Source organism: Heterocephalus glaber, unplaced genomic scaffold (genome assembly GCF_053883595.1).
Source record: "Heterocephalus glaber isolate CG9 unplaced genomic scaffold, H.glaber_assembly_v1.0 deba00001594, whole genome shotgun sequence".
NCBI lineage: Eukaryota > Metazoa > Chordata > Mammalia > Rodentia > Bathyergidae > Heterocephalus > Heterocephalus glaber.
Genome location: NW_028258369.1, coordinates 13,799,618 through 14,376,333, shown reverse-complemented (window position 1 = coordinate 14,376,333; position 576,716 = coordinate 13,799,618). Strand labels below are relative to the sequence as shown.

Here is a 576,716-nt window from a genome sequence, read left to right as displayed (position 1 = left end):
AGATTGAGGTAGAGACTGTCTATTCCAATTTTTTGTAGGGGTTTTATCATAAATGCATGTTGGATTTTATCAAATGCTTTTTCTGCATCTATTGAGATTATCATATTTTTTTGTCCTTGGCTCTATTAATATAGCATATTACATTTATTGATTTGCATATGTTAAACCATCCCTGCATCCCTGGGATGAATCCCACTTGGTCAGGGTGTATGATCTTCTTGATGAATTTCTGCATTCTATTCACCAGTATCTTATTGAGGATTTTGCATCTAAGTTCTGTAGTGAGATTGGCCTCTTTTTCGAGTGGGTCTTTCTCTGCTTTGGGGATCAAGGTAATGCTTGCTTCCAGGAATGAATTTGGGAGTATTGCTTCCCTTTCAATTTCATTGAAGAGTTTAAACAGTAGTAGCAGTAGTTCCTCTCTAAATGTCTTGTAGAATTCTGTAGTGAAACTATTAGGACCTGAGCTTTTCTTAGTTGGTAAGTTTTTAGTTACATTTTCAATTTCATGGATTGGTATTGGGTTGTTTAGAATTTTTAGGTCATCTTCGTTCAACTTTGGTAATTTACACATATCTAGGAATCTGACCATTTCTTCTGTGTTTTCCATCTCATTGGCCTATAGGTTCTTGAAGTAGGTATTGATGATCCTCTGGATTTCTGCTGGGTCTGTTGTGATTTCACCCTTTTCATTCCTAATTGCATGAATTTGGGCCTTTTCTTTCCTTTTTCTGATAAAGTTGGCTAAGGGTTTGTCAATTTTGTTTATTCTTTGAAAGAACCAACTCTTGGCTTCATTGACTTTTTATATTATTCCCTTAGTTTTTATTGCATTGATTTCTGCCCCAATCTTTATAATTTCCTTTCTTGTATGAGCTTTGTGTTCGTCCTGCTCTTCTTTTTCTAGAAGCTTGAGGTGCAGCATCAGGTGGTTTAATTTGGCTCACTCCATTTTTCTAATATGAGTATTCACCGCTGTGAATTTCCCTTGTAAGACTGCTTTCATTGTGTTCCATAGATTCCGATATGTTGTATTGTCATTGTCATTTAATTGAAGGAACTGTCTGATTTCTTCTTTATTTTCCTCTGTGACCCGTTGGTTTTTCAGAAGTGTGTTGTTCAATTTCCATGTGTTTATGAAATTTTTGTGGTTTCTTTTGCTATTGATCTCCAGTTTTATCGTACTATAGTCTGATAATGTATAGGGGATAACTTCAATTCCTTTGCACTTACTTAAACAGGTTCCATGAGTGAGTATGTGGTCTATTTTGGAGAACGACCCATGTGCAGCTGAAAAGAATGTGTATTCTGATTTTGTGGGGTGGAACACTCTGTAAACATCTGTTAAGTTCATTTTTTCAAGAGTTTGGTTGAGTTCTAGTATTTCACTGCTTATTTTTTGTCTAGTTGATCTATCTATTTGTGACAGTGGGGTATTGAGGTTCCCCACTACTATTGTATTAGTGCTTATTTGATTTTTCTTTTCTGTTAGTATTTGTTTTATATAGTTGGGCACACTAGTGTTTGGTGCATAAATATTTATGATTGTCATCTCTTCCTGTTGGATTGTTCCCTTTACAAGGATGTAGTGTCCTTCTTTGTCTCTCTGAATCAGTGTTGGTTTGAAATCTACTTGATCTGCCAAGAGGATAGCTACTCCTGCTTTTTTTCGGGTTCCTGTCGCATGGAGTATTGTTTTCCAGCCTTTAACTTTCAGTCTATGAGTTTCCTTTTGAATGAAGTGTGTTTCTTGTATGCAGCATATTGTTGGATTTTGCTTCTTGACCCATTCTGCCAGTCTATTTCTTTTGATTGGTGAATTGAGACCATCAACATTGATGGTTATAACTGATATATGTATTGACTTATCATTGCCATGACTTTTTGTTTTTGTTGGATTCTCCCCCTTTGCATTTAATTTCTTGTCACACCCGATGAATTCATTCTGCTGGGCTTCCTGGGGTTGTGATCCTCATTGTCTTTTCCTAGGATATTGTGTAAAATTTTTTGGAGTGCTGGTTTGGTATTCATGAAGTTCCTAAGGTGCTCTTTGTCATGAAAGTATCTTATTTCTCCATCCATTTTGAAAGATAATTCTGCAGGGTACATCAATGGGTTGGAGACTGTTTTCCTTTAGGGCTTGAAATAAGTCACTCCAAGCTCTTCTTGCCTTGAGAATTTGCGTTGAGAAGTGTGCTGTGATTCTGATGGGCTTTCCTTTGTATGTGGTTTGTTTCTTTTCTCTAACTGCTTGTAGAATTTTGTTCTTCTATTGGGTTTCTGGAATCTAACTATTATATGCCCGTGTTTAAATTTTTTTTTTTATTCAAGGCTAGTTGGTCTCCTATAGACCTCACTTGTCTGTATGTCAAGTTCTTTTCCTCTGCTTGGGAAGTTTTCTGCCATCACTTCTGTGACTAGTTTTTTTATGTCCTCTGCACTCTCTCCTGTTTCTTCATTGACTCTGATCCCTCTTATGTTATTCTTCTTTGCATTGTCTAGCAGCCACTGGATTGATTTCTCATGGTTCCCTACTATTTTAAAGCAATTTTTCTTTTCCTGGTCACTAATTGCAATCTTATCTTCTATATCTGAAATTCTGTCTTCACATTGGTTCATTCTGCTGCATAGACTTTCAGTGGAGTTTTTGATCTTCTGGAAATCTGTTTTCATCTGTTTTATGGATTCCATTTGTTTCCTATGTTGGGATTCCATCATGTTCCTCAACTCCTCTATTTTTTTTATCTATGTCCTCTCTAGATTTATTAATCATGTCTTGCAGTATTGACACAGTCTCTCCTGATATGTGAGAAATTATTTCTGATTTCATTTTTTCCAGATCCTCTTTTGTTGCCAGTTCAGGGAGTCCAGGTGGTTGAGTATCAGATTGTTCCATCTTGTTTCCCTTTGGGGTTGCTTTAGGTTATCTGGAAGTCTGGTTTTGAGACTTGTTTATATGTCTCCTCATTTCAATGGGAAGGGGGAATGGGATGTGTGCTGCTGGCCCCCATGCAGCTCACCTCCTCAGCACTGCTGGTTGTGGTACGGTGACCTGGAAGGTTCACCTCCTCTGCACTAGGGGTAGCTCTACTCCTTGGTGCTGGGGGTGGTGGTATGGTGACCCAGAAGGTTCACCTCCTCTGTGCTGGGGGCAGCTCTCCTCCTGGCACTGGGGCAGAATCTTTGTTTTTTAATGTTTTGAGAGGAAATGAGTGTTCTTGACACTAAGGAAGGTGTTGTATAGAAATAAACCCACAGTGAAAGGAAAGCAAAAAAAAAATAAAGCTAAAGAATAACCGATGCTAGTGAAGGTGTAGTTGCATTTCTAATAGGTACCTTGTCTGAAAAATGAATATGCCTTCATTCATCAATTGGTATAACAGTTTAAAATTAAGGTATTTAAAAAAGATGTAGGGTCCAAGATATCAGAATATGGACTATGTCAAAAACATTTTTAATAACAAAATCTGTTTTAGGGTAAAATAATAACTTGATGAAATATTGCTAATATTTCTAGAAACTTCAAATTTTGCTACAGTAGTCTGCTTGTTTGACATAATAATTAAAGTTTAAATTGAAAACTAGAAAAACTTTATGCAACTAAAAATGAATTTTGTTTGGGAAGTTCAAATTTTCCCTCTGAAATTTTGATAACAAACTAACAGTAGATAGGTTACCAAGAGAGAAGACACCCAAACTTGTTAACCTCCATTAAGTAGAGGAGCCATATAAAATATTAAACTCAAAGAAGAGTCAGGTATTTGAGCCTTTAAATACCTTCCTCAAAGAGGAGAGGGAAATGTGGAATATAGGTGATTTAGAGGAATAGCAAATGATTTTTAGGGAAGATGCTTAGGTCCAAAAGAATAAACAAGTTCCTCTGGCTCTAAGTGGTGTGTTTGCTTTTCAATCTCTTCCTGTGATTTCAGCTTAATCATCCTTTGTTAATGAAATTTTAGCAAAAAGACTGAAGACAGCTCTTATTATTTTTAATGTTTTTTATTAGCCTATGTTTGCAATGTGTAATGAATACATTCCTTGTGGGGAATTGATACATGTACGTGACACTGCTTAATTCCTTTTTCATGCCCTTCCCCTCCCTTGCTTTCCTGGTCCTTCCCATCTCTTGGTCCCTCTTCCATTTGCAAAAGCTCTATTTCTATTTTCTCTTTCTTTTTTTTCATCCCCTTTCTGTCCCCTCCTTCGTCCTTCTTGTTCCCATTACCATTTGGAAAAGATCTCCCTACTTCCTATTATATTTTATTTTGCTCTTTATATTTTGGGTTTCTCAAATTTGAGAAAATATGAAGTATTTCAGCTTGTGTGCTGATTTATTTCACTTAAACATTATGGTCTCAAGGTGCATCCATTTTCCTACAAATGATGCAAGTTTATCCTCCTTTATGGCAGAATAGTACTCCATTGTGCATAAATACCACATTTTCTTTATCCATTCATCTGTTGATGAGCATATAGGCTGCTTCCAAGATTTAGTTAGTATGAATTATGCTGCTATAAACATAAGTATGCATGGATCACTGTAATACCAGTGCTTTTCTTTAGTGGATCCCACCATTAGGTACATAAGGAAACTTTGGAGAAAGCCCCTTCCTGTGCTTCTGGAGAGAAAGAGGCTTAAGAGTAAGGTAGGAGGCAAGCTGTGGGAAGAAGGCCTGGCCTTGAGGCTGCTTCTTTAGCATGGCAAAGCACTTGGGGTATTGTTTTCTGAGCCTCAACAGTTTCAATCAATCTACTTTCTCCAATATTCTACAACAGCTATGCTTGTCAGATCTTATTTCATTGCAGGGGCTGGACGCATTGGCTTCGAGCAATGATCTAGAAAGAAAGGAATTCAGGAAGAAAAGCAATAGAAGCAATAGTTGAATAAGAAATGAATGATAAAAACAACAACAGAGCAACGAAGCAACTCCTTGAGGTCTGAGGACAAGCACTTTCATAATACACACCCAGGAGAGGCACAGGAACAGTCAACTTCGAAAATCATTATATTTCATTAAGTCTATGTCCTGAATAAAGTGATGCCACTGTAGGGTTTATGAAGCCAGTGCCTTCAAAGGGAAAAGGAAGAATCTAGTTAGTGTAGAAAGCAGAAATCTTCAGGATAAATGAAAGGAGGATTTAGCTAAGGTGGCAAGCCTCCGCCCACCAATTCTGTCACTACAATCACTTAATGAGCTATGTACAATCCTGTGATTTTATGACTCTCAAGTTTTGATGGTGTTTTATACAAAATGGAAAAATTCCCATTCTTGAGAAATATTATCTTATGCGGCTGGTCATTTGCAATCAGCACAATGAGTGGTTCACCCACTAGGAAAATTGAGTTACTTGAAGGGGATACTCATTTCTTTTTATTAAAGTCTCTATTCAGAAACTTCTGTTTTTGAACTCTAAGGTTGTTATGGGGATTAAAGGAGACAATACATGTAAAGTGCTTAGAATTTGTCTGGCACATAATAATTTCTCAGTAAACATTATTTAGGGTTGTGATTGATTGCTATATCAATTTTAAGCAAGATTTGTCATGTAAGACTCAAGTGTCAGAGCATACATTTAATTTCTTTTTCAGCTAAAGCCACTCTCGAGCCAAATTTTCTAGGAAAAGTTGGCATTTGATGTTAGTTTATTAATAAGGGATAGAGAAGACATGTAGTCTTAAGAAATGAAGTGCTATGCTTCTGCATTTTAATTGTGAAGTATCTCTTCAATATGTTGATTTGGGGAGGGGAATATTTAAAATTGGCTTGCCAAAATGAGTCTCAAAATTTCCTGACATAAGGCAGGTATGGTGGCACATGCCTGCAATCTCAGCTACTTGGGAGGCTAGGACAGGAGGATCACAAGCTCAAGGTCAGCTTGGGCAACTTAGCAAGACTCAAAAGAGTCTCAAAAGAATTTAAAAAGGGGTGAGGATGTAGCTCAGTGGTAGAGCACTTGCCTAGCATGTGCGAGGCCCTAGACTTGATCTTCAGTACTGGTAAAAAAAAAAAAAAAAAAAAGAAGCCTGACATCTGACATATAGTAGGTACTCAACAAATGCTACCTTCTGCTCACCTTGTATAACTCACACCCCTATTGTCACTGTTCTTTTCTATGTCTCTAAACCTTGATTCTGGTCAAGCTACGGTCACTGCATTATTGTTCTCTGGGCCTTCTCTTAACCTTATTACTCATATGTTGAAAACCCTCAGCTTTTCTTTCCATGCTTCCAAAAGCCAAGTATGGTGTCCACCATGAAGCATTTCTGAGCCATATGAAGCCTGCTTAGGAGTGAAGAGGAACTGAGAGCTGGCACAATATAAACAGGAACCTTCCAGAGTCTTCCAGAAAGAATAGATGAAAAGACATCAGTGAACCGGAGGAATGTAAGGTGTGAGGACTCAAAAATATGGCATTCTTCCTAGAAAGATGCCTATGGTTTTTCACAATGTCCTTCTGGCTTTGGAATCAGTTCTAAGGAAGACAGGGAGGAGGCTTGAAAGTGGGCTAAGATTGGGTTAATAATTCCAAATTTGATGGTGGCAATACCAAAGTGGAGAGAATCTACCTGACAGCATCCAGAATAATGTGACTGACTGTAAGGGTCAGCCTGAAGTCATAAATCGAAGTCCATTAGAAAGGATATTTTTGCTCATGGGAATTTTAAAGATTGTGAAACTGTGAAATTCCATGCATATTGCTAATAAAATACTTTTTAGATATAAAATTTGTTAGAAAAATTATCTAAAACTTTGAAATAAAGCAAAAGAATGACTGCATCTTCTTTTACTGACACAAGACAGCTTTTCCAATCAGGCTTACTCAAGAATTATTTACCCTAGAGGGAAGCACACCTAAATTAGACTTACTATTTACTCTTAATTAGGGCTCAGACTTTTGAGAGGTTATGCACGTTAACCTTTTTGTTTTCTTTTTTCTTTTTTGGGGGGGTTTTGTTGAGAAGTAAATAATTTCTGTCCAGTAAAATAGATTAACCCTGGGCTAGGGATTTAGCTCAGTTGTTCCCGCCGCCTGCCTTGCAAGCACAAGGACCCAAGTTTGATCCCCGGTACAAAAAAAAAAAAAAATAGATTAACCCCAAAGGTTATGTCTTTGTATCTCTAACACATTAGCTACATTTATATCTAATTTAGTAACCCCAAAGGTTATGTCTTTATATCTCTAACACATTAGCTACATTTATATCTAATTTAGTAAAAATTATCCCTTTTTTCTTCTGTCAAAGACTGTATATACTCAGTCTCTCTAATTCTCCTTTGAATCAGCCTTACTACTCTGCTCTTTGAGTTAGCTTTCCTTCACTGTGACAAAATACCAGAAGCATTGGACTTATAAGAAGAAAAGGCTTCTTTTGGCTCATGGTTTCAGAGGTTTTTGTCATGGTAGGCTGGCTGTTGATTTGGAGGCTATGGTGGGACAGAATATCACAGAGAGAGCATGTGGGAAAGGAAGCTCCTCACTAATGGTAGCTGGGAAGCAAAGAGAGGAGAAGGAGGGCCTGGGTTCCCAATATTCTTTTCAAGGCCGCACCCCCATGTGACCAGAAGATTTCCAATTAGGTTCTTCCTCTTAAAGGTTCCAGCACCTCCTGGGACTGGGAACCAAGTCTTCAACACATAGGCCTTTGGAGAATACTTATCCAAACCATAACACTTTTAGTAATGAGTTAAATAAACCAGATATGTGCTCATTTTATATTTGTATAGGAGTCATGTTTTTAATGTTTAAAATACTAAATTTTGATAAACTCTGGTCTAAAAGTCAGAATCTTTACGGAGAAGTATTTAGGAATTTAAGAAAGGCTATTAAAAATAAAACAGTGCTGAAGTCTTCCTTCTTCTAGCAAATTTGAAACAAATTAGAGATAAAGAGCTGGAACACTTCATTTCTAATGATAGTCAACCAGTTCAGAGAGTACCATTCTGAATGCTGCAAATGTGATCATCAGACAGATGTGCTAGCAATGAGATAATGTATAACAAAGAGCTGAACTAAGTAATTCACCAGGTGAGTGCCTTTTTAAAATCTTGAGTTCATTTAACTTCAACGTCTGTGTCAGTTTTGAATTTAAGATAAACCATCACTTGACAGTTCTCCTAACGCACTGGAAGCCCACAAAAAAAGAATGGGAGGAAAATGTTATAGGTCTTCTATTCTACTTTCAGTAGAATTTGTAATTTTAAACAATCTTCCAGATTCCTTTCTTTGTTTGCCATATACCCAATGGCATGTGTAAAGACTAAAAACTTACTGAGATACTACTTTTTTGTTTTGTTTTGAGATATTTGATAGGTTTCAATTGTTTTCCTCAGAAACTTCTGGAAGAGACATTGCTGTCCCCATGATGGAGATGTGCTGGAATTTGGAGAATGGATTCAGTATAATGCAGTGGTGAAAAGTTTAGGTTCACCAGATAAACTGTATGGTTCAAATCCCAGTCCTACCACTTCCTAGATAGATTCTAACTATTTAACCACTCTGAACTTCAGTTTCTTTACTTGTAAAATTGACCTAGTAATCAGACTTATCAAAGTCTTCAAAAAGTGGGTGCTATTATTATTTCTTGGGCAGGGGACACATAAATATGCAAATCTTTCCCATTTTGTACATGGCTTACCTTTTGGGTATCTGTTTAACTCTTTCTGCTCTTTCTCCACTTTACTTTCTAGTCCACAAAGCCATAGTAAGAAACTAATAATTTTTAATATTCATTTTCATTTACCCAATAAAGTTATTACACTCTTTTTCAGAAACAAAAAGCAAAAATTAAAAATGTTAAATATATCATTTCTCTGAAAGAAAGAATTTATTCCATGGGTATATTCCTCACTTTTTTCTTTGTAGGCAACAATGCTTGTCTCCTGCACCTCAGTGAGATTGTTTGACTTTTCCTGAGCCTTGAAGCCCAGTCATAAAGAGGACGTCATGGCTTTTTTTGTTATTCCCTCAATAATAGTGTGCGTGTAACCTAAAGCTGTCACTGTGCATAAGAGAGAGAAGAAACATCCACTTCAGTCACGATTTGATCTGTATTCCCAGCTCTGGTCTTATCAAGTATGACAGCCTAATTATAAGGCTTCCTACACAAGTTATCTAGGCAACCAAGATCATCTTGCCCTGACATAGGTCTCCTGTGTTGTAATGCGGTTCTTCCTGCTGTATTCAGAGAATGTGTTTATATGGGACTAATCTTTCCAGCAATTCTTGGCAATTTCACCCTCAAATTTCTAAAGTTGCCTGAGATAATCTACTTAGTTGACATCTCTAGAGGCCATGAATGGCAATGGAGGAAGGGTTCTGAAGACACTGGATATAGAGTTGATGCTTCGTACAAATACAGTATTAACTACATGTACAAAGGACACACAATTGGACAAGGGTACTTAGGGTTGACAAAAGTTTACATGAGAAGTTTTAGCTGGTGGAGGCAAAGGTTTAGTTAACTGCAAGCCGCAGGTGACCCAGAAGTGTGATTGAGTTGGGCGTGCCTGAAGACAGACGAGACTGGGCTGCAAATTTGTGTTTCTCCTTCTATAAAGCTCAAGTTGGAGATTAGTAGTCATCTACTTGGGCTGTTGTATGGAATTTTCTGGCATCAAAATGGAGAACAATAAGATGAAATGATTTCTGGGGTCACTTACACCTATACAAATGGATGCTGCTGTGTTTTAAAAAATTTCCCTCCATATTTAAAAAAAATAGGATTTACCTTTAACAAAATGTACAGATGTTAAGTGCAGTGCATGATGAGTTTTGTCAAAGGTGCATACCTGTGTGACCCCCTTCCCAGTCAAGACATAGAACATTTTTATCATGCCATAAAGTTCCTTCTGACCTTCTGGCAGATTTCATGCCCCTCCCCTATAGGTAATCACTGTTCTGATTTCTATTATCACGGATCCTTGAACTTCATACATATATACTCATTTATAGCTAGCTTCTTGCACTAAGCATGTTTCTGAGATTCACCAATGTTGCTTTATGTATCATAGTTCACCCTGTTTTATCACTGAGTTGTATTCCATTGAAAGAACTTACCGAAATGTGTGATTCCGTCTCCTTATGGTGGATATTTCAGTTGTTGATGAATATGAATGAGGCAGAATAAATATTCTTGTACTGATCCTGAAGTAGACATATGGTTTTGTTACCCTTGGGTAAATATCTAGGAGTAGAATTTCTGAGTCATAGGTTACATAGATTTTAACCTTATAAAGACCTGCCAAGGATTCCAGAGTAACTGTCCCATTTTACACTGCCACCAACCTTGTATGAGCGATCCAGATCTCCACATCCTGGCCACTCTGTTTTTCTTTCATCTTATGTCCACTTCCTCTGGGTGTGTTCTTTTTTTCTTTTAAATTGATTTTCAGCCAATTTTTACATCCCCTGTACGTTCCTAAGGAAGCCAAAGAGATGATCACTGCTACTACCTAAGGTTTACTTGAAAAGTTATCCTAAGCTGATGGGATTACCAGAAAATAGCATGCATGGATAACATCAGAGGAGACTTTAAAGTAAGGTTTAGCTACAAAAATCTGAAAGTAACGGAAAACTGCAGCCTGATTTATGAATATACATGTGGGGAAATACATGGGTGCACTAGTTTATCATTCCTCAGAGCTCCTGAGAATGGCCAGAAAACTCTAGTTTCTAGCATTTTTGAATACAGAAATTTGGCAGCTTGTCCTGGCAATAGGCAGACAGTCAGGAGGAAAGTAATTATTTGCTCATCTATCAAATTTTGAGGTACTTTTGGAAAAAAAAATCCTTGGCAACTGGTAGTGCATATTAGGGGTTCCAGAAATAGAAAAACAGGTTAGACAAAATAATGAGTCTACTAGACATGGAAGAAAATGTCATGCAGAATGGCTTTCTTATGCTATGAATGAAGAAAACATGCAAATTATTAAGCTACCATTTTGCATGGCAGCTTAATAATTTGCCATTATTCATTAAATGCTTATTATATTTTAGGCACTGGACTGTTTTCATATATCAGTTCATTTAATTCTTGCCACAGCCTTGCAAAATAGAAAATATTAATTTCCCCATATAATGGAAGAGGAAATTGAAGTTCAAAGAGATTAAATAATTTACTCAAAGAAACAACTGTCATACAGCAGAGCTAGAATTTGAACCCAACAATGCCATAGCCAAGCTACATTTTGTTAAAAATGTTGAGCTGAACACTCACACTGAAAAGCTTTTTGCGTGTATGTGTGTGTGTGTGTGTGGGGGGGGGGTGTTTTATGAGGGTGAACAGTAAGTCTTTCAAGTATAAAAAATATCCATTAGAATAAAATTCTGTGGAAGAGGTGGAATGGAAACAGAGGAAATGGAAAAAAAAAGAAAAAAAGAACAATGCTAAGTATCAAAATAATATTTAGATTCTATTGGACACATTTAAATAAGTAATCCCATATTTTATTTTTAAATGTCCATATTTATAATGCATTAGAAATTCTATTCTTTATAATTATTTAAGTTTATAATGAAAAACTTGAGATATCAATTAAAAACGTATGAGGAAGTTCCATGTGTTTTCAGACTTCTTAGAAGTGATATGGCAGCTAAATTTTGAAGACTTTGACTTGTGCAAGACCAGGATCCTGACTTAGTCGCCTTTTAATCCTTAGACTTGGCACAGTGCCCAGAACATACGAGTTTTCATCCGCCTTGGAGGGTGAAGATGCAAGGATAAGAGTAACGATGCATGCAAAAGGCTGTGCTCAAAAGGCTCAGTGCCACAGAGAGGACCTCGTGCACCATCAGGACCTGTGCATAAAACCTAATCTTCCAGCTTTATTTCTTCTGCTCAGAAAATGGTGTTTTAGCATAGCTACCTGATACCAACAAACTGAAATACTCGTAATGATGATAATTATTGTGATCATGGTGTTTTATAGTTTAGACAACACATCATTATAATCTGGACAGTATTTTCTTTCTTTTGGCTCCCACTGGCTAGGAGCTTTCACGAGCTTTATTTCTGTGCCTTAGACAAGTAGCAAAGTACTGGAATGCAGCATGGTGTGTGCCAGGACTAACAATTTGATCAAGGTGGTAAGGGCAAGGGAAGACAGGAGACAAAAGGATAGTGCAGCTTGGGTGTTGTTTAGTTCCAAGCATGTTAGGGGGTGCATGAAGCATAGAGCTGGGAGGGCAGGAAAATGACCTCCTTCCACTCTTCTAGGTTCTTTTGCTGGACTATGAATTAAATTGACATAAGACAGACTAATTGGAAAAAAACTATTTTACTACATGCACACACATGAGAGTCCCATATAGTATGGGAAAGAAATGCAGGGAGCAGGGAGGGAGGAGAAGGGGAAGTAAAAAAAATGAAGATGTGTTATGTACAAGGAGCAACTCCCCACCAGGGATGTAATTACTATGTACTGCAAACATGTACCAATAAAAAATTTTAAAAAGGAATAATCAAGATAGAAAATGAATTAAAGGGAAAAAATAAGGACCAGATGATTGAAGCTCATGTAGCATCCTGAGCTGCAGAAAGGTAGCTGCTAGGCAGTGGTAGAAACACAAGTTATGGTAGGGTGAAGGGAGGAAATGTGGTGAATAAAGTGTGGCTTATTATGGAGATTTTTAAAAGTCTCTCAGGTAATACAAATTTGGAGCAGTCCACTTCCTGATACAGATACTGTGTTGCTCAGCTTCTCATCACTGTGACCAAATTGCTGACACCCACAAATTAGAGGAGAGGTTTGTTTTGACTCACAGTTTTAGAGGATTCAGTCCCTGGTTGGCTCCAAGGTGGAAATATCGTGGTGGAAGGATGTGGCAGAGGAAAGCTGCCTAACCCATCTCATCAGGGAAGCAATGAGCAGGGGAAGACTCTGAGGAGGAGGGTCAGGGAGCAGATATAATCCTCAAGGTCACGTCCCCATGACCCTCCAGACACACCCAGGAATGTGCTTTACTAATCTCATAGGCCTCTCTCAAGGCAATCAAGTTGATGTTCAAGTTTAGTCATCACAGATATTTTAGTAAGGTAGATTTTCCTTCATAGATGTGAATTTCTTTTGCAAAACAACAGCTTTTACAGAGCTACTCTTGTGTCTGCAGCTTCTCAGACTAGCCAGCTCCAAATATGCCAAAGAAATCTATTTTGAGTTGGTCTATTCTGGTCTCCCACAGCCATACTTTAGAGTGGTGCATCCTGAAGCCCAACAGGATCATCAATTTCTGAGAACAAGGGGACGTTCCCTGTGGTGCAGCCATCTATTCATTCATTTAATCAACATGCATTAAACACCCTCTTTGTGCAAGGTCTTGGGATAAATAGGTAAATTATGCTCCCAAGAACGCTGTGGAAGAAGGAAACAGGTCAACGGGCAAATGCATGTAAGCCGGAGGAGCCTGTTTTTACCTTTCAGTCTCCCAGATAAATGCTTTGCCCTTTTCATCAACAGGAGGGAGAAGACCAAGGCGTTTCCTTTTCCTCATCTGCCCAAGTGATTCATGAAGGGCCCCAGCCTTTTCTAAAGGATGTGCTGCCCAAAATATATCCTGAGGAATGGCATAAAACTCAGTGGGATTAATAAAAACTGGGCCTGTTCTATTTGCTTTGAAAGGTCAGCTATTGTAATGTGGAATAAGTGTGGGGGAAAGGTGAGCTTTGGGCTCTGCAAAAAACAGTGGGGAGATTTGAATACTATCCAGCATAGATGAGAGGGCCTTCCTGTGTTTTATCTTCAAAAGAAGCCATATAATTGGGGTCAGCAATTATGAGGGGTGGGCATCAAATGTCTGGCATCCACACATGTATTGTTGGTGGAGAGTTTGAATTCTAATGATGTTCAAAACTCCAGTCGTTGCCCTGGTGCAGTTATTAATAACACCCCCTTTGCTCTTACAACTGTCCTAGGTTAGAAGATAAATTATGTGACTGTAGTAGTAATAAGTCAGGAGAGGAAAATCAAGCCCCACATGCCTTCCTCAGGGAGAAGTAGGACCAAAATACATTTGCTATTAAACTCTTTCATGTTAACATTTTGTAGGTGTGAGAAGTTATAAATCTACTGGAAGAAATCTAGTTGAACAAGCATTGTTTCTGCAGGGCTTAAGTTAAGAGAGTAAAAAAGACAGAAAATTGAGTAGGACTGGAACAGTTTATGGACTGACAGGTGACACACAAAGAATAATACATGCTCGAGGTGATAAATGTTTACATCTCTGGAACTGGAATACTGGAGATAATCTGATCGTCTTATTTTAAAGATGAAGATATTGTTTGCCTCAATTCACAGAGCACTTAGGTTAGGAGTCTGAGGGCTTTGCCTGGGACTATTCCTATTTACGCCTATTGTTCTATTATAACTGCTAACAGCACCCCCTTTCGCTCTCAAGAGTATCCTACTTTAGGTGATAAATTATATGATCCCCTTATCATTGGAAGCAGGACCTCTTGACTCTGGTAGTATTTCTCCACTAAGGTGCCATTGGCATTTCATGCTGGATATATCTTCGCTGTGGGGCTGTCTTGTGCAATGTGGGATATTCAGCATCATATGTGGCCTCTACCCACTAGGATGTTAGTAGTGGCCCCTTCCCAGTTGTGACAGCCCAAACTCTCCAAACATTGCTCAACATTCTGTCGTTGAGGGCCCCTGCCTTAGATGGTGACCTTGACAGTGGTCTTTCAGGCTTTTCCAGGTTGCCGAAACTCTTAAATGTAACTAACCAAGAATACTTTTATTTGCCGTTTTTTTTTTCCATCTTTCTTCTGCACTGCTAATATGACAATCTCTAGAAGACTATTTAAAGCAAATATTTTAATGAGAAAATATTTATTTAAAGAGACTGTCAAGCAGAATCATTGTTTCTCATACACATTAATATTTTATGTGAACAGAATATTCTTCTTATGCAAAGGGTATCGAATCTGAAATGTCACTCCCCAACTTCATGACAGGTTATAAACTGTATGTATGGATTCCGATTTTAATCTGCTAACCAAGGTCCAAGTGGGAAACAGAAAAGAGAGAGAATATCAAAATATATTTTCTGTAAAACTTAGAACCTACTCTTACCCTATCCTAATCTTGTACTAGCTGCTTTACCTAGCTAATCTTAGTTATCTACCTCACCCTAATTTGGTTGATCTTTGAGCACAGGATATCTGTTAGCCAGCGGTCCACTCCAGGTAAGCTCTGTGAAACTGGGTGGATCTAAGATGGCTGCCAGCATGACCACCAGACTACCTCTGATTTCATTATAACCTCATTAGCAAGATAAATGACGCACCTTCAGCACAATGACAGTTGAAGATTGCCATGACAACAATTGGAAAGAACTATAAAAGGAATGGAACGAGGTGGCATCTAAATCCCTGGAAAATTTCTGCCTATTCCCAGAGAAGACATGAATATTCCTTCCCTTTATTAGTATGTCTTCCTCATTCTTTTGCCCTGTATCTATAAACCCCAACTTCCAGTGGGTTGAATAGTTGATTGTGGGTCTTATCTCCCACTTCTATTCTAGGCCAAGAATAATAGTCTCTTTCACTGCTCAGTTGGTTTTTGGTTATGTTATGGTTTCTACAATTCTAAGAGGGAAAGAAGGACCCAGTTTGGCATCAGAGATTGGTAACACTACTGTATTAATCAGATTTTCATCCCTGGGACCAAGTACCTGACATAAACAATTTAAAGGAGAAAAGGTTTATTTTGCCTCACAGTTTCAGAAGTTTCAGTCCGTGGTTGGCTGGTTCCAAGATAGAAACATCGTGGCAGAAGAGCATGGTGGAAGAAAGCTGCCTAGTTCATGACAGCTAGAAAACAGAGCAAGGAGGAAGGGGGAGGAAGGGACCAGGAACAAGAGATTTTGTCCCCAGTGACCTACTTTCTCCAACCAGTTCTCACCTCCTAATAGCCCATTCAGTTATGAAGCTATCAGTGGTTAATTGCTAATTGGTGAAGGCATTCAATATACGAATCTTTGAGAGACACTTTGTATTTGAACCACAACAACCACAAGTAATGTAAGTTGGTATTCTTTTCACACTCTACTTTTCACACTTCCTTTTCCCTTATTGTCTTGACAAGATGTTACCATATTAAATTTTGCTGTCAGGAAAAGAACTTATCTGTTCTCAAGCAAGAACAATTTATTTATTTTTTAGGAGACGGGGACTTGCTTTGTTGCCCAGGCTGGCCTCAAGTGATCCTCCTGCCTCAGCCTCCCAAGTAACTGGGACTACCACTTGCATGCTACTATGCCAATCATGAGAACAATTTATTGATTCAAGCACTATCTACCAAGCGGCTCCATGCTAGCCTATTCCTAGGTGCTAGAAATGCGTTGGCAATCTCCAGTCACCACCCTTGAGATACCCATGGCCGATGGGAACTCATTCATAGTCAGGTGGACATCATCAGTAATGTTTATCACAGTGGAGTTTAGGATATGCCATCTCCCAAAATGACATGTGTAGCTACATCAGGAAGATAAAGGGACCAGCATGCTCAGCCTGTCCTTGGGCACACTGACGTGAGCTTCCAGATTATATAAGGAAGGGCACTGGAAGTACACACAACCATAGACTCGGTTGGCCAGTGGTCTGTTTGATGATTATCTCAGGTTGGCTCACATGAACCCTCCTCAGCAGTGATAAGGAAGTTGCTGTTGGCTGGAGAGTAATTTTAGCTCATTACAAGATGTTTATAGGTCAGACTTGTTGGTCCTGGACCAAAGTGTCTGCCAGAGAGATGACTCAGAACAAAGGAGACGGATACAAATGGAGGCAGAGATCCAAGTTTTAATTGTGCTTTCAGTTACCCACTGGATGTTTGGAGGCCCAAGGGAATAGTCAGTGTTTTTAGCTTCTGAGTCATTGTTACACTCTCACACTCAAAGTAATCACTAGTAACAACAGGAAAAAAATACTACCTTTTATATAATTTTGATAGTTGCTTTCTCTTACCCCCCCCCCAGCCCCTGCAGGCAAAGTACTGGGATTGATCCTTTGTAGATAAAAGGAAAGAAACTATGATTATTTCTAGTGTGTAAAACGAAGAGAAATTCAATATGAGCACTCAACTTACCAATAAGTTTGTAACAGGTCATGTGTCCATTCATCTAGGTTAATGTCCAGTTTAATTAATGCTAAGTAGCCTAATTGTTTTTTGATCTAACTGACTTTTCTGTTGAGTGATTGGACCTGAATCTCAATAGGACAGTGAGTGGAAAATAAAAAGTTATAAGTGCCGTGGTCAGTGAATTTAAAGGAAAAGAAGGAAAGAAAACAGCAACTGCTTTCATCTCCAGAAAGAGGTGGCACAGGCAGAAACTGTCGTGTTTGCTTCCGATGCCCTATCCCTGCCTTAAGGAGCAGCAGAGAGGAGATTTGGTAATGAGGGGCCAAGAGGGAAGGAAGAAAACAATTTCTGCCTGGCTGAGAGGTGGTTTTAGGCAAGACATTTTTATATTTCTTTACATTTCTCCTTCATAGCTTCAAATGAAGCTATTCTGTTTGGCCATTCCAGAAGGCTAATACTCAATGGTGGTGCAGATTTAGCTGCTAGATGAAAACAGGGCTGGGTGCAGTTTCTTGACATATTACTGAGAGCCTTTTCATGGTCTGAAACTGTAAGCAAAGCAAAGGAGGGTGAGCAGTCTAATGAGAACGAGTCGAAGCACCCTAGCACAATAATGACAATGATGTCAGCTACTGATTATAAGGCTTCACAGTGCATTCCTTTTTTGACAAGTACGTTTTCCTCCTTTGGTTCATCAGAGGATTACATTGACATATTATGGGAGGTGGTGAGCCTTAATGTATAGTGAGTGTATCAATTAGGAAAACATTCAGCTGCAGATAGCAGAACTCAATTTACCTACTAAATGCCAAACAAATATAGAGCTTTTTTCAAACATGATTTCTTATCTTCACAGCAATCTTACAAGATAGGCTTTTTTTTAAGGAAATGACACTGAAGCCTAGAGTAGTTAAGTAATTTGCCCAAAGACACAGCCTAAAGACATAGCCTTTCTTGGTATTCAACTCATCAAACATAAATTATCATGTTGCTTGAGAGTATAAAAATGTTTAAATCAATCTAGAAAACTCAGGATCAATTTCTCTGTAGGCATGTTTCTTAGTGGAGCAGAAGCCCAAGGACTGGATTGCCATTTAGTGAGGAGGTAACCATGCAATATATATTTCATACTTGTTACAAGCAAATACCCCAGATAAGAAGGAGGGGTGATTGGATACAAGGGGGTGTGTCCTCCTGTGGGAGACACTGTAGGTTTTATCAAATCTCCTTTCCGATATCCTTCTCCCTTATCTTCTTTTGCTATAAAGTCTAAAAACTCAAGATGTTATTTTCTAGCAAGAAACTAATATGGACAACTTTCTTGGAAAATCTTGATTTCTGATTGCAAGGGGAGATTATGTCAGTGGCATGATCTTCTGCCCTTTCTCCTTACCTTGAGTATATGCTCGATGTATGGATCCACACTAGGCTTCTTATTCCATGAAGACAAAAAAAGCAAGTGCACTAACATCTGTGAATCAGAGTAAGAAAAAAGTCTTTGATAATATTGCTAGTTCAAAATTGCCTTCCTTTGAACTGCTTGTCATATGAGAAAAATAAATTCTTATTTGTTTCAGCAACTGTAAGTTGAGTTTCATGTTATTTACTGTTGAATGCATTCCCAATAGACACCACCTCCATGGTATAATTTTCACCTCCCACCCCTCATAATGTTTTAAAATAATAGCCTGATAAACCAAAGGAAAAAATAGAGAACCTATCAGAAAAATGATAGAAAGTGAAGCCTTATAATCCACGAAATCTACTTTGTAAATTGTGAAGCGTAAATTGTGAAACGTAAGTTGTGCTTGCAAATTGTGAGACGCCAGTTTTTGTTTGTCTGCAGCAATATAATAATTATAAATGTATAGGGACAGACACAAAAAAAATAACAACCTGCAAATGAGACTACTATTCAGCATGCAGTCATGCCTTCCTACACTACCTCCCCAAAGCTCCATGGGAAAATTGTACTTCCCTTCCTCATTGGTGTCAGGCTTGGTCACGTGACTTGCTTGGGCCAATGGGATGTGAAGAGGTGTGAGAACATCTAAGTCTTAAGACATCTAGTGTGCTTCTGTTCTATGCTTTTGCACTTTGGCCATCACCATAAAAGCATGCTTCAGGTGAGAGCCTGGATGAAAGATGTGTTGGAGCATGCTCAGGTAAGAAGGATGAAAGATGTATGCAGTGGAGCTGAGCTGAACTGAGCCAAGCTCAGCCAAGATCAGCCACAATCTAGCTGATCCAGGGTACATGAGTGAGAAATTAACACTGCTGTACATCAAAGACTTATACTCCTAGGTCTTGTTATGCAGCATTAGCATGCTAATCACTAACTACTACACAACCCTGACAGCATAATCATATGGAGAGAGGTACCACAACAGTCTGGCCCAGCAATGTGATTTGCACTAAAATGTTGACCCAAATTGACAAAATTATTTCTCCCTGGTTGGTTCTTCAGTCCTATAGGATGGGAAGAGGGTCTTTGATATAGGGAGAAATCAACAGAGTTTTTGGTTTTGGAGAGAGCTGGAAAAAGATATTCTAAGGAAAGATAGGAGGAGGTTTGGTGTCTTGTCTTTAAGAATAAGAACAGAGGAAGTTCTAAGGGGTTTTTAGTTACCATCTCAGAAGAAAACTGGGATAAGAAACAACCATGACTGAGTGCTTGATATGACCTTGAAACTTCTACTTGCTGTTTTCAGCCTGATTCTCCACATGAGTACTACTAAAATCTTTGAACCCTGCAGAAAGATGTGTATCCTTGTTTTGGGGTGACGGTGAAGCAGAGGTGCAAGGGAGACCATTCCCACTCCATAGGCAGTCTTGTGGGCACCCCCAAAAGATTTTGGTGGAAGCAGAGGAAGGAAAAGCTGGCTGAGGTCCTGGGGTCTAGATACATATTCTGCTTATCTCTGGAAACCTAGCAGGAGCGAGGCTTGTTTCCTTATATCTTTGAATAGAAGCACCAAATTGTAGAACAGCAAAGCAAAGCTTGTACACAGTCCCACATTTTTTGTTCAGCTGAATGAGTTTTAAGAATTTAAATGACAGGATAACTAATTTGATCTGTGTCTCATTTCTTTCACTTTTCTATATGATCATGCCACAATTTACTTTTTGCCATATGGCATGTTATCCACATTTTCAACAGAGCTTTGCAAGGTAATGTTGACGTGTAATAAATCACACATGTCTGAAGTGTGTATATTGGGCTGGTAGTGTTGCTCAGTTGTAGAGTGCTTGCTACCATATCTGAGGCCTTGGGTTTGATTACCAGCACTGCAAAAGCAAGTAAATAGAGTACAAATTGATGTTTTGGCAAATGTATAGACCCATGAAATCGTTGCCATAATTAAAATAATTAGTATATCCATCAATCCAAGCATTTTCTCATGCCCTTTTATAATGCCTCTCTCCCATCTTCCCCTACCCTCATTCTCAAACAACTATTGATACTTTTTCTGATATAAGAGATAGGTTTGCATCTTATAGAATTTTATAAATGAAATCATAAAGAACATACTTTTTCTTGCTAGCATCTTTTTTTTTTTTGGTACTGGGGATCGAACTCGGGTCCTTGTGCTTGTGCAGCAGGTGGCGAAACCACTGAGCTAAATCCCTTGCTGGCATCTTTTACTCAGCATAATTATGATATTATTCAACTTTGTTGTATATATCAACAGTTCATTCATTTTTTATTTATTTTAATGTAATACACGTAGACATTAAGAAAGAAAGTAGAAAAAACACTCCTCTCACTTCTATGAAAAAATAAAACAAAACTTAACAAAATAAGAGAATAACAAAAGTTAATACACGTCGTATCACAATTTTAAAAGAAGTTACTCAGAGTACAAGACAGACAAAAAAGATTTTCTCTTGCAAAGAAGAAAGAAACAGCTAATAGCACAAAACTTTCTTTTCAATGAACTAAGAGAAACTAGTAATGTAAATGAAACAAATTAGTATATATATTAAAATATTTTTGAAATAACAGAATAGGTATTTTGGGGAATTATTTGAACTTCTTCCTACTTCCTATTTATGTGTCTTCCATTTTACTCTTTATTTGTGTATATATTATATCTATGTGTATATGTATGATATATATGTGTATATATATATATGTTTTGAGTTTTGAGTTTCTCATATAAAAGAAACCATGCAATATTTAAGCTTGTGTGCCTGACTTATTTCATATTATGTTCTCAAGTTGCAACTCTTTGTCTATGAATGTCTTAGGTTTATCTTTCTGTATGGCAGAGTAATAGTCCATTGTGTATAAATACCATATTTTCTTTATCCATTCATCTGTTGATAGACATATATGCTGTTTCCAAGATCTACCTATTATAAATTGTGCTGCTATAAACATGTATCCCTGTATTATGATGATTTTAACTCTTTTGCAAAGATATCTAGAGGATACCAGGGTCAAATGGAATTTCTATTTTCAGTTTTCTGAGGAATCACCATACTGATTTCCATACTGGTTGTACTTCACTACTTTTTATTACAAAGTAGTATTCCATTGGGTGAATATAATAATATATTTATTCATTAATTGCCATTTTTTAATACTTTCTGAAAACTGTTTAGTAGGGAAAGATATTTTAGTAGCAGGGGAATTTTTTTTTTTTTTAGTAACAGTGAAATTTTATCCCTCAGATTCCCATGATAAGGACCAGTTTAAGCACTTTCTTTTTACAGCAATGGACAAATAATTTGGTTATATAAATTGCATGTATATAAAGTCTTTGTAAATAGGGAAGGGTGGAGGGGGTGAAGGGAAGGCAGGGGAATGGGGAAAAAATAAGAACCAAGATACATCATGTAAAGGTATAAGATCCCGATGATGAATGTAACTGTATTGTATACCTAAAATGTACCAATAAACTTAATGGGAAAAAATTGCATGTATAAATGTCTCCTAAGATAAACTGTAGCTATTTAAAAAGTTTTAACAAGGACTAACATTGCAGTGGCGTAAAAGGACATTTGAAGTGGAACTCAATTTATTAATAAATAAAAGTCAAACTTTATAAAGCTAAAACAAGTTTTTATTCATTAATTTAAGTATTTATTGGCTTAATTTCATTATTTCAGGAATTAGGGATCTTATTAAACTTAGACAATTGGGCTGGGGGTTATGGCTCAGTGATAAAGCAACTGCCTAGCATGCCAAGGCCCTGGGTTCAATCCCCAGCCTCACAAAAACAAAACAATAAACTTAGACAGCAAAAGGCTTTCTATTTGTTCCTAACAAAAACTCTAGCTTTGTTCTCTTTACCTGCTTCCATCCCTCTTCTTTAGTCGGCTATGATATGATCAATATTACTCTACTGTAAAATTTTGTTTAACCTGAAAAGTATCACAATCTCTATGACTTTAAAAAATTGAACATAGAGGGCCAGGGATTTACCTCAGTGGTTCTGGTTCCTGCCTTGCAAGAGCAAGGTGCCAAGTTCAATCCCTGGTTCAAAAAAAAAAAAAAATTGAACATCGAAATGTTTTATTTGCTTGAAATGGATTCTTTTTCTAAATCCTATTAGTTGTCTGTTGCTATGTAGCAAATTACCCCAAAACATAGAGGCTTAAAGCAATAACAAAGAATAAGCAGTTTTGGTATATGAGGGCCTGGGGAACGGCTTGCTGAGTGATTCTGGCTGTGGGCCTCTAATGAGGTTATGGTCATGAGTTGTCCTGGGGTGTGGTCATCTCCTGGCCCGATGAGGGCTGGATGTCCCACTTCTGTATTAGATTTTCATAACCATAGTGAAATACCTGAAGCAGCCTACTTCTGAAGAGCAGAGATTTATTTAGTTCATAGTTTTGGAGACTCAAAGGTAAGGTACTGGCACTGGTTCTTGTGAGGACCTTCTGGCCTGTTTTATGTCATGATAAATATGATCAGAGCATACACAGGAGCAAGATGTTACATCTCCACACAGGAAGCTAGAAAGCTGGGTGGGGCCAAGCTCAGGCTTTCATAACAAACCTCTTGCAAGAAATACCAAAGGGTGGCAGGAGAGCTACCAAATCTCATCCAAGAGCAGGGCTCCCAGTAACTAAAGGCGCTCCCATTCGGCTCCACCTCTTAAAGCTACACCACCTCGACACCATTGCATTGAGGACCAAGCCTTCGTCGTCGTATGGACCCTTGGGGGACAAACTGTTAGGGCCTGCTCAGGTCCCTTCGCTCACCACTTTCCAAACAAACCACAGGAGGCACAGTGAAAGGTAAAAGGAAAAGGCTTTATAAAAAAAAAAAAAAAAAAAAGGTAGCTCTGAGGACATGGAGGGGCCTCATATTGTCACAAATCACCATCTCCCTGTGTCCAGGTGTGCAGGGGCCTTTTATAATAAGGAACAAGGGGAGGAGGAATACAAGAGACAATGCCTAGCTTCCTTCATCCATCCAGGACCCTTTCCTATCCCTTCTTTCCCTGGACCCCAACCTCCTGGCACCAGCATCTGCATTTTCTGTCCATTCATCTGCACTGAGGAGAGGAGCAGGGTCTTATGTCATCCAGCTGAGAAAGTTTGGAGAAGCAGCTTGTCTCTAAAGGAAAAAAAAATTCTAACTATTAAAGTCCCATTTTGCCCTGCCAGTTATAAATCCAAATCCAAACTGTAGCAACTTTCCAAGATGGATGTCATGAGACTCTTACCATGTGGACCTGTCCATGGGGTTGCCAAGTTTGCTCAGGACATGGGAACTAACCCCCACCTAGCAGGTAATGCCAACAACAAGGTCATTGTGACACCATTCAAAGAATCCCACGCTGTCAGTCCCATGATATCCTATCTGGCTGCAGGTTAGCTCTACTGGGTGTGGAGGAGGACTACATAAAAGATAAATGCCAGCGAACAGGGAGCAGGATCACTGAGAACCAGCCTGGGGCCTGACCAAACTTTCTAACAGACATCTGGATACAATCCTTCTCTAAGTGCTCCAAATGTCTTTCAAAAATGGACCTATAGTTTAAACTAGTCGTTTTCATCCCCCATTCCCCATCTGGCAATGTCTGGGGGCATTGTTGCAAATGGAGAAGGGGAGGGCTACCTGTATACTTATGCATCTAGTGGGTAGAGGTTAGGGATGATGCTAAACATCCTATAATATGCAGGACATTCCCTCTACAACAAGGAATTAGCTGGCCCCAAATATCAATGTTGACCAGGCTAAGAAACCCTGCATTAAACTATTACAATCTGCTGGAAGGTTAAGTAGTTTCTCCTTACAAACCTTTCAATATATCATATAAACACTGCTTTTCATTTTTAGTCAAATATAATCAGATTAAGCAAAATTGAGTTATTGCAGTGCAAGATCAAATTGCAGGTGCACAGCCAAAAGGGAGCAGGCAGAAGAAACGAATTTGGCTGAGAAATACACACACACACACACACACACACACGCATGCACACACGCACACATGCACACTCATGCACACCTCCCCTGAAGAACGATGGGGACAAATGGGTTTCCCTTTTATGTGATAGACTGGCTGAATTTGCAAACACAGCACCTCATTATTGCTATTTCATGAAGAACTCCCGGCCAAGCACTAGAAGCAGCATCACCTGAGTGACACTGTGAATTCTGTAAAGATCAATCTGGGATTTTAAAGACAAGCAGAAGAATAAGGAGACAAATTCAATGGAGTTTTATTGACAACTGGTAGCATACAGAGCTTTCCTTCTAAACCTTGACAGCTCTTTGCTCCCGAGGTTGACTTAGCACTCAGAGGGGGCTAAGATAACCAGATCTGTAACACAGTAGCTGGTTCAGCCAAGACGGAGCTCTTCCCCCTGAAGTGATTAGAAGCCAAGCAGGAGTGATTATTAAGCAACCATCCAATTTGGGGACAGCCTCAGGGCTCCTTGTTCTCTCCAGCAATTAAGGAGATACTGGAGATCCGCTTGAACTCTAATAATCCTTGAACAAACAGTGCAGGACTGAAGTGGCTTCTGAGCATGTTTAGATCCTACAATAGGCAGAAGTGGATTGGACTGGACCTCCTCGGTGTCTCCAGGCTGGGACATGGGTGATAATTCTTCACAGAAAGGAGAAATGTGAATGTATCTTTGCTTTGGAAGTTCCACCAGTTGAAGAATTTGTATACCTATATTCTTAGTCTTGTTTTAGGAAATATGATTAAGAAATAACTATAAAATGATTCTCTTCCACATAAAGCCATGTGAAATTTTGGGAGGGGAAAATTAAATATTTCCTAGAGATGGTAATAGCTACAAATAGAGGAAACCACTATCTCACTCCCCAGTTTGGGCAACAGATAAGAGAGAAAGATGGGGGGATGGAGAAGAAAGAAGGAGGAAGAGGAGAGAAGAAAAAGAGGGAAAGGGAAGGAAGTGAAGAAGGCAAGAAAGAAAGAAGGAAAGGAGGGAGGTAGAAGGAGCAAAGGGGGAAAAGGAAAAAAGAGGGATAGGAAGAGAGGAAAAAGGAGGAAAGTAGAGGAGGACTTATTACCTTCTATGGAAATAGGATCTTTCCAGATGGAATTGAGCTAAGGATTTTGGCATCATCGCTGGGATAAAATGACATATTGAAAGAGGTTGAATATGTTTATTGTGCTATGTGAAAAAATCATATGGTATGAAGCTGTTATAAAAAGAAGTGAGTACAGAGACACCTTAGTAGAGAGGAGGCTTTGGGGGACTGCTGATACTCAAAGGTAAACTTTGGTTGGATTCTTTGGGCTTGAATTCTGTAAGCCAAAAATACTTCTTCAAGGTCTTGGAGATGCTGACTTCTTTGTTGTTTGTTTTTTTGAAACAGGCCTTGCTATGTAATTCAGGCTGGCCTTGAACTCTCTCTGTAGCCTAGGGTGCCCTCGAACTCTTAATCCTCCTGACTCACTCTTCTGAGTGCTCGGATGACAGGCATGTGCCGCCATGCATGGCTGAGATGCTGAATTTCCTTCCCCTCACACCTGTCTGTTAAGGAGACTTACATGTTCTCAATCAAAGAAAGAATGGCTCATTCTGAAACTTTTACAGTGGATCCTTGACTTACAAACTCAATTCATTCGAAAATGCTGGTTGAAACTCAAGTCAGTCAAATGAAGTCTCAGGTTCCTCTACACAACATTTAAAGTCTCTCTCCTGTATACAGGCAGATCTCAGTGTCCTTAGAGAGACATTAGCCCAGGGGTTCTCAATTAACCCAACACAGAAAAGGGTGTTGTCATGTTCCTTCCAGAGCTCTTTAAGGGTTAAATTTGTGTCTGAGGGCCGGGGATTTAGCTCAGTGGTTTCAACGGCTGCTACACAAGCGCAAGGACCCGAGTTCGATCCCTGGTACCAAAAAAAAAAAAAAATTTGTGTCTGAGACCATCTGGAAGCACAAGCGGCTGGCATTCAGGTCATAACTCAAGACTTTGGTGGTAAGTTAAAACTAAAATACCAGTCATAACCCAAGTTGTTTGTATGTCAGGCCAGTCATAACTCCAGGGTCCACTGTATTTGAAGGCTGGAAATTCAATCTATACTGCTTATCTAAGACATACTCTGCATATTCCACATGGCTCTTCAGCTTTGGTTGAAAGACCTTCTACTGCCTAGTGAATATTAAATATAGAATAGACATATTGTACCATAGAAGTAATACTTCCTGAAACCAGTATGCTTTAGAGATATAAGAAAAATTTTTTAATAAAAATCAACCATACATAAAGGAGGAGTAATCTATTTTTAAATGCTTAAAACTAGAAGAGATATGATGTTATATGGTAAATCCATTCAATTAACAGATGAGGAAAAAGAGACGCACAAAATAGCAGAATGTATCAGTCAGCTATTGCTGCGTAACAAACCACCACAGATTGTTAGCGGCTTACAACAATAAGCATAATTTAGCTAATGTACCTCTGGACTAGCTATGGTGTGGCTGATCTAATCTTTTGTGGCTACTGCAGTTCTCTTCCACATTTTAGGTCTTTGGATTTGCTGTGCATGAGCCCCATGTTCCTTGAGCCAGTGGGCCAACTGGAGTACAGTGTTCTTATCATGCAGTGGAGGCACAAGAGACCTGCACAGAGCCTCTCAAAGTCTCCCTTGGAACTGGATTACTATTTCCTCTGCCCAAATGTCAATGGCCAAAGTAAGTCACACAGCCAAACCTGAGGTCAAAGGCTAGGGAGATATCCTCTGCCCACTGTGAAGCCAAAAGTATGGATTAGGGCAGTGGTGATGAACCTATGGCACCTGTGCCACAGCAGGCATGCAGAGCCCTCTCTGTCAGCATGTGAGCCAAGTGGCCCCAGCAGCTGAGCTGATGACAGTTGTTTTTCTTTTTCTAAACTAAAACCTCAGTATTCACGTTTAATTTCAGTGTTGGCACTTTTCGATAAATAAGTGGGTTTTGGGTTCACAGTTTGGGCACTCGGTCTCTAAAAGGTTCGCCATCATTGGATTAGAGGCAGGTTGAAGAATTGGGGCTAATCATTTAATCATCCACACAAAACTTGCTTAAGGTTAAAACACTATGTAGTGGCCCAGTTAAAACACCAGAATTCACGACTCCTAATTTTCCCATCCAGGGCTTTTCCCACTAACTGGTCAGGAACTCAGTGGAACAATAATAGATAGGTTTAAAATACCTCTCTGGGAAATGTAACTCCTCCCAGTGACACAATCCTGTACCACTGACTGCGGTGATATTATCTGGATTTAATGGGCTTTGTTCTCCTAATTATTAAGAGTCGTGCATAGATTTCTCTAATTATTATCTGCAAAGACATATGATAGAGTGATGCATTTTATATTTGGCACTGTTTTCTTTTTTTCTTTTTTTGGTACCAGGGATTGAACTCGGGACCTTAAGCTTTCGAGGCAGGCGGCAGAACCACTGAGCTAAATCCCCAGCCCTGGCACTGTTTTCATTCATTGTCAACACAAGTTTCTCCAGCCTGTGGATATAGTGAAGAGGTCATATTAAAAAGAAAATTCTGCATTTCACTGGTTTTGCAAAATCTCTTTCTGTTGGTTAATGAGAAGCTTTCCCATCTTCTTCTCCTTGAATCTCCCAAGAATGTCTGCTATTAGTCGCCAAAGCTGGCACTTCTGGAGAATGCTGATGCCCCTGGGGCTCCAAAACTATGGACACTCAAGCCACCAAAGTGACATTGTATTCCCTGAAGCCTTTGTTCACTGTCCTCCGCAGATCTGTGTACAATGCTGCTTGTGACCTATGTGCTTAGAATCTCTTGGAAAATGGGTTTCTTGGTTTTTCTTGGATGCCAAGCCAGAGCTCTATATTCGAAAGACCATTTTACACTCTTCTCCAGGTGCTAGAGCACTGACTTAATTCCGTTAGCCAAGTATGCTTATAGAAAGAAGCTCATAGATGTAAGTTAGAGATATTTGAATCAAACTTTAGGCCTAAGACCTTATCAATATATTTTGTCTGAAGAATGGCCACTCTTAGATCAATATAAAAATGTTGTCCCCCATAGAATTCAGCAAAGGAGTAGTAGGATTTTAGTGACCTGGTTGGTAGTTCTTGTATTTTTTCCCCCCTTAGAAATTATTATTCAAGGGCTTTTTTAATGACTTCTAAAATGTAATTTATAGAAAACTTCTCAGTTTTACAAGACCCAAGTAAGTTGAATTGAAACATTGACCCAAGTAAGTTGAATTGAATACACTCAACTTTATTGAGAATGTGTTTAGAAAATGAGTCTTTAGCAAAATATTACTAAAGGCTCCTTTTTCTCTGTTTAAATACAATTTCATCATGGCTCTAAAGGCATAGATGAAATGGGGATCCCAATTTCAACTTTCCTTTTCATTTGGGACATCTGGGTCTTGCTTTCTTTTCATTAGAAAAACAAAATGGAAAGGCAACTTTTGCAAATGCTTTCCTCATTTGGTACCACTTTGTAAAGGGGGATCCAGCTGAGCCCTTCTCAAACATTTTAAACCAAAAGCAAACATGAGCATTTCAAGTGACCCTTCTGAGACTCATGTGTTCCAGTGATGTACTTGTCTTGAAATTTACTGTGTTCTCTATATATTCAACAGCCAAAGAGACTAAAAACAGAAAAAGTGTTTTTATTTTGTAAGCATAAAATTATATTCTTTTAAATACGGTTTTTCAAACTCTCTGTGCCTCCCAGATATTCTGATCCATTCTTTTCTGGTACCAGGAATTGAACTCAGGACCTTTTGCTTGCCAGGTAGGCACGGCACCACTGAGCTAAATCCCTGGCCCTGATTCATTCTTAGAGAAATAAAAGTGCTGCCCTCTGCTCATTTTTATAAGTGCTGTCTTCCTAGACTCTCTCAGTGAAGCACTTACTGTCTATCTCTCACCCATACCTGCTTGGGCTTTAACATTTTAGTGAACAGACTTGATTTCTACTGCTAAAGTCTCATGTCTTCCCTGAGGATTTTCTCTGACAATTGAAGTCCTCTCAGTCCATACACAAGGCAGGCCGAAAGTGCCAAGAAATTACCATGTCCCTGGGGGCGCTCCTCAATGTCAGGTGAGAGTTGGTGTATAAATACCTCAACTCCTTGCTTCTTCAGAAGACTTAATTCTCAAGCTTGTGCTCTGCTCTGACTCCTAGAGTTTCCCAGCATGCTTGAACTCTAGTTGCCCACGGTGGAAATTTACTTGATAATATAGTCTTTATTGGCTTCCTCCCTTCCCTGACAATATCCTACTCTTCTGACAGGACTTCCTGAATTACCTCAAAAATAAATTATGTACAATCAAATCTATGTCTCAAGGTACTGTATTCTTCTAGCAGAAATGATACTGATCAGATAAGGTCAAGAAGGCCATCTTGCCTTGATTACAGAATCAAATAGGATGGCCTGGACACCAAATACTAAGAGACAGAAGGTATTGTCTCTACTCTTAGGTTGCTCAGAATCTAATGTGGCGAAATGGACCAGAGTATATTAACACAGTATCCTTTGTATGTAATAAAGATGCTACATAGGGTTTATATCCAGTTTTATCAATTTCTAGCTCTGGGACCTCAGTTTCATCTTCTGAAAACTGGCGCTACTTTAGTAATTACCCAATTGTGTGTATTTAATTAAAAAAAATATATAAAGTGTCTAAGATAGTACCTGGCAAATAATAATGGCTTAATCCTGAATTCTTTTTTTTCTTTTTTTTTTTTTTTTGGTACTGGGGATCAAACTCAGGTCCTTGTGCTTATGCAGCAGGTGGCGAAACCACTGAGCTAAATCCCCGGCCCAATCTTGAATTCTTGAGTCAAGTGCTGAAGCATCCTGAGACACTGCAATAAATTCACAAAGACAGCAATATATTTTAAATTTTTGAGGAATATACAGTATCTTTTGGCTGCTATGCAAACTGCTACCTTGGTAGAATCCACAGTTTCAACATTAGACCTGGTGGCCTTACTTTTGCTAATATGACGTCTTTGTGAAGTCTCACTTTCATCAGTTGCTGTGGTAAAAAGCAAACACCAAGTGGGGATCAGTATGAAACAGAAAGTGATAGTGGCCAATCTGAACCCAAGGTTTGAGAAGTCATGCAGTGCCCAGTGGGATATAACTGTGGTTATTTAAGAATAAAATGTCCACAAATTTTCAAAATTTACATGGATTTAAAAAATGACTACTAAGTTGTTAGGATACAAATAAATATTTAATGAGTTACTTGAACTTTAGTTAATAGTTGGAATTATTAGGTATTTCTTTTGGCCTGGGGGTACCATGAAAAAATTACAGAGACACAGGGTGCTATGAACTGAGAAAACTTCAGAACTGCTGTTTTAATATATTTTAGCTATTCACTAGCTAATTACAATTGAAATTAATTAAAAACATCTGTTACACTCTACTTTGTACCTAGAAAATCTCAGTGTTCTCATGTCCCTACCAAGAAAACAGCAAAATTTCCAGCCCATTGTTAAGACCTTCCATGGTCTCCTTCCACTTACCTTTCTGACTTTAACCTTTGATTATCATCATCTGGCTAAACCAAAATATTCACCATCCCCACAGTACAACTTGCCCTCTCTTCTAACTTCTTTGCCTAAATGTGCTCTCTATTTCATTTATGGCATCCTACCAAGTCTTCGAGGATCTTCAAAATGCAAAGTAAATTCTGTCTCTTCCATTCAAGAGGTTTGCCTTTCTTCTTGTCAAACACGATTTCTCATGCCCAGGAACTCTGTAAACTTATCATACAACTTTCAAGGGCATTTATCTTGTTCTTCCTCTCCTTTTCTTTTCTTCTCTGTTCAATGGAAAGTTCTCACATGCATTGCAATGTTACTACCATGAGCGAGTCAGTGGAGTGGGTGGATAAATGAATGAGTGGATGCATGGATAACAAATGGATGGATGAGCAGAAAGATGGATGCATGGGCAGAGGATGGATAAATACTAAATGAATGGGTAGATGAAGAAGTATATGGATGAGTGAGTGAATGTGTGAATAAATGCAATAAATGCTTAAAGACTCATCTCTTCTAATATTTTAGTCCCACTTAGTCAAAAATTACCCAAAGGTCACATTCAATTAATAATCATTTTACCATTGCATGCCTTATTAGAACTCCAACAGCCCTTCTTATTATATCATAAGTTAGAACAAAATTTCTACTACTCACCAATAAGATTTATTTCTCCCAAATGTAAACATTAACCTCCTTATCAAGTAATTTGAATTCATCTATCAAAAAGTGTACTGATTATGATATATAATTTTTATTATATAGTACATTTTACATTATTAGTCACATAAATGCAGTGTGGTTATAGAGAAAAACCAAACCTTCCAATAAAAGATGGGAAATAACTAATTTTATACAAATGTGGTTTAAGAGACTATAATACAGCTGGCTGTGAATATCGAGTGTAACATTTGACAGCAATCTCGAGAAAGGGAATCATTGTTTTTTGAGTGTTGTTATGTGTCATTTAATTCTCACAACTACGTTGTGAGTTATAGATTATTATTCTTATTTCATAAATGATAAAAACATTACATAGAGGTGGTAAATCTTGCCTAAGGTCACAATTCTCATATAGACAGGGGAAGCAGTTGTGACAGATGCAGCATGTTACCAATTTAACATGGCTCTGACTCATGCTCTTCCCTCCTTACCATGTGGGACACATATGTGGCCACCACTTAGCAACGAAAAATGGGAAGTACTGGTGCTTTGAGAACAATATCACAGTATGTGGTGCTTCGCCATGGGGAAAAATTTCAAACTGAAGGACCTTAGAAGGGTCTTGGAAGCAAAGCCTCTTTCAGACCTTGTCCTGCCCTTCTTCCCCCTTCTCCCTCAAGACAGGTCATAGAAACCAAACTTCCTCTTCCCTAAGAGAATCATAGAATTAGAACTCCTCTCTCCCAAAGCCAGTCACAAACCCTGGAAATATTAATCTAACCTTCCTCCTACCCTTCTATGGAGGAGCTGGCCAAGAAGAAATTCTGTGACTTACCCTGTCTAATAGTAGACCATAAGACTCTCATTCCAGATGGGTTCCTGCCCTGTGCATGAGAAGAATGAATTGTCACACAGAGAGGCCAAGAAGAATTGGGAAAGGCTTTGCTGAGTTTCCTCTCTGAGTCTATTATGGTTAAATCACTCCCTTTTTGTTGAAGCACATATCTACCTGACTGTCCGTTCTTCATAAACATAAAAGCCGACAGTATTCCCTGGGTCTTGGGTCTTCATGCCTGAAGTCTACTGTATTGCGTTCCCCTTGATGAACTTAATATGTTCTGCATTTCTCTTGTTAATCTGTCTTTTGTTTCAGGAGTGTCAGCGGTGACTCTTCCGTTGGCACATTGTAAAAAGAGATGACCTTGTGACTATACTAAACCTTACAACAGAGAAAAACTGCAATAGGTTTGCCTCACTCCCTGATACATTATTTCAGTCTTCAACTTTGCATTTCCAGTTATCAAGGGGCAGAAAGGAGAGGAGACTGAGAAGAAAATAAAGGGAGTGGTAGACAAGAGGGACCTGGAAAATCTGCAGGATTTACTTTATCAATAACAGAACCAAAAAGTCATTCCCTTTCATGCTTTCTCCCAGCAGGCCTGTTGACTATTGATCAGACTTAATTGCAAGCCATTCACTTCTTAGAAACAGATGCCTAGCGAAAGAAAAGAAGAGGGTTTGCAGTTTCCAGGCATAGCATATTTCATTGTATGGAGTTTCCTTTCTAGATGTGTGACTTTTAGTTTTTCTGTGTCCTTGATTCCTCACCTGTGAAGTAGATGCAATAATACTGTCTACCTCATTGCATGCTTTAAGAATCAAATAAGTAATTTACATGTAGCTCTTAGATGAGAGGTGGCATTCAGTAATATTCAATAGATGTCAATAGTTGTGATGTAATATTCAATAGATATCAATGGTGATGATGATGGTGATGATGATGATGATGTCATGGTTCCTCTGATGAGACATCTCCTGAGAGAGCATCATGGTGGGGAGTGGTAGAAGAGAATTAGAAGAGCTCACAGGAGACCCAGTTTCTCACTTACACTCAACAGTAGTTTACTGTGATAGTCTCTTATCCACCTGAGTCTCAGTTTTCTCAACTATGAAGGGATGGGAATCCATTTGAAATCAAAAAAGTATGATTCCAACTAGCAAGAATTATTCAGAAATCCTATGGCACTAGAATCTGGTACAGATGACCTGAGTTTGAAATGAGGCTTTAGCCTTGACTAGTTGCAGAATCTTGGGTGAATTACAAAAACCTCTCTAAGACCTCAGTTTCTTCATGTTTAAAATCAGACTAACAATAGTATCTACTTAATGGGGTTCAAAATATGAAGAGATATGAAGAATTTAGAACAGTACCTGGAACATGACAAATACCCAGCAAATGCTCATTCTAGTTCCTACCTTCCTCCATATATATGTCCCTATATACAAACACTTTTGAATAGACCTGAAGCTTGCAGGAACACTTTAAGGGTAAATACGCCCATGTTAGGCTCACAGCAGCTACTGTATATCTAAGGAAAAACTTGAGCATCGCTTTTTATGTCCTGGTTTCTGGGACAGGGTGAAAGGTATTTTTCTTGCAGAATACAGTTTAAATTACTCCTGCATTGTTTAGTAATGAAAGCATCTCCTCATTCCTTTTCTGGTTTCATTGTTCTCACCTCAGTGATTTTTCAAATCGAAAATTTAAAAAAGTTATTAATTACATTTTATTTCCTTGCCCATTGGAGGTCACTGAATCTCAAACAAAATGCTTCAGAACATCATCGCCTGCTATATCCTACTGAGAGTTATTAACTTTCAATTGTTATTTTTGTATACGTGGCAAGCAGGCTTTCCTTGCTAAAGACATAAGGAGGCCTTGCCCTTAAGTTACCCTCAGAGCCTGGAGGGTCTGACCGAGCTCTTCTCAAAGGCAAGGTCCCCACATTCTCAGGCCTTTGATTAAGAAGAGGAAACGTGCTTTGGTGATTGATCCAATGGTAAAACCAAAGACAAAGACCATTGTCCATCGTCATTAGGAGAAAAGGGGAGTTTATAAATAAAAAAAGAGGAGTAGATGGCACTTTTTGGTCTCTACCTCCACCAGGGCTGAGGCTCAAACCCAGAGCCTTGCACATGCTAAGCAAGAGCTCTACCACTGAGCTACATCCCCAGCCCAGAATGGATGCTTTGGATGGCTATAGTGAGGTCTCCCTAATCCCAGCAGCACAGGTTAGCTGTTCATTTGGAAAGGTGGCATGTCACTATTGGCAAGGGGATCATGAGAGGGGTGAGGACAGGGAGTGGGCTATGCTAGAATGATATAGAAAACAGAGCAGCAAGCCTTGCTCTAATTTCTGAGAAGCCTCTTTGCCATGAGATCAGAAATGGGGGCAAGATCATTGTTGCTAAGAGTCACCCTGAAACCTACCAATGTTTTCAACAAAACGTCACATAATTTGCTTCCTGATTCCATGAGGATGCTTCATCTTGTTTATGGAAAGAGGAAGCCCAATTGAGGTCCTGACTCTCTGCTTTTCTCTATTCTATATCTTAAATTACTTTGATATTATCAAATGTGACTGTGGACAAGAGACAGGAACTGAGCATCCTGTTTATATCCCTAGGTGCATGCGCACACACCCACACACACAAGAAAACAAAACCCTAAGGCATCACTGAAGAAGAAAAAGAACCACAGCTGCCGGGCTCTCCCTCTTGTTTTTTCCACACGTCTTTCAGCTCCCTAATTCCTTATCCATAGTTTCTACTCACTTGTGTTTCAGCACACTTTTTCCCTTTTCCTCTGTCCATCCCCGAAGAATGGCCATCTCTGTACTTCTATGTCTTGGCCCCTGAGAGGCAGAGTGGTCCAGCTGTTAAGCACCTGATTGCCAGAACACAATTATTAACGACATGACTGTGGGCGAGCTGCTTCCCCTCCTATGCATCATTTTCTAACCTGTAAATGGGTGGAACTAGTCCTATGGCATAGGGTGGTTGTAAGGTCTCCCTGGGAGAACCTGGAACCAATACTGGCGCTTTTTATCATTGCATCCTGTGTCCTCGCCTCTTTCCTTAGTTCCTGTACTACTCATTGTCTACTCGGCAATCTTGGCTTCTGTGGGACATAAGTGGAATTCTGAACACATTCATGTCTATGGGAAGGAATCAGGAAGGACGAGGGGAGAAGAAGTAAAACAAGCAAACCAGTCCAAGTCCCTATTGCCTCCAAGGGGCATTTTCCTAGGCTGGCACTTCACCGGCCACTCTGAAACTAGTTCTGCCTTGTCCCCTTACAATGATGCTGTGGAGCAGGGGCAATGCATGTCTCAATGGCTGGAGGGCTGCCACCACCCTTTTGGAGACATTCCACCTTATACCCCTCAGCCAGGTCCTCGCAGATGTGTGAGTAGATACTAGCTGGGGTTATTAACCATCTGAGTGATAAATAGCGTTTTTGACATCGTAAAACCTTTTTATACTGGAGATTTGAAACATTTACAAAGACAGACAAATGCATAACACGGACCCCCGCATACCTTTCACCAGTCTTCAACCCCTATCAACTCAGGGCCCATCCTATTTCCTTTTTAGATCTCCACTTTCCGCAGTTTTGAAGCTCTTCTTGGCTACCATATCATTTCGTCCCTAAATATTTCAGTAAGTTTCTTTAAGACAGAGTCAGCAAGGTCTGGCCTGCGTACCAACCTCCTGTTTTGCAAATAAAGTTTATTGGAGCCAAGCCCCACTTGTTCGTTTTGCTACTGTCTGTAGTCTCCTTCCCAGGCAGGGCCTAGGGTCCACAAAGCCCCAAATATTTATCATCTTGCCCCTTAAGAAAAAGTACTGCCCCTGCTTTAAAAGATAAAGACTTTTATAAACAACTAAAATACCATGATCACACCTAAAAATTAATAATAATTTACTACAGTCACATAAAATGTTTTCAGACTTTATCTTTTCTGATGTCTTCATATTAGTGATTCAAATCTCCAAGAGGTAGAGAGAGAAAACCTTAATGCCATTTAAATCCCTTTTATATAGAAAATAAGGAGGCACGGAGAGTTTTTAAATGAATGCATCGAAGGCAGGTAGCTAATAAACAATTTGAATAGGATTCTGCCCCTGACCTATTGTGATAGGGCCAAGGGAAGCTTGAATTCTGCAGTATGTGAATGATAAATTCCCTGTGTATTTCTCAGCTGTTCACTTTCAAGGGTATTTGACTTGAAGAGCCTGGTATGGGATATATATTTCAGGCATGATTGGGAGTTAAGGTGAGCCTCCTCCGAGCAGTAAACATACCAGCGTTTTATACAGAGCGAGAGTTCCCGTGGAACTACTGTGAGTTTGAAATGTCTTAGTGGCATGGGTAGAAAAATCTACGCATAAGCCTGCTTTCTAGCATTTCCCTTAGAGAAGAACATGGCGATGTTTTACAAGCCAAAGAAAAAAGGTGAAACACAAGGTTTAGATTCACTTTAGTTACACGAGCACCCGGAGTCTGGAGGTGTGCATACTGGCTATTTTGTCCCATAAAGCTGGCTGGACACAAAATAAAAGGTGGACTTTCTCATGAGAACCCCAATGGCATTTTTATTGGTTTGCCTGTGAGATGAGACTCTACCTTTGAGAAGAGAATCCAAGAGAGCATAGAAAATTGGAAAATAGTCGCAGGAAGTCCAATCAGACTTCAGAAACAATAAGAACATTAGTTTCTATTTTTATTTGCCCTGAAACCCACTGCACAATCAAAGATCATTGCTCAAGCAACTCCCAGACTGTTTAAAGCGATACTTGTTCTTGCTTATATAATAGCTTCCTTTCAAAATATTAAAAGTCGTTTCCTAGGTAGGCAATTAGCTCCTTAAAAGCAAGGACTATGGCTTGCTAATTTTTTCCAGGATCTAGAACTGGATCTGGCAGGGAGGGGTACTTCACATAAGTGGTGTTGAATGATTACATAATATCAACATCATTACTTGTTCAGGCATGAGTGAAATCACATTTCTAGTAATTAAAAGGAATCTATCACCCAAAATACAATTTTACAGTGGAGATTAGCAGATACCACTTTAATCAAGTGATCAGGGTTAACATCATCACTGATAAGTCGCTGGAATCCTGTATCCTGTGGTAGTCTGAATAGCTCCCAAAGATATCCACATCCTAATCCTCGCATCCTGCAAATGTTTCCTTATATGGCAAAGGGGACTTTGCAGAAACGATTAATTTAAGGATTTTGAGATGGAAAAGATTTTCTTGCATTATCTAAGTGGTCCCAGTGCACCTTGAGGAGCCTTAGAAGTGAAAAGGAAAGGAACCCTCTTACAGAAGATGACAGAAGCAAGGCCACAAGCCAAGGAACGCTGGGACCACCAGAAGCTGCAAGAAGCATGAAAGTTTTCCCTCTTGCTTTCAGAAGGAAGCTGCCCTGCTAACAACTTAAACTTAGCCCTATAAGTCACATTTCAGACTTCTGAGATCCCAAGTTGCAAACAAATAAATTCTGGTTGGTTTAAGCCACTAACGCTGTGGTAATTTATCACAGCAACTAATATATACTTCCTGATCAGATGTGATAATAAAGATGCCTATGCTTCCCCCCCAAAAAAACCCTTATCCCCAGTCTAATCATGAAAGGATATCAGGAAAACCAAAATTAAGGGACATTCTACAAAATACCCACTCACTACTGTTCAAAAGAATCAAGGTCATGAAAAACAGGAGAGTCTGGAAATTTTTCATAGATAAGAGGAGACCAAGGAATCATGATGATTAAATATTGTGTAGCATCTTGGATTGGAACAGAAAATGTCAGTAGTAGAAAGATGGAAGTCTGAATAAAGTCTGTGGTTTAGAGAGTGCTATTGTGCCAATGCCAATTTCTTAGTTTTATGCGATGTTCACAGTCGAGGAAGGTGAGTGTAAATTACTGGCTTTGCAACTCTTTTGGAACCTAAAGTAATTTCAAAATCAAATGTTTAAAAAAGGATACAACCCAGCAACACAACTCACTGTCTCGTCAGACATCTGTTATCGCAGACAGAAGTAATACAGGGCTGTGGCTCAGGGAGGGGGTCTAGTCCAGGAGAAAGGAAGGAAGAGCTGAAAAGAGAAGGCTGAGCCTAGAGGGACGGCATCACTATTGCTTGGCTTCAGTGTTCCTGGGTGGTGCTGATGTCTCAGGTTGTCCTGGGGCAAGTGTCCCTGTATTTCATGGATGGAGAAGCCATGGCCCGGAACACTTCAGTAACAAATAATTTGTTCACTAAATCAATTGGACTTGCCCAAGCTCACTGAGCAGACGTGGAAATGGAATATAAATTGTCTAATTTCCAGATATAAGGTGGCTGAGTGAGAAAGTTCAGCACATTTGCAATATTTTAAAAGTACATATATTTTATCCAGATAAGAAACTTTGGTGTTACTGGGTGACAGATGGATTTTAGTCTGCATAACTTTGCTGGATTTGACCATACTTTCCTTCTCGTCACACCTTGTCCAAACACTCAAAGTTCAGCTCAGTTTATAGAACTTGCCTTTTCTGGGGGTTTTTTTGGTATGGTTATTGGTTTTAGTGGTTGTTTTTCTTTCTCTTCTCCGTCCATTCTACTGACCAGGTGTGATCTATTGCCATATAACATAAAGCAGTGGTTTAAAAATAATAAAATTTCTTAATTTTCAGTTTCTGTCAGTCAAGAATCGGGGAGTGGCTTGTTGGGTGGCTCTGGCTCAGGTATTGTCTTAGCTGAGATGCAATACCTGACACCTTAAACTTAAAGGAGCAGAGGTTTCTTTTGCCTCAACGTTTCAGTCCATGGTGGGCTGGCTCCAAGGCAGGATGGCATGGTAGAAGAGCTCGGGCAGAGGAAAGCTACTCACCTCATGGCATACAGGAGGCAGAGAGTGTAGGGAGGTGCCAGGGAGGGAGACACACCCTTCCAGGTCATAGTTCCAGTGACCCACCTCCAACCAGGCCCCACCTCCTAAGAGCAAGCCAGCTATGTGCCCCCTAATCCAGTCACCTTCCAAAAGCCCAGCCAAGAGCTCAGGAGGCTCTAGGGGGACAGCTAGGTATAAACCATGACAGAGTCTCTCAAGAAGCTTCAGCCAGAGGGTGACAACTGAGGCTGCCGTCATCCTTAGGGAGAGCTGAAAGATGCGCTTCCAAAATGACACACTCACATAGCTGTGGCCAAGAGAGCCCAGTTCTTTACCATGCAGACATAACAATGCGGTCGTTTGAGCATCCTCCTGACATGGCAGCTGACTTCCTCTAGAGCAAGGGGTCCCAAAGAGGAAGCTGCAGTGCCCTTTGACACTCAGTCTTGGAGTTTACACAATGTTCCTGCTGCCTCCTTTTACTTGTTAGAAATGAATCACTAAGTACAGCTCACATGCAACAGGAGGGAGATTAATCTCCGTCACTTAAAGAGCAGCATAACAAGACTGGTGAGTAGACTTTAAAATCAGCACAGCAGTGTACTCCCAGCCTTAGGGGCTGATGGAGATGGTAATCCTCCTCAGTTGACTTCCTCTGGGCATCTACTTCTGCAGCGTCCTGGGGCTCAAAATGCAACCTGACTCCTTTCCTCTTTTCCCTGTATTCCGAAGCCCCATGAAAAGTCACAGAGTGCTGAGAACAGAAAAGGGAACCTGAAATGATCCCAGCTTTACAGGATCTGGATAGAGTCATCTGCCTTGTTTGTTCCTGCTGCCACACTAAAATTTGACATCTCTGATTCTTCAAGCAAAGGTTGCTGAAAATTTTTAAGCACCTTCTCCATGGTGCTGTCACAAATCTGGTATTGAAATCATGTTCAGTACCCACTGATTTTTACATGACCTTCTCTTCAAAGCCTAACTTCACTGGCTTCCTCGTTAGTCTTTCACTATCCATTTAAACTGTTGGCTTTCAGCATTCTAGTTCTCAGTCAGTCCTCTTATTTATTTACCTTTCTGCCCTCAGACTTCATCTTTCATTTCTGCTGAGTTACTTACATCCACTTGTTCATACAGCGGGTTTAATATGCCGAAAACCAGACTCAGCATTTCCCTCTAGAGTGACTTCCCTTTTGCCCCAGCTGTTTATTCTCTGAGAGATAAACCTTAAAAAAATACATCACCATCTTGTACTTCTCCATTGCCTGTGTTCTCTACATTTCTGGCAGAATTCTTGTCCCTGTATTGTGGCAAAACCAGCTTACCTACCATGTAGTGTAGGACAGTTCTCAGACATTATTGGGGATGTCAAAAAGCCCCAATTCAGTGATTCTTCCTTTAGCTTTGAGGTGGTATATTTGCTGGTTCTGTTCTGAATTTAAGATTCCAGTCTCCCATCTGTTCCCAGTTCCTGCTCTGGTTTCTTAACCATTGCTGCCAGATCTCCCTAATGCCTAGATCAGCACATTCTGAACTTTAATGTGCACATGCATCCCCTGGAGATCTTGTTAAAATGCAGATTATTTTTTAAATGCAGATTATCAGGAAGTCTGGGTTAGTGCTGGAAAATCTGCATTTCTAACAAGCTTTCAGATCATGTCCACACGGCTGGATCAACGAGTGAGTACTTTTCGAGTAGCAAGAACCTATAGCAACATCCTCTTCAATGTGCATTCTTGTTTACTCTCTTCCTCAGCAGAAAGGACAGAGCAAGTACTGTTTACTGTGATGGTCTCTGGATACCACTGCCTGTATCATTGGTCTCCAGCACAGCACTGTGCTGGAATCCCCTGGGACCTCTTAACCAGGCATGGAGGCACACGCCTGTGATCCCAGCACTCTGGGAGACTGAGGCGAGATGATCAAAAGTTCAAACCCAGCCTGGGCAACTTAGTATGACCCTATCTCAAAGTAAAAAATAAAAAACGAATAAACAAGAAAAGAACTTAGGATGTAGCTCAATGTGAAGGTCCTGGGTTCAATCCTCAGTATGGAAAAGAAAAGAAAAAAAAGAAAAATACTGGTTCTTGGCTTCTATCCCTATAATACAGATAGTACAGTTGTAGCTACAGGCCACTCCCCTCCACTCACTTGAACCTGAGCAATGTCCCAGGGCCATCTCAACAACCCTTGTCGGAGCACTTACTAAATAAAGGCAAAGAAAAGTCTCCGAGCCTGCCCTGGAAAATTTCCAAATTCCAAACCAGGTCACATGCAAGCCAGACCTGCCAGCATGACCTGCAGTAACCTTTCCTCACCTGGAGCTCATTGAAGGTTCATGCACATGGACTGCATCTCATACATCCAATTGTAACAGAGTGGATTATGGGAAAGGACTTGCACAGGAGACGCAGCTGACGTGACGCAGTGCCCTGTTGATGATGTTGTCAGTCATGTTCTGGAAGGCCCAAAGGGAGGTGCTCCAGGACCAGCACAACATTTTAAACCTCTACATCTTATGCTCCCAGTGCTGGTGCCATTTTCCTGTCCCAGGTGCGAACCTGCTCACTCTGAGTGTAGTATCACCTTAATAAACCTTGCTGCTTTTTCCTTACTGTCTTGAGCTAAGTTGAATTCTTTGATCATCACACTCACAAGCCTAGGAACCTGCCCCACACCCCATCACCCATGTAACACCTGGCCATTTCAATTCAGTAGGTCTGGGATTGGGCCTCAGAATGTGTATTTTTATAAGGTACCCCTAGACAATCTTGATGATTTTTTTTAAAGAATTCTGTCTCTTAGGCTAAAGTCCAACCTGAAGCCTTAAATGCAAACTCTTTCCTGGTAGATCCAACATCTTTTATTTCTTATTTTTTTACTCTTCTGCAAACCTTTGTTTCAGGCAAATTATCTGTCAGACAAACCCAGAGCATCGCCTGCTCTTTATTTTGGTTATAGTTAGATATTCCACCCGTGCTATAATAAGTTTATCTGCACGTGTTCACTGTTGTTTAGCAAGAATGCTAGCTACCAGGAGACACATTGCCATGCACATAACTAGTGGGAAGAAAGTCGGTCTCCATTCTCTTTGGTCCCATTCTGTCTACCCATCCTCCTAAATTTACCCAAGTCACTATCTCCCTCACATTAAAAACCCAAAGAACATCAAATTTTCTGGAAGAATGGAAAATGTGACTATAAATTAAACTAACAGTAGAGGTAACACCCCTGGCCCAACAGGTAAGAAAAAATGCTGAGTCATGCTCCAGTTCTATTCAGAAACTGCAGTCTCTGAGAACAGACACCTGGTACTACACTTGTTCCTTGTCATTTTCATAAGTCACAGGCATCTCACACTCATCACTAAACACAAAGCTAAGCAAAGGTCTGAATGTGTTCATTCAGGTCTGCTGGAGGGTAACCCATAAAGGTAGGGACGGAAGGAGTGATTACAGCTAATTAGCTGAAATGACATCAAAATTATCTAATTAGATTTTTAAAACATCCTTGATCCTAGAAAATATTAGGTGTCCAACCTCAGTATACCTTCACTCCTAAAATACCATTAGAACATTTGATAATGCTGTGGAACACAATACTAACACCAGCTGTGAGAAAGCAACATCTCTCAGCATCCATTTAGCTTATGTGGGAAGAAGCACATACTGCCCAATTGGATTTAAGAGGTGAGACTAACTCAGCACACAGGAACATCAAAAGAAATAAAGAGAAACCATACTCAGCGTCTTCTTTGTGAACCAAAACTCTAAACCAAACGTCTTAGCAAGAATACAGGATCAGTAGAGCATGGTAGCCCATGCCTGTAATCCCAGCACTCTGGGAGGCTTAAGCAGGAGGATAGCAATTCCCAGTCCAGCCAGGAGAACTGACAGACTTAGCAAGATCCTGCCTCAAAAAAATTAAAAAATTAAAAATTAAAAAAAATTTAAAAAATAAAAACAGGGCTTGGGATATAGCTCAGTGAGATGGCCCTGGGTTCAGTCTCCAGTACCACCAAAAAAAAAACCCCAAATCACAATCTCACCAACCTGCCCTTCATACTGCTCCTTCCCCTCCCCTTTCTTCCCATCCAATTGACCTTTCTGGACTTGTAGCCATCCGCTAGCTCAGTGCCCTGCCTTTCCCTTATGCCTCTATTTAGGCATATACTATTTTCTCCATTCAAAAGGCCCTGCCAAACACTTACTCAACCTTTAAGATCAAGTACCACCTTTTCTGAAGCAAAGGTAGTTGCATCATTCTAGAAAGGACAGGGGGTCTAAAGAGCTGCAAGTATGCATGTCTTTTTTTTTTTTTGGTACTGGGGATCGAACTCGGGTCCTTGAGCTTGTGCAGCAGGCAGCGAAACCACTGAGCTAAATCCCCAGCCCTAGTATGCATGTCTTTGTGTGATTTTTCTCAGCCTCTTACACAGTGCCTGGAAACTTTTGATTCTCTATAAATTTCTCTCAAGTGAAAGGAAGAGTTGCTGATTCCCTCATATGAGTAGGATCCCTTCCCTGCGGATCTAAGATCAGTCACTCTTCTGACCATTTCCAGAGTAAACCTTTCCTCCTCAATCCCCAAATAATAATCACAATAAGAATAATAAGTAGCTACTATTGAGTCCTTACTGTGGGCCAAATACTGTTTACTTTTAACAAGGGTCATTTTATTTAACGTAACACATTGTCCCCACTGTACAGATGAGAAACCTGAGTCTTAAGAGCCTCAGTAACTTCCCCAGGTAATAGAAGAGGGAGCCAGGATGGATAAGAACCCATAGACAGCATTATTAAGCTATCCTGCCAGCCTCGAATGGACACTACCAGGCTGGTGGTCACTGACTCCTTACTGGTGATGCTGAATTCCCTTGAGAAGTGCTTCTACCTCCGGGCAAGCAGCATCTGGCTTCTTCCTGCTGCAGAAGATGGAGCCTTCTGTATTTACCAAAAGAGCATGGCAGCCACTTTGGTGCTGTGTCCGTCCTGAAAATGTCCATGGCAACACACTTGGGGGCCTTTCTGGGGGGCTCTGGCCTGGGAGCCAGTACAAGTCTCTGTTCTTCATGGGTCCTGTGAAAGGAGGCCTTCGATAGAAACATTAGTAGTAACTGGCTTTCTGCAATGAGCCTGGAAAAGCCTGCTGCACATAAGTCTTAGAGATGCCCCTTATAATGTATTCATAAGTTGTTGGCTAAAGGACTTATAGTATTTCCTAATGAAGTCTTTCCTAACACTTCTTGAACTCGAAGTTCTTTCTACCAGCCTCTTAGGCCCTTCTGAGCACCTGTAACTCTTTCGCAGTCCTTCATTTCCCATTCAAGGTGAAGGGGAAATTTGTTGTGAAATCCGGCAAGCATTCGATAAAAAATTGCAAATAGCTACATCAAAATGCCAATTCACATTACTTTTCAATCAGATGAGAAAAGACTCACTTTCCCAGGAAAGAGTATTGATCTTTGTGAGTAAAGAATATACACTAGCTGGCTCTCTGGAAAGGGAACACGAAGGGCTTAGCAAAACCCCAGGGTAGAGCCCCTGGGCATGACGTTTCTGGTTTTCCCAGATGTGCGCTGCTGAAGGTTTGAGGGACGAGCCCAGGAGCGAGACAGCCACACACCCAGACACCTTGTGCATCTGTGTGCTCTGAATTCGGACAGACATTTTACAGCAGCCCCACACATGCCGCTCTAATGTATTAGAAAAGATGAGGAAGTGGGGTGTGAGTCCCATCTGAGTCCGTGGAGATGGTGTCAGAAACATGCCTCTGCAGTGCTAGCGACGTTTATTAAATACCTCTCCTAAGTCCCGTGGGTTTAAATGAGAAGCCCAACTGCTTTGCAAAGCAGTCTGCCGGTCGCTTCTCCTTTGGAGAAGGCAGGCGTCTGGGCAGTGATTGAAGTGTCCAGCAGGGGGCTGGCATTCGCGGTCTAGCCTCGGCTCCGCGGAGCGGCAGTTTGCTGGTGGAGCCGATGACGCGCACAGCACCCTGCCTATAAGATTCGAGGTTTGCTCAGTGCAGTTTTTTCTACCCACTTTAAACCTTCAGGTTCTAAATATCAGGAAAGACAGGGAATGCTGTGTGAAAATAGCCAAAAGTTCTCAGTGAACTGCAGCCAGGGGACTCAGACCAGGACAGAGGTAGAAAGAGCTGCCAGAGTGGGTTTCATTGGAAGCCTTTTTGGGGGCTGAGTTTTTGTTGTTAATTTACTGGAGTTATGGACTGAACTGACTGTGTGAAAGCCAGAGCAGCGTTAGCATAAAAATAGTGACAAAGAGTTTTGAATATCATAGTATATATGGGTTCAGAGTATTTTTATTAAAGAAGTTAGTGAGCCCAGCACAGCCAACATCTGCATCTTCACCTAACTGCAGAATCAAAAGTTAAGAAACAGCATCTTCAGGGCACTTGGAGGTGAGGAGAAGGATGGATCCCAGCAATTGTTTCCTTCTGAAATTGGAAGGGGAGCATTTCACGTACTGCAACACCTCCAATGGCAGTTCGGATCTCCCCCAGAGCGATGACTGGCTCCACCCGGGGATCCTCTATGTCATCCCTGCGATTTATGGGGTTATCATCCTGATAGGCCTCATTGGCAACATCACCCTGATCAAGATCTTCTGCACAGTCAAGTCCATGAGAAATGTGCCGAACCTGTTCATCTCCAGTCTGGCTTTGGGAGACCTGCTCCTCCTGGTAACGTGTGCTCCTGTGGACGCCAGCAGGTACCTGGCCGACAGATGGCTATTTGGCAGGATGGGCTGCAAGCTGATCCCCTTTATCCAGCTTACCTCAGTGGGGGTGTCTGTCTTCACACTCACGGCACTGTCCGCAGACAGGTAAGCACTGGCCGAAAGTTACCTGCTCTCCCGGGGTGCCAGAGGCCTCAGGCAATGAACTGCCAAGTGTCGCGCCTTGACCCATGGGGCTGTTGGTACAAAAGCAAGTTTTATTCCAACTTGGATCCCCTTCCAGGCATGTTTCTTTTCGGGAATCATTTACTGAGTTTGACATATTGGTTCTAGAAAGAAAAATGGGTGAATTGTGGAGACAGAAGGAGACAAATGAGGGGGAAAAATCCCTGACTACAAGACAGGGGTGCATTTTCCTAACTTCTCCCTCCCTGCAAAATTAATTGACCATCACACCCCATAGCTTCCAGCTCAGGCAAATGTCTCTTTAGAAGCAATCCAAACCCTTTAGAGAGCAGAGAAGTCTCATTGCTCGTCTTGAAAATATTCTTTCAGAAATAACCCAGAGGAGAAAATAAGCCTCATTTCTTTGAAATTTATTTTCCTTAGACAGTTTAACTTTTTTCACAGCTGATTTTGTATGTGGTTGTCTGTGACTGAAGAGTTGTGTGCTGTTTTTTCTAAGTCTCTCTTAAATGGTTTATTTTTTCCCTCTGCGGAGAAAACTCCATTCAAGCTTCACTTTTAATTTTCATATCTTTATTGACATCCTTCTAGATACAATATCTTTGGGGGTTGGTGGGGAGCGAGGGGGAAGGAGTCCAGTATAGAGGTTTATTCTGGGAAAGATATGCATATTTGTGAACTGCATTACTTATGTGAATGCATTGCATAAAAATGTGCATTTATTCATTCTTAAAATTTTTTTGCTCTCTTCAACATTTATTAGAAATTTATCTTGTAACAAAACACTTTGCTTGAATTAACAAGTTGGGAAATATCTGCAGGTTGTGCACACAAATTGCTGAACATACCTTATGTATTTCTGGGGTCTGAAAATTGGACGTCGAAAAGATTGGACTTTCCGACACAGCATAAACAAAAAGGTCAAATTAACAAAAAAAGATTCATTAGCCAGAGACTATAAATTTTTAATCTCAAAATCAGCTGTATGTTACATCCTAGAGATCGCCAGGACTTGAGAGTGCACTGGAAAAGCCACAGTTTCTACTCAGAAGCAAGTGTCCCACGTTTTAATACATGTGGTGCTGGATTCTCATTTTGCGGGGGAACAAATAGTTCTCAGGTGAGCCGACCTTGCAGAGTAATGGACAAATAAAGACAGCGTTATCAGTATTTGTAGACTTGTGCTTATGCTCAGCTGCCTGAGGTGCACTGCTCAGCACACGTAACACTTTCAAAGACTGAAAAGTAATGGCCCAGAGGGGAGGGGCAGGGCTTCTGCACTCCCTCCCCTGGCCTTGCGCGTGCTCTCAGCCTGCACATTTGCCTACCAGGCACAAGCGACCTCACGCAGTTTCCGTGTCAATTCGGGGCCGGCAGACTTTGGAACTGGCAGAAGCTCTGTGGCTAGTTACCAAGGGCCGAGGGCACTTCAGGATGAGGGTAATTTTCTTGCTGGGAAGGCGAGATTTCAGCTTCCGGGTTGATGAATGCAGTGGTGCAGATGGTGTTTACTGTCTTCTTGGGGAGGGAAACAGAGGAAAGCGAGGGCATGGAATGTAAAGATGCAGCTGCAGGGACCTCGTCCCCCGAGGTTCAAAGCAGACCCAGCAGCTCACCATCAGCAGAAAGGCAGAGCTCGTTTCAAAGCTGGCTTGCACGCATTGTCAGCTGCAGTGAGTCCTCAGGAAGTTTATAGTTACCATGTGTCCTTCTCAAGTTGAGAAATGACTATGAGCTCCTGTATAACTAACTTCTTGTGTTTTGCTATGGCGTTGAAAAGCTGATGGTCACCTGAGTTCCAGGCAGGGCACCTAACTGATTTCAACAAGAGTGGTATCAGCTAGTTGAGGACATAAGACTATACTTTTCTACTTATTTCATTTTTTAAAGCCATGGGGTTCTTATAGCAACCTTATAGGTTTGCCAGTGCAAGCACATATTTTATACATTTTCTTCTAAACAAGGTGTAATCTATATACCCAGTAAACGGAACAAGTTAAACCAGCTCAATATATTGTCACATATATCTATATAACTGTATCCTCACTACCCAGTTGAGATACAGCAGTTCCAACACCCCAGAATTTCTCTTATGCTCCTTCCTAGTTAATATTCCCACAGAGAGGCAGTTCTGATTTCAGTCACGAGCAAATATTTATGCCAATTCTTTAATCATACATAACTGGAATCATATAGTGATTACTCCATGGTGTCTGTCTCCTGATGCTTATTACTTCTGTGTTGTTCATCCATATTGGTGCACACAAACAGTAGTTTACTTTGTGAGTTGTGTACAGTGTTATATGAATACACCGCAGTATATTTATCCATTCTAGTACTGACGGACACTGGGTTATTTCCGGTTTGGTGTTGATAATAACCATTCTGGACATTCTTATTATGCCTTTGAGGGAACATAAGAGTTTATTTCTTTGGGAGTATATGTCCAAGTATGGAATACTGGGTCAGAGGGGCATAGATTTGGCAAATGTTATCAGTTTTCCAAAAGTGGTATTTGTTATTTGATAGGCTGATAAAAAAGATAAATTAAAAGACCCTCCAAACTAGATGATCATCAGAATCCTAGGGGAACTTTAAAACCATACAGCTGCATAGGCCCCTTCCTAAATTTACTGAATCAGGGTATCTGAGGTGTGACCAGAACCGATAGTGATAATCATCCATCCCTGCCCTCCACAGGTGCTCATTCCGACCTCCCTTCTTCAGTCCCCTCCCTCCCCAGGTGAACTTGGGGCTTTGTCAACATGAAAAGAGTAACATTCTTCTAGAAAAATATATACCACTGTTGCTCTGGCAAAGGAGATTTTAAGGCAGCCCCCGAAGCAGGAATTCTGGGATTAGCCCAGCTGACCAGTTGCAGGTTTACATTCCAGCCCTTCAGACCTGCTGTCCTTCCACACACGGAGGTCCCCATACACAGTGGCTCTGTTGACCTGTTCCTGTCCCGCTGCTCTCCAGCACCCTTTCTCCTTCCCTAAGTATGACCCTCGGCTCCTCATCCTGTATAGTTTGAATGGGCATCAGTGTACCCACCTGTTAGACATTTTTGTCACTCCTGGCCGCGAAGGAGTTGGACTAAGCCACTTAACCCTATGGCCTTAATTTAGTCATCTATAACATGATGACATTTGAGCTAGATTATTTCTAGGGTACCTGCAAGTTCTAAAATCTTGTGATTTTTATCTGCCATCTTGCCTCATTCAGAATCTGGCACAAGCCTCCTCCTCAAAGCCCTAAGCTGAATCATTCTAGCCCAAATTTCCTCGTCCTTTTCTAAACATGAGACTTATTATTTGAGACATGAATAGTCTTGTGACATCTTTTATCTTGCTTTTCTGAATTATTTCACTTGTCTTTTTAAAAATCCTTCGATGTATTCATTGCTTTAAGTGTTTAAGTAGATTACTAAGAATAACAAGAGTAGACATTTGATATACTTTAGTACAAAATCCAGCTCCCTGGTAACGCAGCCACATGTGAAGTGCCCCATCCCGCATGAGCTCAATGGCTACTCCACTGGCTACACAGTCTCAGAATGGCCCTCTCCCTGCAGCAGGTTCTATTGGGCAGTACAGAAAAGAGCCTGCCCTGTGCATGGGCCGAATCGCTCTCCCGGGACCCAGGCCTGTGGCTCTCTCTCAGGCAGCCCGTCAGGATTTCCTCTGATCTCAACGCCTCCCAGCTGCTCAGGCTTTCCCTGTCTGCGAAACACCTTCTTTTGGTAGACACTCACAAATGAAGGGGGAAGCAATCCTGCAGCCCAATACCATCACAGGCGTGAAGAATTTAGGTACCCCATTGGTAAGGTTTTGAGACTTTCTGAAGAATACGTGAGAAGGGGTCCACTTTCAAGGCCTGCATTATGAACTTTGTTTTGTTGTGCTTTTGTTGAGACAGGGTCTCACTATGTAGCCCAAGCTGGCCTCAAACTTGCAGCAATCCTCCTGCCTCAACCTCCCGAGTGTGGGGATCACAGGTGTGCGCCACCACGCCCAGCTTTGCATTATGACCTTTCTGTCCTCTCTTTCAGGCCCTCTTCCATCTATGAGTCTATTTTTATGTTTCCCTGTCCTAAGACTTACCAGAACAAACACTGCTCTGTCCAAACTCCCACATGTACCCCGCCTCTCCCCTCCCTGCTGGCTGGGCCCTGTCCCCTCCATCTCCTCAGATCTTATGAGCCCTGCAAGGGACAGTTCAAGTCCCTTCTCTTCTACAAAGCATTCTCTAGTCATTTGCTTTCATTGATTTTTCCCTTTCTCCAGATATTTTTGCCTATATTGTTTATCAGTTACCAAATCTACCTCGCTTTGTACTACTCCGCCACTATACAGATTTCCTTTTTAATCACATGAGAAGCTCTATGGAGTCTGTCTTCTATGAAACCCAGGGTCACCCTACTTCTAATAAGAGTATGATAACTTTTCTAAAAATTCTTCTTCTTCACTATTGATGGGACTGTAAACTGGCACAACCACTATGGAAATTCCTCAAAAAACTAAAAATAGAAGTTCCATTTGACCCAGCTATTCCCCTTCTAGCTATCTTTCCAAAAAAGTTAAAGACATCATCCCACAGTGATGTATGCATACCCATGTTTGGAGCAGCACAACTCATAATAGCTAAATCTTGGAAGCAGCTTCTATGTCCATCAGCAGGCGAATGGATAAAGAAAATGTGGTATTTACACACAATGGAGTACTACTCTGCCATAAAGAAGGATAAATCTGAGTCATTTGTAGGAAAATGGATGCACCTTGATACTAAAATGTTAAGTGAAATAAATCTGACATACAAGCTTAAATATCACATGGTTTCTCTTACATGAGAAACTCAATATATAAATAAAGTACAAAATAAAAGACAGGGCTGGGGATTTAGCTCAGTGGTTCCGGTGCTTGCCTCACAAGTGCAAGGTCCTGAGTTTGATCCCCGGTACCAAAAACAAAAAACAAAACAAAACAAAAATAAATAAAAGACAGATATAGGAAAAAAGAGAGAAGTTATTGTAATCCAGCTGGTCAATGTATCTAACAGTGTATCTTGACTTAATATAATTGTCTTATGCGTTTTATATGGTTTTTGGTCTATTAGTGTGGTTTTAATCTGTATAACAATTAACTTTATAAGGACTTATAAATAAATGAATCTGGTGCTGGCAAAGAGGGAGGGAGAGGAGGAGTAGTGGAAAAAAAAGAATTGAGATGTGTTATGTACATGTACCAATTCCCCACAGTGAATGCAATCAGTATGTACTGCACTCATGTACTAATAAAAATTTTAAAAGGTATAACTAGATCGATGTTTGAACAGAGACAAAATGATAAGAACTCGGCAGCTAGAAGTAGAAGTCATCTTAAAATTAAAGCCCTTATTTGACAGAAACCAAAAGAGGTGACTGGATTTAACCTTCACAACAAAATCAGAGTCAAACCAAATCCCTATTCCCCTCATTCCAGTTCCTTCAGGGAAACTGGAAACTTCAGAAACCATCGGACCATGGAGTCTGATTCCATTTTGCCTCTCTGGCTAGTGGGACTACACACTCCAAATGCTACCGCTCTGAAAGACGCTACCCTGAGGGGTTCCAGTGTGGGCCATTGGCAGGGGTCACCCTCGTGATTTCAAAGGTTCTACTGTATACCTGGCTTCACTGCTTCCAAAAAGGTTGACTTCTTTTCAGAAGAGAAGTCTTAATTTCTTATAAAGCATCCTTCCTAAAAGTCCCTCAGTTGGAGCAGTTTCCATGAGTCCCTAACTTCTCTAGAGTCTGAGTTTTCTGAGGCACAGGCCGCTTTTCTGGAAGAAAAGCAGTTCTGCTCATGTCTGCACACAGCAATGGGACTTTTGCAGCTTCCTGCAGGTTCTGGGAGTGATCAAAGGGCAGGTGCGGTGGAGGTGCTGTTTTCTACCTGGGCTCTCTCAACTGGAGCACCCACCCATGGAAGGGGAGAGGGGCAGCTGAGAACTTTGATCTCGTCTCTCAAACGTTATCTTTTCAAGTGTCAGGCTTTTCTGTGATTAATTAAGCAGCATTTCTGGTAACTTAATATGCATGGAGGCACAAAAAGCACAAACTTGGTCATGAATCAGGCGGCATAGCCTGAAAGGGCTCCCTGGTGAGGTTTTCTAAACTGCGCCTGTCAATAACATCCTTTAAAAATAGACTAAATTTGCATTCTTGCACTTATAAATCCTCCTGGTGTGTGGGGTTGCATAAATTCTCTCTTAATTAAAACATATTTTTCAGAATAAACTAATTTATTCTCCCATTCCTCTTTTTTTACTTTTGCCTCCCAGTGACAGAACAAGGGGCTTCGAAGAGGTTCATTTTACACATTAGTCACATAAGAGGTCTTCCTCACCACTCAGTCCAGCAGAGTGACCAACATTATCCCACCATCCAGCTTCATTTTTATAGGTTTCCTGAGGTGTAGTTTATATGTCATAAATCCTTAGTTGTGCATTTCTATGAATTTTGGCACACTTAGAAAATCACATCACCACCACAATCAAGGTAGAGAACATTTCTATCACCCACCCAAACTTTTCCCACGTCCCTACGTCTGTCTCCTTCCTCCACACCCCGTTCCTGGCAGCCACTGATCTTTTCCAGAATGTCACATGAATGATGTCATGAAGTAGGTAACTATTTGAGTCTGGCTCCTTTCAACTCGTGTTGATACATGTGTAAGTAATCCACTACTTTTCTTTGTGCAGTAGTATTCCTTTGCATGGATATACCACAGTTTATCCACTCTCTGCTTAATGGGCATTAGGCTTTTCAGTTTTGGGTGATCATGAATAAATCTAGCAGGAGTATTCAAGTATAGTTTTTATATGGACATATAGTTTTATATGGACATAAGACATCATTTCTCTTAAGTATCCAGAATTATTTTCTTGAAAATTATTTTGTTCATTTTTTTTTTTACTGTCTGTTTTCTACCATTGGAATATAAGCTCCAAAAAAAGTGGGGGGTTATCATATATATATATATATATATATATATATATATATATATATATTGGTTTTTTGAGACAGGAGCTCACTGTGTAGTTCAGACTGTCCTTGAACTCATTATGTAGCCTAGGCTGGCCTCAAACTCACAGTGATCCTCCTGCCTCAGCCTCCCGAGTACTGGGATTATAGGCATGTGCCACCAAACCTGGATCTCATTAATATATGAACAAATTCTGGTAGACCCTACTGGGTGAATCTGGAGTACTGGATTCTGGTCTTTGAATTGTTTATTTCCTTTGATGGTTAACAGAGTGACAGTAGGAAGGCAATGATTCCAACCATAGATGACAAGAGGCCATCCAGGTTTTATGGAGCCTGGGGAGGGGGCTTAAGAAAAATTTTAAAAATAAAAATTAGGCAAGGATATGAACGTTTTAAATAATTTAGAAATTACACATTATATTTAGAAATCCCAATAAATTATAAATTTAAATAAGTGTATACATTCCACAAACATTACAAAATCCAGAAAAGTATGACTATGATTTGGTAATATTTACTTATTTTTCTTTTTTTCTCTTTAGTGTGGGAGGTAGAACCCAGGATGTCATGTGTGCTAGGTAAGCACTTTACCACTGAGCTACATCCCCAGGGCTGGTAAAATTCATTTCTATAGAGAAAGAAGGATAAGTCAATCTTTTAGAATGATTGATTAAAATTGGCTTTTTATTAGTTAGAAGTTGGAAAAGTTTCTTCCAACTTCATTATTGGTAATGTCACTTCAATGTTTAGGATTATTATTAAAATTTAGGATTATTATTAAAGACTAAGACCATTGTCTTAGACTTTATTCTGCTGCAGTAGCAAAATACAACAGACTGGGTAAATTATAAATAATAGAAATTTGTAAAGCTCACAGTCCTGAAGGCCAGCTATAAGTTTCTGGCTTATAAACACAGACACTGATAAATTCAGTTCTGTTTACATATTGAAATTTATTTTTTATTTTTTTATTTTTTTTTGGTACTGGGGATCGAACTTGGGACCTTGCACTTGCGCTATATATTGAAATTTAACCTACCATTTTATTATTTGATTTTCGGTCTCACCTGTTTCATAATCATATTTCCTCCATTGCTACCTTTTTTTACATTAAATAATTTCATTATTCTTTTTCCCTTTCTATGATTTTGTTAATTGTACAAGCTCTTCTTAGTATTCTTTTAGGTCCTACCCCAGAATTGACTTATTAGAATCCACTATAAATCAGAACTTTCCTACTTCCTGGATGATGCAAGCATCTTAGAGGCACTTAAAATTCATTTAATATTTATTCCTGCCTTTTGTTTGTTGATTTGTTTATTCTATATTTTAACTCTCTGTGTATTCTAAAACCCACAAGATATTATCTTTATTGTTTGTCCATACTTCACATTCCCTCTCTTTTACCTTTAGATTTAAATTTGGATTTAGGTTTATCCACCCATGTACCTTTTTCTGTTGTGTTTCACTCCTTCCTGCATCTGTGTGGCTTCATCTGAGATCGCTTCTGCCCGAAGAATTCCCTTCAAGATTTCATTCAGTGTGAATCTAATTGTGATATATTTTCCCAGGATATTTTTGTTGTTAGTGTTGTTTTTGATGGTGCTTGGGGTTGAACCCAGAGCCTTGCACTGAGCTACATCCCCAGACTTTTTTTTTTTATTTGTTTTCTTTTTTTGGTACTGGGGATCAAACTCAGGACTTTGCGCTTGCAAGGCAGGCGCTGGAACCACTGCGCTAAGTCCCCGGCCCATTTTCTTTTTTTAAATTTTGAGACAGAGTCTTGCTTAGTTGCTAAATTGCCCAGGCTTGGCTCAGACTTGCAATCCTCCGGCTTTAGCCTCCTAGAGTGCACTACCAGGCCTCGCTTCTGTTTCTGATTGTCTGAAAATGCCTGTATTTCACATACTTTTTGGAAGATATTTTCATTGGGTGTAGAATTTTAGGAAGGCAGCCTTATCTTTCAACCCTTTGAAGTGGCCATTTGTTGTCCTCTGACTTTCTCGGTGAGGTCAGACATCAGTCTTACTGTTGCTCCTTTAAGTGTATTGATTTTTTTTCTTTTGGACTGATTTAAGGTTTTTTTTTCTCTTTATCTTTAAGTTAGCACTGTGATGTGCATAGAGGTGTACTCTATGTATTGTATTTTTCTTGATGAGGGTTCATAGGTTTTCTTAAATGTGTGGCCTGAAGATGTTAGTCAATTTTAGAAATTTTTCAATCAGTACAACTTCAAATATCGCTTCTGTTCCACTTCTTTTCCTTCTTTATAGTATCTGCATGTGAATAGAATAAGTACAGATTAATTTGAAGCTTCTGAAGTTTTTTTTTCTCCTTTGGTTGTTTTTGCTTTCATTAAGGCAGGTAATTTCAGGCTATGGTCAGGTTTCTGTTACTGGTGACTATTTTAAACACGATTTAATTTTACCATTTTCCCATGCCCCATAAATCTCTACTCTCTTTTCTATATTTCCCATCCATTTTTCTCACTATCCTTCAGTTTGGTCATTTTCAGTTCACTAATCCTCTCTTCAGCTATGTCTAGTCTGCACCTAAAGCTCCTGTTTAATTCTTATTTTCGGTTATTGTGTATTATAATTCTAGTATTTATATTTGGTTCTATTTTATAAATCAATTTCTCAAATTAGTTCCGATATATTTTAAAACCTCTCTTTGACAAACTCGAACATGTGGAACCTCTAGAAATCTGTTTCCATTTGATCTTTTTCTTTCCTTTGATTGTTTTTGGCCATTTCATTTTGTCTCCTGGACTACGCAGCAATTTTGGTTCACATGCCTGCTTTTGTGTATGAAGAACAACGGGTATTTTGAGACCATTTGTCCAACTCAGTTAGGAATGAGCAGATTGGAAGCTGGGATTTGGACCTTGTGAGAGTCGCTCTATTTCTAGTTTTCCTCTGCTATTAGAATTCACCCCTCCGGGCGTTTGATCTCACCCTGGGATGTTGACTTGCCATCCTCTTCCTGCTGAGCCCTGAACTCCACTTGCTGTCCTTCGCCATCCTGAAGCTGCTAGCACATCTGCTCAGCTCTTCTTTTCTCGGCTGCTGATTGAAATTTGTAAATGACTTGAGGGGAGAACACATGGAACAGCAGCTTCATCCCTGTACTTCCTTTCCTCTCCAGGATTGTGCTTCCTCACATCATTATCACCTTGGTATTTCTCTGATGTTTTCGAAGAGGTTATTCTAACTTTCCATTTCAGAAGACTTGGTCAGCAACAGGCTAGTCTGACATTAGCAGGAAAGGAAAATCTCAAACCACCTCTCTTGAACCTCTGATCTGCTGCTGCTGAGACTCCATATACCCCAGTTCTTTTAAGAGGAGTTCAGAGCTGCCTGTGCAGAGCTGCGGGATCAGCATTCAGAGTTGCAAACAATCTCTGCAATTTAGAGGCAGAGAAGTGAGTTCTGGCCAACTTCAAAGTGAGAAAGTCAGAAATCTCGGCTGCCGCCCACAGCAGTGGCCTCTGCCCAGGATCCCGGTACATCAAAGTCGCTGGGATCTGCAGCTTGGCCAGGGCTCTGAACCCCAAGAAGCAGGAGCTAGAGCCAACATTTACTCATGCAGTGAACAATAATAGCTGGAATTTTATGGAAAGAAGGAACCAAAATGGTCCTCAGATTTTTTTTAATTTCCCTTTTTCATTTCCTTCCTTCGTTTTTTCATTCTTTTCTTTCTTCCCTCTTTCCTTTCTCTCTCCCTCCCTTCTTTCCTGTCTCTTGCAATGTTGTACTTAGGCCAATTGGCCAGTAGTAATAGCTGAAGAAAAGGTAGGAAAGAAACAGGGAGAAAGTACAGGCAGTCCTCATTTAATGATGGAAGCACGGTCCTGTGACTAGGTTGTTCAGTGAATTGGTCGCTAAATGGGGAATTGTATATAGTGTGGACATTACAATATTCAGAACAAAGAAACAGTCCAAGGAAACTCCAACTTGATGACTTTAATTTTATTTGTGTCACTCTTCCATGCAGTAACTACAACGTATAATAGAACATAAAACTATAATGCTGTACAGTACAATCAGGAAAAATTGCAGTACTATATAAACAAAGTGTACTGTACAAAAAAGACATAGAGGCTCTATAATCAAGATGTACAGAGCTATATATATATATATATATATATATATATATATATATATATATAAAGATGCGTCATAAGTCCAAACAGCACACCTCCATCATAAGTCCAAACAGTGGTTAAAAGGCTGTTCATTAAATGAAGAACATCTGTACAAAATTCGGCACATAAAGTAATTTATTTTCTAGTGTGAGAAGTACTTACCATGACAATAATATGCCAGTGTGACTCACTTATTCTTTTATGCTGTCTACGTATAAGCAGAAGAAATACAGTTCAACTTTAAGCTTCTCAAGAGCTTTTCTTCCCTTTGCTAGAGGTTGTTTTAATAATCAAGTTAGGCAATGTCATACCCAGGTCAGACCTCTGTTATGCGAAGTACTTTACACATAGTTTTAAGACAGTAGAAAATTATGTAACTGCAATATCATGTTACCTCCCCCAGGAAAACATGAAAAATGCTTTAAAAAATAGTGATCAGAACAGATTTTTTAAAACTCTCTCATTATCTTTTCTTCTCTTATTTTAAATGATGGACCATATCACAGAAGAGCAGAAAAATCCGAATTTGGTGTTATTTCTTTTCTATATTGTCAGTAGAGGTGAAATTGAAGGTTAAAATGATGATTTAAAGAATCTAAGTACTGCAGGATGAAGACGAGTGCAGTCAACATTTAGTTTGAGGTCTGAGGATTTAACTCAGTGGTGCCTGGCAAGCGCAAGGTCCTAAGTTCGATCCCTGGTACCCAAAAAAAAAATTTAGTTTGAAGTATTCTTGTGCTTTTTCAAGCCCTGGGAATCTAAAGCACAATGGTGCAATGGTCAAATGTAAAAGTTACCGCTGACTTGAGGACCTAGCGACCTAGGCTCTCCTTGGTTCTCAGCTAACCAGCTCTGAGATGTCTCTGGGTTCATTTCTTCTTAAGTTAAAGAAATGGCACTTGATGACTTCTAAGTTTTCTATTCCATGGTTATGTAGAAAATAGGTTTGTAATTAAGCACATACAGTGGACTCTCAAGTTACGACTGGCCTGACATACGAACAACTTAGGTTAATTAGCTTAATGGAAGATTCATTTGCCTGTTGTTATCTATCGGTGTATCCAGGTAAACATCCAGATCTCAGCTGTATTGACTTACAACCAGCCCTCCCTCGGGAACCAATCGAGTTCCTAAGTCAAGTGTCCACTGTATTCACTCATCAGTACAGAGATCACAGCACTTCCTATGCTGATGTAGCAAGATCTATACTAAGAGGCTTTCATAAGGCATATGGAAACCTTACGGTATCACTTAGTAGGGCTTTTCTTTGCTTCCCCAATCCATGTTACATCTTCGGTGGCCAGGGACTTTTATATTCATAATGCCAAGCTGAGCCTGAAATGCCAAATTAGTACTTAAATGTGTGGATTAATTGAGCAATAATGCTGAGCAATGAGTGCTTAATATTGAAAGACCAACAGGGGTCAGTGGCCTGTTGTCTTCATTAGTGCAAATTCCTAAGTCGAACAGGCAGTGTGAGATGGAAGGTGGGCTTACCTGTGTTGAAAGAAGAAATCAGCAGCTTTGTAGTAGACAGGCAGAGAACAAAAAAACAGCAGCCACGCTCACATGTTCAGTACACATAGGCCAGGGCGGGACAAACTTTCTCTGGAAAAGGACAGATGACACCACGGCAGGCTTTGGGTCCCTGAGGTCTCTGTTATGAACACTCAAGTCTACCTGTATAGGATGAAAGCAGCCATAGACAATGTGTAAAGAGACGGGCGTGTCTGTGTCCCAGTCAAACCTGTTTATGGAGGTTGAAATTGCAATTTCATGTCATTTTCACAAGTCACAAAATATTCTTTTTCTTTGGATTTTCTCCTAATCGTTGGAAATGTAAAAACCATTCCTATCCCATGCCAGAGGATCAGAGCAGTAAGTGGGTCCTAGTTTGCTGTCCCTGGTGCAGAGATGCATGCAGTTTCTGCGGTAGTCTCCGAGCAGGGAGAGGTTCCTGTTTAAATGGTGTAAGCATAGAAGAATCCATAATCTCTTTTCAGGTATTGGAGACAGGCTTCTTGGGGGATACAATAAATAAAATCCTTCATCCCCACCATGCTGTAGGGTTACAAGGCACCGGCATGCTGTGCACCTTAGCTTTCTGGAGCCTCAGGAAGCCCTATCACTAGCCCTGTTTTAGATGGTGAGATGAGGGTTCTATAGTACATGATTAGAAAACAGGAACACTGAGGGTCAACACAAGGTCTTTCCCAGCATGCCCCGTGTGCTCTGTAAAGCTAGCAGATGTTTAAATGAAGAAAATGAAAGGGTTTTAAAGCAAAGCTCAGCTGGGTTGCAACTGCCATGGGTGGCAGAAACGAAGGCAGGGTCTGTTCTTACAGATGCTCACAAACTCTGTGCTCCTCATCACCTCCTGCAATCATTTCACCACCATGCACAGTGCTGCTTGCCCCAAGCCTTTCCACCGTAGGTTCACTGAGCGAGCTGCTGTAAAATTGTCAAAAGGGGGGGGGGATGGGATGGGGAGTGGGCAATTTCTGTTTCCCACAGTGATTCTTCTCGACTTGAAACAGTTAGAGAAATGGAAAGTATTTTGGGTTACATGAGATCTCTTGGGCAAAGGCTGAGGAGAGGATGACCAGGGATTAGGGGTGAGAAGACTTCAGAGTTTGGGTAGGGCTGTGGCAAGGAAAGAAAGGCTCATCCTCAGGTGTCTTGAATCTATTTTCTTACCAGAAAGTATGCCATCACAGGCCAGGCAAATTGGATGGATATTTCAGGATTCTTCATTTCACTGATTTATTTATGCAATAAATAAAGTAGGCATAAAGTAAACAAGACATAGACACGATTCTTAAGAGATTCATCCTCTTAGGACCCAGAGTGAATCAATCTTCTTTATTTCCAGGATGGAATGTACAACAAGGTTACTGAGTGTCTGGCTTGATGTGTGCTTTTGCATACATCTGTTCCTACTACAGGGCTGTGCAAAATTAGATGGTTAAGGTATGCTTTATGTTGCCAGGGGTGGGGCTTTGGGGGAGCAGGGGGCGCCTTGCTTCTCTAAGTATGCTGTGTCTCCCTGGAGCTAGGGGAAGGGAGAACCCGTGAAAGCAGAGCCCCAGGGTTCCCTGAAAGGACGAGGTGTCTCAAGAGAGACTTGCTGTCACCTGCAAAGCACCACCTGCTAACTAGAGGGGTCGCAGGCACCTGTGCTTATGTCATAGATTGTTGAAGAAAGACACAAGGCTGGCATGGTGGCACACACCTATAATCCCAGCACTCTGGGAGGATGAGGCAGGAGTTCAAGTTCATAAGTTCAGGGCCAGCCTGGGCAACTTCGTGACTTAACAAGACCCTTTTTCCAAATAAATTAAAAAATAAAAATATAAATGGCCGGGGATGTAGCTCAGTGCAAAGGCTTTAGGTTCAATCCTCAGTACAAACAAAATTGTATACTTTCAATTCTGTACAAAAAGCAAAGGAAAAACTGGAAGGAAATATATCAAAATATCACATGTAAGACTTATGGATAGTTTTTTTCTTTTTAGAATTCTCTACTGGCTAAATTTTTACAATGAGCTCTTTGTACTTCTATAATACTTTTTTTTTTTTTTTTTTAGACAGGGTCTGTATGTAGTCTAGACCGGCCCTGAACTCACTATGTAGCCCAGGCTGGCTTAGAATTTATGGTGATTCTCCTGCCTCGGCCTCCTAAGTGCTGGGATTACAGGCAAGCACCGCCATGTCTGGCAGTAACTTTTTTTTTTTAACTGAAAAAGAGGCTTCAAATTAGCCAACTGCCTCTCATCCACCTTCCTCGTTGATATCTTTGCTGACTCAGGGCAACAATTGCAGTTCGCTCTTAAAATACCCCCCAAAGTTGCGTGGTGACATGCTGACAGACTACTTCTCTTTCATTTTGTCCTAGTAAGATATGCATACCAAGATTTCCTGGGGGGTTTTTTTGGGTTTTTTTTGGACCGGGGATCGAACTCGGGTCCTTGCGCTTGAGCAGCAGGCGGCGAAACCACTGAGCTAAATCCCTGGCCCCGAGATTTCCTGTTTTAACCATGTTGAGTGTCTAGTTCAATGGCATTAAGTGAATTCACACTGATGTGCAACTGTCACCATTGTCCATCCCCAGAACTTCTTCATCTTCCTAAGCTGAAGCTCTATACTCATTAAATAATAACAACTCCTCTTCTTTCTTTCTTTTTCTGTTTTCTTTACTTCCTTTTGTTTTATTGATTAATTTTTTGGTAGGCCACATTTAATAGAGTTATTCATAGCACAGATAAATTCAAAAGCATTGAATTTAAACAGATCTTCTGTAGAGTGTTTGAGCCCTAATTGTCAGCTACGTGACTTACAGAAAATCACTTTCATAAAACTCAGTTTTCTGTCCTTTAAAATGAGGATAAGAACCAGATGAATGGATAAAGAATGTGGGGTATTTATGCACAATGGAGTACTACTGTGCCATAAAGAAGGATAAACTTGAGTCATCTATAGGAAAATGGATGCACCTCGAGACCATAATGGTAATAATGTAATAATGTAATAAATCAGACACACAAGCTTAAATATCACATGGTTTCTCTAATATGAGAAATCCAAAGTATAAATAAAGAGCAAAATAAAAGATAGATAACAGGAAATAGGGAGATAGATTTTTGCAAATGGAAAAGGGATCTAGAGATTGAGGAAAGGAAGGGAGGGAAGAGGATACAAAAGAGGATTGAGATGTATCATGTACTGGGACTAGCATCACACAAGGAATGTGATCATTATGTGAAGCAAACACGTACTAATAAAGAAATTGAAAGACAGTGAAATAGGGATGAGTAGTCACCCTAAATATGTCATAGGACTGTGACGATTTTTTGTAATGATGAACTGTGTGTTAACTTCTTTATGAAATGTTAGAATTCCGAGTCAAAAAAGTGCATGAGCTGTTGTACCAGCGTGACTGCTATTTATATTCAGAAGGGATCCAAGTGGTGGTAACTGAAATCTGGAAATCTCAAGCAGCTGACATTCTAGTGGACAGTCATTCCTACCCAGGGAATGCAACTGTAACCTTTTATTCAAATCATGCTTCTTCTTTTCAAAGTTCTTTTGAAGCATCTCAATGAGCTCTTTGTCACAGCAAGGTTGGAATGGTTTGTTCCATTGCACAGATGCAGAAAATGAAAGTATTAAAATCTCTTGGTCAAAAGTCTGGACTCTGGAGCCAGGTGACCTCTATGCAGACCCCAACTCTACCACTTGTGGGCTGTGTGCAAGTTATTTAATTTCCCTGTGCTTCAGCTTCTTCATCTGTTAACACAAGGGCTCCAACAGCAATATACGCCTTCCAGCTTTGTTAGATTTAAAAAGTACTGTTGGATTTAAAAAGTTAATTCTTGAAAAGTTTTGAGAATTGTGCCAGGCACGTAGTCAGTGCTATGTAAATTTTGTTGAATAATAATAATAAAAAGAAATGGAGACAGCCCAGTTTCCTTTTCTTGCTGGCTTGAGTACCTCCCCAACACCACACTGCCAGCATCAGCTTTCTAGTGGAGCCAATAAGGTATCAAGTTGGGTCACCATTTCACCATTTCTAGAACCTCTCACACAGATTTATTTAAATACAGTGCTATTAAATCTTTATAATTGGACACAATGACTCATATGCCATGATGGTATTTTTAAGCTTTAATGAATCTTATTTTAGGAAAAAAATGATAATATATTTTCCTAAAATAATTTAGAAATTCTATTTTATTACCAATAATCTGAAATATATTTAAAACTGAAAATTATTCTCAGATGTTTTCTTGTCTGTATATAGGTTTGATAAACTGAAGGGACCAGAAGAATTTTTGTGCTAGGTTGCATCCATATCTGCTGGGGCATCCTGGAGGTTTCTTACAGCTTCCTGTGTTTCCTGGACCAGGGTGATTGCTGGGGCAAGGGAAAGCTCGGGGCAGGCTGGACAGTCCCAGAATCCAAAACCTCAAACTATTCTCATCCAAAGAGTGACAAGAGTTGGTGGGTAAACACCTTAACCTGTTCGTCCCAATGGTCACAGTCCTGATATGTGGCCACCAGTCTCTCAAGGGTCCCCAGCATGAATGTGCCTGGTCGCTTACAGTGGTCCCTTTTATTGGCCTCCATTCCTTCCCTGTCTCATTCCCTACTCCCTCCCCAGGCTCTTGTCCTTTACTTGACCTAAATCCTTGCCTCAGAGTCAGTTTGGAGGTGAATGTCAATTTACAAAAACAATTTATGACCCAGAATCTGTTATACCTTCCACCCTCAAGCATGGGTGGCTTTTGTCTTCATACCTTCCCCTTTCTCTGTGTATCTTCCATGCTACACACTAGAGTCTTTGCAGACCATGTCTAAGTACAATTTGCAAATGGGATCTATAAATGTTCTTCAAACTTTTTGGCTCATAAACTGCTGGAAAAGTCTAACAAGATATAAATATATGTTCTTCCCTCCATAACGTTTTTGAGGAATGGCCTACGAACAACTTGTGTCAGGATGGTTTCATACCCACTGAAACTGAACTGGGCTATTGCTTCCCTTTGTCTTGCGCAACATGCCCACTGGCTTGTAGAGTACTCCATTCTGCTTATACCCCTTCTGACAGGCTTCCTTACAGGATTAGTATTGAGCTTTGGAATTAGATCATCCTGCTCCAACTCATTTTCTGCCCAAGGGTCAATAGTTGCCCAACTCCATATGCAAAAAGTGCCATAAAATGTCCAACAATTGATTGCGTATCTCCATTTTATCTCTAAGCCTCTATATCCCTCATATCCCAGAATCAGGACCTCCACTTCTGAAACCTTCCCAAGTGTCAGTGCTTCTTTTTCTAGCTTCATTACAGCCTGTGGCTTCTAGTCCTTCCCTGACACCATTTTTCACTGAGTCAAGGTGAAAAATTGGACATAGGACATTGGAGCCACCAACGTCTCACTCAGATGGTCCCTTTCAGCCTGAAATTTCTAAATATATATATATGTGTGTATACACACACACACACACACGCACATATATACACAAGCCCAGCACAAGGTCCTGAGTTCGATCCCCAGTACTCCCCCCCTTCAAAAGCTCAGACTTCACTCTTGTTGACTCTAAACCTCAGGTCACAGGGAACTGCAAGGTGGTCCCTCCACACACACATATGAAAAAGGTAAGAGATTCTATACAGAAGACTCAAGGAAGAACAGACATTTTATGCCTGCCTAGGAACATACTGGCAGACCTTCTGATAATTTCCTGTGTTCATTTCCTTACTTTCAATACTGGAAAACTCATGTTGCTTGGCCAACCACAGGGCCATCGTGATGGGAAGATATATGGCCCGGTTACAGGCTTTGGGAACATCCTGTGGTGGCTCAAACTGTCTGCAGTGCTTCGCACTGATGACCTTATGTAAGTGACTCAGCCTCACTGTGGCGATGAAAAGTGATAATTGAAACAAAACTCTCAGCACTTACCCAATCCATAGTAAATATCCCCTAAGTTTGAACCATCATGGTGGTGGTGGTTACTATTGTTAATAGATTAAAGCTAACTGGACTCAGGTGTAAAGTGGTTTTATTCCCCTGTAATATGTGCAAGAAAGAAATTCCCACAGGGCAGTTGTGAAGTGAGACCTTGAAGAAGGTAAATATGTACGAATTGAGCTGCCCCCATACTTGTCCACAAATGTCTCCTTTACTTGCTGGAGGAAGAAAACAAATTCTGTATAGGGAAACAGAGCCTTCTCTCCTGCCTGAGAGGTAGCAGTTTCCACAGAGAAAGGTGATCACACTGACTCCGGTCCTTAGCACAGAATAAATCACTGGCATCTTCTCTCTGGGCCAAGTTGATCTCAGGGAGAGACCTGGTACAGAGGAAATTGCGGTTTCCAAATTGGCCACTTGAGGATTTTACTCAGGGTGGTCCTGCCCAGATACACCATCTGTTTCATAATCTCTCTTAAGAAAATGAGAAAAGTGAAATGTATGGTTACACTCCATAGCATGAATGATCTATTTCTTGGGCCTATTTTGTTTTTAAAGGCAGCAAGGGCAGTCATTTATTGAAGGCAGAAAAGAAGTACTCTCCATAGGGCAAGTGAAAGCCTGTGAAAAGGCTCCCAGAGCCCCCAGAATTAAAGGAAAGGGGTCTTTAGGATCCAAAATACCTGGATTGGCGTCCCCCTCATGCGAATATGGCACTGGGAAAACTGTCCTATCGAAAACTTGCTTGGCTTTGGCCAGATGTAAGTTGTCCTACCAAAAAACTTGCTTGGCCTCTCACCAGATGTAAATGAAGGATCAGAAGCAGTGTCTTTTGATTGGTCATGTTCATATGTAAATGAAGGATTGAGAATATCATCTTCTGATTGGTCCCGCAAACAGCACCAGATTCAAATGAAGCATTGTGATTCTAGCTTTCTGATTGGTCCCATGCACAGTGCTCAGGAGCCATAAATCTGGAGTCATTTGGGTTCTAGTGTTGTGTGCTTGTCTTAGCCTGTTAACTGTGGGTCTTTATGATCTTTTCCACATTTCACCCAGTTGGTTGTCCATTTTGCCCCAGCCCCATTCTACTTCAGCATCTGTGGGAGTCCCGGCACCAGTCCCCCAAGGACACAGGAATTAGCTGTATAGCATTTTGCTGCATGTTTTCAAATTTTATGCAAATGACATCAGTTTAAAGCTTGCTTCCTCCTGAGGCAAGAAGTCTCTGCTGCAGACCCCTAGAAAGGCCCTGGAAACTTACGTTTTCTGGAAAGTTTCCTCTGGGATACTGGACTCCAAAGTGTGGCTCAGGTACCTCTGAAGAGGTGTGATCTATCTAACAAGTAAAGGAGGAAAGTATCAAAACTTCTATTTTTATTGCTTCTTGTTTAACTATATGGAGGAATTAAACATTAGTAATGAATTAAACAGACGTGTAAATAAAGTAGGGTCCAACTTGAGACTCATGTCCCCAACTGACCTATGTCAGGCAGCTCAGGCAGCAGGAGTTTGGGGCCCACATCATGAAAGCTCAACATCCATGGCATCCTATTCATCCTGCTCTTCCAGTTCTTGGCCAGGAATTGCAGAGTAGGGTGTGTTTGTGCATAATCTAGATTTAATTAAGTTAACCTTCCTAAATGGACAAGTGGCTTGAAAATGTTCCTGCTGAAACAAATCTCCAGATTGGAGATGATATTAAAACTGCTAGCCCAAGAGAACAAGAAGAATAGAACAGAGAAGGCACACCCTTTGTTCCTGCTATAAGTGTCAGATGTGACATTTAATCATGTGACAATTATAATTTTAATCAGATTTTTCTTGTGACAAAGGGTTGACTTTTAATAAAATGGAATAAAATATATAATATTATTTCAAATTTTTATTTTACCATTATTTACTCATTTTAAAAAAAAATTCTACATTTTAGAATGCCCACTCGCATTCAACAATTACTATTTCCTGGGCCCGGGATTTACTTCAGTGGTTCTGTCGCCTGTCTCGCAAGTGCAAGGTCCCGAGTTCAATCCTCGGTACTGAAAAAACAAACAAAAAAAGCAATTACTATTTTCTAAATTTTGTTCTCACTATTTCTATTTTTTTCTGAGCTTTAGAAAGCAAGGTACAAACATTGTGACATTTCACCCCTAAGTATTTTGGTGTATATTTCTTAAGAACAAGAACACTCTTCCACACAACCCTAATGTCATTATCACATTGGATTAAATTACCAATAATTCCTTAATGTCATCTAATACGTAACACATAATCAATTTTTCCTACTGTCCCCAAACTGTTTTTTACAATTTCTTTTTAAAAATTGATGATCAACTGAAGATTTATGCATTACATTTGTTATAACTCTTTAATCTCCTTCGAGGTAAAACGATAACTCCTCTACATTTTCTTTTAAAAGTAACATTAATATTTTTGATGAGCTCCAGCCAGTTATCTCATAGAATACACCAGAATCTGGATTTGTCTAATTGTTTCCTCTGTTTAGACTCAAGCTAACTGTTTACATTCAGCCCATGTGTGTCTTTCCCATCACAGGGCATCTGAGGTACAGGATATCAATTTGTCCTGCTATTGGTGATGTTAAGTTTGATCAGGGTCACACTATGAATTCCATGGCCCTTGGCACCTTTACCTTCATGGGACCCTGATGAACAGCTGCTTGGATCATTTTGCTCATTTTTTTAATGGCAGAGAAGATTTTATTCAGGATTATTGCAATAGGATTAAGACTCTTCCAATAGGGAAGAGATAGTAAACTCAACTCCTTGTTCATCAACTTTTCCAAGTTTCACATGATTACATGTTTGCCTTTGTTCATGATATAATTGCCACCAAACCCTCGATAGGGAAACAAGGGTTCCGGTTGTGTCAACTCTACAAGCCCCCAAGTTGTGTAGGTACATGGTGCTAATATCTGTTCTCCCCACCCCCAGGCTTGGGAAGCATGCTTTTTGCATGGCAAGATCATCTTTCATCAAGATAGTTATTACTTGGATAGACTATTGTTTATTCTTAAAGAATTCTTAGAGAAAATGAGTTGTGTACCTAAGTGTCCTATTCCTCTCCAACCACTCATTAGTCTTACCCTGGCTTGCTCTTCAAGATCCTGATTAGTTTGTGTGCTGAGGAATAGTGCTTTTATAATCCAGTTGTGTTGCCCAATGGGAAATTCTCCTCCCTACTCTCCCTTTACTTCACATCATCTCTCCCTTGCTTCCTTCTCTTTATCCCCCAATTCCCCTTTTCTCTTCCTCCTTTTCTTTTTCCTCTTCTCTTCCTTCTATCCCACCATCTCTCCAGAGATTCTGCTCTGATCCCAACTCCATGTTAAATCCCAGAGGAAAGTAAATTAAGAAGGGGTAGAAAATAGCACTGGAACTTTTAACCTGGAAAAGACAGAAATGGACGACTCTACTCTGTTACACACTCACAGATAACACTGGATATGCACCAAGTCAGTAAGTTCCCCATTTATAGAGCATTAGTTCGGGCCGGGGATTTAGCTCAGTGGTTCCACCGCCTGCCTCGCAAGCGGAAGGACCCGAGCTCGATCCCCGGTACAAAAAAAAAAAAAGAGCACAGAGCACCAGTTCAAAGGGAGATAAGAGTCCATTGCTCTGGGTTATAGTTATCTTACAAGCCTGCTAATAATTGACTTACATTTCTTCAAAGAAATTCTTGGTTTTATTGTCAGGAGAAAATAAAGCCAGTGTTAAACAGCTCTGTGAAATCTTAGTAGGTAGGATCCCAAATTAAATGCGGACAATGTATCGGTTACTTTGGAGACCATTTTGCTTACTTGCATTTCTTCTTCACCTCAGTCTTCTCCAGGGAGTGTGCATTTGAATTGTAATGAAAGTTTAAAAATATTGTTCTTTAACAATTCTTGCAGACTTCCATTGGTAACTATAAAGAAGTAAGGGCTGTCATAAAAAATGAGAAATTAGAGACATTTATAGCTAAGTGGATGCACATTGAGGCAATACTCTTAAGTGAAATAAATAGGACACACATGTGTAAATACCGAGTAGTTTCTCTGGTGTGAGAAACTGAAAGTGTAAATAAGGACTAAATGTATAATAGGTAATGTGAAATAGGAAGAAAAAGAGCAAAGGGGAAGGAAGTGGGAGGGCTAGGGGAAAGGATAGAAGGGAATGGGATTAATATGAGAAAATGGAAAAATAGGAACAACATCTTTGTAAATAGGGAGGACTGGAGGGGTTGAAGGGAGGGCTGGGCAAGGGTGAAAAATAAGAACCAAGAGAGACTATGGAAAGGTGCAAATTTCCAATGATGAATGTCATTATATTGTATACCTAAAATGTACCAATGATTAGAATGAATAATTGATAATGTAAAATAGGAAGAAAAGGTCCAAAGGGGTAGGGGTAGTGGGAGGGACAGGGGAAAGGAAAGAAGGGAAAGGAAAAAATGATGAGAAATGGAAAAAATGGAAATAAAGTCTTTGTAAATAGGGAAGGGTGGAGGGCGTGAAGGGAGGGCTAGGAATGGGGAAAAAATAAGAACCAAGATGCATCATGTAAAGGTACAATTCCCAATGAGAAATGTAATTGTGTTGTGTACCTAAAATGTACCAATAAAAGAATTTAATTAAAAAAAAAAAGAAGTAAGGGCTGAAATGCTCAATCCTTAACAATAAACCAACTGTCCATGTTTAAATAAAAGATACACCTTTCTGTAGGCAGAGGTTCCCGCCCGGTAGAGTGGGAGCCAGCTACTTTTCACCATGAGACATTAATCTTCTTATGTAGAGCATTGTTTAATCTTTCTAATGTTTGCATGAGAAAAGTGAAGCACAGATGGTTTCAGAAGTGAGAAAGAATTGTCTTGAGCCCCATATTATCAGAGGAATGAATTTGTCAGTCTATCCAAGAATAATTCTTACTAAATGTGTAAAAGTGAATCTTCTCTCTTTCATTTGTGAGATGTTGGAAATAAGAGACACATCCTCCAAATCCTCCAAATCATATATTACTAATCAACTAATCAGCAAGTATTTGCTGAGCCCTTAATTTAAAATAATTGTATGCAGAACAAGGGATCTGGGACATTTTTAGTGAGACAGAAAAAAGAGAAGAGAAGATGTATGCCTCTGACCTCTGGAAACTTATGAGAACATCAGGTAGGAAAAACCTACCCATAGCAAGCTAGCAAACAGTTAATTTAAAACAGTTCATAGGCCGGGGATTTAGCTCAGTGGTTCCGCCACCTGCCTCGAAAGCACAAGGACCCGAGTTTGATCCCTGGTATCAAAATAAGTAAATAAACAAACAAACAAACAAACAGTGCATAGTAAGCATAGGATGAGAAGAGTTGATACTCCTGTCATAAAATTTAGACAGGATGGGAATGCTTGACACCTATATTGGTTAGCAAAAGTTTCATCAAGATGATACTTAGGCTGGAATTTGGAAGGATTTGATTCAGACAAAAAGAAACGCTAGGCTTGAGCATGAGGAAAGGAAGGAAATAAGGAAGTGATAGAGATTTTTTAAACTGTGTATCTCTTGAGTACAACTGGAAGTTGGTAGAACATTCTTTGAGGGGGCAGCAAGTTGGGGCTGATATATGTGAAAGGGTCCTGGAAATACATCTGGTGAGAATGTTAAATGGCCATCATATCTAATTGTTCTAGATAAGGCGTTTTGGTTGCCAAAGAACAGAATCCACTCAAACTAACCCAAGGAAAATGGGGATGAGAGAATTACAATATTACAGCAGGAGATCTAGTGTACACTCAAAACTAGTTCATGGGCAGGAAGACAAGGAGCCTCCGGTGACTTCGAGCTACATTGTCCCAGCTTCTTTTCCTCTGACTCATCCTTCCTCTTCCTCTAACTCATCTACTTTGCTTATCCATCTCCTTCATGGTTAAGCTGTGGCTGCCCTGATCACTTCTTTGACATCAAGATCTTTCATTTTCAGCATCAATCCTTGGCTCACTACGTTCTTTCTTCTTTTCTGGTTAAATGTTTAAGGAAAAGAGAAACTCTTAAGTAATTGGCCAGGGAATTCATTAATTGGGTTAGGCAGAGTATCCACTCTAGTTCAACCATCAATTCCAAAACAGGAGCCACCCAGGGGTTTTCCTGTGTTGGGAGACTGAGGCAAAAGGGTCTAAACCAGAAGAGGAAATGGCCTGAAATTTTCTGGAACCATTAGACTTGCAAGAAACAGTCAGTATATTCTATATACATTTGAGAAAAGCCCAGCCTGTTTCTCTGCCTCTAGAAAGGATTTCCTCACACTTCCTTCTGAAAGAGCTGTGGGATCCTGAAAAGCATTTGTCCTAAGCTTAATGTTGATTCCACCACCTCATAAGCTTCAATTTCTCATCTGCAGAATGGAGGTAATAAAGCCCAAGTGTTGGGGTTGTCTGGACCATAAATGAGATAACATAGATGTCATTCCCTGCTTTGTACAAGACAAGGGCTTAGTAATTAGGATTGCTTTCATTTCTTTGGTATGTTATGAATATTTTTATCACAGAAAATTATTCACAATGTATTTTTGCTTACTTTAATTACACAAATGATACATGAATGTATCAATATTTTAAAGCAAACCCTAGATATATCAATCCACTGAAATATTTTACTATATGTCTTTAATAAAGTCTCTCAAGAACACATAAGTACAATACCATTATCTCATTCAACACATGAAAATGATTCCTTGATATCAGCAATGCTATGTCTATGTTGGATTTTCTTCTGTAGTCTCAATAATAACTTTCTATGTTGTTTGGTTTGGATGAAAATTCAAAGAGTCCACATATTGCATTGGGTTATGTCTTCCACATTTTGGCCCATCTGTAACTATGTTCCCTGCTTTTTTCTGACATGTATTTGTTGAAAAAAATGGGGTCATGATTGCTATAGAATTTTCCATTTCAGCATTGGGCTGATGTTCTCTTCAAGGCATCATCTAACAGATTCATCTAGCCCCATATTTCTTGAAAATTGGTACATAAATCTGGAGGTTTAATTAGGTTTAGATTCAAATGATTTTTTTTTCTGGCAAAACTGTAGAAGAAAGGTTTTCCAAGTGGTGAGTTTGAAATAGTAGCTCAACAGTTCCTATGGTATTTTGCATCTAGGAACATAAGACTCCCAAAAGAGATGACAGTAAGCTGTTCACTCTGATTTCTGACTCATGCATGAGTGAATCACCTCTACTCAGAGACTTAGTGGTACTTATGATTATTACCTGTCAGAAAATGCAGACAGAAGCCATAGTTACCATTTTATCTTTAACAAATTTATTAGTAATGTCTTCAGTTATTATGTATCTTTGGCTGAAGATGTTCACATACTTTTAATAAAAAAATTAATTCCTTGTCTGACCTACATTTGAGCTAGGAATAAAAATGTTTGAAATGGCTAATGAATAGAGAAGAAACTAGAGGAAAATGGAACTTTTGTATTCTTTTGTAATGTTTAAAATGAAAGCAAACTTGAGCACACAGAATCAGGACTGTGGTATTATTATAGATAGTTGGGTTAGGTAGAAATATTATAGGCAGTCAGATAGGGCTGGGTCCTTGAGTCAGGACAAAGGTGAAACACCACAGCTGCAGCTGGGGAGACACATCTGTTGGAGGCAGGGCCTCAAGATAAAGACAAGATGACCAGACTTGCACACCTACCGAAAGGACAAACACTGGGCCTAATGAAGTCTAGATATACATCAGCCACTCCAGTGGGTAACCAGAGACCTCTGGACCCACCACTTCCTAGGAGAATCTTTGTTCTTTCCATCCACACTTGTTACATGACTTGTTTCCCAATTGGACCACCATTACTTAAGTGACTATACTTGTAACCTTATTGGTTGATCGTGGCTGTGGCGCACATTGTACCCACATGGGTTTTGCTCTAAAAAACTCCTCTGTAAAGAGGGCTCCCTGGGCTACCTGCTCAGGTCCCCTCCCGCCTCTCAGGAGCTTTCCTATCAATAAATATCTTCCTACTCTTAACCTCCGTTGTTCCTAGAATTTGTTCTTTGATTTTTAGAGAACAAGAGCTCGGTGTTAGATCAGACATCTAACAGGTTGGGAGATATAATATTTCATATTTCATCTTCCATGTTATTTCCTGTATCAGTATCATTCTGGAATGTTGGATTTTGGGGAATGTCCAGGGTCGTGGCCCTCTGTTCCCTACCTGAGTTGAGAACACAGTTCTAGATAGAAATCAGACAGATAATGATAAAAATAATCCCTTCTATGTTTGACAAAGCTGCCTGGAGAATGTGACTTGGCCTATAGCAATAATGAACTGACAGACATTCATTTTTTTGGTTTTTTTGTTTTTGTTTTTGCGGTACCGGGGATTGAACTCAGGGCCTTGCACTTGAGAGGCAGGTGTGGTACCACTGAGCTAAATCTCGGGCCTGACACTCATCTTTTATATTACATATACCATTGTCAGGGACAATTAGATGACCACAAGCCTCCCAGAGCCCAATACACAAGCCAGATTCTTTTTTCCAAAATTGCCACTTACTAACTCACTCCCTCTTCCCTGGCAGGAGGAAGAAAGTGAGTGAGCAATCAGGGTGCATCCAAGAGTGATCTAATCAACAAGGAAACAAGTGAAAATATGGGAATTCACTGAAGTCACACTAAGAGTATCTTAAGTAGAACCCAGTTTAAATGCAGCCTTTTCAGCAATGGACAGCTTCACATTTTAGTTGGTCCCAACCATGTTAACTTCTACTCTATAGCAGCTCACATTCCACTGAGCAAATGTTTGTGGAGTGTGTGCCCATCCCAGTGCCCATGGATGCCAAGATGAAAAAAGACACACTGCCCACTAGAGGCCCGTTGTCTTGCAGTTTCCCAGACAAGTGCAAACCAGATAAGAGTGTGGCCCACTAGGCTAGGGATGAGAGGGGTTGTGCTGCTTGACTCTGGAAGAAGAGATGTGCCCAGCTGCAGGGAATTGGTTAGTTGAGAGCCTCCAGCTAATGACGGCTCTCTCTGGGTCCACTTCAGCTTTCAAGCCATGGCCATAATCTCTTGAGTGGTTTCTGCCCCATGACTGGGCCAGGCAGTAATAGAAGTCACACTATTCTTGGGGTGACCCCAGCCAAGGTGGTAGGACAAGTGGCTGGTCATTTCCACCTAAAATAGGGCTCCTCCATTGGGCAATCTATGCTCCCAAACTTCCCAGTGGCCTGGTGGAAGGTGACCAGTGGCCTCAGTTTGCTTGCTGGGACTGAGTGTTTTCCCAGGACAGGACTTTTAATGCTAAATCTGGAAAATATAAATCCAGGCCAACCAGGATGGTTGGTCACCCTCATTGGCGTGGACTTTTTTAGGTCTGCATTAAGGTCTCAGGTCTGCATTAAGGTCGACAGCTTCCTCTGCCCAATCCTCCTTCCTTCCCCCCTTTCCTTTCACAGGTATTACTCTCCAATAAACCTTTTATGCTTTGAACTGTGTCTGCTTCTCAGAATACTGGAACCAAGATAAGGGCGCAAATAGAAACCAGTAAGGACCTGAATGTGCACTTTAAGAGAAGATAAGGCTGAAGGAGAGTAGGAGGGCAAGAGAAAGATTAATTTGACAATTAGAGAGCTCCTCCTGGGGATAACATTTTCAATGGGCCATTTATTCTGCATCCTTTGAAAGAAAGAAGAGGCATATTTAAAATATATTTAATGTTTAAATTTCCTTGAATTCTATTTGAATACTCAAAATGAAAGATTTGAAAAAAACAAAACAAAACCAAGTTCCTCGTCTCGGTGTCTCTCTTTAAACAACGATGTGCTTTGTTATATCTCTGATCTAATAAGGAAAATGAAAGGAGTATGAGCTTTTCTGAGAAGTATTCTTAAAGTCATGAGCCATTGTGAATTGTACAACAGCTGGCTATAGTTCATAACAATGTATTGTATTCTTGAAAATCACAGAGGATGGATTTTAAGTGTTCTTGCTATAAAAAATATAAGTATGTGAGGTAGTGCATGCGTTAATTAGACCAATTTAGCCATTCTATAATGTATATATATTTTAAAACATAATATTGTACACGATAAATACGTACAATTTTATCCATTTAAAAATGCATAAAAATTAAAAAACATCTCTACGCTGAGGGAAAAAAGAGAAAGGGGAGAGAAAGTGCAAGAATGTAGACAGAATGTTATTGGCGGAGAAAGGGGAAGGCATCCCAGGTAGGATGAGGCAAAAGGTAAGCTTGGAGTGTCAAATTTAAGGAGGTACTCACACCAGGGTCATGTGAGTTCAGAGTCAGCGTGTTCATGAACCTGAGAGTGAGCACCTCCTTAAATATTATACCTCAGGTGTCCGACTTGCTTTACCTCAGCCCTGGCTCTGGCATCTGTAATATTAGGCAACTTCTGCAGAACGCTTCCTCTTTCTTGCTCCAGGTACAAAGCCATCGTCCGGCCAATGGATATCCAGGCGTCTCACGCCCTGATGAAGATTTGCCTCAAAGCTGCCTTGATCTGGGTCATCTCCATGCTGCTGGCTATCCCAGAAGCTGTGTTTTCTGACCTCCATCCCTTCCACGAGGACAGCACCAACAAGACCTTCATTAGCTGTGCCCCATACCCACATTCTAATGAGTTGCACCCCAAAATCCACTCCATGGCTTCCTTTCTGGTATTCTACATCATCCCACTGTCAATCATCTCTGTCTACTACTACTTCATTGCCAAAAATCTGATCCAGAGTGCTTATAATCTTCCCGTGGAAGGGAATATCCATGTCAAGAAGCAGGTGGGTGCTTAGGATCGAGTCATTTCCTCCCTGGGGATTTGGGCCCTTCATTTCTTTTGGTCCCCACTGACAAATACAGTACTTAGGTGGCCATGTCACTTGATTTTACAATGAAAGGAGGTAGGATCTGTTTCCAGATGCTTCTTTAAATTCCAATCACATTGTTTGGCTAGGAGGAGAGTTACCATATGCAAAGAAAACAGAGGGAACAGGAACATGATGTTGGTTAAAGAAAAAAGAAGTAAATTGCTTAAGAAAGGCTCACACTGATTTGAGCTCAAATCCAGACAGACTTACTCACTTACCCTCTCTGTGTCTCAGTTTTCTTATCTGTGGCATAGATCCCCATATGGTAACGTGACTGGAGGATTACAGGAGACAACATATGCAATGCCTTGCAGTGTGCACGATGCCCTCCATATGTGCCAGACCCCCATCCCCTATAGACCCCCATAATTTTACCCTTATGGTCAAGTGGTAGAAACTGGGAGTTTTGGCTTTCTTTTCTTTGTCAACTCTTCTTGCTTTTAGCTTAGAGGAAGATCTTGTGATATTCCTGATTGAAAAGTAGAATGAATAGCTGACTCACTTGGGAGTCCTCACCTTTCAAATTTTTTTGTTTTTGTCTCAATTGTCAAGGAAGAATGGTAGTTGTCAGCAAAACTGTTTCCTTCCTTGAAAGAGCTCTCAATGGCATGCACTGAACCCAAAATTCCTTAATGAGGAACAAGTTTCCCCTTGAGGTAGCAGAGGGAGTTGGGAGCAAAAGGAAATGCTCACCCCACTTTGTCTAATCTTCCTATAGAGAATAGCCCAGAAATAAATTGAGATTATACATTAATAATACTAGAGATTTACCTTGGCTTAACCAATGAGGCAGAACAAAACTGGCTGCTGTTTTGAGCATCAGAAGGAAGAAGAAATTATTTAACTGTGGAGCAAAGGAAGAAATGAAGTTCTATGGCTGATAAACTGCACTCCTGCTCTCCCGAGAAGAGGCCACTCACTAGAATTTCATTGTGTAACCCATTCAAGCATGTAATCAACTTTGCTTAAAGATCCGTTCTCAGCAGCCCGCTCTAACTCTCTTCTGCCTCGTGGCTTTCTGTTTCTTGGCTCATCCATCTGTGTGTTTTTTACCTTTTTTTCTTCTGTCTCTGTTGCTTTTCTCCCATGTAGGGTATTCTCTCTCTTCCTTCCCTGCTGAATTCCTTTTCTATGGCTTTGTGAGCTCGTGTTTGCCTCATGTTTTTCCCAGTCTGTTTCTCTGTCTGAATCTTTGGCTCCCTTTCTTGGACACCATCCCCTGGTCACCCAGTCTCCGTGTGGTTTCTCTCCTCAGATTGAGTCCCGGAAGCGGCTTGCCAAGACAGTGCTGGTGTTTGTGGGCCTCTTTGCTTTCTGCTGGCTCCCCAACCACATCATCTATCTGTACCGTTCCTACCATTACTCCGAAGTGGACACCTCCATGCTCCACTTCATCAGCAGCATCTGTGCACGCCTCCTGGCCTTCACCAACTCCTGTGTGAACCCCTTTGCCCTGTACCTGCTGAGCAAGAGCTTCAGGAAACAGTTCAACACTCAGCTCCTCTGCTGCCGGCCTGGCCTGATGAACCGGTCCCACAGCACTGGCAGAAGTACCACCTGCATGACCTCTTTCAAGAGCGCCAACCCTTCAGGGGTTACCTTCAGCCTCATCAACGGGAACATCTGCCATGAGGGGCACGTGTAGGCCGGCCTTTGGCCCTGGCCCCTGGGGGCTCCTCATTTCTCTATATGGTTGGCCAGGAGCCCTGAGCCTGTTGCCTTTGCACCCTCCAAAGACCTTTCAGAAGGCTCTGGAGTGGGGCAGGCGGGTGGGAGCAGCCCAAGGGGATCACTATTGGGTTTCAAAGTGAGCTTTTAAGGCTTACATTTCCCCTTTCATAGGCCTCACAAGCAAGTCTTACCTTCCCCAGTGAATGCTTCTTTCCTTCTTTCTTCCTTCCTTCCATTCTTCCTTCCTTTCTTTCTTTCTTTCTTTCTTTCTTTCTTTCTTTCTTTCTTTCTTTCTTTCTTTTTTGGTACGGGGATCAAACTCGGGACCTTGCGCTTGCGAGGCAAGCGGTGGCACTACTGAGCTAAATCCCCGGCCCTGTGAATGCTTCTTCTGGTGGAGAACAAACTTTCCCTTTTTTAGAAAAAGGAACAAATAGGAAGTTATTATGTTAAGCATCAAGCCCAGATACCGTATACAGCTTTGACTAATTAAATCATAGACTCTATATGAACAACTAGCTTTGTTTAGCAGAGAAACCATGCATTGACTACTTTGGGAAAGACCTCACCTTGTCACCGCTTTAAGCAGAAGCTAATACTTTAAAAACATGACTTGACATCTTTTTCAGGAATATCGCTGTACATAAACTGAGAAACAACTGTCATTTGCATTCCTAACACGAAAGCCAACCCTTTGAAAGAGCCTCCTGTATGAGAAGCAGTCCCCAAATTTATAATAATGGAAGCTAGTTTAACGTAAGACAAATCTCTAAACATTGATTTAAAAAAAAAAGATGTGACCAAAGATATAGGAGAAACACTCAACACAAAAATTGAAGGCAAAAATACAACCAAATACATAAAGATCCACGTGTGACTGTAGGGTGGTAGTATCTAACACTTTAACTTCTTTTTTTTTATTCATTATGTTTATTAGTACATTTTAACTTCTTATTCCTTGAAGTCCTGATTGCTGTTACCCAATTTTAATCTTCATGGAGCCATTTTATCATAGAGGAAATATCCGTTAGGAAAAAAAATGAGACCATGCAATCAATTCACCAAGTATTTATAAATGCATAAAGGATAGTATTTATTCTTGGTGTACAGGTTTTGAGCCAAGTGTGTTTACTTAAATTTGACTTTGTCTACTATGGTGAAGCACTGATTTTATCATAGGAAAAAAGTGATCGCGTCTGAATGGAAATGGGACCATGTTTACAATGAAGCTGTGCTTCCCTTAAAGTTTATGGGAGAAGATGAACACAATTTCAAAAGCATGTATTGCTGTCTAAATATGTATAAGAAAGGTGTGAGGGGCTTCATTTTAAGAACTGATAACAAAAAAGAGTTAAAAAACTTAAAAAACTTAAAAAGAGTGATTATGAAATAACCTATGTGCAGAAAAAGACTGGACTGAAATCTGTTTCCTTTTTCTATGTGAGTAAGATTGGTGCTGAAAAGATTGGACTGTCAGGCCGGGGATTTAGCTCAGTAGTTTTGCCGCCTGCCTCACAAGCGCAAGGTCCTGAGTTCGATCCCTGGTACCAAAAAAAAAAAAAAAAAAAAAAAAAAAAAGATTGGACTGTCTTGGTTTAGAAGCCCTGATTCACATTTTTCTTGACTCAATTCTGACAGATTGCAAACCTATAGACTCACTTTTAAATGAATCCAAATATTGCAAATGTGCCCCAATATGTATTCTTTACATCCCAAGGCAATTTTAGTTCTGACTTGCTCTCTGTGGGTGAGATAGAAACAATCAGCTCTCTCTTCCACATGAAACAGATAAAAAGATTTTGGTGTCCATTGAGGAAATGCTCGTTGTCTGTGGCGCTTTAAGAGAGGACCAAAACAGTGGCAAAGATGTGTGTTTACTGTTGAATTAGCTGGAGCAAAACCTCTTCACTTCTCCTTCCCACTTGCTCTTCTGTTCTGCAGACACCTGCTTTCCTGGTAGTCCATAGTTACATCACACAGTTTGAAAAGCAAGACAGGTAGTGTAGCTGAAAGGACCAAGATTTCTTGACATTCCAACTATGTCTCTGGCTAATATGACTTTGGTTGTCAATTTCCCTTCTCTAGACTCATTTTTCCTTCTCGAGAATAAGAAGACAGTGCTGTCCCTCTATCACTAAAATTCTCTGAGTCTCATCCTCATTTCTAGTTCTGTCTCTTTGGTTTTATTTTGTTTATTGAGACGGGGTCTCACTATGTAGTCCAGGCTGGTCTTGAATTCACTGTGTTGCCCAGGCTGGTCTCGAACTCAGAACAATCCTCCCACCTCAGCCTCTTGAGTGCTGGGATTACAGGTGTGCACCACCACGCCTGGCTTCTAGTTCTCTCTCCAAAGCATTTATGTAGCCCACTCGCTTATGGTCACCCTGCTTTTGCTTCCCTTGCAAGAGTGACTCCTTGGAAACCCTTCAACCACTATTCCCTACTCATGGGCACAGTAGCACTATGAAAGGAGACATACCATTCTATTGCTTCCAGGGACTCTTTGGAGTCATGTGCATGAATGATGCTCCTTCCATGAGCTTGCAATGTTCTGGAATTAGAGCGGAAAGAAGCACAAGGAAACGTATTGCTAAATCTTCTCATTAGTCAAAGAGTACTCTTCCTACTCATCCTTCTTCAACTTCGTGTACCTATTATCTTCAACTACTGCTCCATAACTTTGCCCTTGGCTTCCTTTAAAGCTCTTGAATATAAATCACTCCATGCCTGGTTAGTTGCTCACATACATAGTATTCTGAATACCTAGATTTCTGGCATATAGAATCTGGCCACTAGTTCACACATCCCTGATCTACCTGCTTCCAGAGCCATTTGGGGAGTAAGACTCGTCTTCGTGCCTCCTGGTTAACACTGTGGTGCAGATTGTGTGACTCCTCAGCTTCTGGAAAAAGAGCGAGAATACTGAGTGCTAGCGTAGCTGTGTGTCCTCAGGCAAATCTTGCTACTTCTTTGAGACTCTTAAGTGAAAGTGCTGGAGGAGACCTTTGCCAACTAGTGACCGAGAACCGATAAAACTAATTTTGTGAATTAACTACTGGGTTGCCTCAGATTTTCTTACTAGGAAGGACTTAATTGGGCCCTTATCTAGGGGAATCAAAGTTTTATTTCACCTCAAAAACCTAAAACCTCACGAGTGAGACCCAAGACCCACGTACTGTCACCTCTCAGCAGGGCAGAGCGTGACAAGGGCTGGGACTGACATTTCACGCCTGGCTTCCAAACATAATCATGTTTAGTGCTTATGTCTTCGGTGAGGGAAAAAAAAATCAATTTTTGCTGTGGAAAGCCATCTGTGTTTATTCAATTGACAGATACTACCTTTCAATCTATCTTAAATTGAGCCTCCCTGAGGCAGGCAGCTCAACCGTGATAGATTAAGCAATAAACAAAGCAGGCTTCCCACCGACGGCTGCAGCCGATGGGGAAGGTGCAGCTGCTGTTGGGAGCGAGATTGCACAGCAAGATGATCCTTCCTGCGCAGTGCAAACAGGGCCCCTCCCTGTTGATGATTTTATGATTCCCCATAAACATGAATGGCTAAACGCTGTTCTTCTGGCTGCTCTCATGCCCCCACTGAAACTGGCTTGCTGCCTCATTAACAAGCCCTGGGTTTCCCTCTTTGTCCCCCAAACAATTGGTTTCCTCTTGGAGGATGGAGAACCCTTAGGTAAATAAACTATTTAGAGGAGGCTGCAGATGAACCAAGCTTGTCTTGTGAAAATCCACAATGAATAGAAGTAAATGAACTCCACTCTACAGCATGTACATATTCGAGTTCTAAAGTCCTTGTTTGTGCCAGCAGTAGCAGTTGGTCATTGGTTTCCGAGTCTCTTCACACTTCAGATGGTTTCCGGTAAGAGATAGCTTGGTTTGGGTATGATATGTTGAATGGCACCTCATCTGTGGACTAAAAGGTGGCTTTGTCGCCTTTCCAGGAAGCCAGATAGATAACAAGCACCCCCAGGGAACCTGACTATGTGAGTGTTGCATGAATAACATCCATTTTTATAGTGGTAAAATTGGAGGGATACAAACTTTCTTGTGCCCCTCCCATTAGGAGGAGGCTAGAGTTGGAAGAATAAGTTAGAATTAGCCCTAGGATTCTGCAGGGAATGGAGCACATTTGTCTAATTTTAACAACATTTTCATGAAGTGGATTATTAGCTAAAAACAGGAATTCTTCACTCTTTGGACCAAGCTCTCTGTGGGATTTATTCAATGAAAGCAAACTTTCACATGCTTTACTTGATTCTGTACCTGGATGGTCATTCCAGTCCCACCCGGGAACCATGCCACCACATCGCAAATATTGTGCGCTCTCTTCCTATAACTCTGGCCTCCAAAGAGGCCCTTTGTTAGGTGATGATGGGACAAGCATTAGTTCCAGCTAAATATATCCAGAGCAATCAACAAATAAGACACTGAGAACAAATTTTTCTAAAACCTCACATCAGTAATGCATTCAGTGGAATTTAAATAATTTTTTTAAAGTTTCAATGAGGCACATATATTAAATTGAAGAGCCTCTGGGTCAGAATATTACATGTCCATGATTAATTCAAAAGAATACATTGCATTCCCCTAGTGTTCGCGGTCTATAAAGCACTGTTGCACTCATTACATCTGATCCAAGCCTCCTCCCCCGCTGGCCAAAGAGCTGCTTTACATCCTTTACTATGGGCATCTATAAATATTAAATTCACTTACTAGTGACCATTAGATTAAAAGGCCCATGAAACTATGAGCCCAAAACCTGAAACCGTCAATCTTAGAGCATATTTGATTTACGAAAAGGCAATTTCATCTAGTTCAATTTAATCCGATTTCATTTTGTTCTGTTATGCTTTATTCTCACGGCCCATTTTGGGACATGGAAGAACAGTGCTGATCATTGCCTCCCAGTTTACAGGATATTCTGCTGCCCCCAGAAGTGAGTCTGTTTAACTTGGCACAAGGGAGGAACAGAGTCATCATTGGCTGCAAGAGAGGCATGTTAGTGGGAACAATATTCCATGTCACAGTGAAATGGAAGGCCCAGAAGGGTGGGATCCTTGGGAGCAAAAACACAGGCCACAAAATGTGTTGCATTTGTCCCAAACCTGCATGGAGTCCTGTGGCTCTGGACATACTGGGATGGAAATGACTCAATTTTACCAAGCACCATCGTGCAAAGTGCAACACTGGACATATAAAGTGGCGGCTCAGGAAGATTACTTAGTGATCCTAAGGTCACATGGCATAGTTGAAAGGTACAATATAAATGTGAAGCTGACTCGAGTCCACATCCATACTATTGCTCAGCACTGCTTTGCAAACTTAGCCTGTGAGAGAAACTCAGTTAACAGTACCTAATAGAAAACTCTGTTCCTTACTCTACGTTTGGTCCAGCTGCCTGGGCCAGTGATGGAGTCCAAGAATACACACACAACATGCATCCAAACACAGAGGTTAGGGACTTCTTGAAGGCGAGGCTGAAAAGCAGTACCACATTGCTGAGTGGGAAAGTACAGTTGTTTGTACCCTCAGCCCATGCAGAGACTCGAGTCAGTGATGAGCAGAAGCCTTGGGGAAAATTTTCCACTTGTGACTAATTGAAGAGAGAAACAAAACTTGGTGAAGGACTAAAAGAGAGGACCCACGTAAAAGCAGTCCTTCTCTGAATCAGGATTAGCTGGAGAAAAAGTGTCAGGAAAAGGTGGAGTTGCCATGTGGATGGTTTTGTGGGACCTGGGGACCCAGGCTACGTGAATATTTTCTAATAGAAAATACCTCTTGGACTAGGGTGCCAGGTGAGGAACTCAGGTACGGAATTAGGAATCTGAGTGCCCAGCCCTGGGTGCCCTGTTACTGACCAGATACTACCCTCTCTCTGCCTTCTGTGAGTCCATATGTTTCTAGATGATAAGATGTATTTCTCCTCCAAATTCAAAATTCATTCCCAGAGTCATACAGTGATAAGAAAAGACTCTCATAATTTTATGGTCTTTAAAAAGAATCATTTTAATAAGACCTCATGCATTCAAGACCTCACTAAGTCTCAGAGAACTCAGGACTTCAGTATTTAAGTAAGGAACATTATATAATTTGGGCCTCTTGTAAATGCAAATTTTTCATCACTTTGCTTCAATTTTAGCTACTGACATTGACAATGCACTTGCAACACTAAAGAAGTAAAACTGATTCTCTTTTACAAATTTTTGCTGTAATCTGGGTTTTACTGATTTGAATATGCCCTTTCTTGTATTCAAGTTGCTAGGGTTTGGGGGGTAGGATTTGTTGAAACAGTCAGTTCGATGAGTTGTAAAAATACATGGCACAGACGTCTTTAATGTCATCTTATGTCTTGTTTTGAATATATTTTGTAAAGTATAATTGTATGTGTTACTATTAACTATAAATATTTATTGTGTTGAAAAATGTACTCTGTTAAATAACTCAGAACAAGTTCCAGGTGTAAATAGTGTCATGACTTGGCTTTGCCTAGACTCCGTGGACAAATGAGTTATTTATAAGAAATTCAAAATATTAATATGAATGATTCAGATCCTTTAAATATGCAAACCTAACTGTGTGGCCATGTAAAATGCTATCAAAGCGTGCCCTTGGATTTAATATTTAGTTTTCAAGAAATGCTTCCAATACTTCTATCACATTGTATGTGGTCTATATGACATTAGGTCAAATCCAGTGTAGTAAGCTGAATGTTTGCATCATAGAAGATAAGAAATTGGTGTCATTCCTTAATATAATAAAGCATAATTTATGAAACAGACCAATGCATGTATCTAATGTTCAATAAAAAATAACTGTTGCATGAATGTGCTCTGTGGCTATGTGTCCCTCATTTCCTGGATGCCTTGGGCTGTCTACTTCAGAATCAGTTGGGCTGCTTGTTGCAATACACCGATTCTCCAATCTTCTATTGACTTGGAACACCTGAAGTCTACATTTAAAAATCAGCATCCCAGGTGATTCGTCAGAACTAAAGTTTTATTTTGTTTGGTTAGATTTTTTTAAGTATGTATTTACCTTTTGAATAAGTAAGCTATTCTTATGGTTCAAAGTCAAAAGCATGGAAATTTATCCAGTGAAAAGTTATTCAACGGTCATTGTCCCTTATCCTCAAAATTTTCAGCACCCATCACCACCTTTCTGCAGTTGGTGACCACTGTTATGCTGTTATAAGTTCCTTCCTGTGGACACTAGGACATTCTTTACACATCTGCAAATAAAAACAGATATGCATTTTCTTGCCTTCTGCCACTATTTTACAGGAATGGTAGCATATTCATTGTTTTACCCCTTTATTTTACTACATACCATATAGTGAAGATCTTTCTATACCAGTATATAAAGTGCTTTCTCATACTTTCTTGCACCTGCATAATACATCCTAATTTATTTACCCATCCTCTTTGATGAACATTTAGGTTGTTTCAATATTTTGCTATAATCAACCATGTCACAATGAATAACACATATCATTTCATGCATGAGCAAATATTGCTGTAGGAAAAATCCTGAACGTTGAATTGTAGAAATAAAGACTATATGCTTTTGTAATTTTGATAGTCATTCTAAATTACTTTCCTTAGGACTTGAATACTAAATTTTGAAAGCCCCAGCTTTGAGGATTATGCTAAGAATCAGAGAGCAGGAAAGCTTTTAAAACTTATGAATCAGAGTGAGGAAATCTGGCTGATAGTTCCAGATGTTTAGCCTACTCCCTATCTGAATGCTACTTTTGTTTCTTTCCATCTAGCCAACTATTTATTGTGGGAAAAAAAAAGGAACAGACTGGAAGGTGGGATTTTGAAAGACAGTGAGGACAAATGGCACTTACTTCATGAACTATTTCACTCACGCCTGAGGGATCAATGGTCAGGAAGCAAATTCTTTCTCCCTCTGTCACTAGTCCCACTATATGAAGTCTGTGCAGTGATTTAGGCAGAGATCAAGTCTTCGGGAATATGTAAAATACTCAAGAGCAAACATAAGGCAGCACCAGAAATACCACAGTCCTGAAGTTGCGAATAAAGGAGCGCTATGGTTTGAGAGTAGCCCAAGGCCTCGTGTGTTGAAACTTCATCCCTGCTGAGAAGTAATAAGAGGATGGAAATGTAATCCAGCTGTGATATTCAGAGATGGGGCCTTGGGGGACAGTAAGGATTACATGAGGCCTTCAGGGTGGAGCCCCCATGACTGAATCCCAGTGGCTTTATGAGAAGAGGGAAAGAGAACAGAACACACACACACACACACACACACACACACACTCCCTGTCTCTTGCCATATGATCTCTTACTCCCCTTTGGACTCTGGCATCAAAAAGGCTATCACCCTTGACCTTGGACTTCCAGAAGCATGAGCTAAAATAAATCTCTTATCCTTATGACACTCAAGCTATGATATTGTTATTGGCAATAGAAAATGCACTAACACAAGGAGGTTGACAGGCAAGAAATAGCACAGCTTCAGTGAACGCATATAGCAGCTGTCAAAGCTCCCTGTTCCCAAGCAAGAAGAGGTAACACCAGGGCTGCCTCTCAGATGCAGTCAACAAACCCCTTGGGGTGGTACACTGACAGCTGTGCAGAGGGGCACCTGAGTGCAGTGCTGTGTGTAACCACCACCATGGGGTCATCTAGGGAGAAGACCCTCTTCCCCCAGGTATCTTATCACCCCCCCACACTCTACCCTCTTGATTTGCAGCATGTCCAACTGTCAAGATTTTAAACAGTCAAAGGTGGTCATAACTGTGCCTGAAGTGGACCTTGCGTCTCTGGTTTTTGTGGATTAGATGGAACGATGGACAAGCAGAAATCCTGAAGATATTCAGAATTAAAAAGCCAAACTGACATTTATAGTTTGTCCACACTAATTGCTCAGAGATCCTTCTGAGGCCCAAGTGAGTTTTTCTAGTAGGAAGCATGGACTTTCTTTGTAAGCATTCTGCGTACCATATCAGAAAAGAAAGCTTTATTCATGCAGACTGTAATATGGAAAATTTAATATTCTCTTAGATTATCGAAGTTGGAAGGCACCCCAGAGAATACCCAGACACACCCTCTTATTTCACAAATGAAAAAGTTAAAGGAAAATGCCATAATTTGTGTCTCTGCTCAGTTATCAGAATTTAGAAAATGAAAACTAATTGGCTTGGATATGATGTCAACGAAGTGGGCAGAAAGTCACCAGTCCTTTCTGCCAGAGGGAAGGCAAGTTGAGGCAGGTCTAGGTTGTAATGCACCAGGCACCCTTTCTGGGCTCAACAGTGCTAAACAATGGCTTTTAATATGAGAGAGAGAGCACTACATCTTGTCAAGGAAACAACACAAAAGCTAGCTCCTGCCCCTTGAGCTGTGCTCAATATTATAAAGACGAATGTTTATAGCAGCACAACTGAGAATAGCTAATTTAGGAAATCAGCCAGTAGACCCAGCAACAGATGATCAGATGACAAAAATGTGGCATATATACAACAATAGAGTACTACTCAGCCCTAAGGAAGGATAAATTTAAGTCATTTGTAGGAAAATGGATGCACCTTGAGACCATATTGCTAAGTGAAATACATAAGACACAGGGGGTTAAATATCACATGGTTTCTCTTATATGAGAAACCCAAAATATAAATAATTTAAAGAGCAAAATGAAAGACAGATAATAGGAAACACGGAGGTCGATCTTGAGACAGTGAGGGGATCTGAGGATGGGGGATGGCGAGAGGCAAAAGGGGAAGAAAAGTCAAAATGACGACGCAGCGTGCATAGATACCAGTTCCCCAAGATGCATGCGATCACTGTGGATCACGAACATATACTAATAGAAAAAGGAAATTTAAAAAGAGAAAGCAGCTTAGGTACAATGTAACAAAACCAGTACAGCTATGTTCCAATAAATCAGTATTTGCAAAAACAAGAGCAGGCTAAATGTAGCTTGAAAGTTGTAGTTTGCTGATCCCTGCATGAAGCTAATATAACTCCTCTGATTTTCTGGGGTTTTTACAAGTCCTTTCTTTCTTCCTTTCTTCCTTCCTTCTTTTCTGTTTTTGGTGGTACCAGGGATTGAATTTAGGAGCTTGCGCCTCCCAGGCAGGCGAAATGCGGCTGAGCCACATCCCTGGCCCACCTTCCTTTTTTTCTTCCTTCTTCCTTTCCTTTCTTTCCTCCTTGCATCTTTCCTTCCTTCCTGCTTTTGTTCTTGCTTTCTTTTCTGTCCCTCGTTTCGATTACGGTGCCCGAACTAATGAGAGAAAAGCAGAAAATGCCCTTTCTGGAGCCCTGCCTTGTCAGTTTCTCACAACCACAGCCTACAGCACCAGCCACCAAAGTGAAGCAGGAAGAGCTAAAGCTCATTGATTCTGCCTTTTAGGCAACTATTAATATTTATCTTACTTATAATTCCCAGTAGAACTGTCAAACCACGAGATTGGCGGGGGGGGGGGGGGGTTGTAAAAAGAATCAAGATGTACCTGTACTAACTCCCCAGGATGAATGTAATCATTATGTGCTAATAAAATTTTAAAAAGATGGTATCTTCTGCAAATAGAAACCCCCCCCCAAAACTGCTCTTTGTGGTGCGCAGACTCACTGGCCAACAGCGAAGCTGCTTTCCCGTGCCAGGACGGGTTTTCCAGCTGTACCTGAGTCCCTGCTCCAGGGCCGTGGGCCTCTGAGTGTCTCGAGAAGGTTAATGAGGAGCAAGCAACTGAACAGAGGTCAGCCTCGGTCAAGAGGCAGCTGTCCAATTAGCGAAGCCAAACAGCAGGAACGTGCAATGACTGGCAGCACCAACTAACACTGCCCTCATTTGCCATCCTAAAAAAGATTACGGCCACTGCAGACAAGAGAGAAAGGGGCCGTGGCTCCTGGGCCTCTCACCACAGAGCGGTGACTGCTCTGAGAGCTGCTTAATGCACATCCCAGGGAGTGGTCAACCCCACCGAAGGGATTCACTTTAATTAGGAAATATTCTGGGGAAAGCCATAGAAAGACTTTTTTTTTTTTTTTTTTTTTTTTGCCAGTAGCTGATTTAAAATAAAACTACTCCCATCCTGTCCCACTCATCCCAGTCTGAGGCAGATCTGTGTCTCTTCATTCACTTGTCCTTTCCTTATTCCACACTGTATCTCCAGTAATGAGAAGATAGACACTGTATAAAAACTACTGGCTGGGAATCCATACCCAGAGCAGTAAGAATAGCAAAATAAATGAGAGGTATGAGTAATAAAAAGGAAGAGATGATCTATGGTGACCAGACTCATCTACACATGCAAAGTCAGCTCACCTGAAAAGACAGGCCTCACAAAAATCATGTGGCTCTGCCATTGTTCTGTAGAAAGTGAATTTCTTAGAGTAGAAGTTACCACTGAGGCTAAGTCTGGGTGGTGAAGAGGACTAGATCAGCTGGCCTTGACAGTCTCCTGGCTGTCCTGGGCCCCCTGCCTTGGGATACAGTTTCTTCATCTGCCACCATGCCTCGGGCAAGGAACTATGCTCTGTGAGGTTTGTAGTGAGGAAACTGCTCAACCATTTACAGGTATCTGGCATTTCCCAGGAAACTTTTAAACAACGGGACAGGAACCAAGATGTGGGGCCCTGCATAGGAAAAGGAGGGAGACCACATCCCAGAATGTAGGGGTCCCAGGCACCAACCTATTGCTGTTTTCAGATCTTGATAGCCACAGGCACAGCTGTGAGACTGAGCACCCCAGTTATCCTTCGGGTCCTCAGAAACATGAGAGGCTTGATCAAAGGAGGATAAACCCAAGTCAGGAGAGGAAGGACTTTGAGCATCTGATAGATATCCAGGTGACAATCCCAGAGGATGAATCGGGGAAGAACCCAGCCAGAAGAGTGAGATCCCATAGGACTCCCCACATACACAAACACACACACTCTGGCCATCAGCCCTTGGAGGTCTGGGACAGTTGGGCTGGATTTGACTCATCTTGGCTCCAGCTTTGTGGTCCCAGGAACATTATGGCTTCACTCTGAGGTGATCAGCTTGAGTCTACTGAGGGAAGAGTCTCAAGACTAGTGGGATAAGGAGGTGGGAAATCTTAGGAGGAAGGAGAGAACCACCTGTCCGGAAGCACCATGAACTCCCAGTTCCCCCACCCCTATTGGATCCTGTCCCCCTGTGATCTAAGAAATCCAGTCAGAATTGTCAGGTTGAGACCTAGGATGTCTCAAGGAGAGGAGGGTCTTCATCTAAAGAGGGCACCCTCCCAGGTAGGTAGAAAGTGGAGCCCCACTAGGTGATAGGAGTCAAGGTAGGTATCCTGAGTGACATGAGGGAACCACCACCAGAAGACAGGATCACACATTCCCAACACGCTAGTTTTAGTCTTACCAGGTGGAGAAGAATGCTCCTTATTTCTGCCTGGAAGTATAAGGAGGGAAATGATTATCAAAGAGTTTAGCTGAAGGAGATCTAGACTGTAATCGGAGCCAGTGGGGTTCCTGAGGATGAAAGAGAGGGTCTTTCTCCCAAGAAAGGTGACCACAGCCCTATCCCTCATCCTCAGGACTGGAGTCCCAGGCAAGGGTAGTCAGATGTAAGGTCTCCCGAATTCTCCAGCTGAGGAGGTGCAGAGGGTTGATGTTGGTCGTCTGAGTTCAATAGAAGGAAACATCCCAGGCATGGATGAAGGGGTTCTGTGGGGCTACATGGAGTCCCGCTCCTGTGGGCTGTCCAGAAGTCTTCAAGAGACCCTGAAGTCTTGGCCAGATATGGCTCACTTTGCTCTCTACTTTGCAAGTTTCAGGAAGGTGAAGACATGAGGGGGGCAATATTTAGTCAGTGCAATTCCAGGGTTGCTCAGGTAGCAAGGTAAGGGTCCTGGATGTGGGCTGAAGGGGCCACCTTACCCTTAGGGAAGGGGACACAACAAAGTTCTGCCCTGGCATTAGCACTGAGAGACCCACAGCAAGGCTGTTAGGTTTACATGTCCATAAGGCCATCCTGGAGGGGACAGCCTTGGTCTAAGTGTGACAGCACCAGTTGTGCTGAGAGAGAAGTTCTGGGCCCTAACTGAAGCCTAAGAAGAACCGGACTATTAATGTGGGGCCTCATTTCTCAAAAGAGGTGTCCGATCGGAATCCCTCTCTTTCTGCCAGCCCTGGGAACCCTAGGCAGGGGTGGCCAGATGTGGTAGGTACAAGCTTCAACTCTAGTAACTCGAGGAAGCCACAGCCTGAGTGGCTGATGGTGACCCTGCAGTGGAAAGCAAAGTTTCAGGGTCGGATTGATACTCGTGGGGTGCCGTAGATGCCCGCCCCGTGCCCCGCAGCCTTGCCCGGATGTAGTTCGCTTGCTTCCTTCCTCTTGAAGTTACCGGACAGCGAACACGTAGGTCTAAGCGGTGGGACCTCAAGTCAGTGACCAGGAAGGCTTCGGGACTGCTCAGGTGTCAAGGTAAGGACTATGAATGTGGACGGAAGGGATCACCCTCACATGGCCAGGGGATGGGTCACGGCTTGCGCCACCGTGTTGCTGTCCCTCCCCCCTCGCACCCCAACTGCCACCCGCATGGCTGCCGCTGCCGCTGCCGCCTTTGTCACAGGAGACCCTGGGGAAGCTGTGGCTTTGACTTCTGGCTGCAGGACCTCTGAAAGCAGACAGCTTAGTATAAACGGGTAGCAGGGTGAAAGAGACCTAGGGCCCCGGCAGGAGTGAGAACCCTGAATGCTAATGGGACTTCTCAAAAGAGGGAGCCAAGGCCAGGTGTGGTGGCACATGCTTGTCATCCCAGTACTCAGGAGGCTGAGGCAGGAGGATCACTGCAAGTTCGAGGCCACCCTGGGCTACATAGCAAGACCCTGTCTCAAAATAAATAGAAATAAAGAGGAGCCAACTAGAGCCAGGCTCCTGCTATCAAGATGGGGAGATCTCTGGCAAGTATGGCCAGATGTGGCATGCCTAGACTTACCCCCCGGCAACTCCGGAGGTGAAGGCTGTCATCTGGACCTGGCTGACTTGGTCCTAGGAGTGAAGAGTTGGAGGTCTTACCCTGAGTCAAGGTTGGAACCCATGGTAGACAGCAGAAGGGTCCCACAGAGCCCCACTCCTGCTGTGTGGCACTGTCCTCCCTATCAGTCTTTTTTTGTTTTTGTTTTGTGTTGTTTTGTTTTCTAAGATAGGATCTTGCTATGTACTTCAGGCTGGGTTTGAACTCACTGTGTAGCCCAGGCTGGCCTTGAACTCGAAGCAATCCTCCTGCCTCAACCTCCTGAATGCTGGGATTACAGGCGTACACCACACGCCCATCTATCCCTGTCAGTCTTGAAAGGATGTGGTTTACCCTGAGCTTCCAACCCTTGAGTTCCTGTTTAAGCAAGGACCTTGGTATGAGGAACATGGTCTCGGGTCAGCTGAGGATAGAATCCCAGGACTGGTCAGGTACCAGGGTGAAGACCCTGAGTTAGAAAATGGGGACCTTTTGGCTCCCACTGGAGAGAGCTGAACTGAGCTCCGCCCCTTAGGTTAGCCCTGGAAGGTCCAGCTGACAGGCTCAAGGGCCCTGACTTCAGCCTTTGCGTTTCAGTAGATAAGGATCTTGGCTTAAGGACTGGCTGCCCCAGCTCAGCAGAGAGAGCAGTCTCAGTCTCTTTGGGGATCAAAGGTAAAGATCTTATATGAGGAAGCCTCATAGTCTCACCTCTGCTGTAGGCCAGGGGAAGCCATGGGCAGAGCTGTTAGGATGAGATGACCCCTCATTTTCTGAAGGAGAGGTGGTATGTCAGAAAGATGGACTCATTGCACTGATGGGTGAGGCCCCATTCACCAGGAGACAGTGCTAAGAGGGGTCAAGGTGAGAATGCTTCGTGAGATGAGGGAACCCCTCCCGGCTAGAAGTAGCCATGTAGAGCCCACACCTCCTGTCATATCTGGGAGCCCCAGGCATATTGACTTGGTGATACACACTCATTTCCTCTCAGGGGATCTCAGGGAGGCAGCGAACTTTGGGTTCAAGGGGACTGCTTCAGGTTGGAGGACTCAGGTGGGTTGAGGGACAAGTCCCATATCCTGGCTGAGTGAGCACTAACAGGGCCACCAACCCCAGGACATCAAGAGACACCAGGAGTCCAGATCTTGCTACCAATCCAAGGAGACCATGAGCAGGGTGGTCGGTCAGAGGTGATCCATGCTGTCTTCATCTTTTCAGGAAGTGGAGGACCTTGACCTGAAGGAAGAGGCCTTAGATGAACAGAGGGTGCTTTACAGGTTGGGCCAGGACCCTGAAAAGCATGGCGACCCCTACCCCATATTAGCAGAGACCACAGAATCTCTTCCTGTGGTAGCTCTGGGAGGCCCCAGGCATAGATGTCAGGCCAAGGCTTCCTGGGTTTCTCTTCAGGTGAAACAGGGAAGTGAGTGGTTCCAGACGGGGCTGGTTTACAGTTTAAGGTCCCCTGTTGCCTCCTCCACACGGTCCACAGAGGGGGCTGATGGGGAGAATAGGAGCCTTGTGGCATCCTAGAGCAGGGCTCTCGAGGACGCCTGCACAGGGCCCTTTTTTTTGTCTTATTCATATATGTTTGTCATACATAATGAATGCATTCATCTCGGGGAGTTGGGACATGTATAGATCGCATCTTAGTCCTTGTCACTGCCCCTCCCCCTCGCCATCCATTGCTAGGTCCCCTTCCCAACTGCAAAGGGTACACTTCCCACAGGGGCCTTCTTAAAGCACGGGGCTCACACCCCCTTGTCCTCCACCTCCAGGTGCCTACGGCCGTGCCCTCCTGCTGCAGTTCCTGCACACAGCCACCATGCCTCGTGGTCAGAAGAGTAAGCTCCGTGCCCGTGAGAAACGCCGCCAGGTCCGAGAGGAGGGTCAGGGTCTCCAGGGTGCTCAATCCCCTGCAGTGGAAGAAGGAAAGTCACCTTCCTTGTCCTCTGCTGGTCAGGAGAGTGCTTCCCCCAGCATCTGTGCTGCAGGCGGTCCCCAGGGGCCGCAGGGAGCCCAAGCCGCCAGCTCTTCTGCTGCAGCTCTGAGCTCGGATAAAGGTGCCAGTCACGCAGAGGAGCAAAGCCTGGGCCTCATCAGCCTATCCGCCCTGGAGAAGGCCAAAAAAGATCCTCTGGGCAGGGTGGTGAACATGCTGATGCACTTTCTGCTATACAAGTACAAGATGAAAGAGCTCATTGTGAAGGCAGATATGCTGAAAGTCATCGACAGAAAGTATAAGAAGCACTTCCCCGAAATCCTCCAGAAAGCCACTGATCGCATGGAGCTGATGTTTGGCCTTGACCTGAAGGAAATAGGCCCCACTGGTCACTCCTATATCGTCATCAGCAAGATGAGCCTTTCCAGCGAAGGAAGTGGGAGTGAAGACAGGGGCTTTCCCAAGAATGGGCTCCTGATGCCGCTCCTGGCTGTGATCTTCATGAATGACAACTGTGCCACCGAGCTGGCTGTGTGGGAGATCCTGAATATGTTGGGGGTGTATGATGGCAAGAGGCACTTCGTCTTTGGGGAGCCCAGGAAGTTCATCACCAAAGATCTGGTGCGGGAAGAGTACCTGGTGTACCGCCAGATTGCAGGTAGTGATCCTCCCTGCTACGAGTTCCTGTGGGGTCCCAGAGCCTATGCTGAAACCAGCAAGATGCAAGTCCTAGAGTTTTTGGCCAAGCTCAGTAATACGGTTCCCAGTTATTTCCAGTCCCAGTATGAGGAAGCCCTGAGAGAAGAGGAGGCAAGGGCCCAAGCCAGAATTGCAGCCAGAGCTAGCAGAGCTCTTGCCACCAAGGCCAGGGCCAGCAGATCCTCCCAGCATTAGTGTGAGCTCGGGGCCAGTCTCAGTTGCAAGTAGTGGGGAGCAAGGTGGGGGGCTTGGGGGACCAAGGTGAATATTTTGTGTTTCTGTTATTCATAAGTACTTGTGGATTTATGTCCTATTTTCTGTTTTTCCATTGCACTGTTTTTTAAAGAGTTTATTTAGATTTAGGATCTAAGTTTATGAAAGATATGGATCACCTGTTCCTGTTTACTAAGTTTACTATATTGTAAAATAAATTGAAAAGCTTAAGGACCTCTGTTGTTACCCAGTACAAGAAAACACAGCATTGGAATAGAGATTTTAAAACGTAAGAGAACCCCAAAGAGAAGTAGTTGGGATCATAACATGGTGAAGAAAAGTAAAAAGAGGTCAATTCCTGGTTTGTCTTACTTTGTTTAGTCTTTTAGTAAATTTAAAAGATATGTACCTGGATTTGTTTAGCTTATTTAAGAATGTGGAAGGAATTAAATCATCATAAATGAGAACTTGTGTTCCCTGCCTCTTTTGTTCTCCAAAGCATCTGCTCTCTGAAAGGATTCATGCTGGTTATAGGGAGACACCCAGAGATGGACAGAGGGGAGGGAAGGAAGGGAAAAGGGATAAAAAAGAAAAGGAATTAAGATGTGTTCTGTACATGTACCAATTCCCCACAGGGAATGTACACATTATATGCTACAAACACACAGTAGTCCCTGCCAATGCCATTTTAGAGTCCCAGGATCAGCTGTCATGAGAAGAAAATGGTGAGTGATGCTATGAAACTGAAAGACAGCAAAAGGAAGGAAGGAAGAGGGAGGAGGTTCCAGACTGGAGCAAGCCTGTGTTGATGTCCCGGGACAAGGCAGGTTGGCAGTGTGGGAAGCTACCTTTCCCCTGAGGGAGGGAGTTGAAGTCAGCTGGCAACGAGGGTAGAGGAAGCTGGTAAGCAGGACCAGACTTTACGAGGCCGGGTCGGAGTGGAGAGAGCACGACTGCAACAGAGAACTGCTCATCTCCTGCGGGATGTGGTAAGCCAGAGGGGACCCCGACCTGGGGCGGGCTGAGGAGGACCACCGTGCTCGGCCCCATGTGGGTGAACGCAGTGCAATCAGCAGGTGTCCTGAGCACTGGGTGTCAGGGTTTCTGAGGACATGGGTGACACTTGGGTGGAATCTCAGCACCTCTGGCGCTGGCCCTCTTTGGCTTGGCTTGGGGAGCAGGACTGCTCCATTCAAAAGGAACCCAAATTGGGTCTTTGTCCAAATAATACAGCCAACTCCAAGCAAGATGGAGATTTTTGATGGTGGTGAAATGCAAGGAAATAGAGATGGGTTAAGTGCAAGGGCAGATCAGAGGGAGAAAACCTTTTGGTCCTTTGCACTCCTTGTAGCGGCTTTGTGATAGGTGTAGCTGGGGAGGCCTACCTCGCACTCCTCCGGGCTCAGGCCACTGCAGCGGCGGGAGGGAGGTCCGTGTCCTCCTCCTCCCCATTTTGGGAGTGCTTCCCAGACCATCCGCAGTGACACCTCTCACAACTCTTCAGAAGCCTCGGGGAACTCTGATGCCACCACTACTTCTACAGGTGTTTCTCACACAGGGCCCTTCGAGGGTACCAACAGCAAAAGGGAGGAAAGGACAAGCCCCTCCCCTCCAGCCAGTATGAATAGGTCACATCAGTGTTCACCAGAGCGAGGAAGTCCTTTTGAAGCAGCTATAAGGACCCAGGTAAAGCAGACATGCTATGAGATGTCTTCTCGTTTCTAACGAAGGTCGAATTTATCACGTCATTTTTTCTTTCTGCAGTACTGGGGCTTGTACCCAGGGGTGCTCTGTCTCTGAGCTCCATCCCCGGCCCTTTTATTTTTTATTTTGAGACAGGCTCTCACTAAATTGCCTGGACTGGCCTTAAACTTGTGATTCTCCAGCCTCAGCCTCCCAAGCCCCCGAGACTACAGGCATGTGCCGCCATGTTCAGCTGTTACATGAGTTTTTAAATCAACCGAGAAGGCACAAAAAAGGCAAAGATAAATGGACTTGGTCAACATACCCACAAATACTCAAAATGAGCAAAATAAAAACTGAGAGCTGCTAGGTGTGGTGGTGCACTCCTCTAATCTTAATCCCAGCACTCAGGAAGTTGAGGCAGGAGGATCACCGTGAGTTCGAGACTAGTCTGGGCCCCATAGTTCAGGACCAGCCTAAACTACATAGCTAGAACTGTCTCAAACAGAACAAAACAAAACAGAACAAAACAACCATAGGGGAAAATAAACCCCGAGAACTAAGATTGGGAGAACAGGACAAAGAGCTTCCTTCAGAGACCCTGGTGATGTCTCACTGGGGCTTTGGTTTGATCTCACTTTTTCCTAATGAGGTTGACAGCCTCTACAGAGATATCTAAAATCTCTACTCCTTTTTCTGTTAGGCTGGATTTTTCTATAAGTTCTTTATACATTCTAGATATAATCTTCATAGAGTTAGCTAATATGTTTTACAAATATCATGTAACACTATATGGCTTGTTGTTTCAAACTTTTAAAGAGATCTTTAAGGATTCTTCTCAAATTTATCAACACTTTCCTTAAAGTTTGGCGATTTTAATTTCTTGTTTTAAAAATCTCTCTCTACTTTGACATAATACAGTTTTCTTCTGTATGCTTTCCCCTGCACATCTTCTCTCCCTGCACATAGCTCAAATAGTATGAATCTTTGGCCAAGTTTACCCATATTCAACACTACTGAAAATCTGTCCTCCCCCAGTGACCCGCTGGGATTCTAGCTTTGCACATGAGTGTGTCACAGAGTTCTGTGTGGTGTCTGTGTCTCCCTGAGCCAGCACCACCTTGCTGCTTTCCCGTGAGCTCTGTTGCCTGGCAGTGCAAGGCCCTTCCCCTCTCTTCTGCTGTGAATCTTCTTCCTCTTCCTGCTCCTTGAGTTCTAACAACCAGCTATCAATTTCCAAAGGCCTTGGAACTTTGATTGCTACAAATTAGATTCGAGATAAATTGGAAGAGACCTATATACCTTCACAGTACTGAGCTGTCCAGTTTATGAATTTGGCAATCCTCTCTAATGATTTAAAATTTCTTTAATAATTTTCACTTTTGGGGGGCACATTTTAGGTATGCAATATAATGACATTCATCATTGAAGATTTGTACCTTTACATAATATATCTTGATTCTTATCATAAATTTCACTTAAGTTTTAAAATTCATTCCACATTATTTGATTTTTTTGTTTTTTGGGTACCGGGAATTGAACTCAGGACCTTACACTTGATGGCCACTGAGCTAAATTCCTGGCCCACACATTGTTAGATTTAATTTGTGGTGCATAGAGTTTTGATGCTATTATGTATGGGAATCCTCCCCTTCTAAATTTGTTAATTGATAAAAGGAAATGATATTTTATATATATATATATATATATATACACATAGAGAGAAGTATAAACATATATATTACTTTTTATCAAGGATGGGAAGGAGACAGGAAAGAGTATACTAAGATTGCTTCATTAGATAGATTTAATATACACACATATAAAATCAAGTAATATTAAACTCTCCTACTGATTTTCATCCATATGTACCTGGCTGAGGCTTTTCTATAAATGTAATCACATCCCCTGTGAACAATATTTTATATCTTCCTTTCCAATTCTTCTTCCTTATGTTTCTTTTCCTTGGCTGACTGTACCAACCAGTATCAGCACAGCACTGAGATATAAAATTAGTGACTTTTGACTTATAAAAACAGCAATTTAGCATATTTTAACCTACTGGTGCTTTTATATTAAGGTAGCTCACTTCCATTAGGATTTTTTTAAAGATTTGGAATTTTTAAAATTATGAATGATGCTGATTATTTCAAATATTTTTTCTGCATCTATTGAGTTGGTATATAAAATATTTTTAAGGCTTGGTAGTAGATTACAATGTAGCAGATTATGATGATTGATTTCTAAATACTAAGTCAATGTTGTGTTTCTAGATTAAAATGAAAGCAACATTTCCTGTTTAGTATTTTGCATCTGTGTTCTGGACTGAGATAGCCTGTGATTTTATTTTCTTATACTGTATTTTCAAATGTTGCCTATGCCCACGTGCCCTCTCTTTACCATTTCTAATTCTGCTTTGGTGTATTGGGGGGGTTGTTTCTTTTTTTGGTTTTTGAGAAAGAATAGTTGCTTTTCTCTGATGCGTTGCAGTAAATCCCTTCAGGTAAATCTTCCAGTTTATTAGTTTTGTCTTCAAATGGGTATAATTTCTGTGACGTATTTCTTTCTTTCTAGATTTAAGAACCTGGCTGGGGATTTAGCTCAGCAGCACTGTGCCTGCCTCGCCAGCACAAGGTCCTGAGTTTGATCCCTGGTACCCAAAACATCCCCCCAAAACCCCCCTCTATCTTAAATCTTCTTGCCACTTTTCACATTTTTAAACCCCTCCAGTATGGGTCTTTAACATCATCCATTATTTCTGCAAATATAGTAATCATTAGCTATTTTATATTCTGTGCCTAACATGTAAATTCTTTGTAGGCCTGTTTCTTTGCTTTTTTGTGCTAATTTCCACATAAGGACTCATATCTTCTTGCATTTTTAATCATTTCTTTTTCTGGGGTTTGTATTCCTTCACAGTTTTATTGGCTAGAATCCTTAAAGGTCTGGAATACAGTTCTTAGCGTAGAGATAATTGGCTTTTGCTTCTATCTGTCCGCTGTGGGCCCTTATCAAACCTGTCTAAAACCACTAGGTTATTGGTTTCAGGTTGTGCCAAATACTCAATAACTGTGAATTGGGGCTGCCAGTTCTCTCAAGATCAGCTTGCAGTCACGGCTCCTCCAGGGCATCTCTTACCACGCTGCTCCATGGCAAGGTTCAGAAAGCAATTTTCCTTGCAGTCTGCCACCAAGACTAGAGTCCTCCGTGCTCCTACTGTTATGACTGGGGCCTTTTTTTAGACTCTTCCTCTTAGGCAGGCCCTTGTTTTGTTCTCCTGAAACTGTGTCGCTCAGGTTCACTTCAGTTTGGCCAGAACTCAAAATGTGAAGCCTGCTTTAGTGTTCTTACCTCTGGGTTTCCGCCTTCAAACTATTACCTTCATGTTCCTTGCTTTCTTGCCAGTTAGCAGCTGTTTCAAAATTTTTTCATCTGGTATTTTAAATTGTGTTCTGAAGGATAGTCAATCTGGAAAACTTTCATGCCTTATTACTGGCAACCAAAGTCCAAGAGTATTTTTGTATAACTATTTTGTAACTGGTTACTTTTCTATTTTTATACTTATCGAGTGTCAGTGAATATAATTAACAATATTCAGGTTCAAACTGACTTACTTCCCTGAAGAATCTGAGACAGAAGCAGAGAACCATATGTTTTTTAGCACGTAAGAAAAAACAGTGTCCTATTCTGTCCCGGCTCACCTGCAAGGATATTAATGCACATCCCAGGGTTGACTTGGTCGGTCGATATAGACCAGACTGCTTCCTTATTCTCTTCCTTAAACAATACTAAGAAGTATTCAGATTGTGCCCACCATAACTTAGGTCCCCTAATTGTGAGATCTCTCCTTCCCCAACTGAAGTGTAACTAAATCCTTTCTTTTTTTCACTAGTATTTCCTTTCACCAGCAGAAAGGAAATGCTCAGCAGTTCTCAACTGGGAGTTATCTCCCCATCCCGGGCACATCTGGTGATGTCAGGAGACTTCTTTATTTACTTGTTTTTGTTTTTTGGGGTGCTGGGTATCACACCTAGGGTCTTGCCCAAGCTAGGTAAGTGCTTCGCCACCAAACTATGTCCCCACCCCAGGAGACATTTTTGATTGTCACACTAGGAGTAGAGGCCTTCTTGGGGTCTAGTGGGCAGATGCCTGAGATGCTGCCAAACAGTGCCCATCAGCCAGGAATGATCCAGCCTCAAATATCTGTAATGGCAAGAGTGAGATATGCCAGGATGTCATGAACCCAGAAGGTTTTGTCCGTGAGAGAATGATTTCCTCAAATAATGTCATTGGCAGAAAATATGGGCTACATCGTAAGCCAAATGCAATTCTCCTACCTCCTGGGAAGAAGATGTGATCATCGGGTCCATAGCTAATGTAAAATCAACATGATTATATTAAGTTGTCCCCATCTCTGGGCTGAGGGAAACAGGACTATTTAAGCATTGCATGTTCTATCTATTGTAATACATAATAAACTGGGGAGACGTGCACATCTTGTGGCTGAGGTAAGTTATAAAGGAAAAAAAGTCCCACTTTTCAGTCTCATTTTTTCCCACATGAATGGAAAAATCACTAATTGTATACTGAGTGTTAAGACAAATCAGAACAATCGAGGACAATTTAAACTCCCCCAAGAGGGAATTTGACCAAAGGTTTTCCTGGAAAGTCATGTAGTAATTTAATACAAACCTGATTATTAGAAGTACTGAATCAATATACATCAACAACTTCAGGAGATCGCTTTTCTTCAGAAAAACTAGCACTTGAGAGACAAAAAGATTCCCCTCAAGATGATTCAGTCCCATCTTTAATATTGATGGAAGAAAATATATAAAATTTCAATAATTTTGTATCCAAAGATATTGTACCAGCAGACTTCCTGAAGTCATTAGTGAGAAGTGAAATCATCTTTAGGAGAAAATCTGAATTAGGCAAGCTTCAGTGGAAGAAGCAGAAGCACACTTTATTATGTAGACGTCAGGGTTTCTTACTGGGGCTAGACCTGTTGCAGTTGTAGGGATATCGAGACACTCCAAGCAAAGCTGTTGTTTCTACATCTGGTGTTAAGTCGGAAATGACTTCGGTGCAGCCAGACTAGAAGTTGGCATTGAGCCAGGTATGAGTGTAAGCAAATGCACACTGGAACCTGCATCCCTCACTACCTCTAGCCTCCAGGCTAGGAGTAACTTTCAGGAGAAGCTGGCTTTGGCACAGTGCTCACGGAGAACCTGTCAGGTGCTAGTGAGCTGTGTGTCCAGGTACTGCCCTTTGTTGACATAGTGAGTCAGCAGATACTCACAAGCTGCCTGGCCCTTTCCAGCACAGAGTAGATACAGCTGCTGCTTAGCTTCTGCCTGCTAAATCTATGCAACCTTTTCTCGTGCCCAATCCTAGCCTGGAGCCACACAGGGAAGGGATGATGGGAAGCACAGGATAAAGCCACCACAAATACCCTAGTCTCCAGTGGAAAAGCAAGCAAACACTCATGGATAAACATTCCCCACCATGAAATTAGTGAGTGATAGTGTGATAGGCTGGTAACAGCCTTGGGATTGTGGACATCAGTGAATAAAATTCCACGGAACGATAAATAAATGAAAATAAAGTATCGCAAGGGGCCCTATTCAGGGAATTCTCTATTCAAGAGGATGTGAACTGTGGAAGAGACCATGGACATCACATTTAAGCGGGCAGCTCAAACTGTGATTACAGCTGGGCAACAACAGAGGCTGGAAGTCATTTCCTTAGAGACTATAATGTTTGGCTCTATCTTATACATGTAGAATTGTAAAAACTTGTTTGGAAGATGAAGTAATCTAGAGATTGGAAGGTTGACAAAGTAAAAGCATATTAATACTTTCTAAAGGATTTGAGAATGCATTTGATAAAATCCAATATCTATTCATGATTTAAAATGAGCTATTGGGCTGGGGATGTACCTAGTGGCGCTATGCCTACCTGGCAAGTGCAAGGTCCTGAGTTCGATTCCCAGTACTGGAAAAAAAACTAAAATAAAATGTACCAAAATGAGCTATTAATATAACCAAGAATTGATTAATTTACCCCTTTATCATGCTAAAACATAACCAAAAAGTCAGCATCATGATTTATGGGAAAACATTAGAAGTAGTTTCATTAAAATGAGGATAAGGCAAGGGTAGCTTTTATTACCATCACTATTTAACTTAAAAAATGTTAGGCAAACCAGAGAGATAAATATAAAGGCATAAAAACTGGAGAGAATCAAGTTACTACAATTCATGAATAAAATGAATTTTCAATTACAAACCCCAATGTATTGTTTCATTTTTATTTATTTATTTTTCCCCCATTAACTTTATTGGTACATTTGAGGTGTAAAATACAGTTACATACAGCATTGAGATCTTGTACCATTGCATGAGTGTCTTGGTTCTTATTTTTTTCCCCTTCTCTTGCCCTCCTTTCACCCCCTCCACCCTTCCCCATTTGCAAAGACCTTGTTTCCATTTTTTTCTCTTCTCATATTTTTTCCTTTCCCTTTTTTTCCCTTCCCCTACCCCTCCCAATTCCCCTGCTCTTTTAGACCTTTTCTTCCTGTTACACAATATCAGTTATACATTTTTTAAATTACAATATTAAGATCTAGGAGACATTACCACAGATTTTACAGAATTTAAAAGGATATAGAAAGCATATTACAAAAATCTTTTTTGAAATAAATTTGACAACTTCTAAGAAGTACCTTGGAAGACAAACTAATGAAACTAACTCTGGAGGAAATATAAAATTTGAATAGCACCTATTAAAGAAAGTGTATTCCTAGCTTGAAAACCTACCTATATGACAACAGCAGGCTCAAACATTTTAACTGATAAATTATATCAAACATTTAAAGCAGAAAAAAGAAAGAATACTTCTCCCCTCATTTTAGGAAATCAACATTGTGCTAATCCTAAAACTGGATAAAGATAATAGAAGAAAAAAGTATGAACATAGAGAGAAATTTGCTTAACAAAACAAACTCTTAGAAGTCAGATCTGGCAGGATGTAGAAAGTGGTTTTGTTATAGGGATGGCAGTGTTGGTTCAGCATTGGAAGATCCACCCCCAAAAGTCATCATTTTAACAGAGGAAAGGAGAAAGCCATATGATCCTGTCACTAGTTGGAGAAAGAGTATTGGACTAAATTCTACAGCTGTTCATGGTAAAAGCTATCAGGAGCCTAGAAGTAGAACAGAAACTTCTCAACAGATTAAAGACATGTACTCCATACTTCCGGCGAGAATGCCTCATATAAATGGAGAAGATACAATGCTTTCTCCTTAAGGTGGGGAACAAGGGCAGATATGCTTACTCTTTATCTGTCCATTAAACTTTGAAACCTAGTCCCCACCAAAATAGTCTGGCAATAAAATGACACAACTACGATAGGATTGGCACGGCAGAAGGAAAATCTTTATATGTAGATGAAATGATCGTCTACAGAGAAAATACTAAGAAATCTCTAGGAACCCCTAGAACTTGTACTTGAATTTAGCAGGATTAGAAAACACAAGGTATATATAAAAATTCAGGTCTGTGTATACTTGCTATAAATGAAGAATTGGATATTGAAATTTAAAAGTTATGTAGGAGTACAAAGGACCTAGAAAAGTTAAAAACAAAAACAAAAACAGCATTGGAAGACGTTTAGTACCTAATCTTCAGACTTCTTCTAAAGCTACAGTAATCAAGGCAGTGTTGGTGTAAGGAAAGACATATAGATCATTTGAATAAAACAGAGAATCTAGAAATAGAACCACACATATATGGTCCACTGAGTTTTGAAAGATTATTTAATATTAGCATTTTATAGAATATAAACTCAATTCAAGAGCTGAGGAAGAGATAGTGTCTTCAGCAAACGGCACTAGAACACCTGGTATCCGTTTATAAAAAATTAACCTCAACCCTTTTTTTCCATACATGAAAATAACTTGAAGGGATCTATGAACCTAAATAAGAAAGCCTAAAAGTATAAAACTTTAAGAAGAAATTATAAGGGAAAATATTTATGAATTCAGGGTAGGCAAGAACTACGTAGGATACAAAAAACATGATGTATAAAAGAAAAAAATTGATAAATGAGATTCCATCAAAATTTAGAACTTTAAATGACATCATTAAAATGAAAAGTAGTCCTTAAACAGACCATATTTACAATGCATATAACCTATGACCAGAATATATAAAGAATTCTTAGAGCTCATTAATAGACAACCCAATTAAAATGTAGACATAAGAAGATGATAAATAGCCAGTATAGCACAAGGAATGGTGTGCAACTCTAGAATCAGAAAAATACTAATCAGTACAATAATAAGATTGAATTATACACTCATTAGGGAGATGAAGTTAAAAGTTTTAAAAGCCTTGTCATGACTTTTTCTTTTTGTTGGATTCTCCCCCTTTGCATTTAATTTGTCACACCCAATGGATTCATTCTGCTGGGTTTCCTGGGGTTGTGATCCTCATTGTCTTTTCCTAGTGTATTGTGTAAAATTTTTTGGAGTGCCAGTTTGGTATTCATGAAGTTCCTGAGGTGCTCTTTATCATGAAAGTATCTTATTTCTCCATCAATTTTGAAAGATAATTTTGCAGGTACATCAATCTGGATTGGAGGCTGTTTTCCTTTAGGGCTTGAAATACATCACTCCAAGCTCTTCTTGCCTTGAGGGTTTGCATTGAGAAGTCTGCTGTGATTCTGATGGGCTTTCCTTTGTATGTGATTTGTGTCTTCTCTCTCACTGCTTGTAGAATTTTCTTCTTCTGTTGGATTTCTGGAATCCTAACTATTATATGCCTATGTGTAAATTTTTTTTGATCTAGGCCAGCTGGAGTCCTATATGCCTCACTTATCTGTATGTCAAGTTCTTTTCCCCTCCTTGGGAAGTTTTCTGCCATCACTTCTGTGAAGAGTTTTTTTTTGTCATCTGCACTCTCTCCTCTTTCTTCATTGACTCCAATCAGTCTTATGTTATTCTTCTTTGCATCGTCTAGCAACTGCTGGATTGATTTCTCATGTTTCCTTACAATTTTAAAGCAATTTTTCTTTTCCTGGTCATTAATTGCAATCTTATCTTCTATAAGTGAAATTCTATCCTCATATTGGTTCATTCTGCTGCGCAGACTTTCGATGGAGTTTTTAATCTCTTGGAAATCTGTTTGTATCTGTTTTATGGATTCCATTTGTTTCCTATATTGGGATTCCATCATGTTCCTCAGATCCTCTATTTTTATATCTGTGTCCTCTCTAGATTTATTAATAATGTCTTGCACCATGAGCAAAATCTTTGCTGTTATCTGAGTAATTATTTCTGATTTCATTTTTCCCAGATCCTCTTTTCTTGTCAGTTCAGAGAGTCCAGGTGGTTGAGTATCAGATTGTTCCATCTCATTTCCCTTTGAGGTTGCTGTAGGTGATCTGGAATTCTGTTTTTGAGGCTTGTTTATGTGTCTTCTCATTTCCACAGTGGGGGGGGGGGTGCTTCTGGCACCCACGCGGCTCACCTTCTCTGCCCTAGGAGCTTGGGATGGCGGTGGGAGAGCTTCCTTCCAGGTGCTGGGGCTGGCTGAGCTTCTCTCCCCAATGGATTGTTTTAGAGAATCCAAAACACTACTGTAAATGATAGGGAATTTTTATATAGTTCCATGTATAAAATTAATATGGAAAACAATAATTCTCATACAAGTAAACGATGACCAATTATAAGATGTACTAGAGGAGACCCTACTTATAGTACCCACAATAACCAAAAACAAGGACCTAGAAAAGAATTTAAGAAGAAATGTGTAAAATTTATACAAAGAAAAATTTAAAAGGATCTTGAGGAACAACAGAAATATATACTATATCTTTGGATAGAATGGAATAATTTAACATCATAAAAATATTAGTGATCCTTAAATTAATCTATAAATTTAATAAAATCTCAATAAAAATTTCATGTACTTTTGGGGGAAATATATAAGCTGAATCCAAAGTTCATATGGAAAAAATAACAAGGAAGAAAGTCCAGTAAAGTTCTGAAACATAAGAGCTATAAAGGGGGGACTAGCCTCATTAAACCTTAAAATATTATAAAAGTATAGTCATTAAAAGCAGTACGTGAATATAGAGACCAATTGAACACATAAGAAATGTTAGAAGTAGATCTAAGTGATACGGAAAAGTTTTAGATAACTTAATAGATTGAATATTAAGGTAATTGTAGAAGCAAAATAAGTAATGTGTTCCTTTAAGATTTTCTTTTCCCATAACTCCTTGTTTAAGGTGAGGATTATCTGACTCTTCATTAATCTAACAAAGTTACCATGCCAGGGAGAATTTACAATGTATATGGCCTATCTTGTGTCTGTGACTTCTAAATAGGAACTGGAATTGTATTTACATATCAAAGACCACTAGGGATGAGATAATGGCTAAAAAGGATACAAAAAGGGAAATGCTGAACAAAGGGGGCAGGGATACTCACCAGACTGGTTTCTGGCATTCCTGCCCACTCGCAAGAAGAAATTTTATTATTTTATCCAAATTCTGTGTCTCTGTGCATTTCTTTCGGAGATTTCTGCAACATAAGTACACATGAGAATTTAAGATATGATAAAAATAGCATTTCAAATAAATGTGGAAAACATGGATTAACAAATAAAAGACTCTGGAATTGCTGAATAGCATCTTTAAAATGTATTTTGGTTCTTTACCTCACACTCATAAATAAATAAAAAATTAACACCATTAAAATATAACTAAATATAACATGCAACATATAAGTAAATAAATAGCATGCAATATGCAAACATAAATAAATATAAGCATGCTATAAACTTTAAATCCAAACCTTGATATCATAAAACTACTGGAAAAATACAGAGGTCTTTTAAATATATATATATATATATATATAATATCATAAAGCTATCCTAATTTATATACCACTTTAAAAAGATTGATAAGTACAAAAATATTCTCATGAGCAAGAAAATACCCTAACCAAAATCAAGAGCCAAAAAGGATAACAATCAAAGACTAATGTGTCTAACATAAAATAGCTTCTATATGACAAAAATAAAAAGATAAACTTAGTATTAAAATTTGACAATGAATACATGTATCAGTTAGCTATTGCCACAATAAATGCTGATAATAAAACAAACCATCCTTATATTCCATGGCATCCCAAAACAGGCCTCTATTTTTCCATATCATTTTTTTTTTTTTTGAGACAGGGGTCTTGCTATGTAGTTTAGTCTGGCCTTGAACTCACTATGTAGCCCAGGCTCGACTTGAACTGGTGGCGCTCCTCCTTCTCCAGTCTCCTGAGAGCTGGGATTACAGGCATGCACCACCATGTCCGGCCATTTCATGTTCTTGACTCTGTAGATCACCTTGGGATGGATGTAGTTTAGGCTGCAGGAATAGGTGTTGGCTAGGACAGCCCTAACTCTGCTTGTAGTAGTCCTCTTGGAAGAATAGGCTCTTTGAGGTGTATTATTCTCATGGTGATGCCAAGGGAGCAGGTCCAGCCACACAGGCATGTATGTATTCAAGCTTTTGTTCACATTACATCTGCTGACGTTCTATTGGCCAAAGCCAGTTACACAGACAAATCAATACGGAGGGGAAAGGGGAATGTCTTTCTCTTCTGCTAGGAAGGGCAAGGAAGTGAATATTGGCTGAATAGTAATCTAATTGTGCCTATCTACCACAGTCACGTGGACAGTTCCTAGAAAGCAAAATCAAAGGTCTTTTAAACATACGAAAAGCTAGTTCACTTTTCTTCCTAATTTGGGAAGCACAAGTTAAAACTACTTAAGATAATATTTTCTATCTTTCAGGTTGGTAAAGATAAATATGGTTTGATAACACTATGCTAGCAAGGATAAGTGAAACAAATATCTTATAAGTAGAAACTAATAATATCTCTAAAGAGAATACTTTGGCAGTTATTATCAAAATTCATGTACTTTTTGACTAGGAATGTCAGTTTTAGGAGTCTACCCCAAACCCATATTGGTGCATGTTTAAGAAACAGCTCAAGATTATTCACGGCTAAATTCATCACTGAAAACAAAAGATTGGGTGGGCCCTAATTATCAGGGCTTCCTCCGTGGGGTCTATTCAGGGCACAGGGAAACCCAGACATTCTTTCTCCCAAAAGGGAAGGGTGGACAACTCCCCATGCTGCTCTTTCCTCTGGCAGTTGCACCCTGGCTTAGTCCTCTCCCGCCTTCAATTTTCCTTAGATTGCTTTTGCTCTGCAGGTGCTAATTTATGTGTTTCAACACCTGGAAACAAATGACCCAGAGCCCACAGCTCTGCCTTTGGAACCCATCCAATCAATGAATTATGATGTTAGTTCCCCACTGACCCCGGAAGTACTGCTGCCTCTTCACTTGGAATGTGGTTGAGGAAGAACACCCTCTTCTAACCCCTATGTGCATGGAAGAGAAAATGACACAAAAACTTCGTTCATATTGTTACCATGAGTGATGGGGTCCCAGGTTGTTGTGCACCATGAACAAAGAATTGGACATTGCACTCAATAGCAAGGAAAGAGCAGCTAAGTTTAATGAAGTTTAAGGGGCAAAGGTAGGCTCAGAGTGAGCAGGCTTTCACCAGCAGAAAGGAAAATGGCAGGCGCGCTGAATGTGGGGTGGGTTTAAGGATTTAAAATGTTGTGCTTCCCCAAGGGTGCCTCCCATGGGGTCTTTCAGAGCATGATTGACAGGGTGCTGTCAGATCAGTTGTATCTACTGCTCATGTCCTTTTCCATAATTCACTCGGTTGTAATTGGACATACAAGTTGCAGTACATATGAGGTCCAAGTGAAATGTATGTCAGGATAGCAGGTCTAGCATACATGCATCCTGGTTTGGAATTTAGGAAATTTCCAGGAGTCTTTGTTATTCCTCTCTCTGCCTCTGGGTAGTGGGCCTTAGGATATAGTTCAGGGGATTGGCTCTGGGGGTTGCTCAGTTTTAGGTGAGTGGAGGGGAGTGGTCCCATAGCCCCTAAGTGTACTATCTATATTATTATGACTCTCTGGATGGACTCTTCTATCTCCTATATGCTGCTGGCATTGATTACTGCTGAGCTAGTTTTGCCTCCTCCTTGCAAGTCTTTCTAAAATGTGTGGGGCTTTGTTATGTACCATTCTCAGCCTTGAGAGTTAAGCCAAAGCTCAGCTGCATGCTGACTGAACAGCTGTTATCAAATGGGCAGCCCCTGCACTCTGGGGGCAAGTGCTTTTTATCTGAATTATTTGGACTTGGGGTCATTTTGGTTATCTGAATTGAGGGATACTGATCTCCCATATCCTGTAACACTTTCAAATTCCACCTGGATTCTAATTGTATTTTATATAGAAATACAAAATATATGCACTAACTTTTACAAGGATGCAATTACTGTTTAGAATGAGGAAATATTATATTAGGTTTTATTTAGTTTTATTTAGTTGTTATCTCAGAAAATCTCATCACTGTTCCTGATATTTGGGTTACCAATATAAATCATCTCATTTTCAGGAATCTCATTCACAGTAATCTTAGTTATATATACTAACATTTATTTAGCCTTTCTTATAAAATGTCAAATATAAATGAAAATTGTTCAGTTGAATATTGCCTTATTTCTCTTAAATTCTTCAAAAGTAGGTGCTTTGATGTATTTCACTGTATCTTCTATTGCATTCATGAGTATTATTTACATACTTTAAAAACATTCTTTTATTATAAATCATTTTATTTTTATTTCTCTTTTATGTCACAGTGAGGGCAGTATATTAAAGTTATATTTTAATTTATCTAGAAAAAGAAGTTATATTTTCTGTGACTTCATTTTGGGATAGTTAAGATGACAGTAAAAATTGTTGTCAAATGAAACAGCAACTGGGTCAGATAGCATTGAGAAAAACAAACATAAAAAACACTCCAGAGGAGCCTATCAGGAATTGATGGTGTGGTTGTGATGGGATCATTTTGGGGAAGCCAGGGTCAGGGAGAGACTTGCTACAATTTCACTTTTAAAATACTATGTATGTACATATTATCTGTTCACAAAAGAAAAAAAGAATTATACAGAAAAAGATCAGGACTACTGAAAGAGAGATGTGCATGGCACACCTTGCTGCTTCTATTTGCTGTAGCTTAAGAAAATGCAACTGGCCACTTTCCCTTTGTTCTCTTTGTAAACGGGACAGTACAGTGACTCAAGCAGATGTACTCTACAGAAGTGCATGACAAAAATCTAAAAAGTTAGCCAGGTGTGGTGGTGTGCACCTGTAGTCCCAGCTACTTGGGAGGCTGAGCCCAGGAGTTTAAGATCCGCTTAGGACCTCAGCAACACAGTGACACCCTGGGGGACTTTTGTTTTTTGTTTTGTTTTGTTTGTACCAGGGATCGAACTTGGGTCCTTGCGCTTATGAGGCAGGCAGAGGGTTTTTTTTTTTTAAAGAAAGTTCTAAAAAGTTGATTTCCAATAAATACATGAAAAAATGTTCAACATCACTAGCCATTAGAGAAATGCACATTAAAACTACACTGAGATACTATCTTACCCCAGAAAGAATGGCTATCATCAAAAAATCTAATAAATGTTGGCAAGGATTTGGGGGGGAAGAACCCTTCTACATTGTTAATGGGAATGTAAACTAGTACAACCATTGTGGAAACTAGTTTTTTCCTCAAAAAACTAAAAATAGAAATTCCATTTGACCCAGCAATCTCCCTTCTAAGTATCTTCCCAAAATGGATACATGCATGGCCATGTTTATAGCAGCACAATATGTAATAGATCTTGGAAACAGTGTATGCGTCCATCAACAGATGAAGGGATAAGGAAAATGTAGTATTTAGTGGAGTACTGTTCTGCCATAAAGAAAAATAAACTTCAGGCAAATGGATGCAATTTGAGACCATAATGTTAAGTGAAAAAAGTCAGACACACAAGCTTAAATACTGCATGACTTCTCTTATATGCGAAGCTCAAAATACATTCATATATCTCTACCTCTATGTCTATAAACAAATAAAGAGCAAAATAGAAGTTAGATAAATAGGAAGTAGGGAGTTAAAATAATTCCCTAAATTGCTTATTCTTCTGTTTCAAAAATAATTTTAATATATATGCTAATTTGTTTCATTTATACTACTAGTTTCTCTTAGTTTATTGAAAAGAGAGTTTTGTAAATCTTTTCTGTCTCTGAGTAAACTACTTTGAAGATAATGATACTACACAGTGTATTACCTATTATTATTCTCTTATTATTTTGTTATAAAATTTTGTTTTATATTTTCATAAAATAAAACATTTTTTTAAAAGTTGATTCTTGAATTTTTCAGTGCACAAATTTTTCTTTGCCTAAGAAAGTTCTCTGATAGTATAACTCCTCACAGTAAACTCCAAGACCCTGCACAGATCAGAGACTTGCTTGCAATGAGAGAAAATATCTATGTTTTATTTTTTAAAAAACCAGTTTATTGGCTTTTTTACTGGATATTGAGGAAACATTAGAAAACAAAACAGTCAAACGAAGCAAATCAAAATAAAAAATCCTCATCTTCATGGAACATAATACCAATGGATTCTACAGAATGGGAGCCAACAATTGGACAAAGAAGAAACTAAATTAGAAAGCTAAACATCCTTACAAAGTCTCGGAAACCTAAAACAAGAGTTGTTTCATAAAAGTCTTCTAATATTTACCACTTTGCTGAGAAGAAGTTTATCTGATCAATTTTTCAATTGCTCTCAGCCCTGAGGGCAACAGCACCTCTCCATGATTAATTTGTGTGAAATAATTAATAGCTTTTAATCAAAAGCCAATTTCCATTAATATTATTTGTCTTGTGCTAACCTTTTATGTTGATTTCAGCAATATACCTTACATTTCAAGTTTGTCCTCTATTCAATTAAAAAATATACCTCTATCTTATGCCCTGAGTTTCTTTCCATAATGCAATAAATTCAAGGCTGTTCAAATATATATCCAAGAGCTAAGAGACAACCTACAATGTGGGAAAAAAATTTTAGCAGCTGTACTTCAGACAAAGGACTGCTATCTAGAATATATAAAGAACTGAAAAAAATCAGATCTCCCAAATTTAAAGACTCAATTCAAAAATGGGCATCTGAAATGAACAGACATTTCTCAGACAAAGAAGTAGAAATAGCAAATAAACATATGAAAAAATGTTCAACATCAATGGTCATTCGAGAGATGCAGATGAAAACAACACTGAGATTCCACCTCACCCCAGAAAGAATGGCTGCTATCAAGAAATCAACAAATAACAAATGCTGGCGGGGTGTGGATAGAAAGGAACCCTGCTCCATTGCTGGTGGGAGTGCAGACTGGTGCAACCACTGTGGAAATCAGTATGGAGATACCTCAAAGAACTAGGGCTAGAGGTCCCATTTGACCCCGCTATTTCCCTGCTGGGTATCTTCCCAAAAGAATTAAAAGCATCATACCCCAGCGATATATGTGCACCCATGTTTATAGCAGCACAGTTTGTAATAGCTAAGGTTTGGAAACAGCCCAAGTGCCCATCAACTGGAAACTGGATAAAGAAGATGTGGTTTTTCTTATAAAATGGAGTACTACTCAGCCATAAAGAACGAGAAACTAGAGTCACTTATAGCTAAATGGATGCATATCGAGGCCATACTCTTAAGTGAAATAAATAGGACACACATGTGTAAATACCGAAAAGTTTTTCTAGTGTGAGAAACTGAAAGTGTAAATAAGGATTAAAATGAATAATTGATAATTTGAAATAGGAAGAAAAAGTCCAAAGAGGTAGGGGAAGTGGGAGGGAAAGGGGAAAGGAAAGAAGGGAAAGGAAAAATTATGAGAAAAGAAAAAAATGGAAACAAAGTCTATGTAAATAGGGAAGGGTGGAGTGGCGGAAGGGTGCACAGGTAATGGGGAAAAAATAAGAACCAAGATACATCATGTACAGGTACAAGCACCCAATGATGAATGTAAACATATTGTGCACCTAAAATGTACCAATAAAAGAATTTAAGCAAAAAACCAAAAACAAATATATATCCATGATGCTTACAGTAATAAAATTTAACTATTTCTTCCATTTTGATCTCATGGATTGCATTCAATCTATGAGTAAGACTTCTCAATCTTGGCACTATTGACATTTTGAATCGAGTTGCTCTGTGTTGGGGGGCAGGTATATGTTTCAGCATGTTTAGCAGCATCCCTGGTTTCTCCTGACTAACTACCAGAGGCACCCTCCAATTACAACCCAAACTGTCTCCTGACATTGCCAAATGTCCTCAGGGTGGCAAAATCACAAACTCAGCCTCTCCTGTCTTCCTATTGCATGCTTTAGCTTTACGGTTTTCTTAAAGATCCCATTATAGCCTTTGACATAAGATATTTTCAAGAAAATAGTTTTACTTCTTCAACTAACAAGTACAGTTTGAGAGGCTGGCCAAGAAAAACACTTTTATCAATAACCTAAAACCACAATTCACAGTAGTGACCGAAGACAAGGTTACATCTACACCAGACACTCACTGAACTGACAAGCACAAGGTAAGCAAGTTATTTTATTATTGTCTGCATTGTCATTCTAAAGAAAACCCTTGTTCTTTAAGAACATCATAAGAAAATTATTTTCTGTTAACTGTGGTGGAAAATAGCTTTCATTGTCATGTCATAAGGACCATTGAAAATTCGCTCTACATAAAAGACTTGAAAAACACTATAAACCAACTACATCTACCGTACATCTATAAAATACCCCCACCTAACAAGAACAGAACACATAGTTATGTCAAGTGCACATGAAATAGATGGTCCAGGACAGACCATATACTGAGCCACAAAAACACATCTCAATAAATTTGAAAAAACAGAAATCACTCCAAGTAGATTCTTCAACTACAATATAAGGAAATTAAAAATCAATGAGAGAAGGAAATTCACAAGTAGATGGAAATTAGCACACTCCTAAATAGACCATAGATTAAAGAAAATAATTCACAGTGGAAATTAGAAATTTTTTTACTTTCAAAACATGTTATTTCATACAAATTTTATATAATACAAAAGTGTTATAAGCTTGAGCCTGTCTCCCAAACAGAAGGCTCTTTTAGTTCTCCAGGCAAACCTTCTTTCAGAGGCAAATAAAACTTAAAAATAAGTCATATTACATAGAATGTATATATAGGAAACTTTCTTCTACAAGAAAAAATATATTTGCACATTTAGCAATCCAGTTGAGATCAGCAAATTTAGTTCATTATCAGGGAGCCCAATAGATATTCAACAGATATTTTAGCTCTAAAGACCAAACTCCTTTTTTGGATGAATATACTCCATTTGTAAATTCAAGTTTTCTTGCCTCTTTTTAGTCCTTTTGCTCAATATTTTGAACACTTTCGTTCTTTTCCTTTTTGTAGAAACTTAGAGCTTCCTCTCTCAAACAAATTCTTGATTCTTAGCAGCCTACTCAGCTTGTATCTGTTCATATTCTTCTTGTGGTAGACTACATAAAATGGATAAATGAACAAATTCTAAAAAGACATAAACTATCAAAATTGACTCTTGAAGCAATAGAAAATAGTAATAGACTTATATTAAGTAAAGAGACTGAAATAGTAATCATAGAAACTTCCTACAAAGAAACTCACAAGCTAAGAAGCTTTCCAAAAGTTTAAAGAAAAGCCAAGCCAAATTCTTTCAAAACATTAACACTTTACATTCATTCTATGAGATCCTGGTACTAAAACCAGACAAAGACATCACAAGAAAAAGAACACTATGAAACAATATCCTAAATGAATATAAAAGCAAATATCCTGACAAAATATTAGCAAACTAAATCCAGCAATATACAAAAAGGACTACACACCATGGAAGGCAGCTATGCTCACCACTATACCACCAACACAGGACTATACACCATGACCAAGTGCAGTCTATCCCAGCAATGCAAGCTTAGGTTAACATATGAAAATCAAGTTGACACATTTTATTAATAGAATGGACAAAAAACACATGATCATCCATCTTCACAGATGAAGATAAAACATTCAACAGTGTAACACTTGTCCATAATAAAAACACCAAACAAACTAGGAATAGAAAAAAATTTCCTCAAGCTAGTGAAGGGCATTTATGAAAAGCTGTCAAATCATACTTAACAGTAAAAGACTAAACAGATTTTCCTTAAGTTAAGACACAATACGAGGGTGTCTGCTCCCACCACTCCTAGTCAACCTTATACTGGAGGTTTTAGACAGAGCAGTTAAGCAAGGAAAATACATAAAAGGCATCCATATTAGAAAGAAAAATATAAAACTGTGTTGATTAGAAGATAATATAATGTTATATAAAGAAAATCATAATGAATACACAGCAAATTAACTACTGTGTTAGAGCCAATAAATGAGTTCAGTAAGGTAAAGGATATGAGATCAATATCCAAAGGTCAGTTAGTTGTATTTCTATATGCTAGGAATGAACAACGCAAAAGTAAACTTAGGAAAACAATTCCATTTGCAACGGCATCAAAAAGGATAAAATATTTAGAGATAAAATGAATAAAAGAAATATGAGACTTTCACACTGAAAACTACAGACCATCACTGGAATAACTTAAAGAAGACAGAGGCGGTGGCAGCAGTGGTGGCAGTGGCGACAGCAGCAGGAGCAGTAGCAGGGGCAGTTGTGAGGGGGTTCTAGGAAGATGGTGGTGATTAAAGAATTCCGTGTGGTTTTGCCACGTTCTGTTCCGGAGTATCAGGTTGGACAGCTTTACTCTGTCACAGAGGCTAGTAAGAATGAGACTGGCGGTGGTAAAGGAATTGAAGTCTTAAAGAAAGAAACTTATGAGAAGGATGGAGAAAAGGGCCAATTTACACACAAAATTTATCACCTAAAGAGCAAAGTTCCTACATTCGTGAGGATGATCGCTACCAAAGGCTCCTTGGTATTTCATGAGAAAGCCTGGAATTCATATCCCTACTGTAGGGCAATTGTAATGAATGAATATATGAAAGATGACTTCTTCATTAAAATTGAAACATACCACAAGCCAGACTTGGGAACACTAGAAAATGTTCAGGATTTGGATCCAAACACATGGAAAACTGTTGAAGTTGTCCATGTAGATATTGGAGGTCAAAGTCAAGTTGAACCTGGAGACTACAAAGCTAATGAAGACCCAGCATTATTCCAGTCAGTCAAGACCAAGAGAGGCCCTTGGGGACCCAACTGGAAGAAGGAGCTGGCCAACAACCCTGACTGTCCTCAAATGTGTGCCTATAAGCTGGTGACCATCAAATTCAAGTGGTGGGGGCTGCAAAACAAAGTAGAAAACTTCATCCAGAAGCAAGAAAAAAGGATATTTACAAACTTCCATCACCAGCTTTTTTGTTGGACTGACAAGTAGACTGATCTGACAATAGAAGGCATTAGGAGAATGGAAGATGAGACTCAGAAAGAACTAGAAACAATGCATAAGAAGGGTTTTCCGTCTGAGGCACTTCGGCTGCTGATGCCTAGATGAGTCCCCTGTAGGGTCAGAGACAATATCAAACTGTTTACGTAATCAAGGTCAAGTCAGGGGAACAAGTACAGCTAGTGACGAGTGAAGAGGAATCTGACCAGTATCTTGCAGTGTTGATGTTTCCAGTGTGTGCTTGCGATGATGCACACATGCACAGGTTCCCAGCTGTGTGTCTGTGTGTCTGTGTGTGTGTATGTGTGTTTGTAGCTGTATGTAGAAGGCATGTAGAGCTACAGATACCGATACACACACGTGTGTATATATGTACATACAAACATACTGAAGGGATTAGTACAATTTCTCCAAAGTACTGTACCTATCTTGGGCAAGAATGCAAAAGAAAATATTTTCAATATCTATACCTGGAACAGATTTTAATAATTATCAGAGTAATACCATTATTGGACAAATTGAGTGCATTGTCATACTAGCTGGTATGTTTCATAAATGTCAAGTTGTGGACCAATATTAAAGAAAAGAAGTTAAAGAAGATCTAAATAGATGGAGAGAGAGAGACCACCTTCATGGATTGGGAAAGCTTAATATTGTTAAGATGACACGATCCATATCAAAATCTCAGAGGGCTGGGGTTTAGCTCAGTGGTGCTGCACCTGCCTGGCAAGTGCAAGGTCCTGAGTTCGTTCCTGAGCACAAAAAAAAACTTAAAAAAAAGGAGGGGCTGGGGATTCAGCTCAGTGGTGCTATCCGTGCCTGCTTTGCAAGCCGAAGGTCCTGAGTTCGATCTCCGGTACCAGGAAAAAAAAAAAAGAATTCTCTTTCCATAACTTACTTTTTCATATAAATTGCTCATTTTTCTATTTTCCTCCTCCTTTTTATTGATTTGCATATTTTTCTTGTATATTGTAGATATTAGTTCATCTAGTTTTTGAGTCACAAAAATCTCCCATTAAGCCACTCACGTACTAGTTTTATATATGAAGCTTTTGTTCCGAAAGTCTTTAGTGTTCATGTAAACAACTAATTTGCTTGCCAATTAGACAACAATTAATTTTATAAATAATTGGGAAAAATCCATTTATTATTGGAAAATCATGTGGAAAGAGCTTGAAGTTGAGATATTTCAAAGTGAACCAGTTCAATCCATGTTTCCTTAAGCTAATTGTGAGCTAACTTTAGGGTTTTTGTGAAATCGAATACTTTATGTGCTCTAATTACGCACTGAACAGTCCCCAGCATTTTATTGTTGCTTTGGGATTTAGTTTCACTCTTGTTTATATAAGATAATTACTTTTTTCAGTCACTAATTAAACTTACTGACATATTTTATCAATGTGTCTGTTCATTGTTATTTCTCTTCTCCATGGCATACATAGTTTAATACAAGAGGTAACCAAAAGATACAATAAATGTTTTTTCTTAAATGTTTATTTTTATTAGTCTGTGTTTGCAGTACATAATGATTACCTTCATCATGGGGAGTTGATCCATGTACAGAACACATTTGAATTGATTTTATGCCTCCTTCTCCTTGCTTCCCTCCCCACTCCTCCATCTCTTGGTCCCCTTCCATTTGCAAAAGAGCGATCTCCCTGTTTCTTATTGTCTATCTTTGATTTTGCTCTTTTATTTATACTTGAATGTTTAAACTTTAAAAAACCTTATTAGAATCTGATTTTTTGATTGGACTGTTTTGAGAACCTTGAATTTCTATTTCTGAATTCTTATCTTCACTTTCTTTAATAACGCCAGAGGAATTTTCTTTTGATTTCTCTTGAATGGACATCACTCCTCAAAAATGTCTTCCTGTTCTGAGTAGTTTTTAAGAGGACTTCTGTGTCCTGCTGTGTGCAAATGCTGAGTATCCAGTATAATTACTGAGGAACAGGTCTTAAAAATAAACTTTAACTGATGCTGACATACATTTTCAGCAAAAACACTAGTTTGCTTCAAATAAGGTTTCTGTCATAACTAGAACATGAAAAAAGCAGGCATGAATACTGAAAGATAGTTGCTTTTCTTAGTAAGGCAACAGAAATTTGAAGAAAATTTAATTCTAATTTGATATTTTTACAAGTTTTTTATGAAAAACTTAATTCACATTCAATCTGTTTTGCTAACTTTTAATTAATGTTAGTTTCAGGCCTAGCCCTATTGCTGGAGGAGTTAATTATCACTGACCTGACTATTTTGACAAAATTGTTAAAAACTTTTTTCTTCTGAAGTCTACAGTTATTGGGTTTTGACTCATTTGAAACATATCTTATGGCTAATATGTTTCCTTCCTTGCTTGTTGAGTCTCTTTGTTTGCAGTTCTTGTTTAATTTCCTTTGTTTAATAAAATATTCTATTTATACAGGTTTCCTTTTGTTCTGCCATTTAATTCTTTTCCCACAAGACAGAATTGATGTTTCAGCCACCACAACTCATGAAAATCTGATAAAACCATTCCTTACAACCTGCCTTTAACACATAAACAGTACCTGCTCGGTGCAAAGGCCATGTGTCCAATCCCCAGTACCACAAAAGAAATAAAAATTTTAAATATATATATAATTTCATTGCCCTTATTGAGATGGAAATCTTGTATCACTTTTTAAATTGACTGATGATGCACCTACTGAAGGATTCTTCTAATTACTTCCTGTATATTTGGGAATCTCTGCTCAGCCTGCCGTGGGTCCCACTGCACCCGGCAGCTGTCTCACATCCGGGTCTCGCCAGTGCTCAGCTGCTCTGTAACAAACCTTATTAGACTAAAAGACACATTACCTAGAACAATAAGTGAGTTCAAAGCAAGAGGGATTTTTTTCTTTTCTTTTTTGGTACTAGGGATTGAACTCGGGTCCTTGCACTTGAGCAGCAGGTGGTGAAACCACTGAGCTAAATCCCTGGCCAAGAGGGATATTTTTAATATTTTAGGGGGATTAATAGCAATGTGTCCTTTATTGAAATAAATTTTTAAAAAATTTTTATAATAAATTTTTAATTTAAACATTCACCATATTTTATGATCACGCCACGTTAATCAAATGTTTACAACAATTTCTGTCAAATTAAAACATCATGGGGGCCGGGGATTTAACTCAGTGGTTCTGCCACCTGCCTTGCAAGTGCAAGGTCCTGAGTTTGATCCCCAGTGCCAACAAAACAAAACAAAACAAAACAAAACAAAACAAAACATCATGGTGTATCCTCATCCACCCTATTCACCAGATCTGGCACTATGCAACTTCTGGCTCTTCCCTAAAATCAAAACAACCACAAAAGCTTAGTGTTTTGAATCAGTTCTGGACATGGAGGCAGTCACAACAGCATAACTAAAGAGGGCTTCCAGAACTGCCTCAGAAAGTGGCAAGAACAAAGACACGAGTGTGTCCAAAGCAAGGGAGATTAAAGGCAATGTGTCTTTTACTGAAACAGATCTTTTAAAATTGAAACATTCACTGTATTTTTTATCACACCTGGTATTTCTTTCAACAAGGCTCTGTGAGTCATGTATTCAGCCTTTGTAAATTGGAAAATACTTGTATTTTCCCTCACTTTTGTATTAGAATTTATATGCACATGAATTGCTAGCTTAAATGTTACTCCATTGTCTTCCTGCAGCCATTGTTAATGAAAAGGCTCCTCTCTTTCTAATTGTTCCTTTAGAACTGTCTTTAATTTAGTAGCTTTTCAGGCATTTTCTCTTTATCCTTGCTGTTCTTCATTTCCTCTGCACTATGTCTAAAGATGGGTATAATTTCATTTATCCTGTTCAATCTCAAAGCCTGCTTTGGTCTGCAGACTCACATCTCTCATCAATTACAGAAAATTTTTATCAATATTCCCTTAAATATTGCCTCTTTAACTCCTCACCCTCATTTATCTTACAGAATTCACACTATGCCAGTGTATTTTTCAACTTAACTGTTCTTTCATATTTGGAGCCAGTGTCTGCATGCTACCTTCTGGATGAGTCCTTCAGACTGTTTCCCAGTTCACAAATTCTCTATTCAAATGTGTTTAGCATTCAGTTGGTTCTATTGAGTCTTTGGTTCTGGTTACTACAGTTTTCATTCTATTTTGCTTTCTTATCTACCCTCCTTCCTTCTTTTACAGTTCCTTGTTTTTTAATGAAAATTTATTTTTCTACCTATCATGCATACTTATGATCAAGTCTTTTTTAAATTTTTGAGAACTATTTTAACTTCATCTTGAGTAAATAATGTTTGAACAGGTGATTTTGTCAAGTGTCTTCCTTTGCACACAATTTCTTCACTATTGTTGGAAGTTTAGTTTGCAAATCATTTTGAGTGTTTTGATGGTTTCTGCTCTCCCCTGTTGCTGCTTTCCAGCAGGTTTTGTTTTTGTTTATGTTTTAGAGCTGGAATTTTACTATGTCGCCCACGCTGGCCTGGAACTCCTGTACTCAAGTGATCTTCCTGCCTCAGCCTCTGGACTAGCTGGGACTATAGGCATGAGTCACCATGCCTACTACTGACCAATAGGTGTTTAATACCTTAGCCTCGGGCCGGTGATCAAGAACAGGCGTTATTTGGGTTTCCAGGCGGAGCCTTGTGATGATATCGGGGTTTTCACAGAGCCTGGCACTAAGTCTGGACATTTTGGGTCACTTCTGATATCAAGGCTACCTGCATCCTCTCTCCCCTGAGAGGCCACCTGTGGACCAGAGCCTACAGCCACTGTTGCAGGTGACAGGAAGCAGCACATCTTTACAACTGCCTTTCTCCCTTGGCTACTCCTTCTCCTGCTTTCCCAGGCAAACAGAACAGAAGACAGCACTTGGCGCCTCTTTCTAAAAAGTGGCAGAACTTGGTGCTACCCCACCGCCCAGGTCATGTTCAGCAGGCACAATGAGGCTTCAATAAAGACAGAGCAGCAGGCAGTCTGGTCATTGCTTTCTTTGGGGTATAGATCAAGGATTCAATAAAGGAATCTATTTTAAAGAATGTCAGAATGTGAAAAAATATTCCAGGGACCAGAAGAGGGACCGGAATGAAGGAAGAGGGGCAGAGAGAAAGTAGGAAAGGGAAAGAGGAAACAAACTACAAAACGCAGTAGGGAAATAGGGTAGGAAGAGAGGAGAGACCGAGGTAGGCAGAGGCAGAGGTGGAGAGCAGAGCCAAGGCTGGGTGGAAGAAGAAAGAGCTAGCAGGAAAAGGAGAGACAATATGAGGGACAACCAAAGGCAGAAATGAAAGGAGAAAGCATACGAAAAATAGTGTAACTACAATGAAGCGATTCAATTTTCTTGCTTTTAAAAAAGAAAACGTGGCCACAACACAAGCTTATGAGTAGATGCAACCTAACTGCCCAGTCTGTTCTAACACAGAGGGAGGAAGTGGAAAGGCGGCTCATCTTCCCATCAGGGGAACGAGCCTTCCCCGCCTGAGACGAAGGCCGCTCCTCTGCCCTAGGTGCTGCCTGTCTGCCTCGGGTCACTTCTAACAGCCGGGCTGATTTGATAGTCTCTTCAATAACCCATTCATCCGCAGCCTTATATTAGTTTCATCCCAAGTAGCACTAATTGCCCTTCGGCTGAAACCGTGTGTAAGGCGTTGATGGATGACACTGCGGAATTTTCCCTCTCGGCACCAGCAGCCGCATCTTGGTTGAGGTGCGCTGCCCTCCCTGAGTAGCAGGTGAGGTTATTCAGGACCAGTGCCTGCAAGAAAAGTGAGCCCTCATCAGCAAACTAGTAGTTGGGTTAATGGAATGAGCCATTAAAGATTAACCCCATCCTAATGACTGATTCTTCCCCATCATGGTGAGCTGTCAGCGTGAGGCCAGTATTTGCTCTCCTCCAAGAAAGCTTGCATTTATCCAAACCGTGTCTTTGCTTGGTTTTCCCCAGAGGCAGAATCTGAAAGTGAGACAATGTGAAAGAATTCATTATGAAGCCAGCTTCTGCGGTGGACAGCTAGAGCTTAATCCTACAGGGAAGTTTGGAGAAAAGGCCTAAAACCTATGCCTTGAGGGGTTTTAACCCAAAACCTGAGGGATAAACAAGTGCCCAAAACCTTATTGGTAACACTGAGGACTGCTTCATTTACTGAGTTCATTTGTGACTAGCATTTTTTTTTTTTTTTTTTTTTTTTTGCTATGGGGATCGAACTGGGGACCTTGCTCTTGCGAGGCAGAGGGCAGAACCACTGAGCTAAATCCTGGGCCCTTGCATTCTATTTCTAAGGTCTCTTAACATAAACTCATTTACACTAGGGGTGCACCTGACTTAGTCCTAGCAACTCTTTTCCTGATGTACAACTAATCAGGCAAAGATATTTAACCTCTTCTGAGTCAAAGTTGCTGTCAAGTGGCAATCAAAAGACCTGGGGGGAGGGGTATTAATTTTTTTGTTTTAGTTCTTTATATATTCTAGATAGTAGTCCTTTGTCTCAGGAACAGCTGGCAAAAATTGTTTGCACTCTGTGGGTTGTCTCTTTACTCTGTTGGTGATTTCTTTTGCTATGCAAAAGCTTTTTAATAGGATGAGATACCAGTTGTTGATTCTTTATATTATTTCCCATGTGATTGGGGTTTTATTCCATAGTCTTTGCCCTATACCTATGTCTTCAAGAGTTCTATCTATTCTATCTCCCAGCAGATTTAGTGTTTCTGTTTTAATATTTAGATCTTTGATCCATTTTGATTTTAGTTTTGTGCATGGTGAGAGACACATGGAAAGCCAGTTTTTCCAGCACCACTTATAATAGCTAAATCTTAGAAACAGCCCAAATGCCCACCAACCAATGAATGGATAAGAAGATATGGTTTTTTATACAATGGAGTACTACTCAGCCATAAAGAAGGACAAACATAAGACATTTCTAGATAAATGGATGCACCTTAAGACCATCCTCTTTACTGAAACTAATGGGACACACTTGTAAATATCACATTATTTCTCTGGTGTGCGAAACCAAAAGTGTAAATGAGGACCAAAATGTATAATAGATATTGGGAAATGGAAAGAAAATGTTCAAATGGGAAGGAGAACTAGGGAGGGGGGAGGGGGAAAGGAAGGAAGGGAAAAGAGAAACAGAACAAAAAAAGGAAAAATGGAAACAAAGCTTTTGTAAATAAGGAGGGGGAGAGGGTTGGAGGGAGGGGAAGGGACTGGGAAAAAAGAAGAGTGAAGATATATTATGTACAGGAACAGATTCCCTATGATGATTCTATAATGAGTGAATGTGGTCATTATGCATATCTAAATTGTACAAATAAACTCAATTCATTAATAAAAGACCTGAATGGCCTTTCTCATAGGAGTAAAATGAGGCTCGAAATCAAAATACAATGACATACATCAGGAGTCCACAAGCTTTTCCCAAAAAGGGCCAGATAGTAAACATCTTGGGCTCTGCCAGCCATATGGTTGGAGCTGCTCACCCCTGCTGCTGTAGCAGGAAAGGCCTGGACAGTAGGTGAACAAATGAACATGGCTATATCCCAATGAAACCTGATTTATAAAATGAGGTGGCAGGCTAGATTCTGGCCTATCAATCCTCCACAAGCTGTTCATTTTAGTCCCATGCGCATTTACCTCTCTCTCAGTAAGCCATTGGATTCCCTACCCCTGTCATGTTGGGCTTGGAATTCATCGTCTCCTCCTTTATCCAGCAAGTGTTCATGGAGCACATCTTCCGAGAAAGGCATTATGTTGGTGTTGGGGACACAGTGCTAAGAAGACAGGCACAGTCCATGTCCAATATGTGGTAAGGAAACCTTAAAGCTATTCCTCACCCGTCGGTCCCACTAGAGTGCTATTCCTTTGGATCAGCAAGGGACAGTTGCAACTGCCACTCTGCCAGTGCCTGGGAGGGTCAGTGGCACAGGTGGCCTTACTAAAGAAGCTTCCGGGCCCCACACCACATTGGCTCCTTGAAGGCCCTGGAAGGAACCTAGCAATGATTCATGTGGTTGTATATTTTTGTCAAATTCACAAATACAAGCATTTAACTACAATTGGTTAAGACTAGTGTCTTTTTCCATTCCGACTTCCTCTTTTGGTTTCCCTAATCTTCCCCTTTGAAAAAGTCCTACAATCTATCAGAAGTCATTCCAAACTATTTTTAATGAAAATATTTATTACTCTGTGGTCTTTGAAGTTATGGTCTATTGGGACTTTTTTGCAGACAGGATTCCTTTTGAAGGGTAAGGATGAGCATAATTACATGACTAGTTACTATGGCTCTTCATTACCCCTATGGCCAGAGCAGTGTTGGGAAGGCTGGTTATGGCAACTGCGATAACTACTAATTCAGGAAGAGTGATAAATGTAAAATGACAAGAAGCATTGTAAAATTATTTAAGGATGCTGATTACCTAAGCCTAGAGAAACAGCTCAGGAAAATCCAAGTAAAAATTTTCATCACTAAGATTTGGAAACTTGCAAAGTCACCCTTAGCCCTTTATAGGCTTATATTCACACCTGAACTCATTTGAGCCCTATAATGTGATAATACTTACGTACCTAATACCAGCATCAATAAGACCCATGAATGCAAGTGTTTATCTGACTGTGGATATGCTTATGTATGTATTTGAATATACATACGAACATACATATATATATATACACATAGTTTACACGTGTAAACCATGTATGTTTGACATCCATGTAAAACTCTCTTAAAACAGTCTTTAGAAGATTTCTATGAAGTATGTAACTTTTATTTGTTTCTGCTTCCAGCAGCATCGGACCAGGCTAGAACTGAATGAGATATAAGAAATCTCATAAACCAACATATAATTGAGTTTTGGGACTGGCCTATATGCAGATTGTACACAAAACGTGGTTTTTCTAGGTTTTCATGTTGTCTGAGAGATTCCACTTGATTTCTTGATGCTTCAGTTAACATTCTCCAGCTAAAGGCCCCCAAGAGCACACCTATAGTCAAACGAAGTTGGCTTTACTGAGTCGTTAGAACGAGAGTGAATTAACATGATGGGAAGACCACGGGACATCTCAATAAGAGGATGTTAGAAAGGATTTATTACAGTACTTTAGGAGATTTGGGGGAAGGCTCAGGAAGAGGGACTTAATTCTGGATTAGATGCTGACAGAAAGTGGGTATAATCCTATGATTGGTGTCTTAATACATTTTATCTATAAGTGGGAAGACTAGCATGAGAACAAAGCTGTTGTCAATGAAGCAGTAGCATTCACTTATATTAGACAAGATAGAGAACTGTTTGGTGGCTTTTGTAGTTTGAACAATGTCCATGTGTTTGTGCTCAGACACAATTCCAGCAGTCTTAATTTACCTTGATCTATTGTGTCAGAGTGGGCTTGTCTGATGTTAGTTGTTGTTCTCTGAGATTGCTTACATTTACAGAAAAAAATGACCTAAATGTGAATGCCAGATTAGCAACATCAAGGTTTAGCTGAAAGGGCCAGGTCAGTTTCTGGGTATTAGGGATGCTTTAACTTTTTCAATTTTCTTATCCTTATACTAATGTTTCCAAGTCTTACTTCTTGGATGACTAAGTCTCCGTGTCCATCTCTCCTACCTGTAGACCTTATAGGAAAAGACAGCATATTTCAAAGATGCCAACAGGGAACCTTGGGCCTTTCAAAAGGTCTTCCACATTGCAGTAGAAAATGCAGATACTGTATCTCTCCTGCTTTGCTTTGCTATTGCCTCAGAACATAGAAATAATTCCATCTAGAGTAGACCAAAAGATAGTGCCATTCCAGGAGACTAAGGAATGAAAAGTAAGCATCACGACAAGCTGAAACCTGAAATCTAATACTTCAAAGATTACATGAATGGCACACACTACAGTAAACAATAAAGAACGTGTGGATGAATCTGGGTCACAGCGATGATCGTAGCTGAATGATAAGGGACAATGTAGAATATGGCTTAGGACGGTTCTCTGAATTCACTTCCTGGCGTGGGAAACCCTTCTTTACTGGCTTCTCCCTCTTTCCTTTCATTTTGAGCTCCCCCTCCTCTCCAGTCCTTTTAGCTTCTTAACTCACTGCTGCCTCCCCAGAGCAACACTGACTGCTTTCCTCTGAGCCCAAAGCTTCTAAATGCCCTTCTGTGCTAGAGAATAAAAAGTCTTTGACACAAGCACACATGTTCTATGATTTCTGGCCTGTGAACAGTGAGCATCTCCATCTTGATGCTCTCAAAGGTAAACTGAAGCCAGCTGTCAGTGGGATTTGGGTTTGTTCTTCAGACAATGCAATTTTTCTTCCTGCACAAACGCATCAGCTCTGTAGTGTGTTTCCTTTGCAAGGAAAATATTTGTTAGAATGGAAAGCTATCCACTTGTTGTGATTTCTCTTACTATATATTAATTTGCAAGTTCTATACCTTCATATAAATGAAATAATACAATATGTATTCTCTGTGTTTTGGTATCTTTCCCATAGTATAATGTTTGTGAGATTTTTATCGATGCTATTTCTTGTATGCAGTTCATTACATTTTATGGCAGGGTATTATTCTATTCTGTGACTGTATCACAATTTGTTTATCTAATCTGTTGATAGATATTGGGTTGTTTCTGATTTGGGATTATTATAGATAAAGTTGTTATAAATAAATATTTTTATACAAGGCTTTTTGTGAACATATCTTTTTATTTCCCTTACGGAAATACCTGGAAGTATTGCTATGATTTAGATCCAAAATGTCTCCCAACTCTCATGTGTTTGGAAGGTGATCAGATCATTGGGGTGCTATGGTCATCAGTGGATTTGCTCATTGATGAGTTGAGTAGTGGAATGTGCTGTTAGGAGGTGGGGCCTGGCTGGAGGTGGTCACTGGGGATGTGACCTGGAAGGGTGTATTCTTGTCTTCAGCTCTTTCCTTCTCTCTCTGCTTCCTGGCTGCTGTGACTTGAGCAGCTTTCTCTACCACACCCCTCTGCCATGCTGTTTCTTCTTTGGAGGTAACCAACCGTGGACTAAATCCTCTGAAACAGACAAAACAAAACTCTTCTCCTTTAAGTCGTAGTTGTTGGGTATTTTGTCCCAGTCACAGGAAGGTAACTAATACAGGTAGAAATTTTGGATCATAGGGCAGGCAAATGTTTAACTTATAAGCAACTGACAAATAGATTTCCAAAATGATTATATTATATTTTATACTTCCACCAGCAATAAAACCTCTGGTTGCTCCACATCCTCATCAATATTTTATGCTGGAAATCTTTTAAATTCTAGCCACGCTAGTGAGTTATATAGTTTTGTTTGTTTGTTTGTTTAGATAAGGTCTCACTAAGTAGCCTGAGCTGGCCTTGAATATGCAATCCTCCTGCCTCAGTCTCCTAAGTGCTGAGATTACAAGCCTGTGCTCCCAAACCCAGCTTAACATTTTGAATTTCAATATTTCTAATTGTCCATATCAATACTAGTGCTGGATTCTAGTCTTATATTTTGGTTGGCCAATGAATGAAACTATAAGAGATGTAATTTTTTCTTTAAAATGATACAAAACACATTAATCAAAATGGAAAGATTGATCAATTGGACTTAATTATAATTAAGAACTTCTATTGATCAAAAGACACATTTAGGATAGAAAAAGTGGCAAGCCACACATGGAGAAACATTTTTACAAAAAAAAAAGACTCATATCCAGAATATGTAAAGAACCTCCACAAATAAATATGATAAAGACAATAAATGGAGAAATGGGGAAAAGACTTGAACAGGAACTTTACAAAAAGAATGTCCAAATGTCCTATTAGCACATGAAAAGGTACACAACTTTTTAATCATCAGGAAAAGGAAAACTTAAACTACAATGAGCAGAAATGGCTAAAATTGGTAAGACTGACAATATTAAGTGATGACAAAAACATGGAGCAATTGAAATTTTCATGTATACTATTAGTGGGAATATAAATTGGTAAAAGCTACGTTAAAAACAGAGATAGTACCTACTTAAGCTAAAGAAGCGTCTACTTAGGATAAATACAACCTAGGAACTCAACTATCAGGTATACAACCAAGAAAAAATGATTTTATATATATTCCAAAGACATGTACAAACTTGATCATAGTAGCCATATTCATAATGGACCAAACTGGAAACAATCCAAATACCTACCAATATGAGAGAGATATATAAATTGTGGTAAAGTCACATAACAAAAAACTACAGTGACAAAAAGAAAATGAACCACAACAATGTACATGACATGAATAGCTGTTGCAGACTTAATGATATGTGAAAGAAGCTATATGCAAAATAACATGTACTATATAATTTCCTTTATATGATGTTCATGCAATATTGATAGCCATGAAAATATCATCATAATTATCTCTGTCTTGAGGATATTTTTTATAAGGGAGGCATGAGGTGGCCTTTCAGAGTACTGAAAATATACTATATCTTGATATGACTCATAAAATGTTTTAAGTTGTACACTCAGGCTTAGTGTACTTTATAGACTACTTCATTTTTTTAAAATGCAGTAGAGATTACAACACACATATTTGAGAATTAAAAAGCTCATAGTAAAGAATTAGTCTCCTGAAATACATAAAACTCAGAATGATTAAGTGTTATAGTTCCGTCCTCGAAGTAACAATTATTTTTCCATTTCCTAATTTTAGATGGAAAATATCCCGAATGGATGCCGTCTCGTTTGTAAACCATTCCCCAGAGACCTGGTTCTTGGGACCTTTTCAAGGTGGCTTATTATCTCTGATATGCCATGACCTCATTTGGAAGGATTAGAAGCTCCTCTATGTCATTAACATTCCAGTATTGCATTATAACCCCAAATTAACTCATATTTTTCTGGTCACTTGGTTTCACCAATATAAATTTGGAGAAAATTACATTATAAACCACTCTTATGAGCTGTATCCACAATATTGAGATGCCAACCCTGAGAGAAAATGGCACCCTACTCAAGCACCTTGGCCAGAAAATATAGTTTGCAGTGACATGATATGATAGGCTTCCAGGCATGTGCATGTGTGCATGTGTGTGCAAGTGTGTGTGAGATGTGTGTTTCTATGGTCTGACCTAAGGCAGTATGCTTCCCTTTTATAATCAATGTTCACAATTTAAAAAATAATTTTGTTTCTGATTTCTCAAGTCCAAATAAGAGCAAAAACAATCCTCACAATTTTACTCAATTTTTGTTCATATCATTGCCCATAATTTCCCTTACAGTATATTAATAGTAATGAAAAAGGAACACACACTGGTTGGGGTATGAAGTGATGAGGGAAAGAGGCAGGAACAAAGTCTTATTGGAGGAGCAAGAAGCCCTTTTGATGGACTAAAATCCCAACAAGAGAATCATGATTTATAAATTACAATAACACTCATATTTAGCAACTCAACTGGAGTATTCACATGAGACTGAATAAGTTTCATTTTTTTTTCCATAGAGGAAAGTCTAAGAGCAAATAAATTCCACACGCATAATGAAGTTTCAAAATGGCTTTTTAAAAATGTAAATTGTCCTTCTCTTGTCACTATGGCAGCCAATTCTGTTCATTCAGTTTGCCATGTAAATCCTTCTTTTGGAGTAAATGTGGTAGTAAGCAAAACAATTTCCATATATACCCATTAAGCTCAGGTATAGAAGATTATAGATTCTAGTGATGAAATATTCATTAGTGAGGAAGAAATCTTCCTCCATTTGAGAACTGTATACTCCTTTGACTTCTTTTTTTTTTTTTTTTTTTGTGGTACTGGGGATCGACCTCAGGACATTGCGCTTGCGAGGCAGGCGCAGTGCCACTGAACTAAATCCCTGGCCCCTCCTTTGACAGCTGACTTGTAGCACTTTTTTCCTTGAGGTGCCTGAGTAGAGAACACAATATTGGTATGATTTTCTAGCTTGCAAAACTTAAAGGTGAAAGAAAAACTTAAAGGTGAATTATCTTCCACAAGAATCACATCCATGCCCCTAGACTTTCCAAATGAAATGGCCAGCTGGATGCAGGAGGTCTCAATTTTGCTTATTCTACCATGGTATGCTATGTGACCCCTCTCTTATCTGGTGAAGTTCATAGCAGTAAAGCTGCCACACTGCACGAGAGAGTGCATTAGTCAACTTTCCTGTTGCTGAACACAATACTTGACATCCACAACTTAAAGGAGAACAGATTTAATTTGGTTCATGGTTTCAGGAGAATTAGTCCATGGTTAGCTAGATCCAAGGCAGAAATATCATGGTGGAAGGGCATGGTGGAGCAAAGCTGCTAGGTTCATAGTAGTCAGAGCAGGGGAACAGCACCAGAGAGAAAGGGGCAAGGGACTGTATTATTGTGCTCAAGACCATGCCTCCATGACCCACCCAGACACACCCAGAAGTGTGCTACACCAATCCTCCAGGCAGCTCCTAAGCCAATCAAGTTTAAGTATCACAGAAAACAATGAAGTTGGCCAACTGTTGATTTTAACCAATAGAGTCAAAATTTATTTGTGAAGATTGCCAAAGGTAGGGAACTTTATGGGGGGAAAACTCTGTATGACATGTTCTCCAAAACATCCCTCAAATCCACAAAAAGAGAATGCCCACTAATTGAAGGAATGTTCCTTCCTAGGCTGGCCATCACCACTTATTGTGAAAGAAGTAAGTGCAATTTTAGAACATATTTACCTTTTTTTAAAGATAGGGTCTTGCTGTGTTAACCAGGATGTCTTTGAATTTGCTATGTAGCTCAGGCTGGTTTCAAATTCACAATCTTTCTGCCTCAATCTCCTGAGTGCTGGGATTATAAGCATCCACCACCATGCCTCACTATTGGTTTCAGCAAATTTTTAGAAAATTAATGCTAAACTGATGTATAAATGCATAAGAATTGCATGTATTAATGAGGCACCATGGGATGCTTTGATATATTTATACATTGTGTGATGTTTAAATCAGATTAAACATAATAATCTCAAACATTTAGCATTTCTTTATAGTGGACACATTCAAAATCTTTTCTTCTAGCATTTTGAGATATATAGTATATAATTTTTATCTATAGTCACCATACTGGGCAATAGCACCCCAGAAATTCTTACTCTAACTGTAAATTATTACCCACTGATCAACCTTTCTAATCTCTCCTCCCCCTCTACTCTCCCCAACCTCTGTTAACTACCATTCTACTCTCAACTTCTATAAGTTCAACTTTTTATATCTCACATATGAATGAGATCATGCCATGCTTGTTTTCCTGTGCCTGGCTTATTTCACTTAACATAATGATGTCGAGTTCCATCTATGTAGTTGCATGTTAACAAGATCTCGTATTTTTTTTTTTATGGTACCAGGGATCAAACTCAGGACCTTGTGCTTTCAAGGCAGGCGCTGGAACCACTGAGCTAAATCCCCGGCCCAGGATCTCGTCTTTTTGATGGCTGAATAGTATTCCATTGTGTAAAGATGTGCCACATTTTCTTTATTTATTCATCAGTTGATGAAAACTTAGGTTGATTCCATATATTGACTGTTGTGAATAGCTTTCAGCAGATTTTAAAATTGTTTTCATTCTCTCTCTTGTTTTTTGTGAAGAAGGGTTCTCAAGTGATGTTTGGTGGAAGTTTCATTGAGGACATTCTGGGACATTGAAGTATAGTGACACATTACATGATGTCACAAAGTGAGTAGTTTTTAAGATTTTAAAAATATTTATGCTATACATTGTCCAGCTCACAAGTAGAGGAAATTGTGTTAACTATCTGATCTGCCCAAAGGGCACATTTTATCAGTTGGGAATGCAACACTAAAGCACAAAGCAAACTACACTTCCATCCACAGTCTCAAGGGTACATGAATCATCACTCCATCATCATCATCATCATCATCATCATCATCATCATCATCATCATCATCTTTCAACTTAACTTCTGACTCCAGTTCTTCATTCTAACAGGTTAATGGATTACTAGTGGAAGTACCTCTGTGCTTCCTTTAGTGTTCCATCTTCTTTTTTTTTGTACTGGGGATCGAACTCACCTTCTTGTCAGTGTTCTGTCCACTTTCTTAGGTCTTAAAAAAGTGTCGACTGTAGGTGGGGGAAAGGAGAGCTTAGAATGACCATCTGATCTTCAGTCGTGATTCATGAAGTTTCCTGTTGAGTCATCCCCTATCTCTGACAGGATCACCACTGGGACAAGAACATAGTTTGCTATTTTCATCTGTGAGTCAATCAGCTAGGGGTTCTTGCCAACAGAAGAGCCAAGAAGCAGGATATAGATCCAAGCTCCTCCAAGATCTCAGGTTTTCTTTCTTGTTCCATTTCCCAAACCCAGGGAAATTCATTTCTAGCCTGAGAGACAAAAAGAAACTTACTTCTCCCTGCTTTTCCAAAACTCTGAATCTAACTGAAAACCCACAGAAGCTTTTCCTCTTCTCTGATAACAACCAGGATATCCTCAGGATATCATAGAGACCCTAAGGAGTTAGACTTTTGGAGAATTGGAGTTAGAAAAGTGTATGGACTATTTTTATTTTTCAACTCTTTCCATATATATCACCAAAGAAATGAATACACAGGTACCTATCTGATTGAATGAGTGAGGAGGAAGAATGGAAATTTAAAACCAAAAATGTAGGTCTGGGGATTTAGCTCAGTGGTACCATGTCTACCTCGAAAGTGCAAGGTCCTGAGTTCGATCCCTGGTGTCGAAAAGAAATGTTATAAGTTAACATGTAGAAATATTATCTGTCCAGAATTACATGGATTAATTGATTAATTTTTCTCAGTGCAATGGTAAGCACCAATAGGGTAGGAATCACATCAAGTCTTTGATCTGTAGAGTTCTGTACGTGGAATATAACAGAGGATCAAGGAATAAGTGAAAAGATGGATGAATTAATGAATGAATGACATTCCATACATTAAACTTCCTCCTTACCCTGTCTTGTACCACAGAGCAAACTCACTCTGTCATCTCTGCTGGCCCATCACCTCTTTTATACCTAACAGGAGCCCTCTAATTAGTATAAAATTCAACTTTTAATGCCAGCATCCATGACGGTAACAACACAATCTGTCTCCACCATTGCTGCCCTCAAGAGTCCTCTTGTCTAGTTCAAGACAGGGCTCATTCCCATGTACCATTACAGAGCAGCACAAGCAAGGACAAAAGGAACATTTTCCCGGGCCTGTCATGGAAGCTCCGAGCAAATGAAGACCATTAGAGACTACATTAGACAGAAGATGCAGCAAGGAAGCAATGGAGGTGCGATGGACCACAAGTATCTTTAGCAGTGGACCACAAGTATCTTTCGCAGGCAGAAAGGAGAGAAAAGAAACAGCAAAAGAAGTGCAAAATGCATAGGACACAGTGTATCTGAGGGCAAGGGGTCTGGACTGTCTTCAGAAGAAGATGGAAGTATATGGTAACTAGCTTAAGTAGCAAGAAGATGCATTTGGACATGGTTAAAGAATCACAGTAGAACTTTGGACATTTGATCAGCAAATATCCACAACTACCACAATGGGAGATCTTGCTATGAAATCTAAGTCCCACGTATTTGAGGGCTAAAAGTATAACTTTTGGTAAAAGAAATTATTTCTAATTTTTCTTACTGTATCTTAGCTTCATAACAGATACTAAGCCAACACTGAGAAGAAAGGAGATACTCGGGAAAAGATTTTATGAACAAAACCTCAGTTGCCCGTGAACTAGCACAAACAATCAACAAGTGGGGTCTCTTCTTATTGAAAAGCTTCTGCACAGCAAGAGAAACCACTAAGAGTGTGAAGAGACAACCCACAATGTGGGAAAAAATCTTCACCTGCTCTTCCTCAGACAAAGGTCTACTATCTCGAATCTATAAAGAACTTAAAAAGATCAGACCTCCCAAATTTAAAGACCCAATCTGAAAATGGGCATCTGAAATGAACAGAGACTTCCCAGACAAGGAAGTAGAAATAGCAAATAAATACATGAAAAATGTTCAACATCATTGCTCATTCGAGAGATGCAAATGAAAACAACGCTGAGATTCCACCTCACACCAGAAAGAATGGCTGCTATCATGAAATCAACCAATAACAAATGCTGGCAGGGCTGTGGGGAAAGAGGAACCCTTCTCCACTGCTGGTGGGAGTGTAGACTGGTGCAAGCACTGTGGAAATCAGTATGGAGATACCTCAAAGAACTAGGACTGGAAGTCCCATTTGACCCCAGTATTCCACTGCTGGGGATCTTCCCCAAAGAATTAAAAGAATCATACCACAGTGATATATGTACACCCGTGTTCATAGCAGCACAATTTGTAATAGCTAAAACTTGGAAGCAGCCCAATTGCCCGTCAACTGGAGACTGCATAAAGGAAATGTGGGTTTTTAAAAATAAAATGGAGTACTACTTAGCCATAAAAAATGAGAAATTAGAGACATTTATAGCTAAATGGATGCACATTGAGGCAATACTCTAAAGTGAAATAAATAGGACACACATGTGTAAATACTGAATACTTTCTCTAGTGTGAGAAACTGAAAGTGTAAATAAGGACTAAAAATTATAATAAATAATGTGCAATAGGAAGTAAAGGAACAAAGGGGAAGGGGAAGTGGGAGGGGTAGGGGAAAGGAAAGAAGGGAATGGAATCAATATGAGAAAATGAAAAAATGGAAACAAAGTCTTTGGAAATAGGGAGAAATGGAGGGGTTGAAGGGAGGGCAGGGGAACGGGGAAAAAATAAGAACCAAGAGAGATTATGTAAAGGTGCAAATTTCCAATGATGAATGTCATTATATTGTATACCTAATATGTACCAATAAAATTAATTTAAAAAATAAAGACACAAACAAATTTAATCAGCCTATGTAAAAAAAAAAGAAGAAAAAGAAAGGAGATACTCGATATCTTGTTATTAACTGGTCAAGGTATAAAGGTCTTTAAATCTGGAATGAGGCAACACAGACTCCAGTTGCAGCTATGTCACCAATTAGCTGTGTGATGTTGGGCAAACCACCTAGTTTTCTTGGACTCAGTTTTCTCAACTGTAAAATGAGAAGATTAAATTAAAAATATTCAATTCTCTCAGCATTCCCAAACATATAGTTGATTATCAGTCCAACCAAGAAATCAGGTGGCAAAAGATTTTCTGAAGAAATGAAGCCTAAGAGAATTTTAACAAGAAAATAAATATCAGCAAGCAAGGATGGCAAAAGGATCAATGCCTCTTCATTTAATTTCAAGGGTGACACATCCATGAAATTACACCGTGGGCTACAACTTCTATTTTCAACAAAAGTGAGGAAATATAAAAACAGATTAATTCCTAATAGGAGAAGAGACATGGTGGGAGACTAGGCACTCTCCACTCTGGCTCCAGACTAAATATGTTCTCAGAGACCTAGATTTGCTCCTGTGAATTCCACTCAACTGGGAAGTCAATGGGAACTTTGCAAAAGTTTCAAATTAGCTGAAGTCAATCGGAACACTTGAGATGGGTTGAAATCTTTTCACTGAATGTCATTCAGATGATTCTCTGCCCAGTGTACTTTGGGATAGGGAGGGGAGAGTGGGGAAAGAGAAAAGGGTCCAAAAATTATAGTTTCCAAAATTCATCAATAGAGCCAATCACTCCAGACAATTGTTCTTATTGTTCAGATTCCTGTCTTTACTAGAGCATCTAGGACACAGATCATGCATTTGTAGTCCGCCCTAGATTTTTATCCCATTGGGTGTTGTATTTATTAACAAGAAAGAAGGAAAAGGCTACAATGGGGAGAGGAAACACTTTGGACCCCCTCCTTGAGGAGGACCCTACACCTTGAAGCCAAAAGGCCTCCTCAATATAATGAGGAATATTTAATGCCCCATATTTACATCCAGCAAATCAGTCCCAGAAGTAGGAGACACTTACTAACATCCTATGAATACCAATGGGAATTTGCAATTCAGTGGAACCCCTTTCATTTTACAGATGAGAAAACTGAGGACTAAACAGCAAAATAGCTCAGCCAGTAAATTACTGTTAATTACTGTCACTCGCCTGAAGTTTTAAGTGTCCTATGCAGGCAGTTTCCAAAGTGGCTCCCAATGATTTACACTTCCTGCTATGCATGCCCTTGTGAAATTGCCTCTCCTTGCCTGTGGGTGGGACCTTGGGACTAATGAGTAAAGTATGACATAAGCAATGTGATGTCACTTCTATGATTGGGTTCTAAAGGGCTCTTTCATCTTGTTAATGCTCTTTCTCTCTCCCGGCCTCTTCCTGTTTGCTCCCTTTGATGAAGCCAGCTGCCACATTGAAGATGGAGATGCTCCCCTGGCAAGAACTCCGAGCCTCTCTGTTCAACAGCCAAGGATTGAGGGTATCAGTTTTTCCTTGGGTGAACAATTTAGTCTTGGCAGCAACCAAGCCATTGAGCTAAGAAGCCATCAAGCATGGGAATGGCTATAGTTCCAGCCATGTGATCCTGTGGAGACCCTGAGCCAGAGACCCAGCTAAGCCTTGCCAATATCCTTGGCTCAAAGAAATTGTGTGATAACAAATATCTGCTAAGTTTGGAAGTAAGCACACATAGTATACTCCCAACCTAGACTAGCACTTTCTGCTCTACAGCAGAGAGAGAAGCCACATTCACTTCTGCCTCAATGAAAGCAATGTGTGTTCTTCTTCTATCCCAACACCAGGTAGTTTTAACTGCTGACTCTGGCAAGGAATCAATATTAAAATGACACTGGTTCAAGTGAAGCTCAGGTGTGTGACTAGAGCACAGAAACAAGCAGTTACTGTCTCTACAGTGACTGCAGATTTCTGTGATCTGGAAGCACAGGTTTGAGTTATCTGCAGCTGTCCCTTAAACATTTCATCAGTAAATGCACAGCAACAATCTTGTTCCTGGTGATGTTCACAGTGAAAACAAACATCCGGGATTGATTTTTTTTTCCTCCAATAGGATGAATGATCCATGTTCCTTGTCAGTGTAGGCCAGTGTGTGTGTGTACGTGTATGTGGTGCACATCTTTCTCATCTGTGCAGTATAAAGAGTGTTATGAAAAACTGAGATTTGTGTTCTGTTCTCAAAGACTTTGATGGCTAGACACATCACAGTATAAATTAAAAGAACGAGGGCTGGGGATTGAGCTCAGTGGTACCGCTGCCTGTCTCACAAGTGCAAGGTCCCGAGTTTGATCCTCGGTACCAAAAAAAAAAAAAAAATTAAAAGAATGAAAAGTTTCCAGGGGTAATTATTGTACCACTGAGCAGTCAACCATGCCATGTACTCATTCATCCATTCACCTGCTTATTCAACAAATACTTATTATTCATCTATTATGTATGAGGTCATGTTTAAGGTCCTGGAGACCCAGCAATGGTTAAATTCTCTGACACCAAGGACCTTGTGGTCTACAGGGTAATGTAAATAAGAAACAGGCTCTTCCTATTACAAACCTGTAAAGCATGACCAAAATAACTGTTGATTCTTTGGATTGCTATAGCTTTTCTGAAATATAAACAATCTCACTGAAATTTCACAGAACGTTGGTTCTGGTCTTTCTGGATGAAATCTTGAGTCATATTGTGTAGGATGCATCTAGCCATTCTGTCCAAACCAGTTAGAAGGACACACAGTGCCATTCACATGAGTCCTGTCAGCCCTCTTGCTCTATTTGTGAATATGCTGCCCTCTTGGCTCCAATCCTCAGATGTTAGCCTTTCTTGGTCCCCAACTGGACCACCTATTCACATGTTTATCTTGATCAAGAACAAATTGCCTAACCCTCTTTATTCCAAGAGATCTTTTGAATTCATGACTCACTGTACAAATTCTACCTAGACCTATTCAGATCAAGGTCAATATTTTGTTATATCTTCCATGCTCCTAGCATCTGCCCCTGTGAAAGGAAATAAGAGGGATACAAGAGCCCAAGCAAGATCAATCATAAAATGTAGCTTTCCATCCTGATGTTGACATACTGGTCCACACATAATTATGAAGTTTCTTTTCTTTTATTTTATTTTATTTATTTATTTTTTCTTAAATTATTTTATTGGTACATTGTAGGTATACAACACAATTACATTTCTCATTGGGAATTGTACCTTTACATAATGCATCTTGGTTCTTATTTTTTCCCCATTCCTAGCCCTCCCTTCACCCCCTCCACCCTTCCCTATTTACAAAGACTTTATTTCCGTTTTTTCCATTTCTCATCATTTTTCATTTCCCTTCTTTCCTTTCCCCTGCACCTTCCAATACCCCTACACATTTGGGCCTTTTCTTCCTATTTTACATTATCAATTATTCATTCTAATCATTGGTACATTTTAGGTATACAATATAATGACATTCATCATTGGAAATTTGCACCTTTACATAGTCTCTCTTGGTTCTTATTTTTCACCCTTGCCCAGACCTCCCTTCAACCCCTCCAGTCCTCCCTATTTACAAAGATTTTGTTCCTATTTTTCCATTTTCTCATATTAATTCCATTCCCTTCTATCCTTTCCCCTAGCCCTCCCACTTCCTTCCCCTTTGCCCCTTTTCTTCCTATTTCACATTACCTATTATACATTTAGTCCTTATTTACACTTTCAGTTTCTCACACCAGAGAAACTATTCGGTATTTATTCATGTGTGTCCTATTTATTTCACTTAAGAGTATTGCCTCAATGTGCATCCACATAGCTATAAATGTCTCTAATTTCTCATTTTTTATGGCTGAGTAGTACTCCATTTTAGAGAAAAACCCACATTTTCTTTATCCAGTCTCCAGTTGATGGGCATTTGGGCTGTTTCCAAGTTTTAGTTATTACAAACTATGCTGCTATGAACTTGGGTGCACATATATCACTGTCGTATGATTCTTTTAATTCTTTGGGGAAGACACCCAGAGGTGGAATAGCAGGGTCAAATGGGACTTCCAGTCCTAGTTCTTTGAGGTATCTCCATACTGATTTCCACAGTGCTTGCACCAGTCTACACTCCCACCAGCAGTGGAGCAGGGTTCCTCTTTCCCCACAGCCCTGCCAGCACTTGCTATTGGTTGATTTCATGATAGCAGCCATTCTTTCTGGAGTGAAGTGGAATCTCAGGGTTGTTTTCATTTGCATCTCTTGAATGACCAGTGATGTTGAACATTTTTTCATGTATTTATTTGCTATTTCTACTTCTTTGTCTGAGAAAAGTCTGTTCATTTCAGATGCCCATTTTTGGATTGGGTCTTTAAATTTGGGAGGTCTGATCTTTTTCAGTTCTTTATAGACTCGAGATAGTAGACCTTTGTCTGAGGAAGAGCAGGTGAAGATTTTTTCCCACATTGTGGGTTGTCTCTTCACACTGCTGGTGGGTTCTCTTGCTGTGCAGAAGCTTTTTAATAAGAAGAGATCCCACTTGTTGATTGTTTGTGCTAGTTCACAGGCAACTGAGGTTTTGTTCATAAAATCTTTTCCTACACCGATGTCTTCAAGGGTTCTACCTAACCTCTGTTCCAACTGGTTCAGAGTTTCTATTTTAATATTTAGATCTTTAATCCATTTGGATTTTAGTTTAGTGCATAGTGAGAGATACAGGTCTAGTTTTTGTTTTGTTTTGTTTTGTTTTTGTGCACCGGGGATCCAACTCGGGACCTTGCGCTTGTGAGGCAGGCACCGGAACCACTCAGCTAAATCCCTGGAACAGATTTTTTTTTTTTTTTTTTACAGGTCTAGTTTTAATCTTTGGCAAGTTGAAGCCCAATTTTTCCAGCACCATTTATTAAAGAGGCTATCTTTCCTCCAGTGAGGGTGTTTGGCTCCTTTGTCGAAGATGAGATGGCTGAATGTGCCTGGCATTGTTTCTGCATCTTCTAATCTGTTGCACTGGTCCTCAAGTATGTTTCTTTGCCAGTACCATGATGTTTTTATCCCAGTAGTTTTGTAGTAGAGTTGCAGGTTGGGGATTGTGATACCCCCTGCCATGTCTCTGTTACCTAGAATTGCTTTTGCTATTCTGGGTCTCTTCTTGCTCCAAATGAAGTTTTGGGTTCTTTTCTCAAGGTCTGTGAAGTATGCTGCTGGGATCTCAATTGGAATTGCATTAAATCTATATAGCAGTTTTGGAAGTATGGCCATTTTCACTATATTAATCCTTCCTACCCAGGAGCGGGGGATATCTGTCCATTTTCTGATATCATCTTCAATCTCTCTTTTCAGAGTGCCATAATATTCAGAGAAGAGGTCTTTGATTTCTTTTGTTTGGATGATTCCTAGGTATTTCAGTTTTTTGGATGCTATTGTGAAAGGAATTATTTGCCCTATTTCTCTCTCAGTGAGTCTGTCATTGCTGTAGAGGAAAGCTATTGATTTTTGTGTGTTGACCTTGTAACCAGGTACCTGACTGAATTTGGTTATTACGTCCAGAAGACTTTTGGTGGAGTTCTTGGGGTCTTCTATATAGAGTATCATGTCATCTGCAAATAATGACAATTTGACTTCTTCATTTCCTATCTTTATTCCTTTTATTTCTTTCTCTTGTCTAATTGCCATGGCTAATGTTTCCAGAACTATATTGAACAGGAGTGGAGATAGTGGACATCCTTGTCTTGTTCCTGATTTTAGTGTGAAGGATTTCAGTTTTTGACCATTTAGTATGATATTGGCTGTTGGTTTTTCATAGATGGCTTCTATCAGTTTGAGGTACAGACCATCTATTCCAATTTTTTGTAGGGTTTTTATCATAAATGCATGTTGGATTTTGTCAAATGCTTTTTCTGCATCTATGGAGATAATGATATGGTTTTTGTCCTTGGCTCTATTGATATAGTGTATTACATGGATTGATTTTCGTATATTGAACCATCCCTGCATCCCTGGGATGAATCCCACTTGATCAGGGTGTATGATCTTCTTGATGATCTTCTGCATTCTGTTTGCCATTATCATATTAAGGATTTTTGCATCTATGTTCATTAGTGAGATTGGCCTATAGTTCTCTTTTTCAGTTGGGTCTTTCTCTGCTTTGGGGATCAAGGTGATGCTTGCTTCCAGGAATGAATTTGGGAGTATTGCTTCCCTTTCAATTTCATTGAAGAGTTTAAATAGTAGTGGCAGTAGTTCCTCTCTAAATGTCTTGTAGAATTCAGCAGTGAAGCCATCAGGGCCCGGGCTTTTCTTAGTTGATAAGTTTTTAATTACATTTTCAATTTCATTGGTTGATATTGGGTTGTTCAGAATTTTTTGGTCTTCTTTGTTCAACTTTGGTACTTCATATGTATCTAGGAATCTGTCCATTTCTTCTGTGTTGTCCATCTTTTTGGCATATAGGTTCTGGAAGTAGGTATTGATGATCCTCTGGATTTCTGCTGGGTCTGTTGTAATTTCACCCTTTTCATTCCTAATTGCATGGATTTGGGCCTTTCCTTTCCTTTTTCTGACAAGGTTGGCTAAGGGCTTGTCAATTTTGTTGATTCTTTCAAAGAACCAACTCTTGGCTTCATTGACTTTTTTGTATCGTTCTCTTAGTCTCCATTGCATTGATTTCTCCTCTGATCTTTATAACTTCCTCCCTTGTATGAGCTTTGGGGTTGTTCTGGTCTTCTTTTTCTAGAAGCTTGAGGTTCAGCATCAGGTTATTTAATTGGGCTCATTCTGTTTTCCTAATATGCATATTCACTGCTATGAATTTCCCTCGTAAGACTGCTTTCATTGTGTCCCATAGATTCCGATATGTTGTATTGTCATTGTCATTTGATTGAAGGAACTGTCTGATTTCTTCTTTAATTTCCTCTGTAACCCATTGGTTATTCAGAAGTGTGTTGTTCAATTTTCACGTGTTTATGAAATTTTTCCAGTTTCTTTTGCTATGGATCTCCAGTTTCATCGCACTCTGGTCTGATAATATACAGGGGATAACTTCAATTCCTTTGCACTTACTTAAACATGTTCTATATGTGAGTATGTGGTCTATTTTTGAGAATGACCCATGTGCAGCTGAGAAGAATGTGTATTCTGATTTTGTGGGGTGGAAGACTCTATAAACATCTGTTAAGTTCATTTGTTCAAGAGTTTGATTGAGTTCTAGTATTTCATTACTTATTTTTAGTCTAGTTGATCTATCTATTTGTGACAGTGGGAGGTTGAGGTCCCCCACTACAATTGTATTAGTGCATATATGACTTTTCATGTCTGTTAGTATTTGTTTTATATAGTTGGGTGCACTAGTGTTTGGTGCATAGATATTTATGATTGTCATCTCTTCCTGTTGGATTGTTCCCTTTACAAGGATGTAGTGTTCTTCTTTGTCTCTCTTAATCAGTGTTGGTTTGAAATCTACTTGATCTGCAAAGAGGATAGCTACTCCTACTTTTTGGGGGGTTCCCCTCGCATGGAGTATTGTTTTCCAGCCTTTAACTTTCAGTCTGTGAGTTTCCTTTTGAATTAAGTGTGTTTCTTGTATGCAGCATATTGTTGGATTTTGCTTCTTGACCCATTCTGCCAGTCTATTTCTTTTGATTGGTGAATTGAGACCATTAACGTTGATGGTTATAACTGAAACGTATTGACTTGTCATTGCCATGTCTTTTTCTTTTTCTTGGGTTCTCCCCCTTTACATTTAATTTCTTGTCATGTCAGATGGGTTCATTCTGCTTTGCTTCCTGGGGTTGTGATCCTCAATGTCTGTTCCTAGGATATTGTGTCAAATTCTTTGGAGTGCTGGTTTGGTATTCATGAAGTTCCTAAGGTGCTCTTTGTCATGAAAGTATCTTATTTCTCCATCCATTTTGAAAGATAGTTTTGCAGGGTACATCAGTCTGGGTTGGAGGCTGTTTTCTTTTAGGGCTTGGAATAAGTCACTCCAAGCTCTTCTTGCCTTGATGGTTTGTGTTGAGAAGTCTGCTGTGATTCTGATGGGCTTTCCTTTGTATGTGATTTGTTTCTTTTCTCTGACTGCTTGGAGAACTTTGTTCTTCTGTTGAGTTTCTGGAATCTTAACAATTATATGCCTATGTTTAGATTTTTTTTTGATCAAGGCTATTTGGAGTCCTATATGCCTCACTTATGTGTATGTCAAGCTCTTTTCCCCTGCTTGGGAAGTTTTCTGCCATTATTTCTGTGAAGAGATTTTTTTATGTCATCTCCACTCTCTCCTGTTTCTTCATTGAGCCCAATCAGTCTTATGTTATTCTTCTTTGCATCATCTAGCAGCTGCTGGATTGATTTCTCATGTTCCCTTATAATTTTGAAGCAATTTTTCTTTTCCTGGTCATTAATTGCTATCTTATCTTCTATATCTGAAATTCTGTCCTCACATTGGCTCATTTTGCTGTGTAGACTTTCAGTGGAGTTTTTCATGTCCTAGACATCTATTTGCATCTGTTTTACAGATTCCATTTGTTTCTTATGTTGGGATTCCATCATGTTCCTCAGCTCCTCTCTAGATTTATTAATCATGTCTTGCACTAGGGGCACAATTTCTCCTGTTATCTGAGAAATTATTTCTGATTTCATTTTTTCCAGATCCCCTTTTGTTGCCAGTGTAGTGGGTCCAGGTGGTTGAGTATCAGAGTGTTCCATCTCTTTTCCCTTTGGGGTTGCTGTAGGTGATCTGCAAGTCTGGTTTTGAGACTTATTTACATGTTTTGTCATTTCGACTGGGGCGGGGGACTGTTAGCGCCTGCACGGATTACCTCCTCTGAGCTGGGAGAGGTGGGACAGGGGCTGGGAGCAGAGGTAGGGATGGTGACCCAAAAGCCCTTTCCTGTGAGCTGGGAGCAGCAGGAGGGATGGTGGCCAGGAAGCCCCTTCCTCTGGACCAGGAGCAGTGGGAGGGATGGTGGCCCGGATGCCCCCTCCTCTGGGCCAGGAACAGTGGGACAGAAGGTGGCCCAAAAGCACTTTCCTCTGGGCTGGGAGCATCAAGAGGGATGGTGACTAGGAAGCCCCTTCCTCTAGACCAGGAGCTGTGGGACAGCGGCTCAGAAGCCCCTACCTCTGGGCCAAGAGCAGGGGGACTCAGTACCTCGGTCTGGTGGTCTGGTGTCTTCTGCGTCTTTGTAGTGTGGAACCAGGTGGCTGCCTGTCTGCAGTGGGGTGATTCGGCATCTTCCACGTGACTCAGGACCTCGGCAGGGCGTGCACAGACCTGCCCGTCCGCAGCGGGCTGATTCGGCGTGTTCCGTGCCACTCAGGACCTCAGTAGGGCATGGGCAGACCTGCCTGTCTGCAGCGGGGTGACTCGGCGTGTTGCGCGCGACTGGGGACCTCGGTAGGGCGTGACCAGACCTGCCTGTCTGAAGCAGGGTGATTCAGTGTCTTCCATGAGACTCAGGACCTCGGTAGGGCGTGAGAAGACCTGCCTGTCTGCAGCGGGGTGATTCGGCATGTTCCACGCAACTCGGGACCTTGGTAGGGCCTATGATGTTTCTTTTAGTTCCAGAGAAATCCCACAGAAAGCAGCATTTAATAAATGTAGTGAAAAACAGGAGCACTATGAAGATATTGGTGAGTAAGGTCATTCAAGTCAGCTCGCTGGAAGGTTTAAACTTCTCATCAGAAACAAAATCATGTATTTGCCTCTACCTATAGGACCGAGAACTCCTGGGTTTCTCTGTAGTCATTCCTTTTTCAGAATCACTTTCCACAACACATAACTTGCTGTTGAATATTAGCATACAGCTCTCCTCGGCACACTGCTATTTCATTGTGAATCTTCCATTTCTTTAAGTGGATTATATCAATGAAGGTACCCTCTGGACAGCCAGCTTCTAGGGTATTACAGACACCAGGGGTCTCGTTGTTTGCAGCTTCGTACAGGTCATTGATAGCACTTATATCAATGCACAGAAAAGGGAAAAGGTAGAGCAGGGACCAAATCTTTTCCTAGGTCTGAGGCCAGACCCTAGCCACCAGCTGACAGCTAGAGTGAAAGGGCTTCTCAAAACAGAAACAAATCTAGCACAAGTACAAAACTCTTTCATCTTCTTTGTTCTGTCCCCAAAATTTCATTGAAATATTAACATTCTGCTTAATAGCATTATATCTACATCGTGATTGTCACACATTGGAGACATCTATGTGATCAGCTTCCAAAACATTACCAGTAAGATCCAGAGCCTCTTTGTAGCCTCTTCCACTCTCATCTACTTCCTCATCCCTACCTCAAGGTTAAATTTCATCTTGTCTTCTAACACTGTGGATTTGTTTTGCCTGTTTCTGAACCAATTGCAATTATACTCAGCCCATTCTTTTGTACCTGGTATCTGTCATCATATATCATGTTTCTGAGATTCATCTGTGCTGTAGTACATTACAGTCATAACAGTATTCTGTTGAGTGAGCGTGTACCAATTTATGTGTCCTTTCCTCTGTGAATGACCATGTGGTTTGTATTGAATTTGTGCCTATTTCTAATATTGAAACTGAATATTCTTCTGTGTATCTTTTAGTAAGGATATGTACACATTTCTTTTGAAGATATATCAAGAATCAAAATTGTGAACGGTAGGCAAATAACCAGCTTTCATAACATCACCGAAGACTTTTCCAAATCGGTTTCATGAATTTGTATTCTCACCAGCAGTGTGTGAGAGTCCCAGTTCTCCAAATCCTTGTCAGCATTTGGTGTTTCCTATTTGTTTGTTAATTTTTGTTTAGAGCCATTCTATATAATTTTGGGAGAAATCATTTCATAATTAAATTATGATTAGTACTCTCTAAGGCCCACTGTCTTCTTGCCCATGAACAGGCCATGGTATGTAAAAACATAACTCTGTTTTGCCTCCCGTCACAAGTTGAGGCCTCAATGGTCCCATGATACTGTGATGCTCAAGGGAAAGATTACATCAGCTGAAGACATCCTGGTTCTTCGAGAACTTAGTAGTAATTAAAAAAAAAAGAAAGGTTTCACCTCAGATTCCTTATTAGCCTGCTATCTCATCCCACCTACTATTGTAAGAATGCTTTGCTCATCTTACCGTCCTCATCAACCTAAGACCCTCATTAACCTTAGATTCTTATCAACCTAAGATCCTCATCAACACAGGATTACTGCTGCCCTTTAAGTTACCTGATGCTCCCTCTGATTATTGTGTGCACCTAATAAATAGCGGCTAGCTCAGAGTGTCCCTGTCTTGGCCCAGTCTGAGACACTGACCTCCCAGCCCCCCGTGTATTATGAAATTACACAAGTCTCTATTGTCTTTCTTTCCTTAACCCTCAGCATCCCCCTTTCTAGGCAAATCGGAGGAATGATGGGCCTCTGATAAATTTTAGTCAATGTGAGGTACATATGATAGCCAGGTTATCTTTAAAACGTAATGAAAGTAATGACTTCCCCCACATCCTTGAGTGAAGTGTGGCTCCAGTTGTGTCCTGTATTTATGCTTTTCTTGATTTCCTGACATAACATCCATATGTGTCTTTCTTCGCGTTTGAGAAGAAAGCACACTGAGTGGCAAACACAGGTTTTGAAGTTCAGCAGAGTTTTCAAATACCAGCTGAGCTCTGTCACTCCTGCTGTGACATCAAGGGTAACTTATATCCAAACCAAGGTTTCTGTCATGTAAAAAGAGAATAAAAAACACATTGTTTGCAAGATCTTTATAGGAGTTCAAGTGAGATGATGTGATAGAGATCAAGTACTCCATCTGTAGCAATTGCACAACCAACGTCATTCTTCTTCCCTAGGAAGGGGTAGGTTACTCAATCAAAACCTCACTGAACTTCAGATAAATGCCCAGTTGTCGCTGGAGTACCCTGAATCTAAAAGATCGTAGAAGTTCTTGTTTCTGCCATACTTTCTGCAGAAATGAGCTCCTGGCTTCTGCCTCGTCATTTAGTGTTATCCCAAACACTTCAAAATTTGAATCTCGAAAGCCAATGATGATGCTTAGTGGCTTTGTGTGTGGCACAAAGTGAAACTCAAACTGGAGAAATCCCAGCGGGCGGTGTCCCCTTGTCCCTGATGGTCCCACAGCCTTGGACTGGCTTCTTCTTCTCTAAGACTTTGCTCTCCACATTTTACCTGACTTACTGCTGCTTGACAACAACCAAACTAATTAAAAGTTTAACTCCACAACTATATTTGCTCTCCTATAGAATTTTCATAGATATGCTTAAAAATCATCATAGGTAACTATCCCAGCCTCTAAACAGCAAATCATGATCATTCAAGCTCCTGCCTCTGATAATTTCTCAGCAGAAATTCAGATGTCAGGTAAAAATGGTCAACTTTGAGTTCTAAATGGCAGAGCAACTTGAAATTCTACTCAAACAATGGCTTTCTTCTCTGCTAGATATTGCTGTCACTTGAGAACTCACTCTAGGCAGCTTTCTGTAATCATTATTTTTCCTCCTTTTTTCTTCAACTTTACTCACTGAGTATTCTATCTGATAGACATAGTACAAGTTATGTGACAGTCAAGAGTTCTGGAGTTTTTCAGGCTTTGCACTAATTAACATTAGATCTAAGATCTCCATCAATCATAAGATGCACCATTATTTATGTGACCCTCAGAAATAAAAAGTTCTTCAAATTAAATTATGACATCATGCTTCCTAAGTACTTAGAAATTTTATTGCATGATTTTAAAGGAACTCTTCAGACTCATTTAAACACAGATTTTAATCATGATTCATTTTTATGCATACATCAAAAGAGAAATGTGAATGGAATAAATTGAGTCAATTCCTAGAGATTTTTCAAATTTATTGTCCAACTCTTTTGAATCATTTTTCAACACAGAATTTCCATGACTGTGTTTTATTTTTCTATCTGTGTCCTCTCACAGGGCACATTGGATCTTGTCCTCTGAGCTAGTTAGAGCCCTGGTGATGCATTATTTCCAAAGATGGTGCTCTACTGTCATTCCTGAGATTTTCTTTTAAGCTGTTGACACTCATTCTGCAAGTGAGTGGCACTTGTGAGAGGCACATTCTTGCTTGGTGAAGTATAGGCTAACCTGTGGCATAAATACGAATGACAACATGGAGCAGAGTTTCACCTACCAGTGGAAACTCTTCCCTAGAGCCCAGAAAGAACTTGGTCACTGCACTGAAAGGAAATGTGACATTGTCATCAGCCCTTCAATGACAAGTATTTCTTTCACTTATATCAAATTGACAACCGGTTTCTGTACTTCCTTGCATTCTCAATATCTTAATGTTTAATAACAAATTATTAAATAACCATGGAAGATATTTTAGGTTCCAGTTAAATGCAGCATGTATAGTAATAACAGTGTGTGAAGTCAATTGAAATGACAACATGAACACCACAGTCAAGCTGGTGCCCATTCATGGAGTAACTACACGACAACAATAGTAAGATACCACCAATCACTAGAAACATCTTGATTTTGGAAATGCCAAAATGAGGTAGGGGAGGTACATATTGAAGTTGATGAAATATGTAGATTGCAAATGAAGTCAAGAATGTGTTTCCATTAGTTCACTTAAGCCTCGGTTATGATAGTGATTTCCTCTTTTCCTTGTGTGGGATCATTTAGTTGCAAAATGAGATTGAAGAAGAAATCTAGGGATTCTGCCTACACCTTGCATAATGTAGAGAAAACTATTCCATGTGGTGATGTTTAGAACTCCTGCCTCTGTAAAGCAGCAAAGTTTTAAATCCAGTTCAGTCCTAAGCATAGTTTAGGGAGCTTGATTATGAAGAATGATACCTGATTTCAGGGCTTGCTTCTCCAAGTTCCCTTTCTTTATTAAAAAAGGGCATCAAGGAAACTATTCTCTTAGGGGAAAACCTGAATATTCACTAATGAGATCTGAAATGACTCAAAATGATTTTCTTCCAAGATTATGTGCATTTTAATAGAGAACTTTGAAAAATAGAAATGAAAAATAGAACGAAACCTTCAGAACCCAGAAGAATTGAAGTTCGGAAAAGGATATGTGCGGGGTGCTATTTTGGTTGGGGGAGATTTCCCAGGGCACCTCCTTCTGCCTACTCATGAGGAGGGCTCTGCTTCAGAGCAGACATGTGGGCGGAAGCCTCATTCCCTTCTTGACTTGTCTTGTCAGGGTCAGTGCCGCAGACTGGAGATTTGCTGAAGCACTTTATGATTAAAAAGAACAAGAAATGCTTATTGGCAGGCCAAGAATATTCCTATTATGCCAGATCCAGATGTCCAAATTTCCCTGGCATTAGTTTCTTATGCTGTTTTGCTTTGTTGTCCTCTGTTTGTTTGTTTGAGACAGAATCTTGCTATGTAGTCCAGAGTGGCCCAAACTCACCATCTTCCTGCCTTGACCTCCTTAGCAGCTGGCATTACAGGCATGTGCCACCTCACCCAGCTCTCATCTTTTAAATAATATAGCTACGAAGTGATCCCTAACAGCCTTTCCTGCTCACCTGTGGTACAGTGACAAGAGAACTGGGTGAAGAAAGAAGAGCCGAAGAAGAAAGAGTGACTGAGTCTTCTTTTGTGTGTGTGTGGTACTGGGATTGAACCTGGGTCCTTGTGATTGCGAGGCAGGTGGCAGAACCACTGAGCTGAATCCCCGGCCCAAGTGACTGAGTCTTGATCCCAAATCTGCCACCACCTACTTACATAACCTTATATAGTACAAGTTATATAATCTCTCCAAACCTGAAATGCCACAGGAGAAACTGGAGAAAATTATATCTAGGTCTACCTTCTATTGGTAGCTTTCATTTGTAAACAAGCATATTATTTCTACTCTGGAAAACCTTAGTCATTTGATCTTAGCCAAAAAGCCGAGAAGCATTGGAAAACCTTATTCAGAGATACATGTCAAAAGTTATTTCAGATCAGAAAAAGAACTGAAAAAGATAGAAAACAAAAGAAAGAGAAAACTTAAAAAGTATGCAATCTAAAGAGGTTGTGGATCTAAAATAATTCCAAAATAATGTATAGTTTTATTGTGAAAGCATTTTAATAAATGGCATTGGAGGGCCAGGGATTTAGCTCAGTGGTTTTGCCACCTGCTGCACAAGCGCAAGGACCCGAATTCGATCCCTGGTACCAAAAATAAATAAATAAATAAATAGATAGATAGATAGATAGATAGATAGATAGATAGATAAATGGCATTGGAAAGAAAATAAATGAGTATGATGCTACCAAAGGAAGAGTTTATAGTATGTTTGATCAGGAAAATCCACTCTGAAAAATTAAATGAAAATCTCTGAGTGACAGAGTGTTGATGACCTAGAAAGAGCAGCAGCATGAAGTCCAAAGTGATGACAGATACAGGACAGCTCCTTTGGAGTGTGGAGTTCCAGGGCAGAAAGAGAAATGATAACAAGCTCTACGAACACAGCTCCCATCGTAAATTGGGGGACAGCTCTCCAACATGTGCATGAAAACCAGTGCCAACCTCTTGAGTACTTTGATAGCATGGCCAACAGTTGTGATCAAACCAACAATCATATTTGAAATACCATGTCAAAGTTTCTACCAGGTATCCTTGAAAGGAATTAATAGCTTTTTAAATAAAATCATTTCAGTTGACTGAAGGATGTGTTAATGCCAGCTGATGGTTCTTTGTGGTATAATGAAAGTGATATCAGCTTAATAATTAGTTCAAGAAAAGACAGGGTGCCTCACGGTTAGTTATATATGAGGGTGTGATGTCGTGCTGTGACCTGAAGCAGGAGAAAAAGATTGGAACATAAAATTAACTTATGATAGTTGCAGCTCTACAAGTAAAGTCCATGTTTTGATTATCTGTTTTCTCTCTTCGCCCATAAATTCACCCTTTGAGCAATACTCGGTTCACATACAAGGCAATCTTCTTCTGATTAGTTTTCACCTTGCTTCCCCAAAGCCACATCAAAAAGGTACCGATTTAGATGATGAAGACAGATCTAATGACCTCGCTGCATCACATAAGACTCTAATCTGAATGAGCTACATAGATTAAAAAAGCTAAAAAAGCAATTCCTTGGTGTGGGGTTTCCAATAAAGAGGATTTTCTTTTAAACACATCTGAAATCTGCTAAGATTCTTCATGATGTTAGTTCAGTTCTGCTGTGCCCCTGAAATGATGACTCAATCTGCAGCCCCTTAGACGACACATGGGTAAAACCTTCAGACAAATCAGAACACAGCCCCAAAGTTTCATCAGCAATTCAATTAAAAAGATAGATCAAGCTTTTCCATAATCTAGGCACTGGCACAAGGGATATGAAGAAAAACAGGATGTATTAGTCATTTTTTTTCCTGTATGATAAATAGCTTCAAAGATCTCAATAGCTTGCTACAATAAACATTGGTTTCATCTTCATGGGTTTCTAAGTGGGCTGTCATTTCATTGGTCTCGGTTGGCTACATACATTTCATGTGTGCTTCACACTGTAGGACTCAGTTGGAAGAAAAGATGGCTATCTGGGCCATGCTCTTTTCATGGAGGTTAGCAGCTCAAAAGAGCTGCTGGAAACTTACAGTAGCTGCCAGTTATCAATTTATTGCCTCTCAGCTACAAATACACCCTTCGGTACCTGCTCTGCAATAACAGACTGGACGCTTAGACTCTCTCGTATTTATAGCTTAATTATCTCAACAATTAGCATATCCTTTACAGTATGCTTGGCCACTGCAGGGACATTGGAGGGACACTGCAGGAGGAAGGGGAGTTTTTCCTGGCTCCACTGAGCAGTTGCACTTTTGTTTGCTTCTGTTGTGCAGTGCCTGTGTGTGGGCACAGGTGGGGGTGCTCTTGGTCCTGATGTGTGCTGCTGTTTTCTGTTGCTTGGTGATCCCCCAGCCTGGCTCAGGTATGTGACCTTCATGACAGGGCTCTCCTCGTATGGACACTGGTGGGCTCCAGTGCCACCCAGCTCTCTCTGCACACCCATTCAAGAGCCTTGGCTCGAGTGTGCCCTGGTGGTTGTCTCTTGCAGCCTTCCCAGCAGAGACACCATGCATCATAGGCTGGATGCCCCCTTGCCAATGAGCAGGCTCCAGGCACCCTGCCTCTGTGCTCCTGTCCATCTGCCTCGGGGGCCATGTGACTGTGGCCCAACTCTGGCCAGGGGAACCCAGCACACTCCTCACCATCCAGTGGGCTGCAGCCATACAGCCTCCTATCAATGAGGTCTAAACCCATCCATCCTTCCAAGTTTGCCCTCCCTTAATACCCCACCATGTGTGTGTCTGTCTGTCCCATTTATTGTTTCTTTTATGTCTTTATATTAAACTTCTGCATAACAAATCTTACCCTTGTTTACCAAGCTCTCCCTGGACACTTCCCAATACTAGCTTCCCCAAACTCTTTTTTGTTTGTTTCAGGTGAAGATGGAATTTAAGCTGGAACTCAGAGCCATTTCTTAGAGAATTACTTTCCCTAGATAATCCCCCAAGTATACATAGGTACACATGCTATTAAACTGTTGTTCAACTGTCTCTTGTTAGTCTGTCTTTTGTTACATAGGGCCCAACTAAGAACCCAGAAGAGTAGAAGTGAAAATTATTTTCCTCCCCTACAACAACATATGGGAAGTGAATTTCCAGCACTAGATATTCAACTGTGAATAGGAAATCATTGTTTGCCTCAAAAAGCCCCAAATCTAATAGAAGAAGACTAAATATAAACAACCTATTATGTGAGATGAGAACGTTAAATATTGGACATGTACCCAAAGTATAGAGTTAACTAAAAGAAAGTATGAACGAAGCTTTGGAGGGAAATATCCAATGTGATCAGAGCTCCAGAAGACCCCTGATAAACAGCAAGGTCGTGAGTTCCATTAGACTCAATGGGGAGGTCTAGGAGGGCAGAAGAATCCACACCATGACCTGACATTTGTGTAGTGCTTCCCGCATTTCAAATTATGATCTCACTCACTGCCCCATTTGATTTTTAATGGACCCAGTGAAGTTAAACTACAGTGCATATGCACAAAAATGTTTTCCATTTTCTTGAATTAAATCCAATCTTAGATTATTTCTGCTCGATGCAGAGCAAGAGTTGAAAACTGTTGCCATGTGAGAAAAAGACTGTATATATTAGCCCCAAGTGAGAATCGCAAAGAAAAATGCTCTATCCATTTAAATTGTTTCTAAACATAAATCAAATGTGACACTGGCCCCCAAGATAGTATAAGCAGCATCCTTGTTTCTCACAGAGAAAAGTTATTGTTTGTAAATCCTGCCAAACTCCCCAGGGAACAATAGTTCCATCACTCTGTGTTTTTGTTTCTTACACTCTGCAAGGAAGTTACAATAACACTGTCTTAAAGTCTTGTTTACATACGTATGTGTGTGAGCGCAGGAGTACATGGAGACACACACACACACACACACACACACACACTTCATTCTCTAAATATCGGACCCATATTTCAAGGCTCAGTTCAAGGCTTGCCCCTTTGCTCCGTCTCTCCTTCCCTCAGAACCCCCATTTTTCATACCCTACTATCAAACCATAATGACTCAGGGGGCTTCTCTCAAATATTTTTCTGACCTTCACTTGAAATTCAAAATCTCTGTGGGAGTACACATTTTGAAGTTCATGTGTGTGGCGGGGGGGCCTGGGGGATTGAACCCAGGGAGCACTGAGCTACATCCTCAGCCCCTTTACAATTTTTTTAAAATTTAAGAAAGGGTCTTGCTTAGTTGCCCAGGTTGGGCTCAAACCTGGGATCCTCCCGTCTCAGCCTCCCAAGTGGTTGGTATTATAAACATCTGCTACCACATCCAGCCCATGTAATTTTAATGTGGCTGGCCTAGTGTCTGCCAGCTGGAAACTATTCATTAATAAGCATTATATGGTTAATACTTAATTGTTGACCTATGTTCTATATCAGTGCTTCTCACCCTTCAAGGTGCATATGAGTCACCTAAATATCTTCCTAAAATGCAGATTCTAGACCAGCAGACCTAAGGTATGGCTTCTAATTCTGCATTTTTCATAAGCTCCCAGCAAGGCTGATTCTCCCCATCACTATACCACACTTGACCAGCTGATAGGTGTTGCAAACCTTGGGGTCAGGGGCTCTGCTTTCAGGTTTCTTTTCTGTTTCAAATAATATGATCAATAAATATGCGTCAACTTGATACCATTATTTAAAATTATATGCATCTAATCCAATTTCATGTTCCATTCTTCCCCCCGACTTACCTTTATGAAGTGGTCCACCACTTCCTTTACCTAAGATTTCTACCTCTCTGACAGCATCTCCTTAATGAAGGTTCTATTACCACTTGAGGAGTCTGGCCATTTTAGTTGCTGTTCCTGCTCAGAGGATTTGAGGTGGTAGGAAAATACAGAGATGCTCATACTTGAAGAAAATTTTTAAATCAACTAGTAGAGTCTTCCTCTGCATAATCTGCAAATCAGTGGCATCAAACCACCTGGAGTACCCATTAAAAAGCCAGGTATTGGTGTCCATCCACACCTCCTAAGTGGGAATACTTGGGGGAGAGATTTAGGAATGCAAATTAAGCAAGATTCCCAAGCTCAAGCACAGAAAGTTTGAGCAACATTGATCTAGACAGTCACCTCCTTGGCAGCTGAGAAACTGAGGAGGAAGAGAAGGAGGACAGGAGGTGAGGAGAAAGAAGAGGAGAAGAGGAAAAGGACAAAGATAAGGGGGAACCAACAGCGGCTGACATTTATTTAGTATATCCTCTCTATGTTCAGAACAGAAACTCCAAAGTATAGCAGCTTCTCAGCAAGCTGAGTACTTGGAATTGAAGGACACTGGGAGGGTCTCAGAAGCAAGGTCTCTTCTCTTCTCCCCAAGGCAAGCCATAGATAATAGAAAGCCTCTGCCTCAAAGCAAGCCTTAAACCTGTGTAGCTCATGGCTCTGACCTTCTCCCCAGAAAGCAAGTCAGAAGACCCTTGTTCCAGGAAGGTCCTGCCCTAAGGGGGAAATAGTGCCAACTGGGAGGACAAGAGGAACAGAACAAATTGGCTTGCGAATAGAAGGCTCCCTGTACCCCTCCTCCAGTTCATTAGCATTCAGTCACACCCTTTTTGTTTCATTATGTTTCTGCACAACTATCCACATCTCTCATCAGATTTAGCCTAAAAATGCACATTTTTCTCTAGGTACTGCAGTCTTCATTGCGGAAGGCTCTGGTATCACATTAAACTTTGTTAATGAAATTGTTGTTTTTCTCTTGCTACCATCTTTTGTTATGGGAGTCATGATGTAACCCTTGTGATGGGCGAGGGAAAGGCCTTACATCCCACCCTGCAGTAGTCTATGTAGGCCACTGTGGTGATCACTGTAGATGATAGTTTAATTTTAGCCCTCATTACAACCTGGGAGACACAGTCTGAGAAAGCTAGAGAGGTTAATGGCAGAGCTGGGTCTAGAACTGAGATCTCCTAGCATTCTTGTTACTGGATAGTGGGTCCTGGGAGAATTCTTTTCGGGGTCTTGGTGTCCCAAACAAAGAATTGGACGAGACACACGGAAAAGGTAGCGAGGATGTACTATTACTGAAGGTGGTAAAGTACGCTCTGCACACAGAGGCCAGTGGGCCGGTGAACAAACTCACAGGGAGGATAAGGAAAAGAGGGCTTTTGGGTCCGGAATGCCCAGATTGGCTTCCCCCTTGTACGAAGAAGGCATTGGGATGGCTGTACAGTCAAAACCTCACTTGGCCTGGCACCAGATTTAAACTGCCCTATCAAAAGACTCACTTGTCTTTTTGCCAGATGTAAATGAAGAATTGAAAGTAGTACTTTTCTGATTGGTTCCATATACAGTGCTCAGGAGCTGCAGAGTCATCCCGGATTCTGTGTTCTGCACTGCACCTTGGGACTCATGACTTTGACAGATTTCACCCAGGTGTTGGGCTGGTTTTGCCCCATCTCTAATCTCCTACCTCATTCTTTCTATTAGTTCACCTTCTAGTTCCCTCTTATTACCATAAATTATTTCCCCAAAGGGTTCTTTCATCCCTTTCACAAACGTCCTGCCTTTATCCCATTCTTAGAAATACTCAAAAGACAGCCAAAAGCCATCAACTTGGAGAACCACTCCACCTCTCTCCTTGCTCTCTGCCTCTTCTTCCCTGTCTAGCACAGCCAGCCCCATCCTGCAGTCCAGGCTGCTCTTCTATGGATGACAGGTAGAGATCATTTTGATTTGTTAAGTGAGGTTAAAGGATACTGTTCAAAAAAAAGCAAACTTCAGATTCTCATGCAGAAATAAATGGATATACGGCACATGTTTTCTTTAACTCACCAATTAAACGGAAACTGGAAAAAATGTTACAACCAGTCTATAGGAGAAACCCAAAAGCTAAAAGCTATAAACTTATAAACAGTAATGTGGAAATGAATTTACAAAAATCACTGTAATCATCTGACCACATGGATTGCTTTCCACCAGACACAAGCGATTTGCCTTCCTATGGACAAGAATGATTTATATTACCATCAGCTGTCCATCAGTTTACTTTCTGTCCCTTTGCAGAAGAGGCTAGTCAAAGGCAAGAGGCATATAGCCCTGTAGGGTGATAACCCCAAAGGCTACAGCATTTAGCATTTCTTTTGCCCACCCTAAAGTCTTATATTTTTACTTATACCCTTTCTCTCCCTATCTCTTAGACATCAAAGTAATCTCTAAGAATGATTATTTATGATCACCAGATAAGGCTGATCTCCTTAGATTTGGCCTGATTATTTACGTAGGTGTACCAAGTGTTTACCTCATAGGTCTTCTTAAATTAACTTTCCTGAAATTTACAGAAGAAAGCTCAGATTTAAAAGTCTCTATTTTTTTTGCTGTCTGCTATTCTAAGGCTACAAAAGCTCAAGAAACACTGTCCACCAACTTTCACTTGCACTATCTTAAATTCTCCTCAAAGTTCCCAAAATATACCAAAGTTCCTGGCCCACTGAAAAATGTGCTCCCTACCCCTCTATGTACCACATGAGTTTTCCCAGATGGCCTTTATGAGCATTAGCTCCGCAGGTAAAGCCAGCTTGGGTTCCACCGATGTGTCTAGCCATACCTAATTCAATGAGTATAATTCTCAAATATGACAGTCTAGCCAAGATCATGGTCATGTAACTGTTTCTTCCAATTATATTCTGGTTAGAAAAAAAAGGAGGACAGATTCCTAATGTGACTATACAAATAACTGTCTTGCCATGAAAAATAAGGAAACAAAAGTTTAAAATTCAGGAGGACAGTGCTGGAGGGAGGAAAGGTTATCAGTTATTAGATATAATTTCAAATATTGTGGATATAAAAATATCCATCATCTGATAAAAGTTGAAATGTAGCAAATCCCTACAATGGAATACTATCCATCAGCCAAAAGGAACGAAATACTGAGATAACCACAACATGCATGCACCTTGCAAACATGATGTTAAGTGAAAGAAATCAGACACAAAAGGCCATATGTTTCATAATTCCATTTATATAAAAGATCCAGAATAGACAAATTTATGGGGACAGAAAATAGATTTGTGATTGCCATGGGCTAGGGGTTATGGGGGAAAGGGAGAAAGACTGCTAATGACTGCAAAGGTTTTTTTTTTAAGTAATGAAAATGTTCTAAAATTGTAGTTGTAGTGCTGTGATGATATTCGCTCAGCGAATATATTAAAACCACTGAATTACACACTTTAAATGGATGAATTGTATGATATGTAAATTATGCCTCTATAAAGCTGTTTTAAATGTGGGTTGCCGATAGCTTAAGTAAAAAGAGAAAGTCTTTCTTATATAATCCAGAAAAAAAGAACATTAAAACATCAGTCCAAACCAATTCAACTTTATTTCAAGCAGGAAACCACAATAAAATTTCTCCAACCAATTCCTTCAGTCCTATGTAATTAGTTTTTTATTATGATGGATCTTCATCAGTATTCTCATGAAACCATTTGCACTTTGACTAAAAGAGTTCTGGAAATCCTAATTCTGTCTACTGGTATGATTTCAAAGTTGTCTAAATGATGCCATCAGAGGACTATTCCCAAGACTGTTTTCAATGTCAACAATTTGAATTAACTGTTGCAGTCTTTTTTTACAGCACTATAAGATGGCCTTTTTTATTGGAGACAAAAATATGACCTATAACTTGTAGCAGAAAGTTAGAGCAAAACAAAAAGTATCCATACAGCAAAGGGATTTTGCATTGAAAATTAACTTTTACTGAAAATTGTCATATGCAAAAGGTCATAAGAAGAGTAATGCAACTGACCAAAGAAATTAAGTTGTTTCTGAAGCACGAAAAGCAAAGATAATAAAGTCATTCTAAAAATGTACACAAATACCTTTGAAAATAACGATTATGCCTCTTTCAACAGTTAGTGAACATGACATCTGACATATAAAAATGGATGAACACAGAAATGGGTGAATATAATTTTTAAAATGGGAAAAATCTTGAGATGTTAAATTTATATTTATAATCCTAATGCATAATAGGTATAATATACTATGCTAACCCTATATTAAGAATATACTGAGAAAATCAAGTTAGAGTCACATGGAACACGCCAAATGAACCCGCTGCAGACAGGCAGGTCTGTGCATGCCCTACTGAGGTCATGAGTCGTGCGGGAGACACCGAATCACCCCGCTGCAGACAGGCAGCCACCTGATTCCACACTACAAAGACGCAGAGAACACCAGACCACCAGACCAAGGTACTGAGTTCCACTGTTCCCGGCCCAGAGGTAGGGAATTCTGAGCCGTCGTCCCACTGCTCCTGGTCCAGAGGAAGGGGCTTCCCGGTCACCATCCCTCTCACTGCTCCCAGCCTAGAGGAAAGGGCTTTTGGGCCACCTTCTGTCCCACTGCTCCTGGCCCAGAGGAAGGGGCTTCTGAGCCACCATCCCACTGCTCCTGGTCCAGAGGAAGGGGTTTCCCAGCCACCATCCCTCCAGCTGCTCCCAGCCCACAGGAAAGGGCTTTTGGGTCACAATCTCTACCACTGCTCCTGGCCCCTGTCCCACCTCACCCAGCTCAGAGGAGGTAATCAGTGCAGGCGCTAACAGCCCCCTGCCCCAGTTGAAATGAGAAAACACATAACTAAGTCTCAAAACCAGACTTCCAGATCACCTACAGCAACCCCAAAGGGAAAAGAGATGGAACACTCTGATACTCAACCACCTGGACCCACTACACTGGCAACAAAAGGGGATCTGGAAAAAATGAAATCAGAAATAATTTCTCACATAACAGGAGAAATTGTGCCCCTAGTGCAAGACATGATTAATAAATCTAGAGAGGAGCTGAGGAACATGATGGAATCCCAACATAAGAAACAAATGGAATCCATAAAACAGATGCAAATAGATTTCCAGGACATGAAAAACGCCACTGAAAGTCTACACAGCAAAATGAGCCAATGTGAGGACAGAATTTCAGATATAGAAGATAAGATTGCAATTAGTGACCAGGAAAAGAAAAATTGCTTCAAAATTATAAGGGAACATGAGAAATCAATCCAGCAGCTGCTAGATGATGCAAAAAAGAATAACAAGACTGATTGGGCTCAATGAAGAAACAGGAGAGAGTGCAGATGACATAAAAAACCTCTTCACAGAAATAATGGCAGAAAACTTCCCAAGCAGGGGGAAAGAGTTTGACATACAGGTAAGTGAGGCATATAGGACTCCAAATAGCCTTGATCAAAAAAAAATCTACACATAGGCATATAATTGTTAAGATTCCAGAAACTCAACAGAAGAACAAAGTTCTCCAAGCAGTCAGAGAAAAGAAACAAATCACATACAAAGGAAAGCCCATCAGAATCACAGCAGACTTCTCAACACAAACCATCAAGGCAAGAAGAGCTTGGAGTGACATATTCCAAGCACTAAAAGAAAACAGCCTCCAACCCAGATTGATGTACCCTGCAAAACTATCTTTCAAAATGGATGGAGAAATAAGATACTTTCACAACAAAGAGCACCTTAGGAACTTCGTGAATACCAAACCAGCACTCCAAAGAATTTTACACAATAGCCTAGGAACAGACATTGAGAATCACAACTCCAGGAAGCAAAGCAGAATGAACCCATCTGACATGACAAGAAATTAAATGGAAAGGGGGAGAACCCAACAAAAAGAAAAAGACATGGCAATGACAAGTCAATACGTTTCAGTTATAACCATCAATGTTAATGGTCTCAATTCACCAATCAAAAGAAATAGACTGGCAGAATGGGTCAAGAAGCAAAATCCAACAATATGCTGCATACAAGAAACACACTTCATTCAAAAGAAAACTCATAGACTGAAAGTTAAAGGGTGGAAAACAATACTCCATGCGACAGGAACCCAAAAAAAAGCAGGAGTAGCTATCCTCTTGGCAGATCAAGTAGATTTCAAACCAACACTGATTAAGAGAGACAAAGAAGGACACTACATCCTTGTAAAGGGAACAATCCAACAGGAAGAGATGACAATCATAAATAGCTATGCACCAAACACTAGTGCACCCAACTATATAAAACAAATACTAACAGACATGAAAAGTCATATATGCACTAATACAATTGTAGTGGGGGACCTCAACCTCCCACTGTCACAAATAGATAGATCAACTAGACTAAAAATAAGTAATGAAATACTAGAACTCAATCGAACTCTTGAACAAACGAACTTAACAGATGTTTATAGAGTCTTCCACCCCACAAAATCAGAATACACATTCTTCTCAGCTGCACATGGGTCATTCTCCAAAATAGACCACATACTCACTCATAGAACATGTTTAAGTAAGTGCAAAGGAATTGAAGTTGTCCCCTGTATATTATCAGATCACAGTGCAATGAAATTGGAGACCATAGGAAAAGAAACTGAAAAAATTTCATAAACATGTGGAAATTGAACAACACACTTCTGAATAACCAATGGGTTACAGAGGAAATTAAAGAAGAAATCAGACAGTTCCTTCAATTAAATGACAATGACAATACAACATATCGGAATCTATGGGACACAATGAAAGCAGTCTTACAAGGGAAATTCATAGCAGTGAATATGCATATTAGGAAAACAGAATGAGCCCAATTAAAGAACCTGATGCTGAAACTCAAGCTTCTAGAAAAAGAAGAGCAGGACAACCCTAAAGCTCATACAAGGGAGGAAATTATAAAGATCAGAGGAGAAATCAATGCAATGGACACTAAGAGAACGATACAAAAAGTCAATGAAGCCAAGAGATGGTTCTTCGAAAGAATCAACAAAATTGACAAACCTTTGGTACATTGTAAGTATACAACACATTTACATTTCTCATTGGGAATTGTACCTTTACATAATGCATCTTGGTTCTTATTTTTTCCCCATTCCTAGCCCTCCCTTCACCCCCTCCACCCTTCCCTATTTACAAAGACTTTATTTCCATTTTTCCATTTCTCATCATTTTTCCTTTCCCTTCTTTCCTTTCCCCTGCCCCTCCCACTACCCCTACCCCTTTGGACATTTTCTTCCTATTTTACATTATCGATTATTCATTCTAATCATTGGTACATTTTAGGTATACAATATAATGACATTCATCATTGGAAATTTGCACCTTTACATAGTCTCTCTTGGTTCTTATTTTTCACCCTTGCCCAGCCCTCCCTTCAACCCCTCCAGTCCTCCCTATTTACAAAGATTTTGTTCCTATTTTTCCATTTTCTCATATTAATTCCATTCCCTTCTATCCTTTCCCCTAGCCCTCCCACTTCCTTCCCCTTTGCCCCTTTTCTTCCTATTTCACATTACCTATTATACATTTAGTCCTTATTTACACTTTTAGTTTCTCACACCAGAGAAACTATTTGGAATTTATTCATGTGTGTCCTATTTATTTCACTTAAGAGTATTGCCTCAATGTGCATCCACTTAGCTAGAAATGTCTCTAACTTCTCATTTTTGATGGCTGAGTAGTACTCCATTTTATAAAAAACCCACATTTTCTTTATCCAGTCTCCAGTTGATGGGCATTTGGGCTGTTTCCAAGTTTTAGCTATCACAAACTGTGCTGCTATGAACATGGGTGCACATATATCACTGTGGTATGATTCTTTTAATTCTTTGGGGAAGATCCCCAGCAGTGGAATAGCGGGGTCAAATGGGACTTCCAGTCCTAGTTCTTTGAGGTATCTCCATACTGATTTCCACAGTGCTTGCACCAGTCTACACTCCCACCAGCAGTGGAGCAGGGTTCCTCTTTTCCCACAGCCCCTCCAGCATTGGTTATTGGTTGATTTCATGATGGCAGCCATTCTTTCTGGTGTGAGGTGGAATCTCAGCATTGTTTTCATTTGCATCTCTCGAATGACCAGTGATGTTGAACATTTTTTCATGTATTTATTTGCTATTTCTACTTCTTTGTCTGAGAAAAGTCTGTTCATTTCAGATGCCCATTTTTGGATTGGGTCTTTAAATTTGGGAGGTCTGATCTTTTTCAGTTCTTTATAGACTCAAGATAGTAGACCTTTGTCTGAGGAAGAGCAGGTGAGGATTTTTTTCCCACATTGTGGGTTGTCTCTTCACACTGCTGGTGGTTTCTCTTGCTGTGCAGAAGCCTTTTAATAAGAAGAGATCCCACTTGTTGATTGTGCTAGTTCATGGGCAACTGAGGTTTTGTTCATAAAATCTTTTCCTACACCGATGTCTTCAAGGGTTTTACCTAACATCTGTTCCAACTGGTTCAGAGTTTCTATTTTAATATTTAGATCTTTAATCCATTTCAATTTTAGTTTAGTGCATGATGAGAGATATAGGTCTAGTTTTAATCTTTGGCAAGTTGAAGCCCAATTTTTCCAGCACCATTTATTAAAGAGGCTATCTTTCCTCCAGTGAGGGTGTTTGGCTCCTTTATCGAAGATGAGATGGCTGAGTGTGTCTGGCGTTGTTTCTACATCTTCTAATCTGTTCCACTGGTCCTCAGGTCTGTTTCTTTGCCAGTACCATGCTGTTTTTATCACAGTAGCTTTGTAGTATAGTTTCAGGCTATTGTTTTTTATAATCTTAAATAGGAAGTAGGAGTAGCACTAGCTTATTTGACCTGTATACATTTACAAAAAGTATGCAAATAAAGTAAAAATGTTTTCAGTAATGATAAATATTTTTATTAAGTCAAAATTATTTAATTAGTCTCATTCGACAAAATTGTATAAACTTGGATTGTCAATACATTTTAGCTTTTCTAAAAACTTCTTAGCACAATTAAAGTATTAGAAGTTTCCTTATTTCCTGAAATTTGGAAAATATTTGATTTCAATATGTACTTACTTACATCTATAAGCCAACATATAATAAACATATAGCTCAAGGAGTTCAGAACACAGTTCTTTTAATTTGAGGGAGTTTATAATCTAGTTGAGTAGCAGTATTAGTAGGCGCTTGGTGTGAATTAAAAGTTGATGGAATTTTCAATTGTGGCTCTAGTTTTCTCAGTGAAATAAGAGGAGAAACTGATAGTTATTAAGAGAGGAGATGGAGAACATAATATATTATGCCTAGAGGAGAAACTTTTTAATGTTGATTTGTGTCCTCCATTTCATTTCTTTATTTTCCCTCCCTGCACTGTACAGTGTTGAGTAGAAATCATGCTACCTAGTGGTCTTTTCTCTCAGCCACAGTGAGAAAGCTTTAATGTTTCACCATTAACAATTATTTGTTGTTTTCCTTCTTTTTCTCCCTCGCCTTGTTACTCACCCTTCAAAAGCCCTTTGAAGTGTCACTTCATTTGACAATATTTCCCCAACTCCTCCAGTCATTGGATTCTCTTCTCTACCTCTGCATTCCACCATTTCAGTGCTTTGTCACTCTATATTTTAAGTGACAGTGTGTCTCACTCTTCCTGTAGCCAAATAACAGAATGCCTAGCACATAGAAGGAACTTAATAAATATAATGTGAATGAGTAATTAAAGTGGCACATTGTGGTTTTCTTTTTTCTGATTGTGGCTTTAAAATAATTGCTACATTCTCATAGCCAATATTTTCATGGGGGGGAGGGAATCCATGAACCAGAGTAAATATAATTCATTATAAAATGTTGTATACCAAGAAGGAAAATCTAACTGTGATCAATTATATGTGGTTTCCCTTTCTCTAGAGGACTTATAAATCCTCACTCTAGAGAACTTCAGGGAGGTCATAAAGCTTGCATTGGCCAACAAAATATTATATGGGTCATATTGAAAGAGAAGCTGTAAAAGCAATCATTTGATATTCCATAGTTTGTTTGTCCCAACCAATGGCCAATGATCACTTTGCTACCAATAGTTTCTCCCTCAGCCTGGAGTCCAGCTTGGGCCAGACTCAGCAATAACATTACAAATATGGAACGTGAGTGAGAAACCAATGATGCAATCCACTGTGCCTCGGAGGTTCGCTTATGACCACAGCATGACATAATCTAACCTAAGTAACATACTAACATGCTTGAAATTCAGCTGCTCAGCCTTTCTGTAGTAAACTGTAATAATTAGCCCAGCTCATACTATTATTTCTTAAATTAGCATATGCCATTAAATTTTATGTAATGATACTTTTATTTCTTTAACCAAAGAAATGAACACCCCTTAGTGTTCTAAAATTAATTTCAAAGTGTGCAGGTGAGGCAGACATCATCAGTTGTCTAGAAAATATATACATGCTCACATCTGTCCTTATAAATAGAGCCTCAATATTATTTAAAGGAATAATCTCCCTAGCCAGCACTCCAACTTCTACAGACTCCTTTGTTGTTAAAGTGGCTATGAAACTCTATTCTAACCAATAAAATGAAGAGAAAAAAAGCAGAATGCTTCCAAATATATATTCTTGGAAAGCTATTTTTTTTCTGACAAAAGATACAAGTTCTACTGTATTGTGTCATTTGCCCTTTGCTGTCCCTGATTATTCTTGTATCAGATTACTGGAGCCTCAGCAGCTACCTCATATTACATATGCAGCACAGGAAGCCGAAAGATGCCTTGGTATTTCTTTAAAGAAATACCCATCCTAGGCTAGCTACCTCTGCACTTCTTGGTACTAGAAAAAAAAAAAAACCACATAAATTCCTTATGTCTTAAATCTGCCCTTTAGAGTTTCTATTACATGTCAGAAAAAAATAAAGATTACAATAGTGTGCCTAAGTCAGGGTTTCTCAAAACCAGTACTATCGACTTTTTGGGACAGATCATTATTTGTTGAAATGAGGTTGTCTGTGGATTATAGGATATTGAGCAGCATCCCTTATCTCTACCTACTAGATTTCAATAGCAACCCCTCCATGTAGTCAGCTTTCTGTCTCTATAATAAATAAATAAGGCAAACAACTTAGAAAGAGAAAAAGGTTTTGGATTCACACTTTTGTAGGTTCCAGTTATTGATTGGTTGGTGCCATTGCTTTGGGCCTGTGGTAAGGCAGCATGCCATAGCAGGAGGGGTTGGTAGATAAAAATATTCATCTCATGGCTGGGAACAAAAAAGCAAGAAGAAGGAGCCATGATCTCATAATTGACTTCAAGGTCACATCCCCAGGGACCTAAGACCTCCCACTCGGCCTTATCAGCACCACCTTGGGCACCAAGCCTTTAACACATGGGCCCTTGGGTGACGTTGGCATCCAATATCCTAACTATAGCAAGTTATGGCAACCAAAATATCACTGGATATTGCTCAACAGCCCCTAAGGGGCATGGCTCTAGGCCCCTCCACGGCCATGGCTTTAATGTCATTTTATGATAATAAAGGCCAAATTTTTTACTTGAGGCTTGCTCTCTCTTCCACTTTCCTAAGGTGATCATGCAGATAGAGAAGAAAAGAAGACCTATGCACAAGCTTAAAACGTGAGTGACTTACAATGCTTTAATGAGTCAGCCACTTAGGGAAAACAGCATGATTAATACACAATATCCTGCCACTTACAAGGATGTTTCATTTTCATCTTGAAGATATTTCTTGGAAATTGCAGTGTTTATGCCTAAGAAGTTTGTAGCACTTCTGTATCCGAGGAAGGCATTGTTTTTGAGTGGGAGAGAAGTCTTTTTCAGATCATCTCAAATAGCACTGCTGATCATATTTTTGTAAGATTAGTGCTGCAAGGTAGGGGTCATTTCATGGTGAGCTAAGAAGGAAAGCTCGTGTTTTCTAGGTGTGTGTGTGTACATGCACATGCGTGAGGGAAAGAGAGAGAGAGAGAGAGGTCATGTTTGCTCTCTTTCCCTGTAGCTGATGTCTCCTGAGCATCTATTTACAGTACCCAAAAAGGGCTCCATATTCTATGTCTGCTGAATAAGTGAGGTTGATATGCCAATGAAATTTTAAAAATGTATTCAAGTCACTGCATTTGGTATTGTACATCAACCAATCCACTGGGGACTGAAACAAATACTAGGTAACAATGACAACCAAGAAGATGAGAGTGGAAAATATTCCACTGCCTTCCTGCATTATGAATTGCCTAGATTTGAGTTCTTCTATCCCTTCTTCTAGCAGATGGCTATTTCATTGTTTAGAAATACTTCCCTAAATGAGTTGCAATCTTAAAGTAAGAAGAAATTTCAGCCATGGTAGGTGTGACTGTGTCGAAAGGATTGAAGAAAGTGAGCAGTGGCAATTCTAACATAACAGCATACTAATCATGAATTTCAAGTCCTAGCTTTCCAAATTTACCTTGATTTTGAAGAAGTTATTACTTAATTTCATTGAATGCCTATTTTCAAAGTCAGCCAATAATAATATTTTCCTTCTTATTATTACTGTTATCATATTTATAAAAGGAAAGCATATTCACCGTAAAAATTCAAATAGCACAGAGAATTAAAATGAGAAAGACAAGGACCCTTCTGTGTTAAACCCAGTCATCAGAGACACCTTTTGTTAACTACTGAAGCATACTTTCAGAAATTTTCACTTAAAATTAATTATTTTTTTTTTGGTACCTGGGATCGAACTCGGGACCTTGCGCTTGCGAGGCAGGCACCGGAACCACTGAGCTAAATCCCCGGCCCTTAAAATTAATTTTTATGAATGTAATACAAGCATTTTGGGGTTGAAAAGTGGCATAGTATTACTACAAGGCTTATAACAAAACAATGGTCCCACCCTGCCCATTCTCCTTTGTTCACCTCCCCAGAGGCAACCCCTTTAGTCTTTTAGCTGTGTCTTCCAGCACTTACATAGAATTCTACTTTGTTAAATAATATGTGTACAATCTTATGTTTTATCCATTTTGGACATTACTTCCTATATTGATGAGTCATTGTGATCTTGTATACCATGATCATTCCTGACAAAAATGTGGTTTCATCATTCAATAATTCATTATTTGGTTCAAACACATTTATAAAACATACCATGTGTGAGGACCTCCATTCGTCTCTGAGCTCCGCTGCTTTGTGATGAAATTATGTAAGCTACATCATTCAGAGTCACATTAGGGAAACAGAAACTACACTAGTGGTTTCAACAGTGATCATTTAATTTAGGGCATAAGTTACAGGCATCAGAGTGCTGAAAAGCAAAAAGGGAAGACTGGGATGACATGCAAATACAGTGGTGCCTCGGTTCACAAACTTAATTCATTCCATGATTCTGGGGAGATGGCTGCAGTCCTGTTTGTCACCCAATGTGGAATTTGGGAACAGAAGCAAATTTTGTGGAACACTTTTTTCATGAACCGAGTTGTTTGCAAACAGAATCATTGGTGAACCAAAACACTATTTACTGTAAAAGGATAAGAAAAGAAAGATCTTGGGCTGCTGTAATTTAGAGCTCAAAAAGGCGGGTGCTGAGGAGCCAGGGCTTAGACCTCTGAGGTGCAGACTCAAGCTGACTGACACTCATACCCTTGAGGGATACCCTGGTGTCTGTTCCGAGAGCTCCAAAAGAAGCCAGAGGTTGGAACAAACTGCTGTTGCCAGGTAAAGGGTCTTCTCTAGGATGGTGCTGACAGGAACATAAGCAAAATAAAAAGAACAGAAGCCCACTCGCTCCTTTTTCTACCATCTAATCTTCCTCTAGTGCAAAGTATTAGCAGACCCTAACAGGGGGCCAGAAGACAACAGAATAATGTATTTTTCAGAGACCAGAAGAGTACAGAAATATAGGCTTGGACCTAGGAGAGAGTAGCTCCATAGTTAGTCCACTCCAACCTATGGCTCTCAGCATTCTTGCAAACCCTTCTTTCCACAGTTCGACTTCTATACAACACTGAGGACATCTTTATACGCTTACCCTCCCCAACCAAAACAAGGATGTCTCGAGAGTCACTATATCCATCTCTGACAACGGTCATGGTTTCTATCTCTCAGGGATATTAATTACATCCCTTTTAAAGTCCCAACCACGCCTAAAGCTTAAATTGTAAAGCTGACTATCAAGAACATTCCTTATATAAACTAATGAGAGGGAAGGAGAAAAAATATTAAGTGAACACTTGCGGTAGTTTTCTGTTATTTCACAACAAATTAGCACAGACGGTGTGGCTTAAACCATCATCCATTCATTAGCTCACAATTTTATAGGTTAAAGTCCAGCACAGCATGGCTGAGTCCTCTGCTCAAGATAACATGAGGCTGAAGTCCAGATTTCAGGTCAAATGAGTTTGTACCTAGAAGCTCTGAGGCAAAATATGCATCCAAGCTCATTTTTTTTTACAGAATTTAGTTTCATGCGATCACAGGACTGAGGTCCGATTTTCTTTGCTGGATGTTAGCTGGAGGCTGATCTCAGCTCCTAGTGGCTACCTGAATTACTTGCCAGATAACACCCTCCATCTTCCAGGAAGTGCATGTTGAATACTTGTCATGCTTTGAATCCCTGACCTCCTATATGTGGCCAGTTGACGATATATCTCAGCTTTTAAAAGGCTCATGAGGCCTTTAAAATCAGGCCTAGCCAGATAATTTTTCTCATCAACTGATTTGGGACCTTGATTAAATCATTGAAAAGAATATCATCACATCAATATTTAGGTTAGTGTTTGATTAAATAACTTGGAGGTGGTGTAAATACACTGATAGTTAAAAATAGTGGGGGCCTATCTCAGAATTCTGCCACTATAATACTACACAAAGATGTGCCCAATAAGCAAGAACGAATATCCCAGACTTCGAAATTCCTGTTTCTGTATTTTGTTACAAGTTTACAGTGGATTTTTATGATTTCCTTCTTTTGACATCTGTTTCATGTTTCCTAGCACTTAAGCTAGTGGAACTTCTTTACCTGGTGAGACGACTCAAAAGTTCATTTTTGTGTCTGAGTGTTTGCTGGTTGCCCTATTTTGTGTATTTCTCATTAACATTTACTTGTGGACCTCAGAGCATTAACTTATGTCCTGCGGAGTTTCTAAGTTTCCAAATGTTATTCTCCTTTACCCCATTGTTTAATGAAACATAATTTCCTCTTGGTAATCAGGAAGAATTGCCTAGACAGTAGAGTAACCCTCTTCTTTGCCCAAAGACTCATTGGTATGAGTTCAAAATATCCAAGTTATAGATTCAGCTTTCAGTTAGGTAGAACCATTACTATGTTCCCTGTTTGAGACATCCTTCTTTGAGAGGCATGACATCCTATAGAGTCCAAGATGTGGGATCAGAAACCAAAATGTCTACCTGTGTAATGTTTGCTATAGCAGAAAAAGGAGATATCTCCACTTCCAGTCCTTGGTTCTTGGACTTGGACCCATATGTTCAGTTTGTGAGACAAAGAGTCATTGCCAATTCAAAACACATGCCATTAAGATGTCATTACAGACTTTCAGAATTTCGTCTCTCACTGAGTGCCATAATTTAGTGGTCAGTATGCCATTCCATTTTTCTACAGTCCACAGCTTCTGAGTGGTAGGTCTCACTACTATATTCTATAGGTATAAGCTCATTGCTGCACTTTTTTTTCTGTGTAACGAGTTACTTGGACTTTGAATAACTTCTTAGTGAATAAGGTATTCCTAAATCCACAAAGTGTTGAGCTAGCAAAAGCATAGCAGACAGGACAATCAAACTTAAACTCAATATATATTTATCCCAAGAAGAACAAACCACTGTGCTCCATGATGGATGAAGTCTGAAGTAATCAACCTCATGGCTGATTGGTGCCCCAGGATATGATGTCCTATTGGGGGTTCAACATTGACCTCTGTGAGAGGCAATAGTGGAATACAATAGTTAGGACAGAGAGCTTACAATTTGTGGGAAACATTTAATCTCTAATCTTTTGTTCCCCTTAGGACTCTCATAAACTAAAACAAATATGTACTTAGTAAAAAATGACATGGAATAGATTATAATATTAATTAAAATGTAGTATACATTTCTCAATTACTGAGTTAGTGTTTTCCAAAATTTTTATAATGGGTATGAATTACTTTCATGCTGGGAAAAATAATTTTTGAGAAGAGAATTGGTTATAATAAGGTCAAGTATAGGTTATGCATCTCATCTCCCCTACCAACTTCAATGAAGAGAAACTGTTTAATTGTCTTCCTTGTTTCTCCCCATGGTAATTATTTGCTCCACTGAAGAGCTAAGTAATTTTGTCTTTTTATTTAAAAATTGAGCTATGCCAAAATGCCATATTTATTCCATTAGATGAGGCAAACTTCTTGTGCAAACAACAAAGACCAAACTTTTTGTGCAATGGAAATTAGAATTACAAATATTTATGATTTATCTATCTATCTATCTATCATCACTTAGAACAGCGGTTCTCAGTCCTGACTAAAGAAGCATCTGGAAAGTTAGTGGTTGTTATTTTTGTATTTGCTTGTTTGCTTGCTTCTCTTTCCCTCTATGGAAAGAAAATACATCTCCTTCATTCTGCATTCATTAAAGATGTATTTATCGAGCACTTACTCTTCAGAAGTTATGGATATGACAGTAAACGGACAAAATATCTTCATTCATGGAGTTTACATTACACCTAAAGAAGTCAGATAATAAACAAATAAATATGCATTAAAATATCAAATATTTTAAGATTTTAAAAGAGTAGAGAGATAGAAACTTAGCCAGGTAGAAGGTGAGGGTGGAAAGAAACTGGATAGCATGCCAGGCAAGGCCAATTGCTATTTAAGCAGAAATCTGAATGAAAGGAGGAAATGAATCGTGCAACAATTTAGGGAAAGTATCTCAGCCAGTGCAATGGCTCTGAGGCAGAAACAAACTTACAGGAATTGGTAAACCATGAGGAATGATAATTAGGCTGATGAGGCTAGAGAAGAGTAAGTGCTATGGAAACTGGGAAGTAACAATAGCAGGGAGGTTGGTGGGGACCAATTAACATAGGGCCTTTGAGCCAAGGGAAGAAGTTTGAATTCTATTCCAAGTCAGAGGGGAATCGACTGGTGGTGGTGGTAGTGGTGGTGATTGTGTGTGTGTGTGTGTGTGCGCGCGCACGTGCGTGAGTGTGTGTGTGCATGCCCATGCATGTGTGTATATGACATTTTTGGTGCTATGTGAAGAATACTGGAGCCACAGCAGCATGGATAGAGAATCACTGTTAAGAGGTTGTTTCAATAGCTAAAGATGATAATTTGGATAAGACTCGCAGCAGTGGAAGGGAACAGAAATGGACAGATTCAGGTTGTATTTGGATATGGGTATGAGAGATAGGAGAATTAAAGATCACTTCTAAATTTTTACCCTAGTAATTGAGTGGTAGTGGCTTTAATTAAAATGGAAAACACCAGGAGTGAAACAAATTTGATAGAAGGCAGGATTGTCAAGAGTTTGGACATGGTGGGTGCCCCATCTACTGAAGTACAAGTGAGGGTGTTGAACAGGCAGTGTGTAATGAATAGTATGTCAAATCTCAGAGGGTGCTTGCAAGGTTGGACATGTAAGTCTGGGAGTCACCAATTTAAATGACATTTAGACCATGGGACCACCAAGGGAGTAAGGGTGTGCAGAAAAGAACCCTGAGCACTGAGTTGGGGGATGCTCAATGATTGTTGTTTGGAAACTGAGGCAGAGCAAGTAGGGTCACTGAGAAGGGCCATCTGGTGAGGTAGGATGAAAACCAGGCCACTGGTATTTCCCAGAAGTTGCATGAAGGAAGCGTTTTAACAAGGAGTGAATAGTGAATGTACTTAATGTTACTGACTTGTACACATAAGAATAATTAAAATGATGCATTCTGTTCTGTATATTTTGCCACAATGAAAAACGGAGAGTGAGTGATCAACTGTGTCGAGTAATTCTGAGAACAGTAAGATGGGTACATGGACCTGACTGCAGGACACCAGTGGCTCTCAATTGTGAGTGACTTTGATCCCTGGAGACATTCAGCAGTGCCTGAAGACATTTCTGGTTGTCACACCTGGGAGGATGCTACTGCCATTCAGTGAGTAAAGATCAGGGGTGATGATAAACACCTTACAGTGCACAGGACAGCTTTCCATAGCAAAGAAGTGTGAGGCCCTAACATGGTAGCATTGCCAAAGCTGAGAAATTCTGGAATATGCCAAGATGAGCATCACTCTGACCCTGAGAACTGGTTCAGTGAAGGTGGAGGAGGAAATGCCATTTAAGAGGTAAGGAGAGCATGCTAGCTGAGTTTGCCTCTCAATAAGAGAACCAGATGGATAGTTAAACGTGGGTTATGAGGTCCAGGGAGGGTTTTCATTTTAGAAATGGGAGAGATGTCTGTATGGGAATGGTAATGAGCCAGCAAGAGGATAAATAAATAACATAAGAGAAAGACTGGAAGACATTTGGCATCAAATTCAGTGCATAAAGTTAGTTTGGTCTTAGGAGTAAGGAGGATTCCTTATTGGGAGAAAATAATACAAACAATTGGTAGGTACATCTAGAGGTAAGGTAGATGTGATGGTGGAAAAAGGGGGCCATTCTCTCCATACTTCTGCAATCACACTCATCAGATCTCTAAAGGATTTGCTTGTCTAATTCCACCCACTCACCAGCCAAGTGTACTGCAAGTTCTTTGAGGTCCTCGTGCCTTACTTTCCTTCCTAAAGGCACTCAGCCTATGGAGGTTCCTCAGAAATATCTGGGCAATAAGTGAATAGGAATAACAACACCCATTGCCTATTTTTAAAGGTGTAGTGATCCATTTGCTTCAAGTACAAGAGGCTTTCCATAGGTCATCTATTGCACTATGGAAGTATATTTTTTATCTACTTTTTATTGGTACATGTTTGTAGTGCATAAGGATTACATTCATCATGAGGAGTTGGTACATGTACATAATACATCTTAAATCTTTCTCCCCTTCCCCTCTGGTCCCTCCCTCTCCCTGCATCTCTTGGACTCATTTTCTTTATCCATTCATCTGTCGGTGGACATTTAGGCTGTGGAAGCATATTTTTAATTCTCTCATGGAAGGGAGCATTTATGATGGTTCCCAATAATCTCCCCATGCTCTCAAGTAGTTTCCTCCCCTTGAGTGCAGGTTGGATCTAGTAACTTGCTTCTGATGAACAAAATATAGCAAAAGTGATGAGTGTCATTTCCACATTTAGGTGGAAAAGATACTGTAATCTTAATCTTAAATACCTTCTTTTTCTCTTTCACTCACTTGCTCTGATGAAGCCAGAGGCCCTGTTTTGGTCTACCCTATGGAGAGGCCCAACTGGGAAGGAGCTGATGCCTCTGATTAACAACCAGTGAAGATCGGAATCCTCCAATGGTCCTGTGAGTTTGGAACCAGATTTTCCCCCATGTGGGCCTTAAGATGCCTGGATCTTCAGGTGATACCTTGCTTATACTCTTGCCAGCACCACCCGACAAGGCACTCTCAAATTCCTGACCCTCAAAAACTGTAAGATACACGCCTGTTGTCTGAAGCTGCTGTGCTTTAGGGAGATAATTCTCTAATAAAGCAATAGTAAACTAACACACCCATCTTTCTGCCTTCTGTGTAAGGCTTTTCAGATGCTAAAGACTTCTATGTACTGATCTCATTCAATCTCCTCAGTGTTCCTTGGAGTATCATTCCCATTTTATAGATGCAGAGAAGTGACCACCAAGATTGCAATGAGTGAATTTTAGGGTGGGAGCTAGGCAGAGCTGGGACATGTGAAGTCCCAGCCTGGGCTAGTTAGCTCTACTACATGCTACCCCTTTCTGAGCATTATTCCAAACTCATATGTCTAGGTCACTTGTCACTATAGTCAATCTCATATGCACAACATGCTAAGACACATAAACCATGTACTTATGTGACTTTGCCTAAACTAAATGTTCACAATATGTGTTATAAAATATAACAAAAGAATATAAAGCATGAGGACTGAACGGCAATGTGCGAGGGGAGTACGGGTTTTCACTTTTCTACAAGCCTTTCAGTGTGAGGGGAATAGGCCCTCAGAGCTAAGAAATCTCTAAGAGGAAACCGAAGCCATGAGGATAACTCACTCAGGCCACAAAGATGCTGGAATGCAGAATTGATAAAAGGGCAAACCTAGGTCCATCTGACTCCATGCTTCCGCTCTTCCTTTATATATTCTAATCAATCAAAATGTGAAATTGAACCCAGAACTATATATACAACCAATCTTATGAAAATGTGTGGAAGCAAGCTGAAGAAAATCCAGGAACACAGAATTTACTGAAATAAGAGTGGAAAAGGACCATTTTTTTCCTGTTGGAATCATGGAGGCAGAACAGCAGCAGCCATGGATGACAGACTTTTACTCAGAATTGCCCTAAGTGGAACTTCATGCCCACTTGAATGTATCCATTAGTTCAAATACCATGAAGAAATTAATAGCCAAGAAGCCAAATCTTGACATCAACAATCAGATGACTATGATTGACAAAGGAAAGAAAAGAACTTTAGAAGAATGTTTCCAGATGTTTCAAATTATTCATCAGCTTACTACTGAGCCTGAAGATATTCTACTAGTCACAAAAGATGTCATTAAAGAGTTTGCTAATGATGGTGTCAAGTACCTGGAACTGAGAAGCACACCCAGAAGAGAAAATGCTACTGGAATGACCAAAAAGATTTATGTGGAATCTATACTTGAGACAGTCCAAACATGTCTAAGAAATGTCTAAGAAAACTTAGACATTGATGTTAAGTATTTGATATCAATTGACAGAAGAAGTCTGTGGTAGCCAAGGAGACTGTTAAACTTGCTAAAGAGTTCTTCCTTTCTACCGAGGATACAGTTCTTGGCCTTGACCTCAGTGGAGACCCTACTATATATGGACAAGCAAAAGACTTCTTGGAACCACTCTGGAACAGAGGTTAGGTAGAACTCTTGAAGACACTGGTGTAGGAAAAGACTTTATAGGCAAAACTTCCAGTTGCCCGTGAACTAGCACAAACAATCAACAAGTGGGATCTCTTCTTACTAAAAAGCTTCTGCACAACAAGAGAAACCACCAGCAGTGTGAAGAGACAACCCACAATGTGGGAAAAAATTTTCACCAGCGGTCCCTCAGGCAAAGGTCTACTATCTAGAATCTATAAAGAACTTAAAAAAATCAGACCTCCCAAATTTAAAGACCCAGTCCAAAAATGGACATCTGAAATGAACAGACATTTCTCATACAAAGAAGTAGAAATGGCAAATAAACACATGAAAAAATGTTCCACATCACTGGTCATTCAAGAGATGCAAATGAAACAACACTGAGATTCCACCTCTCCCCAGAAAGAATGGCCACTATCATGAATTCAACCTATAACAAATGCTGGCGGGACTGTGGGGAAAGAAGAACCCTGCTCCACTGCTGGTGGGAGTGTAGACTGGTGCAACCACTGTGGAAATCAGTATGGAGATACCTCAAAGAACTAGGACTGGAAGTCCCATTTGACCCCGCTATTCCCCTGCTGAGTATCTTCCCCAAAGAATTAAAAGAATCATACCACAGTGATATATGTACACCCATGTTCATAGCAGCACAGTTTGTAATAGCTAAAACTTGGAAACAGCCCAGATGCCCATCAACTGGAGACTGGATAAAGAAAATGTGGGTTTTTTTAAAAATAAAATAGAGTACTACTCAGCCATCAAAAACAAGAAATTAGAGACGTTTATAGCTAAGTGGATGCACATTGAGGCGATACTCTTAAGTGAAATAAATAGGACACACATGTGTAAATACTGAATAGTTTCTCTAGTGTGAGAAACTAAAAGTGTAAATAAGGACTAAAATGTATAATAGGTAATGTGAAATAGGAAGAAAAGGGGCAAAGGGGAAGGGGAAGTGGGAGGGGTAGGGGAAGAGAAAGAAGGGAATGGAATTAATATGAGAAAATGGAAAAAAGGAAACAACCTTTTTGTAAATAGGAAGGGATGGAGGGGTTGAAGGGAGGGCAGGGAAAGGGGGAAAAATAAGAACCAAGAGAGATTGTGTATTTTTTTTTTGGTATCAGGGATCGAACTCGGCTCTTTGTGCTTGCAGAGCAGGCAGCGAAACCACTGAGCCAAATCCTCAGTCCTAAGAGAGACTATGTAAAGGTGCATATCTCCAATGATGAATGTCATTATATTGTACACCTAAAATGTACCAATAAAAGGATATACCAAAAAAATTTTTAAAAAGAAGCTAAAAGAGCAGCCCTAAAGTTGGCATTGCATCTTTCAGAGATTTCAAACCAAAAAGAAGAAACCCAGCTGCTCCTGGATCTGCTTCCTGACAAAATTGGGCATGGAATATTTCTCCACTCCTCTGAGAGAGGATCCCTGGATCGGGTGAACTTTGTAAGGCAGCATCGGATACCACCTGAACTCTTCTTGACTTCAAACGTCAAAAGTCAGATGGTTCCATCTTGCTCCAGCATCACTTCATATTTTGGTACAGCATTTCTCATCCGTCTGTGATCTGTACTGACGATAAGGACACTTTTGCAACCTGCTTTTCTCAAGAGTACCAGTTGGCAGTGGAAACATTTAAATTGACCCAGTCTCAATTGTGGGGTCTGTCTTATGAGTCCATCAGCCACATCTTTGCTTCTGACAGCACCAGATAGGAACTGAGGAAGAAGTGGAATCACCTGAAGCCCAAAGTGTCATACTTTTAAGCTTTTAAGGGGGACTGCTTTTGGGTCTGTGTTGCAAGATCTTCCTGCCATACCCTACTCAGTAGACCAGCCACCACTTCCTTTGAAACATAGCAGTACACATGGCAGGTGCTCAGTAATTATGTCTTAAAATGACTAGCAGGCCCTGAGGTCTTACGTGGCTTTACTTAAAAAAAAAGAATATAAAGCAAAACTGTCCTTTATAAAAAACAAACTATTGGCCCAGGGATTTAGCTCAGTGGTTCCACTGCCTGCCCCGTGAGCTCAAGGTCCTGAGTTTGATCCCTAGTACCAAAAACAAACAAAAAAAACTATTGCTTTATAAAGATGTTTTAATATCAACCTGTTTTCCAAGCTATTTGATGTAACAAAATTCAAAAACTAGATTGGACTAGAGAAAAATATGAATTAAATGTGTTTTTCTCTGAGATATATTTCAGCAGCAATTCACTGGCTAATTATGGTAATACTATCTTGTTATAAAGATGTCTTAATAGAGCTCATTATATAAGGCACTTAAGTAACTAGGCAGATTATTTTCTAAGAATGTCTTCACATCTCCCGGTGAAGACACTAAAACAGTGAGAAATACAGAGTTCTTGTCGAGGAATATTATTAACAGGTATTTTCACTCAATTCTCCGTTATCCATCTGGTCATCCACCTTCTGAATTCCCCAAGGGCAATGGCCTGGGTTTATTTCTGCATACCATCAGCTGCATCACCTACCTGGCACATAAAAGATGCTCAATATAAATTTTAATCTATTGATTACTCAGTGGTTTATAATCACATTTTACTCACTTTCCCCCATGATACTTTCTCAGAAACATGTTTTAAAGAGCGGCAGAGAAAGAATGAAAAAAGCTATCATTGATATGAGGGGAAAGAGAAGCAACATAGTTTTATTGCTGCTTTTTATGAGGAACCATAACAATGTATACCTTTTAAAGAACTAAACTGTCAGCCAGGAACCCTGGCACGTACCTGTAGTCCACGTTACTCAGCTGAGGCTGAACGATCACAAGTCCAAGGCCAGGCTGAGCAACTTAACAGGACTCAGTCTCAAAATAAAATAAAAAATAAAAAGGGCTGGGAGTATAGCTGAGCGGCAGAAAACTCACCTAGCATGTGCAAGGCTCTGGTTTTGATCCCTAGTACCACAGAAAAAAAAAAGGAAAGTCTATTTTAGTCCATTTTGTGCTGCTATAAACAGAGTAGCATAATTTATAAACAAAAATGTATTCCCTCGCAGCTCTGGAGCTGAGAAGTCTGCGGTCAAGGTGCCAGCAAGTTCAGTGGTGAGGCTGTTCTCTCCCGAGATGGCACCTCGCATGCTAAATGATCCCCACATGTGGGGAACAGAAGGGCAAGAGAGTAAAAAAGGGGCCAGACTTGCCCTTTTATAATGGCATTTAGTCCTGCCTGTGAGGTACAGTCCTCCTGGCCTAATGACCACCTAAAAGTCCCACCTCTTAATACTGTTACAATGCAATTAAATTCCAACATGAATATCAGAAGGGACAAATATTCAATCTGTACCAGAGGCCATTAGAAATGTTATTTAACGGTACAATAATGGATAATCGATAAAACAAAAATACCAACCTTACTAAATATCAAAAAACTATAATATAAAACAAAGAATACAAGAATTATAAATCTATCAAAATAAAGCTAGAACAATGCTAAAAAGAGGGAAATAAGCAAAGATGAAGCTGCCCTATAAAAACATGGAAGTGGACTTAACTCATCCTGTAAAGAAAACAAAGAACCTCGCATTGAGTCACAACTTTATACTCTTCTACTCAATAAAATCCAAGACAGCCATTTTTCAAGAGGCCAGGACATCCAAATATTTCTATTGAGTTAGAAATGCAAAGAACAGGGCCAGGATGTAGCTTAGCAGCACAGAGCCTGCCTGGCAAGCACAGGGTCCTGAATTTGATCCCCAGTACAAGAAAAAAAAAAAAGAAATGCAAAGAACAACAGAAGCCATTGACTGAACTGATACCATCAATTTAATGATAGATTCTTTGGGTGACTTAAATATCAAAACTACTGCTTATCTACTTGTTTGCAACTATAAGAATTATATAATGAAAATAATGCCATTTAAAACTCTGTGTTTTTAATATTGTTGGAACCACAATGATTTCTCCAAAGGTTTCAAAGTAATGGAAGGCTTTTTCAGAAGGCCAGAAGAGGAAAGTGTTAAAAATTGATGAAGCACAGGCAGCACTTTTTTTGTTACCGAGTTTGCAAAATTTGCTACATATCATACAGATCTGGATAACATTAAGCTCCACAGTAATAAGGAAAATCACATAAAATTAGAAATGGCAGAACTATGTGGAAGCACAAATTAATAACATCTCCAAGATTCTGTCCAAATTGCACAGAAAATGAATGTCAATACATAGTTATATCCACTAGGGGAAAAGTTAATAACAGAAATGTAATTAAGGGAGAATGTAATAAAAGAAAACGTTATTTGCAAAAACTAAAAAAAAGTGTCATTCTTGGATGAGCACTGTAGATACCCATAGAAGGAAAACTGGTTTCCACATGCTTTCTTCTCATGCTATCCTGTGCAGGCCCTAGGAAAAGATCACTGAAGAAAAGAGGATATTGGCAACTCATAGGATCAAGGAAGATGGTGATCCTGGCTATTCTAAAAGGATAGTTAAGACTGTGAACTGAGCTGACTGCTATCAGCCAATTTACAATGTTAAGTGGATGCAGACCAGCTTTGTTGGATGCCAAGATAACAAATGGACATCTCAGAATTGTTGTTAGGAATAAAGTTTCAGTGTAGGATGTCTATAGGTACTGGAAATTTCTAGCAGAGAACAAGGAAGAGGGCAGCAAAAGTGATTCCAGGTCATAGGGTATCCCATTGGGTACAGAGCATGCAAACACATTACACAAAAAGACAAAAAAAGAGGTACTTGAGAAAACCATCTTTGGGTTAGAGATCTGGCAGAAACCAAACTCTTGTTTCCAGAATTTTGAAGACTGTGTCTGGATTCCATGATGGAGATTCTACTTGTTTCCTATCTTCTCTATAACAAATCCCCACTTAGTGGATGAAAACAACATAAATTTATAATCTTAACAATTCTGGAAGTCAGAAGTCTGAAATGACTGTAAGTGGACTGGAGTCAATATGTGAAGAGGACTCTATTCCTTTCTGGAGACTCTAGGGAAAACTCCATTTCCTTGCCTTTTTTTTTTTTTTTTTTACCTTCTAGAGACTGTCCGCATTCTTTGGCTCATTGTCCCTCATTCCATCTTTAAAAGGTCACATCTCATCATTCTGACTTTCTCTTTTGCATCCTCCCCTTTATGCTTTTAAGGACCCTTGTGGTTACATTGGGCCCACTTGGGTAATCTCCCTACTTTAAGGGAATTTAAATTTCATTAACATAATATATCTAAAGTTTCTGGAGATTAGAATATACACATCTTGAGGGGGGCATTATTCCACCTGTCACAAAGATTGAGGCAAATTAGTGTGGTATAATGATTTGGAATTGAGACCACGTCAGAAGTTTAGTTTGGGGCCGGGGATTTAGCTCCGTGGTTCCGCCGCCTGCCTTGCAAGCACAAGGTCCCGAGTTTGATCCCCATTACCAAAAAAAAAAAAAATACAACGAAGTTTAGTTTGATAAAATGAGACAATAAAAAGCCCGGAGTTTGGACATTTGGGTAAGTCCCACTGTCAAAACAGAAACAACTTGAAGAAAAAAATTGAATAGTAGTTAAAGAAGCAATTTGGGGGCAGATCCCTAGACAACATTTATATTAATGTTCCATCACCCCTTTGGGGCAGGGAATGGTAGAGTTTAACTTATGAAAGTACTTGCCACCATAGGACCAAAACTTCAGGCTGGTTCAGGACCAGGAAGAGGAGAAAGAAACAGGATCATTGGGTTGAGTTTGAAGATGAGATGTGTGGGAGAGTTTTGGTGACAGTTATATTGAGATATTGACTTATCCTTTTTACCTTCATTCACAGTTGGTCTCTGTCCATTCTCCAGGAAGATGTGCGGCAAGGGAGAGATCCAGAGTTCTGCAAGTTTCATCTTGGCTTTTGTGTTTCAAAAGCATACACTCTCAAGCATTGGAAAACATCACGAATAAGAGGATTAGAGAGAAGTGAGACTTCCCGCAGAGACTTGAAAAGAGTCCCTGCTTCATGGGCAGAGAGGCAGAAGAGAAAAGCCTTAGTCTGGTCCTTGGTGGGTCTAAGATCAGCAAGCCCTGCCCATAAGTTGGCTCCTGATGCTGACAGGAAGTGGATTCATAGTGAGTACCGACAGCTGGTTTCCCTGCAGGATGAGAATAGAGTAAGATAATTCCTATGTCTGAAACACAGGACCACAAGTAATGGATCTACTGCCTGAGAAAAAGTCAAGACAGAATCTTCAGGAGCAGGTTTTTCCCATTTTCCACCCTTAGGAAATAGGAAGATCCTTTGTTTTTAGGGAAAACATGTGCTTTCAGAGGAAACCTTTGAACTGACTGAGCTTAGGTCTGTATTAGTACAGAAGAATGGAACCTGGAATAAAAACAGATTCCTAGAGACAATAAACAGCTATTATAGACAAAACTAAGACAATGGCTCTAATGAAGAAATTCTTAGATGAGGACTTGAAGGAATAATAGGCATGCATGTGAATGTGCTCTCTTAATATCAGCTTTCTTTACTAGAGGGATTTATGCAGACAAATGAGACTAACATATTATCACATACAGTTGATTAAATCGGGGCTTGAAATTTATTTAAAATCCAGTTAGAAGCAGAAGTAGATGATGTTTAAGTATCTTTAGCGATGATTGATATTCTTTTCTACTCCTTGAAGATGAATAGTGTTGCTTCTTCCTGCTTGCATTCAATGAGATTTTCTTCATTTTACGTTCATGATTATTAGTAGTGTGTAATTTCACATCAAGTAAGCATTCTTCTCAGGCAGAGATTGCATGGATACTTAATGATTTATAGAAAATCGTTCACATTCACCCAAGGAAACCATGGATGACCCAGTGAAGTTTAAAATGTTTTCTCTCCCAGACATAAAACATGCATGAGAAGCCTATTAGCTGCAAGCCCTGTGTCCTGTCAGCAGACAGACACATTAGAGGGGACTAAGGTAAGAGACATCTCTGGAAAGTTCCTCAATTCTGTGGACCCCATTCAGGTTGTATACTCCCCAAGTACCATTTGCATTGGCTCCCAAACGTGTTTATACCATTTTTACTTACTTTTCAATTTTTTTTTAATTTAACTAAATATTATGTAAACCAGTGGAGTTAATGCAAAAAAGAAGAACATTGTTGTTGTTATGAAAACTTGAATCCCTTTTGAAAGACTCAATAAATGCAAATTGCTTTAAAAATTGCGGCTGAATTAGGCATGGGTGGAAGAAAAGTAAAAGATGGAGTGGGTGGAGCAAAACAATCTCAAAGGGCACTTTATTGAGATTGCTTCCCTGGAGTCTAACTTCTCACTTAAGAAAACACACGCACACACGCACACACGCACACATGCACACACGCACACACACACACTGGAAATTATAGACTGTTCATCATGGAAATGGATTATTCAACTGTAGTTTTTAAGTGAAAATTTTGACTCATGTAGTATAAATTTGAAATAGCTTTCGTTTCCAAGAAACTGCCACCAGGTGTGCTCTAGCAACGCTTTCAGGAATTTTATTTTCACGGCAAAACTTTATAATCATTTTTATTCGTTGGAACCATCTCATTCCAATTGTTAAGAGGGCCTTGTTAGACCTTCTGTCTTTTGTTTTAAAGCTCTCTTACTCTCTTGTAGTGCTCTTTTTCCCCTGTCTTTCTGCCCAGTTATCCCTCTGGTGTGAGGAGAGAGACAAGGGAGAGGGAAAAGCAGCATTATTTCTCTATCCAGCAGGATGTGTTTCTCATCGTGGTTGGTTTTAATAATAAGCGTGAGTCAACATTCAAAGCCTGTGAAGAAGAGATGGACACAGAAATCCCCTTCAGAGCCATTTCCCCATTGTCCTGATTAATGGTGCCCATGCTAATCTCTTTAGCAAACAGTGGCTTGGCTGAACTCTTGCACACATTTTCATTCTTTACATGACCAGGCTGGTAATTTTCCAAATCTTTATGCTCTGCTTCCCTTTTAATAATAAATTCTGCCTTTAGGACATCCCTTTGCTATCTTATTTTAGTGTAAGTTGTTAAAAGTAGTCATGCAGCTTCTTGAGTCCTTTGCTGCTTAAAAATCTCTCCCACCAGCTCTCCTGGCTACAAGTTCATCACTCTTAAGTTCAATCTTCCACAAAGCCCTAGGGCATAGACACAATGCAGCCAAGTTTCTTGAAACTATATAGTAAGGATGGCCTTATTCCAGTTTCCAATAAGATATTCCTCCTTTCCATTTGATATCTCATCTGCATAGTCTCCATTGCCCATATTTCTGTTTACATTCTGATCATGATCACTTACATAACACCCAAGAGGATCTAGACTTTGCCTAGTCTTCTAGTCTTCTGAACCCTCATTCAAATCACCCAGAATGCTGTTTATGGCATTCCGGGCTTTTTCAGAATTCATTTCAAATCCATTCCACATATTACTCATTACCCAATTCCAAAGCCATGTCCACATTTTCAGGTATTGTTATAGTAATAGCCCACTCTTTGGTATCAATTTTCTGTCTTAGTCCATTTTCTGTTGCTGTTCCAAAATACCCAAGACTGGGTAATTTCTAAAGGAAAGACATACATGTAGCTCATGGTTCAGGAGACTGGAAGTCTAAGATCAGGTGGCTTCATGTGATGAAAGCCTCATTCTACAGAATAACTTGGTAGAAAAGTGGAAGGGCAAGAGGACACATGTGGAAGAGAGAAACATGAGAAGTGGCCCTGCGTTATAATAATCCTCTCCCATAAGAATGAGTCTCTTCCTGCAAGACAAGTATTGATCCTTCTTAACAACCAATCACCTCTTCAAGGCCCCACTTTCCTGTGCTGCCACAATGGTAAACAAATTTCAACATGCGTTTTGGAAGAAATAAACCATATTCTAACCACATTGCTTCTCTTTTTGAACACTACTCTTCCCAAAAAGCTTACCCCTCTCTTCTTCCTAGTCTTCCACTTGCATAGGGTGGGGCAGAGGAGGACTGAATCAAAGCTGGTTCTGCCTGGGTCTTCCTTCTCCACAGTCCTGGCCTCAGTCATGGCCACTTCAGTCAATTTAACATGTGGGCTATAAAGTCTGCCATTTTTACAGCTCTGAGATTTAATTTTCAAGGCCTGAAAAACAGAACAAAACAAATAAGCTAGCAAAAAACAAGAAAATACCACTTTAACACCTATCACAATTCAACGCCTAACACCCACGCAAGACACCTTAGAACTCCAGTCACTCCTAGACTGATGAAGAGGCCTTGTGCCTACAGCAAAGCTATAGAGAGTGTCATGACCGTGACAGTATGTTTTATGATTCTTGACTTTGACTTTTTCAGTTTATTTATCACTCAGATCACTCAGATAAGTGGACTGATATATAATGTAAGCATTCAAGTGTAACACACCTGATTTCTCCTCAAATATCTTCTTCCTTATTAATTATAAATAATTAACCATCTACATTATCGTGATTTAAGACAAATAATAGACACTACCCTTTGCTTCTTGAGTTTCTGGGGTCACAATTCAGCTTGCTATTGTCTTCTTTTTAAAACAACTATTCCTGGATAACTCCTTAGATTCTGCTCTTAAATAGTTTGCCTGAAAGTACTTATTTCATTTCCTACCACTTGCCCTATAAAACAATCCATCCAAAAGCTTTTTTAAAGATAGAAGATTCTAGAACAGAAATTAACTCTTCATACCAGTCTTGCTCATTTTTTCAGTGTTCTAAATTGCTGCTCTGTGTATGTGCAGCATCAAATAAAACAGATTTCTTTCAATGCAAAAAATCTCAGTGAGTGAGCACAAATACAAATCACCAGTGGATGTGGTTTTTCCCATTTTTGACAGATTATTCACCAAGTGTTAACCCTACTGATAGTGTCCATTTCCAAGTGTAGGTTTACAATATAGTCAGAAGTTGCGGAGGTTCAGTTGCTTTTGAGTCATAATATAACTTGTTGCTTTGAAGGCGCACTGGAATTATAGCAACTCAATAAAATTTCTTGGTGGAAAAACCATCCTTGAATCAAAAATTCTATTTAATTTTTTCTATTACTGCTCCTGTTTTAGCCTCTTTTCACAGACACGCTTGCCTAAACATTTAAAGATGCCCTTTATCCTGATTGATCTAGCAACTATAAATCATAGATGAACTCAGTGACTAATTAGAACAAGGGTTACAGCTGGTCTGTTGATTCCAGCCTCCCATAACCCTTCATTCATTGCTGTTACCTTTCATCATCTCAGATATTGCAGTAGCTCTGCTTATCAGGGTTTGTGAGGATGCAAAGCCATTTTGTGTATGTGACTTGTGCTTTGAAATCTTAATTTCTATTTTCAAAATTCTTCTCAAGTCCATTATACGTATTCTTAATTTCAAGAGTTTTACTTGTAAAGACTTCCATGAAATTCTAAAGATCAATGTGTGTTCAGTAACAGTGTTTCTTAAAATGGGGCCTCTGGGCACCTGTCTCAGAATCACCTAGATCCTTCTGTACAATCCAGGACCCTGGAAAGGAATCTGAAAAGATGAGGACCAGGATTTTATGGTTAACTCTACAATATCAGAAAAAGTATGACTGTCTGTCTTAGTCTATTCTGTGCTTCTATAACAGAATACCTGAGACCGAATAATTTATGAAGAACAGAGAGTTATTTTCCTCACCACTTTGGAGCCTGGAAAGGCCAAGATGGCGGCACCAGCATCTGATGAGAGCCTTGCTGCTGGGTCTGCACATAGCAGACAGTGAAGAACAAGAGCGCTAACCCACTCCCATGAGCCCTTTCTGTTTTTAATAAACATTAATCCATTTGTGAGGACAGAGCTTTCATGACCTAAACTCCTTCCAGAGGCCCTGCCTCCCAAACCTATTGCTTTGGGGATTCAATTTCTGTCCAAAGAACACTCTAAAACAATGAAAACATATATTTCTACCATTTAAGGACACTACAGAAAGAGCCTATTTTTCCCAGTATACATAACTACCTAGGACTACTTAGGAGCCTCTTGAAGTCATTTAATTTCTGCAGCATTCATTCAACAAATATTCGTTAGACACGTACTACACCCTAGGCACTAGGCAATAAAATATGGCTTTGCTTCTGTAAGGACATATCGCCTCACACTCTAACACATATATTAGAGACTTGGCTAGCCATCCTTCTCTAAACATTTCAAGATGGTCTATAGATTAACAGCCAGATCCAAATTGAAGGTTCTCTGGATGATAGTTTGCAGAACTGGACTGGGTTGATTAGCTTAACCTCTTTGTAAAGAGAAGGACTATTTATCACTCTTCTTTATGCTCTCTCCCCCATTGTGCCTGGCAGTTTTTCTTATACCTGACAAATAATCAATGAAAAGGGTTTAAGTGAGTAAAACTGCATATTTTATATGCCATTCTATTTTCATAAATTTTGAAATATGTTATGCATTTTACTGGGGCAAGATAAAGGCCACAAATGTAACTTCATAAGTTTATGCCATCCCTGCATTTTCAACATAATCAGCCTCTTGGTTTCTGCAGAAACATTTTAATAATTATCTGCTAAAAGTACAAGATGGCTTCCAGAACTAACAGGTGCATTATAACTATAAAAACATCAAAGTGTTTTGAATTACACACCTAAAAAGAAAGTAACTTTTCCATGAAGGTGGTAGGTTCAAAGAACTGCCATTAAATGCTGAATTGGACTGACCAGGAAAAGTACTTTTGAAAATGGTAATCCTCAAGCAGCCCCTCTCTGGAGTTCCAGTTTTCATTATCTTATCTTCCATGACCATCCCCTCCCATCTACAAATACTCAAGAGCTACTTTGTCCTCTAGAACAATCTAGACTGATTTCTATGATGTCCTACAAAGTATTGTTTGCTTCAGCCAACCTCAGTAAACATAGTAAAATTAATGCTCTATGAACAACAAGTAAAGGTCTTTAAATTTTCATTTCATTCCAAGGTGTTTTTTTTTTTTGACAAAAAGACATTGAAACTGATATTTCTAAAGTACAACTTGAACCTTCCGTGTGAATTTGTGGAAGCTTTTCTTTTAACCTTTGACTCTCCTAGGTATAGAGGGAAAACTAGATAAGCTGAAAAGTCTGCTTCATTGGTTCTCATTAAATAGGTGTCTACTCCTGTAAAAACTGAATTGGTCTATTTTGCTTCAACAGCACAAGTCAGCCACCATCTAGTCAATGCCCTACCGTGAAAAACTACTCTACCTGTGTCTTCACGTGTTTTCTATTTTGTGGCCTATGACTATCTTATTCCTGATGGGGAAAAGCACCAGGTACTTTGTGAACAATGAGTTTTGCACTGGATGGAACAGAATCCCCTTCATGCCACCTGCCATCGGCCCCCTCTTACTTTTCAATAGTGTATCATCTCTTCCCTTAGCGAATTTGCTTTTGTCTATATTCCACCAAATGCTGTACAAAAATAAAACAACAAAACAAAGACTCTTCAATCCTTGAAACTCCTAGAACAGATAAGATAGAAATAAAAGGAAAGGAAAGCTCTGTAACATACATATATAACCAGTGGTTCTTTGGCCTCATATTTTTATAACAAGGAAAAGACATACTTGAAAGAGATTAAATATTATTTTTAAGACACAATGAAAGCTTACTTTATTAGCACAGTTGTAAGGGGGGCTACACCTCTACATTTCGTTAAGTGAAATAAAAAAAATAAAACTATGTAACTCCAATTAATATAAATAATTAAATATATCATCCCTTGAACATATCAATAAACTGAAGTTTAAATTTCCTTCTTAGGCAGGAGGAATAGCTCAGTGGTATAGCACTTCCCTGCTTTGCATGAATGTCTCCAGCACTGCAGAAATGATTCCTTCTTGCAAAACTAATACATGAAGAATATAATAAATATGACAACTTATATTTTGACATCATAAATACACATGCAAAAGCATTCCATTCTCGCTTGGCAGAATCCACAGTGCTAGCTCACACTGCCTCCTTCAGCAATGATCTTGAGGTAGGACAGAAGAAATAAAGACAGGTAGAAAGGAGATGAGGAAATTTAATTTGAATGGTCCTCTTAAGAAAACTGAAGCTTTAAGATACGATCAAAATTACCCAAGGTTACAATGTCTTTTTCACTCTCTGATCTGTTTTTCTTCCTTCTTTCAGGCTCCTCACTCCAACACCCAAGAGTCTCAAAGATTCCATAAATCTGTATTAGTCAGTGCTTATTAGAGTCAGATGTCAAAGAGCTCAAGACGTCTGTCTGCACGCTGGAGACCCGAAGGATCCAGTCAAGGGTTGGAGCCAATGGCAATGACCCTCGCAAGCCTGTATCAGGAGGCCCAAGGATCCATGATGGGAGAGTGAAGGCGCTGTGCTGGAAAGGGTCAAGGGCCAATGATGGAAGCTGAAGTGCCTGTGCCAAAAGGCTGAGAGATCTGCACCAGAAGCCAGGAGATAATGTCCAAAATGAAGACGAAGACTGAAGCTCCCCCTGAAGAAAGAAAGCAGCTAAAGCTCCTGCAAAGGAAAAGCTGCCCAAACTTCTGAAGAAAAACAGCCGCAACGAAGCTCTTCCAAGGAAGATCTGCTGAAAGAAATCCTTCCCTCCCGCTCTCCGTTTACACCGTCCCAACAACAAGCCTCCTTAAGTGGGTCTCCCACACCCAGAACCATGTTAACTCAACTCAGCTGGGTGTTCCCCAATCAAGTTGTCAATTAGTCAATTAACTGCCACAAAGTCTAAACTGGGCCCATGCTTTTCTTCCAATACTATAAATCCACAAATTCCATAGAGCTCTACTCTCAAGGAAGCAGCACTGTTAATTGGGTGCCACATTTCTAAACTTCAAACATATGCAAAGGGTCTACATTTTTACCTAGCGCACTGGTGGATAACCTGACAGATACTAGGAATACTCATCCTCCATCAGCCATCTTGAAGATACCCCCAAACCACATAAATACTTCCCAACCCCAGATCACAATGCATCTCACTCTTGAGCACCTGCAGTGAAAATCCGGGGCTGGACACATACTTTGGGGGAGCACTCACTTATACATACACGCCTTTGTGAGTGTGTGCTTTTTGACTCTGCTTAATAAATCTGCCTATACTTGTCACCAACATGTCTTGAAATGCTTTTCTGTGACAAGAGTGACAAAACTACTCCACGGGGGGAGTCCCCATCTCCTCTTTGGGAGGACCTGCTTTCCCAGGTCCTGAGAACCTGCACGCATGATTCCTACATACACCAACTCTAAAATTTCAGATAAAGTGTCAGGATTACAAATATGATTTAAGAAGTTTAAACCTGTTGGACATTCACACCATGTGCTTCCATTGGACCCATACTCACCTAAAATGCTCTCCAATGAACAGGAACTTGTGTTTGAGTAGAAGGAAGGAGAATAAACTTTGTAATCCTCTTTGTAATCCAGTGAGACCATCACTATAAGGACAACATGTAAAAGACATATGGGAGGAGGAGGAATCTAATGAACAGGTGTGGCATTTTGCCCATAGCCCCAACAGTAGTCAACAAATGATGGAAAACTGTCTGCAGTGTTTTCAGACATTTTTAATCGTATGCCATTGTCGAGTTTTTGATACATAATTTTGCCTTGGCTTCCATGACATATACTGTCCCAATTTCCCTCCTATTTTACTAGGTTCCCCTTCTCAGTCTCGTTTGCTAGTTCCCCTCTCTAACCTAAATATGGGGATATCTCATGGTTCATACCTTGGGCTTCTTTTCTTCTCCTTCTGCTCTTTCCTTTGTTACTTCCATCCAAGACCCTCGCTTTAAATACTACATGTAAGGCAATTTTCCCCCAAAGTTTGTGTCCACTCCCATATTTTCACTGTAAATCCTGGCTCCTGTTTAAAGCCCACCTGTTACCTTCTCACATATATCTGAAAAAGTATCTCAAACTTAACATGTTTTAAATAGAGCCATTGACTTTTTTGCTCATTTCTACCTCTTTTCTACTCTTCCGCATCTCAGTTAATGGTCCTACCACCCACTCAGGTTCTCAAGGCACAAATATCCAATCCGTTGATATTTCCTATTAGTTCTAATTCCAAATATGACTCTGCTGCCTGGACTACTACAATAGTAATAGTATAGCTGACCAGCCTGCCCTCTTCCTCCCTGTCCCTTTCCAACCTCCTGTTCACATATAGCAAGAAGATTCTTTTAAAGTGCACATCAAGCCAATCACCTTCTTAGTTCCCATTCTTTAATGACTTCCCAGTGGCTCCCCAGGGCATTTAGAAAAAGTTTGAACTCCTTTCCTAATGTGGCCTTTTTGGTCTTACTCTTTCCTGTCTCCACAATTGCTCTGTAAACAGACACCATTCACATTAGCCTCTTCCACGCCAACCTTCCACGCCAATCTTTTCCCCTTTCAACCTTTTCCATTGCCTGCTCTCTCTTCCTAGAATGCATTTCCCTAGCTTTCTGCATGGTTAATTCATCCTCATTCTTCAAGTCTAAGCTCAAACATTACCACAAGGGAGCTTCCCTGGACTTCACCCTATGATAGTGGCTCACGCCACACTTCACGGTGTTTTCTCCATTTCAACCTTTTGCACTAATCACAGAACCAGCTGCCCTCCATCTCCTATCTCTGCATCTTAAAAGGGCCTTCTGGGATCCCTCTATCAGAAGAATCTCTAAAATCTGCCCTGCAAAGCTGAGGGTTCTCTCTAATTAGTATATTTTTTAGAAAATAAAAAGATTACCACATAGTTTAAGTTTCTACTTCCTTTAGAACATTTACAAGTAATTCAACAAAGCCAAAAAATCACTCATGAAATTTCTTCTCTTATTAGCAAATTTAAATAGAAATAGAAAAATTATCTAATTCATCTCTAATTAAACAGGATAATAAAGCCCCTGAAGGATCATTTGTCACAAAGCCATATTCAAGATCCTGTAAATATTGTATCCCTATAACCATCCACCATAGAAATAGGATATGTTTGTTGACAGCATTCTCTGATGAATGTCATTGCTATCATTCCCTTTGAATAATTCAAAAGTATATCTGCATCTTGAAACAAAGACTACAAATGATGATACAATGGAAATTGGCTAATTTTAAAAACAATGAGAAAATAGTTAATAAAGAAATTCACAATTAGTATGGTAATTTCAAGCAAAATTGCAAATATAGTATGTGTACCTATTGGCTTCCTAGTATGTACATACTAGGTGTTGAATTAGCTAGCTTCCCAACTGGAAGAGTCTTTTGAATTTTTAACATGGAAATATTAGTACTAAACTTACAACCTTTATATAGAGGTTTGTAAGGGGAAGTAAGCAAGCCCATTCTAAGAAAATTTGATAAATTTGTCGAGAAATAAAATACTATATTAATGAGTTTGGTTCAGCAAATATCTATTGAGCATACACTATGTGCAAAGCACTATGCTAATTATTAGAGAATAGTAAGCAAGAGAAGAAGCATAAAGTTCAGGAATTGAGATGATGAACTTTGGAAATAGGCCCCTAGATTCCTATCCTGATTCCATCACTTGGTAACTGAATGATTTTGTCAAGTTATTTAACCTCTCTAAGCTTCATTTATTTTACCCATAAAACTGAAAATATTAGCTGCCTCCTGGGGTAGTTTTAAGAAATAAATGAGGTCATACATGTAGAAGAATTAGATAAATCATAAGTGCCTCAAAATACTTCTTCAGGCTATTGTAATAATTAGTATTCTGTAGTCTTTGTCTTTAAGAGCCTAGAATGTAACAAGGGACACAAAATTGCATATAATTATTAAATAATTGGACAAAAAGCATGCCACCAATATTAGTCATTTTGCTATTAGTTGAACAAAGTACCTGACACCCACAAATTAAAGGAGGAGAAGATTATTTGGCCCATGGTTTCAGAGGGTTTAGTCCATGGTCAGCTCCAAGGCAGAAATGGCATGGGAGAAGAGTCTGGTGGAAGAAAGTTGCTCAACCCATGGTATCCAGGAAGCAGAAAGACAGAAAGATATACCCTCCAAAGATACACCCCCAGTGACCCACCTCCAACCAGGCCCCACCTACTAACACCACATTCAGCTATGAACTCATCAATGGATTAACCCACTGATGAGTGTAGCACACCCCAACCACTTCTGAAAACATGAGACTTTAGGGAACTTTTTAGACCTAAACCTTAATGAGGCAGGAGATTAGGATGTGGCCAGCCAGCTGGGCAAGTGGGCATGATCTGTGGATCACAGAGATCCAGGACACGTGTGCCAAAGCCCTGCACCTGATACCAATCAGAAATGCTATCTTCAATTCTGGCAGGAGATCAAGCAGGGTTTTGATAGGATGGCCTAGATCTGATGTTAGAATGGAGGATACAAAACAATGGTGGCCATTAACCCTGTGGCTACTGTGAGCTCTTTCTCAGTGGCCTGCTCTCACCCCTGCAGAGTGTACTTCTTTCCCTACTTTAATTCACCCACACACACTCTGCAGAGCATATTTCTTTTCCTATCTTTAATAAATGTAAAACCTTGTTATCTTTTGCATGTGTCTTGACCAATTCTTTATTCAGGCAACAAAAACCTGGCTCTGGAAGGACCACAGCACTCCATAAATCTAGTAACCATAACATGACCTACATTTGTTCATAGATGAGTCAATTCAAGCTCCAAGTTTATGAACTATTTTTATTCACTGGATGACTTTTTGTCATACCCTATAATCTCGATTCTGTTTTTATATAGAAATTAGTTTGTTATCTTAGATTAATTTGAACAATCTGGTTTTAGAATGAAATTTAATTGGGTCAGCCTATGAGTTAAAAGATTATTATTTTTCCACTCTCTTAAAAAAATAAGGTGGATAATGTCCCTTTGCTGGCAATCCTCTATGTGCTCTTCTGAACTCTGAGTGAAATTACCAATGGATATCATGTAATTCTTAAATTATAAATATTACTATTAAAGTCCAACTTTAATTATGTCTTTGACATCCAAGAGGGTATTGCTAAACCTCCATGTCAGAAGGACAAATGAAATAAATGAGTGACACAGTTAAATTTAAAAGAGATAGAACTTTTAAAAGAAGCGTTTTGAGTGTGAGTCATACTTCTCTAAGAGCTGGCCAGGAGCAAACTCTTTTTCTCAAGATTTGCTTCCAGGCAAATCTTTTTGTCCAGTGGCAAAATTATCTGGATAGTTCAGTTCAGCAAACATCTATAAAATATTCTTATGTGTTGAGTGCTACAGATGCCAGAGCTAAATAAGACACAATTCTTTCATTCAAGGAGTTCTCAAACTAGTGGGTAAACTACTTCTCATTTATTCTAAAATGAAGATTACTTAGTCACATTTATCATCTCTAAAATTGAGATGCATCTTTCAATCAATGACAATTTGTGAGCTAAGTGACATTCGTGATGTGGTTGCTAATGCCCACATCACTTATTTATCGCTGTGTGACAAATTAGTCCACAACTTAGTGGCTGAAGACAACAATATTTATCATATAAAAGTTTTTATAGATCAGGAGTTCAGGCATGGCTCAGCGGCATCTTCTGGTTTCAGAATTCCCACTGGCAGTATTCGAGGTGTTCTCTGGGGCTGTGATTGTCCTAAGACTCAATGTGGGGTGGGTTCTCTTCCAGGCTCACTCAAGTGATTGTTGGCTGCTTCACCTATTGGATGAAAGCCTTGGTTCCTCATGAGCTGTTAGCCAGAGGTGCGCCCTTGAGTCCTTGCCTAATGGAATCTACAGGTTAGCTCATGATGTGGCATCTTTTTTTTTTTAAAGCAAAACATTTGTTGGTACATTTTAGATATACATAATGATCACATTCATCATAGGGAATTTCTACCTGTATATGATATATCTTCCTTCTTTTTTTCTCATTCCTTTCCCCTCCCTCCTCCCCTCTTCCCCTCCTTATTTACAAAAGCTTTGTTTTCAGTTTTTTCCTTCTATTCTCTTTTTTTTTGTTGTTGATGTGACATCGGGTTTTATTAAAGTGAGAAAATGAGAGTGAAAGAGAGGGAAGGAAGGAGAGAGAGAAAGAGAATGTCAGATAGTCAAGAAAAAAGTCATAGTTTTTCACAACCTAATCTCTGAAATGTTATCTCCTTACTTTTGCCAAATTCTATTCATTAGAAGCAAGTCATTTGGTGCAGCCCATACACAAGGGGAGGTTTATACAAGCGATTATCAGGAAGAAACAATGATTAGAAGCTGTTTTAGAAACTGTCGACCAAGGTTGGCTATGATTATGGAGCTTAGTTTATTCCTAGGACATGACTGGAACAAAGCAACCTCTAAGTATTTCAATCAATAAACCATTTAAGAACAATCTGAGAAAGGAAGATGAATCTTAGCTGTCTGAAAATGTTTTGTCAGCACCTTCAAATAGCAGAATAGATGTCAGGGGCTTGGAAGCACAGCCAGAGACACTAGGGGAGCACACGTTCAAGGAATGCTTCCACACCAACACCGGTGATAGGGCAAAGCAATGTGGGGAAAGGTAGCCATTTTCTGAATAGAAAATGCTGTAGAAACCTAACAGCATGGTACTGGCAAAGAAACAGACCTGAGGACCACTGGAACAGATTAGAAGATGCAGAAACAACGCCAGACACACTCAGCCATCTCATCTTCGACAAAGGAGCCAAACACCCTCACTGGAGGAAAGATAGCCTCTTTAATAAATGGTGCTGGAAAAATTGGGTTTCAACTTGCCACAGATTAAAACTAGACCTATATCTCTCGCCATGCACTAAACTAAAATCAAAATGGATTAAAGATCTAAATATTAAAATAGAAACTCTGAACCAGTTGGAACAGAGGTTAGGTAGAACTCTTGAAAACATCGGTGTAGGAAAAGATTTTATGAACAAAACCTCAGTTGCCCATGAACTAGCACAAACAATCAACAAGTGGGATCTCTTCTTATTAAAAGGCTTCTGCACAGCAAGAGAAACCACCAACTGTGTGAAGAGACAACCCACAATGTGGGAAAAAATTTATGACTGCCAAGAGTCCATGAATCCACCTACTCATGAAATACTGAGTGTAGAATGGCAAAAATGAGATCTCAAACATTTTTAACTACTCTTTTTCAAATGTATGACAGATGGTTAGCCATTAACCAAATGCACAGTATTTTCAAGTGCACCATCATAATATCTGCTGAACTTGACAGCTTCTTAACTTGTAATTGTGGGGTTGATTTAATCAATAGACATCAGAAATGAACCATCACCCAGGTAAGGAAGAATACGGGGAACTGTTACTGTAAAACTGTGCGGTTGGTGACAAAAATTGTAGGAACTACTGTCCACGGGCTTCCTGAGTTTCAAACCTAAGCATATTCAACAGTGATTCATTTCCTACCTCCTCAGGCCCTTAGAAAAATCATCGATCTCTGTGTTACTAGATAAAGACCCATCCTCTGCTATTATTCTTCCTACTTAAAATTTCATGCCCATAGATAAAGCTTGTCATGACTTTCAGAAGAACTTCATTTTTATTCCAGTGTTGAAAGGAAACCCATTCTGATTCTGAGAATAATGAATAGGATCCTGAAAGGCTTTCTTTTTCTCTCTTGGTCCCTTAAAGCCATATTTTTTCCTTTCACTAAAAGCAATCCATCTTTTATTTTTAATATAATTACCCTAAGAATATTGGCTTAATTTTTTTCAATTTCATTATACAATAAGAAACTCAGAATACCAAAAAATAGGAAGATTGTAACACTATTAGTGCTGTTACAACCAAAATGATGCATTTGCTTGCCACCAGACTAAATTCATCATAATTCAGCTCTATATTTAATAAAATGGAAGGTGAAAATTTTAGTAAGTATGCTCTTATTAAGAATTCTATTTATAGCCAGGTGTGATGGCACACACCTATGATCCCAGCACTTGGGAGGCTGAGGCAGGAGGATCACTGTGAGCTCGAGGCCAGTCTGAATACATAGCAAGAATTTGTCTCAAGAAAACAAAAACATCAACAAAAAAAGGAAGTTTGGGATTTATAAGAGGCTTGAAGTGTCTCTGGCAACCAATATAGGTTTAACAAAGAATTTAGGCACATGTTCATCTGGGTCTACACATAACCTGACTACAGTTTGTGTTTATAGATTTAAGATCAAGAGAATGATCCAACTTGAGAGTGTGTTGTTTTAGGGTTGTGTGTGTGTGTGTGTGTTTTGTTTTTTATTTTGGTACCAGAGATTGAACTCGGGACCTTGTGCTTGAGAGACAGGAGGCAGCACCACTGAGCTAAATCCCCGGCCAAAGAGTGTGTTATTTTGAATAAAGCGGACTTTGGAGGATCATGTTCATCTAATAAAAGGCAAACTAAAAGACATCTTCCTGCACCCTCATTTAAATACTAAATTTCTCAACTATCCACTTGATAAGGAAAATGGAAATGAGAAGCTACTTTCAATTAGCAACTTTATATTAGGCATAAGAGACAGGTATGGATATCAGACCAACCTATTATTTAAGTCTCCACTGAAGAAAGATGTATTGAATAACTCGTATGTTCCTGACATGAGGCTAGAGCTGGATAAACATCAGTAGATGAGATAGACTTGATGCTTCTGCTCTCAAAAAGTTTGAAATCTAATGGGAAGACAGAAAGGAAATAAACCAGTACAAATCAGTGTTAAAGACACTACAGACAAAGATTAATCCAGGATATTTTAGAATCATGGGAGGGTTTCTTAATCTGGTGAAGAAGAATCAAAAAATTAGTTTGACGTGGTGGCACACACCTAGACTCCCAGCACTCTGGGAGGCTGAAGCAGGAGGATCACAAGTTCAAGCACAGCTTGGGCAACTTAGCGACTTAATGAGACCTTGTCTCAAAAATATATATTATTTTGTTAAATTCTTTTATTGGTACATTGTAGGTATACAACACAATTACATTTCTCAGTGGGAATTGTACCTTTACATAATGCATCTTGGTTCTTATTTTTTCCCCATTCCTAGCCCTCCCTTCACCCCCTCCACCCTTCCCTATTTACAAACACTTTATTTCCATTTTTTCCATTTCTCAGCATTTTTTCTTTCCCTTCTTTCCTTTCCCCTGCACCTCCCACTACCCCACCCCTTTGGGCCTTTTCTTCCTATTTTACATTACCAATTATTCATTCTAATCATTGGTACATTTTAGGTATACAATATAATGACATTCATCATTGGAAATTTGCACCTTTACATAATCTCTCTTGGTTCTTATTTTTCACCCTTGCCCAGCCCTCCCTTCAACCCCTCCAGTCCTCCCTATTTACAAAGATTTTGTTCCTATTTTTCCATTTTCTCATATTAATTCCATTCCCTTCTTTCCTTTCCCCTACCCCTCCCACTTCCTTCCCCTTTGCCCCTTTTCTTCCTATTTCACATTACTTATTATACATTTTAGTCCTTATTTACACTTTCAGTTTCTCACACAAAAGAAACTATTTGGTATTTATACATGTGTGTCCTATTTATTTCACTTAAGAGTATCGCCTCAATGTGCATCCACTTAGCTATAAATGTCTCTAATTTCTCATTTTTTATGGCTGAGTAGTACTCCATTTTATTTTTTAAAAACCCCACATTTTCTTTATCCAGTCTCCAGTTGATGGGCATTTGGGCTGTTTCCAAGTTTTAGCTATCACAAACTGTGCTGCTATGAACATGGGTGCACATATATCACTGTAGTATGATTCTTTTAATTCTTTGGGGAAGATCCCCAGCAGTGGAATAGCAGGGTCAAATGGGACTTCCAGTCCTAGTTCTTTGAGGTATCTCCATACTGATTTCCACAGTGCTTGCACCAGTCTACACTCCCACCAGCAGTGGAGCAGGGTTCCTCCTTTCCCACAGCCCCTCCAGCATTGGTTATTGGTTGATTTCATGATAGCAGCCATTCTTTCTGGAGTGAGGTGGAATCTCAGCATTGTTTTCATTTGCATCTCTCGAATGACCAGTGATGTTAAACATTTTTTCATATGTTTATTTGCTATTTCTACTTCTTTGTTTGAGAAATGTCTGTTCATTTCAGATGCCCATTTTTGGATTGGGTCTTTAAATTTGGGAGGTCTGATCTTTTTAAGTTCTTTATAGATTCGAGATAGTAGACCTTTGTCTGAGGAAGAGCAGGTGAAGATTTTTTTCCCACATTGTGGGTTGTCTCTTCACACTGCTGGTGGGTTCTCTTGCTGTGCAGAAGCCTTTTAATAAGAAGAGATCCCATTTGTTGATTGTTGGTGCTAGTTCATGGGCAACTGAGGTTTTGTTCATAAAATCTTTTCCCACACCGATGTCTTCAAAGGTTCTACCTAACCTCTGTTCCAACTGGTTCAGAGTTCCTATTTTAATATTTAGATCTTTAATCCATTTTGATTTTAGTTTAGTGCATGGTGAGAGATATAGATCTAGTTTTAATCTTTGGCAAGTTGAAACCCAATTTTTCCAGCACCATTTATTAAAGAGGCTATCTTTCCTCCAGTGAGGGTGTTTGGCTCCTTTGTCGAAGATGAGATGGCTGAGTGTGTCTGGCGTTGTTTCTGCATCTTCTAATCTGTTCCAGTGGTCCTCAGGTCTGTTTCTTTGCCAGTACCATGGTGATTTTATCACAGTAGCTTTGCAGTATAGCTGCAGGTTGGGGATTCTGATACTCCCTGTCATATCTTTGTTACCTAGAATTGCTTTTGCTATTCTGGGTCTCTTCTTGTTCCAAATGAATTTTTGGATTGTTTTCTCAAGGTTCATGAAGTATGCTGCTGGGATCTCAATTGGAATTGCATTGAATCTATAGAGCAGTTTTGGAAGTATGGCCATTTGCACTATATTAATCCTTCCTACCCAGGAGCAGGGGATGTCTGTCCATTTTCTGATATCATCTTCAATCTCTCTTTTCAGAGTGCTACAGTTTTCAGAGAAGAGGTCTTTGATTTCTTTTGTTAGGTTCATTCCTAGGTATTTCCGTTTTTTGGATGCTATTGTGAAAGGAATTATTTGCCCTATTTCTCTCTCAGTGAGTCTGTCACTCGTGTAGAGGAAAGCTATTGATTTTTGTGTGTTGACCTTGTAACCAGCTACTTGACTGAATTTGGTTATTAAGTCTAGAAGACTTTTGGTGGAGTTCTTGGGGTCTTCTATATAGAGTATCATGTCATCTGCAAATAATGACAATTTGACTTCTTCATTTCCTGTCTTTATTCCTTTTACTTCTTTCTCTTGTCTAATTGCCGTGGCTAATATTTCCAGAACTATATTGAACAAGAGTGGTGATAGTGGACATCCTTGTCTTGTTCCTGATTTTAGTGTGAAGGATTTCAGTTTTTGACCATGTAGTATGATATTGGCTGTTGGTTTTTCATAGATGGCTTCTATCAGTTTGAGGTACAGACCATCTATTCCAATTTTTTGTAGGATTTTCATGTTGGATTTTGTCAAATGCTTTTTCTGCATCTATGGAGATAATCATATGGTTTTTGTCCTTGGCTCTATTGATATAGTGCATTACATTGATTGATTTGCATATGTTGAACCATCCCTGCATCCCTGGGATGAATCCCACTTGATCAGGGTGTATGATCTTCTTGATGATCTTCTGCATTCTATTTGCCAGTATCTTATTAAGGATTTTTGCATCTATGTTCATTAGTGAGACTGGCCTATAGTTCTCCTTTTCGGTTGGGTCTTTCCCTGCTTTGGGGATCAAGGTGATGCTTGCTTTCAGGAATGAATTTGGGAGTATTGCTTCCCTTTCCATTTCATTGAAGAGTTTAAACAGTAGTGGCCGTAGTTCCTCTCTAAATGTCTTGTAGAATTCAGCAGTGAAGCCATCAGGGCCTGGGCTTTTCTTAGTTGATAAGTTTTTTGTTGTTTTTTTTTTTGGATACCAGGGTTTGAACTCGGGTCCTTGCACTTGCGATGCAGATGGCAGAACCACTGAGCTATAGCCCTGGCCCTTTCTTTTTTTTTCTTTTTTTTTTTTTTTTGCTACTGAGAAGATTGAACTCAGGTCCTTGTGCTTGCCAGGCAGGCGATAGAACCACTGAGCTAAATCCCCGGCCCCAGTTAATAAGTTTTTAATTACATTTTCAATTTCATTGGTTGATATTGGGTTGTTCAGAATTTTTAGGTCTTCTTCGTTCAACTTTGGTAATTCATATGTATCTAGGAATCTGTCCCTTTCTTCTGTGTTTTCCATCTTATTGGCATATAGGTTCTGGAAGTAGGTATTGATAATCCTCTGGATTTCTGCTGAGTCTGTGGTAATTTCACCCTTTTCATTCCCAATTGCGTGGATTTGGGCCTTTTCTTTCCTTTTTCTGACAAGGTTGGCTAAAGGTTTGTCAATTTTGTTGATTCTTTCAAAGAACCAACTCTTGGCTTCATTGACTTTTTGTATCATTCTCTTAGTCTCCATTGCATTGATTTCTCCTCTGATCTTTATAATTTCCTCCCTTGTATGAGCTTTGGGGTTGTCCTGCTCTTCTTTTTCTAGAAGCTTGAGGTTCAGCATCAGGTTCTTTAATTGGGCTCATTCTGTTTTCCTAATATGCATATTCACTGCTATGAATTTCCCTCGTAAGACTGCTTTCATTGTGTCCCACAGATTCCGATATGTTGTATTGTCATTGTCATTTAATTGAAGGAACTGTCTGATTTCTTCTTTAATTTCCTCTGTGACCCATTGGTTATTCAGAAGTGTGTTGTTCAATTTCCACATGTTTATGAAATTTTTTGAGTTTCTTTTCCTATGGTCTCCAATTTCATTGCACTGTGATCTGATAATGTACAGGGGACAACTTCAATTCCTTTGCACTTACTTAAACATGTTCTATATGTGAGTATGTGGTCTATTTTTGAGAATGACCCATGTGCAGCTGAGAAGAATGTGTATTCTGATTTGGTGGGGTGGAACACTTTGTAAACATCTGTTAAGTTCATTTGTTCAAGAGTTCGATTGAGTTCCAGTATTTCATTACTTATTTTTTATCTAGTTGATCTATCTATTTGTGACAGTGGGGTGTTGAGGTCCCCCACTACAATTGTATTAGTGCATATATGACTTTTCATGTCTGTTAGTATTTGTTTTATATAGTTGGGTGCACTAGTGTTTGGTGCATAGATATTTATGATTGTCATCTCTTCCTGTTGGATTGTTCCCTTTACAAGGATGTAGTGTCCTTCTTTGTCTCTCTTAATCAGTGTTGGTTTGAAATCTACTTGATCTGCCAAGAGGATAGCTACTCCTGCTTTTTTTCGGGTTCCCGTCGCATGGAGTATTGTTTTCCAGCCTTTAACTTTCAGTCTATGAGTTTCCTTTTGAATGAAGTGTGTTTCTTGTATGCAGCATATTGTTGGATTTTTCTTCTTGACCCATTCTGCCAGTCTATTTCTTTTGATTGGTGAATTGAGACCATTAACATTGATGGTTATATCTGAAACGTATTGACTTGTCATTGCCATGACTTTTTCTTTTTCTTGGGTTCTCCCCCTTTACATTTAAATTCTTGTCATGCCAGATGGGTTCATTCTGCTTTGCATCCTGGAGTTGTGATTCTCAATGTCTGTTCCTAGGATATTGTGTCAAATTCTTTGGAGTGCTGGTTTGGTATTCACGAAGTTCCTAAGGTGCTCTTTGTTGTGAAAGTATCTTATTTCTCCATCCATTTTGAAGGATAGTTTTGCAGGGTACATAAGTCTGGGTTGTAGGCTGTTTTCCTTTAGGGCTTGGAATATGCCACTCCAAGCTCTTCTTGCCTTGATGGTTTGTGTTGAGAAGTCTGCTGTGATTCTGATGGGCTTTCCTTTGTATGTGATTTGTTTCTTTTCTCTGACTGCTTGGAGAACTTTGTTCTTCTGTTGAGTTTCTGGAATCTTAACAATTATATGCCTATGTGTAGATTTTTTTTGATCAAGGCTATTTGGAGTCCTATATACCTCACTTACCTGTATGTCAAACTCTTTCCCCCTGATTGGGAAGTTTTCTGCCATTACTTCTGTGAAGAGATTTTTTATGTCATCTGCACTCTCTCCTGTTTCTTCATTGACTCCAATTAGTCTTATGTTATTCTTCTTTGCATCGTCTAGCAGATTCTGGATTGATTTCTTATGTTCCCTTATAATTTTGAAGCATTTTTTCTTTTCCTGATCACTAATTGCAATCTTATCTTCTATATCTGAAATTCTGTCCTCACATTGGCTCATTCTGCTGTGTAGACTTTCAATGGAGTTTTTCATCTCCTGGAAATCTGTTTGCATCTGTTTTATGGATTCCATTTGTTTCTTATGTTGGGATTCCATCATGTTCCTCAGCTCCTCTCTAGATTTATTAATCATGTCTTTCACTAGGAGCACAATTTCTCCTGTTATCTGAGAAATTATTTCTGATTTCATTTTTTCTAGATCCCCTTTTGTTACCAGTTCAGTGGGTCCAGGTGGTTGAGTATCAGAGTGTTCCATCTCATTTCCCTTTGGGGTTGCTGTAGGTGATCTGGAAGTCTGGTTTTGAGATTTATTTAGGTGTTTTCTCATTTTGACTGGGGGGCAGGAGGATGCTGTTGGCGCCTATGCAGATCACCTTCTCTAAGCTGGGAGAGGTGGAACAGGGGCCGGGAGCAGTGATAAGGATGGTGGCCCGTAAGCCCCTTCCTCTGGGCCAGGAGTGGCGGGCCAGAAGGCGGCCAAAAAGCCCTTTCCTCCAGGCTGGGAGCAGCGGGAGGGATGGTGGCCAGGAAGCCCCTTCCTCTGGACCAGGAGCAGTGGGACGGAGGCTCAGAAGCCCCTACCTCTGGGCCAGGAGTGGTGGGACAGATGGCAGCCCAGAAGCCCCTTCCTCTGGGCTGGGGTCAAAAATATTTTTAAAAGGGCTGGGAATGTAATCAATATGAAGGCCCTAGGTTCACTCTCCAGTACTGAAAAGAAAAGAGAACTTCTCAGAGAAAGTGAGCCCAGCAACCAGAGGGGTTATGGGGATGGGTCGGATGGGGTGGGGATGGAGTAGAGGAATATTCCAAACAGAAAGAAGAACTGGTAAGATTAGGAACCTAAGAGTAAGAGTTCAGCTCATTACTATGCAGTGAAATAGGAAACAAAATCTCCAAAGTGCTTTATTGGCTTTTATGGTCACCTTTACATCAGCACACAAAAAAAAGTGGCATAGTCACTATGATGTTTTACATACTCTCAAGACTTTAATGTGAATGATAACTGCCAGTGATACAGGAGTGAATGGCTGGCCAACTTTGAATGCATGAATAGATTGAAAAGAAAACACATATCTGTGTGAGTCACTATGTATTCAGTTAACAGCTGGAGAAATTGACATGTTCTACCAGCTCAAGAAAAATGAAAAGAAATTTCATTCAAATGCTGAGATGCCTCTATAGATTTTTTTCTTACATTTTAGGGGGTGGGTAAATTATTTCGTGTAAATATGCTTAAGTCAGTAATAAAACATGATCCAGAATACAAATTTTTTTGACACAACAAATTTCAGGGAGAACTCCAGGGTCTAAAATGGAATTAGAATGTGGTTAGGGAACTCAGGCCAATGCTAGATGATCCATCAATGATGCTCCCATTCAAGATAACGTGTCACCTTATCAAGACACCCAGCTGATTGACATCTTATGGAGAGCCCAAATTTCTTTTTCCACCCCTAAGTCCTCACTTCTATCATCAGATATACTTTAAATTGAGGATTGAGCCAGAAATATGACACCTATCAGCAGTCTCCAGGCACATTATTTCAATTTCCATTTGTCAATTCCGACTCACATGTAGGCAAAGCAAATGTTACACTACCAAGCCCCAGACTTAGTCAGTATTCGGAGCTTGAGGAATGAGACTCAAGCTAAGACTTGATCATGCAGTTGATCAAGAGATGAATGTTTCAGAACCCCATGTTCTGCATTTCAAAGTATTAACCCTGAAAACTAAAGCATATAAAATATAAAGCATGAAAACGAAAGATGGCTAGAGCTATTCAACACATCTTGTAGGATTAAAGTTAAATTCTAGTTGAGGTGTCACAAAATCCAATCACAATATATATTCTTAGAAATCAGTCTTAGGATAATGTTCAACAGATACTGAAGTAAAATTTTGCAATAAAGCTCTAGTCGATAGATAATACAATTTCTTCTTTTTTGGGAGTGTAATGAATCCTTAACCATTTCAAGTCTCTGTTTAAGAATAACATTTTACTGGATTATCATCCATGTAGTACAGGAAATTAAATGTTTGGTGAATAAGTCCACAGCTATTGATTATTTGAGTTGTGGGTTGTCCAATTCCAGAGGTTTCATTTGCATAAGCTATGGTGTAAGCTGTACCCCCAGTTTTGCTGTATGGTTGTCCTACTAGTAAAAATATTTACATGACTGATACTCACCTGCAAAGTATCTGTTTTCATGAGTTCGTGTGCTTTGAAAGTGGTACTTGTATTTTCCCTTTTTCATTGTTTTGCTAAGGTCATAATTTATACTATGGCCACCCCTCGGAAGGCAAGGGGGACGTCACTCATCTACCCAAACACACAGCTGAACAGATTAGTGACTTTTGAGCCTCAGTAGAGGGGGAGTTGGGCACAAAAGCCAAAAGGGTTGTGTTGGTTTAGAAGACTGGGCTATTTCCAGCCAAATTCAATGGAGAGAGGTGGAGAAGGCATTCCTTCCCTGAAGCAGCAGCAGCAGCAGCAGCAAGTGATAAAGACCACACAGCTGCATTGGTCCCCAGCTGTGAAGTCACGGAGCACAGAGAGCCTGGAGAAGCCCTGATGAGGCCAGAGCCAATCAGGGTTACCAATGTCCCCAGGTGCATGTAAAATCCCGCTCTGGGCACTGCCCTTGCAGAACAGGGTGAGCCTCTGAAAAAGAACTGAGTCTAGGAAGGGTAGAAAAGATATGGACACGACTATACATGTGACTGCATCTTCTTCACAGGCTGATGCAACTTGGGATGTTTAGAATTCAAATGGGTAATTGGTTTGAAAAGTATGTTCATAAACTTAAAACCCTGTTGTTTTCCAGAACCATGAAAAGAGACACAACAGTTGAAAAATGAAAATGAAAAGGCAAAAGCAAAGATGCCCAGTGTCAATTAATAACTATCACAACTTCTTTAAACTCTATTCTATCCTTAATAACATAAATTTTAAAACACTGTGATGGGCCGGGCATGGTGGTACACACCTGTCATCTCAGCACACAGAAGGATTGCCTGGAGTTCGAGGTCAGCTTGGGCTACATAGTGGGTTTGGGGCCAGGCTGGACTACATAGGAAGACCCTGTCTCAAACACTGTGATGGGACTGGTGGGAACAGAAGGAGCGGAAACGAAGAAGATGGAGAGAGCCTAGGTAAGTAAGTCCTGCCTCCACCTCCTGGAACCGCCCTGCCTACCTGGCTTCCCCTCCCTAGAATCCCTCAATGTGCATCTCCATTTGCCTCCTACAGAAACCACGCAGAGCAAAGCCCTCCTCAAGCCTACACCAGGACTGCTTGACCTCTACGTCTGTGGGTATTTGTTCCAGTCATCAGCAGCTTTTCAGCTTCTGGCCCTGCTCAGTCGCTGGGCCAGGCGATATTGCAGTGCGATATGTAATTCAGCCAGCCAAAGCAAGCCCTCAGCTAGCAGTGCTTCTTCAGTTAGGAAACCCAGCTGGTATGGGATTACAAACTTCTTTTTTTTACCACTAAACACAAAAGCTAAAGCAAGGACGAGGTGGTTGGCTGAGAAAATGGCTTAAGAATAGGCCCTCTTGTGTGGACTTCTTCGAGTGTCTGGCCCTTGCCACACTTGCTTGTACCCCTCTCCATCAGTGGCAGTTTCTCTGCCCAGCAGCACTGACATTTGAGGCTGAATAATTCTTCCTTTGGGAGGCTGTCCTACACATTTCAGAATGTTTGACAGCATGCCTGACCTCTACACACTGAAGGCCAGTAGTAATCTTGCCGCCACCACCACCACTGCCACCCCTGTGACAATCAAAAATGTCCCCAGACATTGCCAGATGTCCCTTGGGGGCAAAATAACCTGCAGTTGAGAATCAGTGCTCTAAAATTAAATCTGTCTCTATAACTGACAGCCAATGCTACATCGACAATAACAATGCGTGCACACGAAAACATTTTCAAGGCTGCCAATCAAAATGATTTATGAACTTTTTTATAAAAAGGCCAAATGTCAGTTTACTGAGGTGGCTTTTTTTTTTCTGTAACTCTAAAAATAGAACCAGTTAGAAAGAGAAAAGGATTTTATCTTATATTTAGCACCTAGCACATCCACATGTCTTACATGTCTACATTTTAGGTCAAATAGCAGAACACAAACAAAGAAAACCCTTGCTGAAATTATGCCATTTTAAAAAACAGCCAACAAGTTTTTACTAAAGTTTTCAAGAATGAGCCAAGCAGGCATATAATATACTATTTCAAGCACCTGAACAACTAAAATAAATTCATAACGTACACTGAGGATAAAAATGATCTTTAAAAAACAGAATCAAATTGCTTTTACAATGGGATTTCCATTTCTCTCAAGATCTGACAAGTGACTCCCTTAGTACACAAACTTTATAGCAACAAAATAACCAATGATTTGAGTTTTGGCCAAATTATTCATTGTGTTCCACCAGAAGAGGGAGGGAAAAAGGATAGAAGGAAGAAGAAAGGCTCGAGGAGGAGAGAGACAGCACAATCCATCATTTTGTATCATGAAGATAAGAAAAAAATTGTCTTGCAATTATTTTTTACAATCATCACTTTCTTTTTAAAAATAAGACTTGAATTTTTTCTTGATTTTAAAGTTCCATGCCCATAGAAAATTCTTGAAATACACAAAATATGAAAGAATGCCCCACTTTGAAATAACAACTATTAACTTTACTCCTGCTAGCTTTTTTTCTATGCATCTATGTTTTTCTATGCAGTGAGTAAAATTAGGCTTATACTAGGAATAAAATTTTATTTCCCAATTTTTCATTTAACAGTGTATTATAAGAATATCTTCAGGGCCGGGGATTTAGCTCAGTGGTTTTGCTGCCTGCTGCGCAAGCGCAAGGACCCGAGTTTGATCCCCAGTACCAAAAAAAAAAAAAAAAAGAAAAAACAAACAAACAAAGAATGTCTTCATGTTGTGGAATTCATTTATTCTTTCATTCATTTATTTTTCACTCTCTTATGAACAATTTTTTTACTAGTGCCTGTTTGTAATACTGAATATTTGTCAGTACTTAGGACATACCAGGCACTATTCTCATCACAGGAGACATAGCAGAGAACAGAAGGAAAATAAAAACCTTGCCTTTATAAGGTTGTTACAAAGTGGAGCAATGAGCAAAAAGCAAATGAATAACCATGATATCTTTCATGTAAGGTAGTGATGAGCAAAATGGTAGGAAAAAAAGACAGGAAAGGGAAGAGAGCAATGATGCCTATGTTTGGGACACAGAGGTTGAAGTTTTAGGAAAAGTGCTGAGAAATGCCTTTGGCAAGAAGGCAGCATTTGAGCCAAGGCCTGAAGGAGGTGAAGAGCCATCCTATGGATGTGAGCACATCTTGCCAGATGGAGAGAATTGGCCTTGCTGGAGTTTTAATGCATGGAGCAGTGATGGCAATTGAGAAGGGACAGTCCTGAAGGCCCTGAGTCTAGGGTCCACTTTCCATTTACCTAATTCATGGGGCTGGGGGACGAGGAGTCTGAGTCCATATTGGGGGCAAACCTGAAAGCAAAAGGCCCTGTTCGGAGACATAGCCCAGATCAAAGAACGATTCTTTTTTTTTTTAACTTGATTTTATTGGTACATTTTAGGTATACAATATAATGACATTCATCATTGGAAATTTACACCTTTATATAATCTCTCTTGGTTCTTATTTTTTCCCCATTTCCCTGCCCTCCCTTCAACCCCTCCATCCCTCCTTATTTACAAAGATTTTGTTTCCATTTTTTAAATTTTCTCATATTAATTCCATTCCCTTCTTTCCTTTCCCCTACCCCTCCCATTTCCCCTTCCCCTTTGCCCCTTTTCTTCCTATTTCACATTATCTATTATACCTTTCAGTACTTATTTACACTTTCACTTTCTCCAACAGGAGAAATTATTTGGTATTTACACATGTGTACTATTTATTTCACTTAAGAGTATCACCTCAACGTGCATCCATTTAGCTATAAACACCTCTAATTTCTCATTTTTTATGGCTCAGTAGTACTTCGTTTAACTTTAAAAACCACATTTTCTTTATCCTGTCTTCAGTTGATGGGCAATTGGGCTGTTTCTAAGTTTTAGCTATTACAAATTGTGCTGCTATGAACATGGGTGTACATATATCACTGTGGTATGATTCTTTTAATTCTTTGGGGAAGATCCCCAGCAGTGGAATAGTGGGGTCAAATGGGACTTCCAGTCCTAGTTCTTTGAGGTATCTCCATACTGATTTCCACAGTGGTTGCACCAGTCTACACTCCCACCAGCAGTGGAGCAGGGTTCCTCTTTCCCCATAGCCCCACCAGCATTTGTTATTGGTTGATTTCGTGATAGCAGCCATTCTTTCTGGGGTGAGATGGAACCTCAGCATTGTTTACATTTGCATCTCTTGAATGACCAGTGATGTTGAGCATTTTTTCATATATTTATTTGCTATTTCTACTTCTTTGTTTGAGAAATGTCTGTTCATTTCAGATGTCCATTTTTGAATTGGGTCTTTACATTTGGGGGGGGTCTGATTTTTTAAAGTTCTTTATAGACTCCAGAAAGCAGACCTTTGTCTGAGGAACAGCAGGTGAAAATTTTTTCCCACATTATGGGTTGTCTCTTCACACAGTTGGTGGTTTCTCTTGCTGTGCAGAAGCTTTTTAATAAGAAGAGATCCCACTTGTTGATTGTTTGTGCTAGTTCATGGGCAACTGAGGTTTTGTTCATAAAATCTTTCCTGCACTGATGTCTTCAAGAGTTCTACCTAACCTCTGTTCCAGCCGGTTCAGCATTTCTGTTTTAATATTTAGATCTTTAATCCATTTCAATTTTAGTTTAGTGTGTGGTGAGAGATGTAGGTTCAGTTTTAATCTTTGGCAAGTTGAAACCCTATATTTCCAGCACTATTTATTAAAGAGGCTATCTTTCCTCCAGTGAGGGTATTTGGCTCCATTGTTGAAGATGAGGTGGCTGAGTGTGTCTGGAGTTGTCTCTGAATCTTCTCATCTGTTCCACGGGTCCTCAGGTCTGTTTCTTTGCCAGTACCATGCTGTTTTTATTACAGTAGCTTTGTATTATAGTTTCAAGTTGGGGGTTGTAATACCCTATGCCATGTCTCTGTTACCTAGAATTGCTTTTGCTATTCTGGGTCTCTTCTTGTTCCAAATGAATTTTTGGATCGTTTTCTCAAGGTTCATGAAGTATGCTGCTGGAATTTCGATTGGGATTGCATTGAATCTACATAGCAGTTTTGGAAGGATAGCCATTTTCACTATGTAGATTCTTCCTACCCAGGAGCAAGGGATGTCTTTCCATTTCATGATATCCGCTTCAATCTCTCTTTTCAGAGTGCTGTAGTTTTCAGAGAAGAGGCCTTTGATTTCTTTTGTTAGGTTGATTCCTAGGTATTTCAGTTTTTTGGATGCTATTGTGAAAGGAATTGTTTGCCCTATTTCTCTCTCAGTGACTCTGTTGTTCGTGTAGAGGAAAGCTATTCATTTTTGTGCATTGACCTTGCATCCAGCTACTCTTCTGAATTTGAATATTAAGTCTAGAAGACTTTTGGTGGAGTTCTTGGAGTCTTCTATGTAGAGTATCATGTCATCTGCAAATAATGACAATTTGACTTCTTCATTTCCTATCTTTATTCCTTTTATTTCTTTCTCTTGTCCAATTGCTGTGGCTAATGCTTCCAAGACTGTATTGAACTGGAGTGGTGATAGTGGACATCCTTCTCTTGTTCCTGATTTTAGTGTGAAGTATTTCAGTTTTTGACCATTTAGTATGATATTGGCTGTTGATTTTTCATAGATGGCTTTTATCAAGTTGAGGTAGAGATCATCTATTCCAATTTTTTGTAGGGTTTTTATCAAAAATGTGTGTTAGATTTTGTCAAATGCTTTTGCTGCATCTATTGAGATGATCATATTGTTTTTGTCCTTTGCTCTATTGCTATAGTGTATTACATTGATTGATTTGCATATGTTGAACCATCCCTGCATCCCTGGGATAAATCCTACTTGGTCAGGGTGTATGATCTTCTTGATAATCTTCTGCATTCTATTTCTTTTTCGGTTGGATCTTTCTCTGCTTTGGGGATCAAGGTGATGCTTGTTTCCAGGAATGAATTCGGGAGTATTACTTCCCTTTCAATTTCATTGAAGAGTTTGAACAGTAGAGGCAGTAGTCCCTCTATAAATGTCTTGCAGAATTCAGCAGTGAACCATCAGGACCTGGGCTTTTCTTAGTTGGTAAGTTTTTATTTACATTTTCAATTTCATTGATTGATATTGGGTCGTTTAGAATTTTGGGGTCTTCTTTGTTCAACTTTGGTAATTCATACATATCTAGGAATCTGTCCATTTCTTCTGTGTTTTCCATCTTACTGGCATCTAGGTTCTGGCAGTAGGTATTGATGATCCTCTGGATTTCTGCTGGCTCTGTTATAATTTCATCCTTTTCATTTCTAATTGCACGGATTTGGGCCTTTTCTTTCCTTTTTCTAATAAGGTTGGCTAAAGGTTTGTCAATTTTGTTTATTCTTTCAAAGAACCAACTCTTGGCTTCATTAATTTTGTGTATTGTTCTCTTAGTCTCCATTGCATTGATTTCTGCCCTGATCTTTATAATTTCCTCCCTTGTATGAGCTTTGGGATTATCCTGCTCTTCTTTTTCTAGAAGCTAGAGGTTCAGAATCAGGTTGTTTAATTGGGCTCACTCTGTTTTCCTAATATGAGTATTCACTGGTATGAATTTCCCTCGTAAGACAGCTTTCACTGTGTCCCATAGATTCTGATATGTTGTATTGTCATTGTCATTTAATTGTAGGAACTGTCTGATTTCTTCTTTAATTTCCTCTCTGACCCATTGGTATTTCACAAGTGTGTTGTTCAATTTCCATGTGTTTATGAAATTCTTTTGGGGTTGTTTTTGCTATTGATCTCCAATTTCATTGCACTGTGGTCTGATAATATACAGGAGATAACTTCAATTCTTTTGCACTTACTTAGACATGTTCTATGAGCTAGTACGTGGTCTATTTTGGAGAACGACCTGTGTGCAGCTGAAAAGAATGTGTTTTCTGATTTTGTGAGGTGGATCACTCTGTAAACATCTGTTAAGTTCATTTGTTCAAGAATTTGATTGAATTCTACTCTTTTGGTGCTTATTTTTTGTCTAGTTGATCTACCTATATGTGACAGTGGGGTATTGAGGTCTCCCACTACTACTATATCAGTGCTTATAGGATTTTTCATGTTCATTAGTATTTGTTTTATATATTTGGGCACACTAATGTTTGGTGCATATATATTAATGATTGTCATCTCTTCCTGTTGGATTGTTCCCTTTACAAGGATGTAGTGTCCTTCTTTGTCTCTCTTAATCAGTGTTGGTTTGAAATCCACTTGATCTACAAAGAGGATAGCTACTCATGCTTTTTTTCGGGTTCCCGTCACATGGAGTATTGTTTTCCAGCCTTTAACTTTCAGTCTATGAGTTTCCTTTTGAATTAAGTGTGTTTCTTGTATGCAGCATACTGTTGGATTTTGCTTTTTGACCCATTCTGCCAGTCTATTTCTTTTAATTGGTGAATTGAGCCCATTAACATTGATGGTTATAACTGAAACATATTGACTTATCCTTGTCATGACTTTTTCTTTTTGTTGGATTCTCCCCCTTTGCATTTAATTTCTTGTTCTGACTGATGAATTCATTCTGCTGGGCTTCCTGGGGTTGTGATCCTCATTGTCTTTTCCTAGGATATTGTCTAAAATTGTTTGGAGTGCTGGTTTGGTATTCATGAAGTTCCTAAGGTGCTCTTTGTCATGAAAGTATCTTATTTCTCCATCAATTTTGAAGGATAGTTTTGCAGGGTACATAAGTCTGGGTTGGAGGCTGTTTTCCTTTAGGGCTTGAAATATATGACTTCAAGCTCTTCTTGCCTTGATGGTTTGTGTTGAGAAGTCTGCTGTGACTCTGATGGGCTTTCCTTTGTATGTGAATTGTTTCTTTTCTCTAACTGCTTGTAGAACCTTGTTTTTCTGTTGGGTTTCTGGAATCTTAACAATTATATACCTATGTGTAGTTTTTTTTGATCAAGGCTATTTGGAGTCCTATATGCCTCACTTATCTGTATGTCAAGCTCTTTTCCCCTGCTTGTGAAGTTTTCTGCCATTATTTCTGTGAAGAGATTTTTTTATGTCATCTCCACTCTCTCCTGTTTCTTCATTGAGCCCAATCAGTGTTATGTTATTCTTCTTTGCATCATCTAGCAGCTGCTGGATTGATTTCTCATGTTCCCTTACAATTTTAAAGAAATTTTTCTTTTCCTGGTCACTAACTGCAATCTTACCTTCTATATCTGAAATTCTGTCCTCACATTGGCTCATTCTCCTGCGTAAACTTTCAATGGAGCTTTTAATCTCCTGGAGATCTGGTTTGCATCTGTTTTATGGATTCCATTTGTTTCCTATGTTGGGATTCCATCATGTTCTTCAGCTCCTCTATTTTTTTTTAATCTGTGTCCTCTCTAGATTTATTAATCATGTCTTACACTATGAGCACAGTCTCTGCTGTTATGTGAGAAATTATTTCTGATTTCATTTTTTCCAGATCCTCTTTTGTTGCCAGTTCAGGGAGTCCAGGTGGTTGAGTATCAGATTGTTCCATCTCATTTTCCTTTGGGGTTGCTTTAGGTGATCTGGAAATCTGGTTTTGAAGCTTGTTTCCGTGTCTTCTCATTTCAATGGGAGGGGAGGAGGGAAGGATCTGTGCTGCTGGTGCCCACATGGCTCACCTCCATGGCGCTGGGGAGGTGGTATGGTGGCCCAGAAGGTTCTGAGGATGATTCTGAGGGATTCTTTGGACTGAGAGTATTACTCTAACTTATAACTCTACTAAATGCATTGTCCCTAATAATGCTTTCAAAGTTATTCTCACTGGGTAGGCAATTTCAAAATTAAAAACAGTGAGACTAGTTACAAGAATGTCATTTTATTGGAATGCAAGTTTTCTAAGTTTTCTAAATAATAGTATATGTTCAAACAAATCAAAAGTATCTAACTTCTTGGACAATGAAAATTGTTTTGGGAAAGATGGATCAAAAGAAAAACAGTTCAGTAGACAATTGAAAACCAAGATCATCAAAATCTACACAGTGAAAGAGTCATCAAGATATGTGCTGATGAGCAGAAGAAGGAGCCCAGAAAATTCCAGGCCACAGGAGTAACCCATGTCCACAAAAGTAGTCAGTGCACAGGCCCTTTGGAGCATGCTCAGTCACCTAACTACCTGGAAGCTCCAATGGGAAGAGAAAAGGGTGAGAGGCAGGGACTAGATCATCCAGGACATTATACTGTGGACTATGCCAAATATTCACATTTCCTTGTTGTTGTTGTTTGGTTTGGTTTTCTGAGACAGGGTCTCCCTATGCATTTCAGGCTGCCTTTGAACTCATTATGTAGCCTAGGCTGGCCTCAAACTCGCAGTGATCTTCCTGCCTCAGTCCTCTGAGTGCTGTTTACAGGTCTGCACCACCATACCCAGCAAAATAGTCACATTTCATCTTGAACCTGATAGCAAGACCACCATAGGATTTCAAATTAGAAGAAATATTTCAACATCAGTGAGTATTGGGAGCCAGTTAGCTAATTTCTGAATCCAGGGTTTGTGTGTGCTAGGCAAGCACTCTAAAATTGAGCTACATCCCCAGCCCTCTCTCTATTAAGAAAGCAAAAACTCTTGGTCTTATTTACTAATCCATATAAGAAGGCATACAATTTAAAATTTTTAAAGTAGATGACATCTACATTGCTTTCCAGGACACTTTCCTCTAATTTTACTACAGCTTACAATATCATATCTTGCTTTGGAAATCAATGTAAATAATCTCAAATTAAATGGAAATGTTGCTGCTGTATTGCTGTGGTTGACCTCTTACTCATCCCATCCCTTCTTCCATTCAAGTTGGAGTGGGTGAGGGTCAGAACTCTATTTCCAGAGTTCTTTGGAAATGACAAGGTACATTTGTTGTTGGACTGAGATATTTCCCCCTGAGTCCTTGCATTGTGTTACCCAAAAACTTGCACTGAGAATCACAATCATTACATGATTCTTTTCATTGGTATTTCATTTATTTGTTAAGGATGCACGGTGATTTCCCAAGAAATTTTCATGAGCAAAGACTTCCTAGGTATGGCAAAACATTCATTAAACATCTCTGCTACTTCAAAGCCTTCAAAACTAATTGAGGTTCTCTCAATATATTATCCTCATTCACACAAGCAACCTTTTAAAAATGAATAGGAATGCATTTTTAGACATACCTGTCTTTCAGGTTTCATATCACCTTGTTATCTTTGGACCAACTGCAGAGATAGTATTCTAACATCCAAGTTCAGGTTTCTTTTTGAATTCAGAGCCATGTATGTATGTGTGTGATTATATAGCATGAACATATGCAAATTAGTTGTGCAAACCATAATTACTTCATTTTCCCCCAACTCAGCCTGAAAACTGTTCATGTTTGTCTTTTAGTGATTGTGCTATGCCTAAATTCTTCTTATTTTCAATATATAAACATATATGGAGTTATATAACCCCAGTGTTATGGTTTATATCTAGTTGTCCCCCTAAAGTCCCATGTGCTCATAGGTGGGGCTGTTGGGAGGTGACTGGATTGTGGGTGTGTGACCCTGGATTAGTGCACTGATGGGTTTATAGCTGGTGTGATGTGGAGAGGTGAAGCCTGTTGAGAAGAGATGGGTCACTGTGGGAGTGGCCTGGAACCATCTATCTCCTTCCTCTTCCCTTGATTCCTCTCTGCTTTCTGCCTGCCACGCCATGAGCTATTTCTCCTCTGCCATGCCACCCTGCCTTGAAGCCAGCTAACTCTTGACTGAAACCTCTACAAACTGTGAGCCAAAATAAACCTTTCCTCCTTTAAATTGTAGGTGTCAGGTATTGTGTCTCAGTGATGAGAAGGTAACTAAGACACCTAGTTACTCCAAAATAGGAAGCCTGAGACACATTATTAAGAACATTGACTGTTTTAAAAAAGTAATATCTAAATGAGGAGTCCTTCAGTTTATATTATCAGGGAGTCCCTGACAAGTGTTTCAAAGCACAATATAATGCAAGCCTACAGAAAAGGCATAAATGACATTATTTATTAGGGAGCTTAGTCTAGGAGAAGAAAAAGTGAGGTAATATGGCATAGAGAGCAGAAATGAGGAGCGAATGCAGATGCAGGTGCTTTATCAAGAAGACTATTCCTCTCTATCAAGCACTAATGAATGCTGCATCTCTCAGAGCAATCTTCAGAGGGACCATTTGGGGAGACAAAAAGAGAAAAATTCCTTCAGCTGCCTCCATGTTTCCCATTGGTCAAATTTGGCCCATGAAGGTTACCTTCCCCGAACTTTCAGGCTGCATGTATGGGGGCACTGTATCATGTTGGTTCCATGTCTCATAGCATCTCCACTTCAGTATCAAAAGAGAAGCCTCGGAAGGGAATTAATAGGAGTGGAGTGATCATAATGTGAGGGGTTTTGGGTTTTGTCAGTGAAAAGCTGATCAATATAACAGCTGTCAGGAGGAACAAGAGGCCAAAGGCCCTGGAGACAGTTGAGACAGAAAGGATCAGAAATGGTGCATAAGAAATGTCTGACAAACAACTCTTTGTCTAGATATATATAGGAACGCTTCACAGAAAAGCATAGTGGATTTGCACCATTTAGCTTCTATTTAATAATACAGCATAGAATTTCTGGAGGAGACAGTTACTAGAAAGGATTTTGGCTATGGCACCAAGGTCTTTTTTAAGTTCTTTGGAACAATGATGGTCTTTGTTTCTCCTCTAGGTGCACCTAGATCTTACTGTCAATGCAGGCCAAAAATAATATGCATGTGCATACAGTATGTCCTTCTCAATATAAAATAAGAAAGTATTTATTTGTATATATATATATATATATATATATATTTCCCCCCCCTTAGGCCTGTTGAGTAAGAAGCCCAAGGTTATGTTTACCAACCCCCCCCAAAGGATAAGACTTTGTATTTCATTATAAAACTGAGTGTTCACAGACTCAAGAGCATCATACCATCTATTGTCCCAAAGTGAAAAAATAGCTTGCTAGACTACCACAGAGGAAATGTGGACAAATCTCCCCTTGTACTAATAGGCCAGCAAAGACAGAATCTGGCTAGGTATGCTGAGCTGCAGAAGGTTCCAAGAAAGACAACTTGTATATTTTTAATAGCAAAGTCATCTGACCTTCAGGATCCATTACAATATTTAAATACTAGAGGATTAGCCTCAAACAGAAATGGAATTTCCACATTGTTTACTCTGATTGCAATGGTGCCTGGAGTCTGACTTGGGCAGCCAAGTGTAGGTGTGACACTGCCACCATTGTCCTCTCCTGCCACCACCGCCTGGAGGTGAGGGTGTGGCTGTAGGGCATGACCAGGCTTCTGTGCACCCAAGGACACCTCTGTCAACCCTTCCCATCTCCAGTGATCTCGGGGCATCACAGAGATGAACAGTAGCTCCCCTCTGCAGAGAGAAAAGACAGCCGTGTGTTTAGTACCTCTAACTGTAAGGAGTCAAAGTAGAAAAGACAAAGAGAGAAGTCCATTGGTGAAGAGGGCACAGAGGAATGAAACCAACATTTTTTTTCAAAGAAACTTTAATATTTTGGAAAGATCTGGGTATTCAAAGTTGTTATGAAATCGCCAAACTGATTTCCACCCAGCATACGTTTATTATTTTTATTTGATTTTGTAATTTTTTTACTAGTCCATGTTTACAGCACATAATGATTACATTCATTGTGGGGATTGGTAAATATACAGAACACATCTTCATTCTTTTTACACCCCTTCCCCTCCTCTCCCTTCACCCTCCCTCCATTTCTTGGTCTCCTTCCCTTTTAAAAAAGTTCTATGCTTATTCTTAAATATACTTTTTATTTTCTTTCTTGTTATCCTTGAATTAGAAACAGAAAGAACTCATTCAAGTCCCACATCTTGGCTTCAAAAACCAGGGTAATTTCCATTTATGTTTAGGTCTTCCTTTCTTACCCAGTTTGAAGCTTAGAGTTGAATATGAAAAGGAATATGAAAGAACTATTTCACACCCAAGTGAATTCATCGAATCCATTCCTACTGCCCCAAACCCTAGGAAGACCAGCCTCCATGACTATCATGCACATCTTGCTTCTGTGCTCTACCCTCTCATTTTCTCAATCCCATTTCTTCCTGTCATTTACTGCTTATGCTGAGAATCTGTCCATGAATACATTTCCATAACATCCTTTGAAACCAAGGTCAACTAACCTTATTTGGAGCTCTTCCTGGGTGCCTTTGCATCTTCCTATTTGGGCCACGATGCATTTCATAGATCAACTGGTATGTTCTGAATGTTTGGGTGTTGGGACTGAATCTCCAGTGGCAGCAACAACATGTGGGGTTCTTAGGAGGTTGTTATGAGTGAATGCGATTAGTGTTTCTATAAAAGAGATGCAAAGGGGCTTCCTGGCCCCCAACACGTGAGGCTACAGGAATGCAACATGTATGTGGTAGAGACCAAACTCTTCTCAAACACTTGGTCTGGGACTTTTCAAACTCCAGAACTGTAAGCAATAAATTTCTTCTGTTGACAAATTACTCAAGTCCAACCAGTGGTGGAGAATGATGAATGTCATTATATTGTATGCCTAAAATGTACCAATGATTAGAATGAATAATTGATAATGCAAAATAGGAAGAAAAGGTCCAAAGGGGTAGGGGTAGTGGGAGGGGCAGGGGAAAGGAAAGAAGGGAAAGGAAAAATGATGAGAAATGGGAAAAATGGAAATAAAGTCTTTGTAAATAGGGAAGGGTGGAGGGGGTGAAGGGAGGGCTAGGAATGGGAAAAAAATAAGAACCAAGATGCATCATGTAAAGGTACAAGTTCCCAATGAGAAATGTAATTGTGTTGTGTACCTAAAATGTACCAATAGACTCCCTACTGAGGTCCCGAGTCGTGCGGAAGACGCCGAATCACCCCGCTGCAGACAGGCAGGTCTGCCCACGCCCTACCGAGGGCCTGAGTCGCACAGAACACCCTGAATCAGCCCACTGCAGACAGGTAGGTCTGTGCACGCCCTACAGAGGACCCGAGTTGCGCAGAAGATGCCGAATCACCCCGCTGCAGACAGCCAGGTCTGCCCATGCCCTACCAAGGTACAGAGTGGCACGGAACATGCCGAATCAGCCTGCTGCAGACAAGCAGGTCTGTGCACACCCTACCGAGGTCCTGAGTCACGTGGAAGATGCCAAATCACCCCGCTGCAGACAGGCAGCCACCTGGTTCCACACTACAAAGACACAGAGGACACCAGACCACCAGACCAAGGTACAGAGTCCCCAGGCTCCCGGCCCAGAGGTAGGGGCTTCTCAGCCACCATCCTACTGCTCCTGGTCCAGAGGAAGGGGCTTCCTGGTCACCATCACTCCCGCTGCTATCAGCCTAGAGGAAAGGGCTTTTGGGCCACCTTCTGTCCTGCTGCTCCTGGCCCAGAGGAAGGGGCTTCTGGGCCACCATCCCTCCCACTGCTCCCAGCCCAGAGGGAGGGGCTTCTAAGCCACCATCCCACTGCTCCTGGTCCAGAGGAAGGGGCTTCCCAGCCACCATCCCTCCCGCTGCTCCCGCCCACTGTCCCACCTCTCCCAGCTCAAAGGAGGTAATCCATGCAGGTGCTAACAGGCCCCCACCCCAGTTGAAATGAAAACACACATAAATAAGTCTCAAAACCAGACTTCCAGATCACCTACAGCAACCCCAAAGGGAAAAGAGATGGAACACTCTGATACTCAACCACCTGGACCCACTGCACTGGCAACAAAAGGGGATCTAGAAAAAATGAAATCAGAAATAATTTCTCAGATAACAGGAGAAATTGTGCCCCTAGTGGAAGACAAGATTAATAAATCTAGAGAGGAGCTGAGGAACATGATGGAATCAAAACATAGGAAATAAATGGAATCCATAAAACAGATGCAAATAGATTTCCAGGACATGAAAAACTCCACTGAAAGTCTACACAGCAGAATGAGCCAATGTGAGGACAGAATTTCAGATATAGAAGATAAGATTGCAATTAGTGACCAGGAAAAGAAAAATTGCTTCAAAATTATAAGGGAACATGAGAAATCAATCCAGCAGCTGCTAGATGATGGAAAGAAAAATAGCATAAGACTGATTGGGCTCAATGAAGAAACAGGAGAGAATGAGGATGACATAAAAAAATCTCTTCACAGAAATAATGGCAGAAAACTTCCCAAGGAGGGGAAAAGAGCTTGACATACAGATAAGTGAGGCATATAGGACTCCAAATAGCCTTGATCAAAAAAAATCTACACATAGGCATATAATTGTTAAGATTCCAGAAACTCAACAGAAGAACAAAGTTCTCCAAGCAGTCAGAGAAAAGAAACAAATCACATACAAAGGAAAGCCCATCAGAATCACAGCAGACTTCTCAACACAAACCATCAAGGCAAGAAGAGCTTGGAGTGGCATATTCCAAGCCCTAAAGGAAAACAGCCTCCAACCCAGATTGATGTACCCTGCAAAACTATCTTTCAAAATGGATGAAGAAATAAGATACTTTCATGACAAAGAGCACTTTAGGAACTTCGTGAATACCGAACCAGCACTCCAAAGAATTTGACACAATATTCTATGAACAGACATTGAGGATCACAACCCCAGGAAGCAAAGCAGAATGAACCCATCTGGCATGACAAGAATTTAAATGTAAAGGGGGGAACCCAACAAAAAGAAAAAGTCATGGCAATGACAAGTCAGTACGTTTCAGTTATAACCATCAACGTTAATGGTCTCAATTCACCAATCAAAAGAAATAGACTGGCAGAATGGGTCAAGAAGCAAAATCCAACAATATTCTGCATACAAGAAACACACTTCATTCAAAAGGAAACTCATAGACTGAAAGTTAAAGGCTGGAAAACAATACTCCATGTGACAGGAACCCGAAAAAAAGCAGGAGTAGCTATCCTCTTTGCAGATCAAGTAGATTTCAAACCAACACTGATTCAGAGAGACAAAGAAGGACACTACATCCTTGTAAAGGGAAGAATCCAAGAAGAAGAGGTGTCAATCATAAATATCTATGTACCAAACACTAGTGCACCCAACTATATAAAACAAATACTAACGGACATGAAAAGTCATATATGCACTAATACAATTGTAGTGGGGGACCTCAACACCCCACTGTCACAAATAGATAGATAAACTAGACTAAAAATAAGTAATGAAATACTAGAACTCAATCCAACTCTTGAACAAATGAACTTAACAGATGTTTACAAAGTGTTCCACCCCACAAAATCAGAATACACATTCTTCTCAGCTGCACATGGGTCATTCTCCAAAATAGACCACATACTCACACATAGAACATGTTTCAGTAAGTGCAAAGGAATTGAAGTTATCCCCTGTATATTATCAGAAAATAGTGTGATGAAATTGCAGATCCATAGCAAAAGAAACTCAAAAAATTTCATAAACACATGGAAATTGAACAACACAATTCTGAACAACCAATGGGTCAGAGAGGAAATTAAAGAAGAAATCAGACAGTTCCTTCAATTAAATGACAATGGCAATACAACATATTGGAATCTATGGGACACAATGAAAGCAGTCTTACAAGGGAAATTCATAGCAGTGAATATGCATATTAGGAAAACAGAATGAGCCCAATTAAAGAACCTGATGCTGAAACTCAAGCTTCTAGAAAAAAAAGAGCAGGACAACCCCAACGCTCATACAAGGGAGAAAATTATAAAGATCAGAGGAGAAATCAATGCAATGAAGACTAAGAGAACGATACAAAAAGTCAATGAAGCCAAGAGTTTGTTCTTTGAAAGAATCAACAAAATTGACAAACCTTTGGCCAACCTTCTCAGAAAAAGGAAAGAAAAGGCCCAAATCCATGCAATTAAGAATGAAAAGGGTGAAATTACAACAGACCCAGCAGAAATCCAGAGGATCATCAATACCTACTTCCAGAAACTATACACCAATAAGATGGACAACACAGAAGAAATAGACAGATTCCTAGATACATATGAATTACCAAAGTTGAATGAAGAAGACCAAAAAATTCTGAACAACCCAATATCAACCAATGAAATTGAAAATGTAATTAAAAACTTATCAACCAAGAAAATCCTGGGACCTGATGGCTTCACTGCTGAATTCTACAAGACATTTAGAGAGGAACTGCTGCCACTACTGTTTAAACTCTTCAATGAAATTGAAAAGGAAGCAATACTCCCAAATTCATTCCTGGAAGCAAGCATCACCTTGATCCCCAAAGCAGAGAAAGACCCAACTGAAAAAGAGAACTATAGGCCAATCTCACTAATGAACATAGATGCAAAAATCCTTAATACGATACTGGCAAACAGAATGCAGAAGATCATCAAGAAGATCATACACTCTGATCAAGTGGGATTCATCCCAGGGATGCAGGGATGGTTCAGTGTATGAAAATCAATCCATGTAATACACTATATCAATAGAGCCAAGGACAAAAACCATATCATTATCTCCATAGATGCAGAAAAAGCATTTGACAAAATCCAACATGAAAATCCTACAAAAAATTGGAATAGATGGTCTGTACCTCAAACTGATAGAAGCCATCTATGAAAAACCAACAGCCAATATCATACTAAATGGTCAAAAACTGAAATCCTTCACACTAAAATCAGGAACAAGACAAGGATGTCCACTATCACCACTCTTGTTCAATATAGTTCTCGAAACATTAGCCATGGCAATTAGACAAGAGAAAGAAATAAAAGGAATAAAGATAGGAAATGAAGAAGTCAAATTGTCCTCATTTGCAGATGACATGATACTCTATATAGAAGACCCCAAGAACTCCACCAAAAGTCTTCTAGACTTAATAACCAAATTCAGTCAAGTAGCTGGTTACAAGATCAACACACAAAAATCAATAGCTTTCCTCTACACCAATGACAGACTCACTGAGAGAGAAATAGGGCAAATAATTCCTTTCACAATATCATCCAAAAAACTGAAATACCTAGGAATCATCCTAACAAAAGAAATCAAAGACCTCTTCTCTGAAAACTATGGCACTCTGAAAAGAGAGATTGAAGATGATATCAGAAAATGGACAGTCATCCCCTGCTCCTGGGTAGGAAGGATTAATATAGTGGAAATGGCCATACTTCCAAAACTGCTATATAGATTTAATGCAATTCCAATTGAGATCCCAGCAGCATACTTCACAGACCTTGAAAAAACAATCCAAAAATCCATTTGGAACAAGAAGAGACCCAGAATAGCAAAAGCAATTCTAGGTAACAGAGACATGGCAGGGGGTGTCACAATACCCAACCTGCAACTATACTACAAAGCTAGTGTAATAAAAACAGCATGGTACTGGCAAAGAAACAGGCCTGAGGACCAGTGGAACAGATTAGAAGATGCAGAAACAACTCCAGACACACTCAGCCATCTCATCTTCGATAAAGGAGCCAAACACCCTCACTGGAGGAAAGATAACCTCTTTAATAAATGGTGCTGGAAAAATTGGACTTCAACTTGCCAAAGATTAAAACTAGACCTGTATCTCTCACCATGCACTAAACTAAAATCAAAATGGATTAAAGATCTAAATATTAAAATAGAAACTCTGAACCAGTTGGAACAGAGGTTAGGTAGAACACTTGAAGACATCGGTGTAGGAAAAGATTTTTTGAACAAAACCTCAGTTGCCCGTGAACTAGCACAAACAATCAACAAGTGGGATCTCTTCTTATTAAAAGGCTTCTGCACAGCAAGAGAAACCACCAGCAGTGTGAAGAGACAACCCACAATGTGGGAAAAATTCTTCACCTGCTCTTCCTCAGACGAAGGTCTACTATCTCGAATCTATAAAGAACTTAAAGAGATCAGACCTCCCAAATTTAAAGACCCAATCCAAAAATGGGCATCTGAAATGAACAGACATTTCTCAGACAAAGAAGTAGACATAGCAAATAAATATACGAAAAATGTTCAACATCACTGGTCATTCGAGAGATGCAAATGAAAACAATGCTGAGATTTCACCTCACTCCAGAAAGAATGGCTGTTATCATGAAATCAACCAATAACAAATGCTGGTGGGGCTGTGGGGAAAGAGGAACCCTGCTCCACTGCTGGTGGGAGTGTAGAATGGTGCAAGCACTGTGGAAATCAGTATGGAGATACCTCAAAGAACTAGGACTGGAAGTCCCATTTGACCCTGCGATTCCATGGCTGGGGACCTTCCTCAAAGAATTAAAAGAATCATACTACAGTGATATATGTGCACCCATGTTCATAGCAGCACAGTTTGTAATAGCTAAAACTTGGAAACAGCCCAAATGCCTATCAACTGGAGACTGGAAAAGAAAATGTGGTTTTTTAATAAAATGGAATACTACTCAGCCATCAAAAATGAGAAATTAGAGACATTTATAGCTAACTGGATGCACATTGAGGCGATACTCTTAATTGAAATAAATAGGACACACATGAATAAATACCGAATAGTTTCTCTGGTGTGAGAAACTGAAAGTGTAAATAAGGACTAAATGTATAATAGGTTGTGTGAAATAAGAAGAAAAGGGGCAAAGGGGAAGGAAGTGGGAAGGCTAGGGGAAAGGATAGAAGGGAATGGGATTAATATGAGAAAATGGAAAAATAGGAACAAAATCTTTGTAAATAGGGAGGAATGGAGGGGTTGAAGGGAGGGCTGGGCAAGGGTGAAAAATAAGAACCATGAGAGACTATGTAAAGTTGCAAATTTCCAATGATGAATGTCATTATATTGTATACCTAAAATGTACCAATGATTAGAATGAATAATCGATAATGCAAAATAGGAAGAAAAGGTCCAAAAGTGTAGGGTTAGTGGGAGGGGCAGGGGAAAGGAAAAAAGGGAAAGGAAAAATGATGAGAAATGGAAAAAATGGAAATAAAGTCTTTGTAAATAGGGAAGGGTGGAGGGGGTGAAGGGAGGGCTAGGAATGGGGAAAAAATAAGAACCAAGATGCATTATGTAAAGGTACAATTCCCAATGAGAAATGTAATTATGTTGTATACCTACAATGTCCCAATAAAAGAATTTAATTAAAAATAAATAAATAAGTAAAATGTACCAATAAAAGAATTTAAGAAAAAAAATAAAATAAAGCAGTGGTGGAGAACCTATGATATGTGCACTGCAGTGGGCTGTTTGTTATCATTGAAAGCTCTAAAAGGTTCACCATCACTGGCCTAGAGTATCTTGTAGCACCCTGAACAGACTAAGACATCAACCTTTGCATACTACTATGAATAATAGCTAACCTATACTAAGCATTATAAACAAGGTACTATGGTGAGTGCTTTATGGAGATTATCTCACAGAACACATGAGCCTATGCAGAAGGATTTTACAGACGAAGAAACCAAAGCACAGAGAGGTGAAGTAGCTATACCAATGTGGCTCTGTATAAATACATCCCCAAGGGTACTAGTCTTGCTAGTGCATTGGTGTGCATGCCTCAGTTTTTCTTCCACATTTTATCATGAAAAAATGTTAGTCATATAAAGAAGTTGAAAGAATATTAGGTAGTGGATACCTGTATACTCATTACTTATATACTTTATTTTATTATGCTTTATTTTATTTATTACATAGCTATCATTAATCCATCTTTTTTGTTCAGCCTTGAGGAAATTGTACTCTGCACTGCATTTTCACACACACACACACACACACACACACCTTATTTATTTATTTTAAAATTTATTTTTGGTACCAGGGATCAAACTCAGAACCTTGCACTTGCCAGGCAGGTGCAGCGCCACTGAGCTACATTCCCGGCCCACACACACCCCCCCATACACACACTTTTTAAGCATGGATATCATTAACTTGCTTCTCAAATTCTAGTGTTAGAAGTAAATGTTGGAATGAAAAGAACAATAGCACTGTGCTCTCTGTAAACTAGTATTGACTAAATAGTGTACATGTTGTTCATTTAAAATGGTACATAAAAAAATTAAAGGCTACTCTTCTTCAATATATGGTACCTTACAAAATTACACGACAGCGTTCAACATCCTTGGAAATTTGTTTCCACTGAGATGAAGAAAGAATACACCCCATCAGTAGGCACACAAAGGGCAGGCTTACACCTGTAAGCTCCTATTCATTCCAGAAGGCATTTCTGGGCCACAGAGTCATCCCTTTTCCAAGTCAGACAGAGCCACTGGGGTGTTCTTAGAGTTAGATGAGATGCACAGCAAGGTAGCCTGAGGGGTGTCTGGGGAGAACGCCAGTTAGTAGGAATAAAGCCAGCAGTAATCTGGTGACCTTAGGGAGGGTTGAAGATCTGTCTGGGGAAAACAAGCTGTAGGCAGCCCATTCTGAATCACATCACACTGATTTTTAGTTCTCCAAATGGCTTCAAAAGAAAACAAAACATGAATTTTACATGATTGCTGTTTAACTTTCCAATAAGACATTGAACTTGGTTTAATTACAATCTGGTTTCACTTTGTAGACAGCAATACTTCATTTTGAAGAAAGTCATATAAGAAAGACAAGTAAAGTTCCTCCTGAAATTTAATTCATCTCAAAATTCAAATGTATGACTATAATATTTGATACACATTTTCAATACATTAGAGTTTTTGTTACTGAGAACAATACATTAAAGACTCTTAGCACAAAGCATTATCTAAAATACTTAAGGATGACAAAACTTCTTTGTGGATTATGAAAAGCAATTAAAAGAAATATTAAAGCCTGAATTTTGAAGTTATTTTCATAGCCATGGTATTTAAGGAGCCATAGTTTCCTGTTTTGAAAAACACTAACTCATCACTGTGAGTTTGAGGTTAGGATCAGCTCTATGGCAAATGAATAGACAGGTAGTTTCCAGATACGATTGCCTGATTTAGCAAACTGAAAAACAGTATAGCCAGTTAAATTTGCATTTCTATAAGTATATCTACGTTTCTATAAGTATTTCCCAAATATTACATGGCACATATTTACATCATATATATTTATATATACATATAATTTATCCAAAATTCAAACTTAACTGAGTGTCTATATTTCATCTACCAATCCTGTTTCTGGACTGAGTTTGGAGGACATCCAAGAAAGTCAAACACTTAAAAACCTCTCCCTACGAGATCTTAATTTTTCCTATTGATGATTTTATCTTCTTCAAACTAATCATTAGCATCTTCCTGAAGTGAGGAAAGAAAAACTAAAACTCAGAATCCTCTATGCAATTCTTAAAGGAAAAACACAATTCTATGTTCTGACATGGAATTATCTCCAAAATAGATTATTAAGTAAAAAAAGGAAAGCTCAGAAACTCATGTACATTGGGTCATAAGTACCTTCTCTGTGAAGGGGGCTACATAGGCAGGGGGACCATGGTCAGAAGTCTACACTTTGTACATCTTGAATTATTTGTTAGGTCCCTATATTATCAATTCAAAGACAAATAAGATTATATAAACAATCAAAAAAACAGTAAAAAAATTACTGCCCAAGTAACAAAACCTGAAACTCCACAGTGATGAGTTATTGTCTTTTAAAAGAGGATACTATAGTTCCTTAAATATTGTGGTTATGGAAATAATCTCAAACTTCAGGCTTCAATATATCTTTTAATTGCTTTTCATAATCCACAGAAAAGTTTTGCCTTCCTTAAGTGTTTTACATAATGCTTTGAGCTAAGACTCTTTAGTGTATTGTTCTCAGCAATAAAAAACCGGAATGTATTGAAAAATGCATCTCAAATATTATGATCTTACATTTGAACTTTGAGATGAATTAAATCTCAGGAGTAACTGTACTTGTTTTTCTTATATGACTTTTTCCCAAAATGAAGTATTGTTGTCTAGAAAATTAAATCAGATTACAATTAAACCAGGTTCAATGTCTTATTGGAACGTTAAATAACAATCATATAAAATTCATGTTTGGGAACTTCCAGGAGAATGGCAGCATGGCGAACAACAGAGAAACAGCCTCTCCAAGATTTGCTGTCCAGACACTGGAATATAGCAATGTATGGGAGAGAAGAAGGAGGAACATGGGTCCCCAAGCCTAGCAAGATCTGAAGCAAGAATTGAAGCCTACAGGGAGAATGAAGAGAGAGACCTCAACACAGCAGGAGGAGGCAAGAAGCACTTTCTCCATGAGCCCTGACTCGCTATGTGGGAGGGGTGACTCAAACCTGAAGATGAACAGTGAGTGACTACAGGCAACCCCAGAGGCCTTCATGGAGAAATACCACAGTAGAACAAAGGAATGGATACAGTGACTGGTGAGTTATTCAGGTTCAAATGTCCCCAAGGAGAGGGTGATTGGCCAGTAGCCATCTGGCAGAGGGGACAACTGATCTCAGAACTCAGAGCAGCTGTGGGCTGGCTCCATCTAGCAGCTCCCAGTGTCAGGGTGAGGGGGAACAGAGTGCAAGTTGACAAGAAATCAAGGAGCCAAGATGAAGCCAGCAGGAGGCACACAGAATGTTGCAGGTTAAACAAATTGGGTTCCAGCCTCACAGACAGAAACCAGCCTGAACTTCACTGGAACTAAAGATGCAGGATTGCTAGGATTATCCACTACTTTGCTGTAAATCTATGGCTGGCTTGCTGGGATTAATCAACGTGGGTCTCAGCTCTGTCTGCCCACCCTGTCTATCAGTGACACCAGAGACACACTGTGAAATGAACATTTTTTTTCTTCTTTCTTTTCTTATTTTTTTAAGGTTTCTTTTGTTTGGTTTTCTTTCATTTCTTCTTGACTACTTGTTCTTGTTTTTATATGAGTGTGAATATTGTTTCTAGTTCTTTTTGTTGTTGTTGTTGTTGTTGTTGTTCTGTACTATTCTTGTTTTTATTTCTTCTTTCTCTCTTTCCCTCCTGTCTGTATCACCAGTTTTCCAAAGTTCAAGTAATCTTCCTGTGTCCTCAAGCCTTTCTTCTAAACTCTTTCTCTTCTATTTCTCCATTTATCAACCAAGCCCTTTCAAAATTTTCTCCCCTGAGGGTAAAATCATATTGAGGGTATATTTACTGTATCCAACTTTCTGGTTTCTCTTACATTTTGTTATATAACCACAAATATAGTTCACACAGTTAAAGGTGGCAAATTAATAGTTACCACAATTTGTCATTTATTAGGCTGTGTTTGATGCTATTGTCATTGATGATTTTACTACTTTAGCCAAGGTGACATAATTGTGCTAATCAGTTGTTCTTCCTGGTATGTCAAGACTGGGATTACCTAAGGCTCTTAAACAACACTATAGGTCAATGCCAAAGAACCAGGGGCTAGGCCAAATAGGCAACAGACTCTCATCCCCCCAAAATTGAAGAGATAGGATCTTGCAACAGACTCAAAACTCAAAAGCCAGCTCTACCTGGAAGACATCTCTGAGAGTCATTTCCTAAGCGTTCTAAATACTACCAATGAAGCCACCTGCCATAAGCAACTTATGAGCATCAACCCAGGAATTAAACTAAAAATTAGAAAATGAGAAGACATGGAAGCAAAATACAACCTCACACTTCCAGCTCAACAAAGGCAAACCCAGGGGGCAATGAGGTAGAACAATTTGAAACCCACCCACTTAGACTCTCTGAAATGGTAACAGTAGAAGTAACAAAGCAGATGAATGAGGCTTTAGAAAAAATTAAATCAGAAATAATTTATCAGATAATTACAGAGATGGTGACCATAGTGAAAGACATATTTAGTGACTCTAAAGCAGGTACTAATAAAGAGTAGCTTAGGAAAATGATGGAAACTATGAATGCCCATCATAGGAAAGAAATGGAATTCATGAAACAGATTCAGACAGATATCAAAGAGATTAAAATTTCCATTGAAAGTATATGCAGCAGAATGAGCCAATGTGAGGACACAATTTCAGATATAGAAGACAAGATGGTAGTTAGAGATTATGAAAAGAAAGATTTCTTAAAAATAGCAAGGGACCACAAAAATTCAATCAAACAGCTGCTCCAAAGAATAATAGGATTGATCAAAGTCAATGAAAAAGCAGAAGAAAGTGCCAAAGACATAAAAATCCTGTTCATAGAAGTAATGGCAGAAAACTTCCCAAGTATGGAAAAAGAATTTAACATACAGATAAGTGAGGCATATAGAAATCCACTTAACCATGATCAAAAGAAAAATCTACACCAAGGCATATAATAGTCAAAATTTTAGAAATTCAACAAAAGAAGAGAATATTAGAGGCTGTTAGAGAAAAGAAACAAATTACCTATAAAGGAAAGCTCATCAGAATCACAGCAGGCATGCCCTACCAAGGTCCCGAGTCATGCGGAACATGCTGAATCAGCCCGCGCCCTGGCAAAAATACACTGGACCACCCCTTGCTCCTCTGTACAGCCACCTGGCTCCACACTACAAAGACACAGAGGACACTGGACCATAAGACCACAGTACTGAGACCCGCTGCACAAACAGTCAACAAATGGGATCTCTTCTTATTAAAAGGCTTCTGCACAGCAAGAGAAACCACCAGCAGTGTGAAGAGACAACCCACAATGTGGGAAAAAATCCTCACCTGCTCTCCCTCAGACAAAGGTCTACTATCTTGGATTTATAAAGAACTTAAAAAGATCAGACCTCCCAAATTTAAAGACCCAATCCAAAAACGGGCATCTGAAATGAACAGACATTTCTCAAACAAAGAAGTAGAAATAGCAAATAAATATATGAAAAAATGTTCAACATCACTGGTCATTCGAGAGATGCAAATGAAAACAATGCTGAGATTCCACCTCACTCCAGAAAGAATGGCTGCTATCATGAAATCAACCAATAACCAATGCTGGTGGGGCTGTGGGGAAAGAGGAACCCTGCTCCACTGCTGGTGGGAGTGTAGACTGGTACAAGCACTGTGGAAATCAGTATGGAGATGCCTCAAAGAACTAGGACTGGAAGTCCCATTTGACCCTGCTATTCCACTTCTGGGGATCTTCCCCAAAGAATTAAAAGAATCATACCACAGTGATATATGTGCACCCAAGTTCATAGCAGCACAGTTTGTGATAGCTAAAACTTGGAAACAGCCCAAATGCCCATCAACTGGAGACTGGAAAAAGAAATTTTATAAAATGGAGTACTACTCAGCCATCAAAAATGAGAAATTAGAGACATTTATAGCTAAGTGGATGCACATTGAGGCAATACTCTTAAGTGAAATAAATAGGACACACATGTATAAATACCGAATAGTTTCTCTCGTGTGAGAAACTGAAAGTGTAAATAAGGACTAAAGGTATAATAGGTAATGTGAAATTGGAAGAAAAGGAGCAAAGGGGAAGGAAGTGGGAGGGCTAGGGAAAAGGATAGAAGGGAATGGGATTAATATGAGAAAATGGAAAAATAGGAAGAAAATCTTTGTAAATAGGGAGGAATGGAGGGATTGAAGGGAGGGCTGGGCAAGGGTGAAAAATAAGAACCATGAGAGACTATGTAAAGTTGCAAATTTCCAATGATGAATGTCATTATATTATATACCTAAAATGTACCAATGATTAGAATGAATAATCGATAACGTAAAATAGGAAGAAAAGGTCCAAAGGGGTAGGGGTAGTGGGAGGGGCAGGGGAAAGGAAAGAAGGGAAAGGAAAAATGATGAGAAATGGAAAAATGGAAATAAAGTGTTTGTAAATAGGGAAGGGTGGAGGGCGTGAAGGGAGGGCTAGGAATGGGGAAAAAATAAGAACCAAGATGCATTATGTAAAGGTACCATTCCCAATGAGAAATGTAATTGTGTTGTATACATACAATGTACCAATAAAAGAATTTTTTAAAAAATGAACTCATAAAAAATGAAATATCTAGGAATCAACCTAACAAAGAAAGCAAAAACCTTTACACTGAGAACTACAGCACTCTGAAGAAGGAGATCGAAGAGGATATAAGAAAATGGAAAAATATCCTTTGTTCCTGGGTAGGAAGAATCAATATAGTGCAAATGGTCATACTTCCAAAACTACTATATAGATTTAATGCAATACCAATTGAAATTCCAACAATATAGTTCACAGAACTAGAGAAAACAATCCAAAAATTCATTTGGAAACAGAAGAGACCTAGAATAGCTAAAGAAATTCTATGCAACAGAGACATAGCTGTGGGTATCACAATCCCCAACTGGAAACTATACTACAAAGCTACTGTGATAAAAACAGCATGGTATTGGCAAAGAAACAGACCCGAGGATCAGTGGAATAGATTAGAAGATGCAGAAACAACTCCAGACATACTCAGCCACCTCATCTTTGACAAAGGAGAAAAGATAGCCTGTTCAATAAATGGTGTTGGAAAAACTGGATTTCAACCTGCCAAAGATTAAAACTAGACCCATACCTATCACTATGCACTAAACTAAGATCGAAGTGGATTAAAGAGCTAAATATCAAGACAGAAACAGTAAACTTGCTGGAAGATAAGTTAGGTAGAACTCTCCATGACATTAGCATAGGAAAAGACTTTATGAACAAAACTTCAGTAGCACGGGAACTAGCACAAAGAATCAACAACTGGGACTTCATTTTATTAAAAAGCTTCTGCACTGCAAGAGAAACTACCAATAGAGCTAAGAGACAACCTACAATATGGGAGGAAATTTTTAGCAGCTGTACCTCAGACAAAGGTCTACTATCTAGAATACATAAAGAATTGAAAAAATCAGACCACCCAAATTCAAAGACCCAATTCAAAAATGGGCATCTGAAATGAACAGACATTTCTCAGACAAAGAAGTAAAAGCAGCAAATAAACAAATGAAAAAATGTTCAACATCACTGATCATTCGAGAGATGCAGATGAAAACAACACTGAGATTCCACCTCACCCCACAAAGAATGGCTGCTATCAGGAAATTAACCAATAACAAATGCTGGTGGGCTGAGGAGAAAAAGGAACCCTTCTCCATTGTTGGTGGGAGTGCACACTGGTGCAACCACTGTGGAAATCCATATGGAGATACCTCAAAGAACTAGGACTAGAGGTCCCATTTGACCCAGGTATTCCCCTACTGGGTATCTTCCCCAAAGAATTAAAAGAATCATACCACAGAGATATATGTGCACCTATGTTTATAGTGGCACAATTTGTAATAGCTAAGGATTGGAAACAGCCTAAGTGCCCATCAACTGGAAACTGGATAAAGAAGATGTGGTATTTTTATAAAATGGAGTACTACTCAGCCATAAAGAACGAGAAACTAGAGGCATTTATAGCTAAATGGATACATATTGAGGCCATCCTCTTAAGTGAAATAAATAGGACACACATGTGTAAATACTGAATAGTATCTCTAGTGTGAGAAACTGAAAGTGTAAATAAGGATGAAAATGATTAAAATAAATAATTGATAATTTGAAATAGGAAAATGTCCAAAGGTGGAGGAGTGGTGGGAGTGGAAGGGGAAAGGGAAGAAAGGAAAGGAAAAATTATGAGAAAGAAAAAAAAAATGGAAATGAAATCTATGTAAATAGGGAAGGGTGGTGGGGGTGAAGGGCGCATAGGTAATGGGGAAAAAAATAAGAGCTAAGATACATCATGTACAGGTACAAACACCCAATGATAAATGTAAATGTATTGTATACCTAAAATGTACCAATTAATATATAAATTAAAAAAACAAAAACAAAAACAAAAAAAGAATCACAGCAGACTTCTCGACATAAACCCTCAAGTCAAGGAAAGCTTGGAGTGAAGTATTGCAAGCCCTAAAAGAAAACAACCTCCAACTCAGATTGATGCACCCAACAAAACTACCTTTCAAAATTGATGGGGAAATAAGATGCTTCCATAACAAAGAACACCTGAAGAAATTCATGACCATGAAAACAGTACCACAAAGTGTTTTGAAGGACATTCTAGAAAGAGATAACGAGGACTACAAGTCCATGAACCCCAACAGAATCAATCCACTAGGCAAGACAAGTAAACAGAAGAGGGAAAAAAGGAACCACCAACAGGGAAAAATAATATGAAAAGGATAAGTCAATACATATCAATTAAAACCATCAACGTCAATGGTCTCAATTCACCAATCAAAAGAAATGGACTGGCGGAATGGATCAAGAAACAAGATCCAACAATGTTCTATGTACAAGAAACACATTTAATTCAAAAAGAAATTAATAAACTGAAAGCCAAAGGATGGAAAACAATACTTCATGCAACAGGAACCCAGAAAAAGGCAGAGGAAGCTATTCTATTTGCACAGAAAGTGGATTTCAAGCCAAGAGTAATTAAGAGAGACAAAGAAGCCACTACATTCTTGTAAAGGGAACAACCCAAGAGGAAGAGATAACAATCATAAATATATATGCACTAAATACCAGCACACCCAACTATATAAAACAAATAATACTAAACATGAAAACTCAAATAAGCACTAATACAATTGTAATGGGGGACCTCAATACCCCATTGTCACAAGAGACAGATCAACTAGACAAAAAAATCGACAAAGAAATTTTAAAACTGAACTAAACCTGTAAACAAATGGACTCAGTAGATGTCCACAGAGTATTCCACCCCACAATATCTGAATATACACTCTTCTCAGCTCCACATAGGACATTCTCCAAAATACACCACACACTAGCTCATAAAACATGAAATTATGCCATGCATATTATCAGGCCACAGTATGATGAAATTGGAAATCAGTGGCAAAAGAAGCCACAAAAAGTTCATAAACACATGGAAATTAAATAACACCATCCTGAACAACCCATGGGTCACAGATGAAATTAAAGAAGAAATACCTAGTTTCTGCAATTAAATGATAATGCCAATACAATGTACTGGAATTTATGGGGTGCAATGAAAGCAGTTCTACAAGGGAAATTTATAGCAGTATATTCCCAAATTGATAAAACAGAGCCAGCTCAAATAAACAATCCAATGTTGAACCTCAAAGAAGAGCAAGTCAAGCTCAAAGTTTCTATGAGGGAGGAAATTATAAAAATCAGAGCTGAAATTGGTGTGACTGAGACTAAGAAAACAATATAAAAAAATCAATGAATCGAGAGATGGTTCTTTGAAAGATTAAAATTAACAAACCTTTAGCCAACTTTATCAAAAAAACTCAAATCCATGCAATTAGTAATGAAAAGGGTGAAATCATAAGAAACCCTGCAGAAAGATCCAGAAGATCATCAATATCTACTTGGAGAATCTCTATTCTAATAAGATGGAAAACACAGAACAAATGGACAGATTCCGAGATACATGTGAATTACCAAAGCTGAATCAAGAAGATACAAAAATTCTAAATAAACTAATATCAATCAGCAAAATTGAAGATGTAATTAAAAACCTACCAACAAAGAAAAGCCCAGATCCTGGGCTGAATTCTACAAGAAATTTAGAGAAGATGTAATGCCACTACTCTTCAAACTCTTTAATGAAATTGAAAAGGAAATAATACTCCCAAATTCATTCCTAGAAGCAAGCATTACCCTGATACCAAATCCAGAGAAGGATCCAACCGACAAAAAGAACTACAAGCCAATCTCCCTAATGAACATAGATGCAAAAATTCTCAATAAGATACTGGCAAACAGAATGTAGCAAATAATCAAGAAGATTATACACCATGACCAAGTAGGATTCATCCAAGGCATGCAAGAATATTTTAACATGCAAATCAATAAATGTAACATGCCATATTAACAGAGCCAAGGACAAAAACTGTATAATCATCTCAATAGATGCAGAAAAAATCATTTGACAAGGACCAACACCCATGCATGATTAAAAACCCTACAGAAAATTGGAATAGATGGTCTTTATCTCAATCTGATAAAAGCCATCTACAACAAACCAATAGTCAACATCCTACTAAATGGACAAAAACTGAAAGCTTTCACACTAAAATCAAGAACAAGACAGGGTGTCCACTGTCACTCCTCTTGTTCAATATAGTTCTGGAAAGATTAGTCACTGCAATTAGACAAGAGAAAGAAATAAAAGGAATAAGAATAGGAAATGAACAAGTTAAATTATCATTATTTGCAGATGACATGATACTCTACATAGAAAAACCTAAAAACTCCACCAAAAGACTTCTAGATTTGATAGCTAAATTCAGTAGCTGGATACAAAGTCAGCACTTAAAAATAAATAGCATTCCTGTGCATGAATAACAAACTCACTGAGAGAAAAATTAGGGAAACAACACCTTTCACAATAGCATCCTAAAAAAATAAAATACCAAAGGAATCAATCTAATAAAGGAAGTGAAAGACCTCTACATTGAAAACTACAGTACTCTGAAAAAAGGAGATCAAAGAGGATAACAGAAAATGGAAAGATATCCCTTGTTCTTGGATAGGAAGAAGCAATATGGTAAAAATGGCCATACTTCCAAAATTGTTATACTGATTTAAGGCAATCCCAATCAAAATTCCAACAGCATATTTCACAGAATGAGAAAAAACAATCCTAAAATTCATTTGGAACCAGAAGAGACCTAGACTAGCAAAGGCAATTCTAGGCAACAAAGGAAAGGCAAGGAGCATCACAACCCCTGACTTGAAATTATACAAAGCTATTGTGATTTTAAAAAAACAGACCTGAAGATCAATGGAACAGATTAGAAGATTAAAAAACAACTCCAAACACATTCAGCCTCCTTATCTTTGACAAAGGGGCCAAAAACCTTCATTGGAAGAAAGATAATCACCTCTTTAATAAATGGTGCTGGAAAAACTGGGTTTCCACTTGCTGAAGATGAAAGCTAGACCCATATCTTTCACCATGCACTAAACTAAAATCAAAATGGATCAAAGATCTAAATATTAAAACAGAAACACTAAATCTGCTGGAAGATAGAATAGGTAGAACTCTTGAAGACATTAGTGTAGGCAAAAACTTTATGAACAAAACCCAAATTGCATAGGAAATATCAAAAGAATCAACAACTGGGATCTCATCTTACTAAAAAGCTTTTGCACAGCAAAAGAAACCACCAACAGAATGAAGAGAAAGCCTACAGAGTGGGCAAAAATTTTTGCCATCTGTTCCTCAGACAAAGGACTAGTATCTAGAATATATAAAGAACTCAAAACAATCAGACCTCCCAAATTTAAAGAGCCAATCCAAAAATGGGCATCTGAAATGAATAGATACTTCTCAGATGAAGAAGTAGAAATGGCAAATAATATATTTAAAAATGCTCAACAACAGTTGTCATTTGAGAGATGCAAATTAAAACAATGCTGAAATTTCATCTCACTCTCAAAAGAATGGTTATTATCAAGAAATCAACCAATAACAAATGCTGGTGGGGCCGTAGGGAAAAAGGAACCCTTCTCTACTGTTGGTAGGAGTGCAGACTGGTGCAACCACTGTGGAAATCATTGTGAAGATTCCTCAAAAAACTAAAACTAGGGGTTCTACTTGATGCAGCCATTCCCCTTCTTAGTATCTTCCAGAAAGAATTAAAACATCATGCCACAGTGATATATGCACATCCATGTTAATAGCAGCACAGTGTGTAATAGCTAAATCTTGGAAACAGCCGAAATGCCCATCAACTGATGAGTGGATAAAGAAGACGTGGGTTTTTTATACAATGGAGTACTACTCTCCCATGAAGAAGGATAGCCTTGAGACATTTCTAGGTAAATGGATGCACCTTGAGACCATACTCTTAAGTGAAATAAATCAGACACACATGTTTGAATACTGCATTGTTTCTCTCGTGTGAGAGACCAGAAGTGTAAATAAGCACCAAAATGTATAATAGATATTGGGAAATGGGGAGAAAATGTTCAAATGGGAAGGGGAAAAAGGAGGAGCATGGGGAAAGGAATGAAGGTATTGAAGGGTGATCAATCCTCTGATCTGCCTAGAGAGGGGGATGGTGAAGGCTAAAGAGAGAAAGACAATAGAGACTTGCATAAAAAGTACACAGGGACCAGGAGGTCAGTGCCTCATAGTGGGCAAAGACAAACTCTTTGAGCTAGCCGTTATTTATTGGGTACGCACAGTAATTGGAGGGAGCATCAGGTGACTTAGGAGGTAGTGGTAATCCTATGTTGATAAGGCTCTTATGTTGATATGGGTCTTAGGTTGATACAAATCTTATGTTGATGAGGGCAGTAAGGAGAGCATTCTTACTTAATAGTAAGAAGACAGCAGGCTAATAAAGAAGTTGTCCTTACCCCGGTGAAACCTTTCTCCTTTTTTATTACTACTCAATTCTAGAAGAATCAGGATGTCTTCAGCTGATGTACTCTTGCCCTTGAGCATCACAGCATCATGGGACCATTGAGGCCTCAACTTGTGAGCAGAGGCAAAGTGGAGTTATGTTTCTGCATGCCATAGCTGTCTCTAGAGCAAGGTGATATTGGGCCTTAGCTATAGTCATACTTTAATTATGAAATGATTTTTCTCAAAAATTATATAGAATGGCTTTTGACAGAAAGGGACAAGAAAAAAAAAGAGAATAGAAGGAAAAAAATGGAAACAAAGCTTTTATGATTTTTCTCAAAAATTATACAGAATGGCTTTTGACAGAAAGGGACAAGAAAAAAAAGAGAATAGAAGGAAAAAAATGGAAACAAAGCTTTTGTAAATAAAGAGGGGAGGGGACTGTGAAAAAAGAATTAAGATATATCATGTATAGATACAAATTCCCTATGATGAATGTGATCATTATGTATACCTAAAATGTACCGATAAAATGAAAAACAAGTTGTTAAATTCATGTTTTGTTTTCTTATGAACCCATTTTGTTTTCTCATGAATCAGTGTGATGTGATTCAGAATGAGCTAGCTAGAGCTTTTTTTCCCCAAGGCAGATCCTCAGCCTTCCCTAAGTTCACCTCCACAGAGGTGCCTAATATTTTGTGGCAATTACTTTCTCAACTTCTTTGATTCCCTGTCCAACTGTATCAGGTCATCTTAAGAGCTCTGAGAACCTGGAGATAAACTGTTTTATAACTGTGCATTGATTCTGCCCTTTTGAAATGTACCTGATATTTTTTAAGTGGAAGATTTCCTTTCTATAAAGTTGTAGCTTTTGTTTGTAAGAGTGCTTATTTTTATATGCTTCTGTATATTTTCTCTATATATACTTACTCTCTTTGTTCAAAACATATTCATCCTCAATACACACACACACACGCATTCACACACACATACACACATACATAGCCCCTCCTAGCAAAAGATAAGTAAAAGTCCCTGGTGAATAACAGGCAATAGTGATCTGTATTGATCTTGGTTTTTCTATTCACATTTTCAGCACAGGCTTCCAATACAAAATCAATTTTCAGGTTTCATAGAAAGGGGTTATTTGAAAGGAAAGACCAAGTTCATCATCAAATATAATGTTCAATCTAAGAAAAGTCAATGTAACACACACACGTATCATTAACAACATTTCTGACAAATTAGCAATACACTAGGTGTTTGGTAAATTCAAGAAAACCCAATCAGGAATTGATTCAACCTGTCATCCTATTGTCAACATAAAGCTCTGTTTATTGCTCTGAGCTTTCAATACCTCTTACTTCTGAACCATCTTTTCCCCTTCTTGAATCACCATATTCCTTTTCACCCAATCCTGGTAGATCCTGATATCCTGCTTGTTTCTTGAAGTCTTTCTCAACTAACCAGAGGACTATTTTCCCCTTCTTCCTTGACCGAATCTGCACCTCTCTTTATTCATTTATCTTTTCAATAATCATTCATTGAGCATCTATTAAGAGCTAGGCATTGCTCTAGATGTTGGCAAAATCTTCTGCAGCTCATGTGATATTCAGGGAAAGGGGGGGATAAGGCAAGGGTAACAAAAATAATAGGGGTAAGGTTACATTTGAGAAGGTGCAGTCTGGAAAGGTCTTCCTGCCTCTCTTCCTGCCCTGTGGATATCTATCTACATGAGAGCTCCAAATAGGAGAGACAGAAAACACTGAGACATGAGGCCAGAGTATGATGGGTGTACTCCAGTGCAGTGAGGATCCTGAGGTGACTGGAGCAGATTAGACACAGAGAGATGAAATAAAAGATGAAGTCAGAAAAGGAGCAAAGGGCCAAATCATGAAGGCTTGCTGAGTCACGATAAAGCATTTCCAATTTTGTAAATAAAACTCAACTTTGATACTTGAAAGCATTCACCAGCGTCAACAGAGCATAGTTACATAAGGCTTTTGCTTCAAAGTAAAGGATATGATACTGCAAGAGACAGAGAGTGCAGGAAGCATTAGGAGTCCAAAGTTATTTCGTGTGTGCGGTCCTAGAAGCTAAGGGAGGGCACCAGATGAAATGCTGGCCGGGACATGTAGCTGGAAGCCATGGAGGGTTTTCTTCTCAGTAGAAAGGTAAAGCCTCTTCAGAGGCTATGCCCTTTCTCTTTTCTCTCTTCAGCCCTTCCACAGTGGGGATCTGAACCTTGGGTGTATAGCAGCAGTTATCCTAGGACAAGGAAGATGACACTAATGAGTTCAGAGGAAGAAATAGAATCTGAATCATGGATAATGTAGTTTGGCTACCATAGCAGATCTGAGTTAAGTCAAACTTTTGGTTGCAGAAAATCAATACGTTTTTCTGTTCAAAGTGTTATGGTAGGAATTTCTGCTGATTTCAGTGTATTTCCAATTTTTAGTGTATATGCTGCCAAAGCGAGCACTCTGGTGTTTTCTAACTGATATAGGTACCGTAGAGCCCATTAGTGTCTCCAAAGATTACATTTCAAGCTCCTGAGTATAGCAGATACAGTTCCTTTGACCTGGCTTTATCTTTGGCCATTCCCTGCTACCCTGAAATTTATGTTTTTATAATGCTTTGATTTCTAAGAATTTCCATCATATACCTATCAATTCAAACCTCAGGGCCTTTGCATATCAAGCCTCTCTGCCTTCTATGCATTTTAAACTTTTCATCTATGTAGCTAACTCCTACTTACCCTTAAAGACCATCTCAAGATCTGAACTTCCCTTGCCTACACTCCACTGCACACCCTGCATCTTTAGCCTTGCCATTGAGCACTTTGCATGACTTCCTGTTTATGTGTCTACCTCTCCTGCTAGGCAGCAAGCTCCTTAAGGATCTGGTTCCTCATCACCCTCCAGCACCCAGCACAGTGTTTATCGAGCTCAGGAGATATTCATTGAACCTATCTGAGTGAAAGGTGATCTTTCTGCTATGCAACAAGAAGAGTCCCTGATTCTAAGTTACAGGAACATCCAATTGTGTGGTTCTAACCATGCTCTTGTACAGTACTATGAAGGAAAAAGCCCAGGTGAGCCAGAAGTTCAAGGACAGTTTCTGAGGTCCTGCAGAGAGAATAAAAGAGATCTCAAGAATGTGGTTGCTTCTGATACTTTCCATCAATGAAGCCTCAAATTTCACATTAGAGGATGCATCTATGGAGGCATTGTAAGTATATCAGCCAGGGTAGGCTGAACTACATGTCCAGATTGCCTCCCTCTGTGTTTCTAGTTAAGGTTGGCCAGGAGAGAAAGTCTAGGGGAGTTGAGGGCAGAGGAGAAGGAGTAGTCATTTTGTATCTCCCACACACCAGATCTGACCATCAAACTCACTTTGCTAGTGGAAACTGCTCTGCCTTCATGGAGAGCCTCTTTTAGCTTCTCTGATTTCACAGCCAGATATGTACATTTAGCTCCGTGACAAAGCATATCAGCCTTTTCAGAACACCCACACCAACATGATTAGGAACAACAGGAGTGATAGGGGCACATGCCTGCAATCCCAGCACTCTGGGAGGCTGAGGCAGGAGGCTCCCAAATTCAAATCCATCCTGGGCAACTTAGTGATTTAGCGAGACTCTGTCTCAAAATAGAAAAAGGGACTGGGGTTGTGTGAAGGCCCTGAGTTCAATCAATCCCCAGTACTGACAGAGAGAGAGAGAGAGAGAGAGAGAGAGAGAGAGAGAGAGAGAGAGAGAAAGAGACAGGGGGAAGAGGAGAAAAAGAAAAGAAAAACTGACATGGTTTTCTATTTTGTTCTTTTGAGGTTCCAATTCATGCTAGAGGGTTCCAGCCTGCTCATGGTCTACCAAAACTTAACATTTGTCTTTTCTTCCCAATTGCCTGCCCTAGAGATAGCAATCTTTAACATCAGAGACAAAAACATTACACTTACAAAGACTATCTAACCAGCACCCGTGTTTGTGTCAAGTCAGATCTCTGCAATGATGAGTCTTTTAAATACTGTGAGAGTTGACTGATTGTATCAATTTGAGTAAGAAATGCCCAACTAAATTGGCTCAACATAGTTCTGGGTGTGGCTGAGGGGATTTACTTCCGAAGACCCACCCTAGGGCAGTTTGGCACCTGAATAGTATAAAGGGGAAATGAAGAAGGAAAGCTCGCTCCTGTTTCTTCAGAGGCTCTCTGGTCTTCACCTTGCACATCATCTCCTGGCTTGCAGTGCAGACCCTTCAGCCACCAGTACAGAGCCTTCAGCTTTCTGGTGTAGACTCTTCAGCCTCCTGATATGGACTCCCACGGGACACTACACTGAGCTCCAGGCCTTCAAATGGACCCTGTGGATCTCCAATAGAAAGACAGCCTTTTTGCACTTTGTGGATGGCCATTGTAAGCCAACCTTGTAAATTCTTTTATATTTGCTTATCTTGCATTAAATCTGTTTCTCTAGTAAGTACTGACTGATATAAATATATATATAATCTATAAATATATATGTACATATTTTATATACAAATTTATATATATTTATATATTCTCCCAGTGTTTTTTTTCTCTGAATGAAAAATGACTGCTACAACACCAATGTTAAAACTTCCCAATATTTATTTTCTCTATCCCTGTTTTCCTAAAGTGATTTGCAGTATAGCCTTTAAGTGGCAGTTTTAGTATTGTGTTTTCCTGGAAGAGATCTAGGAGACAGAATTCCACCCTGCAGATCTTCTTGAAATGTAGTTAAGCCCAGGCAGCAATAAAAAGGAATCCCATAGACATGGGAAGGGAAATAGAAAAGGGAACTGTCTGTATCAAATGACTCTAAGAGGTTAGTTAGGCTGCAGAAGACTCACATGAGGAATCCCTTTTACTATCCATATTCTGAATCGCCTTAGCTTATGCTCTGCCCAGTTGCCAAAGAGGTAGAGAGAGAACTGGTGAATAAGATTTTCACATCAGTATAGCCAGAAAGAAGTCAAATAAGTATTTCTTACAGGAGATTTTTATGGCTGGAGACTGATGCCAGAATCCACTTTATAACTTATGTGCTAGTCTAAGAATGCTTTAAGGAAACTGTATCACAATTGCTAAAATGGCAGAAGATTCAGGGGGAGGGTAAGCAAGACAAAGGAGTCCTGATTTCACACTTCAATTTAGCTCCTTAAAAAATATCAGAGATTGCACACACATGCTGATGACTTCAAAAGTAGCTCTGATTTAACATTTGTTCCTGGAGAATGATGACAGAACCGTGAGCCAAAGCAAACAATAGCGCCCAGATAACTTGAAATGTTCTGAATGTAACAGGTGTTTGTCTCACTTCTACTTGTCCATGATACAAATGTGCTCACATTCATCTTAATAATTCTTAATTCGCTTTGATTCTTGCTTTGAGAGGTCAATGCAAGAACTTCATCCTCTTCAATTCAATGCCTAGCCTAAGGATTTCTAGGAATCCCTATAGGTATGCTGCACGAAAATCCAAAGTTTAAAATTCTTCAGGGGCACAGCTACACTATGCCCTGTGGGGCCCTCAAGCATAGGAGCCATCCTATGCAGAAGTGGATACCATGGTCCCTACCCCAGCCAGTCATACTTTGTTATCTAGGCATGAAATCATTGCCATTGTGTCTTATTGAAAGAAGCTCTGTAATGAAAACTTCTAGTGCTTACATAAATTTAGTTCTTCTCTCCTGGGCATGATGGTGAATTGTACTTCCCTTGCAGCTAGTCAAGGCCTTAAGACTAATCATTCTCATGAGCTATGACCATAAGTCACATGAGTCACTTTCAAACTGAGGCATTTATTCCATGTATGAGGCTGTCCCGTACTTGCTCCCGCTATGGGATAACCAAGGAGGCAGAGTGTTTTTGATAGTGCACCTATGTAAAGATGCTTGAGCCTCCACCAACCAGGGTCTGTAGGAGGCCACTGGCAGATGTGCCAAAGCCTGGGCATCTGAGGGCACTTGAGGGCACCTGAGGACACAACTCCGTTGTTCAGCACAGATACATAGCAGACTTCGTTGTAATAATAATGAACTAACATGGACAACCATGCACATACCCCACAGCTATGCAAGGTCAAGCAGCTGTTTTGTCTTGCTGTGCCTCAGAAAAACTGATAACAGCCATTATAAGTAGTATGTTATAAAATTAAAGTTTTGTTTCTGCTTTGTAATGTCTGCTCCACATGTGTTCTTTTCTTTGGGAACGTTCCCTGACCGGGCCTCCCTTCAGCCCACCAGCCCCAACAGGGTCCCTGATTGTAGATCCATAATGGGCCTGAGCAATAATGCTTTGCTGTAGTAGCTCGCTGAGATTTGAGAGTTTGAAGTTTACTTGTTCTCACAGCATAACCTTCTCCATCCTAACATAAGTGCCATTAGCCTTTTACCAGGTCAAGCTTTGAAACTACTTTAAGAATGGTTTTATTCCCCCTACTCTACCCCAAAGTCACTTTTAAGGACTTCAGTTGCACAAAACTAGAACCATCACTATCTTTGGCTTGTAACTCACCAAAATCTTTCATCTAAACATAATTTCTATCTTTTAAAATAATGTAATGGGCACACATGAATCAATCAACAAATTTAAATCCTAGGATATTACAATTTACAGCTAACTATGTATTCCTCCCAAATTCTATAATTCTGCCTCCTTTTCAAATACACATAATTACATTGTTTATTCTTCCTTTGTTATAAATATGTATACAGTTATGCAGTCTTATCACATATAATTGGGAGATATAAAGTTCAAAAATAATGAAAGCTAACTTTGATTTGCATCTGCTTGATTGTTAATGAGGTTGTACATCTCTATATGTTATTGGCCAAATGTGTTTCCTTTTCTTAAAACCCATCTGTTTACTAATTTTTCCACTGGATTATTTGTCTTTTCTTGCTGATATATAAAAGTTCTTCATATATACTGGATGCCAATCACTTATCTGTTATATACACATCAATTGTCTTAACCAGTTTTGTCTTTTACATTTTATTTAAGGTATCTTTTGATGAACAGAAATTTTTAACTTTATCTCTGAAGAATTTGCCAGACAGGGGAGAGGGACAGACTGGATTCCCTGGGGGATATGAACCCAATTGCTATACTCTACGATAAGACACTGAACTATTATTGTTTGCATTCTAGACTAGTAAGGTCAAAAAAGAAGATCACAAGTTATAAAAACAATAATACACACACACACACACACCAACATGTTTTTGCTATATGACTGACCATTGAATCCAGACATCTAAAACACTCTTTAAAATGAGGAGACAGTAAGCAAACAGGCAGCATTCATATGATGGTTGAAATCCGCCGTCATAAGAAAGAAAATGGGTTGTGTGATTACAACTGAAACACTTTTGAAGATATTCAAACTAAATTTCAGCATAGAATACTAACCTAGAGTTCGAAAGATATTTCTTTTAGGTTTTTTTTTCACCTCAAAGGATTAAAGAGAAATAGTTTGTAATATTTTAAAGGCAAATGTGACTCATTATATCAGAATGTAAAATAACATTAATATTATTTAGAAATAGCAGTGAGGAGACAGCAAAGCTACAATGCATGTGTCCAGCCGGAGGCCATTGGAGTGGTGGCCTGTGACATGATGGAAGGAAGTATCCCTGCCCTAAACCACTGTGAAGGGTGACAGAGATAAAGATAGTGCAATTAGAGGCTAAGGGACCACACCTCTCCACTCACCCAAACCTGGGCAAGGCCACAGGGCCAACCCCCCTGACCTTTGTCCTAAGGTCCACTGCCTAGTGACAGAGATAAAAATCACAAGTCCAGGACAAGTCCGGGACAGTGTGCATACGTGCTGTCCCTGCTGGGTATTCAGCGCCCATGCCTTTTCCAAGTTACCATTATGGGTTTTGGGGTGCTAAAATCTCCTGGAAGTGGTTTCTAGTTGTTTCTGTCCTGGACAAAGAATTGGTCAAGGTAAATGCAAATGGTAATAAGGTTTTACATTTATTAAAGTTAGGAAAAGAAATAGGCTCTACAGAGTGAATTTGGGCCAACTAAAAGTAGGGAAACGAGTGTCTTCTATAGGAGAGAACAGACTGCTGTGAAGACACACAGTAGCAAAGAGTTCACCATCAACTGTCATGCCTCAGGCTGACGTCAGGTCTAGGCCATCCTGTGGAAAACTTGCTTGAGTTCTCCCAAGAAGTCCTTGTGCAGGGCTTTGGGAACTGTTCTGCGCATGTGTCCTGGGATTTTGTAATTAACAAGTCACACCTACTTCCCCAGCCAGTTTGACCATACCCCAGTCTCCTGCCTCACCATTTTTCCTTTATCTGCTGGCACAAGCCAGCCCACTCTGAGTGTCCCTTCCCTCTACCTGTGGAGCATAATGCCAATTTTGTCATAAAGGCACATAAACATGGATGTATAATACCCACATTTATTCTCTAGAATATGTCTATTGATAAATTAGTAATTTTATAAGTTTCATTATACTAAACAATAAGTACTTAACAGGAAAAATATCAAAAATAAAGTGTTGAATTTTTAATATTTATTGAGTGTGTATAAAAAAAGCATCAAAATTTTCAACATTGAGTGTTTTTTGGTGTACAAAATCTTAAAAAGAACAACAGAAATAAATTCCTATTTGAACTATAATGAAAATACCAATAGCACTCTATAAAAACATCTTTACTTCAATTATCACACCTAAGGCAGTCTTCATACATGACAACAGCAGGTTTCATACACACATATTGCTTACACTGACAGCACATGTGTTTTTCATTCCCGGCCTTTTTGTAGGACATACTTGACATCTCACCGGTCTTGCTATTTTGTCAGGAGATTCTTTTCATATTATACAATGTGTAGTTAACAGAAACATAAAACATCAATACAATAAAGTATTACATAATTAATATGCATTGTGTGTTTAGAATAAAAATCAACATTTTCACATTAGCTGTGTACTTGCTTACAAACTTAAAAGATAACATCAGAAATACATTCCTATATTTAATACAATGAAAATACCAATAGAACTCTACAACAAAAGTAATCTTTCCTTCAACTGTCATACCTACAGCAGTCTTCACACATGACAACTGCATGTTCCATATACACGTCTCACTTACACTGACAGCACATGTGCTTAGCTTTCCTTTCCATTGTGGCAGGCCATTCTTACCACCTCTCTTCTCTTCCTGTTTTGTCAGGAGCTTTCCACTATATTGTACAATGTGCACTGAGCAGGAAAATAAGATATCAGTAAAATAAAATATCAAATATGTAATTAGTGCTTAGAATAGACATCAACATTTTCACATCAGCTGTTTACTTGCTTACAAAGCCTAAAAGACAACATCAGAAATAAAAATCTATGTGAACTACAATGTAAATACAAACAAAAGTCTACCACAGAAATAATCTTTGCTTCAATTTTCACACCCAAGGCACCTTTCACACATGAAAACTACATGCTCCATACACAAGTATTGCTTACACTGATAGCACATATGTTTTTCCTGTCCTATCTTGTAGGGCACAGTTGACATCTTTTTGGTTTTCCTGTTGTCAGAGTAGGTCTTTGGGATGCTGCACCTCCCTGTTCACCTATCAGCTCACCAGTGTGCTTCACAATTTTTTGTGTGTGTAGTTCCCTGGGCAGAAACATTTTGTTTTTCCTCTGCTGTACACGATCTCTTATGAGTTCCCGTCCCAATCCTCTAAGACAATTTCTCTGTGGTATTTAGCACTTATTATTTTCTTTGTAAACTATCAAACTATTTATGCCACACATGTTTAGGATTGAGTAAAACACAACCATTGGCCAGTGCTTTGTGTTTTGAGTGATGTCATAGTTGCTGCATAACTCATCAACAACATCTACTCCACCTTTGGTTTTGTTGGAAAGTTTCCATCTCAGGCTTTCTTTTTGTCAAGGTTTCCCTATCAATATTTCCATCATGCTGCAATGTTGACATCAGCAATATCAGTTTGTTTTTCCTTGCCATATAAAAGGCCAGTGTAAATCTTTCTAAAATCCTAAGATTGTACTATGCAATTCTTACCACCATATCTACATACTCTGCTGAGCTGTTTGTTGCCACTGATGCTGGTAACCCCTCAACCCCTCAACATACGCACATGATTGCATCCACTCTTGCCTAGCCCATGACCTGGCTCCACCGATTCCTCTCTCTCTCCACTGGATCAGCCCATGCAGTGCACAAACACTCTGTTATCTCTCCAAGAGACCCCTTTTCTTTGTCCACCTGCTGCCCAGCTACTGCCTCATTTTGCTGCCTCGTTCCCTTTTGTAGAGAGCTCCTCATTTGCTTACGTCTTTCTCATTAGGTCTCCATTGCACTGAAATTGAACCTGTCAAGATCAGCAACAACTCCATGTTGCTTACTTATCTGATGGTAATTAGAATAATTTGTGTAGTCTATCAAATCTTTGATGCCATAGATTAAAAGATGTACATTATTTTGTGTATGATATGGAAAGTAAAAAAAAATCTCAAATGTGGGGAGTTTAAAGGAGATAACTATGTAAAACTGGAGGTAGAAAATGGCTAGGCCCTTGGTGTAGGAGTAAAAAAGAAATAAAGCTACATCATAGGAAAAAAATCCAAAAAACTGCATGTCTCAATCTTGCCTCTAATTAAGCCAAAAAAAATCCCCTGAGAATCTGAGCCACAAACAGGTATTCAAACAGACAAGTTTGCAGACTGAACTTATAATACCACCGTGGATTTAAAAAATAAAGACATGAGAATGTAATTTGGAGAAATGTCAGATTAATAGTACCCCAAATGACTAGCAGAAGCAAACACAACTCCTCTCTTGAAAAATTTTAATTCAGTCTGGGCCAACAGCAGATATATGTAACATCTCAATTTCAAAAATGTTCTTCAACAAAGAAAAAGGTGCATCATTGGTTAGGTTTTGGAGGACACAGCTGCTAGCCTTCGGGGCTCTGAAAAATAGTCACTAAAGGAGATAGCTAAGCAAGACAGAGTCACTCAGCACAAACAAACTCCCCATTGCACTTCCATTTCCACTGCCCATGTCACAAGATTGTTTTAAGCAAAGTCAAAAATGGTTTGGGTATGCTGTTCAAGAAAACCAAATCATAAATATTCCGGTAAGTTTCACTCACAAGTGGCTAATCTTCAGATCTTTGAATGACTAATTTTTTGAGGGTATGCTCTTAGGGATCAAAACCTGAAGGAAATGGAGTGAAATAGGATAGAGATGGCGAGAGAGATGAGCACAAATCTGCCCTGAGATAGAGCCCAGCCTTGGTGTAATCCACGCGGACTCTGGAAGAATGCTGCAGAGTTGTGCCCACCTCAAGGCAAGGGGACTGCCATTGGCTGCCCTTGGGAAAGGGGAAGCCTTAATCTCCCAGCTCTGGAGCGGGGAACGGCTGGAAGCATTCGCCAACACTAACAACATCTGAGTGGTGATGTCTGGTCAGAACTAACAGAACCGCCCAAGGGATGTGCATGTTCCAATGGGCTGGCAAAGCACTAAACAGAGAACATCACTCAGGCATAACCAAAGGGTGATAGATTGGACTCTGCCAACCCTCGTTACATCTATGCCTTTTAGAGTGGCAGAAGGCAATCTATCCTCCTTTGAGGATGTACCACTGCATCTCAGTATTTGCAGCCATTATAAAGTCACCATGAATACTTGAATACTGTATTAGTCAATGCTGAAGCATTACTCCCAGGGGAAATGGAGTTCAGCTCCTGAGGCCTTCTGGTCACAACATTTTCATCAACCAATCAATGCATGACCTTGTTTTCTGTGTGTTTCTGTTTAAAGACACTTCACTTAAATGTATATTATGATTGATTGACATTGAACCCCTGGCCAAAAACACTTTAACTCATGCATGAACACAGCTTATCTAGCACATATATTTACTCTGTAAGGCACATCACAGCCTTCTTGTTCTTTAGGAACACTAGGCAGCACTTTGGTGCTATACTTAGGAGCCATTTTCACCAGCACAACCACCTGCCCACAAAAGCACAAAATTATGGAAAATACGACACTAAACAGACTATACTGAGGACACTTGTTTACAGTCTAAGAGCTGAAACAAAAGGGAAGAGCAAGGCCTTGTTCAACTTCAGCTAGGAGTGTGTGTATCAGATGGCTGAAGTTTTCCAACACCTCAAACATGTCTGGGAATAACTGAGTACAGTATTGACTTGGGGGCTATAAATAAATATTAGTTTGTAAATTTACAAATACAGTAATCCACAAGTAATGAGGATCAATTGTGTATGCATAGCACACTGTTTACCTTTCTGCCTTACACCTTGCTTACACACTGAGTAAACGCTCTTTGGGGACCACACACAGAGGTGTTCCCACCTCTAATTCCATATATTTGTATTCCCTGCCTCCCAGGTCTTGCTAGGGCATGTTGCATAAATCAGAGTCCTTTAACCTTCTACTGATTACTTCTGAGATTGCTTGTATTTTGTGATTGTGTGAGTGTGTATACATACGGCCACACAAGGCCTTATGGGTACTTTTAGGGTATCAATGTACACTCCCAAGATGCTTAAATGACTATAATTTATTATTAGAGGGATTGGGTATATCTCATTCTTTATATACAATGATGTTTTCTACCTCTTTTGGTGATGAATGGCTTTTCCTCTAGGACAAGGCAATGCCTCCTTATTCGGTCAGTATGTGCTTGAGAAAAGCTGCTGAATATTGTGCTGGATTGTTCTCATGTCAACCTTTTGTGCCAGAAGCTACGATTTCTAGGATTTCCTTTTCTGTGTGGTCTTGAGTTTAAGTAGGCAAAGATGCTCTACAAATGTAGGGGGTAGAAGGGAAGCAGCCCTCATGATGCTCTGCAGTCTGAGGGGATCAGAGATGGTGAGGTGCACCTACAGAGGTGTCAGCAGGTCCCAGATGGTCCTCAGTGTCCTGTCCTCCACATCCAGCTCTCTAGCTCCTGGTGGCCACCGGCAATCCCAGGCCCACCCCCAAATACAACTCTGCACAAAAAGAGCCCACATCTTCCCATGACAACTCTACCAGCTCCCCTTCGTGGCCTGACTGCACCCACTGGAGCTGCAGAGCCCAGGGTCTCTTCAGCCACCAGTGCAGGGCTGATTAGTGACCTTTTCCTTACCCTTCACTCTCTTCCCATTGCTTCCCCAGTGCCTCCTCCATTGATAAGATCTAATTCTCATGTAATGGATTTCTTCATCCATAACACACGTAGTGGTTCTGGTATTATGACAGCTTCCAATTTCTTTCAGTGCCAGGCCTTACAATGTATATAACAGACATTCCTGTGGACAAACCAAGGAACAGAGCTGGAAGAAAGATCCCTGCTGCTTTTAGAGTGGTGTTGGCCTCTAGAGAATCACCCTGAAACTGGCTCAATCCTTATGTGTCATGATCTCTGCTTATATTCCTTGCATCCTTGTATTTGCTTTGTTCTTTACAATCCACAAGGTGCTAAATGTGTATACTCTAGGATCACCAATACAGGAAGGCTCTGGAATTGGTTTCCCCAATTTACAGATGAAGAAACTAAGAGTAAGGTATGTAGCAGACTAAGAGCTAGTATGTAGCAGACTCAAGGCTCAAACTCAGTCCTTCCAGAAGATTCTTTCCATTTCACTAGGGAGGTGCAAACATAACACTGAATAACATTGATGCAAAATCCTCAAGTAGGCACCTGTTACTAATGGCTAATACCTTTTACAGTAACAAATTTTCACTGAGACAGCTTCACCCTTGGTGATCTAATTTATACTCTACCATTAAAAATTACAAACACTTTCAGAAGGGCAAATGTAACAAAATCAGGCCTCAGAGAATTGTATGGGGCCAGAAGAGACTTAAGTAATCAGCTAACACAGTAGACTCCTTTTCATTGTTTAAAATTTTTATTAGTACATGTTTGTAATACATAATGATTACATTCATCATAGGGAGCTGGCCTATGTACATAATACATCTTAATTCTTTTTACATCCCCTCTCCTTCCCCTGCGCTCCTGCTCCCCCTCCCTCCATCTCTCAGTCTCCTTCCCATTTGCAAAAGATCTATCTCCTTATTTCTTATTATCTATCTTTTATTTTGCTTTTTAAATTATATATACTTTAGGCTTTTCATGTAAGGGAAACCATGCAATATTTAAGCTTGTGTGCCTGATTTATTTCATGCAACACCTTTTCAAAATAAGGAGAGTCTAGTCCAAGACTTCCTTGTTCCTCAAAGTGTGGCCCCCAGGTCAGCAACATCAGTATCACTTGACAATTTGTTAGAAACACAGTCTCAGGCCTTGTGAATCAGAATTTCCAGTAGTGCAACCCAGGAATCTGTGTTTTATCAAGTTCTCTACATGATTCCTTCAAAATCACTGAAGTTTGAGATCCAGGGAGCTAAGTGACATGTCTAAGATCTCATAATTTAATTTAACTTGTAACAAATCCAGCTCTTCTAATTTTCAAGCTCAAAGCTTTTTCCAAATAAGCCAACATTCCCTCTTATTGTTCATTCACTATTTCCTCAAGCAGTTCATAGCTGAAAGCATTTATTTTGTACTATACCAAGAATATAACAAGCTATACCCCAATAATAATTTTTTCTACAAAACCTTTTCTCATAAGATCCTTTGGATATTGGTTTTAAAATAAACTGTCAGGAATTCTCCCCTGCCATATCAACCCATAATTTTCTCTCTCTTCCCTATTGACTTGTCCTCAACTCATTTGTTTGGCACTGACATGTAGTTATGCTTTGTTCTCTAAACAAGATCAACTGTGATGTCGAAAAATCTTAAAGTTTCTAAACCCAAACCCCAAGTTATGTTGCTAACGTGTGTATTCAGGAATCCTGAACTCCCAAATGCAAAAGAACTGGGCCTACTTTATTTAAATCATAAACCCAGTCTTCTCCAAATTTACCCCCACAAGTCTAGGATAACATTTCTCTTAGAACTTCAGAGCTTTCTGTAATGATTTTTGGGAGCTATTATTGTAAACCAATTCAGATGAACCACTCTGCTCAGGTTTTTATGTCAAAGGCCTACCTGCTGGCACATGGTAAGGGGAAGAGGAGGTGGTGTCAGGTGCCCCTGAATTGGCTTTTATTTTGAAACATTGAGGATTGTGCCTGTTGATAGTTGCTATGAAGCCTACAGCTGACCTAAGCCTCACCACAAAAGACATGGCCAGAAAGTTCTTTCCAGTGGGGTGTCCTATATACCATGTGCCTCACCAGGTGTTATGGTTTGGGTCTAGATCTGCCCCCAAAGCCTCAGGTGGTCATAGGTGGCTGAATCTAGAGTGTGTGGTGCTGGGATTAAGAGTGTATGATTCCTAAATCAGTACACTGATTGGTTTGGCACTGCCCTAATCCCAGTAGCCTGGATACAATACAAGGGACATAAAAAGGTTTGTCTTCTCCCTTGTTGCTTTTGCTATCTTCCACTGCCATGAATTATTGCTCCTCTGCCATGGGCCACCCTGCCTTGGAGCCAGCCATTTATGGAGTGAAACCTCTACAAACTTTGGGCTAAATAAATCTTTCTTCCTTTAACTTTGGATGTCAGATATTTTGTCTCAGCAATGAGAAAAGTAAATACGACAGAATTTGATATCAGAGAAGTAGGGTCACTGCTATGATATTACCTGGCCACATGGCTCAAGAGCCTTTGGGACTGGCTTGTGGGAAGAGTTTATAAAGGTTTGGAGATGCCTGCTGAAAAAGTAGAGCTGGAACACCTTAGGCTGTACTGTATGGGAGATTCTGGGCAGAGCTCAGAAATCCAGAAAGCCAGTAAACACCAGGCTCAGGAGGTTTCTGCTGGGAAGAAGGACTGCATTGGCTGCTGGACTCCAGACAATATGTGTTATGCCTTGGCAGAAAGTTTGTCTGCATTTTGCTCATGTCCAGAGACTTTGCCTGAGACTGAGATTAAGGGTGGCTGACTAATTCATCTGGCAGAAGAAATTTCAAGGCAGTCTAATGTTGAGGCAGTGGCATGGCCACTGTTGGGGGCTTTTAGCCAAATTTATGTTGAGAATCAAGAGCAAAGAGCCCAGAAGAATGATTTAAAATGTTCTGAGTTTGGCCAGAGAGGAAGCTCCAATAAAGCTGTGGACTGCAAAGACAAAGCAGAGGAGATCTTGATTGCTGAGAAGGAACAGGAGAATAGAAAAGATGGCCTTAAGGCATCACAAGAAACAGCAGGATTCTACCCTTTGCAGCCTATAAGTTGAAAAAGTGAAAGACTTTGCTTTGAGAGCCCCAGAACACTATGTTCCAAAATAGTGGCAGCCTAGAGAATTTGTTCCTCGAGATTAGGTTCAGAGTGCTCAGCAATCCAGGCACTTTTGACCCCTACAGCCAAGAGAGAAGGAAGCCTGGCTGCTGCTGCAGCTGACAGTAGACCTTAGCACTATCCACAGGGTGCTGGTTTTAGGTGCCTGCAGAATGCAAGAGTTGTGAGGTCAGGAAGGCTTCCACCCAGATTTCAGAAGAAGGCAGTGTGCCCCTGAGAGGGCAGTGTGTGAAGATGTGAGTGTGAAGTCAAAGATGCAGTGGAGACCCCAGAAGTTTGGAGAAGCCAGGAACATGGTTTGTCTGAGGAAAACTGCAAGGAGGGAGCAGAGCCAGCCCAAGAGCAAAGTCATGGGAGCTACCACCACCAGAAGTGCCATAGGGACCGAGCCACCCAAGCCCTTTGGAGTTCACAACTTGCCACAGATTGCTGGGGATGCTGGACATGGAACTGTGGGATTTAGTGTTTGCCCTGCTGGATTTTGAACTTTCTTTGGTCTCATTTCTTTGTATCCCCCTGTTTGTAACTTTTACAATGGAAAGGTTGGAAATGTTTAACTTTTTTGCCATTTGTACAGGGGCTTGCAGCTAAGAGTTGGCCTTAAATCTCAGGGGGACTGGACTTTTCAGCAGTGCTGAAACTGTTAGGACTTTGGCAACTCTTGGAGATGGACTAAATGCCTTTTTCATAAAGGGATATGCATGAGTTTTTGAAGGGTCAAGGGTGGAATGTTACGGCTTGTGTTTAGATGCCCCCCCCCAAGCCTTATGAGAATGAAGTGGGGCTTTTTCAGAAGTGGCAGGATCTAAAGTGTGTGAGGCTGGAATTGATTCATGGTGCAATGCTAGGCTCAAGGGTGCTAGGATTAAGGGTATGAATGCTATTCACCCTAACTAGTCTAGATAAGAAAAAAGGGGCAGAAAGGAGCTGCTAAGGTCTCTTGTTGCTTTGCCACCACTTGCCTGCCATGAACTGTTGCCCCTCTGACACCTTGCCTTGGAACCACTTGATTATGGACTGAACCTGTACAAACATGAGCTAAATAAACCTTTTCCCCTTTGACTTTGGGTATTGGGTATTTTGTTCCAGCAATGAGAGAAAAGTAAGTAACACACTGGGTCACTTTGTTTGGGGATCCTTTGCTGAAGAAAAATACTCCACAAATAGAGAGCATCATAACAATGTATGGCCTGAATAAAAATTAAGAAAATGTAAAGACTGTAACTACCAGTCCATTTTGTCCATAACCCTCTATGGTCTCAAGGTTTTTCTTCCCCCAAGTCTATATGTTGAAACTAATTCTCCGTGTGGAATATTTGGGAGGTGATTCAGATTGTGAGGGGAGAGCCCTCCATGAATGGGATTCATGTCCTTAAAAATGGAGCCTGGGGGAGCTCATTTGCCCCATCTGCCATGCAAGGATACACCTAGAAGGCACCATCTTTGAAGAAGAGAGCAAGCCATTACCAGAAAATGAATCTGCTGGCACCTTGACTTTGGACTCCTCAGCCTCTAGAACTGTGAGAAATAAATTACCCAGTTGAAGATACTTAGTTATAGCAGCTCAAAGAGACTAAGACACTTATCCTTATGGAATTTCAGGGAATCATTACATTTCAACTATCTCTGTCTATTCTTCATGTCATTCTTCTGGATGACAAAGGTAGGACTTCAGCATAAGCTGGTTCAGTCATTTTTTTTCCTGAAACTCCATAAAGCAAAGCCATTTCTGTTCCCACCTCATAGTTTTTTTTATGGAAGATTTTAAACTTTGATAGTTTCCCCCAAAAAATTAATAGTAAAGCAAACACTCCCATCAAATGAAACCTTATGATTGAACAAACAAAACTCACAAGCTAAATACAGAAGCAATAAAGCGTATAAAAATGAATTTTGAAGTGACATCTAAGTAAACTTTCACATGTAGTACTTAAAATATTCCACAAATTAGTTTTTTGACCTTGGGTACAATACTTTTCACTGGGGATAATAATACAACAACCTTGTCTTTAATATTTATTATAATATCATAATGTTATTTTTTAAATGTTCTAAAATACAGTGTAAAAGTGCTGGTTAAATATGAGCTTGTGCTCGCTTCAGCATCACATATACTAAATATGAGCTTGTTATTATTATTGTCATTCAGAGAGCCATGATGTTCTCATTTATGTGATCTCAAAATTAATCTAAACACTATTTCGCTCTTTTGCTGAGGACTACAAACATTAGTTTACCGTGATTTTGAGTTAGAAGAAAGTGACCATTTAATGTAATCCTCTCATTTTAGCATTGCAGGAACAAAGGCTTGGAAAAGTAGTAAGTCCTGCCAAAAGTTACACAGCCAGTTAGTGGAAGGGCCCAAAATGACTAATCCTACAAACCATAAGGGAAAAGGCACTTAGCAGAGAAAAGTACTTAATTTGTTCTACCATGCTTCTTCTAAACTTAGCTATTTCTTTTTATTCACAGCTATTCTTTGGAAAGTATAATGTCACCAGTAAGACCTTTCACTATTGTTCTTAAATTTTTTATTTGCTGCTCATTGAGTTGCACCAGTGCTAGCTGATGTGTCTAAGAACTTGGGGAGGAATGCTTTTTCTCCACTGGACTCTAATGCATAGCAGCTCATATTTCAAAATTACCCTCCAGTTTTCTTTCATCTCAGCAGTCAATTCTAGAAATGTTCCTGGGAAACTTGGTGTCACTTGCTAAGAGTAGATGTTACAGGTTCAGAAAACACTAGACTCTGGCCTTCATTCAGCAATAGAATAATTCTTAAAGCTATTAAATAAGGTTCCCTGCACATTTACTGGTACTTCCTGATATCTTCCTGCTTAAAGAGATGAATTTTGGTCAAAATGTAAGAGATAATATAGCTAAAGAGAAAATAAAAACTTTTGAATTTTAATAGTTCAGGCTTTTGTTGTTTTGAGGGCTGTTGTAGTCAGGGTTTGCAAGGGAATAGATTTAATACAAGACGCATAATATACAGGATTATTTGATAATATTCACCCAAAAAGTCAAATGCAGAGGAGTGCAAGAGATCTATCATATGCTAGAGACCTGAAGACTCCATCCAAGTGACTGAATCCCATGGCAATGTCCTGCTGAAGGTCTAGACCTCAATGCAATGACTCATGCAAGTCTGTATCAAGGATCTGCACTGGGAAAGCCCAAAGGCCACTGGTGGAAGCTATTAAGTCTGCACTGGAGAGGTGAAGGATCTGTGCAACCAGGCTGAGGGATCTGCACTGGAGCCAGAAAGTGACAGTCAAGGAGTAAGATCACAGCTCCCCTAAAAAGAACAGTAGCCATCCATGGTGACAGCAAGGACCTGAGCACCTCTGACTACAAGAACAGCCGAGTTTGCATCAGGAAAACCAGCTGCTGCAAGCTTCTTCAGGAAAATCAACAGCATACAATCTGCCCCTCCTGTTCTCCTATGCCATTGACAACAATTCTCAGGTAGGTCTTCCATGCCCAGAACCATGCTGACTCACTTCAGCTGAGTGTTCCAAATTGACCATTAGTTAATACACCATGAGGGCCTGCAAAGAACAGATAAAGCATGATGATTTAAGAATGGGATTAAAACTAGCTTATAAAGATAGTGGAGTGGTGAACAGCAAAAAAAAAAAGAGCCTCTCCAAGATTTGGTGTCCAGACATTGGAATATGGCAATGAGAAAAAGAAAAAGAGGGAAGTGGATGCCTGGGACCCAGGAAGATCTGAAGTGAGACTTGAAGGCTGCAGGGAGAGAAGAGAGAGAGACTTCAATAAAGAAGAAGTGGCTGCCAGTGTCAAGGAAAAGCTGCTCAGTTAAGTCAGCAGGAGGTCAAGGAGCTGAGTTCCAGCTGGCAGGGAGCCAGGTTCCAGTGGGCAGGAGACACACAGTGTCTAGAACAAATTGGGTCCCAGCCTCAGAGCCAGAAACTAGCCTGAACTTCAGAAGAACTAAAGGTACAGGCTTGCTGGGATTATTTACTACCACACCATAAATCTACAGCTGGCTTGCTGGGATTAATCAACATGGATCTGGGCTCTGTCTGCCCACTCTGTCTACCAGTGACACCAGAGACACAACCTGAAGAAGTGAACATTGTCTTCTTCTTTTTTTTCTTTTTCTTTAATTTGGTTTTCTTTTCTTTTTTCTTGATGTTTGTTCTTCTTTTTATATGAGTGTGAACATTGTTTCTAGTTTTGTTGTTGTTGTTCTCTTCTGTTCTTGTTTTTATTTCCTCCTTCTCTCTTTCCCTCCTATCTTCTTCACCAGTTTCTCAAAGTTCAAGTAATTTCCTTTGTCCTCAAGTCTTCCTTCTTTTTTTATTATTTATATATTAATTGGTACATTTTAGGTATACAATACATTTACATTTATCATTGGGTGTTTGTACCTGAACATGATGTATCTTAGTTCTTATTTTTCCCCCATTACCTATGCGCCCTTCACCCCCCACCACCCTTCCCTATTTACATAGACTTTGTTTCCATTTTTTTTTCTTTCTCATAATTTTTCCTTTCTCTTATTCCCTTTCCCCTTCCCCGCCCCCCACCCCTACCTCTCTGGACCTTTTCCTATTTCAAATTATCAATTATTTGTTTTAATCATTTTCATCCTTATTTACACTTTCAGTTTCTCACACTAGAGATACTATTCGGTATTTACACGTGTGTCCTATTTATTTCACTTAAGAGTATGGCCTCAATATCCATCCATTTAGCTATAAATGACTCTAGTTTCTTGTTCTTTATGGCTGAGTAGTACTCCATTTTATATAAAAAAAAAAAAACACGTCTTCTTTATCCAGTTTCCAGTTGATGGGCACTTGGGCTGTTTCCAAACCTTAGCTATTACAAACTGTGCCGCTATAAACATAGGTGCACATATATCACTGCGGTATGATTCATTTAATTCTTTGGGGAAGATATCCGGTAGGGGAATAGCTGGGTCAAATGGGACCTCTAGTCCTAGTTCTTTGAGGTATCTCCATACGGATTTCCACAGTGGTTGCACCGGTATGCACTCCCACCAACAATGGAGAAGAGTTCCTTTCTCTCCACACCCCCGCCAGCATCTGTTATTGGTTGATTTCTTGATAGCAGCCATTCTTTGTGGGGTGAGGTGGAATGTCAGTGTTGTTTTCATCTGCATCTCTCGAATGACCAGTGATGTTGAACATTTTTTCATATATTTATTTGCTGTTTTTACTTCTTTGTCTGAGAAATATCTGTTCATTTCAGATGCCCATTTTTGAATTGGGTCTTTGAATTTGGGGGGTCTGATTTTTTTCAGTTCTTTATATATTCTAGATAGTAGACCTTTGTCTGAGGTACAGCTGCTAAAAATTTCTTCCCATATTGTTGTCTCTTAGCTCTATTGGTAGTTTCTCTTGCAGTGCAGAAGCTTTTTAATAAGATGAGATCCCAGTTGTTGATTCTTTGTGTTAGCTCCCGTGCTACTGAAATTTTGTTCATAAAGTCTTTTCCTATGCTAATGTCCTGGAGAGTTCTACCTAACTTATCTTCCAGAAAGTTTACTGTTTCTGTCTTGATATTTAGCTCTTTAATCCACTTCGATCTTAGTTTAGTGCACGGTGATAGGTATGGGTCTAGTTTTAATCTTTGGCAGGTTGAAATCAATGAAAACAGTTCTATGAGGGAGATTTATAGCGCTGAATTCCCATATCCAAAAAACAGAGTGAGCTCAAATAAACAACCTAATATTGAACCTCAAGCTTCTAGAAAAAGAAGAGCAAGTCAAGCCCAAGGCTCCTATGAGGGAGGAAATTATAAAAATCAGAGCAGAAATTAATGCACTGAAGACTAAGAAAGTGATACAAAGAATCAATGAATTGAAGAGTTGGTTCTTTGAAAGATTACATAAGATTGACAAACCCTTAGCCAATCTTAACCAAAAAAAGGAAGAAAATACTCAAATCCATGCAGTTAGGAATTAAAAGGTTGAAATCATTACAAATCCTGCAGGAATCCAGAAGATCATCAATATCTACTTTGAGAACCAGTATTCTAATAAGATGGAAAATGCAGAAGAAATGGAGAGATTCCTAGATATATATGAATTACCAAAGGTGAACCAAGAAGATATAAATATTCTACACAAATCAATATTAGTCAATGAAATTGAAGATGTAATTAAAAGCCTACCAACAAAGAGAAGCCCATGTCCTGATGGATTCATTGCTGAATTCTACAAGAAATTTAGAGAAGACTTAATGCCACTACTTCCCAAACTCTTTAATGAAATTAAAAGGGAAGCAGTACTCCCAAATTCATTTCTGGAAGCAAACATTATGCTGATACCAAAACCAGAGAAGAATCCAACCAAAAAAGAGAACTATAGGCCAATCTCCCTAATGAACATAGATGCAAAAACCCTCAATAAGACATTGGCAAACAGAATGCAGCAAATTATCAAGAAGATTATACACCATAACCAAGTAGGATTCATCCCAGGGATTCAAGAATGGTTCAATATATGCAAATCAATACATATAATACACCATATTAACAGATCCAAGAACAAAAACCACAGGATCCTCTCAATAGATGCAGAGAAAGCATTTGACAAAGTCCAATATCCATTCATAATAAAAACCCTACAGAAAATTGGAATAGATTGTCTTTACCTCAATCTGATAAAAGCCATCTATGATAAACCAATAGCCAACATCATATTAAGTGGACAAAAATGGAAAGCTTTCACTCTAAAATCAAGAACAAGACAAGGAGGTGTACTGTCATCACTCTTATTCAATAGAGTTCTAGAAATATTAACCAGAGCAATTAGACAAGAGAAAGAAATAAAAGGAATAAATATAGGAAAGAATTTACATTATAGATGACATGATATTCTACATAGAAAACTCCACCAAAATACTTCTAAATTTAATAACAATTCAGTAGCATAACAAATTCAGCACTCAAAAATAAATATCATTCCTGTACACAAATATTAAACTCACTGAGAGAAAAATTAAGGAACACTACCTTTCAATACCTTTCACAATAGCATCCAAAAAAGTGAAATACCTAGGAATCAATCTAATAAAAGAAATAAAAGACCTTCACACTGAAAACTACAGTACTCTCTGAAAAAGGAGATCAAAGAGGATAACAGAAAATGGAAAGATATCCCTTGTTCTTTAGTACGAAGAATGAAAATGGCCATACTTCCAAAATTGTTTTGCAGATTTAATGCAATCCCAAACCAAATACCAATAGCATGTCTCATAGAATTAGAGAAATCAATCCTAAAATTCCTTCGGAGCCAGAAGAAACCTAGAATAGCAAAAGCAATTCTGGGGAACAAAGGTAAGGCAGGGGACATCACAATCCCTGACTTGAAAATATACTACAAAGCTACTGTGAAAAAAACAGCATGATACTGGCAAAGAAACAGACCTGAGTATCAACAGAACAGATTAGAAGATGCAAAAACAACTCTAGACATACTCAACCACCTTATCTTTTACAAAGGGACCAAAAACCTTCATTGGAAGAAAGATTATCACCTCTTTAATAAATGGTGCTGGAAAAACTGGGTTTCCACTTGCTGAAGATTAAAACTAGACCCATATCTTTCACCATGCACTAAACTAAAATCAAAATGGATCAAAGATCTAAATATTAAAACAGAAACACTAAATCTGCTGGAAGATAGAATAGGTAGAACTCTTGAGGACATTAGTGTAGGCAAAAACTTTATGAACAAAACCCAAATTGCATAGGAAATATCGAAAGAATCAACAACTGGGATCTCATCTTATTAAAAAGCTTTTACACAGCAAAAGAAAGCACCAACAGAGTGAAGTGAAAACCTACAGAGTGGGAAAAAAATTTTGCCATCTGTTCCTCAGACAAAGGACTAATATCTAGAATATATAAAGAACTCAAAACAATCAGACCTCCCAAATTTAAAGAGCCAATCCAAAAATGGGCATCTGAAATGAATAGATACTTCTCAGATGAAGAAGTAGAAATGGCAAATAATATATTTAAAAATGCTCAACAACAGTTGTCATTTGAGAGATGCAAATTAAAACAATGCTGAAATTTCATCTCACTCTCAAAAGAATGGCTATTATCAAGAAATCAACCAATAACAAATGGTGGTAGGGCCATAGGGAAAAAGGAACTCTTCTTCACTGTTGGTAGGAGTGAAGACTGGTGCAACCATTTTGGAAATCATTGTGGAGATTCCTCAAAAAATCTAAAACTAGGGGTCCTACTTGATGAAGCCATTCCCCTTCTTAGTATCTTCCAGAAAGAATTTAAAACATTATACCACATTGATATATGCACATCCATGTTAATAGCAGCACAGTGTGTAATAGTTAAATCTTTGAAAGAGCCCAATGCCCATCAACCAATGAATGGATAAAGATAGGGTTTTTATATACAATGGAGTACTACTCTGCCATAATGAGGGATTACCTTGAGACATTTCTAGGTAAATGGATGCACCTTGAGACCTTACTCTTAAGTGAAATAAATCACCACACATGTTTAAATACTGCATTGTTTCACTCATAATTCATCTATAGAATATGTATTTGTTGCACTTCAACCATACAAACATGCAAACCATGGCAAGAAATCCATAGGAAGAATGGGAAGCTACATGGGATAAAAGCTGATAATGATGTGGGTTGCCAGAAACCAACTCCTACTACCACCCAGCCAGACCACTTTTCACTTTAAAAAGCTGAAAAAATCAGAAAAAAAAAAAACAGAATACACAATTCTAGCTCAAGCAATGGCTGCCTTTATTTTTAACCAGTAGTTTGATTCTGTTTTGATTAAAGTAGTCATGGAATCTAAAACATGTGAGAAAATGAGCCTGTGTTTCTGGCACAATTCTAGCATGCACCCAGGTCCAGAGAATTGAAGCTGAAGGGCCACACGATACAAAATCTACACACAAAAATCAAAAGCATTTCCTGTACACCAAAGATGAACCCACTAAGAAAGACATCAGGAATACAGTTCCATCCAAAATAAGTTCAAAAAAGTTAAATGGGAGTCAACCTAACCTAGGGAGTGAACCACTTACAATGAAAACTAGAGAAGAAAGAAATTGAAGAAGACTATAGAAAATAGAAAGCCTCCCTTGTTCATGGATTGGAAGAACTGATATGAAAATAGACATATTACTAAAAGCAAATGACAGATTCAGTGCAATCCCTACTAAAATACCAATAGCATTTTTCATAAAACTAGAAAAAATCTGAAAATTTATTTAGAATCAGAAAAGAACCAGAATAGCCAAAGAAACACTGAGCAGAAAGAGCAAGGCTGGAAATATTACTATGTCAAATTTCAAGTTATACTACAAAGCCACAGTAACAAAAACAGTATGGTACTGGCACAGAAACAGGCCAGTAGAACAATGAAATAGAGAAGAAGACACAGAACAGATCCACACACCTACAACCACCTGATTTTTGACAAAGCAACCAAAAGCATACCCTGGAGAAGATACAGCCTCCAAAACAAATGGTGCTGGGAAAATTCGATGTCCATATGTAGAAGACCAAAACTAGATCTGTATGTCTCAGCCTGTATTAAGATCAAATCTAAGTAGATCAAAGGCCAAGGATCAAAGACCTAGATACAAAAACAGAAACTTTGAAATTGCTGGAAGATAACATAGGGAAAACACCTGAAACCATAGGCTTAGGTAAAGACTTCCTGAATAGGACTCCAATAGCACAGGAAATAATGTCAAGAATCAATAAATGGAATTAAATCAAATTAAAAACCTTCTGCGCAGCAAAGTATCAATAGAATAAAGAGAGAACCTACAGTATGGGAGAAAATTTTTTGCTAGCTACTCATCTGATAGAGGATTAACCTCTAGAATATATAAAGAACTCAAAAATCACCCCTCAAAAATAAATAATCCAATAAAAAATGGGCAAATGAATTGAACAGACATTTCTCAGGGGAAGAATTATAAATGATCACTAAGTATATGAAAATGCTCACCATCTTTAGCCATTAGGAAAATACAAATAAAATTCTTATGCTCTTTATTTATATTTTGGATTCCTCATATAAGAGAAACCATGCCATATCTAAGCTTACTTGTTCACTGTCTATCTTCTCTACGGGCTTAAGTTCTGGGAGGAGAGAAAGGGTACATCTATCTGGCTCCTCAGTATATTTCCAGCTTCTAACACAATCGTAGCCATCAAATCTGGTCCTTTAATCACTGTTTTCCTATAATTTCACAACTTGTAGTGCAAAAGATCAAATAGCACCTTTCTTATCTATTTAAAAAATCCTTTACTTTAAAAGTAGCTCTAGATCAAAATCCATCACATTATAAAGGATGGCTGATGGGCTGGATCTTTGCTACTTCAACAATTTCTGTCTGTCTGCCTGTCTGCCTCTCTGTCTCTCTCTCAGGATTTTGCTTGGAGCAAAGTTTAAAAACTAATGTTATGCTTGTTGGTTTCAATAAAGAACAAGGGCAGAAAGTAAATAAGCAGCTATTGTACCATTCTCAGAGGGAATAAAAACAACATCAATGAATGATTGCTGAGCTGTGTTCCTACTGACATTTCAATATTATGCAATTAGGTGCTTCTCACGGGAAAGGAAAACATTTATTTAATTGGTGTTTGAAGATAACCTGTGACAATGAGTGGGAGGCCAAAATGTTCCCCGCAATAAATTACCTAGAATTTTATCAAACAGCTAAACAAGCCTTATTTCTGAGTTCCTGCCCTCTCCACCCAAAGAAATGCAAAAACACATCCAGATGTATACTGCACATTTCTTGCAATGGCTTCATTAAGAGTGGGTATTTCATAGCATTATTTTGTAGAAACAACAGAACCAATAGTTCTAGGTAAAATGAGTACTAAGGGGATTCTTCATGCTGCTCAAAATTGTTTTAATTGAATCTCTAAACTCTGTGGAAAGGAAATCTAAGCTAGGATACAACACAGGTATAAATCTTGAACTCTGGTCCTTTCTTAGTTTCAAGCTGCCAGCATAATAATATTTTAGGGGAGACAGAAGGAGAGAGAGCCCAGTACTGCATCTTTGCTGGTCCCCCACAAGAAGTACCCCAGAATTTTCAGAACCAGATGGATTCACCTAAGATACATATCTTTGCCACAAGTTGAGGAAAAATAAACTGAGATTTTTTTGTTTCTTGGTTTTATCAGAACTTAATCAAAGTGCAATTAGAATATATACCAGGGGTAGTACATGGAGGACTCAATATTATTAGGATTTCAACTTATCCCCAAATTAATCCATACATTCAATGTAATATTAATCAAAAGTTCATCATTTATTTTTGTAGAAATTGGTAAGCTAGAATTCTAAAGAGATGCGTAAGATCTAGAATAGACAATTTTTTAAAAAGTTGATGGACTTCTACTTCCTAATTTTAAGATTGACAATAAAGTTATAACGATCAAAAAATACAATTTTTACCTGAGGAGCAACACATAGATCAATAGAACAAAATAAAGAGTCCAGAAAATGACCCACACCTGTTTGTCAGTTTACTTTCAACAAACATATCAAGGCAATTCAAGGAAGAAAGGGAAGTCTTTTCAACACACAATGCCAGACCAACCAGATACTCAATTGAAAAACATAAAACTTTGACCCTTACCTCTTATCAGACCCAAAAGTAAGTCAAAGTGGATTGTAGACCTAAATGTGAAGGCTAAAACTATAAGATTTCTGGCAGAAAACACAGGACAAAGTATGTGCCAGCTCAGCATAAGTGAAAGGTTCTCCCTTCCTTTCTTTCTCTGTTTCTTTCTTTTTTCTTGTTTTTGAGACAGAATCTCCCTGCATAGTTCCAGCTGACCTTGAACTCACAGTAATCCTCCTATCTCAGCCTCCATTCAGCAAAGGATTCTTTCCAGGATTAAAAAAAAAAAACCTAAACCATAATAATAACAATTTGATAAATTGTACTTCATCAAAATTTAAATAGTTGGTTCCATAAAATACATCATTAAAAAACTTGAAAGTCAAAGGCAATTCATATGAAAGAAAATATTTACAATACATGTGTCTTCCTAAAGACTTGTATCCAGGATATAAATGTCAACTAAAAGTATCTTTGGGGGAAAAACCGAATAGGATCTAAGTATTAGATTATATCATTGTTTCATGGCCATTTTTTATTATCACTTTCCCAAGCAGTATTTTAGACATTATTTTCCTAACCGGCCCTGAAAAGAAATGTTGATATCACAGTTATAGTCTATACCTGTTTATGTACTATATGCACATCTGTCCTTTAAATATATAAAGTGTATGCTTGTTTTGGACACATTCCCCCAGGAAAAATTTTTTACCCATTGAGAATGCATAGGCTACGCTGTTTTGTTAACTTTGCTAAAAGTGATCATACTATTGTGGCCATAGTAAAAAATATTATTTTTAGGAGCTGAACAAATAAATAAGTACTTAAATAAGTGCAAAGTGTCACAATAGCTTAAGTTTACTTTATAGTACATCAGCATTTTGAAAAATAGATGAAACTAACATGGCAAAATGTTAGGCCAATCAAATGATTGACCTACAAGAGTTCCTTAATACTATTCTCTCTACTTTTCTATGATTTTCATACTATAACGTAAAATGTAAACAAAGATGTTAACAGAAGTATCTTGGTGGTAGGGAATGAAGTGGCTTTTTAAAGTTAATCTTTGTATTCCTCTGTATGGTTGAAATTGTTGATATGAAATGTACCATATATAGAAAAAGAAGCAGACTATTGTTTTAAAAAGTAAGATAATGCATTTTCAGCCAATGAGGAATAGAAAGAAATTTATTCTGATAATGGATCTCTATAAAAAGTACACCTACAGAAAACATCATACTTACTGGGAAAATGTTCAAAGTGTTTCCTTTACTATCACAAGAGGGTTTTTACAACACAAAGAGAGGCTGCCAATACCACTTCTTCGGCATGGACCAAGGTATACTCAGCTAGTGTGGGAAGGCAGGGAAAAAATGAAAAAGTCCAAGAATTGAGGAAAGCTATTATTATTTAGAAAATAATATAAAATAATTTACAGATTAATAATAGGAATTAATGGTCATTCTATTGCATGTCCATTTTACAAAACTTCAGCATTGTCACTAAAAATAAAAATGTACATAATGTACCACATCCATTTATTCTGTTTTTACAAATATATCTGAAAAAACTACTGTACTTGTGCAGTATGACATTTTGGATCATATAAATAGAATTGTGTTTGTATTGGCAATACAGAAAGGAACCAATCCAAACATCCATCAGTGGTAGACTGGATACAGAAATCATAATATGCATACATGCAATGGAATGCTATTCCACTGTGAGATAAATTGTCCATCGCCTGCCTGTACACTCTATCCCTGATCCCAGATGATGTCTTAAGAGTGCTTGTGGTGAGTCACAGGGAGGATCAAAGTAAAAGGAGAAACTGATCAACAAAACCCCAAGCCTGGTGCCAACTCAGGAAGATACTCTGATGGCAACTTCACAAAGGATGCACATTTTTATTTCCCTGGGTCATCTGTGTCTCACTTTTCTAGAGTTTTAATGCATCACTTTAAAATGACTCCAAAAGAAGCAGCTTTCACATTGAATTTTGTATGGAATGCGCAAAGTGTAGGGTTAGATTCAATCTCGTCTTAGTGCCCTGAGTCTTCTGATCAAAGTAGAAGTGGTTCTTTTCTTCTTCCACTGTGATATATAATAACATATGTCTTATCCTAGAATTGCAGCCGATTTTTCAATAATAATTTTGCTTTTCATTTGGCCTAAATAAAAGTTCTCTGTTTCAACCTCTGTGAATGATGACTCAAACTGTGGGCAACTGGCCTTCCAAAGGACTACAAGTTGTTAACAGATTTTTGCTAGTTGGTGTTGACATTATTATTCAACAGCACATTTTTCTCTGCTTAAAATGTAGTAAAATTCCTAACTTATCCTCGTATATATTTATCCCATAAAAACAGAAGTTAAGACCCATAACATCATCATCATCATCATCATCATCATCATCATCAAAAGCCTTCAGAGACTCCGCTTTCTTCAGCCCTACAGAACTGGGCTGCTTTTTTGGTTAGCCCCACACAGCCTCCAACATGGCTTCCGGAAGTTGGAAACAGACCCAAGCCAGCAGCAGTGACTATCACACTGAACCTCTGAGCCAGTGTGTGTTAGTCAGCTTGGGCTGCCACGAGAAAATGCCACAAACTTGGTGACTTAAACCAGAGACATTCATCTGCTCCTTCTTCTAGAGACTAGGGATCCAAAATCAGGGTGTTGGACAATTCACAAAGTGTGGAGTTAGATTAAATTTATCAAAGACTTTGGCTTATAGATTTCCCCCCTACTCATTGTATCCACATAGAAATGATACAGGGAGAGATTCTGTACCCTATTAGTAAGACACTAATCCTATCTGACTAGGATCTCATTTAACCTTAATTACTTACTCCAAATACAGCCACACTGGGGGTTCCAGCTTTACCGTATCAACTGGGGACGGGGAGGAAACACAATTGACTCCAGACCACAGCTCAGCTTAAAGTATCTGTGCTAAAGAGCCAAGTTAGCTTTGTTTGTTTAAGTTTTACTCTGTTGCAAACCAATACTTTTATACAAATCTAAGAGAAATGAATACCTAGAATAATGAAATGAGGAAAAACCAAAAAATATGAGACAGAAGACCTGATTTCCTTTTTATTATTATACTCAATAAATACAAAATTATTATGTAAATAATCCTTAAAATGCTTTTTATTATAGTAAAATGCATATAACATGAAATTTACCATTTTAACCATTTTTATGTGTATAAAAATTTCCAGAACTTTGTTTTTCTTGAAACAGGGTCTCACTATGTGATTCAGGATAGCTTTGAACTCACTATGTAGCCCAAGCTGGTCTCAAACTTGTGGTGATCCTCCTGTCTCAGCCTCCCAAGTGCTGGGATTACAGGCATGCACCACCACACCCAGCTCAGAACTTTTTCACCAACTCAGACAGAAACTGTATACCAGTGATGCGGACCTTTTAGAGACCAAGTGCCCAAACTGCAGCCTAGAACCCACTTATTTATTGCAAAGTGCCAACACTGCAATTAAACCTAAATAGCTGATGCTCAGCTACTGAGGTAATGCTAGGGCAACTTGGCTCACTTGCTGACAGAGAGGGTTCTTTGTGCCTGCTGCAGCACTCATGCCATAGGTCCACCACTACTGCCCTAGACCAATTGAACAATGACTCTTTATTCCTCCTCCCTGGCCAGCCCATAGTAACTACCATTCTACTTCCAGTTTCTGAATTTGCCTATTCAAAGTAACTCCTACAAGTGGAATTGTATAGCATTTGTCTTCTTGTGCCTGACTGATTGCACTTTACATAACATTTTCAAGGTCTATCCATGCTGTAGTTTTTTAAATGCTTCTGAGGCACTTGTTTCCAGTTTTTGTACTTATTCGCTGGGGTGTTACCTTACTGTTTGTGGGCCAGCATCAGCCCATGGATTGCTTTGAGACCACACTTTACTAGACACTGTCTCCCAGTAAGAACACTGGAAATATTATAGGCAACTAAGTTAGATAGAAATTAATATATAGTCAGAGAGGGACTGGGCTCTCAAGGAAGTCAGTGAAAAATAAAGACATCAGAATTGTCACTGGAGGTGCATCTGAAGACCAGGCCTCAAGATAAAGAGGCAATGGCCAGGCCTACATGCTTCCCTAAGAGATAAGCGGTAACTGGGAATTATCCTGTAATTAGCATCACCTGGTGCAGGAAGTCCAGATAGGCGTCAGTCACCCAGGTGGGTGACCAGAGCATCCAGACCCATCCCTTCCTAAAAATGCCTTTGTTATTTTCATGTACCCTTGCTTCGTGACCCACCTCCATATTGGATCATTATTAGCTAAGCAGCTATACTTGTACTCCTATATGTTAATTGTAGTTTGACCCATGTTGTACCCACATTGTGGCTTTGCTGTATAAATTACCCCTAAAACAGAGCCTTGGTGACAACCCACTCATGACTCCTTCTGTCTCTCAGGAGCTATTTCTGTTCCCCAATAAACCTTTCCTACTCTTAACCTCCTTTGTCCTTTGGAATTCATTCTTTGATTTCAGGAGGCACGAACTCGGCATATCTGACATCTAGCAGATTGGGAATTACATTAGTTACATTTTTCCCCTATATCGGAAGGACTGGATTTCACCAAGAAACAGAGTCACTGTTTAGTAGATAAAGCCATTGGCATCAGGACACTTTCAATGAAAAAAAGTAAAATCTTCTTTTGTATTCATATGCATATACGTGCAGCATCTCACACTGTAATGATCAGATCAGATAAGTAGCATTCATTAAAATCACTAAAATTTTGGCACATGGAAAAGATCAACCTTACCACAAGCACTTATGCATTTTCCTCTCTTAGTATGAGTTCCATTATCAAATGGACCAAATTCAAAATCATATTCCATCAGCCCTCTGAGAAGCCTTGAAGATTATCATCAGATGGTGTGGAATGGTGGCTTGAGCCCACATAAATCTCCTCTTCTTCCTAAGAGTTCCCCCTCCTCCAGGATGGACAACTTCTCAGCATTTTCTAATTCACAACCAACTTCTCCCCCTTTCTTTTGCTCAGAAACATTTGCTTCTCTCCTGCTCCATCCCTCATCAAACATGAGCAAATTGAACTTTCCTGGCCTGCAAAGACTTCTCAGAAGCACGGAACACTAGGGACTATTTGAAACAAAGGAAATGATCTTGCCAGATTCCCCACCCCATACTATTCACTTAGATAAAATGGGGGCACTGTAGAGTAGCGTGTGGAGCCCACAGAATCCAAGCAGCCTACACTCACACCTGGTCCCCCAGATCATGATGAAGTTAGATCTGCCTTACGGCAGATGAAATATTACGGCTTTGAAATATTTAGACATATGATCTGCACACATCCACGAATGTCTCCCTTAAACATCACTGCCCTGCAGTGACAGTTCACTTTCTCGGTGCCCTCCTTGCTTTCGCCAACCTCCCTGGCAATGTGCGCTGGGGAGGCACAGGCCAAGCTCTGCCTTCTGGAGTCCCTTGAAATGCATCTTCTCTCCCTGTGACCATGTTACTGATTTGATATAGAGTCAGTACATTTCTTTCACTTTCAAATTAAGCATTGTTGACACTCTGAATTAATTTTATTCTTTTGAATATGTAAACTATCAACGTCTTTAAAAGTAGAAACTATGTGAAAACATGAACCCAGAAAAGTCTTGTTCCCTCCCATTCTCTGCCTTTCTGCTTCCTACTGCCTAGAGGCAACTATTTTAATACTTTTTTAAATTTATCCTCCCAGCATTTCTTTCTGCAAATAGAAGTAAATGTGTAGATGGGTTCTCATCTCCCACCACTTTGTTGCACAGAATACATCATACTGCATACATTATTCTGCATCCCATGCTTTGCTTTGTCACAACAAAATAGCCTGAGTTTGCCCTGCATCTGAATCTTTTTGGGTCTATTTTTATAGGTGCATGCTATGATCATGCCATAGGTTATTTTAACTAGTTCCGTATCAATCATACATGTTTGGATTTTTCAAATCTTCCACTATGATAAGCAACATTACAATCTGTCAACTTGGGCTGCTGTCCTTTCATAAATGTGTGGGAGTATCATTTAGTTAGCTTCCTAGAAGAGGATTTCCTGGGCCAAAGAGTAAATGCAGCTGTAATTTCATTAGAGGTCACAAAATGCCTTTCTATAGAAGTTCTAGTTTTACCTTCCTAGCAGCAATGTGTTGTGGTGCCTGCTCCTCCTCAGCCTTCTCTGCAGTGCCTGCCATCTAATAGATGAAAAATTCTTTCTGATGGGATTTGCTGGTATCATTTGGTAAACATGGTCACCTTCTTAGATGTTTACAGCCCCAATTACATTTATTTTGCTGTATTTGTTCGGGAAAAGGGTGAAAAATAAAAGAATCGAGCTCCACAGTCGAGGACAGTGATTTGAAGAGAAAGAGAAAGAGAGAGAGAGTGAGAGAGACTATCTGGGCAGGCATTGTGTGGGCAGTGAGGCAGTTTATTCACTCTGGTGGGTGTGGTCTGAATCTAGAATGGGACTCAGTGTAGACTGGGCAGAGAACAAAGAATTTGAAGGGAAGAGGTGGGGTTATTGACGAGAAATTTAGGGAGCAGATAGAGTTCACTCTTTTCAGGACAGCCAGTGTCTTGTCTTTGTTCTTCTTTGAGGTTTCCTGTACTTCCGCCACCAAGGCTTGATGGCATCCAGCTGCGCCTGGAGCTGCGCTCCTGCCTGCGTGTTTGCCATGGAGGCAACATGCACTCTGGCCACGTGGTTGCCTTACCCACGGGTGTGGCAGACAGGTTTTATTGGAGTTAAACCTAGGAGGGACCCTTGAGAATATTACCATCTCTTACAGGCTATGGGGTTTTCTAGGCTTGTAAGAGGAACATGTAGCTATCTCTGAAATAGAGCTGTTTTTGAGGCTGTGGTCACTGGACCATTCTGCTTGAGTTGGCTTTTTTCCCAAAGGGAGGCTGACTAGGCCTTGTTGGCCTGGGTTGGTCTATTCTGGGAAAAGAAAACTTAAAGAGCATGAATCTTAAGGGAAGGAAGGCCTGAAATAGCTGCAGCCTGTGATCTGGCTAAGAATTTGGCGGCCTGGTTCCTTCAGTACTGTCCATCTTTCTGTTGGTCTTTTTCATGTATGTTCACAATATAACTATAAATTGCAAAACTTTTTCCCAGTTTTTCATTTGTCTTATGTCTCTTCTTGTATTAGCCATGCAAAAGTTTGAGGTTTTTTTAAATGTAGTCCAATATGTAATCTAATCTCTTGTTATGTGGTTTCTGGATTTTGAGTAATAATTAGAAAGGCTTTATGACTCAAAATTTATAAAGAGGTGCCGGGGATTTAGCTCGGTGGTTCCACCATCTGCCTTGCAAGCACAAGGTCCTGAGTTCAATGCCCGGTACCAAAAAAAAAAGTTGTAAAGAAATTCACTTATGTTTTCTTCTATTGTTTACTCTTTATAAAAATGTAAGAATTTTGATCCATTTTGAGGAATATTTGGTGTATGACAGTGGCATCAGTAAGGAGAGTTTTTCATCCTGGACCCCTGAGGTTTTCATTGTAAGTGCTGATTCACACATTTGAGGACTTCTCACTCCCTTAAGTCTCCTACATTTAGCTTTGTCCATCAACCAATGCAAAATATCCTTCACGGATACTCGCCTGCCCCACAGTTAGTTCCATCCTTTCCCCCCTGAGACCTTGGGTACCTCAGTTCTCCCAGGTACAACCCTTCTACAGGAGGCTTGGTAACTACCTTCACCATGCCATCCACAGGGCACCAAATGTCCCACCTTTCCAAGGACGAGGCTTTTGGTCCTTGATGTTATTCCTGCTGCATATGGATTTGTATTTGGGCTGGAATGTTTTCAGGCGTGTCTTTAGGGGTAAGGCTTGGCAAGGAAACACGATTTGTGCAATGAGATGGATAGGGTACACTCATGATTGTGAGCTGCAACTTTCCTTCTCCCCCTCTGCCTTTCTTCTTGACCTCACCTTTGGCTTGGTGTCATTCCATGAAGGTGATTCAGCCTCCTCATCATTTGAGGATGTGTTTAAGAATCTCAAAGTGCAAGTCTAACTTTTGAAGTTTGCACAGCAGGCTCTTCTCTGGGGGAATGTAAATGAGCTGTTTCACTAACAAAGAAACTGTTTGTTCTTCGTGAAAATTCTTTTCATACTGAATAATGCAGCTGTCAGTCCCAAATTCTCAAAAACTTATTGACAAATAAACTGCTTCTTCCTGGTCCCTGGTTGTTTATTCATTAACCCATCATAAACCTTATTCATGTGCTGTCTGCTCTGGCAAAATATCCCATCTAATCAGTTTAACTGTTCTAAAGTCAAGTTTCCTTTACCATGTTCTAGGATTTTGCCTATTTGCATTTAATCTGGTCTCCTCTTTTAAATGTGGAAAATCATCATAAAATGAACTTGCATTGATCTTTTTAATAAATCAAAATTGCATTGATTTTAAAGTATTATATTAAGGGAAACGGGGCATTTGTATTGGCTGCCAGAGGGGAAGTTCTCATAATGGCTCCCATGAGCTAGCATGGAAAAGCATTCCCCAGATAGCCTCACTGACCATGAAACTGCTGTGCTATCCAATGCTGCCCTGCCATGAGATGTCCAAGCCTCTGGGCCTAAAAGGAGCAAGCAGCTCCTTTTGAATTGAGTGTGCCTGCCTATAGTTTAGATTCAGAATGTCCCCCAAAAGCCTCATGTGTTCAGAGGTGGGGCTTTTTTGTAAGGTGGTTGGATCATGGGGTGCTATACTCACCAGTGGATTGGTCCACTGAAGAGTTCAGGCCTGAATGTACTATTAGGAGGTGAGGTGTGGCCGGAAGAGGTGAGTTATTGGGATGTGACCTGAAGGACTATATCTCCCTCTCTAGCTCCTCCCTTCTCTCTGTTTTCTGGCTGTCATGGAGTGAGCAGCTTTCCTCTACCAGGCCCTTGCACCATGCCATTCCTGCCTTGGACCAGCCGACTATGGACTGAATCTTCTGTGCACCATGAGCCAAAATTGTGAGTGTTGGGTATTTTATCCTAGTGATAAAAGGGAAGGAGACAGTGCCCTTAGGCCATAGTATGAGGGAATTTATTGCATCAACTGAAAACTTTGATCATCATAATTTTTGGATAATTTTTTCATTTTTAATTTTGAAAAAAATAATAAAGGAAATTGAATATATAAACAACCTGGTCACTACAAGTTTAGACACACACACACACACACACACACACACATATCGCAGGAAGAAAAAAATATCATAAACCCACATATAACATCCTATCTTTAGGAACATGAGAAATCCAGAGAAAACACTGTTTTGGTTTGGATTGTCCCTCAAAAGCAGACCCTTAATCAAGGATTCAAGTATAAAGAGGTTATTTAATAGCTGACCCTAAGAAATACCCTTACTGGAGTAGATAACACGAGAAAGAAAAAGACAAGGAGTCAGTAAAGTGTTACCAAATCAGTATCACTGTGGACAATTAGAACTAATCCCATGAAATTCTGGAAAACAGTGCATACTACACTTCTGAGTTACCCCAACTATGGGTGAGGAAGTCCACAGCTGGCTGAGAGCTACTTCTGGAGCATTAACTCTCTGATAATTCCTGTTGCTCCACGACTAGACCAAGAATGAGTTCCAGTGTGAATGTCAAGGGCATATAATAACAACAGTGTTACTATATCTCCTAACTAACAGTGATGGAAAGTGCAGGACAAAAAAAAAATCCAGACTTTTAATACACTACTGGGAGTCTAGAGACTAGTTCCTACAAAAAATATTTGCAATAACTAAAGTAGGAAATGGAGAAAGAGATAGAAAGATGAAAACCCAAAGAAGTAACCAAAGTTTTCCATTAAAGCAATATATTGAGTTATTAAACATTCATGACTTCCCAAATCCCTTGGTAATCACTCAAGGGTTTTCTAAGAAATACAACTTTTTCACCATGATCTCCCACATTTCAAATCACCATGCTGATAAATAGGCAAGAACAAATGAGATATATTCTCTGGCCTGTTTGAAACATTGATTTTTCCTTCTTGAAACCCTATTTTTATGTTGTTTTCTTTTTTGTTTACTTAAGTGATTCATACATGGGGATTTTAATTCTCTGTCTCAGTTGTAAGCTTTAGTTTTGGCATGATGGGGAGACGTTAGGAAGAAACTAGATTTTTCCAGAGGGTAAATAAGCTAATGACAGTACAGCTCCAAATCACCTCATGGGGAAAGTAAAAACCAAAGATTTTGGCTTGAAAAGAAGGGCTAGGAAGGCTGCTTCAAATCACATCTAAATCTGAAATAGAAGTAAAATTATCCATTCCATTTTGCTTCTCTGCACCCATCAAAATACACTGGGGTGGGGGGGGGGGTTGAGGAAAGGGCCAAGGGAGGAAAGAAGAGGTTGGGCAATGAAGCACTAGAATTAAAGAAGAGGTTCCTACTAACTCAAATCAGGAGAGGGCTGAGCCAGCCTCCTGGGGAAACAGTGAAAGCCATATTGTCGGAATTACCAAGACCAAACAGAAAGGCCAAAAGACCAGAGGCAGATTTTAAGACAAGATTATAAACTAAAAGTTTTGATTATGGCAAATGGGTCAGAAAGAAAGCACTTCAAGAAGAAATGAAGAAGGTTTTGGGGGGGCAGGGCGGGGTGACAGTGGTCATCTTAAGAGGCCAAAAGCTGAGAGGGGCCAGAGCTTAAAACTAGGAAAAAATGGAAAGAAAGGGAGAGCACAGCCACCAGACAGTTCACTGTTCCCCAGATGTGCCCTGTACTCTGCCCTGTACACATGGCAAGTCCTAAATCTTGCTTGCTCATGGCCAGTGCTACTACCTCCATGGACTTGGTGGTGATCTCCCCTTCTCTGTCCTTCCTTTGTGCTTTCATGATAAATGTTAAAGTATCTGGCCTCGTTTCCCGTACAAAGAGGTGCACGCACGCACACACACACACACACACACACAATTGACTGAGAATGAACGCTATCTTGCCTTTTCATGCTGCCATCTCTACTACAATGGCTACACATGGTAGTTCATCAACATATTCTCTGAACTACTACACTACACAAGCACTTGCTCACACCTCCCTCAGGGTACTTCCACAATAAGAAACCAAGAATAATAGCAATAATAGTATTACTACCTCTTGAGCACTTGCTATAAACCAGAAGCTGGTGCTGTCACAAGTCTCTGGTATCTGTCTTTCTCACCTAGAAAACAAGAACAATAGTACCTACTTCATGGAAATGTTGTCATTGTTACATGCAGTGATGCAAGTGAGCAACTTACTTTTGGCACTGACAAACATTAAACCCTTCATAAGCACTGATCCATAATGCCTATTTTGATCAAGAGAAGAAAAACCCATGAGATCACTAGGAGAAAAGGGGAGCTATTGGCTGAAGGAAAAGTGAAATACTAAGACACTGCTGAAATCAATAAGCCCTGTCTTACTTTTTATCTACTATTTTTATATAATTTTTAAATTTTAGCAGTACATGTTTGCAATTCATGCAGTTTAAAATCATCTTGAAGGAGTGTTTACATGTACATATTACAGCTTGTTTCTTTTTTGTTTGAATCCCCTTCTTCTCCCCCCCCCATTCCCTATCCCCTTTTTCGTACTTATTGATATTATTTGTCTTGCCTCATGTTATGGCACGTAGTGTTTACATTAACTGGGGTTATTAAGTTCCTGTACATAGCACATCTCTATTACCCTCATTTCCCCTTCCTCTCCTGTTCATCCCTTGTACTTGTTCCCTTGGACCACTTCCCTAATGCAAGAGATCTATCCCCTGGTCCCTTTCTATCCATCCTTTATCATTTTCTTTGTACTTTGCCTCACTTAAATGAGAGATACCATATGATATTTAAGCTTGCATGTCTGGTTCATTTCACTCAACATTATATTTTCCAGGTACATCCATTTTCCTACACATATCTCAAATGTATCATTCTTTACAGCTGAGTAGTATTCCATTGTACATAGATACTACATTTTCTTTATCCAGTCATCTGTTGATCAATATACAGGCTGCTTCCAGGATTTAGCTATTATGAATTGTGCTGCTATAAACATTGGCATCCTTGTATCATGGTAGTATAATGACTTAAGATCTCTGGGGAAGATACCTAGCAAGGGATTAGCTGAGTCATATGGAATTTATAATTGCAGTTCTTTGGGAAATCTCCATACTGATTTCCATAATGGTTGTACTAATATGCATTCCCACCAACAAGGCTGGAGGGTTCCTTTTTCACCACAGCCACACCAGCATTTCCTATAGTTTGGTTTCCTAATGACCGTCATTCTTTCTAGAGTAAGATGGACTCAGTGTTGTTTTAATTTAGATTTCTCTAGTGGCCAGAGTTGTTGAAAATTTTTTCATTTATTGGTTGACCATTTGTATTTCCTCCACTGTGAAGTGTCTGTTCATTTCTCTTCCTCATTTCTTGACTGGGTCTCAACTTTTAGGTGGTTGATTTTTTTCCCCCTAAATTCTTTTATTGGTACATTTTAGGTACACAATACGGTTTACATTTATCATTGGGTACTTGTACCTGTACATGACGTATCTTGGTTCTTATTTTTTCCCCATTCCCTGTGCGCCCTTCACCCCTCCACCCTTCCCTATTTACATACACTTCGTTTCCATTTTTTTTTCTTTTCTCATAATTTTTCCTTTCCCTTCTTTCCTTTCCCCTTCCCCTCCCACCACCCCTACACCTTAGGACCTTTTCTTCCTATTTCAAATTATCAATTATTCATTTTAATCATTTTAATCCTTATTTACACTTTCAGTTTCTCACACTAGAGAAACTATTCAGTATCTACACATGTATGTCCTATTTATTTCACTTAAGAGTATGGCCTCACTATGCATCCACTTAGCTATAAATGTCTCTAGTTTCTCATTCTTTACAGCGAGTACTACTCCATTTTATTAAAAAAAAACACACCTTCTTTATCCACTTTCCAGTTGATGGTCATTTGAGCTGTTTATAAGCTTTAGCTATTACGAATTGTGCTGATATAAACATGGGTGCACATATATCGCTGTGGTATGATTCTTTCAATTCTTTTGGGAAGATACCCAGTAGAGGAATAGCTGGGTCAAATGAGACCTTTAGTCCTAGTTCTCTGAGGTATTTCCATACTGATTTCCACAGAGGTGGCAACAGTCTGTACTCCCACCAACAATGGAGAAGGATTCCTTTCTCTCTACACCCCCGCCAGCATTTGTAATTGGTTGATTTCTTAAGAGCAGCCATTCTTTCTGGGGTGAGGTGGAATCTCAGTGTTGTTTTCATCTGCATCTCTCAAATGACCAGTGATGCTGAACATTTTTTCATATATTTATTTGCTGCTTTACTTCTTTGAGGAATGTCTGTTCATTTCAGATACCCATTTACGAATTGGGTCTTTGAATGTTGGGGGGGGGTCTGACTTTTTTCAGTTCTTTATATATTCTAGATAGTAGTCTTTTATCTAAGGTACAGCTGCTAAAAATTTTTTCCCACATTGTAGGTTGTCTCTTAGCTCTGTTGGTGGTTTTTCCTGCAGTGCAGAAGCTTTTTAATAAGATGAGATCCCAGTTATTGATTCTTTGTGCTACTTCCCGTGCTACTGAGGTTTTGTTCATAAAATCTTTTCCTATGCCAATGTCTTCAAGAGTTCTATCTAATCTTCCAGCAAGTTTAGTGTTTCTATCTTAATATTTAGATCTTTAATCTACTTCGATCTTAGATTACAGATATTTCACTGTCAAAGGAAAGAGAATTAAATGAATAAGGACAAGACGATCATCTCACACTCTCTATCTCACACATGTACACACAGAGAGAGATGGGGCAGAGAAGCAAGATTGCAAAGGAGATTAACTTTGGGATTCCCTTAAATTTCCCAAGAACCTGGATATTGTTTTGCCTGAGCCAGAGCTCAGGCATCCAGAATGAGACAAGAAGTTTGGAAGCCTGGAGTGCTTTGAGGCAAAGCTCAACAAGCTAAGCATTCTTCCTAGGCTCTGGCAAGGGACTGGCCACCTACTCCTAATAACTTCATGAAGCTAATGGTGAGACAGAAAAATAGATCTCTGGTTATGTTCATTTGTCCAAGCTCTGCTCCCACTGCATTTACTGTGCATCTACCATTAGATTACATTTCTCAGCCCTTGCAGCCTTGCATGAAACTTTATGTCTCTCAATTGCTTCCTCTATAGTTACTCAGCCTATCAGAACCAGAATAAATAGTGGGTAACTGGTACTGAACCACATGATTCGCTGGAACAGTGTACAACGCAGCTTGCAGCCTGAAAATGCTTAAGGCGCAGTTGTTATATGCTTAAAATAGTGGGAAGTATGGAAAAGGCAGTTTCTTCTTGTAGAACTTAACTTAGAAATGGAAATAAGTCATCTGTTTGCACAAACATACAGCAGCTTCCTCATTGAAAACACTACAAGAACAGAGTACTGACTCCCAACTCCTGTTGAAAGGCCACATATACCAGCCCTCTTTCAGATTCTCCAAGACCTCTCTCCTGATTCACAGAAGTTAATGTTTGGCTGATGGCCTATGAGGTCCCGGGTGGCTTGTATCACCCAGACATTCAGTGTATTTTCCTTGAGGCCCTGTCTTTCTAGAACATTCTTCTACCACATACAGTATATGGGTGGTTTGTACTCTCACATGCTCAAATGGGTCCTTTTCAGATAAGTCTTTCTGAATGTGGTTTGTGTCCCCCAAGGGGTGCACTGTGATTAAAGTCTTGGTCCACAGGGTAGTGGTACAGAGAAGTGCTGTGGAATCTCTGGGAGGTGGGGAAGTCCTTAGATCATTGGGTGTGTGCCCTTGGAAGGTCTTCCTTGAACACTTTTACTAAAGGAACAACTCAGATCCTACCCTATGATCCCCATCTTCTTTATTTTACCTGATAGCAGTCATCACAGCCTGAGATGTGTTTATTTGTTTTCTTTCTGCCTCAACCTTAGTTTGTAAGGTCTACATGGACTCAAATTGGTCTGATTTGTTCATGGCCATATCCTCAGAATCCAGAAGAATGTGTGGCTAGAGTAAGCACTCAATAAGTGTCTGTTCTAAAAATTACAGGACAGTGTAAAGGCCTTTGAATGATCATGACACTCTTGAAAATAGAAACAAGGCTAGGATTTGCTTGACCAGATATCAAGACTAATAGAAAGCTGTTTCTTTGGGCAGTATGGTACTGGTGCAAACATAGAAACTTAACCAATGGAACAGAATAGAGGACACTAAAATAGATGCTTGTATATCTGGACACCATATATAACCAAGGTGGCATTGCAGGTAAGAAGGGGGAGAGATGGACTCTTTGATAAACAAGGCTGGACAGTTGGTTATAAACAAGGAGAGGGCAGTATCCTCCTTTATGTGTACAGTAAAATCAGTTTCAGGTGGATTAAAACCTAAACATGAAAGGTGAAACAAAAAAGTACTTATATGATAATATAGAATATCTTCATGTCCTTGATATGGAGGAGAATTTCTTACTATGGTAGAAAATGTATTATCTACAAAGGAAATAACTGACAATCTGGACTGCTTTAAAACAAGCACTTCCATTTCCCAAAATAAACCATACAGAGTTGAATAAAAACACAAGACAGAAAAAAAGTATTTGCTCCATATATAAACAACAAATATTTAGTGTCCAGAACATATGACTACATCTTAGGAATCCTTAATAACAAAGACAAAACAATTTGAAAAGTGAGAAAAATAGTAGAATGGGAACTTTACAAAATAGGAAATTTAAATGTGCCCAAATGTATTAATAATATGGAAATGCAAATTAAAGCCAACATGGTGTCTATTACATGCACATTTTGACAAAATTAAAGATTATAGTTCCAGATATTGGAAAAGATGTGGAGTAACCAGAATTCTCATACATCATTGTTAGGAATATGAATGGACACACAACTATTTTGGGAATAGAGCCTGGTCTTACCTATTAAAATGGAACCAGCTCTACAACCCAGTGACTTTACTTCTATGTGTACATTCTAAAGAAGCTCACACCAATGTGTTCTAAGAAGAACTTAAAAGAATATACAATACCACAATATTCATATAGTTCTTATATTAGTCATATTTGTGTTACCACAATGAAATCCCTGAGGAAGCTAACTTTATAAAGAGAAAAATTTTATTTAGATGACAGTTTGGGAGTTTCAAATGCATGGCACCTGCATCAGCTCACTTCTAGTGAGGATTTCCTGGCAAATGGTGGATGGCAATTATAATAACTTGTGATAGAGTAAGCAGTCACATTTCAAGCCAGGAAGTAGACAGAGAAAATGGGTTGGGGCCCAATTCAGGACTTTATAGCACTCTCTCAAGAAGCCCCATGAGCTACTTTCCAAGAGCATGAATTCAGTAACCCAGGGATCTCTCCCACCTTCCAACCATTCTGCAGCCCTTCCAATACTATCACCTTGCCTTCAAGCACAAAGGACCTTTGGAGGGACATAAACCATATTGAAACCATAGCAATCTTAAAGAAGAAACAGTCCAAATGTCCTTCCAAACCATGATCAATGAGTAAATTGTAGACAATGGAATATTCTATATCAATGAAAGTTAATGGAAGAAAGCTATACTTGATGAACCTCATAAAGAAAATATTGACTAAAAAAAGCGAGACTCAAAAAAAATTCTGTGTGAATCAAATTAAGTTCAAAAAAATTTAAATAAGCATATTTTATTTAGGGATCCATATATGTTTAGAAATATAAAGAAAAGAAATTGTTACTACAAAACTCAGGCTTATGGTTACTCCTCGTGGATGGAGATGTAAATTAAGATCCATTGTATATTTTTGGCATTAATCACCAAATTGAAACTGAGTATGTCTGATGCTCATTAGTTCCATTTTGAGGTATCTACCCCATAAGGTCTAGAAAATCTCTTGAACATATACACCAAGAGAGAGATTCAAAACTGCTCTTATCTATGTTATTTGTAGTCACCTATTATTGGGAATGACTCAACTGCCCGCTGACAGAAAAACAGACAAATAGTTATGGGTATTCACCCAATAAAAATTAATGACCTAGAGCTAGGCATGTAAACTTGGAGAACTTTCACAACATAATATTGAGGGAAAATGCAAGAGGTAGAATATGCAGCCTTGTTCTCCTTTGTATGAAATCCCAAACACAATGGTACATAGAGTCATGCTGCCCAATACAGTAACTACTGGCCACTTGTGGCTACCAAGCACTTGCAATGTGGATGGCTCAAATAGAGGTTCTCTCTGCATTTAAAATACAGACAAGATTTCAATACATTACTATGAGAAAAACAATGTAAAATGCCCCATTAATAATTTTTATATTCACTACATGGTAAAATGGTAATGACAATAGATACTTCTTAGGGCAGGAGTCAATAAACTTTTTCTGTAAAAGACCAGAGAGTATTTTAGGCATTATGGGCCATACACAGGCTTCATTGAAACTACTGAGCTCTCCCATTTAGGAAGAAACCTGCCACAGACCACATGGAAATTAATAGTATGGCTGTGTTCCAATAAAACTTTATTTATAAAATGATGATAGGCTAAATTTGGCCCACAGGCTATAGTTTGGTAAATTCTGCATTAAACAAATGGTATAGAGCATGGTTTCTGACAGGATAATGATAGCTTTGTAAGTTAGTTTCATGTCATGCTGGGAACTCTGTATGAGGTGGCCATAAGCAGCAACCAGCCCAACCTACCCACTTGCATTCTATTAGTATGGAGCCATTTGCTTTCTTCTTTTTTTTTTTTCATCTTTCCTTGTGCATCCTGACCAAGAAATATCTTTGATTATGATCAGTGTATTATGTCAAAATGTAGGCTAGTTAAAACTTTTGTAAAGTTGCCTAGAATGTCATTTGTTAGGTTATAAACTCAAAATCTAAATGAAGGGTTTTATGTATTGTGTACAAATCAATTATTTTGAAATGGGCAAACTTGTCTTTACATTTGTAACCTTGTACAAAGGATTTTCACTATGTGCCTAGCTTGGTGTCCATTCAGCTAAAAATGACAAAAAAAAGGTGCATGAAGAGTTAAAAATCAGAAATTAAACAAAGTATATGTAGAGATGACTATTTTATATTACATGGCCCAATCCTGTATTTATTTCTATTCCCTTTTTGAAAGTATTTATAAAACTAGTTGAGGACAGCTGTATTTTTTGTTGGAACTATTTAGTAGAATTTGTGCCTTTTTGTCTGTATGTGAATAAATGCTGTAGATTTTGCGATTAAAAAAAATTCTGCATTAAAGAAAGAAGAGGAAAGGTCTCAGACTAAGCTCTGGAGAATACCAACCATGACAGAGGAAACCATAAATGGGTAAGATACAAAAACCGTGTCCCCCCTGGGGGAGATAAATTAGCTCTAGCAACGGGCAGACACAAATGAGATGTTTAATTGTTCACACTTCAGTAGCAAGGAGATATTTAATGAATATGTTCTTGCTAAGTTACCTGGCTATTATTGCTCAGTTTTCTAGGTTTTGGTACAATGCTCCTTTTGGAAATATTTAATTTACTGTGTTATCGCTTCAAGGCCCATTTAACTATGGGTGGGAAATGAGTTCTGGAAATGAGATTTCCAGAACATCTGAGCTGTGGAAGAGAAGGCTGATTTGGCAGGAAGTGCCATGGCTTCCTTGCTTCTCCCCCTGGAGGAATGTTCCATCAGCTCAGGCCTCAACCTGTAAACTGCTCTTCCCAACAGAGAGGAAACAATAAAACTCACTCCTCTGCAGTTGAGCAGAGGACGTGATGGATGTCAGAAGCATCTAGCCACAGACTAGGAAGTTCAAACTGAAAAAGCTACAGAGAACTATGTGGGAGATAAAAGCCCATAGCAGGCTTTCTAACACGGATTCAAGAGATATTAGATGGAGCAGCCGTGTTAGAAATCAACTGGAAATACAAGCTTCAGAAATTATAGAGAAAGAGACCAATAGTTTTCCATTAATTTTAGTAAGAGATGTAAGATTAGAAAATAAAAAACTCTGCAAGGACCCCTATGGGACAAAATGAAATAATGGATGACTGAGATTGGCAAACTATGGCCCAAGGGCCTCGTCTGGCCTATCCCATTCTTGTAAAAGAGATTTTATTGGAAAATTAGCCACACCTGCTCATTTGTTTACCATCCAAGGCTGCTTACTCTCTACAATGGCAGAGTGGAATAGTAACAGAAAACTTATGGGTCACAAGGCCTAAAATATTTACTCTCTAGGCCTTTACATGAAAAGTTTCCTGGTCCCTTATATGGGACATTTAAAAAAGAATCAACAAGGGCCGGGGATTTAGCTCAGTGGTGCTGCCGCCTGCCTCAAAAGCACAAGGTCCTGATTTTGATCCCCCCGGTACCAACAACAACAACAAAAAAAGAATCAACAGAATAGTTCAAGAAAAAGAAGGAAAGAACCCCAAACTAGGGACAATCTCTCAGCCTCACCTGAGCAGGGATTGATACCATTCCTTAATCAAAAGATATATAAACAACAAAATCCCATTATTTATCACATGTAATTTTTTTAGACAAATGATCACAGGTAAACTGTATAAACTTCTTGTTTTGTAATTTTGGAACAGAAATCATTTCCAACTAATCCTTTTGAAGTTTTCATAACATAGAAGTCAAGAACTACCATCTGTTATGGGAATACATGCAGGTGGTGAGGTGAACTCCCTCTAACTACCGCAGGCAAGGTTAGTATCTGGAAGAAGAAAAATCAAGACTGCATTCCCTGATGCTTACAGAAGGGCTGCTTTAACCAAGACAGACTTGGGAAATAGATGAAACACCTGACGGAAGTTCTAATCTGCATTTGCACTTCTATTTCACCTTCTTTCTTCCACAATAAAAGTCAAAAGATGTGCTCAACTTGGGAATTTACTATTCATTAAAATGGTACTACCTGGGGAGAGGTTCAGATGGTCCCTCACATTACCTATTCTGTTGTTTCAAAAATATTTTAATATATATGTTAATTTGTTTCATTTATACTACTAGTTTTGGTAGTTTATTGAAGAGAGTTTTGTGCTAATATCTGTTTGTTTCTTCTTTGTAAGAAAGGATCTTTTTTTCCCATGTCTAGTACTTTGAGTAACTACTTTGAAGATAATACAGATTCTTTATTTACTATTTTTATTTTTATTATTTTGTTATGAAATTTTGTTTTATTTTTTCATAAAATAAAAAAGAAATGAAAAAAGTAAATAAAATGTTACTGCTGAGAGGATGATTTAATTCAGAGAAAGATAATTAAATATCAAAAGATGTGCATTATATAATTTTCTCTACCACCATATAGGTTCACTTTTTTAATCCATGGTTATTCACAATATTCTAATATTTTCTAATTATGACCCATCCAAGCTTGCTTAACCTGGTTAAAATGGAAGCTCCATGGTGTCTGGGACAGTAAATATTTTTTATTTCTTCCTCAGCATCAAAAAGGATGGAATCGAGTCTCTGTTACACAAATTTCTAAATGTAAATATCTCCCAGGCACTAAATTATCTTATCCTTTTAAACACTGACTGGATGGGTGAAAAGAGAGGAACACACACACACATACATACATACATACATACACACATAAACACCCACATACACATCATCCATCGTTTAACCCTAATCTCAGAAATCCAGCTAGGGAAGGGGGCAAGAAGCCACAGGACCATGGCAAAAATATGAAGACAGGAGATTGGACTACATTAATACAAGAGGAAAAAGGATAAATTATTGAGTGGGGATATGAGAGACAAAGGGAAAGAGATTGCTTATTTTTCATATGGGAAAGCAACTAAACTGGAGAGTACCAGCCTATCCCAAAAGTTAAAGGAGGCAACACCAAACATAGCAATTTAGCTAAGGCGGGACAGAGATGACAAGAGCTCCCGTATTCTAAATATCTGGGAGAAAAAGAAATTAAGAAGGAAAACTGTTACTTAGAAGAGATAATGTAAAGTTAATACATGATATAAAAAACAACCCTACTTAATCCAAAGCCATCTTCTTATTCTTCTCTTTTAGAAAGAATGATCTGTGAACTACAGAATATAAATCAGTGTTAATAATAAACTAGATAGAGCTGAGAATGGTGGCACACCACTGTAATCCCAGCACTCAGGAGGCTGTCAGGAGGATCACTGTGAGTTCAGGGCCAGCCTGAATTACATAGCAAGACCCTCTAAAAAAAAAAAAACCAAAAGAATAAACTAGAGGGGCCAAGGATTTAGCTTAATGGTTCCAGCGCCTGCCTCACAAGTGCAAGGCCCTGAGTTCAATCCCCAGTACCAAAAAATAAACTAGAGAAAAAGATAGAAAAGAAGTCTAGGGAAGGGGCTTCTGGGCCACCATTGCACCACTCCCAGCCTAGAGGAAGGGGCTTCTGGGCCACCGTTCCACTGCTCCCAATGCAGAGGTGAGCTGTGCAGGTGCCAACAGCAACCCCCCTCCATCGAAATGAGAAGACACATAAACAAGTCTCAAAACCAGACTTCCAGATCACCTACAGCAACCCCAAAGGGAAACAAGATGGAACACTCTGATATTCAACAACCTGGACTCCCTAAACTGACAAAAAAAGAGGATCTAGAAAAAATGAAAACAGAAATAATTTCTCAGATAACAGCAGAGATTGTGCCTATAATGCAAGACATGATTAATAAATCTAGAGAGGACACGGATAAAAAAATAGAGTAGCTGAGGAACATGATGGAATCCCAATGTAGGAAACAAATGGAATCCATAAAACAGATAGAAACAGATTTCCAGGAGATTAAAAACTCTACTGAAAGTCTACAGAGCAGAATGAGCCAATGTGAGGACAGAATTTCAGATATAGAAAATAAGGTTGTAATTAGTGACCAGGAAAAGAAAAATTGCTTCAAAATTGGAAGGGACCACAAGAAATCAATCCAGCAGCTGCTAGATGATGCAAAGAAGAATAGCATAAGACTAATTGGAGTCAATGAAGAAACAGGAGAGAATACACATGACATGAAAAAAAACTATTCACAGAAGTAATGGCAGAAAACTTCCCAAGCAGGGGAAAAGAACTTGACATACAGATAAGTGAGGCATACAGGACTCCAAATAGCCTTGATCAAAAAAAACTACACATAGGTATATAATAGTTAAGATTCCAGAAACCCAACAGAAAAACAAAGTTCTACAAGCAGTTAGAAAAAAGAAACGAAGCATATACAAAGGAAACCCCATCAGAGTCACAGCAGACTTCTCAATGCAAATTCTCAAGGAAAAAAGAGCTTGGAGTGATGTATTTCAATCCCTAAAGGAAAATAGCCTCCAACCCAGATTGATGTACCCTGTAAAGCTATCTTTCAAAATTGATGGAGAAATAAGATACTTTCATGACAAGCAGCACCTTAGGAACTTCATGAATACCAAACCAGCACTCCAAAAAATTTTAGATAATATCCTAGGAACAGACAATGAGGATCACAACCCCAGGAAGCATAGCAGAATGAATCCATCAGGTGTAGCAAGAAATTAAATGTAAAGGGGGAGAATCCAACAAAAAGAAAAAGTCGTGACAAGGATAAGTCAATATGTATCAGTTATAACCATCAATGTTAATGTTCTCAATTCACCAATCGAACGAAATAGACTGGCAGAATGGGTCAAGAAGCAAAATCCAACAATATGTTGCATACAAGAAACACACTTAATTCAAAAGGAAATTCATAGATTGAAAGTTAAAGGCTGGAAAACAATACTCCATGTGACAGAAACCTGAAAAAAAGCAGGAGTAGCTATCCTCTTTGCAGATCAAGTGAATTTCAAACCAACACTGATTGAGTGAGACAAAGAAGGACACTACATCCTTGTAAAGGGAAGAATCCAAGAGGACGAGATGACAATCATTAATATATATGCACCAAACATTAGTGTGCCCAACTATATAAAACAAATACTAACAGACATGAAAAGTCATATATGCATTAATACAATTGTAGTGGGGGACCTCAACACCACACTGTCACAAATAGATAGATCAACTAGACTAAAAATAAGTAATGAAATACTAGAACTCAATTGAACTCTTCAACAAATGAACTTAACAGATGTTTACAGAGTTTTCCACCCCACAAAATCAGAATACACATTCTTCTCAGCTGCACATGGATCATTCTCCAAAATAGACCACATACTCACTCATAGAACATGTTTAAGTAAGTGCAAAGGAATTGGAGTTATCCCCTGTATATTATCAGACCATAGTGCAATGAAATTGGAGATCAATAGCAAAAGAAACTCAAAAAATTTCATAAACAAGTGGAAATTGAACAATACACTTCTGAATAACCAATAGGTCACAGAGGAAATTAAAGAAGAAATCAGACAGTTCCTTCAATTAAATGACAATGACAATACAACATATCAGAATCTATGGGACACAATGAAAGCAGTCTTATGAGGGAAATTCATAGCAGTGAATATGCATATTAGGAAAACAGAATGAGCCCAATTAAACAACCTAATGCTGAACCTCAAGCTTCCAGAAAAAGAAGAGCAGGACAACCCCAAAGCTCATACAAGGGAGGAAATTATAAAGATCAGAGGAGAAATCAATGCAATGGAGACTAAGAGAATGATACAAAAAGTCAATGAAGCTAAGAGTTGGTTCTTCAAAAGAAGCAACAAAATTGACAAACCTTTAGCCAACCTTGTCAGAAAAAGGAAAGAAAAGGCCCAAATCCATGCAATTAGGGATGACAAGGGTGAAATTACAACAGACCCAGCAGAAATCCAGAGGATCATCAATACCTACTTCCAGAACCTATACACCAATAAGATGGACAACACAGAAGAAATGGACAGATTCCTAGATACATATGAAGTACCAAAGTTGAACGAAGAAGACCTAAAAACTCTGAACAGCCCAATATCAACCAATGAAATTGAAAATGTAATTAAAAACTTATCAACTAAGAAAAGCCCAAGCCCTGATGGCTTCACTGCTGAATTCTACAAGACATTTAGAGAGGAACTGCTGCCACTACTATTTAAACTCTTCAATGAAATTGAAAGGGAAACAATACTCCCAAATTCATTCCTGGAAACAAGCATCACCTTGATCCCCAAAGCAGAGAAAGACCCAACCGAAAAGGAGAACTATAGGCCAATCTCACTAATGAACATAGATGCAAAAATCCTTAATAAGATAATGGCAAACAGAATGCAGAATGCACACTCAGCCATCTCATAAACCCTGATCAAGTGGGATTCATCCCAGGGATGCAGGGATAGTTCAATATACGCAAATCAATCAATGTAATACACTATATCAATAGAGCCAAGGACAAAAACCATATGATTATCTCCATAGACGCAGAAAGAGCATTTGACAAAATCCAACATGCACTTATGATAAAAACCCTACAAAAACTTAGAATAGATGGTCTCTACCTCAAACTGATAGAAGCCATCTATGAAAAACCAACAGCCAATATCATACTAAATGGTCAAAAACTGAAATCCTTCACACTAAAATCAGGAACAAGACAAGGATGTCCACTATCACCACTCTTGTTCAATATAGTTCTGGAAACATTAGCCACTGCAATTAGACAAGAGAAAGAAATAAAAGGAATAAAGATAGGTAATGAAGAAGTCAAATTGTCATTATGTGCAGATGACATGATACTCTATATAGAAGACCCCAAGAACTCCACCAAAAGTCTTCTAGACTTAATAACTAAATTCAGTCAAGTAGCTGGTTACAAGGTCAACACACAAAAATCAATAGCTTTCCTCTACACGAGTGACAGACTCACTGAGAGAGAAATAGGGCAAATAATTCCTTTCACAATAGCATCCAAAAAACTGCAATACCTAGGAATCATCCTAACGAAAGAAATTAAAGACTGCTTCTCTGAAAACTATGGCACTCTGAAAAGAGAGATTGAACATGATATCAGAAAATGGAAAGACATCCCCTGCTTCTGGGTAGGAAGGATTAATATAGTGAAAATGGCCATACTTCCAAAACTGCTATATAGGTTTAATGCAATTCCAATTGAGATCCCAGCAGCATACTTCATAGACCTTGAAAAAACAATCCAAAAATTCATTTGGAACAAGAAGAGACCCAGAATAGCAAAAGCAATTCTAGGTAACAGAGACATGGCAGGGGGTATCACAATCCCCAACCTGCAACTATACTACAAAGCTACTGTGATAAAAACAGTGTGGTACTGGCAAAGAAACAGACTTGAGGACCAGTGGAACAGATTAGAAGATGCAGAAACAATGCCAGACACACTCAGCCATCTCATCTTCGACAAAGGAGCCAAACACCCTCACTGGAGGAAAGATAGCCTCTTTAATAAATGGTGCTGGAAAAATTGGGCTTCAACTTGCCAAAGATTAAAACTAGACCTGTATCTCTCACCATGCACTAAACGAAAATCAAAATGGATTAAAGATCTAAATATTAAAATAGGAACTCTGAACCATTTGGAACAAAGGTTAGGTAGAACCCTTGAAGACATCGGTGTAGGAAAAGATTTTATGAACAAAACCTCAGTTGCCCGTGAACTAGCACAAACTATCAACAAGTGGGATCTCTTCTTATTAAAAGGCTTCTGCACAGCAAGAGAAACCACCAGCAGTGTGAAGAGACAACCCACAATGTGGGAAAAAATCTTCACCTGCTCTTCCTCAGACAAAGGTCTACTATCTTGAATCTATAAAGAACTTAAAAAGATCAGACCTCCCATATTTGAAGATCCAATCCAAAAATGGGCATCTGAAATGAACAGACATTTCTCAGACAAAGAAGTAGAAATAGCAAATAAATACATGAAAAAATGTTCAACATCACTGGTCATTTGAGAGATGCAAATGAAAACAACCCTGAGATTCCACTTCACTCCAGAAAGAATGGCTGTTATCATGAAATCAACCAATAACAAATGCTGGTGGGGCTGTGGGGGAAGAGGAACCCTGCACCACTGCTGGTGGGAGTGCAGACTGATGCAACCACTGTGGAAATCAGTATGGAGATACCTCCAAGAACTAGGACTGGAAGTCCCATTTGACCCTGCTATTCCACTGCTGGGGATCTTCCCCAAAGAATTAAAAGAATCATAACCACAGTGATATATGTGCACCCATGTTCATAGCAGCGCAGTTTGTGATAGCTAAAACTTGGAAACAGCCCAAATGTCCATCAACTGGAGACTGGATAAAGAAAATGTGGTTTTTTTATAAAATGGAGTACTACTCAGCCATAAAAAATGAGAAATTAGAGACATTTATAGCTAAGTGGATGCACATTGAGGCCATATTATTAAGTGACATAAATAGGACACACATGAATAAATTCCAAATAGTTTCTCTGGTGTGAGAAACTGAAAGTGTAAATAAGGACTAAATGTATAATAGGTAATGTCAAATAGGAAGGAAAGGGGCAAAGGGGAAGGAAGTGGGAGGGCTAGGGGAAAGGATAGAAGGGAATGGGATTAATATGAGAAAATGGAAAAATAGGAACAAAATCTTTGTAAATAGGGAGGACTGGAGGGGTTGAAGGGAGGGCTGGGCAAGGGTGAAAAATAAGAACCAAGAGAGACTATGTAAAGGTGCAAATTTCCAATGATGAATGTCATTATATTGTATACCTAAAATGTACCAATGATTAGAATGAATAATTGATAATGTAAAATAGGAAGAAAAGGTCCAAAGGGGTAGGGGTAGTGGGAGGGGCAGGGGAAAGGAAAGAAGGGAAAGAAAAAATGATGAGAAATGGAAAAAATGGAAATAAAGTCTTTGTAAATAGGGAAGAGTGGAGGGGGTGAAGGGAGGGCTAGGAAATGGGGAAAAAATAAGAACCAGGATGCATTATGTAAAGGTACAATTCCCAATGAGAAATGTAATTGTGTTGTATACCTACAATGTACCAATAAAAGAATTTAATTAAAAAATAATTGGAGATCAATAGCAAAAGAAACTGCAAGAATTTCATAAACATGTGGAAATTGAACAACACACTTGTGAATAACCAGTGGGTCACAGAGGAAATTAAAGAAGAAATCAGACAGTTCCTTCAAATAAATGACAATGACAATACAACATACCGGAATCTATGGGAGTCAATGAAAGCAGTCTTACGAGGGAAATTCATAGCAGTGAAGATGCATATTAGGAAAACAGAACAAGCCCAATTAAATAACCTGATGCTGAACCTCAGGCTTCTAGAAAAAGAAGAACAGGACAAACCCAACGCTCATACAAGGGAGGAAATTATAAAGATCAGAGGAGAAATCAATGCAATGGAGACTAAGAGAATGATACAAAAAATCAATGAAGCTAAGAGTTGGTTCTTGGAAACAATCAACAAAATTGACAAACCCTTAGCCGACCTTATCAGAAAAAGGAAAGAAAAGGCCCAAATCCATGCTATTAGGAATGAAAAGGGTGAAATTACAACAGACCCAGCAGAAATCCAGAGGATCATCAATACCTACTTCCAGAACCTATACGCCAATAAGATGGACAACACAGAAGAAATGGACAGATTCCTAGATATGTATTAATTACCAAACTTGAATGAAGAAGACTTAAAAATTCTAAACAACCCAATATCAATCAATGAAATTGAAAACGTAATTAAAAACTTAACAACTAAGCCCAGGTCCTGATGGCTTCACTGCTGAATTCTATAAGACATTTAGAGAGGAACTACTGCCACTACTGTTTAAACTCTTCATTGAAATTGAAAGGGAAGCAATACTCCCAAATTCATTCCTGGAAGCAAGCATCACATTGATCTCCAAAGCAGAGAAAGACTCAACCAAAAAAGAGAACTATAGGCCAATCTCACTAATGAACATAGATGCAAAAATCCTTAATAAGATACTGGCAAATAGAATACAGAAGATCATCAAGAAGATCATACACCCTGATCAAGTGGGATTAATCCCAGGGATGCAGGGATTGTTCAACATACGCAAATCAGTCAATGTAATACACTATATCAATAGAGCCAAGGACAAAAATCATGTGATTATCTCCATAGAAACAGAAAAAGCATTTAACAAAATCCAACATGCATTTATGATAAAAATCTTACAAAAAATTGGAATAGATGGTCTCTACCTCAATCTGATAAAAGTCATCTATGAAAAACCAAGAGCCAATATCATACTAAATGGTCAAACCTGAAATCCTTCACACTAAAATCAGGAACAAGACAAGGATGTCCATTATCACCACTCTTGTTCAATATAGTTTTGGAAACATTAGCCATGGCAATTAGACAAGAGAAAGAAATAAAAGGAATAAAGATAGGTAATGAAGAAGTCAAATTGTCATTATTTGCAGATGACATGATACTCTATATAGAAGACCCCAAGAACTCCACCAAAAGTCTTCTAGACTTAATAACCAAATTCAGTAGAGTAGCTCGATACAAGGTCAACACACAAACATCAATAGCTTTCCTCTACACCAATGACAGACTCACTGAGAAAGAAATAGGGCAAACAATTCCTTTCACAATAGCATCCAAAAAACTGAAATACCTAGGAATCAACCTAACAAAAGAAATCAAAGACCTCTTCTCTGGGCCCAGCAAGAGTGTTTTTCCGGTGTCATGGCGCCCAAGCGAGTGTCAGGAGCATGGCACTGAGAGCCCCTAGGGGGCTAGACTGCCTTCTGTGACTTCTGCTGGCTGCAAGCTGCATGGGAAGAACTCCAGGGACTGGGGACCCCGAGATGGAGGCAGTAACCTTTGAGGATGTGTCTGTGAACTTCACCAGGGAGTTGTGGGCTTTGCTGGATCCATCCCAAAAGAAGCTCTACAGAGATGTGATGTGGGAAACCTTTAGGAACCTGGCTGCCATGGGAAGAAACTCAGATGACCAGCAAATTGAAGATGAATACAAAACTTTCAGGAAAAGTCTAAGATTTTCCTCCATTCTTACAAAGAAAATTTAAGCACCGAGAACACTGATCTTCACCAAAGCTGTAAACCTCAGAGTAATCATTTCTCCCATGGTGAGGAGCACATGTTGGCATTGCTACTTCACACATCCCAGACATGAAGTTCAAATATGCTGCTCATGACTAATGATTTTATGCATCTTAGAGACACCAAAGACAACAATGTCAATAAGTCTACCATATACTAGCCCATAAAGCATTCCTGTGTAAATACAATACAATCAAAATTATTGCATGCATATTTCAGATCATAGGGCAATGACACTAGAAATGTCAAAAATGTATAGAAACTATGGGAACTTGAGAATATAATCTTCTATTAATGAGTCTCAGAACAAATTAAAGAAAACATGAGTTTCTAGAGTCGAGTTATAATACCATTTGTAGGAAAATGGAAGCACCTTGAGACCATAATATTAAGTGAAGTAAATAAGATGCACAAGCTTAAATAATACCTGGTTTCTCATAAATGAGAACCACAATATATAACTGAAGTGCAGAATAAAAGATAGGCAGTAGGAAACATCAAAATGAATGTTTGGCATGTGGGTAGTGAACTGAGAGATAGGAGGAAGGAAGGGAGGGAAATGAGATCGGAAAAGAGTGACAAATTGTGAAGTGCTGTGTACATGCAGCAAGTCCCTATCAAGAATGTGCTCATCATGTACTACAAACACACTGTAACTATATACAAAGAGGTCCAGTGGATTCAGGGAGGGAGGGGAAGGGTTAAAACCATATTTCAAATTATGTACATGCACCAACTCCTCACCATACATGTAATCATCATGTACTACAAACTTGTACTACCAAGAAACAGTTTAACAATTAAAAACATCAGACTTGGGCTGGGGATTTAGCTCAGCAGTTCCACTGCCTGCTTTGCAAGGGCAAGGTCGCAAGTTCAATCCCCGGTACCAAAAAAAAAAAAAAAAAAAATCGGGCTCTCAAGCTTAAATATCACATGGTCTGTCTTATATGAGTAACTAAAAATAAAAATAATTTGAAGAGAAACATACAAAATACATAGTAGAAAACAAAAAGAAAGTTCTCTTTCCACAGTTGGGGGTCGAAAGATGGATGGAGGGAGAAAGATGGAGAAGTGGATTAAAAAAAACATGAAGATGTGTTATACGTATGTATCAACATTCCACAATGAATGCAATTATTATGTACTGTGAACATTTACTAATATGAATAAAGAAAAAAAAAGATCTCGTCTCTGAAAACTATAGCACTCTGAAAAGAGATATTGAAGATGATATCAGAAAATGGAAAGACATCCCCTGCTTCTGGGTAGGAAGGATTAATATAGTGAAAATGGCCATACTTCCAAAACTGCTATATAGATTCAATGCAATCCCAATTGAAATCCTAACAGCATACTTTACGGACCTTGAGAAAACAATCCAAAAATTCATTTGGAACAAGAAGAGACCCAGAATAGCAAAAGCAATTCTAGGTAACAGACACATGGCAGGGGGTGTCACAATCCCCAACTTGAAACTATACTACAAAGACACTGTGGTAAAAACAGCATGGTACTGCCAAAGAAACAGACCTGAGGACCAGTGGAACAGATGAGAAGATGCAGAAACAACTCCAGACACAGTCATTTCATTTTCGATAAAGGAGCCAAACACCCTCACTGGAGGAAAGATAGCCTCTTTAATAAATGGTGCTGAAAAAATTGGGTTTCAACTGGCCAACTAGACTTACATCTCTCACCATGCACTAAACTGAAATCAAAATGGATTAAGGACCTAAATATTAAAATCAAAACGCTGAATCGCCTGGAACAGAGGTTAGGTAGAACTCTTGAAGACATTGGTGTAGGAAAAGATTTTATGATCAAAACCTCAGTTGCCCATGAACTAGCACAAACAATCAACAAGTGGGATCTCTTCTTATTAAAAAGCTTCCGCACAGCAAGAGAAACCACCAACTGTGTGAAGAGACAACCTACAATGTGGGAAAAAATCTTCACCTGCTGTTCCTCAGACAAAGGTCTACTATCCGGAATCTATAAAGAACTTAAAAAGATCAGACTCAAGCCGAAAATGGGCATCTGAAATGAATAGACATTTCTCAGACAAAGAAGTAGAAATAGCAAATAAACATATGAAAAAATGTTCAACATCACTGGTCATTCGAGAGATGCAAATGAAAACAATGCTGAGATTCCACTTCACTCCAGAAAGAATGGCTGCTATCATGAAATCAACCAATAACAAATGCTGGCAGGGCTGTGGGGAAAGAGGAACCCTGTTCCACTGCTGGTGGGAGTGTCAACTGATGCAAGCACTGTGGAAATCAGTATGGAGATACCTCAAAGAACTAAGACTGGAAGTTCCATTTGACCCAGCTATTCCCCTGCTGGGTATCTTCCCCAAAGAATTAAAAGAATCATACCACCGTGATATATATGTACCCATGTTCATAGCAGCACGATTTGTAATAGCTAAAACTTGGAAGCAGCCCAATTGCCCATCAACTGGAGATTGGATAAAGAAAATGTGTCTTTTTTATAAAATGGAGTACTACTCAGCCATAAAAAATGATAAATTAGAAACATTTATAGCTAAATGGATGCACATTGAGGCAATACTCTTAAGTGAAATAAATAGGACACACATGTGTAAATACCAAATAGTTTCTCTAGTGTGAGAAACTGAAAGTGTAAATAAGGATTAAAAGGTATAATAGATAAAGTGAAATAGAAAGAAAAGGTCCAAAGGGGAGGGGGAAGTGGGAGGGGTAGGGGAAAGGAAAGAAAGGAATGGAATTAATATGTGAAAATGAAAAAATGGAAACAAAGTCTTTGTAAATAGGGACGAATGGAGGGGTTAAAGGGAGGGTGGCGGAATGGGGAAAAATTAAGAACCAGGACAGATTATGTAAAGGTGCAAATTTCCAGTGATGAATGTCATTATATTGTATACCTAAAATGTGCCAATAAAGTGTAATTATTTTAAACATCTATAAAAAGGTAACAACTCCTTTTTATTTTAAGCTCTTTAGCTTGAGGCAGTTACAGCCCCGGATTCCAGAAAAATTTGGCCATGAGATTATATTTAATAAGTTTGAAGAATCATGAAGTATATGAAAGTTGCTTAAAGATTGGACAGACACAGTTTTCCTAATTCTTAAAAGAGTAAAGACTATAGACTAATGAGCAATTAGTAGAATGAAATCCTAGAGTAGATTACTAAGGATTATTTATGAAGACTAAAAAACTGTAGTATGCACATGAGAGGAAAAGATTCACTCAGGACCAGTAACATCTGGCCATTTGGTTTTCATTTCTGTGGGGACCCCTGAATCAAAGAATGTGATAGCCAGAAAGAATCTGAAAATTACCAAGATCATTAATAAAGCCTATAAAAATGTCCCTGGAAACAGATTGAATGAGAGTTGGATAGATTTTTAATGGTTGAACATTCTCACCTCATAGAATCTCATTTCTGGATCAAATCAACCTAGGAAGAATTCCCTAGTGGTTTCAACAAAGCTTTACTCCTACCTCTGACTACTCAATATAGTATTGACCATGGATTCAGAAGAGAATATAGGTAGCATGCTGATCAAACATGTGAATGAAAGGGAAGCTAAGTATATTAAGTAATATACTAGGTGGCATAATCCAGATCCAAAAAAGCTCTAAAGGCCTAGATTTCCAACTGTTTCATTGTACGGTCCCTGTCTCATTAATCTTTGCATTCCTCCTATCTATGTAGCTTAGTGCATGACATTGAATTCCCAGTGACTGTCTTATGAATGGACAAATGAGTGGATAAATACATAAATGGTAGAAAAGTTCTAAGATGTAAGGTTAATAATGGAAACTGATAGTTGACTGCCAAAATATGTCCTCCCCGTCTTACATAAAAATGGAGTTGTGGTTGGGCCCATGATTGTTCAACTTGACTGTATTTTCCAGCCACCTTTGCAGTCAGGTATGGCCATGTGACTGAGTTTTCACTCATTGAATATTACCACACATGATGAGTTCTACCTCCAGGTCTCTCTTAAGATATTGAGGTGCCTCTTACACATTCTCTTTCCCATCAGCTGGAACTGGCACAGACCTGAGAGTGGCCCAGCAGTAAGGATGCATGTGAAGACAATGCCCTGGAAGAATGACTGAGCACACAATCGAAGGGATCCGGATGACTGTATGGAACAAAGCTTCTCTAATGACCTTGTCTTCCCCCATCCAGTCCAGGTTTTATGAAATACAAGCCACTGTATGGTGGATTTCTTTGTTGTATTTGCTTAGTCTCCATTCTAACATGAGGTTCAAGGTGAGGTTGACCAGCCAATGAGCAATGAAGCAGCAGTAAATGGCATGGAGTGCCCTTTTGTTGAAAGAAAAACCTAATGGCTGCACAAGTACACAATAGGGGAAATCTAGCCCAACAGCCTCACATGTGAAGAAGGCTTCAAGATTTTTTGATTGACTAAAAGATAAATAGAATCCAATAGTGTGCTGTTATTGGGGGAGGTGGGGAGTAAATACAGGTCTAAAAGTGTGCCATGTAGAATAGGGGTTATGATGGTCTAACTGAAGTCGTTCTGCCCTGTGCAGACAATGGCTAGTAATGTTCAGTTCACAGTGCAAATTCCTGCTTCTTCAATAGGGCTTCTAAAATACTTTATGGGAATTGTATTATATCTCACTTAGTAGTCTGTGAGTACAAGCAAATTCAGTTACAGCTTTTATTTTTGCCTACAGTTCTCAGGTGAACTGTATCTAGGTCAGACAATCTGGATGCCTCTAACAAAATATAATCAGAGGAGATAAACCAGGCTGGTGAACAAATTTAAAATTATGTCCCAAAAGGAATATTTGTTGGACCTGAGTGGGGAGAGAGTGGCTTGCCACAATGAAGCAGAATCTCAGGGGGACAGAATAGTAGATGGCTTCAAATATTTGTGGAGATCTCATGAGGAGGAGGAACAAAATGTATTGTAAATGGTATCTGAAAATCCTGAACTTGAAATGGCATGAAAACAAGGAGTAGCCCATGTAATCTTCATGTATAAACACCTAGATTAAAAAAATAATTAAGTGATGCCCATTTAGATTTACAAAATTCTTCCCTTTTTAAGGAAATTCACCTCAGTGTTCTTTTAATAGTAATTTGTTCTATGCATTTAAGAGTTTTGCTTTGCAAAACAACCTTACAGGAATGCACTGAATCGCTCAGTTTCCTGGCATAGCACAGTTAGCATGGATACTGTGAGGTGAGTTTAATAAAGAAACCGTTGACAAAAATGCAGGAGAAACCACAGGGAGAGAAGTACCCAGGAGCTGGTGACAACGGGAAAATGAAAGGCCATGGCGAAGGCTGTTATTGGACCCTGTAGACAGTGAGGGCTGAGAACTGAATGAAATCGGCTACATGTCGAAGGATTCAGCCTACAATGCCCCTCCCAGAAGAAGCCAGGGGAATAATACACTAAACCTATTCCTCTTCCAGAAATCTGCCCCAGCTTGCCATTGGGCAGGAAGCACATCCTGGGCATCTGTGCTTGTCAGTCTTCTAGAGTAGAAGGGGTGGAGAGCTGTCTTTGGAAGAAGCAAAAGCCATTTAGGAAATGTACTGTGAACCTGGCTTTTCTATTTCATCTGTCAACCAGTCTGTCATACATCTTCACATTTTGTTCCATATCTGAGCAATATTAAAGGAACCTCAGAGCAGTCTCCGAAACAAGTAGTGTGAGATGATCTAAAACGAGAATGAAAACTCAGCATGGTGGAAGTAAAGCTGGTGGTTTTTCATTTCCCTCCATTCACATGGGTGAATAATCTTTTCCTTTTTAAACACACTGTACAGACCACTATGTTTCTATTATATGCTAAACTTAAGTTAAACCAAAGCCAGAAATAAATCTTTCTTCTGTAAAGAATGCCTAAACAATAAGATGCAGATTTTCTCTTTATGAATCCTCAAATGATCCACTAGAAAAGTCTGAATAGATCAGAATTCAAAACACAAATCTAGTTGCATAAAGTCAGAACACCGAAGGGTGGGGAGGATAAGGATAAGACAGAGTAATACTCTTGGGGCTAAGTGTTTTGTTTGGATTTTGAATTAGACAAGTGTTCATTTACCATCCTCTTGTGCATAGAATGAGTAAAGCATCTCAGGGGCAATTTTATTTCAACATGCCTCCTTTCTGTAAATAGCCTCCCTCAGTTACAGTGCATGATTTTTTTTTAAAGGCCTTAGGCAAAGTCACACATTTTCTGCCACTACTGTTGTTCCCACAGTACTTTTTCTTCCCTTTCTTACAGCATTCATCATTTTGTTTCATAATTATTTAAGATGTCTGACACCCTTGCTAGACTGTGAGCCCCCAAGAGGAAGGATCATGCTTTATTCATCTTCACATCCTGTAGTCCCAGGAGCGCCCCTGCTGGAATACACACCCAGTGAGTGAGTACGTGTCAGATAAATTAATGAAGCAGACTTCTCTCCCTTGAGAGGAGGGATTCTCAAACTAAGAGAACACCATCCCTCCTATGCATTCTCAAGAGTGAAGCTAGTGGTTTGGGTTTTCTTTTTTTTTAACTACTTTGTATTTTTATTTGCATGCACAACCCAAAGAAATATAAGATTTGCTCAACTGCATCGCCTAGAGTTGGGGTCAGCATTTTTTATTTAAAAAGATCAGATAGAAACTATTTTAGGTTTTATATATAACATACTATAATTACAATTAACCCAAAGGTTTAAAATATGTGATATCATTGGTATAAATTAAGTGCTGAGAGAATAAGATGGTTGATGCTCAAATCAGAAAATTCAGTTAACTAGACTATATTCCCTAACATTTCTGCAATAATCAATTTCTGCAATAATCATGTCTATGTCATTGGTCTTTGAGTGCTCCTTTAAATGCACTGAGTTGACCTAAATTGATTCTTCATTTGCCTTTTGTATTAGCTCCCAAGATGAGCAGCTTCATACAATAGAAATTATTCTCTCCCTGTGCTACAGGCTGGAAGTCTGAAATCAAGATATCATCTGGACAACACCCTCTGTGAGGGCTCTTCTAGTTTCTGACAATCACCAGCAAGCCTTGGCATTCCCTAGCTTGCAGATACATTACTCCAATCTCTGCCTCTGTCATCTTATAGGGTTCCCCCGTAATTCTGTCTCTGTGTTTTCTCTTCTTTTAAGGACACCAGTCATATTGGATTAAGAGCCCAGCCCACCCTGCTCCAGTATGACTCATCTTAACCAATTGTATCTGCAACACCCAATTTCCAAATAAAGTCATGTTCCAAAGTACTGGGAGTTAGGACTTTCATATAATCTTTTGGGAGATATATTTTAACTCCTAACCTTTTCTATCAGTAGTTACCATAATTCAGCCTAGCATGGTGCCCCATGCCTGTAATCCCAGTACTTGGGAGGCTGAGGCAGGAGGATCACCACAAGTTCAAGACTATCCTGGGCTATGTAGTGAGTTCAAGGCCAGCCTAAACTACACAGCAAGACCTTGCCTCCAAAACACCACAAAAAAGTAGTTACCACAATTTAGTCTCAACAAAAACTTACCTATCTGTTGACTGAAGAAAAAAAAATAAATAATCATGTAACAGTCAGTGGTTCATGGCAAGAGAATGAGACAGCATTAGAATCTCTGCGTAGTGCAGGTTGCTTCTGTGAGGAAGAGAAGGAAAGAAAAAGGGAAGGAGAGGAATAGGTCTGGGTACAAATAATAGCACATTTCAATTGTACCTGCAAAAAAAAAGGAAGCTATTAAAGAAAATGCACAAAACATGTACATTAATCAATTCTAAGTTCCTGGTATACAAAGATATTTGTCACATAATCTGTAACCATTTCTGAGTTTTTTTAATTTTTGAAAACAAAAACAAGACAACTGTTTTAAAAAAAAAAAAGACAGGCCAGGGATTTAGCAATTTAGCTCAGTGGTTCCACTGCCTGCCTTGCATGTGCAAGGTCCCGAGTTTGATCCCCAGCACCAAAAAAAAAAGACAACTGTTGTTGAACAATGCAGCACTGGGTATAAATGATCCAGAGATCATTTCTTCCTCTTCCTATATTATGGTAAATCATATAAGAGGAATTTTCCCATCTCTGATTAGGGTGACTGACTTTGGCAACATTTAGCTCCAGTAGCATTGACTTCCAACCTAAATTAACTATACAAAAGATTATTCTATGATACGGAAAGAAACACAAGTTTTACTTGAGATATCTCTCTCTCTCTCTCTCTCTCTCTCTCTCTCTCTCTCTCTCTCTCTCTCTCTCTCTCTCTCTCTCTCTCTCCTGACCCTAGGCCAGCAGCGGTTCTCATGCCTGGCTACACACCAGGATCCTGCACAGGGGCCTTGGGTAAACACAAATCACTGGGTCCTACAGTGTTCCCGATAAGAGGATCTGTGGCCAAGCCTGAGAATCTGCATTTCTAGCCAGTTCTCAGGTGATTCTGACACTGCTGGTCTGTGGACCTCACTTTAAAAATCACTGAACTAGGGCCGAGGATTTAGCTCAGTGGTTCCACCACCTGCCTTGCAAGCTAAGGACCCGAGTTCAATCCCTGGTACCAAAAAAAAAAAAAAAAAAAAAAAAAAAATCACTGAACTAAAGGAAAAATGAAAGAAGGAAAAGTTTAATTTAAATCAAAGCTGATTTTTATGTGGACAACTTAGAACAAACTTTTAAATCAAAGGCAGAGTTCTTTTGTATAATTATTTTAGAAGAGACAATAATATTGATTTATCAGAATGTTGATTAATTTATTTGGTGCCAAATAGGTCCAAAAGAAAGAAAGAGTCCTACGTAGGGTTAAAGGTACCAAATGTTTGGTTTGTTTAATGCAAATGCAAAGTTTTCCTACAAAGATGTACATAATATGCGATACAAACCATAAAACGACAGCTAGTGTCCTGTTCATCTGTTTTGCTGATATGCACAGAAAACTCCAGTTTTGTATTTTGCAGCCCGGAGTGCTCCTGCCCATAAACTGCTCCCACTTAATCCCACCTGAGCCCCTGCCATTCACCCTGCACACCTGCCACCCCATGAGGTATCTTCTAACTTACACCTGCCAACATTTCCAGATGTTCTTCTTTTATATTTTGCTACTGGTTTCCCCAAGTCCCCTTTCATTATTCAAATTATTACAATATACAAACTTTGCTAATGCTCTCTTAAAAAGAATCCTCTTGCTCTTAGAGATGTTTCAAAGACCCCAGTTTTACAATTTGTATTTTACTGCGCATTCATTCTCAAAATCATTTGATGGATGAACCATCATAAAGTTATATTTTGGGTTTTCATTGTAACTCAAAAATCTCTGAGGGTGGCATGTGTGAAAATCCAGGGATAAAATATAAAAGCTAATGATCATCTACTTTTAAAATGCCGTCCTCACAATGCTAATTTATCAGATGTCTCCAAAGTTCTCCACAGGGAGCAAAGGCAAATTAAAAAGCAGGTATTACTGATTTTCCCCAATCACAGAATCCAATGTAACTAGAACTCTTAGCAAATTAAGCCATATGAAATGAGGAAGAAGGAAAAGTAGTAAAAGCCTTCATCAAAATTCCTCACCTTCAATAAAAGAGGAAGTCTTTTCAAAACAACCACTTCTTTCCCCAGAACATGGATTCTGATTGTTCAAAGCATCACAACATAGCGACAGCCTATTGAAAGTTACTGTAGTTCAGCAATATTCTAGATTGTATAGGTAACCCCAGGATCTAATTCAACAAAATAATCTCCACATTAATTCAAGAACTTTCCCCTCTGATTATGGAATGTAGGCTCCAGATTGCCAGCCCAAAACTATTATCCAACACCCTAGGATCCAAAACACTGTGGTTAACACATGGAAAGCTTTAAAAAAAAAGAAAGAAAGAAAGAAAGAAATTGTAGCATATGATCTGAGTCAGCTTATAATAGCTTACCAAAACTTTGGCATAAGCAAATGAGAACTAATGATAGTAATAATATGATATTAATCTCAGTTACCTGAAACAAGTTATTGTAGTTAATGCCATTTTCCATTCCAAAGAAGACTAAGCAGAACGTTTTTTTCTTCTTATTTTTCCAATACTGTTTCTAGCACATGGTTACAGCGGGTATTAGGCACTGGGTTGGTTAAGTCTGTTCCAACTCCCACCCTTCTGTGCCCTCCTGGATCCCAGAAACTTGAAAGTAACAAGCTCTATTTTCCCAACTCCCTTACAGCTAGGCTTGTAGATGAGATCTACATCCTGTATAACAGATGCACACATCTAATACTTGAGCCTGGTTAGATAGAAAGGCCAAGTATGAGACATTCATTTGGTAGGTACAGATTATAGCTGAGACAGCCTCGTTCCAATGCCAGCAGCAGAGCCTGTGGCTTCCTCACATAGCAGAAGTAGTTTCCCTATCACACCAGAGGCAGTGCAGCTCCTGAACCAGTCCTTTAGTTGCAGGATACAAAATCTACACTCAAATTCAGCTGTATTTCTATGCACAAGTAATGAACAAGCCAGAAAGGTAATTAAGAAAGAAAACAATCCCATTTATGATAGCATGAAAAGAGTAAAATACTTAGGAATAAACTTAACCAAAAAGGCAAAAGACTTGTAGAGTGAAAACTATAAAACACTGCCAAAAGACATCAAGGATATAAATAAATGGAAAGGTATCTCATGTTCATAGATTGCAACATTTAATATTGTTTAAATGTCCATACTACCTAATGCAACCTACAGATTCAATGCAATCCCTATCGAAATCCCAACAGCATTTTTATGGAAATTTTAAAAAGCTAAAATTCAAATGGAATCTCAAAGCACTTCACCTAGCTAAAACAGGCCCAACAAGGGAAAAGAAGCCTGAAGGCTTCACACTTCCTAACTTTAAAACATTTTACAAAGCGACAGTTAGGAAAAGAGTATGGTGCTGGCATAGGGAGACATGTAGACGAGTGGGACAGAATACAGAGACCTTTGTGTATATGATCTTCAACAAGGAACAAAGATACACAACAAAAAATGCATAATCTCGTCTTCAACAAGTAGTGTTGGGAAAACTGGATATCCACATGGAAAAGAATGGAGATGAATACTTACATCAAGGACAAAAATTAACTTAAAATGCATTGAAGACCTTAAACTTAAGACGTGAAACTATAAAACTTCTACAAGAAAACAAAAGGAGAAAGCTTTGTGATATTAAGATAGACAATAATTGCTTGGATACGATGACAGAAGCATAGGCAACAAAAGCAAGCACAGGCAAATGGGATTGCATCGAACTATAAACTTCCATGCAGCAAGCAATAAAGAGAAGGAAATGGGAGAAAATATTTGCAAACCACATATTATATAAAGGGTTATAATAATATAATACATAATAACAAAAAATTAAAAATAGGCAAAGTATCTGAACAGACATTTCTCCAAAGGTACTCAAATGGCCAAAAGCATATGAAAAGATGTTCAATATCATTAGTCATCAGGAAACTGCAAATCAAAATTGCATTGAGATATCATCTCACACCCATCAGAATGGCCACTATGAAAAGTAAAATATAGCAAAGGTTGGCAAGGACATACAGAAATCGAAACCCTTGTGTACTTGTTGAGATGGTAAAATGGTGCAGCTGCTATGGAAAACAAAAAATTAAAACCAGAACTGCATGTGATCTAACAATCCCAGTTTGAGTGGTTTAACCTCCAGGACCATCAAAAACTAAAGTAAGATAAAATAAAAATGTGAGTTGTAATTCCATCTTTCACTCTTCCTTACTTTTCAAGTAAGGTGAAAAGTTAAAGGTTTGGACTATGATAATGTGGATGGGATGAGGGGATTGTCCCGGACTTCTGAAGAGCAAGGGTTCCAGAATCAGGGCACATGTTCACATAGTACTGTTCTGTTTCAAGCAGTGCTACTCCCCTTTAGTCTATATTTCTTCTGTTAAATAGCCACCCAGTGATTACTTTCATTAGCTCCCCCCCCGCAACTACTTGAAATTTAGTCTTTATATGCCTCTGCATATTTGTCTGCTTGTCTATTAATCACAGACGTGGTAGATGACCCCAAAGCCCAATATATCTAGAATAGTCCAGATTCATCACATGCTGATGATTATAGATGCCAAGAGCACACAAAGAGAAAATGGGAGAATCATCACTGGCAACATTGGGCTGATTATCACATGTCCCTACAGAGTTCTTCCAGCTCCACTATTTCACACCAAGAAGAAGGCTGTCTAATGTCAGGCCATTTAGGAAGCTTCTTGAGCAGTCTCCATAAAGGACTCACACTCTGAAGACAGAAGGGGTCCCGTGGATCCCCACTGGTTGCATTAGGATCCTCACCTTTTCACGTAGTTGGTCCTTGTCCTTTTTTAATTATCCCTGTGCTCAATGGGTTGCACTTCTGGGAAGGAAGTCCTGCACTGGGAATGATTAGGCACTTTAAGATATCATTCAGGGGGCACAGGTCCTTCCATATGCGGCTCCAAGACCCCAGGCCGTAGGTCTTTCTGTGGTCAAAGGGAGGTTACCGGCAAGTCTGGCATTCTGGCTAGTGGGAGCGGAGCCGACTAAGCAAAAGAATTGGAAGCTGAACATCATCAAATGGCATTGAGGAGAACTGGTCACACAGTCACATCGAATCCCAAGGGGAGCTGGGATGTAGATTCCAGTGCCTTGGGGAAGCAGAGAGTGGATTTGAGGGACAATCAGTTGCCTTTCGCAGTCCCTTTCTTAATCTCTACAATGGAATAGAATAGTGAACAAGGGCTGGCACTCTGCTTCATACTTGAATAGCAAACAAAAGGCAGGCTTTTTGGTGGTTTGGAAAGGGAAAGGGGAGAAGGGGAGATCAAAAATGATCAAGATATGCTACATACAGGTACTGAATCCCTAAAACAAATGTAACTTTTATATGTGGCAAACATACACTAATAATTTCTTAAGTCATTGGGAAAAATTAATAAAAACACTTTCCCATTGAAAATGTGTTGCTGAGTGGGGACCCTGATAAGATAAAGGGGAATGTGCTAAAAAGATCTCAGGCATTTGTGGAAGGATCTCAGCCAAGAAACAAATATTAAGAATCAACACCTTCAGGTTAGCTGGCCTATTAAAGATATTTCAGAAATGTCAGGTGGTGCTGGCCATGGTGGTGCACTCCTGTAATCTCAGTACTTGGGAAGCGGAGGCAGGAGGATAACCATGAGTTTGAGGCCAGCCTGGACTCTATAGTGAGGTCAAGGCAGCCTGAACCGCAGAGTGAGACCCTGTCTCAAAAAAAAAAGAAAGAAAGAAAAGAAAAGGGAAAAGAAAACAAGAAATGTCAAGTGACATTTGATTACATGCAACCATATTGAATTTAGCAAAGTCCTTCCTAAGTTTGGCTATGTAAATTTTCCAACTTGCTTTTCATATTTCACTGACATATCAAAGCCAATCTCTACAGGAAGGACTTGTCAGATGTTACCAATCAAGTCCAAGATGGCCTTCTAAGTGGAGTTTTCTTTGACTTTGTGCTCTTCATTTATCATATGCTTTAATGTCATCAAACCCAAGGCTATCATACTGTCCCCCTTTTACTGAAAATGAATCACATTTAATGACTAAGATACCCTTTGAGGAAAGGGAGAGAGCCAAGCAACTGGTTTACTTAAGTACCAAACCAAGAAGGCAATATCTCTCCTCAGCCTTCTGTCAGCACTTCCCAAGTCCATAATACTGTATAATCCCCTAAATAACCACTACATTGACTACAATGTCCTGCAACAGGGTATCACATTAACGACATAGATCAAGATAATCCAAACAACTGAATTTCATTGAAAATTATGTAAATGGAAGCTGGAACTAACTCTAAAATGAGTATTTGGAAAAACAGAGCAGTTTGTTAGTTCTCTCTGAGCTGCCAGTTGCACTTTGTATTGGATAACACCTTAAAATGGGTAAAACCTTATGAATAAAGGGGCTTCTTTGTGGCTACTTTCCAAAAACCCACCCAGCACCCTATTTACTTTCACTAAAGAATGCCATGAATGCATGTCGAAGCATGTAACAAATGAAGTGGCTGTCAGCAGATATTTCGAAAGGATAAATCTTTTTTAAAAAATCAAATTGCTTTTTGAATTGGAAGAAAAGGATAATAAATGCTGGCAGGGCCACCGAGGCAATTTGCCTGGATCTCAGAAAAATATTCAATAATATTTGACACAGCTGTCTAAAACATAAAATAAAATAATTTAAAAATCAATGCTAATACCCATACATGGAAATTAGCCTGGCTGGAGTTTGAGGTACATTATTTTAAAGGCGATGGTATCAAATTGTTATGATTATTAAGACAGAAAGGAACTCCAAATATTTACCGAGGCAAGACAAACCATCAAATAAAATTGTTCTAAACAGTAAAATACTTTTATGGAAAACACGTAGGGTTTCTCTTATAAACCTAAACATATCATCTAAGTCCCATAATATTGTTAACTGTAATGGTTAGTCACTTCTCTTCTATGAAAAGAAATCACTCTTACCTGTCAACTCAAATTGAAATATCTTAAAATATGTCTTGGAAACCTGTTTGCCAAACACAAAAGGAATTCCGGAGCTGTGGCAAAGAAGGCTTTTATGACCAAGTTTCAACATTAATTCCCATCACACCCTGTTCCCGCCACATTCCTAAAGCTCTCATTATTTAAGGGGATCCACTCTTTCCAGAAGAGGCCATTTCCCTTCATCTCTGTCATACTGTTCTCTCCACCTACAGTGCTCCTCCAGCCTCCTCTACCTCCGCCACCTCCTGCCCAGCAACCTAGCAAAATCCTCCTTATCCTGATTTCACTGAGAACCGGTTCCCATGCCCTAAAAGAAATGAAGCCATCCTTAATGGTCTGAAGCAGGGTTGGCTCTCCCTCCCTTTATTCCTTACAGCCCATACACCAACTTCAGACTCAGCCACACATTATCGAGATGGCCTGTTTCCATCCCAACCTTCCTCTCCAGGGCATGAGTTCCCCAAGGATGTGGTCTAAACATCTTTGAGTTCCCAGGGTCTTCCCATAGCCCCTGTGAGATCAATGAACTTACTCATAATACTGCTGAGCTGCCCTGCCCACAGCCTCCTGGCTCTTCCTTTTCAAATCACATCAGCACAAGATGTGATTGTGAGTGCCCGCCGTGTTTTGCTGGAAGGCCCTCTCTGGCTGCTAAAGCCTATTCTGCGCATGCCCAGGCTGAAGGGACAAAGCAGACTACAAGTATAGGAACAGCCTTCCATGATGGCTCACGTGAGTTAGTGGATGAAGACTCCAGTCCTCTCACTCCCTGGGTAGGATTAGTCTGAGCTGCATGAGTCGAGTTAAACTTGAGTCGTCTTTAGTGATGACACACCTGCAATGACTTCCTTCCCTTCTGCTCCTTCTTTCTCTTCCTTCATTTTCCCTCTGCCCTGCTGGCTTCCCAAGACTAACTCCCACATGAGCTACTTGTACTCAAATCTTTGTCTCCGGATCGCCGTTTGAAGGAATCCAAATTAAGAAAAGAAAATCCTGAGTTGAATGTACCACAACGCTCCAAGGGTATCAGTCCAGGTGAGTGTGTCCTTTTAGAGATTACTTGGTTTAACTTGTGCCTTTTACCAAACCCATCCATTCAGAGATCACCTGCCTTGAAATTAAAAGTGTTGACTTATTCCTTAAAACATTAGCAAGCTTTTACAGATTTTTTAGCAGAAGGTGTACATAAGAGAGGCAATGTTTTGGGCAGTTATTGTGGCAGCAGTGTTCAGATGGATAGCTGATGAAGGGAAACTGGGCATCTTGTGCTAATTCAGATATTTCCATGGAGGACCTAATAAAGGTCTGCACCAGGAGAGTTGATCTGAGTATTTTTTAAAAGGCAACCTGGAGTTATCTCTCAGTGGTGGGGCACATGCTTAGCATGCTTGAGGCCCTGTGTTTGATCCCCAGCACCACAACATTTTTTAAAAAGCAAAAGCAAATATGAGTGAGATTGAAGAAGGGCATAGTCATTACTCAGTCATTCCTATAAAGCCCTCACTATTTGTCAGCAATTGATTTCAAAGACAAGCACCAGAGTGCAATACAGAAGTCAAGGCCTGGGCTCCAGCTGAGATTCTGCTGATTCTGCTAGTGATTTTTCTCAAGTTACTTGGGTTCACATCTATTCATCAGGACAGATGAGAGGTGCATCCATTTACCTATAAATGATTCAAGTGTATCCTTCTTTATGGCACAATAGTACTCCATTGTGTATAAATACCATTTTTTCTTTATAAACTCCTCTGTACCGTATAGGCTGCTTCCAACAGTTAGCTATTATGAATTGTGCTGGTATAAACATGGAAATGCTTCTATCACTGTTCATATGATATCTTTAACTCTTTTGGGAAGATATCTTGAAGGGAAATAGCTGGGTCAAATGGAATTTCTAGTTTTTGTTTTTTGAGGAATCTCCATACTGATTTCCATAGTGGTTGTACCAATTTACACTCTCATCAATAGTGGAGACGGGTTCCTTTTTCCCCACAGCCTCACCAGCATTTGTTATTATTTAATTTCTTGATGATAGCCATTCTTTGTGGAGTAAAATGGTATCATCAAATAGATAAATCTTGAAGATAGGCACAGGCAAGGGCTGTCTGAACAGAACCCCTATGGCATAAAAAATAATACTGAGAATCAACAAATGGGATCGTATCAAATTAAAAAGCTTCTACACAGCAAAAAAAACAACCAACAGAGTGAAAGACAACCTACAGAATGGGGAAAAAATTTTGCTGGCTATTCCTTGAACAGAGGACTAACATCTACAATCTATGAAGAACTCAAAAATATTAGACTCTCCAAAATAAAAGACACAATCAAAAAATGGTCAAACAAAATGGATAGACACTTCTCAGATGAAGTACAAATGGCCAATAAATACATGAAAGATGCTCAGCATCACTGGCCATTAGAGAAGTGCAGGATTCTCTTCAGAGTGATGAGAATGTTCTGAACTTAGTGATAACAGTTGTAAACATTCTAAAAAACATTGAATTACAGACTAAACAAGTGAAATTTATGGTATTTAAATTCTATCTCAATTTTAAAGATTCTATATTATGTGACTCCATTTATGTAACATTTTTAAAGTGATAAAATTATAATGATAAAGAACACAATAATTGACGAGGAGGGAGGATTGGACTACAGTGGAGTAATGCAAGAGCTTTCGTAGCAATGGAACAGTTCTCTTACACAAATCTTTATGAGTTATAGAAATTTGTAGGTGTATACAAGAGAAGAAAGAGCAAAAACAAATGAAATCCGCTTAAATCGGAGTCCTTTCTGTTAACCCCGGTCAGTAAACGTTCCCCCACCCCAACACTCTGTATCAACCTGTCCTGCTGCTGCTCTTCCTTCTCTGTTTTCTCTCTTTCCCCCAAGCATCAAGCCCTCTGCCCAGCCTAGAGAGCCACCTGCCATGCAGGAGCCCCTGTGTCCTTTTCCCAGAGACCCACTTTAGCACCTCAAATAGAATGATCCTTAACCCACACTATATCCTGCACCCCTGCCCAGTCGCCCCGAGCCAGCATACCAAATGGCTTTACCGGGTGAGCTTCCTCCTTCAATACAAGGACAGAGCTTGACTCAGAGCAAGGATCGCTTGGGTAATGGACAAAGTCCTAACCTTCCTTTCAAATACTAAAGTGTTAAATACCCTGACTGTATGTGGCACCTGATTTGTCCCTCCTCCCCTGCTCTGTAGTGACCCCTTCATTCTTTTGTTGAAACTCAACACAATAACATCATGTTTATTACATTACTAGTTGAGGTAAATAAATATCCTCATTAAGATTAATGATTAATCTAGAAAATTGTTTTAGTATGTATCAAGAAATTGTCAGTGGGTATGAGATGGAAAATTTCAGTCACAGACACTGGAAATTGTCCTATAAAAACCTGCTGGCTCCTACTGTCAGAAATTTGTAAAACCAGTTTGGCAGCAGAGCTGCAAATGCCCATGGGAATTTATGCTTTGCTGATTTTCTTCCTGGCATCGAGCCTCCCTGCTCCATTGGGTGCCAGTCAGAATGCCCTCTCATTTCGATGACGTGGGTGCTCTCTGCAACACACCCCGCTCTTGCCAGCTGCACAGTACTCTTGAGTACTAATTCAGGTGACACTGGTTTCTGTTCCTTTGTTATTTAAGGAGAACTCCCCCCCCCCCCGCCCAAGTCCTTGAAGCTGTTGTGATTCTATTACATTTATTTTAATACAGGCAGGCATCACTTAAGAGAAGGGCCCAGTTCTGAGACACGCACCAGCAGGTGTCTCATTGACGCATAGTGCGCTTACGTAAAGCCAGATGGTACAGGTCAATCATGTCACCTGGGATCTAGTTTTATAGCAAACATTGTTTACAAGTAAAAGGAGTGGCCGGGTGTGAGTGTGCACACCTGTAATCCCAGCACTTGGGAGGCTGAGACAAGAGAATCACCATGAGTTCAAGGCAGCCTGAACTACATAGCAAGAAACTGTCTCAAAAAAAAAAAATTCATCCACAAGTGAAAAAATAAAGTAATAATAAAATGGATAAAGAAAATGTGGTACTTACATGCATTGCAGTACTACTCTGCCATAAAGAAGGATAAATCTGAGTCATTCGTAGGTAAATGGATGCACCTGGAGGCCATAATGTTAAGTGAAATAAATCAGACACACACGCTTAAGTATCACACAGTTTCTCTTATATAAGAAACCCAAATTATAAGTAAAAAGCAAAATAAAAGATAGATAATAGGAAATAGGGAAATATTTTACAAATGGAAGGAAAGCAAGATGAAAGGAGGAGAAACGGAAGTGAGAATAATGGAAGAGAAAAAAAGAATTGAAGAAACAAGTGGAAACAGAGCTTTTGCAAATGGTAAGGAGTCTGCCGAGCATGGTGGCACACACCTGTAGTCCCAGCACTCGGGAGGCTGAGGAAGGAGGACTGTCACAAGTTCGAGGCCAGCCTGGGCTATTTAGTGAGTTCAAGGCCAGCCTGAATTACAGAGCAAGGCCCTGGCTCAAAAAACAAAGAATGGTAAGGAGACCAAGAGTTGGAAAGAGCAGGGAGTGATGGGAGGGGTGGGAGAGGAAAAAAAAATTATCATGTGCTATGTATACGTACCAACTCCCCACATTAAATGTAATCATTATGTACTATAAACATACTAATAAAAATTTAAAAATTAAAAATGATAAGCCGGGCATGGTGGTGCACACCTGTAATCCCAGCCCTCGGGAGGCTGAGGCAGGAGAATTGCCATGGGTTCAAGGCCAACCTGGGCTACATAGTGAGTTCAAGGCCAGCCTGAACTACATAATGAAACTTTATCTCAAAAAGAACCAAAACCAAAAAAAGAATTGTGGATTAAGATGTGTTACACACATGCACTGACACCCCATGATGGATATAATCATTATGTGCTGCAGAAAAGCACTAATGAATTTTTTAAAAGAATTCTGAATTGTCCCTGTTATTATCTTAATAGCATCAAATTTAAATGGACAGTGTGAGTTGGACTTGAATGAACGGGCAGCTTGCAGAGAAGAGTGTTGCTGCTGCTTTCAGATGCTGCAAACAGTTTCCCTGAACCAGCAGCAATGGTGAACCAGATGAAATGGTGCATCGCTGTAAGCAGCAGAAACCAACCCTCATTGCCTTCAACACAAGGCACCTTAGCGGGGGACTTCTGCCAGAAACAGAACCTCCTTCTCCTCCTTGGGCTCAAATCATCTTCAACTTTTGAATAGCTGAGCAATCACGAACAATTATCTGAATCCCTCTCTGCCTCAAATTGTAATTGATACTCACTGATTCACTGAATATTAATTCAATTCATAGGGTACTTAAGAGGGTTCTAGCCTTAAAACAAGACAAGCATCTCACATGATGCCTGGCAAGGAGCTTATACCAGGTAAATGTTACTATGCACCTCTCAATGACCTCCTGTACATTCTTCCTTCTGCTGTGGCTCTGTGTGTAAATTCACAGAGGTAAATGAAGACATCCTGGTCTTTGGAGCCATCTAGGTCCCAATCATAGCTTTTCCACTCACCAGCTGTGTGGCTCTGTTCTGCTAACCCGCACACCTCTACTACCCATTGCTTAGACCAGGAAGGAACAGTTACTGGATGAGTGAGGAAGTTGACCTCTCAGCCTCAGTTTTCCCATCTATAAATTGGGACAACACTTGGCTCACTGAATCAAGACGTTTCCAACTGAAAACACATAGTCTGTGCCTGATATAGCCCTTGACTGCATATTTGCTGCTCCATAAATATTAGTTTCCTTCCTTTCTCTAAATCTGGTATTGTCAATGAATCAGAAAATAGCCCTGAAGCTATCCATTTCATATACTCAGATTAAATCAATGAGGAGCTGTATTCAATTAGTTTGAATGATCGTTTTTAAAATAGAAATATATGGGCCACAGAGGAATCCATTTCAATTTTAACTGAAGATAATTGAAATACACATTTCTATAAGCAAGAAGAGGCCAGACCAAAAAATCCTTCCTTTCTTCCCCTTTCTTTATTCCAAGAGGCGTCAAATCATTGCTGTTCACCCAGAAAGTGATTATGATGGACTTTGGAGGAATAGGAACAAAAAGATATGATTAAGTACCAAAACAGAGGTCTACTATTATTTTAGTTCCAAAACTAGAGTGAATAAAACTGAAAACTGCTTACTTCTGCAAGTTATTGAGGATTGGTCATCCGGAAAACAAATTTATACTCACTTTAAAATGTGGTTGGAAAATAATATCACTGTAATAAGTTGCAATTCAGTGTGGGCTCCTTTCCCTATAGGACACAACTGAAGCAAGCAATTTTCTACCAATCTATGTTGCTGTACAAACAAGCACATGAAAGAATAGCTTGGGGACTCGGCTTGCTCCACAATAAAAAATAAAAGCTCTCTTTTTCATTTAAAACTCCGTCAATTACCTTTCACTTTGTTCTCTTCTATCTTGCAGATGGATTCTTTTCTTCTTTTCTGATTATTTTACATTCCACTGATGGAAGAGGAAACCAACTGCGTAATTCTTGTGTCAGATCTATGCCTTGTTGATGACACAGCTGTCTTAATTTTCCAGTTATGGAGTTGAGCTACATGAGGCAAGAGTTCTTTGCTTCTGTTCACTCAGAAGCACACTGACAGGAACAGAGCCATAGGAAAACATCTGTTTTTGTGTTTGTGATGTTAATGTGTCTGTATGTAGAGGAGCTATAGGATATTTTAAGTGATGATTGTTCTTAACAAAAATTTTCCTCTATAGATTGTTAGTTCTAACTTTAAAACCAATATAAAAATGAAGACAAGAATATGATAATGGCCACAGGTTGATAGTCAGAAAAGCTAGGTTTCAGTTCTCATTTCCCTGTTCCATGGCTCTGAGATTGTGGTAACCAGTTTTCAAGATGGCGTCCAAAGATCTTTTCCATGTGGTATTATTCATGCCCCTGTGTGGTTCCCTTCCATGTTATATCAGAGTGGGTCTGTGTGACTATAGACTATGGTAAATGTGATGCTATTTGCCTTCTGCAGCTAGATTATAAAAGATATTGAGACTCTCTCTCTCTCCCTCCCCCCTTCTCTCTCCCTCCCTCCTGATTAGTCATTCTCAGGGAAGCCAGTTGCCATGCTGGGAGGACACTCAAGTAGCCATGTGAAGAGGCCCATATTGTAGAAACTTCCTGGCAGAACTGACAGCCCCAGTCAAGCCTCTGATGACTACAGGTTTGGCTGATGTGGTTGTAATCTCATTAGAGATGCTGAGCCAGAACCTCCACCTAAGCAATTGCCAAAGTCTTGACCCACAGAAACTCTGGTATAAAAACATTTATTCTTTTAAGTCACTAAATTTGGGGGTAACTTATGACATAGAAATATATTCCTAATACAGTGACCCAGCAGAAAAAGCCACTTTATATTCCCATTTCTCAGGTTATTTTTATTCAGTCTTGCTGCTAATGTGTTAGGTATTATTAAAATGAGATGGTTGGAGTGAATGCTACTTCTAGAAATAGCAACAAACCTGCAGTTGGCTAGACCAAATGTCCTCTTTCAGAAAACGTCCAGTGCTACCTGAAATACTATCAATTGGCTGACCCAACACCAATTCTCTTATCCCTCATTGCTTTCAAACTTAGACACCTGAAACACTATTCTCACTGGCTTTCCCAGGCTCCCCTGCCACCAATGGAAGCCTTATAGCATAACACTGGCCAATGAGACAGAAACAGAAATATGTCTAATGGATTTGCTTTCTTGATTAAATAGACAAATATAGCTGACACCACTCTTTCCCCTTTCTTTCTGCTCAATGTCTGAAGCCACAGCCACCATCTTGTAGTCATGAGGAAAAGGTAGACAATTAAGAGACACTAACTGAATTGTCAGATTAATGCCAGGAGCTTCCTGCCTCCAAAGATATAAAATTCTGTAAGCCATAAAAGTTGCATTTCCTATTGCTTATAGCCAAACTCAATCCTAATTGACACAATACCATAAAAAGTAATTGCTTTCTCTCAGCACTCAGAAGGCTGAAGCAGGAGGATCCCCATGGGTTTGAGGCCAGCCTGGGCTACATAGTGAGTTCAAGGCCAGCCTGAACTACATAGTTAGACTCTGTCATAAAAATACAAAACAATGGGCTGGGGATTTAGCTCAGTGTTTTCGCTGCCTGCTGCACAAGCGCAAGGACCCAAGTTCGATCCCTGGTACCAAAAAAAAAAATACAAAACAAGGGGGCCGGGGATTTAGCTCAGTAGTGCCATGCCTGCCTCATAAGTCCAAGGTCCTGAGTTCTATCCCTGGTACCCCCCCCGAATACAAAGCGAAAAAGCAATTGCTTTCAAAAGAAATATGGAAGGGTTTCTCTCAAATACATGTCCCAAATTCCATGAATTATTAAGATATATTTTTGCTAACATCAATAACCAAAAGCCTCTTCCTGTATTCCTAAACAGTAACCAATAGTATGTTAATAATATTTAACATTTCTTGAATTCTTGTCATGTGTAAAATACTCTTCTAGGTGATTTTAAAGTATTAACTCGTTTAATCTTCACAGTAAATTCTTGAGATCAATACAATTATATTCTACATCTGGCAGGTGAGGAAACTATGGCATAGAGACAATGCAGAAACTTGCAAGGCTTCAGAACTAATGAAATGTTGGAGTTGAACCTTGAACAAAGATCATTTGATTTGATTTCTGTCTCTGCCATTTTGCCTCCTTATCAGACATGATCAGATAAAGCATAGAACATAAGAAAAAATAATGATTGCCTGTGCCCCTAAATGCATAAGATCTTCTAATTTTTAAACCCCTTGAATGTTTTGTACTTACATAACTTTAAATTGTATATATAGCTGGCAGGTGGAGGAGAACTAGGCTGAAAAATAGAATAAAATGTGAAATAAATTCATTTGGATGAAGGTAAAAAGAACATTTAACAGTTTTATCATCAGAATCACCTCTAATATTTGAGTGCCTGCTTTATACCGTACACTACAACTACACCAACGTGTGCTATGTCATCTTTATATATAAAATGTTCAGGTTCAATTCCCCAAGAGTCAGACCTGATCTTCAAGTGGCCACTCCAACCAATAGAGCTACCACTGTCTACCGATTAAGAGAAAACCAAAGCTACGCTCAGATGAACCTGGAGGAAATGCATCCAACACCCTTTAATGGACAGAAGAAAAACTTAAATAGCTATGATTCATTGTCTGTGCCCGACACTGCCCTTAATGCTTTCCAAGAATTATATCCTTTCACCTTCACACAGCTCTATGAAGTAAGTCCTACCATCAACCCTTGATCCCCTCAGTCTCTCCGCTTTCCTAGGAGGTGAGGAGGTAACTCAAAAAGTGAAAGTAACTGAATAAAACCTCTGAGCCCTAGCCCCATCCTCTGTCTTCTATTGTATACAATGATCAGACTCCTGGGCAGAGACAAAGGACAGCAAGAGCAGTAGCCAAACTACCATCCCTTGCACCAGCTCTCCAAGCCCCAGTTCCCACAAAGTAATGTAATAAAGATCAGGCTGGCCAGGCACTTAGCTCAGTGGTGCCGCCACCTGCCTCGCAAGTGCAAGGTCCTGAGTTCAATCTCCGGCACCACCAAAAAAAAAGACCAGGCGATGCCTGGCCCAGGGCACAGGTATGTTACAAGAGAGGAGCCCCAAGCTTCAGAAATGCTGGTCTTTAGTAAGAGACCTCTAGTAAACCTGCCTTGGAGAGACATTACAGTGGACCTTCAAGTTACAACCAGCCTGACATATCAACAACTTGGGTTAATTATGTTAATGGGAGATTCATCTTCCTCTTGTTATCTATACCACGTACCCAGGTAAGCATCCAGATCTCAGCTGTATTGACTTACAACCAACGTGAGCTACAACCAGCCCTCAGGAACCATTCAAGTTCATAAATCAAGGGCCCACTGTATCTCCTTCATCATCCTAGACAACAAACAAATCTCTCTTCTGCTCTGCAGAGAGAACTTCCTGTGTCTTCTAATGCTTTTTATTATTCAACCATCCTTGAAAAAACAGTCTGGAGCCCAAATGTGTGGATCTCTTTGCTCAGATGTGCAGAAATGCAAGGTACCCATGGAGAATAGTCTCTCGGCAAATGACTCAGAAAGATTTTCATAGGATTATTCTAGAGTTCCCAAGTAACACATAGGAACTGAAATTAGAATTGTATATATTTCTAACTTGCAACTTGTCTAGTCATTTTCAAAGCAATTGTGGAATGCCCACAGCCTGGTCAAACATGGCTGGCCTAATTTGAAAAAATATGATGCAGAAAAGTACTTATAATAAGCACTAAGTGCCCTGCAGAGTCTGATCCATAGATAAGCCTTTAATAGAACCCACTGTACCCCTTACCACCTATATTTAGTCATGGATACCTCATCACTGAGCTCTCAAGCATTCAGTCATTGACTATTCAAGCATGCTTTTGGAGAAGAATAAAGTCATTCATAGTGATGATGAACTTTATGAATAAATAAATTAAATGTGTCAGTCCTTATTAATAACTGCTAAGAGCTGCTTTAAAAACCATCACAGGCTAGGTGCAAGTGGTTTAGCTCCATCTTCAACCTATTAGGTTTATACCCAATTAATCCAATTAAGTTCCTCTTTACAGATGAGGAAACCCAGGTTCCCACAAGTGAAGTAAATTTCCAAGATCATACAAGAGGTTTATGGAAAAAAAGCACATCCATCTCCTTTTCATGTGGCCACCAAATGTATAAACAAGACGCTTTTGGTCACTTTTAGGCATATGACAATACTCTTGGAAACCAGAGACTTTCACGGATTCCTAGTAAGAGATTTGAACTCAGAATCTGAGCCCACAAAATAATAATGTTGTTTTATTTCTAAAAGAAAGCAGCCTCCAACCAGGAACATGGGACCTGCAGATGCCTTCTCCCAGATGGAATGGGGGAAAAATAAGGTGTTGCATTTGTAAAAGCGAGTCAATGATGGATTACCCTCTGGAATATCATAAGTCTTTTGGTTTCTCAGCCTATATGACCCTCAACAGATGAATGTGTAAAAAAGTGACATTTATATACAATGGGGTTTTACTGTGCCATAAAGAAGGATAAACTTCAGGCACTTTTAGGTAAATGGATGCACCTCAAGACTATAATCTTTTAAATGGAAAAAATGGAAATAAAATCTTTGTAAATAGGGAAGGGTGGAGGGGGTGAAGGGAGGGTTAGGAATGGGGAAAAAATAAGAACCAAGATGCATTATGTAAAGGTACAATTCCTAATGAGAAATGTAATTGTGTTGTATACCTACAATGTACCAATAAAAGAATTTAATACATTTAAAAAAAGACTATAATCTTTTGTTTTGTTTTGTTTTGGGTACATGTTTGCCATACATAGTAATCACACTCATCATAGGGAATTTGTACCTGCACATAATATATCTTTTTTTGTTGTTAAATTCTTTTATTGGTACATTGTAGGTATACAACACAATTACATTTCTCACTGGGAATTGTACCTTTACATAATGCATCTTGGTTCTTATTTTTTCCCCATTCCTAGCCCTCCCTTCATGCCCTCCACTCTTCCCTATTTACAAAGACTTTATTTCCATTTTTTCCATTTCTCATCATTTTTCCTTTCCCTTCTTTCCTTTCCCCTGCCCCTCCCACTACCCCTACCTCTTTGGACCTTTTCTTCCTATTTTGCAGTATCGATTATTCATTCTAATCATTGGTGCATTTTAGGTATACAATATAATGACATTCATCATTGGAAATTTGCACCTTTACATAGTCTCTCTTGGTTCTCATTTTTCACCCTTGCCCAGCCCTCCCTTCAACCCCTCCATTCCTCCCTATTTACAAAGATTTTGTTCCTATTTTTCCATTTTCTCATATTAATCCCATTCCCTTCTAACCTTTCCCCTAGCCCTCCCACTTCCTTCCCCTTTGCCCCTTTTCTTCCTATTTCACATGACCTATTATACATTTAGTCCTTATTTACACTTTCAGTTTCTTACACCAGAGAAACTATTCGGTATTTATACATGTGTGTCCTATTTATTTCACTTAAGAGTATCGCCTCAATGCACATAATATATCTTAATTCTTCATTTTTCCCATTCCCCTCCCCTCCCTTCAACACTTCCTCCCCTCACCATTTACAAAGGTTTCTTGCCACTTTTTCCTTATATTCTCTTTTTTATCCCTTTCCCCTTCTTTCTCATTCTCCTCCCCCTGCCTTGTTCCCCTTCCCATTTGAACATGTTCTTCCTACTTCCCCGTATCTATCCTCCATTTTGTTCTTTCTTTACCATTTGGGTTCACATACAAGAGAAACAACGTGATATTTAAACTTCTGGGCTCTGGCTGGTGATTTGGCTCAGTGGCACCGTGCCTGCCTCGAAAGCACAGGGTCCTGAGTTTGATCCCCGGTACAAAAATAAATTAATTAATTAAAACTTGAAAAAAAAATCTTTTGGATTCTCTGATTATGACAAGGTTAACAATAACTTGGGAAAGTTACCAGCAGCCTTCTGTCAATTTATTTAGTGCAAGCAAAGCCCGGGGAGAGGGGGGGAATCACAAGCAGTTACTTAGACCACCTCATAGATTCATGAGAGAAAATAAATGATTTCTTGTCAATTAATAGGAATCTCAATCCTTTTGGTTTTAAATTGAGAAAAAATATAGAAACAAATCATAATTATGTTTATTTGCATCATAAATATTATGCTAGAACAGCCTCGTAGACTGATACAACACATCTTCCTAACATTATGTTTAAAGTCCAGTGCACAAAAGTAAAACGACAGAGGCTTGAATTCCTAGAGAGATTTAAAAATATTAGAAAAACCCAAAATATATCAACCACATTGACACACTTCAATGTTCTGCACCTTGAAGGTAGTTATTGTTTTTATTCATTTTCTTAATAGTACCATCGTGTACCTGTGAAATTTGAAGAGCATCCTAATACAGCTAAAGATTATCAACTTTTACCATGCTTGACGATTTATGTCGAGTCTGAGACCTAGACTTTTCTCACTGATGTGTTCACGAAATAATAAAAACAAAATGCAACAAAACATGCAAATAATGGCACAAGCACCACCGTGCCAATATAAAATGCTTCCAAACGTGACTGTTGAATGACAGGTGGCACCAATTTCTGATAGCTTGAAATTCTCATTCATTGGTTGACATCCATACATTTCCATTTGGCTGGGGAAAGGCAGTTTGAAGAATTTCCTGATGAATAATGTATTAATATGTGGGATGCATACAACTCAAATTACAAAGGTCATCACAGCCTGAACGTAAAAGACTTCTGAAACTCCCAGGTATAATGGCAGCTAGCTAGCACCGTGTGGTTCTCAGTTTCCATTAAGACTGCACAACACCCATGGATACACAGAAAAATTCATTTCACAGTAGCACTAGAAGCTCAGCAAAGCAATCAATGATTTATCACTCGCTGGGAAAGAATCTGTTGGCTGGAGGAGAGATAAGATTGACTAAGAAATTGTCCATTTCCAAGTCCTTTAAAATAGCACAGAAGCAGAGATGAAACAGGTGGGTGTGGGTGTTAATGACCCCCAATATCCAGCCTGCCTCCAAGAAGACAGGGCTGAGTTACATCCACCTTTGCTGCAGGAAAACCTCATGGAGACACATAGGGCTGTAGATATCCAAAATGTGGTTAAGGGCCGTACCCTTCAACCCACTCCCCTGGGTTAAAATCTGAGCCTAAATGGGTAACAGTCCCCAGTTGGTCCATGAGCATAACCAGGGGAAGTAGCATCACCTTGTCTGTTGCAAAACTCAGGTCAGGCTAGATCGCTTTCTGGCCAAGATGAACCATCAGGAGGGGGTGAAAGGAATTTTACGTGGAAGAATCAAGAAAAATATTTTGCAGCTTATAAATTCATCACATTACAGCTATTTTTCAAAGACCCATGTTCCAAGTTCTCTGCTTAGCACTTTACGTACTTCTCTAATTTTCAGAGCCACTTTGTGAGATAGTTATTACTGCTCCCGTTTTGGAGACAGGAAACTGAAGGCTGGGAGGGATAATTAAACCTCCCAAAGTCACATGGCTGGTTGGTGGCAAGGCTGGGAATACATTAAAAACCAAGAGTCTATGCTCCTAATCAGAGGCCCAGACTGCCTTCCAGGGAGCCACAGATCTGTTTGTCCATTTCTATGATATATACACCCCCTGAAAGGTGACACGTTAAAATATGGGTTGTGAGTCAATAAGTCTGGGGCAGAGCCTGAAAATCTGAGTTTCTAACAAGCTCCTGAGTGATACTATTGTTGCTGATGCTGAGACCACAGTTTGAGCATCAAAGGTTAAGGAAATGTGCAACTGTGAGAAACCAGGAAGAAATTAGGCTTTCAAAAACTACATAAGAAAGTGTGAACTCTATAAAGTAGGCAAGGAAAGGTGAAATGAAAGCACAAAAGGGTGACATGAAAATAGAACAAGCTGAAAAGAAGGCAAGGGTGAGGAAAGAGCTGGAAACAATTGAAAAGAATCCAAGGAAATGCCAAAGGCAGAAATAAAGTTCTCACTGGAGCTAACAGAGCGGAATCTTCACTAGAGAACAAACAAATCAAAAAATATATAAGACAAACTTGCACAGCACTACAAAAATAATGAGGGGAAAAGAACAAAAAAATAAAAATGATAGAGAAGATCATAGTTTTGGGAACAGAAATGCCAGCTTCCACAAAGAGACATTGCACAGGGTGAACCCGGACAGCTGGAGCAAACACTAAGCTTGAAGATACAGTAGAAGAAAACATTCCTGCACTTGTGCTGTGAAGACATCACACAATTCTGAATAATAAGTCTAAGAAAGTGCCTGTGGCAGATATTCTTTGTGCCCTGTCCTGTTTCACCCCCACCTACTTCAGAGTCCACCTGCTGCGACAGTGGATGGCTCCTGGTCCCCTACAGCACATGGCGCTTGTTCCCAGAGCTGTGCACGGGAAAGCCTAGATTTCACACCGGGGTTAAATCAGCCAAGAAAAAACGAGAGGCAATGGATAAGTGCCTCAGCTTCCCCCTCACAGGCTGAGACAATTCTGAAGTGTGTTCTACAGTATCTCCCAACATCTCCCATAGAATTGAGACCAGTGGTCCTCATTGCAGTCAACACCTTAACTCACCCAGTATAGGCTTTCTGTCTTTCTTGATTCCCCTTCTCCCTGACTTGTGGTCAACACCCCAATTAAATTATCTGCATTTAAGTCTTTATTTCAAAATCTGCTTTGGGGAAAACACAAGCAAGTATATGTCCCAAATATGTCAGAGGAAAATCCCTAATTATATTCAAAAGGAAGTGTGTTGTTTAATCAACTACTAAGTGGCCCCAATGTTTTGCATTTAGGAGTTTGGAGGCAGCACAGAAGTGGGTGACACATGAGCCTTCCCACACCCTACCTCGTCCACCACTTCTCCCTCTTTCAGGCTCTTCCTGTTCACAGTTTATAATACCCAGAATACCCTATTCCCTGTCTCTTGCTCTTAGCCATCAACTCCTGTGTTAGATTCCCTCACTACAATGAAGCCCTAAGATAATCATCTTTCGGGAAGTTTCAGTTCATGATCAGTTGACCCTACTGCCTTGGGTGAGGCATAGCAGATGTGCAGGGCAGAGCAAAACTGAGAGGGAGAAGAGGAAGATGAGGTCTTGCTATCCCCTTTTAGGAAACACCATCAATGATTTAAAGACCTCCTGCTGGACTCTACCCCTTAAGATTCCACTGCCTCCCAATAGCGCCACTTTGGCAAGTAAGACTTTAAGCACATAGACCTTTAAGGGACACTTAAGATCCAGAAGATAGTAACTCCTCAGGACCAGGAACCTTAAAGGCTTTGTGTGCCAAATCCATAGCACAATTCCTTGCATATGGAAGGCTCTTGATGACTTTGTTACATGAAGGCTGGGTACATCACTGAGTCCTAGTACCAGCTCTGCCAGTTAACTAGCTGTGTGACCTTGGACAAACCACTTAACAAATCTGAGCCTTAGTTATCTCCATCTATAACATGAGAGAATTCAACTCAGTGTTCTCTGAGGTCAAGTTATTGTATGAATTTCAAGCAAAATTTCTTCTCACTCTCTGATAACCTTTTTTTCTTTTCTTTTTTCCTTTCTTTTCTTCTTTCTTTCTGTCTGTCTTTCTTTTTCTTCTCTCTCTCTCTGTACTGGGAATTGAACCCCAGGCACTGAAGTATTGGGAACATCCCTAGCCCTTTTCATTTTTTACTTTGATACAGGGTCTTGCTATGCTGCCCAGGTTGGACTCGAACTTGCATTTCTCCTGCCTCTGCCTCCCATGTAGCTGGAATTACAGACATGTGTCACCACACCCAGCAATCTCTTTGTTATCTTAAGCTTGGTTGATGAAGCATAGAGCTGACCACGCTGTTATGGGGACAGCCATACATTTGTGGACCACACTATTCTACAACTATGGTATTTGCTAAAATCTTAGCATTTCATAGTTCTTTTTGAGTTTAAGAAAAATTTTACTTTTGTCTATTATGTACCTTCATTGCCCTAGGCATTGTCTGGAACTGTGTTGTCCAATATGGGAGCCACTAGTCCCTTATGTGCCTACTCCAAATTGAGATGTGCATTAAGTGGAAAATACACAATGGATTCTGCAAATTTGACATAGAACAGAATGTAAAATAGCTCAATAATTGTGTTAAATTGAAAAGGTCATCTTTCAGATATACTGCTTTAAATAAAACACATTATAAAATTACTTTGTCTATTTCTTTGTACTTTTTTAAAGTAGCAATTGAGAATATTTAATGTGAAGGAAAAGTGGTGAGCTCACATTCTGTTTCTACTGAGCAGTGCTGGTCTAGAAGCGCTGATGAATAAAAAGATGAGTGTCTTAGTCTGCGGCCTTTATGACTATTTTAGTATTGTGGTGAATGGGATGGACAAAGGGAATAGACCCAGAAGTAACTAATAGATAGCAGAGCAACTGTGAGACAGAATAGAGGGACATAGTGCTACAGAGTGAAGAGGAAGGAGGAATTCTGTAACTGGGTCTTATTTAGGAGAGGGGAGCCATATTGGAGCTGCTTCCACACAGGAAACTGCCCTGCTGGGTTTTGTCATCGTTTTTCTAACAGAGGTTGATGCATTAGCACAATAGGCTTTTGCTAACAGTTGCAGAGGAACTAGAGAAACCAAACCAAACCTGGTCTCAAAGATATTATTGTCCCTGAAATGCTCTGAGGACAAGAGAAAATCTTGTTTTTATTTCTTGCCTGTGGTGTTAAAATCTATCCAGGGGCAGGTTGATATAAATTCCCCAAAATAAAACACTATGGCTTGGTTCTCCCCATACCCCTCTAAAAAGACAAATTATTGTTCACAGTGCAATCCCTTGAATTGGCTAAATGGTTTTTCAAATAAATATTTTGAGAGATGAGTCCCCTAGGTGCTTATAAATTCCTCCAGCCCCTTAATGAATGTATCAGTGTGACTTCATGACAACTGGAGAGATGATGAAAAACATGATGTGTGCCAGAGTTGACTGGGTGAGTTTAATAGACACCTACTTTGTAACTCCAGCCTCGCCATTATCTTATGTGACAGCAAGGGACACTTGAAGACTGTCAACGAAATTTTACCTTGAACAATTCAATATCTAGCCCTCCTTTTCCTTACTAAAAGAACTGGGCTTTTGCTGGAGCAGGCACTAAGCCAAAGGTAAAAACTAAATTCCCCAACCTGTCTTGTACATCAGGTGAACACAGGACCCACTGGGGCCAATGCAGCAGAAGTGGAAGTTGTTGGCAGGGCTTCTGAGAGAGGCCCTTCAAGAGGGCACCGGGGGAGACTCAGATAGGGGACCCTCTCCTCTGACCTGTGCCCTGCCTTTCTCCTGAGTGCATCACAAGCACAGCACAGGAGGAGAAGCAGGCAACTGTAGCCTGAGCACCAACTACACACTGCAGATCACTGAGGAAAGCGATGAAGCCTGCAGCTCTGGGGTCATTAGAGGCTCAGACCACCCACCTCTGGATTCTTTGGTGGAAAATGTTAAATAGCTATTTTTATAGCACAACATTTATTGGTACATTTTAACCACACATAATGATAACTAACTCATTATAGGAACATGCAACTGTACATGATACTTCCTGCCTCTTTTTTCCCTTAAGCCCCTGACATAAACACTTTTTGTAATCAATATAAGTTGGCTGATTGCTTGGCTGATTGCTTGGCAGACACAGCTGATGGATGATTCCAGCATGTTTGTTTTTAGCAGATGTGTTTTGGCGACCTGCCACCCCAACATTCATGAAAATGTCAGTGTCAATTAGCACCATTTAATCCAGTATACATGAGTGGATGAAGAAAATGTGGTCATTAAAGCATATTTGTACAAGTCAATGTGGTAGCACATGCCTGTGATCCCAACACTTGGGAGGCTGAGGCAGGAGGATCACAGAAGAGTTTGAGGCCAGCCTGGGCTACATGGTATGTTTAAGGCCACTCTGAACTACATAGTGAGACCCTGTCTCAAAAAAAAATCTGGGCCACTCTGTTTGCTCTTGCATAGTAACCTGCCCTCATGCTGTAGGTGTACTTCTTTTCCTACTTTTACTTGGCCCAAATTTGCTCTGCAGAGCCTGTTTCTTTTCCTACCTTTAATAAAACTTTGCTATCATTTGTGGTTGTCTTCACCAATTTTTTGCTCAGGACAAAAAGAACCTAGAAACCACCTCCAGAAGGAGATTCTAATGCCCCCAAAATCTGACAACATATTTGGCAAACCAGCCAGGAGAACAGGTAAGGCCCTTTGGGAACATATTTTGGAACATATTTTGGGTTCCTCTCTCTCTCTCTCTCTCTCTCTCTCTCTCTCTCTCTCTCTCTCTCCCCCCCTCCCCTCCCCCTCCCCTCTCCCCCTTCTCCTCCCCCCTCCCTCTCCCTCTCTCTCCCTCCCTCCCTAGGCTGGAGAACCTGGGATGCTTCTTGTGGCACCAGAAACTCTTTTCTGTGTCTCCCAGTATGCGGGGTGGGGAAAGAATGCAGGCCTCTGTGTTTTTCCCAGCAGGTAAGAGGCCCATAGGTCCACCTGAAGCTTATCTTCCCATTTCTTTCTCTTTCCCATTTTTTGTCACACATTGCAGATACAAGTTAATAAAGAACAGCCACAGAGCCTGTTACTAACCCAGTTGCAGAACTGATCATTTAGGTATGCCTTTTTGACCTCATGTTTCTGTTCTCCATGATAATTTGCTCAGCTTTCTCACTCTTTGGGGGGAAATAGCTGTAGGCAACTTTGTACCCTGCCTGAATAGCCCCCTACCCCAGTTTACTCCTTCTTGTGCTCAAAGTCTCCTCTGCGCTTTTCCCCTAGATGGACTTTTCTTTCTCAAGGCATTATTTCACCCTAGTTAGTTCCATTTTGATTCATCACATGAATTAGCCATGTGAGTTCCACCATGTTTGATTTCTAGTGACTTCATGGTCACTGAAAAATCTCACCTTATAATTAGGAGCTAGGCCTCTGATTTTAGAGAACCTGTGGGATTCCTCCCTCTTTTCTTTTGATTTAGGGCTAGATCCCTTCCTTGTTTCTTCTAACAAAATGCAGGTAATCTAGAAACATATGCCTGACCGTCTGAGCAGAGCAAAAGAACAGCCAGTAAAGCTTAACTCGTGTGACTATGAGTTATTCTTAGGATTTTTGAAGGTTTTTTTCTTGCAAAAAAAAAAAAAAGAGAGATTCTCATCAGTACTCCCTTTAAACAAAGTACCAAAGTTTTTACTATGGGATAAATGCAAGAGATATTGTTTCTCAAGGGCTGGGGATTTAGCTCAGTGGCACCGTGCCTGCCTCACAAGCATCAAGGTCCTGAGTTCGATCCCTGATACCAAAAAAAAATAGGAAAAGAGATATTGTTTCTCAAGTGGCTCCACCCTGCTTAAATAGAGCCATCAAGTGGCCCAATGTGGCGAAGGGAGTCCCACTGGGGAGGGACTCCACCTTGATGTCATGGGAGTTTCAAAGGACTAGGTAGACCCATCAAGTGGCTCAACACCCCTCTCCCTAAGGAGTTACTGGCCCAGTATGGAGACACAAGCCCTCAGTAGGGCTTTCTTCTATACTTCTATGAAAGATGCCAGTGTCATCCTAGCTTTAGACAGAGATGTCTGTCTAGTGAATACTTGAGCCCCTCAAGGGACACTTTGTGGGCTCATTAGGTCTCTTTCTTCTGCATGGGACACCATCTTAAGGACCTGAGACCTAGTTGTCTCTCTCTCTAGGCCCCAAGATGATCCATGGGAAACCTCATGAACCACGCCTCACAAATTCCACTTACTTTGCTACTAGACCGTATCCTTGATCGATGGGAAAGGTTTGACCCTGCCAATTTAAAAAGGGAACAGCTTATCTACTATTGCAACATGGTTTGGGTTCAGTATGAACTAGGAAATGGTGAGTGATGGATTCGGGGTGACATTTTAAATTATGAGACTATTTTTCAGTTAAACTCTTTCTGCTTAAAACATTGAAAGTGGAGTGAAATCCCTGATGTTCAGGCTTTTGTGACCCTTTATCTTAGGAAAAGCCCAGAAACTATAGTAGTTAAGTGGCCCCAAGGAAGAGAGAGATATCTTGGATAATCCTGTCCTTGAATCCCTGCCTGTCTCTCAGGAGGACATGGGTCTCTCCCATCTGTTTAATGAAGCAACTGCAGATGGGCCCCAGACACCTATGACCCAACTGTTGGACATGACCTTTTCTGTATTCAGTAGTCGGGATCTGGAGAATCAAAAGAGAAAAGCCTTTCATTGTTCAGTTTTTTTTCTTTTCCGGTACCGGGGATCAAACTCAGGACCTTGCACTTGCGAGGCAGGAGCAGTGCCACTGAGCTACATCCCAGCCCCAAAAGGCTAAAATTATAACTGTCACAACTGGCAATGCTTGAAACTCATCCAAATCATCTAAGGGAAAACCCAAGAATGATTGAGTGCAAAAAGTCTGGACACCAGTCAAACGACTACACCAAGCCACTGCCAGGGCCCTGCTCCGAGTGTGAGACAGACAATGTACCTGACTCATGGCATTGGAGGGTTAGCTGTCCTCTCTCCAGAGAGGGAGTAGACCTGCTAAACCCTCATTTTCTGCTCAGAAGCACCCAATGGAATCTACAATGCCCATGTCCATGGATATTACCATCTCCTGTGAGGAACCCTGGGTAATGCTGGACATCATGGGTGAGCTAATTCAGTTACTTTATTCTGTTTTGACTTCCTTCTCTGGAAAACACTCCTCTGGATCTATAGCCAGGGACCCCTTGTTGGAGAGTCTTTACGCCTGCTCTGATGTGTCACTTTGAAGGCCAAATGTTTAACCATGAGTTTCTAATTTTCCCACAGTGTCCTACTGTCTTGCTAGGAAGATACTTACTAGCAAAATTGGGAGCAGTTCTCAAATTCTGGCAAAGGCCAAAATAGATTTTACCTGTTTGGACTACACCAGGTCTCCCTGATCTAATTAGCCAACAGATGGTTCCTGCCGCATGGTATAATGGAATAACTCTTACTCTCCATTTAGTCAGAGCAATTTTTGAGACCAAAGGTTACTTGTGGTTAACAGGGGTATGGCTTTCTAAGTATCTATGCTCTTAGGCACCCCTGTGGTTATTATAAAAACTTCCATTACTCTTAATCCTGCCTCTCTGATTCCTACAGGCCCAGAAGTTAGCCACTGTTGTGAACAAATGCCTATTCGAGCAAGCGGGCCATCTGTGACCTGCCCCTCCAAGACCCTGAGGAGGTGTGGTGCACTGATGGGAGTAACTTGTCCAAGAAGGACATCAAAAGGCAGGTTGTGCAGTTGTCAGTTCACAACAGGTCAACTTCCCCCAGGGACCTTGCTCAAAAAGGCAGACCTAATAGCTCTTACTCAGGGATTCATAGGAAAAGGAAAAGGAAAGAAACTATATAGCTACACAGATTCCAAATATGCCTTTCTGGTGCTACATGCATTAATCTGGAGGAAAGGAGCTTGCTGACTAATAAGCAACCATCTGTAAAGCACAAGCAGGAAATTCTACAACTCCTAGAGGCAGTCCATCTTCCCAAGCAGGTCACAGTCATGCATTGCAAGGGATCTCAAAGAGACATGTCTAAAGTCCCCTTGGGAAATCAAAAGGCTGATAGGGAGGCAAGAAGGGCAGCACTACAGCCCCTCAGGACCTTAGCATTATCCCTAGTTCCTGGAGAACCATTCTGGTCCTTCCTCAAGGGACATAGTGACAAGCTATAAAAATCCTACATGGGAAATGATCACTAGAATTTTCATAGGACTAAGAAGGAAGCTATTCCTAAGAACCTCTGGAAGACCGGAGGCTTTTCTTCAGAAAGCAAGGCTCCAGTACTCCTCTGGGTGCAGATAAGTAGAGTCACTAATGACCCTAATTCATCACAGTTTAAATGGGCACCAGCATTGAGGCTCCTGTTTTTAATTAGATCCACTGTGTGGGTGATTCTTCTAAGGCTATGGCTCACAGGTGCTCGATAATTTATGAAACCTCTCTCTTTACCATAGTTTGTCCTCCACAAGGAAATCTGACCTGCTCCTCATATTTCGGTTCTACATCCCCAACATAATGGTAAAGGTACTCTTTCTACCACTGTACAGTCACTAACCCTTTTCTCATTGTCTTCTGATGGGTTTTCTTTCTTCAACCTAGCCAGGGAACCACAACACCCCAAGGTAGTTGAAGAGCACATACTCCCCAGTAGGTAGGGTCTATAGCCCCTTCCAGCTGGAAGAAGCTATAGAAGATAGAAACCTCTGCTCCTTCAGCACCTCATAAAGGATTATGGGGCTGTGTGCCTCTCAGGGGGAAATGAGACAGGAGATCAGGGCATGCAAAGTTAGCTGGGGACATAGATGTGGCCTGTTAATTACAAAATCCAGGACACATGTGCAGAATGGTTCCCAAAGCCCTGAATGTGGACTTCTCCCAAGAACTCAAGCAGGCTTTCCATAGGATGACCTAGACCTGATGTCACCCTGATGAGTGGGTGATATAAAAAGAACACTCCACAATGAATTTTGGCCACTGTGTTCTCTCTGACATGGCGGCCCACCCTCACACTGTAGGGTATACTTCTTTACCTACTTTCACTTGGCTCAAATTCACTCTGTAGAGCTGTTTCTTTTCCTACCTTTAATAAAACTTTGCTACCAGAAAGAAAACCTACACAAACAGAAGAGAGAATCTAAATAAAACCAATAATGAGAACTCAGATCAAGTATATGATTTAATTTTGACATTCTATTGTGTTTTGGGATATCCTGACTGTGAGAAGAACCTTTGAATGCCATTGCTATTATTAATTGGATGAATTCGCGTATTCTTCACTAACTAGGTTGAAATTGATAAAGTCTATACTTTTGCAGCATCTAAATTTGGTGATATATTTAAAAGAATCATAAAAAAGAAGATTTTTGAATGAGTTTTGTCTTATAAAAATGTTAAAGAAAAATACTTGGAGGCAAGATGATAGTACCTGTAAAAAATTATTGGAGCTTAAATACTTACACATTTTAATATCCATAAAAGTAGAGATAAAAATATCCCCCATTTTGCACAATTTTTTCCGAATCTATAAAGACAGAAAATTCTCAATTTAAAATACAGTCTAGAGATAGAGTTGACTGACGTGTCAACAATTTCAGTTGAGGATGTAGCACAAGGTCCTGAGATCAATCCCCGGTACAGAAAAGGGAGGGGGAGCTTGGAGAGCTGTAAATATTTTATGGCCCTGGATTCAGCTTAGTGGTATGGTACCTGCCTTCCAAGCTCAAGGCCCTGAGTTCAATCCCTGGTACCGTAAAAAAAAAAAGAGAATACTAACAATTTCAAATTATCTAACATAAAAATGCAATCTTTAGGGCCAGGGATTTAGCTCAGTGGTTCCGCTGCCTGTCTCGCAAGCACAAGGACCCGAGTTCGATCCTCAGTACTGAAAAAAAACAACAACAACAAAAATGCAACCTTAGAGGAACTTTCAGTTAATTCTGTGAAAAAATAATTTAAAATAGTAAAGCCAGTCAGGTGTGATTGTGCACACCTATGATCCCAGCACTTGGGAGGCCAAGGCAGGAGGATTGCCATGAGTTCAAAGCCAGTCTGGGCTCCATAGTGAGTTCAAGTCCAGCCTGAACTATGTAGTGACACCTTGTCTCAAAAAGTAACTATATTAAATAATTTAAAATGCATTCTTCAAATAAATAGCAGTGACAGGCCTAGAGAGAAATTCAGCTTAAAAACTAATAAAATGTGTAAATATTTACAAAAATCATTGTTCTATTCCTATCACTTTTAATGTCAAGATTATCACTATAAAATATTTCAATTTTGGTTTCAGGTATATGCACATATATTACTCTAATTTTTGAAATATTTTATTTCTAATCAAACTACTTTTAGATCCTTCAGTACAGCAAATCGAATTGCTAGTCAATAAATAAATACTTCTTTTATTTTATTTTATTTTATTTTTAAACAAGAAGTTTATTTAAACAACAAGACACTTGACTTAAAGGGAAAACTATCTAGGATTCTTTTTCTTTTAAAGAGTAATTTACTCCTACATAAAGACAGAGCATTAAAATTCTCCAATCAAACAAGGTATGCCAGGATTTTTATGTTGTTGTCTTTTCTGTTGTCTTTTCTGTTAAAACAGTGAGAGCAAAATAACTTACTGGAATATAAAGATAAGAGCTGATGAGCATGCCACTAATGGAGAGAGGGAATTATTTTCACAGAACTAGTATCTCCCCATCCCGTCTCCATCTGATGTCAATCAAAACATATTGTTGGCCATTTAGTAAAAAAAAAAAAAATGCAATATGCTTGTGCACATACACCACATACTTTATGTACAATAAAGGAATGGGGAAGGGGTAAATGAAAGAATAGAGAAAACTATACTGTAGTAGTCAGGATGTGGTGGAACCAAATTGCAGTTTTCTAATTGAGAATGTATTCTTAGTCTGTAAGAACAGAGTTCTGGAGTAGAGTTGTTGCAGGTTCCCTTTTTAGTCGACACCTCCTGTCTGCTGCTGGAACACATCAATTGTATCTTCGTCCTCCATGTCCAACTGTGCAGGTGTGTCTGTTTCATTGATTGGCTGTCCATCAACTCGGAATCTGATCTGCCTCATTGACAAACCCTATTGCCGTTCGCAATGGGCTTTCATTAGTTTACTAAGTGGTGTATGCCTCTTAATCTTAAACTGCACCACAGAACCATCCTGCCCCGCCACCTTCAAATTAATATGATCGTTGTTCTCAGTCTTGATTCCTTCCTTGGGCTTTTCGTCGGCCATAGAGAGCGCCTGAGTCTTCTCAGCTGCCGCTTCACAAAAGAGGTACCAGGTCCAGGTCCGCACTGAACGAGCACACAAGCAGCTGCAGGAGCGGCAGAAGGCACTTCATTTATTTTAGATGCCCCCTCTCTCACTTCGAAAGCATTTGGTCTGCACTGCAATTTCTATAGCTGACCTAATTGTAATTGTGTGATTTATGTTTCACAGGACTAATATAATTGTATGAAAAGAACAGATGCTTTGATGCTGTCATAAAAGAGGCTGAACACATGTTCAATTTACACTGAGCACAAAAATCTTCTCTTGTTTTCTCTCTTCTTTTTTGCCTGGTAGCTTTGGGGAGCAGGTTTTGGTGCAGTCACTGTGTTAATTATATTTCTCATCCCTTCTCATTGCGCTCCACTTTAATGGTGCCCAAAGAAAAATTCTGATGCCTGAGGACCAAGGACTTTGTTTATGAGGTTGCTAAGAATACCCACCCTTGGCTGGCCAAAGACCCTGCAGCTACAGTGTCTCTTTCCAAAGCAATCACATCCAGTGTGACCCACTCATCCTGACTGCGTTGGTCAGATCTTGCACCAGCAAAGCCAGTCAGAGAGCAGATAGGTATTCTGCCCAACTCCTCCTTTCTTTCTCTTTCCTATCCCCTTTGATACAGTACCTACCACAGTAAGTAAAATAACAACAAAGCCTTTTTGTCATTGAAATGTATGAGAAGTGGTCTTAAACACATAATGGTTTTGAACTAAATCCTTTGCAGTCAGATTAGTTACTGTTTTTGTTTATTCTTCTGAAGGCCCCACTTCAATTATTTCTCAGCATATGAGCAGCTGCCACATAATATCTTGCAAATGGACTGGCCCAGATCACTGCAGTGAGAGAAGCCAGGCAGGCCTTGTACTTTGGGTGTTGCTATTTTTACAGTGGTAATGATCATTGATGTGCTTCTGCTCTAGAGTGTCTCCTTTGTCTATCCTGTGCATTAGGGAAATGTTAGGGAAATGCCAGTTGCCCTGAAATGTCAGTGGTTATGATCAAAGTGGATTTCTCTCTAAAATAATGCCCAGTACATTAGGGTGTTAGGGATGTGGGTTGCATCTCTGCTCCAGAGTATCCCAGAGACCCACTAAGACTTTGCCACCTTAGAGGACCATGTATTGCAATGGGCCAGGCTGAAAGCAGCCCACATTGCTTCCACCTACACTGTACTGGCCCATGCTTGGTCACACCTGTTTCCATTGTACCAGGCAGTGCCCATGTTACAAAGGATGGAGAGTCTTGTGGGAATTCTGTCCAGATGCTTGGTGTTCTGAACAAAGAATTGGACAAGACACACAGAAAAGGCAGTTTTATGGGTTTGGGGGTGCTAGAATCTCCTTCTGGAGTTGATTTCTAGGTTATTTCTGTCCTGAGCAAAGAACTGGTTGAGACAAGGGCAAGGGCAAACAGTAGCAATGTTTTATTAAAGGTGGGAAAAGAAATAGGCTCTGCAGAGTGAATTTTGGCCAATAAAAGTAAGAAAAGAAGTACACCCTACAGTGTGAGGGCGGGCCACCATGCAAGAGAGAACTCAGTGGCCAAAACTCATTGTGGATGATCCTTTTAGTATCACCCATTCCTCAGGCCGATGGCAGATCTAGGTCATCCTATGGAAAACCTACCTGAGTTCTTGGGAGAAGTCCACATTCAGGGCTTTGGGAACCATTCTCTGCATGTGTTCCAGGATCTTGTTACACCTCCTCTCCCAGCCAGCTTTAACTATGCCCTACCTTCCAGTCTCAGCAGCAAAAGTGTACATTTATTGGAGGCAGAAAGAGGTACACTCTACAAAGCAAGAGAGGGCCAGGGAACAGGGTCTTTTGTATCCAAAATTCCTAGATTGGATTCCCTCCCACAGAAATAAAAGATTGGGACATTGTCCTATCAAAACCTCACTTGGTGTCCTGCCAGAAGTAAATGAAGGATTGAAGAGAGCACTTTTCCTTCAAACAGTGCCAGATTCAAATGAGGGATTAAAAATCCCACTTTTCTTATTGGTCCACAGTGCTCAACCATAAGTCTGACATCATTTTGGGTCCTGTGTTTTGTTCACATTGACTGGGTTTTCATGACCATTGATACATTCCACCCACTTAGTTGTCTGCTTTGCCCTATCCCTAATCTCCTACCTCACTCAGTCATACCTGACTGTATCCCACTGCAAGGAAAGCTGGGGAAAAGACGTTCAGCTCTGTAGCAAATAGTTCAATAGTATCCGCCACAAGCCAATGTTTTTATTTTTATGTTATTAGTAGTACGTGTTTGCAGTACATAATGATTATATTCTTTATATGGAGTTGGTATATGTACATAACTCATCTTAATTTTTTGTCCCCTTCCCTTCCTGTCCCTCCCCCTCCTTCTGTCTCTTGATTTCCCTTCTCTTATTTTTTTGTACGTTTGTAGTACATAATGATCACGTTCCTCCCAGGGACTGAATACATGTACACAAAACATCAAAATTCCTTTTATTTTCTATCCCATTTCCCTCCCCGCTCTCCTTTCCCTCCATCTTTTGGTTCCCTTCCCATATGCTGAAGATCTATCTCACTATTTCCTATTCTCTATCTTTTATTTTTTTCTTTATTTACAGGTTTTTCATATAAGAGATACCATATAATATTTAAGCTTGTGTGTCTGATTTATTTCATTTAATATTATGATCTCAAGGTGCACACATTTTCCTACAAATGACTCAAGTTTATTCTTCTTTATGGCAGAGTAATAGAACATTGTGTATAAATACAATATGTATTTATCCATTTGTTGGTTGATGGACATATAAGCCAGTTCCAAGATTTAACTATTGTGAATTGTGCCGCTATAAACATAGCTATGCATGCAACAGCATAATATGATTACTTTAACTCTTTCAGGAAGATACCTAGAAGGGTAATAGCTAAGTCAAATAGAATTTCTAATTTTAGTTTTTGAGGAATCTCTATACTGATTTCCATAGTGGTTGTACCAATTTACACTCTCACCAACAGTGGAGAAGGTTTCCTTTCTCTTCACAGCCTTGTCAGCATTTATTATTATTTGACTTCTTAATGGTAATCATTCATACTGGAGTAAGATGGAATCTCAGTGTTGCATTTCTCTAATGGTCAGCAATGTTGAACATTTTTTTCGTGTATTTATGGGCCATTTGTTCTTTTTCTGGGAAGTGTCTATTCATTTCCAATATTCATGGCCAATTTTTATTGGGTCTTTTATTTTGGAGGGGTCTAATTTTTTTGAGTTCTCAGTATATTCTAGATACTAGTCCTCTGTCCAAGAAATAGCTGTCAAAGATTTTTTTCCTATTCTGTAGCTCATGTCGTCGCTTGTTTGGTTGTTTCCTTTGCTATGCAGAAGACTTTTGATTTTATGTGAACCCATTTTTTTTATTCTTGGTATTATTTCATGTGCAATTAGGGTTGGGTTTAGAAAGTCCTTTCCTATACCTATGTCTTCAAGAGTTTTACCTATTTTTTTCCTCCAGCAGGTTGTTTCTGTTTTAATATTTAGATCTTTGATCCATTTTGATTTTTGTTTAATACACGATGAAAGATATGGATCTAGGTTCAGTCTTCTACATATGGATAGCCAATTTTCCCAGCACCATTGGATAATGAGGCTATCTTTCTTCCAGTAAAAGTTTTTAGCCCCTTGTCAAAGATCAGGCAGCTGAGTGTGCCTGAAGTTCTTTCTGCATCATCTGTTCTGTTCCAATGATCTATATGTCTGGTTTTTGTTTTGTTTTGGGAGGTTTTGGGGAGTGGTTTTTTTTGCCAATACCATACTGTTTTTATCACTATACCTTTGTAGTATAACTTGAAGTCTGGGATTGTGATACCCTCTGCCTTGCCCTTATTGCCCAGGATTGATTTTGCTATTCTAGGTCTCTTCTGGTTCAGTATGAATTTAAGGATCATTTCCTCTAGTACTGTGAAGAACAGTATTGCTATTTTTATTGGGATTGAATTAAACCTGTATATTAGTTTTGGAAGTATGCCCGTTTTGACTATATTTGTTCCGCCTATCCAGGAACAGGGGATATCTTTCCATTTTCTGATGTCCTCTTCAATCTCCTTCTCATTGTAGAGATCTCTCATTTTCTTGGTTAGATTTATTCCCAAGCATTTCATTTTACTTGATTGTGAAAGGTATTATTTCCCTAATTTCTCTCTCAGTGAGTTTATTAGTAGTGCACAGAAATGCTACTGATTTTTGTGTGTTGACTTTGTACCCTGCTATGCTACTGAATTTTGTTATCAATTCTAGAAGTCATTTGGTGGAATTTTTTGGGTCTTCTATGTAGAAGATTATGTCATCTGCAAATAAAGATGATTTAACTTCTTCCTTTCTTATACATCTCCCTTTTACTTCTTTCTCTTGCCTGACTGCTCTGGCTAATGTGTCACAAACTATATTGAACAGGAGTGGCAATAGTAGACATCCTTGTCTTGTTCCTGATTTTAGAGGGAAAGCTTTCAGCTTATCCTCATTTAATATGATATTGGCCATTGGTTTGTAATAAATGGCTTTTATCAGATTGAAATAAGATCTTTCTATATCTATTTTCTTCTGGGCTTTTATTATGAAAAGATGTTGGATTTTGTCCAAGACCTTTTCACTTTTTCTGCATCTATTGAGATTATCCTGTGATTTTTGTCCTTGCTTCTATTTATGTGGTGTGTTACATTTATTGATTTGTGTGTGTTCAACCATCCTTGCATCCCTGGAATTAATCTGACTTGATCATGATGTATGATCTTTTTGATGATTTGTTATATACTATTTGTCAGTATATTGTTGAGGATTTTTGCATCTATATTCATTAAAGAGATTGACCTGTAGATCTTGTTTTGGTTAGGTCCTTTTCTGGTTTTAGAATCAAGGTAATGCTAGATACCAGGAATGACTTTGGAAGTACTGCTTCCTTTTAATTTTATTAAAGAGTTTAAAGAGTACTGGCATTAGTTCTTCTCTAGGATTCTTGTAGAATTTGACAGTGAATACATCTGGACCTGAGCCTTTCTTAGTTGGTTTTTTTATTCCTCAATGTTATTGCCTGATATTAGATTATTCAGAATTTTTATATCTTCTTGGTTCAGCTTTGGTAGTTCATATGTATATAGGAATCTATTCATTTCTTCTAAATTCTCCACTTTATTAGAATACAATTTCTCAAATTACCAATGAACTTCTGATTTCAGTAGAATCTGTTGTGATTTCACCTTTTTCATTCTAATTCCATTGATTTGGGTCTTTTCTTTCCTTTCCTTGGTTGAATTCATTGATTCTTGGATTTTTTTTAGTCTCAAATTCATTAATTTCTGTTCTGATCTTTATAATCTCCTTCCTTATACTAGCTTTAGATTGGGATTGTTCTGGTTTTCCTAGCTCTTGCTTCTTAGGACCTTCAGTTGCATCATTAATTTATTTATTTGGGTTTGTTCTGTTTTTTGTTTTGTTTTGTTTTTTTGGTACCGGGGATCGAACTCGGGACCTTGCGCTTGCATGGCAGGCACCAGAACCACTGAGCTAAATCCCCAGCCCCAAGTTTGTTCTGTTTTTCATGTGGGAATTCACAGCTATAAACTTCCTTCTTAGGACTGCTTTCATTGTGTTCCATAGGATCTGGAATGTTGTCCTAGCATCATCACTTGATTCTAGAAACTGTCTAATTTCTTCCTTGATTTCTTCTGTGACTCTGATTATTCAAGAGGGTATTGTTTAATTTCCATGTATTTGCTTAATTTCTGTGGTTCCTTTTGCCTTTCATGTATAGTTTCATTGCACTATGAGCTGATAATATGTATGGGATAATTTCAATTCTTTTGTATTTACCTAAGCATGTTTTATGGGTTAGCATGTGGTTTGTTTTGGAGAAAGTCCCAGTGCTGCTGAGAAGAATGTGTATTCTGTTCTTATTGAGTGGAACACTGTAGACATCAATTAAGGCCATTTGATCAAAGATTTGGTTCAACTCTGATATTTCTTTGTCCGTTTTTTGTCTAGTTGATCTGTCTATTTGTGACCATGGGGTATTGAGGCCCCCATTAGAACTGTATTGGTGTTTATCTGCTTCTTTATGTTCAGTATTTTGTTTTATGAAGTTGGGCATGCCAGTGTTTGGTGCATATATGTTTATAATTGTTATCTTTCCTGTAATTGTTCCCTTAACCAATATGTAGTGACCTTCTTTGTCTCTTCTGATCAGTTTTGGCTTAAAATCCACTTTGTCTAAAATTGGGATAGCTACTCCAGTTTTGTTCCAAGTTCTTGTTGCATAGAATATTGTTTTCCATCCTTTGATTTTAACTAGTGAGTTTCTCTTTGAATTAAATGTTTTTTACATTCATTGGGCCAATCTGTGTCTTTTGATTGGGGAATTGAAACCATTTGCATTGAGAGTTACTACTGAAAGGTATTGATTTATTCCTATCATTGCATTATTTTCCTGTTACTGACTTCCTTATTTTTTCCCTTCTGCTTAAACTGCTCAACTTGCCAGGTATATTCATTCTATTTGATGTATTGCCATTATTGGCTTCATTATCTCTTTCTATGATATCCTCGGAAATTTTTTGTAATTTTTTTGGTGGTCATAAATGTCTTGAGGTGCTCTTTGTCATGTTCCTTATTTTTCATCAATTTTTTTCTTCCTCAATTTTGAAGGAAAGCTTTGCAGGTTGTATAATTCTGGGTTGGAAGCTGTTATTTTTTAAGGCTTGAGACACTTCAGCCCACGCCCTTGTAGCCTTTAAGATTTGTGTTGAGAAGTCTGCTGTAATTCTAATAGGTAAACTTTTATGAGTAATTCATTGCTTTTCTCTAACAGCTCCTAAGATTTTGTCCCTGTGTTGGACTTCTGATATTTTGACAATAATATGATGTAGAGAGGTTCTCGTTTGTTCATGGCTATTTGGGGCTTTACATTCCTCACTTGGCTGTTTATTTCTTTTCCTATATTTAGGGTGTTTTCTGCTATTATTTCTGTAAACAGATTTTTTTTATGCCATTTGTGCTGTCTTCTGTTTTTTCACTTATTCCAAGTAATCTTAGATTAGTCTTCTTTGCGCGATCTAGCAGCTGTTTGATCCATTTCATATGTGCTCCTGTTTTGGGGGGGGGTACTGGGGATCGAACTCAGGTCCTTGCGCTTGTAAGGCAGGTGGCAGAACCACTGAGCTAAATGCCTGGCATCCTATTGTTTTTTAAGGTATCTCTGAATAATTGGTCTCTGACAGTACCCCTGTCTTTCTAGTTCTGACATATCCTCACATTAGTTGCTTCTGCTGCCCATACATTTGATATAATTTTTAATCTTTTGGATTTCTGTTTGAAACCTCTTCTTGAACTCATTCTTTGCTAAACTGGTCATTCATATTTTGTATCATTTTGATTAGCTCATCTAGCTTTTTATTAGTGTCTTCTGAAAGCTCTTGGATCATTTTGGTTATTATTTACATTATGTGTTTACTTACATCTTCTGTTAACCCACCAACCACCTATTTGATCTATTTTCTAATTTCTTCTGTTATCCTTTTGAATAATTTGCGTGTGTGGCTTTTGCTATTCTTCTCCATGACCCCATGAAACAGCTTTGGGAGAGTTGGGAGTTTTAAGAGGTTTTTTGTTGCCTTGTCTTCTCATGTTTGTTGTGCTTTTTGTTTGGTTTGTTTTGTTTTGTGCTCAGGTTTGTGAGAGCTTATAGAGGAAAAACTCTGTGGCTGGTATGGAGATCTCTTTAGTTAGTCTGCTTGTCAGTGACGCACTTTTGCTACAGCTGACTATTGTCCTTTGCCTGTGTCCCAAGATCCAACCACTTCTGTTAATTTGGAAGGGAAGGATGCAGTGCAATTGGCCCAACTTCCAGTTCTCTGGGAATGGACCACAGTATTGCTTGGGGGGGGGTACCGGGGATTGAACTCGGAACCTTATACTTTCAAGGCAGGCGGTGGAACCACTGAGCTAAACCCGCAGCCCCCACAGTATTGTTAATGTCATAGAAGTAATACAGGTGTTGGCATAGAGGGAAAATCCTTTAGTAGCAACCATAATATCAAGCAATATCAATATCAAGCAAATCAGCAACAGTAGTATCATCCAAGACAAATTGGACATTGAAATACCATAAGAACCAATAATGTACCACCCTTAAATATAGAAAAGGAATCCACAATTATAATATAAACACTACAACAACCCAGATATTGACAAATAATAAATATGTACTAAATGCAACAACTATACCTCCACTAATGATAGAAAAGAATTCAATGTAATTATATAGAGTTAACTATCTAAAGATTAATAAACCTTAATGGTTATATTATTAAAGGTATATGGCATGGGGAACTGGGAGAATGAAAGAAGAAAAATTTGAAGATTTAAACTATAGGCGATGGGAAGGAGTAGAGAGAATTGAGACAATGGCTTCTATTAAGGAATAGAAGGGTATTTACAGAATTAGATAAAGGTAATAGAAAAAACAAATGAGAGATCCCCTACTGAGGTCCCCAGTCATGGGGAAGATGCCAAATTACCCCGCTGCAGACAGGCAGCCACCTGGTTCCACACTACAAAGACGCAGAGGACACCAGACCACCAGACCAAGGTACTGAGGCCCGCTGCTCCCGGCCCAGAGGTAGGGGCTTCTGAGCCGCTCTCCCACTGCTCCTGGGCCAGAGGAAGGGGCTTCCCGGTCACCATCCCTCCCGCTGCTCCTAGCCCAGAGGAAAGGGCTTTTGGGCCACTTTCTGTCCCACTGCTCCTGGCTCAGAGGAGGGGGCTTCCAGGCCACCAACCCTCCCACGGCTCCCGGCCCAGAGGTAGGAGCTTCTGAGCCACCATCCCACTGCTCCTGGTCCAGAGGAAGAGACTTGCCGGCCACCATCCCTCTCGCTGCTCCCAGCCCACAGGAAAGGGCTTTTGGGTCACCATCCCTACCGCTGCTCCTGGCCCCTGTCCCACCTCTCCCAGCTCAGAGGAGGTAATCTATGCAGGCGTTACCAGCCCCCTGCCCCAGTCGAAATGAGAAAACACATAAATAAGTCTCAAAAGCAGACTTCCAGATCACCTACAGCAACCCCAAAGGGAAATGAGATGAAACACTCTGATACTCAACCACCTGGACCCACTGCACTGGCAACAAAAGGGGATCTGGAAAAAATGAAATCAGAAATAATTTCTCAGATAACAGGAGAAATTGTGCCCCTAGTGCAAGACATGATTAATAAATCTAGAGAGGAGCTGAGGAACATGATGGAATCGCAACATAAGAAACAAATGGAATCCATAAAACAGATGCAAATAGATTTCCAGGACATGAAAAACTCCACTGAAAGTCTACACAGCAGAATGAGCCAATGTGAGGACAGAATTTCAGATATAGAAGATAAGACTGCAATTAGTGACCAGGAAAAGAAAAAATGCTTCAAAATTATAAGGGAACATGAGAAATCAATCCAGCAGCTGCTAGATGATGCAAAGAAGAATAACATAAGACTGATTGGAATCAAAGAAGAAACAGGAGAGAGTGCAGATGACATAAAAAATCTCTTCACAGAAATAATGGCAGAAAACATCACAAGCAGGGGGAAAGAGCTTGACATACAGATAAGTGAGGCATATGGGACTCCAACTAGCCTTGATCAAAGAAAATCTACACATAGGCATATAATTGTTAAGATTCCAGAAACACAACAGAAGAACAAAGTTCTCCAAGCAGTCAGAGAAAAGAAACAAATCACATACAAAGGAAAGCCCATCAGAATCACAGCAGACTTCTCAACACAAACCATCAAGGCAAGAAGAGCTTGGAGTGGCATATTCCAAGCCCTAAAAGAAAACAGCCTCCAACCCAGATTGATGTACCCTGCAAAACTATCTTTCAAAATGGATGAAGAAATAAGATACTTTCATGACAAAGAGCACCTGAGGGACTTCGTGAATACCGAACCAGTACTCCAAAGAATTTGACACAATATCCTATGAACAGACATTGAGGATCACAACCCCAGGAAGCAAAGCAGAATGAACCCATCTGGCATGACAAGAAATTAATTGTAAAAGGGGAGAATCCAACAAAAAGAAAAAGTCATGGCAATGACAAGTCAATATGTTTCAGATATAACCATCAATGTTAATGGTCTCAATTCACCAATCAAAAGAAATAGACTGGCAGAATGGGTCAAGAAGAAAAATCCAACAATATGCTGCATACAAGAAACACACTTAATTCAAAAGGAAACTCATAGACTGAAAGTTAAAGGCTGGAAAACAATACTCCATGTGACAGAAACCTGAAAAAAAGCAGGAGTAGCTATCCTCTTTGCACGTCAAGTGAATTTCAAACCAACACTGATTAAGAGATATGAAGAAGGACACTACATCCTTGTAAAGGGAAGAATCCAAGAGGAAGAGATGACAATCATAAATATTTATGCACCAAACACTAGTGCACCCAACTATATAAAACAAATTCTAACGGACATTAAAAGTCATATATGCACTAATACAATTGTAGTGAGGGACCTCAACACCCCACTGTCACAAATAGATAGATCAACTAGACTAAAGATAAGTAATGAAGTACTAGAACTCAATCAAGCTCTTCAACAAATGAACTTAACAGATGTTTACAGAGTTTTCCACCCCACAAAATCAGAATACACATTCTTCTCAGCTGCACATGGGTCATTCTCCAAACTAGACCACATACTCACACATAGAACATGTTTCAGTAGTGCAAAGGAATTGAAGTTATCCCCTGTATATTATCAGACCATAGTGCGATGAAATTGGAGATCTATAGGAAAAGAAACTCAAAAAATTTCATAAACATGTGGAAATTGAACAACACATTTCTGAATAACCAATAGGTCACAGAGGAAATTAAAGAAGAAGTCAGACAGTTCCTTCAATTAAATGACAATGACAATACAACATATCAGAATCTATGGAACACAATGAAAGCGGTCTTACGAGGGAAATTCATAGCAGTGAAGATGCATATTAGGAAAACAAAACGAGCCCAATTAAACAACCTGATGCTGAACCTCAAGCTTCTAGAAAAAGAAGAGCAGGACAGCCCCAAAGCTCATACAAGGGAGGAAATTATAAAGATCAGAGGAGAAATCAATTCAGTGGAGACTAAGAGAATGATACAAAAAATCAATGAAGCCAAGACTTGGTTCTTCGAAAGAATAAACAAAATTGACAAACCTTTAACCAACCTTATCAGAAAAAAGAAAGAAAAGACTCAATTCTATGCAATTAGTAATGAAAAGGGTGAAATTACAACAGACCCAGCAGAAATCCAGAGGATTATCAATACCTACTTTCAGAACCTATATGCCAATAAGATGGACAACACAGAAGAAATGGACAGATTCCTAGATACATATGAAGTACCAAAGTTGAACAAAGAAGACCTAAAAATTCTGAACAACCCAATATCAACCAATGAAATTGAAAATGTAAATAAAAACTTATCAACCAAGAAAAGCCCGGGCTCTGATGGCTTCACTGCTGAATTCTACAAGACATTTAGAGAGGAACTACTGCCACTACTGTTTAAACTCTTCAATGAAATTGAAAAGGAAACAATACTCCCAAATTCATTCCTGGAAGCAAGCATCACCTTGATCCCCAAAGCAGAGAAAGACCCAACTGAAAAAGAGAACTATAGGCCAATCTCACTAATGAACATAGATGCAAAAATCCTTACTAAGATAATGGCAAACAGAATGCAGAAGATCATCAAGAAGATCACACACCCTGATCAAGTGGGATTCATCCCAGGGATGCAGGGATGGTTCAACATATGCAAATCAATCAATGTAATACACTATATCAATAGAGCCAAGGACAAAAACCATATCATTATCTCCATAGATGCAGAAAAAGCATTTGACAAAATCCAACATGCATTTATGATAAAAACCCTACAAAACATTGGAATAGATGGTCTCTACCTCAAACTGATAGAAGCCATCTATGAAAAACCAACAGCCAATATCATACTAAATGGTCAAAAACTGAAATCCTTCACACTAAAATCAGGAACAAGACAAGGATGTCCACTATCACCACTCTTGTTCAATATAGTTCTGGAAACATTAGCCATGGCAATTAGACAAGAGAAAGAAATAAAAGGAATAAAGATAGGTAATGAAGAAGTCAAATTGTCATTATTTACAGATGGCATGATACTCTATATAGAAGACCCCAAGAACTCCACCAAAAGTCTTCTAGACTTAATAACCAAATTCAGTCAAGTAGCTGGTTACAAGGTCAACACACAAAAATCAATAGCTTGCCTCTACACCAATGACAGACTCACTGAGAGAGAAATAGAGCAAATAATTCCTTTCACAATAGCATCCAAAAAACTGAAATACCTAGGAATCAACCTGATGAAAGAAATCAAAGACCTCTTCTCTGAAAACTATAGCACTCTGAAAAGAGAGATTGAAGATGATATCAGAAAAGGGACAGACATCCCCTGCTCCTGGGTAGGAAGGATTAATACAGTGAAAATGGCCATACTTCCAAAACTGCTATATAGATTTAATGCAATTCCAATTGAGATCCCAGCAGCATACTTCATAGACCTCAAGTAAACAATCCAAAAATTCATTTGGAACAAGAAGAAAGCCAGAATAGCAAAAGCAATTCTAGGTAACAGAGACATGGCAGGGGGTATCACAATCCCCAACCTGTAACTCTACTACAAAGCTACTGTGATAAAAACAGCATGGTACTGGCAAAGAAACAGACTTGAGGACCAGTGGAACAGATTAGAAGATGCAGAAACAACTCCAGACACACTCAGCCATCTCATCTTCGACAAAGGAGCCAAACACCCTCACTGGAGGAAAGATAGCCTCTTTAATAAATGGTGTTGGAAAAATTGGGCTTCAACTTGCCAAAGATTAAAACTAGACCTGTATCTCTCACCATGCACTAAACTAAAATCAAAATGGATTAAAGATCTAAATATTAAAATAGAAACTCTGAACCAGTTGGAACAGAGGTTAGGTAGAACCCTTGAAGACATCAGTGCAGGAAAAGATTTTATGAACAAAACCTCAGTTGCCCGTGAACTAGCACAAACTATCAACAAGTGGGATCTCTTCTTATTAAAAAGCTTCTGCACAGCAAGAGAACCCACCAGCAGTGTGAAGAGACAACCCACAATGTGGGAAAAAATCTTCACCTGCTCTTCCTCAGACAAAGGTCTACTATCTCGAATCTATAAAGAATTTAAAAAGATCAGACCTCCCAAATTTAAAGACCCAATCCAAAAATGGGCATCTGAAATGAACAGACATTTCTCAAACAAAGAAGTAGAAATAGCAAATAAATACATGAAAAAATGTTCAACATCACTGGTCATTCGAGAGATGCAAATGAAAACAACACTGAGATTCCACTTCACTCCAGAAAGAATGGCTGCTATCATGAAATCAACCAATAACCAATGCTGGCGGGGCTATGGGGAAAGAGGAACCCTGCTCCACTGCTGGTGGGAGTGTAGACTGATGCAACCACTGTGGAAATCAGTATGGAGATATCTCAAAGAACTAGGACTGGAAGTCCCATTTGACCCTGCTATTCCACTGCTGGGGATCTTCCCCAAAGAATTAAAAGAATCATACCACACTGATATATGTGTGCCCATGTTCATAGCAGCACAGTTTGTAATAGCTAAAACTTGGAAACAGCCCAAATGCCCATCAACTGGAGACTGGATAAAGAAAATGTGGGTTTTTTTATAAAATGGAGTACTACTCAGCCATAAAAAGTGAGAAATTAGAGACATTTATAGCTAAGTGGATGCACATTGAGGCAATACTCTTAAGTGAAATAAATAGGACACACATGTGTAAATACCAAATAGTTTCTCTGGTGTGAGAAACTGAAAGTGTAAATAAGGACTAAATGTATAATAGGTAATGTGAAATAGGAAGAAAAGGGGCAAAGGGGAAAGAAGTGGGAGGGCTGGGGAAAGGATAGAAGGGAATGGGATTAATATGAGAAAATGGAAAAACAGGAACAAAATCTTTGTAAATAGGGAGGACTGGAGGGGTTGAAGGGAGGGCTGGGCAAGGGTGAAAAATAAGAACCTAGAGAGACTATGTAAAGGTGCAAATTTCCAATGATGAATGTCATTATATTGTATACCTAAAATGTACCAATGATTAGAATGAATAATTGATAATGTAAAATAGGAAGAAAAGGTCCAAAAGGGTAGGGGTAGTGGGAGGTGCAGGGGAAAGGAAAGAAGGGAAAGGAAAAATGATGAGAAATGGAAAAAATGGAAATAAAGTCTTTGTAAATAGGGAAGGGTGGAGGGCATGAAGGGAGAGCTAGGAATGGGGAAAAAATAAGAACCAAGATGCATTATGTAAAGGTACAATTCCCAATGAGAAATGTAATTGTGTTGTATACCTACAATGTACCAATAAAAGAAATTAATACAAAAAAAGAAAGAAAGAAAAAGAAACTGCTTAGTGGCAAGCTGGAAGTAAAAAGTAAAAGAAAGAGCTGGTTCTAAAGTTCAGGAATAATTACAAGGTTATTTCATCATAATTAAAGATCTAGGGTAGTCATGAAGTCTGTCTAACTCCAAGCAGCAACCAGCTCTTTCATCCCAAACAAAAAAATAGCAGAGGCTTTTATGTGAGAGGTCACAATGACACGAACCCCATCCGTTCCATTGTGCCACTGATGAGCCACTTCTACAATGACATAATAATGGAAATAAAATTGCAGATGATTTTCCCAGACAAAGCTCACAAAAGAAGAAATTCATGTGGAAATAAGCAATGTCATTGAAGAAAACTGTAGAAGGGTTGTATTAATACATGCAATGAAAGGATGTTTTTATTACCACAGTGGATGAGAAGCTACAACTGCAGAGGGCAGAGACAGGAACCATAGAAGAAATTCAGTGTCCATTTTTTCCACAGCGTCAGTCAGTCTTGGCAACTGAGACTTTTATGGAAACACATAACGCTGTGTCCTGTTCTTCATCCAACTCCACAGAGGCCAGAGCAGACCTTCTAACACACACAGAAATGGACCATAGTCTTGGAGTTCAGTGACAGGCCCTGGGCTTACCACTGAACTCTAGCAAACCATTTCGCCTTTCTGAATCTGCTTTCTCACCTTTAGAATGGAGACCATTTGCCTTAGGGCAAAGTTAACATGATTAAATAAAACAATGGAAATAAATACATTTTGTCGAATGGAAAATATCCAGTCTATGGTGTTTTTATTCATGGAAGCAGTCACTTCAACCTCCTTCAGGCAACCCTGAATAGAAAGAGCTAAAGGAGTCGTATATGAGCTGGGCTAAGAGCCATGGCAAAGAAACCCCCAACCAACCCCATTCTGAACGACAAGCATGGGGCTCTCTAAGATCCCTGAGGAATGGGAGAAAAGCACCTGTACCCAGAACACAGCTTCCCTCCTCATCCCCATCTAGTTGCCATGGAAAACCCCTAATCATACTTTCTAGGATTCATTACAGCTGCCATTCTGACTGTAATAAAGACAGAAAATATGGCTTTAATATAGTTAACTTTTCATTAATTGCTTTCACAGATTTTTTTCTCTGCCATTTAATTAAGGAAGGAGAAAGCAAACAGTAGTAATTTTCCCAAAAGGTCAGGGAATGAGAACATATGGGTAATTCTCCTCTCTCTGAATAGCTTCATCTTGCCTGGTAAAATACCATCTCCCCTGAGTTACAAGTTACTGTTTTCCCAAAAGATGCGATGGAAAATTAAAAACCACTGGCTATAGTGGCAGTTTCCTTTCCAGAGAGCTTGAGATTAACAAGTAATTATTAGACATGTCTTCCTGTCCCTGCAGTAGTTAAAGCTTAGGGAGAGATCCAAGACCCAGAAATGACTCATAATATCAAGGTAGTCAGGGTGGTGAACCATATTAGCTGCTCCACAGGTTCTGTGAAATTGAGAACATATGCTTCAAAGGTTGTGGCTGTAATAATGACACAAGAATAGGTCACATTTATTGAGAACTTGCAACACAGGGTAGGCACTATGTTAAGCCCCTTCCCTGAGTCAGCTCATTGAACCCTTACCCAAGAAACTCTCATAAGGTAAATGTTGTTATTGCCCTCATTTTACAAAAGAGAAATCAGAGGTTTAGGGAGTTAATAAATAGTCCAAGCTCAGAAAAAAACAATAAGAAGCAAAATCATCGCTCTGGTTGTATAGGAGTAACAAGCGTTCCAGGGCCTCAGCAGCCTGTCAATATAAATTCAAGTGAATTATCATCAGCACCTCCAACTTCCTGCCTTGAATTCTGCCAGCTGACACAAGCCCTCCAAAAACCGTCCCTACCCCGTAAGGATTATTAAACTCCAAAGGATACCTCTCCTGTGTCCACAGACGCTTTGCTGCACTTTGTGGCAGCTTCATAGCCCTTTTTCTCCCCTCCAGCTTCCCTGGCCAATGTGCCTGGCCAGTGCGTCACAAGAGGCGGCCTCAGTGAACACTGGGCCATGTGACCTCATGGTCCAAGAGCTCCCCGCTGTAAAGATTTCAGAGTGGTCCTGCATGCCACAGAGAAGTGGAGACACCGGCCATCATCCCTTCATGGGGATGCTTATTGCATGACTCACCCAGTGTCCAATTCTCCCCTTCCTTCTGAGGGCTCCAAACTTGACCCTCCTTTCTTCCTGTTCCACAGTCCTCCTGCCCTCACCTCAGATGCAAAAGCAAACATAACAGGACATCAAAATCAGTGTACAGATAGTGTTTTCTGAAAGATCTTTCCTAATTCAAAATTCAAGTAATTCAAGATGCAATATGTATATGTACCAATCCCCCATGATTAATGTATTTATTATGTATCACAGATACTAATTTAAAAATCACCAAAAAATAATTTTTCCATAAGACTGACAAGGAACAGTAGTAGGTAGTTTTCTGTCTGTTGGCTACCACAGCAATAAGTTTAAAAATTATCTGTCCACTAGCTTTGAATGCATAGAATTATTAATTTTTTCTCATTTGCAGAGATTCCAATATTGCAAATTTTCCTCCCCAAATGAGACTTCGTTTATTATTGTCACATTATTTTCTAGTCACCGATCCAAATTCACATCAGCCTGAATTTACATGTGAATAGTTCCACCCATTTCTAAAGAGGAAAGACTCTTACTTGAGAGTTAAGTACCTTGTTTCTCCTGTGGTATGTGGAATTTGGACAATGAGATGATTCTCAGGAAAATAAAACCAGATCACTTACCCCAGAGACCCAGATTCAACATGCAGAGTCAGAAGCAGAGAGCACTAGCTTTCAGGAGGGGATCACCATGCATGAGCAACATGGGGATAGAAAAGCAAAAGTGAATGAAGAGCTATCACTGTGGGGAGGTGACAGTTTAGATGAGACAAAAAGAAAGGGTTTCTTATCAAAACACTTATATAGAAATTCACTGTCAGGAGACAAAGGAGTCCTGTGCTTTGGTTTCAGGGAGGAGTTTTCAAAGACTAAAGAGAAAGTGGGGAGAAAATGTTTCATACTTTCATGAGTCAATTCCAAAAAGAAAGTTCTTCAAAATGCCACTGCACAACATACTAGAAAGATTGAGAATGATAAAGATGTCTAGAAAGTATGCTCTTTTAAATTTTTCTGGCATTCATAATACATTGGCATTTTTTCAAGAGACTGAATACAGATGGAAATGGCTATTGATTATGAATCCTGCCACAATGCTAGTTCTTTGAAAGCAACACTACTCAGACTGCCATATGGGACCCCAACTGCATTCAGATCATACAAAATAACAAGTCCCTTTCCTGAAAAATAAATGATGCTCAGGACATGTCACATATATCCCGGCAAGGTCACCAACTTCAAAATCTTATTTGGAGTTGAACTTGGACATATGCTACAAAAGTTGAGTCCTTTCTAGAATCAGGGTCGCCTTTGTTCATACTGGTGGCATGTTTCAGATAACCAGACCTATTCAAATATTCTTCAGGACTTCTGGGAAAATGGCAGAGTGATAAGCAGTAACAACTCAGCCTCTATGAGATTTGGAATTCAAACACTGGAAAATAACAACTTGGGGAAGAAAAAAATAAAAAGGGTAATAGATCCCCAGGAAAGAAGAAGGATCTGACAGGAGAATTAAAACCTACAGAAAAATTGAAGAGACAGAACACAACACAGAGAAGGAAATAGACAATCTGTATTTTCTCCTCAGCTCATGTCTGGTGGCTCATGAGAAAGGAAGACCGAATCTACATAAAGTGAGAGTGGGGGACTCCAGAGGGCTTCAGGGAGAAATATCACGGTGGAATAGACTGGCAGATGCTGTGACTTGCAACAGCTGGTGAGTGACGCCAGTCCAAGCACCTACCATAGCCCTGGAAGGAGTGCTTGGTCAGACACCTTTCCTGGGAGGGGTTGCCTGAGCCAGGGACTCAGAGCAGCTGTGGGACAACTTCAATTCAGGGCTCCCAGTGCCATGTTCCCACAGTAACTGGGCGAGGAACAGCCACAGGAGACAGCCATCATCAGAGAGCTGTGATCAGGCTGGACCCTAACCCTAACCCTAATCTTAAAGGCCAGGAGGGCTTGGAGTGAAGTATTTCAAACTCTAAAAATATCAGCTTCTAACCTCAACTTATGTATCCTGCAAAACTTTCCTTCAAAATTGATGGAGAAATAAGATATTTCCATGACAAGGAGCACCTCAAGAAATTCATGACCACCAAAACCAGCATTACAAAAAATTCTCAAGGATATCCTATGGAGCGACAACAAAGCAAACAATGCCAACAAGTCAAAAAGCATAAATATACCTGGTGACATAGGTAGCTAAGGAAAAGGAAAATAAATGAAGAAATTAGCAACAGGAAAATAATGCAGTGACAGAAATAAGTCAATACCTCTCAATGTGAATGGTCTCAATTTCTCAATCAAAAGACAGATTGCTGCCTGGCAAGCACAAGGTCCTGAGTTTGATCCCCGGTACTGCAAAAAAAAAAAAGAGAGAGATAGAGATTGGCAGAATGGATCAAGAAACAAAACCCAGCAATATGCAGTGTAACAGAAACACATTTAATTCAAAAAGAAACATACAGATTAAAAAATCAAAAAATGGAAAACAATCTTTCATGCAACAGGAACCCAGAAAAAGCAGGAGTAGTTCTTCTAATTTCAGACAAAGTAGATTTCAAGCCAAGACTGATCAGAAGAGACAAAGAATGTCATTGCATGTTGGTTAAGGGAACATTTCAACAGGAAGAGATAACAATTATAAACGTGTATGCACCAAATACCAGCACACCCAATTTCATAAACAGACACTAATGAACATGAAAAATCAGATAAACACCAATACAATTGTAATGATTTGGTAATGAACCTCAATGCCCCACTGTTACAAATGGACAAATTAACGAGACAAAACAAATCAACAAATAAATATCAGAGTTGAACGAAACCTTTGAACAAATGGACTTAGCAGATATCCACAGTGATCCACCCCAAAACAGCAGAATACATGTTCTTTTCAGCAGCACATGGGACTTTCTCCAAAATAGACCACATATTAGCCCATAAAGCATGCTTAAGTAAATGCAAAAGAATCGAAATTATCCTGTGCATATTATCAGATCACGATACAATAAGCCTAGAAATCAATGTCACAAGACACCACAGAAACTATGCAAACACATGGAAATTAAATAATACCCTCTTGAATAATAAATGGGTCGCAGATGAAATTAAAGACAAAATTAGACAGGTTCTACAATCAAATGATACTGCCAGTGTGACATATCAGAACCTATGGGACACAATGAAAGCAGTCCTAAGAGAGAAGTTTATAGTGGTGAATGCCCATATTAAAAAATCAAAGTGAGCTCAAATAAATAATCTAGTGATGCACTTCAAAATCCTAGAAAAAGAAGAACAATCCAGACCTAAAGCTAGTACTTCTAGGCAGAATTAGGGCCTGGCAAATTGGCTGGGGAAGTTGGTGTGACCTGTCAATTACAAAGTTCCAGGACACATGTGCAGAACAGTTCCTGAAGCTCCACATGGAGCCAGTCAGAGAGTATTATCTTCAGTTCTTCTCATGACAGCCCACGCAGGTTTTTGATAGGACAGCCTAGACCTGATATAAGTCTAAAGAGTGAGGGATACAAAAGACAGATACCTTTGAGCTCTTGGCCATTGTACTCTCTCTTGCACAGTGGTCTGCTCTCACCCTGTACAGTGCATTTCTTTTCCTACTTTTAGTTGGCCTGAACTCACTCAGCAGAGCATGCTGCATTTCTTTTCATACAGTTAGTAAATTTAAAACCTTGTTTAGCCCTTGTTGTGACCAATTCTTTGTTCAGGACAGAAAAAAACTAGAAATGACCTTTAGAAGGAGACTCTAGCACCCGATAAGGTATGAGGAAAGAGATTATAAAGATCAGAGCAGAAATTAAAGAAATTGAGAATTAAAAAAACACAAAGAATCAACGAATTGAAGAGTTGGTTCTTTGAAAGAATAAACAAAATGCTACAGGAAAAGCCTGAGATAGAGTTGGTTACTTGGCCATATAGATGGGAACTGAAATAAGAATAGTGAACTGATAGAAGACCCAAAACACTCTGCCAAAAGACTTCTAGACTTAATTGACAGATTCAGTAGAGTAGCTGGATACAAGGTTAACACTCAAAAATCAATAGCCTTCTCATACACAAATAACAGACTCACTGAGAGAGAAATTAGGGAAACAATTCCTTTCACAATAGCATCCCAAAAAATGAAATATCTAGGAATCAATCTAACAAAGGAAGCAAAAGACCTCTACTCTGAAAACTACAGCACTCTGCAAAAAAGAGGATATAAGAAAATGGAAAGACATCCCCTGTTCCTGGGTAGGAAGAACCAATATAGCGAAAATGGCCATACTTCCAAAACTGCTATACAGGGCCAGGGGTTTAGCTCAGTGGTTCCGGCCCCTGCCTTGCAAGCGCAAGGTCCAGAGTTCAATCCCCAGTACAAAAAACAAAAAAAAATATAATCAGCAAAACTGCTATACAGATTCAATGCAATCCTGATTGAAATCCCAACAGCATATTTCACAGAACTAGAGAAAACAATCCAAACGTTCATCTGGAACCAGAAGAGACCTAGAATAGCAAAAGCAACTCTAGGCAACAGAGTCATGGCAGAGGGAATCACAATTCCCAACTTGAAACTGTACTACAAAGCTACTGTGATAAAAACAGCATGGTACTGGCAAAGAAACAGACCCGAGGATCAGTGGAAGAGACTAGAAGATGCAGAAACAATTCCAGACATACTCAGCTACGTCATCTTTGACAAAGGAGCCAACCACCCTCACTGGAGGAAAGATAGCCTCTTTAATAAATGGTGGTGGAAAAACTGGATTTCAACCTGCCAAAGATTAAAACTAGACCTCTATCTTTCACCATGCACTAAACTAAAATCGAAGTGAATTAAAGATCTAAATATTAAAACAGAAACACTAAACTTGCTGAAAGATAAGTTAGGTAGAACTCTCAAAGACATTGGCATATGAAAGGACTTTATGAACAAATCCTCAGTAGCATGGGAACTAGCACAAAGAATCAACAACTGGTATCTCACCTTATTAAAAATCTTCTGCACTGGAAGAGAAACCACCAATAGAGCTAAGAGACAATCTACAATGTGGGAAAAAGTTTTTACCAGCACTTCCTCAGATAAAGGTCTACTATCTAGAATATATAAAGAACTCAAAAAAATCAGACCCACAAATGTAAAGACCCAATTCAAAAATGGGCATCTGAAATGAACAGACACTTCTCAGACAAAGAAGTAAAAACAGCAAATAAACATGAAAAAATGTTCAACATCACTGGTCATTTGAGAGATGCAGATGAAAACAACGCTGAGATTCCACCTCACCCCAGCAAGAATGGCTGCTATCATGAAATCAACCAATAACAGATGCTGGCAGGGCTGTAGGGAAAGAGGAACCCTGCTCCACTGCTGGTGGGAGTGTCGACTGGTGCAACCACTGTGGAAATCAGTATGGAGATACCTCAAACAACTAGGATTGGAAGTTCCATTTGACCCAGCTATGCCTCTACTGGATATCTTCCCAAAAGAATTAAAAGAACCATACCACAGCGATATATGTGCACCCATGTTTATAGCGGCATAGTTTGTAATAGCTAAAACTTGGAAACAGCTCAAATGCCCATCAACTGGAGACTGGATAAAGATGTGGGGTTTTTTATAAAATGGAGTACTACTCAGCCACAAAGAATGAGAAACTAGAAACATTTCTAGCTAAGTGGATGCACGTTGAGGCCATACTCTTTCAAGTGAAATAAATAGGACACACATGTGTAAATACCGAATAGTTTCTCTGGTGTGAAAAACTAAAAGTTTAAATAAGAATCAAAATGTATAATTGATATTGTGAAATAGGAAGAAAATGTCTAAAGAATAGGGGAAGTGGGAGGGGAAGGGGAAAGGAAAGAAGGGAAAAGAAAAAAATATGAGAAAAGGAAAAAATGGAAACAAAGTCTTTGTAAATAAGGAAGGGTGGAGGGGGTGAAGGGAGGGCAGGGAAATAGGGAAAAAGTAAGAACCAAGATACATCATGTAAAGGTACAAGATCCCAATGATGAATGTAACTGAATTGTATACTTAAAATGTACCAATAAACTAAATGGAAAAATAAGAATAGTGAACTGGAACTTTGGACAAAGAATAAACTTCCTCAGGCAATATGAGGTGCAGCCCACTCTCTACTAAAGGGAGGTGCAACCACTCTGCTAGGCTCCTGAGTTCTAGGAACTTAAAATACAAAATAATCAGTTACCTTTAAACCCTACATGTTGAAGTACTGTGTTAGAAGCCTTAGTTCCAACTGGTCATTTGAAATCTACAGAGCCACCTGTGATAGGTGGCCACTGAACAACTGAGCAATTTCAGTGCCTTGCTTATATAAAATTAGCTCTGTTTTGAGAGGTCATATGGCCACCTGATTGGGACCCCTCCTGGAAACCCAGGAGCTATACTTCTTATTTCCATTAAAATTCTCCTAATATCCTCAAAAAAAAAAAAAAAAAAAAAAGAACAGGGACTAGGGATTTAGCTCAGTGGTTCCACTGCCTGTCTCGCAAGCACAAGGTCCCAAGTTTGATCCCCATTACAAAAAAAAGAAAAAAAAGAAAAAACACAGACAAACCCTTAGCCAATCTTACTAAAATAAGGAAAGAAAAAAGCCAAATCCATGCAATTAGAAATGAAAAAGGTGGCTGGAGAAGATGGTACACACCTGTAATCCCAGCACTCAAGAGACTAAGGCAGGAGGATCAGCTTGAGTTTGAGGCCAGCCTGAGCTACAAAGTGAGTTCAGGTCCAGTCTGAACTACATAGTGACACTCTGTCTCAAAAAAAATAAAACAAAATTAAAAAGGTGAAATCACAACAGATTCTGCCAAAATCCAGATAATCAGTAACTGCATTGAGAATCTGAACTCTAATAAAATGGAAAATTCAGAAGAAATGGATAAATTCCTAGACACATATGAATGATCAAAGCTAAACTAAGAAGATACAAAAATCCTGAATAATCCAAAATCAGTCAATGAAACTGAGAAATTATTTTTTTAAACTGCCATATAAGAAAAGCCAAGGTCCCAATGAATTCACTGCCAAATTCTATAAGAACTTTAGAGATCTAACATTAATATTCCTTAAAGTCTTTAATGAAGCTGAAAGGGAAGCAGCATTCCCAAAGTCACTCCTTGAAGCAAGCTCTACTCTGATTCCAAAACCAGAAAAAAAAGACCCAACAAAAAAGGGAACTACAGGCCAATCTCTTTAATGAACATAGATGCAAAAATCCTCAATATGTTACTGGCAAACAGAATACAGCAAATCATCAAAAAGATCATACACTATGACCAAGTAGGATTCATTCTAATAATGCAGGGATGGTTGAACATATGCAAATAAATAAATGTAATACACCACATACACAGAAGCAAGGACAAAAATCAGATGATCATCTCAATAGATGCATAAAAGGCATTTGACAAAATCCAACATCCATTCATGATAAAAAGCCTGAAGAAAATAGGTATAGAAGGTCTTTCTCAATCTGATAAAAGTCATCTATGACAAACCAACAGCCCATATCATAATAAATTGAAAAAAGCTGAAAGCTTTCCCTCTGAAATCAGGAACAAGACAAGGATGTCCACTGTCTGTAGGGCTGGGGATTTAGCTCAGTGGCGCTGCACCTGCCTGGCAAGCACAAGGTCCTGAGTTCAATCCCCGGTACTGGAAAAAAAAAAGATGTCCACTGTCACTACTCCTGTTCAATATAGTTCTTGAAACATTAGCCAAAGCAATTAGGCAAAAGAAAGAAGTAAAAAGGATATGGGTAGGAAACAAAGAAGTCAAATTATCATTATTGCAGATGACATGATCCTTCACAGAGAAGATCCCAAAAACTCCACCTAAAGGCTCCTAGGAATAATAATCAAATTTAGTAGTGCAGCAGGATATAAAGTCAACAGTCAAATATCAATAGCACTGCTGCACACCAATACCAAACTCACTGAGAGAAAATAGGGAAACAATACCTTTCATAATGGCATCAAAAAATGAAATACTTAGGAATTAACCTAACTAAGGAAGTGAAAGACCTCTACAATGAAAACTATAGTACTCTGAAAAAAGGAGAACAAAGAGGATGGAAAGGTATCTCCTGTTTCTGAATAGGCAGAACCAATAGAGTTAAAATGGTCATACTTCCAAAAGTGCTATACAGATTTAATGCAATCCCAATCAAAATACCAACAGCATTCCTCACAGAACTAGAGAAAGCAATCCTAAAATTCATATAGAACCAGAAGGGATCTAGAATAGCAAAAGCAATTCTTGGCAACAAGGACAAGGCAAGGGGCATCACAATCCTGAACTTCAAGTTATACTACAAAGCTACAGTGATTTAAAAGAAAAAAAGAGCATAGTATTAGCAAAAAAAAAAAAAAAAAAAGACTTATGGAACAGCATAGAGGATGCAGAAACAACTCCAGGGAATGCAGCTACCTTATCTTTGACATGAGGCCAGATACTTTACTGGATACTTAGCCTCTTTAACAAATGGTGTTGGGATAACTGGCTATCTATCCGCATGTCAAAGGTTGAACCTAGACCTATCTCTCTCACCACACACCAAACTACAAAATGGATCAAAGGTCTAAATATTAAAATGGAAACAATCTATTAGAAGATAAAATAGATAAAACTCTTGAAAACACAGGTGTAGGCAAAGACTTTCTGAATAGAATCACAGTTGCACAAGAAATAACACCAAGAATTGAAAAATAGGATCACATCAAATTAAAAAGCTTCTGCACAGCGAAAGAAACCACCAACAGAGTGAAGAGACAAAAGTGGGAATTGGGAGGGGGAAAAAATTTTTGCCAGCTACTTCTCAGAAAAGGGACTAATATCTATAATATGTAAAGAACTCAAAAATTAACCCCCCAAATTTAAAGACCCAATCAAAAAATGGGCATCTAAAATGAATAGTCACTTCTCAGATGAAGTAAAAATGGCCAATAAATACATGAAAAGTGTTCCACATCGCTTGCCATTTGAGAAATGCAAATTAAAACAACACTGAGATTCCATCTCTCTCCAGAAAAAAATGGCCTTCATCAAGAAATCAACTAAAAACAAATGCTGGAAAAGCTGTGGGTGAAAAGGAACCCTTCTTCATTGCTGCTGGGAGTGTAAATTGGTACAACCACTATGGAAATTGGTATGGAAGTTCCTCAAAAATCTAAAATTAGAAATTCCGTTTGACCTAGCTATTCCCCTTCTAGGTATCTTCCCAAAACAGTTAAAGACATCATCCCACAGTGATGTATGCTTATCCATGTTTATAGCAGCACAATTCATAGTAGCTAAATCTTGGAAGCAGCCTACATGTCCATCAACAGATCAATGGATAAAGAAAATGTGCTATTTATACACAATGGATACTACGCTGCTGTAAAGAAGAATAAATGTGAGTCATTAGTGGGAAAATGGATGCCCTTTGAGACCATAAGTAAACTAAACACACAGGTTTAAATATTGCATGGTTTCTCTTACATGAGAAACTCAATATATAAATGAAAGACAGATAAAAGAAAAAACAGAAAAGTTATTGTAATCCAGCATGGACACTGTATCTAAAAGTGTGCCTTAAGCCAGGCATAGTGGCACATGTCTGTATTCCCAGCACTCAGGAGGCTGAGGCAGGAGGATCACCATAAGTTCAAGGCCAACCTAGGTTACATAGTGAGTTCAAAGCCAACTGAACTACATAGCAAGACCCTGTTACCAAAAAAAAAAAAAAAAACTGGGCCAGGCTCAGTGGTGCCACACCTACCTGGCAAGCACAAGGTCCTGAGTTTGATTTCCAGTACCAAAAAAAAGGTTTTTTTTAAATAGAAATATATGTTTTTAAATAGAAATATAAAAAGAAACTATATCTTGATTGAGTATAATTGTCTTATGTGTTTTATATGTTTTTGACCTGTTTGTGTGGCTGTCCATCTGTATATATGATAATTAGCTTTATAAAGGGTAATAAGATAAATCAATAAATGGGATGCTGGCAAAAAAAAATGAGTGTGGATAGAAGGGATTGGGAAAATAAAGGGTTAAAATGTGTTATGTACATGTACCAATTTTCCATCAACATAATCATTATGTACTGCAAACATGTACTAATAAAAAAAAATGTAATACTATGCATATTTTTCAAAACAAGTACTGGAAACAGAATTGAGTTTTCTGGATAGTTTTAAATATCAACATCTTCATATCCTTTTTTCTCCCCTTATTCTCTCCTTTGGGCTACAAAGCCAAATCTTCTAAAACTAATGCCACACTATGATGAATCTACCCTCTCCGTCCCTAGATGAAAATAAGGGGGACATGGTGGTGCACACCTGTAATCCCAGCACTCGGGAGGCTAGGCACCCCTAGAATCACCAAGAGTTTGAGGACAGTCTGGGCTCCATAGCGAGAACCTGTCTCAGAAATACAAAAATGAAATAGATAAAAATCATCTTATGAAAATGCAGATATCTGTTTTTGCTGTATAGCAATCACTCTAAAAGCTAGTGGCTTAAACAACTACTATTTATTTAGGTGAAAATTCTGGTTAGCATCTGGTCATTCTGATCTGGGCTGGTATTGATGCTTGCCAGACTTGAACATGCATCTACACTCAGCAGCAGACAGCGGGTGGATGGGTAATCTAAGGTGGTCTCATTCATACATTCAGCAGCTGGCAGGCAGGAGTTACAGGTCACGTGTCTTTCATCATCCAATGAGATTTCCTGGTTTCCTTCACATGCTCGTCAAGCTGCGCAGGACAAGCAAAGCACATGTCTCATGTCTTCTTGATACCTTGATCCCTTGCCATCTTTTTCTTTTTTTTTTCCATTAAGTTTATTGGTACATTTTAGGTATAAAATATATTTACATACATCATTAGGATCTTGTACCTTTACATGAGTATCTTGGTTCTTATTTTTTTCCCCCTTCCCCTGCCCTCCCTTTACCTCCTCCAACCTTCCCTACTTGCAAAGACTTTGTTTCCATTTTTTTCCTTTTCTGATATTTTTCCTTTTTGCTTCTTTCCTTTGACCTACCCCTCCCACTTCCCCTACTCCTTTAGACCTTTTCTTCCTATTACACAATATCAATTATACATTTTTTAAATTACAATATGAAGATCTAGGAGACATTACCACAGAGTTTACAGAATTTAAAAGGATATAGAAAGCATATTACATAAATCTGTTTTGAAATAAATTTGACAACTTCTAAGAAGTACCTTGGAAGACAAATTAATAAAACTGACCCTGGAGGAAATATAAAATTTGAATAGTACCTATTGAAGAAAGTATATTGCTAGCTTAAAAACCTACCTATATGACAACAACAGGCTCATATACATTTTAACTGATGAATTGTATCAAACATTTAAAGCAGAAAAAAGAAGGAACACTTCTCCCTTCATTTTAGGAAATCAACATTGTGCTAATCCTAAAACTGGATAAAGATAATAGAAGAAAAAAGTATGAACATAGATAGAAATTTGAACTATTAGAAGTCAGATCTGGCAGTATGTAGAAAGTGGTTTTGTTATAGGGATGGCAGTGTTGGTTCAGCATTGGAAGATCCTCCCCCAGAAGTCATCATTTTAACAGAGGAAAGGAAAAAGCCATATGATCCTGTCGGTAGTTGCAGGAAAAGCATTGGACTAAACTCTACAGCTGTCCATGGTAAAAGCTATCAGGAGACTAGAAGTAGAACAGAACCTTCTCAACAGATAAGACATGTACTCCATACTTCCAGCAAAAACAACTTACATGAATAGAAAAGATACAATGCTTTCTCCCTAAGGTGGGGAACAAGGGCAGATATGTCTACACTTCATCTGTCCATTAAACTTTGAAACATGGGCCCAAACCAAAATAGTCTGGCAATAAAAAGAAATAATTAGCATAGGACTGTCAGGATAGAAGTAAAATCCTTATATGTAGATGAAATGATCATCTACAGAGAAAATACTAATAAATGTCTAGGAGCCCCTAGAACTTGTATTTGAATTTAGCAGGATTAGAAAACACGAGATATATATAAAAATTCAGGTCTATGTATATTTGCTATAAATAAAGACTTGGATATTTAAATTTAAAAGTTACATAGGAGTACAAAGGACGTAGAAAAGTAAAAAGATAAAAAAACAGTGTTGGAAGACATTTATTAGCTAATTTTAAGACTTCCTCTAAAGCTACAGTAATCAAGGCAGTGTTGACCTAAGGAAAGACTGGAATCATTGGAATAAAACAGAGAATCTAGAAATAGAACCACACATATATGGTCCACTGAGTTTTGAAAGATTATTTAACATTAACATTTTATAGAACATAAACTCAACTCAAGAGAAGAGGAAAAGATAGTGCTTTCAGCAAATGGTACTAGAACACCTGTTATCTGTATGTAAAAAATTAACCTCAACCCTTTATTTCCATACATAAAAATAACCTGAAAGGATTGAAGGGATCTATGAACAAAAATATGAAAGACTAAAACTTTAAGAAGAAATTATAAGGGAAAATGTTCATGAATTTAGGGTAGGCAAGAATTTCCTAGGATACGAAAAACATGATGTATAAAAGGAAAAAAATTGATAAATGAGATTCCATCAAAATTTAGAACTTTAAATGACATGGTTAAGAAAATGAAAAGTATTCCTTAAACAGACTATATTTATAATACATATAACCTATGACCAGAATATATAAAGAATTCTTAGAGCTCATTAACAGACAACTAAATTAAAAAGTAGACACAAGAAGGTGATAAATAGCCAGTACAGCACAAGGAAAGGTGTGCAACACTAGGATCAGAAAAATACTAATCAGTACAATAACAAGATCATATTATACACTCATTAGGGAGATGAAGTTAAAAGTTTTAAAAGAACAAATGTCAGCTTAGGTGTGAATCTAGTTAGAACTTTCTAATACTGCTAATGTGAACGTAACATAATAAAACCATTTTGGAAAACAATATAGAAATTTCTTGTATTACTGCTAAGAACCAACAGTTCTGTTCTCAAGTTTTTACTTAAGAGGAATGAAAACACGTGTTCACAATAGATTTGCACATACAAGTTGACTATCCCTTATCTGAAATTCTTGGGACCAGAAGTGTTTCAGATTTTGTTTTGGAATACACTTGATCTGCAAAGAGGATAGCTACTCCTGCTTTTTGGGGGGTTCCTGTCACATGGAGTATTGATTTCCACCCTTTAACTTTCAATCAATGAGTTTCTTTTTTAATTAAGTGTGTGTCTTGTATGCAGCATATTGTTGGATCTTGCTTCATAACCCATTCTGCCAGTCTATTTATTTTGATTGGTGAATTGAGACCATTAACATTGATGGTTATAACTGATGTGTATTGACTTATCATTATCATAACTTTTTCTTTTTGTTGGATTCTCCCCCTTTGCATTTAATTTCTTGTCGTGCCCAGCGGATTCATTCTGCTGGGCTTCCTGAGGTTGTGATCCTCGTTGTCTTTTCCTAGGATATTGTCTAAAATTGTTTGGAGTGCTGGTTTGGTATTCATGAAGTTCCTAAGGTGCTCTTTGTCATGAAAGTATCTTATTTCTCCATCAATTTTGAAAGATAGTTTTGCAGGGTACATCAACCTGGTTGGAGGCTGTTTTTCTTTAGGGCTTGAAATAAATCACTCCAAGCTCTTCTTGCCTTCGGAGTTTGCATTGAGAAGTCTGCTGTGATTCTGATGGGCTTTCCTTTGTATGTGATTTGTTTCTTTTCTCTAACTGCTTGTAGAACTTTGTTCTTCTTTTGGGTTTCTGGAATCTTAACAATTATATGCCTATGTGTAGATTTTTTTTGATCAAGGCTAGTTGGAGTCCTATATGCCTCACTTATCTGTATGCCAAGTTCTTATCCCCTGCTTGGGAAGTTTTCTCCCATCACTTCTGTGAATAGTTTTTTTTATGTCCTCTGCACTCTCTCCTGTTGCTCCATTGACTCTGATCAGTTTGATGTTATTCTTCTTTGCATCATCTAGCAGCTGCTGGATTGACTTCTCATGGTCCTTTACTATTTTAAAGCAATTTTTCTTTTCCTGGTCACTAATTGCAATCTTATCTTCTTTATCTGAAATTCTGTCCTCACATTGGCTCATTCTGCTGCATAGATTTTCAATGGAGTTTTTAATTTCCTGGAGATCTGTTTGCATCTGTTTTATGGATTCCATTTGGTTCCTATGTTGGGATTCCATCGTGTTCCTCAGTTCTTCCATTTTTTAAATCTGTGTCCTCTCTAGATTTATTAATCATGTCTTGCATTATGGGCACAATCTCTGCTGTTATCTGAGAAATTATTTCTGATTTCATTTTTTCCAGATCCTCCTTTGTTGCCAGTTCAGGGAGTACAGGCTGTTGAATATCAGAGTGTTCCATCTCGTTTCCATTTGGGATTGCTTTAGGTGATCTGGAAGTCGTTTTTGAAACTTGTTTACATGTCTTCTCATTTCGAGGGGGGGTTGCTGCTGGCACCCATCCGGCTTACCTCCTCTGCGCTGCTGTGGGGGGAGGGGGGTACGGTGGCCCAGAAGCCTTCTAGGCCCTGGGAGCAGCTCACCTCCTCTGTGCTTGGCGGGGGGGGGGGAGGGGTACAGTAGCCCGGAACCCTCTTCCTGGGTCCTGGGAGTGGCTCACCTCCTCTGCACTGGGGGTGGGGGGGCGGGGTTACAGTGGCCCAGAACACTGATGCCTTCCCATCTTGATGCCTAGGTTTGGAACTCACTTGATTTCATTTCTACCACATTTCCAAGGCCAGACCAGATGCATGGATGGGAAATAGATTTCAACTTCTGATGGACAGGGTTGCAAAGTTTTTTAAGGAGTTTTTGTTTTGCAATCTATTCTTCTGTGAATATATCTTAATTCACTGCCCCTACCCCAGAGAAAGATAATTGTAGTTGAAGTTTCATGTACTTTTCCTGCCATTTACCATAGAGCAACTTGGAGAAAACCATTTACTGGTTGCTTCTGAATTGGAAGTATTTTGGTAGTTCATATCAAGACCACTAATAAGCAGCCACTTACATGGTGTGATGTAAAAGTCTTGCCTGTCTGTCAGTTCCGTTAGAGCTAATAGGGTTGCTGCATTTCCTCCAGGGTAAATGTCCCCTTTTATGTATCCTCACTAGTTGGCACGTCAAATGGGAGGATTGGCCTTAAAAATAAGACTCCAGTAACAGAGTAGAGGAGGCACCATGTTCATGAGAGAAGTCAGGAAGTTGAATCCAGAGCTTGAAGACAGAGCCAGTCATGATCCTCCAGTACAGAATTGGAGTGGGGAGCAAAGGGCACTGTCTTAGTCACTTTTCTCATTAATGTGACAGAACACCTAACACCTGCAAATTAAAGGAGGTTTATTTTAGCTCTCAGTTTGTAGAGGTTTCAGTCCATAGTTGGCAGGCTCCAAGGCAGGATAGCGTGGCAGAGGGGAATGGTGGAGGAGAAGCAGCTCACAGCATGGTAGTGGGAAACAGCAACAGCAATCATGGGAGGAGCCAAGAGAAAGAAAACTTGTCCAGGCCATGTCCCCAAGACCCACCTCTTCTGACCAGACCCCACATCCTAATAGCCACTCACCTATGAGCCCCCATAATGCAATCACCATCCAAAAGCCCCGTCTATGAGTGCAGGAGGCTCTTGGGGATGTCTAGATATAAATCATTACAGGGTTCCCACTAGTTACCGAACAATAGAACACCCTGTTAATTTGAAAGAGCAGCTACCAGCAGATTCTAGGCATAGGAAATGATAATGGAGAACCTCATCCCCTCACAACTTTGCTTATCCCTTTTTTTCCTAGCCTATCATCTTCCTCCCTAAAACTCCCATCCTGATACCAGTTGGTTAGTTCCCACTTGCAATCTGCTTATTGATGACTTCTTTCTCCTACCACTCTCCCAGTATCTAACTCAGTGATCAATTCATAGAAATAATAAGCAAGAATGAGTGATGGCAAGACCCAAACCCTTAAAATTGGTGAAAATCATAAAATTGATTCTCTTGCCGGGGATGTAGTTCAGTGGCGCTGCGCCTGCCTGGCAAGTGCAAGGTCCTCAGTTCAATCCCCAGTACCAAAAAAAAAAAATTGATTTTCTTTTCCCCTGGAATTTTCACTGTGTCTGAATTATTATTCTTATTTTTTGAGAGTAGAAAAGTTTGGAGCCCGGGAGCCCGCCCAGATTCCCCTACGGGCGTGGCTAAGGAGCCGGTCTGTCTTCAGCAGGAGCCCAGGTAAAGGGGCCAGATCAGGAGGAGCCACGCGTCACGATGTGATGACGTCAAACCACGGGCCAGGCTTGGCACTAGAAAGACAACACTACTGAACTACATTTTAACGGAGCAACATAGTAGAAGAATAGCAGTTATTTTAAATGAATTTGGTGAAGAAAGTGCAGTAGAGAAATCCTTAGCTGTAAGTCAAGGTGGAGAGCTCTATGAAGAGTGGCTGAAACTTGGAAATGGTTGCCTCTGCTGTTCAGTGAAGGACAGTGGCCTCAGGGCTCTTGAGAATTTGATGCAGAAGAAGGGGAAATTTGATTGCATACTGTTAGAGACCACTGGATTAGCAGATCCCAGTGCTGTGGCTTCTATATTTTGGGTTGATGCTGAACTAGGGAGTGATATTTATCTTGATGGTATCATAACAGTGGTAGATTCAAAATATGGATTAAAACATTTAGCAGAAGAGAAACCTGATGGCCTTACCAATGAAGCTACTAGGCAAGTTGCTTTAGCAGATATCCTCATCAATAAAACAGACTTGATTTCAGAAGAGGAGTTAAACAAATTAAGAACAGCCATTAGATCAATAAATGGACTAGGACAAATTTTAGAAACACAAAGATCCAAAGTTGATCTCTCTAACATATTAGATCTTCATGCCTTTGATAGTCTCTCTGGAATAAGTTTTCAGAAAAAACTTCAGTATGTGCCAACAGTACAACCTCACCTTGATCAGAAAGAAGGGAAAGTCTACTCCAAATGTTTGAAAGTGAGGAGAGCAGACTATTGTTACAATCACATTTGAAGTACCAGGAAATGTAAAGGAAGAAAGTCTAAATGTATTGATTCAGAATCTCCTGGGGGAAAAGAATGTGAGAAACAAGGACGATCACTGCATGGAGGCCATATGGCTAAAGGGGCTGGTGTCACTCAGAGACAAACCACAACAAATGACTGTCCAAGGTGTCCATAAACTCTACGACCTGGAAGAGACTCCAGTGAGCTGGAAAGATGACACTGAGAGAACAAGTCCATTGGTCCTTATTGGCAGGAATTCAGATAAGGACATCCTGAAACAACTGTTTATAGCTTCTGTAACAGAAACAGAAAAGCAGCAGACAGCACATTTCAAAGAAAATCAAATTTGTCTATAACACTGGAGGCATTTATCAAAGGATTGGATAATAAAAATAAGTTTCCTACTGGGTATATTTCCGTCAATATTCTTTCATGATTTCTGTTACAAATTCCAGTGTATGTAAAGATGGTATTTATTTTATACAATACATAAAACTTAGTAAATCAATATTATAAAATATTTGGCATTCATAAAATAAAATATAACATCATCTGAAAAAGAAAGAGTAGAAAAGTTTATTGGGGAATAGGAATGGGGAATAAGAGTAGCTCCTGAGATAGGGTCCCAAATGGGTTGCCCGCCTCTGAATTATTAAGTAATGCTGATCAAAAACATTTCCAATTGTATCAATTCTTCCATAATTTAATTAACTTCCTATAAGTAGTCATCTTCATCCATTTTATGCAGCTATAGCAGAATATTTGAAACTGCGTGATTTATAAAGAGTAAAAGTTTATAGCTTACAGTTCTGGAGGCCGAGTAGTCAAAGGTCTACTTGTGGTCAGAAATTTTTCATTGTGTCTTCTCATGGTGGAAAGTATAAGAGGGGAATGGGGGTCCAAATCATAGTTTCTCAGGAACCCAGTGACAGACTCACTCCTGTGATAATGGCATTAATCAACTCATGAGGGTGGAGCCTTTTTTTTAAAGAAAAAATAATATTTGTTTGCAGTATAAACAAAGTTCTGTTGCTGGTTCGGGATATGTGTGTGTGTGTAGGGTCACAAATTTTCCTTCATAAGCTCATAAAGCAAAACTGGCCACCCTCTGGCACACCCTCATGTACACAAATCAGATGCATCTTTCTGGGTTTTTCTTTTTTAAAAAATAAAAAGAGAGAGGGGCCGGGGATTTAGCTCAGTGGTTTCCCTGCCTGCTGCACAAGCGCAAGGACACGAGTTTGATCCTCGGTACCAAAAAAAAAACCACAAAAAACAAAAATAAAAACAGAGAGAAAGAGAACCATGTACAGCACGGAAGCTTTTTGTCAATTTCTCGACTGTGGCAAGATTTTAATCTGCTGCCCGCAAAAATCCCTAAAAACCACCCTGTGAGGTAAGATGCGGTGGGGGCAGAGTTTCTGTGGCCTTGCTCGCATGCTGAGTGCTGGCTCCATCAGGGACATCAGCCCCACTGCTGACCCCTTCCCGGGTCCTGTGCAGCCCTAACACCTGGGTAGAACGGAGGATGGAGAATTAACAAAACTAGAGGAGTGTAACAGAATCCGTGGCTTTGTTCTGTGAATGCTGGGGTGAACACAGCTTCATACCCCTTCCACTTGACCATCACCACCCCATCTGCCCCTACCCTAGGGTTAAAAGGGGTGCAAGTTTCCTGGTAGTAGAAGGCATGGGCAAGACGTAAGTGGGGCAGGCTTGCATGGGAACAATGGGACTGACTGGAAGCTGTGGCTGAACCAAAGCAACAGCCAGAGTAAGGGAAAGAATCTGGGTTACAGGGCTGGGCCCCATCACCTAAGACACTGGCCTGCCCCCACCTGTCAGTGCTATTGCATTGGGCATTATGTTTCCAATACATGAACTTTGGGGAACATATGCAAACCTTAGCAGGGTGCTCATAAAAGATTACTGAACGGAAAGATGGATGGATAGATGAACACCAAGAGCAGGAAGGAACTCTGAGGTACAAATACAGTAGTGCTGAGAGGTTAAAAAAATGGGAACAGATCAGCAAAGTTGTCAAAAGGCTTTGTCGAAACAGAGGCATAGGAAAGGATAAGAAGTTCCAGCCTTGGTCCTCTCCTGTTCACACAATGGCAAAACTAGTACTTTTAGCCCCATAATTCCTCCCAAAAGTTTAGGAGTTTTTTTCAGTTGTTTTAGTATATTTTTAGCAGTGACTAAGCTGGGTGATGTTTTAAAGCAGAATCTTCTTTTGAATAACATTTCACATTGTCTTTTGACTGTTCAGTGAATTCACTCAAAAATTTGTTTCTCATATCCATATTTATGTTATTCCAACCTTAACAACAGTTTTATACATAATAGAATAGATTATGCAGCTCACAGATGTCTGTAGCCTGTGATGTTTTAGAAATCTAGACCTGTAGTATCAAATTTTAAAAGATAAAATTTGTAGCTATTATTTTATTTCTCTGTTTATGCAATATGACATTATAAAATACTACTACACACAACAAACTGCACCATCAAAAGACAATTTAAATAAATGAAACATTGCTCTGCATTTTGTGTGTTTAATTATGCAGCAGTCACAAAGTTGATTTGGGTTAGAAAATCCACTTGATTTATTCTGAAATTGTATTTCAGGATAGCTACTCCAAAGTTATATTAAAGAATTTAATAAAATTGACTTTTTTAAAATGTAAAACTGGCCCAATATCTGGTATCTTCCTGCTGCAGACTGTAGCATTTGATAGGGTGTTTTATTATTTTATTTCAATTCAGTATTCCAGGAAACCATTTGAAATCATTTTGATTACCCTGACAGCTGAAATGAAATTTTTACAAGGATAGTGTATTTGGAGCCAAAGATATAGTTGTCACAATGAACGTGACGATGAAAATAATTTTACAGCAGCCCAGCCTAGCATACTAGCTTCATTTAAAATTTATATCAGATCATTTTTAACACTTTTTCTGTAAAACAATAGCTTTCAACTCTTTCTGGTCACCAAGAAAAGCCTTAAAATTTTGGAAATTTGAATAGTTACCAGAGTCCCAGAAACCTGTTGCCTATATTTTATCTTACAATTATTTTCAGAGCTTTTGGACAGGAAAGAAATTCTAGGGGCTATGTAATTAATAAATTAGCCTAGGCAATTTGTCTGGCTTCTAGGTAAGATGGTGGAGTAGAAGCATCCCTCACATGACTCTGCAAGTGAAAAGATTCAGGGCAACAAAGGAAAAACTATATTCTGAGAGGCCAGAGAGGAAGAACTCCAGGAATCAAGAAAGAGGTGATAGGAAAGCTAAAAAACAGGAAGAAGCAGAAAGGTGACTCAGAGAAAACCACAGAGCAGTCCACAACTACAGCCCCAGTTCCCTAGAAAGAGAGGAATCTGATGCTACAAGCACAAAGTAAGCCCAAAGAGGGCTAGTGTTGCTTTAGATCTAAAATGTCCCCCCAAAAGCTCATGCATTCCAAGGTGGGGCTCTCAAAAAGTGATTGGATTGTGGAGATGCTATGCTCATCAGTGAATTAATCCATTGCTGAGTTCATAATTGAATGTGCTATTAGGAGGTGGAACCTAATTAGAGGAAGTGGGTCACTTGAGGTGGGCCTTTGGAAGTTGTATTTCTCTCTCTCTCTCTCTCTCTCTCTCTCTCTCTCTCTCTCTCTCTCTCCCCCCCCCCTCCTCCCCCTCTCCCTCTGTGTATGTGTGTCTTCTCTCTCAGCTTCCTAGCTGCGATGAGTTGAGCAGCCTCCCTCAGCCATGCTGATTCTGCCTTGGATCCAGCCAATCATGAACTGAAACTTCTGAAACTGTGAGCCAAAATAAACTTTTTCTCCTTTAAATTGTATACATCAGAAAATTTGTCCCAGCAATAGAAATCTGACTACTACAGCTGGCAACCCCAATGATAAATAGCAGTCTGGCAGTCCTAGCCATATGAGAAACCCAGGGTTCTTGCAAGCTTTAAATCCAGTGCAGGAATTTGATATGAAAGTGACTCTTCCTGCATGGCACTCAATTTGGAGATGAAATCTGCTGCAGCACTCCTATATCTAGAGTGCTGGAACTGGGCTCAATTTGGAGATGAAATCACTGCAGCACTTATATCTGGGAGTGCTGGAATTAGGAACCATCTTGTTTGGGACTCAACTACTCTGGGGACCAGAAATCATGGAACAATCACAATGTGGGACCCCTGAAGACAACCTGCCACAGTGACTGGGTGGGAAATGGTCACAGGAGACTTTTGTAGAGAAGAGGAAGATCAGTCGCAGGCCTGCTGAGAAATTTAAGCAATGGGGAGCTATACCTGGAGGGCATAGTGATAAGAGACTACCCTCTGTGGTGAGGAGTGAATTCCATCATCTGTGAGTCAATGAGAGGACTGGGCCTGGAAAGCACTGAGACTGAGGCTAGGAGATGGCTTGGTTCTCATGACTGCCCGCCTTCTGTGCAGAACTCAGTTGTAGGAGACCACCCCAACCAAAGTCAGAGCAGGCTGTAGTATGCAGCAGGCATTTTTCCCTCATATTTGGCTATAATGTACTCAGAGCTGGATCAAAGTCTATGTGACTCACAGGAGCATGTCAAATGGTGCCACGGCAAATATAGCTTCTGCGCCAACGGCTGCCATGCAGATCTAAGTCCTGATTTGTGAAGCTTCAGCACTCCTAGTGAAATAATGCTGCAGCCAAGGAACAAACTGAAAGCTTTCTCTCTAAAATCAGAAACAGGACAAGGATTCCACTGTCACCACTCTTGTTCAATATTGTTCGGAAACATTAGCCAGAGCAATTAAACAAGAGAAAGAAATAAAAGAAATATGTATAGGAAATGAAGAAATTAAATTATCTTTATTTGCTGATGGCATGATACTCTACATAGAAGACCCCAAAAACTCCACCAAAAGACTTCTAGATTTAATAACCGAATTCAGTAGTGTAGCTGGACACAAAGTCAGCACTCAAAAATCAATAGCCTTCCTGTACACGAATAACAAACTCACTGAGACAGAAATTAGGGAAACAACACTTTCACAATAGCATCCAAAAAATGAAATATCTAGGAATTAATCTAACAAAGGAAGTAATAAGACCTCTACATTGAAAACTACAGTACTCTGGAAAAGATCAAAGAGGACATCAGAAAATGGAACAATATCCCTTGTTCTTGGATAGGAAGAACCAATATAGTGAAAATGGCCATACTTCTAAAATTATTTTACAGATTTAATGCAATCCTAATCAAAATTCCAACATCATATCTCACAGAATGAGAAAAAACAATCATAAAATTCATTTGGAACCAGAAGAGACCTAGAATAGCAAAGGCAATCCTTGGCAACAAAGGAAAGGCACAGGATATCACAATCCCTGACTTCAAATTATACTACAAAGCTACTGTGATAAAAACAGCATGGTACTGGCAAAAGAACAGGCCTGATGGTCAATGGGACAGATCAAAAGATGCAGAAACAACTCCAGACACACTCAGCCACTTTAACTTTGACAAACAAGCCAAACACCTTCATTGGAAGAAAGATAGCCTCTTTAATAAATGGTGCTGGGAAAACTGGGTTTACACACAACAAAGATTGAAACTAGGCCCATATCTTTCACCACACATTAACCTAAAATTGAAATGGATCAAAGATCTAAATACTAAAATACAAATACTAAATCTGCTGGAAGAGAGAATAGGTAGAACTCTTGAAGCCATTGGTGTAGGCAAAGACTTTATGAACAAAACCTTGATCACACAGGAAATATCACAAAGAATCAACAACTGGGATCTCATCTTATTAAAAAGCCTTTGTATAGGAAGAGAAACCACCTACAGAGTGAAAAGACAACCCACAGAGTGGGAAAAAATTTTCGCCAGCTATTCCAATAAAGGACTATTATCTAGAATATATAAAGAACTTTTAAAAATCAGGACCCCCACCAAATTTAAAGATCCCATGTAAAAATGGGCATCTGAAATAAAGACACTTCTCAGATGAAGAATTAGAAACAGCAAATAAATATATGAAAAAGTGTTCAACATCACTGGTCATTCGAGAGATGCAAATTAAAACAATGCTGAGATTCCACTTCACTCCAGTAAGAATGGCTGCTGTCAAGAAATTAACCAATAACAAATGCTGGAGGGGCTGTGGGGAAAAAGGAACCCTTCTCCACTGTTGGTGGGAGTGTGGACTGGTGCAACCACTGTGGGAATCAATGTGGAGATTTCTCAAAGAACTAAAACTAGAGGTTCCATTTGACCCAGCTATACCTCTTCTTGGTATCTTCCCAAAAGTATTAAAAGTATCATACCACAGTGATATATGCACACTTATATTTATAGCAGCACAGTTTGTAATAGCTAAATCTTGGAAACAGCCCAAATGCCCATCAACTAACAAGTGGATAAAGAAGATGTGGTTTTTTTATACAATGAAGTCCTACTCTGCCATAAAGAAGGATGAGCTTCAAACATTTATAGCTAAATGGATGAACCTTGAGATCATAGTCTTAAATGAAGTAAATCGGACACACGTGTTTAAATACTGCATTGTTTCTCTAGTGTAAGAAACTGAAAGTGGAAATAAGGACCAAAATGTATAATGGATGTTGGGAAATGGGAAGAAAGTGTTCAAATGGGAAGGGGAAAAGGGGAGGGGGAGGGAGATAGGAAGGAAGGGACAAAGAAAAAAGTGAAAATAGAAAAAGTGGAAACAGCTTTTGCACATAGAGGAATCAGAAAAGAAGAGGTGGGAGTTATTGTTTACAGGTGCAAATTCCCTATGATGAGTATTACCATTATGTATGTCTAATATGTACCAATAAATGTTTTGCTATTAAAAAATAAAGTTTAAAGGGCAGGAGAGCATGGAGTGACATATTTCAAGCCTTTAAAGAATATACCTGCCAATCTAGATTACTATATCCAGAAAAGTTATCCTTCAGAATTGAAGGTAAAATAAAGACCTTCTGATATAAACTAAAGGAATCCATGGCTGCTAAACCAGCATTACAGAAGATAAAGAGATTCTACACACAGAAGAGAAAGCAAGAAAAACACAATCACAAGAGCATGGAGAAGAATAAATCTCACCAGAAGAGTAAGAAGCAAATTAAAATTAGGAAACAATCAAACATGTTTGATTCAGTAAACCATAAAACCTCCAAGATGAATCAAAGAGAAATGTACATCGATCATTCAAAGCAATGAGAAGAAAAACTCCAAAATGAGAGGAACTAGTAAATACCTTTCAATAGTAACCCTGAATGTAAATAATCAGAATTCTCCAATTAAAAGAATGAAGATCATATGATTACATTTAAAAATAAAACCCGGGTGTTAATTGTCTACAAGAAACTCACCTCACTAGCAAAGACATACACAGACTGAAAGTGAAAGACAGGTGAATGTAGTAAATGGAATTTGGAAGCAAGCAGGAATAGCCATACTCATATCTGGCAAAATAGACTTCAAGCCCAAATCCATCAGAAGAAACAAAGACAGTCACTACAGATTGATAAAGGAAACAATCCATCAAGAAGATATAATGATTGTAAATATACATGCACCAAACATCATCAGACTCAATATTATAAAACAAACACTACAGAACATAAATGGAGAGATAAGCTCCCAAACCAATAATAGTAAATGATGTCAATACCTGACCCTCACTATTAAATAGATCTTCCAGATCCCCCCAAAAAAATCAAAAAACATCAAAGTTAAATCACACTACATTAACAGATAATCACAGAATATTTCATAAAACAGCTGCAGAATGCACATTATTTACATCAGCACATGGAACTTTCCCCAAAACAGATCACATTTTAGGACTCAAAGCAAGTCTTAACAAATACAAAATTTGAAATAATTTCTTGCATCTTAGGCCATATGGAATGAAACTAGAAGTCAACAGAAAGAGAAACTGAAGAAAATATACAAATACATGGCAATTGAGCAATACACTTTTAAATGAGCAGTGGGTAAAAAAAATCGAGAAGGAAATTTAAATATTTTTAGAATGAAATGAAGATGGAAACATAACCTACCTGAACCTATGGAACACTGCAAAAGCAATGATGAGAAATAAGCTTGTAGCTGTAAGTTCCTACATTAGGAAAACAGAGGGATTTCAAATAACTTAATGATATATCTCAAGGCTTTAGAAAAACAAGAACAAACCAAATTCAAAGTCAGTAGAAAGAAAGAAATAATAAAGATCAAGCAGAAATAAGTAAAATAGAAACTGAAAGAACAATGCAAAAGGCAAATGAAACAAACACTTGGTTCTTTGAAAGGATAAAAAAAAATTGACAAACCCTTAGGCAAACTAACCAAAAGAGAGAGAAGATTCAAATTAATAAGGTTAAAGGTGAAAAGGGATATTGCAATAATACCACTGAAATCTAGAATATCATTACAAAATACTTTTTATATTATATGCCAAAATTAACATCTAGAAGAACTAGACAAATTTCTAGACACATAGGACCTATTAAAATTGAATCAAAAGAATATAAAAAACCTAAATAGATCAATAACATGCAAGGAAATTGAAAACAGAAGTAAAAAGTCTCCCCAAGTGGAAAATCCCACAACCAGATGAATTCACTAGCAAATTTTGCCAGACTGTTAAAGAACTAATACTAATGTTCCTGGAACCAGTCCATAAAATAAAAAAGGAAGGAACTCTCACAAACTCATCTACAAAGCTAGTATTATCCTACTACCAAAACCTGATGAGGATAGAGCAAAAAAAGAAAGATAGAGAGCAATATCATTGATAATAGATGCAAAAACCCTCAATAAAATACTTGTAAATTGAATTCAATTTCTTGAAAGAAAATTAAAATAGCACAAGAAATAATATCGAGTCAACAAATGGGATTACATCAAATTAAAAAGCTTCTACACAACAAAGGAAACAATCAGCATAGTGAAAAAGACAGAGTGGCAAAAAAAATTTTGCCAGCTACTCTTTTGACAAAGGACTAATATCTAGAACATAAAAAGAACCCAAAAAATTAACCCCCAAAAAGCAAATGACTCAAGCAAAAATGAGCAAATGAAATGACACATTTCAAAAGAAGTACAAATGGCCAATAAGCACACAAAAAAATGTTCAATATCTTTACCCATTAGAGAAATGCAAATCAAAACATCTCTGAGATCTTACCCCATCCACAATAACTATCATCAAAAACACAAAAGCAACAAATGCTAGCAAGGATGTGGGGGAAGACAGAACCCTTCTACTTCATTGGTCTAACTGTAAAGCAGTACAATCACTATGGAAATCAACGTAGAAATTCTTCAAAAAAACTAAAAAATAGAAAACTCATGTGATTCAGCCATACCTTTCCTGAGTATACTCCTGAAAAACATTAAAGGCACCATACTGTAGTGATACATGTATATCCATGTTCATAGCAGCACAATTCACAACAGCTAAGCTCAGGAAACAGCCTGGAGGTTGGTCAACAAAAGAATGGATAAAGAAAATGTGGCATATCTGCATAGTGGAATATTAAACTATAAAGTAGAATGAAACCATGTCATTTGCAGAAAAATGGATGGAACTTGAGATCATAATGCTAAGTGAAATAAGTCAGACACAGAAAATTAAATATCACATGGCTTCTTTTACATAAAAACCTAAAATATTAATTAAGTAATGGAAAGATAGTAAGAAACAAGAAGGCAGAGTATGAGGAAGGGGCCTAAGGGAAGCAGTGAAAAGAAGAGGTGGTTAAGGAATTGAAAATGATCAAGATATGTTATATGCATGTATCAACTCTCCAAAATGAACTACTCTGTTCTGTATTGCAAATATACACTAAAAATCAATACTGGTAAAACAATCCATTCACAATAGCCTCAAAAAATGAAATATCTAGGAATAAACTTAAGGAAGTAAAAAACTCTACAATGAAAATTATAAAACACTAAAGAAAAAAATTAAAGAAGATATGAAGACTTTCCATGTTCATGGATTGAGAGAATTGACATTCCTAAAATGACTACACTACTTAAACGATCTACTACCAATGCAATCCTCATCAAAATACTAATGACAATCTGGCATTGTGGTGTATGCCCGTAATCTCAGGTACTTAGGAAGCTGAGGCAGAAGGACTGCCAGATTGAGACCAGCCTGGGCATCTTAGCAAAACCCTGTCTCAAAATTAAATGAGTGGGAGTGGGACTGGTAATATAGCTCAGTGTTCCATGAGCTCAATTCCCAGAACTGAAAAAAAATGGCATTCTTCACAAAACTAGAAAAAAATCTTAAAATTCATATGGAAGCACAAAAGATCCTGAATAACCCAAGCAATCCTGACCACAGAGAATAATGCTGAAGGCATCACAATATTTGATTTCAAAATATACTATAGAGTCATTGACAAGAAACAGCATAGTATTGACATAAAAATAGACACATAGACTACTGGAATAAAACAGAAGACCCAGGAAGAAACCCATTTATCCACAAGCATTTGATCCTCACCACAGGAACCAAAAACATGTTGGAGAAGACAGCCTCTTCAACAAATGATCCTGGGAAACATGGATATTACTGTAGAAGATTGAAACCAGATCTTTTTTTTCCCCCCATTAAGTTTATTGGTACATTCTTTATCTCTCATTTTTTAAGTCAAAATGGATCAAAAACCTTAATGCAAGATCTGAAACTTTGAAACTACCAGAGAAAAATACAGGGGGAACTCGTCAAATGAAACAATTAGGCAACCTACAGGATGGGAGAACACCTTTGCCAGCTATTCATCTGACAGAGGATCAATACTCAGAATATACAGACATCCCTCATTTAACAACCAAGTTCTGTTCCTGTGCCTAGGCCATTAGGTGAATTGGTCACTAAATGAGGAATTATATGTAGTATACAGTACATTACAATATTCAGAACAAAGAAATGGTCAAAGGAAACTCTAAGTTGATGACTTTGCTTTTTTTGCATAACTCTTGCATGCAGCACTGTAATATATAACAAAACAAAACTATAGTACCATACTGTTCAGAACAATCAGCAAAAATTGCAGTGCTGTGTAAACAAGGTGTACTGTACAAAAGACACCAAGGCTCTATACACAAGATACACAGAACTGTATATTAAAAAAAAGGGTTGAAAGTCCAAGCAGCAAGTCATAAGTTCAAACAGCACACCTCGATCCTAAGTCCAAACAGTTGTTAAACAAAGAATCATTAAACAATCATTAAACAAAGAATATCTGAATAAAGAACTCAAAAAATTAACATCAAAAGAAAAAGTAATCCAATCAATAAATGGAATACGAGCTGAACAGACATTTCTCAAAAGAAGTCAAATGACCAATATTTATATGAAAAAATGATCAATATCTTTAGCCATCAGGGAAATGCAAATCAAAACTAGATTGAGATTCCATATCACCCCGATCAGAATGGCTATTATTAAGAAAATAAGAAATAACAAATACTGGTGAGGATGAAGGGGAAAAGGAACCTTTATACGGTGTTGGTGAGTGTTGGTGAGAATATAAACTAGTACACTAGTATAGTTTCCTCAATCAATCAATCAATCAATATTACCATGTGATCTAGGTATACCACTCCTGGGTATTTATCCAAAGGAATCAAAGTTAGCATACAACAGAGATACCTGCATACTCATGTTTAGTACAGTTCTAGTCACAATAGCCAAGTTATGGAATCAGCCTAGATGCCTATCAACAAATGAATGGATAAAGAAAATATGGTGTTTATATATACACAATGGATACACAGTATGTACACGATAGAGCCACTTGATTCACTTATTCATTCATTCATTCATAAATTCATTCATCCATTCATTCATTCATTTATGGTTTATTCAGCCATAAAGGCAAATGAAATCCTGTCATTTGCAGGAAAATGGACGGAACTAGACATGTTAAGCAAAATAAACCCAACTCAGAAAGACAAGTTTTCTCTCACATGCGGAGTCTAGGAAAAACAATAACATGAAAGTAGAAGGGGGACTATTAGGGAAGAGCACTTCCAAAGAACTGGGTGCTGGGCCAATTACACTGCATCCTCCCCTCCCAAATTAACAGAGATGGTTGGATCTTGGGACGGAAGCAAAGGCCTATAGTTAGCCATGCCCGAGTGCATCACTGAAAAGCAGACACTAACTAAAGAGATCTCCACATTAGCAACAAAGTCTTCCCACTATAATCACCCCTCAAACATCAGCACACACACACACAATGCATGAGAAGACAAGATGACAAAATGCTTCCAAACACTCTCAAATCCCTCAGAGGTGATCCGTGGAACATCACGGGAGAGTAAATCAAAAGCCACACGCTGAATTATGCAAAAATGATAAAAGAGATTTAAAAACTTTTTAAAAGAGATTACCTTATTAGTAGTGTACTCTGACAGATGCTTAATAAATTGTGCTTGATGATGTTAAAATACTCAGAATAAACTATCTACCCTCTCAAAATTGTGTTTTAATGGGCATTGACACAGCAGTAGTTGCAGTTTCAAAGTGGCAAACAGATTCAAAGTACACTACAGGCTTTACTCTCCATTTACTTGGGTTTGTAGAAGGATGGAGGGTAGAAAATAATATGAGTAACATTACCCTCTCTTGAGAACATCTGTAGAGCCCTGCTTGGGGACTGCATGCATGTTTGGGTCTGTGTCCTTGGAACCACATAAGATTGCTGGGAAGCTGGAGCCATGGCTTCTCTGTGTGGGAGGCAGAATCATGGTCCCCAACCCCAAGGTATCCACACCCTACCTATGAATATGTTACCTTACGTAGAAAAGGGGAATCAAGGATGCAGATGGAATTAAGGTGGATAAATCAGCTGACCTTAAAATAGGAAGATTAGGGGCCAGGGATTTAGCTCAGTGGTTTTGCCGCCTGCTGCGCAAGCACAAGGACCCGACTTTGATCCCTGCTACCAAAAAAAAAATAGGAAGATTATTCTGGATTATTCAGATGAGCTAAAGGAAGTACAAGAGTCCTTGAAAGTAGAAGAGGGATGGGACAAGGATTTAGCTCTGTGGTTCTGCCACCTGCCTCGCAAGCAAAAGGTCCTGAGTTCGATCCTTGGTACCAAAAAAAAGAAAAAGAAAGTAGAAGAGGGAGAGAGACAGAAGAGGTTGCAGGAGGGCAAGCTTTGAAGATGGAGGAAGGGACCATGAGCTAAACAATGCAGAGGCTGGAGAAAGCAAGGGAATAGGGTCTTCCCTAGAGCCTGCAGAAAGGAACACAACCCTGGTGACAACCTTGATACTAGCTCAAGGACCCATGGCACCCGTCTGGGGTGCAGAACTGTAAAGTAATACATTTGTGTTGTTTCAAGCCATGTTTGTGGCAACTTGTAGCAATGAAAAGAAACTAATACAATGCTCAAAGCTACCTAAGTGCACGGCTTCTTTTGCCCTCACAACCACATAAGAAGTGCAAGGCTGCCTCAGAATGATATCCAAGGTGTGGGTAGATAATCTTGACACAGAGAAACCACAGCTATAGCTTCCCAGAAATCTTTGAGGTGGTTCCAGTGACACAGGCCCAAATCTGCATGCAGCCCTCAGCAGCTCCAGGCCCACCAAGCAGGGCTTTAAACTAACAGAGACAAGTTCTTGCTGTGCAGCTCAGACTGGCCTTGAACTCACAGTGATCCTCCTGCCTCTGCCTCCTGAGTGCTGTGATTACACCCCACTTGCACATTTATTGATCACTGCATTTTTCAAAGAAATGAAACTTTGCAATCATTTTCATAGGCATACCTGATTCATCCCAGTGCCAAGGTTAACCTTTAACCAAAGTTCTAGTCCCAAAGTCATAATATACAGTATAATCACATTATAAATCTGAAGAATCTGTCATGGTTTGAATCGTGGGTCACAGAGACCCCCAACCCCACAAAAGCCCAAGGCCAATTATCTACTTTCCCTGGACCCAGGCATTTTGGAAAGCACATGACCAAAGCTCAGCCAATCGGAATGCCAAGCAGGAAGTTTGGAATCCCTTCCAGTACTGGGAGTCACAGCTGTCTTCTATGTCCAATGAGGTGAGCAGTAGAGCCCAAACAGCCTGGCTTGCAAAAATTTCTGAAACCACAGAATTGTACCCATAGTTCAGGTCTATTCTCTAAGTCTGGTTCAATTGCTTTCCATCAGTCCCATGAGAGCCTTGATATCCTACCAATCAGATTCCTTCCTGCTTATGATAAACTGAGTTTATATTATGAACCCTAATCGGCTTGGAAATTCTTCCCAGGATGGGGCTTTAGATAACAGATCTTCTGGATTACAGGAAAGCTAGGATTGATTCTATAACTTAGTTGAGCATTCGGGCATGGATGTCTGGCACCCCACGGCCCACAGTGGAGAAGCAACTAGTCATGATGATGTACACGGTCCCTGTTTGAAGTGAGCCTCAGGGACTACATTGGAGGTGCCACATACAAAAACATGAGAAACCAAGACTGAAGACTGAGGCAGCTAACATTGGCATGTTTAAAGAAAGATGACAACACAGTCAAATCTCTAGTTTTTGAGCTGAAAAGAATATCTTCTTTTATTTTCTGTAGCAGAAGTATAAAACTACTCAAAATCGAACTCCTACTTTGATGGGGGCTAATTTATAACATCAGCTGACTCACAGCCTCATCAAGGCCCTTATATAAGAATCAGGGGGCATCAATAGAGAACAAGCAGACCCAGAGGATTCCAATGGTCCTAAGTAAGAGGATGTTAAGGATTCGGATACCCAGATCTCCAAACTCCACCAAACTCTGGTGTTCAGCCTAAGTAGTCCTTCCTCCTGTGTCTGAAGAGGCAGTTCCTACCTTATGTGAGGACTCTGTAACTCTCTTTCCTTGCTAGAGTTGCCTTGCAGTTCACAGACCCTGAGCCACACAATGAAGGAGAAATCACAGGGCCTTAGTGAAGCATCCTAAAATATACTCACAAAAATCTACTGGGAATCTTCCTCCTATCCTGTGCCAAAGAGACCTATGAATAAAAGGAGAAAGTAGAAGCTTGTGAGAACCCACCCTGTATTTCCCCTAGGAGCAACTTGTCAGCACTCTATAAATCAGTGTATGAACCACAAGTGTATGAACATAACAACCACAAACAATGAGAAACGACTGCATTGAAATCACCAAGAATTATGCAGAAATGCTGCTGGGAAGAATGATAGGAAGTCCAAAGATATTTTTTTTTTCAAGGAAGAAGAGTGACCCAGGACCCTAGAGATGACCACAACCAGAAAGAGTAAAAGGTGGTGACATTGATGGTATGAGATGCAAGGCTGGAGGGGTTTAGGAGGGAGGAAGAAATTTCTGGCAGAATCAATAAGGAGCAATTAAAGAGTTAATGGACTAATATCAGAATGTGAGACACCAGGGGGTAGGTTTGTGACAGAATTTTGTTGCTGTTGTTGCTCATGACAGGCATTCAACCTCACTGTGGGTATGTCACCTCTTCCCCCTCCCTGTAATGGGAGCCAGGTTCCCCCTCTTCCACACAACTGAAATAGCAGGTCAACCCTCTTCTAAACCTCCACATTTGGGAAAAGGAAAGGGCAGTTGCAAAAAACAGAAGCATGATTCTGTTTAAAACTCATTATGTTACAAACTAGAATGCATTTTCCTTTGTTATTTCTAGACAGACACTTCTACTATGCCCATAGAGGAGAAAGGTTACCTTTTGAGGGAAATTATTCATGAAGGGAAAAATTAGAAATTTGAACAAGCCATTCAGGTGACCTATCCATGAAAATTGGACTTCACTCTGTTTTAGATGGCGAATCCAAAAAGATGAAAACATAATCAATTACACTGGCACTCTTCAATTTAATTTAACCTTTGAGGGGCCTGGTTGAGATTCCCTTAAAATTAATTTCATCCAGCAACTCTCCAGGAGACATAGAGAAATAGAACTTTAATGTATGCATGCACATTTATAAATCTAGAGGTGTTTATTTACCTTTATGCTTTTTCTTCCAACAAAGAAATCTGGATTGTGCATTAAGCCTTCTCAGTTTTTACAAAAAGATTTTTGAAAAAGAAATTTTAGTATGAAAAATTCAAGTATTAGTGCCCAATCTTGAACTATGTCCAAAAACTTTCACATAAAAAAGATATAAAATTTCCTCTGCCCTCAGAATTAAGCTAACCTGTGATGAGTTTGCTTTGGTGTTTTAGCAATTATGAGATTCTTGATTAGAAACTCACCAAAAGTTTAACATCCAAGAAGTTCAAAAGATATTCAGAGTTTGGCTTTCTACATTTATTTGGGGCTTATCATTTCCTTCATTTAAAAAACAGTAAAGAAGTGGAAATCAAATAATATGCCAATTTGACAAGATCCTTCCAACTTTAAGAACAGGGAAGTCTTAATAAATTGTCACCACTAGCCAAAAATGACTGAATACAGTGGTACCTTGGTTCACAAACGCTTCTATTCACAATTAGGTTCACACACAGAACCATTCAGCAAACTCCACATTGGGTGACTAACACCAACCACCACAGCCATCTTCACTACAAGAACACAAACTCGGCCATCTTGCCCAGAATCATGGAAAGAATCAAGGTCCTGAACTGAGGTGCCACTACCTATAATTTACTCAATGTTTAGTGGAGTAGGTGAACTAAGGGACAGCAAGGAGTGGTGTTTCGTGGAGAAAAGCATGGACTAATTCATATAAGAATTATTTTAAAGGCATGCTTGGAATCCTGATTGATTAGGTTAAGAAAGAGTAATATTGCCAAGGGCTGGCCAGATGAAAGGAAACAGGCACTCATACATAGCTGGCAGGAATATAAGGTGGACTGAACTTTCCAGAAGCCAATTAGAGAGCATATATTAAGAGCCACAAGAACAATGGCCCATTGACCAGGACTTAAAATTTTCTTGGAATTTATCTTAAGGATACAAATGAAAGATATAAAAAATTTTTGAACACTGGCTACTCTTGTTTAAAATTAGAGGAAACAGGGCCGGGGATTTAGCTCAGTGGTTCCACCGCTTGCCTCCCAAGAATAAGGACCCGAGTTCGATCCCCAGTACCAAAAAAAATTGAATAAAATAAAATTAGAGGAAACTAAAAGCAATGAAAATTCCTAACAGCAGAGGAGGTGAACCTTCCAGGCTGCCATACCACCGCCCTGAATGCACAGGAGCAGGGCTGCCCCCAGCACAGAGGAGGTGAACTTTCTGGGCTGCCTTACCACCACCCCAAGCACCAAGGAGGTAAGCCGCGTGGGCTCCAGCAGCACACATCCTCCCACCCCACACCCCCTATCCCGTGAAATGAGAAGACAAGTACACAAGTCTCAAAACCACATTTCCAGATCACCTAAAGCAACCCCAAAGGAAAATGAGATGGAACAATCTGATACTCAACCACCTGGACTCCCTGAACTGGCAAGAAAAGAGGATCTGGAAAAAATGAAATGAGAAATAATTTCTCAGATAACAGCAGAGATTGTGCCCATAATGCAAGACATGATTAATAAATCTAGAGAGGACACAGATTTTAAAAATGGAGGAACTGAGGAACACGATGGAATCCCAACATAGGAAACAAATAGAATCCATAAAACAGATGCAAACAGATCTCCAGGAAATTAAAAACTCCATTGAAAATCTATGCAGCAGAATGAGCCAATGTGAGGACAGGATTTCAGATAAAGAAGATAAGATTGCAATTAGTGACCAGGAAAAGAAAAATTGCTTTAAAATAGTAAGGGACCATGAGAAATCCATCCAGCAGCTGCTAGATGATGCAAAGAAGAATAACATCAAACTGATCAGAATCAATGGAGAAACAGGAGAGAGTGCAGATGACATAAAAAAACTGTTCACAGAAGTGATGGGAGAAAACTTCCCAAGCAGGGGATAAGAACTTGGCATACAGATAAGTGAAGCATATAGGATTCCAAATAGCCTTGATCAAAAAAAAAATCTACACATAGGCATATAATTGTTAAGATTCCAGAAACCCAAAAGAAGAACAAAGTTCTACAAGCAGTTAGAGAAAAGAAACAAATCACATACAAAGGAAAGCCCATCAGAGTCACAGCAGACTTCTCAATGCAAACTCCAAAGACAAGAAGAGCTTGGAGTGATTTATTTCAAGCCCTAAAGGAAAACAGCCTCCAACCAGATTGATGTACCCTGCAAAACTATCTTTCAAAATTGATGGAGAAATAAGATACTTTCATGACAAAGAGCACCTTAGGAACTTCATGAATACCAAACCAGCACTCCAAACAATTTTAGACAATATCCTAGGAAAAGACAATGAGGATCACAACCCCAGGAAGCCCAGCAGAATGAATCCATCGGGCATGTCAAGAAATTAAATGCAAAGGGGGAGTATCCAACAAAAAAGAAAAAGCCATGACAAGGATAAGTCAATATGTATCAGTTATAACCATCAATGTTAACGGTCTCAATTCACCATTCAAAATAAATAGACTGGCAGAATGGGTTAAGAAGCAAGATCCAACAATATGCTGCATACAAGAAACACACTTAATTCAGAAAGAAACTCACTGACTGAAAGTTAAACGGTGGAAATCAATACTCCATGAGACAGCAACACCCCCCCCAAAAAAAAGCAACAGTAGCTATCCTCTTTGCAGATTAAGTGGATTTCTAACCAACACTGATTGAGAGAGACAAAGAAAGACACAACATCCTTGTAAAGGGAACAATCCAAGAGGAAGAGATGACAATCATAAATATCTATGCACCAAACATTAGTGCGCCCAACTATATAAAACAAATACTAACGGACATGAAAAATCAAATAAGCGCTAAAACAATAGTAGTGGGGGACCTCAATACCCCACTGTCACAAATAGATAGATCAACTAGACAAAAAATAAGCACCAAAATAGTAGAACTCAATCAAACTCTGGAACAAATGAACTTGACAGATGTTTACAAAGTGTTCCACCTCACAAAATCAGAATACACATTCTTTTCAGCTACACATGGGTCATTCTCCAAAATAGACAACATATTCGCTCGTAGAACATGTTTAAGTAAGTGCAAAGGAATTGAAGTTATTCCCTGTATATTATCAGACCATAGTGCGATGAAATTGGAGATCAATAGTAAAAGAAACCACAAGAATTTCATAAACACATGGAAATTGAACAACACAATTCTGAATAACCAATGAGTCACAGAGGAAATTAAAGAAGAAATCAGACAGTTCCTACAATTACATGATAATGACAATACAACATATCAGAATCTATGGGACACAAATGAAAGCGGTCTGGCTAGGGAAATTCATAGCAGTGAATACTCATATTAGGAAAACAGAGAGAGCCCAATTAAACAACCTGATGCTAAATCTCAAGCTTCTAGAAAAAGAAGAGCAGGACAAACTCAAAGCTCATACAAGGGAGGAAATTATAAATATTAGAGCAGAAATCAATGCAGTGGAGACTAAGAGAAGGATACAAAAAATCAATGAAGGCAAGAGTTTGTTCTTCAAAAGAATCAACAAAATTGACAAACCCTTAGCCAAGCTTATCAGAAAAAGGAAAGAAAAGGCCCAAATCCATGCAATTAGGAATGAAAAGGGTGAAATTACAACAGACCCAGCAGAAATCCAGAGGATCATCAATACCTACTTCCAGAACCTATACACCAATAAGATGGACAACACAGAAGAAATGGACAGATTCCTAGATACGTGTGAATTATCAAAGTTGAACAAAGAAGACTCAAAAATTCTAAATGACCCAATATCAATCAATGAAATCAAAAATGTAATTAAAAAAGTACCAACTAAGAAAAGCCTGGGCTGTGATGGCTTCACTGCTGAATTCTACAAGACATTTAGAGAGGAACTACTGCCACTACTGTTTAAACTTTTAAATGAAATTGAGAGGGAAGGAGTACTCCCAAATTCATTCCTGGAAGCAAGCATCACCTTGATCCCCAAAGCAGAAAAAGACTCAACTGAAAAAGAGAACTATAGGCCAATCTCACTAATGAACATAGATGCAAAAATCCTTAATGAGATACTGGCAAACAGAATGCAGAAGATCATCAAGAAGATCATACACCCTGATTAAGTGGGATTCATCCCAGGGATTCAGGGATGCTTCGACATATGCAAATCAATAAATGTAATACACTATAACAATAGAGCCAAGGACAAAAACCATATGATCATTTCAGTAGATGCAGAAAAAGCATTTGACAAAATCCACCATGCATTTATGATAAAAACTCTACAAAAAATTGGAATAGACGGTCTCTACCTCAATCTGATAGAAGCCATCTACGAAAAACCATCAGCCAATATCATACTAAATGGTCAAAAACTGAAATCCTTCACACTAAAATCAGGAACAAGACAAGGATGTCTACTATCGCCACTCCTGTTCAATATAGTCTTGGAAACATTAGCCACAGCAATTAGGCAAGAGAAAGAAATAAAAGGAATAAAGATAGGAAATGAAGTCCAAGTGTCATTATTTGCAGATGACATGATACTCTATATAGAAGACCCCAAGAACTCCACCAAAAGCCTTCTAGACTTAATAACCAAATTCTGTAAAGTAGCTGGTTACAAGGTCAACACACAAAAATCAATAGCTTTCCTCTACACCAATGACAGACTCACTGAGAGAGAAATGGGGCAAACAATTCCTTTCACAATAGCATCCAAGAAACTGAAACCTAGGAATCAACCTAACAAAATAAATCAAAGACCTCTGAAAACTATAGCACTCTGAAAACAGAGATTGAAGATGATATCAGAAAATGGAAAGACATCCCTTGCCCCTGGATAGGAAGAATCTACATAGTGAAAATGGCCATACTTCCAAAACTGCTATATAGATTTAATGCAATCCCAACTGAAATTCCAGCAGCACAATTCACGGACCTTGAGAAAACAATCCAAGAATTCATTTGGAACAAGAAGAGACCTAGAATAGCAAAAGCAATTCTAGGCAACAGAAACATGGCAGGGGGGGTATCACAACCCCCAACTTGAAACTATACTACAAAGCTACTGTGATAAAAACAGCATGGTACTGGCAAAGAAACAGACCTGAGGACCAGCGGAACAGGTGAGAAGATGCAGAAACAACTCCAGACACACTCAGCCACCTCATCTTTGACAAAGGAGCCAAACACCCTCACTGGAGGAAAGATAGCCTCTTTAATAAATGGTGCTGGAAAAATTGGGTTTCAACATGCCAAAGATTAAAACTAGATCTATATCTCTCACCATGCACTAAACTCAAATCAAAATGGATTAAAGATCTAAATATTAAAACAGAAACGCTGAACCGGCTGGAACAGAGGTTAGGTAGAACTCTTGAAGACATTGTTGTAGGAAAACATTTTATGAAGAAAACCTCAGTTGCCTGTGAACTAGCACAAAAAATCAACAAGTGGGATCTCTTCTTATTAAATAGCTTCTGCACTGCAAGAGAAACCACCAGCAGTGTGAAGAGACAACCCATAATATGGAAAAAAAATTCCCCTGCTGTTCCTCAGATAAAGGTCTACTATCTAGAATCTATAAAGAACTTAAAAAAATCAGACCTCACAAATTTAAAGACCCAATCCAAAAATGAGCATCTGAAATGAACAGAAATTTCTCAGACAAAGACGTAAAAATAGCAAATAAACGTATGAAAAAATGTTCGACATCACAGGTCATTCGAGAGATGCAAATGAAAACAACCCTGAGATTCCACCTCACTCCAGAAAGAATGGCTGCTATCATGAAATCAACCAATAACAAATGCTGGCGGGGCTGTGGGGAAGAAGGAACCCTGCTCCACTGCTGGTGGGAGTGTAGACTGGTGCAACCACTGTGGAAATCAGTATGGAGATACCGCAAAGAACTAGGACTGGAAGTCCCATTTGACCCTGCTATTCCACTGCTGGGGATCTTCCCCAAAGAATTAAAAGAATCATACCACAGTGATATATGTGCACCCATGTTCATAACAGCACAATTCGTGATAGCTAAAACTTGGAAGCAGCCCAAATGCCCATCAACTGGAGACTGGATAAAGAAAATGTGGTTTCTTTATAAAATGGAGTACTACTCAGCCATAAAAAATGAGAAAGAGACATTTATAGGTAAATGGATGCACACTGAGGCAATACTCTTAAGTGAAATAAATAGGACATGCATGCAAGTACCGAATAGTTTCTCTAGTGTGAGAAACTGAAAGTGTAAATAAGTACTAAAAGGTACAATAGATCATGTGAAATAGGAAGAAAAGGGGCAAAGGGGAGGGGGAAGTGGGAGGGGTAGGGGAAAGGAAAGAAGGGAATGGAATTAATATGCGAAAATGAAAAAATGGAAACAAAGTCTTTGTAAATAGGGAGGGATGGAGGGGTTGAAGGCAGGGAAGGGAAATGGGGAGAAAATAAGAACCAAGGGAGATTGGTTGTAAAGGTGCAAATTTCCCATGATGAATGTCATTATATTGTATACCTAAAATGTACCAATAAAATTAATTTTTAAAAATTTTTAAAAAAGAAAATTCCTAACAATAAATTATTGTTTAAATAAATAGGACTTCACTCTCACCCCCTTCAGTCTATTCTCAATAGAACAGCCAGCATCCACCAGTTCGCATGCCATAACATGATCGTCATGTCATCCTGTGCTCAAAACTGTCCAGTGATTCCCTTCAGCCCAGGTCAAAGCCAAATCTTTGTCATGGCCTAGGGCCATATTAGGCACAACGCAGAGCTGCCATCTGAGTGGTGCTCCAGGTAATCTTTGATTCCCACCTTGGACAGAAGAACCTAGAATTTTAAGCAGCTGCCCATTTGATATTAGCCTTGACAGACACTTCCTGTATAAACTTGTTACATTTTCTCCACGACTATGGCTACACTAGAGCTACTGAACAGAAATGTGTTTTTCCCAGTCACCACCAAGTAACTATCATCTGTCACCTGGACTGTTACAAAGATGTCTGTCCTGTTTCTTGACAGCACCTCCTGTCCCCTCTAATGTATTTTCCATACTACATCCAAAGTAAGTTCCTTTTTAAAAATAGATCATAATTTCCCCATACAGTACTTAAAGCCCTATAATGCTTTCTCATTTCTCTGCATATCAAGATCCAAACTCCTGATGGTCGATGTTCTAGAACAGCATTCTATCGTGAAAATATATTGAGGGCCACATATGTAAATTCAAATTTTATAGTACCCATGGCTTTAATTTTTAAAAGTATAATTAATTTTTTTTCAGACAAGGTTTCACTATGTAGCCCAGGCTGGCCTTGAACTCACAGCGATCCTCCTGCCTCAGCCTTCCAAGTGTTGGGATTACAGGTGTATGCCACCATGCCTGGCATAAAAGTAGAATTAATTTTAATACTGTATCTTATTTTGGTAAAAAATATCATCTCAATATATAATCAGTAATTCTGAAATTATTAATGAGATATTTTCATTAAGCCTTTCATATCCTTTGAAATCTGGTATGCATTTTACCATCTCAAATTGGACTGGCCACCTTGCACATATTCCATGGCCCTGTGTGGCTAAAGGGACCTACATTGGACAGTTCCATTCTACAAGATCAGGACTGCCTATCTCTTCAGCCTGCTCGGACTTTCTCGTAAGACTCGTGCTATAGAAATATTTAACCTTGTGGGTGGGGGATTTAGCTCACTGGTGCTGCCACCTGCCTTGCAAGCACAAGGTCCTGAGTTCGATCCCTGGTACCACACAAAAGAAATTTAACCTTCAGTTCTTCAAAGCTTCCATTCTCTCTTTCCCAGGCCTTTATACATGTTGACTTTTCATATAAGAAATAATTTGGAAGAAAAATAACCAAAATTTTAAATGGGCAAAGGATGGATTTGAATAGACATTTTACCAAAAGAGATGTATGATTAGCTAAGAAGCAGATGAAAAGACAATATGAAAATGCAAATTAAAACCAAAAGGAGCTAGCACTTCACACCCACTGGAATTGTTATAATTATAAAGATAGACAACATGTACAGGTGAGGATATGAAAAACCTGGGAATCCTCATATATTCCTAGTAAGGTTTTAAAATAGTATACCTGCTTTGGAAACAGTCTTGCAGATTCTCAAATTTTTAAACAGACAGCCACTACATGACCCAACAATTCTGTGCTAGGTATCTACCTAAGAGAAATCAATGAAGATGTATGTCTACATAGGACATATGTCTTTGCAAGACTTGTAGAAGAAAACCAAATGTCCATCAATGAACCAATAAAATGGGACATTTCTGTATAATGCAATACCATTCAGCAATCAAAAGGAATATGTGCACTCTCGTGTTCGTTACAGAATTACTCACAATGGCCAAGATATGAAACTAACCTCTAAGATAGGGCCGGGGGTGTAACTCAGCAGTGCAGTGCCTGCCTGGCAAGCATGAGGCCCTTAGTTTGATAAGAAAGAAAGAAAGAAAGAAAGAAAGAAAGAGAGAGAGAGAGAGAAAGAAAGGAGAGACAGAAAGCTCTAAGTGTCCATCAATGAATAAATGATACAAAGCCAGGTGTGAACATACACACAAGGCAAGGTTATTTTGTTTTGTTTTGTTTTTTGGTACCGGGGATTGAACTCGGGTCCTTGTGCTTGTAAGGCAGGTGGCGAAACCACTGAGCTAAATCCTTGGCCCTGGATAAATGAATATATATATATGGTATATACATACACAATGGAATACTATTCAGCCTTTAAAAAGAAGGAAATTCTTTCGTTTTCAATATGGATGTACCCTGAGGACATTATACTAAAGCCAGGCACAGACAAATACCACGTGATCTCACTTACATGTGGAATCTAAGAGTTGAACTCATAAAAGTAGAGAATCAAAAAAGGTTATCGAAGGCTAGAGGTAGAGCAGGGATTGATGAGTTGTTAGGGTTAGGGTACAAAGTCTCAGATAGACAGGAGGAAGATGTTTTGAGATCTACTGCACAGCAGAGTGCCTACAATGAATGATAATGTATTATACTCTTCAAAATAAAGGAGTAGGCTGGGCATGGTGGCACATACCTGTAATCTTGGCACTCAGGGGGCTGGGGCTGAGGCACAAGAAGGCTGCAAGTTCAAGCCCAGCCTGAGCTACACAGGGAGACCCTGTCTCAAAAACGAAAACAAAAATAAGAGAGAGTAAACTGTAATTGTCTTACCACCAAAAACGATAAGCAAGATGATAGATATGTTAATTACCACGGTGGAATCATTCTACATTGTACACATATATTAAAACATCTCATTTGACTCCATATATGTATTTAATTATGATTTCTGATTTACAAGTAGTACTAATTTGTGTGTTTGTGTGGACAGTACTGGGGTTTGAACTCAGGGCCTTCACACTGAACTACATCCCCAGCTCATTGTTTTAATTTTTTTTCTTTTTTTTTTTTTTTTTTGATACCAGGGATTGAACTCAGGACCTTGCACTTGCAAGGCAGGCACTGTGCCACTGAGCTACATAGCAGCTTCATTATTTTAATTATTTTTTATCTTCAGACAGAATCTCAATAAGTTACTAAGATGCAGGGACTGGGCTCTAACTTTGACTCTCCTGCCTCAGCCTCCCAGAATGCTAGAATTCTAGATGTGCACCACCACACTTGTCTACAATTAGTATTAATTTTTTAAATGAAAAGTGTTTTAAATGAACATGCTCTTTAGTTCAAAATGTTCCCTGGATAGGAAGAAAATGTTCAAGTGGGAAGGGGAACAAGGGAGGAGGGAGGGGAAAAGGAAGGAAGGGACAAGAAAAAAAAGTGAAAATAAAAGGAAAAAATGGAAACAAAACCTTTGTACATAAGGAGGGAAAGGGGGCTTGAGGGGAGGAGAGGAGGGGATAAAAGAGGCAGGATATATCATGTACAGGTGCAAATTCCCTATGATGAGTGTCATCATTTTGTATGCCTAAAATGTACCAATAAATGTTTTGCCTTTTTTTTTTTTTAATGTTCCTTGGGTCCAGAGCTGCAAATCATTGTCTTTCTTGCTGGCTTTCTTTCACACTTTCCCCCACTGTTTCATTTTGTCCGTTGGATCTGCAAATTATCCCCCGTTGCAGTAGGACAAGAAGCCACCTGATCCCCTTCGATCCAACTGCAGAAATGTACACTCAGTAAGGTCTACAAAGAGCTCCCCTTGGCTAAGCACTGAAGCATTTGTTCCCTGAGTACCTTCAATGACGTTTCTCCAACAGCTGACTATAGTAGCTTGATTGAAAATAAAATATGTTATTACTAATATTGGCACAAACTCGAAGAGATGATATTTGTTCACTTCTTTATATCTTCTTGGGTTTTTTTTTCAATTTTCCACTCAAACACAAATGTTGCTATTGTGTTTAGTGGAAACCATTGTTCAAAAAGGAAACTTTAAGGCTTATTTCTATTTTAGACCAACTATATATTGCTAGTACTTTCAAAACACTAAGTAACAGGACCTATTACAAGAAATGTATGTCTATTAATTCCCCTGATGACTCTATGAGGGGAGTCCTGTTATTATCCCTTTCTGAAAGAATGAAGACACAAAGGTAAGCAATCTGCCTAGTGTCACACTGGTAGTAAGTGATGAAGCTGGGATCTGAACTCAACATTTTGGTTTCCGAGTTCATGCTTTTAACTAGCACTCCAGGGTTGGAGAGAAAGTGAGGGCTGGTATTACTGCCTGGCATGACTCTAAGGGTCCATTGACTAAAATAAATCACAAGCATGCTTCCTTGGGAGCATATTATTAGTCTACTAAACTGTGAGGTATTGAAGACAAAAACTATATCTTATCCATCCGTGTTTCTGCTAGCTTTTGCTGTATAACAAACATCCCTAAATTTTAGTGACCTAAAAACTGCAACCATCTATTTCACTCAAATTCTGCCAGTTGGCAATTTGAGCTGGGCCTTTCTCTGGCTGGTCTTCAGCTGTAGTTACCTGAGCTGTATCAATTACCTGCTGCTCAGCGAGGTGGCCCAGCTTCTGGAACTCAATTGGCTGTCAGATGCGGCAACAGGAGGCCACAGGTCTCTCATCAGTCACATGACAGCAGTGGTAGGCTCCCAAGAGCCCCCAGAGAGGATACATCTCCAATGAGCAAGAGTTCTTCAGCTCTCTGCTTGTGTCACATTTACTGCTGACCCACTGGCCAAAGCAAATCACGTGGCTGTGCCCAGAGTCACTGTGGGAAGTGAATTAAAAAAATAATAATCCCAAGACTTGTTATCATTAATGATTCCATCAAACTCTGAAAAGGACCCCCCCCCATTTCCACCAGATCTCTCAGTGCCATCCATCCTTCTGAAGCAGCTCAAGTTAGCCACTCTGTCGCCCTCTAGTGGCTTCTTAAGGCTGTCTGCAACCCTTTGAAAAAAGTGTCTAAGGGCTTCCACACCTGCCCCAAAATTAGCAACTGTGCGACCTGTAGGCCAATGACTTTCAACCGGAAGTGATGTGTTCCTGCAGTGGACACTGGGTAGCATCTGGAGGCATTTGAGGTTGTCACCCTTGGGGGAAGATACTAGCATCTAGTGGGTAGTAAGAGATGCTGCTTAATATCCTCCAATGCACAGGACAGTCAACCCACCCATGATACAATCCAAAATGTCAATAGTGTCCCAATTAAGAGCCCCTGCCTTAGATTCAGAGTAGGCCCTCATTTGTTCCCAGGATGCACCCACAGGCCTATCCAAGGTTCTTACATGAATAGATGACCCCTTAGAAGAGTTACTCTCTAGGCAATGACCCTAAATTCTCAGTGTACAACTTAAACCTCAGGAACTGTGCCTGGACCATTGCATAATTCCCTAGGTTAGACAAACTACGCTCTAAATGGGAGATGAGTTACATGCAAGATGATCTTATTGTCTCTTCCTCTTATCTATGCTCAATCCTGCTGATTCTGAGAGTGGTTTTCTAGGGAAAGAAGAGTGCTTAATAATATTTATTGTAAGCCAGTTAGTAATTCCAGAAAATAAAAATGGCTTCCAATGGAGAACTGCATTGTGGAACCACTGTTCAAAACATCAGAACCCTTTCATAAAATGAACATTAGCTACAAGAAATAATACAGTTTTAACAAAGTGATACTTGTTTCATAGAGGAAGAGAATTTCTTAACGTCTAGAGGAAAAAAACAGTGTCTATAGAGAGAATGAAAGTTATGCTCGCATTGATTGTGATGGCAACTCCCACATACAAAAACTACAGGAAATGAAAGCCTTAACTCTAGTCTTACCATGGCTTTCAGTAGTCCTAATTAAAGGAGAGTGGCTCACACTTCCTTAGCATGAAAGATAAACTAAAATTTGCTCAGGAAATTTACTTCTGAAATTTTCTCAGAAGAATTCAATAGTAAAGGTGCTTTTAAGGTGCTGGATTTCCCTCTTCCTTGCCAGTTTGCTTTCTTAGGGCCCTTTATGCTTGTAGCTAGGAACGCTCTCCTCACTCATCGCTTAGAGTTCCTCATTCAAAAGTGAGAAGAAATGAAACATCCATGGCCCCTGCCGTTCTTTCTTTCTTTCTTCTTCTTCTTCTTTTTTTTTTTTTTTTTTTTTTTGAGATAGTCTCACTAAATAGCTAAATTGCCCAGTCTGGGCTTGACCTTGCGATCTTCCTGCCTCGGCCTCTCAAGGTGCTGGGACTACAGGCACATGCCGCCACTCTGGGCATGCTTTTGCTTTACTCTGAACACCTTCGGCTCGCTGCCCTCCACTTCCATCTCCTCTCTTTTTCCTCTTGTGTTCCTCACTCATTCCATTGGACCCTGAAGTTCCTGAGGAGGCAGATGAAGAATGACAGAATACCCCAGCATGTTCAGGGTCAGAGGCAGAGGTACACCTTCCCTCCACATTCTCCAGGGTTTCCTGTGTGACTCCAAAAGGTTTCCAAACCAAAAGTCCTCTGCTCTGGTCGCTGTCCAGCTCCTTGTGTTAGGAACTCAGCTTCTTCTGCAGACCCAATTCCTAAATAAGACTTGTGCCTTCAGCTATAATGTATGAAGCAGAGATGATGCCCGGCATAAACCTTCCAAGATCTCTCCTACAATGTGCAAGGATCTGGGACGCAGACCTATGATGATACAGGCTCTAAGTTTTCTTATCTGGAAAACAGGGATAAAGCTGTGGGCCTCAAAAGGATGCTGTAAAAGTAGAAATCCATTCGAAACACAAGGATCCACTGAGCGTTTGGCCTGTGTCCCACCAGGCTGGGCCAGGAGGAAGCAGAATGACAACAAAGTCCCTGCATCCGCCCTCACAGAGGCAGCTCCTGTCCTCTCACCACAAGGACAACTGCGCAATCTTTCCAGACACCGTAAAGAATCCATTTGCATCAAGGAATTAGTGAACATTTACTGATCATCTCAGGAAATTTATTGGTGAAAACTTACTGAGGAGATGAATAAGGAATTTAAATTGCTCAGCACACAATCTATGTCTCAGAAGATTTCCTGTAAGTTTGTCTTCCCAAGTTTTTCTCTGTGCCCCAAAATTCCCCCGCTCATCTCTTCCCTCCAGTGCAGTCCCCCACCTCTACACGTATGGGGAAGATGTTAGCCCTGTCCTGGCTCCTTTCCTCGGTACTGTGATAGCGCAATCACAAACTTCTTCAAGTCATGCATCACGTCTTATACTTCAGTAACACAACCAAAAAAAAGTACTTTTATCAAAATTTTCCATTCTCTCCATTATAGTAGGCTGGGGGAGGGGGACCTAGAGGCGCTCCCACCCCCAAATGCCTCATCCTCAGCAAAAGGCACAAGACTGGAGAAAGGAGGTCAGGGTTGAAATCTTTCCCAAAAGAAAGGGAAGAATGGAGGGAGAGGAGGACCCTGGAAGGAGGAGTAGTGTGGTTGTAGTATGTGGGCTGGAAGCAGGGAATTGAATGGCTGAAGGAGACAAAAGGAGACATTTTCAAAGTTTTTCAAGACATGTGTTGTACAACGTACTCAATATGTCAGAGTTTTTATTTATTTTTAATGTGCCTGCATAGCAATTCATAAATGTCTCCCACCTTGGAATGACTCTCACCCCCTTCCAAATGTCCTGTGCATCTGTTAGGGCTCAGACCCATTTCCTTCCCAGCCATGACGCCATCTCAGAGCTTCAGGCCACAGCAGCCTCCACACTCTCGATTTACAGATGTGATTTGTGTTGCTGAACCGCTGTCTTTGGGCTCACCCTCTCCTGCTTTCCATTGATGTATTATTACTGAAGTAATCCTTACCAAAGTTTTCATCCTGTCATACCTTGACTTCAAAAATTTGACTGGTTTCTTTCTGCCAAGAGGATTTTAAAAATTGAAAGAAATCAGTCATTTATCATGAAAAATGTATCCTGCAGATATTGGCTCAGTACCTCCCCTACACAAGCATTTTCCCAGAGCTCAAGTGAACGTCGTGCACTGTCGTATTTCATTCTTTTTGTTATACCATTCCACAGCTTATGGTCCTGGTCTATTTATCTGTGTGCCAGTTCAGTACAGCTCCAAAAATCCAGTCATGGGGACAAAATTTAAGGCTATAGATTCATGTTTTCAAAGCTTAGTATAGGCTAACAAGCAAAGAGTTACTGTCATATGCAGAAGTTTGTAATGTTATTAAAAGGATTCTAGCCAGGTGTGGTGGTGCATGCCTGTGATCCTCAAAATTGGGAGGCTGAAGCAGGAGGATCACTGCGAGTTTGAGGCCAGCCTGGGCTACATAGTGAGACCCTGTCTCAAAAAACTCAAAACAAAACAAAGTAAAGGATTCTAAACCCTCTTTGGAAGGAATCATTCTGAACCTTTCATTACTGAACCATTGTAATTGCCATTTAAATATGCCCAAATTTGTTGACCCAATCTAGTCACATACTCCTACTGTAAGATTTTCCTGAATTTATTCTATTGTTGGGTGAATAGTCAAAGGTCTGAAACCAAAAGCACAACTGATAAAAATACTATTTTCAACCCTCTCAATTTTTTCTTTTAGTATTTTTTTGTTAGTGCATGTTTGCATTACATAATGGTTACATTTTTCATGGGGAGTTGGTACACTGCATGTCACATCTTCTTTCTTTGTCCCCTGTCTCTCCCATCCCTCCCTGCTCCCTCCAACTCTTGCTCCCCTTCCCATTTGCAAAAGCTCTGTTTCCATTACTACTCTGCCACAAAGAAGGAGAAACTGGAGGCATTTGTAGGAAAATGAATGCACCTCGATACAATAATGCTAAGTGAAATAAATCAGACACACAAGTTTAAATATTGCATGGTTTCTCTTACATGAGAAACTCAAAATATAACTAAAGAGCAAAATAAAAGATAGATAACAGGAAGTAGGAAGATCTTTTTCAAAATGAAAGGAACCCCTTTCAATTCTGCACCTCAGAAACCCCAGTGCCACCCCCAGGCCAGTTCATTCAGGGTGTCTGGGAATAGACATGGATATCAGCACCCGGCTTCTAAAGTGTGGCCGGAGTTGGGAGCCACTGTGTGAAAGGCATCGCCTCTTGCTGTCTCAGGAGAAAGGAGCGTGTCTAGGCCATGTGAGAGGGCTTTGTAAGCTGTGTAAGTGCATCAGTCCCTGAGAGGGCTGGCAAGAGGAAGAAGGGATGCCCTCTTCAGAGGGTGGTGGTGAACCTATGGCACGCATGCCACAGTGGGCTGTTTGGTATCATTGAAAGCTCTAAAAATTTTGCCATTCGGGGACCAGGCAAAAGGAGTAAGGAATCTGCATCCATAAGGAGGAAGGTACCACACCCAAGCGTGGTGGCACAGGCCTGTAGTCCCAGCACTCTGGGAGGCTGAGGCAAGAGGATCACAAGTTCCAGCCCAGCCAGGGCAACTTAGTGACTTAACAAGACCTTGTCTCAAAATAAATTTTTAAAAATTTTTAAAAAGGGGGCTGGGGATTTAGCTCAGTGGCACCACACCTGACTGGCAAGAGCAAAGTCCTGAGTTTGATTTCTGGGACAAAAAAAAAATTTTTTTTAAGGGAGTGCTCGGGATGTAACTCAGTGTGAAGGCCCTGGGTTCATTCCCCAGTACAGTGAAAAGGGAGGAGGAGGAAAAAAAGGAGTACACTGCAGCAGCACAAGCTGCCTCCACACTTCTACTGTGAGATAAACACAAAAAGTCTTTCTGATAAAGAGAAAAGAGAGCGGGCCTGATGGCGCACGCCTGTAATCCCACCACTTGGGAGGCTGAGGCAGGAAGATCACCATGAGTTCAAGGCCAGCCTGGGCTACATAGTGAGGCCCTGTCTCAAAAATAAAACCTTTTTTAAAATTTTTTAAAAAGAAGATGGGGAGAGAATTCCATAGCAGCAACAAGGATTGTTAAACTTTCCAACGATACTGTCTGTGTCTAGAGAAAAATCTATATGATCTATAATTCTGCAGGGAAGCCCTCTGTCCTCTGACCTAATTTAAACCATTATTTAATTACTTCCCAATTGATGTTGGAAACAGGAAGGACTTGGCTGAATGGCCATATCTTAAAATTGATTTTTACACCATCCACTCCCAACTCTGACTCTGAGGCCAAGCTTACAGCCGGCATTTTCAAGGAGACTCTGGGCAAAGATCAATGAACAAACATGACCTGAAATGGTGAGATTGAAACCATTTCTCAGATTGCTTTAGCTCAACACTATAGGTGATATTAGGCAAGAGTCCAAAGATGTCTCAGCTCTGCTAATTAAAAACAATTGCAACCTTCAGGTAATGCTATATATATTTTTTGAGGGGGAGGGGGTACCAGGGATCGAACTCAGGACCTTGTGCTTGTGAACTCAGGACCTTGTGCTTGCACCAGAATCACTGAGCTAAATCCCTGGCCCCTGCTATATTTTAATTCTGTAGTGGAAACTTTCTCTTTTCACACATTTAAGTAGTTTTTTTTATTACCCAGCTATTTCTAAAACTTCCATTCAGTTGTTAACAGGGTACAACAGGGACTTCACATTCGTGAGGGCTATGAATCCTTCAAATAACAAGTACTACACAAGTTATAAAATCCTCCACAACATAAAAATAAAATAACTGGGTAATGTTGGTGAACCTACTGGACTTCATGCCTAAGAAAGAATAAAACTTTGTGGCCCTCATTTTCCCTAAGCCTCAGAGCCCTTAGACTTTGTCCCTTGGCCTCAACTCCACCCTGGAGCCCAGCCTGCCTAACGTGGGATCCCTGGTTCTCTCACCATCAAAGATCCTTTCAAAGTGGTGAGATGCCTGGGGCTGCTCTTCCCAGAAGATCACCACTGGGCATTAGAAATAGGGGTGCACTGCCCTGTATGGGGTCACTTTGTCACCTCCACTATCTCACTGTGTCCACTGTCTTACTGTTATGGTTTATGTCTAGGTTTCTCCTGAAAGCTTCATGTGGTCTTAGGGGGACTTTTTGGAGCTGGCTGGATCTAGAGTGTGTGATGCTGGGATCAAGGATATGATGCTAGGACTGATTCAAGGTCTGATTCTAGGACTAAGCGTGTCCCACCCTGGGCATGAGTGCTACTTGCCCTAAGGGTGGGTGGCCTAGACACAATGTAAGGGACAGAAAGAAGGTTAGTGTTGTCACTTGCTGCTTCACTACTTCAATGCTTTGCTGCCTTCTCCTCTGTGATGCCCGTCTGCCATTCAGCCCACCTTGGATCCAGCTGACTATGGACTGAAACCTCTACAAACTATGAGCTACAAAAAACCTTTTCTCCTTTAACTTTGGGTGTTAGGTATTTTGTGTCAGCAATGGGAAAAATAACTAAGACACTACCTACCAACTACAGAGCAAATGACAAATATTAGTATGGACACATATTTATGCATGCAGCTGCATATTATGTATGTATACAGCCAGCCCTCTGTGTCTGTGGACCTTGCACCCACAGATTCAACTAACCTCTGATTGAAAATATTCAAAAATTATGTACCTGTCCTGAAAATATATACTTTTTCCTTGTCATTATTCCTTAAATGATACAGTATAGCAATGATTTTCGCATCATTTACATTGAATTAGGTATTCCAAGGAATCTAGAGGCAATTTAAAGTATACAAGAGGATGTGTATGTGTATGTGTATGTATGTATGTGAATGTATGCTGTATTGGTCAGCTTTCCCATTGCTGAGATACAGTACCTGACAGCCACAGTGCAAAGGAGCAGAGGTTTACTGTATTTGGCTCATGGTTTCAGGGGATTGAGTCCCTAGTTGGCTGGCTCCATGGCAGAAACATCATGGCAGAAGGGTGTGGTGAAGCAAAGCTGCTTAGTTCATGGTGGCCAAGAAGCACAGGAACAGGACCAGAGAGGAAAGGGCCAGAGATCAGATATAGTACCCAAGGTCACGCCTTCATAACCCACCCAGACACACCCAGAAGTGTGCTTTACTAATCTTCTAGGTGTCTCTTAATTCAGCCAACTTGAAAATCATGATTAACCATCACACACGTGTATGGCTGTGATCAACAAAAGTTGAGGCTCATTCCTCCCCACAGCTTTCTCGTCACTGCAACCCATTACTGGTGTGTGCTTATGACAAAGAGTTGAAAGGAACAAACATATGTGCACAAACAAGTCATCTCATTCCAATACCATGCATCAACCAAGCAGCCAGAAGTTGGTGAAACCCCAAGATTCCAAAGACACATTTAAAATTCTTATGGCCCCAAGCACTAGGCAGCCAACTCTTGCAATACAGACTGTTCAGGGTGGCTATACAGGAAACAAGTCCCAGAAGCCCAAAGCAGAACTTTAGATCCCTCTCTGCCTCCACTGGCCTCGTTGTGCAAGTGACAGTTTGTCCACGCTTTCTTTCTCTCTCTCTGATTCTCCTGCCTGGAGTCCAGCACTACCAGATCAAACTGCAAATCTCTATCCTTACTTAAGGACAAAGAAATAAACCAAATATAGTGTGTGGGCTTTGCAAGAGAAAGGCCATTGTTCTCCAAATTATAGACTGATGAATTGGATACTGATCCTAAGTCAGGGGCTGGCAAACTTTTCCTCTAAAGTGCCAGGAAGTCACAATTTGAGGCTTTTCAGGAAAAAGACAGCAGCACTGTTTCATGACTTCATACAGTGCCTTGCACATTGGAATCACGGGGATTCTCGAAAAAAGACCGACTTTGGGGCTCCACCCTCTGAGCGTCCGGTTTCGTTGGTCTGGGATGTAAGCTGGGCAGCAGGAGTTTCCCAGTTTCTCCCAGGTGATTCCAGTGTAGGGCCCGGGCTGAGGACCACTGCACTGGTGCAAATTCCCAGGGCTCAGTGCAACACTTGTAGTTTGAGAAGGGACCCCACTGTATTGCCCATGTTGCCCAGGCTAGCCTTGAACTCATGGGCTCAAGGAATCCTCCTGCCTCAGCTTTCCAAGTAGCTGCAACTATAGGCATGTGTTACCACACTCAGCTTCAATGCATCTCTTTTTAAGGGCCAGAATCTTTTTTTCTTCTTCTTCCTTTCAAATCTATTCTACAATACCGCATCTGTCTCTCCACTCATTTTAGAAAATTACATAATTTTTGTTTTCTTTCTTTTTTCAGTACCAGAGATTGAACCTAGGGCTTTCACACTGAGCTATATCCCTAGCCCTTTTATATTTATTTTTTATGTGTTTATTTGATTTGAGACAGGCTCTCGCTAAGTCTCTGAATTGCCCAGGCTGGGCTGGAACTTGCCATCCTCCTGCCTCAGCCTCCCAGGGTGCTGAGATTACAGGTGTGCCCCACCATGCCCGACTAAAAAGTCACAGCCTATTGGCACACAACACCCTCGCTCATGAACACACCGTCTATGGCTGCTTCTGTGCCTCAGCAGCAGTGTGCCGCAGTCGGGAGAGGCAGTGAGCGTGTGGACCACAAAGCCCCAGACGCTCCATCTCTGGCACTTTAGAGAGCAAGTGTGCCAGCCTCTGACTCAGAGCCAACAGCAAATCCGTCAGTCTGCAGTCTGGGCCACGCACAGCCTTTCTCCTGTGAACTCCTGACCCTTGTTTGCTCATACATTCGTTGCCATTTCACTAGCTGGACCTTCCCACCCACCGTCCTCCTGAACCTTCCTCCTACTCTCTGAGGTCACTTAAAAAAGCTCCACAATGTTTTTGCAATATCACTTATCACAATACTCAAGGGGAAAGGTAATGCTTTTTTTTTTTTTTTTGGTTTTGACACAAGGTCTCACTATGTAGCCCAGGCTGCCCTTGAACTCACTGAGATCTTTCTGCCTCAGCCTCCCAAGTGCTTCAACTACAGGCATGTGCCACCACACCAGCTTGGTAATACATTTTATTCCAATATATGACTGTATGTAATAATAATAGAAAACCGGGACTGGGGATTTAGCTCAGTGGTTCCGCCACCTGCCTCGCAAGTGCAAGGACCTGAGTTTGATCCCTGGTACCAAAAAAAAAACCATAATAATAATAATAATAGAAAACCTTTTAAGGTTTCCTACAGTAGCAGCATTTAATAATTGTCACGTACAGGAGATTATTGAATGGAATGAATGTGTTTTATAAGGGTCTGCGTATCTCCCACTTGAGCATCTCACATACTGCATGGACCCAAGCTTCCTACTCTGCTCTGCAAAGCCGCAAGCTATTAACACCTGAGGTTACCCTATATAGCATGTGATATTTTGTATATGGCGCCTATTTAATACATACTATATGAAGTGTACCGGGCAATGTATGTCCGCAAGGCAGATAGCAGCGTTTCAGTTGCTTTGGAGTGTCTGGGTTTCACTCTGCCAATGTATCTAAAGCTTACGATTAATGATCCATGGAAAATGAGCCCTAAAATAAACCTGTGTTTCACTTTAGGCATGCAAGATTTGTGGTAAGACATCTTTTTTTTTTTTAATAATTTTTATTGTTTTTTTCTTTTGTTTGCATTAATTTTATTTATTCATTTATTTTGGTACCAGGGATCGAACTTGGGACCTTGCACTTGTGAGGCAGGTGGCGGAACCACTGAGCTAAATCCCCGGCCCTTTGTGGTAAGACATCTTGAAGAATATCTGGCCCCACCTTCCTTTCCCTACATTGTTCCTTTATTAAATCCACAATCTGAATTCCCCAGCGCATCAGCCTGACGTGCTGCAAGAGGTGCCCAAGGCCTGAGAATTTGTAATTTCGTCAGTCATAGGCCTCCGTCCCTGGAGAAATATACTTAGTGATATTTTTTCCCTGTCACACTCACAGTCAAACTCGGACTTTTTTTCAGTGGGATGTTGATAACCACAGCAAATTTCCACGGCCGGAGAGAGCAAGGCAGAGCACAGCAGAGCACGGAGCCTCTGAGCCCACAGACTCGCCCCTCTCTAAGGGTGAACAGCACCGAGGACAGCGCCGAGCCAGGCTGCAGGAAGCCCCTGGCCATAAAGTGTGCAATCAGTAATAATATTTTTTTTAAGTGTGCAATCAAGCCTCCCGCATGAAAATCACTCTCATTTCAGTCAATAGCCCTGGGAAGAAAATAGAATCGTTAACTGGAATAGTAAAATCCGAGAAAGCATTTAATGCATTTACCGTATGAAACGCGTGCACCATTAGAAAGCCCCTTGATTCACGGGGAGGAAATTGCTGAGAATTTACGAAGGCTAAATGACCTTCAGAGCTACTCCTAAATCTTTTCCTAGCTTGATTTGAATCACAAACAATGAACAACTGCAGAGTGTACCGCAACCTGACTCATACAACATTTATTAATATGCCTTCTGACAGGAAGACCCTGGAACCAGAGACCTTCAATCTCAAATATTCAAAATGCTAGTCTTGGAGTGGCCAGAAATCTCCCACCTCCTCCATGGCTCAGCAGTCATCTCATTACCCAGTGGGGCCTGCCTTGCTCCCTGTCCTCCAAGTTGTGAGATGACATCATTATTGATTTCTGAAAATTTATTTCAAATGATGGCAAAAGGCTACCGATGGACCTTCAGCATTGAATGTGTATTTTTGTGACCAAATTCTTTTTGAAAGCCATCTCTCTATACTGGGCTTCTGATTATTTTTCTCTCCCAGCCAGAATATTTAACAAACTGGAAGACCCCATTTCCATGTGTAGTATAACTAAGTGTAGTACATCAAATCACAGAAAAATAAATTGTTCTGATTCCATCCTTGAGCAGGGTTATGGTTTATATCTAGATATCTCCTCAAACCCTCATGTGCTCATAGGTGGGGCTTTGGGAAGTGATTGGATCATGGGGGTGTGATATTTAGCAGGGGATTAGTCCACTAATGACCTCATGGCTAAATGTGACTTGGGAGGCGAAACCTGGTTGGAGGAGGTAGACACTGGAGACATGGCCTGCAAGGGTCCATCTCCCTCCTCCTCCCTTGATCTCTACTCATCACAGTGCCACTCCTCTGCCACACACCCCTGCCACTCCACCCTGCCTTGGAGCCACCCAGCTATGGGCTGAAACCTCTACAAACTGTGAACCAAAATAAACCTTTCCTTCTTAGAGTTGTGGGTGTCAGGTATTGTGTCTCAGGGACAAGAAAGTAACTAAGATAAGCAGTGAAAGTCATACTATACTCTTTCCTCTACTACAATGTGCCCTGATCCAACTAACGGTGGTGGAAGAAGGGTCTGACCCCAGCTCATCGGGCACAGCTCAGGTACAAATGGTAGAGGAGGCCTCCATCTCAGGTACCAATGACTCCAGCCTGCCTGGTTCCAAAGCCCACATTACCTGTACTTCATAGCAGTGCTTCAGATTCTGTTTGAAACTACCAAGCCTCCTTGCTAATTAAAATAAGACTGGAATCAATCTTTTATTAAGACACTTGATCACCTGACACTGTTGGTCAAATCCAAAGTTAAATGGACTCACCATATTGATACAGGGATGATATAAGGACCTCCAAATGATATAAGGGAAATATTATAACTCCCAACCTGCTAGATGTCTGATACCTCAGCCAAATTGGTGTTACCTAAAATGGAAGGATGAATTCTAGGAACATCGGAGGTTAAGAGTAGGAAATATTTACTGAGGGAAAGATAGCTCCTGCCTGAGAGGGACAGGAGGGAACCCAAAAAGTGGGCTGCCCAAGAGCCCACTTCTCAAAGAAGTTTTTTTTTTGGTACCGGGGATCGAACTCAGGTCCTTGCGCTTGCGCAGCAGGCTCAAAGAAGTTTTATAGAGCAAAATCACGAGGTGGGTACAAAATCACGAGGTAGACATAAGGTGGGACAAAACTATGGTCAACCAATAAGATCACAAGTATAGCAGCTCAGGTAATATTGACCTAATGGGGAAGCAGGTCACATAGCAAGTGTACATGGAAGGAGCAAGGACCTTCCCTGGAAGGGATGGGTTAAGGTCTTGGTCCCCCACCCAGGTGACTGATGCCTGTTTAAAATATCAATCATTATTGTTCATCCCGTGGGGAGTGCCTTGGGCCAAGCCTGAAGATGGCCCTTTGCCTAATCCCTACTCCCTTTCTCCTCCATAGACTAGATAGGCAAACAGACACAGTCTGTTTGACTAAGATTGTAGACCTGGATGGCACAGCCCCAGGAGACAGTTACATTATGTATCCTTCTTTCTTGTTCCCTTTCTGCACATGCCCCGATCACAAGACAACCACATTGCCTTCAGCCTGGACCATGTGGGCCACATAGCACGAGTTACCCTGCCTTCTCTCTTGTATACTATAAATAAAGAGCATGCTGGACTCCAGGCGACCATTAGCTCTCGACAGGCTATGGTCCCACCTGGTCCCAGCTTTCAAGCATTATCTTGGTATGTATCTTTCTTGTTATTCTTCAGTTTTCTTCATCTCCCACTGCTCTCCCTGGCTTCGGACCCTACGCTGCACGGGTCACGGCAGGGGAGGTATGTAGGTGTACTCATTCCATCTTTAACTTGAGGCCTGGCCTTCAATGAATGCAACTCTCCCTCCAGCCACAGTTGTAATGTGTACTTATTTTCTGCACTGACTTCTTTGATGGCCTAGCCCTGTCTGCCTGCCTATGTTTCTAACTAACTTAGCTATCCATAATAATATGACCCAGCAATTGCACTCCAAGAGAAATAGAAATAAGTGTGTACATAAACACTCATACATGATTGTTCATAGCAGTATTAATACCATGGGTGATGGGGTCCCAGAAGATAGGTTCCAGGTTCTTGAGGACGACAAAAGGAATTGGAAATTATACACACAGTGGTAAGGAAAAAACAGCTAAACTTATTGAAGTTAATAGGGGAAGGCATTCTCAGAGCAAGCAGGTTTCTGCCATCAGAAACAGAAAAAATGGCACAAGCCGGGAGAAAAATGGCACAGGGTGGTATGAACAGGAAATAAGTTGGGTGTAAGGATTTGAAAAATGTGCACCCAGCCTAGGGCATCTCCCATTAGGTCTTTCAGGGCATGACTGACAATATGATTGACAGGGGGCTGAGTCATCTGAGTTGTATCTACTGTGCATGTCCTTCCCCATAATTCATTCAATTATAATTGGATGCATGACATGCAGTCCATATGTATGAACCTAGTGAGGAAGTGTTCCAAGTGAGGGAAGATCATTGCAGGTTCTGCTGCACCCTGGCCTGGAACTGCAGAAATTTCCTGGGGTCTTTGTCATTCTTATTTCTGCCTCTCTTAGGACAAAGGCAGGGGTTGACTCTGGAGTGTTGCCCAAGCCCAGGTGAGTGGTCTCATAGCCCCAGTTGTATTATCTATACTAATATTATTCACAATAACCAAATAATGGAAGCAATCCAAATGTCCATAAGCTATTGATAAACAAAATATGGTCTTTCCATACAAATAGGATACTATTCAGCCACGAATGGAATTCTCATATACAGTATCCAACATGGATGAACCTTGCATGTAGCGCACTGAATGAAAGATGGCTGACAGACACATGGATGACCTCATTTATATAAATTGTCCAGAAAAGGCAAATCTATAGAGATAAAAAGTGGATTGATGGCTGTTAGGAGATGGGGGAAGGAGGAAAGATGGGGAATGTAGAGCGATTGCTAATAGACAGGATTTCTGTTTGGGAGTGATGAAAATCTTTTGGATTACCTGGTGGTGCCAGTTGCACAACTTTGTGAATACAGTGAAAAACACTGAATTAAAGCTTCAAAACAGTGAATGGTATGGTATGTGAATTATATTTCAGATTTTTAAACAAAGGGGAAGGAGCGCAGGAGGAAGTCCTCTAAGGGAGACTGAAGGAAGAGAGCAGCTTGGACTGGGCTGGGGGAGGAGAGCTCTCCAAGGCTAGGATTCAGCCTTCGCTGGAAGGGTGTGGCTGCAGCCCCTGCATGGTAGAGAAGCCGTCCTGGACCAGAGTTGGGCTGCACACGGAGAGTCCTGTCCACAGCTGTGGGCCACGGGCAAGCTGGCAAGTCCCCCAAGGGCTGGTGGGGAAGTGCGTGTCCACTGTGCTCCTGATGTGCTGGGAGGCTGGCTAGGGCACTGGCTGGACTCTCCCGAGAGTCACAAGGGCGCCACCTTCAGGGAGAGCAGCTGAACTCAGGAGGAACCCAGGCACCACAACCATAGAAGACATATCACCCAGCCACGGAGCCCACCACAGCTGGGACAGCTGCAAAACTGGCCAGGAAGCTGCGGGCGGAGGGGGGTTTGAAACTCACTGGGAGCCAGGCATGGTGGGGTGTGGGCTGTAACCCCAGCACTTGGGAGGCGGAGGCAGGGGAATCACTATGAATTTGAGGTCAGCCTGGGCTTTGTTTTGAGTCCAAGGCCAGCCTGGACTACATAGGGAGATCTTGTCTCAAAAAACAAATCTCACACACACACGCACGCACGCACGCACGAAAGAAAGAAAAGAAAGAAAGAAAGAAACAAAGAAAGAAACAAAGAAAGAAACAAAGAAAGACAGACACAGGGTGCACCCCACCAGGCACCCCTCATGCCCAGCCCAGTGCCACTGGAGCAAGAGAAGGACACTGGCAAGAGACACCCCTTGCTCCTCCAGGGTTTCCCCAGAACTCTCCATCTACGAAGCTTTGCATTGTGCCAATGGGTGGGGCATTCAGCACACAATCAAGGCAACCAAGAGTGGATTTAGAGCTCAGAGACCAGAGATCAATACTGGACAAAGATGTTAACAATTGTACTTTAAATAAAAGGAGTTCGCGTACAGATCATCTTGGAAAACACCACTTACCACACTAGTCTCCTGACACACGTTATTAGCAGTGCTAAGAGGTCCTATGGGAACAGAGCTGTTGGACTCATTTGCTGGCAGAGCTGGGTTTCTCCAAGGGTTTCCGGCCCCGCGTTGGCTGAGAAGCTGCTTCCGGGGTGGTGGGTGGGGCTGGCACGCCGTGCCCCAAACAGGAGAGGAAGCAGGGCGGCTGCAGAGCAGCTCGCGCGCCTTTGCTGACTCAAAAGGAGCCCGTCTGCTGTTTCGGGGATTCCTCGGAACAGAATGTGCACGGATGGAGCCATCTGGCCGGGCTCCCACGTGGCATGCCATCGTTTTATTTACTACACACAAACCATAAGCTCTGCAGACACAGTAGAAATAGTTTATTTAGGTAGCTAAAAATGTCGCCCAAATGGCATGTGGCCATTGCCACATTTCCCAACTCCTCCTGCACGCCTGGGCCCTGTGCTGAATCACCCTTGGTGGCAGAATGCAGAGAAGATGGGACCTGAGCACCGGAGCGGCCGACATCAGGTCAGGGGCCTTGAAATACCGTAGTCCTGTCTGGCCACTTTGTTTTCCCTTTGGGGGATTCCTAAGATAATTAGAAGCCCCCAAAAATAACAGACGAGAATCAAAACAATGATTTATTATCTGCCCACTGGAAGGATTAAAGGCAGCCAAGAAAAAGGGGAGTACAGCCATTCAATCTTGGATTCAAAACCCAGTTCATTTCTGGGTGGGCAGCCTCCAGATCCAGCTGCTCACGCACATACACCTAAGAACCTTGGTTCTTATTTTTCCCCCAGGGTGTGGTTTTTTTATAAAATGGAGTACTACTCAGCCATAAAGAATGACAAACTGGAGACATTTGTAGCTAAGTGGATGCATAGTGAGGCGATACTCTTAAGTGAAATAAATAGGACACACATGTGGAAATACCGAATGGTTTCTCTAGTGTGAGAAACTGAAAGTGTAAATAAGGATTAAAATTATTAAAACGAATAATTGATAATTTGAAATAGGAAGAAAAGGCCCAAAGGGGTAGGGGAAGTGGGAGGAGAAGGGGAAAGGAAAAATTATGAGAAAAGGAAAAACTGGAAACAAAGTCTTTGTAAATGGGGAAGGGTGGAGGGGTGAAGGGCGCACAGGTAATGGGGAAAAAATAAGAACCAAAATCCATCATGTACGGGTACAAGCACCCAATGATGAATGTAACTGTACTGTATACCTAAAATGTACCAATAAAAGAATTTAAGGGGGAAAAAAAGGTCTCTCACTTGCTGGATATGTGGCCACAGTAAAATGATTTCACATCTGAATCTCAGGCTGCTGTACACAGGAAATGTCAGTGATGACATAGGCCATGCAGAGTGGCTGTGGTGAGTATGGTATCACCAGGGACAATGTCCCACAGTGGTGAGCTCTTTACTGAACACATCCCCCAGCCTGCACGAATGTCTTTGTTATTGGAGATGATTTTCAATGACAAGAAGGTAGATCAAGGTAGATCAAGGCTTGTAACATAATTATCCTTTTTTTTTTTTGGTGTATATATTTTGAAGGATGCACATGTACCTCTAGAAATCTTGGCTTTTTGATTAACAAATAATAGAAACAAGTCTTTCTATGTTTTTTTTTAGAGGCCTTTTTTTTTCTTTTGTTTTTTGTACCAGGAATCAAACTCGGGTCCTTGCACTTGCACAGCAGGCGGCAAAACTGCTGAGCTAAATCCCTGGCCCCTTCTATTTTTTTTTTTTAAGTACATTTCCAAAGCCAGATGTGGTGGCGCACACCTGTAATCCCAGTACTTGGGAGGTTGAGGCAGGAGGATTGTGCAAGTTTGAGGCCAGCCTGGGCTACATAATGAGTTCAAACCCAGCCTGGACTACATAGAGAGACCCTGTCTTTAAAGATAAACAAACAAACAGAGTACATTTCCATATACTACCCATTCCTATGATTTGCAATAATGTTATAGTCAATCTTTTCAGCTTAATCTCTTAGAAGTTTGATCTTTGAAACCTTAATAATTTTTTAGCATTTGGTATAATGATAATTTATTATTTTTAAAGAGGATTCAAATATATATGATATTTATTTTAACAAAACATTTACATTTTCTTATATTACAAAAAGAAGCTGGGTGTGGTAGTACACGTCTATAATCCCAGCTCTCAGGAGGCTGAGGCAGGAGGATCACTACAAGTTTGAGACCAGCCTGGGCTGCATGAGTTCAAGGCCAGCCTGAACTACATTGTGAGACCCTAGCTCATAAAAACAAGAAAGAGAGAGGAGAGAGAGAGAGAGAGAGAGAGAGAGAGAGAGAGAGAGAGAGGTGTTTAAACAAACATTTCATAATCTTCTTTGAACACCAAATGTAATTGGTATCAAGCACTTGCTTCATTCAGTGACTTGTCTGTTAAAAACTGGACAACCTTGCCTAGTATATACAAGGTCCTGGGTTCAATTCCCCAGCACCTCAAAAAAAAAAAAGACAACCTTGGAATAAGATTTCATGGTGAGGTGAAAAGTATGTCCACAAAGCCTTTGCTAGACCTGCCTCCTGAGGGTGGCACCTGGGGACTCCCTTCTAGCAAAAAAATGTGCTGAAAGCTGGGTGTGGCTCAGCAGCAGAGAGCTTGCCCAGCATGCACAAGGCCCTGGGTTCTACCCTCGGCAGTGCAAAAGAAGTAAGGAAAATGTGGTAGGTGTGACTGTGTTCCACCTTCGAGATGAGGTTCTAAGAAAAGTCTGTGGCTTCCATCTTGTTTGTGCTACCTCTAGCCCTCTCTTGAGTCACTCACTGTGGGGCAAGCCAGCTGCCCATGGGGAGGTGGCCTGTGCCCAGCACCAGCGAACGGAAGTCCTCCCTGCAATGGCCACATGAGTGCACCATCGTGGAAGCAGACTGACACCCAGTCAAGCCTTCAGATGAGTGCAGCCCCAGCTGACAGTTGGCTGCAACCTCATGCTAGACTCTCAGCCAGAACCACTCTGATTCCTGGCCCTCAAATTTGAGAATAACACATTTTTGTTGCTAAGGTTTGTTTGTTTGTTTGTTTGTTTTGTACCCAGAATCCAACTCAGGGCCTCGCGCTTGCCAGGCAGGCACTGCACTGCTAAGCTATATCCCCAGCCCCTCATTTTTGTTACCTCAAAGCCATGAGCTTTTGAGGTAATTTGTTACACAGCAATAGATAGCTAATGTACATTTTCAAAATGTGATTCTGAATAAAATATTCTGAAGCGGTATTCCACTCCATTTCTCCATCCATAGAACCACATAAAAGCCTTCAATAAAATTCTCTGGTCAGGGTATCTCTTGAAATCAGAATTAAGATCTCCCAATTCCACCAAATCACAACTATATTCTTTGTATTTATTCCCTCATTCATCCAGTCAACAAACTTTATCAAGCCCTTCATGCCAGGCAATGTTCTAGAAACTTGCTTGTTGCCCGGGTACAGCAACAAGCAGGAGAGACCAAAATCTCAGTCCTTGTGGGACCTACATAATGAGTGAAGGAGAAATAAACAATATGTAATATGTTACACAGTAAGAAGAGCTCAGGAGGTCAAACAAAATGGTCACTCGGATCAATCAAACTCCATTTTCTGGCTCTCAAAATAGACCAGGAAAAGCAGGGCATAGTGCCACACACCTGCAATCCCAGCATTCAGGAGGCTGAAACAGGAGGATCGCAGTGAGTTTGAGGCCAACCTGGGCTACATAGTGAGTTCAAGACCAGCTTGCACTACATAGGGAGACTCTGTCTCAAAAAAATAAACAAAACGAGAAAAAAAATAAAAGACAAAGGCAGTTTCCTTCCTTGTGCTGATTCAAAGTCAGACTTTGTCCACCTTACGGCTCCCTTCCCAGGGCACAGAGTCTTCCAAAGATGGCCAGTGGATGAGGAAAGTGAAGAAGAAGCCACACTGGCTTCTCAGTCACCTCCACCCACAGTGACATGCGTCCCTCCCACTCACAGGGCATGAAAATAAAATACCACTGGGCCACATTGAAGCCCCGGTGCAGCCATGCCAAGGAGGACAAATGTCTCCCGTCTTGACATCTGAAATCCCATCACAAAACTTCAATCCTTTTTCAGAGTCATTTCCTCAATTTTTTTTATTTAGTGCCTCAGCCAAAAACAATGTAGCGACCTGTGGGGGCGACACATGGAGCTCTCCATCCTTAAAGAAACTGATCACATTTCCTTTCTCATTCCCTGCGGCGAGAAATAGCAGCTTACCCTATCATTGGGAGCTTTAAGGAGGGAATCAAAGGGAGACAGAGCAGCCATGCGCCAAGGGTAAATGGGCTCTCCAGTATAAGCTCCATCATCCAGGTATTATCTTTTTTTTTTTTCAGTTGTGACACACGGTCTCACTAAGTCACTAAACTGCCCAGGCTGGGCTCAAACTTGTGACCCTCCTGCCTCAGCCTCCCACAGTGCGGGAATCACAGGCTTGCACCACCACAGCTGGCTTGCAGGCATGATCGTAAATACTTACCCACAGCCACTCTCCCAAGTTGAGGGTACACTTTACAAATCCATGTTCCCTGCACCCAGCCCTCCTCCCGAAGAATGGAATGGCCCTGACTAATTGTACAAGCAGCTAAATGTCAGGAGTAATCACTGACATGAGAGTGGCTCATCAATGCAAGTCTGGAGAGAGAAGTCCATTGAAAAGCTAAATGGGGCTCTGAAAAGCAGCCCCTGAAAAGAGTGATTTCCAGGCTGATTTTATTTTAATGCAAAGACCTAGTCTTTCCTCTGGCTCACTATGATTATTTTATACAAATTGCATTGCATCAATCCCTTGGGAAGTACAGGTGTGGGCTACATTTCCACATCCTAGGATTCAAAATGACTGCAGAAGGGTTGAGTCGGAACCTTATAAATCTCCTTTAAGCACTGCGCTGTTCTGGAGGCAAAAGATGCAAATGCAGACACTGCCTTGGCTGACAGTAACACCAGCCTGCAACCTCACGTGCTACAGAAATGTGTTCATCCAAAAGGCTTTAGCAACTTCCTCTTGGAATGAATAGGGAGTTAATGTGTTAAACCACAGGAAATATGAAACCACCCTGGACTTTTGTTAGTGATCACATCTGCGCCAGTTCTGTCTTTGAAACTGAACGTCACTACATGAACTGTCGTGGCCATTTTCCCAAAGGAGCACACTGAAACCCTTGCTGGCCCTGGTGTTGCTGTCTAGGACAGCAGAACTGGACACCCTGAGGACAATACTCTCATCTCAATCACCTCTTCAAAGCCACTTGAGGGTTCCTGGCTGGAAGCTAGTTAGCGACTTGGTCAAGACTGTGTTTACCGTTGATGAAGGCTTCAGAGAGGACACAGCTAAAGGATCAAGCTGCTCTTCTTTGGGTGGCCCTTCTGTTACTGGGTTCTGGGATTCTGCAGACTCCAGGTCTTGGTGTCTTGAGCAAAAAATGGATAAGACATGCAAAAAGGTAGCGAGGTTTTACATTTATGAAAGGTCAGGAAAGAAGCACGCTCTGCAGAGTGAGAGCAGTGGCCATGAGGTCAATGGTGGAGGTCTTTCCTAGCTGCCATTCTTCGGGATGACGTCAGATCCAGGCCATCCTATTCAAAACCTGCTTGATTTTGAGCCAGAAGGATTGAAGATAGCACTTCCTGATTGGTCCCTGTTGCAGGGCTTGGAAACTGTTCTGTACCTGTGACCTGGATCTCCATGATTAACAGCTCATGCCCACTTGCTCAGCAGGTCGCCACCCCCTGATCTGCTGCCTCTTTTCCATGCTTCCTGTTTCTGGTAGCCGCAGGAGTTCCGCATCCTGTGGCAGCATTGCTCTGATCTGTGGCTCCTTCTCACACGGCCATCTTTTCCCCTGTGTGTCTTCTGACTTCCAACAGCTTTTCCCCTTCTCACAAAGACATCCGGGCTGGAAGTGTAGCTCAGGGGTGCAGCATGGGCTTAGCATGCCCAAGGCCCTGGCTTCAATCTCCAGCTAGAAAATAAATAGGTACCAACATCAGTCCTATTGGATTAGGCTTCACGCTGATGGCCTCACTTCAACTTGATCTCATCTGCCAAGATTCTCTTTCCAAACAAAGGGTCACAGGCACAGGGGGTTAGGATTTCAACTCACTTTGTGGAGGCATCCAGTTCAACACATAGTAGGAAATAAGCCACAGGAAGAGTCAGAAAGATTATTGCAAACATCACAAAGCCCACAGAAGACTCCAACAGTTTCCTTTGCAATTAAACATTTGCAAAGCCTGGAGCAAGAATACCTAGAAAGTCCGCATTCCATTAAGTCTAATCATACAGGAGTTAAAAATCCAACTTATACCCAGCGCCTGCCGCACATGTTCCCCAGCTCACTCCGCAGGTCCTGAGAACCACTGTCACCTCAGAAAGGATAAAGGAGCATGGCTATCCCAGGTCAGCCCTGCTGTCTGTGGATCTCGGGACAGGGCACGGGGAAGCCAGAACAAGTCCAGGACACCTAGACAGAGTCTAGAGGACTGGATCTGTCCCAAATCCATCAGTCAGGGAGGGCATTTTACACACTCAAAATTTCCAGAGTTCTAAGTGTTTCCCAAATCTGCACAACCAATGCCAGGCGTGGTGGTGAACACCTGAAATCCCAGCACTCAGGAGGCTGAGACAGGAAGATCACTGCAAGTTTGATTCCAGTCTGGGCTGCATAGTGAGACTGTCTCAAAAAAAACAATCTACATGATCCAAATAGGGGAGAAGAAGGGAATGCAGTTTCTCTGGGGCACTCCCAAGTGTGTGGACTCTTACACTGGATGATGTAGAACAGCCAACTCTCCTTCAGGCTGCCTGGGGCAAAGGGAATCACACACATGCACACAAGCACGTACACACACACACATACTTACAATTTCTCTACCTAGAATTTTCTCTGCCATAATTCCCAGAAACTTGATCAGTTATCACAGTCTTAAGAACAATTTTTAAACTTTAACAATTCACTCATCAAACTTTTACACCCTTTCAAATCTTGTGAGTTTAAAGAAGTATTCCAGAAATCCGTCGTCTTTCATTGCTCATGGTGGGCAGGGCCCTCTAAGGAGCGGGGCCGAAGACAGGGCTCCTGGTGTCCCAGTTGTGACACTCCACTCAGAAGAACCAGCATTCTTTTGTAAGCCCAGAGAGCGCTACAGTTCCTGCAGCGCCTCAACTTTGGGCTAGAGTCAGTCATGCGCATCTCACCGCTAGGGGGCGCGATGGGTAGCGAGGTCACTCAGTCCACCGCGGAACCCCGCCGGGTTCTTTACAGTCCCTGTGAGCGCCACACCTGTTCCGCTTGATTTCTGGGCCGGGCAATCCAGGCTGAACTAGCTTCCGGGAGGCAGGAAAGGCAGGCAGCCAGAAGCAGCTGTGAGTTCTGAGGTCCCAGCGTGAGAAAGAGCCTGCCTTGGAGGGAATAAGCCCACTTCCTGGCATGGGCGCCTCCCTGGTGTGAAATGCGAAGGACGAAGCATATCATCTATTCATCCAGACACTTCGCACAGAATTTCTCAGGGTCATGGGGGTGTAAACTGGAAATGTGATGTTTACGGTTTGAGAACTGTTGCTTCCGCCCCTGCCCCAGCCCGGCCACGTCTTGCAGCTGTCACTACGAAGCTACCACTTCTGCCAAGGAGTTAAAAAGGCTTCCTCTCCAGGTCTAAAATGCAAGTTTATGTGATGAGCAGAATACTCTAACAATAAAATCATTCATTAGTATTTCACATAATACTGAAATAATAACAGTGAAACCAGGGCAGGCCTACTTTGGTGGCGTGAGTAATGAGGAAATCTCCAGTATAGACATATTATTTCTGATGTCTACAATTCAATTTGGGAGATTTTTATTTCCTTTGGGGTTAACCATTGCCCCTCTTCCCGTGTCCCCGGGGGGAGGTGGGGGCAGTACTGGGGATTGAACCCAGGGCCTTCGCACCGAGCTACATCCTCAGTGATTTTTTTTTCTCAGTGCATTTTTTTATTTTTTTATTTTGAGACAGGGTCTAAGTTGCCCAGGCTGGTCTCGAACCTGTGATCCTCCTGCTTCAGCCTCCCGAGTGCTAGGGTGACAGGCGTGTGCCACCAGGCCCACCTCTGTGTCCCCCTTTAAAAGCCAGTAACCTTGACAGGAATGATGCATGAAAGTACCAACGTGTCAGTATGGATGTGTTCCTCAGCTGCCTTCCCGATAGGTGGTGACAAAACCGAAAGACCTCTGGGCCCAGAAAGGGGTGGGAGTTGTGGGAGAGAGGAGTGAGGGAGCAGAAAGGAGGAAGGAGGGCTGGTTAAAAGATGCATCTGTCTAGCGTGGTAGCACAGGTCTGTAATCCTGATATACGAGAAATAATATAACCCCCACCCTGCTGGAAGTCAGATATGCCGAGTTCGTGCTCTCTGAAGTCAACGAATGAATTCTAAGAGCAACGGAGGTTAAGAGTAGGAAAATTTATTGAGAGAGATAGCCCCTGAGAGATCAGAGGGGACCCAAAAGTGGGTTGCCACAGACCCCAGTTCACAGAGGAAGTTTTATAGTGCAAAATCACGAGGTGGGTACAACGTGTGTCAAAACTATGATCAACGGGCCGGGGATTTAGCTCAGTGGTTTCGCCACCTGCTGTGTAAGTGCAAGGACTCGAGTTCAATCCCTGGTACCAAAAAAAAACAAAAAAAACTATGATCAACCAATAGGATTACAAGTATAGCAGCTCAGGTAATATTGATCCAATGGGGGAAGGAGGTCATGTAACAAGTGTACATGGAAAGAACAAGGACCTTTTTAGGAAGGGATGGATCAGGAGGTCCTGGTCACCCACCTGGGTGTGACTCCTGTCTATCTAGACTTTACTGGCCCAGGTGATATTAACTATAGTATAATCTCAATTTTTTGCTTAACCCTTGGGGAAGCATGTAAGCCTGGTCATTCCATCTTTATCTTGAGGCCTATAACCTGTGCCTGAACTTTACCTCTTTTCCTCCCTGGATTGCTTATTCAAAGTGATGTTAACCAGCACATAGCTTCTGTAGCCCTGTGCTTGCTCAAAGATGAGATCATGATGCTGGGGATTTAGCTCAGTGGTTTCACCACCTGCTGCGCAAGCGCAAGGACCTGAGTTTGATCCCTGGTACCAAAAAAAAAAAAAAGATGAGATCATGACATTCTATTATGTGGTTTTCCCTTTAAAAACTGGGCTCACTGCTTCATTGGCACCAAGGAAGATGGGAGCATGAGCTCGTCCTTGGTCACCAGCTATTAAAAAGACTCCTTTAATTTGGACATTTTTGTGGCATGGTTTTTTCACTGAGACAGGTACAACACTGGCCTTCGACAGATGAGCCTCCAGCCACAGCTGTGATGTGTTCTCATCTTCTGCACTGGCCCCCTCGAGGGCCTAGCCCTATCTGACTGCCTACAATAGAGCAGACCCTTGACTTACAAACTCAATTCGCTCACGAGGGTTGGTTGTAACTCATGTCGGTCAAATGAAGGCTCAGGCTCCTCTACACAGCCTGCAAAGTCTCTCTCCTGTATACAGGCAGATCTCGGTGTCCTTAGAGAGACATTGGCCCAGGATTTCTCCATGAACCCCACACAGGAAAGGATGTTGTCGTGTTCCTTCTACAACTCTTTAAAGGTTAAATCCGTATCTGAGACCATCTGGAAGCACAAGCAGCTAGCATTCGGGTAACTCAAGACTTCGGTTGTAAATTAAAACTTAAAATTCTAGTCGTAACCCAAGTTGTTCGTATATCAGGCCAGTTGTAACTCTCAGGTCCGCTGTATTTCTACTTAACTTGGCTGTCTATAATAATCCCAGGGGCCGAGGATTTAGCTCAGTGGCCTTGTGCCTGCCTCAAAAGCACAAGGTCCTGAGTTCGATCTCCGGTACCAAAAAAGAAAAAAGCAAATATAATAATAATCTAGGAGGCTGAGGCAGGAGGATCACACGTTAGAGCCCAGTCTAGACAACTTAGCAATTTAGTGCGATCTTATCTAAAATTAAAAACTAAAAAGGAGCTGGGGATATAGCTCAGAGCAAAGACCCTGGGTTCAATTCCCACTACTGCAAAATAAAATAAAGTATAGATTTTTTTTAAAAAAACCTCTGAAGATCCTTTCAGAGATAATTTCTGCCAAACTCATACTTCACAATCTCACAACCAATTACACAAATAGACCAATAGAGCAAAAGGTACAGTCTTGTGTCACTTAACGACAGGGACACATTCTGAGAACTGCATTCTTAGTTTATTTTGTCCTTGCAAAAATAGTGTACTTACACAAAGACAGCTACGGTGTCACTGGGTGACATCATCTTATGGGGCCACCATCATATATGCAGCCTGTCACTGATGCAAACATTGTTCTGTGATAACTGCATATCTCCTAGACATTAAAGGAAAAATGAAAACTATGATGTAAATAGATAACTCCTAAAAAGTAGGCATCACAAGGCCCACAATCAAACAGGATTTTCAGGCAGCTAATCATATCTCACAAAGAAATTAAAGTAACCTCTGAAACTATATCTGCAAAGAAAGCCTTTCCGGTTATAATGAAGTTACAAACTAGAACTCAAAAACTTCCCCAGCTTTGTTACAGAAAATAAGCCTTCTTGAAGTGCCGCAGGCCACATCCTCTTATCTCAAATTACTCCCGGACCACTGGGAAGAAATTCATCTGCATCTGATTATTTTTCTAAAAGAAAGAAAGAAATGTCAGAGCATCGAGCCAAGAGCCCTTCCCCGAGCTGTTAGGCAACTTCTCAGCAGGTAGCAGCGGGGCACACTACCTCAGGCAATTAGCATCAGAAAGAAAAGCGGTTTATTCAGCTTGGGTGTTGGCGGCAGAACAGCAAATCCCAACAGCAAGAGGTCTCTGGCCTAGGCCCAGGTGCTGGAGGAATCACAGGGTGAAGCAGGAGCCAGAAACAGACCGGCAGAAAGACAGACAGACCAGGCTTGCTCCTTTTATAGCAACCCTCTTTCAAGAACTGAAAAAATAATTAGAGCCCCCCCCCAAATAAAAGACTCCATCAAAAAATGGGCAACTGGGCTGAGGATTTAACTCAGTGGTCCCGACACCTGCCTTGCAAGCACAAGGTCCCGAGTTCAATCCCCGGTACCAAAAAAAAAAAAAAAAAAAGAATTAAGAAATGTTATGTACATGGACCAATTGTTGTAATGTGATCATTATATACTGCAAATATCTACTAATAAAATTAATAATGAAAATAAACATAATTTCATTTATATAAAAATATATGCACAGAAAAGGACTACCTACCATGGTCCCAAAAAGGTTTTTTCTAAGGAGACCAGATGAGATTATAGGTTACTATTCTTACTATTGTTCTGAAATGAGCATGAGTTTTTTATAAGTTTAAACAGAGATGGGGCTGGGGATTTAGCTCAGTGGTTTCACCGCCTGCCTTGCAAGCGCAAGGACCTGAGTTCAATCCCCGGTACCAAAAAAAAAAAAAAAAAGCTTAAACAGAGAGAAGCACAAAGAAACAATACAACCTTTTAAAAATGCGAATATTTCAATTTATTTTCAGGGGTTGAGCAGGTTATTATATCGATTGCAGTTTAAGTCAAATATGCCGAATCAATGGATGAAAATAAATCAGATGAAATTTGAAAAGCAGAAGTTAGAGGAGATTTCTGGATGGAAATCCAGATAAAATTGCTTGCAGACATATAAATAGTTTCCAGGTATAATCAAATTAGCAGTGCTAAAAGAAACAGAACCTGGGGTTGTAAGCATTTTCCCATAAATTCTACATAGGCCTAATAGTAAATATTTGAAATTTGCGGTCCAAACCGTCTCTGTTGGAACCACTCCACTATGCTACCATAGCACAAAAGTGGCCATAAATAATCTGTGAATGGATGGGCATGAATGTGTTCTAATAAAACTTTATTTACAAAAATGGCCGGCTTTGGCCTACAGCTGTAGTTTGCCTACCTCTGGCCTAGACAAAATGCTACATAGGAAAATCACTAATGATCCCATGGGTGTTAACTTATTTGTCATAATCATGGAGTGTTCTCTCCAGCTGGCAGCCCCCTCGCTCCTTTACCTGCTCTCAAAATCCTTGTCCTTTATGTCCCAGATTCCTCTTCTGGGAAGCCTGGGGTTGCTTACCTTAGAAGGGTTTCTAATTATCCTCCATCAGGCTAAGAGCACCTAAGGGCAAAATGGCATCTTCTCTCTCTCTGAGCTCTGATTCCTTTTTTTTTTTTTTTCTTTTGGTTTTTGCGACAGGGTCTCACTCTGTAGTTTAGGCTGGCCTTGAACTCACTATGTAGCCCAGGCTGGCCTCAAACTGATCCTCCTGCCTCAGCCTCCGGAGTGCTGGGATTACAGGCATGCGCCACCACACCCAGCCAAAATGCCATCTTAATCACTTTACACCTCAGAGCCTTGTGGAGAAGCTGGATTGCAGTAGATGCTCAATAAATGAATGTAAAGTGGATAATCAATGGAAACACAATTAGAAATACATGCCAAAGATGTATCTGATAAAGAACTATTATCCCAAATATATCAACAACTCTTAAAACTCAGCAATATGAAAATGAATGACCCAATTTGAAAATGGGCAAAGAATATGAATAGCTTCTTCATCAAAGAAAATACACAGATAGTAAATAAACATGTGAAAGAGTCTCCACACCATATGCCATCAAGGAAATGCAAATGAAAACAGCACTGAAGTACCACTATACAAGTATTAAAATGACAAAAATCAAAAACTATGACCACACTAAGTCGTGGAGAAGATATGGAGCAATAGGAACTCTCATTTATCTATGGTAGGAATGCAAAATGGTACAGCTGCCTAGGAAGACAGTTTGGTGGTTTCTTATAAAACAACATATTCCTGGGCCAGGGATTTAGCTCAGTGGTGCTGCCACCTGCATCTCAAGCAGAAAGTCCCGAGTTCAATCCCTGGTTCAAAAAATATATATATATATTTCTTCCATATGATCCAGCAATTGTGCTCCTCGCTACTTACCCCAGTGAGCTGAAAACATGTGCATGCAAAAGCCGTCACATGGATGTTTAGAGCAGTTTAATTCAAGACTGCCAAACCTGGGAAGCAGCCAAGATGTCCTTCAGCAAGTGAATGGATAAATAAACTGTACCAGACAATGGAATAGTATTCAATGCTAAAAAGAAACCAGCTATCAAATCATAAACAAGCATAGAGGAATCTTCAATGCACATTGTTAGGTGAAAGAAGCAAATTTGAGAAGGTTACTCACTGTATGGTTCCAACTACAACATATGACACATGGAAGGAAACTGATAACAAAACTGCTGGTTTTAAGAGAGCTGAGCATGGTGGCACCCACCTGTAATCCCAGTACTAGGGAAGCTGAAGCAGGAAGATCACTGTGAGCTCAAGCCAGCCTGGGCTACATAGCAAGACCCTGTCTCAAAAACCAAACCAAAACAAACAAACAAACAAGCAAAAAAACACTATTAAGAGAATTCTTTTAAGAGAAACTTTATGATATTTTTTTTTTTTTTTTGGTTTTTGAGACAATCTCCCTATATGGTTCAGGCTGGCCTTGAACTCATTATGTAGCCCAGGCTGGCCTCAACTCACCGAAATCCTTCTGCCTCACCCTCCTGAGTGCTGGGATAACAGGCATGCACCACCACGCCCAGCTCAAATCATCATCTTTTATGCCATAAATATATGCACAATTTCTGCCCATTACAACAAACACATTTTTTAAAAAGAAATAGCAGCTTGATTAATCAAAAATGGGGGGAGGAGGCATACTAGGTCTAGTCAACTAATAGCCAGGCTGTTTCCAGAAAATTAAAAAGTTGAAAAGAACCTTGTGTCCATCCAGTAAACAATAATACCATATGATAAACTAAAGAACAGTGATAAAATGGAATTACTTGGCCGGGTGTGGTGGCACATGCCAGTAATCCCAGCACTCTGGAGGCTGAGGCAGGAGGATCTCCCTGAGTGCAAGGCCAGCCTGGGCTATATAATGAAACATTGTCTAAAAAAAAAAAGAAAAACAAATTTAAAAAATCACTTCATTCTAGTATTTTCAATCATTCTAAATGTGCTTGATTTTATTCATGATTTTTTTTTCAGTACAGGGAATGGGCCCTTACCAGGCAGGTGCTGTGCCTCTGAGCTACATCCCCGGCCCTATTCTTTGTCATTTTTAAAGTACTATACTTGCATTACTCCCAGTATTATCATCGGGAACATCATAGGTCCTAAAGCATTGATATCTGGCTTAGGTGTGCATTTTGCACACATATTTTGTCCATATCAGCTAGAAAAGAAAAGGTGATCTTATCATAACCACTTAGGATACTAACAAAAGAATATGGAAAGGGCCAGGGATTTTAGCTCAGTGGTTTTGCCGCCTGCTACACAAGCGCATGGACCCGAGTTAGACCCCCCAGTACAAAAAAAAAAAAAAGAACATGGAAAGATGCTCTGGGGGAAAGTTGTCAAAGGCTTGGAAACACACAAAAGATTGCCCAGTATGCTTGGAGTGGAGTGCGGGTGTGGGCCCTCCTGAGATGGTCCCGCTGTATCAGGTGTGCACCTCTGACCGATAGCCTCTCCATCATCTAGGCCATTTTACAACTGTAGGTGTTCAGCTGTAGAAAACTATTAGTCATGCAAATAATTATTAGCCACTGAAATGTGTATGTATAGTCTGGAAATATAACAAATGTCTGCATGTAGAAAGAATCACCTCAAATATCACATTTTATTGCCATACAGGATAGCAATGTCCAATAAAATACATATAGAATGCATGCTACATATGTAATTTTACATTTTCTAGCAGCATGTGGACAAGGTTAAAAAGAGGTGAAATTCATTTTAATAATGTATTTAATTCAATATATCCAAAATATTTAAGCAAGTAATAAACATAAAATATATTGAGATATTTTAATTTTTTATATAATCAGTCTTTGAAATCCAGGTATGGTTTTTCTTAGACTACATAGGTCTGGATAATTTAACTGTTGCATCTTCTCTATCTGTTAAAACATTTTCCCTGTTAACCCTAGATATTTCTTCAGCACCTACTTTATGCCTGGCTGTTCATTACCTAGCAGAACAGGTATAAAAGCTGTAATGGATATCTCTTGCCTTCAAACACGAGGGTAAGACAGGTAATCGTTTTTACAAATTAGAAAACAAGACACTCATATAAGTGAGTCCTTCAATTCAGTGCATAATAGAGAAGCAAATAATCAATAGAGCTAGGTATATTCAAGAAAAGATTAGGGGGCAGAAAGCAGCCAAGGATACTCAAGACCTACTAACAGGATGAGGAAGGGAAGGGATGAGTTCGTGACTAGCAAAAGTATAAAGTTGCTGGCCTGATTTTATGTATTTATTTATTTAGTTTGCCTGATTTTATCAAAGACTCCATTTCTTTGGTTCCAACCGTGATTCTCAGCATGTGTGGTTTCTATTGTGTGGTGGGTAAATTAAAATAACTTTAGAATGAATAGAGATCTTGTGTGTTATAGGATCTCAACTGGGTTGTTTTAAAAATGCACTTCAAAAGACAGGAAGAAAACTCCCAATATAGCCTGGATAACTGGATTGATACATTGGGGTAGAAGACTATGTTGCCTATTTGAATTTTGCTATACTTTTCATCCTTTTCTTCAATAATCATGTAATATTTTCATAATTAGAAAAAAAGATGTACTGTTTACAAAATGTAATGAAGCTGCATTTCTCTGATAGTTGTGGAAATTCTGAAACGATGTTGGACAAATAGATGCATCTGACCATCCCAGTGGAACCTCTCGATGTTTTGGATACCAGAGCAAGAGTCCGGGATTTCTTATTTCATGGGCTATTGGACTGATAAACTATGGAGTAAGCTTTCATCCATTTTCCATGAATTTTCTCTTGTACCGGTGAGAAGATGAAGTACTTTGCAAGTTAATCAGTGGCCATCTGGGGTTGATTTTACTTGCTAAGGAAAGGTTCACGGCCAGTGGTTCGACAAGTAAAAGCTGCCTGAGTCCCAAGGCGGGCTCTGGCAGTCACACATCCTCCACTGGTCACACAGCTGATGGGAATTTTAAACACAGCTTTCATCTTTGAACTTTGTCTTCATGATTTAGCTGGCAAAGCAAACTACTGTCATATTTTCCAGTTAACTTGACCAACAGCTCTTGAAGAATAATCGAATCCTATATTTTCACTTTGCCCGCCCTACCTCTAGCACAGCCCAATCAATAGGTGCATCTTATCTGTATTTGCTTTTGATATTTACTAATTGCCTTTAAACATTGCCCTTTGTCTACTTCATTCTCTCATTCTGACTCTTTTTCCATCTACTCAGCTGTTTCATGTCCTTCCCACACCTTCTCCTGATTTATCCCAGTGGTTTCAAGTTGACTTCTAAGAAGGCCTGGCACATTTTCAAAATACAGGAACATTTAGCAGAGTTACAATGACGTGGCTGTGCAAATGTGGTAACTCCTTATCAATCAGGAAAGTTAGCAATTTTTGTTGATTAACCATGGTATTTATGGATTTATGACTCTTAAAAGTTGTCAATGTTTCCAAGCTTTAGCTATTACAAACTGTGCCTCTATAAACATGGGTGTGCATATACGGTGTTTGTGGGAACAAAAATGTTAGGAACAGGACTGGGGATGTAGCTAAGGGCTAACACACTTGCCTCTCATGCACAAGGCCTTGAGTACAAGCCACAGCAACACAAAAAAAAGAAAGAAAAAGGAAAGAAGGAAGGAAAATATTAGAAACAAACTAAATATCCAATAGGGAAGTGGAGGGAGGATGATAGTACACTGGAACAGTGAAATGCCATGTAACTATTTGAATACTTGTTATGATATCTTTTGAGCAAAGAGTTACTAAGAAAGACTAGGCTCTTAATATTACTCAATCTTATATATGGGTTTGTTTGTTTGTTTGTTTGTTTGAGATAGGGTCTCCCTATGCAGTTCAAGCTTGTCTCAAATGTGCAGCAATCTTCCTGCCTCGGCCTCCAGTGCTGAGAGTACAGGCATGCACCACCACGCCCAGCACGTACTCTTACATTATGATTCTACTCTCTTCTTGATGCTCCTGTTTTACCTGGATGAGATACTTTCCTGTTCCCTCTCTCTGCCTCCAATCTTCGTCATTTTCAAGTTTGCAAAAACTACTCTCTTAGTGACTTCCAAGTATTGGTCGGTTCAAGAAGTCACTTGTTGGTTGTGGTAACCATGTGGTCAATTTGTGTAAGAATTCCTTTCTTTTTTTTTTTTTTTTTTGGTACCAGGGATCAAACTTGGGTCCTTGCGCTTTCAAGGCAGGCAGCGGAACCACTGAGCTAAATCCCCGGCCAACAATTCCTTTCTTAAGAAACGTCAACACGTTGGGTTAGGATAGGAAGGCAGAGGGGACTTCAGAAGCCTTTGTGGTGAAAATTCCTCAAACCACTAGGAATCTGTGTCCAAAGCATTGGTGTCATTAGACTAACTCAACCATAGGAAGTTGGTCACAGGTTTCCACAGAAAGAATCCGTTTATTTCTCTGCACTCACAACATCCTCTCCCCACTTAAGCCCCATTCCAGAAACAAGGTCCAGTCAATCCAGCTGGAGCATTTATGGAAAAACCTACACAGGGCCTTGAAGAACGGGAGTCCTCGGGAGACAGGGAAATGAAGAAGAGGCCGGGCCACCCATGCCAAGTGGGGCAGCTCAGGAGTGTGAGGTGCCCTGAGGTCCAGGAGGCTATGATCTGGCCTCAGAAATAGGTTCAGCTGGGAAGCAAGTGGATGGGATGGTCAGTTGGAGGAAGCCACATTAAGAAGGTTTTTGAGCATTCAGGAGGCTGAGGCAGGAGAATCACCACAAGTTCAAGGAAAGCCTGGACTACATAGTGAGACCCTGTTTCAAAGAAGAAGAACGAGGAGGAAGGGAGAGGGAGGAGGAGGGAAAGCAGGAGGAGAGGAGGAGGAGGAAAGTGTTTGAATGTTTAATGCAAGAGTAAAATGGTTTTCTGCAGCTCGTGGAGAACCCCTGGGGTTATCCTCCTCAATTGCAGGTGGAAGGAGAGGTGGGCGAAGAGAGTATCAGTGTCACTCAGGGAACTCTACAGTCTACACATGACTTCCCTGGCTGCTGCCGAGAACCACTGGCTTGGAAAACAGCACTCACAAGACCCTCAAAGGTAGAGAAAAGCTCTCCTTGGAATTTAACAGCTGCAAAGTGCTAACTGCATAAGAAACCAACCCTCTCGCCCCTGAGCTTTGAGGCCACCTTTGTGCCTCTCCTCTCTCCCAGGATACCTTTTCTCTCTGACTCCAGGCAAATGGCTCAGAAAATCTTTCTCTTTGTGTTTCCATGGTAGAGTCCACACAGCGTCTATAAACTGCCCAAAAGATATAAAACAAGAAGATAAGAATAGCACAAAAAGAGTCCATTTTCTCCAGGAAAGATTTGGAGTTCAGAATTCTCTAAGACAGGCAATGTCACTGAAGCAGTGAGCAGGTGCTACTGTGAAAAAAAAAAAAAAAAAGCACCATCCAAACAGGAACCCCAATCCCTACACAAAGGGGTGCAACTAGATGCAACACACAACTCTTACTAAAATCTGCTTTCCATTCCAATTTCCAGGCATCCCAAAATACCCAGAAACCTTGCCCTATCCTGAGAAGTTACTTCCTCATCCATATTCCTAACCCCACCATCTTACTCCCTTAGCTATTTCTCTCCTAATTTTCCTAGCTTTGATGTGTGAACTGTCCTTTTTTCACCTGAGCTTTCTAATATTGACCTCCACCAAGACAGTTTTGATTTCTAATATTATGCAGAGCGCCCAAGGCAACAGTGACAGCTATTAAAGCCTCCTTTGGTTTCAGAAGCCCCCGTCACTTTACTATATTGGCCCCTTGCTACAGTTGGTATCTGAACTTCCTCTTGGATTCTGAAATACTTCGAATTTTATTATTGGACCACATTATACACTTTTACTTTCAGAATGTCCTGTGTCTGTATTTGCCATAGTAATTTCCTTCTGAGCATATTTTGCAACTTTTTTCATGCTTTTCAGATGTAAATTGCCCACTGTGACAGCAATGTGTATTGAGACAATAGCATTCATCAGATGTCCAGCATTTTGGCTCTAATCTTCCTCTCTTCCTCACTCTGCAGAATCTCTGTGTGACTTTGTCACTGTCCATGACTTCAGTTAGCGTCTGGAAAAGAACTCCCAGGCGTGCACATGGCGTCGCTGAGCTACATCTCCGGCCTCCCACATCTGGAAAAGAACTCCCAAATCTAGACTTTCTATTGGACTTTCCCTCAAGATTCACTACAGTTCCAACTGCACACCAGGTAGCTCCACTTTGATGTCTGACTTCATAAACTCAACATCTCCAGAACAGAATTTATTGTCCTTCAAAACTTGCTCTTCTTCCTTATTCTTCTGTTCAGTAAGTGGTAGCAAGGTCCACCCAAAGATCTGGCATATCACACGGGTGCCCCTACCAGATCAGGAGCCCAAGTCCCACTTATGTCCATATCCTCGAATCCAGGCACAAGGCTTATACTATGTAGTAGTGCTCACTATGCCTTTTCTCAATCACTTTTTCTTCAATCACAGAACAATGAGGTTCTGCTGACCCCAGTAAGAAATATGAGCCCCTGGCTAACCTGGCTGAATGTGCCAATACTTCCACATCATCTAGTCCTGTCTGAGACAACAATTCATGAGGAACCTTATTACCACCCACAGGACAAGACAGAAACAAAAGGGATCCATGGGCTACGTGGGCTTGGCAAATCTCAGTGTGAGCCTGCCTCCATGTATGGACTTCCACACCAGGACTTATGTTCCTCCGGACAGGCTGCATGGTGGCCCTGAGTCCCTGGCTGGATCGAGCCCGGCTCTGAACAAAGCATCTCACCTTGCTGTTGTCAGGAATGACAGCTCTTATGGGTCACTGACGCTGGGTCTCCAGACTCCCCAGGGTTCGCTATGCAAATAGCTCTACCTTCTGGGAAACAAGCTCTTAACATTTTCCCACCATCACAAAACTCCCACCAGGTCCACTAGTTCCAGGTCAACTCACTTCCTATCCGTAGTTTAAAGCGCTGTGTTGTGGATGTGTGACTGGCTTCTGGGGTTCTGCAGACTCTTTCCAGGTCCTTGCTGTCCTGAACAAAGAATTCGAAAAGACACGCAAAAAAAGGTAGCAAGGTTTTACATTTATTAGAGGTAAGAAAAGAAGCGCGCTCTGCAGAATGACAGCTGGCCACTGAGAGACTTCACGGTGGCCATGAGGTCAATGGCAGAGGTCTTTCGTATCTGCATTCTTCAGGTTGACGTCAGAGCCAGGCTGTCCTATCAAAACCCTGCTTGATTTTGTACCAGAATTAAAGATAGCCCTTTCTGATTGGTCCCAGCTGCAGGGCTTGGACACTGTGTTCCACAGGTGTGACCTGGATCTCTGTGATTGAGAGGCCATGCCCACTGGCTCAGATGGCTCCCACACCCTTATCTCTAGCCTAATCTCAGATGTAAATTGCTCTTTATTTTTGGGACCTCCATGCAAACCCAAGTCGTGCCTGGTTCATTGTGCCTGCCTTTCTCTCCTGGTAGGTCTAGAGGTTCAACCTGCTTCAAAGCCCAACAGATGCAGTCATGGGTATTGGGAGCTTATCTCTGCAGCCTAAGTGTCTCATTCTTTTTTTTTTCCCCCAGTACCGGGGATCGAACTCAGGACCTTGCACTTGCCTAGCAGGTACGGTGCCACTGAGCTAAATCCCCAATAGCATTTTAGCAAATCCCCATTTTTAAGGTTTATGTCTTCAGTAACTTTTTCTACATCACAGATTAACTTATGGCACCTTTAATAATAAACTAGTTGACCTGTAACTTCTTTATGAAATCAAGCACAAACCAGGGCCAGGGATTTAGCTCACTGGCACCACGCCTGCCTCACAAGCGCAAGGTGCTGAGTTTAATCCCCAGTACCACAAACAAAAAAAAAAAGAAATCAAGCACAAACCTAAATAAACATGAAATACCCTCTGGGTTTAGAAGTCTAGACCCTTAAAAGTAACTCTACTTTTCTTTTTTTATTCAAATATATTTGCTTTTCTGGATTTGGGGGTAATTATAATGGTTCACTCAAAATACTTTTTATTAAAATATTACTTCCCGGGCCAGGGATTTAGCTCAGTGGTTTCGTCGCCTGCTGCACGAGCGCAAGGACCCAAGTTCGATCCCCAGTACCAAAAAAAATAATAATAAAATATTACTTCCCAACTTCATAACATCAGAATAAAAAAGCAAGTTAATCTCTCTGAAAACATTTTTGGCATTAAAATTCATTCATCTATTTACATAATGATGAGGAAAGCTCAGTGAAACTACCCATCTGTTTAACATCTTGTGCTTGATGAAGCACATTAGAACATGAATACACAGTCAGAACATTGGTTGCTTCATTACCAGACTGTGTCCCACTACTTCTCTAACAAGTTCCCCTTACCCATTCCGACCCTTTGCCCTTCTCTGCACTCCCAACGCAGCTCCACTCTTATAAATGGGATTGACTGGGCAAGGGGGCGAGCTATGGGTTGTAGGAAGTGAATGCCAATGGACTATCAGCAAAGGTCTTAGCAGATCTGCTTTCTTTCTAAGGGAAAATAAGTATATTAACAGATTACATGAGAATGGATAAAGCTTGAGTAGCCAAAAACAACAGTTAAATTGAGCAAATATTTCCATCAAAGTCAATTTTCATTAATTTTTATTAAAAGCAATCGATTTATAGATTCAAGGCAATCCCTATCAAAATCCTGACTGCCCTTTTATTTTGAGAAATTGACAAGCTGATCCTCAAATTTATGTGAAAATGCAAAAGACTCATAATAGTAAAAACAATCTAACAATAGGATCAAAATTGGAGAAACTTACTTTTCAAATTCAAAGTTTAGCCAGGTGTGGTGGCATGTAATTCCAGCACTCAGGAGGCTGAGACAGGAGGAACACCATGAATTCAAGGCCACCTGAGGCTACACATTGAGTTCAACGCCAGCCTGAACTACAAAGCAAGACCTTGTTTCAAAAGCAAGAAACAAAAGCAAAAAGTTACAATAAGAAAAATAGTGTGATACCGGCATAAGGATATGCACATGGACCAATGGAATAGAATTGAGAGTCAAGGAAAAAAAATCTTACATTCTTGGTCAATTGGTTTTTGACAAGGGTGCCAAGACAATTCTGGGGGAAATACAATCTTTTCAAAAAATGGTGGTGAAAAAACTACAATGAGCCAAAATATTAAGTTGAATCCCTACCTCACACCATACAGAAAAATTAACTTAATGTGGATTATAGTTCCAAATGTGAGAGCTAAAACTATAAAACTTAGAAGAAATCATAGATGTACATTTTCATGACCTTGGGTTAAGCAATGATTTCTCAGATATGACAACAAAAGAAAAAATAGATAAAAATGGACTTCATCAAGACTAATAACTTTTGTGCTTTAATGAGCAATATCAAGAATGTCAAAAGAGGACCGGGGATTTAGCTCAGTGGTGCTGCTGCCTGCCTCAAAAGCCCAAAGTCCCAAGTTCAATCCCCCGTGCAAAAAAAAAATGAATGTCAAAAGAAGTATGGTGTGGTGGCCCATGCCTGTAACCCCAGCCCTCAGGTGGCTGAGGCAAGAGGATCACCATGACTTCAAACCCATCCTAGGCTACATAGAGAGTTCAAGGCCAGCCTGAACTACATAGTGAGACACCCGTCTCAAAAAATTAAAATAAAGACTAAAACTCAACTTTAAATTAGACAAAGGAGTCTGGCGTGGTGGCACACGCCTATAATCTTAGCAATCAGGGGGCTGAGGCAGGAGGATCGCCATGAGTTCAAGGGCAGCTTGGGCTACACAGTGAGTTCAAACCCAGACTGCATTGCATAGCGAAACTCTGTCTCAAAAATAAAAAAAAAAATTAAAAATTGACAATGGATTTGAATAGATATTTCTCCAAAGAAGAGAAACAAATAGCTAATATGTATATGAGAACAAATTCACCATCATTAATCACCAGGGAAATGTAAATGAAAATCAAAATAAGATATTACTTCACACTCATTAGGATGCCAATAATTAAAAACATAAACAATAAAAGTGTTGCCAGGGAGTGAAGAAAATTTGAATCCTCATGCATTGGTGGGAATACAAAGTGGTGCGGCTGCTTTGGAAAGCCGTTTGGTAATTCTTGAAAATATTAGACATAGTGATATAGGAAATAGAGTGTGGCAAGGCTGGCTGGGAAATGAGTGGGACCTGTCAATCACAAGATCCCAGGGCAACACCAGGACCCGTACATACGTAGGGAGTTCTCACGAACTCCCAGGAGATGTAGGCGGGCCATCACAGAAAGCCACTATGGTGCATGAGTTTGCAAGGTAAGCCACACCGCATTTCTCAGACACGTAATGTACAGTTCACTCTGCAGAGCTGGTTTCTCCCATACGCATTATTTACCCCCAACTTTTCGAATAAACCTTTGGCACCATTTTTGGCTTGTCTCCTCCAATTCTTTGTTCAAGGCAAAAAGAACCTGGAATACTTTTGATTGGGGAGCTATTTCTAAAAAGAACTACCCTAAAACAACCCTGTGACTGGCTTCTGGGGTTCTGCAGACTCCTTCCAGGTCCTTGGTGTCCTGAACAAAGAATTGGACAAGATATGTGGAAACGGTAGCGAGGTTTTACATTTATTAAAGGTACCATAGGAAAAGAAGCGCGCTCTGCAGAGTGACAGCAGACCACTGAGAGACTTCACAGTGGCCACAAGGTCAATGGCTGAGTCTTCTGTATCCCCCATTCTTTGGGCTGGTGTCAGAGCCAGGACGTCCTATCAAAACTCTGCTTGATTTTGAGCCAGCAGAATTGAAGATGGCACTTTCTGATTGGCCCCAGGTGCAGAGCTTGGGAACTGTGTTCTGCCCAGGTGTCACAGATCTCTGTGATTGACAGGTAATGCCCACTCAATTAGCTGGTTGGCCAAGCCCTAATCTCCTGCCTCAATAGTTTTACCATAGGACCCAGCAATTCCACTCCCAAGTCTATGCCCAAGAGAAACAAAAACTCACGTCTGGATAAAAACTTGTATGTGAATGTTCATAACCATGCAGGGTCGTTCATTTTATACTGTGTCTCCAATTCTTTTCTCTCAACAGATAGCCTAGTTTTCAAGATTGTGCTCCAAAAATACTTGAAGTTCAAAATCAGGCACTTGAGCCAGGGATTTAGCTCAGTGGTTCTGCCGCCTGCCTCACAAGCACAAGGACCCAAGTTTGATCCCTGGTACCAAAAAATCAGGCACTTGGTTTTTGAGGAAGTCCACCCTTCCCCCAAGGCATGGATGTGTGTCAAGAGCTGAGCAGATGAGGACAAAAGGTTCGGGGGACAAGGGTTACGATTGGTCCCTGGACCGTGTCATCCTGATGGCGGGCACAGGGCCCCTTTTGCAGAACCAAAGACTGCCTGGGATTATCCAGGCTGGCACAAAGGGAAGAAACGGTGTGTTCTGGACCAAGGCCTCTAAGTGTGGACATCGGAAGAACTTCCTGGAGCAGGAGGAAGGCTGGGCCTGCTGAGAAGGCTGCTTCTCCCACAGTGAGTCCTGAACATGCTGCCTGAGCCCTCCCCCGCCCCAACCCGTGCTCCTGCAGACATGGACACAGAATGACAGAGCCTGTCTGCAGCCAACAAGGACTGGGGCAACACCTAACAGGGAGCCTCGGTGCCGAGGAACCCTCACAGGTCTCACCTATGACCCAGGGTATCCCTGGCAGTCCTTGGGCCTAGAAGGACAGGCACTGGCTCTGAGCTGGGGTTCCCAGTTCAGCAAGTGTGCTACCAGCAGGTACAAGATCAAGTTCTGGCTCAGGGTTAGGGTCAAGGTCTAGTTCCAGTCCAAGGTTAGATTCTACTACCCAGAATCCTTAGGGGACCTCTGTTCCCAGGAGCCTCCCAAGTGGAGGCTGCACCAACTGCACTAATGGCAACCCCACGGCACCCAAGCAGGCCCCCAGAAGCTGCTGGTTGGTTCCCTCAAGCTACAGTTTCTCCTTGCCTTGATAGTGGCCACCGTGGTGCTGGTAGTCAACTTCCAACTTCTGTGTGTGTGTGTGTGTGTGTGTGTGTGTGTGTGTGTGTGTGTGTGTGTGTGTGTGTATGTGTCAGGGTCTCACTGTGTAGTTCAGGCTGACTTGAACTCACTATGTAGCCCAGGCTGGCCCCAAACTCATGGTGATCCTCCTGCTTCAGCCTCCCAAGTGCTGGGATTACCTGACATGTGTGCCACCACCCCTATCTTTAATATATTTTATTTCAATAAAGTATCCAAAATATTCTTATTTTAACACATGATCAATTTAAAAAGTATTAAGGAGATATTTTCTTCGTTTTTCACCAAGTGTTTGAAATCCAGTGTGCATGCTGCACTCAAAGCACACTTCAGTGCTGCTGGACAGTCACATCTCAAGCGCTCAGTAGATGCAAGGGGCTCCCAGGTACAGTATCAGTGGCACAGGACCAAGGCAAGAAAACAGGCCCTTGTATACTAAGCCTTTGTTCACTCTTCCACTTAGCAGCTGGACTCTGCTGAGCTCTCCATGGAAATCAGAGCCCAAGGCCTCAGGAGACAGCCCTGGGAGGATTAGTCAGCCCGCCTCTTCGAGATAATTGCAGGCATACCCAGCCGGCTGTCTAGCCACATCTGCTGTGGCGAAATCCAATTTGGAGTTGGACTTTCTTCTGAGTCAGGAACAAGCTGCACTTCCTGATCTCTTTATTTCCCCTCGTCATTCCTTCTATAAAATTTTCTTTCAGCACAGGAAAAAAATTCTGGCTTATTCTGCTTGCTGCACTGCAAGCAATGAAGTCCTTTATCTCTGATCCAGGGGTCATCTTCTGCCAAGATCTGTGGCACTGTGCAAGCTGACTTGTTATCTGACAGTTAGGGTCGAATCATAGCTCTTTCACATTTTTTTTCCCCTGGCAGAGGCAGGAGGAGGGGTAGTCCAAACTGGCCTTGAACTCACTATGTAGTCCAGGCTGGCCTTGAACTCACAGTAATCCTCCTGCCTCAGCCTCCTGAATGCTGGGATCACAGGTGTGCACCACCACATTCAGCCTCTTTCCTACCTTCTTTTTCTTTTCCTTTCCTTCATTTTTCTTTTTTTCCTTGCTTTCAAGTCCACAGAACCAAATGCATTTTTCACAGCTTGTCTGGGTAGGCTGCCTGGTAAGCAGCTCGGATTAGCCAATAACATGGAGATGTCATAGGTTACCCTACAGGTGCAGGATTACACACCTAAAAAATGTGCCTGGAATGGACTGAAGTTAATCCATCCATGAGAACTGGAGCCTCATAAGCTATCTGGAGAGTAGGAGAAAAGCTAAAGTTGAACTCAAACCTCCTCCACATTCCCTTCCTCCATAATCAGAGTTAGCCACAAGTAGAAACCTGGAGTTTGGAGAGGAGGAACTTCACTGTGGCACCATCCACCATCGGCTATCCAGGAAGGTGCATGGGAAATTGAAGGCATATTAGCAATGAATGCAATGTCCGCACAAGGAATAGCTCCAGAGCCAGCCTATTGCTACTGTGCAATTTTCAAGGATCTTTAGAAGGCAGTTAATCTCCTAGGCCAATGATGGCGAACCTCTTAGAGGTTTCAATGGTACAAACAGCTGCTGCAGCATACATGCCATAGGTTTGTCACCACTGCCCCAGGTGGTAAGTAGCAATCAGTTTTTAAGAACCTAAGAAGAAAATCTTTTGCAACCACCATCTTTCCCCCACCTTATTTATAGGACCAGAGCTTCCTACACTGCACTACTTGCTAATGTGAAGGAAAAGCTCTTTATACCCAGCAAGTTCCTGGGAAATCTAAATTCAAGCCTCAAGAAGAGATGGTGGTGCACACCTGTAATCCCAGCACTCAAGAGGCTGAGGCAGGAGGATCACCTTGAGTCTAAGGCCAACCTGGGCTACATAGTGAGTTCAAAGCCAGCCTGGATTACACAGCAAGTCCCTGTTTCAAAAATAAAAGAGAGAGAGAGGGATGTCAATGGCCTAGACAGCGAGAATCCCTCCTCTGTGAATAATGCAAAAGGGCTAAGAGAGACAGACTTGAGTTATGAGTAAAGAACAGTCCACATTCCCATCAGGTGCCATAAGTACTTGGCTCTCAGAGTTGGGACAGCCGTGGGACACTGAACAAATCCAGCCTACCCTGCCATTCATCACCTCTCTTGGTTTCCATTGTCTTCTGAGCCCGGATATCCAGCCAGCCCATGGTTTCTGTCAGCTGTCCGGGAAGTCCCAGTGGATCATTTTCCTGCTTCCGTGAGTCGGCAGAGAGTCTCACTGACTGCCCCAAAAACCTGAACAATAAACCCTTCAATCTTCCACTGAGATGACTGAGGGTGCCTGTTTGGGTTCCCAGCTCATCAAGCAATTTTCTGATCCTCATTTGTCTTCTCTTACACTAACTAGAAGATCTGCGCCTCTTGGTATTTTGTTGCTAATTGAAAATTAGTCCATTGGCCGTTAGGTCTTACACTGCCAGTGATGAGTAGGAAGAAGATGAGGCTACTACAGAGACAAACATCTACTCTCTCAATGTTGACAAAAATTGGACTTCATAGGCTACCATGCTGACACTCAGAATGTGGCTTGTGTCAAATCCACCACAGGAGGGCTGTCCCACGGAGACCCCACCATGACAGCCACCTCGCCTATGCTGCTGAGCCTTTCTGGACAGTTAGAACTCCTGTGCTACCCTCTGACACCTGGGGTCAGTTAGCCCTGGGCCTTTCCTACAGACTCATTGGAGGCTAAGCCGGGTATGGTGGTACATGCCTGTCTTCCCAGTATTTGTGAGACTGAGGCAAGAGGATCATTGCAAGCTCAAGGTCAGCCTGCACTTCATAGCCAGACCCTGTTTCAAAAAAAAAAAAAGAATTATTGGAGGCTAAATTTGACTTAATAAGTCTTCTAAGTCTGAAACAGGCAATGGATTGATCAGATTCTTATGAAGTTCTTAGAATTTCATAGCTTGCCAGCAAGACAAGCTACGAATCTTGGAATAAATTTGTGCGTACACACCACATTTACATAGTTCTCATTTATCACCCATGGAAGCATCCGATACCAAAGCCATATGGAAAGAAATCATTACCAAAAAGCAATCTGCTTCTCCTTATTGACTATACCTCATTAATTTCTGACTTGATTTTCTCTAAATTGTGTCAGTGAACACTTACTTGTTGGTTTCATTTCTTTAAACATGAGTAATGACAGTAATTATATCACTTTATATTATTGAGTTGTTTGTAGCGTTCAGAAAACTTTCTCACCAAACATTTCATTCTATTCTTACAATGACCCCCAAAAGAACTGTTAGCCTTTTTTAAAAACAAAAAATAAAAATAGAATAAATAGCCCCACGTCATGCAGCTACTATGTAGCTGAATGTGGACTTGAAATCAGATTTTTCAAAACGAACCACAGCCCAACATAGTGGAGGTTCCAGCAATTATCTGGCAGATTCATAACAATTCTGCATTGTCTAAGAATTACTTTAAAACATCTGGATAGTTTCCTCCAAAATGTTCCCACATTACACCTCCATTGTGTTAGCTTCTCCTTTTTAAAAACAAGTAATTAAAATATCTTCTACCAGATGCATCTTTTTTTGTTTTGTTTTGTTTTCCATTAACTTTATTGGTACATTTTAGGTATACAGTACAGTTATACTCATCATTGGGAACTTGTACCTTTACATGACTTATCTTGGTTCTTATTTTTTCCCCCTGCCCCTGCTCTCCCTTCACCCCCTCCACCCTTCCTTATTTACAAAGACTTTTGTTTCCACTTTTTTCCTTTTCTCATATTTTTTCTTTTCCCTTCTTTTCTTTCCCCTACCCCTCCGACTTCCCCTACTCCTTTTCTTCCTATTTGGACAAGTCACAAATCCATGACATTGTCCTGGTGGGTGGTTCTACCCATATCCCTAAGATCCAGAAGCTTCTACAAGATTTCTTCAATGGAAAAGAATTGAATCAGAGCATCAACCCTGATGAGGCTGTTGCTTATGGTGCAGCTGTTCAGGCAGCCATTCTGTCTGGAGACAAGTCTGAAAATGTTCAAGATTTGCTGCTCTTGGATGTCACTCCTCTTTCCCTTGGTATTGAAACTGCTGGTGGAGTCATGACAGTCCTCATCAAACTCAGTACTACAATTCCTACCAAGCAGACGCAGACCTTCACTGCCTACTCTGACAACCAGCCTGGTGTGCTTATTCAGGTATGAGCGTGCCATGACTAAGGATAACAACCTGCTTGGCAAGTTTGAACTCACAAGCATGCCTCCTATACCCCGTGGGGTTCCTCAGATTGATGTCACCTTTGATATTGATGCCAATGGCATGCTCAATGTCTCTGCTGTTGACAAGAGTACAGGGAAAGAGAACAAGATTACCATCACTAATGACAAGACCCATTTGAGCAAGGAGGACATAGAGTGTATGGTCCAGGAAGCAGAGAAGTATAGAGCTGAAGATAAGAAGCAGAGGGATAAGGTGTCCTCCAAGAATTCACTGGAATCCTATGCTTTCGATACGAATTTTTTTTTTGAAGGTACCAGGGATCAATCTCAGGACCTCATGCTTGCCAGGCAGGCACAGTGCCACTGAGCTAAATCCCCAGCCCCTATGCTTTCAGTATGAAAGAAATTGTTGAAGATGAGAAACTTCAGGGCAAGATCAATGATGAATTTAAAAAACAGAAGATTCTTGATGAGTGTAATGAAATCATCAACTGGCTGAATAAGAATCAGACTACAGAGAAGGAAGAATTTGAACATCAGCAGAAGGAGGTGGAGAAAGTCTGCAATCCCATCTTTACCAAGCTGTACCAGAGTTCAGGTGGCATGCCTGGAGGAATGCCTGGGGGCTTCCCCGGTGGGGAGCTCCTCCTTCTGGTGGTGCTTCCTCAGGACCTACCACTGAAGAGGTCGATTAAGCCAACCCTAAGTATAGATTTAGCATTGCTCCACACAATAAAACATTGAAGGACCTAAATTTGTAGCAAATTCTGTGGCAGTTGTTAAAGTTTAACTGCTACAGTAAAGTACTGGGCATTCTCAATACTTGAACATGGAACATGTGCACAGGGAAAAGATAACATTGCACTTTATAAGCACTGTATTATAAGTGGAAATGCAATGTCTTCACTAAATGTATTTAAAATTGGCACCATTAAAAAAAAGAGTATGGCCTCAATGTGCATCCAGTTAGCTATAAATGTCTCTAGTTTCTCACTCTTTATGGCTGAGTAGTACTCCATTTTATAAAAAAACACATCTTCTTTATCCAGTCTCCAGTTGATGGGCACTTGGGCAGTTTCCAAGTTTGAGCTGTTACAAACTGTGCCACTATAAACATGGGTGAGCATATAGCACTGTGGTATGATACTTTTAATTCTTTTAGGAAGATACCCAGCAGGAGAATAGCTGGGTCAAATGGGACTTCCAATCCTACTTGTCTGAGGTATCTCCATGTTGATTTCCACAGTGGTTGCACCAGTCTGCACTCCCACCAACAATGGAGAAGGGCTCCTTTCTCCCCACACCCCTGTCAGCATTTGTTATTGGATGATTTCTTAAGAGCAGCCATTCTTTCTGGGGTGAGGTGGAATCTCAATGTTGTTTTCATCTGCATCTCTCCAATGACCAGTGAAGTTGAACATCTTTTCATATGTTTTTGCTGCTTTTTACTTCTTTGTCTGAGAAATGTCTGTTCATTTCAGATACCCATTTTTGAATTGGGTCTTTATATTTGAGGGGTTTGATTTTTTTGAGTTCTTTATATATTCTAAATAGTAGACCTTTGTCTGAGGAACAGCTGATGAAAATTTTTTCCAACATTGTAGGTTGTCTCTTAGCTCTATTGGTGGTTTCTCTTCCAGTGCAGAAGATTTTTAATAAGATGAGATCCCAGTTGTTGATTCTTTGTGCTAGTTCCCATGCTACTGAGAAATTGTTCATAAAGTCCTTTCATATGCCAATGTCTTTGAGAGTTCTACCTAACTTATCTTCCAGCAAGTTTAGTGTTTCTGTTTTAATGTTTAGATCTTTAATCCACTTCGATTTTAGTTTAGCATATGGTGAAAGATAAGGGTCTAGTTTTAATCTTTGGCAAGTTGAAATCCAGTTTTTCCAGCACCATTTATTAAAGAGGCTATCTTTCCTCCAGTGAGGATGGTTGGCTCCTTTGTCGAAGATGAGGTAGCTGAGTGTGTCTGGAGTGGTTTCTGCATCTTCTAGTCTATTCCACTGATCCTCCGGTCTGTTTCTTTGCCAGTATCATGTTGTTTTTATCACAGTGGCTTTGTAGTATAGTTTCAAGTTGGGGATTGTGATACCTCCTGCCATGTCTCTGATGTCTAGAATTGCTTTTGCTATTCTAGGTCTCTTCTTGTTCCAAATGAATTTTTGGATTGTTTTCTCTAGTTCTGTGAAATATACTGTTGGGATTTCAATGGGGATTGCATTGAAACTGTATAGCAGTTTTGGAAGTATGGCCATTTTCACTATATTGGTTCTTCCTACCCAGGAACAAGGGATGTCTTTCCATTTTCTTATATCCTCTTCAATCTCTTTTTTTCAGAGTGTTGTGGTTCTCAATGTAGCAGTCTTTTGCTTCCTTTGTTAGATTGATTCCTAGATATTTCATTTTTTTGGATGCTATTGTGAAAGGGATTGTTTCCCTAATTTCTCTCTCAGAGAGTTTGTTATTTGTGTACAAGAAAGCAATTGATTTTTGAGTGTTTATCTTATATCCAGCTACTCTACTGTATCTGTCAATTAAGTCTAGAAGTCTTTTGGTGGAGTTTTTTGGGTCTTCAGTGTGGTATCATCAGCAAATGATGACAGTTTAACTTCTTCCTTTCCTATCTTTATTCCTTTTATTTCTTTCTCTTGTCTAATTGCTGTGGCTAATGTTTTCAAAACTATATTGAGCAGGAGTGGTGATAGTGGACATCCTTCTCTTGTCCCTGATTTTAGCATTAAGGTTTTCAGTTTTTGACCATTTAATATTATGTTGGCTGTTGGCTTTTCATAGATAGTCTTTATCAAGTTGAGATAAAAACCCTCTATTCCAATTTTCTATGGGGTTTTTATCATGAATGGGTGTTGAATTTTATCAAATGCTTTTTCTGCATCTATTGAGATGATCATATGGTTTTTGTCCTTGCCTCTGTTAATATGGTGTATTACATTTATTGATTTACATATGTTGAACCATCCTTGCATCCCTGGGATAAATCCAACTTGGTCAGGGTGTATGATCTTCTTGATGACCCTCTGTATTCTGTTTGCCACTATCTGTTGAGGATTTTTGCATCTATGTTCATTAGGGAGATTGGCCTGTAGTTCTCTTTTTGGGTTGAGTCTTTCCCTGGTTTTGGAATCAAAGTAACATTTGCTTCCAGGAATGAATTTGGGAGTATTGCTTCCCTTTCAATTTCATTGAAAAGTTTAAACAGTAGTGGCAATAGTTCTTCTCTAAACGTCTTGTAGAATTCAGCAGTGAAGCCATCAGGACCTGGGCTTTTCTTTGTTGGTAAATTTTTAATTACATTTTCAATTTCACTGATTGTAATTGGGGTGTTTAGGATTTTTATATCTTCTTTGTTTGACTTTGATAATTCATATGTATCTAGAAATCTGTCCATTTCTTCTGTGTTTTCCATTTTATTAGAGTACAAGTTCTCGAAGTAGGTATTGATGATCCTCTGGATTTCTGCTGGATCTGTTGTGACTTCACCTTTTTCATTCCTAATTCATGGATTTGAACTTTTTCTTTCTTTTTTTTGATAATGTTGGCTAAGGGTTTATCAATTTTATTTATTCTTTTGAAAAATCAACTCTTCAATTTGTTGATTTTTTTGTTTTGTTTTGTTTTGTTTTGGTACCAGGGAGCAAACTCAGGACCTTGCGCTTGCAAGGCAGGCGCTGGAACCACTGAGCTAAATCCCCAGCCCCTTTTTTTTTTTTTTTTTTTTTGGTACTGGGGATCGAACTCGGGTCCTTGTGCTTGCAAGACAGGTGCCAGAACCACTGAGCTAAATCCCCGGCCCTTGTTGATTTTTTGTATCATTCTCTTAGTCTCCATTGCATTGATTTCTGCTCTGATCTTTGTAATTTCCTCCTTTGTATGAGCTTCGGGTTTGTCTTGCTCTTTTTCTAGGAGCTTAAGATTCAGCATTAGGTTGTTTGTTTGAGCTTGCTCTGTTTTCCTAGTGTGGTCATTCACTGCTATGAATTTCCCTTGTAGAACTGCTTTCATTGTGTCCCATAGATTCCTGTATGTTGTACGGGCATTATTATTTAATTGCAAAAACTGTCTAATTTCTTCTTTAATTTCCTCTGTGACCCATTGGTTGTTCAGGAGAGTGTTATTCAATTTCCATGTGCTTGTGAAGTTCTTGCGGTTTCTTATGCTATTGATCTCCAGTTTAATTGCAGTATGGTCTGATAATATACGTGGGATAACTTCAATTCCTTTGCATTTACTTAAACATGTTCTATGAATTAGTACGTAGTCTATTTTGGAGAATGACCCGGGTGCAGCTGAACAGAATGTGTATTCTGATTTTGTGGGGTGGAACACTGTGTAGACATCTATTAGGTCCATTTGTTCAAAAGCTTGGTTCAGTTCTTGTATTTCATTGTTGATTTTTTTGTCTAGATGATCTGTCTATTTGTGACAGTGGGGTATTGAGGTCCCCCACTATAATTGTATTAGTGTTTATTTGGTTTTTCATGTCCCTTAATGTTTGTTTTGTATAGTTGGGGGCATTAGTATTTGGTGCATATATATTTATAATTGTCATCTCTTCCTCTTGGATTGTTCCCTTCACAAGGATGTAGTGACCTTCTTTGTCTCTCTTAATTAGTTTTGATTTGAAATTTACTTTTTCTGTAAATAAGATAGCTACCCCTGCTTTTTTTCCAGTTGCTGTCACATGGAAAACTGTTTTCCATCCTTTTACTTTCAGTCTATGAGTTTCTTTTTGAACTAGGTGTGGTTCTTGTATTCAGCATACTGTTGGACTTTGCTTCTTTTTTTTGGTACCAGGGATCAAACTTGGGACCTTGCAGTTGCGAAGCAGGCAGTGACACCACTGAGCTAAATCCCCAGCCCTGGATTTTGCTTCTTAATCCATTCTGCCAGTCTGTTTCTTTTGATTGGTGAGTTGGGGCCATTAACATTGATGGTTATAACTGACATGCATTGACATATCATTGTCATGTTATTTTCCTGTTGTTGGCTCTTTTTTATTTTTCCCCCTCTCCTTTTAATTTCTTGCCTTGCCTGATGGATTTGCTCTGTTGGGCCTTGTGACCTTCATTGTCTTTTTCTAGGATATTTTTTAGAATTGTTTGGAGTGCTGGTTTGGTATTCATGAAGTTTCTTAGGTGCTTTTTGTTAAGTATCTTATTTCCCCATCAATTTTAAAAGATAGTTTTGCAGGATACATCAGTCTAGGTTGGAGGTTGTTTTCTTTTAGGGCTTGAAATACCTCCCCCCAGGCTCTCCTTGATTTGAGGGTTTGTGTTGAAAAGTCTGCTGTGATTCTGACGGGCTTTCCTTTGCATGTGATTTGTTTCTTTTCTCTAGCTGCTTGTAGTATTTTGTTCTTTTGTTGGATTTCCAGGATCTTGAATGTTATGTGTCTAGGTGTAGTTTTGTTTTGTTTTGTTTTGTTTTTATCAAGGCTAGTTGGAGTGCTATATGCCTCACCTATCTGTATGTCAAATTCTTTTGCTCTGTTTGGGGAGTTTTCTGTCATTAATTCCGTGAACAGTTTTTTTATGTCATTTGTACTTTCTCCTGCTTTTTCGTGGACTCCTATCAGTCTTATATTAATCTTCTTTGAGTCATCTAGGAGCTGTTGAATTGATTTCTCATGTTCCCTTACTAGTTTTAAAAGATCTCTCTTTTCATGGTCACTGGCTTCCATCCTGTCTTCTATACCTGATATTTTGTCTTCAGATTGGCTCTGTCTGCTGTGTATACTTTCAATAGAGTTTTTAATCTCCTGGATATCTGTTTGAATCTATTTCATGAATTCCATTTCTTTCCTATGTTGGATGTTCATGATTTCCATTTCTTTCCTATCCTGGGCATTCATGGCTTCCATCATGGTCCTGAACTCATCTATTTTTTTTTATCTGTTTCTGTTCTAGAGCCTCTAATCATTTCTTTCATTCTGTTCACCATCTCTGTAGTTATCTGGGAAATTATTTCTGTTTTGAATTTTTTAGAGCCTCATTCATCTGTTTTGTTACTTCCTGTGCTATCAGTTCAAGGTGTCCAGGTGGTTGATTATCAGACTTTTATACCTCGTTTCCCCCAGAGTTTGCCTTTGGTGAGCTGGAAGTTACCAGATGCATCTTGAACCTCCATGGAAAAACCTTAACTCCCCAATGATGCTATTAAGAGATCAACCCTTAGTTTGATGTTTTTTGGTATTGGGGATCGAACTCTGGTCCTTGAGCTTGCGCAGCAGGCGGTGAAACAACTGAGCCAAATCCCCAGCCCAATTTGATGTTTTAGCCTCTTCCAGTTCTGCAGGATCATCTAAGCATTGGTGTGCGGGATCACATAGAGTGCTCTACAGCTCCCAAAAGGCTTTGTGTGGATTTCCTTCAGCTCCAACAACCAACCCCCACCGATGGCCTCTCATGCAAGTATTTCATCTCCACCCTGCAGTGAGGAAAGCAGGGGTCTTGGTTATCAGAGGCTTTTCTAAAAATGACTCATCTCAGAATTGCCAGGGCAGGACTGGATCCCACCTCGGTCCTTCCCTATCCACTGAGACAGCAGGGAGGGAGGGAATACCTTTCCATCGGCTATGGGCAAATTCTTTCTTCCTTAAGCAAACAAAAGACCTGGCTTCTGCACCTCTGTAGTATGTGGCATCTGATTTTTTTCTGAGTCTCCTTTTCTTCACCATTGCCTCCTCCAAAGAATGAATGCAAACCTATTGTTTTTTGAGACAGCATCTCACTATGTAGTTCAGGCTGGACTTGAACTCACTATGTAGCCCAGGCTGGCCTCAAATTCACAGCAATCCTCCTGCCTCAGCCTCCCAAGTGCTGGCATTACAGGCCTGCACCACCATGTCCGGCATGCAAACCTGTTCAAGGTAGGTCCTTTTCTTTCCATTCATTTTATGGGACAGTTATGAGGGTTAAATTGTTTAATGTATATAAAAAGACTTTCTAATCATGTACTACTGAGCATATCTCAAAAAGTGTCATTATAATAATTACAGATTATTCAGAGCCAATAATAGCTGTTCTCTTCCCTCCTCTGGCCCCCCTTTCTCCTTTTTCTCTGTCCCTCCCTCCATCCTAAATTAAGAGCACAAAACTGGAATCCATCGAATCAACAATCAGGACCAGGGATTTAGCTCAGTGGCACCACATCAGCCTCACGAGCCCAAGGTCCTGAGTTCAATTTCTGGTACCGGAAGAAAAAAAAAAAGAATCAGCAGCCAACATCCCTAGTCTCCTCAGGACACAGGAGGCCAGAAATACAAAAGACCATAGTTTTGTGAGAATATAAATGACCCTGATCAGCCTAACTTCAGGGCAGAGCTTTGGCTATGGCTTCATAAAACCATGTCCTGATTTTCTACTCTAATTATTTGTGAGATAAGTAATGAAAGACAGCAAAAAAATACAATGTCCTTAGATATCAATGAGTGTGTTTTGCATTGTTCCATGAAATATCAAAATTAAATATGTAATCAATTTAACTCAGATAAAATGTTAGAAAACCCTGGGGTGGTGGTGCACCCCTGTAATACCATCACTCAGGATGCTGAGGCAGGAGGATCACCAAGAGTTCCAGACCAGACTGGAACACATAGCAAAACCCTGTCTCAAAAAAACCAAAAACACAACAAATCAAAACAAAAAAACCCAAAACAATTCCCAGTACCAAAAAAAAAAAAAAAAAAAAAAAAAATGAACAAACCAACCAACCAAAAAAGGAATCCTCCAATGTGTGGCAAGGAAGCTGTAGACAAGTCAGTCGGGTAGGTCCCACCCACCAAGCTGGCTCTGCCCCCACCACAGGGACCAGTGCAGGTCACTAGCCCTCCTCTGAGCTCCAGGGGAAAGGACAAGGCCCCTCCCCCACCTCGGCCACACTTCCTCACATGGGCACCCACGTGACTCTGTCTGCACGTCCGTGTCACGTATGCCCCTGTGGGACACCGTCTCAACTCTTCTGCCCACAGTGCCTCCAACCACAGACCTCAACCTTGAGCATCCTTGAGCCCCTCCTCCGGGCTCCTCCCCTAAACCCTCCTGGCTGCAAACCGCCCAGTTCATCTCCCTGCCCTTGGGGCGTGGATGGCAGGGTTGTCACAGCTGAGTTCCCATCCGCTCCCTCTGTCTCCACTCCGCTGGCCTCCAATAGCAGGACCCAAGTGATTGAGGTCACCGAAGTCGATCCGAGACAGTGATGGACTGATCTAATAATTCCCATCATAAAATCAACTCTGCCATGTGCAGACATAGACTCCGCGACTTGCGTTCTGTTCTGGCTGAAACCCTGTAAACCTTTCTAAAGAGCATAGTGCACCCTGGTATTTCCTTGGAAGCCTTGCGAAGCCTTGTGGTCCACAACCAGAAGGCTCTGACCGGAAGGGACTTGGGCCACTAACAGGAGAAATCAGAGGTCCCGGAGTTGAGAAGTGTTTTGAGCAGAGTATAATGGGGTGTTAGAAAAGATCAAGATGTAACAAACAGAACATAGACGAACATGAGACTAGAAAGAGATCAAATGCCCTGTTCTCTCTTAAGCCACGTTCTGGTCCCTGTACACGTACGCATGCACACACTCAGGCCAGTTCAGGGTCTGGGCTTTCTGGAAAAAGTGAACCAAATCTCAGATCTGCCACTTACTATGTTTAGAATTTGCACAATTTACTTAACCTCTATGGTCCTCAGTTTGCCCTTATGCAAATGGAGATGACAATAATTGTTTAAGGTTTTAATGAAGTAACTTTTTTTTTTTTGGTACCAGGGATCGAACTCGGGTCCTTGCGCTTGTGCAGCAGGCAGCGAAACCACTGAGCTAAATCCCCGGCCCTTGAAGTAGCTATTTTTAAAGTGCTTTAAAAAGCAGCTGGGCCTGGCATGGTGGCAAATGGCTGTAATCTCAGCACTCAGGAGGCTGAGGCAGGAGGATTGCCATAAGTTCAAGGCCAGCCTGGGTTGTATAGTAATTAATTTCAAGGCTAGCCTGGGCTACATGTATAATGATGTGTATTTTTCCTGTCTTCTGCCTCATTTTAGTCACCTGTGCATTTTATCTTACCCTTTCTGCTAAATTCTAGATGCAGAAAAGATGAATTCTATCTTCATGCTGATATTTCTCCTGCAAGGTCTTGCATAGCAAGATGAGGGACAATAAATGGCTGCAGAATTTGATGAAGGTTGATGTCCAACAAAACTGAGGCTTTCTGCAGCCCCATAGGGAATATTTTCATAATGATATGAAGGAACAATAATAAAATTCATTCACTAAAGCAAAAACAGAGAAAGGCCATTTGCAATAATATTCAAACTCAAACTGAGATGAGGACTCTACTTATGCTAGGCAATAATGTAATGGTAGGGGCCATGGTGACACCAAAAATCCCCCAATCAGTCCCAACAATAATACTGAAAGAGATCCTATTCCCTTGTATTTCTGCCAAAATTAGCTTAGATTTTTCTTTTCTTTTTATACAGCCAGTAGTTCAGCTTGGACTTGAACTTACTATGTAGCCCAGGCTGGCCTTGAACTCAGGGTGATCCTTCTGCCTCAGCCTCCCTAGTGCTAAGATTACAGGCACGTGCCACCACATCTGGCCTCAGAAGGATTTTTTTAAGTGGAGGAAAAAGAAGGGGGAACAACATCAAAATATTGGAAGCTAAGGAAAATACTATGCAAGGTCCTAGAAGACTTCTTTAAAAATAAAGCCATTAATAGTGAATTTTAGTGACTGGGTAGTTGACTTTTCATTTCTGATTTCACTTGCATTAAAATAATCTACACTATGTGTAACAGGCCATTTTCCATTGTTATAATGAAATATCTGAGGATAGTACTTTATAAAGAAAAAGGATTCATTCAGTTCACACTTTCAGAGGTAAAAAGTAAGGCACCAGAATTTTTTGGTTTTTTTACACGGAGTCCCGCTATGTAGTTCAATCCGGCCTTGAACTCACTATGTAGCCTAGACTGGCCTTGAACTCGAGGCAATCTTCCTGCCTCAGCCTGGCAAGTGCTAAGATCACAGGTGTGCACCACCCAGCCTGGCTACTGGCTCTATTGAGGATCTTCTGGCTGTGTCACAACATGGCTGTGAAGGTGCATAGGAGAAGGAGAGATCACATGGCAACTCCAAAAGCTGGAAGGACTCGGGCCAGGCTTGCTGGGTTTTTTGTTTGTTTGTTTGTTTGTTTTTGGTACCGGGGATCGAACTCAGGACCTTGCGCTTGCGAGGCAGGCGGTGGAACCACTGAGCTAAACCCCCGGCCCAGGCTTGCTGTTTTTTATCACAACCACTCTAGTCGGAGCTAATCAGAACACCTTGAGACCCGTATTAATCTCTTCCAACCACCTTCTGCTAGCCCCCAGCTCTTTAAGATTCCTCTGCCATTGAACATGGTCATACCAAGGCCCAAGCTTCTAACACAGGGACTTCCAGGATTAAACCACACAGCAGTGCAGAACAAAGTCTTCGATGCCTGGACAGAGAAGTAATATTTTATGACTCACCAGAAATTTTTAGTTTAATTATGAGTGAAGGTAATTCTCTTTCTGTCAGTATTAACACATCATTCAAAATCTTTAGACAAAGGTCAACATAAAAAAATCAATAGCTTTCCTCTAAACAAACAACAGGCTCACTGAGAGAGAAATAGGGCAAATAATTCCTTTCACAATAGCATACAAGAAATTGAAATACCTAGGAATCAACCTAACGAAAGAAATCAAAGACCTCTGAAAACTACAGCACTCTGAAAAGAGAGATTGAAGACAATATCAGAAAATGGAAAGACATCCCTTGCTCCTGGGTAGGAAGAATCTACATAGTGAAAATGGCCATGCTTCCAAAACTGCTATATAGATTCAATGCAATCCCAACTGAAATTCCAGCAGCATACTTCATGGACCTGGAGAAAACAATCCAAGAATTCATTTGGAACAAGAAGAGAGCCAGAATAGCAAAAGCAATTCTAGGCAACAGAAACATGGCAGTGGTATCACAACCCCTAACTTGAAACTATACTACAAAGCTACTGTGATAAAAACAACATGGTACTGGCAAAGAAACAGACCTGAGGACCAGTGGAATAGACTAGAAGATGCAGAAACAACTCCAGACAGACTCAGAAACCTCATCTTTAACAAAGGAGCCAAACATCCTCACTGGAGGAAAGATAGCCTCTTTAATAAATGGTGCTGGAAAAATTGGGTTTCAACTTGCCAAAGATTAAAACTAGACCTATATCTCTCACCATGCACTAAACTAAAATCAAAATGGATGAAAGATCTAAATATTAAAATAGAAACACTGAACCAGCTGGAACAGAGGTTAGGTAGAACTCTTGAAGACATTGGGGTAGGAAAAGATTTTATGAACAAAATCTCAGTTGCCCATGAGCTAGCACAAACAATCAACAAGTGGGATCTCTTCTTATTAAAAAGCTTCTGCACAGCAAGAGAAACCATCAACAGTGTGAAGAGACAAACTATAATGTGGAAAAAATTTTCCCCTGCTGTTCCTCAAAGGTCTACTATCTACAATCTATAAAGGACTTAAAAAAAATCAGACCTCTCAAATTTAAAGACCCAATCCAAAAATGGGCATCTGAAATGAACAGACATTTCTCAGACAAAGAAGTAGAAGTAGCAAATAAACATATGAAAAAATGTTCCACATCACTGGTCATTCGAGAGATGCAAATGAAAACAACGCTGAGATTCCATCTCATCCCAGAAAGAATGGCTGCTATCATGAAATCAACCAATAACAAATGCTAGTGGGGCTGTGGGGAAAGAGGAACCCTGCTCCACTGCTGGTGGGAGTGTGGACTGATGAAACCACTGTGGAAATCAGTATGGCGGGAGATACCTCAAAGAACTAGGACTGTAAGTCCCATTTGACATAGCCATTCTCCTGCTGGGGATCTTCCCCAAAGAATTAAAAGAATCATACCACAGTGATATATGTGCACCCATGTTCATAGCAGCACAGTTTGTAATAGCTAAAACTTGGAAACAGCCCAATTGCCCATCAACTGGAGACTCCATAAAGAAAATGTGGGTTTTTTTAATAAAATGGAGTACTACTCAGCCATAGAAAATGAGAAATTAGGGGCCGGGGATTTAGCTCAGTGGTTTCACCACCTGCTGCCCAAGCTCAAAGACCCAAGTTCGATCCCCGGTAGAAAAAAAAAAGAGAAACTAGAGACATTTATAGCTAAATGGATGCACACTGAGGTGATACTCTTAAGTGAAATAAATAGGACACACATGTGTAAATACCGAATAGTTTCTCTAGTGTGAGAAACTGAAAGTGTAAATAAGGACTAAAAAGTATAATAGATAATGTGAAATAGGAAGAAAAGGGGCAAAGGGGAAGGGGAAGTGGGAGGGGTAGGGGAGGGAAAGGAGGGAATGGAATTAATATGAGAAAATGAAAAAATGGAAACAAAGTCTTTGTAAATAGGGAGGGATGGAGGGGTTGAAGGGAGGGCAGGGGAAGGGGGAAAAATAAGAACCAAGAGAGACTATGTAAAGGTGCAAATTTCCAGTGATGAATGTCATTATACTGTACACCTAAAATGCACCAATAAAATTAATTTTTAAAAAATCTTTAGACATACGTGAATTGGATAGGCAACGTTCACCATTTGGGAAATTATTTGTAAAATTTCCTTGGCCAAGGGTCTACTATTTCCAGCAAGTTTCAATAACCACAAAGACTGGATTGTAACCCCAAATATATCTCCCAATAATGAAAATGTCATTGTGAAATCCCTTAACTACCCAATGCCTTAAAACCCACATATGGCTGAGAGCGGTGGTGCACGCTGTAATTCCAGCACTCTGGGAGGCTAAGGCAGAAAGATTACAAGTTCAAACCCTGCCAGGGAAACTGTCTCAAAATAAAAAATAAAAAGAGGCTGGGGATGTAGTTCAGTGCACAGAACTGAGTTCAATCCCCAGTACCACAAAAAATACATACATACATAAGTAAACCTCATATAAGGCCATAGCCACTGACTACAACCTGAGAAATACACTATCCACAAATCAATAGAAGCTTGGACACAAAACACAGAAGGAAGCATTGTCATTCTTCAAAGGATAACCTTATAGAAAGAAATACATCTACTTCCTTAGTGTTAACACCATTCATCCCATATATTGTCTATGTATAACACTTTGACATAACACTGATTATATATACATACAATGTATATCAATCCGTACACTTCTGGTTACAAATGATAATAAAACCAATTCAAACTCATTTAAACTAAAAAGATAATTTATTGGCATAGCAGAAAAGTACAGTGAAGAAATTATAGTTTTATTTCAGTCACATTTGTATCAAACAATGTCATCAGGATACACTATAGTCTATCCCTTGACTTCCAAACACTCATACACCTTTCCTTTCATACATACAGTCTTTAAATGCATCCTCAGAACATTATGCAACTATCCCAGGGACTGCCAAAATTGTACATAGCCCCTTCCCAAACTGAAGTACCTCAATGCCAGCACTGAGGCAGGAGATTAGGGTGTGGCCAGCCAACTGGGAAAGTGGGCATGAACTGTCTGTCACAGAGATCCAGAACATAGATGCAGAAAAATAGTTCCCAAGCCCTGCATCTAGGACCAAACAGAAAGTGCCATCTTCAGTTCTTCTGGCATGAAATCAAGCAGGTTTTTGATAGGACGGCCTAGATCTGACATAAGGCTGAAGAATGGGGGGTATAGAAGCCTCAGCCATTAACCTCGTGGTCACTGTGCTTTCTCTTTCTCAGTGGCGCCTCTCAGTCTTCATAGTGTTCTTCTTTTCCTATCTTTAATAAATGTAAAACCTTGCTACCTTTTGCAGATGTCTTGTTCAATTCTTTGTTTAGGACAAGAACTTGGAAAGAATCTCTGGAAAGAGCCCACAGCACCCCAGAACCTAATAACAGTATCATTAAGTTATTACACCTACCATAACTAAGCAGTGTCTCCCAGACACCTCTAAATGTGTTTCCTTGTCTGAAAGTTTCTGGATAGATTATTTTTACCACCTAAAATGGACCACAACATTGAGTGGAGTGGAAAACAAGATTGAGGTAGGAGATTAGGGTGAGGCAAAACTGGTCAAGCAAGTGAGCATGATTCGTCAGTCATGGGGAGCCAGGACACCTGTGCAGAACACAGAATCTGAGGGCCAGGGATTTAGTTCAGTGGTGCTGAGCCTTCCTCAAAAGCGCAAGGTCCTGGGTTCGATCCCCGGTACTGGGGGAAAAAAACCAGAACACAGAATCCAGGATGACTGCAATTCCTGAATCCTGTACATGGAAACAATCAGAAAGTGCTATCTTTAATTCTTCATTTACATCTAGTCAAAAACCAAGTGGGCCTTTGATAAGTCATTTTAAATGTGACATCAGCCCAAGTTAGTTTCTGATAGGAAAACCATCCCAAATGCCTTATTGCATGAGGGAGAAGCAATCTAGCAACTGGGTATTCAAAAGACCCCCACCTTTATCCTCATGGCCACTGCGAGCCTTTTCACTGGCCCGCTGTCACTCTGCAGAGCATATTTCTCTCCTACCTTCAATAAATCTACATCCCACTACTCTGCCATAAAGAAGGGTAAAGTTGAGACATTCCTAGGTAAATGGATGCACCTTGAGACCATACTCTTGAGTGTAATAAGTCAGACACATTATTTCTCTGGTGTGAGAAATCCAAAGGGTAAATAAGAACCAAAATGGAAGATAGATATTAGGAAGTAGGAAGAAAATGTTCAAATGGGAAGGGGAACAAAGGGAGGGGGGAGGAATTCAGATTAAAACAATTTTTTAAATGGAAGGAAAACAATAGAAACAAAGTTTTGTAAAGAGAGAGAGAAAGGATTGAAGGGAAGGGAGGGACATGGGTGGAAAAAAATTAATATATAATCCATACAGATACAAATTCCCTATGATGAATGTGATTACTATGTATATCAAAAGTGGACCAATAGTCAGGTGTGGTGGCACATACCTATAATCCCAGCACTTAGGAGGCTGAGGCACTGTGAGTTTGAGGCCAGCCTGAACTACATAGTGAGACCCTGTTTCCAAAAAAAAAGTGTACCAATAAAATTAACTTAATTTTTTTTTTTTTAATGTACATCCCTGCTACCTTTTCCACGTGTCTTGCCCAATTCTTTGTTCAGGACACCAAGAACCACGAAAGAGGCTTTTGGGGATCCAAAAGGCAGTAACAAGATTAGTTAGAAAAACAACTCCATCTGAAGGAAGGAAAAGGAGAAAAAACAAACAGTGATCATGAGCGATAATACATCATCCTTGAGAGGAATTTCAACAAAAATCTGCCCTAGAAAACGAGCTGCCCCAGGTTTCTCTCTGGGCAAAGTTCCCCTACTCACTCATCAGGTCTGCATGGGGCAGACTCTTCCCTTAAGGATGCACCTTTTAGCAGCTGAATGAACACTGTTGCGGGTTTGGGGGCCTCAAACAACTTTTTCAGTTCGAGGGCAGATCGCAGACCTTTGCTCACCAGACTTAGGGTTTCTCCCACAATGCAACTTGTTCCAAGCTGGATGAGCTTTTGCTTAAATTTGTTTGGTGAACTCTTCACATTAAGAACCCAAATCAGAGATCTTGTCAAGTCAGCATACGAATTTAGACCTCACTTAAGAATTGGTGTCTTTCAGGAACAATTATTAGCAATGTCCCTAGTTTCCAGGCTTCGGCTTAATAGCTTCCATCTTGACATCTGATTCAGAGAAATGCGAAATAATAGCAGGACTGAGGAGGCACAGCTGCTCTGAACCCCCAGGCTGCATGTTCTAAACCTTTGTTAGGCAGGGAACATTCAGCACAAGAGGCCCAGGAGGGGCAGAAGCAAGACTGTGGTGGCTCCCCAGGCCCCGATCTCATTGCTTACTTTGTTTCCTACCTCTGTGTTTTCTGAAGAGAATTTACCTTTTTTACTCCTGCATGGGTCATGCTTTCCCAACTTTCAGACAGAGAACATGGGTTTCTGGGTGGCAGCCAAAGGAGCAGTAATAGGAAAGCTTTGAGTTCAGATGCTTTTCTTTCCTGTGAAAGCTGTCAGAGGCCACAGGCACCAGCCTACTCCAGCACCATTGCTTGTCTTCCTACCAATTCCCCCAAAGCTTCAGCCTCAGGAGATGTAAGGTGTGAGTGTTACTGGCTTCGGGGTTCTGCAGACTCCTTCCAGGTCCTTGGTGTCCTGAACAAAGAATTGGACAAGATATGTGGAAAAGGTAGTGAGGTTTTACATTTATTAAAGGTACCATAGGAAAAGAAGCGTGCTCTGCAGAGTGACAGCAGACCACTGAGAGACTTCACAGTGGCCACGAGGTCAATGGCTGAGTCTTCTGCATCCCCCATTCTTTGGGCTGGTGTCAGAGCCAGGACGTCCTATCAAAACTCTGCTTGATTTTGAGCCAGAAGAATTGAGGATGGCACTTTCTGATTGGCCCCAGGTGCAGGGCTTGGGAACTGTGTTCTGCCCAGGTGTCACGGATCTCTGTGATTGACGGGTCACTCCCACAAGCTCAGAAGATTGGCCACTGCCTACTAGTCTCCTGCCTGCTGAACTCCAAGATGCCATGGGTGACACTTTAACCAGCTTCTTTGTTTTTGGGTTTTTTTGTTGTTTCTGACTCTATTATACACCTTTATTTTTTAGTACATTTTATTTTATCCCCTTCACCCTCCACTTATGCCCCCTCCCCTCCCTATGTACAAAAACTTTGTTTCCATTTATTTCCTACTATTTTCACTTCTTTTTTCGTGTCCCTTCCTTCCTTTTTCCCTCCCTCCTCCATTGTTTCCCTTCCCATTTGAACATTTTCTTCCCATTTCCCAACATCCATTATATATTTTAGTCCTTATTTTCACTTTAGGTTTCTCACACCAGAGAAGCAATGTGGTATTTAAACAATTGTGTCTGATTTATTTCACTTAAGACTATGGTCTCAAGATGCATCCACTTAGCTAGAAATGTCTCAAGTTCATCCTTCTTTATGGTGGCATAGCACCCCATTGTGTAAAAAACCCACATCTTCTTTATCCACTCATCAATTGGTGAGCATTTGGGCTGTTTCCCAGATTTAGCTATTACAAACTGTGCTACTATAAACATGAATGTGCATATATCACTGTGGTATGATGCTTTCAATTCTTTTGAGAAGATACCAAGAAGAGAAATAGCTGGTTCAAATGGAGCCTCTAGTTTTAGTTTTTTGAGAAATCGCCGTACTGATTTCCACAATGGTTGCACCAGTCGACACTCCCACCAACAGTAGAGAAGGGTTCCTTTTTCCCCACCGACCCCCCCCCAGCATTTGTTATTGGTTGATTTCTTGATAACAGCCATTCTTTCTGGAGTGAGATACAATCTCACCATTCTTTTAATTTGCATTTCACAAATGACCAGTGATGCTGAACATTTTTTCATGTATTTATTTGCCGTTTCTAATTCTTGATCTGAGAAGTATCTTTTCATTTCAGATGCCCATTTTTGGATTTAAAGTTGGAGGGGTATGATTTTTTGTGTGTTCTTTATATATTCTAGATAATAGTGCTTTATCTGAATAGCTGGTAAAAAGAAATTTTCCCACCCTGTGGGCTGTCTGTTCACTCTGTTGGTGGTTTCTCTTGCTGTGCAAAAGCTTTTTAATAAAAGGGTGTCCCGGCTGTTGATTCTTTGTAGTATTTCCCATGTGGACTGGGTTTTGTTCAGGAAGTCTTTGCCTACTCCTATGTCATCAAGCAGTCTACCTATTCTCTCTTCCAGCAGACTTGGTGTTTCCATTTCAATATTTAGATCTTTGATCCATTTTGATTTTAGGTTAGTGCATGGTGAAAGATATGGGTCTAGTTTCAATCTTCAGCATGTGGAAACCCAGTTTTCCCAGCACCATTTATTACAGAGGCTATCTTTCTTCCAGTGAAGGTGTTTGGCTTCTTTGTCAAAGATTAGGTGGCTGGGTATATCTAGAGTTATTGCTGCATCTTCTAATCTGTTCCATTGATCCTCAGTTCTGTTCTTTAGACAGTACCATGCTTTGTTTGGTTGTTTGTTTGTTTTTAATCACAGTAGCTTTGTAATATAATTTCAGGTCAGAGATTGTGATACTCCCTGCCTTGCCTTTGTTGCCCAAAATTGCCTTTGCTGGTCTAGGTCTCTTCTGGTTCCAAATGAATTTTAGGATTGTTTTTTCTCATTCTGTGAGATATGCTGTTGGAATTTTGATTGAATGCATTAAATCTGTATAACAATTTTGGAAGTATTGCCATTTTCACTATGTTGGTCCTTCCTATCCAAGAACAAGGGTTACCTTTCCACTTTCTGATGTCCTCTTTGGTATCCTTTTTCAGAATACTGTAGTTTTCAATGTAGAGGTCTTTTACTTCCTTCATTAGATTAATTCCTAGGTATTTTTTTTCGATACTTTTGTGAAAGGGATTGTTTCTCTAATTTCTGTGTCACTTTGTTATTTGTGTTCAGAAATGCTCTTGATTTTTGAGTGCTGACTTTGTGTCCAGCTATGCCACTGAATTTGGTTATCAAATCTAGAAGTCTTTTGGTGAAGTTTTTGGAGTCTATGTTGAGTATCATGTCATCTGCAAATAATGATAGTTTAACTTCCTTTCCTATCCTTATTCCTTTTATTTCTTTCTCTTGTCTAATTGCTCTGGATAATGTTTCCAAAACTATATTGAACAAGAGTAGTAGAGCCGGGGATTTAGCTCAGTGGTTCTGCTGCCTGCCTTGCAAGCGCAAGGACCTGAGTTCAATCCCCGGTACCAAAAAAAAGAGTAGTGACAGTGGACATCCTTGTCTTGTTCCTGATTTTAGAGTGAAGGATTTCAGTTTCTGTCCATTTAGTATGATGTTAGCTGTTGGTTTGTCATAGATAACTTTTATCAGATTGAGATAAAGACCATCTATTCCAATTTTATGTAGGATTTTTATCATGAATAGATATTGGACCTTGTCAAATGGTTTTTCTGCATCTATTGAGAGGATCATATAGTTTTTGTCCTTGGTTCTGTTAATATAGTGTATTACATTTATTGATTTGCATATGTTGAACCATCCCTGCCTCCCTGGGGTGAATCCAACTTGTTCATGGTGTATAAACTTCTTGATAATTTGGTGCATTCTGTTTGCCAGTATCTTATTGAGAATTTTTGCATCTATGTTCATTAAGGAGATTGGCCTGTAATTCTTCTTTTTGGTTGGATCCCTCTCTGTTTTTCGAATCAGGGTAATGCTTGCTTCCAGGAATGAATTTGGGAGTATTGCTTCCCTTCCAATTTCATTAAAGAGTTTGAGGAGTAGTGGCATTCGGTCTTCTCTAAATTTCTTATAGAATTCAGCAGTGAATCCATCAGGGCCAGGGCTTTTCTTTGTTGATAGGTTTTTAATTACATCTTCAATTTCACTGGCTGATATTGGTTTATTTCGAATTTCTATGTCTTCTTCATTCAGTGTTGGTAATTCATATGAATCTAGGAATCTATCCATTTCTTCTTTGTTTTCTATCATTTTTTTTTGTACCAGGAATCAAACTCAGACCCTTATGCTTTCAGGGCAGGTGGTGACACCACTGAGCAAAATCCCCACCCCTGTGTTTTCTATCTTATTAGAATACAGGTTCTTGAAGTAGGTATTGATGAACTTCTGGATTTCTGCAGGGTCTGCTGTGATTTCACCCTTTTCATTCCTAATTGCCTGGATTTGAGTCTTTTCTCTCCTTTTTTTTTTTTGAAAAGATTGGCTAAGGGATTGTCTATTTTATTTAGTCTTTCAGAGAGCCAACATAGACTGGAAGTCAAAGGATGGAATACAATATTCCATTGGACAGGAACCCTGAAAAAAACATGAGTAGCTATTCTATTTGCAGACAAAGTGGACTTCAAGCCAATACTGATTAAGAGAGACAAAGAAGGTTACTACATCCTTGTAAAGGGAAAATCCAAGAGGAAGAGATAACAATCATACATATATATGCACCAAATACCAGTGCACCCAACTATATAAAAGAAATATTAATGGACATGAAATATCCAATAACCACTAATACAATTGTAATGGGGGACCTCAATACCCCACTGTCACAAATGGACAGATCAACTAGACAAAAAAATCAACAATGAGGGCCAGGGAGTTAGCTCAGTGGCACCATGCCTGCCTTGCAAATGCAAGGTCCTGAGTTCTAACCCCAGTACCAAAAAAAAAAAAATCAACAATGAAGTATCAAAATTGAACCAGATTTTTGAACAAATGGACTTAGTAGATGTCTACAGAGTGTTCCATTCCACAACATTAGAACACACATTCTTCTCAGCAGCAAATGGAGCATTTTCCAAAGCAGACCACATACGAGCTCGTAGAACATGCTTAAGTAAATGCAAAAGAACTGAAATTATTCCATGCATATTATCAGTCATAGTGCAATGAAATTGTAAGAGAAACCACAGAACTTCACAAACACATGGAAATTAAACAACACCCTCTTGAACAACCAATGGATCACAGATGAAATTTAAAAAGAAATTAGACAGTTTCTACAATTAAACAATAATGGCAATACAACATACCAGAAATTATGAGACTCAGTGAAAACAGTTCTACGAGGGAAATTCATAGTGGTGAATTCCTATATCAGGAAAACAGAGTAGGCTCAAATAAACAACCTAATGTTGAATTTCAAGCTTTTACAAAAAGAACAAATGAAGCCCAAAGCTCATATGAGGGAGGAAATTATGAAGATAAGAGCAGAAATTAATGCAATGGAGGCTAAGAAAACAATACAAAAGGATATTGGGATCCTGGCCTTTCCTCTTTCTTTGCTTCCGGCCGTCATGTGTTAGGCAGTTTGCTTACCACACGCTTCGACATGAGCCACAGCCTGTCACCACAGCCCCAAAAGCCATAAGACCGACTGACTAGGGACTGAAACCTCCCAGACTGTATACTTAAAAAACACTTTCTTCTGGGCCAGGATTTAGCTCAGTGGTTCCGCTGCCTGCCTCACAAACGCAAGGTCCCGAGTTTGATCCCCAGTACAAAAAAACCCAAAAAAACCCCTTTCTTCTTTTTAGGTTGACTATCTCAGATATTTGGTCAGAAATACAAAGCTAACACAGGGAGAGAAAGAGGGAGAGAGAAGGAGAGAGGCCTAGAAACCAGGGAAAGAAAATGAGTGAGTGGGAGAGAAAGAAGAGAGGAAAGGAGCGAGTGGAGGAAGAAAAGAGCTAAGAAATTAGATAAGTGATAGCCAGGTGTGGTGGCACACACCTATAATCCCAGCAAGTGGAAGGTGGAGGCAGGAGGTTGGTTGCTGGGAGTTCAAGGCCAGCCTGGATTTAGCAAAATCCTGTCTCAAAAAAACGAGGAAAAAAATACATGTAGAAATTTAACAAGAAGTATACCATTAGAGCCCAGATAACGATATCCTGAATAGACAGCTGCATCACTCTCACTTTGCAGGATATAAGTGCTACATCAACATGGTAGTAAATGTTTTCTTGGCCCTCCAACACAGCAGCAGAAGGCTGAGACTTTGAAGATGTTGATAAAATTTGGAACTTTTATGTCTGCGAGACAGTAATTTTGGCATCCTGTCTTTGAAAGACAGATTTTATGCAACAAATAAATTTCTATCATCATGTTGATGTACCACATGGGCACAAGCAACTCAAAGTGTTTGTTTTGCTTAAAATGGAGAAATGCTTTTTTAAATATAATTTAACTGGACAATTGTTGGACACAATGATAGGTGCTTCCTGTTTTGATGGATATAGAGATGAACAAGGTATGGTTCCTGTCCACTAGGAATTTACAAGCAAAAAGCATAAAGCCTTCTACTTTAGGGGAGCTGCCACACCTTATGAAGGAGAAAATGTAGGAAAATAAGGCACTTTTGTGGAGAATTTGAAAAGAAAGAATAAGGAAGTATATTTCAGCCTGGGGAAGAAACATCCATGTAGGTACAGAAAATGGGAGATTTCATGTGAGATTAAGAAACAGTGAAACAAAAATAAATAAATGAAATAAAAATTGTTTTAAATTTTTCAAAAAAGAAATGATGAACCACAGTAAAGGAAACAACAGTGAAGAGACAACCAACAGAATGGGAGAAAGTATTTACCAACTATAAGAATAAATACAAGGTGTTACTATCCAGAATACTAAAGGCCTCAAAAAGTTCCATGGCTAAAAAAACCCAAAAACCCAATTTGCAAATGGGAAGAGATGAAGGGAGGAGGAAAGGAGGGAAAGGGAAAGGGAAGAAAAAAGAAATGAGATGTATACATGGACCAACTCCCCATGTGGAATGTGATCATTATTTACTGCAAACATGGACTAATCAAAAAAAGAAAAACATTTTAGAAAGAAAAAATGAATAATAACCAGGAATTGTTAAGCACACCTATAATCCCAGCACTCGGGAAGCTGAGGCAGGAGGATCACCATGAGTTCAAGGCCAGCCTAGGCTACATAGTGAGTTCAAGGGCAGCCTGAATTATGTAGTGAAACCCTGTTTCTTGGGGAGTTTTTGGCTTTTTTGAGATGAGGTCTTGCTGTGTAGTCCAGGCTAGCCTTGAACTTGCTATGTAGCCCATGCTGGCCTTGAACTCAGGGTGATCCTCCTGCCTCAGCCTCCCAAATGCTGGGATTACAAGTGTGTGCCACCACACCTGGCAGAAACCCTGTTTAAAAAAAGAAAAGAAGAAACCAATAGACTTCATAGGCATTTCTCAAAAAAAAGACATACAAGTGGCCAACAGCTATGTGGAAAAATGCTTAATGCTGCTAATCATCTAGGAAATGTAAATGAAAACCATAATGAGATATAACTGCACTCCAGTTAGAATGGCTATTCCTAAAAGATAACAAATGTTGGTGAGGATGTGGAGAAAAGGGAATCCTTGTACACTGTTAGCGGCAATGTTAATTGGCACAGCCATGATGGAAAACACTATGGAGAATCTTCAGAGAACCAACAACAGAACTATTATATAATCCAGCAATCCTACTACTAGGTATGTATCCAAAGAAATAGGATTAGGATGTCAAACAGACATCAAGACACACATTTATTGCAGTGCTACTCATAATAACCAAGAAATAGAAACAACTTAAGTACAAGAACTGATGAATGGATAGAGATATAAAATGGAATACCATTCAGCCATAAAAAAGAATCAAATCCTGTCATTTGCAACAACACAGATGGAACTAAAGGTCGTTATGCTAAGTGAAATAAACCAGACGCAGGAAGATAAGTACTGCACAATCACCCTCATGTGTAGAATCTAAAAGAGCTGATCTCACTGAAGTTGAGAGTAGATGGATAGCCAGCAGAGCTGAGGAGAGAAGGGGTCTAGCGGGTCAAGGAACTGGAGAGCCTGAGCCTTTCCATATAGGTAGAACGCAATCAGTGAAAGATACCTCTTGTCAGGCTTTACCTGATCGTGAAATGGTGAATGAATACGCTCTTTAATTCCAAGCTACAGTTTGACAAGATACAAAAACCACAGTGCTCAACAAAGCAGGCAGCCGATGCAGGTGCTGTCTCTGCCTGACACAAGCCATGCTGTCTCGGAACAGACAGAACACAGAGCACAGGATGGGATGTTCCCAACATAGAGACAAAACTACAAAGTACAGCATCCTCTCAATGCCAAGATGCCTGATAACATCCACACATCTGCCTTGGTCGCTGCACGGACCCCGACCACAAATATTTGCTCTGACCCCTGTGCGTGCCAGACGTGCCAGACCCCTCTTCCAATGCCCCGGAAAGCTCCCTGCCTTTTCTTTGTTCAGGACTGACGGCCTCTTGCTTGCCCTCAGTCCACCTGTACCCACGTGAATAAAGTCTGTGCCTTGCTGCCTTCCACTAGCCTGCTCAGGGGGTCTCATTCCTCTCCGCCATTTCCTACACATGTCAAGATCTCAATTTCTGGAATGGGGATGTAGCTCAGTGGTGCTGCACTGGCCTGGCAAGCACAAGGTCCTGAGTTCAATTCCTGGAACCAGGAAAAAGGAGCCCAATTTCTGCAGTGGTGGAGTTGTTTTGAATATATATCCACAAATTCTGTGATAGTATTTTGCATATTGAAGGAAGAGAAATAATTTTTTGCTCAGAGGACAGATTGTGGTGGTTTTAAGGATATGTTCATAAATTCTTCCATGCTCCTTTCTACAAGAGATGAGACTTAACTCCTCTCCAAGGGTGAACCATAATTAGTGACTCTACTAATGAATAGAACATTACAGAGCTGGGTGTGATGGCGCACCCCTGCAATGTCAGAACTGTGGAGGCTGAGACAGGAGGATCTCCGAGAATTCAAGGCCAACCTGGGCTACAGAGTGAGACTGTCTCAAAAAATAAAGAAAATAAAAAATATTGCAGAAGCTATGGACTGTGGCCTGCAAGATTAGATTACAGGGGCCGGGGATGTAGCTCACACCTGCCTGGCAAGCACAAGGTCCTGAGTTCAATCCCTGGTACTGGGAAGAAAAAAAAATGATTAATTAGCTTTTAAAAGGCTTGCCTTGGGTTGTATCTGTGTGCTGAGAAACTGAGGCTTGCTGGGGTCTGGGTGAATGAGCTTGGAAGCTGACCGTCCACAGTCAGGCTCCGGTGGTGGCAGCCAGAATGACACGTTGATGGCTATGGGAACTGTGAGTTCGTCATTCTCAGCTGTGAAATTTGGAAGGAACTTGTTATGCAGTTTAGAAGGAAGAGAGACTGGTGAGTTGGCATCAGGCAAGGCAAGAGACAATGAAAATGTAAATGAGAAAAGGGTGAGTAGAGAAAAAGGGATCTATGCCCAGAGCTTGATGGAAATTTAATTGATTGAATTTATGGGTGGATTAAATTAGGGGTTATACTGAAAAAGAGAAGTTATAATGCTCTTTCTATGTTCACCGGAGATGAGCAAGAAGACGGTAATGTCATTAATGAAAAATGGAATATAGAAAAGGAAGCACACAGCCAGGTGTGGTGGTGCACACCTGTACTCCTAACACTCTGGGAGGCTGAGGCAGGTGGATCACAAGTTCTAGCCCAGCCTCAATTTAGCAACTTTGTGATCCTTTATCTCAAAGTAAAAAATAAAAAGGGCTGGGGTTGTAGCTCAACATGAAGGCCCTGGGTTTAATCCCCAGTAACACAAAAAAGGAAAGGAAGTACATGAAGGGCATAACAATGATTGATGGTGGTGCATTGTCACGTCTGTGTGTATGTTGGTTTTAAGTACGTTGAGTCTGTAACCAGATGACTTGCACACGGAGTCATCCAAAAGGCTACTGCAAAATCCTATCTGGCACAATTAATTAGGGCACTGTTGTGTAAAAATAAAGATCAAGAATCAGTCTCAAAAAAAAAAAAGAATTAGTCTTGAGATCATAGTGTGGAGTGAAATAAATCAGACACACAAGCTTAAATGTCACATGGTTTCTCTTATATGACAAACCCACAGCATAAATAATTAAAAAGCGTAAGAAAAGATGGATAACAGGAAACAGGGAGACATCTTTTGCAAATGCGAAGGGGACCAAGAGATGGAGGGAGGGGGAAGGGAAGGGAGAGGGGGGTAAAAATAAGGAAGATGTGTTATGTACACATACCAGCTCCCCACAGTGAAGGTAACCATTATGTACTGCAAACACGTACCCATAAAAATAAAAATTAAAAGATTCAGCCATTAACAGAGGTGGAGTGAAACTATCCACACCTTGAGTAGCAAGGCTCTCCACTCTTCCAGGCTTTCAACTCAGGGTATTTCCGGAAGACAAGGGGCCGTCATTCAAAATCTAATGAAGGCTCAGACAGCCCAGAGGATAAGGTCTTGATATACAAAAAATGAAGGAGAGAATACTAGAGGAGCAGTGTGGCTGAGATAATTAGGGCTGGATGAATCTTTCCTGCATATCCATCAACAGGGCGTTCTTTTTTAAGTTTGTTTGTCTGTATACGGGGAATAATGAAAATAATAAAAGGAATGCTCTGGGATGTTTAGTCCCACTACTAACAAAGTAATGGTATAAACAAATAATTTAATGATAATGTAATCAAGAAAGCAGAACTCAGAGAATAAATAAATATGCAGGACATCTTATATCATGAACACCTTCCTATAGCATTTCTCTCATTTGCATGAAAATATGCATTTGTATATGAAATAGGATACATCTAGACAGCCAATTTATTCACTTAAATAAAATAATAACCAGTGAGGCTTTAAGCCAATATTTGAAAATACATCAAAGATTCAGAGTTAATATAGAGGACTCCAAAGAAAGAATTAAAAAGCCTCAGGGAAAATCATGCTGCCAAAACTAGAACAATAACGAGCTGAAGTTTCAAATTTTGTTCTTGCATTTGGGCAGAAACATTGCCTGGAATAAATTTATTTCAGTGTTCCTAATAGCCTTTTTTTTCAGCCTCTGCCCATTACAAAAATCCCAAGTCCCTGAAGTGCCCTTCTCTAGGTCAAATAACCCTACGACTTTACCTGCTCTGGGCAAGAACCGTGATTTTCCTGCTGGCTCTGCAGTCCGAAGTGGGTGGGTCCACCTCGGAAATCTAGTGCAGCCCAACATTTCAGCTTCAACAGCTGTGCCAGACTCAGGGAGTTAGGCAGTTATTCCCCACACGAAAAGCTACCCTTTATTAGACACTTTTAATAAGAAACAGGTGTGCATCTCAGCTACCATACAACCGTCCAAGAAAAGCCACATTTTTTTATTGTCTTTAAGTCAACTCCAAATGGACTCTGAGACCCAGTTCCTGCAGGCTGGCAGGAAATCCAATCTTAATCACTTGTGCCCACATCCTCCTCCCCTCCCCACTGGCTTTTAAAAATGTCCCAACACCAAACCAGTCATCAATCATTGGGTTATAGCGTTTAGAGCTGAGAAGTCTAGCAAGCCATGAGTTACAATTACTTCCCACCCCCTGGGATGTATACATTCATCAAGAAGCAAAGGAGAAAGAAGCCAATAGAAAATTGCTTTGCCCCAGGAAACTTTCCTGATGCCAATTCCATGGTCACATTCTAACCCATACCTTACGTCTCAGACTTTCGCCCACCCTGACTCCACACTTTCACCTAGAAAAATATCCAGCTTCCTAGCCCCTGGGGGAATGTAGATACCCTAGGCTAGGACCATTAGCGCAGAAGTAAGACTCAATGTGGGATCTAAAGGCCAGCCCAGTGCCACCAAGGGGTACACCCCAGTACACCAAGTTGTATGCAGAGGTCTTGAGCTGGATGAACCATCCAGGAGGAGGTGGCTGTATGAGTTACGCCTCACTAGAGGAACAGAATACATACATATACATGATTTACAAGGGAGGCTTGCAATGGCAGCCCGCAGTCAGCTGTGGAAGAGTGCAAAAGGGCAGTGTGTGTGCTGGAGAGTCAGAGGATCCGGTCAAAAGCTGAAGGCCTGGAGCTCACCACAGAGTCCCATTCGAGTCCCTGTTGGGGAGCCCAAGGGTCTGTGCTGGAAGACTGGAGACAGACATCCAAAGGCCATGGTGAAGACCTGAGCCTCTCCGAAGAATAGGCGAGACTTCCTTCTTCTCCCCTCTATTCCATCGAGGCTGCAAGCCTCTTGGTTGACGACACCCACACCCAGGGTGGGTCTTCCCTCTTCAGGAACCTTCCACAGACGCCCACAACTGCGCAAAACCAATGGGCTAGGTGTTTCTTGTTCAAGTTGGCACCGTGGTTCACTATCACAGGGCCAGGGGGTTGAAAAGATTCTGCTGGCTTGAGCAGTTGAGGTCGCCAGTCACTTTGAGAAAAGCCATTCCAGAGGAGTAAAAAGAAGGGAAATTGGACATGGAAGAGAGAGTCTGTAAGGGGTAAGCAGGAGATCCATAATCTCAGCACTCAGCAGGCTGAGCCAGGAGGATCGCAGCAAGTCAGAGGCCAGCCTGGGCTACATAGTAAGTTCGAGCGACACTGTCTCAAAAAGAAGTTGACTCCTCAAGTTTAGCCTGTTCTTTTGAAATTGTCATAACTCTAAGTGATTTAAGGGTCTGTCAAGGCTTGTTAGAGTTTTTTTGGTTGTTGTTTTGTTTTCATTTTTGAGATAACAGCAACTTGAATATTTTTGAAGGCTGCAAGGAAGCAGCCAGGTTGAACACATAAAAACAAAAAATATCAGACAAAGCCATATCTTTGTTCTAGTGGAGATGGGAGAGAAGAGACTTAAAAGCATACAGAAAAGAGTTGGTTTACAAAAAGAGGAGGGAGCAGGGAGTGGTGGTGCACACCTGAAATCCCAGCACTCAGGAGGCTGAGGCAGGAAGCTCACTGTGAGTTTGAGGCTAGCCTGGGCTACATAGTGAGTTCAAGGCCAACCTGAACTGCATACCGAGACCCTGTCTCAAGAAACAAAACAAAACAACAAAAAGAGGAGGGAAAAGGAAGTCCCCTTACAAACACAGGAAAAAGGGTGGCAAATTTACCTTCAATCCAGGTAAATTTGCGGTCTTGGGGTCAGGAAGTTGTAGAAGTTCAAAACCTTAGGGTACAAGACAAGGCTATCTGCCAAGTGATGGGATGGTGAGTTTGAGGCATAACCAAAGATTTTCGTTTCATTTGCTTCTTTTGTTTTGCCACATAAATATACAGTACCTCACTAAATCCACTCATTAATTCTAATAGTTTGAGGATTTCTTTGGACAGTCTAGATAGAGAATCACTGAACCTGGCAGTAATGACAGTTTTACTTCTTCCTTTATAAGAGTTGTGCCTCTTATTTCTTTTACTTGACTTCTGGGTTAGCTACAGCTGGGCTTACTTTAGTAGTTTCACAGATTTCCACATCATGGAACTCCGTTCAGGCTCCGTACCTTGAGTGACGCAGGGCTGGAGTCCCAGCCCTAGCCCCACACATCACATGGAACCAAGGACTCTTCACAGGATGCTCTTGGCCTTTCAAGCTCTTCCTGTGGTCTCTCCTGGGCTTGTCTACGTCCTTTGTCATGGAAAGAAGGACTTCGTAACCTAGACAGTTTTCTAGGTTGTGGGCTTTAAATTTCAGGTCTGATGTCTGATGTTTACATCCTGTCCTTTGAGCCACCAGGAAATCAGCGTGGGTGCTGTGCGCTTCTTTATTATGGGGACCTGGGGACCTGTCTCTGGTTTCCAGTTCATCTTGGAAATAAACGAACACTGTAGTGAAGTGCGGTGGGTGTTGGGACTACCGGTCCCTCTACAAGGGCAAATCAGGTTTTCTTCTGGAGCCCTCAACAGCCTGGGAGAAGGAGGCAGGAAGCCTGGGTTGCATAAAAGCTAGTCAGGGGTTTGTAGAGTAGGCAAGGCAGAAGCAGGGCATGAGGGCATTCAGGATGGTGGCAGGAGGACTATGGAGTCTCAGTGGCAGCAGGAAGAAGTGCCCCCAGAACGGGCTAAAAGCCTGGGAGAAAAGGAGGGACAAAGGAATCGGGCCACTGGGGAGTAGAACGGATGTTGTAGAAATAAAAGTGTAAATAGGCAGGCCAGGAGATTGTGCTCAGAGGACAGATGATGGAGCGAAGGTTAAGAACAAAATCATTTCCAGAGCCAGGCATGGTGGCACACGCCTGTCATCCCAGCACTTGCGAGGCTGGAGCAGGAGGATCACTGGGAGTTTGAGACCAGCCTGGGCTACGTAGTGAGTTCAAGGCCAATGTGAACTACATAGTGAGATCCTGTCTCAAGAAACCAAAAAAAGTAAAAGGGAGAGAGAGATTACAAGCTTGCAGCACCACACCCAGCGCGCGCGCACACACACACACACACACATTTTTTTTCCAGAACTAGAGAATGAACCCAGGGCCTTCATAGTGAGCTACATCTCCAGCCAGCTATCTGTCTATATTTATCTATCTATCTACCTATCTATCTTTTGAGGAAAGGTCTAGCTAAGTCACTAAATTGCCCAGGCTGGGCTTAACTTTGCAACAGTCCTGCCTCAGCCTCTCAGCGTACTGGTAATACAGTTAGAAACAAAGGAGCTCAGTCTCTCCCTTCCCTTCACTTAACTGTAAATGCCACACCACCCTAGTGATTATCCAGCCTTAAATTTAGGAGGTCGCACAGACTGCTGACATCAGAGGGAGAGATGGTGGGAGGCACCTTGGATCAGCGGTGTCTGATCCTATAAATACTGGAAGCCTGAGTTACCGAGGCCCCTTTTTCTCCTTTTTCACTCAAATCTCTTTTTCCCTTCACCCTCAAGTGCCTTTTTTCTCTACCCTCTTTCTCTCACCCTTCTCCCCATTCCTGCTGCCATCCTGTGGTCTCAGTACATGTAGCTACTTACTGCACACTGCGACGTGTACGCTTGGCAATTCTTTCCTTGTCGTACATAAGAACCTGGACGATTTTTGGCCCACTAGCGGTAACACTGGGCTTATGGGCATGTGCCACTGTGCCTGGCAGAATGGCAGCATCTATAAGGACCGACTTCTACCTGGTTTTAGACTTACAGCAGCTGTTCAAGGGCAGAGTTTTGGGTGGCCTTTTTTCCTGTGTGCATGTGTGTGTGTGTGTGTGTGTGTGTGGTACTGAGGATTGAACCCAGGGCCTTGCACTGAGCCACATCCCCAGCCCTTTTTATTTTGAGACTGGGTCTCACTAAATTCCCTAGCTAGGCTCAAACTTGTGATCCTCCTGCCTCAGTGTCAGAATAGCTGGGATATTGTTATTTTAATTAATCTTTTCATTTTGCAGTACTGGGGATGGAATCCAGGGCCTTCACATTGACCCACGTCCCTGGGCCTTTTTTATTTTCTACTTTGAGACAGGGTCTCACGAAGTCACTAAGTTGCCCAGGTTAGGCTCAAATTTGGAATCCTCCTGCCTCAGCCTCCCAGAAAGCTGAGAGTACAGGCATGTGCGACCACACTTGGCAAGGATAGTTTTTAGGTTTCTTTCGAACCCCTCAAAAGTAAATGCAAAAATCAAACTATGACCCTTGTTTTGGGGGCCTCCCAGTCCCTTCTCACTGGCTGGTTCCAGACAGAAAATCAGCCCTGGGCTGTGCTCACAGCCAGCACCAGTGGTGGGGACACAGGACACTCATGGGGCTGCAGGGATCCGCCAGCAGGGTCCGCCCCCGCCCCCATCCCGGTCGTCAGAGGCACAGAGACCAGGCCAGAGGTTTCGCAGGAGGCAGGCGGTAAGGGAGAGAGAAGTACGGTGAAACTAGAATCAGCATTGTCAGCATCGTTCCCATTCAAGTTCCTACACAGACCTCCCTCTGGGCAGGGTGCTTTACATAGGGTATGGAACTTTGTCTTCATGACTGTGTGTCAGGCGAGACTCGTAAGTCCCGTGTGTGCGTGCATGTGTGTGTCACGTGCACATGCGGGGCTCCGTGCATGCTAAGCATGTGCTCTCCCACCAAGCCACACCCTCACCCACCAACCCCCTTTTGGTTTTTTGAGATAGGCTGTCACTCTGTAGTCCAGGCTGGCCTCCAACTCACCAACTAGTGGCATCCTCCTGTCTCAGCCTCCAGAGTGCTGGGATGACCTGTGCCATCATACCTGGCTGCCCCTTTTGGAAAAGAAGCTGACAAGAAGAGCCAGCTCACCGCCAGCCCGGAAGTTAAAGATAAACGCATATCCGGAACCTAGCAGTCGGCCTCTGACTTGCACGCCACCGCTTGCACAGCTTGCAGGCCGAGCCCTTGGGCTTTTTCACCATTGCCTCTTGGCTCTCCTTAAAGTTCCTGAAGTGCTGCCTGGGGGCCAATCAGTCCCTGGTGGTCGTCCTTCGGGGACAGGGGTGACAGCAGCCCGCTTTCTCCTCCCGGGCAGCAGCCTGATGATCGGTGGCCAGCACTGTTTCTTTCATGCGTGGAGTCGTGCTGCTGCTTGACCGGTGGACCCCCAGAGTCTTCGTGCAAATACGGTGCGAATATTTTACTCCACGGAACGGCGACAACAGGGAGCGTGGTGCCTGGGTCTGACTTTGGGACTGCCACTCCCTGGGGACTTGTGTCGAAGTCGCCGCTCCTGACTCTCCTCCTTGAATGGAGATGCCTCCTTGAAGCGGATTCTTTAAGCACCTTTGTAAATCGGTTGTCTGACCTCCACGCCGCACGCTGAGTCTTTCCGGCGAATCACTGCGAGTAACCCGCATCGTGGCGCCTTTCCCGGGCGTCCGCGCGGGCTGGAGGTGCTCCAGGAGCCCGCGACTCCGCTCAGAGCGCACCCAGCCTCTGCTCCGTTGCTCTTCCGTCTGGTCTCCGGCTTGCAGGGCCCTCTGAGGAGGCTGGAAGTGCGGCGAAGCCGAGCCTGGGGAGCCGGTGTGCGCGGCGTGGCGCTGGACATCCGGCCTTTCACACCAGATGGGTGCGGGCAGCTGGGACCGTGACACCCCACATGCTGAGAACCCTCAGCGTGCCGTTAAAAGCTTTCAAACTCCAGCCACCTCTCTCCGTTAACGGAGGAGAAAGGTTTCATGGCTTCCTGCAGGTAGCTCGAAAGGTGCAATACGGGAGGTGGGGAGGTATCGCTAGACCTTTTCCCTAGTGCCTTGGAATATGCGTTCTTACCTTGGAGTTTATTCAAAGCAAGAAGTCTGCCAGATACACTTGACTATGAGGAGCCTTTTGTTTGTAAGAACCACGTGAAGTCGGCCATGGTAGTGCCCACCCTCCCAGCACTCAGGAGGCTGGGGCAGGAGGATTGCCCCAAGCTTGAGGCCAGCCTGGGCTACATAGGAAGACGCTGTCTCAGAGAAGAAAAAAAGGTGTGTTTGGGGTGGGGGGTTCACCTGTTAGAGAGTCGAGTGAGGAAAAGATTGGCCTGAGTTGGCAGGGTCAGGCCCCGAGTACTTCCACTTCCGCTTCCAGGCAGTGCTGCCTCCTGGATCAGCAGGACCCTTGTGGAGTTCATTGACTTGCTGGTTTATTTGAGCAAGAGGAAACCCAAACATAGCCCATGGCTCAGAGCAGAAGTTGACTTGCAGAGCTAATGCGTGGAGATGCCTTGCTGAGAGAGCTGGGCGCCGTGACAGGTGTGTCCACAATCACTCCTGTTTTGAACACTGTATGTGCCTTCAGGTATTAGGGACATCTCATACATGTCTAGTTTGGTGGTACTGGGGATGGAACCCAGGGGCTTCACACTGAGCTACACCCCCAGCCCATTTTTATTTTTCATTTTGAGGCAGGGTCTCACTAAGTTGCCCAGGCTGGGCCAGAGCTTGCAGTCCTCCTGCCTCAGCGTCCCAGGGTGCTGGGATTACAGGTGTGCACCACCACACCAGCCTGAAAGTGATGTATTTTGCCAGTTATTTCTCAGACCTCTGGAGCTAGGTGAATGATTGACGGGAGGGGAAACTGCACACTGCCTACATAGAAACCCCAGGGGAAATGTGCTCCCGGGAGGCCGGGCTTGAAGGCAAGTCAGTGACAGCCGCTGTGACATTGGACACAGAGGTCCGCAGAGCCCTGGAGCTGGCTTGGACCCAGAGAGAAACTTGGCTGCATGGGAATGCAGAGCACAGGGTCGAGGGCATCCGGGACACGCAGCCCAGGAGCAACAACTTGTCCCCACCTGGCTGAGCCCCGGAGCAGAAGATGCTTCTCTGCCAGAAGCACACTTATTTAGTGAGCGTGGAACCGCCCAGGAGGCTGTGTAGGAAGCAGGCACAGACAGCGGAAGAGGCCAGGCACTCTCTCCCCGGGCCTGGAGGGGTGTGCAGACGCCTGGGACTGGAACAGGACCTCATGAGGTCATGAGGATGAGCCAGGGACACACAAAAAGGCCAGAGGACAGATGATGGAGCGAAGGTTAGAAGAAAATCATTTCCTGACCCAGGCATGGTGGCGCACATCTGTAATCCCAGCACTCCAGAGGCTGAGGCAGGAGGATCTCGGTGAGTTCTAAGCCAGCCTGAACTACATAGTGAGACCCTTTCCCACCTTAAAAAAACAAAAAGAGAGAACATTGAAGAGTAGGTATGTGATGATTGTTTTACAGCAAATACTTTGCAGACTTGATCTCAAGAAACATGTGCTAAATAAGTCTGAAAAGCCCAAGGGGGTTAAGAAGGTAAGTGTACCAATCCCACAGATTTCCAGTCACCCAGTGGCCATGTGGGGCCTAGAAGTCGAAGTTTGTGGCTCTTTTGTTGCTCTCACCTTGTGGCAGGAACCTTGGCGCTCAGCTGACCTGTGATGTCTTACCAGCATACATAATTGTCCACCTGGTAGAGAGCTCAAGGGATGGGCAATCATATGTTTAAGAACAAGAATTGGAGAGCTCAAATCCAGCCTATTCTATCACATAAATTAGCCAATTTTGTGATGTGTGATAAGAAGCACTGTTTTTCATTGCCTGTCTGAAAGCAGGCTCTCTTTTGCAGCACTGCATTGTGTTTCAGCAAAATCCCTTTCACTGAGCACTCCCAGACTCATGATCTCATTTTCCAAAGTGTTAGCTCTGAAAACATAATTAGCCAAAAGAAATCCATCCCTTTACATAAATTAATCTTGCAGACAATTTTTCATGAACACCTCCCTTGAAGGCTAACACTAAATGAGTCACACTCACGTTGCAGCTACAATTTATCTTCGTTAGTAGGTATTTTTGCTCCCTGAGAGGAAATTTTAATCTTCCATAGAGGCAGAAGGATTTAGGAGGGAGGAAATATGTCAAGCTGTCCACGAAAAGAAAAGAAAAAGAACCAGAGAAACCAATTCAAACATTGAGGAGAGGAGACTATGAATAGTACTGGGCTCAGTTGTCATCTGTAGGAAATCTTTTGGGACCCTTTCTCCATGACTAACCCTGTGTACTGTCCTTACCTACCATCCCCTTGCCCTCCTATTTACTGATGTCTCCATGTTCTACTGGCTGTCCTCTCCAGAAATCAAGAGCCCCACCAAACAACCAGTCTTACTGCGAAATCTCAAAACTAGAGCATTAAATGTAGAGATGCTCCCATGCTGCCTGGAGCCCTTCAGAGCTGTCTCCCCCCACCCCCACTCTGGAGAGTTCCAAGTGGGTGCTGTCTGGGCACATGGTGCCCACTGACCTGCAGCTTCCAAATACCAGCACCCATCTTTATGTGTCCCCAGACCCCAGCCAGAGTATTCCAGAAATCTCGGAAAGAAATACACAGAGACACAGAATTCGGGTAAAATAATAAAATTTCTACTTGCAAGCAAGTGGGACGGCCAGAAACCGGTCTGGTTAGTGTCTGCACACCCCTTTGTTCAGCATTTCCTTTTTATATCCTTTTTAGCCATTATCTCATCCCTAGTGGTCTTTGATGTGTAAATACAATTCCAGTTCCTATTTACAAGTCACAGACACAAGATAGGCACATATACATTGTAAATTCACCCAGCCATTGCAACTTTGTTAGGTTAATGAAGTTACTGGTTAAAGAGTCAGATAACTGTCACCTTAAAGTCACCTTAAACAACAAGAGTTACGGGAAAAGCGAATCTTAAAGGAATACATTACTTATTTTGCTTCTACAACTACCTTAATATTCAATCTACTAAGTTATCTAAAACTTTTCCCTATCAGGGGAGATGTCACTCCAGTGGACAATGAGCCCAGTGCCCACCTGGCCTCCACCACTGCGGCTCCTCACAGTAGGTTCATTCACCCTTGAAGTAGACCTCACATGGCTACCTGTGGAAACTCCCTCTTCCACAGGATGACAAAAAGATGACCAGGTACTCATTTATTCACAGTTTTGCTTCCCAAAATTTCAGTTATCCACAGTCAGCAATAGCCCAAAAATATTAAATGAAAATTACAGGAAGAAGGAGCACCTAAATTTTAAATTGCAGGTCTTCTGGGTAGCCTGATGAAGTCTTGTGCCATCCCACCCCATCCCACTTCGGATGTGAATCACCCTTTTCTAGCTTATCCACAGTGTGTCCAGCTTCTTAGTCACTAAGTAGCCATCTTGGTTACCAGATCATCAGTCTCAGGATCTTGGCACTTGTGTTCAAGTGAGACAGTCAGAAGTCACACGAGGCCACATCACAATGCCTACATCACTCCCCTGGCTTGATGTCCTCACATAGGATTGATGTCCAACACAAGGGTGAGGACTACACAGTAAGATATTTTGAGAGAGAGAGACCACATTCATGTCACTTTCATGCCAGTATATTATTGTAGTTGTCCTATTTTATTATTAGCTATCATGACTATTAATCATGAAATGTCAACCTTAGTGGATTAAGAAACACCTAGCAAGTTAGCAAAGTACGATTCTGGCATGTCTGTGGATGACTGGCATGTAGGCCAGCAAGCTGGAGGAGAAAGACCCACCTTGGATGTGGGTGCCACCAACCAATAAGCTTGGAGCATGGGTAGACCAAAAAGGGGGGTAGAAAAGGAAGTGTCCCCGTTTTGCAAGACCTCCAGTCTTCACCACCGCCCATGGACATTGTTCTCCAATTTCTTCAGCCTCCCAACACAAACTCGCACTTCTCGATACTCCAGGAAGTTCCAGGCCTTTGACCTTGGGCAGGGGCTGAGTCCTTAGTCCCTCTTGTTCTGCGGCTTCTAGCTTCTTGGGCAGAGCAGCCATTGGAGCGTCCAGCTCTCCAGTGAGCAGACAGGCAATGTGGACCCTTCCCTCTCTGATCCCCTTGTGTAAATATACATATACTTTCTACTGCTTCTTTTCCTCTAGAAAACCCCAACTAATATAGCTATTATTAATCTCTTACTGTTCCTAACCTATGCATTAAACTTTATCATAGGCATTCATGTATAAGAAAAAACACAGTACATGTAGGGTTCAATACTATCTGTGGTTTCAGGTATCTGCAGGGGTCATGGAACTTATCCCCCATGCATAAAGGGGGACGACTGTATGAAGTATTTTGGATACCACCTCTGATTGAAAGCATGATCACACTTTCATTTTCTCTGGCTTTTTTTCTTCATTGTATATAATACTGTTCTGCCTGTTTTTTCAAGGAAACACACATTCTCATTTGCTCTCTCCAACATGAAGAGTCCACATGAACTTTCTGAGCTAGCTGATTTAACAGAAGAATCTGAAATTGCTTCCAATCTCCCTGAATGTCTTCCCTATGCTAGCATTTCAAGTACCATAAGATAAATAAGGGCAGAAATCTGTCTCCCTCTCCCCAAAAGAGGAAAGAAAAGGATACGTAAGCAATTTGGCTCTCTGAGTTCTCTTTTATTGTTCTCCCCTCAAATTCTGTTGGCTACAATACTGTGAAGAAAAGGTCTGTTTTATTAAATATAGTAATAGATAAAATTAAATGACATAAGCAATAAGCTATCAAATGTTCAAATAGGACCAAACTAGTTTTGTTAGTGTGACAACTAGTCTTAATTGTCAATATGATTGACTTCAGAACTGCCCAAGGGATTAGTAAAGCACACTTCTGAGTATGTCTGGGTGGGTCATGGAGACATGACCTTGAGGATAATATCTGGTCTCTGGCTCCTTTCTCTCTGGTTCTTTCCTGACTCGCTGCTTCCTGGCTGCCGTGACTTGAGCAGCTTTCCCCTGCCACACTCTTCCACCATGATGTTCCTGCCTCAAAGCGAACCAACCATGGACTGGATCTTCTGAGACCATGAGCCAAAATAAACCTCTCCTGTAAGTTGTGTCAGGTATTTTGTCCCAGGAAAGGGAAAACTGACAGATAGTTTGCCACACAGAATACAGCAACTATTTGTATGTTTGTGTAACCATTTCTTTCCAGAATTTTCTCTCTGATTGGATATATTGGTTGTCATAGACTATGGCTAAATATTATCATCTTTGCCCACCCTATTTTGCCCTGAAGAGAGCTTATTCTAAGAATGTGGTTTAATAAAATGCAAAATAGTTCAGGATTATATATATAATAGCAGAAATGCTTTTATTTGGATTATTTCCAACCCATTACTTTGTGCTATTCCTGGCGATCTCTACACTTTCTTCTTTTTAAATTCTTTGATTTTGATTAAGGCTTTCTTATTTCTACCAAATGGGAAACTATATATTCCATTCTTTTAGTAATTCTAGAACAAAAGATGGACCATAGAAAGATTATTTTCTGATCAGGTCAACTCTTCTCTTATGTTGCTTTGGTTCAGTATTTTTGTTTTGCCTTGTTTCTATTTTCATGATTTACCATTTTTTATCATTATTTCACATTTTCTATATTTTAGACTTGCCCATCTGCTTACCAGTTTTTATCAACACTCTTTCTTGCATCTTACAACTTGTATTCAATTTACTTCTTTTGAAATTTTTAATGTTTTTTACTTCTAATTGTCATGTACTAATTGTAAATATTCATGGGGTAGAGTCTGACAGTTTAATGCCTGTATACTGTCTTAGTTACATTTCTTGTTGCTGGGACAAAATACCCAACACCTCCAAGTTAAAGGAGGAAAGGTTTATTATAGCTCACAGTTTGTAGAGGTTTCAGTCCACAGTCAGCTGGCTGTAAGGCAGGGTAGCATGGCAGAGGGGCATCACAGAGGAGAAAGAGTCCATGGCAGGGCAGGCAATCAGGCACCCAGCCTGCTTTCGATCTTTCCATTTACATTCTGTCCAGCCTGTAAGCTTATTGATTGGGGCCACCTACACCCAGAGTTGGGCTTCCCATTATCCACACACAGAGCTATGCTAAACCAATCAGTGGACTAATCCTTAATCCATATCTATACAACCCTTAATCCACATTCACACACCTTATACTCAGCCACCTTCCAAAAGTCCCATCTATGAGTGCGTGAGGCTTTGGGGAGACATCTAGATAGAAGCCGTAACATATACAATAAGTAAGGATCAGATCAGGATAACTAGCTCATCCAGCACCTCAGACATTTCTCGTTTCTTTACATTGGAGACATTCAAGCTCCTATTACTTATTTCAAAATATCCAATTAGTTGTTGCCAACCACAGTTCTCTTACTGTGCTATAGCATATTGGAAGTCATCCCTTCTCTCCAGCTGCACTCCTGCAGCCAACGACCATCCTCTCCCCACCACACACACTCTTCTTACTTCTGTGAGATCAATGTTGCTGCCACCATGTACAAGGATTCATTACTTCCCACTGGAGTAGGTACTTTATAGCTCTTTCCGCAAAAGTGTATGAGTAGAAGATTTGCAATTTTGTTTCTCTGAAAAGGTCTTTCTTTGACCTGCATCCATCAGTGATAATATGGTTGTGTATAAATCTCATTGATCATAATTTTACTTCAAAGTGACAAAGAGTCCACTGTACTCTGGCTTTTTGTTGTTGTTGCAATTGAAACAGTTGCTCTCATTTTAATTGTCGTTCTTCTATATGTAATCTGGATTTTTTTCTCTTTAGTTCCTTTTAAACTTTTATTTCATTTTCCATTTGACCACTGTGTGTCCTAGTATGGATTTTTTTTTTTTAGTTATTTTACCCAGATTTAATTCTGGAAAATGTTTGACCATTGTCTCTTTGAATATCACATCATTCTCATTCTCTCTCTCTCTCTCATTTCTTTTTCAGCAACCTGTCCTAGGTATATAGTTTAGAAGTCTTCTTTCGATTTCCAGTCTCTTTTAACTGTTTTTTTTTAATGTATTTGCATACACATTTTTTTTTGAGACAGGATCTCACTATGTAGCCCAGGCTGGCCTTGAAGTCACGGAGATCCCCCTGCCTCAGCCTCCCAAATGCTGGGATTACAGGCATGTGCTTAACTGTTCTTTCATGTGTTCCACTTCAACTCTCTAGAAAATGTATTCAGAACTATATTTTAGATAACTGGTTCTCTCTTCAGCAATTTTCTAAAGTCCACCGATAGGACCAGGGATTTAGCTCAGTGCACCACGCCTGCCTTGCAAGCACAAGGTCCTGAGTTCGATCCCCGGTACCACAAAAAAAATTTGAGATTAAAGTCCACCAAGATATATTTTTTTAATTTATTTTTTAGTTATTTCCTGCGTTGATGCTTATAAATTGATTATGGCAAGTAGCTTTACTGCTAGTATTTAGAACCCTTAGGAAATGATGATTCCAGAGATGTCTTCCAGGTGTAGGTCTTCATTTTACCACTTATCTTATGTTTTCTTCTTATGCTTTTATTTCTTTATATCTTAGGTTATTCTAAAGTCATTTTTTGGACTTTTTTTTGTGACAGGATCATGCTGTGTAGTTCAGGTTGGCCTTGAACTCTATGTAGTCTAGGCTGGCTTCCAAATTGCAGTGATCCTCCTGCCTCAGCATCCTGCATGTTGTGATTACAAGCATGCACTACCAGGCCCAGCTAAAGTCACAGATTTTTTAGTATTTATCCAATAATTCTGTAATCTCAACTTCTTGGAGTTCTAATTTTGTTGCAAGTTGTGTCTTCTAACTCTTGCCCTTCATGGATTTCCACTACTTTGTTTGTTTTGAAGTATGAGCTCATGTTCAGTGGTATTTTTCATCTATGTGAATAATATGTTACTTGTATTGAAGGCGTGATCCTCCTGAGAATTTTTTCTAGGAGCCCCAATATATTACCAGCCTGGGCCATATTTCTTCTCTGTTTCTTCAGTTGGAGAATCTCTTTAATACAGGTAATAGAAATTCAAGATCCAAACTACACAATGACATGCCCGTGGTTACAAGCTCTCAAGAAAATGTGTTTCCCCATGAGAGAAAAACAAAATAGACTAATTTCCTTATCATCTCCCATGAGAATTAATAATGATAGATTATTTCATGATAAACTTGCATTGAGCACTGAAAGCTTCGGCTTGCCTGTTACTCTTGAGGTGGAGGCATGAGTTGGCTTCTCTTTATTTTTGCCTCCCCCTCACCCAGGTTTCCTTTACTTTCTTTCTTTCTTTTTCTTTTTTTTTTTTTGGTACCAAGGATTGAACTCGGGTCCTTGCGCTTGCGCATCAGGTGGCAAAACCATTGAGCTAAATCCCGGGCCCTTCCTTTACTTTCTTATAAATTCAACTGTATGTTTCAAATGAAGCTAGTTGTATATTATTCAGCCCCTCTGGTTGTTTTGTACTAGGAGGGCTGTCTGATCATCTCATTTGCCATTGTATCATGAGTAAGTCTTTATAGTTACAATTGGGTTTAATTACAATGTTTGTCTGAAGAAGAAAACAAAATTTACTTACATTGGTTTTGTCCAAACAATTTTTCACTGCCTTCAAGAGATTGACATGGGCACAGTGGCACACAACTATAATCCCAGCTGCTCCAGAGGCTAAGGCAAGGTGATCAACATTGGAGGCCAGCTTAGGCAATTTAGAGAGACCTTGTCTTGAAATAAAATGGCCAAATATGAGAAACCCAAATTATAAATAAAGAGCAAAATGATAGATAGAGAATAGCAAGTAGGGAGATAGATCTTTCTCATATGGGAAGGGTATCAAGAGATGGAGAAGAGGGAGGGGAGGGAAAGGGCATGAAAAAGGAATGAAGATGTGTTATGGAATGCACTAACTCCACACAAGGAGTGTAAACATTATGTCCTGCAAACATGGACTAATAAAAATAAAAATGAATGGCTGGGGGTGTAACTCAGTGGTAAATTCTTGCCTAGTGATAGTCTATAACTAGCTCTCTGGCTAAGTTAGGTAGAAATATTGGCAGTCAGACAGCCCTCAAAGTCAGTGTAGAGGATGAGAACACATCGAAGCTGTGGCTGGAAGAACATCTGAAGAAGGTTAAAGTCACAATGGCCAGATTTGCATACTTTCCTAAGGGATGAACAGAAGCTTGAGATTATTAGTAGCACCCTTTTGGGATTTCCCATATAGATAGACCATTATCTCACTGGGGGTGGGGCATCCTCTTCCACCTGCTAAGACTAAGACTACTAGGACTAAAACTACTAAAACTAAGAAGATTTAAAACTAAGACTACAGGGCCAGGGATTTAGCTCAGTGGTGCCACTGCCTGCCTCAAAAGTGCAAGATCCCGAGTTCGATCCCCAATACCAAAAAAAAAAAAACTAAGACTACAGATCATTGACCAAGATTAATGATGTCATCCATATGCCCTTGTTACTATTGGGTCAATATTACCTAAGCAACTATACTTATAATCTTATTGGCTGATTATAGTTTTTACCCAAGTTATACCCACCCCTCATGACTTTGCTCTATAAAACTTCCTTTGAGAAGTGGGCTGGTTGGTGAGCCATTTGGGACCCCTCTCATTTCTCAGGAGCTATTCTTATTCCCGACTCTTATTCCCCATTCCTATTCCCCAATAAATTTTCCTGCTCTTTACCTCTGTTGTTCCTTAGAATTCATTCTTCAGCTTCAGAGAACATAGATTCAGCATATCTGACATCTAGTAGGTTTGGGAGTTACATCTATTCCCCCTATATCACTATGACATGTAAGGCCTTGGGGTCCATGCCCAGTGCCAAGCAAAAAGTGAGCCTTGCATCTAGGAGAAAGTCAAGAGCAGGCACCAAGTTAGTCAATTGTGTAAGACACTAGCAACCTGGAAAAATCATCCTATTAATCTGATATAATTAAAGCTTTGGTTCTTCTGGTTATTTTAACTCAACATATAATATGCTAAAATATGTAGCTTTCTGACACTCAAATAACAGCATAATTACCTTAAAAATACATAAAAATTATTCCTGAGCAGTTTTTATCTAGTACAACTTTCAAGCTATTGCTTCTCCTAGACAGTAATTTTGCTGTGATCTTGATTTGCTCTTCATCTATAATTAGTCTCTATCTTTTGGAGGGTTTTTTCTCTTTTTTCTTCCTTTTTTGCTTTTTTTGTTTGTTTGCTTGCTTTTTGAGGCAGGGTCTCACTATGTAGTTCAGGCTGGCCTTGAACTCACTACATACCCAATCTGGTCTCAAATTCTCAGTAATCCTCCTGTCTCAGCCTCTCAAGTGCTGGGATTACAAGAACGCATCAGCATTTCCAGCTTCTTCATCTACAATTAACAGGAAAAACAACACTCCAAAAATTGGAATCTTTGTTGCAATCATTGCCCAGTGACTTACTAAAGGCCTGGCATTTTATTCATGCGTACAGAATAGGGATGACAAAAGCTAAACAGGGGCTGGGGGTGCAGCTCAGTGGTAGAGTGCTTTGCTCAACATGCAGGAGGCCCCAGGTTCTAGTCTCAGCACTACAAAAAAAGGAGGGAAAAAAAGCCAAATAACTTCTGGCTGCAAGAACTCAGATAATAATGACATAAGCAGAAATATTAATGAGGCAATCACACATGTTATTTTCCTGTTGTTCGTCACCCCCCACCCGTTTAATTACTTGCCTTGCCTAGTGGGTTCATTCTTTTGGAGTTCATGTAGTTGTAGTCCTTGTTATCTCTTTCTAGAATATCCTCCAAAATATTTTGGAGTTCTGTTTTCATGGTCATGAATTTCTTCAGATGCTCTTTATCATGGAAAAGTATCTTATTTCTCCATCGATTTTGAAAGATAGTTTTGCAGGGTACATCAGTCTGGGTCGGAGGTTGTTTTCCTTTAGGGCTTGAAATACTTCACTTCTCCTTGACTTGACGGTTTGTGTTGAGAAGCCTGCTGTTATTCTAAAGAGCTTTCCTTTATAGGTGATTTGTTTCTTTTATCTCACAGCTTTTTTTCTAACAGCTTTTAATATCCTGTTCTTGTGTTGAATTTCTGGAATCTTGACTATTATGTGCCTTAGGAGTTTTTTTTTATCATGGCTAATTGAAATTCTATATGCCTCACTTATCTGTATGTTGAATTCTTTTTTCATGCTTGGGAAGTTTTCTGCTATTACTTCTGTAACAGGTTTTTTATGTCGTTTGTACTATATCCTGCTTTTTCATTGACTCTGATCAATCTGTTATTCTTCTTTGCATCATGTAGCAGCTGTTGGATTGATTTTTTTATGGTCCCTTGCTATTTTTAAGGAATATTTCTTTTCATGATCACTAACTGCAATCCTGTCTGCTAGATATGATATTTTGTCTTCACATTGGCTCATTCTGCTGCATATACTTTCAGTGGAATTTTTAATCTCCTGGATATCTGTTTGAATCTGATTCATGAATTCCATTTCTTTATGTTGGGCATTCATGGTTAAAATCATTTTCCTAAGCTCCTGTATGTTTTTATCTGTATCTGCTCTAGAATCACTAACCAGTCTTTCATTGTGGTCACTATCCCTGTAGTTATCTGAAAAACTATTTCTGCTTCAATTTTTTTCTAGAGCCTCATTCATTTGCTTTGTTACTTCCTCTGTTACCACTTCAGAGCGTCCAGGTGGGTGGGTTTCAAATTGTTCCACCTCACTGCCCCCTGGGTTTGCCTTTGGTGAGCTGGAACTTTGGGGTTGCATCTTGCTTAAATGTCTTCTCATTTTTCTTTCTTCCTTTCTGTCCTTCTTTTTTAGTTATTTCCTGCATTGATGCTTATAAATTGCTTATGGCAAGTAGTATTTAGAACCCTTAGGAAATGACTACTTCTCAGAGAAGTCTTCCAGGAATAGCTAGCTTTTGAGTTTTGAGTCTGTTGCATGATTCTACCTCTCGACCAGGCATGGTGTCACACACCTGTAATCCCAGCACTCAGGAGGCTGAGGCAGGTGGATTGCCATGAGTTTGAGGCCAGCCTGGGCTACACTGTGAGTTTAAGGCCAGCCTGAAATACATAACAAGGCCCTGCCTCAAAAAAAATCCTACCTTTTCAATTTATTGGGGGTGAAAAGTTGCTGCCTATTTGGCCTAGGCCCCTGGTTCTTTGACACTGGCCTATAGTATTTTTTTATGACTCTTAGGAAATCTCAGTCTTGGCATATCAGGAAGAACAACTGATTAGAACAGTTATGTCACCTTGGCTAAAATAATACAATCAGCAATAACAATAGCATCAAACATAGCCTAGAAAATGACAAACTGTGGTAACTATTAATTTGCCACCTTTAACCATCTGAACTAGATTTCTGGTTATACAACAAAAGCTAAAACAAACCAGAAAATTGTATACAGTAAATATGCCCCCAGTACAGTGATTTTACCCTCAGGAGAGAAAATTTAAAAGAGGTTATGGGAGGGGGGACAGAGAAATAGAAGAAGAGAAAGAGATTAGAAGCAAAGCTGGAGAACAAAGGAAGATTATCAAACTTTGGGAAACTGGTGAAGAAGACAGGAGGGAAAGAGAGAAGGAAAAAATAAAAACAAGAAAAGAACAGAAGAACAACAAAAACACTAGACATAATGTTCATACTTATATAAAAACAAGGACAATCAAGAAAAAAAATGAAACAAAAAAAAGAAGAAAAATTTTGTAAAATGTCCACTTCAAGGTGTATCTCTGCAGTTACTGGTAGATAAGTTGGGCACACAGAGCCTAGATCCATGTTGATTAATCCCAACAAGCCAGCCATAGATTTATGGTGGGGTAGTAGATAATCCCAGCAATCCTGTACCTTTAGTTCTGAAGCTCTGGCTGGTTTTTGGCTGTGAGGCTGGAACCCAATTTGTTCAGCCTGCAACAATACATGTGCCTCTTGCCAGCTTGAACTTGGCTCTCTGCAGGCTTGAAATTGGCTCCTTGACCTCCTGACAACTTGAACTCAGTTCCACCTCACCCTGATGGAGCCAGCCCACAGCTGCTTTGAGTTCCAAGCTCAGTTAGCCCCTCTCCAAGATGACTTCCAGCCAGTCGCCCTCTCCTGGGGGATGTCTGAACCTGAATAACTCACTGGCCACTGCAGTCTGCTGCATCCACTACTCCATTCCACTGGTGCATTTCTCTGTGGAGGCCTCTAGGGTTGCCAATAGTAACTGTGCATCTGCAGATTTTACCTGCCATTCTCATGCAGTGAGTCAGGACTCAGGGAGAAAACACTGCTTGCTACCTCCTTCTTCTTCACTGAAGCCTCTCTCCTCACTCTCCCCACAAGCTTTAATTCTCACTTCAGATCCTTGCTGGGTCCCAGACACCCACTTTCCTCCTTCTTCTCTTCCTCGCATTGCTATATTCCAGCATCTGCACACCAAATCACAGAGAAGCTTGATGACCCAAACAAAAACCCTCTTACACACTGAGCTACAAACTTTTGCTGCAGTAGCTTGATTCCCACCCAAATACAGGTATAAAAAGCCTTCCAACCTTGGGGACCAGTTTTACGGTTTTGACACTCTCTACTCAAACTCAAATGATGTTCACATACTTGAGATTCCTTTTCCCCCTCTAGTAGTACCAATAGTATTTTTAAGAGCTGCCATTTGTTGGGCAAATACTATGTAACTGATATAATAATAAAGACTTCTGCCTCAGTGAATCCTCACAAAATCTATGCTCTGCCGCTGTTTTCTGTTCAGAGTGAGGAGAGGGCTCAGAAAGGTGAACTTACTTGCCCCATCAGGGTGTCACCTAGGGTCTCCTCACTTCTTAGTATATGTGCTGCCGAAGCAAGCACAAATAGTGTTTTGTTTTTGTTTGTTTGTTTTTTGGTACTGGGGATTGAACTCTGGTCTTTGGGCTTGCATAGCAGGCGGCGAAACCACTGAGCTACATCCCTGGCCCTCTCCTCACTTCTTAACTCTGCTGCCGTGTTGGCTCACACCCTGGCCCTACTCAGACACTTGACAGACACTCCACAAGGAATAGATGTTCTGAATAAAGATTGAAATTGACCTTGATTACCACACAAGGCCAAAGGAAAAAAAAAGAACCAGCCTTGTTCTCAAAATGAAGATTTCGTTAGACATAAAAGCTCTCATTCACTCAACAAATAGTCATCAAATACCTATTGTGTCCCAGACTTTTCTGATTATTAAATTTAAATTGAAAATTATGCTACTCACTGGATAACACAGTACTATAAAGGAGAATGAAAAGGAAGGAAATATAATTTAGAATATTCTCCTTAAGCATAGCAGGAACCTCAGTTTGAGCCTAAATTTTATTCACCACAGAAATCAGGTATATTCAGAGGCTTCCGCAGTGGAGCAGGGGTTCTCGGAAATTTATTAAAATGTCCCTTAAAGGAACTCATCCCAAGGAAGGCGCTCCAGAAGGAAAAACTGGGGCACTAAACAAGGGACAGAACAGAGAGGGTGATGGCTCTTCTAACCATCTGGGTCTGCGATGAAGTCCAGAGCCAAGGGGCCAAAGCAAAAGACAAGCAAAGCTCACAAGAGCCAAAATGCCAATGTCACCTGTGGCCGTCCCGTTCACAGGCAACAACACCACCTCCATGGCTCTTGCAGTGCAGGGACAATGTGCCTTCCAGCCAGGCCTCAGCACCATGAGACATCAGCTGTGACCTCTTTCCAGAAGCCACCAGCAAGGACTCTGGACATCAACAGTCAGAAGACTGCCCGAAGGCTCGGGAGCAGGAGAGATGAGTATGGCCTCGGGGTGGGCAATGGAGCGAGTTCTAGGCTCTTCTTTAGGAGCTACTCCTTGCAATCCCAAACCATCTGGAAGGACTTAGAGAGACAAACGTTCCAACAGAGTATGGGATGCCAGGCTGGGGTTAGCATTCAAATGTGCATTCATTTTCTGCCAATTTATATCAAGCATACTTGTTTTGTAGTATGAGATTAATGAAGTCTTGCTTTGTGTGCAAAATGTGAAATAATTCATAACTTTTAAAATTCCACAATCTCATAATTCCAAAGCTGCAGGACCAAGTTGAATTTCATATGGAATTACTCCAATTGGCACATGGCACAGCCATGTTAGCTATGAAAGAGAAATAGGGTTGCTATTAGAATATTTACCTGAATCAGGTGAGTTGAGAAATACACAAGGTTCATGAGTTTTAATCTATTCAAACTTCAGGATGTGTGGCTGGAATGCTTGGTTTATATAAACTACACAAAGAAGCTGATGGAGCCATTCTAATCAGCAAAAAAGTGACTTTTCCTTTCCTTTCAACAAATTAATACCTCATTTCTTACACATAGCATTTTCTCAGAAGACTCCTGAAAAGGAATTAAGCAGTAGTTTTATTTTGAGCTAGCTCCTGCAGAGATTTATCACCTAAGTAGCCATTATACTGATGTTGGCATAATATTTTTATTTTTCAATTCATCAGTGATTATACCAATGTTTTTCATCTCCCTGTGGGCTTAATTCTGTTCACCCACTCAGAAGTCACCTTGGCCATAAGCAGTTCAGGTGCCTTTTATAAAGACAGTCTTCTGAATTCAAAAGACTGGGTGCTACAATGGATTTCTGTTTTTATTTTTTTTTAATTTTATTTATTTATTTTGGTACCAGGGATTGAACTTGGGTCCTTGCACTTGCGGGGCAGGTGGCAGAACCACTGAGCTAAATCCCCAGCCCTCTGTTTTTATTTTTTATGGCAAAGGGAAAAGTAGTCACTGAGATAAGCAAGCTCTTAGAAAAAATTGTGATTGGTTTTTTAAGGGTTTGGAATTATTTTAGTAACATTATAAAGAGTTAGACCTTACTCTCCAATGTGGTAGTTACCAGTCACATGAAGCTACTGGGCACTTTAAATGGGGCAATCTGAGTTGAAATATGCTTTAAATGGAAAACGCACACTGGATTTCAAAAGTGTAATAGAGAGCTGGGGATTTAGCTCAGTGGTTCTGGCACCTGCCGCGAAAGCGCAAGGTCCCGAGTTAGATCCCCTGTACCAAAAAAAAAAGTGTAATAGAAACCAAGTGTGGTGGTGCATGGCTGTAACCCCAGCACTCTGGGAGGCTGAGCCAGGAGAATCAAAAGTTTGGGTTCAGCCTGGGCAATTCAGCACCTTATCGAGACCTTGTCTCAAAATAAAAAATAAAAAGGGCTGGAGATGTAGTTCAGTGCAAAGGCCCTCCTTGGGTTTAATCTCCAGTACTGGAAAAAATATATATATATATATGATTATAGAATCAAATCAAGTAAACCCAATACCAGTATAGAACACCATGGAATACTTGAGGATTGGGGGTGGGTTGTTTGTTCGTTTGTTCGTTTGTTTGTTGAGACAGGGTCTCTCTATGTAGCCCAGGCTGGCCTTTGAACTCTCAGCCATTCTCCTGCCTCAGCCTCCTGAGTGCTGGGATTATAGGCATGCACCACTATGCCTGGCTGAGTTTTCTTGGTTGGTGTTGGGGATTGAACCCAGGGTCTTGGCACGTCAGGCAAGCACACTGCCCCCAAGCTACATCCCCAACCACTGAACCCTTAAGTTCTAACAAAGCTTTTGGAAAATTAAAAATAAAAAAGGAAAAGAAACATTCTCCAGGCTGAAAGGAAAGATCAACCATGGAAAATATATTAGAAAATAATAGCACCTGGGGAATAAAATATTTAATAATTATATAGGAATAACCAGGCAAGTGGCACATGCCTGGAGTCCCAGCTACTTTAGAGGCTGAGGCAGGAGGATCATTTGAGCTTCCAACTTCAAGACCAACCTGGACAACATAGCAAAACCCATCTCAAAAGGAAGAAGATGATACAAGGTATAACATATACAAGGGCCTGGGTTCAACCCCAAGCACTGAAAAAACAAAAACAAAATAAGTTATAGAGAAGATAGAATTAGGGCATTTAGTAGGCAAGATACTAAAGAGCAAACACTCGGGCTGGGGATGTAGCTCAGTGGTGCCGCTGCCTGCCTGGCAAGCACAAGCTCCTGAGTTCGATCCCCGGTACCAAAAAAAAGAAAAGTAAAAAGAAAACCCGAGTCAGCTAAAGCTTCTTGCTTATTTCCTTAGAATTTTCCAGGAAATGTTTTCAGGTACTCCACTACTACACAATTTCAGATTCCTATCACATTCATCCATCAAGCAAGAGGAAATTCCAAAAACTATTTAAATCTATTATCTGTTCTAGGAAAGAACAATATTTGACTGACTCAAAAGAACATTTGATTTTATTATTTTATTTGTTTGTTTGCTTGTTTGTTTTGAGACAGGGTCTCCATGCAGTCCAGGCTGGCCTTGAACTCACTATGTAGCAGAGGCTGGCCTGGAACCCGCAGGAAACTTCCTGCCTCAGCCTCCCGAGTGCTGGGATGGCAGGCGTGTGCCACCACATCTGGCCCAAAAGGATATTTTTAAAGCATTGTGGAAAGACTCCTCCTACCTCCTCGGTGCCCTTTTCTGGTGCTCAGCCCTTCCCAGAGACGTTAGCCTCGGCTCCTGGGCATCCAGGAGGCACCCAGAAGAGAAAGGGACACAGCCCCCAGGCCATGGCTTCCTGCGAGCTCAGCCTCCCCCTTCCTGGTTACTGGCACACAGGCAGACAGGCCTTGACTTGTGCCTGCCCCATAGCTGATCTGCCCCAAATCTCCTCCATGCAAATTTAATTCACTGGGCACCCGCACAACACTTCCACAGTGGCTGCTGATGCACAGTCTGAGGTCAGGGAGCTTTCGTGGGGACAGGGAAGTCACAGGGGACAGCGAAGGGGCTCCTCCCATCGCCCTCTCCTTCACACCTCTCTCCTTGCCTCCTTTCCACCCTGAGTGGATCATCTCCCCACTCCTCAAAAGCAGTTGTTAGCTCGTTCGTCTGATGTCTTCGCTTCTCCCTTACGCGCACGGCAATCAGGAACTTCCTGGTGGCCATCACAAGCAGCCAAAGCTACCAGACCGAAGTGTCCTCTCTTGGAGAGAATTTCTCTGTCTCAATCCATCTGCCTGAACTGGATCCTTTCTGAACTGAGAGCCAATACCCCCCGTACTGTTCTCACAACCCTTTACCAAACTTCTTGAGAGAAGCTAGGTTATGCAAAGCCCCACATGGTTTCTATACACTGAAGTCCACAACCACAGATATGTTCTATGTCTTTTTCACAGTTTCTCAGTGTTATAGTTTATATCTAGATGTCCCCCAAGAGCCTCATGTGCCCATAGGCAAGGCTGTTGAAAGGCGACTGCATTATGGGGGATTATAGCTGACTTGGTGTTAGGAGGTGAGGCCTGCTCGAAGTGGGTCACTGGGGGGGCGTGGCCTGGAAGGGTCTATGTCCCTCCTCCTCCCTTGATCTCTCTGCTTCCTGTGGCCATCCCATGCCCCTCTGCCATTCCACCCTGCCTTGGAGCCAGTTGACTATGGACCTCTCCAGACTGTGAGCCAAAATAAACCTCCTTTGCATTGTGGGTGTCTAGTATTGTGTCTCAGTGACAAGAAAATGACTAAAACACTCAGGCAAGATTCCCTGAGAAACACGCACTGAGATGGTGTTTGAATACAGGTAGCTAATTTGGGAGGTGATTCCAGGAAGCCCCGGTAGAAGAGTGGGAACAGGAAATGAAAAACAAAAGGAAGCCAATACAGAATGTGTTCATGAGCAAGTTATCACTATGGGCAAATGGAGGTTAACCTGCTGGGGATGTTGGGGAGATATTGAACAGGCCTCTCAAGAGCGAGGAAGCCGGGTATTTATCCACCAACCCCTCTATCATTGCTGAAGGGAGCTGCCAGGAGCCTTTGGTTCCTGCCACTTCTGACCTGCCTTGCAGCCAGAATTGCAAGTGCATCTGGTAAGAAATCATTGGCACTGGGGAGGGTTAGGGTGTGGACAGGGCCCCAGCTTCGGCCACCATGATGAACCTCTAGATCTGTCAAGCGAGACCGTAATGCACACACTGTCAGTGTGGTGACTCCTGTATGCCATGCAGCTGGCATAGCACAGCCTACCTGTGCTCCAGTCCAGGCTGCCTGGTCCGGCATGGTTAGCTTGACCTCTTCTGCTCTCCAGGAACCACGGCAGCAGGCTCTGTCTGTTCAACACCATTTGCTGAGATAGTGGATGGCATTGAGTTCTAATGCGCCTCCCTACCAGTCAGACAGCTTCCTTGGCCCAGTGAACTTTATCCCTTTCCATCTGGACTTACCAGTAAATTCCCTTTCATCAACAGAACTTAGGGGAAAATCCATTCTCAAAAAGGAAAGGTCTCTGAAAGTGATGCTGAATTCAGATACTTTGGCTTTGGGTAAAGTGAGAATTTCCAGTAATGTGCTGTGATACATTTTTGTCATAAATTCTTGATCTCAAAACACGATTTATTCTTATTTGAGACTACGTGAATGTTACAGAGCAAAATGATGATTTTGTCCAAGTAAAATTAGGTAATTGTGTGTCTCTTTCAGCTGGAGCCAGAAGTGATAATATCTGTCTTTTCATACTACTACCTCCTATTCTTTTTTTCCCCTTGTTTTTTTGTTTTTCAGTGCTGGGGATGGAGCCCACAGCTTTGTGCATTCTAGGCAAGGACCCTGCCTCTGAGCTACACCCAGCACCCTCATATCCCATTCTTTTGGTGAATCCTTCAACATTCCTACCCAGCACCCTGACCTTTCATTGAAAGCAGTGGTGCACATGGAATTGCGTGTTTAGGAGACACAGCTGGGGCACATCTGTGGCCCCATCAGGTCTTCCCATCATGTTCCTAATTTATATTTCCCTTTTGTCTCACCTCTTAAAGTCCCTATTCCAGCTACACCTCATTATCTACCAAACTCATTTACATTAAGGCATAAAGAGCTAAAAAGACTTTAGTGCTTTACAATTCCCCGAGATGCTTTGCATTTTAAAAAGCAGTACTGTGTGCTATTAACAGTGGAATCTTTGGCGATGTGTTAAAAAGGCTGTGGAAATTTTTTTTTTTTTTGGTACTGGGGATCGAACTCTGGTCCTTGCACTTGCCCAGCAGGCGGCGAAACCACTGAGCTAAATCCCCAGCCCAATGTGGAAATCTTTTTTGTAGGAAGGCTTTCAGTGGTGTCTCAAATCCTTTGTGATGTCAGTCCTAGAGGGGACCTAATGAAAATGTCATGCGACAACACTGAATTGTCCTTGTAAAGAAGGGGTAGTTAGAATGTAAATATATACTTCTTCACACATGTTTTCTATTGTTTGATTTCCATAGAATAATATTTATTTGTCCCAGGAAAGAAAACACATAGAGAATAAACCCTGAAAAGTGATTAAATAGTAATTTCGTGTGTGGAGGAGTTACCACTAGAAAATAAGTTTGTGGAGCCAGGCATGGTGGCACACACCTGTAATCCTAGCACTTGTCAGGCTGAGAGGCAGGAATATCTCCCTGAGTTGGAGCCCAGCCTGGGCTGCACAGTGAGTTTAAGGTCAGCCTGAACTACATAGTGAGACCCTGTCTCAAAACAACAACAACAATAACAACCAAGACCCCAATAAATAAATAAGTTTGTGGAGCAGAATTCAACTTCAGAAAAGTAATTCCCCAGGGATGGAGGTGTAGCTCAGTGGTAGAGTGTTTGCCTAGCATTTGTAAGGGCCTAGGTTTAGTACCCAGTGCCCGCCCCCCCCCCCACACACACACACACAATTCCCCAGAGACCATCCAAGCCATCTTGTGTGGTCTAAGGCATAAACTTCTGGTTGTTCCCTCACAACCCTTCCTCCTCTCTTATAACCACAGATGCTCAGCTAGGCACATGGCCATGAGCTAAAAACTACATTTCCCAACCTCCTGTTTGGCTACTTTGGCCATGTGACTAGTTCTAGCCAACGGGCTATCAATGAGAGTTCATATAGTGATCTTATCTGAAGCTCTTTCTCAATAGCAAGAGCTCTCATTTTGCCTTCTCTCTGCCCACTTCCTTCATCTCACTGGGGGTTTTTTTGTTGTTTTTTTTTGGTACCGGGGATTGAACTCAGGTCCTTGCGCTTGTGCAGCAGGCAGTGAAACCACTGAGCTAAATCCCCGGGCCCCATCTCACTGTTTAACATGCCGCCATAATGTTCCTGGCTTCATGTAGACCATTTAAATGAGGCCTATGCGGTAGAGACAGCAGGTGGGAGAGGTGAGACAAGCCTGAGCCTTAAGTATTTCGTAGAGGTGAAGCAGACACAGGCCTTGCAGGCCCCTCCAGGCCTCAACGGGAGATGAACAACAACTTCTACTGGGAGTTTCTATTGCAGCCAAGATAACCTTAACTGGCTCACCATTCTGTTTGTGGATTTTTTTTCTTTGCTTGTTTGTTGTTTTTGAGACAGAGTTTCACTATGTAGCCCGGGCTGGCTTTGAATTTGCAGTGATCCTCCTGCCTCAACCTGCCAAGTGCTGGGATTATAGGTGTGTGCCACCATGCCTGGCTCTTTTCCTTTTAAACATTTGATTCAATTTCTTATAGGAAAGAATAATCTCAGCATCATGTATGCACATCCCCAGACTAGGAAACTAATTTTATTACATATGTCAGTACCCCCGTGTTATCCAAATGGTTTTTAAGGTCCTTCTCTCGAGTCATTACATTATGATTTTTTTTTACATTATGATTTTTGATGCATACATAACTGAAGCATCATAGCAAAGTGACAAGAACATAACCAAGGGCTGAAGATTTAGCTCAGTGTTTCCGCTGCCTGCCTCGCAAGCACAAGGACCCAAGTTCAATCCTCAGTACCAAAAAATAAATAAATAAAATAAAAAAGAACATAGCCAATATAATAATTGGCTAATTAAAACTTAATAATGAATAGTAATCAGATCCATAGTTTAATGCTGGCTTTATCTGCACATTATTAAGCTTTCTCTTGGAAGCAAGAGATCCCACCAAGGCTGCAGAGCACTGGCAAATCTGCAACCCCTGTGCCCTAGCTATGGGTGTCTGGGTGACCACTGAGGTTAATCACCTTTTTACTCCAACATGACTTACCAGTTCCAGGCTGTCTTAATAACTTTCCTTGTTGCTGAGACAAAATACCCGACACCCACAAGCTAAAGAAGGAAAGGTTTATTTTGGCTCACAGTTGGTAGAGGGTTCAGTTCATGGTCAGCTGGCTCCAAGGCAGGGCGGCATGGCACAGGGGGCATCACAGAGGAGAAACAGCTCATGGTGTGGCAGGCAGGAGGCAGCAAGCAACAAACCTACCTTCTTCCTGTCCCTTTATACTCCATCTAGGCTACAAGCCTATTGATTGGTGCCATCCATACCCAGGGTGGGGCTCCCCTCATCCACACCCTTAATCCCAGTATCACACCCTTAATCCACATTCACACACCCTAATCCAACCACCTTCGCTTTGGGGACATCTAGATACAAACCATAACAAAGGTGCAAAGGGTTTTTCATGAAGCAATTAGGAATTGATTTTAGGAACAAAAGAAGACCCCAAAATAACTCTTTTTGAGACTGTGTTGGTTGACATCACCTTACAGGAGCAGCAGGCACACATGGTTCTGCAAGGTACAACTTCAAATGAGGACAACTATGAGGAACAACATTCTTTTTCATTTGATGAAAATATTATTTCAGTGTGAAAAGCCAACATAGAAAAATAGGCCCACAAATTTAACTAGCAGGACACTGGTTGTTCCTCAGTAAGGTGAGTTAAAAGAGGAATCTTCTAGCTGGGTGTGGTGGCACACACCTGTAATCCTCACACTCCAGAGGCTGAGGCAGGAAGATCACTATGAGTTCCAGGACAGCTTGGGCTACACAGAGTGTTCAAGGCCAGAGTGAACTACATAGTGAGACTCTATCTCAAACAAACACACACACACACACACACAAACTTGAGCCAGGTGTGATAGTGCACACCTGTAATCCCAGAATTTGGGAGGCTGAGGCAGGAGGATTATCATGAATTCGAGGCCAGCCTGGGCTACATAGTGAGACCTTGTCTCAAAAAACAAACCAACCAAAAAAAGTTACATATGACTGTCTGTTAAGTAGTATAAAATTGATTAATCTAATTTTAGTTCTTTTCCTTCTCTCCAACTTAATCTCAAATCAGAAGATTTCAGTAATCACAGAGCAAGAAGAATTTCCATATTTAAAATGATACACTTAAAATGTTGGAAATGCTTAGAAGGTTAAATGATTGAATTAACAGTATTTTCTTGTTAAATCACATAATGTAAAATGAAAATTACTTTCGGATATTCAAGTGAAACACATAGAACACCGAACATAATTGCAGTAGAGTTTTGATTATCTATAATCATGAAAAATTAATGAAAAATTACTCAAATAATGAAACATTACTACATAATTCTGGAAGGGAAGAAGACTGTCAATTCTAAAACTAAGGTGTAAATGCCATTAAATCAGCATAAAAATTAGAATTTTTTAGTGGGTTAAATGATTTTAAAGTTCATATAGAAAACTAAATTTAAGAAAATAAAGCCAAGGAAAAATTAAAGAAAAACAGTGAGGGGATAACATATCTTTCTAGATATTAAAAATTACTAGAAAATCTACAAATAGATGGTAAAACAAATAATGGAGAATTCAGAAATAGATTCAAGTAAATATAAAAACATAGAAGGATGGTATTGCAATTTATTTTTAAATAAATGATTTTCCATTTGAAAAAAAGTTGTAGCTCTAATCCACACTGTATTTTTAAAATTCTAAATAAACATTACAGTTTTAAGTGTAAAAGTCTCAAAAATAATTGGAGAACCACTTGCCTTGCAAGCGCAAGGTCCCGAGTTCGATCCCCAGTACCCAAAAATAAATAAATAAATAAATAATTGGAGAAAATGTAAGAGAATCAACGGATAAACTTAGAATGCAAGACTTCTTAACCAAGACTCTAGTGCCAATTAAAACTACCATTATTTCTCAGGGGAATTTCAACCATAAAATATTTTTTTATTAGCAAGTTTGCAGTACATAGTGTTCACATTCCTTTTTTCATCCCTTTGCCCTCCACTCCCCCTCCCCTCTCTCTGTCCCTTGATCCCCTTTTCATCTGAGCAAGATTTATCTCCCTATCTCCTATTACCTGTCTTGTATTTTGCTTTTTATTTATAATTTTGGTTTCTCATGTAAGAGAACCCATGTGACATATAAGCCTGTGTGTCTGATTTATCTCACTAAATATTATGGTCTCACTGGGTATGGTGGCACACACCTGTAATCCCAGCACTCAGGAGGGTGAGGCAGGAGGATTGTCTCCAGTTTGAGGCCAGCCTGGGCTGCAGAGTGAAATCAAGACCACCTTGAACTACACAACAAGACCCTGTCTCACAAAACAACAACAAAATTATGGTTTCAAGGTACACCCGTTTTTCTACAAATGACTCAAGCTTATCCTTTTTCTACAGCAGAGCAGTACTCCACTGTGTGTAAATACCACATTTTCTGATCTGCACATATCCATTCAAGACCCTACCCAGGAAGACTTTCAGGAACACCTGTGCAACTGAATATAGTTCACTATGCCTCCTTCTTAACCTTAGAATTGTTCAATTGTACTCTCTTACTCTTTTTCTCTTTTCCTTTTTCAACTTTTGGACCTTGTTGATTTCATTTTATTGTATTTTTGTTTTCCTTTTTTATTGCATTGGTTTGGCTTTGTTTAGTTGTGTTGTATTATGGTCCTAGAGATTGAACCCAGGGCATTGTGCATGCTAGGCAAGTGCTCTAACACTGAGCTACATCCCTAGCCCATCTTTACACACTTTTTAAATAGCAAATCATTTATTGGTACATTTTATGCATGCATAATGATAACACTCATCATAGGGAATTTGCACCTGTACATGATACATCCCACCTTTTTTCCCATTCCCCACTCCCTTTAAGCCCCCTCCCCTCCCTATGTACAAAAGCTTTGTTTTCCATTTTTTCCTTCTATTTTCACTTTTTTCTTGTTCCTTCTTTCTTTTCTCCTTCCCTCCTCCCTTGTTCTTCTTTCCATTTGAACATTTTCTTCCCATTTCCCAATATCTACTAAACATTTTACTCCTTATTTCCACTTTCAATTTCTCATACCAGAGAAACAATGCAGTATTTAAACATGTGGTTCCAATTTATTTCACTTAAGAGTATGGTCTGAAGGTCTCAAGGTCTCAAACTATTATTTAGTTATAAATGCCTGAAGCTCATCCTTCTTTGTGGCTGAGTAGTACTCCATTGTATTTTTAAAAACCCACATCTTTATCCATATGTCAGTTGATTAGCTGTTTCCAAGATTGATTTAGTTATTACAAACTGTGCCACTCTAAACACGGATGTGCATATATTGTTGTGGTAGGATGCTTTTAATTCTTTCAGGAAGATACCAAGAAGGGGAATTTGACCAAGAATGGGTCAAATGGAATCTCTAGTTTTAGTTTTTTGAGGAATCTCCACACTGATTTCCACAGTGATTGTACCAGTCTGTACTCCCACCAACAGTGGAGAAGGATTTCTTTATTTCCTGCAGCCCTACCAGGATTTGTTATTGGTTGATTTCTTGATTTCAGCCATTCTTTCTAGAGGTGGAATCTCAGTGTTGTTTTAATTTGTATCTCTTGAATGACCAGTGATGGTGAACATTTTTTCATATATCTATTTGGTCTTTGAAGACCAATCCAAAAATGGCCATCTGAAATGAATAGACACTTCTCAGATGAAGAAGTAAAAACAGCACATAAACAACAAAAAAACTAGAAACCGTGTTGAAACAATCAAGAAAAAAAAAAACCAAGAACTAGAAGGGAGGAAAAAAAGAAAAGGAAAAAGAAAAGAAAAAGAAACTGTCCAATTTAAGGTGTGTCTCTGCTGTCACTGGTAGGCAACACATGCAGACAGAGTCCAGAGCCGAATTGATTAATCCCAGCAAGCCAGCTGCAGCTTCATGGTAGGGTAGTGGATAATCCCAGCCAGCCTACACACCTTTAGTTCCACTGAAGTTCAGGCTGGTTACTGGCTATGACACTGGAACTGGATTCCTTGAGCCTACAACAGTTCATGTGCCTCCTACTGGCTTGAATCTGCTCCCTGGCCTCCTGTTGACTTGAACTCATCTCCCACACCAAGACACCGGGAGCCACTGGATGGAGTTGGCCCATAGCTGTTCTGAGCTCTGAGCTCAGTTGGGCCCTCTCCAAGATGGCTGCCGACCAATCATCCTCTCTTAGGTGACGTCTGAACCTGGATAACTCACCATGCAATCCAGTGTGTCCACTGCTGTGTTCCACTGGTGTGCTTCTCCATGGAGGCCTCCGGGGTCACCAGTAGTCACTGTGGGTCTGCAGGTTTGACCTGCCCTTTCCACACCATGAGTCCAGACTCTGGGAGAGAGCGTTGCTTCCTACCTCCCTCTTCTTTGTTGAACTCTCTCTTTGCTATCCCCATGGACTTCAATTCTGGATTCAGATCCTTCCTGGGTCCAAAGGTCCCACTTTCCTCCTTCTTCTCCTCCTCATGCTGCTATTTCCAGTGTAGGACACCAAATCTTGGAGAAGCTCTTTCTCTACTGCTCACTTTCTTCCCAGAAGTCCCATCTTTTTATTTTTTTCAAAAGCTTTTTACTGCTATAATTGCATGCTTGACTTGTGGTTTGTGTATGTGTGTGTGTGTGTGTGTGAAAACCTTAAGTCTTTCCCAGTTTATAAAAAAATCAATCAAAATAATAATATGCTTTCATGTGACAACCTATATGCACTCATTATCAGTGTTTTTTGTTTGTTTGTTTGTTTGTTTGTTTGCTTGAGACAGCACCTTGCTATATAGTCCAGGTTAGTCTGGAACTCACAATGATCCTCCTTCCTCAACCTCAGTTCTGGAATGACAGGCAAGTGCCAGGACACCAGACAATATCAGTTTTAATGAATGTATAATATTCCATCACATGGATATGGCACAGTTCACTCAACTAACTCCTTTGGTCTGGATTATTAATAATGCTAAACCAAGTTTCATTAAATAAACCTTTGGACATGTCCTTTTTTTTTTTTAAGGACAAATGCCTGAAATGGAATTACCAGACATATCTGTGTACATCACTACCAGTAGAATAAGAGAGAACTCACACCTCTGCAACTCTCAAAATGATGGATATTTTCATTCTTTAACATTTTTTTTTTGGTACCAGGAATCAAACTCAGGGCCCTGCACTTGCCAGGCAGGTGCTGTGCCACTGAGCTACATTCCCAGCAACATTCTTAAAGGATATTAAGTAATGTTATTAGCAATTGCTCATGGTCTACAAAATCCTGGTGGTTTTTTTTTTTTTTTTTTGCACTGCACACACAAACTTCACTTACAAGTCACCTGTGAATAGATAAGAGCTACTGTATGCGGGTTTAGGATCATGAAAAGCAAAAATGGCAACAGTGAAATAAATGTGCCAGATCCTCTTTTTTTTTTTTTTTGCGATGAAGTCTCACTCTGCTGCCCAGGCTGGTCCTGAACTTCTGGGCTCAAGTTATCTTCCTACCTCAACCTCCCAAGTCCCTGGGACCACAGGAGCACGCCACTGTGCCCAACTCCAAATCCTCATTTTAAATGTTGTATGGAAACAAACCATTCAGATTCCCCTGAGAGGATGATCAGGTATGAATTACGAGTAACACTGTAAAGCCAGGCTGCAATGATCCCCAGAGATCCCAAGTCACAGGTAGTGAAGTTTGACTTGTGTTTTTAAACTTTTCTTTTCCAGTATAAGCATTAACACTATAAATTTCCCTTACAGTACTGTTTCCTACAAGTTTTGATATGGAGTATTGTCATTATCATGACTTTCCTTTTACCTGTGATTATTTACACATGATTTTGTTAATTTCCAAACATACAACATTTTCAAGACATTTTTTATTGAAGTGCTATGTAATTATCAAAAATTATGGCCGAGAATGGTGACATATGTCTGTAATCCCAGCACTCGGAAGGCTGAGGCAGGAGAATTGCCAAGAGTTCACGGCCAGCCTGAGCTACATAGTTCAAGGCCAGCCTAAACTGAATAGTGAGACCCTGTCTCAAAAACAATTATGTAAATCAAAGTACACACCACAATGATTTTCATAAAATGAATTTCCCCATGTACACAATATCGGAGCAAGATAAAGAATGTCAGACAGATGTCTGACAGATGTCTCTAGCATGTCCACTTCAAGTCACCACATTCCCTGAAAGTAATTATTCTTTCTTCCATTCCCACCAGTTAACTTTTCTGTTTTTAGATTTTTATATTAACAGAATCACACAGTATGTTCTCTTTTGTGTCTAATGTCTCTCATTCTCCAACATGTTTGTATGACATATCTAAATTGTGGCATAGATATACAACTTGATAGACATTTGGGCTGTTTTTAGTGTGTGATTACTATGAATGGTTTTGTTATTCATATTTTATAAGCATTTCTGACAAGTATACATGTAAGAATGGAATTGTGAGTTACATCTATTCCTAGGTTCAGTTTTAGTAGAAACCACCAATTTTCCAATGTGATTGTACCACTTTCAACCATTTTACCAGTAGCAGAGAATAAGAGTTCTTGGTACTGTTGATCAGTGCCAGTGATTATCATGGTCAGTTTTCCTTCATACGTGGACTCTGGAAAGATATAGTAGTGTCTCAACATGTCTTCAATTTGGATTTCCCTGATTAATAAGTGGTCACTTTTCATATTTTTATTGCCAACAGAGCCTCTCTTATGAACTGACTTCCTGTTCAAGTGTTTTGCCCATTTTTTAAAAAATTGAGATGTCTGGGGCTGGGGATTTAGCTCAGTGGTTTCGCCACCTGCTGCGCAAGTGCAAGGACCCGAGTTCAATCCCTGGTACCAAAAAAAAAAAAAATTGAGACGTCTGTATTTTTCTTGCCGACTTGAAGGAATTGAATAAGTGTATTGGAAATGTTTTCTTGTATTATGTGCCTTGTCTTCTCACTCTCTCCCATGATCAAAAGTTTTTGATATTAATGAAGTCCAATGTATCAATCTTTTCCATTGTGATTGTGATGTTTGCCACATAACTGGCAAAAAGAGTATTCAAAGTATACAGAGAATCTTACAAATCAATAGAAAGAAAAACAATTCAAATCTGGGCCAAAGACATGAATAGGGTTCTCACAAGAAAGGAAAAATAGGCACTAACCATAAGAAAAGATATTTGTTACGCTTGGGATCCCAAGTGTCCCCCAAAAGGCTCACTGCAGTAAAGCCTTGGTTGCCAGCTGATTTCCTTTTAGGAAGATTAGATCATGACAACTCTATTCACTTCATCAATGAATGACTCCATGGATGAGTTCATAGCTCAATGGGCTTATTTGGAGGTGGAGCCTAAGTAGATGAAGTAAGCCACTGAGGGTTGCCTGGAAGGGTGTACCTTTTTCCCAGCCCCTTCCTTGCTGCCTCTCTCTGTCTCTGTCTCTTTCTCTGTCTCTGTCGCTCTGTGTCTCTGTCTCTCTCTCTCTCTCTCTCTCACTCTCTCTCTCTCTCTCTCTCCTCTACCCCTCTTTCTTCCCCAGCTGCCATGAGGTGAGCAGATTTGCTTTATCACGGGCCCCTACCATGATATTCTGCCTCACCTCAGGCCCAAAGCAATGGAACCAGTTCCCACAGACTGGAACCTCTGAAACCATGAGCCAAAATAAACCTTTCCTCCTTCAATTTTTTTTTCAGGTATTTTGTCCCAGTGATAAAAAGATGACCAACCAATGTTTAACCCCATTAATAATCACACCATGCAAATGGGAAATCATTGTAGACTTGTCAGACTGGCCAAAAATTAAGAAGGGCTTGGTGCGGCTATAGGGCAACAAGATCCACACGCTGAAACTGAAATGATTTTAGACAATAAAAAGCAGTTCTTTGCAAAGTTAAGAACATTTGTCACCAACATTTTTCTCCCTAGGTACTTCTCCTAGAAAAATTTGTGCACATGTACATAAGGAAATTATATAGCAGTACTATAAAATGGTAGAAATAACAAGTGTTCTTTGACAGTAAAATAGATAAGCAAATTATAGCTTATATATAATGGAACATTATAAGCAGCAAAAATTAAAATAATATCTTTCAACTTGAAGTTTGAAACATTGCTATCATTATATTATTATGTAAATGTTATATCTATTCTATGTAAGATCATGTCATAATAAAAGGTTCTTTAATGTTATGTATCCATAGGGCTGGGCATTTAGCTCAGTGGTTCTGGTGCCTGCCTCTCAAGCACAAGGTCCTGAGTTTGATCCCCGGTACCAAAAAAAAAAAAGGTACTGTTATGCATCAGTAAAGTGATATTGGAAGAGTTGAAAGATCATGAAAATGACCAAGATCTCTACATGTGTTTTGTTTCCATAGCACATCTCTGGAAGGATACACAAGAAAGCGGTACCGGGAGTTGTTAGAGAAGCTCTTTACATTACCTCTCCACAGCCACTTCTCATCCTTCTCTGTCCTGCTCTGTATCAGACACATCCTGGCCCTGTGATGTGTGAGTTCAGCCCAGAGAGGCCCTGAGGGAGGAGAGTGAGACATCGGTATGTGTTGTCACAGCTCCCTCCTCTGTCTGGTGACCAAGATGACCTATGTGGTCCTCAAAGAAAGACCATGATAGCTGCTGTCTTTCCTCTATTAGTCAGCATTTTCCAGAAAAACAGAAGCAACTGACAGAAAAAAGAGAGAGAGAGATGAATAAGAAATTGCCTCACATGATGTGGGATTGAGAACTCCTAAAATCTGCAGTTGTGAAGCAGAAGAGTCTGTGGGCGGCTCCAGTCTGCATCAGAGGCCTGGGAACCAGGAGAATCAAGAGTGTGAAGTGCATCCTGAGAGCCAGGGGCCTTGAGATCCAAGACCAGTCAACACTTTTGTCTGCATGTAAAAACCAGAAGACCGGGGTCCTGGCTCCTGCTCCCTTTCACATGGTGTTCTTGCTCTTTTCAGGTATTCATTTGAGTGGAGGCCCACCCACATTGCGTGGCACCTGCTTTACTCAGTGTTCTGGTTTATATCTAAATGTCCCCCAAGCCTCACGTGCTCAGAGGTGGGGCTTTGGAGAGGTGACTCAGTCATGGAGCTGTGATACTCATTGATGGATTCCTCCATAGAGGAGTTTATAGCTGCATATGCTGTTAGGGGGTGGAGCCTGGCGGGAAGAGGTGATCATGAGGCAAGGCCCAGAAAGGTGTATGTCCCTCCCCAGCTTCTCCCTTTGCTATCTGCTTCCTGGATGCCATGAGGTGAGCAGCTTTCCTACATCAGGCCCTTGCACCATGCCTTCCAGCCTTGGAGCTGGCTAACTATGGATTAGAAATGTGAACCAAAATAAACCTCTCCTGCTTTTAGTGGTGAGTGTCAGGTACGGTGTCCCATTGAGGAGAAAAGTAAGTAAGACACTCAGTCTACCAATGCTAATGGTGATCTCCTCTAGGAACACTCTCAGACGCACCCAAAATCATGTTTGGCCAAATGTCTGAGCACCAATGGTCCAATCACCTTCCTATAGCTGTAGATCAGTGTCTGGGTTCTGGAAACTCATTCAAGCCTAGAAAATTATTTACCAGAGTTTGGGTGTTCGTTGCCCATGTGTTAAAACCTTGGTCCCCGGAGTGGCTGTCTTGGGAGGTGCTGTGGATGTTTAAGAGGCGGGGCCTGGTTTGAGGCTCTCAGGTTATTGGGGGTGGGTCCTTGATAGGGATGGCAGAGCCCCACCCCCCAGTCTCCATCTGAAATCAAAACAATGGGCCACCCGATCTTGGATTTGAACCTCCAAAGTGTGAGCCAAAGAAATGTTTTCTCTTGACAATTGCCTCAGGTATTTCATTGCAGTAAGGTAAAGCTGGCTGATGTAGTACTTCACTGAACCTTGTTTTCTTGAACCCTTATCACTGTAAGTAGTCCCTGCAGTAACCACACTCCATTAACCCATTTAAGTGTGATGATGCCTGCTTCCTGCTGAGCCCTGACTTCTGCGCTCATTTTTAAATATTAGTGACGGTGATTTACAAATCCCATGAGCTTGTAACAAACATGATGCAATTGCAGGCCAGCTGGGTGATTCCAGGGCCTGCAGTGGAGTCGGACCTCTTTCCCTGGCCCTGTAGGATGAACCCCAAGTGAAAACAGGGCAGGGGCCAGAGGGAACCTCAGATGCTGATGCCTCAACAGCCGTGGGATCTGACCCGGAGTCTGTGGACCATGGTGTGGCCTCATTGTCCCCACAGGACACAGCTGGCCACCAACAGGCCATCCAGCACCATACTTAAAATTCAAAATGTGAAACTCACAATAATAAAGCCATCTGGTCCATATTATGTTGTCTAACAAGTATAAGTAATGTGAGCTATAAATACAATGAGCAAAGGAAGCAAACAAGAGACCATCAATCAATACAGACAATTTGCACCAGAGATGATGACTCAAGTGTATTTACACAAACACAGAAATTTCTTTTTCAGGAGAATCTACAAACGATGGGCTAAAACAGGCCTCACTGGAAATACATAAGCTGCCAGTAGCCTTCTGTCATATAACTTCCCTGAAATAATAAAAGCTTTAAAGAGAATATCACAGAGAACTTGATGTTGAGTTTTAAGAATGCAGAGTGCTGGCCGGGGATTTAGCTCAGTGGTTTCGCCGCCTGCTGAGCAAGTACAAGGACCCGAGTTCGATCCCCAGTACCAAAAAAAAGAAAGAAAACCCACAAACCAGGTGTGGTAATGTGTGCCTGTAATCTCAGCACTGAGAAAGCTGGGGCAGGAGTATCACACTGATATAGGGAGAAGAGATGTAACTCCCAAACCTGCTAGATATCTGAAACGTGACTTCATGTTCTCTAAAATTGAAGAATGAATTCTAGAACAATGGAGGTTAAGAGTAGGAAACATTTGGGGCCAGGGATTTAGCTCAGTGGCACCGAGGCTGTCTTGCAAGCACAAGGTCCTGAGTTCAAACCCCAGTACCACAAAAAAAAAAGAGAGAGAGAGAGTAGGAAACATTTATTGAGAGAAAGATAGTATCTACCTAAGAGAGACAGAAAGGAGACCAGAAAATGGGTTGCCTGGGGACCCTATTTCCCGTGGGGTTTTTATGGAGCAAAGCCTCACGAAGTGAGGCAGGTTCAAGGTGGGACAAAACTATTGTCAACTAGTAAGATTACAAGTACAGTCACTTAGGTAGTATTGATCCAGTGGGAAATCACAAGGTGGGACAAAACTATGATCAACCAATAAGATTATACTCGCTTAGGTAATATTGATTAAATGGGGATCCAATGGGGAAGTAAGGTTCACGGAATGAGCAAGGATTTCAGGTAAGGAATGGGTCAGAGATCTTTCCTGGAAGGGGTAGGTTAAAATCTTGGTCCCCCACCCAGGTGATTGATACCTATTTAGAATATCAATCAATGCTATTCATCCCTAGGGGAAGCAATCTGGTATAGTAGATTCCCTCTTCTTTTACAACACTGGCCTTCAGTTAATGTGACTTGATTGTCCTCCTTGTTGGCTGCTCGAGGGCCAGCCCAGTCTAACTGCCTACGAGATAGCTAATTAGGACCAGGGAGTTAGCTCAGTGGTGCCCCACCTGCCTTGCAAGCCCAAGGTCCCGAGTTCAGTCCCCCGTACCAAAAAAATCAAAGCCCAAAGGAAGGCGCACCTAGTTGGACCTTGACTGAATTAGGGGACTGTCAGGGAAATCTAAAGGAGGGAGACCATGCTTGAGCTCATAAGCAACTATATCTGATGATGAAATTTACATACTGCTCAATAAACTGTCTTTCCTGTTCCCCTTTAAAAAGCTTGATTGGGATTGTGCAAGCCCAGCAAAACTCAAAAGCTAGACACAGCCATCTGCATGGTGCAGGAGGCACCCTTTGCACAGCACCCATAGGAAGCCCACGAGCGGAGGGCACAGGACGCCAGGTTTCCAACTACAGCGGGGCCAACTTGCTTCCCTTTGCTTCCACTTCCAGCGTGCCACAAAATGAATTCCCCGGGCCCCAGACAGAGCCACGGACTGCAAAGGTCAGCGTGAGCTGGCACTGCAGGACCTGAGAGAGGCGGGAGGTGAAGGCCAATGCCTGTTGCTCTGCCCAAACCATCTGAGCCCAAATGGCTCAGAGGGATTCTTCAATTCTTCTTAGGAAGAGGAAACAGAGGTTGGGCTTGGAACCCAGAACAGCTGTCTGCAACACACATGCTCGGGCCAAGAGGGAGAAAATGGTGACCTGCAGGGAAAAAACAAATTGGAAGAAATCACCTGACATCGCTCAACAAAATGATTTATGTTGTTTCATTTAGCAACTTTACATGTACATAATTTATACTTTTACCATTTTGTCTTTGATTACAATCATAAAATAGGATTTCTGAGCCAGGTGTGGTGGTGCACGCCTAACATCCCAGCACTCCTGCTGAGGCAGGAGGATCACTGTGTTCAAGGCCAGTCTGAACTACATAGCAAGACTCTGTCTCAAAAAAACAACAACAGGGCTGGGGATTTAGCTCAGTAGTTCCACCGCCTGCCTTGCAAGCGCAAGGTCCCAAGTTTGATCCCCGGTACCAAAAAACAAACAAAAAAACTAACAACAACAAAATAGATTTTTTTTTAAGGTCACAAAAGCTATGACAAAGGTTCTTAAAAAGTTCCAACAGCCAGCCAGGCTCCCTTGCATAGGGAGGTTCCTTCCAGGTACATATCTGGGAGGAGAAAATGCCTTATTCGGGAAAGCCCTCTGAAGTATGGGATGAGCCCACAGCCACCTTCTCTGCCTACCCCAACTATGATCTTTGTGTCTTGAATGATTTATTGTGGGAGAAAACCTCGGGTATGGACAATGAATTCTCTTGCTCAGGCTGCCAATTTGTAGGCACCACGCACATCCTCATAGCTGTGCAACACCACCGACAGCCATTTTGCCTTCACAGAACCCTTTGCTAGACTTTAAATTCTCAATAGCTTACCCTGAAAGAACTACCACTGCTGCCATCCTGAGTTTCTTTGAGTGGTGTGAGAGGGAAATTGCAGCCAGGTGTGGAGGTGCATGCCTGTGATCCCAGCACTTGAGAGGCTGAGACAAGAGGATTGCTGAGAGTTCAAGGCCAGCCCAGGCTACATAGTGAGTTCAAAGCCAGGCTGAATGACATAGCAAGACCCTGTCTCAAAATCTAAAAGCAACAATATTAATTTTTCCTGCTTCTGCTGGCCCAGAAGTCCAACATCAAGGCACTGACATATCTGGTGTCTGGTGAAGACCTTTCCAGGCCTGTGGATGGCTGCCTTCTCCCTGTGGCACTACATGATGGAGAGAGAAATCATCTCTTCTGTCTCTTTCTTGTTGTCACTGTTTCGGGGGTTTTTTTGGTACCAGGGGTCAAACTCAGGACCTTGTGTTTGTGAGGCAGGCTCAAAGCCACTGAGCTAAATCCCCAGCCCTTTACTGTTGGTTTTTGACAGGTTCTCACTATGTAGTTCAGGTTGACCTTGAACTCACTATGTAGCCCAGGATGGCCACGAACTTGCTGTGATCCTCCTGCCTCAACCTCCTGAGTGCTGGGATTACAGGTGTGCCCCACTAAGATAGGAGATTAGGGCATGGCAAAGCTGGCTGGGGAAGTAGGCATGACCTGTTATTAGTAGTAGACTCTCAGGCTGCTGAAGGCTCCCTAGGTCACCATAATTCTGCTCACAAATAGAAAAGAATTACACCATTATACAATCACTCACTATCCAGCCAGGAACAAGGGAAGCCAGGCAAAGGAGCTCTAGTGTGATCTGTCAACAAGAGAAATGCCCAGCTTCCTATATGGCTGCACTTCCTACTGCTCATCTGACAGCAGAACGAACGCCAGTTACATAGAACCCTTTCAAGACACATGGCACAATCCCACAGGTCTATATGGCCACATCCTTGGTTGCAGCAAATTGTCCCTCTGCACTGTTTCAGTGACATAAAAAGCCTGATAGCTGGGTGTGATGGTGCATATTTGTGAACCCAAAACTAGGGAAGCTGAGTCAGGAGGATCTCCGAAAGTTTGAGGCCAGCCTGGGCCACACAGCAAGACCCTGTCTCAAAAGAACAAGCAAAACTGATGTTGCTTGGGCTGCGGCTGAGTGGTAGGGTGCCTGGTGCACATGCAGAAGGCCCTGGCTTCCATCCTCCGCACCACTAAACCAAACCAACCCAATGAAAGTTGATGAATCGAATTATCCATGTGTCTCAACAGTTCTTAATTGAAGAGTTCCATATTATTAGTCCTAACGATTAGAAAGGCCAAATTCGCTGATCAACAGTAGCTTCCGTCTCAAGTTTGCCAGGGAGTCTGGCTGCTTTCTAAACTATGTCTAAGTCAAGAACAAAATAGAGAAGTAAAGTAATGCAATGTTTTGCTGTCAATGTTTATTCATCTTCAAGTGCAGAAAGTACTCATTACTTGCAAATGTTCTTAAGGATTTCTGAACCACCCTGCCAAGTAAATTTCCCCACAAATGTCCCATCAGGGACTGGTAGATTCGAGAATAGCATTTCCTTCCTTCAACAACACTATTTGGTAGCTGGGCGTGGTGGTGCCTGACTGTAATCCTAGCACTCGGAAGGCTGAGGCAGGAGGATCGCTAAGAGCTCGAGCCCACCCTGAGCTACATAGTGAGTTCAGTGCCAGCCTGAACTACGTAGTGAGACCCTATCGCAAAAAAAGAAAGAAAGAAAGAAAGAAAAGAAAGAAAAAAAAAGAGGGGAAAAAACCCCCAAGACAACAAGGCCAAATCTAACAGCAGGACTAATACATGCCCACCTGTGTTGATTTCATCCCAAACACAAAATCGTGTAGAAGGAAGAGGGAGCGGCTTTTGAGGTCTTGCTGTGACTCATGCCCAGGAGCCCACCTGGCAGCGCTGGGCTGGCCGAAGTGACTCACCCCTTGCGGGAACTACAGTCAGCCTGCCCTCAGCCTTCTGCCGCATAGGCCTGAGCTCGGGCTCCAGCTTCATCCCGGCAGAGGGCAGTTGGAGCAAGAATCCTCCAGGTAGCTTTAGCACAAGTCCCACCCTTGGCATGGGACCACCCTCGGGTCTTTTTGCCCAGCTGCCTTCAGCAAGAACTCTATCGAGCTGGCCTAGCAGGAATAATTGCCCCTGATATTTCAGGGATGACTTGCACCCGCCAGCCCCCCCCCGCCCCTTGGCTATAAATCCTGGCTTGGCCTTGTGGGGGGCAGAGTTGAGCTCGGTTTCCCACAGCAACACCCCACAGTGGCCATCCCTACCGCCAGGAGAACAAAGCTGAGAGACACAACTCTCCACAGGCTAGCAGGTTTTATAGGGACAGACAGTGAGGGGAAAAGGTCAGAATGGGACGTCAGAGGGGGAGTTCAGTGGAAAGGAGTTGGGGCTGCCCACCAGGAACAAGGCTTAAGAAGCACAGAGAGTGGCGGCCGCCTGCCAGGAGAGGGCTGAAGAATGCTGGGAGTTATGGGGTGTGCACATGCTCACCTGGCCTCAGTGACCCAGTTATATATCCTTAGCAGGGGTACCAGCAGAGGGGAGGCGGGCGCGAAGTGGTCTTTGGTCCGCCTAGGATGGCAGCGGTCAGACCCCTTCGCCTGTATCTATCGTCACAGTCTGCCCTTGAATAAAATCTGTCTTATTATTCTTCATTTCCTCCCCTTGGGTTTTTGAGACAGGGTCTCTCTATATAGTCTAGACTGGCCTTGAACTCACTATGCAGCCCAGGCTAGCCTTGAACTTGTGGTGACCCTCCTGCCTCAGCCTTCCAAGAGCTGAGCTCACAGGTATGCACCACTGCATCTGGCAGGAAAGGTTTGTTTTGGCTCATGGTTTAGGAGATCTTGGTCCATGGTCGTTAGCTCCATTGCTCTAGGCTGGGGGTGAGGTAGACATTAGGATGTTGGGAGCAGGTGGTCCGGAGGCACAGAGAGCGGGAAAGTGTCCAAGAGGAGGGGCTAGGGACAGAGATAGCCCGAGTTCCCTCGCCCAGGCGTGGGCACCAGCAGCTGGGGAGTGAGCGGTCCTGAGCGCTATCGTGACTAAAATTCATTTCATCTCTGCTTTTTACTTCCTAATAGGGTCATGAGAAAAATCTCAAGTGATTCACGTGGCTTACATTACATTTCCTGGACAGCTATAGTCGAGAAAGCAGCTGGGGTGGATAAGGGAAGAGCAAAGTGGTCTTAGAACTCTTCTAAAAAAAAACTTGGGTGGTCTGGACGAGGTGGCGCACACCTGTAATCCCAGCATTCTGGGAGACTGAGGCAGGAGGATCACAAATTTAAGCACAACCCAAGCAATTTGGTGACTCAATGAGACCCTGTGTCAAAATAAGACATTAAGAAAAGGGCTGAGGGTACATCTCAGTGCAAAGGCCCTGGGTTCAATCCTCAGCAAAAGGTCCTGGCCTCTTACTGAGGAGCCCTGCAGCCACCTCGGATGGGCGGCTTTATCTGAGCTGGTCGAACTGCTCTGGAACATCCTCCAAGTGTCTGGGCCATGAGCAGTCCCCTTGGCTTTTAGAACCCGAGGATCCAGCAGCTCAGGTTCACTGGGAGCCCCGCATGGAAACCCAGGCAGTGGGGCCAACCCTGTGGGGCTGAGCATGCGCACAGTGCCCAGGAGGCTGGGTTCCCAGGGGCCTGGCCCTGTGAGAGGCTCTCTGAGTCTCTCCTGCATGAGCTTTGCTCACTTGGTGGAGAAGTAGGATCTCATCTGAAATGAGATGCTGCTTAAGCCATATAGCGAGGGAGGGAGGGAAAAGAAAAGGAATGGAAGAAAGGAGGGAAGGGAAGGAGAAAAGAACATCGGCTTCATGTGCTGTGTCTCTTGAAGCTGCAGAACAAGCTGACACTGTTACGGGAATGCTGGGGTCGTGTCCCATGGTGACAGGGAACAAAACCAAAGTCTGAGGAGGAAGTTGCAAACAGATTTATTTACAAGCTTCAAAGGTAAGAAAGTGAAAGCTAGAAAGGCAAGGAAGTGAAAGGCAGAAAGGCAAGAAAGTAGTGCTCCCGCTAGCTGGCAGGGGCTCTGAGTAGGAAAACCTATGAGGGCTCTTGGTCTAGGGGGTTGGGTTCAGCAGGGAGCTTGGCTGTTGTGTGAGCAACATAATCTCTAACCTACAGGACGGTACATATCTTTAGGGTCCAATCTCCACAGTGTCTATGTAGGGCCCACACATCCTGAGTCCATGGCCAGCCTCACTATGCTCTGGGGACCTCCACGGACACCTAATGGATGTCTCAGCAGATTCCACTATGGGGCCACAGTCCTGACTGCCTAATAGAACCCTAACCCTGACTCACTGATTCCTGTTACAATAATATGACCTCCTCTAAGGGGGGTGGGGGGGTGGCTGGATGCAGAGGTGAATAACAGACTGGTCTGTAATCTTTTCAGTTGGAATCTTTTGGCATGATTCCTCTATGACTTTTTTTGTTGTTGTTGAGGGTCTCACTCTGTAATTCAGGCTGGTCTAGAACTCACTATATAACCCAGGCTGGCCTCAAACTCACAGTGATCCACCTGCCTCAGCCTCCCGAGTGCTGGGATTACAGGCATGCACCACCATGCCCGGCTAGACTACACTGGAGACTTGTAAGGACTTTTTCTTGCGTCACCCTCTAGATCAGCAATCCACAAACTTCTGTAAAGGGTCAGATAGCAGGTGTTTCAGGCTTTGTGCATCTCTCTGGCAACCAATCTCCTCTCTACTGGGTGTGGCTGTGTTCCAATAAAACTTTATTTACAAAGTAGGAGCCAGGTATGTTGATGTACACCTATAATCCCAGTACTCAGGAGGCTGAGGCAGGAGTATTGCCATGAGTTTGAGGCCAGCCTGGGCTACAGAATGAGTTCAAGGCCAGCTTGAACAACATAGCAAGACCCTGTCTCAAAAAAAACAACAACAAAAAAAAACAAGTAGGAGAGGTTTAGCCTGTGGACAGTTTGTAGGGGGGGAGGGGACAGCTGCTTTAGTTTCCTTTAAACAATAAAAAATGTAGTCATGTTCTTTACTTTTTCATTCTTAAAGAGATTAAAATAAATCTCCTTCCAACCCAAGTTAAGAGCTATGCTTAGGAAGGTTGGAAACAAGATGGGTCTATGGCTGTAGCTCAGCGGTAGAGCCATTACTTACCCAGCACATTCAAGGCCCTGCGTTTGACCCCCAGCACTGAAAAAAAAAAAGAAACAGAAGAAAAATATGATATTCATTCAGAAATATAAATGTGTAGCCAAGCGTGGTGGTGCACACCTGTAATCCCAGGACTCAGGAGGCTGAGGTAGAAGGATTGTCTTGAGTTCAAGGCCAGGCTGAGCTACATAGCTGGGCTACATAGTGAGTTCAAGGCCAGCCTAGACTATACAGCAAGACCCTGTCTCAAAAAAAAAAGAAAAAAGAAAAGAAAAGAAACTTTCCTTCAAATATTCCCATCTAATCTTCAAAAGAGTCTCACACGCAAAAAAAAGAAATACAAATGTGTTTCAAAAGTCAGGCCCAGCAGCATGCCTGTAGTCCCAGCTACTTGAGACGCTGACGCAGGAGGGTCACTTGAGCTCAGCAGTTTGAGTCCAACCTGGGCATCAGACTGAGACCCCATCTCAATAAAGCAGTGATGAAAAACCTCATTCTAGCAGTCTTTTTGGTGTGGCACAATGGAGCTTTCTGGGTTGAAAGTTGAGCCTTCCCTTGTCTCCAGACATTAAAGCAATGTGCGTTTGTGCAAATCTACTGAGAAAGTGCTACTCCAGAAACGCAGGTCATTCAGTTTAACTAAGTATGTCACTGACCTCTAAATCCTCTTCAAAAGTGACCATCATGACAAGTAGTCTCGTCACCCTGCCTGTGCATGGGAGGCTGAGGTCGTACCAGTGAGCTTGAGGTCATTTCTGCTAACAGCGCTGCCTCCTCCCTTGGGCCTGCAGCTGCAAGGGTAAATGAATGCAGGAGGAGCCAGGCACTCAGGAGGCTGAGGCAGGAGGATCACTGAGAGTTCAAGGCCAACCTGGAATACATAGCAAGACCCTGTCTCAAAAAACAAAGACATTAAAAATTTTGTAAAGGGCCAGGGATTTAGCTCAGTGGTTTCGCTGCCTGCTGCGCAAACACAAGGACCTGAGTTCGATCCCCAGTACCAAAAAAAAAAAATTTTGTAAAAACCAGTAAAAGCAGGCTAACAGCTCAGCATCTCCACCTTCATTTTGCACCTGTCTCCTTTGCTACCTTAAACTTCCAGTCTGGTTCTTACTCAACTCCACACTCAGGTGTTAATCATTTCAGGAGTGGTCATTTAAAGCTGCTAATCCCTTTCAAGGCCAAGAACACCAGGCGTGGCTGTCTTCAAGATTGTCAGGGACATCACGATCCACAGGCTGTCGACCGCCAGCTTTCACCACCTCCTGGTCCTGGCCACTCAGAGTCCACTTGCTGCCCTGAAGGACTAAGCAGCTCTATCTTACCTTTCTTGCCTTTTTTTGTTTTGCTGGGGGTTTTTTTGAGACAGGGGCTCACTGCGCAGTTCAGGCTGATTTTGAACTCACTGTGTAGCCCAGGCTGGTCTCGAAGTCACAGCATTCCTCCTGCCTCAGCCTCCCAAGTGTTGGGATCATTCCACACCCAGCCCATCTTGCCTTTCTGATCTGTCCTTCTCCCCACTCTTGGATTCAGGAGCCAGGAGTCTAACTGGTAACCACCTAGTGGTGTGTACAAAGTCCCTGGGGGGACAGTGCTCTCTTTTGCCACCTCATCCTGCAATAACGATCAACCAGCAGAGACTGAGTGACTGTCTCCCCCTTGTCACCCTTCCCTGCATCATCTAGGAGCTCTTTCGGATCCTCTGCTTCGGGGATAGCTCTGCTGAACACATCCCTCTCCTGCCTCCTTACTTTTTCCGCTTGGTTTGGGGGCGCACAGGCAGATGTGGTCTGTGGGGACTCCCACAGCCAGGCCCCTACTGGGCAGGAACGACAGTGCAGCCCCGAGGAGATTGCTTTCCTGCAGCACTGGCCCCAGCCTCCACGCACCGCACCGCGCTTTGTCTTTCTCTGCAAATGCTGCGGCCAGCACAGAACCGGAAGCTCAGCCTCCCACCGCCGATGAAAGAGGCCAGCAACATGTCCAGCTTCACTGCAACTTCTTCAAGAAAAAGGAGCTGGGCATGGTGGCGCCTGCCTATAATCCCAGTGCTCGGGAGGCTGAAGCAGGAAGATCCCCACAAGTTTGAGGCCACCCTGGGCTACATGATTAGTTCAAGGCCAGCCTGAACTACATAGCAAGACCCTGTCTCAAAGAAAAAGAAAAAGAAGGAATGCTTAAAATTTAGCACTCAATGGGCATGGTGGGTGGCACAGGTCTATAATCCCAGCACTTGGGAGGCTGAGGCAGGAGGATAGCCATTGAGTTTGAGGCCAGCCTGGGCTACATAGTGAGCTCAAGGACAGCCTGAACTACATAGTGAGAACTTGTCTCAAAAAAACAAACAAACAAAAACACTCAATGGGCATGGTGGCACACACCAAGAAATGCAGTACTCTGGGAGGCTGAGGCAGGAGGATCATGAGTTCAATTTCCATCTGAGGGACTTAGCGAGACCTTGTCTCAACATTGGATTGATTGTAGTACTAGGAAGTGGACCCAGTGCCTTTCCACTGAGCTATGTCCCCAGCCCTTTTTTATTCTTATTTTGAGACAAGTTCTCCCTAATTTGCTAGTATGGTAGGTTCCCCAGGCTGGGCATGAACTTGTGACCCTCCTGCCTCAACTTCCCAGACTGATTATTACAGGCCTGTGCCACCACAACTGGCTCACAATTTAAAAAATAATAATAAAAGGTCTGAGGGTGTAGCAAAGGCCCTGGTTCGATTCCCAGTACCACAAAAAAAAAAAAAAAAGACACCCAATGGCTTGTGGAGAAACAATAAACAATGAGACCCTACTTTAGCTTTGGTTCCGTCCAAACAGTGACAGCAAGCAGATGACAGTGGTCACTGAAACAGTGTCACCGCCCCAACTGCCTGTGAGGAAACACATCCCTGTTACCTGGGACTTGGCCAGAAGCCCCAATCTGGGGCCCTGATGTCTGGATTCATTCGCCAGCCTGCCATCAAGAGTCCAGGAAAGCCAGGCGTGGTAGCACACGCCTGTCATCCCAGCACTAGGAGCCTGAGGCAGGAGGATCACTGTGAATTCAAGGCCAACCTGAGCTACATAGTTAGACCCTGTATCAAAGGAGTATAAGAAAAGTCCCGAAAATGGCAAAATGAGTTTATCCACACTGTGGCCAAATTGGGAGGCAGCTCACTGAAATTTATAGGAGGGGTGGAGGGCTTTCAGCTCAGGAAACTCAGAGTCCGGTTCCAGCCCAACCCAGCGCCAGGGCTGGAGGTGGATGGCTCCTTCTCAACAACAGGGAGCTGGAGACACTGCTGGGCTTTCAAAATGCACATCTTTCAGGCTCCACTTAGACACTGCGGCTCATAGCTGTGGGCCAATGTCTCGGCACTCTAGGTGACCATGGGCCTTCTTGGGTTCTCTGGCCCCAGAGGACCCCATTTTATTTTATTTCTTTTTGTCTTGTCTTATTTTCATGTATTATGTATGTATGTATGTAGAGCCAGGGTCTCACTGTGTAGCCCAGGCTGGCCTCCAACTCACAGCAATCCTCCTGCCTCAGCCTCAAGTGCTGGGATGACAGGCATGCACACCCTGCCCACCTTAGCTCCCCATTTTACACTCTCATGGCTCCAACTGTATCACAGCTAGAAAGAAGTTCTTCTCCCTCCACTTAGACACTGCGGCTCATAGCTGTGGGCCAATGTCTCGGCACTCTAGGTGACCATGGGCCTTCTTGGGTTCTCTGGCCCCAGAGGACCCCATTTTATTTTATTTCTTTTTGTCTTGTCTTATTTTCATGTATTATGTATGTATGTATGTAGAGCCAGGGTCTCACTGTGTAGCCCAGGCTGGCCTCCAACTCACAGCAATCCTCCTGCCTCAGCCTCAAGTGCTGGGATGACAGGCATGCACACCCTGCCCACCTTAGCTCCCCATTTTACACTCTCATGGCTCCAACTGTATCACAGCTAGAAAGAAGTTCTTCTCCCCATAGATTTATTTAAAGTGTGCCTGAGCCCAAGAGCCAGCCATGTGCAGAGACACCAGATGGAGCCTGAGGGGCCCCCCAGAGGGCAGATGGGGGCCCCAACTTGCCCTGCAGAGTAGATTCCTGCTTCACCCTTGCAGGGAAAGGATTTCAAGACACATGAGAGGTGGGCTTATTAGGCAGAATTGGAAGGAAGAGAAAATGGGGGTGGGCCACAGCTCTGAGAAAATCACACTGGCCCGTTAACAAAAAAAAAATGAGACCAGCTTCTTTTTTGTGGTTATCGTTTTCTGTTCTGGTGTCTGAGACAGGATCTGGCTGTGCAGCTAGCCCAGACTGGTCTTGAGCTAGGGGAGATCCTCTTGCCTCAGCCCTCCCAAGGGCTGGGATTACAGGCTTGTGCCACCACACCAGCCTAAATGAGTATGGGAAAGCTCGATGTGAGCCACAACCAAGTTATCTCAGCACATTCTGCAGGGCAAATCAAGAAGCAAGTGAGATGAGAATGTTGGGGAATGGGGCCAGGAATGGGGCTACAGAAGAGGTTCGGGGCTGGATCCCACCATTATTCTAAATGTTGATTTTTTTTTCATTGTAAATGTTTAATTTTTATTTTTTAAGAATATCGTATTAAAGTATTAATTAAGCAGGGTGTGGTGATACCCACCTGTCATCCAGCACTCAGGAGGCTGAGGCAGGAGGATCACCATGAATTGAGACCAGCCTGAATTGCATAGTGAAACCCTGTCTCAAAAAACCAAAAGAGCAAGAGCAAGGACCCGAGTTCGATCCCTGGTACCAAAAAAAAAAAAAAAGAACGAGGAAGATAGAAGTCAGGTCTCTCTCTTGAGGGCCCACACTTCATTTCTCTGAGTGTGTACTTTTAAAATTCTGTCCCATAAATCCCTTTACACTCCTTTAAAGAAAAGAAGTCAGACACAAAGGGCCACAGCTTTCATGACCCACTCACAGGAAACATGCCTGGCAGACAGACGGATGGGAGGAAGGAGCCAGCTGGCTGTCAGGCACGAGAACTGTGCTGGCCAGAAGTGCCCTGAAGCGTCCCTGCCTCCCTGCAACGGTGCACTGTCAGCTCTGCGCCCTGTGAGCTTCGCCTCGACTCCAAACCAAGGGTTCCTCCCTGGCTCCAGAGTTCTCTGAATCCACCTCAGTGTTGTGCCTGAGGCAGGTGCCTTTCTGGCCAGCCCGTCTCGAAGCTCCTTGCTGGAAACAGACACCGCGAGAACCCAAGGGAATCTTGGCCTACACACAAAAGTGCAAGTGCCTTCCCAGTAACAGAAGGACTTTTTCAATCTCTATTTATTATTATTATCATTTTGCAGTGCTGGAGACTAAACCTTGGCTACACAGTGAGTTCAATGGGCTACACAGCACAGGAGCTCTGCACTGAGCTACATCTTCAGGCTTTTTCTCAGTCCCCCCACCAATCAAACTCAGGAGACCTTGCACTTGCCAGGCAAGTGTGGCACCACTGAGCTACATCCCCAGCCTCACTTTTTATTTTTGAGACAGGGTCTTGCTAAGTTCCTCACACTGAGCTCAAACTGGAAATCCTCCTGACTCAGCCTCCCAACTTGCTGCGATTACAAGCGTGCACCACCTGTAATGGCTTAGAATGACTCACTTTTGACCCAAAATGCCTTAGAGTGCATGCCCTGCCACCTTTCTCACACAACACAGGCCGAAGCCTGCGACCTGGGCCCCAGCTCATCTTTCCAACTGAGGCTGCACAAGACACAAACACGCTTTGCATCCCACGGGGCTGTTGCAGAAAGTTTAATCAGCTACAGAAATCTGACTCACAGGGCCGCCCAGGAAGAAAGGGCAAACCCCCTGGCTTCCGGTTCCCAGGAGGAAGCTCCCCAGAGTCCGGCCGATCCTCTACATCCAGTGTGGTGAACAGCGACTCTGGGTGTGCATGGACTTCTTCAGACAGTTCCTTCACCAGCACTCTGACTTAAAAAGACAATGTAAGTGTTCATTTTCACAAAAACCAAAGCAAACAACAAAAAAGTGCCATCCCTGAGTGGCTGAGGCTACTACAACTGCAATCATATGGCCCCAAGTACCCACTTACAGTACAGGTGTGCTCACGGGTGTTGGGCTGGCCTCGGGGCATCCCATCTCCCCCAACCCCCCCCCCACACACATTTTTTTATTAGTGCCATCTCCCTCAATCTTAACTCTTAGTTTTTTGAGATAGGGTCTCCCTATGTAGCCCAGGCTGGCCTCAAACTCACAGCAACCCTCCTGCCTCAGCCTCCCAAGGACAGGGACCACAGGCATGCACCACCACACCTAACTACCAGTGTTAACTCCTGACGGTGTCATGGGCCATTAGGTCCATCCTGCTGACTGAGCCATGAAAACAGTGCACGACAAGTGCAGCAACCAGGACAGCAGTGTGTCTGTGGGACACCACACTGGAAGCTTCCGGCTTACCCTCGCCAGCAGCCCTTCACTCGGAGCTGTACTCGAGTCAGCTAATCTCCAGCTCAGCCATCCTGGACCCGGCAAAGCCATCATCGCTCTTGTCGATGTTTTCACCACTGCGTAAGAAAGGAACTCACTCAGCAAGGCAAGAAAGAAAACCCTGCACAATTATATTCCATCATTTTTGGTGCTTGCTTGTGTGTCTTTGAGACAGTCCCGCTCTGTAGTCCAGGCTGGCCTTGAACTATGTAGCCCAGGCTGACCTGAACTCACAGCGAGCCTCCTGCCTCAGCCTCTCAAGTGCTGGGATGACAGGTGTGCGCCACCACGCCTGGCAAGTAGTAGTTATTTTTGTGAAGAGTAAAACTTTAAAGGGCAAAAGTCCCCCTTCATGTCAAAGCCAAGCAGCTTACCTGGGGGGCGGCAGGCCCATCTGCTGCAGGTAGGCATGCAAGTTCCCTGTGGCTGCGAGCAGGAGCCCCAGGTAGGGAGGCGAAGGCTTCATCGGCCTGGAAGAAAACTCAGGGTGGAACTGGACGCCAACGAAATAGGGATGATCTGAAATGACAGCAGCCGGGTGTGACTGAGCAGACAGACACCAGAAGGTCACCCTATCCTTCAGTACAGACGAGTCGGCAGCTGAGATGATTAACTTGTGGACATCTTACCTTCATGGATTTTTTAATCTTTATATCTTTTTCATTTATTTGTGCTGTTCTGAGACAGGGTCTCACCATGTAGTCCAGGCTGGCCTCGAACTTGAACTTGAATTTGTGGCAATCCTCCTGCCTCAGCCTCTTGAGTGCTGGGGTCACAGGCGTGTGCCACCAGCCCAGCTTTCACGACTCATTTGTGAAGTGGAAATCTACACTGTAAAACATGTCTTGCTTACTACACAGTCTGGGGGGTTTTATTTGTGGAAGGCGGCAAAGTGAGCAAAGGTAGACAGAGGTTTTGGAGCTCTGGCTTCTCCACTGGGTATCAACGACAGCACCATGAAGTCAACGGGCACTCACACTTCAGTCTGGGCAGCTCATCCCTCGAAATAATGGGGCTCTGTTACAGTGCTGGGCGTGGTGGCGCACGCCTGTAACCCCAGCCCTCAGGAGGCTGAGGTAGGAGGATCGCCACAAATTCAAGTTTGAGTGCAAGACGAGCCTGGACTACATAGGGAGACCTTGTCTCAAATCACAAACAAACAAACAGAAGAAGTCTCTGTTATCAAAGGGTGGCATGGCCTTTGAACATGTCAATGGTGGTTGTGGCCCAAGGTGGAGAGAATTCCAGTTCTTTCTCCTTCCTCGCCCTTCCTGCATTGTGCAAGCCTTCAAATGCACACCTGCCACACACGCTACCAGGCGGGCACGTGAAGCTGTTTTCCGAGCCAGGAGTACAAGCAGCCTTAACTCCAGCTCTCCCAGAGGGAACGGGACAGAAAAGCAGCTTTGCTGCTTCCGGTATCTGGGATCCTGTGCTTTGGCAAAGTAAGAATTAAACAGTCACCGTTCCCCACCTGCCATGCTGAGAGCTGCCCAGCAACTCTCCAGGTTCCCCCGCTGAGGGGTCACAGACCCACTTCTGGACAGGAAGTGGCGCCACTCCCTCCGCTCTGGGCCTCAGTGACAGCCTCGTGACAGCCTCGCTTCTCATCACTGCACCAACTGTCCAGGCCGCATGGACCCTAAGCATAAAAATGGACAGCTTTCTCTACCACAGCTCTGGGTCTTTTCATTTATTTTTTTACATTTTTAAAAAATCTTTTTATTTCAAGACAAGATCTCTACAAGTCGCTAAGTTGCCCAGGCTGGATACTAACTTGCAGTCCTCCTGCCTCAGCCTCCCAGAGCCCAGCTTCTTTGTTTGGTTATCAAGAATGGTGAGTGTAGGGTGGTGCTCAGAAGTGAAGTGGCCCAAGCGTGAGTGTCAGCCCTGAGCCATCAGGAAAGGCAGGAGGAGCCGGGTCCCTCCATGAAGCAACTTCAGCAGCGGAGCCTGCAGCCAGGCGGGCGGGAGGCCATTGCTCACCAGAGGATGGCAAGGAGGGTGCCAGTGACAGCGGCCGCATGCTCAGTGCGCAGCCTGGGAACCCCAGGAAGGGGCCAGGGCCAAGGCAAGGAAACCGATTACTTGGAGAACTGCTGCCCTGGGAAAAGTACATCATTTTCTGCTAAGTTCAGATCACCGGGCCCCCAAATGACTAGGACTGTAAGCCTCTGCTTTTCATGCGCTGTTTCTTTGTTTTATTTTGTTTCATTTTGTTTTTTGAAACAGATCTCACTATGTAGCCCAGGCTGGCCTCGAACTCACAGTGATCTTCCTGCCTCAGCCTCCCGAGTGCTAGGCTGACATGTGAGATGTGCACCACCAAGCCCGGCTGTTTCTCATGCACCTTGTAGCTGCCTATTTATTGCAAAGGAGAACGGAAGAGAAAGAATCTCAACCTCAAATGAGTCCAGGGTTGACAAAAGCTGTCGCCACACCTCAGCCTTGCAGGAATGAAGAGGCCACTTACTTGCTAGTTCGATGACTTCCATCCGGTTCCCATCAACATCCTGACCCACGAAGGCCAGGTCTTTCTGCTCAAAGTGGCTGATCATGCTAGGGTTCACCTGGAGATACAAGAAACCCAATGTCTTTAAGCCTCAGCGCAACACAGACACAGGTGCTTCTGGGAAGGTCCGGGGTTAGCTGGGTGGGTTTCCGAGACGCCCTAGCTTGTCTTGATCTCTATCTCCAACACCTAATTTTGTTTTGGTTTGGTTTTCTGAGACAAGGTCTCGCTATGTAGTTCAAGCTGGCCTTGCACTCACGGTGATCCTCCTGCCTCAGCCTCCCGAGGGCTGTGATCAGGATCACAGGTGTGCACCACCACTCCCGGCTGGTTATTGTTTGGACTGACTCAGTGGATAAGAGTGGAAAACAAACAGAGATTTCTGTTCTTCACACCCCCAAGCATCAAGACTGTTACACTCATTAACAGGCAGTCGATGCTTGTGGAGGCCCTGTGCCTCTCACCTGGCACTCCCAACATTTAAGTCCCCTTATCCACGAGACACTAAGCCTCAGGCTCAATGTAAACTTCCAAAAAGGCTCCCCAACCTAGGGACCAACAGAGGAGAAGGGAAAGAGCCCTGTCCCCAAGGCACTCCATCCCTCACCAGAGATGCCCCTTTCCGAAGACTGGAAAGGGGAGGGTTGGGCTTCGGAAGAGGCGCGGAGACCCCTGGGGTGGAGGACGGCAGAGCCGCCGTGCCAGGCAAACATACTCATGGCAGGCCTACCTCGTACCGATGCCTGTGTCTCTCCTCTATGAAAGGGACGTCGCCGTACAGTTTCCCTGAAAGACAGAGGGACATGAATGCTACAGCGATCCGCTTCCTTTCATTTTTTTTTTTTTTTGGCACCAGGGATCGAACTCAGGACCTTGCCCTTGCAAGGCAGGTGCCATCCCACTGAGCTAAATCCCCAGCCCTATCCATTTGCTTTCTTATTACTCCTATTTTTTTTTTTAAATTTTGAGATAGGGTCTTGCTGTGTAGTTCAGGCTGCCTTGAACTCACTATGGAGCCCAACCTGGCCTCAAACTCCCAGTGATCCTCCTGCCTCAGCCTCCCCAGAGTGCTGGGATGACAGGCTGTGCCACCACACCCAGCGTGGAGTGATCACCTTGAGAATCACACCATGATACTGGCAGAGGAAGCCCCTGGGGTGTGTTCATCAGATGCTCCAGCAATAATCGAAGGCAGTGGTGGCGGACCCATGGCACGTGTGCCCCAGCCGGCTATGTGTTATCACTGAAAGCTCTAAGGTTCGCCATCTCTGCTCTAGATGGTCTTCTCTCCTACAAGATGGTGACGGCCTCCTCAGAAACCATCGCCATGCCCTGAGGGGAAGCCCAAGGTGGCAAAGCTTGGAGGCCAGCAGCCCCTCATCCCTGTCCACATCTGCCCACAGAACTGAGTCGAGTCCACACCACCACTTCTGTGTGGACTCACACAGGGCTCTATTTATTTATATAAATGTGTGTGTGTATATGTATATATGTTTGTTTTGTTTTGTTTTGGTGGTAGTGGTAGGAACTGAACCCAGGGCCTTCGCACTGAGCTATATCCTCAGCCCTTTCCATCTTGAGACAGAGTCTTGCTAAGTCACTAAGTTGCCCAGGCTGGGTTCGAACTTGCAGTCCTCCCAGCTCAGCCTCCCAGAGTGTTAGGATTATAAGTGTGTGCCAAAACTGTTATTTTTTATTTTGATATTTTTATTTATTGCTTTTTTTTTTTTTGGTACCAGGGATTGAACTCGGGTCCTTGTGCTTGCAGGACAGGCGGCAGAACCAGAGCTAAATCCCTGGCCCTTATTTTGATATTTTTAAGGGTCATTTTAGGGTTTTTTTGAGACAAGGTCTCACAGTGTAGTTCAGGCTGGCTGTGGGGTGTGGGGTGTGCAGTGCCTGAGCTGAGCTCAGAGCCCCACAGCTGACAGTGGTGAGGCAACCAAGGCAGTCACTAAGGGAGGCGTGGACATCATCTACTGCTAGGATCATGTCCCTGCAGGAGGTGATCAAAATATATGGTGAATGTTTAAATTAAAAAATTAGCCAGGCATGGTGGCGCACGCCTGTGATCCCCACAGTAGGGAGGCTGAGGCAGGAGGATCACCTCAAGTTCGAGGTCATCCTGGGCTACACAGTGAGCTCAAGGCCAGCCTGGACTACATAATGAGACCTTATCTCAAAACAAACAAACAAAAAATGAGTACTGTAAAAGACACCTTGCTGTGAAGCCCCTCAGAAACCACCCCACCCCGGCTTCACATGCACTAGTCCCATGGTTCTTGCCACTTGCTGCAGCAGCTCTGGAACCCTCTTTCCTGGGGTGTCTTTATAGGGTGTGATCAAAAACAGGGTGAGTGCCACTGCCAAGTGCCGGCCACTCTGCTCACCGGACCTGGCACCGTGTGACTCCTGGCTCTTCCCCAATGGCAAAGTGACCATGAAAGGCAGACACTGGGAATGGATTCCGGTCATCTCGGCACTCAGGAGAGAGGACTCCAGAGCCGCTGCAGAAAGTGGCAGGAAGGACGGGCTTGGTGTGTTTGAAGCCAGAGCGAGGATTCAGAGGGGGATTTGTGGCAACGTGTCGCTTACCGTAATAATTTTTTTAAATGGAACACTCACCATACCTTTAGACCACGCCTCCACATTACCAAACACACCTCAGCGAGCAGCTGGCCTGGGCATACGCGACAGGAAGTACACCAAGACACATGGCTCAGCAGTGACAAATGACCACGCCGTGGACTTTTAAATACTTTTGCAAATCACCTCATTAACGGAGCCAGTTTCTGTTGTTTTAAAACTTCCTAACAATCTAATCTCACTAGATACTAGAACCTGCTTTTCGGTATCGGTGCTAGGATAAGAGAAAAGAAAACAAAAGCAGTCTTTCTAGCCCAGAAGACATACTCTGCCTTATCCCCATTCTTCCTGCTCTCTTTTGCATTTTCCACTTCGCCACTCTGCATGTCAGTGCCCAGAATGTGACCAGAGCCCGGCATCCGCCATCGACACCTTATTAGGGGCCTCTTAACTGCTTTCCAAACACAAACTTGCCTCTCTTACGGGAAAGCAGAACCAACATCTTTGTCAAGTCCGTCCCCTAAACATGAGGAAATGCAGAGGGGTTTTTTGTTTTATTTTGTTTTGTTTTGAGACAGGGTCTCACTCTGTATCCCAGGCTGGCCTTAAACCTGTGGAGATCCTCCTGTCTCAGCCTCCCTCAGTCCCAGGATTCCAGACTCACCTCACTGCTCCTGGCTCAGGCACTGTCTTTCACCTCTCCAGGATTCACAAGGCATAGCCTGGCCCACTGTCAAATATGAGCCTTCAGTTTCTGTTAGGCCCTTGAACTAAGAATGCTTTTTCCATTTCCAAATGGCTGAAAAACTTCAGGTGACATAGAAAGGTACAGGATATTCGATTTCTGCGGCCACGCATAAGGTCCCACTGGAACACAGCCATGGCCCTTTGCTTACTCACTGGCCCTTCATTGAAAAATATTTCTAAGCCAGGTGTGGTGGTGCATGCCTGTCATCCTAGCACTTGGGAGGCTGAGACAAGAAAACTGCAGTGAGTTCGAGGCCAGCCTGGGCCACAGAGTGAGATCGAGGTCAGCTGAACTACATAGCGAGACCCTGTCTCAAAAAACAAAAACAAAAAAACAAAAAGAGAGAAAACAAGAGAGAATAAGGAAAGAGTTTTCTGGCCCCAGGTTAGCCACTGAGGCCAGGGACCTGGGGAAAGAGCCTCCTCCAGGCTGACATGCTAATGAAGACCAGGGAGCAGGCGAAACAGGCTCACTCCAGCACCGAAAGGGCATGCGCAGTGAAGCCCGAAGCAAGAGCTCCCCTGTCCTCCATACCAGAAGACGGAAGACCACACTATGGGCAAGGCCGGGAAAGGGGGAGCCCTAGCACTGTGAGCGTCACTGTGAACCACCTCCCCTTCCTTCAAACCCTCCGACACAGTTATCAGCCATAAAAGTGTCCCTACCCTTCGGCCTAATCACGAAAGTCCCGGAGATCTATCCTGAGGGACACAGCCAGGATGCCTCAATCAATGTTTCCTAATAAAGCGTCAGGCCCAAGCTGCAATGTTTATCAGCAGGAAATGAATCAGCACATTGAGTTCTTCTCATCACCTCAATGCTATATACCCAGAGCTCAGAGAGAGGTGTGCTCCATATCCCAGCTACCTCGGAGGCAGAGGCAGGAGTCTGAGGCCAGCCTGGGTAACATGGCCCGAACTGGTCTCAACAAAAAAAAAGAGAAAAGAAATACTACGTGCCCAAATAATAGACATGAAGACCAGATGGATGCGTGGAAAAGTTTGGCCATGATAAAAGACTACAGGGCAGCTATGATAGCACACAGCCATATCCCAGCACTCGGGAGGCTGAGGCAGGAGCACCGTCATGAGTACGAGGTCAGCCTGGACTACATAGGAAGGTCTTGAAAACAAGCCAGGCGTGGTGGCGCTCACCTAACATCCCAACACCTGGGAGGCTGAGTCAGGAGGATTGCTCGGAGTCTGGGGCCAGCCTGGGCTACATAGTGAGTTCAAGGGCAGCCTAAACTACATAATGAGACCCTGTCTCAAAAAACAAAAAAACGGCTGGGGATTTAGCTCAATGGCATCACACCTGCCTCGCAAGTGCAAAGTACTAAGTTCAATCCCTGGTACCAAAAAAAAAAAAAATTAAAACTAATATGTTCTAAAACTGTGGGGATGGTTGCACAACTCTGAATTGGATAAAAATCAGGCAACTGTATACTACTAATAGCTGAATCTCTTAGTATGTGAATTATATCACTAAAGCTATTTAAAAGAACATCTGAATTAAGCTCTGGTACTGTATTTAAAATTCATAAAAAATCCAACACTACTTTTGTCTACTGTAAGTAAAAATAAATCTTAAATTCATCTTATTTCTGTGGTCTTTAGATATACTGAACACAATGCTCTTTTGAAAAAGCTTAGCGCAATTATCTCTGAATCTTTTCCAGCAGATATAATTTGAAAACATTAATTTTTTTTTCACTAACCACTTTTGTGACTTAGGCAATTATCTGAACAGTTTCAGAGTATTTGAAAACATCCGAAAGGCAAAGTAATCATGGCCACGCAGGACAAGCCGAAGACTTGTGTCTGTTCGGGGGGGAAATGCTAGCAATTCATTGGGCCGTGGCGAGGGCACATACTCGGAAAGAGCGGAATGCCTCACACTCCAGTGTTGTTCTTCCCCGAGTTAAGAAGGCATTTCCGAAGGTATTCTTGTTGGTTTGCTGCTTTGTTTTGTGATTCTGAGTTGAACCCAGGGCCTCTGTGCCAAGCTACATCCAAGTCCTTTATTTTCAAACAGGGTCTCAGGACCCAGGGTGATGGTGCACACTTGTAATCCCAGCACTTGAGAGGCTGAGGCAGGAGGATTGGTGTGAGTTCGAAGCTAGCCTGTACCACATACCAAGACTCTGCCTCCCCAAAAAATAAATACATAAGTTGCTAAACTGCCTAGGCTGGGTTTAAATTTCTAATCCTGGGATTACAGGTGTACATTACCACAGCTGTCTTGTTCGGTTTCCTGTCCTGAAGCACATTGCATACTGGGTGAGCGCTCCACCACTGAGCGCTGCCCTGCCTTGGCTCCCAATGGGAACTCAGCACTTCTCTGGCTCTGGGTGCCAGAGATCCCAGGGCTCCTGCATCCAGCTCTTTTGGAGCCTTGCCCTTCCCCTTTCCCACTCTCCCCACTGGGTTTTTTTGTCTTTCTTTGTGTTTTTTGAGACAAGGTCTCTACGAAATTCAGACCAGCCTTGAACTCACTATGTAGCCCAGGCTGGCCTGGAACTCACAGCAATCCTCCTGCCTCAGCCTCCAAGTGCTGGGATTATAGGCATGCCACCGCACCCAGCTCCCCACTCATTTTGTGGCCGTGGGAAGGCAGAGCTGGTCCTGTCCTACTCTCTGCTAGATCTCCAGACTCCAGCATAGTGCACACGGCACAGAGTGGACCCTCCATTGAACTAAGGGCTCTGGTAGGTATTCTGTTTTGGAGACAGGGTCTTGCTGCGTACCCCGGGCTGGCCTCGAACTCACCATAATCATCGTGCCTCAGCCTTGGCAAAGCAGAGTTATTAATGTCAGGTCACATGCAAAGGCCCACTCCCCTTGTGCCCTCCTGAGGCTCGGGGCCTCCAGGGGACCTTACTAGGGACAGGAGCACCGGGCACAGGGTGCCCAGGGCAAGGGTGACAGGGAGAGGGAGACTCCCAGCTCCCGAGGCTGGGTCCCAGCACAGTCACACGAGTGACACACAGCACCTTGTCAAATGAGCCATCTCAGAGACTTACTCAGTACTGAATTCTGGGTTTTGAAGACAGTTTTTCTTAGTCCCAGCCTCATGGTCCCGCCCAGCTCGCCAGGGTTGTGTTCCGGCATGTCGATCACCTTGGGAAAGAAAACAGTGAAAATAGTCCAGGTTTACCACCTTGTATGCAAGAGAACCGCCCACATTTCAAGCTTTGCTCTTATTATTATTGTTTTTTTTGTTGTTTTGTTTTGTTTTTGGTACCGGGATCGAACTCGGGTCCTTGTGTCCCATCTTATCAGACCAGGCAGTTAGAGCCTTTCAACCCTGTGTCCTCCGCCCACCATGGGAGTCACTGAGGGGAGGGGGACTGGGTCCCATGGGTCCCGGGTGCAGCGCCCGGCACCACATCTGTCTCCATGGCTAGCTGGGGCTGGATGATCGCTGCGGAGAGGAGACTCGGGCACTGACTGCTGGCCTTCCGTGCCTTTGCCAGGTGAGGCAGAGGGACCATGGCAGCGGCCTCTGAGCACTAGGGGTCCTGTGCAGCCAGAGCTCAACTGCAACGAAGTTCGGTTCGGACGCCCTGGAGGGCGAGGCCCAGACCATGCAATAACTAGCCCTGGGGTGGCTTTGTTTTTGAGACAGGGTCTCGGTGTGTAATTTCAGGGCTGGCCTTGAACTCACTATGAAGCCCAGGCTGGCCTCAACCTCCTGGCAATCTCCTGCCTCAGCCTCCTAAGTGCCGGGCTTACAAATGCACAGCACCACGCCTGGCTCCCATAGTATTCTTTTTTCTTTTTAGCTTTTATTTTTTTAATTAGCCCATGTTTGTAGTACGTCATGATTACATTCATCGTGGGGAGTTGGTCCACGTACAGAACACATCTTAATTCTTTTTACATCCCTTCCTCTCCCTCCTCCTCCCTCATACAATGGAGCACTACTCTGCCATAAAGAAGGGTAAACTTGTGTCCTCTGTAGGACAATGGTTGCACCTTGAGACCATAATGTAAGGAAGTAAATCAGATACACAAGCTAGGTAATGGGAAGCAGGGGGAATGGACCGTTCTCATAGGGAAGGGGACCATAGTACTATTTTAATGAAGATACAAGTTGAAGGCTGTACGGGAGGGTTAGTTCACACAGTGAGTTCAAGGCCAGCCTGAGCTATGTAGTGAGACCCTGTCCCAAAACACCAAAAAATCTCCCCCCCAAAACCAGAAACAAAAGAAGATGACAGCTTTTGGCCTCCCAGGTAATAAGCAAACCGAGCCAGCAACGAAAGGCCAGAGCAGCTTTGTCCCTCGCATCATTCCCACGCAAAGCCTGAGAGACGGCAGCACAGCGGTCTCCACATGCCCCTCTGCGTAACCGCCGGGCGAACCTGGCAGGACGAAGCGCTGCCCTCTGCTCCCCAGCATCTCACAGGGGAAACACCTGTTCCACCACAAAAGGACAGCTCTGGGCACTCTTGTCCCAAATCCTGGCTGTCAACTGATCCCCATGTTGGTGTTTTCCTTTTTTCTTTTTCGGTGTTTTGACTCAGGGTATGTACCCCAGACTGGCCTCAAACTCACAGAGATCTTCCTGCCTCAGCCTCCTGAGTGCTGGGATCACAGGTGAGCACCACCACACTCAGTTCTTTTTTTTTTTTTTTTTTGGTACCGGGAATCAAACTCAGGACCTTGCGCTTAAGACACAAGTGACAGAACCACTGAGCTAAATCCCCGGCCCCTTTTCAAAATATATATATATATATTTTGGTACCAGGGATTGAACTCGGGACCTTGTGCTTGCGAGGCAGGCGGCAGAACCACTGAGCTAAATCCCTGGCCTCTCCCAGCTCTTTTTTGGAACTGAACCATGTAGAATAAGAAAATAAAAAAGGATCAATAAGTAATAAAGCTTTAGGAGACAAAAAGGCACAAGCGAAGTGGAGGCATGGTACTAACCTCTGCTGCCGTTCCCTGTAGCCCGCAGGAAGAGTGCAAAAGGGGTCCGAACCTATCCTGGGCGGCACTTGGGGGGGGGTCACCATTTCTGCCGGGCCATGCGCCCTAGGCAGGCTGCTCGCTCCCTTCTCACCGTCACCATGGCGCTGAGCCGCAGCCCCCTCCCACCCTGGCCCTCCAGTCTCCTTATGACCCTAGGCTCTGTCCCTTCTCTTGCACTGAGTCCTCGGGAGGCCTCCCCAAGAGTGGCCACATCCTTGCTCCTGGAACCAAAGGCCCTCCTGGGGCCTACGTGGCAAACAACTTTGCAGTTGCAGTTGTAATGAGGTGTGTGTGTGTGTGTGTGATGGGAATTAAAATCAATGCCTTCCCCCTGACCTACATTCTCAGCCCTTTTTCTTTATTTTTAATTTTCAAACATAGTCTCACTAAGTTGCCCAGGCTGGGCTCACTCTTGGATCCTCCTGCCTCCCAGGGCACTGGGTTACAGGCGTGCGCCATCTTGAGGGTCTTAATGCATCATAATACAGCAAAGGCGTCACACAGTTGGGGGACAGCAAGAAGCCACACTCACCCTTTATGGGGAGCACACCCTGAGCCAGACGAGCACCCCGGGTCCCGAGGGTGAGCCCCATAACAATGCGGGCCGCAGGGAAACCAGAATGGGAGAAGGGGACTGGGTGTCGAGGTCACCGAGGAGGGGCCTAGGGCAACACTGTCCCCGCAGGAAAAATAAACCCCCGGTAATGGGCCCTCAGGGAACCCCCGGGAACCCAGCTGCCAAGACAACCCAGTTAGGCCCAGAGCCACGCGACAGCACAGGCCAAGGCCAGGAGAGAGTGAACCATGGCAGCCCCAGGAAGGGAGGCCCCAGGAAGGGCCAGTGATGTGTGCCTTTGCAGGATGACTGTAGTTGGGTCCACAGAGTCTCTTTGAAATTTCCATGCCTGTGATCCTAGCACTCAGGAGGCTGAGGCAGGAGGATCGCCATGAGTTCCAGGCCAGCCTGGGCTACATAGTGAGTTCAAGGCCAGCCTGAACTACATCGTGAGGCCGTTTCAAAAAAAACAAAGCCAGCAATGGCCAGAGCTTTGAAACGAAGTTACTCTCAGTTTTCCCAGGAAAAAAATCAAGTCTGTCCAAAGATCAGGCAATTGAACTGCAAGATGGTAAGTAACCTTTGCCTTTCCATTTTTCCATAAGCAACTTGTGCCTGACGTGGGCCCTTCTCTCATTTCACAGTGCACTCTGGACACACGCCCTGCATTTATCGCTGGCACCATGCAGTTTGGGTTAATGTTTCATGATAATATCTAGTAGTGGATCCCGTGTCTCCAACCGCAGCTTTACTGTCCCGCTCTGGAGTCTGGGGGAAGGAGAGACGTGGCTGGGAGATGAGTTCCGGCAGTGCTGGCTGTAAGCACAAGTCCTGCCATAGAGCCAGGCCCATCTCACCCATGGGCTTGGGAGACTGGGACCCTCCAAGGCTCTTCTGTTTTGTTTTGGTTTTTGAGACAGGGTCTCACTATGTAGCCCAGGCTGGCATTGAACACATGCTAATCCTCCTGTCTCAGCCTCCCGAGTGCTGGCATGACAGGCATGCACCACCACACCCTGATTGTAGGCTAAAAAGCTCTTAACCAATACTGTTCCAAAAGTGTTTCATAGAATGTACATATGTTATATGCACATGTCTTGCTCAAGACAGGCATGTTTATATAGGACATATTACCTGTCATATGATCTATGGATATTAAACTTACAGTTATTAAAATCATCCCTTCAACACAGACATGAGAACAACAATAACCTACCCATCAATTTTGGCTCACAACTGAGAATTTGAGAGAACAGATGATTTAAGATGCTGGTGGCCCATGCCTGTCATTCCAGCACTTGGGAGGCTGAGGCAGGAGGATCAGCATGAGTTCGAGGCCAGCCTGGGCTACATAGTGAGATCTTGTCCCAAAAAAAGAAAATAAAAAAAAGAAAGAAAGAATATTACTGAAGCAACTTCGGAGATAGGAATGGAGCGCCAAGACAGCTTCATGGTTATACAGGAGAATGTCCTTTCCCTAGGACACACACGCTGAGGAGCTGGGGACAGTGCCCAGGTGCCCATGACTTATTTGCATGTGGTCCAGAGACAAGAAGTAAAGATGGAAATGTTAGCCATCAGTGAAAGTGGTCAAGCGGTGGACGCGTGTTCTCTGTACTATTCTTGCCACTTTTCTGTAGACTTGAAATATTTTTTTAAAGATGCTGGGAAAAAGAGAGTTCCTGCTATACTGAGTCACAAAAGCCCACTTCCTCCCAGGAAAACAGAGCCTACACACAGAAGCACCGGAAATTGTTTAAAAGCTTGATTAAAAAGCAACACCAAAACCAGAATATGTTTGGGTAAAATCTCACAGTTAAACCCGAAAGGCCTAGCTTAGCCCCAGCTGGGGCATTGCTCCATCTTCTACACTGGTCACACCATTGTCACTTATCTAAGTCAAAACACCAGCAGCCTGGACGAGACCCCACAGTCTCTTCCGGCACTGACCGGAAGTTCTCCAAGAGCTCAGGAAGGGGTCACATTTGCCCTGTGGTGTAAATACATCCTTAGAAATTTAAGCTGCAAAGCTACAGAGAGGAAGACAGCCCGATTGTCCAAACCTCGGCTTGGAGATGGTCTAAGGCGCACCAGAGAGCTTCACTTAAGTGTGGAAGTGGAAAAGCGTTTCACAGCTATGCGGTACTGTCCAAGTCATTCCAGAATCAGCACTAGATCCATTTCCCCTGGAAAAGTCTGAGTTATTTTGTTGCTGTTTTGCTTTTTGACACAAGGTCCCACTCTGTAGTTCAGGCTGGCCTGGAAATCTCAAGGATCCTCCTGCCTCAGCCTCCTGGGTGCTGGGATTACAGGTGTGCACCACCATGCCCAGCTGTCCTAGTTATTTCATGGAACTCTTGATAATAGAGATCAATTTTGTGTCCAAGTTTAAATTCTGGGAATTCCAGCCAGAGATTTAGCTCATTGGTGCCTTGCCTGCCTGGCAAGCACAAGGTCCTGAGTTTGATCCCCTCTTCTGCCAAAAAAAGCAAAAACAAACAAAAATCCTGGGAATTCCAAAAAGTTGGAAGTATTTGCAATTATATAGGTGGAAGCCAAGTGTTTTCACAAGTTTTTTAGAATGATTCACAAAATACAATGGGTATGAAGAAGGATAATGTAAGCCAGGCATGGTGGTGCACACCTGTGATCCCAGCACACAGGAAGCTGAGGCAGGAGGATCACCTTGAGTTCAAGGCCAGCCTGGGCTACATAGTGAGTTTAAAGCCCGAACTACATAGTGAAACCCTGTCTCCAAAAAAAAAAAACAAACTAAAACAAAACAACAAAAAAGGATAATGAGAAAAAGCAGACATGGAACAAGTAACAAAAATGTTGAAAAATGACCATGTTAGCAATCTTGCTCTGTCAAATAAAACCCTCCATGATCGTGTCTCTCTCCTTTGCAGTCCTTCCATTCACTCATCCCTGTGTTCAAATCCTTACGCCAGAGGACTTCAAGGGCCAGACTGTCATTTCGAAAACTATGTCACATTGTCTTTCTGTGACCGTAGTTTTTTTCTGGATATGAAGGTTTGGTTTTTCAAGCCTAAACATACAAGTGAGTTGAAAGCAATCCCGTACACATAGCTAAGTTCAGACTGTGGACTGTGAGCAGAAGTCCCAGCCCTGTACTGGAGGGGTGATCCAGGCAGGCAGACACCGCCACACTCGCTCCCAGGACTCTGGACCATGAACACCCGTGAGTGGCCCTTTATTGGCTCTTGCCCTTAATTAAGAGGTTCATGCAGTCTTAAGCTTGGGTTCCAAAAACCATTAATAATTACCCTTAAATGGCAAACAAAGGGGAAATTTCATCATCAGGGTGGTGTGTCTGCACACTATAAAAGCTCTCGGCCCTCCCGGCAGCTCACACGTCTGCCGATTCCCAGTGCAGCACTGTCACCGAGCAGGTCAGTGGGGCCAGAGCAGCAGCAAGCACTCCTGCTCAGTGACCTCGGCTTCTTTTCAGAAAGGTGGGAAAGACCCGAGGCTGGGGAGAAAGTGGGTTTGGGCCCTCACAGTATCACCTGTGGGTAGGTTTTCTCTGAGACTGCCACCTAGCGAGCAGATGCGGTTACTAAGGGTAGTGTTCATCTTCAGGGCCTGTCTGCTACTGGGTGTGCACCAGGCAGACATTCAACATGCTATCTAAGCGGGTCTTCTCCAGCGTGGGGATGGAACCCAGGGCTTGAGCTTGCTAGGCCAGCGCCGGAAGGACTCTTTTTAAAACACTGGAAAATCCAGCACCCTCGCACCCCAGCGCTCTCGCCTCTTCCTGTCTCTTTCCTTTCCGCATCTTTGCCAGGGGAGAGGCACACAGTCCTGCTGATGACCCTGAGCGTACACCACTCAGAAGCCTTTGGGGAAGCTCATGTTGCTCTCTGTTTCCAGGACTCCGCCATGGCTGCTAAAAAGTCTCCCGAGGAACTCAAGAAGATTTTTGAAAAATATGCAGCCAAAGAAGGTGACCCGGACCAGCTGTCCAAGGAGGAACTGAAACTGCTGGTCCAGGCCGAGTTCCCCAATCTGCTCAAGGTGGGCGAGGCAGCTGGTGGGAGGGCAGGGGACAGTAGGGCTCAGCCACTTCTGTGACACTCCCAGTGCTCAGGGGTGTCTGGGCCCAGCCTTGTGGCCAAGCTGCAGCAGGCAGAAGCAGCAGAGTCCTGCACACCCTGAACACCGCTAGCGCCAGGCTCTGGACACCAGGCCCAAGTGCTCCGTGGGACCTCACTAAGGAAAGCAGCTTTGCAGGGTGTGGTGGCGCACACTTGGGATCCAGCACTCCAGAGGCTGAGGCAGGAGGATCCCTGTGAGTCTGAGGCCAGCCTGGGCTACATAGTGAATCAAGGCCAGCCTGGACTACACAGCGAGATCCTGTCTCAAAAAGAAAACAGGTACCAGTATCTGATTTCATTTACTCTCCCTTCCCATGTCCCATCCTTTCTCTCTGAAACCAGAGTGCAAGCACCTTAGATAACCTTTTCAAAGAACTGGACAAGAATGGTGACGGAGAAGTCAGTTTCGAAGAATTCCAAGTGTTCATAACAAAGACCTCCCAGTAAAGATGGGTCCGACAAGCAGGCCGGGGACTGAGGCCTTTGTGGCAGCCACACTGCCTCAGGCTGAGTTCCTTACAATTGGATGACTCGACCTGTTACTGTCAATAAAGAACTTCCCAGACGTGGCTGTCCTTGTTGAGTATTGACTGTCAGAATTCAGCAGATTCTGGGGAAGAGGAAGGGGATGCAAAAATATAGATGTACATAAACCAACTCCCCACAGCGAATGTATTTGGGTTGTTTGTTTGCTTTGGGTTTTTTGATTTTTTTTTTTTTGTACCAGGGATTGAACTTGGGACCTTGTGCTTGTGAGGCAGGCAGCGGAACCACTGAGCTAAATCCCCAGCCTTGGGATTTTTGAGACAGAATCTCACTATGTAGTCCAGGCTGGCCTTGAACTCACTATACAGGCCAGGCTGGCCATAAATTCCTGGTGATTCTCCTGCCTCAGCCTACTGAGTGCTGGGCTTACAGGCCTGCACCACCACACCTGGCTCCTCATGATGAATGCATCATTATGTACTGCAAACATGTGCTCATAAAATTAAAAACTGAAAAACATAACTTAGTAGATTTAAAAATAACATTAGTCTAAGTCATCCAATTTTAAGATTTAATAAGTGGGGCTGGGGTGTAGCCCAGTAATAGAGCACTTGCCTAGCATGCAGCAATGCATGAGGCTCTGGGTTCCATGCATTCCCAGCACTCCAAAGAAAAAAGAAAAGAAAGAAAGAAAAAGCTCCGTGTGGTGCCATACACCTGTAATCCCAGCACTCTGGGAGGCTTGGGCAGGAGGAGCAAAAGATGCAGCCCAGAATGGGCAAGTTAGGCTATCGTGGTTTTCTCCTCCTCTTCTCAGCCCAAGCTCACTCCGCAGAGCCAGTTTCTCCCTCACTCTTCACTTTTACTTTTTCAAATAAGCTTTGCTACTGAAAAGGGGGGGGGGCAAGTTAGCAATTTAGCAAGACTCTGTCTCAAAAAGAATTTTTTTTGTTTTGTTTTTTGAGATAGGGTCTTACTAGGCTGGCCTAGAACTCACTACATAGCCCAGGCTAGCCTCGAACTCTCAGCCTCCTGAGTGCTGGGATGACAGGCATGCGCCACCTTGCCTAGCGTGCCCTGTTGGTTTTTACCCTGACTATATGCACATGCCAGGTCGGTCCATCAAGTTGGTGTCCTCATTTCCCTGGGAGCCTGAAGGCCCTCCAAGGCAGACAGCAGCACACACCCTCACACTAGCACCCAGAGAGCAGAAGGCGGCTATCTAGCAGGAAGGGGATGTGTCCCCAGAGTGGACAGGGCCACAGTCACCCCTGGGAGCTCAACCTCGCAGACAGGGAGGTTCTGCTTGCTGTAAGGAGCAAGGAAGTCAGACTGGGCCGGGCACCAGGTGAGTAGGTTACAGGGACTTGGAGGTAGAGGAAAGACATATTTCAATTTGCTGAAATACATATGGAAAAGAAATCTCTGTAAGTTCACACCAGAAACTAATACCAGTGGTGTCAGGACACACCGGACAGCCGGGGGGGGGGGGGGGGGGACAGGGAGAGCCACTTCTCACTGGATATCTCAGTGTGCATTTGGGCTTTTCAGCTATGTGGATGTGTGTCCTGCAAAGAGAACTAATGACCAGCCAGGTATGGGGCACACTCGTGTAATCCCGGCACCCAGGAGGCTGAGGCAGGAGGATCGCCATGAGTTCAAGGCCACCCTGGGCTACAGAGTGAGACCTTGTCTCAAAAGACAAGTCTCTTGGGCCGGGGATTTAGCTCAGTGGTTCCACCACCTGCCTTGCAAACGCAAGCCGGTTCGTTCCGGATACCAAAACAAACAAACAAACAAAAAAAAAAAAAACAAAAAAAAAAAACAAGTCTCTTTCTAGTTTGCCAGGAGACTGTGAGCACCAGGCTGTGGACATTGCAGACTGTCTACTGAGCTGACAGTGATACGGGGTTTTCTTTTATTCAATCAATGTGATATGTTAATTGGTTTAATTCCCAGGATAACACTATCCAGCCATGATCAATTATCCTTTAATGCTATTAAATGGGACATTCTAATAGTTTAAGATGTTCACAGCTTCCTTCTAAATGGTATTAGTCTATAGGTGGAGTCGTGTATGCTGCTAAGTCTCGTATGCAACTCACGCTAGCGTCTTATTTCAGCCCCTGTGTCAGGTATGAATCAACCCCTCTCCAAATAAACACACACTGTTTCAGCTCCAACACGCACAGGCACCTTCCGTGGGCCATGCATTAGGGAGGAGCACAGAGTACCAACTTCTAGACCTCTGACATCCTGAGCCAGCAAGTCAGGCACTGGACCCAGGAAAGAGTTAACGGAAAAAGCAGCATTTCCACCCAGAAGCACTTTGAGGGGGTGAGCAGGGCAGAAGCCACCAAGGACGTTCAAAATAAAAGAGAAGAGCCAGGCATGGTGGCACATGCATGTGATCCCAGCACTCGGGAGGCTGGGGCAAGAGGATCACTGCAAGTTTGAGGCCAGGCTATGCTACATTAGGAGGTCAAGGCCAGCCTGGACTACATAGCAAGACCTTGTCTCAAAAACAAAAACAGTACCAGCATTTTATCATTAAAAAAAAAAAACATGCCGGCAAAGATGAGGTGAAAAAGGAAGCATTACACACTTCTGGAAGGAATGTAAAGTAGGGCAGCCACTATGGAAAACAGTACAGCAGTTCCTTAAAAAGCTAACAGAACCTCCATGCAACTCAGCTGCAGCCCTGCTAGCTACACAGCCACGGGAAGCAGAGTGCGCATGCGCAGGGCCACCTCGTGCCATTCACAGCAGCCAGGACTGAGAAGCCGCACGGTGGTGGGCGGGAAGAACCTGGGTAATGAACACGATGGCGCGGGACTCAGCCAGAGGAGGCGGCGTCGGGGCATCTGTGGGAACTGAAGGCCATCTCATTAAGCACGAGAAGCCACACTCAGAGACAGGTATCCTGTGTGTCATGCGTTACATCTAGATGTCCCCAAAGCCTCCCGCGCTCACAGGGGCTGTCTCGAGGCGAGCTGCTCGAGGGGTCGTGACCCTCGTCAGCGGACTGGTCCACAGTGGGCTCCCAGCTACTTGTCAGTTGGGAGGTGGAGCCTGGTTGGAGGAGGCGGGTCGCTGGGGGCGTGGCCTAGAAGAGTCCCTCTCCTCCCCCTCCCTTGGTCTGTCCCTGCTTCCCGGCCACCAGCCGTGGGGTGTGCCGCCCTGCCTTGGAGCCAGCAGACTCTGGACAGAAACCGCTACAAACTGTGAGCTCAATAATAAACCACTCCTCAAATAAATAAATAAATAAATAAAATTAAAATAAACCTCTCCTTAGAGTTGTGGGTGTCGGGGATTGTGTTTCAGCGATGAGAAAGTGACTAAGACAACATGTTTTCTCTCATGTATGGAAACTAAAAATAAAAAATAATAAAAGTAGCAAAGATGACTGAAAGTACAAGAGGGACAGTTAGAGGGAGTGGGGGAGGTGACAGTGACCACAGTGTGACACGACACCTGCATGCATGGGGACATCGCAGAGTAGCTCATTCGAGTGCACCACTAATGTGCGCTCAGAACTGTCATTAAAACCAGCCACAGCCGGGAATGTAGTTCAGTGGTGGCAGCACCTGCCTGGCAAGCGCAAGGTACCGAGTTCAATGCCCAGTACTGGGGGGAGCGGGGGGGGGGGGACAGCCACAAAGCTGCATTCCTCACCAGCCTGCAAGGCTTGGAGGCCCAAATCTATACAGAGTCCCGGCACATAGACCTTAACATGCGTGTGCTGGGTGGTTCTGGACTATCTAGTCACTAATTCTTGTTTTAGTTCTTTTGTTTTTGAGACAGGGTCTCGCTGTAGTGCAGGCTGGTCTTGAACTTGAGGTGATCCTCTCACCCCAGCTACTATACTTGGCCATGCATCTCACCAGTCCGGAGCCAGCAAGGGGAGCTATGCAGGGGCGCTCATACCGCGCCACTCAGGACTCCATGACGGGGACGGGCTCTGAACACAGCAACTCTTAAGTAATCTCTCTCCACTGACATTCAATCATTTCTCCTGCAGAAAATCTTTCAAGTGGTTGAAATGCCTATTTTGGAGGCATTTCTCATTGAGCTCAAAGTACAAAAGCTTTAAAATACATTAGCTTTGAAGTACACATTTAGTGACTTGCTTACCATTAACGTTCCCATTCCCCTCCTGATTCAGGATTCTTAATGGGACCCGCTCCAAGCAGCGCGGGTCTCCTTTCAAAGAGCATAATCGGTTAAAGCGGCAGGGTTGGTGGGCAGGTTAAAGATGCCCTGAGCCATCAGGCAGCAGCCATCCTGCCTGGAAGGAGAAAGTTTGTGGGATTTTATAGCTCTACTACTAGACGGCGTGCAGAGGCACACACCTGGAATCCCAGCACTCGGGAGGCTGAGGCAGGAGGATTGCCCTGCATTCCAGGGTAGCCTGGGCTACACAGTGAGTTCAAGGCCAGCCTAAACTACATAGCGAGAACCAGTCTCAAACAAACAAAAAAGCCCCACTAAGGTATAACTGGCAAATACTATATATATTCAAGATGTACAAGATGAGTTTTGATATATACATACACTGTAAAATGGCTTTTAAAATCAAGCCAACTAATATCCATTATCTCATATAGTTACCTGGTGTGTGTGTGTGTGTGTGTGTGTGTGTGTGTGTTGAGAACACTTGAAATCTACTGTCTTCAGCAGACTTCAAATATTTGATACAGTATTTTTTCCATTTTTCTGAATTTTTTAGACAAGGTCTCACTATGTAGTTCAGGTTGGCCTTGAACTCATGGTGACCCTCCTACCTCAGCCTCCTGAGCACTGGGATTACAGGCATGGGACAGTAATATAAAGCAGTCACCATGCTGTACATTAGATCTCCAGAAGCATTTATCTTGTTTGTTTTGTTTGAAACAGGATCTCACTATGTAGCCCAGGCTGGCCTCCAACTCACAGCGATCCTTCTGCCTCAGCTTTGATTGGGTGGAGGAGCTTTTTAGCCCATACCAACTTCCAAATGGCCCCTAGCAGATCTTTGTGTCAGTGGGAATGCTTATTTCAATGTTCTAAAGGCTCTCACTCCTCAAAGTAATAAAAGTTGTCTCAAAGGTTACGCTAAGTGAGGTGTTTCTTTCAAACATCTCTTCATTTGCATGCCATATAAAGCTGTTGAAAAATAAGGAAGAGGCAATATTTCAAACAGGATTTCAACTAAAGGCAGGAAAATGTAAGGCGTTCATTATGCTTAATGGAGAAAGTACTACAAATTGCCCTTCACCTGAATCAGCTTTGAATTATAAGGGACTACTTCACAAATCTCTATCAGATGTAAAATTAATTCTGACTTTGCAAATTCCTGGATCAGAAAGGGATAAATGAAGTCATACCTATGATGAATAACTAAATTTGAAGTGAACGAGGCCTGGTGAGTTCCCAGCACTCAGGAGGCTGAGGCAGGAGGATTGCTACAAGTTCAAGGCCAGTCTGGATTACATAATGAGTTCAAGACCAACCTGAAGAGAGACTTCCAGGAAGGTGGTAGAGTGATGAGCAGCAGAGAAAGAGCCTCTCCAAGATTTGGTGTCCTACACTGGAATATAGTGGCATGAGGAGGAGAGAAGTGGGTCCCCGGGACCCAGGAAGGATCTGAGGCGAGAACTGAAGTCCATGGGGAGGGAAGAGAGAGAGACTTCAACAAAGAAGAGGGAGGTTGAGCCAGAGATTTAGCTCAGTGGTTCTGCCACCTGCCTCTCAAGCGCAAGGTCCCGAATTTGATCCCCAGTACCAAAAAAAAAAAAAAAAGAAGAAGAAGAAGAAGAGGGAGGTAGCAAGCAACACTCTCTCCCAGAGTCCAGACTTACGGCATGGGAAGAGCAGGTCGAACCTGCAGACACACAGTGACTACTGGCGACCCCATAGGCCTCCATGCAGAAGCACACCAGTGGAACACAGCAGTGGACACACTGAACTGCATGGTGAGTTATCCAGGTTCAGACATTACCCAGGAGAGGGTGATTGGCCGGTAGCCATCTTGGAGAGGGCCCAACTGAGCTCAGAACTCAGAACAGCTACGGGCTGACTCCATCCAGTGGCTCCCGGGGTTCTAGTGCAAAGGCCCAGTTCATGCCAGCAGGATGTTAGGGAGTGGAGTTCAAGTCTGCAGGGAGCCATTCAAGCCAGCAGGAGGCACATGGACTGTTGCAGGCTCAAAAAGCCCGGTTTCTCAACACTGAGATTCCACCTCACCCCAGAAAGAATGGCTGCTATCAAGAAATCAACCAACAACAAGTGCTGGCTGGGGTGTGGGGAGAAAGGAACCCTTCTCCATTGTTGGTGGGAGTATAGACCAGTGCAACCACTGTGGAAGTCAGTATGGAGATACCTCAAAGAACTAGGATTAGCGGTCCCATTTGACCCAGCTATTCCTCTGCTGGGTATCTTCCCAAAAGAATTAAAAGCATCATACCCCAGTGATATATGTGCACCCATGTTCATAGCGGCACAGTTTGTAATACCTAAACAGCCCAATTGTCCATCAACTGGAGACTGGATAAAGAAGATGTGGGATTTTTTTATAAAATGGAGTACTACTCAGCCATAAAGAACAAGAAACTAGAGACATTTATAGCTAAATGGATTCACATTAAGGCCATACTCTTTTTTTTTTTGGTACTGGAGATCGAACTCGGGTCCTTGCGCTTGCACAGCAGGCGACGAAACCACTGAGCTAAATCCCTGGCCCTTAAGGCCATACTCTTAAGTGAAATAAACAGGACAAATGTGTAAATACTGAATAGTTTCTCTGGTGTGAAAAACCAGAAGTGTAAATAAGGATCAAAATGTATAATTGATAATTGAAATAGGAAAAGGTCTAAAGGAGTAGGGGAAGTGGGGGGGGGGGGAAGGAAAGAAGGGAAAAGAAAAAAACATGAGAAAAGGAAAAAATGGAAACAAAGTCTTTGTAAATAGGAAAGGGTGGAAGGGGTGAAGGGAGGGCAGGGGAAGGGGAAAAAATAAGAACCAAGATACATCACATAAAGGTACAAGATCCCAATGATGAATGTAACTGTATTGTATACCTAAAATGTACCAATAAACTTAATTTTTTTTTTAAAAACCCGGTTTCAGCCTCATAGCCAGAAACCAGCCTGAACTTCAGTGGAACTAAAGGTGTAGGCAGGCTGGGATTATCCACTACTCCATCCACCGTGAAGATTCGGCTGGCTTGCTGGGATTAATCAGTTTGGCTCTGGACTCTGGTGGCCCACATTGTCTACCAGCGACAGCAGAGACATGCCTTGAATTGGACTTTATTTTCTTTTACCCTCTTTTCTGGTTCTTGTTCTTGATTTGTTTTGTTTTTTTCTTGATTGAACACAGTTTCTGGTTTTGTTGTTCTTTTCTGTTCTGTTCTTGCTTTTGTTTCTTCCTTTCTCCCTCCTCTCTTCTTCACTAGTTTCCCAAATTTATACGATCTTCCTTGATCCTCCAACCTTGCTTCTAATCCCTTCCTCTTCTATCTTTCCCCCCTAACCCCTTTTAAATCTTCTACCCTAAGGGTAAAATCACCATATTAAGGGCTTATTTATTGCATACCATTTTCTGGTTCACTTAGATTTTGTTATATAACCACAAATCTAGTTCATATTGTTAAAGGTGGCAAATTAATAGTTACCACAGTTTGTCATTTTCTAGGCTGTGTTTGATGCTATTGTTATTGCTGATTGTACTACTTTAGCGAAGGTGACATAATTGTGCTAAGCAGTTGTCCTCCCGGTATACTAAAACCTAAGTGCCTAAGTGTCAGGAGCAATGCTACATAATTTTAGGGAAAAATCATTTGGTTAGCCTAGTTCTCCTGCCTACAGCCCAGCTATGGCATTCCGAGACAGAATTCCATTTTGGCCTCCGGTCACAACTGAGACCTCAATGATCCAGTGATGCTGTGATTCTCCGGGACAAGATTACACCAGCTGAAGACATTTTGGGAGGAACAAATGTAACAAATGACTCGGGACAGAGAGTTCAGTACATCGGCATAAGCAAGATGTAACAAACAACTTGCAGAGAGTTCAGTACACCAGCATAAACAAGATGTAACAATCCAACAACAATGAGGAACTGAGTAGATGAAGATTTTGTTCCTCCCAGGATGTCTGCAGCTGGTGTAATCTTGTCCTGGAGAATCACAGCATCACCGGATCATTGAGGTCTCAGTTGTGACCGGAGGCCAAAATGGAATTCTGTCTCGGAATGCCATAGCTGGGCTGTAGGCAGGAGAACTAGGCTAACCAAATGATTTTTCCCTAAAATTATGTAGCATTGCTCCTGACACCTAAGGGTCTTAGAAAAAAAACAAAACTATAGGCCGGTGTCAAAGAGCTGGTGGCTGCGACAAGTAAGCTGAAACCTCTCATCCCCAATAAATTGAAGAGGTAGGATCTTGCAAGAGACTCAAAACCCAGCTCAAAAGTCAGCTACATCTGGAAGACACCTCTGAGAAGTAGTCATTTTCTAAGGGTTTGGAATACTGGCATTAAAGCTACTCGCCATAAGCAATTTACAAGCATCAACCCAGGAATTAAACTTTTTTCAATAAATAGAAAATGAGAAGACACTAAAACAAGATGCAACCCCCTCCCCAGACTTCCAGCTGACCAAAGGCAAATCCAGGGGGCAATGAGATAGAATAATCCAAAACCCAAGACTAGCCTGGACTACACAGTGAGACCGTCCTGTCTCAAAAAACTAAAAACTAAAAACTAAAAAAAAAAAAGAAAAGTGTTGGCACACTCTGGGAAGCTGAGGCAGGAGGATCACAAATTTGAGCTCAGCCTGGGCAACTTAGCAAGACCTTGTCTCAAAATTTTAAAAGGGGATGGGCCAGGGATTTAGCTCAGTGGTTCCACCGCCTGCCTTGCAAGCGCAAGGTCCTGAGTTTGATCCCCAGTACCAAAAATTTAAAAAATTTTAAAAGGGGTAAAAAAATTTCAAAAGGGCTAGTGATGTAGTGCAGTGCGAAGCCCCTGGGTTCAATCTCCAGTACTGCAAAAAATTTAAATTAAATTGAAATATTATTAAATATCCCAATTTCAAATACGCATTTGCATCTTGTTAAAATGCTTTGAATTTCTTGTTTTTCCTCACCAATACCACCATCCAAGTGTATATGTTTGAAAATGGCATGTGGATCCCATTTTCTGAGAAGGATATCTTATGTAAATTCAGATTTTCTAGAGTTCTTTTTCAACAAGTAGAGAAGAAATGCTTAAGTGTTAGGCAGGCCCACATGCATTAGTAGTAGATTGAGATCCTCCTTCCTATGTGGGCCAGGACTCTCGGGGGCAGCCGAGTTCACTGTGGTCGCCTCACTAGCTCTTGTGCGCGGGCGCCTTGGCGACACAGAATGTGCACATCCCCCAAAGATGTGTGTGGTCGGGAGCGCGGGACACAGGCGCGTGCAGGTGGAGACTCGTTTGCAGCAGGATTTACGGTTAACAAAATAAGGGGCACAAGCTAAGTACGAGACTGCGCCGCCGCCTCCAAGGGGCACAAGCAGTGCATGTGTGAGGTCCCTGGGAGCTGCCACAGGGCGACGAGTCCAAAGCGAGGTGGGAACTGTGGCCCCTCTGTCATGTGCCACCCTGCCTTGGAGCCAGCCAATTATGAACTGAAACCTCTCCAAACTGTGAGCCAAATAAAACTTTCCCCCCTGCCTTTAAAAAAAAAAAAGCAAGGTGGCTCCAGGCCTCAAGCATGCGTGCGTGCGTGACAGGTATTCATTTAAAGGGAAGCCGGGCATGGTGGCGCACACCTGGAATCCCAGGATTGCAGGGGATCACTGCGAGTTCAAGGCCAGCCTGGGCTACATAGCGAGACCCTGTCTCAAAACTAAACTAAAATAAAATGAAAATACAGGGGCTAGAGGTGTAGCTCAGCAGTATAGCACACACCTACTATGCATGAGGCTATCACCAAAAGGGGGATCACATATCCATGCATGCATGTGCATGCATGCACACACACACACACATGTGCACACACACATGCATACACACGCACCCGTGTGCAATCTCTGGACTAGTAACAGAAGAACGAGATGAAAGTGGTTGCACCAGGGAAGGGAAATGGGCAAAGGTGGCCGAATGAGGGGTAGTTTTGTACCTCTCCTGCAGGGCTAAACTGTCTGTGTCTAAGTTTTGCCTCCCACACACACAACGAGTAAAGAGCAGTTGGGAAAGAATTCACCTCAGCAGGGCTATCGAACAGTGACACCTACTGGCAAAAGTACTTCCCATCTAGTAGCACATCTTCAAGAAGAACCCTCGGCTCTTCTGGAACTGCTATTTCAGCTGTTATACAGGAAACCGGCCTCTATGAAAGCCGGATAAGGAAGCCTTTGTAGCCCAGGCAGGCCTCCAATTTGCGATATTCTCCTGCCTCAGCCTCCTGAATGCTGGGATCACCGGTGTGCACCGCCACGCCTGGCTTGAATGTTTTAGGGGAAGAGGAATTGGCTGAAGATAAGGACCAGCAGCAGCATGCTTGTCACTTTTGTTTTAGAAAGATAGATGGCCACCAATGTGGAAAACAGAAAGGCTGGGGACAAGTCTGGAGACAGGACAGCTCATTTATTTATATTAGCTGTTATAAATTGTTGTCACAGCCAATTGACTGCTTTCCTAAACATTAAGCCTGAAAGCTGCGGTCCAGGACCTTGTCTTTCTTCCAGGCATAGACAAGACAGACTACTGAGAGCAAAGCAGTTTGATATAAGAATAATAGGTAATAATCAATTCATATAGCATTTTAAACGTTCTGGCACGGTAAGGAAAACTTACCAATCACCCTTTATGCATGGCAGCAAGAGCCAGATACATCAGTGACGAGACCAAAAAAGAAGCAGGCCACTTACCAAAGGGATGGGGGTGCTGGGCTCAAACTCTGTGGAATTAGCATCTGGAGATGAAGAAGAGTTCAGAAAGTCACCAGTGCTGCTGAGAATATTGTAAGGGACAAAGTTCTGTCAGTAAATGCTCACTCACTGGCCAACCGACTCACCTTTCATGTCTAGGCAATTTCGCGCAAACTCTATCACAGCCAGCTGCATCCCGAGGCAGACTCCTATTTTAAAGAGCACATATATCAACAAATGGACATGGCTGGTATTTATTCACTTTTTTTTTTTGAGACAGGGTCTTGCTATGTAGCCCAGGCTGGCCTCAAATTCATAGCAACCCTCCTGCCTCAGCCTCCCAAGTGCTAGGATGACAGGCGTGAGCCATGACACGTGCTGTACAACCCTTCCACATACAAGGTCAGCATTATTTTAGGAACATTAACCACACTCAGACGGAAACCAAGTTTAGATAGAAAATGATGGCTCCAAAGAGCTGCCACCACGGTAAAAGCAAAACAAGTACCAAAGTGACGACTCCTGACTTCTCTTTTGAAAAGGGTATCCAGGGCAGTGTCTGGGAAGCTAATCAAGGCCCACGTGATGGGCAGAGAAACCATCTGAAGACAGTTAAAGGCAGCAGAGGTGGGGCCCGTGTTCACCAACCCTGAGGAGCAGAGCACCGCCGTGCAGTAAGAGCTGGGCCTCTGTGTCCTGACCCCAGCCCCGGGGCTGCCTTAGTACAGCAAGGGCTGCTTTCCTCTGGCCTCTCCGCTACAGAGACCACACTGTGCAGCCTAAATGAGAGCATCCAAAAGGCCCAACTCTGCCAGGCGCTACTCTGCCATTAATCCCAGCTACTCAGAAGGCTGAGGCAGGAGGATTGCTTAAGCCCGTGTTTGAGGCCAGCCTGGGCAACACAGAGACTTTGTCTCTTAAAAAGAGAAATGGCACATTGAGGCGATACTCTTAAGTGAAATAAATAGGACACACATGTGTAAATACCGAATAGTTTCTCTAGTGTGAGAAACTGAAAGTGTAAATAAGGATTAAAATGATTAAAACGAATAATTGATAATTTGAAATAGGAAGAAAAGGTCCAAGGGGGTAGAGGTAGTGGGAGGGGAAGGGGAAAGGAAAGAAGGGAAAGGAAAAATTATGAGAAAAGAAAAAATGGAAACGAAATCTATGTAAATAGGGCAGGGTGGAGGGGGTGAAGGGCTCACAGGGAATGGGGGTAAAATAAGAACCAAGATACATCATGTACAGGTACAAGCACCCAAAGATAAATGTAAACGTATTGTGCACCTAAAATACACCAATAAAAGAATTTAAGCAAAAAAAAAAAAAGAGAGAAATGGACTCTACCACATTCTACCAGAGACACTCCCAGAGCATGAGCTGGTCTTTCCGTATTAACTTCACTAGAGTGAGTGGACAAGTTTCAACCTGAATGTGTCCTCTCTGCACGGAGACTCAGAGCTCTGCTCAATGGCTCCCTGCTTGAAGTAGTGAGAGGACAGGTTGGGGAGGGACTCGGAGAAAGTAAGCCGAGGAGACCTCTCCCGGGCCCTGGCCACCTAGGACTTTTCAGAACAGTGCAAGTTCTCCTAGGAGAACAAACTTTATCTCCAGTGTCCCATGACAAATACTCTGGGCTTTGCAGGCTGTATGGTGTCTAACTCTACTGTTCAACAACATGTCAGAGAAATTGGTGTGGCTGTTCCGGTAAAAGTTCATAGAAACAGCCCATGAGCTGGGTTTGGCCTTAAGATCCAGTGCTCACCCCTGTAGCAGACTATTTGGTGCCTAAACTGTGAAATTGAAATTCACAGCTTCACAAGCACAAATCTTAGTAAGTGTGACCACTACTAGGTGTCAAAAAGCTAATACACTTAGCCAGGCAAGATGGTGCATGCCACATGAGAGGCTGAAGCAGGAGGATCACCACCAGTATGAGGCCAGGCTGGGCTACATACCATAGTGAGTTCAAGGGCAGCCTGAACTACACAGCGAGACCCTGTCTCCAAAAAAAAAAATCTAATAAATTTGCCAAGTGTGGTGGTGCAGGCCTGTAATCACAGCATTCTAGGAGGCTGAGGCAGGAGGATCACAAGTTTGCCCAGCCTGGGCAATTTAGTGACCTAGCGAGGCCCTGTCTCAAACAACATAAAAAGGGCTGGGGGGGCCAGGGATTTAGCTCAGTGGTTCCGGCACCTGCCTCGCAAGCTCAAAGGTCCCAAGTTCGATCCCCAGTACCAAAAAAAAAAAAAGGGCTAGGGATGTATCTCAGTGCAAAGGGCTTGGGTTCAATCCCTGGCACTGCATTAAAGAAAAAAAAAACTAATGAACTCATAATTAGAATCAATAAACATGAGCTTTACCCAGAAAGGGAATCTTCTTTGTCCTTGCCCAAGAAATCGCCTGCATTTTCCCCAATGTTCCTCTGAGTCCAAAGCCTCCAGGCACAAGGATACCGCTGAAATCAGCATGGGGAGACAGCAAGTGAGACAGAGTGTCACGTGACTGAACCCACCACCAGCCCAGCACACCGGCAGACACACGCTTCGGGTCCCCCGTCCCACCCGTGGCACCACTGCCCACCCTGCACGCCGTCCCTGCTACGAGGAAGCCGTGACAGCTTCTCAGTCACCTCCGTGCCGCTTCCGGGCCCAGGTGCATGCTGAGGAGCTCAGTGCCTGGGACACTGCACTACATGCAGTGGCACCAAGGGCAGCTAGAACAGCTGCCCCACACGCACAAGGCCCCGGTCTCCAGCCCTGTATCAAGCAAAAATGAAAAAGAAAAGAACACCACCAGAGAATAAAACAGGCTGAGGCTCTCTCCAAAGCACCACTGTGACAATGTGAAGATCGCCTACTTAAGCCAGGTGGGCATGGCGCACACCTACGATCCTGGCACTGGGGAGGCTGAGGCAGGAGGATGGCTTCGAGTTCGAGGCCAGCCTGGGCTACATAGCCAGTTCAGAAAACAAAATCAAAAAAATTAAAAGATCTGTTACATAATCAAAAAGAGTTAAACTGATAAAATCAGCCTAAGGTCTGAACTGGTAATTAAGTGGCGGTGAATGAGAATTTCCTGGCTAGACACTTTCCAGGCCAGTGGTGGCGAACCTATGGCACACAGCTGCCACAGCCAGCTGTTGGTATCACTAAAAGCTCTAAAAGGTTCACCATCATTGTTCTAGGCCAACACTCCCAGGTGGCCAGGACAACAGCGAACCCACCGGAAGGGCATGCTACCATCACAGAACAATGCTGACCCCCAAAGGTCTGCTGATGATTCAGCAGCTTAAAGTACAATCCAAGCGAATGGTGGCGGAGGCCACAGAGCCGTGCTTTACAAGGGTGAGTGTTAGGGTATGTGAGCAATATTACAAGGTTAAAAATAACAGCTCCTAGGCCGGGGATTTAGCTCAGTGGTTTCACCACCTGCTGCACAAGCACAAGAACCCGAGTTCGATCCCCAGTACCAAAAAAAATTTTAAAAATAACAGCTCCTGAAGCCAGGCACGGTAGCATACCACTTTAATCCCAGCACTCGGGAGGCCAAGGCAGAAGGATCTCTGCAAGTATGAGGCCAACCTGGGCTACATAGTGAGTTCAAGGTCAGCTTGAACTGCATAGTGAGACCTTGTCTCAGAAAAAATAAATAAATAAGTAAATAAAAAAACAAAAAAAAAATCAAGAGAGGAAGGCTGCCCCTCTTGTACCTTAACTGTGCATACTCTGTGCACCTGTCCCTCTCGGGAGACTCAACACACTCCTCTCCCCACAGTCTCACCACCCTCCCCAAATACTGCCAGCCCCACCACCCTCCACCAGGTCCCAAAGCATACGTCAAAGTGGCACAGTGCACAACCCCAGCCCCAGAGCCTGTACTCACTCGGCTGTGCACAGCTTCTGCCAGGCTTCGTGGAATCTCACGGGGTCCTGGGCGTTGGTGTCCTGCTCCAGGTCAATGGAGTCTATATACTGGACAGACACGGTGCAGAACGGGACAGTGAGCACACCAGGCACCATGCGTGCAGGATGCACTGCAGGGGCTCCTCAAACCCCTCACAGCAGAGACTCAGGACAGAAACGCGCTGAGTCCCCGAGCCATCCCCACACCCTGCAGCCCTGGCAGAGTACGCCCTCCTCCGGGAGCCAGAAGCTCTCGGGGGACCTTGCAAAAAGGATCTCTATTAGCTCACAAACCAAGTTGGACGAGCACCGAATCCAATTCAGTGGTCAGGTTCCAGGCTGTCATATGGGAAAAATGTGATTCAGTGCCCGTCCAGTTGTGGAGAGGATTGAGTTTATAAGGCAAGGTACCACCGGCTATAACATCTAATTCTACAAATATTCTAAAGTTGTCTTTATGACTAATGGCGAACTTCTGGATGCACAGACATGTGGGAGACTCCTACGGGACAGATGCCAGGTTTTCTATTAAAAAGCTCCTTGTTGGAACTGAAAACAATGCTCAGGCGAAAGCCACAGAACACAGAGCTGTTTTACACTTAGTGGTGCCAGTCCGTCTGTGACTGCACACGGTACTGACGCAAGGGCAGTGTGGCCATGTAAAACGCTGGAAAACCTTACAGCACTTTCTGTGCAACCACTGCTCAGGACACTGGGACAGAAAGGGCTGATCTGTCCGGTGGCTCTGACAATCTCCCTGGAAGATTATGTGACTAAGTAGACAGACAGCACCACCGGTGTGATTGTGGCCAGGATGCAATAAGTAAGGCTTCAAGTAACTAGGAGCCACGTGGGAGCCACCACTGGGCGCTGCAGGAGGGAGGGAAGGACCGAGGCCTCAGGAGACCTCTGGGGAGACTAAGCCCCAGAGGCAGGAGAATCAAGATCATTGAGAAAACCGGGCGTGGTGGCGCACGCCTGTCATCCCAGCACTTGGAAGACTGAGGCAGCAGGATCGCCCTGAGTTTGAGGCCAGCCTGGGCTACATAGGGAGTTCAAGGCCAGACTGAACTATGTAGTGAGACCCTGTCTCAAAACACCAAAGAAAGCTGTGTGTGTGTGTGTGTGTGTGTGTGTGTGTGTGTGTGTGTTGGGAGGGCCAAGGAGGTCTGCAGATGAGGGAGGAGAGGATTTGAAATGACTGAGGAAAGAGAGCAAGTGGGGCCACCGTGGGCTCTGCTGAGTGAGGAGGGATGGACCAAGAAGCCCTGGCTGGGGTTCACACGGCCCACTGCCCCTGAGCTGCGGCTGACTTCAAGCCAGCTGAGAGCCCCGAGCCCTGAGAGATGACCTGCCCCCCGGACCATGCTGTGTGGCCGGGCCAGACTCACCATGAGGTTGAGCTTGTGGTTGACAGCCAGGGCTGAGTGCTCCAGGGCCTTGAACACGGACGCATAGCAGTCCCGGAGCTTGGTGTACTTCCCAACCAGGACTATGGAGCAGGTTTTCTGCAGCCTTTCATACCTGAGGACGGCGGAACTCGAGGTTAATATGCATGTAAGTGACATCACAAGCAACGGTGGTGGCCACCGCTTTTATCCCAGAGCAGTTTGTTCTGGTTTTTTGTTTGTTTTATTTTTGAGACAGGGTCTCTCTATGCAGTCCAGGCTGGCCTCAAACTCACAGCGATCCTCCTGTCTCAGCCTCCTGAGTCCTGACATGACAGACCTGCACTACCACATCTGGCTCCAAGGCACTTTTTTAAACCTTAGGAACACATGCTATTCCTACCTGGTGAACTTGACTCAGTTTCCCCCTCAAACAACCAAAATCTGTTCACCAAACAAATATCAAAATCCTAAGAAATCCCTTAAACAGGTGCATGTGGAAATCAGAGTGGATCAGAGGAAAAAGCATCCAAATAAAAAACTTTAAAAGCCATCTCACAAACATGAGCTATTCCTAAACGAGCTTCTAAGCGGACACTCTGGAAGACAGGCCTTGTGGGGTCAACAGGAAACTCCCACAGTAACTCCGGAAGGCGACACTGTAGAAGAAGCCGAGTTCAGAGTGTCTCCATTTCAAACGCTCCTTTCCAGGTGGCTGGCAAGGAAGGGGCCAGGCCTTCACAGCACACCCGAGGAACAGGGCTCGGAGAAGGGTTTGAAATATCACAAGCCATTCCCATCACTTCTCCATTAGAGACGCAATCGTTAACGTTTTTTTGTGGGGAGCGCTGTTCACAGCGTGTGACAAAGCCATGCTCGGCTATTAGTTACGGAAATGTGAACGTGGAGCTGGGATATTGCAGGGCTTTAATGCCAGCCCTTCCCCCAAACACCATAGGAAAATGTTAGGACGCGGAGGAAGCTCTCTCGTCACACTCAGCAGAGTGCAGGAACATGGGGGTGCATGCCTGTCATCCCAGCACTCCAGGCTAACCTGGGCTACACAGCAAGACCCCGTCGTCTCACGCAAAAACCCTTTAACTCCCAACTGGAGTAGATGCTGCCCTGGAGAGCGCACAACTAGCGGCCCGGAAGCGCAGGCAGAGGGAGAAGCAGGGCGTCCGGTCTGGGGGCAGCTGGCTGGGCCTCTCCTTCGCCCTCCTGGCACTCACAGCCACAGGCTCCCACCGGGAGGGCCCACTGTGCACCCAGCGCCCTCTTTCCTCTGCCTGTGCCCCACATGTCCTTCCCCCCAGGTGTGCAGGGCCAGCTGCAAAGCCACAAGAAGCCACTGTGACAGGAGGGGAGGGAGTCACAGGTCCCAAGATGGGACAGGGGTGCCACTCTGGCCTCGGCTCCCAGGCCAGCTCCCTATGCTTTTACTTTGTTTTATTTGCTTTGGTTTTTGAGACAGGGTCTTCACCTAGTACCCCAGGCTGGCTTCGAACTCACGGTGATCCTCCTGCCTCAGTTTCCCAAGTGCTGAGATTGCAGGTGTGCACCACTGCCGTGCCCGGCCCTTACCAGAGAAGAGGGAGGGAGACGACAAGGAGAAGGCAGTGTGCACTCGAAGGCAGACATCAGAGAGGCGCAGCCATAAGCCCGCACCCCACAATGTGGCGGGCAGCGGGTCCCTGAGAGCAGCCCGAGGAGCAACCTCCCCGACTGGAGAGCAAACTGCTGTTGTAATCTGGGACAGCAGCTGCAGGAAACTTAATATCAAGACCTAACATTTGGCTTCAGAAAGTACCAGAAGCGCTGGGCGTGGTGGCGCAGGCCTGTAGTCCTAGTACTCAGGAGGCTGAGGCAGGAGGATTGCTGAGAGTTTGAGGCCAGAACTACATAGCCAGCCTCTGTCTCAAACAAAACAAAACAAAAGGATTTTCTTTAGAAAATATTAGCTGAAAATGTATTCTTTTTTTCTTTTCTTTTTTGAGACAGGGTCTCTTGCTATGCAGTTAAGGCTGGCCTTGAACTCACTGTGTAGGCCAGACTAGCCTCAAATTCCTGGCGATCTTCCTGGCTCAGCCTCCTAAGTGCTGGGATGACAGACATGGGCCACCACGGAATGTAAGCATTATGTACCTCAAACATGTGCTAATAAATATCAAAATATATATATATGTATGTATGTACATATACACACATGCACATATATATATATATATATATATATATTAGCTGAATCCTAAAACCAAAACAGGACTAGAACATTTAAAATGATAAAATATTCAGAAACTAAGAAATAAATCAAAGTGCTCCATGAATAAAAAATACTCCATTCAGAGCCTAAATTCTTTGAATTCACTTTGGTTTAAGTACAGAGAAGTCGAAGACTGCAGAAATCTTCAAGGAACCCAACAAAGCCCCTAATGAGGCACCATGGCTCGGACACACGGAGACACACACACACAAACACACACACACACACACACACACACACACACACACACACGAGCCCCATGCCTGCGGGTGGCCAGGGGACTTCAGCCCACCTGTCGGCCATGTTCCCCCACTGCAGCAGCAGGCCGCTTGAGGAGTCGCCCACGGGCAGGTCCAGCCGCTCCTTGAAGTGCTTCACAATGCCTTGCTGCTCCAGGAGCACGGGCACTCGGTACGTGGAGGACACGTCATGGATACACATGACCTGCGGCGAGGACAGAGGAGGCTGCTTAGGCGGCAGTCGGATGGGCCTCGGGAAGGCGGCCCAGCTCACGAGAGACTGGTGGCTTCATTCTCCTGATGCACAGAAGGGCACTAGGAAGCCGGACGAGGTGGTGCATGCCTGTGATCCCAGCACTGGGGAGGCTGAGGCAGGAGGATCTCAAGCTCAAACCCAACCTAGGCAACTTAATGACTTAGCGAGACCTGGTCTCAAAATTAAATAGGAAATCTTTTTAAAGGGCTGGGGATGTCGCTCAGTGCAAAGGCCCTGGGTTCATTTCCCAGTACCACCAAAAAAAAGTGAAGAGCCGCGAGGACCCACCTGTTCGGGTTTCACGTGACAAAACATGGAGATCTTCTCCTTCACGGCCATCTCGATGGGCGTGGAGCTTCGGCACATGATCTGTCAAAGCGAGTTTGCTGTCAGCCAGCAGGAGCCACCCGCCCCTGCCGCCATTCACTTCTAGAGGCCACCGTGGCCAGTTCTCCCACGCAAGACACCCGGCCAGGGCGCACCTGCTCACCCGTGGCCCTCAGGACCGGAAGCCTAGCCGAGCACAGGAGACGACAGACAACCAAGTGCAAGCACAGCGTCGAGCCGTCTCCGCGGATGGAGCCGGGGCTCAGAGTGCTGAGTCAGTAAATGCAAGCAAAGAGTCGGGCGTGGTGGCACACACCTGACATCTCAGCACTTGGGAGGCTGAAGCAGGAGGATCACCATGAGTTCCAGGCCAGCCTAGGCTACAAAGGCCAGCCTGAACTACACAGTGAGACCCTGTCTCAAAAAGTAATAGTAAATTAAAATAAATAAAACATGGAGGTCATCCTCCAAGAGGCCTGGAGGGCAAACCTACCCATTGCGCTTCACTCACCAGATCCGGAGACAGGCCCAGCCCCCTCAGCGCACGGACACTGTTCTGTGTGGGCTTGGTTTTCTGTTCCCCAGTGGCACTGGGCTAAAAAGGAATGTATCCCTGTCAGTCTCACGCTTGCAGGTAAGTGACGCCGCCCCAGCCCCCCGCGTGGGGCACTCATCTCTGGGCCCACCTGAGGGACCAGGCTGACATGGATGTTATAGAAATTCTCTCTCTTCGCCTTGAACTGGAACTGTCTGAAGGCTTCCACGAACGGCATGCCCTCAATGTCTCCAATGGTGCCTCCCAGCTGGGAAGAGAAGACAGAAAACACTCGCCATGAGCAAACATCTCACATGGCACACACACAAGTAGAAAATTTATTCATACCCGAGCGCAAGAACTGAACTTCCACGTGTGCACAAGAACAAACGCTTGCAAGTGCTCGAAGTCCCTGAATTACACACTGAAAATGGATCTGCCTAGCGTGGTGGCACAGGCCTGGTATCCAGCACTCTGGGAGCCTGAGGCAGGAGGATCGCAAGTTCCAGCCCATCCTGGGCAACTTATGGCAGAGGAGCACAATAAGCTAGTTTTAACAAATGGCCCCAGTTAGAAGGCAGAACTCAAATCCAGTGACAATGCCAGAAAAGTGACAGCTACCGTGTTCTGCCTGGATCTCTGGATGGAAATTTTGAGCTCTTGCTCACCAACCCCCCACCACTGTATTTGAGCAGGCTCCTTACAGTGTTGGCACGACTAGAATTAAATCCCCGTTATTAAAACATGCTGGCTTTCTAAAACAAATAGTAGCAAACCCCCCATGAATACTCCTGGCAGAGTAATCCTTCAATAAATGTCAACTTTACTTACACTGTATTTCCAATAAGGTTACTTAAAGCTTTTTGCCTTAGACGAAGAAAAAATTCACCTTAACCCATTCATCCTTGATATATTAAATTCTTAAAGTCTATCAAATGGATTTTAAAATTAATTCTGTAGTTGGGCATGGTGGCGCATGCTGCTAATTCCACCAACATGGGAGGCTGAGGCAGGAGGATCACAAGTTCTAGACCACCCCCGGCATGTTAGTGACTTAACAAGCCCTGTCTCAAAAAATAAAAAGGGCTGGGGATTTAGCTCAATGGCTAAATCTTGCACTTGCCTGCCTTGCAAGTGCAAGGTCCTGAGTTCAATCACCAGTACCAAATAAATAAATTAATTAAATTAAATAAAAAGGGCTGGTAATGTAGCTCAGTGCAAAGGCCCGGGATTCAATCCCCAGTATCACAAAAACAAAAATAAAAAATAAAAATAAAATTAATTCCTTAGCACTTGAGATTCTACTATGGTACACTGTAGTAGCTCAACACTGTAAGTGAAGTGCTGGGGAGAATTTAAGACAGTCTGCTACTCAGTAGCTCAGAGTTTGACCAGAAAAACAAGACAAAGTTAAACAATAAGCAAGGGTAGAACTTGGGTGGTGCACACCTGTCATCCCAGCACTCAAGAGGCTGAGGCAGGAGGATTGCCACAAGTTTAGGGCCAGCCTGGGCTACATAAGGTGTTCAAAGCCAGACTGAACTACAAAACAAGACCCTGTCTCAAAAACCAAAAAAATAAATAAATAAATAAATAAATAAATAAATAAAAAGTAAAAGTTCTAAATACAAGGTTGGGGCTACAGCTGAGTAGCAGAGCCTGCTGCTTAGCATGTACAAGCTTTCAGGCCCGCAGCTCTTCCTTCCCGCCCCCAACTGCCCTCCTGCATCACAACCTTCAGACAGGAGACACCGGACACGCCACTCCTCTAGTACAGCATCCCACTGTGCCCTTCCCAGAGACAGCACAGCAGCCCCAGCATTCTGGCCTCCCTGCCCACTGGGGCTTAGCTCAGTGACCAGGAGGGAGAGAGAGGTCTCAGGTGACTGAAGCCCCAAGGAAGCGAGCCATGCAGTGAGTTACCACAACCATGACAGACCCACACTAGGTACACTGCTGACCGGCTTGCTGGGGAAGAGATGAGTCTTCACTAACTTTAATTCACACAGCAAAACACAACCAGAGAGCTAGGCTGGTGGCGCCCCCCTGTCATCCCAGCACCTGGGAGCCTGAGGCAGGAGGATCACTATCTGTTCGAGGCCAGCCTGGGCTGCACAGTGAGTTCAAGGCCAGCCTGAACTACACAGTGAGATCCTGTCTCAAAAAACCAAAGAAATCAGAATTCAAGCTTCTTGTTCCCTGGAACAGGTAAGAAATTCCAAGAAACAAAGACACATGTACATCACATGCAGTCAGGAACTTGGTGGGGACGGGACGGGGGTATCAGTAACTACAAGACACAATAATCTAATGAAAACAAAATTTTGTTTTGAGAAGGAAAGAAATGCTCTTTTCTGGGTTTTGTTGGGAGTTGGGAGTGAATGGAAAAAGGAAGCCAAAATTCTAAACGTTATTCACTTCTGTCCTCATGTGGCCAATAGTGGTACTGCAGTCCCTTCAGACGTTCCCTCTTTAAGACCTGGAGCAGAGGTATCCGCGTGTCCAGAAACCTTCAGAGTCCCCTGGTATCTGCAGATTGCCACGAGTTCGAGGCCAGCCTGGACTAGAAAATGAGACCCTGGGCTGGGGATTTAGCTCAGTGGTTCCACCGCCTCCCTTGCAAGTGCAAGGTCCTGAGTTCAATCCCCAGTACCAAAAAAAAAAAAAAAAAAACAAGACCCTGTTTCAAAAAACCAAACAAAACACTTTATGGGAGGAATCTTCCTTTTGGAAGAAAAACTTTTATTCCTTTAACTACACCAGGTACAAATGACTTCCGGTTTGTGCTTCAATGACGTGGCCAAACATGAATAGAGACTGTCCACTCTCCTGGTTCAGAAAGTTGGGGACCTAACCTGCAGAGGCTCTGGTGACAACAGCCCCTTCACACTACCACCAAGTCACCTCACACATGGGGGCAGGAGTACCTGGGATGGAATCCAGGTTTTCAACCCATGCTAGACAGGGTTCCACTGCTGAGCTACATGCCCAGCCTTAGCTGAGCACTTCCAGTAGCTTTGATGCCATTCTAAGCACTAAGTGTGGAGACTTCTTTAATTCTCAAAAGAATGAGTTAGGGGGCCGGGGATTTAGCTCAGTGGTTTCACCACCTGCCTTGCAAGTGCAAGGGCCCGAGTTCAATCCCCGGTACCAAAAAAAAAAAAATGCTGCTCAAAAGAATGAGTTAGGTATTCTCATGCCCATTTATTTACACACACACACACACCCTTTGGGAGTTTTGTTTTGTTTTGTTTTTTGTTTGCTTTTTAAGACAAGGTCTCACCGTGTGGCCCAGACTGGTGGCAACCCTCCTGCCTCAGCCTCCCAAGAGTGCTGGGATGACAGGCGTGCACCACCACCTCTGCCATCAAACACTCCTTTCTTTCCTTAAATAGCTGAAACTCACTTCTCATCTTTCCCACCTGACTTCCTAACTCAGTCTCTCTACGCAAAACACTTGCAGCCAAGGCCACCTGCAAGCTCCCCAGGGGCCACACTGTGCCCGTCGCAGGCCGGGCCCTAGCAGACCTCTGAACTACTCCCTATGTCACGCTCGGGTCACTGCGTGCCCACCACGAGAGGTCATGCAATCACTGCCTTACTGAGAATCTTCCCCCTCAACTGGTGACCAAAAAGAGAGGGACCGGCTCTGCAGTTCCCTGCGCCACCGGGCTCCTAGCCCAAGGTCCTGAGGCTAGGGCCATCTGTCTGCACCTGCTGCCGAGTGCCCTGGAGCAGGAAGCGACACTGCAGCATACACGCTTCGAAGGGCAGGTTGAATGCTTGCCTCTATGACGCAGATCTGGGGCTCTTCTGGGTTCCCATCCACTGGCACCTTGGACTGATTCATGACCCACTCCTGGATGGCATCAGTGATGTGGGGGACAACTGCAGAAAGAAGTCACACACTGCAGCTCACCTCATGCCCACCAGTAAGGAAAATACCTCAGACCTCCCAGCCCAAGGGACCAGCAGATCAGACCAGCTCCAGACCCCCGTGACCATCTCCCCTCTTGAAAAATGTGCGAGTCACAGTCCTGGGCCTTTGTGCTCAACACTCACAAGTCACAGAGATCGAGAAACAAAGCAGCTGGGTGTGGTGGCGCACACCTGTGATCCCAGCATTCAGGAGGCTGAGGCAGGAGGATCACTGCAAGTTTAAGGCCAGCCTGAGCTACACAGTAAGTTCAAAGCCAGCCTGAATCACAGTGACACCCTGCCTCAAAAACAAAACAATGCAGAAGTGCTATCTTTATCTCTGTTGAAACCAAAACCAGAGAATCCCTGTCTTGCCAACTAAGACCTATGTGAGGAGGGAGGCTGTGTCAGTTGTTGGGGTACCAACCAGTGGGGAGAGGATGGAGATGCTGAGCCCCAGACCCCAAGAGGCATCAATCAGCAAGAGGGCGAAAAGGCAGTCTCCACTAGTACCTGAGCCCCAGGGCCCCTCAGGGAGGCAAAAGGGCCCAACGTTCCTGATCTCAGCTGAAGAAACACAAAGGAGACAGACCATGGCTTCCAGATACAAAACTCTAACTTGACGCAGGAAGTAGAAATGCTGGCTTCCGGGATGCACACAGAGAAAGCGCCTTCCACTGGTGAATTGAGAAGAGCTCATGCCCAACAGCCTCTGTCTGAGGGGTGGGTCAGGTGGGCTCTTCTCCCGCTAGAGCAGCTCAGGGCTCAGGGGTGTTGCTCTGCCCCATCACAGAGCATGTCGGGTATAAAGAGCAAGTCTCCCTCCTTTAGGTCTGCTTTTCAGACTCTGACTTCAGTGTGTACTTAACTGCTTCCAACTTGAGAATGATTCAGAGAGGGCAGGCATCACCTTCACCCCACCGTGCAGGAATTCAAGGGTTCAAGACCCAAAGTGCCAAGGGGGTTCTTTCAAGGCAGAATGGAATCATCCCACCTGGGAAGAGGCGGGTGCCTGGACTCTCCCATCCCTTTCACCAGCCATGCAAAGAAACAAGATCAAGGGAGAAAAGTAAACATATTAACACAGGAGGGCCGGGGATTTAGCTCAGTGGTTCCGGCGCCTGCCTCGAAAGTGCAAGGTCCCTAGTTCGATCCCGGTACCAAAAAACAAAACAAAACAAAACAAAAACACAGGAGCCAGGCATAGCAGTGCACACCTGTGATCCCAGCACTTGGGAGGCTGAGGCAGGAGGATTGCTGCAAGTTGGAGGCCAGCCAGGCTACACAGAGAGCTCAAGGCCAGTTTGAACTACATGTCAAGACATGTCTCAAAACAAAACCAAACCAAGGAGGCCAGGAGAGGTGGTACACACCTGTAATCCCAGCACTTGGGAGGCTGAGACAGGAGGATCTCTGCAAGTGGGAGACCAGCCAGGGCTACATAGTGAGTTCAAGGCCAGCCTGGACAACATAGCAAGACCCTGCTCAAAACACCAAAATAAATGCCAAAAAATAATCTGCATTCTGATTAAAAGATAAATAAATGGTTCTCCACAAATTTTCTAAAGTAAACCTGGGGGTATGAGGTTTAGACTAAGAACAATGACATTACTTAAGAAAGAAAAGAAATGCCAACCAGTGTGGTGGTGCACTCCTGTAATCCCAGCAGTCAAGAGGCTGAGGCAGGATGATCACCATGAGTTTGAGGCCAGCCTGGGCTACACAGTGAGTTCAAGGCCAGCCTGAACTACATAGCGAGACCCTGTCTCAAACCACCCCTCCCAAAATAAGAAGAGTGCAGAAATTTTGAAAGGATGAAAACTGATACTGCACAACTGTCTGGAGCCCAGCGCCCCAGCCCCAAGCGCCCGTGGCACCTCATACCTTGCACTGTCTTCCCCAGGTAGTCTCCGCGCCGCTCCTTCTTGATCACGTGATGATAGATCTTTCCAGTGGTGATGTTGTTGTCTTTATAAAGATTAATATCCAAGAATCTCTCATAATTTCCAAGATCCAGATCAACTTCTCCACCATCATTTAAGACAAACACTTCGCCTGGGATGAAAAGGCAATGCAGAAATTACAAACTTGCCTCTAAAAGATTATTTTTCAAAGACTGACACATTTTTTATTAAGGAGATGATAAAAAAAATGTATCCATAGTGATGGCTTATTCTATTTCCTTATCTCAATAGAGAATATAACAATTCAAGTCTACCCGCGAACGTGCATCAGAAACACAACATTCTGGTGTTCTACCATGGTGATTTCTTTTTGTTAATCCCACTGAAATTCTGGAGGGTTTAGAAAAGCTAATCCAGGCATAGTGGCACACACCTGTGATCCTCCTGGAGGTCGAGACAGGAGGATCCTAAGTTCAAGCCCAGCATGGGCAATTTAGCAACTTGGCCTGTCTCAAAGGTGAAAAATAAAAAAGGGGGCGGGGGATTTAGCTCAGTGGTTCTGCCCCCTGCCTCGAAAGCACACGGTCCCGAGTTCGATCCCCTGAACCAAAAAAAAAAAAAAATTAAAAAGTTAAAAAGGGCCAGGAATGCAACTCAGTGTGAAGGCCTTGTGTTCAATCCCCAGTAGTGAAGATGAAAGAAAGATTGATTGATTGATTTAGCTTTTGTAACCCCAGAATGGTGGCACAGTGCATGCCTGCAGTACCAGCTCCTGGGGTCACAGGGGGATCACTTGAGCCCAGGAGTTCAAGGCCAGCCTGGGAAACACAGCAAGATCTCATCACAAGGAAAAAGAAAAAAAAGCCAGCCACAGGGACACAAACCTGTAATCCCAGCTACTAAGGAGGCTGAAGCAGAAGGATCATAAGTTTGAGGCCAGCCTGGGCAGCTTAGTAGAGCTTATCTCAATTTTTAAAAATAAAACAAATAGGGGGCCGGGGATTTAGCTCAGTGGTTTCGCCACCTGCTGCGCAAGCACAAGGACCAGAGTTCGATCCCCGGTACCAAAAAATAAAAAATAAAAAAGCAAATAAGGCTGTGGATGTAGCTCAGCAGTAAAGTGCTTGTCTGGCGGGTACCAGGCCTTGGTTTGATCCCCAGTATCCAAAAAAAAAGCAAAAAACGAATGTGTGGTGTTAGAAGATGAGACATCCATTACCCTGGGAGCTGTGGGCTGAGAGAGGATGAGGGAACAAAGGATTTCTGTTCCTTGATCAGGGCTGGCTACACAATAGTTTCATTTAGCAAAACCTCATCAGAGCTGTCCACTGGTGACTTATGCACTTTCCCGAATGCAAGGAAAGATGCTATTAAAAACAGTATACATTCACCGCCTTCTGCGCAAGCGCAAGGACCGAGTTCAATCCCTGGAACCAAAAAAAACAAACAAACAACAACAACAAAAAAAAACAGTATGGAAAGGCTGCCTTTTTAAATAACTAACACGTCCCCTCAAATGTCAGCATTAATCGTAGTTACTCAGGCAGCTGGAAATGTTAAGAGAGGAATATTACCTGTATGATAAAATAAAACTAAACATGGGCCACAGCAAGAGGCACCATGTTTCCAAAAGGCTTGACTAATTTGGCATGTCATCAGCCACCAAAAGACGCACCAGCGACGACAAGGACATTCACACGTCCCTGCAGGATTAGCTGCAAGTGTGCTTCGGGGATTCTAGCCCAAAGGGAGGGCCCCAAACAAGGGAAAGGGGACCTTTCCTACCGTGCTCATAGGGCGAGAAGGTCCCCGCATCGATGTTAATATAGGGGTCGATCTTGATAGCTGTAACCCGGAGCCCGCATGACTTGAGGATGGTCCCGATGCTGCTGGCGATGATCCCTTTGCCGATGCCAGAGATGACCCCACCAGTGACCAGGATGTACTTCATTGGCAAAGCAGTGGCCAGGTGGCAACCCCCAGAAGTAACCTGTCACCCAGTGAAATTCAGCGTCAGGGAAAAGAAACATTTCCTCAAAAAGCACAGTGGTTTACTATTTCAACTAAGTACTTGAAACTTTTTTTTGGGGTACTGGAGATCGAACTCAGGTCCTTGCACTTTCGAGGCAGGCAGGAGAACCACCGAGCTAAATCCCCAGCCCTATTTGAAACTTGAAACAAAATAGAATACTGTAGACTTTCTTTTGTTGTGGTTGTTGTATTTTGGAGACAGGGTGGTAGGAAATGTTAAGAGAGGAATATTACCTGTATGATAAAATAAAACTAAGCATGAGCCACAACAAGAGGACAGGTAGTGCAGCTGTGTAGTTCAGGTTGGCTTTGAAGTCACTATGTAGCCCAGGGTGGCCTCAAATTTGCAGCAATCCTCCTGCCTCAGCCTCCCAAGTGCTGAGATGACAAGTGTGTGCTACCACCCTGCCCAACGTTTGTCACTACACAAAAAGCTAAGGATACTTGGTGCAAGCAAAGTGGCTGGCTCCGTTTCCCTGGCTTTCATGTACGCCAGCCATAGGATACCAGTCCCTCTACGATTTAGAGGCAGCATATGAAGAGTTCAGACTCTGAAGTCAGATCTGTACAAGCTGTAGGTGGACAAGTTAGTTTTCCTTTCTGTATCTTTCTTCCATCTGTTAAATGGAATAAAAATGCCAACCTTTGAAACATTGTTCAGTGCCCCCAAAAATGAACTGTCAAGCCATGAAGACATAGAGAAACCCTAAATGCCTATTAGTAAGTGAAAGAAGCCAGTCTAAAAAAGCTACATACTTGGGCCGGGGATTTAGCTCAGTGGCACCCCACCTGCCTCGTATTGCAACGTCCTGAGTTCGATCCCTGGTACCGCAAAAAAAAAAGCTACATGCTGTCAGACTCTATATTACATTTTGATTTTTGGTACCAATGGAACTCAGGACCTTGCGCTTGTGAGGCAGGCGGCGGAACCACTGGGCTAAATCCCTCGGCCCACTATATTACATTTTGGAAAAGGCAAAAAACTACAAAGTCAAGCCAGGTGCAGTGGCACATGGCTGTGATCCCAGAACTCAGGAGGCTGAGGCAGGCAGATCACTGTGAGTTCGAGGCCAGCCTGGGCTACAGGGTGAGTTCAAGGCCAGCCTGGATTACATAGCCAAACTCTGTTTCAAACTTAAAAAAAAAAGTTATGATTGAGATCAGACTCATCACTGGCCCTTGGCCTGTCCCCTAAGTCCTCAGGGAACCTGTGCAGGCTCTGTCTCCACTCTGAGTGACTGACCCGGACCCACTTCTCTGTCCCGGTTGCTTTCATGCCTCAGGGGCAACCTGCAGTCTCACAACAAGAGAGGTCTTGGGCCCACAGATGCTGAAATATTTATGATCTCATCTACAGAAAATGGTCTCTGATGCCCAAGGTAACAGGAGCAGAGTTAAGAGTTTAAAAGCATGGGCCGGGATGTAGCTCAGTGGCACCCTTGCCTGCTTGGCAAGCACAGGGTCCTGAGTTTGATCCCTGGTTCCAGGAAAAAAAAAATTTAAAAGCTGGCAGTGGGGCTAGCTGTGATGGTGCACACCTGTAATCCTAGCATCAAAGAAGGCTGAGGCAGGAGGATCATAAATTCCAGCCCAGACTGGGCAACTTAGCAACTTAGGAAGATCCTATATCAAAACAAAAAGGCTGGGAATGTAGCTCAGTGCAAAGGCCTTGGGCTCAGTTCTCGGCACTGCAGAGAGAGAAGCTGACGGTCCTCAGCTCAGTGATGGAACCCTTGCCTAAGATGCACTTGTAACACCCTAGGTTTGATCCCACCACTGCAAAAATAAAGGAGAAAAAATAGTTGACCATTGGACTGGAGAAGGTGCGAGGAACTAGGTCTGGGTTCCACCCCAGATGTTACTAATAGCCAACTTTCTTTGTTGTTGTTTGGGCTGGCCTTGAACTCACTATGCAGCCCAGAAACTGTGCAGATCCTCCTGCCTCGGCCTCCCAAGTGCTGGGATTACAGGGGTGTGCCACCACGCCCGGCACCTCTATTTTTTTTTTTTTTTGGTACCAGGGATTGAACTCAGGACCTTGGCTTTCGAGGCAGGTGCCGAAACCACACCACTGAGCTAAATCCCCGGCCCCTCTATTTATTTTTTTAAACCAAACTTTCTTAACTTCAAGAGTTATCTCACCTAAGAGTTATCTTGGGCCGGGGATTTAGCTCAGTGGTTCCACTGCCTGCTGCCTGCCTCGCCTCGCAAGCGCAAGGTCCCCAGTTCAATCCCCGGAACCAAAAAAAAAAAAAGTTATCTTTCTTCAAAACTGTGAGTTCCATTTGAACCAGCTCACCACAATCAGAGAGATAAACTATAGCTATCCATGTCCCACCCCAATGTCCCCACTAAGTCCCTGGCCTGCCTTTCTCTGAACATTTTGATTAACCACAGCCCATACCACTGCGCCCACAGTCTTCCCACAGTCTTCGCACTGAGCCACACTCCCAGCCCTTATTTTACTTTTTATTTTGAGACAGGGTCTCACTAATTTGCTAAGTTGAATTTGCAATCCTCCTGCCTCAGCCTCCCAGAGTGCTGGGATTACAAGTGTATACCCCTGCGCCCACCCTCTGAGCTATATTGATGACCTACAGTATTCTCAGTCCAAACCCAGAGCCTCCTCCAGTAGATCCCAAATGCATGTGAACACTCGTCTCTCCTGACTCCTACTGTCCCCGACAGCAGTGCATGAGGACACTTTCTCCCCATCCCTTCCTTCTGAAGGCCCCTGGGGACCTACTCGTAAGTCCAGAGGAAGATGAGCTCGATTCACTTCTATCTATGACCACAGGCAAGCTCTTCAACTTTTCAGGACCTCAATTTCTTCAATGCATCCCTCCCTAGGGGCTTACAGAGGGGTTGTACAGGGGTTTACAAACATGGTGCCTAATTCGGGGTGTGGTGGCACACATCTGTGATCCTAGCAATTGGGAGGCTGAGGCAGGAGGATCACTCTGAGTTTGAGGCCAGCTTGTGCTGTAAAGTGAGTTCAAACTAGACTGAATAGTGAGACCTTGTCTCAAAAACCAAATTAATTAATTAATTAAATAAAATTAAGATCACAATCTTAACTGTCAAGATCTTAATTTGGGGCAGCTCCCAGCATAGAGGAGGCCTCTGGGTTGGCGTGCCACCCTGGCTCCCAGCCCAGAGGAGACTTCCGGGTCGGCTTGCCACGGCTCCCAGCCAGGAGTAGGATTCCAGGTAGGCGTGCCACGGCTCCCAGCTTAGATGACACTTCCAGGTGGGCATGCTGCGGCTCCCAGCACAGAGGAGGTGAGCCAGGAAGACTGCCTCCCCCCGCCCCAGTCAAAATGAGAAGACAGGTAAACAAGCCCCAGCAGAACCAGACTTCCAGATCACCTACAGCAACCCCAAAGGGAAACGAGATGGAACACTCTGATACTCAATCACCTGGACTCCCTGAACTAGCAATGAAAGAGGATCTGGAAAAAATGAAATCAGAAATAATTTCTCACATAACAGCAAAGATTTTGCCCATAGTGCAAGACATGATTAATAAATCTAGAGAGGATACAGATAAAAAAATAGAGGAGCTGAGGAACATGGTGGAATGCCAAGGAAAAAATGGAATCCATAAAACAGATGCAAATAGATTTCCAGGAGATTAAAAACACCACTGAAAGTCTATGCAACAGAATAAGCAATGTGAAGACAGAATTTCAGATATAGAAGATAAGATTGCAATTAGCGACCAGGAAAAGAAAAAATTCTTTAAAATTGTAAGGGACCATGAGAAATCAATCCAGCAGCTGCTAGATGGATGCAAAGAAAAATAACATAAGACTGATTGGAGTCAATGAAGAAACAGAAGAGAGTGCAGATGACATAAAAAAACTGTTCTCAGAAGTGATGGCAGAAAACTTCCCAAGGAGGGGAAAAGAACTTGACATACAGATAAGTGAGGCATATAGGACTCCAACTAGCCTTGATCAAAAAAAAAATCTACACATAGGCATATCATTGTTAAGATTCCAGAAACCCAACAGAAGAATAAAATTCTACCAGCAGTTAGAGAAAAGAAACAAATCACATACAAAGGAAAGCCCATCAGAATGACAGCAGACTTCTCAATGCAAACCCTCAAGGCAAGAAGAGCTTGGAGTGATGTATTTCAAGCCCTAAAGGAAAACAGCCTCCAACCCAGATTGAGGTACCCTGCAAAACTATCTTTCAAAATTGATGGAGAAATGAGATACCTTCATGACAAAGAGTGCCTTAGGAACTTCATGAATACCAAACCAGCACTCCAAAAAATTTTAGACAATACCCTAGGAAAAGACGAGGATCACAACACCAGGAAGCCCAGCAGACTGAATCCACCAGGCGCCACAAGAAATTAAGATCTTAATTTGGTCAAAAATATACCATGTTGGGCCGGGGATTTAGCTCAATGCTTTCACAGGGCTGGGGATTTAGCTCAGTGGTTTCGCTGCCTGTGGCACAAGAGCAAAGACCCGAGTTCAATCCCCAATACCAAAAAATAAATAAATAAATAAAACCAAGATCCACTTTTTTTTGTTGTTGTTATTGTTGTTTGTTTTTGTTTTGGGGGTTTTTTTCCTCTTTTTTTCCTGTGCCGGGGGTCGAACTTGGGTCCTTGCGCTTGCAAGGCAGGCGGTGTGTTTGTTTTTGAGACAGAGTCTCAATATGTAGTTCAGGCTGGCCTTGAGCTCACTGTGTAGGTCAGGCTGGCCTCGAACTCGAAGTGACCCACTTTTAAAGCACATCACATACTTTAGAAAGTCACTTTTGAAAACTATAAGATAATACCAAGAAGACACCTAATCCTCTCGACCTGTTTGAAGCAAACACGTACATTTGGAAGAGGTTTGAAACCTGCAGGAATGGCCAGCGAGGTCCGGCACACCTATGATCCCAGCACTCTCCATGCTGGGGCAGGAAGACTGCTGCAAATTGAGACCACCCTGGTGAGATCCTATCTCAAAAACACAAAAAAGAAAAAGAAAGAGAAAGACTGCTGGAAAAGGCCAGCTCCGGCCAGCTCCAGCTCACTTCCCTCCTTCACATAGCCATTCGGCCCCCTCCCCTGAAGACTAAGTTTGCCATTCAGTCATTTGCTGCCCACGGAACCCAGTGTGTATAAAATCAGACAGTGTAGGCAGTGATGCCTAACGAAGACATTACACAAGCCAGAAGGTCACTTTCATTTTTGTAGTAGCCACATTTAAAAAGCTAAAAGAAACTCAATTTTAACAACCTGGCTCGTGTAACTCAGTGTACGTGCTGTGAGATCAGCCTAAGAATTACCCCTGAGATCTGTGCCCACCACGGTCCTCGGGATCCCAGTGGCTCCCATGTGGGCCCTGCCTGCAAGCCTAGGCCCTGCAGAGTATGGAGGCCCCAGGGGACACGTCGGGGCTGTGCCCACTGAAGAAGCGAAGCCAAGCCCGACGCCACAGAGGACTTGGTGAACAAGCCTCTTTCACGAAGTTCGAGAACAAACAAAACTAAGCTAGGAAGCAATCCAGAAGCGGCCCGATGGGCAGGGAAGGGGCCTGCGGGGACTTTTCGGGTGACGCGATGGTGGTCACATGTGCGTATCACCGCCAAACCCCACCGGCTGCACCCTTAAAACGCGGCACTTTCCTGCGGGGAGACTCAAGTCCGCTCTCCCACAGCCCCGGCCGAGGCGGGATCGAGGGGCTTTGTCTAGCGCGGCGCCGGCGGGCCGGGAAGGGGACAGAAAGAGCCAGTCACCTGCGCCGGTCGCCAGCCTCCCGGACGCCCGCGCGGGGCTGCACTTCCGTCAACGCCACGTCCGGGCTCCGGGGCTGCCGGCGGGGCTAGGACTGTGTGCCGGGGAGCGCGGGCGCCACCGGGGAGGGGACACAGGCGCGCTGCCCCACGCGCGGGGGGCAGGGGCGCGGGGCCCGGGCGGGAGTTACCTGCGCGGCGGCGGCGCCCAGGAGGGTGGCTCTCGTGGGCTCCGCCCCGCCGCCAGCCCTGCGCTCACCTGGCCCGCCGGGGTGGGGGCCGTTGCCTGGAGTCGCCCCTGGGTCCTCGCGGCCGCCGTCCTGGGGCCGGCGAGCGCGCCGAGCCTCCTCGCCCAGCTTCCCTGTCCGCGTCGGCCCCGTCCCGCTGACTCACGCCGGGAACCCGCGCCCGGAGCCCGCCCCTCTGAGGTGATCCGGCGGCCCAGGTCCCCAGGCCCCGCTCGCCCGGCCCTGCGCCTCCCTCTCCCTTCCCTGCCACCCAGGGTTCACCGTACAAAAGCTCACCGGCGCACAGCGACTGTTGCCACTGTTCGTGGAAACGCCACTAGTCACAAGTGTTTGTGCCTCTCCTGGAACGCGGCGGGAACCGCGGCAGCGCGCGAACCCTTCCGCGGGCCCTCAGTCTGGTGGAGAGGCCGCGCCTGCACCGGGCTGCAGCTCCGGGGAGCAGTGCCAACTGTGATTGGGGGACTCACCGAGTGACTTGCTAGAGTGTTTGCAGGATAGGTGGTGCTAGGAAGTTATTCATTCGGGAGACTATGCGGCTCAGGCTGGCCTTGAACTCACTATATAGCCCAAGCTGGCTTCCAACTCAGTGATCCTCCTGCCTCAGCCTCCCGAGTGCTACTACAAGCTGTGTCACCACGCCCGGCTCAGTGCACAGAAATCTTATGATTGGCTCAAGTGATTCCCAAATTAAACTCTCAAGTCTGAGTCTGTATTTTTTTTTCTTTTTTCAGTACTGGGAATTGAATCCCAGGCCTTTACACTGAATTACATCCCCAGCCCTTTTTATTTTTTTAATTAATTTTTGTTTTGGTACCAGGGATCAAACTCAGGACCTTTCACTTGCCAGGCAGGTGTGGTGCCACTGAGCTAAAGCCCCAGCAGCCCTTTTTATTTTATTTTATTTTATTTTATTTATGGGAGGGGCGTATCGGGGATCGAACTCTGGTCCTTGCGCTTGCGCAGCAGGCGGCGAAACCACTGAGCTAAATCCCCGGCCCAGCCCTTTTTATTTTTTGAGATGAGGTATCACTAAATTGGCCAGGCTGAGTTCTACCTTGTCATCTTCCTGCCTCAGCCTCCCAGAGTGGCAGGATTACAGGCCTGGGCTAACCCCCCAATTCACTATCCAGTTTCTTATGCCCTTCTTTCTTTTTGGAGTTTGAGAGCACTGTATTTAGGAGAAAGTTAAGAAACACATTAGAGGGGACATAAAAATAATTAAGATGTACTATATACAGGTACCACCTCCCTGTGATGAATTTAATCATGTATAGCAAACACATAATAATAAAAATTAAAGCCAAGCAGTGGCACACACCTGTGATCCTACCACTTGGGAAGCTGAGGCAGGAGGATTGCCTTGAGTTAGAGGCCAGCCTGGGCTACATAGTGAGTTCTAAACCAGCCTGAACTACATAGCAGGACCCTGTCTCAAAAAACAAACAATAGGGCCAAAGATTTAGCTCAGTGGCTTCCGGTGCCTGCCTCACAAGCCAAGCTCAAGGTCATCTCCGGTACAAAAAAAAAAAAAAAAAAAAACAACAATAGGGCTGGGGATGTAGCTCAGTGGCGCCGCCTGCCTGGCAAGTGCAAGGTCCTGAGTTTGATCCCTGGTACAAAAAAAAATTTTTTTTTAAATTAAAATAATAAATTAAAATAAATGAGAGAATGAATCAGTTAAATGTTTTCCTTTCAGAGATACTGCAGGTTCTAATGCTGCATTTAATCTTTTAGATTTAATTTCTTTTCTGGGTCTGGTAGTTAGTCAATAAATCCTGTGCGTCTGTGTAATATTTTATGTGTAAAAAGTCCTTTGTTACTTTGTGGCCCGGAACTAGGTGCCTATCTGCCTTTTAAATGCCTTGCCATAACTTTGCTGAAATATTAACACATTACTGCATTTTTTTCTTAAACAATAACAAAAAGCAAACATACACATATATAATACTACTGATATAGAGGAAATAAATTTAACTCCCAACCTACTAGATGTCAGATACTCCGAGTTCATGTTCCCAGAGGTCAAAGAATGAATTCTAAGGAACAACAGAAGTTAAGAGTAGGAAAATTAAAAAAAAAAAAAAAAAGAGTAGGAAAATTTATTGGGGAATAGGAATGGGGAATAAGAATGGGAAATAGGAATAGCTCCTGAGAGATAGGAGGGGTCTGGAATGGGTTGCCAACCCGCCCACTTTTCTGAGGAAGTTTTATAGAGCAAAGTCACAAGGGAGGGATGGGTACAGCATCAATCAAATTATAATCAACCAATACAATTACAAGTATAGCCACTTAGCTAATATTGATCCAAGAGTAACAAGGCCACATGGATGACATCAGTAACCTTGGTTGTAACCTATTATCTTAGTCTTCTCTTTAGTTTTAGTAGTCTTAGTCTTAGTGGGTAGGAGATGGCCCACCCCTAAAGAGATGATGGTTTAGTTCTGTGGGAAATCTCGAAAGGGTGGTACCAATATCTGAATCTTCCTTAGGGAAGTATGTAAATTTGGCCATTGTGACTTTAATCTTCTCCAGATGGGTCTCCAGCCAGTTTTTGGTTTTTGTTTTTTTGGTACCTAGGATCGAACTCGGGTCCTTGCGCTTGCGCAGCAATCCAGCCAGTTTTTGATGTATTCTCATCTTCTGCACTGATTCCTCCAAGGGCCTAGCCTTGTCTGACTGCCTATAATATTTTTTTCTTTTTTTGCCACAGAAAGCATTTACCTGTTTATTTCTGTTTCACTTTTTGTATAGAAAATATACTGGAGAGGTTGGACCATTTTTTTTTTTTTTTATACCAGGGATTGAACTTGGGACCTTACACTTGCGAGGCAGGTGGTGGAACCACTGAGCTAAATTCCCAGCCCCTGCCTATAATGTTTCTATCTTAGCGGTCTATGATACTACTACCACAATTTAAAAACTAACAGTTCTAGGTTAGCAATAAAAGTCAGTGGTAGAGTATTGCGTAGGGTGTTCAAGGCCCTGGGTTTGATCTCCAGCATTACCCAAAAATAAAACCCCAATACATCCTGGGTCCACCTGAGGTAGGATAAAAGAAATAAAATTAGGTAGAAAGGAGACAAGAAAATGAAAATTTTTTAAATTGTACTTTAAAGAAAAACTGCAGCTTCAGAACACAAGCCTGGTTTATTTACTTTTTTTTCCTTCTCCCAAACAGCAAACCTGAGTAACTACCTTTCAGCTGCAAACTGGTCTGCCCATCCCCCTTTACAGTGGACCCTTGAGTTACAACTGGCCTGACATACAAACAACTTGAGATAGGACCAGAATTTTAGTTTTAACTTACAAGCAAAGTCTTGCATTACAACTTGAATGCCAGCGCTTGTGCTTCCAGATGGTCTCAGACACAGATTGAACCCCCAAAGAGTTCTGGGAGGAACATTGCAACATCCTTTCCCGTGTGGGGTTCATTGAGAAATCCTGGGCCAGTGCCTCTCTGTATACAGCAGAGAGACTCTGAAGGCTATGTAGAGGAGCCTGAGCCTTCAATTGACCAACTTGAGTTACAACCAGCCCTCAGGAATGAATTGGGTTCATAAATCAAGCGTCCACTGTACTTGCAAATGGACCACTCTGAAGATTTCCCATAGGAATTGCTCACTAAGCATGGGCCATCCTCTCTCACCCTCTAAGATGAAGACTGAGACTAAGACTAAAGATTATTGAATTCCACAGATTTCCACCTCCCAAAAATATGAGACCCCCAGTTTCCGACTGTATGGTGCCTCATTTCTTTGAGCACTCACACACTGCTCTTGCAGACCAAGAGCCTCCTGCCTCTTGCTCGTGCCTCCTATATCTTCCTTTAGTAAATTCTTCTTATTGGGCTGAGGATTTAGCCCAGTGGCGCCCCGCCTGCCTCACAGTGCAAGGTTCTGAGTTCGATCCCTGGTACCAGAAAAAAAAAATTTTTAATAAAATAAAATAAATAAATTCTTCTCATGCCTCTTACTGAGACCTCCTAAAAATTCTTTCTCCAGGACAATAGTCAGCAGACCTGCATACTTAATTTAAATAGGTGGATTCAATTCCTTATTTCAGCATAGTGGACACACCCATGGGTGAATGTTTGAACAAAATGGAGTACTGTACAAGTACATATGTACACTAGAATGCTATCAGATCCTAAAAGGGAAAAAATTGACAATACTACACGAAGAATGAGATTTGAGGGCATTATATTAAGAAGCCAGTCACAAAAAGACAAATACCAGCATTCTGGAGGCTGAGGCAAGAGGATCAACACAAGTTTGAGGCCATCTTGGGCTATATAGTAAGGTCAAGGCCAGCCTGAACCTCATAGCAATACCTTGTTTCAAAAAACTAAAATAAGAGGGCCGGAGATTTAGCTCAATGGCACTGCACCTGCCTTGCAAGCACAAGGTCCTAAGTTCAATCCCTGATACCACACACACACACGCGCGCACACACACACATACAAAAACCTAACATAAGGAAAAATAAAAAATGAAAAAAGAAAACATGAACACTGTCTCAAAAAAGAAAAAGCAAAACAAAAAGACAAATAGTGTATGATTCTGTTTTCAGGTAACTTGCTTCTAAAAAGTAACTTGCCAATGAAACATTACTAGATTTGAGGTTGCTCACCTCTCCTTCCGGAGTTGGATTCCAGGTTCTTCTCATCTTGAACAAAGAATTAGACAAAACAAGAAAAAAGCATTGGCAAAGCTTATTCCAGAAAGTAGAAGTGAAGAGTTGGAGAGAAACTGGCTCTGCAGAGCAAGCTAGGGCAGAGTAAATAGAAAAAGAGGGTATGAGCAAAGATAAAAGTACACACTGCCTCTGGGAAACAGAGCATGGGCTGTCATGGAAAGCTATGATTTCAAAGCCTTCATGTCATTGTTGTGTCCTTTTATGCTGTTCAAATCTCAAGGAAACCCATGAGAACTTCTATGTCTAGGTCTTGAGAGGCGGTGCTTGGATCCCACCCCTCAGGCTGACGTCAGGTCTAGGCCATCCGATTGAAAAGCTGCTGGAGTTCCCCAGAAAAGCCCATTGCAGGGCTTTGGGAACTGTTCTGTGTATGTGTCCTGGATCTTGTAGTCCACAAGTCACACCTACTTCCCCAACCAGCTTTTGCCACACCCTAATCTCCTATCTCAATTCCACTTATATGAAGGGATCCACAGTAGTGAGGCCCATAGAGACAGAAAGAAGAACAGTGCTTGCCAGGGGCCAAGGTAGAGGGAAGGGGGCTGTGTTGTCTATTAAGTAAAGTCTGTGCTTTGTAAGATGAAAAGCATTCTGGAGATTGGTTGCAACAAACTGAATGTATTTCACATTATTGAATTATATACTTAAAGTCAGGAACTTCTGGGAAGATGGTGGAGTGGTGAGCAACAGAGAAAGGGCCTCTCCAACACTGGGTGTCCTGACACTAAAATGTAGCAGTGTGAAGAGGAGAAGAAGGAGGGAAGTGGGCCGGGCATTTAGCTCAGTGTCACTGTGCCTTCCTTGCAAGTGAAAGGTCCTGAGTTTGATCCCTGGTACCACAAAAAAAAAGAGAGAGAGAGGAGGGAAGTGGGTCCCCAGGATCCAGGAAGGATCTGAAGTGAGAATTGAACCCCACAGGGAGAGCAAAGAGAGAGATTTCAAAGAATAGGAGGGAGGTGGCAGGCGATATTTTCTCCCTGAACCCAGACTCACTGCGGGGGAAGGGCAGGTCGAGCCACCAGATGAACAGTGGCTGCTGGTAATGCCAGAGGCTTCCACAGAGAAATACACCAGTGGAACAGAGCAGTGGACACAGCAGATTGCAATGGCTGGTGAGTTATTTGGATTCAGACATTCCCCTGGAGAGGGTGATTGATCAGTAGCCATCTTGGAGAGGGCCCAACTGAGCACAAAACTGAGAACAGTTGTGGGCTGGCTCCATCTAGTGGTTCCCAGGCTCAAGGTGAGGCTTCCAAGTTCAAGTAAGAAGTCAGGGATATGCGTTCAAGTGAGCAGAAAGCCAAGTTCTAGCCGACAGGGATCCAAGTTCAAGGCAGCTCAAGGCACACTGACTGTTGCAGGCTCAACAAATCCGATTCCAGCCTCAGATCCAGAAACCAGCCTGAACTAAAGGTGGAACTAAAGGTGCAGTTGCCAGGTGTGGTGGCTCATGCCTATAATCCCAGCACTTGGGATGCTGCAGCAGGAAGATCCTTGCAAGTTTGAGACCAGCCTGGGCTACACAGTGAGTTCAAGGCCAGCCTGGACTACATAATAAGACCCTGTCTAAAAAATATATAAATAAAGGTTTAGGCTTGCTGAGATTATGCACTACCCCTCAGTAAATCTATGACTGTCTTGTTGGGATTAATCAACTCAGATAGGAACTCTATCTGCCCACATTGTCTACCAGTAATAGCAAAGACGTGCCATGAATTGTACATTTTTTTTCCTCTTTTCTGGTTTTTGTTTTTGTTTTGTTTTTTCCTGATTATTTATTCTTGGGATTTTTTTTTTCATTTGTTTATTTGTTTTGTTTTTGACACAGGATCTCACTTTGTAGTTGAAGCTGGCCTTGAGCTCACTATATAGCCCAGACTGGCCTCAAACTCACAGCAATCCACCTGCCTTAGCCTCCCCAGTGCTAGGATTATAGACACCCATGATCACATCTGGCTGCTTCTTTTTATATGAGTGTGAACACAGTTTCTAGTTTTGTTGTTGTTATTGTTGTTGCTGTTCTGTTCTGTTCTCTTCTTGTTTTTATTTCTTCCTTCTCACTATCCCTCCTGTCTTCTTCACCAGTTTTGCAAAGTTTGTGTAATCTTCCTTTGTCTTCCTGCCTTGCTACTAGTCTCTTTCTCTTCTTCTATTTCTCTATATCCCCACCCCCAATCCCTTTTAAATTTTCTACCCCGAGGATAAAATCACCATATTGAGGGCTTATTTACTGCATATAATTTTCTGGTTCATTTTAGATTTCATTATATAACCACAAATCTAGTTCATACACTTAAATGTGGCAAATACTACTTACCACAGTTTGTCATTTTTTAGGCTGTTTCATGCTATTGTTATTGTTGATTGTACTACTTCAGCTAAGGTGACATGATTGTACAAATCAGTTGTTCCTCCTGGTATACCAAGACTGAGATTGTCTAAAGGTCATAAACAATACTATAGGCCAGTGCCAAAGAACCAGGGGCTAGGCCAATTAGGCAGCAACTTTTCATCCTCAGTAAATTGAAGAGGTAGGATCTTGCAGCAGGCTCAAAACTCCAAGACTAGCTATACCTGGAAGACACCTCTGAGAAGTATTCATTTCCTAAGGGTTCTAAATACTAGCAATAAAGCTACTCACCATAAGTAATTTACAATCATCAACCCAGAAATA

General features: G+C 41.2%; 5 protein-coding genes, 1 long non-coding RNA gene and 4 pseudogenes across 16 annotated transcripts; 7 read left to right on the top strand and 3 right to left on the bottom strand.

The window, feature by feature from the left end:
- The first annotated feature begins 45,309 nt into the window (after positions 1-45,309).
- On the top strand, positions 45,310-84,370 carry Grpr (gastrin releasing peptide receptor). The gene is made up of 3 exons (XM_004866112.4): positions 45,310-46,296; positions 75,422-75,773; positions 77,116-84,370. Exons 1-3 carry the CDS (start codon positions 45,884-45,886, stop codon positions 77,503-77,505), a joined length of 1,155 nt encoding a protein of 384 aa, XP_004866169.1. The 5' UTR covers positions 45,310-45,883; the 3' UTR covers positions 77,506-84,370.
- Positions 84,371-90,835: 6,465 nt separating this feature from the next.
- Positions 90,836-94,800, top strand: Mageb17 (MAGE family member B17). Its single transcript, XM_021245361.2, has 2 exons — positions 90,836-90,974; positions 93,285-94,800. Exon 2 carries the CDS (start codon positions 93,332-93,334, stop codon positions 94,340-94,342), a length of 1,011 nt encoding a protein of 336 aa, XP_021101020.1. The 5' UTR covers positions 90,836-90,974; positions 93,285-93,331; the 3' UTR covers positions 94,343-94,800.
- A 9,674-nt stretch (positions 94,801-104,474) lies between these two features.
- On the bottom strand, positions 104,475-411,135 carry LOC147823271 (uncharacterized). 2 transcript variants are annotated; one of them, XR_015444122.1, is made up of 5 exons: positions 411,040-411,135; positions 354,050-354,134; positions 184,468-184,650; positions 106,542-106,634; positions 104,475-105,685 (listed from the first exon to the last, which is right to left on the bottom strand). It is a non-coding gene; the product is annotated as an uncharacterized LOC147823271 (long non-coding RNA). The 2 variants fall into 2 exon arrangements; XR_015444121.1 differs by lacking the exon at positions 411,040-411,135 and adding an exon at positions 369,654-369,808.
- LOC101703347 (phosphatidylinositol transfer protein beta isoform pseudogene) lies at positions 115,764-116,610 on the top strand (annotated as a pseudogene).
- Positions 174,959-177,341, top strand: LOC101703713 (N6-Methyl-AMP deaminase-like; annotated as a pseudogene).
- LOC147823272 (small ubiquitin-related modifier 2 pseudogene) lies at positions 334,363-337,459 on the bottom strand (annotated as a pseudogene).
- Positions 368,193-369,219, top strand: LOC101699679 (putative COBW domain-containing protein 7). Its single transcript, XM_021245371.2, has 2 exons — positions 368,193-368,798; positions 368,833-369,219. Exons 1-2 carry the CDS (start codon positions 368,343-368,345, stop codon positions 369,202-369,204), a joined length of 828 nt encoding a protein of 275 aa, XP_021101030.2. The 5' UTR covers positions 368,193-368,342; the 3' UTR covers positions 369,205-369,219.
- A 28,915-nt stretch (positions 411,136-440,050) lies between the features above and the next one.
- LOC147823270 (heat shock cognate 71 kDa protein pseudogene) lies at positions 440,051-441,153 on the top strand (annotated as a pseudogene).
- A 66,002-nt stretch (positions 441,154-507,155) lies between these two features.
- Positions 507,156-569,902, bottom strand: Ctps2 (CTP synthase 2). 9 transcript variants are annotated; one of them, XR_206125.3, is made up of 21 exons: positions 569,624-569,776; positions 563,109-563,313; positions 561,304-561,474; positions 559,289-559,389; positions 555,653-555,769; positions 555,478-555,561; positions 554,928-555,008; positions 554,437-554,588; positions 551,885-552,017; positions 550,474-550,562; positions 548,952-549,046; positions 546,732-546,794; positions 546,586-546,629; positions 528,578-528,674; positions 522,952-523,007; positions 522,183-522,279; positions 520,084-520,228; positions 519,680-519,786; positions 519,041-519,193; positions 513,253-513,288; positions 507,156-507,333 (listed from the first exon to the last, which is right to left on the bottom strand). XR_206125.3 is itself a non-coding variant. In XM_021245343.2 (19 exons), the coding sequence occupies exons 2-18, from the start codon at positions 563,272-563,274 to the stop codon at positions 519,717-519,719; spliced, it is 1,761 nt and encodes a 586-aa protein (XP_021101002.1). In that variant the 5' UTR covers positions 563,275-563,313; positions 569,815-569,902; the 3' UTR covers positions 518,999-519,193; positions 519,680-519,716. The 9 variants fall into 9 exon arrangements, 7 of the variants coding, with proteins under 7 accessions (XP_021101002.1, XP_004866177.1, XP_012921502.1 ...); XR_002389680.2 differs by having other exon boundaries at positions 519,041-519,189; XM_021245343.2 differs by lacking the exons at positions 507,156-507,333; positions 513,253-513,288; positions 569,624-569,776 and adding an exon at positions 569,815-569,902 and having other exon boundaries at positions 518,999-519,193.
- S100g (S100 calcium binding protein G) lies at positions 534,424-535,770 on the top strand. Of its 2 annotated transcripts, none has more exons than XM_004866118.4 (3): positions 534,424-534,500; positions 534,982-535,125; positions 535,548-535,770. In XM_004866118.4, the coding sequence occupies exons 2-3, from the start codon at positions 534,991-534,993 to the stop codon at positions 535,650-535,652; spliced, it is 240 nt and encodes a 79-aa protein (XP_004866175.1). In that variant the 5' UTR covers positions 534,424-534,500; positions 534,982-534,990; the 3' UTR covers positions 535,653-535,770. The 2 variants fall into 2 exon arrangements, with proteins under 2 accessions (XP_004866175.1, XP_004866176.1); XM_004866119.4 differs by having other exon boundaries at positions 534,456-534,563.
- Positions 569,903-576,716: the final 6,814 nt, after the last annotated feature.

Bases quoted from the DNA above. Each gene is read 5' to 3' on its own strand.
- LOC101699679 (XM_021245371.2), top strand. From the start codon at position 368,343: ATGCAGAAGAAGGGGAAATTTGATTGCATACTGTTAGAGACCACTGGA. The intron at 368,799-368,832 runs GTCTACTCCAAA...TGAGGAGAGCAG, and splicing joins TTGATCAGAAAGAAGGGAAA to ACTATTGTTACAATCACATT.
- S100g (XM_004866118.4), top strand. From the start codon at position 534,991: ATGGCTGCTAAAAAGTCTCCCGAGGAACTCAAGAAGATTTTTGAAAAA. The intron at 535,126-535,547 runs GTGGGCGAGGCA...CTCTGAAACCAG, and splicing joins AGTTCCCCAATCTGCTCAAG to AGTGCAAGCACCTTAGATAA.
- Mageb17 (XM_021245361.2), top strand. From the start codon at position 93,332: ATGCCTCGTGGTCAGAAGAGTAAGCTCCGTGCCCGTGAGAAACGCCGC.
- Ctps2 (XM_021245343.2), bottom strand. From the start codon at position 563,274: ATGAAGTACATCCTGGTCACTGGTGGGGTCATCTCTGGCATCGGCAAA. The intron at 528,675-546,585 runs GTAAGTGGCCTG...TTCTTTCCCAAG, and splicing joins CCAGCACCCCCATCCCTTTG to GTGATCGACATGCCGGAACA. The intron at 519,787-520,083 runs GTAAGCTGCTTG...TTTCTTACGCAG, and splicing joins ATGGGCCTGCCGCCCCCCAG to TGGTGAAAACATCGACAAGA.
- Grpr (XM_004866112.4), top strand. From the start codon at position 45,884: ATGGATCCCAGCAATTGTTTCCTTCTGAAATTGGAAGGGGAGCATTTC. The intron at 46,297-75,421 runs GTAAGCACTGGC...TTCTTGCTCCAG, and splicing joins ACGGCACTGTCCGCAGACAG to GTACAAAGCCATCGTCCGGC. The intron at 75,774-77,115 runs GTGGGTGCTTAG...TTCTCTCCTCAG, and splicing joins ATATCCATGTCAAGAAGCAG to ATTGAGTCCCGGAAGCGGCT.